At 45.6% G+C, this 412,076-nt stretch overlaps 3 protein-coding genes across 11 annotated transcripts; 1 reads left to right on the top strand and 2 right to left on the bottom strand.

Moving 5' to 3' along the window:
• Positions 1 to 939: 939 nt before the first annotated feature.
• Positions 940 to 59,910, bottom strand: RBM17 (RNA binding motif protein 17). 2 transcript variants are annotated; one of them, XM_073589046.1, is made up of 12 exons: positions 59,772 to 59,910; positions 46,273 to 46,410; positions 44,447 to 44,560; positions 43,380 to 43,546; positions 30,732 to 30,829; positions 28,436 to 28,492; positions 25,527 to 25,665; positions 20,768 to 20,919; positions 17,454 to 17,530; positions 17,207 to 17,305; positions 3,610 to 3,682; positions 940 to 1,190 (listed from the first exon to the last, which is right to left on the bottom strand). In XM_073589046.1, the coding sequence occupies exons 2-12, from the start codon at positions 46,393 to 46,395 to the stop codon at positions 1,093 to 1,095; spliced, it is 1,197 nt and encodes a 398-aa protein (XP_073445147.1). In that variant the 5' UTR covers positions 46,396 to 46,410; positions 59,772 to 59,910; the 3' UTR covers positions 940 to 1,092. The 2 variants fall into 2 exon arrangements, with proteins under 2 accessions (XP_073445147.1, XP_073445148.1); XM_073589047.1 differs by lacking the exon at positions 59,772 to 59,910 and adding an exon at positions 59,489 to 59,510.
• On the top strand, positions 59,827 to 360,728 carry LOC141100498 (uncharacterized). Of its 8 annotated transcripts, none has more exons than XM_073589053.1 (9): positions 59,838 to 59,957; positions 75,665 to 75,793; positions 140,196 to 140,309; positions 249,720 to 249,905; positions 261,695 to 261,784; positions 300,769 to 300,963; positions 301,690 to 301,773; positions 314,684 to 314,771; positions 359,723 to 360,728. In XM_073589053.1, the coding sequence occupies exons 3-9, from the start codon at positions 140,282 to 140,284 to the stop codon at positions 359,829 to 359,831; spliced, it is 780 nt and encodes a 259-aa protein (XP_073445154.1). In that variant the 5' UTR covers positions 59,838 to 59,957; positions 75,665 to 75,793; positions 140,196 to 140,281; the 3' UTR covers positions 359,832 to 360,728. The 8 variants fall into 8 exon arrangements, with proteins under 8 accessions (XP_073445150.1, XP_073445154.1, XP_073445153.1 ...); XM_073589051.1 differs by lacking the exon at positions 59,838 to 59,957 and adding an exon at positions 59,966 to 60,028; XM_073589052.1 differs by lacking the exon at positions 75,665 to 75,793 and having other exon boundaries at positions 59,876 to 59,957.
• On the bottom strand, positions 188,515 to 199,513 carry LOC141100512 (uncharacterized). Its single transcript, XM_073589081.1, has 3 exons — positions 199,331 to 199,513; positions 198,307 to 199,216; positions 188,515 to 188,556 (listed from the first exon to the last, which is right to left on the bottom strand). Exons 1-3 carry the CDS (start codon positions 199,420 to 199,422, stop codon positions 188,515 to 188,517), a joined length of 1,044 nt encoding a protein of 347 aa, XP_073445182.1. The 5' UTR covers positions 199,423 to 199,513.
• Positions 360,729 to 412,076: the final 51,348 nt, after the last annotated feature.

Genomic DNA, 412,076 nt, shown 5'->3' on the forward strand with positions numbered 1-412,076 from the left:
ACTTTTATACACTCTGCTACTCAGAACTTGGCGACCCTGCTCTGTATCGTCAAGTGGTCTGCCACGTCATGGCTGAGAAGCCTTTGTTCCAAAAACAATTCCACCTACCAATAATAGCATTCACATCTGATAGTGGAATACTCAGGAGGGAAGAAATTTCACAAACTGACTAGTTGCGTCCTATTACAGAATCATCAGTGAGCTGTTTGGAATAAACCATTCTTCACAGACATTGTATAAGCACACTGAATGACGAGGGGCTGGCTTATGTACACCTGAAACGATTAATAGATAGGCCCCAACACTTATTCTTCATTTAAGTATATTGGTTATTTTATGATTATATCATTTGATTCAGCTTTTAGAGAATTTAGTAATAATTAGGTGTTCGTACAAGCACCTTTAGCAACCAGAACACGTTATTATTGATGTCCACGTGTCCTGATGTCCTTTTACTAGAATTTTCATTTGTGTTGCATAATTGGCTTTGTGTAAAATGCTAATTCTTTTAGGATAAATGAAGCCAAAGGTCCAGTGAAGCGAGAACTTTATTTAGAAACTGAAAACTATAAAACAAAAATCTTTTATACACAACTTAAGAAATGTATCTAAACATTGCTACTAATCTAAAACTCTTGGCACAAAGCAATATTATACTGGAGGTGATGCTGGATTTTAATTTTCGTTTCCGATACTAGACAATAGTCACAGAGCAGACCTAAGATGGAACGGTGACACTGAAAAATTATCTTCTACAAATCTCATCCTTAAATCCTCAATTTTGGAAGAAAAAAAAATTAAAGTTCAGTTGGACAAAAGGAACGGATTAAAACTGCAGAAAACTAAACTGAATTTAGAGGGAAATCTTACAATATCTTGACAAAAACCACATAACTGGATTGAATGGAGAGCGAGAACCATACAAAGACACAAGATAGGTGCGGTTTTAAAAGGTTCTTTAATACAATAAAAACAAGAAAAAAAAACCTTATCACAATAAACGTGATAAATTTACATCAAAGTAGATGACACCCCTAGTCCACAGCACTCTGAGGGGAGCAGTCTCCTCAAAGTATAGGGCTACAGTCAGAGTTATTCTCCAAGGTCCAGAGTTCTGAATTTGTCCAGGTTGTAGAAGCAAGCCTTCACTATTCGACCTCCAAAATATCTCCCGTTGAGGTCCACCACAGCTGGAGAAAAAGAAAACAAGTCTTCAATGATCTGAACAGACTGTGCAATCTCATGTCCAATGAAGACCTCCAAGACAAATTAGATTACAGTCAGCAGAAGCCCCCGAAATCAGAGGGTTTGTGTGACAATCTAATGTGTATGACAGCCTCTCAACTCTTCCCCAACAAATGATGTCTGGAGATATAATGGTTGAGCAATGTGAATTTAAACATGACACTTTTGCTCTGCTGTCTGACAGCAGCTTTCTTCGACCGACCTGTCCAGTAAAAATACATGAAAGATCAGCCAAGCCAAACATTCACGTGTATACATGTGTCAGGACACTTTATCAAACAACTATTAATATAAAGAAAAAAAAAAGTATTAAAGACATGTAAGCCTACAATAAAAATGTTATCAAATGTTCAAGTAATGAAAACTTCTGGTTAGTTATTTCTATCAGGTCATTTTCTTCTGCTTGCATTTATCCTGGGATCCTCTGTGGATCTAGGGTACAACACTGTAATGATCACCATCAGACAATGTGCCTTGTAGAATTAAAGGGGTTGTCCAGGATTTTATGACCAGAACTCACTTTTCAATTTCCCCTAATATTCCATCACTGCCTCACCGATAATAGCCACCAGCCCTACAGCTATTCTCGTGCAGGCACTATACATGACCGACGAGTATGGAGTGTGGGATTTCAGAAGCGAGGTATGGTTATTTTTATTATGCCACTTAAAATGTCAGGAAAAGCCTTTCTGTCACATGACAACGACAATATATCATGGCCATAAAGTATCACATCACTATGGACACAATGTCACCAGTTAAATCAAAATGCTTTCAGAGGGAACGCAAACATTTACATGACTGATTGCATACGCCGGACAGAAATGTGCTTGTGTGGGAATGACATCAGTGAAAATGTACAAACTATTGTGTCCTTCACAACACCTAGCGATGGTGACCTTTTTAGAGAGCTCCATTAGCAGCACGTCTAGCTGCGAGATACGCCGATCATATGAGAACTGCTCTCCATCAATAACCAATTATTCTGATACAGACTAACTTGTAAATCCAGAAACTATTCTATTCTAAGCATGAAAAGTGATCAACATTCCTCGTGACTGTTCTCTCTTGTTCCCATGCAATGCAATTCTGATTGTTTTTGTCTCCAATAACGCTCCGAGTGTCTAACGGTAAGAATGTGTGAAACCAAATGCAAATTAACATTGTGATCATATAACGCTGCATAGCATAAAGGCATCAATACAACTCCAGGACCATTTCTTCCGCAACTTGGAAAATGCATGAAACCAAGCCACGTAATAAATGTCTGCTGAAAGTAGCAATGTAAAACTTTATTTAATTTATATCGTGCTCTTAACAGATCCACAACAGAGCGCTACACTGAATTATAAGAAAACCATGGTGGGCATAATGACAACATTGGGCAAGAAAATGCTAAGGAAAAAGTACAATATAAAGTACTGATAAAGAGCAGTTGTACATAGAATCAATGTTCAATACAACAATATGGCAGTACACAGCTAAAATCATGGTTTCCAATGACCATATTTCCATGATTATTTATATGAATCTAACAGACGTGAGATTATTTTCCTGTCGCTCGTTTAATTTTGTAGACAATATCTTTAGATGCCCAAACAGGATGTGGCCGGACGGCAGTAACCACTCATTTTTGTACTTTGCTTCTACCTGCCGCGGTTTCAAGCTGCAAGTACAGATCATCAATAAGCATAATCTGCATGCAGCAATACTAGCACTCTCAGGAGAAAACATGGCAGCTGGGCATGTGCGGCCAAAACTCCACCCAACACATTGGCAAATTTCTGCCAGATTTTGTTTCATAATTATGTGTACATTGGCCCATCACAGACGTGTAGTATTTTTGTTATGTGGTCAGTTGCAGTGTGTGGCTGCACCCTTAAGTGGACATTGGAAACCGGCCTAAAGGTACTGTCACACTTAGCGATGTACCAGCGATCCCGACCAGCGATATGACGCGGTCAGGATCGCTGGTACATCGCTAAGTTGTCGCTAGTGAGCTGCCACACAGGCAGATCTCACCAGCGACATAGCAGGGGTTGGAGGTCGCTACTTACCTGTCAGACATGGCGATCCTGACATCTTCCTGCCCGTGTCCACGCGTCGCTCGTCTCCACAGCAGGAAGCTGACGACGAGAAGCGGTCCAGGACGTTCTCGCACGATCAGCGATAACCAGCGGGGGAGCGGTCGGAGGTAAGTATCACACATAGCGATGTCGCTAGCAATATCGCTATAACGTCATAAAAACCAGTGATGTTATAGCGATATTGCTAGCGATATCGCTTAGTGTGACAGGCCCTTAAGAGGTAAAAAGTAGCCCCCATTACTGGCTTTGTAATTATTTGAGCCTCCCGGCAGTGTACCTTTTATAGCGGATTCCACTCGCTCAAATTCCAAAAATATCCTCACTGCCTCATCGTCTGGAGCACCGGGGATCTAATAAAAAGACAAACATTATGACCATTAGCTTATGAAGTCACTTCTGTTACACAAATATGGTGTCTTTGGGAGTATGGCCATTTTCTGACCAGCAATAAGAATAGTGCCACTGATACCAGTAAGAAGCGTAGCAAAACCACTATCTGCTTCATTGTGATTTTTAACCCCTTCATGACCAAGCCTATTTTGACCTTAATGACCAGGCCATTTTTTGCAATTCTGACCAGTGTCCCTTTATGAGGTAATAACTCAGGAACGCTTCAACGGATCCTAGCGATTCTGAGACTGTTTTTTCGTGACATATTGGGCTTCATGTTAGTGGTAAATTTAGGTTGATAATTTTTGCGTTTATTTGTCAAAAAATCAGAAATTTGGTGAAAATTTAGAAAATTTTGCAATTTTCAAATTTTGAATTTTTATTCTGTTAAACCAGAGAGTTATGTGACACAAAATAGTTAATAAATAACATTTCCCACATGTCCACTTTACATCAGCACAATTTTGGAAACAAAATATTTTTTTGTTAGGAAGTTATAAGGGTTAAAAGTTGACCAGCGATTTCTCATTTTTACAATAAAATTTACAAAACCATTTTTTTTAGGGACCACCTCACATTTGAAGTCACTTTGAGGGGTCTATATGGCAGAAAATACCCAAAAGTTACACTCAAGTTGCACCCCTCAAGCTACTCAAAACTACATTCAAGAAGATTATTAACCCTTCAGGTGTTTCACAGGAACTAAAGCAAAGTGGAAAGAAAAAATGGACATTTTAATTTTTCCAACAAAAATTTTCTTTTAGCATCAATTTTTTCATTTTCACATGGGAAACAGGATAAAATGGATCCTAAAATTTGTTGGGCAATTTCTCCTGAGTACAACGATACCTCATATGTGGTCATAAACCACTGTTTGGGCGCACGGCACGGCTCAGAAGGGAAGGAGCGCCATTTGACTTTTTGAATGGAAAATATGCTGGAATATTTAGCGGTTGCCCCCAAGGAACTTATCTAGATGCATAGTGATCACTTTGAACCCCCAGGTACTTCACAAATTGATCTGTAAAAAAAAAAAAATACTTTTTTTTTCACAAAAATTTTCTTTTAGGCTAGTTTCACACTTGCTTTTTTTTGCAGCGCGTTTTTCCCGCAAAAAAAACGCATTGAAAAAACGCATACAAAAGCATACAACTGTTGCGTTTTTTTCAAGCATTTTTATGAGCATGCATGAAAAAAACGCAGCGTTTTTATGCGTTTGTATGCGTTTTTAGTGCGTTTTTACCGCGTTTGCGTTTTTTTCCAACATTAGGTGGCCCCTCACACTAACCCAAACCATGACTTTACTAACTCTAACCCTAACCCTTAACCCTAACCCTGACCCTAACCCTGACCCTAACCCTTAACCAAACCATACTTTATCCAATCAATTTTTATTGTAGGAAGTTACATTAGAAAAGGGAAAAAATTCAGGTATCAATGGCATTAATACACAAAGAGAACAACGCTGTAACACGTGGTAGTATATCTTTTGATTATGATTCACATTTCCCATCACACCACCAACAATCATGTCTGATACAAGTTACAACTTTTTTTTTTTTTGGTTAATCAACACCTAATACGTATAAAGTCAATCCTACCATTTAATCTTTAATCCTCAAAACGAGGGTTTCAAACAACCAGAACCAGAGAGTAAGAAAGGAAGATAAGAAAGGGAAGGGAGGAAGAGGTGGGGGGGAGAACCATGGATGGTTGCAAAGAGGCAACCAGGGAGGGGGGGGGAGCTAGGGAATTAGATGGCGTTCAGGGTAGCCCGAGCAGTAACAACAACATAGATATAAACACCTTGAATATTGACATGTGGTACGGATGAACTTCCTGCGTAACACTCTCTTTGACCCTATTTGACCCATTTTATTAATCTCAGACAGTTTGCCCTGGAAACAGATGCCTGACAGGGGATGCATATACAGAGTTTAGCCACGTGTCCCAAGTCTGAAGTATTTTGTTTTTGGCGCGGATGGAGTGAGCCAGACAGAACTCGTATTGGCAATGGAGATTAATTCGGTTATATAGTTCAGCTAATGTAGGTGTCTTTGGGGATTTCCAATAGCTACTTATGCAATATCTGGCAGCAACTAGAATGTGAACCAATAATCCCCTGGATTCCCAAGAGAACTCCTCTATACCCACGTTTAGCACTGCCAGACCCGGATTCGGATTAATAGTATTGCCTGTCAGCTCACCCATCAGGCCAAACACCTCCAGCCAGAACGAGAAAACCTTGGGACAAGCCCACCAGCAGTGACCAAGAGTACCCCTTTGGAGGCAGCCCTTCCAACAATGTGGCGAATAATTTGGGAGGAACTGTGCTAAGTTGGCTGGGGACCGATACCATCGCAGGTGTACTTTTTTCAGTTGCTCCAGATGATTTATGCACTTGGAATATTTTTGGATATTTGCTGAAGCCGAGTGCCAGTTTGAAGGAGAGGTAGAAACATTCAACTCCACGTCCCATTTATTCATATAAGGAGATTTTTGCTCTTCGGGGGGGTTATTGAGCCATTTGTATGTTGAGGAGATACCTTTGGATTTAATTATCTTTTTAAATACCAAAGCCTTTGTTGTAGGTAACAGAGGATTTGACTTTAGAGGAAATTTAGAGGCCAGAAAATGACTAATTTGGATGTGTTGATAGAAACAACCCTTTAAAGAGGGGTGTTTCCGTACTATTTCATTAAAGGGGTTAACACCCAAATCAGAGAATAGATCCGCCAGCACTGTAATGCCTGATCCCTCCCACCTGGCTAGATTCAAAAAGGGGATTTGAGATTCCAAGGACTTGAGGGAAATCTCTGAAAGAGGAATCTGAATCTTATGAATCAAGTCATTTCGCCAGACCTCCAGGGAAGCTGACATGGTGGGAACACACGGGGAGAACCGTGAACGGCTCAAATATTCTGCTTCCATCATTCTTCTGACCGAGCCCTGGCGGGACAGGAAATTTTCAATCTGAGCCCATCTATGTGAATTACCTGGACGCCACCATTCCTTTAGTGATTCAATTAGTAAGGCTTTATAATATGCCGATATGTTTGGGGTGCCCAGTCCCCCTGAGTCATATGGGGGATATAACACTTTACCTGCGACCCTGGCCCTTTTATTACCCCAGACAAATTTGTTAGTCAACGATTGAAGTTTCATCAGGGTTTTGTGAGAAATTTTGATGGGTAAGCATCTGAGTACATACAATATTTTGGGTAAGAAAACCATTTTAAAGGACTGTATCCTGGCCATCCAGGACAACGATATTTTTTCATACCTTCCCAATTCCTTTTCTAAATTTTGGATCAGAGGTTCCAAATTTTCTTTAATTAACATCTGCGATGGTGTCAGCTTAATACCTAAATAAGGTATCCCCCTGTCGCACCATTTGAATTGAAAGGCCCCCTCCAGCGCACTCCTGGCTTCCACCGGTACATTAAACGGCAATATCAAAGACTTTGCCGCATTAAGCTTATAATACGACACTTTAGAAAAGTTCGATAATGTGTTCACCACTGCTGGAATCGAAACTACAGGGTTAGAACAGGAAATTATCACATCATCTGCATATAAACCAAGTTTATGTTCAAATTCCCCAACTCTTATACCAGAAATGGCTATGTTTTTTCGTATAGCTTCCGCCAGAGGTTCTACCACTAAAGCAAAAATAGCGGGAGACAATGGACACCCCTGGCGAGTGCCATTACTTATTTGAAATTTAGATGACAGAAACCCCGATGCCAACACTGACGCATTTGGGTAAGAGTAGAGAGCTAGAATGGATGACTTAATTCTTCCCAAGAACCCGAATTTTGTTAGAACTCTCTCCAGGTATCCCCAGTGCACCCTGTCAAAGGCTTTTTCAGCATCAAGAGACAGGAATGCACTGGGTTCACCCGATATCTCCACCAGTCCAATCAAGTCAAGCATCCGTCTGGTGCCATCCTTAGATTGCCTGCCTGTCACAAAACCAACTTGATCTGGAGCCACTAAGGCCGGGATCACTTTATGAAGTCTATCCGCCACTAGTTTGGCATAAATTTTAACATCACAATTTAGGAGTGAAATGGGCCTAAAATTACCCGGGGTGTCTGCAGGTTTCCCTGGCTTGGGTAGCGTGATAATAATCGCTTCCAAGTTGTCTGGGGAAATTGACCCTTTATTTTGCCAAAAATTGAAGGTTTTTAACATAAAGGGGGACAGAGTGGATGTAAATTGTTTGTAATATTCGTATGGCAGCCCATCGGGGCCCGGGGCAGAGTTAGACTTAGTCATTTTGATGGCACCTAGGATTTCATGTGTAGTAAAGGGAAGATTAAGTTCCTCTAATTGCTCATCTGAGACCCGGGGAAGATCCAGGGTGTCTAGAAAGCCCTGTATATCCACTTGAGTCGGCTGTGACGTGTTGGAATCATTTTTTAGATTATACAGGGCCTCATAATATTTCGCAAATGCTTCTGCTATTTCAATGGGATGTCTAGTGATTGTTCCATTTGGGTCCCTCAGGAATTCTATTTTAGATTGAATCTCACGTTTTTTCGTCCTTCTTGCCAATAAGGACCCCGCTCTATCCCCCATAGCATAAAATGTCGATCTATTTTTTTTTAGATTATGTTCGTAATTTTGCAGGAGTAGGGATCTTAGTTGAAATCTATGGGTTACAATTTCTTTAGTCAAGTTAGGGGTTGCTTTGGCTTTATTCAGGGATTCAAGGTGATGAATACGGGTTAATATATATTTAATATCTGCGTCTTTTTGCCGTTTTTGGATGGAGGCCAGTTTTATGAACTGCCCCCTGACTACTGCTTTATGAGCAGCCCACAGGGTCTCGTCAGAAATTTCCCCATTATTATTAAGTTTGAAATATTCTGTTAACACTGACTCTACTTCATCATGTACCTTCTGCCTACCAAGCAAGCTAGTATTCAATCTCCACCTGGGGGAATTTAGAACATTAAAGCCACCCTGAACAGACAAAGAGATCGGCGCATGATCTGTCCAAGTGATTAAACCAATATCAGCTGCAACACAATTACTTATAGATTTGCTGTCGACCAAAAAGAAATCAATTCTACTGTATGAGCGATGCCTGGAAGAGAAGAATGTATAGTCTCTTTCTGATGCATGTAAATATCTCCAGATGTCATGAAAATGGAATTCATTGATGAGATGCTTAAGTTCCTTAGCATGTGAGATGTTGATGTTGGAGCAATCCATGGAGCGTATAACAGGTATATTAAAATCTCCACAGATGATTTCCGCCCCTGTGGCAGTATCCTTGAATGCTTGGAAAAATTTCCTAGCAAAGGTCAATTGCGATGAATTTGGGGAGTAGACCGTTGCCAAGGTATAAGGGACACTGTTAATATAACAAGACAAAATAATATATCTTCCATCCGCTCCATAACTGACATTTATCAATTTAAAGGCCACTGAGTTCTTTATTAAAATGGCCACTCCTCCTCTTTTTTTTAAGTCATTAGCAAAAAAGGCGTGTTGAAACCTGGGATGAAGTAGCCGTTTATTATCTGTGGAAAGAAGGTGGGTCTCCTGAATGCACGCTATATCACAGTTAGATGCCTTCACCTCTCTCCACATCATTGACCTTTTTGCTGGGGAGTTGAGTCCGTTCACATTAATAGACAATATCTTAATTTTCATATTGGAGCCGCAGGGGGGGTTGAATTCCTAGGAACGCCATCAGGGATGAGAAGGGTTAGACCAACAAGGAATTGAAAGAAATTTCTGAAAAAAATTAAAGAACATTTTTGAGTTGAAGAACAAAAACAAAAAAGTTCCATCAACACCGGTTTGCCCCGAGTAGGGTGACCGGAGTATAACCGCTCGCCATAGGCGAGAACATCAGGGGGGCTACGTGACATCCCGTGTCACAGGAGCAAGGACAGCAGGTGCCATAAGCAGGAAGGAGTCCCAGCTAAGTTGCTGACCATTCAGGGTTAATCCTGTCTGGAGATCTTCGATTCTCCCGCCCGCCAGGGTTTGGTGGGTGGGCTATTCCCCAGTCATCCAGCAATTTGCCCAGCTGAGAAGGAGTATGACATATGTAAGTGCCTCCATCTTTGAAAATTATCATCCTCACCGGAAAACCCCACTTGTACTTAATGTCTTGATCTCTAAGGAGTTTAGAAAGGTGGGCGAATCCTCTTCTTTTATTAAGAGTTGTAGCAGAAAGATCTGGGAAGATTTTTAGTCCCATGAAAGTGTCTGGCAGGGCTGGACTTTCCCTCAGTGTGTACAGCACAGCTTCTTTTGTTTTATAGAAATGAAGTCTAGCCAGGACATCTTTAGGCAGAGCTGGATCTATGCCTTTGGATTTAGGGACTCTATGAATTCTGTCCACTATCAGGTCTCTGGCGTCCCATCCAGGAAGTATAAGCTGCAGAAACTTGTGGAAGTATTCATGGAGCTCTTTATCTGCTACAGATGAGGGAATCCCTCTGATTTTTAGGTTATTTCTTCGGGATCTGTCCTCTATATCACTGATTTTAAGTTTTAATGCCTCCACCTCCTTTTCCAAAGCTGTGTTAGCATCTATCAGATTGTTATGTGATGTTGCAAATTCAGCCATTTTAGTTTCTACATGCTCTGTGCGATCACCCAGAGACCTGATTTCTTCCTTCAGCTCTCTGACTATTTCTCTGAGATCACCCTGTAGGGAAGCCCTCAGCGTCTTCAGCAGAGATTGCATTGTTTCCTCTGTCAGAGGAATGCCTGTATTGCCTCTCACGCAGCCTGTATCTCCTTGTGAGGAGTGGGAAGAAGCTGAGTGGGAAGCCAGCGCCATCTTGCTAGGTGAGGAGACTTCCCTATCCCGGGGGTAGAAGTCTGTCAGCTTGGCTGGAGTGCCAGTTTTTTTAGGTCTCAACTAAAGGCCCTTTTACATTTAGCGATGCACCAGCGATCCAACCAGCGATCCGACCCGGTCAGGATCGCTGGTGCATCGCTAAATGATCGCTAGTGAGCTTTCACACAGAAAGATCTCACAGCGATGCAGCAGCGACGCAGCGCACGATACTTACCATTCACACACAGCGATCCTGCGTCCTCCCGCCCGCGTCCAGCGTCGCTCGTCGTCACAGCAGGAAGTCTCAGCAGGAAGTGCCCGACGAGAAATGGAGCCGGACATTCTCGCGCGATCAGCGATGGACAGCGGGGGAGCCGGTCGTTGGTGAGTATCACACATAGCGATATCGCTAGCAATATCGCTATAACGTCACAAAACCAGTGACGTTTTAGCGATATTGCTAGCGATATCGCTTAGTGTAAAACCCCCTTTAGGCATCACTAAGGGCTGGGGTTACTCACACCTCCTGTAGCTGGTAATCCTGTTATCTGTGAGCTGATAAGAGCTGGTTTATCCTGCTGAAGCACAGAGCTCTCCTTTCAAGCAGCCGTCGCCATCAGCGTGCAGGCCACGCCCCACCAAACCATACTTAACCCTAACCCAAACCCTAAACCCTAACTAACCCTAACCCTGACCTTAACCCTGACCCTAACCCTAACCCTGACCCTAACCCTTAACCAAACCATACTTAACCCTAACCCTGACCCTAACCCTTAACCAAACCATACTTAACCCTAACCCTGACCCTAACCCTTAATCAAACCATACTTAACCCTAACCCAAACCCTAACTAACCCTGACCCTAACCCTAACCCTGACCCTAACCCTTAACCAAACCATACTTAACCCTAACCCTGACCCTAACCCTTAACCAAACCATACTTAACCCTAACCCTGACCCTGACCCTAACCCTGACCCTAACCCTTAACCAAACCATACTTAACCCTAACCCTGACCCTAACCCTTAACCAAACCATACTTAACCCTAACCCTGACCCTAACCCTGACCCTGACCCTAACCCTTAACCAAACCATACTTAACCCTAACCCTGACCCTAACCCTTAACCAAACCATACTTAACCCTAACCCTGACCCTAACCCTGACCCTAACCCTAAACCCCCTTAACTAACCCTAACTTTACCCAAACCCCTAAATTCCATTGTCTAAACTAATGGTAAAAAAAAAAACGCATGTGCAAAAAAACGCATACATGAGCATGCCAGTGCGCACATATGCGCATCCATAGGCTATAATGGCCAATTTTAGCGCAAAACGTGCGCATACGTGCGCATGCGCTTTTTTGCAGGGCCAAAAAATGCAACATGCTGCGTCTGGAAAATACAAACGCACACCCCAAAAAAACGCAGCGCATGAAAATCGCATACGTGCGCTTACCAGCGCGCAGGTATGCGCACCCATGTTAAATATAGGGGAAAAAACGCATGCGCAGGTATGCGTTTTTTTCCAGCGCAAAAAAACGCAAATGTGAAACCAGTCTTAGTTTTTTCATTTTCACATGGGCAACAGGATAAAATGGATCCTAAAATTTGTGTGCACAGATACCTCATATGTGGTCATAAACCACTGTTTGGGTGCACGGCATGGCCCGGAAGGCAAGGAGCACCATTTGACTTTTTGAATGGAAAATTAGCTCCAATCGTTATCGGACACCATGTCGCATTTGGAGAGCCCCTGTGCACCTAAACATTGGAGCTCCCCCACAAGTGACCCCATTTTGGAAACTAGACCCCCTAAGGAACTTATCTAGACATGTAGGGAGCACTTTGAACCCCCAAGTGCTTCACAAAAGTTTATAACACAGAGCAGTGAAAATAAAAAATAATTTTTTTTCCCTCAAAAAATTATTTTTTAGTGCGCAATTTTTTATTTTCACAAGGGTACCAGGATAAATTAGACCCCAAAATTTGTTGTCCAGTTTGTCCTGAGTACGCTGGTACCCCACATGTGGGGGGGAACCACTGTTTGGGCACACGTCGGGGCTCGGAAGGGAAGTAGTGACATTTTGAAATGCTGACTTTGATGGAATGGTCTGCGGGTGTCATGTTACATTTGCAGAGCCCCTGATGTACCTAAACTGTGGAACCCCCCCACAAGTAACCCCATTTTGGAGACTAGACCCCCTAAGGAACTTATCTAGATGTGTGGTGAGCACCTTGAACCCCCAAGCGCTTCACAGAAGTTTATAACGCAGAGCCGTGAAAATAAAAAATATTTTTTTTCCTCAAAAAAAATGATTTTTAGCTAGCAATTTTTTTTTTCACAAGGGTAGCAGGATAAATTGGACCCCAAAAGTTGTTGTCCAGTTTGTCCTGAGCACGCTGATACCCCATATGTGGGGGATGACCACTGTTTGGGTACACGTCGGGGCTCGGAAGGGAAGTAGTGACATTATGAAATGCTGACTTTGATGGAATGGTCTGCGAGCATCATGTTACATTTGCAGAACCCCTGATGTACCTAAACTGTGGAACCCCCCCACAAGTGACCCCATTTTGGAAACTAGACCCCCTAAGGAACTTATCTAGATGTGTGGTGAGCACCTTGAACCCCCAAGTGCTTCACAGAAGTTTATAACGCAGAGACGTGAAAATAAAAAATATTTTTTTTTCCTCAAAAAAAATGATTTTTAGCCAGCAATTTTTTTTTCACAAGGGTAGCAGGATAAATTGGACCCCAAAAGTTGTTGTACAGTTTGTCCTGAGTACGCTGGTGCCCCATATATGGGGAGGAACTATTGTTTGGGCACACGTAAGGGCTCGGAATGGAAGTAGTGGCGTTTTGAAATGCAGACTTTGATGGAATGGTCTGCGGTCGTCATTACGTTTGCAGAGCCCCTGATGTGCCTAAACAATAGAAACCCCCCACAAGTGACCCCATTTTGGAAACTAGACCTCCCAAGTAACTTATCTAGATGCCTGGTGAGCACTTTGGACCCCCAAGTGCTTCACAGAAGTTTATAACGCAGAGACGTGAAAATTAAAAAAAAAAAATTTTCCACAAAAATATTTTTTTAGCCCCCAATTTATTTTCCCAAGGGTACCAGGAGAAATTAGACCCCCAAAGTTGTTGTGCAATTTTTCCTGAGTACGCTGATACCCCATATGTTGGGGTAAACCACTGTTTGGGCACACGTCGGGGCTTGGAAGGGAGGAAGCACCGTTTAACTTTTTGAACGCAAAATTGGCTGGAATCAATGGTTGCACCATGTCGCGTTTGGTGACCCCCTGATGTGCCTAAACAGTGGAAACCCCTCAATTCTAACTCCAGCCCTAACCCCAACACACCCCTAACCCTAATTCCAACCCTAACCATAACCCTAACCACAAGCCTAACCCTAATTCCAACCCTAACCCTTTCCAACCCTAACCCTCTTTCCAACCCTAACCCTCTTTCCAACCCTAACCCTCTTTCCAACCCTAACCCACTTTCCAACCCTAACCCTCTTTCCAACCCTAACCCTCTTTCCAACCCTAACCCTCTTTTCAACCCTAACCCTCTTTTCAACCCTAACCCTCTTTTCAACCCTAACCCTCTTTTCAACCCTAACCCTCTTTTTAACCCTAACCCTCTTTTCAACCCTAACCCTCTTTTTAACCCTAACCCTCTTTTTAACCCTAACCCTCTTTTTAACCCTAACCCTCTTTTCAACCCTAACCCTCTTTTCAACCCTCTTTTCAACCCTAACCCTAACCCTAATGGAAAAATAAAAATAAAAATATTTTCTTTATTTTATTAGTTCTGCCTACCTATGGGGGTGATAATCGGGGGGTTTATTTACTTTTTCTTTCATTTTGATCACTGTGAGAGTGATAAAAATGAAAGAATGGAATCTGCAGCTGGCAGATTTGGGCGGGCGCACTAGCCCGCCATTTTCAAAGATGGCGGCGCCCATCATCCGGACCCAAGGGACACCGGGAGGGACGGGGGGACTCAGGAGGTACCGGGGGGTTGAGGGGGAATCGGAGGCTGGCGGGGAGCAGAGGGAATGGGAGGGGGGCAGATGATGACAGCGGCGGCAGATCGCCGCTGTCATTCAGTTGCGGGGGGGGGGGGGGGCGATCGCCGGTGGGGGGGGGGGGTGGGATCGGTGTCTCCAGCCATGTCCGATGCTATAGCAGCGTCGGACATGGCTGGATTGTAATATTTCATCAATTTTCATTGATGAAATATTACTATCGCTCTGATTGGCTGTTTCACTTTTAACAGCCAATCAGAGCGATCGTAGCCACGTGGGGGCGAAGCCACGCCCCCTGTGGTGAATTACAAAGCCCCCTGTATCTGCGGGTCGGTTGACCTTTCAGTGACCCCGGTCACCCGACCCGCAGGGGGGCTTTGAAGTCATGACGCCACATAGGCGTCACTGGTCAGATTTGAACCAGGTTTCATGACGCCTATGTGGCGTCATTGGTCGTGAAGGGGTTAAAGGGAATATCCAGGATTTTTTTTTTTTTTAAGGGCATGTAGTTGCTAACAGAGGCAACTACCTGCCTGTTGTACCCAGGGCTGGTCATTGACCGCTCCTGCCAGAGATTATGCTGCTCCCTATCGACAGAGCAGCCATTTCTCTTCCTGTTGATAGGGTGGGACTACTGATGCCATACTGATTGACAGCCGGCTTCCCTAATTAGGCAGCGGGAGTCTGCTGTCAATGAGCATGATACCAGTAGTCCAGCCCTGTCAACAGGAAGAAAAACTGCTGCAATGCCGCTCTGTTAAGAGAGAGTAGCTGAATCTCTGACAGGCGCGATCTATGACTGGCTCCGGGTACAACAGACGGATAGTTGCCTTTTCTTTTCTAAAGTCACGGATATCAGCTTTAAACATCACACGAAAAAAAATACACGCATTACTTGCTACCCGAACTCCATAAGAATTCTGCAGGGCATTGCAGTAGCTTAGGTATCCATGATTACGACCACTCATATAGTGACAGCTAGGGGTTAGTGGTCGTAACCATGGATACCTAAGCTACTGCAATGCCCTGCACTAGGGGTAAGCGACATAGAGAATCAGAAGAACTATACTACATTTCTAATTTGAAGTATTTGCTATTATTATTACATCTTGGAGATTGGAATACTAATTTAAGAGGAAATTACATAAAAGGTACAAACGCATGTAAATTGCAGAGAGATAGTTTTACAACGTGCCAGGTGTCTACTTTCAGAACACGGGGAAGGAGGTATTAAAGTTTTTTTACTTTATAGTTCGGGATTTGTGATAACCAGTCAGCGAAAGGGTTACATGCAAAAATATGACAAGTGTTTCCAGTATTAGAAAAACATGGCTGTTCTAGTAAAAAATTGAATTTCACATAATATAACAATTTTGTTTGTGCATAACTCTGCCTTGTGTTGTTCCGCCATTATTCCTCCTAGAAATGTATACTGCATATATACACTCGAGTATAAGCCGAGGCACTTAATTTTGCCACAAAAAACTGGGTAAGCTTATTGACTCGAGTATAAGCCTGGTATGCATGGCTCCTCATCCCTATCCTGGTATACATGGCTCCTTATCCCCTATCCTTGTACGCACGGCTCCCCCGTCCCGTCCTTGTATGCATGGCTCATTATCCCCTATCCTTGTATGCATGTTTCCTATAAAAAAAAAAATATATATATCCTACTTACCTCACCTGCGTGCCCTTGATGCATCTCGTTCCCGCGCCAAGCGATCACATGGCCCCGCTCATTAAGGTAATGAATATTCACTCCATGCCTAAAGGGAGTGGAGAGGCGTGCATATTTGTTACCTTAATGAGCGGGGCCACGTGATCGCTCGGCCGGAAATGCTGCTGGCGCCGGGATCAACGAGATGCAGCGAGGGTGCGCAGGAAGCCGAGTAGGATGTCTTCTGGAAGCTGGCGGCTGCGGGTGTCAATGAGCACGCTATAAGAGAAAGAAATATTCATTTCTCTTTAGCAGCGGCACAGTTACAGCCACAGCCACAGGCTCCTGCCTCCTGTGATCCGCTGCTCCCCCTCCTCCGCCGGCCCTGTGGGACAATTGACTCATGTATAAGCCAAGGGGGCGTTTTCAGCACAAACAAAACGTGCTGAAAAACTCGGCTTATACACCAGTATATACGGTAATTAAATTGACAATTGGGTGTTACCAGTGAGGGAGGGGTGGTGTCCCTGCACTTTGGCAATATCCAATCAGTGATGAGAGTGACAGATTGTAGGGACACACACACAGCCCTTGGCAAGATGAATAGTAAGATGAATTGCAACAAGTAGTTGGTAATTTATTTATACACTTCAAGGAGGGATAACAGAGGAACAGCAATACAATTCCAAATAATGATGCTCCAGAAACTTTTTTCATGAGGATTATTAATATTTCCTAAAATAGACAAATCAGGAGTGCAAACATGTCAGGAGTGGAGCAGTTTCTGGAAGAAAGCAGCTATGTTTGGCTCATTCTGCATAGCCGCTTTACCTCTTTAGCAGTACTTTCCTACGATACGACCAGTTTTAATTATGAATATGAACAGAACCCTGTAAAGCATAATGGACTGTTGACATCTAAATACTGGACCTTTGTGAGAAGGATTCTTCAGTAACAGATAAAATCATTGTCCTTACCTCAAAAATGACACATTTTCCAACTTTGCCATATTTCTCACATTCTTCTTTTGTTTCGCCCTCCAGATCTTCATCCACTTCCCCTGAACCCACCATATTCTGCAAGAGAGTTAGTATAAGAGTAAAGATTGCGAGGACATTGGGATACAGTCTGCGGATAGGGGCTTATACATCCACAGAAGAATTTTTGCAGCTTTTCTTCCATACATAAATTACTTGTCAGCATAAGAAATACTTCTAGTCTTACCCGTAATAAAACCACTTTGGTAGGACACTTGAGTATTTCGGTCAGAGGGTTTGGATCGGACTTTTTAGATGCATCAACTGCAAGATAATGATTGAAAAGGTTAGATGAGCCCAGCACAACAAGACAAGCCAGAAAATATTTTATTTTTGTTAGCCATTAAAAGGTATCATAAGCAGTTGGCTTACTTGCCCTGGTTTGAAAGCAGCATATGCCCACAGAACATTTTCGCACTGTAGTATTTAATCAGTGGATACTGAAATGTGAGTACAACCATTTTACGTACATAGCTATGTGACACTTCTATGCCAGAAGCAATTGTTATTGCTGCTCATTCAGATTAAACATATTGTGCCCATGTTCACAGGCACAACCCTCAGTCTGGAAGCATTCCTATGTGGCTAATGGGTGAGAATAAGATCATTGATCAGTATATTTAGCCCTGAATTCTTAGGACTCCCTGAAAGGGATAATTAAACGTAACTTTAATAATTATAATAAAAATAATCCAATTGACATACAACATGGTGCACTCCTGTATTTCAATTCCTAGAGTGACAGAGAACTGACAAGAAAAAATGTGATCTATTGAGATCATAAAACCAAATTGTCTGTCTCCATGTGTTTCGCCGCTCTGATTGGAGCAACTCACCAGAAGACACAAAATTCTAGATGATGGAGACTACAAACTCTAAAAACATTTCAAAATAGGGGATTTCAATCCTCTCATTTGTCTTTCACAACCATATTACAGACATGAGATATACACTTTGGAATTGGGATATGTGCTGTGCTTGTAAAGGACTACAACTAGCCTCTATAGAATTGTGAGATTTATCTGAAGGACTGAACCACGATGGATGCTATAGCAGTATGTTTAGAAGAGATATTCCCAGAGAAGAGTGCCCCAATTCATTTTATGGTACACATCTCCATATGCCCTTCAAGAACTAAACCTACAATTCATATACATCCAACATGAGCACAACATGCTCTGGGATGGGAAAATATCCTTGCACTCAAATCTCTTGTGTGGACATTGCTACTAATCCCTACTGTACATATTGCACCTTATATGTTAATCTGTCTTTCTATGGCTTATTGTTGCCATTGAATCAAAGCATCAGTGATTATCTCTAGTGGGGCTTAACACTTCATTTAAATTGCCCCTTGGGAGGTATCACCTCCCAGATACATAAGTCACCAAGATGCTAGTGATGCATCCTACTTGTGCATTAGCTTATATCAAATGGCGCCACCAGGACGCTGGTTATTTCAAGTCTTGGCAACGCCCACACTATGGTGTGAACCCCAGCATCATCCTCATTGGCCAGCTAGTGACCAATAGGATCTCAGAGATAGGTGTTCCCCCGTGATACATACACTGGGGGCACGGCACGCTCAGTCAATGGTAGAGACATAGGGGCAGTACAGAGAAGCACAAAGTCCAATGCAGTAATGAAGGTGCTGATCTACAGTAAACCCCAAACACCCCACCACTGAATGGACCTAACAGAGCTGGTCACATTACCACTGCATGTCTGAGCACAGATGATTAAGAACAGTGATTGCATTATCCAGCAAACACAAAGCATGGTGCCCAGAGGACACAATGTAGTGTACCACTTGCATTGGTCCTAATTTATAAGTACAACACATATGTTAGAAACGCCTAAGCCAAACTCATATATTGTAAAGAAGGGGGGGGGGGGGGGAGATGTTAATGGGATATAGGAAGAGGACAAAATGAAAACTATACTCTAATCTTCAACGCAGGGTCTGTGCCAATGATGACAAAGAAAGAACAAAGAGAAGGGAGTTAAAGAAAGGGGGGGGGGGGGGGGGGAGGTGAAACCGGAAGCTTAAATAAAGGGTACAAACAATGTAAAGCATTTATAATGTCCCCTTTTCCTATGCTAATGAGGGCTTCGGCTAGTCAATGGGGCGTTAGTGTTCCCAGACTAGTCAGCCCTCTTTCCATGTTATCACACTCTGGCTCATTTTGACAGCGTCAATGCGTCATTGCGTCTCTGAAGTCAGATGCACACTTCCTAGCTTCAGAGGCATACGTGCACGACCGGAAGCCATCTTCTGAACTTCTGGTCATGCACAGTACGCCTCTGAAGCCAGGAAGCCTACACCTGGGATGACTAGTCTGGGGACACCAAGACCCCATCGACTAGTCAAAGCCCTCATTAGCATAGGAAACATGAACATTATAAATGCTTTTTTTATAGCATTTATTTAACTGAATTACATTATACAGGGCTGGTTAGGCCGGGAATTTAATCACACATAAGTGAATTCCCGGCTTCAGAGGCGTACTGCCCATGACCGGAAGTTCAGAACATGGCTTCCAGTCATGCGCATACAACTCTGAAGCCGGGAAGCGTAAATAAGCCATAGTTATAGGAGGACAAGTTATAGAAGGACAGATTAACATAAAAGGTGCAATATGTACAGTAGGCATTAGTAGACATGTCCAGACAAGAGACTTGAGTGCAAGGATATTTGCCCATCCCAGAGCATGTTGCACTCACCTGATGTATGTAAATTGTAGGTTTAGTTCTTGATGGGCATGTGTACCATAAAATGAATTGGGGCACTCTTCTCTTGGAATATATCCTCTAAGCACGCTGCTATATTAATCATGGTTCAGTCCTTCAGACATCAGCATCATGTTTACATGTCAAGATAATCACGAATCAAGTGTTTTTACCCACACTCATCCACGATTATCTCACAGAGTAAATGCCCTTTAAGTCACATGGTCAGTCGATATGGGCACTTTCTTAAAAGGGAGTCTGTTCGAACAAAATGACTGTTGAAACCAAGCACAGGGTATCTCCATCCCAATCACTTGTTTGATTGACAGCTCTGGCTTCACAGAGCTAGGGAAGAGTGGAGATTGAGGGGAAACCAAGAAAGTAGGAAGCTGTATATAAATGATTGGCCGCGCCATAATGCACAGAGCGTTTGTGCTTCGTTTGAACAGTCATTTTGTGCTGACAATCCCTTTACGTTATAAAACTGTATGTGAATTTGGAGGTGATATCTGAACACTTGGCTTCTATACACACCTCAGCCTGGCATCTGACAAACCAAACTCTGGTGAACTGCTCTCTAATAAGGGCAATGCTAGGCTTGTTAGACAGCAGGCTACTCAACAAATGGGTTGTCAGCTACAAGATAGCCCTAATGGAAAGGAACAGATGAAAACAACTTATCCAATTAGCCATAATTCCTCACCTAATATTATCAACAGAGGAATAGTTATGAATCTCTTTATAAGGGCATCAGAAATATTAACAACGTACCTTTATCAGCCACATCACCAATGATGATTTTGCCTCCTCTTTTGCTGGTTTTCTCCACAGATAAGGCTGTACTTAGCCCCTGTTCATGCTTTCCCAGACCCTGTCCTTCCCGGAAGCCATATTTCTGCATGATTTTATGAGCCACAGTTCCACTAGAAAGCAAAATGTCAAGAGGAGTAGACTGAGAAAAACACATGAGGCTGGTTTTCAGGAAATGTAACTATTCTGTTCTAATACCCCTGCTTTATATTATAATCACAGTTTTCAATAATTACTTTGGAAAGTACGATTAAGCCTCTTGTGCCCCTGTTCATGGGCACAACCCTGAGTCTGTAAGCTTTCCTCCCTATGTGGCTAAAGGGGGAAAATAATCCGTAATTAATATCAATCAGAAAAACGAGGCCCATTGACGTCAGGGGTGCACAACCTGCGGCCCTGGAACCACTGTGGCCCGCGATACGGTTCTGTGTGGCCCTCAACTATGTGCATAGTGTCTGGATACAAGTATTTTCCATGTCATGGAGAAAATCAATGGTGTATAGCACTGTAGGGACAGGTAATTAAGAGTTGTGTTCTGTCGTCAATTCTGGGGCAGCCATATTTTGTCAGGAGTCCCAACTCCTGCAGCACATAAAGCAACAGATGAGATGAAGAAGGGGTCATGCCTGAGGGCTGCTATATTCATTGTACAGAGTGGGCCATTTCTATGGATACACCTGGGTGGGCCATTAATAAGTTGGATCCAAAATGGCCAACTTGAAAATGGCTGCCATGGTCACCACCCATCTTGAAAAGTTTTCCACCTCCCATATATTAATGTGCCACAAACAGGAAGTTGATATCACCAACCATTCCCATTATGTTTAGGTGTAGCCATATACATGGCCCACCCAGGTGTATCCATATAAATGGCCCACCCTGTAGTTTGTGATAAGAGGAATGCTTGAATGTTTCAGTATCTGGTTTATGCTACAATATAGAGGTGGTTTCTTCCTTTTTGGACTGCAAACCCATGAAAAGTTCTCAATAGGTGGGAGCACTGTAAATGGAACCAGCACCTATTAGATATTTATGGCACATGATTGTAATATTCTGTAGATCGATCATAAAGTAATTGGTAATATTGCGTCCCAAGAAGTTAGTTTGATCTGACAATGTGAACCTCGGACCCGAAAAGGTTGTGCACCCCTGGTTCACATAGACTGACTGGTTATGCCTTCAGAAATTAAAAACACATTGCAGACGTAAAAGGAATCTATGAGCAGGCTTTTGCTACCTCATCTGAGTGCAGCCTGATGTAGGCAAAGAGACCCTGAATCCAACAATGTATCACTTAGATTACTGGGTGCAGCCGTTCTGACACAGAGTTTTTAGATTTAGCATGAAGCAGATCTGAAAAGCTGTCCCCATCCCAAACAGGCTCTGTAGATACAATGTCCATAGACCGTGAGCTGCCTATCACAAGAGGAGGAGATGCTGGATTCGTCCGGCAATGTTAGTCTCTTACTGAAAAATCATTCACAGTTAGTAAACAACAGTACACGCTCTGACAAGTGACACGTCCCTGAAATCTGCTTTTTCCCTTCACCCATGACAGCACACCTGAGGGATCCGCCCCGCCAGGACAGGAACCTACTGAAATATAAGGGGCGGCACCTCTCCCCCGCTTCAGTTGGGTTCCTGTCCTGGAAGGGAATCCCACTGACAGCGGCGGTGCCTGTCATAGGTGAAAGGTCCCAGGCCCGTCCCGGCACGGGAAGAACAGGGTGCCTCACCTGTAGAGCCGGCCGTCGGGTGTCTGGAAGCGCAGTCCCCAGAGGTCCCTGGGGGTTCGTGCGGGCGGCGGCTCCTGGAGGCTCCACCGCACCTCCCTCCCCTCGCGCGTGCCCACGGTTTCGCTCCCTCAGAATGCCTAGTGAGGGAGAGCCGCGGGCGTCTTCCGGCCGCTGACATCAGCAGCGCAGGGCATCCTGGGAGCGCGCTGGCTGACGTCAGGTGACGGTAACATGGCGCCTGGTGTGACACCGGCTGGCCTTTCCTAAGCAGGGAGATGCAGCGCTCGGCCGGCGGTCGCAGGGGGGAGGGAAAGAAACGCTCACAGGACCGAGGCAGACTATTTAAAGGAGGATGGCGGTCAGTACGGATGGGTAACCATGTGGTTAGGGCAGGAGCGGTCGCCGTCTCCACCGTCTCTGCCTCCTTCACAACACTCCGTCCACAAGCATGGCAGCCGATCAAGCAGCAGTCGCCCCAGCCGTAGGTCGGGGGAATCATCGAGATCCAGAGAGCACAGATCACGTGCTCCTCCACAGCCTCCGAGTCCGGTAGCCTTGATTACGGGTGATGAGTGATCTTCGCGACCAATATCTACAGCAGAACATGGCAGGGCTGTGGAGTCGGAGTCGGAGTCGTGGAGTCGGAGCTCATTTTGGTGGAGTCGGAGTTGGAGTCGGTATAAAATGGACCGACTCCGACTCCTAAAATATATAATAAATTGGGTACAGTAATTCAATGCAGGATGTGCTGAATATTTATTCATAGGAGTTTGGGAAAGTTATGAAATGTCCTATAAATGGCTGTTATATTCCTGATCTAAGGCTACATTCACACACAGCGTTTTTCCTGTGTTTTTTGAGGATACGTTTTTCAGCTGCAAAAGTTGATCATCTTTTTAAAAAACTGCATCACCTGAAAGGTTTTTGAGCTCATAGATAATGTTCTCAATAGCAAAAGCAGATTAGAAATCTGCTCTATCTATCCATTTATCCATATCTGTCTATCCATATCGTATCTGTACCAAAAAGAATGAAAACCAGGTAGTACACCAATATATATTCTGTTCTATCTAAATATCTTGATTATTGGATCATAAAAATGATTAAATGTCTGAGGTTCACATTGTACTACAATAAATTTTTCACTTAAATATAAGCAATATGTGTGGGAGTCGGAGTCGGAGTCGTGGAGTCGGAGTTGGAGTCGGTGTAAGGGGAGTTGGAGTCGGTGTAAGGGAAATTGAGGAGTCAGAGTCGCAGGTTTGGCTTACCGACTCCACAGCCCTGGAACATGGAATAAATTCCTGCAGTTCTTAGCTAAGTCGTTAGAGCAAGAGCCCCCCGATTAGTGCTATCTTGGAGTTTTTACAATCAGGATTACAGCTGGGGTTAGCGGTAAATACCCTCAAAGTGCAAGTATCTGCACTGGGCACGCTTTATAACTGCAATTTGGCAGCAAACAGATGGGTAGCTAGATTTATTAAGTCCTGCCATAGGTCCAGACCTATTCCATTACCAAGAATAGCTCCATGGGATCTAAACCTGGTATTAGAGGCCCTTACAAAAGAACCATATGAGCCTATTCAACAAGTACCCATAAAGTATCTTACCCTAAAAAGGATTATATAAGTGGCCCTTACGTCGGCCCGTAGAGTAAGTGACTTGCAGGCTCTCTCAGTAAGTCCACCTTATACAAGTATTTCAGGACAGGGTGGTATTAAAAACAGACCCCGCATATGTGCCTAAGGTAGTATAAGATTTCCATCGAAGTCAGGAGATTGTCCTTCCTTCCTTTTGTGAAAATCCAAAAAATCCAGGGGAGGAAAAATTCCACAATTTGGATGTTAAGAGAGCCCTGCTAGAATATATATATGTGACTAGCAAGTGGAGGAGGTCCCAGTCCCTGTTCGTGGCTTTTCAGGGTGCCAGAAAGGGCTATGGAGTGTCAAAAAGGACTATTGCCAGATGGATTAGGGAGGCCATTAGTACAGCCTACTCAGCTAGTGCTGTTCCGATTCCTGACGGCATCAAGGCTCATTCCACCAGAGCCGTGGCGACCTCCTGGGCTGAAAAGGCAGAGGCATCAATTGATCAAATTTGTAAGGCCGCTATCTGGGCCTCACCAACAACCTTCTTTAAACACTATAGATTAAACCTAGCCTCCTCTGCTGACTTGACCTTTGGTAGAAGGGTGCCACAAGCTTTGGTCCCTCCCTAAGGTGTTTCGAAGTCTCCAAAAATCTCTGAGGTGTGCTGTCATGGGTGAAGGGAAAACCACCAAGGTTACTTACCGGTAGCCAGTTTTTCCGGAACCCATGACAGCACCTGTATATTCCCCCCCTTTTTCACCATAAGAGTGTGCACGTTAGTAGGGTGTATTTGTGTGATGTGTTGTTGGATAAACATGTAACTAACCGGGAAGTCCTCTCATGCTCTGTAACCAACTGAAGCGGGGAGAGGTGCCGCCCCTTATAATTCTGTAGGTTCCTGTCCTGGCGGGGCGGATCCCTCTCTCAGGTGTGCTGTCATGGGTTCCGGAAAAACCGGCTACCGGTAAGTAACAATGGTGGTTTCAGCCTCTATCTCATAATGTCTTCAGATTACATAGCAAAAACCTGCTGACCGATTCCCTCTAATTCGTCAGATCCGATTTCAATAATTAAAATAGCCCTATTGTCACACAAATTTGTAATGACTCACTAGACCAGTGTTCCCCAACTCCAGTCCCCAAGGCCCACCAACAGGTCATGTTTTCAGGATTTCCTTTGTATTGCACATATGATGCAATTATCACCTTGGCAATACTAAGGAAATCCTGAAAACATGACCTGTTGGTGGGCCTTGAGGACTGCAGTTGGGGAACACTGCACTAGACAAATCAGACCTTACATACAATAACCATAATTCTGAGAACTCTATAAGACATTTAAAAAAAATCAGGCCAAATGGATAAAAAGCTGCTTATGAAACAAAACAAAGCTTACCCCATGTTTGCAATGAATGAATTGCTGGGCCCAGATGGTGACCGAGGTCTTTCTGGCTCATCATATATAGGAGGTGGAATGGCTGCTTTAGGTATAGGTGGACGGGGCCTCGGCTCTTCATCATAGGATGGCACAATGGCTGAAAAGAGATCAGGAAAATGACACGAACCCTCAAAAGACAATAAATTTAGATATAAAAACTATTCACTTCTAAATGTTGCCAACTATTATTATTGCCACTGGTATTTCTGTGCTCCTTGTATAAATACTGTATTAATTGCTCAATGAGTGTGGATAATATGTTTAATGCCATTGACTAGCCATGAGCTCATGGGGTTTTTATGCTATTATTCTATTTAGTAGATGGCTTTGTAACTTTGATACTGCTTCCACAAATTGAGATACGGAGACTATTAATTAGGTACAAAGTGGATTTTTAGGCAGTTTGTTTTGTGTAGATCGATGTGTGGCCTTATGATGTAGAAAATTTTGGCTATAAACGGCACCTTTCACCAGTTTACCATGCAAAACTAGTCACATAATAGAAGTCACTGAAGAGCCGAATAAAAAGTAGCTTTCAATTTCTCATCTCCATCAAAAAAATATTAGCTGATTCTTCTCTGAAAGCGTTTATGGTACATTTCCCATTTAGGACACAGAAAAATCATACGCAGGAGGCAAAAAAAGTTCTCCTCAAAAAAGTCAGACCTGACTTTATATGTGTGAGACATGACACACAAACACAAAAGGGAAGGGGGAGGGAAGTAAAGCAGAGCTGTGCGTCAGTCATTACAAACACCTCTGCAGCTCTCCTTTCACAGATGTTAAGTGTGGGAGTGGTCAGTGCAGGAGTGGTCAGTGCGGAAGGAGGGGCGAGTCAGGAAGGTCAGTGTGGAAGGAGAGGCAAGTCAGGAGTGGTCAGTGCGGAAGGAGAGGCAAGTCAGGAGTGATCAGTGCCGAAGGAAGAGCGAGTCAGGAGTTGTCAGTGAGGAAGGAGGGGTGAGTCAGGAAGGTCAGTGCGGAAGGAGGGGCGAGTCAGGAAGGTCAGTGCGGAAGGAGAGGCAAGTCAGGAGTGGTCAGTGCGGAAGGAAGAGCGAGTCAGGAGTGGTCAGGGCGAAAGGAGAGGCGAGTCAGAAGTGATCAGTGCGGAAGGAGAGGCAAGTCAGGAGTGGTCAGTGCGGAAGGAGAAGCAAGTCAGGAGTGGTCAGTGCGGAAGGAAGAGCGAGTCAGTAGTGGTTAGTGCGGAAGGAAGAGCGAGTCAGGAGTGGTCAGGGCGGAAGGAGAGGCAAGTCAGGAGTGGTCAGTGCGGAAGGAAGAGCGAGTCAGGAGTGATCAGTGCGGAAGGAGAGACGAGTAAGAAGTGGTCAGTGCGGAAGGAGAGGCAAGTCAGGAGTGGTCAGTGCGAAAGGAGAAGCAAGTCAGGAGTGGTTAGTGCGGAAGGAGGAGCGAGTCAGAAGCGATCAGTGCGGAAGGAGAGGCAAGTCAGGAGTGGTTAGTGCGGAAGGAGGAGCGAGTCAGAAGCGATCAGTGCGGAAGGAGAGTCGAGTCAGGAGTGGTTAGTGTGGAAGGAGGAGCGAGTCAGAAGCGATCAGTGCGGAAGGAGAGGCGAGTCAGAAGTGGACAGTGCGGAAGGAGAGGCGAGTCAGAAGTGGTTAGTGCGGACGAGGAGCGAGTCAGAAGTGATCAGTACGGAAGGAGGAGTGGTGAGTGAGGAGAAGTCAGTGTGGGAGGAGGGCGAGTAAGGCCGGGATCACACATGCGAGAAACACAGCAATCACTCAGGAGCGAAGCGTGTGGCCACATAGCAATACATGCAGCTGAACGCTCCACTCCTGAGTGCCGGCGGCAGTGCCAGGTATTAACATGCGAGATTCGGCCATGTTTCTCACATGTGTGATCCTGGCCTTAGAAGTAGTCCGGGAGTCATGACTCTGCTATCGGGTGTCCCGGGAACAGGCGCTCCATCCCTGTCCCTAAAGCTAGGGGGCAGCCTAGCTCACCCTGTTCCCTGGGTTACTTCTGAAGGTGAAGATGCTGGGGCCACATATCTTGCCTTAGCGCCTGAATCTGCACTCAGTCTGTACTCTTCCCCCACCCAGGGGAGAGGGGATTAGTAGTGTATTGTAGTATACCAACCAGACTAACAAGGTAATACGAACAGGGGTAACGGAAAATACCAAACATACACTCACATATAACAGAGAAATGCACCGGGGAGTGAAGGATGTAGTTAAACCAACAGTCACTGATAAATCCACCAACCGACTACTCAAATAACCACCAACACCTATCCTCCTAGCCATACAGCATAAGCTAGGGTGCCCCTTCGGGTTAGGGACAGGAAGGAGCCCCTGGTCCCGGGACACCCGATAACGAAATCGTGACATTAGTTCTGACTATGTGTGTGAGGCTGGTTTCACATTAGCGCTTTTTAAGCGCACGCACGGCCGGGGTAGCTCCGCCCCCGAGCCGGCTCTCTGCCCGGCGTGCCCGCCCCTTGCTTGTAGCGCCGCCTCCTAGCGGACAGCGGCGCCTGCGATCGGCGCACCCTATCTTTAGCATAGGGTGCGCAGATCGTGCGCAGGCCGTGCGCTAGTTGCGCTTTGACCTGCGCTGCGCACTTTTGACGGTGCGCCGTGCGCGCCAAAATCCGAAAAGTTTGATTTTGGCGCGCAAAAAAAATAGATAAAAACTACGTTTTATGCAGCTCTGCAAACACAATCCCGAGGTGTGGCCAGTTTAACAACTATTTACAACAAAATCCATTGTGTGAGGATCACAAGATTGCACACACAATGTGCCACCACATACAGCAATAATAACAATAGAAGCACAAGTCTAACACTACAGGGCCAAGGTTGTAACAATGGCACCATCTAGTGGTGAAGAGTAATCATAGCAGCACTTACATTCTCGGTCCTTTTCTACAAGTGATGTAGGTGGTGCAATAGCTGCTCCTACCATGACTGTAAAGATAAAAAGACATACATTTTGACAGTTCACAAAATACATAAAATGCATTACAGAACGGCACAAAATATGAATCACTAAGCTGTGATTAGCCACTGAAACTAACACTACGAGGAGCCTGTTAGGAACCATTTACAGTTGAAATCATAGGTTTACATACACCTTAGCCACATTAATTTAACATTTTTAACAATTCCTGACATGTAATCATAGCACACATTTTTTTTCTCTTATGTCAGATCACAGAATCGAGAATGTGAAATGACTGACCATTACAGGCTATATCTCAGCCTTTATTTCTTTCATCACACTCCCAGTGTATCAGAAGTTTACATACACGTGGTTAGTATTTGCTAGCACAGCCTAGTGTAACGGGATCAGGTTAGTAGGCCTTCTTGCTCACACACTTTCAGTTCTGCCCATAACTTTTCTACGGGGGTTAAAAAGATTGTTTGGTCTTCTGATTAAAGTCTGCAGTCACTCTATATGACTGCAGACTTCTGAATACTTAGGCTGAGTTCACACGTTGCATTTTTTTCGCGTTTCTGCGGCGGTTTTAACCGCGCGATTTTGCCGCGAAAAATAAGCATTCCATGCATTCCTATGGGATTCCGCAATGCTGTGCTAATGCTGCTGTTTTTACCGCGGCGGAATTGATTCGCGGTAAAAACCGCAGCATGCTCATTAATTTTGCGGAATCGCGGCGATCCCGCACCCATAGGAATGCATTGTTCCGCTTACTTTCCGCATGTGGCTGTGCACACTATGCGGGAAGTAAGTAGAACATTTGCGGATGGTACCCACAGTCCGCAGGAGAGGAGACTGTCCTCCGGGCTTTGGGTACCATATCCCTGTAAAAAAAATAGAATTTAAAATAAAAAATATTGTTATTCTTACCTTCCGATGTCCCGCGCAGCCTTCCCGCCTCTCTCCACGCTCTCGTTCCCAGTAATCCTTTGCGAAAATGCCAGCGATGGCGTCCGTTCTCGCGGTCATTCACGAGACGTCGCGATCCCGCGAGAACGTACGTCATCGCGGGCATTTTCGCAAAGGATTACTGGGGACGCTGCGCGGGACGTTGGAAGGTAAGAATAACACCATTTTTTTTTTTTACATTTTATCTTTTACTACTGATGCTGAATAGGCGGCCTCAGTAGTAAAAAGTTGGTCAGACTTGTCAAACACTATATTTGACGAGTGTGACCAACCTGTTAATCAGTTCTCCAAGCGATGCTCCAGATCGCTTGGAAAACGCTAGCATGTTGCAAGCTAATTACGCTTGCAAAATGCTAGTTTTTCCGCGGGAAAATCTCGGGAATTTAAAAAGCAATTTTCCCGCGGAATGGAATTCCGGAATTCTTGCGGTAATTTCCGCGAGAGTTCCGGTACGTGTGAACTTAGCCTTACAGGGCGCACACGGTACACTGTCAGGATTCTCCGGTATAGCTGCCAAGAGCGGGTGGTTATGTGACCGCCAGTATGGGATTTTTATACTACTAGCCACATTCCAACTAGACGTGCACATCCTTACTCAATTCACTTGACTGCAGACTTTTAGCAGAATGCCAGATAACCCCTTGAAGCTCAGCGCTTTGTGATGCCCCTCTATTACCTTCACTTTGTTATCCACAACTTTGGAAGCATGCTTGGGGCATTGTTAGTGATGAGCGCTCGGATATATAGTGTTATCCGACTACTGTGGGTGCTCGGATAACATGTTCGAGTTTCCCTACGGCTGCACGATTGGCTATTAGACAGCCACAACACATGCGGGGATTGCCTAACAAACAGGTACTCTCTGCATGTGTTGTGGCTGTCTAACCGTACCTTGAAACCACAGACACGGGCCATTCATTTCTACTTACCAACATTGCAGATACAGACAAAAGAAAATCCCAAAGAGTCGTCTAGCCTCTCTCAGGAATATCTGCCTTTGAAATACACACCTAGGCCTACAATGAGGCAGCAGCCCATGTCATGAATCCAAATAATACAGATTAGCTAATCCTGAGTCTACAGTAATTGCCACAAGTAGAGTTAATCCTTATCTCAGTAGTGGCCTTCAGAGTTCACTCATGTCATTCATTTAGTCTGCTCCATTCAGAAAAATGTCAACATTAGTTACATTTGTTTTGTGGTCAAATACCATCATATAGCTGATACTGATATCAAGATAATTATTCAGATTTATCGTAATGGCATCTTCTACCATAGTTTGCCCTGATAACAACTGACCTCTTTTACGCCGCTCTCTGTCAAAGTCTTCCTCTTCGTCAGATTCAGGATCAGGTCTACGGGAAAAGCCACTGGCTTCATGTCTGTCTTTTCTTCGTCTAAAACAAAACAAAATATGTTTTTTTTGTTTTTTTTTTTAATTCAGAGAGTAATTGTACAGTATTTCACAAAAGTGAGTATACCCCTCACATTTTTGTAAATATTTTATTATATATTTTCATGGGACAATACTTAAGCTATGACACTTGGATACAATGTAAAATATTCAGTGTATAGTTTGTATAACAGTGCCCTCTAAATAACTTAACACACCACCAGTAATGTCTAAACCGCTGGCAACAAAAGTGAGTGCACCCCTAAGTGAAAATGGCCAAACTGTGCTCAATTAGCCATATTCCCTCCCCTGTGTCATGTGACTTCACATGAAGATGGCCTAGGCTATAAGAAGAGTACCAGCACCCTGACACTGAGCTGCAGGGGTGTAACAATACAGATTCCACTCAGAACAGGGCTCACCATGGTCGACCAGAGAAGCTAAGTGCACATGCTCTGCAGCAAATCCAGGGGAGGTTTGTTTTTTTAAAATAGACATATAAGTGCTGCCTGCATTGCTACAGAGGTTAAAGGTGTGTGGGGGGGTCTGCCTGACAGTACTCAGAAAATACACCGCACACTGCATGACATTGGTCTGCATGGCTATAACCCCAGAAGGAAGCCTCTTCTAAAGACGAAGCACAAGAAAGCCTGCAAAGACAAGGTGTCGTTCTTCTTCATCTGGCATCTCTTTTTCTTGCGATGCCGCCCTCCTTACTTCATGTGGATGACGCATCCACACAGTCTCCTGCTCGCCTGCACAGGTGTACTTGAGGGCAGAGAAAAGTACTGCAGTGCGCAGGAGCTGGGAAATGTCAAAAGACCCCAGAACCTGCAGTACTTTGACCTATCCTAGTCAGGTTAGAGAAGTACGCCTGCTTAGGAGTGCGATGTCGGACAGACTGTGTGGATGATGTAAGGACAAGTCATCCAAACGAAGCAACAAGAAGGGCAACGCCCCCCCCACCCCCCGGCTTATACACGAGTCATTGTCCCAGAAGCCGGCGGAGAAGGGGAGCGGCGGAACAGAGGGTCACAGGAGGCAGGAGCCGGCGGTTGCGGTTATAACTGTTCCCACTGCTAAATAGAAATTAATAATCACTGCACTGGCAATGAATATTCATTTCCCTTATAGTGCGCACAGTTACAGCTGCAGATGAAAACAGACCAAAAGGAGCAAAAGCCAATATGAAGGGAAGCCACCCACAAACACAATCATAGTGGGGAATCAGTAAGGCTCCCTAAAGGACACTCCCAAATACTATATGAAACCAAAAGGAACACACTGGAGTTTAAAGTCCATAATTATAAAAATTAATTAAATTTATTATAGTAATTTAAAATGACAAGAACAATACATACATATACATACAATATAAAGATCAGGCAATAATGGCTGGGGTCAATAGTAATAAAGTTAGAGCAAATTTGCCTAAAGTGCAGGCAGCACTGTGGTCTGTGGTCCTGGGCAGTTTATCATGGGTAAGCATTTTGCTTGAGCATTTTTTTTTTTTTTTTTTACACCTCAGATTATTTTCTGTACACTTGTACAAAGACTTCTATTTGCGGAGGTGTGAGCTTATTAATCCCTGTGTGCTGCCTGCATTTAAAGGTACTGTCACACTTAGCAATGCACCAGCGATCCCGACCAGTGATATGATGCGGTCAGGATCGCTGGTGCATCGCTAAGTGGTCGCTAGTGAGCTGCCACACAGGCAGATCTCACCAGTGACATCGCAGGGGTCAGGGGTCGCTACTTACCTGTCAGAGGAGGCGATCCTGACGTCCACGCGTCGCTCGTCGGCGCCACAGGAAGCCCAGCAGGAAGCTGAAGACGAGAAACAGTCCAGGACGTTCTCTCGCGATCAGCGATAACCAGCTGGGGAGCCGGTCGGAGGAAAGTATCACACATAGCGATATCGCTAGCAATATCGCTGCTACGTCACAAAAACCAGTGACGTTATAGCGATATTGCTAGCGATATCGCTTAGTGTGACAGGCCCTTTAGGCAAATTTGCTCTAACTTTATTACTAGTGACCCCAGCCATTATTGCCTGATCTTTAAATTGTATTGTATGTATACAGTGGGGCAAAAAAGTATTTAGTCAGTCAGCAATAGTGCAAGTTCCACCACTTAAAAAGATGAGAGGCGTCTGTAATTTACATCATAGGTAGACCTCAATTATGGGAGACAAACTGAGAAAAAAAAATCCAGAAAATCACATTGTCTGTTTTTTTTTCATTTTATTTGCATATTATGGTGGAAAATAAGTATTTGGTCAGAAACAAAATTTCATCTCAATACTTTGTGATATATCCTTTGTTGGCAATGACAGAGGTCAAACGTTTTCTGTAAGTCTTCACAAGGTTGCCACACACTGTTGTTGGTATGTTGGCCCATTCCTCCATGCAGATCTCCTCTAGAGCAGTGATGTTTTTGGCTTTTCGCTTGGCAACACGGACTTTCAACTCCCTTCAAAGGTTTTCTATAGGGTTGAGATCTGGAGACTGGCTAGGCCACTCCAGGACCTTGAAATGCTTCTTACGAAGCCACTCCTTCGTTGCCCTGGCGGTGTGCTTTGGATCATTGTCATGTTGAAAGACCCAGCCACGTTTCATCTTCAATGCCCTTGCTGATGGAAGGAGGTTTGCACTCAAAATCTCACGATACATGGCCCCATTCATTCTTTCATGTACCCGGATCAGTCGTCCTGGCCCCTTTGCAGAGAAACAGCCCCAAAGCATGATGTTTCCACCACCATGCTTTACAGTAGGTATGGTGTTTGATGGATGCAACTCAGTATTCTTTTTCCTCCAAACACGACAAGTTGTGTTTCTACCAAACAGTTCCAGTTTGGTTTCATCAGACCATAGGACATTCTCCCAAAACTCCTCTGGATCATCCAAATGCTCTCTAGCAAACTTCAGACGGGCCCGGACATGTACAGGCTTAAGCAGTGGGACACGTCTGGCACTGCAGGATCTGAGTCCATGGTGGCGTAGTGTGTTACTTATGGTAGGCCTTGTTACATTGGTCCCAGCTCTCTGCAGTTCATTCACTAGGTCCCCCCGCGTGGTTCTGGGATTTTTGCTCACCGTTCTTGTGATCATTCTGACCCCACGGGGTGGGATTTTGCGTGGAGCACCAGATCGAGGGAGATTATCAGTGGTCTTGTATGTCTTCCATTTTCTAATTATTGCTCCCACAGTTGATTTCTGCACTCCAAGCTGGTTGGCTATTGCAGATTCAGTCTTCCCAGCCTGGTGCAGGGCTACAATTTTGTTTCTGGTGTCCTTTGACAGCTCTTTGGTCTTCACCATAGTGGAGTTTGGAGTCAGACTGTTTGAGGGTGTGCACAGGTGTATTTTTATACTGATAACAAGTTTAAACAGGTGCCATTACTACAGGTAATGAGTGGAGGAAAGAGGAGACTCTTAAAGAAGAAGTTACAGGTCTGTGAGAGCCAGAAATCTTGATTGCTTGTTTCTGACCAAATACTTATTTTCCACCATAATATGCAAATAAAATGAAAAAAAAACAGACAATGTGATTTTCTGGATTTTTCTTTCTCAGTTTGTCTCCCATAGTTGAGGTCTACCTATGATGTAAATTACAGACGCCTCTCATCTTTTTAAGTGGTGGAACTTGCACTATTGCTGACTGACTAAATACTTTTTTGCCCCACTGTATGTATGTATTGTTCTTGTCATTTTAAATTACTCTAATAAATTTCATACATTTTTGTAATTATGGACTTTAAACTCCAGTGTGTTCCTTTTGGTTTCATACAGTTACAGCTGCAGCAGCTGTTAAACAAAAAACAAACAAACAAAAAAAAAACTCCTACTTACCCTCCCTGCACTCCCTCGCAGCATGTTGTTCTGGCTTCCAGCTTCTTCTGCGGCCGAGCGATCACGTGTCACACTGAGTGGAGAGAGGTGAATATTCATTACCTTAATGAGTGGGGACACATAATTGGTCGGCCACAGGAGCTGCTGGCGCCCAAACAAGATGCTGCGAGGACGCGCAGGGAAGGCAAGTAGGATTTTTTTTTTTTTATGCTTTTCTCTTGGGGGGCCATGCATATAAGGATAGGGATGAGGACCCATGCATACCAGGACTGGGATAAGGAGCCATGCAGACAAGGACGGGGATGAGGAGCCATGCATAACAGGATAGGGATGGGAGGACAATGCATACTGGCTTATACTCAAGTCAATACGTTTTCCCAGTTTTTCGTGGCAAAATTAGGTGCCTCGGCTTATACTCAAGTATATACGGTAGATTGTTTGCATTTTTTTTCATTGTGCTTTTGAGTACTTTTTTCATCATTGTTATTTTTGGTCTCTTTCCTTTGTAATACTTTAAACAAAAGCCATTTTGTGTTTGATATTTCCAGGTATTTGGCTTTCACTAAAAACTTTATTGATAGTTATAAGTGGTTTACATGCGTTTTCAATGCATCTCAGCAGTGTGATTTTTCACACGTCCTAAAGCAGTCCCTGGGTGGGGAGCAAACATCTGCTAATACCCCATGTACCACTGAGTCAACACTGAGGTACTGCCGATTGCAGGATGTGTCTGCCGCAAGCTGCATCCGCAGAGGCTTGAGAATGAATTTGGTAATGTTTTGTAAAAGTATGCAGACTGGACCAAGTCACAGCCTTGCAGACCTGTTCTGCCGAGGCCTGGTGCCGAATGGCCCAAGAGGCGCCCACTGACCAGGTAGAGTGCACCTTTATCCCCGCTGGGACAGGCGCGTTCCTGACACGGTAAGATTCCTGAAATCGCTGAGCGAATCCACCTGGCTAGCTTTGCTTTTGAAGCAGCTAGATCCTTCCTATGCCCCTCTGAAAGTATGAACAGGGCATCTGACTTGCGGAAGGGAGCCGTCCGCGAGATGTACAGTCTCTGCGCACTAACCACATCCAGGGTGTGGAGGGCCTTCTCAATGCGATGGACTGGCGCCGGACAAAAGGAAGGCAAAATAATTTCCTCGTTGAGATGGAAAGAGGAGACGGCCTTGGGCAGGAAGGACGGGGACGTCCTGAGAACTACCTTGTCCTGATGAAAATTTAGGAACGGAGAGCGGCAGGACAGGGCTGCCAATTCCAAAACTCATCTGATTGACATCATTGCCACTAGAAAGACCACTTTCCAAGAGAGGACGGTCAATGACACGTCCTGCAGCGGTTCGAAAGGAGCCTCCTGTAAGGCCTCTTTCACACATCAGTTTTTTGCCGTCAGGCGCGATCCGGCTTTTTTTTTGTAAAACCGGATCCAGCAAAATGCAATGCCGGATCCAGTTTTTCCCCATTGACTTGCATTAGCGCCGGATCGCGCCGGATGGCATTGCGTTTCATCCGTTTTTTGCCGGATCCGGCTACTTGTCTCATTCCGGCGTCTGGAAAAAACGGCTACTGTAACTTTTTTGTCTCCAGCGAAAAAGCCGGAAGCGCCGGATCCGACGCTTCCAGCTTTTTGCTACAATGAAAGTCTATGGGCGCCGGAATGCGCCGGATCCAGAAAAAGACGGATCCAGCCACCGGATCCGTTTTTTTAAGTCTGCGCATGCTCAGATACAATTGGCCAGCCCCCAGGAAACAGATATAACCTGCTAGACGGATCCAGCAGAAAAACGGATCCGTTTCTACAGTTCTCCAAAATTTATGCCGGATCCGTTTTTTCTAAAAATAGCCGGATCCTGCCTGACGGCAAAAAACTGATGTGTGAAAGTAGCCTAAGGCCCCGAGAACCAGGTTAAGGTCCCATGATTCCAATGGCCTTCTATAAGGAGGCGCCACATGGGAAACTCCTCGAATGAACGTCTTGACCTGAGGTTTCATGGCAATTTTGCGTTGGAAAAGCACTGACAAGGCCGAAATTTGGCCCCTGAGCGAGCTAAGCACGAGGCCTGATTTTAATCCGGATTGAAGGAACTCCAATACGGCAGGAATGGAGAACACCAGAGGGGATCGACCATGATTCTTGCACCATGAAAAAAAAAGATTTTCCAGGTGCGGTGATAGATACGCCTGGACACAGGCTTCCTAGCACTAATCATGGTGGAAATCACGTCGTGAGAGAATCCAGCCTGTGCTAAAATCCAGGATTCAACGGCCACGCCATCAAAGACAGGGCCCCGGAGTTCTGGTGGTAAATCGGGCCCTGAGAAAGCCGGAACCGGTGCCATGGCAGAACTAGGGCGTCCGCTCCGATGGCGCATAGATCACACAATGAACCGAGACACCTTGTTTTGTCCGGAGGCCATGAGGTCCACATCGGAGTCCCCCAACGATGACAAATCTGCTGAAAGACTTCCGGATGAAGAGACCACTCTCCCAAGGCAATGCCTTGGTGACTGAGGAAATCTGCCGCCCAATTTTCTACGCCTGGGATGTGAATTGCTGAGATGGGCGAATAGTTGGTCTCGGCCCAATGGAGAATGTGACTCACTTCGTGCATGGCCATCCTGCTCCGGGTACCTCCCTGGTGGTTGATATATGCTACAGCTGTGGCGTTGTCGGATTGGATCCTGATGGGGTGACCTGCGAGATGGTGGAAACTCCGTAGAGCAAGTCTGATCGCTCGTATCTCCAAAATGTTGATGGGGAGACGTGACTCTCGGGTCGACCAACGACCCTGTGCCGTGTGGTGACGAAAGACCGCACCCCAGCCAAGAAGACTTGCGTCGGTGGTTACTACCAACCATCTTACTGGGAGAAAAGACCTCCCTTGATTCAGAGAGGACCTCAGTGTCCACCACCTGAGGGCTTGCCTGACCCGCAGGGACAGAAGGATCCGACGGTCCAGGAAGAACGGGTTCTTGTCCCAAGCTAACAGCAACACATGTTGCAAGGGACGTAAATGGAACTGCTTCCATCGCAGCCACCTGAGTGAGAAGCTGGTCGGGAAAGAGTCCGCACTGCCTGTTGTAAGGCTTGCGTCTTTTCTGGAGGGAGAATGACCAACCCGCGGAAGTGTCCAAGATCATTCCTAAAAAGGAGCCGGTTTCGGGGAAGACTTTTCGAACTTTATCTTCCACCCCAGGCGCAAAAGAGTATTTACTGTTATCTCCAAGGATTCCTCGCAGGCTGGAAGGGACGGACCCTTGATGAGCAGGTCGTCCATATACGGTAACACCACTACTCCCCGAGAGTGGAGAATGGCCATGACAGCCGCCATATGACCTTGGTAAAGACCCTGGGGGCAGTGGCGAGTCCGAAGGGCAAGGCAACGAACTGGAAGTGATCCTCGTGAATTGCAAAACGTAGGAACTGCTGGTGGGACGGGCAGATCGGAATGTGAAGGTAAGCGTCCTTGATGTCGATGGATGCTAGGAACTCTCCTTTTTCCATGGAAGCGACAACTGATTGGAGAGATTCCATTCGGAATCGCTGTACCGACAAACTGATTTAACAGTTTGAGATCCAGAATGGGTCGCATCGTTCCGTCCTTCTTTGGAACCACAAAAAGGTTTGAATAAAATCCTCTGAACCTTTCGTGATGAGGGACCGGAATGATGACTCTGTCCCTTAAAAAAGCCTGAACAGCCCGAAGGAAGGCTCTTGTCTTTCCCTTGGGGGAGAGGAGAGAAAAAAGCGAGTTGGAGGGGGGAGAGGAAAACTATCCTGTATCCAGAGGACACCAGCTCCCTGACCCACTTCTCGTGGACGACTGCGAGCCAGGTATGGCTGAAGAAAAGTAGGCGACCGCCTACTTTGTCGGTGACCGCCGGATATCGCAACAAGTCATTGGGTAGATCTATGAGATCTGGCTCCCCTAGATCCCGAAGCCCTAGGCCTGGGTTTCCACGAGCGGTTAGGTCTGTATTTTTAGTTTTTAGTATTTGCATTGATTTTTGTATTACATGTGATTTGAGCATGGACACTGCTGCAAGGTACTGGCGCTCTATTATCACTTTATTTTTCCAGGTTGATAGCATAAGTTTATGTTATGGAGCACTGATGTCATTCTTGGGTGCTGGGCTATGCGAGGAGAAAGAGTTAAAAACCACCCTCCCCCCTCCCTGCCTGGCTTACAGAGCAGCAGCTTTGTTACATGTGGGGCACCACCTGGTTCCTGGTCTCTGGCTTTTGAACTGCTAGTGTCTTGTTCACAATCTCTCAGGAATACAATGCTATCTACTGCGCAGGCGTCATGACTCATTCTGTACTCAGGTTATCTTCATCACACAGCTGACGCCGCACTCAGGTGTCGGCGTGCGCTGTAGTGATTACAATTGCAATTGTACTATAAAGGGGACTTGATATCAATCCTGGCTACTTCCCCTGGCGAAGCTGCAGGTTAGCAGCGACACGCGTTGGGTTCTGTGGGCAGTGTGAGTATGCTTAGGTAATTTTCATGTGATCCAGCAATTGCCTTCCCTCATCTATGGACTTGCATGGTAATCATTTGGATTGTTTACATACCTACAAGTGACTATTAGACTGATCGGACTTTATTGCTGCAAATTGTCCATATGTTTATACTAAATAATTTATGCATATTATATGGTGATAGAGGGCATTGTTGTGAATGCATTTTTTTGAAACACTTATTTATATAAACATTTCTTCCTTTGTATACCGCATGTGTTCTCCACCTGCCCACTTTTGTTTCATTTGCGTTTTTTAATTGTTTTTATTGTACACTTGGATCTCTCTAGCTATTGTATGTCAATAAAAGCCTTTTTTCACATGGACATTCTATTGTTGCGTGCATATTATCCTGTGTCTCTTTTCTCCCTTTTTTTTCATTTGATCTACTTGGCACAGTGTTGCACCCAGTTATCATATGCATGTCATATTTTCCGTGGTGCCCACCTATATACATATATATCGGTTAGGTCTGTATGAGACCTGGGAGCCTCTGTCTCCGCGCAGGGACCAACCTGATCCGGAAGAGAAGGTAGAGGAGGACCAACCGGAATTGTTGCGAAAAGATCGAAAGCGCGTCGGCTGTTGGTTGCGAAACAGCCGAACAGCCTTTTGTTGATCAAGGAATTTACTTTTTCCCCCCGGTAGCATCAGAAATGAGCTGATCCAGTTTCTCTCCAAAAAGACGACTCGTTTGAAAGGGGGGGAGAAGTCAACGATCTTTTAAATGTGGCATCCGCCCGCCAGTCGCGGAGCCATAGGGCAGTTTGAGCCGCGCAATTGGCGGTATCAAAAGAGGGGTTCACTACAAAGTCCGCTGCGTGAATTATCTGCCTGGCGACCATGGTTGCCTCCGGAGGAAGATTGGTGCCCTGGAAGGAAGTAATCAAGACTTCAGCCAAAGCGGCCATTGCTTTAGTGACCCTAATTGCTGCGAAAGATGGCAAAAGCGCTGCTCCTGAAGCGTCAAAAAAGATCGAAAGCGCGTCGGCTGTTGGTTGCGCAACAGCCTTTTGTTGATCAAGGAATTTACTTTTTCCCCCCGGTAGCATCAGAAATGAGCTGATCCAGTTTCTCTCTAAATAGACGACTCGTTTGAATGGGGAGAGAAGTCAACGATCTTTTAGATGTGGTATCCGCCCGCCAGTCGCGGAGCCATAGGGCTCTTCTAATGGAGATCGCATTAGCGGCAGTTTGAGCCGTGCAATTGGCGGTATCAAAAGAGGGGTTCACTACAAAGTCCGCTGTGTGAATTATCTGCCTGGCGACCGTGGTTGCCTCCGGAGGAAGATTGGTGCCCTGGAAGGAAGTAATCAAGACTCCTGCCCAAGCGGCCATTGCTTTAGTGACCCAAATTGCTGGGAAAGATGGCAAAAGCGCTGCTCCTGAAGCTTCAAAAACTGAACGGGCAAGGTAGTCAATCTGATGATCGGAGGGGTTTCTGATTGAGGAACCCTCAGAAATGGATAGGAGCGTTTTTGAAGCAAGACGCGATACGGGAGGGTCCACCGGAGGGGACTGTAACCAATCTTTCATTAGGTCTGGATCAAAAGGGTATTTAGCCTGAGTAGACTTTTGCCCTGTGAACTGCTTATGCGGACGATCCCCATGTTTCTGGACAATTTCCTTAAAGTCCGGATGGCTGGTAAATAACCTGCGCACACGCTTGGTTTTCTTTATTGTGACAGGATTTGCTGGAGCGGGAACAGGAACATTATCCTCATCCAACTTCAGAATCCTGTTGACTGATTCTATAAGAGAATCAAGCGACTCGTGATCAGTTGGGGGATTCTGAGGGGCTGACGTGTCAGATTCGAATTCAGAGTCGTGCTCGCTGAGAACTCCAGGAGAGGGAGCGCGAGAGACAGGAGTCGCAGATGCTGAGGCTCGAACGGGACTAGGGGACGCGTCATGGCTCCGCTTTCTAGAGACCTGACCATCCCTTGAACGAGTACGGCCCCTGCTGGTGGACGGTTCCCGGCCGATGCCAGAGCCTTCCTCGGGGGGTAAGGACGTCTTCTGGCTTAAAGAGTTCTCCCGGAGGGAGAATATAGCCTGGGTCAGAGACTCCACCGACCGTAACAGGGACGCAGCCCACTCAGGGGTACTAAATGCAGGAGGCCCGTCAGCAGCGGCGGCGAGGGGCGATTAAGCGCAGGTCGGGGCGCAGGCCGGGTCGCAGTCCGTGCATAACGGATTAGTCTGTGCACTGTGTAAGGCAGACTTGCAAGTGGTACACACGGTAAAAAACACAGTGTGCTTTTTAGCAGCCCATTTAGCCTCCTTAGATTGAGACATAGCGCTCCTAAAAGGGTTAACGGCAGAGTCTGCAGCAGCAGGGAATGTGCCGGGAAGGGGTTAAGCTTTAATCTGAGGGCAGATGCAGCTTACCCGGTCCTGTGCTGTGTCCCCCAGGTGGAATAGCGGCGGCCCTGCGGTGTCACCCGGTATCCGGCAGAATGCTCGCCTCACAGCTCTTGTCCAGAGCAGGCTGAGGTAAAAAGACATGGCCCCCGAGATTAGAATTGCGCGTCTCGTCAGGGATGAAAGGCGCCGAGATGAGGGGGCGGCAATAATAGCGCGGGCGGCGCTATTCAAATTGCGTCCTAGTAGGCCGGAAAAGCCGGGGGTTAAATTTTTGAGCCAACCCGTGGTAGGTGCCGGAGGCGGGGCGGGCAGTGCTATTGAAATTGCGGCCTAGCAGGCCGGGGACTAAATTTTTCGGGCTACCCGCAGTAGCGCCGAGGGGGGGCGCGATGGGGGACCGGTGCACCGCCGCTGACGCTAAGTCAGCGCTTCTCCCGGGGGCCAGGACCCGACCCCATACCTCGACTCCAGTGCTCAGGGCTGTCCAGGCCATCCATGCAGGCTCTCATCCTCCTGGCTGATGTAGCAGAGCTGGAGGAGTTCTTAAAGGGGCATGCTCAATCGATCCTTCCTATGGTAGGGGGATGGAGAGCTATGGGACTGATTCAGGGCCTTCGGAAGCGCTGTCCAGTCTTCTCCATTCCATGAGCCTGCCCTCATATCCGTGGATTACCGGGACTTTCACCATTATTATCAGAGGAATCAGACCCAAACATCACTGGAAAGTGTACGGGGAGGTATATTCCGCGTGCTTGCCTGTTGTTGGTTTGAGGGAGAGCGGGCCGTAGAAAGGAACCGTCGCCCCCTTCACTCCGTTAATTAAAAAATAAAAATTTACAGAAAATTCAAAAATAAAATAAAAACGGTGGGGTCTGAAACCAGACCCAAGCGCCTCCTACAGACACTAAGCATGAACTGGAGAAATCTCATCCAGCGAGAAGGTGTATACTGCAGGGGAGGAGTTAACTTTTTTACTGGTTTACTTAGTGTCCTCCTAGTGGGAAGCAGCATAACACCCACTGTGTCTGTGTCCCCCAATGAGGCGTAGGAGAAAATGCGATTTTTACGGATACATTACCATTTTGTAAAATGGGAAACAGTAAACAATAGGTGCTGAGTAAAAGATTGCAAATGGACTACACACAGATGGCAAGTGAGGAAAGAAAGTCCCGCTTTTCTGATCCAGGTTTATAGATACTGGCCAAATACTGAACATGTGCACGTGAGCTAAATCAGAGAAACATGCTAAAGAACATTGTAAAAGATTCACAAAACAAGGGGATACTAAATACATCATTTAGAAGGTATTTTAACCCTTTTCCAAGCGTATATGGTGGATTTCTGGGCTACGGTGGTCAGAGCTACTGTCAATTGTAATAGTCTACTCCTTGCGAGGTGCTGATGAGATGTCATGCCGAGCACCTACTGAAGGGCTAGGTGTCCAATACTTTGGTACTCCAATAGGCCAAACTAATTACACAATACAGTAAAGAAGTGTTGCTGTGTAATATACCCACAAGTGCATGATCCACTTGGTTTCCACCCACACTTCAAAGAAATACTGATAGGGAATTTAGATCCTGAGTCCCAATGGGGACAGAGATGATGTCTGTAAAGCGCTGCGGAATTAATGGTGCTATATAAGTGAGTAAAATAAATAAAACTATAAACGAAAAGGATGCCAATTTGAGAAGAGTAGGCAGCTGAAGATAAAAGGAGAGCACCATGTAGGGTGATTATATACGAAACGTGTACTGTCACATTTCAGTCCTAGGGTGGACAATGGTTCTAAATTAGTTATTCACTTACTTTTCTCGTTCTTCTATTTCTTTCTGCCTTTCCAACTCGCGCTGACGTTGCCGTTCCTCTCTCTGACGTTTAACTACTTTTTCAAATTCATTAGGGTACATGGGATCATACTCATCAGCTAATGGAACCAAGGCATCTCCTGTAGAAAAGCCACTAGGTACAGGGTCCTGTGGCCATAAGGTACCATGCAGGTGTGGAATAAAACAGCGTCAAATCAGAAGTATTCCTAAACGTGCATGAAATAATTAACTGATCTCAAGAAATTATTACCAAATAACTCTATAGAAATATATACTAAAATATATTTACGCAATCAAAAACTACAACTCCTGATGGAAATACGACAATAGTAGTGATGAGTGATTATGCTCATTGCTCAGGTGTCCTCAGAGTATTTGGAAGTGCTCGGAGATTTAGTTTCTGTCGACACAGCTGCATGATTTGCGGCTACTTGACATGTGGGAATTCCCTAACAAACAGGCAATCCCCACTTGTACTCAGGCTGTCAAGTAGCCGCAAATCATGCAGCTGTGTCGACAGAAACTAAATCTCCGAGCACATCCAAATACTCAAAGATCACCCGAGCATGCTCGGGAAAACCAGAGCAACGAGCATACTCGCTCATCAATAGACAATAGTCCATGGATACTTCCAAGAGTTTTCTGTAGCCATACCTACAATGGATCTGTCATCTATGCAACAACTGCATATTACACATATTACAGGGACAGGCGCTTTCTTTTAAAAGCTAAAATCTCTAAAAAATAATTATGCTTTTTGGCCAATAGAATCGACCAAAGAATACAGCGAGTTCATACTTCGGAGTCTTTTGCATGCAGTGGGGGGTAGCACTTCATATGCCCCTCAGCAACGACTGACTAGATGCTGTATGTCCATATACACATGGCAGCCCATCATTGTGAGTAACTGGGAGTAAACTAGGTTTTGTTCTCTCCAATATTTTTCATGCCATTTTGGCTAATGGAATGGACCTGCACCTGTAATATGCTGCCCTAAATTACAGAAGTACCGTCAATAAGTAGTCAAAAGCCGGAGAGCCATAATACCTTCATGCCAGCAGCCACGTGAGGTGGAGTATCAATGATCTGCCGATCATCTGTGCTGCCTCGTTTGAGATCAATTACAGGGGCAAGAACTGTGCTCTGCTTTGTCCTCTGTGTCTGTAATAAAACAGGAAAACAACTGTTAGAGGAAAACCAAATCACTACTACAGCACTACAACACTAATAATGCCTATCAAAATATCCTGTATGCACCAAGTGGCTAAAAAAACACACTGAAGTGTTTCTCTATTAGGCCACGGTCACACGTTGAGTATTTGGTCAGTATTTTACCTCAGTATTTGTAAGCCAAAACCAAGAGTGGGTGATAGAAACGCGTCACCACTTCTGTGTTTATTATACTTTCCCTCTGTTCCACTCCCGGTTTCAGCTTAAATACTGAGGTAAAAATCTCACCAAATACTGAGCGTGTGAACGTGGCCTTAGTCTACTGTGAGCGTTTGTGGGAAAAAAAAGTTAAAAAAAACCTGTTAGCAACTTTTAGATCTCCAAGCCACCAACACCACCATCTGACTGCGCCCTGTGCTTTGTAAAGGTGCCCTCATTAGCAAAAGCAGGGGTTAGATTTTGTTACTCCCCCACATGATAGATTCTAGTTACCTGTTTGCGGTAAAGGAGGGCGAGAGTTTAGGGAGGAAAGACTACCATACCATAATCCCAAGCAATCTGGATTGGGGTGACATTGTGTGTCCTCGGGAATGTCAATCAAGCTAAATGGACTTTCTCCTCTCTCCATTGTTAACACCAAGACACTCAACTGAGCTCAATGTTCATGAATAAGGCGTAGTTGGGAAAGAGAGCATCTACTGAGCCACATGATTGAGAGAGACCCATCTAAAGTACACCTGTAAGTGACAGGGTGTTAAATGTCAAACTTGAAACCCCGCTCTTTAACCCCATCACAACGGGCCCAATTTCCGCTTTCAGTTTTTTCCTCCCCTTCTTTCCAGAGCCATCTTTCATTTTTCCATCCCCATAGCCATATGTAGACTTGATGTTTGTGGGACGAGTTGTACTTCTGAATGACCCCCATATTGCAAATCTCAGTCTCCTTTGAAGCCATGCCACAGGCAGGGTTTCAAAAAAGCGCTATAATGACAGGCATGGGGTTCATCAGCTGACCCCCGGCTGTCACAACTCTTCGGTGACCTGCAATCACATTATGGGAGGAGCAATGGGTAGAGAGAACGATGCGCAGCATGCTGGCGTGTGTTAAATGCCGCTTTCAGATATTGATGTCAGCATTTAAGAAGCTAAAAATCCTGGGTGGAAACCAGCTCCACCAGTGATTTTTATCGGCAGGTCCTGGATGTAATACACAGCCATCAGCTGTCGGGTATGGGGTGGGCTCGCTGTGTGAGTCTGCTCTATACACCCACTTCACTTGTACCGTACATGTACGGTGGATGTGATGTAGGGGTTAAAGGGTTACTTATAAGATAGTAAATTATTCACTATCAGTAGGATATAGAGAATAACTTATTGATCACTGGTATTCTGACCGCTATGCCCTGCATTCTCTGGCAATTCCATCCACAAAGAATAGAGTGGAGGTTGAACATGCGCACCTGCACTCCATTCACAGTGTGACTCTTAGTCCTGTTCACAAATTCCAAAATCCCATTCTCGGGAATGCAGAGGGTCCCAGACGTCAGATCCCCAACGCATGGATAAGAAATAAATATCTTAGGAATAACTCTTTAAAGACTTTCCGTAGCCCTCTAATGATGTCATTCTATGCATGCCACAAAGCATTTCCCCCTTTGCACATGTACTACCGATGTGAGCCCACCAACGCACCGTCTGCTTACCTTTGCTTGTGTCAGAGCAGCCTTTTTAACCTGCAGCTGTGACTGCAAAAGCTTGAAGTTCTTCGACCATCCTTCTGTTTTTGAATCGCTTGTCTCCACGCCTAGATCATCGTATAAAGACATTTCTCCCACCTGCCTCTTTTCAAGAGGGGATAAAAATCACAGGAAGAACAATTAGACCTAGGGATATTTCAAATTATTTAGTCTAGTCACAAGTCTGAAACTTTCAGGGGCATCAGTTTAAGGGGTTATAAAAATATATAACAAGTAAGGTGAAGAAAAAGAAGTTTATTACAGGGGTTGACCACACTGCTGCAGCTCATCAGTATTATAGCAGAGTGGATGCCAAGAACAGCAGAGCTGACATTGAAAAAACAGCAGCAATGTGAGAGGCAAGAGGATGATTTTCTTCTTTTTAACTTGGTCATTTAAAAATAACCACTTTAAAGGGGATATCCCATTAAAATTGATAGGTCTGCTGTCACCCTGTGTGACTGCAGACTTATGAATCCCCCCAGGGGGCACACTATGCACTGCGGAATTTGCTTGTTTCTGAGCTGGGACTGGAGGGTAGGAATGAGTTATACATAATCCCGGGAAGAGTTCATCCACTGGGAGCGGCTATATCACTAGTCAGGGATCACACTACTGTAGAATACGGATGAGTGCTATGCGAGAAAACATCACATAGCACTCGGACCAGTGTTAACCTATGGGGCAGCTCACATCACCGTTTTTTTTTTCCAGGCATATTCGACGCACGTGTAAAATCGCAGCATGGTGCGATAGTACGCGTATATCGTCCGAGACTCGCCAATGCAAGCCTATGGGAGAGAGAAAAACTATACCACACGGACCGTCTGTCTAGGTTACGACAAACACGCACACATTTTCCTAATTTCAGGCCATTGAGCAATTTAAATCAATGGGGAAAATCAGTGAGAAAAAGGAGATTTTTGTGTACACCGTAAAATCTCTTTCTCTTAGCCTCTAATTGGGGGACACAGAACCATGGGTGTTACGCTGCTGTCCACTAGGAGGCGACACTATGCATAATCTGAAAAAGATTAACTATGGCTCCTCCTCTGCAGTATACACCCCTGGACAGCATTAGCCTTCTCCAGCTTTGTGCAAAAGCATTAGGAGGAATATAACAGAAATAACATAACCATGCCTGTAAGAAGGCCACTATGTACGAGCTCAAAGAATAATATGAGAACTCAATCGTAACAACTGCCCGTAATGGCAACAGGGTGGGAGCTGTGTCCCCCAATTAGAGGCTAAAAGAAAGAGATTTTACGGTGAGTTCACAAAAATCTCCTTTACTCTGTCGCCTCATTGGGGGACACAGAACCATGGGACGTCCCAAAGCAGTCCCTGGGTGGGAAGCAAAGGACGAATATTGTGCAGACAGGCCCCTAAACTTGGGGCACCGCCGCCTGCAGAACCCGTCTACCCAGGCTCTGCTGAGGACTGGATATGAACTCTGTAGTGTTTGGTAAACGTGTGTAGGCTAGTCCAAGTGGCCGCCTTACACACTTGTTGTGCCGAATGGCCCAGGAGGTCCCTACCACCCGTGTAGAGTGTGCCGTAATACCATCCGGAAGAGGAGAATTTTAAGGCGGTAAGCCTCTTGTATGGTGGATTTGATCCACCTGGCCAGAGTAGCTTTGGAAGCCGGCAGACCCTGGCGGACGCCTTCCGGAAGAAGAAAAAGGGAGATCAGATTTCTGGAAGGGCGCAGTCCTAGACACGTATATGCCCTGATGAGGTCAAGCGTATGCAGAGCCTTCTCCACTCTATGAACCAGAACCGGGCAAAGGGATGGCAGAGAAATTTACTCATTGAGGTGGAAGTTGGACACAACCTTGGGAAGGAAGGATGGGACCGTACGGAGAACTTCCTTGTCCTGGTGAAAAGCCAGGAAGGGCCGTCTGCAGGAGAGTGCTGACAGCTCAGACACCCTGCGTAGCGAGGTGAATGCCACCAGAAAGACCACCTTCTGGGATAGAAGGCAGAGTGGGACTTCCCTGAGGGGTTCGAAAGGTGGTTCCTGCAATGCTGTCAGGACTAGGTTGAGGTCCCACGTTTCTAATTGACATCTGTAGGGGGGAACCAATCGGGAAACCCCCTGAAGAAAAGTCCTTACTTGCGGCTTGTTAGCAATGCGTCTCTGAAAAAGCACTGAGAGCGCTGACACCTGGCTCTTAAGCGAGCCCAGGGACAGCCTGGCCTCCAGACCCGATTGGAGAAAACCAAGTACTTTGGGGAGGGAATAAGGGAGAGGCATATGGCCGCGAGATTCGCACCAGGTAAAGAAGGCTCTCCAGGTACGGTAATAAATCTTTGCAGAGGCTGGCTTCCATGCCCTGATCGTGGTTCCAATGACGTCCGGTGAGAGCCCTGCCTGGGTTAGAACCCAGGTCTCAAGGGCCACGCCGTCAAATTGAGGGCCCCCGAGTTGTGGTGGTAGAACAGGCCTTGTGACAGAAGGTCGGGATGGTCGGGGAGACGCCAAGGGGCGTCTGCTGTAAGTTGTACGATGTCGGCGTACCATGTACGTCTGGGCCAGTCCGGCGCGATTAGGATGGTTGGAACTCCCTCTTGTTTGATCTTCCTCACCACTCTGGATATCAGGGTGAGAGGTGGAAAAATGTACGGAAGCTGGAACTGGGTCCAGTCCTGAACCAGGGCATCCGCTCCGAGCGACCGCGGATTGTGTGTTCTGGCCATGACGTTGGGGACCTTGGCATTGAAATGTGATGCCATTAGGTCCACGTCCGGGGACCCCCAGCGATGGCAGATTTGGCGAAAAATTTCGGGATGGAGAGACCACACCCCCGAGTCCATTCCTTGTCTGCTGAGGAAGTCGGCTTCCCAGTTGTCCACACCCGGAATGTGGACCGCAGAGAGTACCGACCCCGTGTCTTCCGCCCAGTGGAGGATGTGTGTCACTTCTTTCATCGCCTGGGTACTGCGTGTCCCTCCTTGGTGGTTCACGTATGCCACATCCGTGGCATTGTCTGACTGTACTCTGATATGAGAGGCTGCCAGTAAGTGATGAAAGGCTCTCAACGCCAGGAGGATGGCACAAATTTCCAGGATGTTGATGGGCATGTTCACCTCCACTGGAGACCACTTGCCCTGTGCCTTGTGATGTAGGTGCACCACACCCTAACCCGTCAGGCTCGCGTCGGTGGTCAGGACCTTCCATTGACCTGTGAGAAAGGATTTCCCCCGTTGCGAGTGAGGTTGGCTTGAGCCACCAGTACAGGGACCTCCTGGCTGACGATGTTAGCTGGAACTTCCTGTCGAGGGAGAAAGGATTCCTGTCCCAGGACTTGAGAATGGCTAGTTGAAGAGGCCTGAGGTGAAACTGGGCAAATGGGACCGCTTACATTGCTGCCGCCATCCTGCAGAGTACTCTCATGGCAAACCGGAGAGATCGGGGGGGGGGGGCTGCGGAGGAGGATGCGAACTCCTAGATGGAGAGCCAGTGCCTTGTCCTTGGGAAGGAGCACCAGACCCCTGGAGGTGTCGAATAGCATTCCCAAGAAGGTTAGAGACTGACTTGGGGTAGTCGATGACTTTTGTAGGTTGACTAACCAGCCCAGGCGACTCAGCGTGTTGATTGTAATTGAGACACTGAGCTCGCAGTCCTTGAAGGTGAAAGCCTTGATGAGGAGTTCGTCCAGGTATGGAACGACTACTATGCTTCTGGATTGTAGAACGTCCATGGTGGCTGCCATGACCTTGGTAAACGTTCTGGGAGCCGTGGCGAGTCCGAACGGGAGAGCCACGAACTGGTAATGGTCCTGGCCGAGTGCGAACCTGAGAAATCTCTGATGGGCGGGAGCAATCGGTATATGCAGGTATGCGTCTTGTATGTCTATGGAGGCGAGATATTCTCCCTTCTCCATGGATGCAATGATGGACCGAAGGGACTCCATGCGGAAGTGACGAACCCGAATATATTTGTTGAGTTGTTTTAGAACCAATATGGGCCGTACGCTGCCTCCTTTCTTGGGGACTACGAATAGATTGGAGTTGAAACCTCGGAAGCGCTCGTCCGCGGTAACCGGTACTATGACTCCTGCTTGAAGAAGGGAGAAAACCGCTTGGTGGAAGGCACGAGCCTTGGCTGGCGGTGTTGGGGGGACAGAGAGGAAGAATCGGTTCGGTGGGTTGGAAGTGAACTCTATTTTGTATCCGGAAGACACTAGTTCCCTGACCCACCTGTCTTCTGTAATAGGCAGCCAGACTTGCTGAAAGAGCAAAAGTTGTCCGCCTACGGGTGGGGTGTCTTCCGGTGTTTGTGAGTCATGATGAGGAGAAAGTCTGAGGTTTTCCTCCTTTGGGCTTCGACTGGCCTGTTTTTGACTGCCAGGTCTTGTCCGGCCTTTGCGTCGACCGTGAGCTGTCCCTGCGTGGGGAACGGTTACGATTTTGTGCTGGAAGCGAGACGGACCAGCCTGAAGAATTCCGAAAGGATCGGAATCGTGTTTGGTTACGCTTCTTATAAGTGCGTTTAGGTTTCAGTTGAGGGAGAGAGGTACTCTTACCCCCGGTGGCATTGGATATCATTGTGTCCAACTTTTCACCGAAAAGTCGCCCACTGAGGTACGGGAGGTGCGTGAGGGACTTCTTTGAGGCCGCGTCCGCTTTCCATTCCCGCAGCCAGAGGATACTCCGAATTGTGATGGCGTTTGATGCTATCCCCGCTACGCCCCTTGCTGAATCCAGAGCTGCATGAAGCATGTAATCTGCAACAACTGCTATTTGAACCGCTTGGTCCGACAGCTCAGGAGTTGGTGCTTGGAGGCCAGCTTGTAATTTTTTGGCCCAAGCCAGAATGGCCTTGGCAGCCCAAACTGAAGCGAACGTGGGAGCCAGGGAGGCCCCTGCAGCCTCGAAAATTGAACGAGCCATGCGTTCTACCTGCCGGTCTGCTGCGTCCCTGAAGGTTGAGCTATCTGGCAGTGAGAGGAGAGTCTGTGCTGCTAGCCTAGAGACTGGGGGGTCCACTTCGGGTGGATCTATCCATTCTTTGGTGTCCTTCTGCGGGAAGGGATACCGTGCCTCCAAATATTTGCGATTGGTGAATTTCTTCTCAGGCTGTGAGAATTGCTTATTAAGGATCGCCTTAAATTCTGGGTGACTATAGAAGACCATCGGTGGTTTCAGAACCCCTTCAAAGGAAATCTTGTGTTCTGGGGCCTCCGGGGCGGATCAGAAATATCCAGCACCCGATGGATGGAAGAGATTATGTCCTCAACTAGCGCTGTATTGTTAGGGGGAATTGGGATCAGGGACCCCTGCGTTTCGTTGTCTGAGTCAGAATCACAAATGCCTTCCGAATCCTGTGTATCGCTGAGGCGTCCCCTGGTGGGTGAACTGGGGCGGAGGTCTTCTGTGGTCGGGGATCGCTGTGGAGATCTGCGTTGTCTGTCCCTGATAGGGGACGGTCTAGGTGACCTGGAACTACGGTGTCTTTCCCTAGAGGGGGATGACCGTGTGCTATGGGATGACGCAGGTGAACACCACCTGTGGGTCCGCTTACGTCCCTGAGTCGAGCTCTCCCTTTGCTGAGTAATGTTCATAGCCGAGGCATGACCCTGCAGAGCCTGAAGCAATGTGGAGGTTAGGTTATCTATAGACGGGGCCTTATAGGAATATGGAATCACAGCCGAGTAAGAAACCCAGCTGTGATCTTACCCCACCAGCGTGCCCCTAGGTCCAGCACCGAAGATCCACAGTCCTGTGCCCTCCCGGAGACTGGCTGGACAGGACGATATGCAGGGTTAATCTTGTCCTGCAGCAGAAATGGCCGCCGTGGAGAAGGAGGAAGGAGAAAGGGGGCGGAGAGCAGAAAAAAAGGTGGCAGAGCTGTGTAAAAACACGCCCTTTCAGGCTCGATCCGCCCCCTCTATGACACTGTAGAGTGTCATATTTGTCATCCGGGGGGCGGAGAAGAGGCGGCGGCTTTAGCTAGGCCGAAGCCGCGGCCTAAATTAGATGCCTGATGCCCAGAAGATGCCTAGAAGGGCTCCAGGCCGGCGTGGAAGTCCGGGAGGGGGTCGGATCTGAACCGGACTCCCCCGGATCTAAAGGCAGGATAGCGGTGGGGCTATAAGCGGAAGGAGGACCCTGTGAGGGGTCCCTCTGAGGCACGATGGAGCTGGTGTTGCCGCAGACAGGGGCGCAGGGAGCCCTGTGTCTCTATTGTGCCATACCTGCCTGCACTCCCCCCGGCCCCGACAGGAGTCCGCAGCTGGGCTGGGGTCCCTGGATGCTGCCTGTACAGACCCTACCTGAGGCGTCTCAACCTAATGCCCCCAGAGGGGGATTAGGGAGGGTGCTGCTGTCACCATCAGGGGGCTTTATCCTCGCCTCAACCTCAACCCGAAAACCAAAAGGAATTGGGGAAGGAGGGGGAGGTCGACTTCGAACCAGCACCCGAAGGACTGGGGAAGGAGCGACATGGGGAATAGCCATCTCGACTTCAACTGGGCACCCCATAACAGGGGACCGAGGAAGGAGCCATGCCGGGAGTCTCACAGGAGACCCACTTTTCTTCATCTGTAATCCCGTTGAAAAAAACGGAGTGAAAAAAGAATAAAAATTTTAGGTGTGCCTCCTATGCGACACTAAGCAAAAAATGGAGAAGGCTAACGCCGTCCAGGGGTGTATACTGCAGAGGAGGAGCCATAGTTAATCTTTTTCAGATTATGCATAGTGTCGCCTCCTAGTGGACAGCAGCATAACACCCATGGTTCTGTGTCCCCCAATGAGGCGACAGAGTAAGTAAAGCCATACGCATGTCATATGTATACATAGGTGCGAGAAAATCGCATTATCGCATTGCAAGCGCATTACACACAGATGACCACACGGAGGACACTTGTGCGACTCTCGGCAGGCAGACTCGGACCGATTTTCCGTACATTTAGTGTGACCCCGGCCTTAATACGATTGTATGGAGCGAAGCTGTGCCCACTGGAAAGGCTCTGGCCGGGAGTATGTATAACTCATACGGGCTCAGAAACCGGTGAATCCCTCAGCGCACAATGCGTCCACTGGGGGGATTCATAAATCCGTGTCACACAGAGTGACTGCAGGCTTATCGATTTGGGCTGGACAACCCCTTTAAGATCTTTATTCATTCTTTACTTGCTTATATAGCGCCAAACCCCTTTCAAGACATCATCACTATCACAACTGGGGCTCACAATCTAAATTCCCTACCAGTGTGCGTTCAGAGTAGGAGGAGACACAGGGAAAACATACAAACCCCTTGTAGATCGACTAAAAGTAAGCAAATCAATCTTATGGCGCAGTTGCTACTTTCCTCTCTCACATTGAGGGGGAGAAAGAAGGAAAGTTCCTAAGAATCGGGAGTGCACTCTTTAGCAGCACAAGGTCTATTAAGGTTACAGTCACTGTAGAGCTAGAGATTGTTTCCAGTATGCATCTACAAGTTTTCTTAGACCCATTTCTTATACACTGAATGGTAATTTCCTGCAGATTTTCATTGAGCATAATTCACACCAAAAATCTACTGCAAACAAAAGCCATGTGGCCTTGGAAGCATTGATAGACCTGTACCTGGAAAAACAGGGGTTGTCTTATTACCGCTACACAAAGACCCCCATGTGTTACTCCGATTAGAAAGCTGCAAACAGACGAATTTCAATGACCGGAGGCAATTTCACATACAGTGCCTTGCAAAAGTATTCAGCCTCCTGGAACTTTTCAACCTTTTCCCACATATCATGCTTCAAACAAAGATACTAAATGTAAATTTTTGGTGAAGAATCAACAAGTGGGACACAATTGTGAAGTTGAACAAAATTTATTGATTATTTTAAATTTTTGTGGAAATGCAAAAACTGAAAAGTGGGGCGTGCAATATTATTCTGCCCCTTTACTTTCAGTGCAGCAAACTCACTCCAGAAGTTCATTGTGGATCTCTGAATGATCCAATATTGTCCTAAATGACTAATGATGATAAATATAATCCACCTGCGTGTAATCAAGTCTCCGTATAAATGCACCTGCTCTGTGATAGTCTCAGGGTTCTGTTTGATGCACAGAGAGCATCATGAAGACCAAGGAACACAACAGGCAGCTCCGTGATACTTTTGTGGAGAAGTTTAAAGCGGGATTTGGATACAAAATGATTTCCAAAACTTTAAACATTCCAAAAAGCACTGTGCTAGCGATCATATTGAAATGGAAAGAGTATCATACCACTGCAAAGCTACCAAGACCCGGCCATCCCTCTAAACTTTCATCTCAACCAAGGAGAAGACTGATCAGAGATGCAGCCAAGAGGCCCATGATCACTCTGGATGAACTGCAGAGATCTACAGCTGAGGTGGGACAGTCTGTCCATAGGACAACAATCAGTCGTACACTGCACAAATCTGGCCTTTATGGAAGAGAGGCAAGAAGAAAGCCATTTCTCAAAGATATCCATAAGAAGTGTAAATGAGGCTAGTGCCCACGCTAGCGTTCTTAAACGCTCAGGAAACTGATCCCCTTCCCAGAAAACGCGCGTCTTTTTTCCGCGCGATTCTTGCGAGTTTTGTGCAAAAAAGCCGCGCGTTTTTGACGCGTTTTATGACACGCGTTTTCTGGGAACATTGGGGAAGGCTAAAAACGCAGAGCAATGCGGAAATTAATGAGCATGTTGCGTGTTTAGCCGCTAAGCGATTCCTGAGCGGTTAGAAACGCATGCATTGGCACAAAAAGCCAAAAAAGCATGCAAATTAATTTGAAGCATCTTTTAAGCATTTCTGCAGCATCTGAGCTGGCAAAAACGCTGCGGAAACGCTTAAAAAAACGCAACGTGGGTACACAGCCTGAAAGTTTGCAACAAGCCACCTGGGAGACAAACCAAACATGTGGAAGAAGGTGCTCTGGTCAGATGAAACCAAAATTGAACTTTTTGGCAACAATGCCAAACAATATCTTTGGCGTTAAGGCAACACAGCTCATCACCCTGAACACACCATCCCCACTGTCAAACATGGTGGTGGCAGCATCATGGTATGGGCCTGCTTTTCTTCAGCAGGGACAGGGAAGATTGTTAAGATGGATGGAGCCAAATACAGAACTATTCTGGAAGAAAACCTGTTGGATTCTGCAAAAGACCTGAGACTGGTACGGAGATTTGTCTTCCAACAAGACAATGATCCCAAACATAAAGCAAAATCTATAATGGAATGGTTCACAAATAAACGTATCCAGGTGTTAGAATGGCCAATTCAAAGTCCAGACCTGAATCCAATCCAGAATCTGTGGAAAGAGCTGAAAACTGCTGTTCACAAACGATCTCCATCCAACCTCACTGAGCTCGAGCTGTTTGCCAAGGAAGAATGGGCAAGAATTTCAGTCTCTCGATGTACAAAACTGATAGAGACATACACCAAGCGACTTGCAGCTGTAATCGCAGCAAAAGGTGGCGCAACAAAGTATTACGTTAAAGGGGCTGAATAATATTGCACGCCCCACTTTTCAGTTTGTGATTTCCACAAAAATTTAAAATACCAATAAATTTCGTTCAACTTCACAATTGTGTCCCACTTGTCGTTGATTCTTCACCAAAAATTTACATTTGGCATCTTTATGTTTGAAGAATGATATGTGGAAAAGGTTGAAAACTTCCAGAGGGCCAAATACTTTCGCAAGGCACTGTTTCTTCACTATATACGGCCAGTGACCACTTTACCCCGGAATAACTGACCCGTGAGTTCTTAAACTGGACGTGTAGTGGTCACTTGATCTCTGGGCCAGCTTTTAAGGGTTGGGTTGGGTAATACGGATGAATGGCCCCTAAATAGTGCTCCGTATGTCATCCGTAAGCAAGGTGTGGTTGCGTATTTTGCGCATGTCAGCATCCGTATGGCGAGATTTTCTCGCCGCCTTGCAAAATGGACATATAATGGAGCCCTATGACAGGGTTTCTAACAGAAACCAAAGAATAGATATAGACACATAGAATGCATATATACATATATATATATATATATATATATATATATATATATATATATATATATATACACACATACACACTGTATAAAAATATATTATATATATATATATATATATATATATATATACACACACACACAAGTCATTGAGATAAACATATATATATTTATATTTCACAGAGTTCTTCATAGCAGAATAGCCGCTAATTAAATTGCCGGCTTCTATCAAATCATTCCCCAACCCGACATGAAATGACACATGGTTTACATTCAGTAAAGCATTTCATTTCATGTTTTTTAATATGTCCCTGACTAATAATTAGATGAGGGTTTGTGTGCAAAATTTGAGAGTTGTAGTTATATTAAGAGGTTAATTTGTTTTCAAACAATGCGTGGGCTTCCCATTGCCCTGTAGCGGTGGCGAATGGGTTAAACTAACAAAGGGTTAATGTCACCTTACAATCGAATGGTGACATTAACCCTTTGTTAGATTAACCCACTCGCCACCAATATAGGGCAATGGGAAGCCCACGCATTTTTTAACAAAGAATTAACCCCTTAAAATAACAACTACAACTCCCAAATTTTGCACACAATCCCTCATCTAATTATTAGTCAAGGACATATAAAAAACATGAAATGAAATGCTTTACTGAATGTAAACCATGTGTCATTTCATGTCGGGTTGGGGAATTATTTGATAGAGACCGGCAATTTAATTAGCGGCTATTCTGCTATGAAGAACTCTGTGAAATATAAATATATATATATATATGTTTGTCACAATGACATGTATGTATATATATATATATATATGTATTCTATGTGTATATATATCTATTCTTTCTTTATTAAACCTGTCAGTGTAAGTTTACTGTATAGTGCACTGAATTGACGGCTTTTGTAAAAGACACCGGGTGCGTATTTCTCGCAAGTCACATGTGTGGTCCGTATGTAATGCGGATTTTTGGCGCACCCATAGACTTGCATTGGCGTACTACGGGCGTAATACGCTGACAATCGCAACATGCTGCGATTGGCACGGACTGTAGAATACGCCCGAGAAATATACGGCTGTTGGGAGCAAACCCATAGAGAATCATTTGTCCGTGTGTAATGCGTGCTTTTAGCGCCTCTCACTCTTCCGTATTCCTCGCTAGTGTGACCCCGGCCTTACGGTGGCAGTGGCACTGGCTGGGATCGGCCACTAACAGCATGCGCCACTGCAGTAGTTACAAGGTGTAAGAGCTTACAGACACTGTATGCCCCGTCATTGCTGCTAGACAGAATCAGTGGTTGGTCCGGTCTATATGCAACTGCAGACTGGTGACTCTCCCCAGCACTGTGGGGATTCCATGCGGTCAGTGGTCATGTGACTGCAGACTGGTGACTCTCCCCAGGACTGTGGGGATTCACTGCGGTCGGTAGTCATGTGACTGCAGACTGGTGACTCTCCCCAGCACTGTGGGGATTCCCTGCGGTCGGTGGTCATGTGACTGCAGACTGGTGACTCTCCCCAGCACTGTGAGGATTCCCTACGGTCGGTGGTCATGTGACTGCAGACTGGTGACTCTCCCCAGCACTGTGGGGATTCCCTGCGGTCGGTGGTCATGTGACTGCAGACTGGTGACTCTCCCCAGCACTGTGGGGATTCCCTGCGGTCAGTGGTCATGTGACTGCAGACTCTCCCCAGCACTGTGAGGATTCCCTGCGGTTGGTGGTCATGTGACTGCAGATTGATGACTCTCCCCAGCACTGTGAGGATTCCCTACGGTCAGTGGTCATGTGACTGCAGACTGGTGACTCTCCCCAGCACTGAGGATTCCCTACGGTCGGTGGTCATGTGACTGCAGACTGGTGACTCTCCCCAGCACTGTGAGGATTCCCTGCGGTCGGTGGTCATGTGACTGCAGACTGGTGACTCTCCCCAGCACTGTGGGGATTCCCTGCGGTCAGTGGTCATGTGACTGCAGACTGGTGACTCTCCCCAGCACTGAGGATTCCCTGCGGTCGGTGGTCATGTGACTGCAGACTGGTGACTCTCCCCAGCACTGTGGGGATTCCCTAAGGTCGGTGGTCATGTGACTGCAGACTGGTGACTCTCCCCAGCACTGTGAGGATTCCCTGCGGTCGGTGGTCATGTGACTGCAGACTGGTGACTCTCCCCAGCACTGTGAGGATTCCCTGCGGTCGGTGGTCATGTGACTGCAGACTGGTGACTCTCCCCAGCACTGTGAGGATTCCCTGCGGTCGGTGGTCATGTGACTGCAGACTGGTGACTCTCCCCAGCACTGTGAGGATTCCCTGCGGTCGGTGGTCATGTGACTGCAGACTGGTGACTCTCCCCAGCACTGTGAGGATTCCCTGCGGTCGGTGGTCATGTGACTGCAGACTGGTGACTCTCCCCAGCACTGTGAGGATTCCCTGCGGTCGGTGGTCATGTGACTGCAGACTGGTGACTCTCCCCAGCACTGTGAGGATTCCCTGCGGTCGGTGGTCATGTGACTGCAGACTGGTGACTCTCCCCAGCACTGTGAGGATTCCCTGCGGTCGGTGGTCATGTGACTGCAGACTGGTGACTCTCCCCAGCACTGTGAGGATTCCCTGCGGTCGGTGGTCATGTGACTGCAGACTGGTGACTCTCCCCAGCACTGTGAGGATTCCCTGCGGTCAGTGGTCATGTGACTGCAGACTGGTGACTCTCCCCAGCACTGTGAGGATTCCCTGCGGTCGGTGGTCATGTGACTGCAGACTGGTGACTCTCCCCAGCACTGTGAGGATTCCCTGCGGTCGGTGGTCATGTGACTGCAGACTGGTGACTCTCCCCAGCACTGTGGGGATTCCCTGCGGTCCGAGGTTATGTGACTGCAGACTGGTGACTCTCCGCAGCACTGTGGGGTTTCCCTGCGTTCGGTGGTCATGTGACTGCAGACTTATAACTTAAGACCAGACAAGCCCTTGAAGCAAAGAGGAGAAAACTGGAATCATCAAGTGAACAGAACCAATTTTAACACATAGTAAGTTGGAAAGTTGCTCGTTTTACACTGAAATTCTCCCCATAGCTAATAATGAGAATAACCCTTTCCATTCCATAAGAGGGTGTGTTGCTGAGCCCCCCTAAGTGTGGGGGATGGGGGCTCCCTTCTATACTCTCCTGCTGATGCTCGTACCTTCTCCCACCCTTAGGTGCGCCCCCCAGACAATACATGGCCACTCACAGGCTTCCTAGCAAACTGCCCCTTCACTGTGCGCCAAGACGAGGAGCAGGTACCGACAGCTCAGATGGGGCACTGCCCGACACCAGGCGCCACAGGCACCAACCACATGAAGAGGGAGCAACAGGGGAGTACAGAAAGCGCTGCGGTTATGTCACAGCCGTGTGATCAGCAGCCACCAGACCATGCGCGTCCTGTCCATCCACCGAATACAGACTGCTAATGACAGCAGCCGGTCAGCCATGGCGGATGGGGCAAACGACCCCCCTGCCCGAGCAATACTCACCTACTCCTAGGAAACCTCCATAAACACCCGGCGCTGGTAAGAAGGGGCGGGACTTGTGGACGTGTATTACAAGCGACACTACAGCGATTTACGGCACTGTAATCCGCAAACGAGGCTTGGAACGCAACATCAGACGCAGCTTACGTGCTGGTATGGTACGACGAGATGACGTTTCAAGGCATTCTAGTAAGTGAGGACAGGAAGTACCTGGCAGCCATTGACAACGCTGGCATTAGTCTTCTGCAATCTGCTGTTAGGTACTTAGTATGGGCTTGAACTTTATTAACAAAGCTTAAGGGTTATTAGAAAACTGCGAGCAGCAGGATTTAATGTCAGAGCTGAGAGTAATGGCGCGGCGGAGTGTACATTGGGGTGTATGCAGGACCGGCCTGCGGAGCCGCCATAATAGGCACATAATGGTGCAGTGACCCTGAGCACACCCAACATGGGACCTGAGGGCGCTCACACCTCCAGCAATAGGCTTGTGGCCACACATTTGTGGCTTTCTACCTACAGTGCCTTGAAAAAGTATTCATACCCATGAACTGTTCCTCCTTTTTAAATGTTACACCCACAAACGGAATGTATTTTATTTGGAGTTTTGGGGATTTTCTAACACAGAGTAACAAGTATTTGTGAAGTGTAAAGGAAATGATAAATGGATTTCTAATTATTAGAAAAATTGTGACATGCTTTTCTATTCAGCCCCCGAGTCAATACTTTGTAGGACCACCTTTCGGTACTATCACTACTGCAAGCCATTTGGGGTTCGTCTCAGCATTGCACATCTATAGGGTGAGATTTTTGCCCATTCTTCTTTGTAAACTAGCTCTAGCTGAGTAAGATTGAATGGAGGCATCTGTGAATATCAATCTCCAAGTCTTGCCACAGATTCTCTATGGGATTTAGGTCTGGACTGTGAGTGGGTCATTCACACACATGAATATGCTTTGATCTAACATGAATATTCTTTGATCTAAACCATGCATTGTAGCCTGGCAGTATGCTTAGGGTTGTGGTCCTGCTTGAAGGTGAACCAATGCCCTAGTCTCAAGTCTTTTGCAGATTCTAAACGGTTGTCCTCCAGGATTGCCCTATGTTTAGCTACAGCCATCTTCCCATCAACTCTGTCCACTTTCCCTGTCCCTTCTGAAGAAAAGCATCCCCACAGCATGATGCTGTCACCATCATGTTTGATGGTGGGAGTGGTGTTTACAATTTGATGTGCAGTGTTAGTTTTCTGCCACACAAAGCATTTTGCATTCATCCCAAAATGTTTTAATTTGTACTCCACTGACCAGAGCACCTTCTTCCACTTGCTAGCTGTGTCCCATACATGGCTTTTTGCAATCTCCAAAATTAACTTCTTATGTCTTGCTTTCAAAAATGGCTTTCTTCTTGCCACTCTTCCATAAGGACCCGATTTATGGAGTATACGACTAATCATCCTGTGGGCAGATTCTGCCATCTGAGCTGTGGATCTCTACAGCTCCTCTAGTGTTACCATGGGCCGCTTGGCTGCTTCTCTAATTAATGCTCTCCTTGCTTTGGATGTTAGTTTATGTGAGTAGCCACGTGTTCGTAGATTTGCAGTTGTGCCATACTCATTCCATTATTGGAGCTGCCGAGCTGGTGCTTGGCGAGCTGGCTGGCATTAGATTGTGCCACTTACGGTACTTGAGAGAGAGAGAACTTGGAGACCAGTCTGAATCCCACTCCCTGCTGCCCAGTGCCTGAGGTAAATGTCCATATCCTATCCTGGCTGCTGCACATACTGCTGTAGTGCTGTTAGTGGCCATCTGACTCTGCAGCAGTGCTCATGTGACATGAATTCATCACATTCTCTCATGATTGATCTATTGACAATAGATCAATATATCATGAGAATTGTGTATAGTGCACCCCAATGTGTATACTGCACCCTGTGTGTGGTGCCTGCTATGTATGATGCACAGGTGCTGTATACGGGGTGCGGTGTGTGGAGGATAAACCCTGTGTGTGGTGCCTGCTATGTATGATGCACAGGTGCTGTATACGGGGTGCGGTGTGGAGGATACACTGGGTATAATGCACCCTGTATATAGTGCCTGTGTATTGTACATAGCAAGTAATATATACAGGGTGCAGTTATACACAGTGTATACTGCACCCTGTATGCAGTACCTGTGTGTCCAGCACCCAATGTATACTGCACCCTGTGTATGTGGTGCCTGTGTGTTGTACATGGCAGGTACTGTTTACACGGTGCAGTGTACACAGTGTATACTGCACCCTGTATATAGTACCTATGTATCCAGCACCCAATATATACTGCACCCTGGGTATATAATACCTGTGTATTATACATAGCAGATACTATGTATAAGGTGCAGTATACACTGTGTATACTGCACCCTGTATACAGTACCTATGTATCCAGCACTCAATATATACTGCACCCTGTGTATATATATTCAACTTCTGATCTGCACCAGCCTGCATGTATCTCACCCCATTCAATGTTAGCAAGCAGAGTGAATGGCAATCATGTTATTCAACTTCTTTGCTATAATTCATCTGTTACACTGTTCTCAGGACTAAAGGGGCCTTTACACATAACGATATCGCTAACAATATCGCTAAAGCATCACCGATTTGGTGACGCAGCAGCGATATCGCTAGCGATATCGCTATGTGTGATACCTTCGACCGGCTCCCCCGCTGTCCATCGCTGATCGCGCAGCTCCATTTCTCGTCGGCCGCTTCCTGCTGTCGCCGACGCGGACGGGAGGATGTCAGGATCGCCGCATCTGAAAGGTAAGTAACTACCGCTGTATCGCTGCTGCATCGCTGTGAGATCTGTCTGTGTGGCAGCTCACTAGCGAACATTTAGCGATGCACCAGCGATCCTAACTGGGTCGTATTGTGGTCGGGATCGCTGGTGCATCGCTAAATGTAAATATTCATGGAGAGGAATCACTGTAGATGTTATCTCAGGAGAGGTGCTATAGCATAGAGATGGTATCAGGACTGCATCTTTGATCATCTTTTGCACACCAAGAGGTGGTGAGCAGCTGTTGCTAATTTATAACTAAGCAGCTCCCACAATCCCTCTCTCCTGGCCTTGTATTGGGGTGTATAAATTTAGATCCATTCTTAGGGGAACACGCATGTGAGGGGTCGCACACATTAAGCAAAGCATCGTATTAGCTAAGCATCCAGCAAAAGACAGTTACTCCATGACAATTAGTCAGGACAGGAGTCAGGTAACCCACACTTTGCTGTCTTTTTAGCCATGTGCTTTATTTCTATCCTCCTGTGTTCCCTTGCCATCCACATTCACCACCCCATCCCCCCTCCATCACCACTCATACACATCAGCCCCTCTATACTTCCCTGTTATGAGCTCATTTTCTGCTCCTCCAGTTGAGAGTTCTCCTTCCATTCTCCCTCTGGTGGTGAAAGGAGGTAGTGAGGTTGGTTTAAGTGGTAGTGATCTGCCACCTGATGAGAAGAATAACGATTGGATCTCTGGAGTATCAGACTGGATATAAGACAGCCGACGCCCTATCCTACTGCTGGTGATTCAGTCTGCTTCTCAGGTCTTGGACTTCAGCTCTCTTCCAGTCTTCTTAAGTTAAGTTTGTTTTTTGCTAATGTTCACACTTGTGCTTGTTGGTCAATTCAGTTTCTTGTGTGGTCAGCTTGCCCATGCTGGGGCTATGCTGAACTTCCACTCCTATTTATCTGTATTTGCCAATTTGCCTTTTTGTCCCTTATTAGATTGGCCTCTTTTTGCTCTGTTTTAGAATATTTCAGAGTGCTGATATAGTGAGAGAAGTCTAGTGACTTCAGGGTTAATTTTGCTATCAGACGTGTTGGACATTATTTTTGGTAGGGTTTTTTGGCAGATTGCAGACAGTGGCTTTCCTTTCCTGTCCTTTCTAGTTAGTCGGGCCCCATCGTTTGCTCAGCCTATTTTCCTGCCTGTGTATATGTTTTCATCTTGCTTCACCGTCAATACATGTGTGGGGGCTGTCTTTTCCTTTGGGGTCTGCTCTGGGGCAGTTAGTTTTCCCGCTTTAGGTTTATGTAGTCCTCTGGCGGTGACGAGGTGTCTAGGAACAACGTAGGAACGCTCCACTGCTACTGTTAGTTGTGTGGTTAAGATCAGGGATCTGCAGTCTGCAAAGTGAACAACCTCTCTGGTTTTCTGGGACTTAGCTTTTTGTTGTTCCTCCTCGGTGACCCATTCATAACAGAATCACCAGCAATACCGCAGATTCTAGGGTACTCAAAAGCAGGGAAAGATTGTTGAAGGGAAAAGGAAGAGAAAAAAAAAAGTGTCAGAATTTTTTTTTTTCTTTGGTATATTTTTTCCTCTTTTTTTTCTGGGGCCGTAGGAGGATTTTTTTTTTCTAATGTAGATTAAGCAATTGTCTGATCGTGTGGAGCAACTTGCTGCTGAAGTGCAGGGAATTTCCACCTACCTCATTCAAGTCACATGCTGCTGAACCTAAGATTCCTACTCCTGATGTGTTTTCTGGGAATCCGTCTAAATTTCTGAATTTTAAGAATAATTGTAAATTATTTCTTGTCTTGAAGCCTAATTCATCGGGGAGCTCTATGCAGCAGGTTAAAATTGTCATCTCCTTGCTGCGCGGCGATCCCCAGGATTGGGCTTTATCTCTGACACCTGAAAATCCTATTTTGACTAATGTGGATGCATTTTTTCAAGCCTTGGGGTTGTTGTAAGATGAACCTAATGCTGTTGATCAAGCTGAGAGAACCCTGTTGGCATTAGACCAGGGTCAGGATCCTGCAGAGTTGTACTGTCAAAAGTTCCGAAAGTGGGCAGTCCTTACTACATGGAATGATAGTGCATTGGCGGCTCTCTTTCGGAAAGGTTTGTCAGAGACCGTAAAAGATGTTATGGTGGGATTTCCTGTTCCTTCTGGTCTGGATGGCTCTATGTCATTAGCCATTCAAGTTGATCGGCGTTTACGTGAACGTAAAACTACACGGGAGGCGCTGCCACCTCTTGAACAAATGTCTGAACCTATGCAATGTGATGGGGTTTTGTCTAGGGCGCAACGTCGGGAGTTTAGAAGGCGTAATAAGCTGTGTTTTTTCTGTGGAGACGCCTCTCATACTATTTCTGTCTGCCCTAAATGAGAGAAACGTTTTGCACACACATTGCTGTGGGCAGTATACAACCTGAGTTCCTTTTGGCAATTACTCTGATCTGCTCCTTGTCCACATTTTCCACTAAGGCTTTTGTGGATTCAGGAGCAGCTCTGAATCTGATGGATTTGGACTTTGCTAAATGTTGTGGTTTGTCCATGACGCCTCTGCAGACGCCTATTCCTTTGAGGGGCATTGATGCCATTCCTTTGGCGGAGAATAAACCTCAGTTTTGGACCCAGGTGATAATGCGAGTTGCCCCAGACCACCAAGAAAATTGTAAATTTTTGATGCTGCATGATTTGCAGGATACTATTGTTCTGGGGTTCCCCTGGTTGCAAACTCATAACCCAGTTTTGGATTGTAAATCTGTGTCTGTGGTGAGTTAGGGTTGTCAGTGTGTTCTTAGGGACGCTCCAGTTTTCTCCACCTCGACTCAGTCTCATGATTATCTGGCTGATTTCTCTGATGTATTTAGTGAGATTAAGTCTGCGTCTTTGCCTCCTCATAGGAGTTATGACTGTGCAATTGAGTTGATGCCTGGGTGTAAATTTCCCAAGGGTCGGCTTTTCAACTTATCTGTACCCGAACATGATGCTATGTGATCCTATATTAAGGAGTCGTTGGAGAAGGGTCATATTGGACCATCCTCGTCACCTTTAGGCGCTGTTTTTTTTGTGGCCAAGAAAGATGGTTCATTAAGACCGTGTTATCGTTCCCTTAACAAGATGACGGTTAAATATCAGTACCCGTTACCTCTGATGTCTGATTTATTCTCCAGAGTTAAGAGTGCCTGCTGGTTTACTAAGCTTGACCTCAGGGGGGCGTTTAATCTTATTCGCATCAAGCACGGAGATGAATGGAAGATGGCGTTTAATACTCCGGAGGGACATTTTGAGTACCTGGTGATGCCTTTTGGGCTCTCTAATGCCCCTTTTGTCTTCCAGTCCTTTATGAATGATATTTTCCAAGACTTTGTGGATAAGTTTTTGATCATCTATCTGGATGATATTTTGATCTTTTCTAGTGATTGGGATTCCCATGTGGTACATGTCCGGACTGTGTTCCGGATTTTGAGGGAGAATTCCCTGTTTGTTAAGGGATCGAAGTGCCTCTTTGGTATACAGAGGATTTCATTTTTGGGATTTATATTGTCTCCATCGACTATTGAAATGGGCCCGGCCAAGGTACAGGCCATTTATGATTGGGTTCAGCCTACTTCTTTGAAGGCTCTCCAGAAGTTTTTGGGTTTTTCTAATTTCTATCGTAAATTTATAGGTAATTTTTCTAGTATTGTCAAACCACTGACTGATCTGACCAAAAAGGGAGCTGATGTGCTGAATTGGTCTCCTGAGGCTGTCTCAGCATTTCAGGAGCTTAAGCAGAGATTTACTTCAGCTCCAGTTTTACGGCAACCTGATGTCTCACTTCCATTTCAAGTGGAGGTAGACGCTTCTGAGATTGGTGCAAGGGCTGTTTTGTCTCAAAAAGACCCTGTGACTTCTAAGATGAATCCCTGTGCCTTCTTTTCTCGAAAGTTTTCCCCATCTGAACGCAACTATGACGTGGGGAATCGGAAATTGTTGGCCATGAAATGGGCATTTGAGGAGTGGAGACATTGGTTGGAGGGAGCTAGACATCAATTTGTGGTCCTCACCGATCACAAGAATCTGATTTATCTGGAGTCGGCCAAACGCTTGAATCCTTGACAGGCTCGATGGGCCTTGTTTTTCACGCTTTTTAATTTTGTGGTCTTTTTTCTTCCGGGCACTAAGAATGTTAAGGCAGACGCCCTTTCTAGGAGTTTATTTGCTGATTCTCTTAATGTGACAGAGCCTACTACTATCCTAGGTGAGGTGGTAGTTCTTTGTTCCAGTTCGCCTGATTTGAGACGCGCCCTGGAGGAATTTCAGGAGGATAAACCTGAGCGTTGCCCTATGGGAAGATTGTATGTTCCTGACCAGTGGAGAAAGAGAGTGATGTCTGAAGTCCATTGCTCCGCATTGGCTGGTCATCCGGGTATTTTTGGTACTACAGATTTGGTGAGTCGGTCGTTTTGGTGGCCTGCCTTATCTCGTGATGTCAGGAATTTTGTACAGTCCTGTGGGACTTGTTCTCGGTCTAAACCCTGTTCTCGTTCTAGTGGGTTGCTGATGCCCCTGCCGGTGCCCAAGAGGCCATGGACCCATATCTCAATGGATTTTATTTCTGATCTTCCTGGCTCTCAGAGAATGACTGTTATCTGGGTGATTTGTGATAGATTTTCGAAGATGGTCCATCTTGTACCACTCCCAAAGTTGCCATCTTTCGCTGAGTTGGTACCCTTGTTTTTACAACAGGTGGTTCGGTTACACGCGATTCCTAAGAACATTGTGTCCGATAGAGGGGTCCAGTTTGTTTCCAGTTTCTGGAAAGCCTTTTGTTCCAATCTGGGAATTCAGTTATCCTTCTCCTCCACGTTTCATCCCCAGACCAATGGGCGGACTGAGAGAACAAACCAGACCCTGGAGTCATATTTAAGATGTTTTATATCTGCTGAACAAGATGATTGGGTCTCATTTTTGCCCTTGGCCGAATTTGCGCTAAACAATAGAGCTAGTTCTGCCACTTTGATGTCACCCTTTTTCTGTAATTTTGGGTTTGCAGCAGATATGGGACCAAGTGGTGGATAAGTTGTCACTCTCTCAGGAAAAGGCCCAGCGTTTTTCCAACCGGCATAGGACCATTGGTCCCGGTTTAAAGTGGGTGATATGGTTTGGTTGTCGTCTAAGAATATTCCTATGAAGGTTGCCTCTCCAAAATTTAAGCCCAGATTTATTGGACCTTATAAGATTTTGGAGATTCTTAATCCTGTTTCTTTTTGATTGGCTCTTCCAGTTACGTTCAAAATCCATAACGTATTTCACAAGTCACTGTTGAAGAGGTTTGTTGAGCCAGTAGTTCCTGTGGCGGCACCTCCTGACCCTGTATTGGTTAAAGGCAATGTGGAATATGAGGTAGAGAAAATATTGGATTCTCGTTTGGTTAGACAGAGACTCCAGTATTTGGTCAAATGGAAGGGTTATGGCCAGGAGGATAATTCTTGGGTCTCTGTCTCTGATATTCATGCCAATAAATTGGTTCGTGCTTTTCACCGGGCCCATCCTGATCGGCCTGGTGGCATGGATGAGGGTTTGGTGACCCCTCCTCAAGGGGGGGTACTGTTATGAGCTCATTTTCTGCTCCAGTTGAGAGTTCTCCTTTCGTTCTCCCTCTGGTGGTGACAGGAGGTAGTGAGGTTGGTTTAAGTGGTAGTGATCTGCCACCTGATGAGAAGGATAACGATTGGATCTCTGGAGTATCAGACTGAATATAAGACAGCCGACGCCCTATCCTACTGCTGGTGATTCAGTCTGCTTCTCAGGTCTTGGACTTCAGCTCTCTTCCAGTCGTCTTAAGTTAAGTTTGTTTTTTTGCTAATGTTCACACTTGTGCTTGTTGGTCAATTCAGTTTCTTGTGTGGTCAGCTTGCCCCTGCTGGGGCTATGCTGAACTTCCACTCCTATTTATCTGTATTTGCCAATTTGCCTTTTTGTCCCTTATTAGATTGGCCTCTTTTTGCTCTGTTTCAGAATATTTCAGAGTGCTGATATAGTGGGAGAAGTCTAGTGACTTCAGGGTTAATTTTGCTATCAGACGTGTTGGACATTATTTTTGGTAGGGTTTTTTGGCAGATTGCAGACAGTGGCTTTCCTTTCCTGTCCTTTCTAGTTAGTCGGGCCCCATCGTTTGCTCAGCCTATTTTCCTGCCTGTGTATATGTTTTCATCTTGCTTCACCGTCAATACATGTGTGGGGGCTGTCTTTTCTTTTGGGGTCTGCTCTGGGGCAGTTAGTTTTCCCTTTTCTTGCTTTAGGTTTATGTAGTCCTCTGGCGGTGACGAGGTGTCTAGGAACAACGTAGGAACGCTCCACTGCTACTGTTAGTTGTGTGGTTAAGATCAGGGATCTGCAATCTGCAAAGTGACCAACCTCTCTGGTTTTCTGGGACTTAGCTTTTTGTTGTTCCTCCTCGGTGACCCATTCATAACACTTCCCTCTCCCATGTACAGCTCCCATGCACTTCTCACCTTCCTGAAAAACCTCAGTCCATCTGGCCCAAACACATTGCACAAAAAAACAGCTAACATTTCAAAGAACCACTTGTTCTTTATGTTCTTACTCCTACTGATTTCAGGGGATATCTCCCCCAACCCTGGTCCACCATCCCCCAACCTCAACCCCTACCCCATATCAACACCATAATAATCTAATTAATATTACTTGCACTCCTTCATCTCCTTCTTTCAATTGTGCCCTCTGGAATCCACGGTCTGTATGTAACAAGCTTCCTTTCCTGCACAACTACTTTCTGAACAACTCTCTGAATCTGTTGGCCCTCACTGAAACCTGGATTCAGGATTCTGACACTGACTCTCCTGCTGCCATCTCCCATGGTGGCTTACAATTCATCCATTCCCCAAGACCCACAAACAGACCTGGTGGTGGAGTCGGCATACTTCTGTCGCCACAATGCACCTTCCAGGTCATCTCCCCATTTCATCACTCTCATTCCCTTCTTTTGAGGTCCACACCATCGGACTCTTCTGTCCCCTCTCCCTCAGAGTAGCGGTCATATACTGGCCCCCAGGCTCACCCATCCACTTCCTTGACCACTTCTCAGCCTGGCTGCCGCACTTCATGTCCTCAGAACTACCAACCCTTATCCTGGGAGACTTCAGCATCCTCATTAACAGCCGCAATTCCACATCTGCATCCCAGCTTCTGTCACTAACCACTTCTCTTGGCCTCTCACAGCTCTCAACCTCTGAGACACACAAAGATGGTAACACCCTTGACCTGGTCTTTGTCTGGCTTTGCTCAATCTCCTACCTAAATAACTCGCCGCTTCCCCTCTCTGACCACAACATTCTCTCCTTCACGCTCACAAATCCTCGCCCACCCCAGCACACTCCTACCTATCACACATTCAGAAATCTACAAGCCATTAACCCTCAGACATTTTCAGACTCCCTATAATCTTCCCTGTCCCCAATCTCCTCTCTTTCCTGTCCTGATCTGGCTGTTCATCACTACAACAACACTCTTAGAAGCACCCTTGACCAGGTAGTGCCCCTCAAACTAAGAAGCTCCAAACACAGAGTAAAACAGCCCTGGCTCACATTGCAAACTCAATTTCAAGAAAGCGATGCTCTAGGAGTGCTGAATGCCGATGGAGAAAAACCCGCACACCAGAAGACTTCATCCACTTCAAATTTATGTTAAGAACCTACAACTTTGCCCTTCACCTCGCCAAACAGACCTACTTCACCACCCTGATCTCCTCACTAGCCAACAATCCCAAGAAACTTTTTGACACCTTTCACTCCCTCCTCAGGCCAAAAGCACAAGCTCCTATCTCAGACATTTGTGCTGATGACCTGGCCTCCCATTTTATAGAGAAAATAGATAATATCCATCAGGAAATACGCTCCCAACCACCAAGTGCTGTGATTCCCTTCCCTACCTGCATTTCCCCTGGCTCACTTTCCACATTTGATCCCATCACAGAAGAAGAAGTCTCCAGACTCCTCTCTTCTCGTCTGACTACATGCACTACCGACCCCATTCCCTCACATATCCTCCAGTCTCTCTCTCCAGTCATCACAACTCACCTAACTGCAATCTTTAAGCTCTCCTCCTCGGGCATTTTCCCATCCTCCTTCAAACACTCTATCAAACCTGCTCTCCACCCATCCTGCACAAACAACTACAGACCAGTCTCCAATCTCCCTTTCTAAACTTTTGGAGCGCCTAGTCTACTCCCGCCTTACCCGTTACCTCTCCACTCACTCTCTCCTAGACCCTTCACAGTCCGGCTTCCGACCCCTACATTCAACTGAAACTGCACTCATAAAAGTTACTAATGACCTTCTGAAAGCAAAATGTAACGGTGAACACTCTCTGCTCATTCTTCTCGACCTCTCTGCAGCTTTCGACACTGTTGACCACCGTCTCCTACTCCATAGGTTCCAGTCACTAGGCATTAAGGACATCGCTCTCTCCTGGTTCTCTTCCTATCTCTCTGACCGCTCCTTCAGTGTTTTGTTCTCTGGTTCCACGTCATCTCCTCTTCCTCTCGCTGTCAGGGTACCTCAGGGCTCAGTCCTTGGCCCCCTTCTCTTCTCTCTACACGGCCCCAATTGGACAGACCATCAGCAGATTTTGCTTTCAGTACCATCTTTATGCTGATGACACACAACTATACACGTCATCCCCCGACCTTAACCCCGCTGTACTACAGAATGCCAGTGACTGTCTGTCCGCAGTCTCCAACATCATGTTCGCTCTCTATCTGAAACTCAACCTCTACAAAACTGAACTTCTGCTCCCGCCGACTACTAACCTCCCTAAATCTGACATTTCCCTCTCCGTGGGTGGCACCATAATAACACCCCGGCAGGAGGCGCGCTGTCTGGGCGTTATGTCTCCTTCACATCCCATATATAATCTATTGCACGCTCTTGCCGCTTACACCTAAAGAACATCTCCAGAATTCGCCCTTTTCTCACCATGGAAACAACAAAAACCCTTACTGTCGCATTGATCCACTCCCGCCTGGACTACTGCAATGCTCTATTAATTGGCCTCCCCATTACTCGACTTTCCCCTCTCCAGTCCATACTTAATGCAGCAGCCAGGGTCATCCATCTGGCTAATCGGTACTGGGACGCGTCCGCTCTTTGCCAGTCGTTACACTGGCTGCCCATTCATTATAGGATCCAATTCAAAGTACTTGTTCTCACCCACAAAGCTCTCCACAGTGCGGCACCCCCCTACATCTCCTCCCTCATTTCTGTCTATCGGCCTAGTCGACTGCTGCACTCTGCAAAAGACTTTCGACTAACCTCTGCACTAATCCGCACCTCCCACTCCCACTCCCGACTCCAAGACTTCTCCCGCGGTGCGCCAATCCTCAGGAATGCTCTACCCCAAAAAATTAGGACTATCCACAATTTGCACAGTTTTGGGCGCTCCCTCAAAACACATCTGTTCAGAGCAGCCTATCACATTCCCTAATCAAAGTTATTTTATGTGTAAGTGTGTGTGTGTAGCCCATTCACTATTTTCATCCCCGACCTCAAGATGGCTGGACCATCATTGTAAATACACCATTGTAAATACACACCTGTACTTTGTATCTCCCCCACCTCATTGTAGATTGTAAGCTCTCACGAGCAGGGTCATCTTATTTTACTTTAATTATTGTATTATTAACGTTGTTACTTATGACTTGTGTTTTGAAACTGTTAAACTGTAAAGCGCTGCGGAATATGTTGGCGCTATATAATTAAAGATTATTATTATTATATTATACAGTGCTACATGAGATGTTCATATCTGGGCTATTTTTTTATAACTTAACCCTGCTTTACTCTTTTCCACTACTTTATCCTTGACCTGCCTGGTGTGTTCCTTGATTTTCATGATGCTATTTGATCCCCAACGTTCTCAAACACACCTCTGAGGCTTTCACAGAACAGCTGTAGTTATACTGAGAATAAATTACACACAGACTCAGTTTACTAATTATGTGACTTCTGGAGGCAATTGGGCACACATGATTTAATTTAGGGCTATCAGACTACAAGAGGATGAACACAAATGCACATCACAATTTTCAGATGTATATTTTTAAAATAATTAGAAAACCATGTATAATTTCCTTCACACTACACAAATACTTGCTACTTTGTGTTGGTATATCACATAAAATCCCAATAAAACACATACAAGCTTGTAGCTGTAATGTGAAAAAATGTGGAAAAGTTCATAGGGTATAAATACTTTTTCAAGGGACTGCACTTGTGTGGGACTTGGCAATGAAGAAAAATTGACAAACTTTACTGTAACCTTAGGCTATGATCACGTGTTTTTGCAGAGTTTTTTTATTTAAATTTTAAGCTGCGTTTTACAGTACCAGCAAAGTGTGAGATTTCAGAAATTTCATGTACGCACTGTTTTTTTCTGACTGATTTAGAAAAATGCTGCATTTTTGGAAACTTTTTTCAGCGGTTTTTCAGTGTATTTGCAGCGTTGTTTCACCCATGGAAAACAATGGGTAAGTGCAAAAATGCAGCAAAAATGCAAGTATTAGTATGTTTCATTACTGCTAAGAGAGCAGGTTTTGCCTGCGGGAAAAAAACGTAGCAAAAATGCAACATGTGAACACAGTCTTAGAGTGTATTATGAGACTGCTACTTTTTCTGTCAATACATCACTATAAATATTTTACAATGGTGTAAACGTGAAACTTTTCAAAAACTACCTTATTTCTAATATAATTTTTTTAACCACATTAATGATAGACAAGACGGTGGAATTTGTTCATTTGCTTTATAATGCCTCATTGGGACCTTAATATGTTAGCGCTATATAAAAATAAAGATTATTATTGTCCAAAACCTATAAGAAATCTAAAATAATCCTGCAGTTATTGGAATGACCACTAGGTGGTAATGCATAATGAAAATATCACAAATTTCTGAGATTCTTCCTTCTGACATGTGATGTACATGTTGAATATAGAACGAGCCCAGGAGCGGTGGTGCATAGCTGGAACCTGCTTCTAACTGCAGCTCAGAGCTGCCCTCTATCCTCAGCATATAAGGGGTTTGATACTGGGGGGGACTGTTGGTACTGATGTGTTGCTATGGCAGCAGGGAAGCTACTGAAGGCCTCCATTCTCCTACTCCATAACCCCTGAATGTAACGCAGTTGAGACTGGTACTTACATGCCGGATATTTATTGTGTTACATAGCTGAAACTCGACAGTAACTGATGCAATTAGAGCTAGCTCTGATCGCATCAGTTTAACCTATCAAATGCTGCTGTCAAGCCTGACTGGCATTTAAAAGTCTTAAAGATTGTGGGTGTCACTTTTGATAAGTCATTGGTAACCTGCGCGATATGATCATGGGGTGCCGATTGGTTGCAAAGGCCTTTTTAAAGTCCCCATGCCTGTCATGTAAGATCTTTGAAGACTGATCTTAGATGGTCATTTTTACAGCACAATGGACTCTGTCAAAGCTAAACCCAAAAAACAATGGCGAAATTCCTTTTTCTTTACATTAGTAAATCACCACTTTCACAGTACACTACAGTATTATTGTATTGCAGTGTGTTGCATAGGCGATCAAGAGGGGATCAAGGTTCATGTTACCTAAATAGATGAATTAAAAAGGAAAATAAACCTTTTTTAATAAAATATTTAACCCCTTTACTCCCAAGGGTGTTTTGCACGTTAATGCCCGGGCCAATTTTTACAATTCTGACCACTGTCTCTTTATGAGGTAATAACTCTGGAACGCTTCAACGGATTTAGGCGATTCTTGTGTTTATTTATGAAAAAAAACGGAAATATGGCAAAAATTTTGAAAATTTTGCAATTTTCAAACTCTGAATTTTTATGCCCTTAAGCCAGAGAGTTATGTGACACAAAAAAGTTAATAAATAACATTTCCCACATGTCTAATTTACATCATCACAATTTTTTTTGGTTAGGAAGTTATAAGGGTTAAAAGTTGACCAGCGATTTCTCATTTTTACAACAAAATTTACAAAACCATTTTTTATAGGGACCACCTCACATTTGAAGTCACTTTGAGGGGTCTATATGGCAGAAAATGCCCAAAAGTGACACAATTCTAAAATCTGCACCCCTCAAGCTACTCAAAACTACATTCAAGAAGATTATTAACTCTTCAGGTGCTTCACAGGAACAGAACCAACATGGAAGGAAAAAATTAACATTTAACTTTTTAGTCACAAAAATGATGTTAGCAACAATTTTTTTATTTTTCCCCAAGGGTAACAGGAGAAATTGGACCCCAAAAGTTGTTGTCCAATTTGTTCTGAGTACGCTGATACCCTATATGTGGGGGGGGAGACCACTGTTTGGGCGCACGGCAGGGCTCGGAAGGGAAGCAGCGCTGTTTGACTTTTTCAACCTAAATTTGTCTGGAATTGAAATCGGACGCCATGTTGCGTTTGACGAGCCCCCGATGTGCCCAAGCAGGGAAACCCCCCACAAGTGACCCCATTTTGGAAACTAGACCCCCTAAGGAACTTATCTAGATGTGTGGTGAGCACTTTGAACCCCCTAGGGCTTCGCAGGAGTTTATAACGCCCCGGTGTGAAAATAAAAAATCCTATTTTGTGCCCACAAAAATGATCGTTTAGTCCCCAATTTTTAATTTTCACAAGGGTAACAGGAGAAATTGGACCCCAAAAGTTGTTCTCCAATTTGTCCTGAGTACGCTGGTACCCCATATGTGGGAAAAACTGTTTAGGCACACGTCGGGGATCGGATGGGAGTGACGTTTTGGAATGCAGACTTAGATGGAATGGTCTGCGGGCGTCATTTTCCATTTGCAGAGCTCCTGATGTGCCTAAACAGTGAAAAAAAAACCACAAGTGACATTGTTTTGGAAACTAGACCCCCAAGGAACTTAGCTAGATGTGCCCCAACTAATCTAATGTTTCCGGTAAAGTAACTTAGTAGTTCATTGAGGTGTGGTACAATTTGAAGCAATCCTTCATACACAGGCCAGGTTTTTCGGGGCAGGTGTCGCATTGATAAATGGTGTCCTTGCGTATTCCGTGTTTGTAACACACTTGGCACCTGTTTTGCGATTTACCTCTTTTTGCAGTTTGCGGACCTCTCCCGGGAAATGCTGACCTGGTACAATACGAGCACCTTCAGTTCCAGAAGTACTAGAGCCCGCTCCTTCCAGAGTGCCAAACACCAGGGCCTTAACCACTACCTCCTGGAACTCAAGGTACGATGCAGGGCTGTGGAGTCGGTAAGCCAAACCTGTGACTCCGACTCCGACTCCTCAATTTCCCTTACACCGACTCCGACTCCACGACTCCGACTCCGACTCCCACACATATTGCTTATATTTAAGTGAAAAATTTATTGTAGTACAATGTGAACCTCAGACATTTAATCATTTTTATGATCCAATAATCAAGATATTTAGATAGAACAGAATATATATTGGTGTACTACCCGGTTTTCATTCTTTGTGGTACAGATACGATATGGATAGACAGATATGGATAAATGGATAGATAGAGCAGATTTCTAATCTGCTTTTGCTATTGAAAACATTATCTATGAGCTCAAAAACCTTTCAGGTGATGCAGTTTTTTAAAAAGATGATCAGCTTTTGCAGCTGAAAAACGTATCCTCAAAAAACACAGGAAAAATGCTGTGTGTGAATGTAGCCTTAGATCAGGAATATAACAGCCATTTATAGGACATTTCATAACTTTCCCAAACTCCTATGAAAAAATATTCAGCACATCCTGCATTGAATTACTGTACCCAATTTATTATATATTTTAGGAGTCGGAGTCGGTCCATTTTACACCGACTCCGACTCCACCAAAATGAGCACCGACTCCACGACTCCGACTCCACAGCCCTGGTACGATGTATCGGTGTGGCGTGCACATTGTGATAGCAGGAATGCGTTGAGCATTGCCATTTGGACGATGTGCACAGCCAGCTTTTTGTATCACACCTTGGCCTTCCTCAATGCATTGTACGGTTGGAGGAGTTGATCGGAGAGATCAACTCCCCCCATTTTTTTGTTGTACCCCACTACACATGTCGGTTTGAGGACCTGTGTAGAGGTACCCCGTACAGTGCAGAGGGTACTGCCATCACCGTGTATGGTGGTCAAGAGATGGACATCTCTCTTGTCCTTGTACTTGACCAACAGCAGGTCGTCGCTACATTGGGCTCTGCTCTCACCTTTTCGGAGCATCTGCCCAAGTAGCGTCTTCGGGAGGCCTCTCTGATTTTTGCGGACAGTACCGCAGGCTGTGGTACCTCACGCAGAGAGGGATTTGTAGAGTGGGACGCTGGTATAAAAGTTATCAGTGTAGAGGTGATAACCTTTATTCCCATTCACTCCCAGGACAGGACACTCAGGGGGTTCAATCCTGGTGTCCTTTCATTCGTACACTCTAAACCTGTGGGTGTACCCTGAGGTACTCTCACACAGCTTATAGAGTTTGATTCCATACCTGGCCCTCTTACTGGGCAGATATTGACGGAATCCGAGCTTGTCCTTAAAATGGACCAAGGACTCATCCACGCAGATGTCCCTTTGGGGCACATACACTTCAGCAAACTTTTTGTTGAAGTGTTCGATGACCGGCCGAACTTTGAACAGACGGTCAAAGTTGGGGTCATCTCGTGAGGGACACTGCATTATCGTTATAATGCAGGAATTTGTGGATGGCCTGAAAACGTGTCCGGACCAACGGCGTCACTTATCAAAATTTAGTGGCTGCTGGATGTGCGCACAGGGGTGGCGCAAAGGGGAGGGGGGGTGAAAAAGAAAAATGGTAAACAGCCGGAACGAGCTTTGATAAGTGAATTGCGTCACTTATCAAAATTCGGCTGCTGCTAAATGTGCGCACGGAAACGGCGCAAAGAGGGGTAAAAAGAGGGGGCTGAGGGGATTGGGGTGGATGAATAGAGATCGGGCAGGGATCAACAGTTAGGGTTGTAGTTAGGTGGCAAAAAAGGGGTGAAAAAAAATCAAAAACGGCAGGCACAAGCTCTGATAAGTGATGCGCGTCACTTATCAAAGTTTTGCGGCTGCGGGATGTGTGTGCGAAGGTGGCGCAAAGGGGGCTGAGTGGAAAAAAAAAGCGAGCACGAGTGTTGATCGGTGATCTGCGTCACCGATCAACACTCGGCGGCTGTGCATGGAGGCGGCACAAAAGGGGGGGTGGAGGGGGGTGAAAGGGGGGGTGGAGGGGGTGTAACGTTCCTCACTGTCTGTGGACGGGGGTTACTCACTTTGCAGGTCTTGGAGGCACACGCAGGGTTAAAACGAGTCCATTCGGTTTATTTTCTCCATAAACCATTGAAGCATGAACAAAAGGCAAACAGTCTTACAGCAACACAAAAACAGTCCTTAGCTGGGCTTGGTTCCCTCAGGTCCTGTGCACACACAGGCCAGGGCAATGTCCATAGCAGCGCAGACACAGGAAGGCTTCTCCTTCTTTAGAACATAGACCACTCTGTAGTGTCCCACCTGGACACATGGAAGTCTGTCCACACTCTGACAGACTCCCTCACACTCACTCACATGTGCTAAACACCTCAATTACATAGCCGTGTAACCACACCCATAATTGAGGTATGGATCACATGAGCTGGTCACATGGTCATGACCTCACCACAGGTCCTGAACATACACATATCTTCAGGTAAAATGGGGTACAGTCCGCACCCTCACCCAAAGGTGAGGCAGTATGGGTAGCCAAACCCTCCCATCTCTCATAGCTACCCGCAACCCGGACCCAGTGCACTAAACGCCATATTAGTGCTCATGTACACTACCAACAAAATACTCTGGGTTGCATTGCAGGGAGCATCCATGCATGTGACATACACCTCCCATTAACCACGCGACCACCCGTCACATCACGGGGGTAAAAGGGGGATGAAGATATATTGGAGGGTGAAGATAGATTGGGCAAGGGATCAGAGATCAGTTAACACTTACAGTTGTAGTGTTCTTTTTTCTTTCTTCTTTTTTCTGCAGGGATTGTGATGCTACAAATTGTGGCACCACAATACCCAGCACAGGAGCTCTTGCCACGTCTGACCTCTGCAGGAATCCTCAGCTAGAGTGAGGACCCCTGCAGACAGGTCACTTTCAGGTCAAGGACAGGTCACAGAGCGGTCACATCGCTGCTGTGACCTGTCATTGGTGGGATCGAATCATTACATCGATCCACCAATCCCTGCTCTGCCTGGTGACCATGGCAACTGCCTAGGATCGGAGCTCACAGCTCCGATTCCTAGGCAGGTCATGGTCAGGTCACCAGCAGGGCACGGAGCGGTCACAGCGTCACCGCAGCTGTGCCCTGTGGTTGGCGCGATCACCTATCTAATCAATTGCGCCAACCACTTCCTGCTGGGTCTGTCCTAGGATCGGTGCTATTACAGCACCGATCCGGGCCGGTACCAGCAGGGCACAGCAGTGATATTCCACCGCTGTGCGCTGCGATTGGTGCAATCGATTAGATCGGCGATCGCGCCAATCCGGGGGCTTTTCGCCATTGCCTGACATTGCCAGACACCGGCCCTAGGATCGAGTACATCGGTACTCGATCCTAGCCTAGGACCTCGTTGTTTCAGGCAATCTGATTGGCTGAAACAATGAGAAGCGCTGTGATTGGCTGTTCGGAATTGAACAGCCAGTCACAGCGCACAGGGGGGCGGGCCAGGGAGGAGACAGCCCGGGATGCCGAGGCCATCTACTCTGAGGTAAGATGGCGTCGGCATTTTAATGCGATCACCGTGACTTAAGTCGCAATGTCGCATTAAAGGGCATGACGTACTATTTCGTCCTTGGGACTTAAGTCCCAGGTCACATGGACGAAATAGTACGTCTAATGTAGTAAAGGGGTTAAAACAATATGTATAATCTTAAATGAGCCCCTTTCCTAAAATGTAAGTGGAAAAATACAAAAAATTAACATATATGGTATTTCTACTTATGTAATTGTCCAAACATATGTAATAGAAAAATATTTACTCCAAGCAGTGAATACTGAAACAGGATAAATAGAAAAGTCAGAATTGGCGGTATTTCAGTTGCCTCAATAACCTATAAAAAGTAGACCTAATGTATGTATTCCTAAATGGTTTAAATGAAAACCTAATTCCAACCTTTGGACAAGACCATCAATGGAAAAATGAAAAAAAATATGGTTCTCCGAAATTGTTGACACAAGCCAATTTTTTTTCTTACAAACTTAAAAAAAAAAATTCAACACTCTCATTCAAGCTATTTAAATAAAAACTGTGCAAATTTTGTATCGTACTGACCTGGAACATCATGTTACTAGCTCATTTTTACAGCACAATGGACTGGGTTTTTTTTTTTTTCATACTTCACTTTCTCTGCCTGTAACAAGATGTTACAGGAGGCTGGGGCTGCACTCACTTCTCTGCTGAGTCTATTGCCCCCCTGGAACAGCATGTCATTGGGGGTCAGTGCTCCAGTTAGGGGTACTTCACACTAAGCAAGATCGCTAACGAGATCGCTGATGCGTCACCGATTTTGTGACGAATCAGCGATTTCGCCAGTGATCTCGCTGTGTGTGGCACGCATCAGCGACTGGCCCCCTCGCCGGGTATCGCTGATCGTGCAGGAATGTCCTGGGCCGTTTTTCCATCGTTGGTCTCCCCTTGCATGTGGCAGCGGGAGACCAACGATCAGCGAGCTCCCAGAGCTGTAAGCAGACACTGGGAGCTGGTATCCAGGGTAAATAGCGGGTAACTAAGAGCGCGCGTCCCTTAGTTACCCGCTGTGTATCCTGGATACCAGCGTGCTCGTGCTGGGAGCTGGTATCCAAGGTAAACAGCGGGTAACTAAGTGCCACGTGCGCTTAGTTACCCGCTATTTACCCTGGTTACCAGCGCCCTCGCTGGTCCTGATCGCTGGTGAGTCTGCCTGTTTGAGAGCGCACCAGCGATCCTGACCAGGTCGTATCGTTGTTGGGTTCGCTGGTGCGTCGTTTAGTGTAACAGGACCCTTACTTGATACAGTTTCTTGCATCGCCGCCCTGGGTTCATGGTGATAGACACTGCAGGAGAGATGAGCACAGCCGCCCTCATTATTCTATCGCTGCCGCATCTTCTAACTGTGAAACAAGATGTCAGGAGGCAGGGATAGAAGCAGAGAATGACAAAAGGACAACCCCACAGCTTCTAGCACTGCCTACAAACTAATTGTCATTAGGAGGCAGCGATAGAAGCAGTGGGCAACATGAGCGGAGCCCCATGATGACGATTCGTTTGAGGGTGGAGTTAAAAGCTATGGGGCGTTGCTGGTGTAACGCGCTGCTTTTATCACTGCCTGATAAAAAGGATGGTGCTAAAAGCTATGTGGCAGCGCTTTGTCACTCATTGCCTCATCCCCCCTTCCTCCGATGACCTCTTGTTTTACAGTTAGGCTATGTGTACACGGTGCGGATTCTGCTGCGTATCCGCAGCGTTTCCGCTCTGTGGGTCCGCAGCAGATTTAGCTGCGTTGTACAGTATCATTGTTTTCAATGATAAACTGGAAAACGCTGTGCACATGCTGCGGATTTTTCCGCTCGGATTTGCTACAGGTTCAAATCCGCAGCATGTCAATTCTGTGTGCGGATTCCGCTGCGGTTTCACACCTTCTCCATTGTAGAGGTGTGAAACCGCAGGGCTAAACCGCAGGTCTTTTGACCTGAGAATTTATTATTATTATTATTTTGCATTTATATAGCGCCATTTATTCCATGGCGCTTTACATGTGAAAAGGGGAAATACAGACAAGTATAGTAAACATGTGTAAGACAAAGGACACACAAGTACATAAGGAGAGGGGACCCTGCCCGCGAGGGCTCACAGTCTACAGGGATGGGTGAGGAAACAGTAGGAGAGGGTAGAGCAGGTCATGCTGTGGTTCAGTAGACCGATGATCATTGCAGGCTGTAGGCTTGTCGGAACAGGTGAGTCTTCAGGTTCTTCTTGAAGGTTTCCGTTGATGGTGAGAGTCTGATGTGTTGCGGCAGGGAGTTCCAGAGTATGGGGCAAGCACGGGAGAAGTCTTGTATGCGGTTGTGGGAAGAAGAGGTAAGGGGGGAGTAGAGAAGGAGATCTTGAGATGATCGAAGGTTGCGTGCGGGTAGGTATCTAGAGACCATGTCACAGATGTATGGAGGAGACAGGTTGTGGATGGCTTTGTATGTCATGGTTAGGGTTTTGAATTGGAGCCTCTGGGCGATAGGAAGCCAGTGAAGGGCCTGGCATAGTGGGGAGGCTGGGGAATAGCGGGGAGACGGGTGGATTATTCAGGCAGCAGAGTGTAGGATGGACTGGAGCGGAGCCAGAGTGCTAGAGGGGAGGCCAGAGAGTAGAAGGTTGCAGTAGTCGAGGCGGGAGATGATAAGAGCATGCACTAGTGTTTTTGTGGTTTCATGGTTGAGGATTGAGCGGATCCGGGAAATATTTTTGAGTTTGAGGCAGCAGGAGAAGGCGAGGGCTTGGATATGTGGTTTGAAAGAGAGTGCAGAGTCGAGGATCACCCCAAGGCACCAAGCGTACGGGACTGGGCAAAGAGAGCAGCTGTTGACATTGATGGATAGGTCTGATGGAGGGGTAGAGTGAAATGGGGGAAAGATGATGAATTCTGTTTTGTCCATGTTCAGTTTGAGAAAGCGAGCAGAGAAAAAGGCTGAGATAGCAGACAGACATTGTGGGATTTCAGTCAGTAAGGAGGCGAGGTCGGGTCCAGATAGGTAGATCTGTGTGTCATCGGCATAGCGGTGATACTTCAAACCGTGAGATTCTATGAGCTGTCCCAACCCGAAGGTATAGATGGAGAATAGTAGGGGTCCTAGGACAGAGCCTTGGGGAACACCGACAGACAGGGGGCGAGGTGAGGAGTTGGTGTGTGAGAGGGAGACACTAAATGTTCGGTCTGTTAGGTATGATGAGATCCAGGATAGGGCCAGGTCTGTGATGCCAAGAGATGAGCGAGTCTGTAGCAGGAGGGGAATGGTCTACGGTGTCGAAGGCAGAGGACAGGTCCAGGAGAAGGAGGACAGAGTAGTGTCGCTTGCTCTTTGCGGTTAGTAAGTCGTTAGTGACTTTAGTTAGGGCAGTTTCAGTTGAGTGATGCGGTCAGAAGCCTGACTGTAACCGGTCAAAGAGGGAACAGGAGGAGAGGTGGGAGTACAGTTCAAGATATACATGCTGTTCCAGTAGTTTTGAGGCGTAAGGGAGAAGAGATATTGGGCGATAGTTAGACACAGAGGATGGATCAAGGGAGGACTTTTTGAGGATGGGTGTGATTGAGGCATGTTTGAAGGATGAGGGATAGACACCATTTGTAAGTGAAAGGTTGAAAAGGTGTGTTAGAGATGGGATGAGGACTGTGGCCAAGTTAGGGATGAGGTGAGACGGGAGTGGGTCGAGGGCACAAGTGGTGAGGTGTGATCTTGACAGAAGGGTGGAGAGCTGATCTTCTGTCATGATGGAGAAGCTGGCTTTTGCAGAACAGGACTGAGCGGCTAAGAGGGGCATTGAGGGCTGCGGGCCAAAGTTTTGTCTGATCGTGTCGATCTTCTGCTTAAAGAAGGAGGCAAAGTCTTCGACAGAAATGAGAGGAGGGGGAGGAGGTGCTGTGGGACGGAGTAGACAATTGAAAGTGTTGAAGAGCTGTTTAGGGTTGTGAGACAGGGAGGATATGAGAGATGCGAAGTAAGTTTGTTTTGCGGCAGAGAGCGTGGACTTGAAGCTGGCAAGTGACTGCTTGTATGCGTTGAAGTGCTCAGTAGAACGGGTTCTCTTCCATCTCCGCTCAGTGGCCCTGGAAACCCATCTCAGTTCTTTGGTCAGGCTGGTGAGCCAGGGCTGCCTGTTGATTGTTCGAGTTTTGCTCTGCGTGAGGGGGCAGCCGAATCAAGCGTTGCTGTTATTGTGGTGTTATAAAAGGTGGCAGCAGCATCTGTGTCATGAAAGGAAGCTATGTCTGTAAGAGGGAGAAGGGATTCAGAGAGTGATTGTAAATTGAGATGTTTGAGATTCCTGAGAGGGTGAGCGAGTTTATGGAGCGGGGGTTGCACAGTAGGAGAGGAGAGGGAGGAGAATGTCAGTAGGTTGTGGTCAGACAGGGGGAGGGGTGAGTTATTGAGATTAGTGAGGGAACAGAGTCGGGTGAAGATAAGGTCCAGCGTGTGACCATCTTTGTGAGTGGCCGCAGAGGACCATTGAGTGAGGCCGAGGGAAGCCGTGAGTGATAGAAGTTTAGAGGCAGCCGGGGTGATGTGTCAATGGGGATGTTGAAGTCGCCCATGATGATGGTGGGGATGACAGCAGAAAGGAAATTGAGTAGCAAGGTGGTGAAGTGGTCGAGAAAGGTGGAGATGGCTAGTTCTGGGGTGGCGGTAGATGACAGCCAGTTGGAGGTTGGAGGGGGAATAGATGCAGACGGAGTGCTCCTCGAATGAGGGAAGGGTAGCGGAGGGTGGCAAAGGAATTGGGGTAAAGGAGCAGGTATCAGACAGGAGCAAGCCAACTCCTCCACCACGTTTGTTGCTGGGGCAAGTGGTGTGAGAGAGATGGAATCCGCCATAGGAAAGCGCAGCTGGAGAGGCTGTGTCAGAGGGAGTGAGCCAGGTTTCAGTGATGGCAAGGAGAGTTTGTTGGTGATAAAGAGGTGGGGGGTGAGGGAGTGGGGGCTGGATGAATGGGAATGAGGTTATCATGGTTGCGAAGACGTGTAGAGGATCGTGGCAGGGTGGTAGAAGTGAGTGTAGGGAGGTGTTGAGGAGGGACAGGATTTGGGGATACGTCGCGACTCGCCAGCAATAAGGAGTAGTAGACAGAGCATTAGAAGGTGGGAGTAGGATAGGTCATGATGTGGCCGTGTGGGTCTGGAGAAAAAGGATTGTATGTGGAGGAACAGTTGTGACGAAGAGGTGAGATGGCTGGGAAGGATGGAGGGGGAAATGACAAGTTCCTTACTGGGTGGAGGGATTGCAGGAGTTAGGGAGAAATAGAGTAGTATGGGGGTGATAGTATAAAGAAGGCGAAACATTGCTGTGGTGTTATAGTCCGTTACCTTATAGTCAATTCCAGTCCAATTCAAGTCTAATTCAAAGTACTTAGAAATTAGTACTTTGAAATTTATGGAGCCGACTACGTCTGGAGCAGACCCATGGTGGTGAATATATGTGCAACTAAAGACAATCAGGTGTGAGTGAAAGCCCAGGCCAAATGCACAGAGTTAAGCAGAGGTCATAAAAGGGGGAAGGGGTTATACAGACCACTTACCTGCGGATTTTTCCAAATCCACGCGGAAAAATCCTCATGACCTAAAACTACGTGTGCTCATAGCCTAAGAAGATGTGATGTTGGAGATAGAAGCAGATTGTGGGTGTTGTATTCCTCCCGCAGCGTCTATCACGATGGGTCCAAGACATCTTCAGTGGGCGGTGAGGCAAGAGATTAATAAGTAACTGCAAAACTGCCCCATGATGATGACCTATTTCAGGAGGAGTGATAGAATCTGCTGGAAAGTGAGTGCAGCCCCAGCCTTCTGTGACATACTATTTAAGACTCCTCATACGAAACATCAAAGGAACGGCAGTAAAAAAAAACACTCTTAGAGATTAGATAGATAAGGAGATGTGAAGGATATTTCATAATTTAGCTAACTTCAAAAGTGGTTAGGGAGTAAAGATAGATGTTTTGAAAAGACACTTTAGGTACTGGACCACTCCTTTTTAATGATGAAAGCAAATATTTGATTAACATCAGCATCAGAAGTCTCACTGATTGATATGCCAGGAAGAAGTGCAACATATACAAAAATGAGCATGTTACAACTTTAAGAAACATAAATTATTTAAAGGTAACCTGTCACTTTGGAAAATGCTATTTACCTGCAGAAACAGAGTTAATCTTCAGGTAAATAGTGTCACAATGCTGACTGGCTGCCTTACAGAAACTGTAGCTACTAGGAGAAAAAACTTATTTCTTCACAGGAGCTGCTGGCTCTCAGTCACAGGGGCGTGGATGGAGCCTTTATACTCAATACACACTATATTGTGAACATCGTCTATAAGCACGCCCCAAAACCTTGACAGAAAGCTTCTGCAGTGCATTTGTGCAGAGGGAGCTGTTTGTCAAAATGTCAGGGTGTACGTCCGCAGCTCACAGTATAGTGTGTGCTGACTATAGCTGTTTTGTCCATTTCAACAGTGTTCAGCTCCTCTGACAGCAATTCATCTGTCTGTTCTCTTTACATACATACATAGGGGAGGAGCCAGCATCTATCTGTGATCTATACATAGGGCAGGAGCCAGCATCAGTCTGTACATACATATACGGGGTTAGGAGCCAGCATCTGTCTGTGCTCTGTACATTCATTTGTTCAACATTTTTATAAATGATCTAGATAAAGGAACTGAAGGTAAACTAATCAAAATTGCAGAAAATGCAAAGCTAGGAGGGATAGCTCTAACACTAGAGAAGACAGAGAAAGGATTCAGAAGCATCTAGTTAAAAGCTTAAGCAATGGGCAGTGACTAATAGAATAGTACTTAACAGGGAGAAAGGCAAGATTCTACACCTGGACAAGAAAAACAAAAATGACATCTCCAGAATGGGAGGAATAGAGCTAATCAACAGCACATGTGAAAAAGACTTGGGTATACTAACAGATCACAGAATGAACATGAGTCAACAGTGTGATGCAGCAGCAAAAAAGGCAAACGCAGTTTTAGGATCTATTAAGAGAAGCATAGAGTCTAGATCACGTGAAGAAATTCTCCCCCTCTACTCCTACTTGGTCAGGCCACATCTGGAATACTGTGTCCAGTTCAGGGCACCACATTTCAAAAAAGACATTGAAAAACTGGAACAAGTTCAGAGAAGAGCTGCCAGGGTGGTGAGCGGACTGCAAAGTATGTCCTACGAGGAACGGTTAAAGGATCTGGGAATGTTTAGCTTGCAAAAAAGAAGGCTAAGAGGAGACTTAATAGCTGTCTACAAATATCGGAAGGGCTGCTACAGTGTAGAGGGATCATCCTTATTCTCATTTGCACATGGAAACATGAGAAGGAATGGAATGAAACTGAAAGTCACAAGATACACATTAGATATTAGAAAAAAATTTTGACAATGAGAATGATCAATGAGTGGAACAGGCTGCCACAAGAGGTGGTGAGTTCTCCTCCAATGGATGTCTTCAAACAGAGGGTAGGCAGGCATCTATCGCAGATGGTTTAATGAGATCTGCGCTGCAATGAGCAGTGTATTGGACACGACCCTGGAGATCCCTTCCAACTCTAACATTCTACATACATACTGTACATGGAACCGGAATCTGTCTAAGGCCTGTTTCACACATCCGTCTTTTGGATCAGTTGTTAACCGCCAAAACGGCGGAAAACGGATCCGCCGAGGAACGTGTGGCAGCAGACCGTTGTTCAGACGGATCTGGCGAAGGCTGAATTTTAAAGGAACCCTGAAAAAGGAGAGAGAGAGAGTGTCACCACCGCCCGAACTGCCGCCTTATCACCACCAGAGCTGCTGCACCCCCGACCTTCTGTCTCTTCCCCACTATCCCGTAGAATGTAAGTCCACAAGGACAGGGTCCTCTCCCCTCTGTACCAGTCCGTCATTGTAAATTTGTTTACTGTTAATGATATCTATAACTTTGCATGTTATCACCCTTCTCATGTACAGCACCATGGAATTAATGGCGCTATATAAATAATACTACTAATAATAATAATAATGTACATTATGTACTTACATGAAGAAGAAGTCAACATCTGCCTGGGTGCTGTACATTCATACAACTGTATGTACATCTGGCTTAGTACAGCGGTCAATTGCAATGTGAGATGTGCCTTATGAACTATAGCTTTTACACCATCTACATTTATGAACGATGGCCCCCATACCATCTGCCTTTATGAAGTATAACCTCTACACTATGCCCCTTATGAACTATAATCTCCACACCATCAACCCTTATGAACTATGACCTCCACACAGCCCGTATTTCTGAACTATATCCCCCATTCCATCCGCATTTAGGAACTAGACTACACACCATACACCCTTATACACTGTGGCCTCCACACCATATGCCCTTATGAATTATAGCTTCACACAACCCACCCTTATGAACTATTGCCTCCACACAGCCTCCCTTATGATTTATAACCTTTCCACTGTTTATCATTATGAACCATAAGCCTCCACATTGTCTGTATTTATGAACTATAGCCTCCACAGCATCTGCTTCTATGTACTATGGCCACCGTACCATCTCCCCTTACGTATTTTAACCTCCACACTGTTTGTCCTTAACAACTGTAACCTCCACACTGTCCGCCTTTATCACTTTTGACCTCCACACTGTCCTATAACATTACCAATGACTCTTGTGAACTACAAGGGTATGTTTCCACTATCCGGATTACAACAGGATTTGCTACGGATTGGACGCTGCGTGCAATCCGCAGCGTCCAGAATGTTGCGCTCCGTCTCCGCAAGATAAATAACTCAGTCTATGAACACAATGCGGGGATTCCGCATGTGTTCAATGAACACATGCAGTATCACCGCGTATACAATAGGGGGCGGCACCTTGGGCGGAGCGGGGTTTCTGCTCCATCCAAAGCGCTGCCTGTACACAGCGTGGACACGTACCCTAACGCCATTATCCCTTTTGAGCTATAACCTTCACCTTGTCCCCTCTTATGAACTATAACCACCACATTGCACCCACTTCATGCTTTCCCCTCTACCCCGTTTCCCTACATGCTTTGTCAACACTGTCCCTCAATCTGTCCCCTCTTGTCTGTTCCTATCTTCACTGTATACTGCTAACATTGGCCCCTCTCTATAGAGTGCCACATCTCAATACTTCATCTTCTTTATACTGCCAACTCTCCATACATAGACTCCTTTATTTTCCGCCACATCACTGTACTGCAACTATCTACGCTGCGTCCCTTTTTTATGCTGTGCCCCTCTCTATACTGCCCCGTCTATACTATATTCCTTCTCTAAACTGTGCTACCTGTCTATAGTATGACCCTTCTTTATGCTGCCCTGTCCATACCATGCCCTTCTGTATTGTGTGCCTCATCTCTATATTACCTCCTTCTTATATTAACACCCACACTACCCCTCCATATACTGTCCTTCTCTATACTACCCACTGTTTATACTGTGCTTCCTCTCTATGCTGTCCCTATTACTGCCCTTCTATATTCTATGGCTCTTATCTGAACTTTTCCAACTTTATACGGTCTCTGCACACTGCCCATATCTTATATCTCCTATGTATTCTGCCACGCTCTATAACTTGCTCCCTATCCATACTGCCACCTTGTGTATACTATACCCCTCTCTATACTGCCCTATCTATATTGTACTATACTATAGCCTCTGTATACTGCGCCTGTCTATATTATACCTCCTCTCTATTATTGCTCCCTCTCTACACTGTGCTACCTGTCTATACCATGTTCCTTCTCTGTACTGCCCTCTGTCTATATTGTCCTTCCTATCTTTACTGCCCCTGTCTATGTTGTCCCCCACATTGCCCCTCTCTATACTGTACATTGAAGTAAAACAGAATCGGGAAAGTCAGCTCACCCAATCTGCGGAGGCAGGAAAGCAGATATGAAGAGATGAAATCCTACAAAGATGTTCAGGTGGGCATAAAACTTTAATAAATGTAAATAAGTGGTCCATTACTTTTACATTGATGCCATATCCTCAGGATGGGGCATGAATGTCTGATTGGTAGGAGTCCAGCACTCGGCACCTCACCGATCAGCTGTTATCTGTGCCGGCAGCGACCTCAGGCAGGAACTACTTATTTGTGGTGCTTGGCCATGTACATGTAGTGGCTGCCGTGGGATACTACACATCCGCTTCCTATTAAATTCAATGCAGTAACAAGCACCAGTCATTACAAGTAGATGGACAAGCTCCGCAAGTAAGTACTATCGGCAGGTGGCTACCGCTGCCGGCACCAACAACAGCTGTTCAGTGGAGGTGCCGAGTGCCGGACCTCAGCCAATCAGACATTGATGCCCTATCCTAAGAATAGTAGTGGACAACTTCTTTAAGTTAAAAACTAGATTAGATCCAGCATATCAATTCCAATTTAACCTATGCGTTTCGGCATAGTGCCTTAATCATGGTATACAGTGGGGAAAATAAGTATTTGATCCACTGCCGATTTTTGAAGTTTTCCCATATACAAAGAATGGAGAGGTGTGTAATTTTTATCATAGGTATATTTCAACTGTGAAAGACAGAATCTTAAAAAAAAATTCAGAAAATCACATTGAATGATTTTTACATATGGTAATTAATTTTTATTTTATTGCATAAAATAAGTATTTGATACAATAGAAGAACAGAACTTTATATTTGGTAGAGAAACTTTTGTTTGTAATAACAGAAGTCAGACGTTTCCTGGAGTTCTTGACCAAGTTTGCACACGCAGCAGGGATTTGGCTCACTCCTCCATACTTCTCCACTATAGCCAAGCAATCAAAAAAATAATTATATATATAGGAAAGTGCAAATAATTAACATCAAAGAATAGTGAAAAGATATAAATTATTCCACATGATGGTAATATAATGGTAATCAATATTGTAAAATGGGATCTTGTCTGATGTTCAAACCTGAGGGAACTCTCGTTTCCAACTAAAAAATATAGTATGGCTCTTGGTTAAATATTTTTTTTGTGATTTTTTATGTTCAATCTATTTTATTGAGCATTTTACAAACAAAGAATATATTATATGCAAACAGATAATATATAGAATCATAGAAAATATCTAGTATTCAAAAATGAGAATACAACCATCTATCAGTAAATCAAACATACCATGGTAGACAATAACAGTAGCCATATGGCGAACGCCAACAAGGTATTCAAGAGAGGAAGTATCCTCTATATTATACAGAGGACAGACATAGGGTAAGAAAAGGTGGGAAAGAAAGACCAGGGAAGAGGGGAAAAAGGAAAAAAAAAAAAAAAAAAAAAAGGTTATGGATAAAGCAGTCCTTAAAATCATGTATATATTAATGTGCAAATTCCTATGTAACTGAAACATTCAGCGGAACAAATTATGGAAATCAGGTGAGTCCTGAAACAAAATCCATCCACTCCAAAACCTTCTAAATTTATCGTTTGTACCATTGCAGTCTGCAGACAGCTCCTCCATTCTACACAGATTGACCATTTCCTTATACCAGTCTAATATGTCAGGGGGGTTTGTAAGCTTCCAAAACCGCGGGATTACCATTCGTGCTGCTGTTAGACAAAACCGAAGAATATCTCTCTTCTGAGTCCCTATTGAAGAAGGTAAAATTGACAGAAGAGCTATTTGAGGGGACCTTGCTACATGGTTTCCCGTGATTCGTTGATGATTGTCGAAAACCTCCCAGAATGGCTTGATCTTAGAGCATTCCCACCAAATGTGAATCATAGAGCCCACCTCCCTCTCGCATCTCCAACAAACCCCTGAAACTGCTGGATATATTGCATGTAGTTTAGAAGGGTAATGATACCATCTCCGTAAGTATTTTATAGTTCTTCTCTTGTGCAATCCCAGCGCTAGCAAGTTTGAGTGAAGAGAAACCCCCTTTCTTATTCCTCATAAGACAAGCTTATCCCCAAGTCTCTCTCCCACGCCTGCTGAAATGTTAACTTCTCCGCTTCACCCTCTCTGCTTAATCCCCCATAAATCACAGATATAGCATGTGGAGGCTTATTTTCCTCTACGAACAATTTCTCAAAAAAGGTGAAGTTTGAAATCGAAATTTTATCAAAATTATGTGTTACTAGGAAGGATTGTAATTGCAAATATTCAAACCACCTAATTTTCTCATTTGGAAACTGAGCCTGTATAGAGACAAAAGAAGGCAACTCCCCATTTTCTAGCATCTGAAACAATCGGGTATCCTCCAGTGCCCTCCAACCGAGAAAAGATCTGCGCAAGTATCCAGGGAGAAAGGATGGATTGAAAAACAATGATGTAAGTGGGCTAATATTCCTATCTGGGAACCCCTTCTTTCTCAGAGTGTGCCATATTTTAAGTGTGTCTCTAGTTAAATTACAATTGACAATAGTCAATGACTCCCCAGAACACCACAGCAGATGTCTTAAAGGGACATCTAAACCCTCCTGTTCCACCCCCACCCATTGTTTAGCATCAGCCCGAAAGTGCCAGTCTAGAATCCTAAGTAATGTAGTAGCCTGAAAATACCTCTTAAAATTGGGAAAACCAGCACCACCTATAGATTTAGGTCGAGAAAGGGTCTGTATGCTTATGCGAGGTTTGAGTTTACCCCATATGAATTTAGTTAAAGCTGATCGTAATTTACAGAAGAAACTATGAGGGGGGGAAATCGGTATAGTTTGGAATATGTATAAGAAACGGGGTAAAACGTCCATTTTGATAGCATTCATCCTTCCAAACCAGGATAGTTTAAATTTACTATAATTCGCTACGTCTCTGTATGTTCTGCTTAATAAAGCTTGATAGTTAAGCTCGAACAATTTATTAGGATCAGAAGGGACCACGACCACTAGATATTTCAATGACTCTCCTTGCCATTTAAATGGAAATTTATTCATGATTTGAAGGACCTCATTCTGAGAAATTGATATATTTAAGGCTTCTGATTTGGAATAATTGACTTTAAAATTACTAAGTGATCCGAACCTATCAAATTCTTTTAAAATCATTGGAAACGATATTTGTGGTTGTGAGATATAAAGGAGTAAATCATCTGCATACAGAGCTGTTTTATAAGAGTTAGGTCCTATCGTGTATCCATGAATATTGATATTATTTCTGATTGCGTTGGCTAGGTGTTCCATTACCACTACGTAAAGTAATGGAGAAAGTGGGCAGCCCTGTCTGGTTCCATTGTTGATCTTAAATGGGCTGGATAATGATCCATTTATTCTAACCCGCGCTGTTGGACCATTATATAAGGCTAAGATTTTCTGTAGAAAGTGAGGACCTAGACCTATCTGTCTCAAGGCTTCCTCCATAAACCCCCAATGGACTCTATCGAAAGCCTTCTCTGCATCTACAGATAAAAGACCTAGTGGTGTGGAGCTAGTTTTTGCCTTGGAGATAAGTAATGTCTTAATAGTATTATCCCGGGCTTCTTGTCCTTTGACGAATCCCACCTGATCATTATTGACCAGGGAAGGAAGTAAAGGGGCTAGCCCCTCAGCTAAGATTTTTGAAAATAATTTAATGTCCATGTTTAAGAGAGAAATCGGCCTAAAGTTCGCAATTATTGAAGGGTTTTTACCTGGCTTAGGGAGCACACTAATGTGTGCTTCTAGAGACTGGGGAACAAATCCAGTACTTTCATCAATAGCACTGAAAGTTTTTGTCATTATTGGAGAGAGTTGTTCCCTAAAGTTTTTATAAAACGCCGGTGTGAATCCGTCTGGACCAGGGCATTTACCCGACAGAGAGGACCGTATTGCCAACTCGATCTCCTCTATTGAAATCTCCTCTAAAGCTTTCAGAGCTGAACTACTCAACACAGGTAGAGATGTTTCCTGAATGTATTCTTTTATCTTATAGGAGAGGTCTAATGGGGGCATATCTGCGAATTGGTTCTTAATGTTGTATAAATTCTCATAGTAAGACTGAAAGAGATCCACCATTTCTTTTCGGTTGTGTTTATCCCTGCCATTTTGTTTTTTAACAAACGGAATAAATGTAGCTGATGCACGTGGATGGAGCAGTCTGGATAATGGTCTCCCGCACTTATCCGATAGGTCATAGAAAAAACGTTTAGATCTTTCCATGTATTGAAAATATTTTTTATCTAAAGTTTCTCTTAATTCATTTCTTTTTTTTGTCAAGTCAGCAAGCGCGGAAGCAGATAGAGTTTGTTTGTGTGAAATTTCAAGGGAATGAATTTGCTGTAATAATTCATCCACTTTCTGAGCTCTCTCTCTCTTTAACCTAGAACCATGCTTTATCAGAATCCCTCTCATAACGCATTTCAAAGTCTCCCATTGCAAGGGAGCTGAAGTTTGGTCCCGATCTCTGAATTTTATCAGTACCCATTAATTTAAATGAAGTCCTCCTTTATGAGTATGTAAGAAATGTCTGGAGACCACTGATCTATGCATATACTGTATATTGCATTACTATTGGACACATTAGATACGTGTGTTCTAATGCGTTGTTTTCAATGGACTCGTAGTGCATCCTACATATTAGATATTGCACACGGAACATTCTATTAAATGTACCACATATGAAGTGTTGAGATCTCATTGCCGACATCTCAATCTGTGCATGCGCCGCCTCCGGCTGCCATTTTCCCCAAGTCCACAGCATTGAGGCAATGGAAGTGTGCGGGCTCCAGGCTTTCACAATATGTCGCCGGAGCCCCCGCACCGCCTGCAGCACCAGCCTTGGGATGGGATTTCCTGGAGATCACCACATCGCAGCAATGGATGTGCGGGGCTCCGGGCTTTCACAAAATGTCAGCGGAGCCCCCGCACCACCGAGCACCGCCGAACCTGCCACACCAGTCTGGGTCATATCATCGCCGGACCACCAAACACCCCCTGTGACTCCGCTCCACCAGCGCTGCTAATCCCCCCAAGGGTAATCTGAATTGAGGACTATAAAACGGACCCCCATTTGACACATTCATTTTTTCCCATTTTCCTTCTGAAAATTTGGGGTGCGTCTTATGGTCCAGTGCATCTTATAGTCCGAAAAATACGGTAACTTCGGCTTGCCTACTTTGGACACCTCATACAAAGAGAGCAATGACTGGAGAAGTACATCATGGTTCATAAAATATTATTTAGATAATGGCGGAGAAGACCCCGGGGACCTAGCTAGGCATGCACAAGATCAATCTTTCTACAAGTCGCCATGGCTTGAGATTGAGCCAAAAGCAGTTAACCCCATAACGACCAGAGGCATTTTTGGTTTTGCATTTTCATTTTTTTTTTCTCCTTCCAAGAGCCATAATTTTTTTATTTTTGGTCAAAATGACCATATCAGGGCTTGTTTTTTTGCGGGAGAAGTTTTACTTTTGAACAACACCATTGGTTTTACCATGTCGTGTACTCGAAAACAGGAAAAAAATTCCAAGTGCGGTGAAACTGCAAAATAATGCAATCCCACACTTGTTTTTTGGGTTGTTTTTTCACTATGTTCACTAAATGCTAAAACTGCCTGTCACGCCGTTCTGTTTGTATTTGGTTGTCGGCGTGACAATGCATGTTTTTTGCTTTAACCCCTTACTCCTTTCCCCCTAATTAAGCTGGGATACTGCTGGCTTTTACCTGTGGAGCCTGCTCGGTTCCCTGCTCTGCTGCGTTGCTGCACATGTGGTGTTGGGTCTTTGCTCTGTTGCTTGACCATTCGCATGTGCGGTCCCTGGTCGCTGCTGTGGAAGCTGTCCGCGGGTTGTGCAGCTGGTGCATGACTTTCCACGTGTGTCTTGGCTGGCAGCCATGGCCAGATGCTCTAGGCTGCAGTTTCTGCACTGACTGTGCTGTAATGGTTTCTGTGTGTGCTTAGGGCGTGCGCAGCCACACCTTCCCTGCTTTTGTCAGGGTTAGTGTGTGTACTTGAAATGTTGTCCCCAGCCAATTGCTGAGGGGCAGCTCCTTTATAAACTTACCCTGCCCTATGGGCGGGGCCAGAGCTACTCACAAAGCTCCTGGACTTTGCTATGTGTGTCTCGTGGCTGTGGGCCTCGTCTGTCTCGGTTATGGTACCAAATTCCCTGCCTTGATTCCTGCTTTGTCCTGTTCCCTCGCCGTTCCCTGGAGGCGGTATATCCAGGCCTGAATCCATGATCCTGTACCTGACCCTGTCTAAATTCGCCCTGCCCTGGAGGCGGTGTATCCAGGCTTGAATCCTTGATCCTGTACCTGTCCTGTACCTGACCATGTCTGAACTGTCTGCTGTGTTATATTCCGGGAATCCCTCTGTGTTTGGAGCCCCGCACCCAGTGACTTTGAGACTCTTGTAACCGGTGTTCCTGCTGAGCATCTCTATGCTGTGCTCTGACTACCATGCGGTGCTAGCTCCATGCAGGCCCAGCAATCCTGCGGTGTTAGCACCATCACGCTTGAGTTCCTTCCTAGGTCCGATGTCCGGAGTCTGAAACCTGATGACCGCTGCCTGGAGCTGGATGACTGCAGTGGTGCCTGTAGGTCGTGTTGGATGTCCGGAACCAAACGACTCCCGTCTGATGTCCACCGGTGACTCTGATGTCCTGTGGGTGACCCTGATGTCCTGATGACCTTGTGTGTCCTGATGTCCTAATGACCTTGTGTGTCCTTATGTCCCGATGACCTCATGTGTTCTGATGTCCTGATGACCTCGTGTGTCCTGATGTCCTGATGACCTCGTGTGTCCTGATGTCCTGATGACCTCGTGTGTCCTGACATCCTGCCTATGTCCAAATGTCCTCGGTGATCCGATGGTGCCTTGGGGTCCACTGGGTGGTACCCTTCTGGGAGGTGTGGAATCGGAGCCTGGTTTAGCCTTGTTTTGTCTATGTACTGTGACTTTACTTTAAGTAAACTTTACTTTCTTTACCTGAAGTTGTGCGGTGTCATCAAGTCCTACGTGTCTTCTTTGTCCACATGCTCAGCTGCCACAGAATCCTGGTCGCTGCCCTTCCCTAGTTTAGGTAGGCCCAGGTCCCCCTCTGTGGTATAGAGGGTCCATATTGCGTCCCCGGGGAACGCCCGCCCCCTCGCCACGGCGTGGAGGTGCCTGCTGGGCCACTTCTTCGGCTGCAGTCGTGACACTGCCATTATGATTCTCCAGGTCATTACGAGTTCATAGGCACTAAACATGTCTAGGTTCTTTTTTTATTTAAGTGGTGAAAAAAAATTGCAAAATTTGTTAAAACAAAATTTGCCATTTTCCGATTCCCGTAGCGTCTCCATTTTTTGTGATCTTGGGTTGGGTGAGGGCTTATTTTTGGCGCAACAAGCTGACGTTTTATTGATACCATTTTGGTGTAGATACGATCTTTTGATTGCCCTTTATTGCATTTTAGTGCAATGTTGCGGCAAACGAAAAAAATGTAATTCTGTAGTTTCGACCTTTTTCGCAGTTTAGCGATCGGATTAATTGTTTTATTATATTGATAGTTTGGGCGATTCTGAACTCGGCGACACCAAATATGTGTATGCTTGATTTTTTTTTATTGTTTTATTTTGAATGGGGCGAAAGGGGGGTGGATTTAAACTTTTCTATATTTTTATTTTTTAAAAATTTTTAAAAACTTTTTTTTACTTTTGTCATGCTTCAATAGTCTACATGGGAAACTAGAAGCTGCAGTTTTCCGATCGGCCCTGCTACCGCCTGTATGTAGCAGAAATGCTGACTTGCAGTATGGCTATGACAACCATAGAGGTCTGTTGGAGACCTCTGGTTGTCATGCCAACCCATCGATGACCCACGATCACGCGACGGGAATCACCGATGGTCGGATTTACGGCACGATTGCCGGAATCGCATGTTAAATGCCGCTGTCAGAGATTGACAGTGGCATCTAACGGGTTAATAGCCGCGGGTGGATCGCGATTCCACCCGCAGCTGTTCTGGGAACATGCCAGCTGTTCAAAACAGCTGACATGTGTTGGGAAAGATGTGGTCTCACATCAAAGGGAGGGAATCCGACATCGGCGTAAATTTACGACCGATGTTAGAAAGGGGTTAATTTAAAAAAAAATTATAAATACTTTTATATTCAAATTTTACTTCTGATGAAAGACAAAATCATAGTGTCTTATCATTTTATTTTGATGTGTGAGCATTGTAACCTCACCCTCATTGTGTTCGCATCCTGTGAATAAAACATTATTGTGCTCACCACATTTGTAGACCACATGCTATATGATTCACTTTTGTTATGAGAAGAGTCATTATATTTTTTATATCTATATTACTTTTATTGTAGCCAAAAAAAGCGAAATACAAGAACACACCCTGCAGTCTTTAGGTATAATAGACCATCTCATACCATATAGCTTTACCACTTTATAGTGTGAACCTTTTGAGGGGAGGGGTTGGGGTGTGTTTAGATGAACGATGGACTGTTTGTTTTTTCTTAACTTAATGTGTGGAGATTCCAGCAGCCACGGCTGTTGATTGTCCGTCAGCTAGTTCAGATACATAATATCCTGAGTGGCTGTGAAGTGGACCTTCCAGCCGATCAATCGTTTTTGCTAATTGTGTGGTTCAGAGCCACCAGGGCACATTTCAGCAATATAACTCTTTTGTGCTGCTAATATTGTGCTTCAGCCAGGAGTCCACATTTGAGAATTTAAATTGTTTGTTTTAATATCGTGCTCCAGGAAGGCCACATTTCTGCAGAAAAATATTTTGTGCTGGTAATGTTTTCGGCCACCCAGGACTCCACATTTGAAAATACAAATTGGTAGTGCTCATAGCATGTTCCTGAAACCAGGCCACATTTCTGCAGAAAATATTTTGTCCTGGTAATATTTTTGGCCAGCCAGGAGTACACATACAGTATATAAATCCTTTGTGCTAATTGTGTGGTCCAGCCAGCAGGCCACATTTCAGTATGGGATGGCCTGGAACAGGGTTTGTACCAGCATTTCTAGCTTAAACATTGATCAATAACAGGTGGATGAGTGACAGGTTTAGACTTGGTAGTCTGAGAGCCCTGCCAAATTCGGGCAGCACATATGAAGGAAACCCAACTTGGAGCCAAAACATTTCCAAAAATTAGGGCCAGACACCAGTAAAGTGCCATCAATTTATTTTACTCACGTGTACAGCACTTTTAATACCATAGCGCTTTACAGACATTATCAATTTCCCCACAGTAAGAACAGTATAATGGGGCTCTGTCCCTTCCACTCAGGGCTGGCTCCAGGTTTTCATGGGCGAAAGAGTCTCAGTGGGCCTATTTAACACCCACCATGATTCATTATGCACAGATAAGAAATTTAGGTATAGTACAATGCCAAAGATTTCACTTACTTCTCACATTACATGAATGATATCTATTGTAAATTATTCAGCAGCTCAGAAACTAATGAATCCTCGCAGAACACAGTGCATGATCTGAGGGGAGTCAAAAGTTTTCATTTTAGATCAGACAGTATAGTCCTCCATACAGTTTTATGGGCACCACATAGTCCTCCATATTATGGGCACCAAATAGTCCTCCATATATTTTAATGGACCTCATATAATGCTCCATTCAGAATAATGGACCCCATATAATGCTCCATACAGAGTAATAGAACCCATATATTGCTCCATACAGAATAATGGGCCCCATATAATGCTCCTTACAGAATATTGGACCCCATATAATGCTCCAGAATAATGGACTACATATAATGCTCCATACAGAATAATAAACCCCATATAATGCTGCATATAGAATAATGGGCCCCACTATAATTCTCCATACAGTATGGGCCCATATAATGCTCCATAGAGAATAATGGGCCCCATATAATGCTTCATACAGGATGGACCCCATGTAATGCGCCATACAGAATAGACCCCATGTAATACTGCATACAGAATAATGGACCATATATAACACTGCATACAGAATAATGGGCCCCATATAATGCTGCATACATATCGTAATAATGGGCCCCAGCCCCATATAATGCTGCAAACAGAATAATGGGCCCCAGCCCCATATAATGCTGTATACAAAAAATAGGCCCCATCCCAATATAATCCTCCATTCTGAAGGGACCTCATATAATTCATCATACAGAATAATGAGGCCCATATAATGCTGCATACAAAATAATGGGCCCCATATACAGTTGTGGCAAAAAGTATTGACACCCCTGCAATTCTGTCAGATAATACTCAGTTTCTTCCTGAAAATGATTGCAAACACAAATTCTTTGGTATTATTATCTTCATTTAATTTGTCTTAAATGAAAAAACACAAAAGAGAATGAAGCAAAAAGCAAAACATTGATCATTTCACACAAAACTCCAAAAATGGGCCAGACAAAAGTATTGGCACCCTCAGCCTAATACTTGGTTGCACAACCTTTAGCCAAAATAACTGCGACCAACCGCTTCCGGTAACCATCAATGAGTTTCTTACAATGCTCTGCTGGAATTTTAGACCATTCTTCTTTGGCAAACTGCTCCAGGTCCCTGATATTTGAAGGGTGCCTTCTCCAAACTGCCATTTTTAGATATCTCCACAGGTGTTCTATGGGATTCAGGTCTGGACTCATTGCTGGCCACCTTAGAAGTCTCCAGTGCTTTCTCTCAAACCATTTTCTAGTGGTTTTTGAAGTGTGTTTTGGGTCATTGTCCTGCTGGAAGACCCATGACCTCTGAGGGAGACCCAGCTTTCTCACACTGGTCCCTACATTATGCTGCAAAATTTGTTGGTGGTCTTCAGACTTCATAATGCCATGCACACGATCAAGCAGTCCAGTGCCAGAGGCAGCAAAGCAACCCCAAAACATCAGGGAACGTCCGCCATGTTTGACTGTAGGGACCGTGTTCTTTTCTTTGAATGCCTCTTTTTTTCTCCTGTAAACTCTATGTTGATGCCTTTGCCCAAAAAGCTCTACTTTTGTCTCATCTGACCAGAGAACATTCTTCCAAAACATTTTAGGCTTTTTCAGGTAAGTTTTGGCAAACTCCAGCCTGGCTTTTTTATGTCTCGGGGTAAGAAGTGGGTTCTTCCTGGGTCTCCTACCATACAGTCCCTTTTCATTCAGATGCCGACGGATAGTACGGGTTGACACTGTTGTACGCTCGGACTGCAGGGCAGCTTGAACTTGTTTGGATGTTAGTCGAGGTTCTTTATCCAACATCCGCACAATCTTGTGTTGAAATCTCTTGTCAATTTTTCTTTTCCATCCACATCTAGGGAGGTTAGCCACAATGCCATGGGCTTTAAACTTCTTGATGACACTGTGCACGGTAGACACAGGAACATTCAGGTCTTTGGAGATGGACTTGTAGCCTTGAGATTGCTCATGCTTCCTCACAATTTGGTTTCTCAAGTCCTCAGACAGTTCTTTGGTCTTCTTTCTTTTCTCCATGCTCAATGTGGTACACACAAGGACACAGGAGAGAGGTTGAGTCAACTTTAATCCATGTCAACTGGCTGCAAGTGTGATTTAGTTATTGCCAACACCTGTTAGGTGCCACAGGTAAGTTACAGGTGCTGTTAATTACACAAATTAGAGAAGCATCACATGATTTTTTCGAACAGTGCCAATACTTTTGTCCACCCTCTTTATGTTTGGTGTGGAATTATATCCAATTTGGCTTTCGGACAATTCTTTTTGTGTTTTTTAATTTAAGACAAATTAAATGAAGATAATAATACCAAAGAATTTGAGTTTGCAATCATTTTCAGGAAGAAACTGAGTATTATCTGACAGAATTGCAGGGGTGTCAATACTTTTGGCCACAACTGTAATGCTCCATACAGAATGGACCACATATATTTTTGCATAGAGAATGGACCCCATATAATGCTCAATACAGAATTGACGTCATATATTGCTCCATAGAGAATAATAGGCTTCATATAATGCTCCTTAGATAATGGGCTCCATAAATAAAAAATAATCAAATACTTGCCTTTCCTCATTTCTCTCTGGCTGCAGCACCGGTCTCCTCAGCTCCAGTGTCTTCAGCCTATTCGGGCACCTTGCCCTGAGACGTCAGAGAATGAGAAGATGCGGAAAAGACAGGACCTGCGGCCAGCAGGGAATGGGGAGAGGAAGGTATTTCAAACAGTTTAAAGCATAGGGGTGGACCGATGCCAGCGCTGGGCCACATAGCGTGCCGGTGTCCCAAATGGCGAGTGGGTCCGCCCACTTGCTCAGGGCCCCGGCACTTGCCCGGGTGTCTCGTGTGGTGACGCTGGCCCTGGACAATGCTCTGCCTTTAAGCTGCTGTGTGAACTCTGCCCCTCAGCCTGTGGGAGTACTGTCCTTTAAGCTGCTGTGTGTACTCTGCACTCCCCCACTTGTGGGAGTACTGTCCTTGATACCGCTGTGTATATTGTGCACCCCTTCGCCTGTGCGAGTACTGTTCTTGGAGGTGCTGTGTGTTTTCTGTTAGTCTGAGAAATAAATAATTGGCATCAGCCATGTCATTGCTATTAGTAAGCCCCAAAATTAATTTTTAAGGCCTGGTGTGTTTTCTCATACGTTTGCAAATCAATATATCATATCAGCCGTGTCGTTGCCATTTCTAGGCCACAAAAATACTTTTTCAGGCCTGGAGTCTGTTTTCTAGTACTTTTACAAATCAATATAGGACATCAGCCTTCTCGTTGCCATTTCTAGGTCACAAAAATACTTTCTCAGCCGTAGTGTGTGTTTTCTAGTACTTTTTCAAATCAATTTATCGTATCAGCCATGTTGTTGCCATTTCTAGGCCCCAAAAAAAGTTTTTCAGGGCTGGTGTGTGTTTTTTATGAGTGTGGGAAATAATTGGGATCAGCCATATACTTGCCTTTTTTATGCCAAAGACATACGTTTTCAGGACCGCTGTAATTTTTCTAGTACTGTTGCAAATAAATAAATCTACTCTTTCGCAATCTCTTTGCAAGTAGTGTTTACAAAATGAACTTCCAAAAATGAGCAGAGCATCAAATAAAGGTCATAGCCGTGGTGTTATTGGTGTACCTGCTGATGGTGGTGTAACTGATGCATGGAAAGGACGTGATCGTTCTATACCTGCTACATGCACAATTATAACACCTTCCTCTGGTGCACACAGGTGACAGAATGTTATGCGTTCTTTCATAGACCCGAATACGGATGCACAAATGGTGAGGCCACAAGATGTTGAAAAGGTGTTAATTGGATGGCTGAGAGTGGCTTCAGTTCCTTTGCATTATCTTCCACCTTGTCCAGTGCAGAAAATGCACAGTTGGCACCTGAGGACCATGGTCATGCTGCTTCCACCTCACCCCGTTGCAAATCAGCTAAGCAGTCTGAGCCCCAAGTCATGCAGCAGTCTCTTCTGCTTTTTGATGACTCTGCTGGCTGAGGTTCCCTGTCCCATCCACCTGCCCTTGCTCCAGAAGTGGAAGAGAATTAGTGCAGTGATGCCCAACCACTTGTTAGGTTGGATAATGAGTACTTGAGAGGGCTAGTGCACACGGTCAGGGGACCACTGCAGCACATGTCAAAAGTCAGTTGCCAACTGCAGCGTCTTTATGCAGAGTGCAGACTGACAAGTAGGGCAGGATTAAGGAGTCGGTGGACGATGATGCAGTGGATGAGGTCCTAAACTCCACATGGAGAGAAGGCCATCTTAGTGACGTGCACAATTTGGAGGAAGAGGAGATGGCCAATCTCCCACAACAACACAGCAAAAGAGGAAGCAGGGTGCAAAGGGACAGCGAGCAGTCACTAGCCAGTACATCGGCTGCTACAGCCTACTGCGCCGCTGCTATAAGCACACCACAGACAGCTCAAAAGAACTCCCTGATGTGGAATGTGCTGCTGATAAGCGACAGATGGTTTGCATTCTGTGCTGTCAAACCCTGAATGTTGTGAACCTGAGCACAACCTGTATGATGAGGCATTTGAATTCCAATCACAAGGTGTAGTGGATACACACCTTAAAAACCATGACAGATCTGAACCTCCTTCTGCTCCCTCTTCTACTGTGGTCTCAGCCTCTTCCTCCCTCTCACAAACAGGCCCATCTGCCTCCCCGCATTTAGAGGATATGACTATCATCACCACCATCAATGTCACCGAGCATCTCCACACCATTCCATGGAAGTTTTAAGCTTTCCATCCCCCAAATCTTCAAGAGAAAGAGGAGATACCAACCTAGCCAAACATGAGCCATTGTCCTGAATGACTTCATTTCAAAATTACTGGACTTTGAAATGCTACCATTTCGACTGGTGGAGTCGAGCATTTTTTTTAAAAAATGATGTCGGTGGCTGCCTTACAATACGCTGTTCCCAGCCACCACTACGTTTCCAGGCGGGCCAACCTTTACCTGCACAAACATGTTGAGGACCAAATCAAGTGTACACTGCACAACGCCATCAGCGGCAATGTCCATATAACCACCGTTACATGGACCAGTAAGCTCGGCCTGGGACATTACATCTCCCTAGCTAGCCACTCGGTAAATGTAGTGGCGACTGAGGCAGAGGCGGAAGGCATTCCACTTCTTGTCCTACCATCACCTAGTATTGCTGAACGCTTATCTGTCCAGGATCCCTCCTCCTCCTACTCTGACTTAAAAAAGACATCAACAAACTGGAGCAAGTTCAGAAAAGAGTGACTAGAATGGTGACCAGTCTGCAAACACTGTTTTATGAGGAAAGGTTGCAGGATTTGGGAATGTTTAGCTTGCAGAAGAGAAGACTGAGAGGAGCCTTAATAGCTGTCTACAAATATCTCAAGGGCTGTCACATTGTAGAAGGATCATCCTTATTCTTATTTGCACAAGGAAAGACTAGAAGCAATGGGATGAAACTGAATGGGAGGAGACACAGATTAGATATTAGAAAAAACTTTTTGACAGTTACGGTGATCAATGAGTGGAACAGGCTGCCACGAGAGGTGGTGAGTTCTCCTTCAGTAGAAGTCTTCAAACAGAGGCTGGACAGACATCTGTCTGGGATGATTTAGCGAATCCTGCTTTGAGCAGGGGGTTGGACCAGATGGCCCAGGAGGTCCTTTCCAACCATTCTATGATTTTATGATTCTATGATTCTTCCTCCATCAGATGACTACACAACTATAAGAGCCGCACCCAGCCAGTCTTCAACTCTATTTACCATTCGTTTCATTTGGGGGTCTCCTCAACAAGAAATGAGACAAAAAACTGTGTTGGCTATGTCCTCCTCTGCCTCTTCCTATACTGCCAAGTTCACATCCACCTCCACTTGGACCTGTTCCTTCTAGTTCCAGATTCTTAATTTTTATTTATACTCTGCTTAGTGTAGGGACTAGAGATGAGCCAACCTTTCAAGGTTCGGTTCGGTTTGGCTGGGCGAACGTCCCAATATTCGCCGAACAGTTCGTCGAATGTACCCGAACCCCGCTGAATTCAATGGAAGACAAAACCAAACATATACACAACATCTTAAGGGAGGACGATAAGCTTCCCAAACAGCTCAAATTAAGGGTCAAACACCAGGAAAAGTGGCATCAATTGAAGCAGAGTACAAATTGTATAATTGCGCAGCATGGATGCATGGGGCAGGGCTTGGACCAGCATTTCTAGCCTAAACATTGATCAGTAACAGGTGGATGAGTGACTGGGGTAGTCCTGGTGCTCTGAGAGGTCTGCCAAATTCAGGCAACACACAAGAAGGAGACTCACCTTGGAGTCCAAACATTTACAAAAATTAAGGACAGAAGCCAGCAAAAATGGCATCAATTGACCCACAGTAGAAATTTGATAATGGCACAACAGAAGTCAGCCATTGGCCATGCATGAGTATCAGGACCTGGACCAGCCGTTACAGCATTGAATTGAAGTTTAAATTAAGATGAGGTGGGTGAGGGATCAGTGTAAACCTGCTTTGATGGGAGCCCTGATACCTCATGCAATGGCTCATTTTTTGTTTCCCATCCACACTCAGGTGGCCCAAATATTAGCTTGGTATAGCACTAATGTTAAAAAAATGTAAGGATAGTAACACAGGTAGTTGACTGATCAATTGACCGACAGTAGAACATTTTATAATGGCACAGAAGCCATCAGCCATGGGCCCTGCTTGAGTTATCAGGGTCTGGGCCAGCATATAGAGCTTTGAGTTTGAATTAAGATGCAGAGGGTAAGGGAGCGATGTAATCCTTCTTTGCTGGGAGTCCTGATACCTCAAGCAACAGCTGAAATAGTTTTTTTCCCAGCCACACTCAGCTTGGTAGAGTTCTAATGTTATAAAAATGTAAGGATACTTATACAGGTAGTTGACTAAAAGTCAGTGCAGGGCTGCCAGACTGGGAGCCCTACTGCTGCAGGCAACACACATGAAGGAGACCCAAACTGGATTCTCCACATTTCAAAAAATTATTGTCACACACCACTAAAGTGACAACAATTTCCACAGAGTAGAAACAGAATAATGGACGTTTGGATCCGAGAACATCGCCAGCGTCTACAGACCTTACATCTTTTGGTTCAGTCACGGCTCCTGGAACTGGAGCACCCTGGGAAGCTTCCTCTGCAGGGGACAGATCTTCAGGGTGTTGAACGAGTGTTGGTGCTGGAAAAACGTCCTCGTGACAACCTGGAAAATCGGTGGGAGAGTAGGCCATACAGAGTGAAGCGTCGGGTCGGTATGTAAGGGCCCGTATATGAGATTTATCCAGAAGGGGAAGAGAGTGCACCCACCGCAGGAGTATGCTCTGGCCATGCCTCTCCGAGGACCCTATCCAAAGGGAAGAAACCCCTGAGGTTCCTGAAGAGGTGCTTCCCGTGGCCGTGGAGGATGAAGAGGAAGAAAGTGTCGAACAGCCATCTGAAAATTTGCCTGTAGATCAGGGCTCAGAGACTCCGGAAGAAAACGTCATGGCAGGTCCAGATTCAACTTTGCCTACACTGGAAGACTCCACTATTCCTTCCAATCTACGTCACTCCGAACGCACAACGGCTGGACAACCCCACAATCGGTACAATCAGGATCAGTTTGTTTGGCGGCAAACCGCTAAAACAGTCAAAAGTTCTCTTACAATGCTCAAGATGCCTCGGCCGTGGAATGGCGAGTGAAAAGAGAGAGGGGTGTAAGAAGATGAGCCGAGGCAGAGTCAGCGGGTTCCGGTGCCCTTTAAGGCCGGAACTATTGGGACTGTCACCACTGTTGTCGGGGGAGGCTTCTTCTGGGAGGGAAGGACCTTCCCGCTGGACAGCAGGGGGCGCGGGGTATATAGGAAGGACTGAGCACAGGAACGGGTCAGTTTTGGCGGGAAAGCGACAGGAGAAGGTTGACTCCCTCTCAGCTGCTCCGGCTGACAACTCCACACCACTCATCTCTCAGCGTGCTGACTATAAGATTGACTTTGACGCTATTGAGTTATCGTGTGACCCTGTTCTTTTGGACAGCCCTGTCCCGTCTGTGGTAACGGATAAGCTGCCTAGAGACTACCCCAAAGGACCGCCCACTGCCACGGACTGTGAACGTGCTAATGGCTCATGTTCGGCACTATTCCTGAGGAATCCACATCAAGGACTGTTTCCACGTTCCAGGGCACTCAAGCCAAGCAGGACCAGATCCATTAGCACCGGCGGGAGACAGTGCTTCTCGTTCCACCGTAGCAGAGCTAGAGACTTTGTCCACAATTTGCATCGCTGTCGGGAGATTTTTCAGCCTTTCCCCTGCAAGAACTACAAACGATAAGTTACCTTGTTGTTGCATATCTTATTCTTGAGCATTGTGTTTGTGTGCAATTCCCGCAGCTGCTGTACTATTCTTGCCTCCCTGCATGGAGTATTTCTTGTTCATTACCTGTTCAGTAAGACTTGTTATCACCTTCTCTGCCTCCGGCTCTTCACTGCATCCAACGAACCTTACTCGTTTTTACAACACATTGACGGTCTCAGGGTTGGAAGTCTAGATTGCGATGCACACTGTGTGCCTCATTGCTGTCTTGGGGAAAACCACTCTTAAGAATATTTAAAAGCGTATTTCGATACTCCAGTATGCATTCGTCTCTTTATAGGGTGGAAGCATCTGGCAAAATTTACTCTTATATTGTGGATCTAACACTATTATCGTGGCACTATTTCTAACCCTAAGAATACGGGTATCATTTTGAAGATAGTGCAGCAATCAGGCCCTCATGTGTTGGGTTTTTCCATGAGGTCCAAGTCCACGGTATGTTGCTGGCGGGGTAACACTCAGCTTTCTTGAAAAAAATGATGCTGTTGACAGCATCGTCAACGCAAACCATCTTAGTAGCCATTTTGAAACTGCAAAAGGATGCAGAGGTCCTTCATCTGTCCGCAAGCGTGATTTTCACCACGTCCGTTCTGCTTTGGCCTGGGCTATACAATAGGGCATACTGCACCAGGGCTCATCGTTGCTGCCACAGTCATTGCAACATGTGCAGAGTGGAATTCCACCGTGTCAGCACATTGCAAATCAAGTGGTTAACCGGTAGGCCGAAAGACCTCTGTAGCGCTGCAAGTCGATGACCTGCGTTGTGTGATCGGCAGAAGTGAGCACACAGCACTGTGCTGGCTGCAGAAGCACATCCAGATCGGGATAGTGGTGGAGAAATTGCTGTATCACCAGTTTCAGGATGTGAGCCATGCAAGGCACGTGTGTAAGGTTGCCCCGGCATAGGGTCGCCACCTGGTTTGCACCATTATCCTACATGGCCTTCCCTGGCTCCAGGTTCAGTGGAGACAGCCATTGCTCTAACTCGTCCCATTAAACACTGCCTGAATGCGATGAGCCCTGGCTGTGCAGTATGGAGGTGTGGGGATTCTCTCTGCACTGAGGGAACGCGTGTTTCATTAAGGGAGAGGTTGAGGGTGCAGGTGAAGGCCCTAGAAGAGGTGGAGGAGCCAGAAGCATTGGAGGAACTTTTAAATACAGAGGTTTGTCCTGCCAGTCTTGTGGATTCCAAGACTTGTGGAGCAGCCCCTTGACCGCCTGCCCTTCAACCACCAGAGTCACCCAGTGCCCAGTCAGCAAGATGTACCGCCACTGCACCTGTTTACTCAACATAAATTTTTTCAGGGAACAGGTGATGTTGTCTGTGACGTGCTGGTGTAGCGCAGGCACAGCTTTCTTAGAGAAGTAATGGCGATGAGGCAACTGGTACTGGAGGACTGCGAAGGCCATCAACTTTCTGAAATCATCTGTATCCACCAGGCAGAAAGGCAGCATTTCCATGACCAACAGATTGGAGATTGTGGAGTTCAAGCTCTTAGCTTTGGCATGTGTAGGAGGAAGCATTATTTTACATGACCACAACTGCGGTACCAAGGGCTAGCTGCTGTGCTAAGAAAGGGTAGAGTCGGGTGAACAGGACAAACTGCTGGACTGTGAGTGAGTTGCAGGGGGAGATGTTATGGTAGATTGAGAAAGATGTGGTGTGCTCAGTGAAACAAAAACAGAAAGCATCTCCACTTCCGTAACAGCTGACAGGCTCTCACTTACCCCAACTGTAGGAGATAAACAAGTGGAGGTTCTGCGAACAGAGACCTGTGTGAGAACACTTGGCATGGTGACGGAGGAGAAAGAAGCAGCAGATGCGGTTGATAGGATGGACGATGGTTGGCAAGGCCCACTAGTCCGCATTTTAGCGCAGTGTGATTCCCAGACTAAGGCATGTTGATCGCACATGTGCGAAAATTTCGCACAGGCCAAGCTAGTTAAGTTTTTTTTAAAAAAAGAAAAAAATTATGCTCCACCACTCCTCTGTCCTAGACACAACCCTGACCCCTCCGCCCGCTCATCATACAGCACCAATATCCTAAACAAAGTCAAAACAAAAGCAATTACCGATCTTTGACCGAACTTTGCCGACTTTGGTGTTCGGCTTCCCGAACATTTTTTCTTCAATCTGATTGTGTTACATTTCCGCCAAATTTGAGATTGGTGAACATTGTCTGAACAAGTTCGCTCATCTGTAGTAGGGAGAGGACTGGGCAGCTGTAGTGAGGGACAGTATTAGGTTTAGCGTGTGTGCACTTTTTAAAAAACACTGAATACTCTGCACCCGTCGGTCGGAGTGATGTGTGTAAAAAATGTTTTCTACTCTTAGGCAACCATGTCTGTGATAGTACTGTGGCAAAAGGCGCTGTGTGTATTCTAGAACTCATATCTGTGGGAGTAATTTGCCAAAAGCTGCTGTGTGTACTGTGCAACCTTGTCTATGGGGTTACTGGGGGCCACTGTCTGGGTGTGAAATTAGTAAACTGCTAATGTACGTGTACTATACCCTGTGGTCTGTGGGTGAAATTTGTAAGCTAATAATGTAGGTGTACTGTTCCCTATGCTCTGTGGGTGATTTTTTTTTAACTGGACTGGAAGTAGCTAGCCTCAGTCTTTGTGAAGGCACTGTTAAATTTTTTGTTATTCATTTTCTTCCTATTTTTCCGACGATTGCTGTGGTGACAGAACCCCTTTAAGTAATTTCCATATTCAAATTTTTTTGCAGGGCAATTGTCCTGCTCTTACCCCCATTTAGCTTTCATTTGCAGACCACCAGCCCTCACTCTGACCATTTTACAATAATTCTAAAGCAGTGAAGTTCTGTTATCTGCAAGGGAGGCCCAGGCCTCCTATCACATAAAAAGGATGCTTCTTATTTTGCATGGCACGATCTGTACTAATGGTGCTGGCAGAGCCCTCTCCATCTCGCTGGTGTCCTGTAGCCACAGGTTTCAGTTGAATAAATATACAGTCCAGCGGAAATTTTAACTGAACAACATTTATTGCCTCAGGGTACAGCACATCCAGTTCTGGCACAGCATTTCGTTCACAGTTCACGCAGCACATTCCTTCATCTTTCCCTTTTCTCTTCCCTGAGTCACATAGCAATTGCACAGGAATTGCACGTCCCAGACGGCCTCTCAGCGTTCTCCCCGTTCAGCGTCACCTCAGTAGAGTGCTCCCCTGACTGTTTCGTCCTGGCCAGGAGAGATTCAGCCCACGAAGTAATCCACCACATTAGGAGTGACCTGCCCGGACACTTTAGCTGTGACCTCTCTGCATTATTCTGTTTCCTCCCTTTATGATGCTGCTCTGTGGGAGTTGTTGACATACGATCTACCCCCCCTTAAGCCCTGGATAGCTCGGCATGTGCTTCAACGTTGCGGGGTATCTACACTGCTCGGGCCATAAGGCCACTCAAGCTCTGTGGGCGTCCTCGCCCTTCTCCTTCTGTTCCTCTCCAGGATGCTCCCTTCCTCTACCTCAAGTGACCCCTCCTATCGTTAACTATTTACACATGTAAGGGGTTACAAGGACTATGCTATACCCCTAACCCCTTTATGCATCTATATATGCTGCTGTGTATATATTTATGAGTATGTTATGTATCTTTCTGCTGCACATTGTATATCATAGGGAAAGTATGGTTAATAGTTTGGCCACTAGATGGGAGTCCTTTAGTCTAGCCACCCTATATATAGTGAACTGTAGGAGGGTTTAGTTGGGGAGTAAGGCAGGAGTATTTCCTGGATATAGTCAGTCAGGGGGTATACTCCAAGTTGCTCGGGTGGGCTATAGGCCCGGGCTGCCCAATTACCCCATAACGTTCAAGCGAGTGCCCAGCCATCCAGGATACACAGAGAAGAGCAAGGAACAGCAGATCCATCCATAGAGAGAGAGAGGAAGCAGAGGAAGGCAAGAGCTCACAGTAAAAGTGTACAGGCAGGTCGCTCCAGAATGTGGCGGATAGCTTCGGGGGCTGAATCTCTGATGTCCAGGGTGAAACGGACAGGAGAGCGCTTCACCGTGTTCACACTGTACAGGGAGGACACTGAGGGGCTGTCTGAGACACTCCATCCCGTGGAAACACTTATTGACGAAGCAAACAGTAAAGGGAAAGATGACGTGATGTGCAGTATCTACGGTGATGGGAATGCTGGAAACTACTTGGATGTGCTGTGTCCTGAACTGAATAAAATTGTTCGGTTAAGAGTTAGCCTGGACTGCATCTCTATTCCTTGGGATTCAGAAGCCGCTTCATGCCAGCAAGGAAAAGGGTACACTGACAGCACAATGAGTACTGATTGAAAAATGCAGAATAAGAAGCACCTTTTTCATGTAGAGGGAGGCCAGGGTACACCAGGCCCTGATTGATAATTTGCCCAGGCGCGCAGATGCCAGCTGGGCTGGCGGCTCTGAGCTTCAAAATGGGCCGCAGGCCCTTTAAGTCTTCTGCACAGGCCCTGGTGCACACGTACTCGCTCGGTGCACACGCTGACCAGGGCCGCGGTGTCCCGCATCAGCTTGTGAGCGCGGCCCTCATCAGTGCGGCAAGCAGGAAAACATGCACCAGGGCCTATGAAGAAATTTGAAAAGCCCGCCGCGTGTACAGGACACCTGACAGGTACCGGACGTTGGAGGTAGAGCTGCGCTGCTGGGGAGCGACTGTGAGGTAAGTATACAAAGCTTTTTTTATTCTGTACAAATAGATGAGGGAGGGGGAGGAGGAGAAATTGTACATGATGACGGGGGAAGGAGTAAGGGGGACTGCACATCATGATGGGGGGTTAAAGGGGGACTGCATATGATGATTTTGCGAGGCTAAAAGGGAACTGCGCATGATGATTTGGGGGGTAAAGGAGGACTGCACATGATGATGTGGGGAGGGGGGTTAAAGGGGGACTGCACATGATGACGGGGAAGGAGTAAGGGGGACTGCACATGATGATATGGGGGATTAAAGGGGGACTGCACATGATGATTTGGGGGTAAAAGAGGGACTGCACATGGTGTGGGAGGGTTAAAGAGGGACTGCACATGATGATGTGGGGAGGGGGTTAATGGGGGACTGCACATGATGTAGGGGGTTTAAAGGGGGACTGCACATGACGGGGAAGGAGTAAAGGGAACTGCACATGATGGGGGGTTAAAGGGGGACTGCACAGGATGATGTGGGGGGTTAAGGGGGGACTGCACATGATGATGGGGGGTTAAAGGGGGACTGCACATTATGATGTGGGGTGGTTTAAAGGGGGACTGCACATGATGATGGGGGTTAAAGGGGGACTGCACATTATGATGTGGGGTGGTTTAAAGGGGGACTGCACACGATGTGGGTGGTTAAAGGGAGACTGCACATGATGATGTGGGGGGGTTAAAGGGGGACTTCACATGATGATGTGGGGGGGTTAAAGGGGGACTGCACATGATGACGGGGAAGGAGTAAGGTGGACTGCACATGATTTGGGGGGTTAAAGGGGGACTGCACATGATTTGAGGGGTTCTACACATGATGATTTGGAGGAGTTAAAGGGGGACTGCACATGATGTTGTGGGGGGTTAAAGGGGGACTGCATATGATGATGGGGGAAGGAGTAAGGGGGACTGCACAATGTTAGGCGTCGGGTTCCTGTCGCTGCACAGCGGGAATCCCGAGCCTTGCTTCCAGCGGTCTCCCATGCCTCTCCAGCCGCAGAGAAGGTTACTCAGCAAACTCGTCGGTCCAGGCGCTCTGACCAGACCAGCTCTGTGGGTTTGCTTGTTGCTGCCACCTGTGGCACAACTATGGCAATACATGCTGCTCAGCAGCAAGATTCTCCAGGGACTAAGTCCCCATGTCGGGTCACCGAGCATGCCCATGGAGTGATCTCCCAATGGAGATCGAAGGTCACGTGCTCAGGTCCTGCTCCTGTTCGGATTGGTCCATCCGAGAAGCCAGGAAGGTCCCGGACGCTCGCGGCTATAAAAGGTTCGCATGGCCGCTCGGCCATGCGCTAGGATAGACTGTATTTACAGACTATGTGGAGTGAGTGATGTATGCACGTATGAATGTCTCTGGTGAATGACTCATTAAGAAACCCCTACCCTTGGTACGCATGTGTTGTGCAGCCTAGTCTGCTAGCGCCCAGGCTTGGGTGTAGGTAGGTCAGAGGTTGAGTCAGGCCAGTCCTCACCAGGGACTCGGCACACCTCAGTGCACATGCTCCACACTTCATAGCCAGCGGCGCTCAGTGACACCGAGCGCTCAGTGGGCCTAGAGGGACTCTAACCCTGTGTCCTTGGGGTAGAGTTCTGTGGCCGTACACTGTGCGCTCTTTTGGCGGGGCTCTGTGAGCTAGACAGGCTCCGGCATCTACGTTCAGCGGTTGTGCGGCTCTGTGCATTAACACAGTTCGCTCCTGTTCACATTGGGTGACGTAACCCGCGTGTGACTGTTTTTATGCTGCTCTATTCTTCCGCCATTACCTAGCAGCAGTGTACCACCTCTGCACGGCGGACCCCGGGCTGCGAACGCACCTACTATTTTATAATTTGGTGCGTTCCGCCAGCCCTAACACACATTATGACTCGGGAAGGAGTAAGGCAGGCTGCAAATGATGGGGGTTAAATGGGGACTGCACATGATGATGGGGCATTAAAGGTGGACTGCGCATGATGATTTGGGGGGGTTAAAAAAGGACTGCACATGATGACGGGGAAGGAGTAAGAGGGACTGCACATGATGATGTGGGGGTTAAAGGGGGACTGCACATGATGATGTGGGGGGATAAAGAGGGACTGCAAATGATGATGTAGGGGTTAAAGGGGGGCTGCACATGATATGTGGAGGGGGGTTAAAGGGGGACTGCACATGATAACGGGGAAGGAGTAAAGGGGACTGCACATGATTAAGTGGGGGGTAAAGGGGACGGCACATGATGAAGTGGGGGAAGGGGGACTGTACATGATGAAGTGGGGGAGTTAAAGGGGGACTGCATATGATGGGGGAAGGAGTAAGCGGGACTGCACATGATGATGGGGTTAAAGAGGAACTGCACATGAAGGGGGAAGTAGTAAGGAGGACTGCACATGTTGACTGGGGAAGGAGTAAGGGGGACTGCACATGATGATGGAGGTTAAATGGGGACTGCACATGATGGGGGGTTAAAGGTGGACTGCGCATGATGATTTGGGGGTTAAAGGGGACTACACATGATGATTTTGGGGGGTTAAAAAGGGACTGCACATGATATGATGATGTGGGGGGTTAAAGGGGGAATGCACATGATGATGGAGGAAGGAGTAAGGGGGACTGCACATGATGGGGGAAGGAGTAAGGGGGACTACACATGATGACGGGAGAAGGAGTAAGAGGGACTCACATGATGATGTGGGGGGTTAAAGGGGGACTGCGCATGATGGGGGATAAAGGGGGACTGCACATGAAGTGGGGGGTAAAGGGGACTGCACATGATGAAGTGGGGGGTAAAGGGGACGGGAGACTGCAAATGATGACTTGAGAGTGAGGGAAGAGGGACAGCAATTGAATTAAGGGTGGGGAGAGCAAATGATGATCTGGGGAGATAGAAAATAATGAATTTTGACTGTGAGGGAGTAAATGATGTATTGAATGTGGGGGGAGAGCAGTTGATAATGAATAGAGGGTGGGGGTGGAAGAGAGAGAAGACATGACAATGAATTGAGGCGGAAGGAGCATGTAAATATGAGTCGGGGGAGCAGGAGGTACATAGTGGGCGCATTGCGTATGCAGTGACTGGTAATGAATTGAGGGAAAGAGTACAGGTGCTAATTATATATTTATTAGGTGGGAATAGTGGCTATGTATAGCTAGAAGGGGCTCAGTGGCATATTATAATTTATATTTGGAATGGTGGGTTGCATAATAAACAATTATGTATTAATGGTGGGTGCATATCTGTATTCAGATGTGTAGTGTAGAAGAAAGGGAAAAAGTGGGGAATGTGCTCTGGAAGCGGTGCTCTAGGTAACTGTGTTATTTTATGCAGAGACGAGTCCTGGCTGGAAGAAGTGATGGCGGTCTGCGCTGCATGAAAAGCAAAGATGAAGGACTTCAGCTAGAGATGTCACTGGTGAGTCAGTGTGTTACCTGTATACTCCGTACAGAGCTCCTATGTATAATGTCACCAGTGATCACTATATTATTTGTACACTGACACTGTGACAAATTCTGCTGTGTCAATTACTAGAGTGGACCCTCTAGGTCATGGTACCCACCCACCTAGGGCGAGCTGACCTTGTGAGGACCACCCCTTAGACATGCCAGGATCCAAGGCAAGGTGCTTGTTAGAAGACCCCCCAGGGTCTAAGGTTCAAGGCAGGGTGCGTGCTAAGGAAACACGCCAGGGTTCAAAGTTCAAGGCTAGGGCCTGCGCATGCTAGGAGGTATGCCAGGGTTCAGGGTTCAAGGCAAGGTGCGTGTTAGGAGACCAGCCAGGGTCCAAGGTTCAGGCTAGGGTCTGCACGAGCTAGGAGGCACGCCAGGGTTCAGACAAGGGCCTGAGTACTAGACAGGGTTCTGGACTAAGGAGCACAAGGAGGCAAGCTAGGAAGCAGGCAAGGGCCTGCGCGTGCCAAGGGGCACGAGTTGCACAGTCCAGGAATAGCGTGAGTGAAAGGAAGCACAGAGCGCCCGACTGCGGCACTGGCAGGCTGGTCGGGCTGAGGCACAGACAGGCGGGCATGGCTGAGAAACAAACATTCGGACACAGCTAAGCCACTGGCCGGCAGGCACGGCTGAGGTACAAACAGGCGGGCAAGGCAAGACCAGGCGCATGCATAGGGCACGCAGAGAAACAAAGTAAGGCTAGGGCAAGGCAAGGTACAGACAAAGCACAAAACAAGGAGCGGAACGTAGGCTGAAGCACAGAGCCGGGTACAAGAGGAGAGAAGCGGAGCGCATGCTAGAGCCCAGAGCCGGGTCAAGGAGAAACAAGGCAAGACAAGGCTAGGCAAGGTACAGACAGAGTACAGAGCAGGGAGCGGAACATAGGCTGAAGCACAGAGCCGGGTAAAGAGAAGAGAAGCAGACCGTATGCTAGAGCCCAGAGTCGGGTCAAGGAAGAAACTAGGTACTGAGCTGGGAGCGGAATGTAGGCTGAAGCACAGAGCCGGGTAAAGAGAAGAGAAGTGGAGCATATGCTAGAGCCCAGAGCCAGGTCAAGGTGAAACATGACAAGACTTGTGCTAAAGGAGCATGATAGGTCAGAATACAAAGATATAGCTCAAGGCAGAGTACATGGCCAAAGCACATACAAACAGCACAGTGAGGCATAGTACAGAAACAGGCGTGTGCAAGTGAGCACGATAGGACAGAGTACATGGCCAAAGCGTGTACAGCATGGCGAGGCATTTTACAGGAAAGATCTTTGAACAAATTATTAATCAACCTGTGTGTAAGTACCTGGATAAGAATGAAGTGATTAAATAGCATGGGTTTGTAACTAATAAGTCATGTCAGACTAACTTAATTTCCTTCTATGACAGAATCACTGATTGGGTGGATCAGGGAAATGCTGTAGATATAGTATATCTTGACTTCAGCAAAGCATTTGACAAAGTATCTCACACAATCCTTATGGAAAAAATGGCTAAGTATGGAATGGACAAGGCAACTGTTAGGTGGATTCATAACTGGCTTAGTGATAGGACCCAAAGAGTGGTCGTAAATGGCTGCACATCCAGTTGGAAGAATGTCTCAAGTGGGGTACCACAGGGCTCTGTCCTGGGCCCTGTATTGTTCAACATCTTTATCAACGATTTAGATGAAGGAATTGAGGGTAAACTGATTAAACTTGCTGATGACACAAAGCTAGGAGGGATAGCTAATACTAGAGAAGAGAGAGAGAGGATTAAAAAAGATATAAATAAAATGGAGCAGTGAGCAGTAACTAACAGAATGGTTTTTAACAGGGAAAAATGCAAAGTACTACATCTAGGCAATAAAAATGAAAAAAACAGAATGGGAGGAATAGGGCTAAGCAACAGCACATGTGAAAAAGACTTGGGTATACTAATAGATCACAGACTGAATATGAGTCAACAGTGTGATGCAGCAGCAAAAAAGGCAAATATAATTATAGGATGTATTAACAGAACCATACAGTCTAGATCATGTGAAGTCATTATTGCTCTCTACTCCTCTTTGGTCAAACCTCATCTGGAATACTGTGTCCAGTTTTGGGCACCACATTTAAAAAAAGACATCAACAAACTGGAGCAAGTTCAGAGAAGAGCGACCAGAATGGTGACCAGTCTGCAAACCCTGTCTTATAAGGAAAGGTTACAGGATTTGGGAATGTTTAGCTTGCAGAAGAGAAGACTGAGAGGAGACTTAATAGCTGTCTACAAATATCTCAATAGCTGTCACATTGTAGAAGGATCATCTTTATTCTCATTTGCACAAGGAAAGACTAGAAGCAATGGGATGAAACTGAATGGGAGGAGCCACAAATTAGATATTAGAAAAAACTTTTTGTCAGTTAGCGTGATCAATGATTGGAACAGGCTGCCACGAGAGGTGGTGAGTTCTCCTTCAATAGAAGTCTTCAAACAGAGGCTGGACAGACATCTGTCTGGGATGATTTAGCGAATCCTGCTTTTGAGCAGGGGGTTGGACCAGATGGCCCAGGAGGTCCCTTCCAACTCTACGATTCTATGATTCTACAGAAACAGAGTTGTGCAAGAGAGCAAAAAAGATAGAACAAAGGAAAGAAGCAGAGGCTGTGCCAACGGAGCACAACAGAGCAGAGGAAAGGAAAGTCACACAAAGCAAGGTACAGGACACGAGGCAAAGTACAAGATACAAGGCAAGATACAGGACAAGAGACAAAGTACAAGCACTGAGCGTGTGCGAAGAAGCACAGAAGGGCAGAGTGCAGGGGCATAGAATACAGGGAGCGACTGAGCAGAGACCAAGCAGGTCTAGGCAGGGATGCAACACGATAATCATGCCCCGCCCATAGGAAGAGGCGGCCTGATAAAGGGCATGGGCACTTGGACTTCTGGGTCAGGTCCTCCAGGATCATAGAGAGGATTTCCGGGTCAGGTCCTCCAGAACCATAGAGAGGACTTCTGGGTTCGGTCCTCAAGGACCATAGAGAGGATCGCTGGATCAGGTCTTCCAGAACCATAGAGAGGATTGCTTGATCAGGTCCTCCAGGACCACAGAGAGGATCACCAGGTCGGGTCCTCCAGGACCATAGAGAGGAACGCTGAGTTTGCTCCTCCAGGACCACAGAGGGAGTTGCTGGAACAGGTCTTCCAGGACCATAGAGAGGACTGCTAGGTCAAGTCCTCCAGGACCATAGAGAGGATTTCCAGGTCCAGCCCCCCAGGATCACAGAGAGGAATGCTGGGTGGAGTCCTCCTGGATCACTGAGAGGAACACCGGGTCGGCTCCTCCCCGACCATAGTGAGGAACCGTTGCAGGCAGCATGGAGATGAATGCATGCACGCACGCCGGGCACAGGCAGCTGCCGAAGGATCCAGCACAGGAGATGCGCGTGCGCACCAGCAACGGCAAGCAGCCGCAAGGTGGAACACGAGTGCACACCAGCAACGGTGAGCAGCTGCAAGGTGAGATGCGCGGGTGCACTAGAGGGGGCTCCCGGAGCAGCCGCAAGGGCCCTGCTCCGGGTATCATGCAGCACAAGCGGCATGGCAGGCATGACAGTGGGAATCATGCAGTGCAAGCAGCATGACGGGCATGACAGTACCCCCTTCTTTAAGCCCCCTCTTGCCAGGGCTGGGAAAATTTTTTTTTACAGAATCCAGTCTTTGTGCAAGCCACTCCTCTCAGCGTTGATCCGCCATCTTGAAACGGACACCTGCTTTGGCTAAGATATAGGAGCCGCAGACGAAGACACGGGTAGCAAGTGGAGAGGGTTGCGAGTAGACGAGGAAGTCTTCTTTCTCTGGCTGTCTCAAAATTCCAAGCGAGTTCAGAGGACATAAACCTGGTCCGATTCTTCAGTAGAAAACACCAATCCTTTCAGGGCAGTATCCGAGGTACCAGCAGAGTCCATGACCTGATTATTCTGTGACATATTCTGCTGTGTCGATTTCTAGAGTGGACCCTCTGGGTCGTGGCATCCACCCACCTAGGGAGAGCTGACCTTGTGAGGACCACCCCCTATACAGGGAGTGTCAGGGGCAAGACCAAGGGGTTGTGCCAGCACGACTGCTGGAACCAGATGGCCAGCTCATGGAAGACACAAGTGTGAGTGTCTGGCAACAGGGAACATGAAGAGTACACGCAGAGTACAAGACATGGCAAAGCGTGGTCACAGGGTTTCTCCAGTAAAGTGTGGTCTTAGGATATCACCAGGTACAAGACGTAATTGCGAGGACACAGATACATAGCAAGGCATGTGCGAGGGTACGCCAAGGTCCAAGACATGGTACGTGCTAGGTGGCACGCCAGGGTCTAAGGCTCAAGGCAAGGTGCGTGTTAGAAGACACGCCAGGGTTCAAGGTTCAAGGCAGGGTGCGTGCTAGGAGACACGCCAGGGTCCAAGGTTCAAGGCAAGGTGCGAGTTAGGAGACAAGCCAGGGTTCAAGGTTCAAGGCAGGGTGCGTGCTAGGAGACATGCCAGGGTCCAAGGTTCAAGGCAGGGTGCGTGCTTAGGGAACATGCCAGGGTTCAAAGTTCAAGGCTAGGGCCTGCGCATGCTAGGAGGCATGCCAGGGTTCAAGGCAAGGTGCGTGTTAGGAGACACGCCAGGGTCTAGGGTTCAGGCTAGGGCCTGCGCGAGCTAAGAGGCACGCCAGGGTTCAGGCAAGGGCCTGAGAGTACTGGACAGGGTTCTGGCTAGGACCTGCGTGTGCTTAAGAAGCATGAGGAGGCAAGCCAGGAAGCAGGCAAGGGCCTGTGCGTGCCAATGGTCACGAGGTGTACAGTGCAGGGACAGCGTGAGTGCAAGGAAGCGCAAAGGGCATGCCTGCGGCACTGGCAGGTTGGTCGGGCTGAGGCACAGACAGGCGGGCATGACTGAGGCACAAACAGGCGGGCAAGGCAAGACCAGGCGCATGCATAAGGCATGAGGAGAAATAAGGCAAGGCAAGGTACAGACAGAGTACAGAGCAGGGAGCGGAGCGTAGGCTGAAGCACAGAGCCGGGTAAAGAGAAGAGAAGCAGAGTGTATGCTAGAGCCCAGAGTCGGGTCCAAGCGAAACAGGGCAAGACAAGGCTAGGCAGAGTACAGAGCAAGGAATGTAGGCTGAAGCACAGAGCCAGGTAAAGAGAAGCGAAGCGTATACTAGAGCCCAGAGCCGGGTCAAGGAAGAAACTAGGTACAGAGCTAGGAGCGGAACGTAGGCTGAAGCGCAAAGCCGGGTAAAGAGAAGCGGAGCGTATGCTAGAGCCGGGTCAAGGAGAAGCTGAGTACAAGACAAGACTTGTGCTAAAGGAGCACGATAGGTCAGAATACAAAGATACAGCTCAAGGCAGAGTACATAGCCAAAGCAAGTACAAACAGCACAGTGAGGCATAGTACAGAACCAGGCGTGTGCAATGGAGCACGATAGGACAGAGTACATGGCCAAAGCGCGTACAGACAGCACGGTGAAGCATAGTACAGAAGCAGGGTTGTGCAAGAGAACACGAAAGGAAAGAACAAAGGAAAGAAGCAGAGGCTGTGCCAACGGAGCACGACAGAGCAGAGGAAAGGAAAGCCACACAAAGCAAGGTACAGGACATGAGGCAAAGTACAAGACATGATGCAAGGTACAGGACAAGAGACAAAGTACAAGCACTGAGCGTGTGCAAAGAAGGACAACAGGGCAGAGTGCAGGGGCACAGAATACAGGGAGCGACTGAGCAGAGACCAAGCAGGTCTAGCAGGGACGCAACATGATAATCAGGCCCCTCCCATAGGAAGAGGCGGCCTGATAAAGGGCATGGGCACTTGGACTTCCGGGTCAGGTCCTCCAGGATCATAGAGAGGATTTCTGGTTCAGGTCCTCCAGAACCATAGAAAGGACTTCTGGTTTTGGTCCTCAAGGACCATAGAGAGGATCGCTGGATCAGGTCCTCCAGAACCATAGAGATGATTGCTGGATCAGGTCCTCCAGAACCATAGATTGCTGGATCAGGTCCTCCAGGACCACAGAGAGGTTCGCCACGTCGAGTCCTCCAGGGTCATAGAGGAACACTGAGTCTGGTCCTCCAGGACCACAGAGAGAGTTGCTGGAACAGGTCTTCCAGGACCATAGAGAGGAACACTGAGTCTGGTCCTCCAGGACCATAGAGAGAGTCTCTGGAACAGGTCCTCCAGGACCATAGAGAGGACTGCTAGGTCAGGTCCTCCAGGACCATAGAGAGGATTTCCAGGTCGGGTCCTCCAGGATCACAGAGAGGAACGCCAGGGTCAGGTCCTCCCGGACGATAGAGAGGAACCGTTGCAGGCAGCATGGAGATGAATGTGTGCACGCGCGCCGGGCACAGGCAGCAGCCGAAGGATCCAGCACAGGAGATGCACGTGTGCACCAGCAACGGCGTGCAGCCACAAGTTGGAACGCGAGTGCACACCAGCAACGGCAAGCAGCCGCAAGGTGAGATGGTCATGGTGTGACGGCATTTGTCCCTTGTGTATGGTATTATAGGTCACTATGTGGTGGTAATATGTGGTCTGATTCACAGCAGAACCCCTACAATTATCATAAAATCAAAAAAACTCTATTAACCAAATTTATTAAAAAAAAAACACACTTAAATACTAGTACTAAAGAAGATTTTTTTGTAGAAAGAGCGTTGAAAGTGACCCATACAAATTAAGCATCAAGAAGTTAACATTTTTTCATTTAGAATTTATCATAATGAAGACATTCAACTCCTTCAACTTTCTCACATCCCCGCCTATTAGGGCCTTATAGGGATAGCAGGGAGAGCCGCCGTGGACCGGGGGCGCCACTGCGCAGGTCATAGGGTGCCAACCTCCGCATGCTAGGCAGGGTCAAGTAGGTCAGTATAGTGATAGACACCTCCCTATGGTTATCAATCTGTTGGTGGTGGTGTGATGCAATAGTACTAGTATTTAAGTGTGTTTTTTTTAATTTGGTTAATAAAGTTTTTTATTTTTATTCTGGTATGATTGGCCTCCACCCCCATCCTGGTATGCATGGCCCCAACCTTATCCTGATATGACTGGTCCCATCCTTTCCTTATCCTGGTATGCATGGCACCATCAGAAAAGATTAAAAAAACAAACCATTACACTTACCTTGTATGATGACCCCCTAAGTAGCCTCCATAGTATAATGCACCGTATAGTCCTCCATATAGTATAATGAACTACTCATAGACCTCTATATAGTATAATGCACTCCCCATAGTCATTCTTATAGTATAATGCACTCCCTATATGCCTCCATATAGTGTAATACTGTTAGGAGTCAGGTTCCTGCGTCTGCTCTCTAAACAGATTCAGCGTTTTGTATGCTACCTGAAGCCTGTGTCACTAACAGGTTCAGTGTTTTGTATGTTTTTGTTGCGGCACCTCTGTGTGTGAACAGAGCCCGCTCTGCACACTCCGGGTGAAGTTGAACCCGTGTGCTTCATACCGCCACATTGCTCCTCTGTCATCACTCAGCAGCGGTTGTTACACCTACTGAATGGTGGACCCCGAGCGGTGAACGCACTTTATTATTTATTTCTCTAGCAACCTTCCACGACAGCATGGGAGGATGTCTCCACGCCCTAATGGGGGACAGGAAGCACGAGAGGTTAAAAGGTCCCTCCCACCTCCCTCTCTCCAGTGACTTTCCTGTCCCCCATGGGGCATGGAGAGGTCTGGTGTGCTGTGTGGCCGGCTGCTGCAGCATACCTGAGGATCCAAAGAAAAAGCCGGGCAGTGGTGGTCGGTGGCGCTGCCTCCCCTCCTCTGATCTGCTCCCGTCTCCTCCTGGATTCGGGACCATTCCTGGCCCTCCCGCGCTCCCCTATGGGGAGTAAAGTGGGCCAGTGATCCCTGACCAGAGGCCTACTGTAGCTCTCCGGTCTCTCCTACTCCCCCTGCGTGCAGTGCGATACCCGGAAGTGACGTCACGCGCGGGTCACTTCCCGGGTATGTGGAGGACGCGCTGTCATGGCGGCCCCCATCCTTTTACCGGCGCGTGGGTCTTGCCAGCGCTTGCTGTGCCTGCTCCGGGACCCAGGGAGGAGGAGGGGGAAAACGAATTACTGCGCTGAGGGCAGGGTTAATCTACTATTAACCCGCCTGAAGACGCCGACAGGTAAGATGCAGAATTCCCTGTTAGCATGGATGGGTCTTCCTGCCCTGCGTCTGCAGAGCCCACCGCTGCCCCAGCCACAGTAAGTGTCCGCGGATGGGTCCTAGTGGTGCGGTCTTTGGGTATAGGTCCTCAAAATACATCTCCCCCTTGTTTCATAGGGAGAAAAGTCTGCCCATAAGAGCACCAATACATCCAGAAAGTCGGCTAAATGTGCCATATGCAGCACGAAACTTCCCTCAAATTGGGAGAAAAAGCTATGTCAAGCTTGCACGGATAAGGTGGTTAGGACTGAGCACCCATCATTAATCGACAAGATCCGCAGCTTGGTTACCCATCAGGTCCAAAACTCTTTAGCTGCCTTGCCCCCCCCTCCACCACCTCGACTCCCCCGATTTTGGGCTCACCACCCCCAAAAAAGCGGAAAATTCAAATAGAGGATTCAGAGTCTGAATCAGAGGGATCAGACAAATCGGGATCCGAGAATTGGGAACAACCGGGAACCTCTGGGTCAGCCGACACTAGAAGGTACCTCCTCTCCACAGAATATGTGGAGGAGCTGGTCAGTGCAGTACATGCCACTATGGGCCTAGAGGACGAACCCGTCACGCAGACAGCACAGGATCGCATGTTTGGTGGATACGAGGGGCCTAAACGAACAGGCTTTCCAGTCCACAGGAGTATAGCAGATATGATTTCCCAGGAATGGGAGTATCCAGAAAAACGCTACTCGGCCCCCTCAGAAATCCGACATAGATTTCCCCTGGAGGGAGAGGAATCACGTCCACTTGTGTCTCTAGGTCCCTCTTCCAATGGATTGAGGAGCTAGAGAGCCATATCTCTCGTGGTACCTCCAGAAGTGACCACCTTAACTCCCTCCCTATCTTGCAGAGAGCTACGGGTTTCCTGGCAGATGCATCAATGGAGATGATCCGTGCCTCTGCCAGGGCTATGGTCCAGTCAAATTCGGCCAGGCGAGCCCTCTGGCTTAAAACATGGAGCGGGGACGTTACATCCAAGGTTAAACTCTGTTCTTTACCCTTCAAAGGCGAACATGTCTTCGGCCCTGCCTTAGACGAAATTCTAGAAAAGGCCACAGATAAAAAGAAGGTGCTTCCAGAGCAGAGGACCACAAGAAAGCGTCTTTTTCGAGCCTCCCAGAGTCAGTCATCCCAACCGCGAGGAAAGGGAAAGACGGGAAGATGGAGCTACGCTAAAGGGAGAGGCAGGGACATCCTGGTCCCCCAGCAGCAGCAGCAACCACAAGAAAAACAATGACTCGACCTCGGTCGGGGGAAGGCTTTCGAGGTTTTTTCCTGCCTGGCAGTTGATCTCTAACTGCCCCTGGGTCCTCAGTGTGATCAGAGAGGGCCTACTGCTAGAGCTCGAATCCTCCCCCCCGCGGGGTATAAGAGTTACCTCCCTACCACCTCGGGAGTCCCCAGCACTCCCCCATTCCTCTGATAGGGCCATATTACTTCATGGCAACTATAGATCTGAAGGATGCTTATTTCCACATCCCCATACATCCTTCCCACAGGAAGTATCTGAGGTTTGCGATTCGTCAGGGTCCGGAAGTCAAGCACTTTCAATACAATGTGCTTCCCTTTGGAATATCCTCTGCCCCTCGAGTGTTTTCCAAAATTATGACAGAGGCCGTGTCCTACATCAAAAGCCGGGGAATATGTATTGTACCTTACCTGGAAGACCTACTGGTAATAGGGTCCTCCTACCAGGTCCTGGAAGACCAGGTAGCCCAGACTCTAGACATTCTCCAATCATTGGGGTTAATCCCAAATATAAAGAAATCGCAAAATCAACCCTCTCAGGAGATAAAATTTTTAGGAATCCTACTAGATTCAAAGAATCAAATGTCCTTCCTCCCGGAGGAACATCAGACGTCTATAATGTCAAGAGTCTCAGATTTCAGAGGACAGAGATCCCCGACCCTCAGGGCAGCCATGTCCATACTAGGGTTAATGACCTCCTGCATCCAGTCGGTGCCTTGGGCGCAGGCCCACTCCAGAACACTCTAGTCTCATATCTTAAGAAACTGGAACAGGGATCACATCTGCCTGAACAAAAGGGTCCAGACTCCGGGAATAGTGAAGGCTTCACTAGCATGGTGATTGGACCGCAAAAACCTGTGCAGGGGAATCAACTGGTCCCAGATCCCCCTGGTTATGGTAACAGACCCCAGCAAAAAAGGCTGGGGAGCTGTAGTGTCTCATCAGCCATTCCAAGGGTTATGGAGCCAGAAAATGAGTGCAAGATCCTCAAACTTCAGGGAGCTGAAAGCAGTGGAGGAAGCTCTCCTGGCAGCAAGACACCTGGTCCAAGACCAACATATCAGAGTCTACTCAGAAAACATAACAACAGTGGCACATCTCAGGCACCAGGGTGACACAAGATCCAGCAACCTGGAGGGCCTCTCAGGCCGAATATTTGGCTGGGTCGAAAGACACCTTCATTCCCTGACAGCGGTCCTCCTGAGGGGTACGGACAATCTTCAGGCAGATTTCCTGAGCAGAAAAAGCATCCAGCCCGGCGAGTGGGCCCTGAATGGAAGAGTCTTTCGAACACTAGTCAGCAGGTGGGGCCTCCCGGAGGTGGACCTACTAGCCTCAGGAGAGAATGCTCAAGTGAGAAACTACTTCTACCTGAACCCCAGGGACAGATCCCTGGGAGTGGACACCTTCGCCCACAGGTGGAGTTTCCATCCGGCATATGCTTTCCCGCCAGTTCCAATCCTTGCTGCAACCCTGAGGAAAATCTGGGAGGATCAGACCCCAACAATTCTAGTAGCTCTGCTATGGCCAAAGAGGAGCTGGTACTCTCTAATAACAGAACTACAGGTAGACGGGCCATTCATCCTACCCATAAAAGATGACCTTCTCTTACAGGGCCCTCTGCATCACCCGAACCTCAGGGGAATGAAGTTAGCGGCCTGGTTTCTGAAGCCCAGATCTTGAGGGCCAGGGGGCTATCAGAGGCGGTAATTAAAACCCTCCAGAAGTCTCGGAAGCCGGTCACCATTGCCATATATAATAAAATATGGAAGAGATTCTCCTCATGGAGGGTGTCTGCCAGACCTGCCCGACCCAGACAACCCTAACATTTCCCGTATCCTAGATTTCTTACAGAGGGGGCTGGAACTAGGTCTAAAACCTAGCACACTAAAAGTACAAGTATCAGCATTAAGCTCTATGTTTGACTGTGACTTGGCTAACCACAGGTGGATAAAAAGATTCATGACATCGGCCGCTAGGCTACATCCAAAAAAACTAGTCTCTGTCCCACCATGGGACTTGAATGTGGTGCTTACGGGACTCACTCAATCACCCTTTGAGCCTCTGTCATCCTGTACTTCTCAGCTCCTCACCTACAAATTAGCCTTCCTTATAGCAATAACCTCAGCAAGGCGAGTAGGAGAGCTCCAAGCTCTCTCAATCAAGGAACCCTACCTAACAGAGACGATTCCATAGCTCTCTCCCTTGATCCATCTGTTCTACCAAAGGTTGTGTCCGACTTTCATAGGTCTCAGAATATAATTCTTCCTTCATTCTGTCAAAACCCAGCAAACCCCAAAGAGGAGGTGTTTCACACGCTGGACGTAAGACGTATAATTCTCCACTACTTGGAGTACACCAAACCATATAGAATCGACCACAACCTATTTATCCATACCTCTGGTCCGAACAGAGGAAAGAAGGTGGCAAAAAACACCATTGCCAATTGGATTAAAAAGGCTATCTCTGAAGCACACCTGGCGCAAAACATCACTCCCCCTACAGGAATCAAAGCGTATTCAACACGATCTACCTCTACTTCACGGGCTGAGAGGGCAGGCGCATCTTCAGAGCAGATTTGTAAGGCAGCAACCTGGTCCTCCTTACATACTTTCGCTAAACACTATAGATTAGACCTTGTGTCCAACAGGGATTTAGTCTTTGGCCGAAAAGTTCTTCAGGCTGTTGTCCCCCCTAGTGCAGTATAGGTTGTTATGCCTCCTATGCTGTCGTGGAAGGTTGCTAGAGAAAATAGTATTAGACTTATTGGTAATTCGGTTTCTAGAAACCTTCCACGACACCACTATTTCCCTCCTTGCATTCTTGGACAAATTTTGAGAATCTTAAGGTAACCGGTGCTATGGTAATCATTTATAAGTCACTGGTGAGAGGGAGGTGAGAGGGACCTTTTAACCTCTCATGCTTCCTGTCCCCCATTAGAGCATGGAGACATCCTCCTATGCTGTCGTGGAAGGTTTCTAGAAACCAAATTACCGGTAAGTGTAATTCTATTTTTTATTTAGTGCGTTCCACCGTTCCTAACATCATACTAGCCCCAGGGTCTGGCTAGTGATGGCAGAACAGCAGCAACTTTTACAGTGTATTCAGCAGCTTGAGGGCCGGCTGGCCACTCTTGAGAGGGCTCTCTCAGCTGCACAATCCACCGAAGCTGCTGTAAAGGCAATCACAGACGCGGTTTCCCGTATGTCTACGTCCTCCCCCACGCCGACAGTTACCCACCTCCCGTTGCCCGATAAATTTTCTGACGATGGTGCCTCCTGTAGGGGTTTCATCAGCCAGTGCTCCATTCAGCTGGAGTTACTGGCTGCGCGATTCCCTACGGAACGGGCCAAGGTGGGGTTTATTGTTTCCCTGCTGTTGGGCAAAGCGTTGGAGTGGGCTACGCCACTATGGGAGCGTGGTGACCCAGAGGTCCGGACCGCTGCTCACTTTCTAACAGCTATTAAGCAGGTCTTCCTCGGTCCACGGGTCACGCACAATACCTCTCTTCAGCTTCTTGCTTTGACTCGGTGCTCTCTCGGTTAGTCAGTATGCCGTCCGTTTTCGGACACTGGCTTCCGAGTTGGAGTGGTCCGATAAAGCCCTCATCCCTGTGTTTTGGAGAGGTTTGGCGGAGCACGTTAAAGATGCTCTCTCCACTAGAGAGGTTCCTGCCAGTTTGGAAGAGCTGATTGCCATTTCCACCCGCATTGACCTCCGTTTTTCGGAGCGCGGTATGGAGCGTGCTCAATCCAAACGGAAGGTTACTCCGGCTCCCAATTTTTTTGAGCCTCTGGAACTACCCGAGCCAGAGGCTCCACCCCCAGAGCCCATGGAGGTGTCTCGCGCCGTTCTCCAGGCGTGTCCAGCACAAGACTCCAGTCGCGGTCTTATTTGTCAACATGCGGTGTTTCAGAACAACAGTGCCCCGCAACGGCCAAATTCTGTACCGTCAGGTAAGACCCTTGTTCCTCCCCACCTTCGGCTGAAGGTTCTTGCCTGGGCACACATGTCCAGGAGGGGTGGTCACTGTGGCTATATGCAGACCACAAAACTCCTGGCAGGGTCTTACTGGTGGCCGCACAGGGCTCGGGATGTTAAAAAATATATTCGGGCCTGCGCCTTTTGTGCTCGGACTAGCCTCCTTAGGCGAAGAGCGGAGACGCCTGCCGACACACAGTGGTGTTCCACTTTAACTTCCGCTCCCACGGGTCCCTTCTCAGACCTGGTGATCTTGAGGCCTTCCACGTGTCCCGGGTCTCTCTGTCATCTACCGGGACATCAGACTTGCCTGCGGACGAGTCTGAGGCCTATACCTCTTATGGGCACAAGTTGGTGGATCGTAAGGCTCGGAGGGGGGCCCTAGGAGGGGGGGGGGGTAATGTTAGGAGTCGGATTTCTGCATTTACTCAGCAGGGATCCAGATCCTCACATTCTGCACTCTCCTATTTTTCCACTGCAGAGGAGATTGCAGAGGAGATTGCCTTGCAGCAAATCTCTCCTGAGGCTAAGTCCTTCTGTCCTCTTACTGGGCATGCTCATGGGATGATCTCCCATTGGAGATTGGGAGTCATGTGCTCAGGTCCCGCTCCAGTTCTCATTGGTCCATCTCAGATCTGGAAGCGTGCAGAAGGTCCCTGCTACTATAAAAGGCGCGCATGGCTGTTCCGCCATGCGCTAGTATAGACTATACTTGCTATGTGTGAATGGTGACGGATGTATGATTCTGGTGACTGACTCATTTGAAAGCCCTTCAATCTGATATTACGCATGGTGATAGGGAATTAGTTTAGCAGTCAGCGCCAGTCAGTGGCAAGCCTTTAGCCACTGTGCACACCGCACCGCTACACTAGCGTCCGACATCGCGCTTGCTTTCTTGCTTTGTCGTCGAGCGGCAGTGTCCTAGGCCGCACTGCAGTTGCAGCCTTTCTTGGCATTCGCAGCAGCAACATCGCACACACGGTAGGTCTAGAGGGACGCAGCTCCTCTGTCTTGGGTCCTGCTCCTGTGACCAGATACTGTGTGTGCATTTACCTGAAGCCTGGTTCAGCGTTTTGTATGCTACCTGAAGCCTGTGTCACTAACAGGTTCAGTGTTTTGTATGTTTTTGTTGCGGCACCTCTGTGTGTGAACAGAGCCCGCTCTGCACACTCCGGGTGAAGTTGAACCCGTGTGCTTCATACCGCCATATTGCTCCTCTGTCATCACTCAGCAGCGGTTGCTACACCTACTGCACAGTGGACCCCGAGCAGTGAACGCACTTTATTATTTATTTTTATTTAGTGCGTTCCGCCGTTCCTAACACCCGTAGGCCTACATATAGTATAATGCACTCACCATAGGCCTCCATAGAGTATAGTGCACTCACCATAGGCCTCCATAGAGTATTATGCACACACCATAAGCCTATATATAGGATAAAATGCACTCCCCAAAGCATAGGCCTCTATACAGTATAATGCACTCCCCATAGGTCTCTACATAGTAAAATGCACACTACATAGACCTATATAGTATAATGCACTCCCCATATGCCTCTATAGAGAGAGAGAGGAAGCAGAGGAAGTCAAGAGGTCACAGTAAAAGTGTACGGGCAGGTCACTCCAGAATGTGGTGAATAGCGTCGGGGGCTGAATCTCTGATGTCCGGGGTGAAACGGACTGGAGAGGGATTCACCGTGGTGACGCTGTACAGGGAGGACACTGAGGGGCTGTCTGAGACACTCCATCCCGGGGAAACACTTAGTGACGAAGCAAACAGTAAAGGAAAAGATGAAGTGATGTGCAGTATCTACGGTGATGGGAATGCTGGAAACTACTTGGATGTGCTGTGTCTTGAAGTGAATAAAAGTCTTCAGTTAAGAGTTAGCCTGGATTACGTCTCTAGTCCTTGGGATTCAGAAGCCGCTTCATGCCAGTTCAGAAAAGGGTACACCGACAGCACAGGGAGTACTGATTGAAGAATGCAGAATAAGAAGCACCTTTTTCATGTAGAGGGAGGCCAGGGTACACAATGCCCAACAACTTCAGTCACGACTACTGCCCTGGCCGACCTTTACACACTATCTTAAGTTTCCATCCTGTCTATGCTCCCTATCTCCATCTAGTTGTTAGGAATCTGGTGTCTACAATACCTATGCAGGAACACAGATCCTCACATTTGTCTCCAGAGGCTAAGTCCTTCGTCCCTTCTTCTGAGCATGCTCATGGGATGAGCTCCCATTGGACTTTAGGAGTCAGGTGCTCAGGTCCTGCTCCTGATTCCATTGGTTGTGCTCAGGGCTCTGGAGATTTCCGGCAGGTCCCGTACGCTATAAAAAGTGCGTATGGCCGTTCCGCCATGCGCTAGTATTTTTCATACTGCTGTGTGTGGTGATGGATGCTTGGACTGGTGGATGACTTATTATGAAACCCCTTCCCTCTGATATTACGAGTCAGTGAGTGATTGGGCAGACACCAGTAGCAGCGCTAGCGCCAGCGCACTCCAGCCATACCTTTTGCAGCAGCTAAGCGTCCTGCATTGCGCCAGCGTTCTTGCAGCGCCTTGCTTGCGGCTCTGTTCACGCCACGCTGCGGTTGCAGCCTCCCGGGTGTTCGCAGTTGCGACACCTGGTACCTTAAGTTTTACGGTAGGTCTAGAGGGGATAGTCCTGGTGTGTAAGGCTATTTCTGTGACCTTTAATACCGTGTCCACATCGCTGAAGTCTGTGACCCTAAACAGATTCAGCGGTATTTATGTTTTGTTAGCAGCTCTGTGCATATAACAGAGTCTGCTTTGGTGCACTGACTGCAGCTAAAGTCCTGTGCACATCTCCGCCTGAGTGCCCTGCCTCTTTCAGCAGCGGTTTTGTCATCTACCGCACGGTGGACCCAGGGAGGTGAATGCACTTTATTTTAATTTTATTTAGTGCGTTCCACCGCTCATAGCACTAGTGATCTAATTACTAACTGCACTCTTCCTATTATATACATGGCATAATAAAGCATACATTATATAATAAACGATTTGAATCACGATAACATGTAGCACCGATATATATATATATATATATATATATATACATTAGTAGCATAGGGGACTTAAAAGGGCAGGCTCTACATCCCCATTGACTTTGGATTCAGAGTTAAGATCTAGGTCAAGTTCTGTCCCAAACAGAACTTTGTACTGTATGTTCATCGATCTTGGCGAACTTAAACATTCCCAGGTTTGCTCATTCCTACTACTGATATCAATTTTCATGCAGTTTTTTTGAAGGATAAAAGGAGGGGGAGCTGCACTTTCAGCTGCTCAATGAAACAAGGATTTTATTTACCAAGTCATAAAAAAGACATACAGGATTAAAAAACTGATGCGTTTCTGACGCCCAAGATGCCCTTAATCATGATATAGCATTAGAATAACACTAGTTTCTTTTTCAACTAGCCAGAACTAATCACAGAAACCTGTGATTACAGCAAGAATCCCAGCAAGTGATACACAGCTGGAATCAGGTTCTCTATATCTCCATTATGATTCTCTCAGATTAGGTGGCAATAGTCTAGTGACAGAGTCCCTTTATATCATAGGAATGGTTTGGATGTGTGCAGTTACATTATCCGGCCGTTAACGTATTGTGCCTTTCCAACTTTGGCTATTTATATCTAGCTAACACCTTCTCAGCGTATCTTCTATTAATACTGTCAGTTTTGAGACCTTTTAATGATTTGCAGCAGACAGTCAGCATATATGTAATAAATAAAACTAATTTGATTCATTTGTTATTTTGACACTTAATGATTCTGTTTTTGCCTAGAATTGTGAAGTTGATTTTTCTACTCTGCAGTCGCTGGCGCTGCCCTAGATGCTGGGTCATGAAAGTTTGGCTGTATCCATCAGACTTTCTGCTGAGCAGGAGGCCTGTGGGGAGATTCTTTTCTCCACACTTCATCCCATCTGCTTGGCTCGTCTACTGAGCCTCAGTACATTCTGTTCCTGCCCTGTCACAACATTAGAGCACTGCACGCTCTGGAACTCCCCATCATCACATTCAACAGCATCGTTGCCAGAGCCATGCTGCTGTCCTATGTCTTTTCTAGCAGCAACTACATGTCTGTACAGCTCCCCTATACACAGTATGATGCTCTCTTATACACAGTATAAATCCCTCTAACTGTATAGTACCACCCACACAGTGTACTAACCCCTTAGTAGCCCACAAACTGTTTGATGGCCCCAACACTATATAATGGCCCCACACTCTACAACAACCGCACATTAGCTCCCACACTCTATGATGGCCCCCTCACTGTATGATGACCCCCTAAGTAGCCTCCATAGTATAACGTACTGTATAGTCCTCCATATAGTTTAATGCACTCCTCCATAGACCTCTATATAGTATAATGCACTCCCCATAGTCATTCTTATAGTATAATGCACTCCCCATATCCCTCCATATAGTGTAATACACTCCCCATAGGCCTCCATACAGTATAATGCACTTCCCATAGGCCTCCATATAGCATAGTACACTCCCCATAGGCCTCCATATAGTATAATGCACTCCCCATAGGCCTCTATATGGCATAATGCACCGCCATAGGCCTCCATATATAGTATAATGCACCCCATAGGACTCTATATAGTATAATTCACTCTCCATAGGCAATAAAAATAGTATAATGAACTCCCCATAAGCCTACATATAGTATAATGCACTCACCATAGGCCTCCATAGCGTATAATGCACTCACCATAGGCCTCCATAGCGTATAATGCACTCACCATAGGCCTCCATAGAGTATTATGCACTCACCTTAAGCCTGTATATAGTATAATGCACTCCCCAAAGCATAGGCCTCTATACAGTATAATGCACACCCCATAGGCCTCTATATAATATAATGCACTCCCCATAGGTCTCTACATAGTCAGATGCACACTACATACTTATATAGTTTAATGCACTCCCCATATGCCTCCATATAGTATGATGCACTTCCTATAGGCCTCCATATATAGTATAATGGACCCCATAGGACTCCATATAGTATAATTCACTCTCCATAGGCAATAAAAATAGTATAATGAACTCCCCATAAGCCTACATATAGTATAATGCACTCACCATAGGCCTCCATAGCGTATAATGCACTCACCATAGGCCTCCATAGAGTATTATGCATTCACCATAAGCCTGTATATAGTATAATGCACTCCCCAAAGCATAGGCCTCTATACAGTATAATGCACACCCCATAGGCTTCTATATAGTATAATGCACTCTGTTATGAATGAGTCACCGAGGAGGAAAAAACAAAAAGCAAGCTAAGCCCAGAAAACCGAAGAGGTTGGTAACTAGCGGATTGCAGACCCATGATCCTATCCACAACAACTAGCAGTAGCCGTGGAGCGTGCCTACGGTGGTCCTAGACTCCTCGTCACGGCCGGAGAACTAAATAAGCCTAAAGAAAGAAAGGGAAAATCTAAACTGCCCCAGAGCAGACCCCAAAGCTATAGACAGCCCCCAACATGTATTATCGGTGAAACAAGATGAAAACACAGACACAGGTAGAAAGATAGGCTGAGCAAACGATGGGGCCCTCGCTAACTTGAAAGGACAGGAAAGAAAAGCTGCTGTCTGCAATCACGCAAAAAACCCTGCCAAAAAGAATGTCCAACACGTCTGATAGAAAAAGGCCCTGAAGTCGCTAGACTTCAAAACACTATATCAGCACTCAGGTATATTCTGAAGACAGAGCAAAAGAGATCAGCTGATCACAGACAAAAATGGGGATTCAGCCCAGTCCCAGCCAGGACTGGCTGAACACAAAAACTAAGTAAACCAGACAAAAACTCATATGAACAATAGCAGAGAAAACTTAGCTTTAGGAAGGCAGGAACCAAACTGGAAACCAGGAGTCACAGTCAGGAAAAATCACCAGTAAGAAACTAGGGAGCCGGCTGCCTTAAATCCAATCAGAAACTCCTGATGTCCGATCGCAGTCCTCTTCCTCAGGTGGCCGGTCTCTGCCATTTAGATCAGCTTCATTACCTCCCTTCACCAACAGAGGGAGTCCAGATAGAGAACTCACTACTCCTCTGTCAGCACAGCCAGCTCCATAACCCACACCTGAAGCCAGAGGCAAACCCGAAAATGAGCTCACAACAGCACTCCCCATAGGTCTCTACATAGTCAAATGCACACTACATACTTATATAGTTTAATGCACTCCCCATATGCCTCCGCATAGTATGATGCACTTCCTATAGGCCTCCATATAGTATAATACACTCCCCATAGGACTCCATATTGTATAATGCACTCATCCGAGGCCTCCATAGAGTATTATGCACCCACCATAAGCCTCTATATAGTATAATGCACTCCCCAAAGCATAGGCCTCTACACTGCATAATGCACTCCCCATAGGCCTCTATATAGTATAATGCACTCCCCATATGTCTCTATATAGTATAATGCACTCTCCATAGGCCTCTCTATATAGTATAATGCACTTCCATAGGCCTCCATCTAGTATAATGCATTCCTTAGAGGATTCTATATAGTATAATGCACTCCACATAGACCTTGATATAGTATAATACACTTCCCATAGACCTCTATATATAGTATAGTGTGGACCCCATAGGCCGCCGCCTATATATAGTATAATACACTCCCCAAAGGCCTATATATAGTGTAATACATTCTCCGTAGCCTTTTATATAGTATTATGCACTCTCCATAGGCCTAAATAGTATAATGCACTCCCCATAAGCCTATATATAGTATAATTCAATACAAAAATAAAGGGTGCTCACTGTAGTAGGTGTTCTGGAGAAATAATATCATATACATACAAATAACTCTAGCACACTAAAAGTTAAAAAATGGTGCAATTTATTATGATGAAAGTTATACTCAGTAGCCAAACGACAAAGTAAGACAGGTACATATATCAATGTTTCGGCTTAATCAAGCCTTTATCAAGAAATACCTGCATCTTAAGAAATATAGGTTTCCAGAGTGACCAAGTCCAGTCCCTTAGTCTGTTTCAGTAGGCTCCACCATCATGGCGTCTTACCTGGGCTAAGGAGAAAAATAACTGGACTGTTGCTCTGTGATCCAAGGAGTTTTCAGGTGAAAGTAAATTTTGCATTTCATTTGGAAATCAAGGTCCCAAAGTCTGGAGGAAGAGTGGAGAGGCACACAATCCAAGCTGCTTAAGGTCTAGTGTGAAGTTTCCACAATCAGCGATGGTTTGGGGAGCCATGTCATCTGCTGGTGTAGGTCCACTGAGTTTATCAAGACCAAAGTCAGCGCAGTCGTCTACCAGGAAATTTTATAGTACTTCATGCTTCCCTCTGCCGACAAGCTTTTTGGAGATGGAGATTTAATTCTCCAGCAGGACTTGGCACCTGTCCACATTGCCAAAAGTACCAATACCTGGTTTTCAAACAGCAAACTCACCGGACCTTAACCCCATAGAGAATCTATGGGGTATTGTCAAGAGGAAGATGAGAGACACCAGACTCAACAATGGAGATGAGCTGAAGGCTGCTATCAAAGCAACCTGGGCTTCCATAACACCTCAGCAGTGCCACATGCTGATCGTCTCCATGCCACGGTACATTGATGCAGTAATTGATGCACAAGGAGCCCCGAACAAGTATTGAGTGCATTTACTGAACATACATTTCAGATTTTAAAATAATTTTTCAAGCTTTCAAGTATTCTAATTTACTGAGATAATGACTTTTGGGTTTTCATTGGCTGTAAGCCATAATCATCAACATTAACAGAAATAAACACGTGAAATAGATCACTCTGTTTGTAATGACTATCTAATATATAAATTTCACTTTTTTTGTATTAAAGAACTGAAATAAATTAACTTTTTGATGATATTATAATTTTGTGAGAAGCACCTGTATATTTCATGTTTACATGCTAAAGCACTGCAGAGTGCAACTTTATTTGTTAGTTACATTTGTGGCCGAAAGTGTTTGCACCCTTGAAATTGTTCCAGAAAATGAATTATTTCTCCCAGAAAATTATCGCAATTACATGTTTTGTTATACACCACTTAAAAAGATGAGAGAGGCCTGTAATTAACATCATAGGTAGACCACAACAATGAGGGATGCCATAATTTATTGTGCAATTTTTCCAAAGTACGCAGGTGCCCCATATTAGTTGAAAAACAACTGCTTGGGCACATGGTTGGGCTGGAAAGAGAATGAGCACTATTTTGGCTGCAATAGTTTGCGGATACCATGTCACATTTGAAGTGCCCCTGACATCTACATATCTCAAGGAATTCACTTAGGGAAGTAGTGGGTATGTGTAACCCTCAGGCGAGTCACAAACTTGTATAAAATTAGGCTGAGTAAATGAAATATTACTATTTTTTCCACTAAAATGTTGTTTTGACCCCAAGTTTGCAATTTTCAGAAGGGTTAATATGAAAAAACGAACAGTACAATTTGTTATGCAATTTCTCCTGAGTACATCAATACCCCATAAGTGATCAAAAATACTTTTGATGCATAGTGCAAAGCTCAAAATTGAAGGAGCACCATATTACAGTGCAGATTTTGCTGCACTGGTTTGAGGGGGCCATGTCACATTGTCAGAGCGACTGAGGTGCTAGAACAGCAGAAAACCCCATAAGTGACCCCATTTTACAAACTACAACTCTCAATGAGTTCATCTAGGGGTGCAGTGATCATATTGAAACCACAAGTGGGTTACAGAATTTTATACCATTGGGCAGTGAAGAAAAAATAACTACATTTTTATCACAAAAAAATTGTTTTAGCCCCAGATTTTACATTTTCATACTGGGAAATGGGTAAAAATGGTGCCAAAATGCGTCACACAATTTCTGCTAAACTTGACAATACCCCATATGTTGCTATACAATACTGCTTAGCCACACAGCAAGACGTGGGAGGGACGGAGTTCTATTTGACTCCTGGAGAACAAATTATTATAGTATAGTTTCCGGACTCCATATAAAGAGCCCCTAAATGCCAGAAAAGCAGAATCCCTCTCAAGTAACCACAGTTTGGAAATTGCACCCCTTTGGTAATTTATCTACAGGTGTAGTGATGATTTTGACTCCATAAGTGTGTTCCAGAAACAGGCAGCAGTGGATGGTGCCGAGTGAAAACTGCAAACTGCCATTGTAGTGACCAAAGCGCTGTAGTGACCAGTACGTTGCAGTCACCAGTACGTTATGCCCAGCCCGTGCTTCTGGGCACATGCACCCATAAATTAGGCGGGCTCTCATCACTACAGAAATGCCAAACATGTGGGCGCTAAATCTGGTTTAGGCATACTGGGGTTCAAAAGGGAGGGGGCATTTAGATTTGGGAGCGCAGAATTTGCAGAATTTTTTTTTAGGGGGTAAGGAGCCATAACGCTTCTCCAGAGCCTTTGTATTACCAGTAACGTGGAAGCACCTATATTTCTGTAAACAGATGATGAGCCTGAGTGAGGACTTGCTTTTTTTGTGGATTGAGTTGAAGCTTTTATTGGGAACATTTTATATAGCGTTAGGAATTACATTTATCCGGCGCCCTACATTGACCACTTACTTTTGGGTTTCCATCTAAATCTCAGAGTGACGTGATTGAGGTGAAACCTCCAAGGGATCTATTCACTATAGTGAGGCAGCAGAGTTATTTTGGACTCTGTCTGGCCTCTTTTCATCGGTGTCCTTCTTTTCAGAGGTGCACGAAAGTGGCGGACGGCGCTTTTATACATGACTAAAAAGATGGACACCACAGGATCACAGGTCCTATGGTGTCCACAGTGCCTCCATCTGCCTCATTATAGGGAATCATCTGTGGGTTCCATCTGAGTCACGTATTTAAGAGATTTGCACGGAAACCCCGATGTAAGCACTCAGCGTAGATTGCAGGATAAATGTGCACCGAGTCTTACTGCAATCTTTGAGAGGCAGAATGGAAAAAAAAAACAGCAGATGAAGAACTGATTTTATTTATTTTTTTATGTCTCTTTTGTGCGGTATAAGTGATTAGGAAACTTTATTCTTCAGGTTGGTGTGATTACAGCGATACCAGATTTATATCAGGTTTTTATGATTGGCTGCTGTCACACACTAAAATACGCTTTTTAAAAACATCACCATATTTTGAGAGCTGTAATTTTTCCATATTTTGGCTGACAGAATCATGTGAGGGTTTGCTTTTTGCAGGACGAGTTGACACTTTTATACCATTTTCGAGTACGTGACAATTTTTGATCGCTTTCTATTCTGATTTTTTGAAGATGGAATGATCAAACACCAGCAATTCAGGAATTGTTTTAAGGTTTTTTTTTTATTACCGTTTTACGTGTAGTAAAATTAATAAGGCAGTTTTATTCCTCGGGTCAGTACAATTACAGCGATCCCATATTTATATTTTTTTGTTTTGGCGCTTTTTCACAATAAAAACTATTTTATCGAAAAAATAATTGTTTTTGCATCGTTTTATTCTGAGACCTCTAACTCCACTGTTGAAGCTGTATGGCAGCTTGTTTTTGCGGAACTAGATGACATTTTCATCACTACCATTTTGATTTGACTTTTTGATCACATTTTATTCTACTTTTTGTTTGGCGGCATGATGAAAAAGCTCCATTTTTTTTTACGGTGTGCACTTAACGAGTTAACAAGTGTGACAATTATATAGGTCGGCTTGTTCCATACTCGACGATACCAAATATGTGTCCTTTTTTGTTTTTACATAAAAATATGTATTTATTGGTTTAATATTTTTTCTTTTTTTTCTTTTGAGATTTTTTAAATACTTTTAAAACATATTTTTTTTTAACTTTTTTACTTAGTTGATGTATGGGACTTCAATTTTTGCTTCTCTGTTCACTGGTCTCATACAGTGCAATACACATGTATTGCATTGTATGAGAGCTGCAAGTGTTACACAGGCAGATCACCTGTTAGGCCGGGTTCACACATGCTAGAAACTCGGACGAGTCTTGTATCTTAAAACCCGGCACTGCCGCCGGCACTCGGGAGCGGAGGGTGCGGCTGCATAGAAGTACATGCAGTCGCACACTACGCTCCCAAGTGCCGGTGGCAGTGCCGGGTATTGACTTGCAAGACTCGTCCGAGTTTCTCACAAGTCTGACCCCGGCCTTAGACTCAGCTGCAGGCTGAGTATAACACAAGCCACTGCAGCTGGCAGACCTGGAGGTCATTACATGACCTCTGGCTGCTGGGACAACGCCGGATCCCCCGAGATGTGATCAGATCTCATCACGGGGGCGTCGGAGAGGTATCGCTGTGGTCTCTCTCTGCAATCTTCTAAATGCCGCCATTCATGGCAGCTAGAAGATAGCAAAGGGTTAACATCATTGGGACCTGATCCAATCAGGTCTCGATGATGTTACCTCTCAGAGCTACTGCTCTAAACACAAGAATTGCAGCGCTTGCAAAACCATGGGGATCCTGAGTGCTGCAAGACCACCGACTGCTCACAAATGTCGGTGTTGCACGGAGCCCATCAAGCGCCAACGTTTATGTACCGTGGGCAGTTGGGAAGTGGTTAATGGTGTATTACATATTTAGTAGCCAAATGTGTATATATACAATATATATGCTACCTTCTTATTTTCAGAGCTGCGGTGATCAGTGTCGTAAGATGAATTGTGGCAGGAAGATGTTGACATGGAGATCTGACCAGATGAAGAAAAACAACAGAGAATGGCTTTAATGAGATGTGACATCTCCAGTAAGTCACTGTATCTACATATTTCTGGAATAGTTTATAGACACACACTCCTCATTGTCTTTCATGCTGCAGGGATCCAGGTAATGTGTGCATGGCTCTTAGGTTTATAGGTCGGAATATTTACAGAACACTGACTCTAGATGCACTTCCCCCCCTGGATATATTGCCAGGAGCTTATGCTTTGGCAGGGAATTACATAATAGGGGGTGGTTATGTGCGGGGTTCTTAGTGCATTTGGTTTCTTGCTGTGGTATCCCGGAAGTGGTTCATTGGGCTATTGTTGTTACATAGCAATGTGCTGCGGGGTTTATATGCCATGAGCAGGATTACAACTTAGGTAAAATTGAAACACATTTTTTGGAGCCATGTCATGTGCCAGACAGCAACATTTATTGATTTTGAGTAGTTATTTGTGTCACTATTTCTTGTTCCTGTACTCTTTTGTAACTATGCAAATATTTTTAATTAATAATAAAATTGTGATACTTTTGAATAATCTGTTTTATGCTCATATGTTTGTGGGGGCTCTAATTGGGCCACATGTTGGTTGATATGTATTTGTTATGAGCTTATATTTGTTGGTAATTGGCAACTAAAGGGTTGATTTATTTATAGGGGACGTCTAGAACTGGATAAAAACGTTTTCACCTTACTTTCATTGTATGTACAGTTGTGGCCAAAAGTATTGACACCCCTGCAATTCTGTCAGATAATACTCAGTTTCTTCCTGAAAATGATTGCAAACACAAATTCTTTGGTATTATTATCTTCACTTAATTTGTCTTAAATGAAAAAACACAAAAAGAATTGTCCTAAAGCCAAATTGGATATAATTCCACACCAAACATAAAAAAGAGGGTGGACAAAAGTATCGGCACTGTTCGAAAAATCATGTGATGCTTCTCTAATTTGTGTAATTAACAGCACCTGTAACTTACCTGTGGCACCTAACAGGTGTTGGCAATAACTAAATCACACTTGCAGCCAGTTGACATGGATTAAAGTTGACTCAGCCTCTGTCCTGTGTCCTTGTGTGTACCACATTGAGCATGGAGAAATGAAAGAAGACCAAAGAACTGTCTGAGGACTTGAGAAACCAAATTGTGAGGAAGCATGAGCAATCTCAAGGCTACAAGCCCATCTCCAAAGACCTGAATGTTCCTGTGTCTACCGTGCGCAGTGTCATCAAGAAGTTTAAAGCCCATGGCACTGTGGCTAACCTCCCTAGATGTGGACGGAAAAGAAAAATTGACAAGAGATTTCAATGCAAGATTGTGCGGATGTTGGATAAAGAACCTCGACTAACATCCAAAGAAGTTCAAGCTGCCCTGCAGTCCGAGGGTACAACAGTGTCAACCCGTACTATCCGTCGGCGTCTGAATGAAAAGGGACAGTATGGTAGGAGACCCAGGAAGACCCCACTTCTTACCCCGAGACATAAAAAAGCCAGGCTGGAGTTTGCCAAAACTTACCTGAAAAAGCCTAAAATGTTTTTGAAGAATGTTCTCTGGTCAGATGAGACAAAAGTAGAGCTTTTTGAGCAAAGGCATCAACATAGAGTTTACAGGAGAAAAAAAGAGGCATTCAAAGAAAAGAACACGGTCCCTACAGTCAAACATGGTGGAGGTTCCCTGATGTTTTGGGGTTGCTTTGCTGCCTCTGGCACTGGACTGCTTGACCGTGTGCATGGCATTATGAAGTATGAAGACTACCAACAAATTTTACAGCATAATGTAGGGCCCAGTGTGAGAAAGCTGGGTCTCCCTCAGAGGTCATGGGTCTTCCAGCAGGACAATGACCCAAAACACACTTCAAAAAGCACTAGAAAATGGTTTGAGAGAAAGCACTGGAGACTTCTAAGGTGGCCAGCAATGAGTCCAGACCTGAATCCCATAGAACACCTGTGGAGAGATCTAAAAATGGCAGTTTGGAGAAGGCACCCTTCAAATATCAGAGACCTGGAGCAGTTTGCCAAAGAAGAATGGTCTAAAATTCCAGCAGAGCATTGTAAGAAACTCATTGATGGTTACCGGAAGCGGTTGGTCGCAGTTATTTTGGCTAAAGGTTGTGCAACCAAGTATTAGGCTGAGGGTGCCAATACTTTTGTCTGGCCCATTTTTGGAGTTTTGTGTGAAATGATCAATGTTTTGCTTTTTGCTTCATTCTCTTTTGTGTTTTTTCCTTTAAGACAAATTAAATGAAGATAATAATACCAAAGAATTTGTGTTTGCAATCATTTTCAGGAAGAAACTGAGTATTATCTGACAAAATTGCAGGGGTGTCAATACTTTTGGCCACAACTGTATAGTACTTATTTAGGTTGGTGCTAGATTTCATAGTTGATAAGTCAGTTCAACCAGTTTTTTATTTCAATGCAAACAGGAAAGGTAGTCTTGGGTTTTAACCCCTTAATCCCATATGACGTACTATCCCGTCCATGTGCCCTGGGACTTAATTCCCAGGGATGGGATAGTACGTCATAGCGATCAGTGGCGCCCATGATTATCACAGCTGACACCCAGCATAATGTATCAGGGGCGGTCACGGACCGCCCCGACACGTTAACCCCTTGCACACCGCGATCAAACACGATCGCGGTGTACCGTGGGTTAAAGGGAAGCATCGGCAGGGAGGGGGCCCCCTCCGTGCTTCCCTGAGCCCCCCACGGCAGCGCAATGAGCAGCGCTGCTGCGGGGGGCTCCATCCCTGCAGGCCCCCGAATCCAAGATGGCGACGGGGATCTTCGGGGGCCTGCAGGGAGCTGGCTTCCTCAGTGCCTGCAAAGCGCAGGCATGAGGAAGCCTGCTGCACTGTCTGTGACAGATCGCTGATCTGTCACAGTGATCTGTGATGTGACAGATCAGCGATCTGTCACAGGACAATGATGTCCCACCTGGGACAATGTAATAAAGTAAAAAAAAAAAAAAAAAAGTGTTAAAATAATTTAAAAAAAATCGCCAAATAAATTAGAAAAAAAAAAAAAAAAATATAAAAACAATAAAAGTACACATATTTGGTATCACCGCGTCCGTAACGACCTGCCCTATAAAACTGTCCCATTAGTTAACCCCTTTAGCGAACCTCTTAAAAAATAAAACTAAAAAAAGAAGCAAAAAATAATGATTTATTATCATACCGCCGAACAAAAAGTGCAATAACGCGTGATCAAAAAGATGCATATAAATATCCATGGTACTGCTGAAAGCATCATCTTGTCCCGCAAAAAACGAGCCACCATACAGCATCATCAGCGAAAAAATAAAAAAGTTATAGCTCGCAGAATAAAGCGATGCAAAAATAATTATTTTTTATATAAAATAGTTTTCATTGCATAACACCGACAAAACATAAAAAAACGACCTAAATGAGGTATCGCTGTAACCGTACTGACCCAAAGAAGAAAACCGCTTTATCAATTTTACCGCAAGCGGAACGGTGTAAACGCACCCCCCCAAAAAGAAATTCATGAAATGCTGGTTTTTGTTCATTCTGCGTCCCAAAAATCGGAATAAAAAGCGATCAAAAAAGTCACGTGCCCGAAAATGGTAGCAATAAAATCGTCAACTCGTCCTGCAAAAAATAAGACCTCACATGACTCAGTGGGTCAAAATACGGAAAAATTATAACTCTCAATATGTGGTGATGCAAAAACTATTTTTACAAAAAAAAGCGTCTTTTAGCGTATGATAGCTGCCAAACATAAAAACCCGCTATAAATAGTAAATCAAACCCCCTGTTATCACCCCCTTAGTTAGGGAAAAATAATAAAATTAAAAGAAAATGTATTTATTTCCATTTTCCCATTAGGGTTAGGGCTAGGGCTAGGTTAGGGCTGAGATTAGGGTTAGGGGTGTGTTGGGGTTAGGGTTGGAGTTATAATTGGGGGGGTTTCCACTGTTTGGGCACATCAGGTGCTCTCCAAATGCAGCATGGTGTCTGATCTCAATTCCAGCCAATTCTGAGTTGAAAAAGTCAAATGGTGGTCCTTCCCTTCCAAGCTCTGCCATGCGCCCAAACAGTGTTTTACCCCCACATATGGGGTATCAGCCTACTCAGGACAAATTGCAAAACAACTTTTGGGATCCAATTTCTCCTGTTACCCTTAGGAAAATAAAAAATTGGGGGTAAAAATATCATTTTTGTGGAAAAAAATGATTTTTTTATTTTCACGCCCGGGCGTTATAAACTTCTGTGAAGCACTTGGGGGTTCAAAGTGCTCACCACACATCTAGATAAGTTCCGTGGGGGGTCTAGTTTCCAAAATGGGGTCACTTGTGGGGAGTTTCAATAGTTTAGGTACATCAGAGGCTCTCCAAACGCACATGACACCCGCAGACCAGTCCATCAAAGTCTGCATTCCAAAACGTTACTACTTCCCTTCCGAGACCCAATGTGTGCCCATACAGTAGTTTTCTCCCACATATTGGGTATCTGCGTACTCAGGACAAATTGAACAACAACTTTTGTGGTCCAATTTCTCCTGTTACCCTTGGGAAAATAAAAAAATTGGGGACTAATTGATCATGTTTGTGGAAAAAATAAGATTTTTTTATTTTCATACCCGGGCATTATAAACTTCTGTGAAGCCCTTGGGGTTCAAAGTGCTCACCACAATCTAGATAAGTTCCTTAGGGGGTCTAGTTTCCAAAATGGGGTCATTTGTGGGGGGTTTCCACTGTTTAGGTACATCAGGGGCTCTCCAAAAGCAACATGACACCCGCAGACCATTCCATCAAAGTCTGCATTCCAAAACGTCACTACTTCCCTTCTGAGACCTGACGTGTGCCCATACAGTAGTTTTCTCCCACATATGGGGTATCAGCGTACTCAGTACAAATTGGACAACCACTTTTGGGGTCCAATTTCTCCTGGAACCCTTGGGAAAATAAAAAAATTGGTGACTAAAAGATCATGTTTGTGGAAAAAATACTATTTTTTTATTTTCACGCCCGGGCGTTATAAACTTCTGTGAAGGACTGGAGGGGTCAAAGTGCTCACCACACATCTAGATAAGTTCCTTGGGGGGTCTAGTTTCCAAAATGGTGTCATTTGTGGGGGGTTTCCACTGTTTTGGTACATCAGGGGCTCTCCAAACGCGACATGGTGTTCGATCTCAATTCCAGCAAAAAACGTCAAATGGCGCTGCTTCCCTTCTGAGCTCTGCCATGCGCCCAAATAGTGGTCTACCCCCACATGTGGGGTATCAGCGTACTCAGGGCAAATTGCCCAATAACTTTTAGGGTCCTGTTACCCTTGGGAAAATAAAATTTGGGGGTGAAAAGATCATTTTTGTGGAAAAAATATGATTTTTTAATTGTACCGCTGAACGTTATAAACTTCTGTGAAGCCCTTGTGGGTTCAAAGTTCTCACCACATATCTAAATAAGTTCCTTGGGGGTCTAGTTTCCAAAATGGTGTCATTTGTGGGGGGTTTCCACTGTTTTGGTACATCAGGGGCTCTGCAAACGCGACATGGTGTTCGATCTCAATTCCAGCAAAAAACGTCAAATGGCGCTGCTTCCCTTCTAAGCTCTGCCATGCGCCCAAATAGTGGTCTACCCCCACATGTGGGGTATCAGCGTACTCAGGGCAAATTGCCCAATAACTTTTAGGGTCCTGTTACCCTTGGGAAAATAAAACTTGGGGGTGAAAAGATCATTTTTGTGGAAAAAATATGATTTTTTAATTGTACCGCTGAACGTTATAAACTTCTGTGAAGCCCTTGTGGGTTCAAAGTTCTCACCACATATCTAAATAAGTTCCTTGGGGGTCTAGTTTCCAAAATGGGGTCATTTTTGGGAGGTTTTCACTGTTTAGGTACATCAGGGGCTCTCCAAACGTGACATGGCGTCCGATCTGAATTCCAGCCAATTTTGCATTGAAAAAGTCAAACGGCGCTTTCTTCCCTTCTGAGCTCAGCCATGCGCCGAAACAGTGGTTCCCCCACATATCAGGTATCAGCATACTCAGGACAAATTGCACAATAAATTTTGCAGTCCAATTTATCCTGTTACCCTTGGTAAAATAAAAAAAATTGAACCTGAAGTATTTTTTTTGTGAAAAAAGTTAAATGTTCATTTTTTTTTTTTTAAATATTCAAAAAATTCCTGTGACGCACCTAAAGGGTTAATAAACTTCTTGAATGTGGTTTTGAGCACCTTAAGGGGTGCAGTTTTTAGAATGGTGTCACTTTGGGGTATTTTTTATCATATAGACTCCTCAAAGTGGCTTCAAATGTGATGTGGTCCATAAAAATAAAATGGTGTTGCAAAAATGAGAAATCGCTGGTCAATTTTTAACCCTTATAACTTCCTAACAAAAAAAATTTTGGTTCCAAAATTGTGCTGATGTAAAGTAAACATGTGGGAAATGTTACTTATCAAGTTTTTGTGTGCTATATCTCTGTGATTTAAGGGCATAAAAATTCAAAGTTGGAAAATTGCAAAATTTTCAAAATTTTTGCCAAATTTCCGTTTTTTCACAAATAAACGCAAGTTATTTAAATGAAATTTTACCACTAACATGAAGTACAATATGTCACGAAAAAACAATGTCAGAATCACCGGGATCCATGGAAGCCTTTCAGAGTTATTACCTCATAAAGGGACAGTGGTCAGAATTGTAAAAATTGGCCCGGTCATGAACGTGCAAACCACCCTTGGGGCTTAAGAGGTTAATGAATGTTCTTTTTTTAATCAGTCAAATACTGCCATATTTATTACAGAATTAAGTGAACTGACTATCCAGGCTTTTAAATCTGATGCCCTATGCTTTCTAGTTTTGACTCTGCATCTCAGCTGATTAGCTGTTGTTTGATTGTTGCAGGAGCACTATGGCCTTTCAGCGGTTGTTTATTGACTTATTGATAATAATAGAGATTTGAATATATGATTTAAAGCACCTATAAATGTATTTATTCAGCCTGCTATTGTGCGTATTCAAATGAGTTTGACTATCACAAGATGCTGTTAATTGTTCAAATGTCTCTATTGAACCATATTGCTATATTTTTTTTGTGCTTTCTGTTAATTTGTATTATGACTAAGGGCCATATCGGCCTGAAATGCTTTATACTGTGATATTTTGTTGATGGCCCATTTTTTTTTTAAAAGAAGACAATTAAGCTGAAAACTATTTTTACATCATCTATGATCCTGGCTTTATTATTTTATTGGATTTACATTGGCCTTGGACCTCGCTGTGCATACTTTCTACACAGGGTGAGCTGATAATCCTCTTTTCCTGAGACTTTTTCCGAGACAGCCATGTCTGCCATCTTGACACTCCTGCGAAGGCAATCATTTTCCAAATGAACTGTAAAATAAATGAAAAAAAAGTAAAAATACAAAAAAATAAATGTTCAAACCACCCTACTTTTTTCCTCTTGAAAATAAATAAATAAACATATATAGTATTGCTGCATCTAAAAAATCCAATCAAAATATAGATTTAACCTGAATGGTAAAAGAAAATCAGAACAGAATTGCTGTTTTTTTTAGCTACTACAACATCTCCCACAATCAAAAACTATAAAAACATCGTATCTACTCTAAATCACTAATATCAATGTAGGAACGGCATCTGACCAGTGGAATCAGCCACTGAATTATTCAGGGCAAATTCAGCCCACGGTAGTAAGGATGCCCAGTCATCCTGCCTGGCAGAAACAAAATGTCGCAGGTACGCGACCAGAGTTTGATTGGCTCTCTCAACCAACCCGTTCGTCTTGGGGTGATAGGCGGAGGACAAGTTTAGCTTGATACTGAGTAGACTGCAGAGCTCCCTCCAAAACTGAGACGCAAATTGGGGACCTCGGTCACTGACTATTTTGTCCGGCATACCGTGCAAATGAAAAACATGCTTTATGAACAGTGCGGCGAGACCACGAGCGGAAGGCAGCTGCGTGAGTGGCACCAGATGCACCACTTTAGAAAAATGGTCGGTGACCACCCAGATGACCATTCTGCCTCCGGACTTGGGCAGGCCGACCACAAAGTCCATACTGACCATCTCCCAGGGTCTGTCTCTCACCGGCAAGGGATACTGTAACCCAGTCGGCCTCTGCCTGGAAGATCTGTTGCGAGCACAAGAGACGCATGCTTGAATGTACTCTTTTGTGTCCCGAGCCATGTGCGTCCACCAATAAGACTTTGCCAGGAGATCTGCGGTCTGCTTAATGCCAAAGTGTCCACCCACCCTGGACGCGTGTGCCCATGAGAGGACCTCTGGCCGCAGGCGAGGAGGGACAAAGGTCTTGCCCGGTAGTACTGCCTCAAAAGCAACCGGAGCCATGGTCCTCAGGCTCTCCGTGGGGACGATTAGCCAAGGCTCAGCCTCCTCTTCCTCCGCTGAGACCACAGAGCGAGAGAGAGCATCCGCACGGACATTCTTCTCTCCAGACAGGTAGTGCAAGGTGAAGCGGACGTGAGAGAAGAAGCTTGATGAGAGTTCAAGCGCTGGGTCGTTTGTAAATAGACCAGGTTTTTATGGTTGGTGTACACCTGAAAGGGAAAGTGGGCTCCCTCCAGGAGATGTCTCCCCTCAGAAAAGGCCAGCTTCAATGCCAGCAACTCCCTGTCCCCGATGGAGTAGTTTTTCTCCGCCGGTCAGAAGGTTTTAGAGAAGAAGAAGCAGGGATGCTTCCGACCTTGAGCATCCTTCTGGAAAAGGACTGCTCCTGCACCGACGGATCAGGCATCCACCTCGAGGATAAAAGGTTTATCCACATCAGGACAGTGTAGGATGGGAGCGCCGGCAAAATGAGTTTTCAAAGAGGAGAAGGCCTTGGAGACCTGTTCAGACCAAACCTTGGGATTAGCTCCTTTTTTAGTGAGGGCAATCAGAGGAGCTACCAGTGTGGTGTGGGGGATGAATTGACGGTAGTAATTAACAAACTCCAAAAAGCGCTGCACCACTTTGAGAGAATGGGGCTCCTACCAGTCCATTACCGCCTGTAGTTTGGCAGGATCCATAGCCAACCCCTGGGCCAAGATGATATAGCCCAGAAACGGCAAGGACTCCTGCTCAAACTGGCACTTCTCCAACTTGGCGAAGAGAGAATTCACCCGCAAACGGTCAAAGACCTTGCAGACGTCTCTCCGGTGAGAGGCCAAATCTGGAGAAAAGATGAGAATGTCATCCAGATAGACCACAACCGAGGTGGAGAGCACATCATGAAAGATGTAGTTTACGCAGTCTTGAAAGACAGCGGGTGCATTACAGAGGCCAAAGGGCATGACCAGATATTCATAGTGGCCATCCCTGGTATTAAAGGCTGTCTTCCACTCGTCTCCCTCGCGTATACGGATCAGGTTGTAAGCCCCCCCCTTAGATCCAACTTAGTGAAGATCTGGGCTCCTCGCAACCTGTCAAACAACTCCGAGATCAAAGGGAGAGGGTATTTGTTTTTACTGTGATCGCATTGAGACCTCTGTAATCAATGCAGGGTCGCAGCTCTCCACTCTTCTTCTGCACGAAGAAGAACCCAACCCCCGCTGGTGACACTGACTTCCTGATAAACCCTCATGCCAGGTTCTCTCGAATGTATTCTGACATGGCCTCTGTCTCCGGGAGAGATAGGGGGTACATGTGGCCTCTAGGAGGTTCCGTGCCTGGCAAAAGGTCTATTGGGCAGTTGTAAGGGTGGTGCGGCGGAAGCGTCTCTGCTGATTTTTTGGAGAAGACGTCCGCGTACTGATGGTATTGTCTGGGAAGCACGGAGAGATCCGCGGGCACCTCCGTGGAGGCCACTTGGACACTGCCCCTCATTCACCTTCCCTCACAGTCCTTGCACCAACCCAGTATACTCCCCGAGGACCACTCTATATGAGGGGAATGGCAACAGAGCCAAGGAACTCCAAGAAGCACCTGGTCGATGCCGTCAGGCATAGTGAGCAGGGACAACGTCTCATGGTGAGATGGTGGGATTGAGAGTCCAAGGGGTGCTGTCTGGTGGGTAATCTGGGATGGTAAGGGTGAACCATTGACCACCCTGATGGTCACGGGGTGAGGCAGTAGCACGACTGCTGTGGACACGTGTTAGCCGAGTGACCACACTGACGGCACTGGTAACAGCGTGCGGAGCTTCGCACTGGACGCGGCTTGGGGCTGGTGCGAGACACCTCCATGGGTTTGGAAGGTATAATCTCCTGAGCAGGAAGCTCAAGCGGTTTGGAGAAAGTGGGAGCCAACTTAACCCTTTGTCTGGATTGCGCATGATCCAGCCTGCGCTCTGTAAACTGGAGATCAATGTGGGTGGAAATGGCAATCAACTCCTCCAGACTTACAGGGACCTCTCTGGTAGCTAGAGCATCTTTGACATGCTCCGCCAACCCTCTCCAGAACACAGGGACTAGTGTCTTATCAGGCCACTCCAGCTCAGAAGCCAGTGTCCGGAAACGGACGGCATAATGGCTGACCGAGAGGGAGCCCCGTGTTAAGGCTAATAGCTGGAGAGTGGTGTCGTGAGTGACCCGTGGTCCCAAAAAGACCTGCTTTAAGGATGTTAGAAACTGAGCAGCGCTCAGAACCACGGGGTCATCACGCTCCCACAATGGCGTAGCCCACTCTAACACCCTGCCCGACAGGAGGGAGACAATAAACCCCACCTTAGCCCGCTCTGTAGGGAACCGTGCGACCAGTAGCTCCAGCTGGATAGAGCACTGGCTCACGAAACCCCTACAGGTGGCGCTGTCACCCGAAAACTTGTCGGGCAACGGGAGACGGGATAATGTCGGTGCAGGCGTGGGTGTGGGGCTGTGGGCATACGAGAGACAGCCTCTGCGACTGCCTGGGCAGCGGCCACTGTAGCATTCGCAGCTGAGGTGGAGCTCTCAGTAACCGCCAACCTGCCCTCCAGCTGCCGAATGTACTGCCGTAGCTGCTGCAGGTCTGCCATTACTAGCCAGACCCTGGTGCTAGTATAATGTTAGGGACGGCGCAACTCACTAAATATTAAATAACAGAAAGTGCTTTCTTCGCCCGGGGTCCACCGTGCAGAGGTGTTGAACTGCTGCTATATAATGGCAGACGCACAATATGGCGGTATGACACGCGGGTTGAACGTCACCCAGCGTGCGCTGGCGAACCCTGTTAATATCACAGAGATGCCTAAGTCATAAACATAAATGCAGAGCCTGTTGACCTCACAGGTCTCAGGTGTGCACGCACGATATATGGTCACAGGACTAGGTCCAAGACTCAGGGTCAATGTCCGCCTAGACCTACCGTGCGTGCACTACTGCGGACGCCAACAAGTGCTGCTGACTGCAGAGCGGCGACCCACCCAGCCGCAACACGACAATGCCCAAGATGGGGCACACTGTCGGACGCTAGTCCTGTAAGATGTGAACTGTGGCCTGTAGCGCGCCACTGACTGGCACTGACTCTATGACTAAGTCCCCATCCACACATGTAATATCAGAGGGAGGGGATCTTAATGAGTCATTTGCAGGCACATGCATTCGTCATCATTCATACAGACAGCAATTAGAGTCTATACTAGCGCATGGCCGAGTGGCAATGTGAACCTTTTATAGCTGAGACCTTCCGGAAGCTTCCAGATCTCTGAGATGGACCAATCAGATCTGGAGAAGGGATGGGAGATCGTCTCGTGAGCATGCTCAGTGGAGCGACAGAGGGACTTAGCCCCTGGAATGGCTTGCTGCAGAGCAGCCTGCGTTGCTGTTGCTGGCCCAGAGGTGGCAGCAACAGCCAGACTCACAGAGCTGGTCTGAGCAGGGCGTCTGGTACGTCAGGACTGCTGTGCAGGCTCCTGAGTGGTCGGCGGAGAATGGGAGACCGCTGAATGCAAGGTTCTGGATTCCTGCTGTGCAGTTGCAGGAACCTGACGCCTAACAATCATGTATACGCCCTTTGCCCCAATGTGTAGATTTCTTTGTCTAAACCATGTATAAAAAGCTCTTGATACTGTTTTCGGGGCCACACCATCGCCAGTCCTCTGCAAGGCCAGACCATAGCCAGATATCCCAGCGTTGCTTTGCTTGTCTGGACACCTACGATTGCCTGCATGCTTTGTCTCACTGACTTCTGTAACCTGTTATGTTGCATATCTCTGAATAATCTTCAGCCTCTGTTTCAAAAGTAAAATTGTCTAGAGTGTCTTCTTGGCTTTTCCGGCTCTTCTAGCTCTTAGTAAGGACTTTCTTACAATGCACTTTCAGTAAGACTGCCAGACAGCATTATAGAATCATAGAATCGTAGAGTTGGAAGGGACCTCCTGGGCCATCTGGTCCAACCCCCTGCTCAAAGCAGGATTCGCTAAATCATCCCAGTCAGATGTCTGTCCAGCCTCTGTTTGAAGACATCCATTGAAGGAGAACTCACCACTTCTCGTGGCAGCTTGTTCCACTCATTGATCACTCTAACTGTCAAAAAGTTTTTTCTAATATCTAATCTGTGTCTCCTCCCATTCAGTTTCATCCCATTGCTTCTAGTCTTTCCTTGTGCAAATGAGAATAAAGTTGATCCTTCTACAATGTGACAGCCCTTTAGATATTTGTAGACAGCTATTAAGTCTCCTCTCAGTCTTCTCTTTTGCAAACTAAACAATCCCAAATCCTGCAACCTTTCCTCATAAGACAGGGTTTGCAGACCGGTCACCATTCTGGTTGCTCTTTTCTGAACTTGCTCCAGTTTGTTGATGTCTTTTTTAAAATGTGGTGCCCAAAACTGGACACAATATTCCAGATGAGGTCTGACCAAAGAGGAGTAGAGGGAAATAATGACTTCACGTGATCTAGACTGTATGCTTCTGTTAATACATCCTAGAATTGCATTTGCTTTTTTTACTGCTGCATCACACTGTTGACTCATATTCAGTCTGTGATCTATTAGTAAACCCAAGTCTTTTTCACATGTGCTGTTGCTTAGGCCTATTCCTCCCATTCTGTATATGCTTTTTTCATTTTTATTGCCCAGATGTAGTACTTTGCATTTCTCCCTGTTAAAAACCATTCTGTTAGTTGCTGCCCACTTCTCCAGTTTATTTATATCTTTTTGAATCCTCTCTCTCTCTTCTCTAGTATTAGCTATCCCTCCTAGCTTTGTGTCATCAGCAAATTTAATCAGTTTACCCTCAATTCCTTCATCTAAATCGTTGATAAAGATGTTGAACAATACTGGGCCCAGGACAGAGCCCTGTGGTACCCCACTTGAGACATTCTTCCAACTGGATGTGCAGCCATTTACGACCACTCTTTGGGTCCGATCACTAAGCCAGTTATGAATCCACCTAACAGTTGCCTTGTCCATTCCATACTTAGTCATTTTTTCAATAAGGATTGTATGAGATACTTTGTCAATTGCTTTGCTGAAGTCAAGATATACTATATCTACAGCATTTCCTTGATCCACCCAATCAGTGATTCCGTCATAGAAGGAAATTAAGTTAGTCTGACATGACTTACTAGTTACAAACCCATGCTGACTCTGTTTAATCACTTCATTCTTATCCAGGTACTGACATACATGTTGTTTAATAATTTGTTCAAAGATCTTTCCTGGTATATAATGCTATTACCTGTATATTAACCCTTTAGATCCAGGTAAATAGCATTTTCCGAGGTGACAGGTTCCCTTTAAAGGGTTTATCTAGTACTAAATTATGGTTTTTCCATAAGCCAAAAAACTAACAGGCAGGTAGTTGCTAACTGGTTTGCAACTACCTACCTGTTCTATTCAGCGCTGGCTCAGAGTGGTCACTGTCCGCTCCTGTCGGCTATTCAGCTGCCCCACGTCAATAGAGCAGCTCTTCTTCTGGGGTGCTCTGTTGACATGGTATGACTGTTGAAGTCATGCTGATTGGTAGCTGGCTTCCAAGCTGTCAGTCAGCATGACACCGGCAGTCACGCCCCATCAACAGGCCAGAGCAGAAAAGAAGCTGCTGCTCTGTCGACATGACATCAGCAGAAGCCGCTGAATCTCCGTCAGGAACAGTCAGTAACTGCTCTAAGCCAGCAGAGATCTGAGCCTGGCAGAACAGACAGCAATGTAGTCCTGGATAACTCCTTTAGTGTGTGAATGAGGCGTAAAGGCGTTTATATTTAAGATTAAAAATAATTTGTTGGAGACAATAATTAAAGCAAAGTTTTGATATTATCACACCAAAATCCATATTAGTATGAGATTCATATCATCCCAACTAAAGTTCTTTTACTGCAAATGATGAAAGGTATTTCATTAAATTAACTTGTGTAAGCACCATTTACATAATGATCCTGCTAACTTATTTATATTAACAGTGCTAAATCTATTCTCAGTGGAGATCAATAAGTGAAATATCATTGTCTCCAAGCATCTTGGTAAATTTTTGTAACTTATTATTATCATTTCATCATCATGCTCCAGTATAGCAAATGGAAGATACCTAAAAAGCCAACTGAGATGTACAACATGACTATGGATAAACTGAAATTAGCTGACTACACATTTATATGAAGATGATAAAAAGTTATAGAACTGTATAATCTCCATGGAAAATGGCAGTTACTTTTTTATGTTTTTTTTTTATAGATTTCAAAGAATATGAGATCACAGTGAGTAAGCCCAATAGTCATTTTAAATGAAAGTATGTCTTTGCTGGAATACTCTTATACCGATTAACCACTTCCTGCACAGTTTCCTGGTTAGAAGGACTTGCTCCGTACCTTCATATTGTGACATTCTGATCACACAGATTGTGGGTTAGATCGACCAAAGCAATTTATAACTTTTTAGTTCATTCATTTCCCATTATTCTACATCATCTAATGGATTTATACTTAGCCATTCTTGGACTGACACTGCCATCAATAATGAGATTTGCTTCAGGGAAAGGTAAGGACATGAATGCTTTGGTAAGAGAAAGTTGAGAAGGGATTAAAGCAGTAAGGAATATTAGTTTCTTTGTAATAGTGGAATGATGAATGAAAGCAGATAGATGTATGAACGTCTTTGTATTTTGCCATGTGAACACGAGGTATATAAAACAAGCCATCTGAAATAGTGATTGTCTCTGATGATAAATATGACCCACAATATATAATTTACAATATTATTGCACATATCAGATGGAAGCTGAAAAGTTACATTAGTCTTTATTTTGATCTTCAATTATTTAGGGAGCAGGTTTTCATTGATTATCCCATATTATTGCTTATTATCCCATAGATTTCTACATTTTCCAGTTGCAATGGATATTGTTTATGCAGTTCTTATGACAGATCTCATTAAGAAGGTGCAGCAGCGCTATATTAGTTTTTTACTAAGTAGTTTTTTATGATCTAAAGAGACGTATGGTGTTGTGCTTCAGTTAGTAATTTTGGGGCACCTTTTAACCCCTTAGTGACCTAACCAATTTTTTTTTAATCACCAAGCCAATTTTTACAATTCTGACCACTACCACTTTCTGAGCTTATAGCTCTGGAACGCATCAATGTATCCCACTGATTCTGAGTATCTTTTTTTGTGACATATTGTACTTCATGTTAGTGGTAAAATTTACTCGATAAGACTTGCATTTATTTATGAAAAAATGGAAATTTGGCAAAAAATTTGAAAATTTTGCAATTTTCAAGCTATTCATTTTTGTGCCCATCAGAGAGTCATGTCAAACAAAATAGTTAATACATAACATTTCCCACTTTATATCAGCACAATTCTGGAAACAACATATTTTTTTTGTTAGGAAGTTATAAGGGTTAAAAGTTGAACAGCGATTTCTCATTTTTCCAACAAAATTTACAAAACCATTTTTTTAAGGACCACATCACATTTGAAGTGACTTTGACGGGTCAATATGACAGAAAATACCCAAAAGTGACACCATTCTTAAAACTGCACCCCTCAAGGTGCTTCACAAGAACTAAAGCAATGTGGAAGTAAAAAATTACCATTTAACTTTTTTTCACAAAAAATTTACTTTTGACCCAAACTTTTTTATTTTCACAAGGGTATCAAGAGAAAATGGACCACAAACTTTGTTATGCAATTTCTCCTGAGTACACCGATACCCCATATGTGGGAGAAATCCACTGTTGGGAGCATGGCAGAGCCCAGAAGGGAGAGAGCACCTTTTGATTTTTTGAGCGCAAAATTGGCTGAAATTGATGGAGGGCACCATGTTGCATTTGGAGACCCCCTGATGTGCCTAAACAGGGGAACCCCCTAATTCTAACTCCAACTCTAACACAGCCATAAGCACAACCCTAATCCCTAACCCCAACACAACCCTAGCCCCTAACACATCCATGTGCCCAACCCAACTCTAACCCCAACACAACCCTAACTCCTAACACATGCCTAACTCCTAGCAAAACCCTAACCCCATCTGTAACCCCAACCCTAACCCTAACTGCAAAGAATGGAAAAAATAATACATTTTTTTATTGTATTATTTTTATCTAACTAAGGCTGTGACAAAAGGGGGGTTGATTTACTTTTTTTTTTATTTCCATCACTGTGATAGGGTCTATCACAGTGATCAAAATGATCCAATAGGAAAAATGTATTGTTGCCAGGTACCACCATTTTCTTCCAGGAAGATGATGTGGAGGGCCAGGGGATGGAGCAGGAGGATCCAGAATGGCGGAGGTACTGGGTGGGGGACACGGGGGACCCCATTTCTCTCTCCTTTGGTATGCGAGATCATATCAGAGAAGATAGAAATGAATGGAAAATCTGACTTTTTTTTGTGATCGCCATTATTTAGTGAATAACAGCGATCACGTGACAGGGAACGGTAAAAACCAGGGATAGTTGAGACCCTGGAGATTTTCTGACGCTGGGGGGTGTTATACACTTATTTCTCAGCGCCTTTAAAAAGTGTCACTGAGGAATAAGTACCCTTAAAAGGTGTATTGGCAGTCATTAAGGGGTTAATGTAGCTTTTTCCAGAAAGTGCAACTTGATGAGGGTTTGACCGCTTTCACCTACAGTGATCCTGAGAAGAGGTCTCGGCAACCGGAGAACAGGGCTTTCGAATGGAGAGGAGTTGAGAGTGCTCGATGTGTTCTCCAGTTATGTTCAATAGGACTGCCAGAAGACATTGAGCATTCGATGTCTCGAGCTGAGCATTTTAATCAATGTTCTTTGGAACTGCTGCTGCAATCAAGATAGGGCTCTGCAGAACCACATTTTGGGGATAGGTAAGAGTCCTAGTGGTCAGAACCCCAGCAATCACCAAGCTCTTCCCTATCTATAGGACATTACTTACGATATTGGGAAAACCTGTTTAAGTACACAACCACGTCTTGATTGGTTAAGAAGAGACATCATGTGGTGTGGCATTTGTGGGGACTGGAGTACATTTTCTACAAATTTTGCAACTTTTCAAAATGTCATATGAAAAATTAGGCAAAACCATCTGGAAACCCTAAACTTCATCCATAATGGTGAACAAAAAAAAAGAAAGAAGAAAGCATGAACATATAAAGATTTGATTTTATGGAAAGATGAAAAAGGCGCAAATAAAATAGGCTGCAAAACACTAAAAATTCAACAAAAATAGTCAGTAGTGATTCATTACTTAAATCTTTACCATTTCAAATTTAAACAGTAACCTTTTTTTCTTTCAACTGCATAACGCAACAGCACATATGAAAAAAATTGACTTTCTAATATATCATAGAGAAATTTGCTTCTTTCACCTACTGGATTGATCTTTCAGTTCATAAGTAAAATCTGTTTTCAGTGAAAACTGATTTTCCTATTACTGACTTTGGAGATGCCAGTTGCTGCTTTTAAAATTCTATATAGAAGTGATGGCGAGCGAGGAGCTAGAGGCGGACACAGACATTCTGCTGCAAGTTCACATGAAACTAGTCACAGAATTTTATTGTTTCGTGATGTTGGTCTACTAGGCATTGCTCCCACCTAGCCAGATTCCTACTCCACACTGATGAGGGGCAACACCCCGAAACAGCTGTCTGTGGATGAATACCTGGCCTTGGTATTTCCCTTGTCATATCTGTAAACTCGTAAAGAGCTGGATATTGACCTAAAGGGCCACTTAATGTGGTGGTAATGGTGGTTTCCGAAAGGAGCCACCCCTTGGCTGGGTCCTTCACTGGAGGAAGATCTGGCTAGTCCCGTGTTTGAGACTCTTAAATGAGGCTCCACGGACTTTATTTGCATATTCGTATTTCCCAGGGAACATTGCACCTAGGATTTCATTGATTGCACGCCTTTGCCGGCTGCCGCAGTGTTTTCTTTGACTGGTCTCCCTGAGGTCAGTGATTGTTTCGTGATGTTGACAGAATTTTGTAAGCACCAACTGCCATCTATCTCATTAATGGAAAAATTTGTATTCCTTGAAGAGAGATTTTACCCATGCATTGATCATTTTGAGAATAAATTATCAGTCTAGGAGGAGAAATAAGTAGATTATTCTGATAAGATATAATACAAAGTGTCTAATTTTTACATGTATTATTGATTTCTGAAACAAATTAAAACTACAGTTACTCTCTAATTTCTAAGCAGGTACTTAAAGAGGTGGTCTGATACCTAAAATGTCCTTTCTAAATATGTATTTTTACACCCAAAGAACTTTATTCTACACTTGTCCCTATCCTAAATTTGTTTCTTATCTTCTCTTCCATTGACATTTAGCTTGAGAGGAGTCACAAATGAAGCGTTGTCAGGAGGCTGGAGCTTCAGTCACTTGCTGAGGCGTCTATCACCCCTTTTTGAACAGGACTTAATCAGGGGCGGTTCTGCAAATACTTACTACAGTTTCTTTCATTGCCGCCCTCTGAAAATGTCCTGGATATATTGCACTCTGCTTCTGTCCCCACTGATATATGGCACTCTGCTTCTGTCCCCACTGATATATGGCACTCTGCTTCTGTCCCTGCTGATATATGGCACTCTGCTTCTGTCCCTGCTGATATATGGCACTCTGCTTCTGTCTCAGTTGATATATGGCACTCTGCTTCTGTCCCCGCTGATATATGGTACTCTGCTTCTGTCCCCGCTGATATATGGCACACTGCTTCTGTCCCCGCTGATATATGGCACTCTGCTTCTGTCCCCGCTGATATATGGTACTCTGCTTCTGTCCCCGCTGATATATGGCACTCTGCTTCTGTCCCCGCCGATATATGGCACTCTGCTTCTGTCCCCGCCGATATATGGCACTCTGCTTCTGTCCCCGCCGATATATGGCACTCTGCTTCTGTCCCCGCCGATACATGGCACCCTGCTTCTGTCCCCGCTGATATATGGCACTTTGCTTCTGTCCCCGCTGATATATGGCACTCTGCTTCTGTCCCCGCTGATATATGGCACTCTGCTTCTGTCCCCGCTGATATATGGCACTTTGCTTCTGTCCCCGCTGATATATGGCACTCTGCTTCTGTCCCCGCTGATATATGGCACTCTGCTTCTGTCCCCGATGATATATGGCACTCTGCTTCTGTCCCCGATGATATATGGCACTCTGCTCCTGTCTCCGCTGATATATCGCACTCTGCTCCTGTCCCTGCTGATATATGGCACTCTGCTTCTGTCCCGCTGATATATGGCACTCTGCTTCTGTCTCCGCTGATATATGGCACTCTGCTTCTGTCCCCGCTGATATATGGTACTCTGCTTCTGTCCCCGCTGATATATGGCACTCTGCTTCTGTCCCCTCTGATATATGGCACTCTGTTTCTGTCCCCGCTGATATATGGCACTCTGCTTCTGTCCCCGCTGTTATATGGCACTCTGCTTCTGTCCCCGCTGATATATGGCACTCTGCTTCTGTCCTCGCTAATATATGGCACTCTGCTTCTGTCCCCGCTGATATATGGCACTCTGCTTCTGTCCCCGCTGATATATGGCACTCTGCTTCTGTCCCCGCTGATATATGGCAATCTGCTTCTGTCCCCGCTGATATATGGCACTCTGCTCCTGTCTCTGCTGATACATGGCACTCTGTTTATGTACCCGCTGATATATGGCACTCTGCTTCTGTCCCCGCTGATATATGGCACTTTGCTTCTGTCGCCGCTGATACATGGCACCCTGCTTCTGTCCCCGCTGATATATGGCACTCTGCTTCTGTCCCCGCTGATATATCGCACTCTGCTTCTGTCCCCGCTGATATATCGCACTCTGCTTCTGTCCCCGCTGATACATGGCACTCTGCTTCTGTCCCCGCTGATATATGGCACTCTGCTTCTGTCCCCTCTGATATATGGCACTCTGCTTCTGTCCCTGCTGATATATGGCACTCTGCTTCTGTCCCCGCTGATATATGGCACTCTGCTTCTGTCCCCGCTGATATATGGCACTCTGCTTCTGTCCCCGCCGATACATGGCACTCTGCTTCTGTCCCCACTGATACATGGCACCCTGCTTCTGTCCCCGCTGATATATGGCACTCTGCTCCTGTCCCCGCTGATATATGGCACTCTGCTTCTGCCCCCGCTGATATATGGCACTCTGCTTCTGTCCCCGCTGATATATGGCACTCTGCTTCTGTCCCCGCTGATATATGGCACTCTGCTTCTGTCCCCGCTGATATATGGCACTCTGCTCCTGTCTCCGCTGATATATGGCACTCTGCTTCTGTCCCCTCTGATATATGGCACTCTGTTTCTGTCCCCGCTGATATATGGCACTCTGCTTCTGTCCCCGCTGTTATATGGCACTCTGCTTCTGTCCCCGCTGATATATGGCACTCTGCTTCTGTCCTCGCTGATATATGGCACTCTGCTTCTGTCCCCGCTGATATATGGCACGCTGCTTCTGTCCCCGCTGATATGACACTCTGCTTCTGTCCCCGCTGATATATGGCACTCTGCTCCTGTCTCTGCTGATACATGGCACTCTGTTTTTGTACCCGCTGATATATGGCACTCTGCTTCTGTCCCCGCTGATATATGGCACTTTGCTTCTGTCCCCGCTGATACATGGCACTCTGCTTCTGTCCCCGCTGATATATGGCACTCTGCTTCTGTCCCCGCTGATATATGGCACTCTGCTTCTGTCCCCGCTGATATATCGCACTCTGCTTCTGTCCCCGCTGATATATCGCACTCTGCTTCTGTCCCCGCTGATACATGGCACTCTGCTTCTGTCCCCGCTGATATATGGCACTCTGCTTCTGTCCCCGCTGATATATGGCACTCTGCTTCTGTCCCCTCTGATATATGGCACTCTGCTTCTGTCCCCACTGCAGCTTCTAACTGTGAAATAAGACCACATATACACACAGATGTACAAACAGCTGACGCGTTTTGGAGATTACATAGCCTTAGGGTACCGTTACACCTAGCGATGCACCAGCGATCCCGACCAGCGATATGACGCGGTCAGGATTGCTGGTGCATCGCTAGGTGGTCGCTAGTGAGCTGCCACACAGGCAGATCTCACAGCGACATCGCTGGGGACGGGGATCGCTACTTACCTGTCAGATGCGGCGATCCTGCATCCTCCCGCCCGCGTCCACGCGTCGCTCGTCGGTGCCACAGGAAGCCCAGCAGGAAGTGACCGACGAGAAACAATCCAGGAGCTTCTCGCGCGATCAGTGATAACCAGCGGGGGAGCCGGTCGGAGGTAAGTATCACATGCAGCGATATCGCTAGCAATATCGCTGCAACGTCACAAAATCGGTGACTTTACAGCGATATTGCTAGCGATATCGCAGTGTGTAACAGGGGCTTTATTCGCAGCTGTAATCTCCGAAACGAGTCTGTTTGTTGTCTTATATCATTCATTGATGAAATAAACTGGATTATTATTATAAGGAAGACTGAGTATGTTTCTTCCAAAATAAAACATCTTTGTTAAAAAAAATGGAAATAAAGTCTTTAATATTCCCTAAAGTACAGAAAGATTTAATTGGCTTATTTTAGAACTTTGTTCATGAGATGTTTGGACCAGGGGTGGGTTTAGAAAAAAATGTCTGCTTTTTCCAATAAACATTTAATTTATGTAATTTATGAACTATTTAAAGCAGTATTCTCATCTCCAAAATGGTATCCCAAAATGTAGTAGGTGTTATAATAATGTTAGCAAATACCTCCAATTAGAAATTTAGTATAGTTCTCTTGATAACCTATATCACTTGCCTCACGTGCAGGGTATTGCAGTAGCTTAGGTATCCATGGTTATGTCCACTAGCAACTAACTGTCCCTATATGAGTTGTCATAACCATGGATACATAAGATACTGCAATGGCCTGCACATGAGATTAGCAACATAGCTAATCAGAAGAACTATGCTACATTTCTAATTGGAGGTATATGCTAATATCTACTAATATTTGGATAGGATCTTGGAGATGGGAATACCCGTTTTGTTTAATGTTGCCTTAGCAGGAATTCGATACCTTCAAGTTTTACTATTTTTCACAGTATGTGAATAGTGCATCGTTTTGCTGACTGTTATTACAAGAATTGTATTGTGCATTGGCGTCACAATTTTTTTTATTGTTTCATTCTTAGTCCACAGGTAATTGTGGATTCTTTATGTGCCTTCTAAACTTCTAATATTTAGGCAAAGTGAAATAAGATTAGAAAAACAATATTAGCTATTTCTACAATGCAAATACTATGGCTGGTCTGAGATAATGCTGACATTCTGCTCTTTTTTGTTACTTCTTATTGCCATGGAAAGATTCTGTAGGTAATTTTTGTGAAAGCCGGTAATTTAATTTGGCAAATGAGTGCTAGCAGTTGAGTCTGCTTAATCATCCAGCCACAAAGGTAAAATATGCAGGCAAAGAAGTGAAGAAGTCTGAGAGTGTCTTACCATTTCCCCGGTTTAGTCATAATATGAGTGTTTGAAACCACAGGGGTTTTTTGCATTTTTCATTTTCTTTTTTTTTTTTTACTCAAATATTTGGTTAGAAAATGTAAAGGATTAAAACCAAATTGTATCACATAAAGGGCTCCTATCTTTGTGCACACAGATGACTTGGTTGAGGTATGAGATCAAAAACCTATGAAACCTCAGTTCTCTTAGAAATGAAATGTCAACGTGTTTGGTTAAGATGAGCAGTATGATTAATCCTTTACGTGAACAAGGACCGGCGTATGGTCAACTACCACATGGGCTAAGATCTGTTTTAGTTTCAGAATTCATAAGCTATGGAAAGTTCTTATGCTATAGCAGTAAAGATTAACTGAAAATAATATTATACAGGGGAAATCCACCTTAAAGGAGTTGCCCATTTTTTCTATATTTAACAAAAGTGATGAGGGCATAGTTTTATGGCACTAATATAGAAATATTACAGGTGTGAGCGCAGATCTCCTTAATTGTGTAGCACTCTTTGCTAGTTAATGCAATCCTTCTTTTCTTAATGCAGCGTTCCTATGTATAGTGTTTTTCTTTTAGTGGAGGCTGATAGACAGGTCTGGTCATATGATCCTCCATTAACTGCAAAGCTGAGAAGATGAGAATTGTACTTTTTTCTACACAGAGGACTGAGCTGGCAAATGGCAGCTGTTTCACAAGTGGTTAAGTTCAGCTCTGAACTTGTAATCCCTTACAGGGGTTGTCCATTACTCAGACAACCCTTTCTCAAGCCTCATTTTTCCCCCATGTTATGTAGTAATACTTATACTCCATGCCATTCCACCTTGGTCCTGGCTCTCCCAGGGATCGTGTAACATTATGTTATGCAATCCTTGCAACCAATCAGAACTGGATTTAACTCTCCCGATCTTTGGACGTATCACATACATTTGGAGGAAATGAGAGTGGAGCAGTTCTCACTTTCTCTGGAAGTATGTGATTTGTCCAAGGGTAGGAAGAGTGAAGCCAGTGCTGATTAGCCACAGGGATTGCGTGACATAAGAATGTTACGCGATGCCCGGGAAAACCAGCGCTGACACCACTGGGACAGGAGACATTAGGATTGAGAAAGGGTTGTCCAAGTAGTGGACAACCCCTTTAAAGTGTGAGATCCCACTCATTTAGTTGTATTCACGTTGGTGTATATTACTGGAAGGAATGATAAACTCAAGGGAAAGGAAAAAGAAAGGGAATGGGAATGGATTGTGAATAAAATTATACTTTATTACTCAATATTACTCCGTATTTAAAAGCATAGTGTGCATACATTTAAAAAAAAAAAAGTCACTGCATTTTTTACCCAGGGCATAATATTAGTGGAACCACAGTCTTGCAATATATTAATTATATGCGCAGTCCAAACATAATGTGACAGTTTAATTTTGCTGCCACTAGGGATAGTAACCAATATCCCCTCTTAGACATAATTATTGGCCACCAGATTATACACTGCTCAAAAAAATAAAGGGAACACTCAAATAACTCATCCTAGATCTGAATGAATGAACTATTCTCATTGAATACTTTGTTCTGTACAAAGTTGAATGTGCTGACAACAAAATCAAACAAAAATCATCAATGGAAATCAAATTTATTAACCAATGGAAGCCTGGAGTTGCAGTCCCATACAAAATTAAAGTGGAATGTAATGTCCTTAAAACAAGTCAAAATGATGCTCAGTATTGTGTGTGGCCTCCACGTGCCTCTCAGTATTGTGTGTGACCTCTACGTGCCTGTATGACCTCCCTACAACACCTGGGCATGCTACTGATGAGGTGGCAGATGGTCTCCTGAGGGATCTCCTTCCAGACCTGGACTAAAGCATCCGTCAACTCCTGGACAGTCTGTGGTGCAACGTGACGTTGGTGGATGGAGCGAGACATGATGTCCCAGATGTGCTCAATCGGATTCAGGTCTGGGGAACAGTCGGGCCAGTTCATAGCTTCAATGCCTTCATCTTGCAGGAACAGCTGACACACTCCAGCCACATGAGGTCTAGCATTGTCCTGCATTAGGAGGAACCCAGGGCCAACCGCACCAGCATATGGTCTCACAAGGGGTCTGAGGATCTCATCTCAGTACCTAATGGCAGTCAGGCTACCTCTGACGAGCACATGGAGGGCTGTGCGGCCCTCCAAAGAAATGTCACCCCACACCATTACTGACCCACTGCCAAACCGGACATGCTGAAGGATGTTGAATACATAGCCAGGAATGTGGATATACAAAAATACCATAATTTAATTAGGGACACTCTCTGTCCAAATAGCATATCATCAAGAAAATATGAGAGTTTAAATTCCCTCCAAAGAAAGGAAAATATCAGAAAAATACTAATAATACATTTTGTCGTCTATACAAAAAGTTCACTTTATTAAATATAAAAACAGTTCATCAAATGACAAAACATACAATTACAAAAAATATTATACAAATGTAAGAGGCAGATAATGATGCAACCGTGGTTGTGACATGGAGACATATGTAAACAAGGGACCAGAAACTCCCATGTAAAAATCAATAGTTATAATGCTAACAACAATAAGTGTCATCTATTAAATATTAATGTAAACATAAATAGAAATTTTTTTTTAAATTTTAATAGAGACACACTACCTTAAAAAGAGGGGAAGAAACATCCCAGTATAATCCATTAAGTAGTGTTAGCAAAAAAGATCATGTGTATAAACATCAAGAGTTCCCTTACCCATAATAAAGAAATGTCGCCACGTCACACAAAACACCCCGACGCGCGTTTCGCACCTCGCTTCCTCGCTGAAGGATGTTGCAGGCAGCAGATCACTCTCTACAGTGTCTCCAGACTCTGTCACATCTGTCACATGTGCTCAGTGTGAATCAGCTTTCATCTGTGAAGCGCACAGGGCACCAGTGGCAAATTTGTCAATCCTGGTGTTCTGTGGCAAATGCCAAGCGTCCTGCATGGTGTTGGGCTGTGAGCACAACCCCCATCTGTGGATGTCAGGCACTCAGACCATCCTCATGGAGTCGGTTTCTAACAGTTTGTGCAGACACATGCACATTTGTGGCCTGCTGGAGGTAATTTTTCAGGGCTCTGGCTGTGCTCCTCCTGTTCCTCCTTGCACAAAGGCGGAGGTAGTGGTCCTGCTGCTGGATTGTTGCCCTCCTACGTCCCCCTCCACGTCTCCTAGTGTACTGGCCTGTTTCCTGGTAGTGCCTCCAGCCTCTGGACACTACACTGACAGACACAGCAAACCTCCTTGCCACAGCTTGCATTGATGTGCCATCCTGGATGAGCTGCACTACCTGAGCCACTTGTGTGGGTTGTAGAGACCGTCTCATGCTACCACAAGTGTGAAAGCACAACCAAAATTCAAAAGTGACCAAAACATCAGCCAGAAAGCATTGGTACTGAGTTGTGGTCTGTGGTCCCCACCTGCAGAACCACTCCTTTATTGAGGGTGGCTTGATAATTGCCAATAATTTCCATCTGTTGTCTATTTCATTTGCACAACAGCATGTGAAATTGATTGTCCACTTAGGAAGCAACACTGATTGACAGTTTGTTTTCACAGAAATTTGATTTACTTGGAGTAAGGCTACAGTATGTGTACACGTAGTTTTTTGGGTGTGCGGATTTTGGAGAGAAAACCGCAGCTAAATTCGCAGGACAAAAGTCCTGCGGTTTATCTGCGGTTTTGCCTGCAGTTTTGCCCTGCGGTTTTACACCTCATAATGAATGAGATGTAAAACTGCAGCGTTTCTGCACCAAACAATTGACATGCTGCGGATTGTAAACCACAGCAAAACCGCGCGGAAAAATCCGCAGCATGTGCACTGCGTTTTTTTTTTTTCCATTGGAAATAAAGGTACAGTACAGCGCAGCAGAATCTGCTGCATTTCCGCAGAGCCAAAACTGCTGCGGAAACGCAGCAGATTTCACTGCGTGTGCACATACCCTTATATTCTGTTGTTTAAGTGTTCCCTTTATTTTTTTGAGCAGTGTATAATAAAAGCGGTCGAAACATAGGTTTTTATTACATAAGTCTGCTATTGTCATATAAGTGGAATTCAATCAGAACTTCAATGTAAGGCATGCAAATAAGAATTTCGATGTGCTATTATCATGCTTTCACACTTTTATTGTTGGGCGCTGAGATACTGTTTCTATATCCAGTTTTGTTCAGCGTTCCGCATCATGGTTGTGCTGAAATCGCAATATGCACTGTTCTATTACCGACACTGAACTGTACAGTATTACAAGGAACAGAACATTCATTGTGGGTGCTAAGAAACATCCAAGTGGTAGTTATATAGAAATCATGGGGTGCACATTCGCTCTGATATAGGCGCTGAACTGCAAGGTATTGATTGCAGATACCAACTGATGATAACATTCGGGTAGTAATTAATTGAGTTGTCCCTCTATATTTATCCCAAAATTATGGCAGGACATGATCTTCCCGGCGCACGTTTCGCTGGTGTTGCCAGCTTCTTCTAGGGTCAGGGTCAGCAGTTCAGACAGCCTATTTAATGCCAGCACCATGATAGACCGTTATGTCAGCCAATAAACAATATCCAAATATAACAGTGTGGCAATGTGTTTAATGTGTTTTAGATAAAAGCAGAAATCATATAATGTGTCAGTTCATAGAGAATGAAGGAAAATAGGTGTTAATAGAGCGGATAAATTATTCTATCTTAAAGGAAGGTCACAGCATAGGTGTTGCTAACATATTGGAATAGACATTATATTAAGGGTCATAGGTTATATATTTCATATCAGGGATAAAATCATTGGCCTTCACAAGTATGACGTGTTGAATAAATTAATCCAAAATAAAGAATATCAATATTATATGTAATTAAACTATATGTTGTTTTGTATTTGTGTTTCTATCACATTAATGATTTTAAAATTTATTTTGGTGGCCTCTGCAAGTATTACATTTGGCAAATTAAAATGTCATGATTCAGACCGGGTTTTGTGTCCTGTTTTCCCTTTTTCCCAGTCTGGTCATGTCAAAAGTTAACCTTTCTCAGCCTCTTTCTGGGTTCAGGTTGGCTATTTATCACCGCTGCTTCTTGCAGGCGATGTCAGTTACAGTTGTGGCCAAAAGTATTGACACCCCTGCAATTTTGTCAGATAATACTCAGTTTCTTCCTGAAAATGGTTGCAAACACAAATTCGTTGGTATTATTATCTTCATTTAATTTGTCTTAAATGAAAAAACACAAAAAGATTTGTCCTAAAGCCAAATTGGATATAATTCCTCACCAAACATAAAAAAGAGGGTGGACAAAAGTATTTGCACTGTTCGAAAAATCATGTGATGCTTCTCTAATTTGTGTAATTAACAGCACCTGTAACTTACCTGTGGCACCTAACAGGTGTAGGCATTAACTAAATCACACTTGCAGCCAGTTGACATGGATTAAAGTTGACTAAACCTCTGTGTCCTTGTGTGTACCACATTGAGCATGGAGAAAAGAAAGTAGACCAAAGAACTGTCTGAGGACTTGAGAAACCAAATTGTCTGGAAGCATGAGCAATCTCAAGGCTACAAGTCCATCTCCAAAGACCTGAATGTTCCTGTGTCTACCGTGCGCAGTGTCATCAAGAAGTTTAAAGCCTATGGCACTGTGGCTAACCTCCCTAGATGTGGATGGAAAAGAAAAATTGACAAGAGATTTCAGCGCAAGATTGTGCGGATGTTGGATAAAGAACCTCAACTAACATCCAAACAAGTTCAAGCTGCCCTGCAGTCCGAGGGTACAGCAGTGTCAACCCGTACTATCCGTCGGCATCTGAATGAAAAGGGACTGTATGGTAGGAGACCCAGGAAGACCCCACTTCTTACCCCGAGACATAAAAAAGCCAGGCTGGAGTTTGCCAAAACTTACCTGAAAAAGCCTAAAACGTTTTGGAAGAATGTTCTCTGGTCAGATGAGACAAAAGTAGAGCTTTTTGGGCAAAGGCATCAACATAGAGTTTACAGGAGAAAAAAGAGGCATTCAAAGAAAAAAAACGGTCCCTACAGTCAAACATGGCGGAGGTTCCCTGATGTTTTGGGGTTGCTTTGCTGCCTCTGGCACTGGACTGCTTGACCGTGTGCATGGCATTATGAAATCTGAAGAATACCAACAAATTTTGCAGCATAATGTAGGGCTCAGTGTGAGAAAGCTGGGTCTCCCTCAGAGGTCATGGGTCTTCCAGCAGGACAATGACCCAAAACACACTTCAAAAAGCACTAGAAAATGGTTTGAGAGAAAGCACTGGAGACTTCTAAGGTGGCCATCAATGAGTCCAGACCTGAATCCCATAGAACACCTGTGGAGAGATCTAAAAATGGCAGTTTGGAGAAGGCACCCTGAAGAATGGTCTAAAATTGCAACCAAGTATTAGGCTGAGGGTGCCAATACTTTTGTCTGGCCCATTTTTGGAGTTTTGTGTGAAATGATCAATGTTTTGCTTTTTGCTTCATTCTCTTTTGTGTTTTTTCATTTAAGACAAATTAAATGAAGATAATAATACCAAAGAATTTGTGTTTGCAATCATTTTTCAGGAAGAAACTGAGTATTATCTGACAAAATTGCAGGGGTGTCAATACTTTTGGCCACAACTGTATAGTTTTTGCCTAGTGTTGCTGTAGCTGACTCTGATTTGTCCTGCTGCTTTTGCTGTCTGAACCCGTGTCTATGTTTTCCCCTACTCCCGTCTTGACTCAGTGTTTCCCTTTAGGGTACGTTTCCACGTACCGTTAATGCAGTGCTTTGGACGGAGAGCGGAAAACCAGCTCTGTCCAAAGCCCCGCCCCCTTCTGTACGCACGGTGATTCCGGATGTGCTCATTGAAGACATATGGAATCGTCGCAGGGTAGCCATAGAGTAGGCTGTTTACCTTGCGGAGACTGAGCGTCTCCGCAAGGTAAACCGACATGCTGCCGTCTAAAAAGACGCGCCACATGTCCGGTTTAGCGGGTATGTCACCCGCGTAATGAGACGCATAGTGGAGACCGGATTTAATAAAATCCCCTCCACTATGCAGGAACATCTGGCCACTGTGGATTAAACACTGCGGCAGGACGCAGCGTTCAATCCGCAGCTAATCCTGAATGTTTCCGCTACATGGAAACTCACCCTTAGTGTGCTGACACCCTGATTTTGACTTGGCTTGTATCCTGACCTGCTTCTGTCTTTTTGTCTTTTGGCTTATCTGCTCCTGACCATTACTGATTCCCTGGCTTGTTTCTCACCGTGAGTTTGCTTATTCCTTTACTACTGCGCTACAGTCTAGGATTTGACCCGGCTTGTTTGACTATTCTGCTGTCAACTGTGGTAGCCTCACTGCTGCACTGCAGGCCAGCTCTGTTTAGGTACAGTCCTGCTCCCACTCTACTGCTATCTAGTGGTGCCTGCAGCTACCTGCATTGTAGAAGCATGACATAAATAAGTTATCATATCCTTAGATGGTTCGTTGAACCATAGGAAACTAATGACTGTATCCAAGATCATGAATTGATTATCCCATGTCATGTATTAATAATTCTCTCACCACCATAAATTATTGATCCTTTTTTTTATTGTATTCAGCCATTAAATGGGTTATCTGTGACTTTGCTTATTTTTGACTATGTGGCTAAGAACTTACAAATCTCTACTAGCTTAAAGTGCATGGGCCACAAATTGTCAGTTTCTGCAGCTTCTAGCGATATTATGTTGACAGAGCAGATCCTTCTTTTCCAGCTGATTGAATGCCGGCTTCCCACTTCTTAACTGCAACAAGCCAGCTGACAACCAGCATAAAGTCGGCCACGACACATCATCAACAGAGCAGACTGGAAGAGGAAGAACTGCTCTGTGGACATGAGGTCAAACCAAGCAGCTGAATTACTAGCAACAGTGGTCTGTGATTGCTCTGAGTCAGCAGAGATCAGCGCTGGGCAGAACAGGCAGGTTTAGCAACTACCTGCCTGTAAGTTCCTAACCCCATAGCAAAAAATAAGCAAGGTCCAGGATAACCTGTTTAAGAATTAATTTACTGACCTTCAAAGGAATTATGCAGAATGCACATTGATACAATTTTATCATTGTGTAAAACATGTGAATTGATGATGTTAATTATTGCTTTATCAATTATGTTTTTTGCCAAATACAGTGGGGAAAATATGTATTTGATACAATGCTGATTTTGTAAGTTTTCCCACCTACAAAGAGTGGAGAGGTCTGTAATTTTTATCGTAGATACACTTCAACTGGGAGAGACAGAACGCAAAAATAAAAAAGCAGATAATCACATTGTATGATTTTTAAATAATTAAATATCATTTATTGCATAAAATAAGTATTTGATCACCTACCAACCAGCAAGAATTCTGGCTCTCACAGACCTGTTAGTTTTCTTTAAGAACCCCTCCTACTCTGAACTCATTACAGCAGCCAAAGTTCAAATTTTCATTTAGCCCATAGGGGTTAAGAGAATTCATCCTAAAAATCCACTCACTTTCTTTTTTAAAGCAGGACTAAGGCTGGTTTCACATTAGCGCTTTTTAAGCGCACGCACGGCCGGGGGTAGCTCCGCCCCCGAACCGGCTCTCTGCCCGGCGTGCCCGCCTCTTGCTTGTAGCGCCGCCTCCTAGCGCACAGCGGCACCTGCGATCGGCGCACCCTATCTTTAGCATAGGGTGCGCAGATCGTGCGCTAGTTGCGCTTTGACCTGCGCTGCGCACTTTTGACGGTGCGCCGTGCGCGCCAAAATCAAACTTTTCGGATGCTAAAGATAGGGTGCGCCGATCGCAGGTGCCGCTGTGCGCTAGGAGGCGGCGCTACAAGCAAGGGGCGGGCACGCCGGGCAGAGAGCCGGTTCGGGGGCGGAGCTACCCCCGGCCGTGCGTGCGCTTAAAAAGCGCTAATGTGAAACCAGCCTAAGTCCAGTTTACCACCTCTTATGCCCATTTTGATTTGACACAACTCCCATTCCTTCATTTCTTTACAACATTCTGTAGATTGTGTTTCATCTTGAAATGTTTGTTGTTGAGCATCTTACATGCTGTTTAAAATAGTAAGTCTTTCCATAAGCATCTTCAAAGTTTTTTTTTTATTGGGATTAGTACTTGACATGCTTCACACATTCTGCATGGAAAATTTCAGGGTCTATCTTCATATGTGAGTCCTTACATGTAAAGTGGCTACAAAGAGATTGGAAATAGATGTTGCATTTTGTTAATCATGGAGGGCCTGCGTGGCCAGCTGTTCCTTAAGATCAGGGTCTTAAGATCAGTGTTTATTTAGTATACCTAGCATCTCATTCCAATTTTTATGGTAATCTGTAATAAATCTAATATATACTTATCTTGCAATGTCTTCACATCCTGTTCCGTCCAGATGTCTCCGGATCCCAGAATTCCAAGCGTCGGAATTTCACTGGCTTCCATATTGGGACAACCAAGTGATGGGTCTCTCAATATGGAAACTGCTGGTGATACCAGCCTCAGAGCAGACAAGGGGGAGAGCACATGGGGTACACAGGTCAAAGAAGAGATGACATGAGAGGAGAAGACAGCAGATGGGGGAAGGAGAAAGCGCACAGTGGTGAGAGAGACAGAGCACAGGGGGGAGACAGCTCAAACGGGACAGCACATGAGTGGAGAACACAGCACAGGAAGGACAGCAGACAAGGGGAATAGCACATGGGGTAGACAGGTCAAAGAACACCGCATAGACTGGAGACGTCAGCACATGGGGAGAGAGTGGATAGGTGAGTGAGCACATGGGGTGAGAGATTCTCAACACTGCAAAGCCTGCCCCCATTGTGACATTACCGCCCTCCCAATGCGATAGCATCAGGCCTCCATCTAGTATTATCATAAATATCCTTATTTTTCAGTTTTAAATTCAGAAGATCGTATCTATTTGATCTTAGGGCAAGATTCTGGCCTTACTGTAATGACATTCTTTCTATTTGCAATCAGACATTTTATATATAATCTATTTTAATCCACAATAATTTTGTTTATGGCTTTGGTTCACATATATATACATATATATACACTCACTGGCCACTTTATTAGGTACACCATGCTAGTAAGGGGTTGGACCCCCTTTTGCCTTCAGAACCGCCTCAATTCTTCGTGGCAGAGATTCAACAAGGTGCTGGAAGCATTCCTCAGAGATTTTGGACCATATTGACATGATGGCATCACACAGTTGGCGCAGATTTGTCGGCTGCACATCCCTGATGCGAATCTCCCGTTCCACCACATCCCAAAGATGCTCTATTGGATTGAGATCTGGTGACTGAGGAGGCCATTTGAGTACAGTAAACTCATTGTCATGTTCAAGAAACCAATCTGAGATGATTCGAGCTTTATGACATGGCGCATTATCCTGCTGAAAGTAGCCATCAGATGTTGGGTACATTGTGGTCATAAAGGGATGGACATGGTCAGCAACAATACTCAGGTAGGCTGTGGCGTTGCAACGATGCTCAATTGGTACCAAGGGGCCCAAAGAGTGCCCAGAAAAAATTCCCCACACCATGACACCACCACCACCAGCCTGAACCGTTGATACAAGGCAGGATGGATCCATGCTTTCATGTTGTTTACGCCAAATTCTGACCCTACCATCCGAATGTCGCAGCAGAAATCGAGACTCATCAGACCAGGCAACGTTTTTCCAATCTTCTACTGTCCAATTTCGATGAGCTTGTGCAAATTGTAGCCTCAGTTTCCTGTTCTTAGCTGAGAGGAGTGGTACCCAGTGTGGTCTTCTGCTGCTGTAGCCCATCTGCCTCAAAGTTCGACGCACTGTGCGTTCAGAGATGCTCTTCTGCCTACCTTGGTTGTAACGGGTGGCAATTTGAGTCACTGTTGCCTTTCTATCAGCTCGAACCAGTCTGCCCATTCTCCTTTGACCTCTGGCATCAACATGGCATTTCCGGCCACAGAACTGCCGCTCACTGGATTTTTTTTCTTTTTCGGACCATTCTCTGTAAACCCTAGAGATGGTTGTGCGTGAAAATCCCAGTAGATCAGCAGTTTCTGAAATTCTCAGACCAGCCCTTCTGGCACCAACAATCATGCCACGTTCAAAGGCACTCAAATCACCTTTCTTCCCCATACTGATGCTCGGTTTGAACTGCAGGAGATTGTCTTGACCATGTCTACATGCCTAAATGCACTGAGTTGCCGCCATGTGATTGGCTGATTAGAAATTAAGTCTTAACACACAGTTGGACAGGTGTACCTAATAAAGTGGCCAGTGAGTGTATATATATATATATATATATATAGTGACAGGGTCACTGGCATGGTATATGAGGGGAGATATGTGTCACTACGCTTAATGGCGTCAGTGATGAGAAACCAGAGTATTTTCCTCCAGCACTGTATGTGTAGTGAGGGTTAAATTAAAGTTGCACACGTGGGCTGGTTTTATGCGGACACTGTAGAGTGGGTGGGAAGATTTCCACCTTATCCCCACCTGCAGAGCTGGTGTGCTGACAGGACCAGTGTGATGTCACAGTCATATGATCAGTCACATTTGTAAGGCGTCACATGGTCTGGATTCAAATAGCTGGACTCCAGTGGCAGTCTGTGTGTGTGTTGTGGTTTGGAGAGGAAAGACTCCAAACGGTGGCTCCAGGTGAAGCTGAAGACACAGTGTGGCCTGAGTGGTCAAATCTTTCAGACATATGGACATTGCTGTACATTATCTTTTTGTTTGGCCATTATGCCAGAAAGGCCATGTTTACTTTGCTGCGGTTTATGCTGTTCTACAATAAACAAGCAGGTGATTTACCAGAAGAAGTGTTCCTGTGTCTACCTTTGGAAGCAGGTGAGTGAGTCAATCTCTTGCCTCAGACGCTGTTACCTACAATACTTGGTGCATTGAAGGGGTTACGGTCCAGAGGAAAGGATGTGGGTTTCTGCATCTGAGGTGAATGCCCCCAGGCTGGTTCGTTCGTTCCAAACCTCTTATCTGAGAAACCTGGTTTTGAGTGTCCGGAGGCCACTCGTAGAAGGGGGGGTACTGTCACGGTTGTGTCAGAGGCTGCAGACCGTTGCACTGCATCTGTCTGCAGAAGGTCTTGGTTGCTTGCTTTGCACACTAGTGGACACCTCCACTGGTGCTAATGACCACACCTGAATCTGAGTGTTTATAATGCCATACTTCCTGTTGGAAGGTGTGGGTGTTATTTCCTATTTGCACTTCTCTGTTGAAGCTTGGAGTTATAGTAGTCAGCTAGCAACCTCTTGGAATTTGGAAGGTGTCATCGTCTCTCACTGAGTTTACTCAAGCTAAGTGTCCCCCTGGTTTCCTTTATACTTACTGTCTTTAGTGTTAGTGGGATTGACTAGCGTTTATCCTGCCCTTCCCGATGCAGGGCTTTTCGCCAGGGTTGCACAGGGACTAGGTATCCTGTTCGGCAACAGGTGCGAAGCCTGTCTAGGGACGGTAGGACAGATAGGGTGACGTTAGATCAGTCAAGGAGTCTCCACTTCTCCCTTCCCTAGTGTTTGGTTCCCTTCCCTAATGCCTTTGTGTTGCACTTCGTCTGTCCTATACTGTGCATGACAATGATCTCTAAAAGGCCTAAAGTTAAAGATGTCACATTTCCTTAGTATTTTAGGCAAAAAAAAAATATATATTTTCATCTTTTACATTTTAAAAATTCCAAAAAGAAAATGTGCTGAAGCAAAATTTGGGCACCCTGCATGGTTAGTACCTAGTAGCACCCGCTTTTACAAGTATGACAGCTTGGAAACACTTATTGTAGCCAGCCAAGAGTCTTTCAATTCTTGTTTGAGGGATTTTCATCTATGATTCCTTGGAAAATTCTTACAGTTCTGTGCGATTCCTGGGTCGTCTTGCATGCACTGCTATTTTGAGGTTTAGCTACAGATTTTCCATGATATTCAGATCAGGGGACTGTGAGGGCCATTATAAGACGTTCAGCTTGTGCCTTTTGAAGTAGTGTTGAACTATTGTGGATTTTGACATGTGTTTAGGAACATTATTCATTTGTAGAAGTCATGCTCTTTTCAACTTCAGCTTTTTTACAGATGGTGTTATGTTTGCATCAAGAATTTGTTGAAATTTCATTGAATCCAATCTTCCCCCTATCCCTGAAATTTTTCCCATGCCATTGGCTACAACACCAACACAAAGCATCATTGATCCACCCCAATGCTTAATGTTTGGCGAGATGTTCTTTTCCTGAAATTCTGTGCCCTTTTTTCTACACACATACCTCTGATCACTGTGGCCAAAGAGCTCTATTTTAATTTCATTGGTTCACAGGACTTGTTTTCAAAATGCATCAGGCTTGATTAGATTTTTTTGCATATTTCTGACACTGAAGGTTTTCTTCTGATGACTCTTCCATCAAGGCCATATTTGTGCAAGTGTCTCTGGAGTTGTAGTACATTGTTCTACTGTTCAGAGTCTGTTAAATTTTTCTGAAGTTCTTTTTTCAGTCAAGCGGGGGTTCTGATCTGTCTCTCTAGCAATCCTATGAGCAGCTTTCACTGAAATTTTGATTGGTCTTCCAGACCTTATCTTAACTGCCACTGTTCCTGTTAACTGCCATTTCTTAATTACATTTTGAGCTGAGGGAATGGTAACTTGAAAACGCTTTGTTAGCAACTTCTATCTTTCTCATGCTTTGTGGGCCTTCACAATTTTCATTTTCAGAGTACTAGGCAGTTTATTACAAGAATCCATGGCTGAAGTTTTTTGGCACAAGGTTAGCGGAGCCTAGATTTTTATAAAGCTGAGAAATTGACATCACCCGGCCTTTGCTAACGATGATAGTGAACAAGCCATAACCCTAACAGGCTAATTAAGGTCTGAAACTTTGGTCAAAGTTACCTAAGCACAGAAATCTCCAAGGGTGCCCAAATTTTTGCATCAGACCATTTTCCATTTTGTAATTTCTAAAATAAAAAAAATGGGCTGAGTGATACTGAGCAGTGATTAGCGAGTATACTGTTACTCGAGATATCCCAAGCATGCTCAGGTGATCTCCGAGTATTTGGATGTGCTCGGAGATTTCGTTTCTGTCGCCATAGCTGCATGATCTGCGGCTGTGTGGGGAAGGTGACTTGACGGACAGACTTGACTGGAAGTAGGAGGGGACGATTTGTGCACTACAGACGGAGATTGGCAATGACAGAAAGGTAACAGCAGGGAAAGACAGAAAGGGGAGTGCAGTACCAAAATTTGACCACAAGATGACAGGGGGAGTGTAGTTCAGGACTTAACATCAGCTTACGGCTATAGAAACTGCTTAGTCATGTGGGGCGGGGAGATAGGAACCCAGGAGGGAAATTCCCAGTGAGAGAGGGGATAAATAGGACTGGTTGGGGTTCCAGAGGCTAGGCTAGTCCCGGGAGGAGCTCAGCAGAGGAAAACTCAGGACAGAAGACGGAGAGCGGTGAAGAGCTCGACCAGGGGACTGACAGGAGAAGACAGTCAGGGGGTGGCCCTGACACAATGTACCGCAGGACAGACGAGGCCCTGGGGGTACCGGTTGGACGACGACCTCGGGCAGGTGAAGCGCTGGCGGTTGATTGGTCTAGGACAGCCCCAGCGAAAGATCCGTGAGGGACGTCATCACGACTAAAGGAAAGGTGAAAGGTACCCGGGCCTGGAAACGGAGAGCTGTAAAGGAACTGCGGTGCATGGCTAAGGTCGTCAGGAGGACGACCAATAAACCTGGATCTGTTACAACTGAATTCTGCCTCCGTCTCGTCTTTGCATCGTCCGGTCGTGGTAAGCAGTGGCCCACCCCCCAATCGCGGCCCCTACCACAGCTGCTAGCCAGCTTGAATACATGTGGAGATTGCCTGTTTGATAGAAATACCCACATGTATTCAGGCTGGCTAGCAGCCGCAAATTATGCAGCTACAGCAACAGAAACTAAATCTCCGAGCACATCCAAATACTCGGAGCTCACCCGAGCATGCTCGGGAAATCTCGAGTAACGAGTATATTCGCTCATCACTAATACTGACGGATGAAACGTGCGGCCATCCATCGCTAATACAAGTCTATGAAAAAAGGAAGATCCAGCATAATCATTTGCTGGATCCGTTTTTTTCAAAAAACGACGGATTGTGACTGATGGCAAAAAACTGATGTGTGAAAGAGGCCATAGAAGTTAACTCCTCCTGGAATGTAACAATTTTGGATACAGGCCAGGTTCTGGTCGATATCCTTGGCAACAAGCTGTACACTATGCAAGATAAAATCTCTGGAGAATGAAAGCAAGTAAAAAAGCTTATTTTCATGGTGTCTTACTATACCAATCTTATAACATGAGAAAACCCGTTTAAGGTTAATTTTTAGAGTTGGATCGGAAGGAGGAACCCCCCTCTTTGCTTTCCTATACTAGTTGATTCTTACTGCACAGATGGGAATTTTATTCAGATTTACTGCAATACTTGCCTTGCTATGTATGAAGATAATGAAGCTGGTTGTAATCAGTTTTAAGCCTAATCTAATGTGGTACTGTGATAAGAACCTCTATTTTAACAAGATAAGGGGGCTTTACACATAGCGATATCGCTAGCAATATCGCTAAAGCGTCACCGATTTTGTGACGCAGCAGCGATATTGCTAGCGATATCAATATGTGTGATACTTACCTCCGGCCGGCTCCCCCGCTGGCAATCGCTGATCGCGCGATCGGCCTGGTCCATTTCTCGTCGTCGGCTTCCTGCTGGCGCCAACGAGCGAGAGAACCATGGACGCAGGCGGAAGACGGACACCCTCGCCGCGTCTGAAAGGTAAGTGCGACCACTGACAGCTGCTGCATCGCTAGTGAGATCTGCTTGTTTGGCAGCTCACTAGCGACCATTTAGCGATGCACCAGCGATCCTGACCGGGTCGTATCGTGGTCGGGATCGCTGGTGCATCGCTAAATGTAAAGGGGCCTTTAGTTTATAAAATTATTTTCTTCAAAAATTAGACAATAAACTGTGAGTTGTGCTATTGAGAATAAAAATGTTTAAGAATCACAGAAACAAAGTGATGGACCATATAACATTGGAGGAGGGTCGCCAACTGCTCAAGCGCATAGTGCACAAGTCACAACGCTCTGCTGACACAATAACTGCAGAACTCGAAAACTCCTCTGCCATTAAGATTAGCATAAAAACTGTGCACCAGGAGCTTCACTGCATGCATTTCTATGGCCAAACAGCTATATAGAAGCTTTACATCACCAAGCACAAAGCCAACCATCGGATGGAGTGGTGTAAAGCCGCCATTGGACATTACCTGCCTCACTGCATTGTGCTAACTACAAAGTTTAGTAGAGAAAGGCTAATGCTATGGGGTTGTTTTTCTGGTTTTGGCCTTCTATGTTCCAGTAAAGGGAAATCTTAATGGGTTTGTCCACTACCCAAATAATCTCTTCTCAATTACTGTGATCTCAAGTAAAATAATAACATTTACCGTATATTCACCACCGATACTGGCGCCGATCCAGCGGTGTTGACACTGGCTCTCCTGGGGCTCATGTGACATTGTTATGTCATGAGATCCCTGGTGCCAACAAGCAGTTGTTTCACTTTCCCTTCCTTCGGATGTAACTGACACCTGGAGGAAGTGACAGTAGTCACAGATCTGACTTCCTCCAGATGTCTGATTTTCCTGAAGGAGAGGACAGTAAAGCGGCCTCTGATTAGCTGCTGGGATCCCATGACATAAAGTCATGCGAGCCCCAAGAGAGCCAGTGTCAACACTGCTGGAATGGCACCAGTACTGGAGGTGAGTGTAAATGTTATTATTTTATTTGGGATGAACATAGTGATTGAGAAGGAGTTTGGCTTAACTATTGAAATGATCTAAACCAAAGAGAAATATCTCAAGGCAAAAAGTATTACGGTACATCCAATAGCATATTTATAGAGAATAGCCAACAAAAACAATGTGCTGGATAAAACTTTTGAGTGTTCGGTGAGTGAGCCATTTCTACATCTTTGCTACTGTATCACTAATGGAATCATTTGCCGAGCCTCTCCAGTGCAATGCACATGCCCAGGAAGGCAACGCTGACCTAGGAAATACCTGGTGTGAGATATGCAGATCTGTTGGTAATGGTTTGCTGAGCCCTATGTCACCTCTGCCTCCCTGAGCATATGGATGTACGTACACTGGCTTACCAAGCATTGTAAGTGAGGCTAAAATTTTCAAAGACCTGGAGGTGATGCCGATTTTGAAAGTCATGTTACTCATGCCCACAGGGATATGATAATACAGGCTGGGTCATTTATATGGATACACCTAAATAAAATGAGAATGGTTGGTGATATCAACTTCCTGTTTCTGGCACATTAGTATATGGGAGGAGGAAAACTTTCCAAGATGGGTGGTGACCATGGTAACCATTTTGAAGTCGGCCATCTTGGATTCAACTTTATTTTTTCCAATGGGAAGAGGAACATGTGACACATCAAACTTATTGAGAATTTCACAAGAAAAACAATGGTGTGCTTGGTTTTAATGTAACTTTATTCTTTCATGAGTTATTTAAAAGTTTATGACCACATATAAAATGTGTTCAAAGTGCTGCCCATTGTGTTGGATTGTCAATGCAACCCTCTTCTCCCACTCTTGACACACTGATTGCAACACTGCAGAAGAAATGCTAGTCTAAGGGGGTCAGATTCCTTGTAGGAATTCTCAGACCTGACACCCATAATGTGGTGGTGCATCATCTTGCTGGAAAAACTCAGGGAACATGCCATCTTCAGTGCATAAAGAGGACAACACATCATCATGTAGCAATTTCAGTTATCCAGTGGCATTGAGGCTTCCATTGATGAAGAATGGCCCCACTATCTTTGTACCCCATATACCACACCATACCACCAATTATGGGTGTCAGGTCCGAGTATTCCTACATGAACAGTTTCCTTGAAAGTGGATTGGATGGCATGGGCCAGTTGAATGGCCACCAAGGTCTCCCTATCAGACCCCCTTAGACTTTTATCTTTGGGGTCATCTGAAGCCAATTGTCTATGCTGTGAAGATACGAGATGTGCAGCTTCTGAAACAACAGATACTGGAAGCCTGTGCTAGCATTTCTTCTGCAGTGCTGCTATCAGTGTGTTAAGAGTGGGAGAAGAGGGCTGCATTGACAATCCAACACATTGGGCAGCACTTTGAACACATTTTATATGTGGTCATAAACTTGTAAATAACTCATGAAAGACTAAAGTTACATTAAAACCAATCACATCATTGTTTTTCTTGTGAAATTCTCAATAAGTTTGATGTCACATGACCCTCTTCCCATTGAAAAAAATAAAGTTGGATCCAAAATAGCCGACTTCAAAATGGCCACCATGGTCACCACCCATCTTGAAAAGTTTCCCCCTCCCATATACTAATGTGCCACAAACAGGAAGTTGATATCACCAACGATTCCCATTTTATTTAGGTGTATCCATGTAAATGGGCCACCCTATGTAATTAGTGGAATAATTGGTTTGGGGGAAGAAAACGCCCCTCGAATATTTGCTTATTGATTTGCATATCCCAGGCAAAAATAAATAACCAACTTTACGGAAATTAGTTAAACAGAAGTCAAAAGAAAGGGGCTTGTTGTAAGCAGTTTAAAGAGTGGGATAAAGACATGGGGCGGATTTTTGTGCGAAATGGTTCATTTTTTGAATACTTAGCATCTTATGTTCATATAGTACTTATAACCAATTTTGCCAACATCTGAGCCCTGTGTTGACATTCCCCAGCAGTACCCACTGCCTGCGCAGTGCAATTATGCCATATACAAGAGAAGACGTAATAGAATTGGGAAGTAGCTAACTGACTATTCCAGTGGGAGGGGTAGAGAAAGCGAGGCGGGAGAGCTGGCAGCGCACAGTGGCTTTCTTAATTAAAAAGATTTTCTCATTTTGCTGAATGGGTGAAATTGCAAAGTGATTGCAAAAATAAGCTACTTTGAAATGTACCTTTTATTAAAAAAAATCTCTTTTTCCAAGAATGGATGGATTTTTAATTCTATAGTTTACGGCTTGTTATCTAGGTTACTAGCCAACTCCGCAGTTTATCAGCGGTGGATAGCTTCTTAAGCAAGGATGGTTTATTTGCAAGCTATTTTCTTCAGAGTTTGCAAAAGCAGCTTAGGCTACTTTCACACATCAGGTTTTCGGCGTCAGGCGCGATCCGGCGTCGTGCCGGAATGCCGGATCCGGCAAATGTTTTGTAAAACCTGATGTGCCGGATCCGGTTTTCTGCCGGATCCGTCTTGTTCTTGACAGACAAAACCGGATCCGTCTCATCCGGTTCATCCGTTTTTCTAGCCGTTTTTCGACGGATTACGCCGGATCCGGTTTTTAAAATTGACCCTTGTGGCCCCTCAAGGCAGAGTACACTGGCAGGATGACAGAGTGTGAAAGATTTGTGCCCTAACCAAACTTGTGTACCTTCTGGACCAACAGTATATACCTTTGCCAACCAAAGTTGGCTATCTTGTCATGGTCTACTATTTTTAGCTTTAGGCCACAGGTGTGTACCTGGTTGTGTTTTATGCAAAGTATTTCACCTTTTAACAAAAGTTGTGTACATTGTTAGGAAATCACCAACAATAAACACAACTTTTTAGGTGAAATACTTTGCTTCAAACACAACCAGGAACACAACTGTGGCAAAAAGCTAAAATTTACCCACAGTTATATACCTGGTTTTGAATACCTTTTTACCTTTGAAATACCCTGTATTTAACCTTTTTTTTAAACATAGTTCGCCGCAGAAAGAAAAGACAGACAACCATTGTGAAACGATAATTTAATTTTTATTTAAAATTTTTTTTTTTTTTTTGTAAAATGTTTTTAAAGTGCAAAAAACTTTTTTAATAAAGGTTTTAAACCCAATGGGCATTTTTATTACAAAACACATCATAAATCTGTGTAGTGTGGGGTGGAAATACTGCTGGAGGGGCTGCGGGACACTTCGACACTGGGTGTGTGGAGAGAGGACTGGGATCGTGGTGGGGAAGGAACAGTTAGAGGTGAAGGTGTGGAAAAAGCTACAGAATGGGTGGACATGTTGGAGGCAGAAGAGGTGGTGGGCGGTGGAGTGGAGGGTTGGGCAGGGACTGTAGGAGCAGATGATGTTGATGGAAAGTTGTATGGGGAAGGAGTTTGGTACGGGGAAGGAGTTTGGTACGGGGCAGGTTGCTGGAAGTGGGGAGATGTCTGGTACTGGGGAGGTTGCTGGTACTGGTGAGGTTGCTGGTATGTAATAGGAGGGGGAGGATGGAAAGTGGCTGGAGGGGGTGCAGATGTAATAGGAGGGGGAGGATGGAAAGTGGCTGGAGGGGGTGCAGATGTAATAGGAGGGGGAGGATGGAAAGTGGCTGGAGGGGGTGCAGATGTAATAGGAGGGGGAAGATGGAAAGTGGCTGGAGGGGGTGCAGGTGGAGGAACTACAGTGGTGGGAGGTGGAGGTTGGGAGGTAACCTGCTGTAGAGCACCGTGGCACGAATGCATTACATGCATCTGCTGGGTAGGAGATAGTGTTGCCATGCGCTCCACAACAGACCTGAAAAAGGTGTGGTTTGGCGAAGATCTTGCTTCTGAATGCATGGTTTGCAGAAGTGTCTTCACCTCCAGAATGCTGGAGTTGATCTGCTGAAAGCCTGCGGAGATTTGCTCTGACAAGACTTTTAGACAGTTCTGGAAAGATGCATTCAGATGCAAGAACTCTTGCGCATAACTCTTTTCCTGACCCCTCTGCCGCTGCCGCCCAGTACCCGCAGGTGTACTAGAGGTGGCAGGGGCAGAAGGGTGGGGTAAAGGGAAAGCGATCTCCTCACCAGCAGCTTCATGTAATGTAGGCGGCCACGATGCTCCTGTGCTGGTGGATGGGACAGATGGGTCGAATGTGTGGGAAGGCTGGGAAGGTGCAGATGTACCGGGGCGGTCGAAGTGTCCCTCGGTGCCGGTCTCCTCAGGGATCGCCTCAGAAGGGTCCAATCGTGCAGGCTCCCGAGTGCTGCTCACCGTGCTGTGGAATAAAGAGAAAAAAAAAAAATTAAAATACTGACATGGTATGGCCCTGGCTGAAAAAAAAAGTTACATCTAACATTTTTTTTCACATGTGGTGTGTAATATTTACCTTCTGGTGAGCATTGTTTCCCGGAGGAACGACAGGGCTTGTGCGTACTTGTACTTGCTCCTGCGTCCTCCAGATCCACTCGGGGCCCGCATCTCTTTATTGAACTCCTTCTTGAAACGATCCCTCACAGACCGCCACCGATTCACAATTCTCTCCCCTGAAACGAGAAAGGAGTGGTTAGTATACAACATCAGTGTTTCACAAACTGCAGTCCTCATGGTCCCCAGGGGTCATGTTTTCAGGATTTCCATAGTAAATAGAAATCCTGAACACATGATCCGTGGGGACCACGAGGACTGGAGTTCGGGAAACACTGGTTTACATCAAGCAACCGGTACTGTATATACTTACGCTCTTTAATCTGGGCCCGAACATCGAGGTCCTCCCAGCGGCCCACAAGGAGTGAACAGATTTCCTCCCAGAGTCGTCGGGTAACGATAAGGTCAGCGTGGCGGCGGTCAGCCATATTCCAGAGCGGCTCCCTTTGTCTGACGAGATCGATGAGGTGGTCCACATCGAGTCCTCCATCCTCACCGTCAGAGTCGGGAGCACGCTGTGAAGGCTGTTAAAGAAAAAGACAAAAATAACATTAGCCTCCACAAAAGAAATGAAATAAAAAGTGCAAAAAAACAAAGCAAAAATATTTATACTTACACGCTGGTGACCGCCGCGTTGCTGTCGCCGACGACCCTGGGAGGCACTGCGAGGACCTCTTGGCCGAGCACCAGATTGGGAAGACTAGAGAAGAAAACAAAAAATGTTATGTCTTTGGATGTAGGCATTTGTTTGCTGTGTGTGGTCTGCAGAACATTGTTTTCTATGTGTTGTGTGTAGTGTGATGTTGTGTTTCTGCGTTTGATGCAAAAAACTTACCAATTGTGAGCCCACTCCAGGTGTCTGTCCACCCCTTCCTTCTTCTTCTGGGAGCTCCTCTTCATCTTGTGATTCCTGTTTTGAAATAAAAGGCAATGAATAGACATATATTACAGAGATGATGGATTTTGGAAATAAAAACTTACCGTCAAACGCTGACGATGCGAGGGAGGGCTCCCAGAAGAAGATGTGCTGTCCTGTTGATGGCCAGACTCCATGGCTGTGGGTATTGCTGCTGCTGTTGCTGCTGCCAGTGATGCCATTTCTGCTGCTGCTGCTGCATCTCTTTGGCGGCTGTTGAATAAAGAGAAACAAAGGGCCAATGAATATCTTGATATTCCATGGCCCTAGTTTGGAGGAATGGGGGATTTGATAATTACCGTCTCTCATCTGCTGCTGGACTCCCCTCCTCAGCATGTTCCATTTGCTGCTCCATTTGGGGTGGTGCTGATGGTGCTGCTGCTGCAGATGTCTGCTGCCTTCTCCTGCTCCTGGTTCTTGGCTTGGGTGGCATGTTGGGTGTGGCTGAGGGTCCCATTGTCTTGCTTTTATATATCTCCTGTGGGCAGAGCTACTGAGCATGCTCAGACCAAAAAACCGGATCCGGCGCATTGCGGCGCTCATAGGCTTTCATTGTGTGAAAAAGCCGGACGCGCCGGATCCGGCGTGTCCGGCTTTTTCGCCGGAGACAAAAAACGTTACAGTAGCCGTTTTTCTTCCAGACGCCGGATCGCGACACATTGCCGGATCCGGCGAAAACCGGATGAAACGCATGGCCATCCGGCGCGATCCGGCGCAAATGCAAGTCAATGGGGGGGAAACCGGATCCGGCATTGCATTTCGCCGGATCCGGTTTCTGTCAAAAGCGCCGGATCGCGCCTGACGGCGAAAACCTGATGTGTGAAAGAGGCCTTAGAATCTAGCTGTATTCTTTATGTGGCCACCCTTAGTCACCCTATAATGCTGTAGGGGCAAAGCTTCCTTATGTGACGGTGCTCAGTTTGGGCCAGAGCCTTTTCTAGAATTAAATTGTGTAAAAGTTAATACACAGAAAAGCTCCAGCTGTTCCCATTGTACTTTATTACATGCTTCAGTCATTAAAGTTAGAAATAACTAAAACTGTGACTACTTCTGCACAAATACCTCCTGAAATAATGATGGCTATACAGTGGCATGTAAAAGTTTGGGCACCCCTGGTCAAAATTACTGTTATTGTGACCAGTTAAGCAAGTTGAAGATGGAATGATCTCCAAAAGGGCTAAAGTTAAAGATGACACATTTTCTCTGTATTTTAGGCCAAAAAAATTATATATTGTCATTTTTTACATTTTAAAAATTACAATAAGGAAAATAGGCCAATGCAAAAGTTTGGGCACCCTGCATAGTTAGTTCCTAGTAGCACTCCCTTTTAAAAATATCACAGCTTGTAAACGCTTTTAGTAGCCAGCCAAGAGTCTTTCAATTCTTGTTTGATGGATTTTCATCCATTCTTCCTTGGAAAATTCTTTCATTTTTGTGAGATTCCTGGGTCGTCTTGCATGCACTGCTATTTTGAGGGTTAGCCACAGATTTTCAATGATGATCGAATCGGGGGGACTGTGAGGGCCATTGAAAAACCTCTAGCTAATCGCCTTTGAGGTAGTCTATTGTGGATTTTGATGTGTGTGATCATTATCCATTTGTAGAAGCCATCCTGTTTTCAAATTCAGCTTTTTTACACATGGTGTTATGTTTACATCAAGAATTTGTTGAAATTTCATTGACTCCATTCTTCCCTCTACCTGTGAAATGTTCCCTGTGCCATTGTCTGCAACACAACTCCAAAGCATGATTGATCCATCCCCATGCTTAATGGTTGGAGAGATGTTCTTTTCCTGAAATTCTATGCAATTCTTTCATTGCGACCAAAGAGTTTTATTTTAACTTCAACGATTCACAGGACTTGTTTCTAAAATGCATTGGGCTTGTTTAGATGTTCTTTTGCATACCTCTGATGCTGAATTTTATGGTGAGGGTGCAGGAGAGGTTTTCTTCTGATGACTCTTCCATGAAGGCCATATTTGATAAGGTGTCTCTGAACAGTAGAACAATTACCACAACTCCAGAATCTGCTAAATCTTTCTGAAGGTCTTTTGCTGTCAAGTGGGGGTTCTGATATGCCTTTCTAGCAATCCTACAAGCAGCTCTCTGAAATTTTGCTTGGACTTCCAGACCTTATCTTGACCTCCACTGTTCCTGTAAACTGCTATTTCTGAATTACATATTGAACTGAGGAAAGGACAGTTTGAAAACGCTTTGCTATCTTCTTATAGCCTTCTCCTGCTTTGTGGGCCTCCACCATTTTCATTTTCAGAGTGCTAGGCAGCTGCTTAAAAGAACCCATGGTGGCTATTTTTTCGCACAAGGTTAGAGGAGGCTATGTGTTTCTAAACCTGTGGAATCTGCATCAGCTGGCCTTTCCTAACATTGAGGGTGAGCAAGCCATATCCCTTACAGGCTAATTAAGGTCTGAAACCTTGGTCAAAGTTATCTGAGCATACAAATCTCCAAAGGTGCCCAAACTTTAGCATCGGACCATTTTTCTTTTTATAATTTTTAAAATGTGAAAAAATGACAATGTGTATTACTTTTTAGCCTAAAATACAAAACAAATGTGTCATCTTTAACTTTAGGCCTTTTAGAGATCATTTTATCTTCAACTTGCTTAACTGTTCACAATAACAGTAATTTTGACCAGGGGTGCCAAAACTTTTGCATACCACTGTATGACTTAATTTCAATTCTGTTCGGTAACATGTATGAGAGATGTATAAAGAGAAAAAATTCATCACAATGGCACAGCGAACAATTCATAATAGTTGCCCAAATGTATCATTGAAGTAAAACAAGGCCGACTGTTGTGGAGAAAGTGATGGTGCTCTCTAACACTTGTTTTGTCTCACAAACCATTAATAAATTGTCACTGTCTTCCAGTGGTTAGATTGTGGTTTTCTGCTTCTGAGCTTCTTCTCAAGCCACAAGTTTCTGTTTACTACACTAAAGCTGAAGACGATATAGTCAAGCACTTGAATAATATGTTATTTACATCCCATTGTGTTATTGGATACATCGGTGTGAGTCCTGCGTTGCCTTATTGTACTCACACTATCATCGTGATTTCTGTATTTTGAAAACACAACAATCTTTTTGCCTTTATCTTTGTTTCATATATCGTGTTAGATGCTTTAATATGACATGATTAAAATTTGCCTGATTTGGATTTCCAGTTCCTTAAATGCAGCCAGCAATGTTTACAACTCTCACAATGTTTAGTTACCTCCATCTCACAACACTGCTACTATTGATCACATGATGTGCTAACCTTAGCGGTCTATCCTCAATACATATTTCACTTCAACCTTGCCATACGTAGTGTTACCTGAGCCTTTGTAATTCGTGATCAGTGGATTTAGGGACCTGGGAAATGTTAATACAAAACAGAAACAAACCCATATTAGTGTGCAGATCTGTAACAATTAGAAATTAGACCACATACCATCCAGATAAATATGATGAACTAAATAATCAGAGCAGCACATAAAGACATAAAGCCCCCCTTCCCCCACAGGCCGCTCCTGTGCACGAGCATATCATTAACTCAAAACTGAAAATAAAGAGTAAACAACAACAACCACAAGACGGAATTCATCAACCAAGGTATCATTTTATTCAGTATAACGGTCCCGACCTGACACTGTGTGTAGGTTACTGTGCACAATCCTGCTGACAGGTAAATAGGAGAAGGTATGCTTTAGGCCATGTGCACACGATGCAGATTTCCAGCGGATCCGCAGTGGATTTTACCGCGCAGAAACGCATATCCACATTGTGATGTACAGTAGCATGTTAATCAATAGGAAAAAAAACGCTGTGCAGACACTGCGGATTTTTCCGCGCGGTTTTCTTGTGGTTCAAAATATGCAGCATGTCACTTCTTTTCTGCGGTTTTCCACCTGCTCCATTCTCCAAATCCGCAGGGGAAAACCGCACAAAAACTGCAAGAAAAACGCAAAAAAACAGGAAGAAATCCTCAGGAAAAATGCAGGTCATTTGACCTGCGGATTTCTTCAATTCTGCGCGGGAAAATCCGCAGGGCAAAAAAGTACGTGTGCACTTAGCCTTACTGCTGTTTTGAAGACAAAGGATGATCACATGAAATATGAGCTTGAATTAGATTTCTCTTGTTAATTGATAAAATAAATAATTTGACACTTCTATTTTTGAGAGCAGTTTTATTTTGGAGCATTTATTCCAGTTATACTTACTGTGACAGGGTCACTGGCAATGTATGTGAAGGGAGATATGTCATGAAGATTGTTATCTGTGTATATGTGAAACCCAGAAATTTCTCTCCAGCATGTTATGTGCTGAGGGTTAATTGGCCGTGACAGGGTTGGGTTTTTGTGAGAAGTTGTTAGAGATGGGTGGAATGACTACTCAACATATCTCCGCCTCAAGTGTGTGGTTCGGCATGTTAATTGGCCACTGATTTTTTTTGTCTGTTTATGTGTCTAGAGGCTAGAGAGCTCAAGTGAAGTGTTTATATGAAACTGTGCTGGACTCTGTACTCTGTTATATCCTGTGTGGGCGGATCCTTGCAGGCATAAGGACTGTGCTATATGTTTGGTTTCCTTTCCTACTTTTTATATATACATAAAAATGAGTTTATGTATGTGTGTATCAGCCATGCCCACTCCACATAGCCCCACCCAATCACAAAGCATCTTTCATTTCACCAGAGCTGTTTAAAAGAAGCTGAGCTGTGATTGGTTGCTATGAGCAACAGCTTTCCCACTCCACAACACCTCAGCAGACACTGACCGGGTGGGAGAAATCTAGCATCCCCGGGAACATAAGCTCCCAGCCATTGTCTGCCCCCCAGAAAGGAGCAGAGAGCACATGACAGAAATTAATCACCCCCTCCTGTGCCCATATACCTATCACACATTCTCCATCCCACAGTCCCATAGACACATCTTCCCTCTTAAAGGGATCTCCGGTATGGAAGATAGGGCAAATCCCTCAGTGCTCTGATTCTGACCCCAGACTTCTATTAAAGGGATCATTAGTATGGAAGTCAGGGCAAATCCATCCAGCACTTTGGTTCAGACCCCAGGCCTCTCTTAAATGGATCCCCGGTATGGTAGTTAGGACAGTTCAAGTCAGTGCTCTTGGTCTGACCCCAGGCTGATGGGATGATGCGAGATATTAGGGGTAGTAGTCCGGTGGCTCTGGATCATGGGATGATGTGGGATATTAAGGGTAGTAGTCGGGTGGCTCTTACGGGATGATGTGGGATATTCGTGGTAGTAGTCTGTTGGCTCTGGCTGACGGGATTGTAGGGTCGGTGGCGGGCCGAGCTGGGGGGGTGATAGGGGGTGGTCCCACTTCTTACCGCGCAGAGATGACACAGAGACACGATGGAGGCAGATTCTGGGTGCAACAGGGCCAAGTTTATTCACACTTGCCGTCCAACTGACGGCACACCTCGCGGCCCTCCGTTTCCAGAGCCGCTTCTCACACCGTACACTAGGGACGTGTCTGCACACACCGTCCCCTCCTTTACTGTCGACGCTCCTGACAGGTCCGTCACTGTGGCCGCCTTAGGCCCGTAAACCAACAGCGCTTCTACTGCTCAGTCGTCGTGTTACATATGGTGTCCTTCACCCAGAGCCTCGTCTCTGCTGCGGTCCTTTCCTGTCAGGACCACCCCCCTGACATTTCCTCTCCTCAGTCCCCTTGGTCGGATTCTCCTCAGAGCGCACAGACTGGCGCAGTCATCCTGTCACCTGAGCTCCCCCTGGGGACTGGAACCTTCTGGAACCCTCCCTCAGTATTTATAACTCTCCCGCTTCCTTGAAACTGTCACTCTAACTGTCACCATGCCCCCCATGACCAACGGTTTCTAAAGCCCTAAGCTGCTGTAAAGTCCTTTGCTCACACTCCTCCCTGCCATCTAATGTCCACCCAAGGTACTGCACGTCCACTACACTTTCCTAGCTGTTTCCCCACTATAATAACTGACACCTACCTACACTGTGCATACCTATCTTTCTCCATTCTGACACGTCCGTCCGTACGTCAGGTCACCTTCCCTACACTCCTCCTTCCTTTGTCCATTGTCGTCCTCGACAATCGTCATCCCTGCCTTTGTCGTTCTGAAGCTACACCTACATTCTGTTGTCGGACCAGCTGTTGAGCCAAACCCACTATCTGCGGGGGCCGAACCATACTGGGAGCACTATGCTCTGAGCAGCCTACTGCTACTCACCAGCGCGCACGCCACATGACAACGTCTTTCAAACTGGGCAAGGTACACCCGTATTCTCTCTACGGCGTGTATCTTTCCCCTACTCTCCCCTTCTGTTACCTTTCACTATCCGGTACGCCATGATCGAGGCCACACACCTACCAGATCATTGCCGGCGCCCGTCTTTCCTTCTTCAGGGGTGTCCGTGGTGTTGGGGACCTGACCTAGGACGGCTGTCTCTCTCACGTCTTCCAACTCATTTTCCTTCTTTCAATTACATGTCATGGTTGGCGTCCCGGTCTCCCAGACCTCAACTCTTAGATCCCTACCGGATCTCACACTTTCCTTTGGTCCCGCAGACCTTCCCTTACCCGGACCTGTTGCATTTTACTTTGGCATATTATACAATAAACAACTTTATAATAGCACAAGTACCCATTTTTATATATTTTTTTTTTCATTTTCTTTTGCTTTAAAACTCAACGTTCAACAATAAACATCGCCAGTACTCCTTTTCCCTCCCCCTTCCTTGGACATGGACACTCCCTCTTGTCTTCGTATCCCCGTTCTGTCAAGTTTCCAAATCAGTAAGTAACATCCTGTAAGAGGAACATTCTAAAAAAACAGAAAACATTTTTTTTTTTAAACTGGAACTGTTCTTTCAGACTCTGACAGTCCAGGCCATCTCCTGATGGCCGGTAGCAAGGGGCCCACAGCCGTGGAACTCCTGGGGTGAAGGGAGTGTCCAATACAGTCCTCTTTACGGGGGTTCGCGTTCCTCGGGTACCGCCAGTACTGCCACCGCATAATACCCGCGGGGGCAGTATTCTTTATAATAAGAGACAAAGTCCCCTATTTCCAGGGCACGGCCGTGGCGTATGGAGGCTACGTTCACGTATACCTTCTGGCCAGTCTGATCACGTATGAAACCATACCCCCGGGCCACATTGGTGTACACCAGCCGCCCCCGGGATCTTTCCACCGCCATGCCAGCCTCCCCTTTTGAATGAAGCAGGCTCCATACCTCCTGCTCTCGAACCTTCTTTTGTTTTACCACCTCCGCAACCCAAACGGAGGGTACCGCGCCAGTCCCAGCGTCCGGTGGGCGGGACCTTGCCGAGAAAGGGCGCGGGGCAGAGGCAGCCGATGATATCTGTGGCCCAGCAGTCGCTGGGGCCGGGTAGCGGATGGGAGCAGCCGTGATTCCGGAGGGCTGGTCCGGTTCCAATACTGGCATTACCGCGGCTGCAGGGTAGGCCGCATCCACAACTTCCAGCAAAGCCGGAGTAACGGCCGGTTCGGGTGATGAGGCTGACACCGGCCGAGGGAGCACAACCGCGCCTTCTGTAAATAAGCTCCGCCCTGGTGACTCCGGGCGGGAAGGCTCGGGGACGGGAGCGAGGGCCTTGCTCAATTCCGCATATAGCATAGGGCCCTCCGTAGCCGGGCCTTCCGGTACACTGGAGGCTGCGTGTTGGGGCAAAATGATAGGGGCAGCTTGTGAAGCCGTCGGCAGGGTCGGGGGAACTCTCACCTTCCCCGGCGCCACGGCCTCCGTCACACCACCGCACGGCTCATCCCGCAGCCTCCGCTCTCCAACTCGCTGCTCAGCAGGCCTAGCTTCCAGACTCAGGGGCTCCGCGGGGAGACTCTCCGCCGGTATCAATGGCGGCCGCTCCTTCTGGCTCCGCACGGGCTCCGCACAGACTCCTCTTCTTGCCCATGGACCCGAAGATGACGTCTTCTGTCTCAGCTCGTTCTCCTGCCGCCACTGCCATTCTAGGCGGCCAATGCCCCGACACCCGCAGCGTCTCATACCGTCCGGTGGGCAGCAATCGAATGGCGCCAAACAGCCGCTCCCAAGCTTTTCTTCGGTGTCACTCCCTCTGTGGGGTGGGGCGTTGGCAGGCCTCTCCACCCACCTGTCAGGGTCCAATATATGGAAACGTCGGCCTCCGGGCACATACTGCTGTCCACGGGGGTACGTTGGAGGGGGTCCCAGTCCATTCTGAACAACTGCGAACACCCGGACCTCGCCTCTGCGTTGAAGGAGCACCGCCATACTGCACTGTCCCTGGTACCGCCCTGGATCCTCTACTGGCCACACAGATTCATCACTGCGCTCCTCATTTGTAATCCACTGGTAAGCCAATTGCAATCCACCGGTAATTGTAATCCAAACTGAGTAGTCTGAGTCCTTTTCCATTCTTTGAGGCAGGTCTGCCGCAGAAGATGATGTATTAGCGGCGGTGATCCTGCCGACTACGCCAAATGTAGGGTCGGTGGCGGGCCGAGCTGGGGGGGTGATAGGGGGTGGTCCCACTTCTTACCGCGCAGAGATGACACAGAGACACGATGGAGGCAGATTCTGGGTGCAACAGGGCCAAGTTTATTCACACTTGCCGTCCGACTGACGGCACACCTCGCGGCCCTCCGTTTCCAGAGCCGCTTCTCACACCGTACACTAGGGACGTGTCTGCACACACCATCCCCTCCTTTACTGTCGACGCTCCTGACAGGTCCGTCACTGTGGCCGCCTTAGGCCCGTAAACCAACAGCGCTTCTACTGCTCAGTCGTCGTGTTATATACGGTGTCCTTCACCCAGAGCCTTGTCTCTGCTGCGGTCCTTTCCTGTCAGGACCACCCCCCTGACATTTCCTCTCCTCAGTCCCCTTGGTCGGATTCTCCTCAGAGCGCACAGACTGGCGCAGTCATCCTGTCACCTGAGCTCCCCCTGGGGACTGGAACCTTCTGGAACCCTCCCTCAGTATTTATAACTCTCCCGGTTCCTTGAAACTGTCACTCTAACTGTCACCATGCCCCCCATGACCAACGGTTTCTAAAGCCCTAAGCTGCTGTAAAGTCCTTTGCTCACACTCCTCCCTGCCATCTAATGTCCACCCAAGGTACTGCACGTCCACTACACTTTCCTAGCTGTTTCCCCACTATAATAACTGACACCTACCTACACTGTGCATACCTATCTTTCTCCATTCTGACACGTCCGTCCGTACGTCAGGTCACCTTCCCTACAGGATGATATGGAATAATAGGAGTAGTAATCCTGTGACTCTGATGGGATGATGTGGGATATTATGGGTAGCAGTCCGGTGGCTCTGGCTGATGGAATGATGTGGGATATTAGGGGTAGTAGTCCGGTGGCTCTGACGGGATGATGTGGGATAATAGTGGTATCAGTGCAGTGATTCTGACTGATGGGATGATGTTGGATATTAGGGGTAATAGTCCGGTGGCTCTGATGTGGGATATTAGGTGTAGTAGTCTGGTGGCTCTGACGGGATGATGTGGGATATTAGGGGTAGCAGTCCGATGGCTCTGGCTAACGGAATTATGTGGGATATTAGTGGTAGTAGTCCAGTGGCTCTGATGAGATGATGTGGGATATTAGGGGTAGTTGTCCGGTCGCTCTGGCTGAATGATGTGGGATATTAGTGGTAGTTGTCCGGTGGCTCTGGCTGACAGGATGATGTGGGATATTAGGGGTAGTAGTCCGGTAGCTCTGACAGCATGATGTTGGATATTAGGGGTAGTAGTCCGATGGCTCTGATGGGATGGATGATGTGGGATATTAGGGGTAGTAGTCCGGTGGCTCTGACGGGATGATGTGGGATATTAGGGTAGTAGTCTGGTAGCTCTGGCTGATGGGATGATGTGGGATATTATAGTGAATGTGGCTATGTGGAGTGGGCGGGGCTATACACTCAGCTTTATATATCTAGATATAATCATTATAATTTGTTATAACTAACCATAGTTAGTTACTATGCCCGGGCAACGCCGGCTCTTCAACTAGTGTTTTAAATAAATAATGAATATAGCCTAGAGAGCTCCCCAGTTAGGAGTAAAATATAACATTTAATCGACCATTAAAAAGACAGGTCACAGAGAAACATTACAAAAAGTGATCGTGCAAACCAGTGCTCAGTAAAAAATGGTTTGGTCTCACCATCATTGACGGACATGCTATCCCAGCATCATGACGTATCCTGCTGGGAAAAGGATCCAACCATGGGGGCTATAACACATAAGAGGAGAGGGATGTAAGTGTATAATAATTCCCTAAGCTCCCTGTCGTGCCCCAGTATTGCTCCTGTCCTAACAAGGACAGGCCCCAAGTGGATCCTATAGTGGACACCCCCAATGATGTACCTAACCCCTTATCATTGGGGGTGTCCACTTCGGACCTGTCCTTGTTAGATCCTTTTCCCAGCAGGATACGTCATGATGCTGGGATTGTTAGGCGTCGGATTTCTGCGTTTACTCTGCAGGGATCCAGACCCTCACATTCTGCAGTCTCCTGCTGTTTACTGCAGAGGAGATTGCAGAGGAGATTGCCTTGCAGCAAATCTTTCCTGAGGCTGTCCTTCTGTCCTCCTACTGAGCATGCTCATGGGACGATCTCCAATTGGAGATCGGGAGTCATGTGCTCAGGTCCTGCTCCAGATCTCATTGGTCCATCTCAAAGATCTGGAAGCTTGCAGAAGGTCCCGGCTGCAATAAAAGGCACACATGGCTGTTCCGCCATGCGCTAGTATAGTCTTAGGCTACTTTCACACATCAGGTTTTTGGCGTCAGGCGCGATCCGGCGTCGTGAAGGAACGCCGGATCCGGCAAATGTTTAGTAAAACCGGATGTGACGGATCCGGTTTTCTGCCGGATCCGTCTTTTTCTTGACAGACAAAACCGGATCCGTCTCATCCGGTTCATCCGTTTTTCTATCCGTTTTTCGACGGATTACGCCGGATCCGGTTTTTAAAATTGACCCTTGTGGCCTTCCGAATGGGATTGGCTACTGGAAAACTATATATAGAGTGTTCCTACAGCCCTTCTTTGACAGGTTGTCGAGGAGAAAGTGCAGGTTGGAGAGAAGAGCAAGTTACTGGCGAAGATGGATGTTGTCATTGGAAATATTTGGCGGATTTTATAGCGGAGGCGAATCGTTTGAGGGTGATTGTTCTGGAGAAGGAGAGAGCGAGACAGCAGCGCATCAGGCATCGTAGACGACGTTTGTGGATCCACCCCATCACAGCCAAGAGAATGACGCGTGGGGTCTATTCTACACTCTGCATGGACCTTCGACGAAACCCGGATAAATTTTTTGGATATGTTAGGATGAAAATGGAGAATTTTGATTACTTGGTGGAGCGCATTGCACACCTCATAAGAAAAGTGGACACCTATTGCCGCTTCTCTGTTTCACCCGCAGAGCGTCTGATGGTGACTTTAAGGTAAGCCACATTTATTGGATGTGATCGCATCAGAGCACACTTTCACTGCAATCTTGTTGGTGGTAGTTTGTATCTCCAAGTGTTATAGCTCAGTTTTGGTATGTAATGCTGTGATTTAAAACTAATTTATTGTTTTTTAATTCCCCACAGATTTCTTGCAACTGGAGAATCCCTTTCGTCACTGCATTTCCAGTACAGACTCGGGATTTCCACCATATCTGGAATTGTGAAGTACACATGCTGTGCACTGTGGGACTCCTTAGCTGAAGAGTTTTTACCAGAGCCCACAACAGAGAGGTGGATTGAAATTGCTGACAAGTTTCAACAGATATGTCAGTTTCCCAACTGCTTGGGCGCTGTGGACGGGAAACATATCCGCATTGTAAAGCCAGCTGGATCGGGATCGGAATATTTCAATTACAAGAAATATTTTTCAATTGTCCTCATGGCCATCGCTGACGCGGAATACAAATTTATTGCGGTTGATATTGGGGCCTATGGCCGCTCCAATGACTCTCAAGTTTTCAAACTGTCTGCCATGGGGCGTAAACTGTATGGAAACACCTTCCAGTTCCCACCACCTAGACCGCTGCCGCAAACATCTGGTCCACCTATGCCATTTGTCTGTGTAGGGGATGAAGCCTTCCAGCTGTCAGAACACCTTTTGAAACCGTACTCTAGCAGAGGATTGACAAGACCAAAACGCATTTTTAATTACCGCCTCACAAGAGCAAGAAGAATGGTTGAATGTACCTTTGGTATTCTGACAGCCAAATGGCGGGTCCTATTGACTGCGATCAACCTCAAGACAGAAACTGTGGACGAGGTGATCAAAGCGTGCGTGGTACTCCACAATTTTGTTATCTGCAAGGAACCCATTTCCATTGAGGACACCTCTGAAGAAACCACCTTGCAAGATTACCATGACATTACCACTAGAAGTTCTGTGACGGTTTCAGTAATGAGGGACAATTTTGCACTATACTTTATGTCACCTCAAGGCAGAGTACACTGGCAGGATGACAGAGTGTTAAAGATTTGTGCCCTAACCAAACTTGTGTACCTTCTGTACCAACAGTATATACCTTTGCCAACCAAAGTTGGCTATCTTGTCATGGTCTCTATTTTTAGCTTTAGGCCACAGGTGTGTACCTGGTTGTGTTTTATGCAAAGTATTTCACCTTTTAACAAAAGTTGTGTACATTGTTAGGAAATCACCAACAATAAACACAACTTTTTAGGTGAAATACTTTGCTTCAAACACAACCAGGAACAATTGTGGCAAAAAGCTAAAATTTACCCACAGTTATATACCTGGTTTTGAATACCTTTTTACCTTTTAAATACCCTGTATTTAACCTTTTTTTTAAACATATTTCGCCGCAGAAAGAAATTACAGACAACCAGTGTAAACAATAATTTAACTTTTATTTAAAATATTTTTTTTGTGTAAACTGTTTTTAAAGTTAAAAAAACTTTTTTAATAAAGGTTTGGAACCAACCAAATGGGCATTTTTATTACAAAAAAAACATTATAACTCGGTGTAGTGTGGGGTGGAAATACTGCTGGAGGGGCTGCGGGACACTTCGACAATGGGAGTGTGGAGAGAGGACTGGGATCGTGGTGGGGAAGGAACAGTTAGAGGTGATGGTGTGGAAAAAGCTACAGAATGGGTGGACATGTGGGAGGCAGAAGAGGTGGTGGGCGGTGGAGTGGAGGGTTGGGCAGGGACTGTAGGAGCAGATGATGTTGATGGAAAGTTGTATGGGGAAGGAGTTTGGTACGGGGAAGGAGTTTGGTACGGGGCAGGTTGCTGGAAGTGAGGAGATGTCTGGTACTGGGGAGGTTGCTGGTACTGGGAAGGTTGCTGGTACTGGTGAGGTTGCTGGTATGTAATAGGAGGGGGAGGATGGAAAGTGGCTGGAGGGGGTGCAGATGTAATAGGAGGGGGAGGATGGAAAGTGGCTGGAGGGGGTGCAGATGGAGGAACTACAGTGGTGGGAGGTGGAGGTTGGGAGGTAACCTGCTGTAGAGCACCATGGCACGAATGCATTACATGCATCTGCTGGGTAGGAGATAGTGTTGCCATGCGCTCCACAACAGACCTGAAAAAGGTGTGGTTTGGCGAAGATCTTGCTTCTGAATGCATGGTTTGCAGAAGTGTCTTCACCTCCAGAATGCTGGAGTTGATCTGCTGAAAGCCTGCGGAGATTTGCTCTGACAAGACTTTTAGACAGTTCTGGAAAGATGCATTCAGATGCAAGAACTCTGGCGCATAACTCTTTTCCTGACCCCTCTGCCGCTGCCGCCCAGTACCCGCAGGTGTACTAGAGGTGGCAGGGGCAGAAGGGTGGGGTAAAGGGAAAGCGATCTCCTCACCAGCAGCTTCATGTAATGTAGGCGGCCACGATGCTCCTGTGCTGGTGCTGGTGGATGGGACAGATGGGTCGAATGTGTGGGAAGGCTGGGAAGGTGCAGATGTACCAGGGCGGTCGAAGTGTCCCTCGGTGCCGGTCTCCTCAGGGATCGCCTCAGAAGGGTCCAATCGTGCAGGCTCCCGAGTGCTGCTCACCGTGCTGTGGAATAAAGAGAAAAAAAAACAATTAAAATAGTGACATGGTATGGCCCTGGCTGAAAAAAAAAAGTTACATGTAAACATTTTTTTGTCACATGTGGTGTGTAATATTTACCTTCTGGTGAGCATTGTCTCCCGGAGGAACGACAGGGCTCGTGCGTACTTGTACTTGCTCCTGCGTCCTCCAGATCCACTCGGGGCCCGCATCTCTTTATTGAACTCCTTCTTGAAACGATCCCTCACAGACCGCCACCGCTTCACAATTCTCTCCCCTGAAACGAGAAAGGACAAAGTGGTTAGTATACAACATCAGTGTTTCCCAAACTCCAGTCCTCATGGTCCCCAGGGGTCATGTTTTCAGGATTTCCAAAGTAAATAGAAATCCTGAACACATGATCCGTGGGGACCACGAGGACTGGAGTTCGGGAAACACTGGTTTAAATCAAGCAACCGGTACTGTATATACTTACGCTCTTTAATCTGGGCCCGAGCTTCGAGGTCCTCCCAGCGGTCCACAAGGAGCGAACAGATTTCCTCCCAGAGTCGTCGGGTAACGATCAGGTCAGCGTGGCGGCGGTCAGCCATATTCCAGAGCGGCTCCCTTTCTCTGACGAGATCGATGAGGCGGTCCACATCAATCCCTCCATCCTCACCGTCAGAGGCGGGAGCACGCTGTGAAGGCTGTTAAAGAAAAAGACAAAAATAACATAATTAGCCTCCACAAAAGAAATGAAATAAAAAGTGCAAAAAAAACAAAGCAAAAATATTTATACTTACACGCTGGTGACCGCCGCGTTGCTGTCGCCGACGACCCTGGGAGGCACTGCGAGGACCTCTTGGCCGAGCACCAGATTGGGAAGACTAGAGAAGAAAACAAAAAATGTTATGTCTTTGGATGTAGGCATTTGTTTGCTGTGTGTGGTCTGCAGAACATTGTTTTCTATGTGTTGTGTGTAGTGTGCTGTTGTGTTTCTGCGTTTGATGCAAAAAACTTACCAATTGTGAGCCCACTCCAAGTGTCTGTCCACCCCTTCCTTCTTCTTCTGGGAGCTCCTCTTCATCTTGTGATTCCTGTTTTGAAATAAAAGGCAATGAATACACATATATTACAGAGATGATGGATTTTGGAAATAAAAACTTACCGTCAAGCGCTGACGATGCGAGGGAGGGCTCCCAGAAGATGTGCTGTCTTCCTCATGGCCAGACTCCATGGCTGTGGGTGGTGTTTCTGCTGCTGCCATTGCTGCTGCTGCTGCTGCATCTATTGGGCGGCTGTTGAATAAAGAGAAACAAAGGGCCAATGAATATCTTGATATTCCATAGCCCTAGTTTGGAGGAATGGGGGATTTGATAATTACCGTCTCTCATCTGCTGCTGGACTCCCCTCCCGTTGTTCAGCATGCTGCTCCATTTGGGGTGGTGCTGATGGTGCTGCTGCTGCAGATGTCTGCTGCCTTCTCCTGCTCCTGGTTCTTGGCTTGTGTGGCATGTTGGGTGTGGCTGAGGGTCCCACTGTCTTGCTTTTATATATGTCCTGTGGGCAGAGCTACTGAGCATGCTCAGACCAAAGAAACCGGATCCGGCGCATTGCGGCGCTCATAGGCTTTCATTGTATGAAAAAGCCGGACACGCCGGATCCGGCGTGTCCGGCTTTTTCGCCGGAGACAAAAAACGTTACAGTAGCCGTTTTTTCCAGACGCCGGATCGCGTCACATTGCCGGATCCGGCGAAAATCGGATGAAACGCATGGCCATCCGGCTCGATCCGGCTCTAATGCAAGTCAATGGGGGGGAAACCGGATCCGGCATTGCATTTCGCCGGATCCGGTTTTAGTCAAAAGCGCCGGATCGCGCCTGACGCCGAAAACCTGATGTGTGAAAGAGGCCTTACTTGCTGCTGTGTGTATGAGGACGGATGTATAATTCTGGTGAATGACTTATTATAAAACCCCTTACCTCTGATATTACGTATGTGGTTAGGGACTGAGTCTAGAATCAGCGCCAGCGCTCCTCTGCTGCAACATCCACAGCTGCTAGCGTCCGACATTGTGCTGGCATCTTAGCTTTGTCGTTAAGCGGTAGTGTCCATGCGGCGCTGCTGTAGCAACCCTCCTTAGCGTCCACAGCTGCAAAGCCGCACACACGGTACGTCTAGACGGACGTAGTACTTGGACTATTCCTGTGACCTGATACGTGTGTGTATTTATACTGAGTACTGTGATCTCAACAGGCTCAGTCTTTTGTATTTGTATTTATTTGGCATCTCTGTGACTTAACAAGAGATTACTCTGCGCACCTGGGTGACGCTTATCCCTGTGTGCATCACCGCCATATTGCTCCTGCCACCACTTAGCAGCGGTTATATCACCTACTGCACGGTGGACCCCGAGCGGCGAACGCACTTTGTTTTTTTTAAATCAGATAGTTTTTGGAAATGACAGGCATGTACAACTTACAACATGTTATCAAACATCCCCTTCCCCTATAACCCCCCCTCCCTTTGTCCGATGGCATGGACTGGTACATAGCGAATAGACCAATTATATCACACAACCAAATCGCTTGAGAAAAGGCAAGAAACAACCTACAGGAGACCACCTCCAAAGCCCACCCACTAATCCAGAAGATTCGAGGCAACCAGGCTGGGAATCTTCAACCATCCCTCCCATATTTTCCCAAAAATATGCGGCACACCTCTCCTAAGATACACAGACTTTTCCCTATATAATATATGGTTCAACCTATTAATATATTCTTTTCTTGAGGGGATTTTGTCAGAAATCCAGTGATAAGCTATCAGCTTTCGGGCCACATATAGCATTCTGGCCACAGCAATTTTAAGATATTGGTCCCCTCCCACCTCATCAACATAACCCAGAACACAAATCATGGGGTCCCTGGAAATATCCTGTCCCGTGACCAAGTGTATAAGGCCAAGGACCACGATCCAAAATATCTGCAGGCAAGAACATGTCCACATCATGTGTAAAATGTCCGCATTATCTATTGTACACTTGGGGCACCTTGAGTCCGACCGCAACCCTCTATTGAACAACCATTCGGGAGACCTGTATGTCCTGTAGAGGACATATAGCTGAGACAGGCGTCCAGGCTCACTAAGAGACAATCTGGGAATCATCTGTAGAATCGAGTCCCACTGTTCCACTGATATCGTACCCAACTGTTGTTCCCACTTTATCAGTGCGCCAATAGGGTGCTTTGACAGGACCTGTCCAAGTAAACCACCATACACCATTGAAATTAGTCCTCCGGTGGACCCTTGCATACCGAGCCTATGAATAAGGACGTCATGGTGTATGGTTAGGTCAACTTTTTTGCTCTGCACCATATACGCATGACGCAGCTGCAAATATTGATAAAACATAGAGCGTTGGAGGGGAAATTCCCATCCCAGTTGCTCGAAAGTTTTAAAAACCCCTCCCTCCACCAGCTGCGACACCCACCATATGCCAATCCGCCTCCAGTGAGCAAAGCCTCTGAGCGTTTTCATACATGGCAAATGTTGATTGTCCCATATGGGGGAGTACTTTGTAAGACCGCGTATTCCTCTCAGCTGCCTCAGCTTATCCCATACTCTCACCATCAGAAGCACCGTAGGAAACCTAAATGCAAAGGATCGAAATCTACCCGACTCCAGACTCGACACCAGTGATCCCCGTCCCACTAGAAATTGAAGGATCTTCCGACCTCCCACCAAATCCGCCAACTCGCCCTCCATCCCTCCTGCTACATGTTGGCACTGGGAAGACAAAAAATAAAGCCATGGGTTGGGCAATGCAAGTCCCCCCTCATCCTTAGGTTTTTGCAGGTGTTCAAGTTTAATTCTCGCGCCTTGTCTCAGCCAAACAAGCTCTCTAAAAATCATGTTAATTTTATGAAACCTGTTCTGAGGGAGCCAGACAGGGGAATTATGAAGGACATATAAGAGTTGCGGCATAACTACCATCTTCAACAGGTTCACTCTTCCCACTACGGAGAGGTGTAACTTTGCCCAGGCCTTAACCTTGTTTGATCCTGTCCAACAACGGGACAAGATTTAAACTCTCATAATCTGTCAGCTTATTGGATATTTTTATGCCCAAATATTGAAGGGACGTTGCAACCGGCACACCTACCACATCGCAGGAGCTTGAGTCCAGTGGGAGGAGCGCAGACTTCTCCCAGTTAATAACCAGACCCGAGACCTCCCCAAACGCCCCAAGAAGTGTCATCCTGTTTTGTAATGATCTGTCCGCGTCCGCTAAAAATAATAACAGGTCGTCCGCATATAATGCTACCTTCTCCTCATGCTCCCCATATCGAAATCCCTCTATGCCAGCATCCGATCTTATCCTTGAGGCCAACGGCTCCACCGCGAGAGTAAACAGCAGCGGGGATAAAGGGCATCCCTGCCTTGTTCCTCTATGAAGTGAAAAGGGGTCAGACAACTGACCATTAGCCCTCAGCCGAGCACTCGGCTCCGAGTACAAGAGCTTAACCCAGCCAATAAAGCCCGGGCCAAAACCCATACAGTGAAGCGTCGCCCATAGATAGTCCCACTCCACACTGTCAAATGCCTTAGCGGCGTCTAGAGACAGAACCACCCTCTTCCCGGCATTATCAGGCCTCACCTGCATATTCAGATATAATCTAATATTCATAGCCGTCGATTTGTTGGGCATAAACCCCGTCTGGTCAGGGTGTATTAACACAGCTACTACCTTTTGAAAGTCGAATGGCCAGGACCTTCGCTAAAAGTTTAATGTCTAGCGTCAACAGGGAGATGGGCCTATACGACGCAGGCAGAGTTGGGTCCTTGTCCTTTTTCAATAGCATGGCAATGACAGCTTCTCGCATAGACGGTGGAAGAACACCCCGTTCCAGACTATCATTAAACACTGTCAATAGAGCAGGGAGCAATACCGTTCTATACCGCTTGTATACCTCAGCTGGCAACCCATCTACCCCAGGAGCCTTACCATTGGACATGGTTCCCAGAGCCTCCTCCAACTCGTCCAGACCTAGAGGTCTATCTAGAGAGCATCTGTCCTCAGGAGTCAACCTTGGGAGATTAGCAGCCTCCAAAAAGGAAAGAACATCCTCTGTCGGGGCCCTAGCATGTGAGGAATACAAGTCAGCATAAAAAATCTCTAGAATTTTCAAAATCCCCGGTGCGTCAGTGAGCAGTCGCCCATTCACATCCTGAAGACCCGCTATAGCCGCCGACCCTCTCTGTGCCGATGTCACGACAGAAAGCAAATGCCCCACACTTTCCGCACTCTCAAAATACTGAGTAGATTGAAACAGCCGTTTTTGCGCCGCCACCTCCAATGTCTGGTCACCTTTAACTGCGCCTCCCCCAATCGCTTCCGAGTGGCAGGTGTGCTCTGCGCCGCAAGGGCCCTTTCCGCATCCTCCAGCTCCCGAAATGTAAGTTGTGATTTTGCCCTAGAGGCGGTCTTTATTTTAGAAATCTCTCGTATGAACATTCCCCTCAAGTATGCCTTTAAGGCCTCCCAGACGATCCCAACAGAGGCCGAGCCTCTATTAAGATTAAGGTATTCCTGCAACTCAGGGACAAAGCCGCCACTCCGATCGACTAGCTGCAGCCAAAACGGGTTAAGACGCCAGAGAGGTCTATCATTCCTCCCGTTCCCACCCCCCGAAAGCATGACTGAAACAGGCGAATGATCAGATACCGTTCGCGCCAAATATTTAACCTCTAAGGTTTTACCCAGCATAAGATCATTAACCAGGGCCAGATCAATGCGAGACAGGGAAGAGTGAGTAGAGGAGAAGCACGAGAATTGACGGACACCAGGGTTACGGCATCTCCACAAGTCGGTCAAAGCTATCTCCCGCACGAGAACCCCAAATGGCGTAAGATTACCTCCCAGCCTCAGAGGTTCATGGCTACCCCTGTCCCAATGTGAATCCAGAATATTATTAAAATCTCCCACCACCAAATGCGGAACCCCCGGAAAATCTCTCAGAATGGCCAGAACTTTATAGAGAACTCTACTGCTATAAGGCGGAGGTACATATATAGACGTCAACACCAGTGGAATGGAAAAGATTGTACAAGATAAAAGGACGAATTGCCCCTCTGTGTCCACCACCACTCGGTGGCACTCAAATTGAGTCCTGGAGTGAATCAATATACTAACCCCCCTAGAGTATTGGGAATGAGTAGAGTGAAAGCCCGCCTGTACCCATCTCTTATCCAGGATTCCCAGCGTCTCCTGTGTGAGATGCGTCTCCTGCAAACAAACAACCGCCGGCTTCTGGTCCGCTATGAAGGAAAATATGGCCTGTCGTTTTACTGGCGACTTCAACCCCCTGATATTCCAACTAAGTATCTCAAGATCAGCCATTATCGCACCACAGCATATTGCCTACCATCTTCCCCCCGGCCGAACCATAGCCAATATTAAAATGTACAAGCATGCCAAAGGACAATTTGAACCCAATCCCTCCCCCCTCCCCCCAAAAAACACCCTCCAACAATTCCTTGGACTGAACCAAGGGTGCAACAAGTAAGGGTACTGTCGAACCCTTCCACCCCATTCAGCAGGCGCTTCAATTCCTGTTCACTACCCGCATTTGGCAGGATACAACCCCACAGCACTATGCATTGTCCCTTATCCATATTCAGATTAAGGCCCCACAAGGACCACAAATTCTTAGACCAGCATATAACAGAATAATAAAAGAAGAAATAGAAAAAAACTTGTTAGGCTGTCCATTGCATCAGGACCGCAGACTCCAACCGCATGACTCCATAACAGCTAAGCAAGTCGAGAAACCATCAGCCACAGTCCTGTTCCTCCCTCTCCTTCCTCAATTGTCGCTCATTAAGGTCCAACCAATCCACAGCTTCCCTGGGGTCCAGAAAAAAGTGGCTTTTATTCCAGGCCTCAACACGCAGTCTAGCCGGGAAAAACATGGAGTACTTGACGCCACAGGCTCTCAGACGCTTCTTGATGTCTATGAACTTCGCCCTCATCTTCTGAACTTCCGGCGAAAAGTCCGGGTAAAAGGAGACTCTGGATCCCTCCATTGTAAGGTCAGGGTGTTCCCTCGAGTATCTGAGGATAGCGTCTCTGTCCCTGTAGTGAAGGATTTTAGCCAGCACAGGTCTTGGTGGATGACCAGGGGGGGGGGCCGAGTCGGGACTCTGTGAGCCCTTTCCACTGCATACAGGTGTGTTAGATTGTCCTCACCTACTGTTTCTTTAAGCCATGTTTCAATGAAGGCAGTAGGATTCTTTCCCTCACAGCGCTCTGGCATGCCCACAATACGAACATTATTCCATCTGGATCTATTTTCAAGGTCATCAGTTTTAGCCCAGACAGCTGCCATATCCTTCTTGAACTCTGTACAATGCTGTCCCGAGTCAGAGGTAGAATTCTCCACAGCACCCATACGCTTTTCCAGCTGACTTGTTCTGTCTCTAACACTGTGCAGGTCATGTCGCACAGTCTGCATGGACTCCTGCAGAAAGCCCAGTTGTGTCAGGACATGTGAGATTGCAGTCCCATAGTGCACCACTGCCAGCATAACATCTTTGTTGGTGGGCTCGTCTGGAACTTGCAATTGCAAGGCTGTGAGGTGCTGTTTATTTCTTTCCACCAGATCACTCCAGCTAGGCTCAGCTCCCTTCCCCCCCTGCTCTCTGGCATGGGCAGTCTCCTCCTCCTCCCCCATTCCCGGGATCATGTCCTCTGCCACAGTCTCCTGGTCCATATCAGAGTCCTGGAGAGACTCCTGTTCTGCCTCAGCCGTGCGGGCAAAGCGCTGCAGCCTGGCCGCCACTGCCCTGTTCCTAGCTGCGCTGTCTTCTGCGGCCTCCTCCAAAGCGCACGCTGAGGCGGCGGCGCCATCTTGGCTCCCTGCTCCGGCCTCTCCTGCCACCCTTCTCTGACCTCTTTTCCCCATATCCTGGGGTGAAGCGGCAATCTCCGGTGCCCCGCGGTGTCCACCGACTCTGGTGCAGCCTCCAGGGGTTAAATTAGCCGTGCTGTGGGGACGAAACGGCTGAATAGAGCAGGAATATGCAGGAGCTCAGCGGGCACACGTCCTCCTCACCTGCCGCTCAGGCCACGCCTCAGCGGCGAACGCACTTTGTTATTTTTATTTAGTGCGTTCCGCCGTTCCTTACAGGGATAGCATGTCCATCATTGATGGTGAGACCAAACCATTTTTTACTGAGCACTGGTTTGCAAGAGCACTTTTTGTAATTTTTCTGTGTGTTCTGTCTTTTTAATGGTCGACTAAAAGTTATATGTTACTCCTAATTGGGGAGCTCTCTAGGAAATATTCAGCATCTAAAGGCCCTTTTACATTTAGCGATGCACCAGCGATCCGACCAGCGATCCGACCCGGTCAGGATCGCTGGTGCATCGCTAAATGATCGCTAGTGAGCTTTCACACAGAAAGACCTCACAGCGATGCAGCAGCGACGCAGCGCACGATACTTACCATTCACACACAGCGATCCAGACGTCCTCCCGCCCGCCTCCACGCGTCGCTGGACGTCACAGCAGGAAGTCTCAGCAGGAAGCGCCCGACGAGAAATGGAGCCGGACATTCTCGCGCGATCAGCGATGGACAGCGGGGGAGCAGGTCGTTGGTAAGTATCACACATAGCGATATCGCTAGCAATATCGCTATAACGTCACAAAACCAGTGACGTTTTAGCGATATTGCTAGCGATATCGCTTAGTGTAAAACCCCCTTAACCCCTGAGCATCTTTTGAATGGTGATAAGGACTTTACACCATAGCTGATTCTGTTTTAAATAAATAAGCAGAAGAAACATTCCTGTGTCTACCTTTTGTGAGCAGCCTAGTGAGTCGCATTACCACACAACCTACAACTACTATATAAGCACAATGCATTTTGGCATAGAAAATGGAGCCGTCCTCAAACAAAATAGTGAAAATGGCACAAAACATTTCATATACACTTTTAAGTGGGTAGAGCTATATTCATATTTACCACTATAAGCGAACGACCAATCATGAAATCAGAACAATCAGTGGTGGCGTGACTGGTGCATTGTTATTTAGGTAAGTTTTTACTATTCATATGTTCTAGTTTTATTTGTTTATGGTCATTTTTAATGTAGCTCTGTTGAGTATATATGAAATGTTTTCTGTTATTTTCACTATTCACAAAGGCTCAATTGTGTACGCCTGAAGACATTGTAAAAACATCTTTTTGTAATACCAATAAATGAAATTGTGGATTTTAATATGAGAGCATCTTGATTTTTTTGATTCATTGTACTAACCCATTGCCAGCAGAGAGGTGTCCGTAGCACTCAGTATTCCTATGTGAATGTTTGATCAAATGACTTAAAGTACAGTACACTGCCATTCTTCTGAATTACAGTGTATTTGCACATGATGAAATTTTTTTTGTCTGTATTTTTAGCTTGTAAATTACATCATGAATGTGTGGATGTTTTTATACTTTTTACATTTGTAACATTTTAGTTTTTGGCATACCCGATAGAGAAATCTATGGGAAAACACCAAAGAAATAACTCCATACCTAGAACAAAAGACAGGCTAACAACTGATTGCATCACTTCTACACAAAGAAAATGCAAGAAAAACTATTGGAATTTTGATCAAATGATGTCTCCTACATCATTCACCTGACTCTACAGACACTCAGTGGCGTCAGTGATTAAGTGACAGAATGGTAAGGACATTGTCACTTCTAGGGGATTAGGGTGGTCAGTTGGACTTATCTTTTTATTTCATAATGATCCCTTGTCTTTGGCAAGTTTTAAAAAAAGCGTGTGGAAAACCCAATGAAAGCATAACAGTGTTTGTCTATCTCTAGTCTAACCATTGAGAATGAATGGAATCTCCTTTATTCAGATGAGGCTCTTCAGAGGCCTATTTTCAGGATCTGCAGGGTTCCCAGTGGTCAGACCACTAGCAATCAGGAAGATATTTCAGAACGTATGGATATGGGATGACTTCCAATTTTGCTACAAGCAATTTAATGTTTCACTGGAAGATTATTTTACACAAAGTGGTGTTGTTGAGATATGTCACAGGGATAGAGACCCTGCACACACATTTTAAGGAAGGACATAGTCATTTCTGCCTTAAAGCTTATTAAGTCTAAGTTCACACTTGCGTATGGCTGGTCTGCGGATGGCTGCATACATCCTCCCTTAAGCTCCGCCTACTTCCGCATGCATCCTGCGTACCTATCTTTAACATTGGGAGCAGACCAAGAAAAAGTATATGCAACAACTATAGGGATCACCACCAATATTTATAATGCAAAAATATATATTTTATTTAATTCCAGCAGACACTACATACAAACAAATGGTTAAAAACAATTAAAAAGTCTGTGCAAAAACAGACATTAGAAAAGTGAACAAAGAAAATTGGGTCATAATCACATACAATTCAATATTTAAGGTTCCAAAACCCCAGACACAATGCAAAAGTGCAAATGCTCATTAATTAATGAAGTCCCACTACATAGAGATATATATTATTATATTTCAATATTTCAAGTACTGATACCTGTATGCATGCTGTTTACAAATAAATACTGTCATAGACATGCAAAATGTGCTAGGCGCACACTTGCACAGAGAACCATCAGCAAATATTCTGCCTCATGGCCAAACTGTAAGTGTTGGGCGCTCAGACTGCCAACCCATGGAGTCTGTTGACCGTTACTCACGTTTAGTGGTGTCCGCAGATAGTTTAAACTCGACTGAAGAGCAAGTTTGAAGAGTCCAGTAGGTTTATTCTCAGCTGAATCCTTGCATAATGCATGTTACAGTAGGTAAAAAGAGATTTTCCTTGTACAGAGCTGTATAAACGTGTGTCTCCAAGATGGAGAAGACTTAAAAATGGACAAGAAGGGAGGGGTTACAGAAATGAGAGTCACATGCAAGGGGGGAGGAGAAAACCTCTAAAAGGAACAGATCTATATACAGCAATGGAAACAACAATATGGTAAAATGCAGTACTGTCTGATGATTCAAAATCATGGGACATGACACTCCCCATCTGAAATCTTTAGATTTCATGATTCAACTTGACATGACATGTTACGATGATGATCAACGGTGTCCTAGAAGCCTGGAAGACAAAAAAAAGAAGAAACACAACATGCAAATAAACTGTAACAGTTGTAAGTCCAATTCTTGGTTGATGACGTGAAGTCCTCAACGGATGGATAGTCCAAGTCCACAGGAGAACCTATCTTCAGATTGGGGAAGCCGCAACGTGCCAACACTTCCACCAACCCAAATAAGCCAAAGATGAAGTTCAAGTTCTTGACAGTTAAGGGTGTATGTCGGTATGCTCTCCATCGTGAGCTGTGTCCAGTAGAAATATCTTTTATGTGATGTCCTCCTTTGGTAGAAGCAGTACAAGTTCGGTGACTGGGCAAAGGAGAAGTCATGATGAACCACCTTTTGTTACCTTGACTTCCACCTTTCGGGTCTTTGCATCCTCACTGGGCATAGCCTTGGTGATAAGACTCATTGGCCAGTTGTTGCGATGAGCTTTTGTCTTTTAGGAGGACGAGGTCTCCTTCTTGGAGGTTAGGTTTAGCTGTCTGCCATTTGTGACGGCTCTGGAGCAGATGCAGGTATTCCGTCTTCCAACGGTGCCAAAAGACATTAGACAGGTGTTGTACCTGCTTCCACTGATGTCTGTACATGTCCTTGTGGTTGAAATCTCCAGTAGGAATTGTGGCGGTTCCAATTTTCTGTGTAAGAAGAGTTGCTGGTGTAAGGATCATTGGGGCATCAGGGTACGACGATACCGGCACCAGCGGTCTGGCATTTATTATTGCAGACACTTCCGCGAGGAAGGTGACCAAGACTTCAGGGGTGAGTGGCAGCTTGTGGTCCAGCAGCATTGAATCAAGAATTCTTCGTGCGGGGGGCGTGGCCTGGATCTCACACAGGGAGGACGTGTTTTATGGCAGCTCCCACTTCCAGCCACAAATCCACTTTATTTGGCCCAGACGAAAGTGGCAAAAACGATTTTTGAAGTACCCCGGGCTTGGAGGAGAAGGTGAGGGGCGGTGGGGAGAAAAGAGGGGCTGCTGATCTCTGCCGTGACACTGGAGCGCAGAGCGGCCTCGTGGGGGGTGCTGCAGCGCTGGAAAGAGACGGGCGCCATCTTTACATACCCCTGAGCACGGGGCCTGGAAACCGGACCGCAGGAGACCCTCGATAGAGACGTGAAACCACGGAATAAGGAGCGGTCTCGCCAGTTGGAGTAAAAGGCGGTGAGAGGGAGCCCCCGGTGAGCTGTCTGTGGGGCCTGCGGGGATCATTATTGGTACGTGCGGTGGAGGAGGGTGCTGGCTCTGGGCCAGAAGGGTTGTTGGCGGCCCCCTACTTTCACTTTCACTGAGACATTTCCCAGGGACTGAGTTGTTTTTTGAACAGGGGGTATCGCTCTCCCCACATAGAGAAGCTGCTGTCAGCAGATTTATGAGCCATTGGTGAGGAGGGCATTGTGTCTTTTCTGAAGCGCCACGGTGGGGAGTTGGTGTTACCTTATCCCTACCGGCTCCAGCAGATCCCCACGGATGTTTCCATATATTAACCCCTCGCCCTCCAAGTTGCATGGGGCTATTTTCATATAGAAAAATGCAGTACTAGACTTTTCTTGACGCACAGGTGGTAAATTAAAGGCGCGCTTCAATCAAGCAAAATGGTCAAAACTAACAAAGAGCGTGCAAAACCGTTGGCCGCAGAGGCGTATAGAAGCAAACAGGGTGAAATGGATAAATTTTTGAGAAATAAATCTGCTTCGTCTAAACCTAATGCTAAAAGGCTCCCTGCAGAGGTTGTGGAGGAAGAGCATGTCGAGGACTCAGACTCCAGTGATGATGCTTCAGGCAGCGATGTCACTCAATCAGATTCTGGGAAGCTTTCTAGATCATTTTTTAAAAAATTATTAGCACAAGCTATAACACCATTAGTTAATGAGATATCTGGTATGAGAACGGACTTGCTACACATTGGTAATAGAGTGGAGTCTTTGGAGTCCTCTCAGTCCTCTATCATTAGCCACTCCAATGCTATGAGAGAGCATCTGGACTACCACAGAACACAACTTAACAACTCTTTTCTGGCTCTCGAGGATCAGGAAAATCGGAGTCGCAGGAAGAACATACGGATAAAAGGCTTACCTGAAAGTGTTTCCACAGAAATATTAGAAAAATCTACGAAAGAGATCTTCACCCTTCTAATCCCACAAGAAACATGTGATCGAATTATAATAGAAAGGGTGCATAGATCACTTAGACCAAAGCCGAAGCCAGCGGAACCTCCAAGGGATGTGATTTGCGGCCTATTGAGCTATTTGGATACAAATGCTATTTTGTCTGCCTCAAGAGACATTAAAAATCTTTCTTATGAGGGATCTGCTATTCATCTTTATCAGGATGTTGCGCCGTCAACCCTTGCAAAAAGAAGAGTCCTGAGGCCCCTCCTGGAGGTGTTACGCTCACGTAAAATCTTATACAAATGGCTGTTTCCGTTTGGTATATCTATACAAGGAGATGGTAGGCAAATAATGGTTCGGACCCCTGAAGATTTAACCAAAGTATGGGACACTTTTGGCATTGCTCCTATAGATATTCCTTCCTGGCTACCTCTGGACATGGATCATCGCACACCTCCCCCTGTCCATGCCTTTACCGGAGGGCAGGGTGATTGGGTCTTGGGAAAGAAACGCTCGACTCCTAAAAGAGGGAAATCTGGAATGGAAAAGGAGATGCCCCCCTGAGCTATTTTGTGCTTCTCTCGGTTGCATTTTTCCAATACTGGAGCCAGACCTCTTGATCCACTCGGACATGTTCTATCTTATTTCAGCTTGCTAAGCTTGACATTTACTCATGTGTTGATATCATTCAATTGCCGTTTAAGTTAATATGTGCCACTTGTGTGTCGGAAATGTTATTTCCTGCTCTGTTATGGGAGGTATGTTTGACCCCCTACCTCTGCTACAGGCAGGTAGTTGGTTCTTGTTATATTTTTCTTGTTTTATCTTAATAATTTTTAAGGTTTTTGTTCTTTTTTTCATCTCTTTATTTTTTTTTAATTTCGGTGGTTTGATGACAGAGGAATCTTTATTATTGCTTCCTTTACCAAACTATGGGTGACAAGGTAACCTTCGCTACTATGACAGTGGCCTCGTATAATGTAAAGGGCTTACGATCCCCAAGTAAGAGAAGCCAAGTATTGAATCTTTTACATTCAAAGAAGTCTAGTATAGCTTTCCTGCAGGAGACACATTTTAAAAAAGGGAGAGTCCCAGATATGTCTAGATCTCGCTACCCGACCTGGTATCACAGTGCGGGCAGTTCAGCGTCATGTGGAGTGAGTATTGCTATAAAGAAAAATGTTCCCTTTATTTTGAGTGATTGTTTATCGGATTCAGAAGGCAGGTACATTATAATTAAGGGCTTTTTGGCCAACACTAAGATTACCCTATGTAATTTATATGCCCCAAATAGGAACCAGATAGGTTGGCTGTGTAAAACATTGAATGTTCTAGAACTTTTTGCTGAGGGTCTGTTGTTGGTGGGAGGGGATTTTAACGTATCTTTAAACCCAACTTTAGATACTTCAACGGGCAGGTCGGCTCTTTCTCAAAGGGCGCTGAGAAGATTACACCTTTCACTACAAAAATTGCATCTGATAGACCCTTGGAGAACACTTTTTCCTTCGGGCAGAGATTACACTTTTTATTCCCATCCGAATAATAGCTATCACAGAATTGATTACCTATTGATACAAGCAGTTAATCTCCAATTAATTAAAAAAGCTAATATAGATATCATCTCTCTCTCAGACCATGCTCCCATTTTTCTTGACATAGAGATAAAAACTTTACCACGGCCGGATGGGTCATGGTCACTGAATGAGACACTGTTGGACTCGGATTCACACATTGAAAAACTGACAAACACTCTTGACTTCTTTTTTCAAAATAATTTGCACTCAGGCCCGCCCTTGCCTATGGTATGGGAATCACATAAAGCAGTAATGAGAGGGGAATTTATAGCCCTAGGCTCCCATTTGAAAAAAGAGCGAACAAAAAAGGTTGTGTCTATTCTACACCAAATTAGTTCCTTTGAGAGATTACATAAGAGATCCCAGGTAAATAAAACATTATCTGAACTGACAGATTTGAGAACCTCATTAAAAAACCTTTTAAACATTCAATCAGCGAAAATTTATATGAGGAGTAAGCAGAAGTTTTATCTCCATGGCAATAAAAGTAGTAAGCTTATGACATCCCTACTTAAGAAACAAAAAGAAAAGACGTTTATTAGACAACTCAGAGCTTTGGATGGCTCTTCAATTCTCGGGACTGCAGATATTGCCAGGGAGTTTAAAACCTTTTACGAAAATTTATACAATTTAAATACACCGGATAGCATGCAGGAGCCAGTCACAGCCTTGGCAAAAATAAAAGAATTCTTGACCTCACTACATCTCCCTAAAATAACTCTTGAAGGCCAGTCCTTGCTGACTGCTCCAGTTACCCCCAAAGAAATTTTAGACACTCTTTCTACTATTCCGAACGGAAAGGCACCAGGTCCGGATGGTCTTCCTATTATCTATTATAAAAAGTTTATAAAACCACTGTTGCCTCGCCTGGTGTCTCTGTTTAATTCCTATCTAGAAGGCCAGCTCCCTCCTAGACAATCCTTAGAGGCATACATCACAGTCCTCCCTAAGGAGGGTAAAGACCCCAACCTGTGCGCTAGCTACAGACCAATATCACTGCTTAATGCAGATATTAAGATGTGGGCTAAAATATTAGCGGGCAGATTAAGTAATTTCTTACCTAAGCTGATTCATGCAGATCAAGTTGGTTTTGTAAGAGGCAGGGAAGGGAAGGATAATTCTACTAAAGTCATTCAGTCTATAATGTTTGCTAAGACTCGGGGTATACCTTTGATGCTTCTGTCGACGGATGCTGAGAAGGCTTTCGACAGAGTGAGCTGGAGGTTCATGGAACAAGTAATGATTAGGTTTGGCTTCCCCCCTCAATATATAACAGCGGTTCTCTCGCTTTATTCCCAACCGACGGCCAAGGTTAGAGTCAACGGCACCCTGTCAGATAGTTTTGGGATTAATAACGGGACTAGACAGGGTTGTCCCTTGTCGCCATCTCTGTTCATTTTAGTTGTAGAAACTTTGATACAAAGCATCAGACAAGACCAACGTATAGAGGGGTTGTCGGTGGGTCAAGGGTCACTCAAAACTCTAGCTTTCGCGGATGATCTGCTTTTCCTTATCTCCAATCCATCCCGAGCATTCCCAATTATCCTTCAGGCCTTTCATCATTTTGGTCTCCTTTCTAATTTTAAAATTAATTTGTCAAAGTCTGAAGTGCTGAACGTTAGTCTCCCTCACTCTCAGACCTCCACTATTCGTACGCAGATTCCATTTTCTTGGGCTACTAGTTCTATTAGATATTTGGGAATAACGATAACTAGAGATCCCGCCAACCTATTCCAAAATAACTACATTCCCTTAGTTCAAAAGATTAAAGGCCTGATGCAGAAGTATAGCTTACCCACTTTATCCTGGATGGGTCGTATTAATGTGTTCAAGGCATATATAATGCCTATTATACTATATACCATGAATATGGTTCCGATTTGGATTCCCCTGGCATTTTTTGGAACGTTAAAATCCCTTATTGGAAGATTTATTTGGAAATCTAAAAGGGCTAGGTTACCATATAAGTTTCTCTCTCGCCCTATCTCTTCTGGAGGATTTGGGGTCCCAGACCTTCTTTTATATTATAAGGCTATTCATCTCAGTAGATGGTTAAAGGTGGTGTCCTGTGCTGGAAGAGAGGAGGGGGATAGTGTCGACTGGGCTTTATTGGGCTCGAGGGGTTTGCCGTATCTTTGGACTAGGGCTACACCGCCGGCCTCTCTTAGGTTGGATGACATAACTACAACTACGTTGCGTATTAAAAGATTGGTAATGGGAGAGTTCCCGGAAGATACCTTCCCCTCAATATTGACACCGATCGGCTCAATTCCCTATTTGTTAGAGCTAGATTTTCAAGACCCATACAATTTATGGTCCAACCTCCCTAGAGAAACTTTGAATAGTTTTTATGGTAATAGCACCTTGCGGGAGGGGTCTTGGCCACAGGGTGCGTTGACTCAACCAACAAATTTTCTTCAAAAACAACACATCAGACGTACACTTTTACAGTTTGGACGGAGATTCCCGTCTAAATCTAATTGGTCCTGGTTAGATCTTATGGTTAAACGTCCGTCCCCACGGCTAAAAATTATATCTTGCATTTACTCGCATCTCATCTCTCCGACTGTACATTCTAAACCCTCGTTTATACACTCTTGGGAAATGGAACTTAACACTACGTTTACAGAAGACCAAATATCTAGAATGCTGTCAAATGCTCGGGGTTTCTCTAGATGTGTACTTCTGCAGGAGAATTCTTATAAAATATTGACTAGGTGGCATTTAACTCCAGCTAAATTATTCCAGTTAGGCCTCGTGGATAACGATAAATGTTGGCGATGCCTCAATTCTAGAGGACATCATTCTCATATATTCTGGGACTGCCCTAGATTGCGGTTTTTTTGGGAGGGAGTTGAACTAGTTCTCAAAAAATTAAAACTAATAAAGGCTGATCTTAGAGCCACAGAGGCTCTCCTTTCATGCCCATCTAAAGATTTTTTACCAAAAAAACATGGGCTTCTTCCACTGATGTTGAGTGCGGCGAGACAGTTGATAGCTGCCCATTGGAAAGATGTAGCTCCTCCCACGTTGGGAGAATGGTATACTAAAATAAATCAAATCTCTCGCTTAGAGGAGCTGTCTAGCTGGGAAATTTATAATCATAGGGCTTACGTGTTGACTTGGGCCCCTTGGAATAGGTATTTAGAAGACAACCCTCTTTAAGGGCATTTTAGAGTTTCTCAAGTTTAAGTTTAACTGAATTAGACGGCTTCTGTTCTAGGGCTCTTAGCCTCATTGCCTCAAACTAGATAGCCCAAATGTAATGTAGTGCGATGCATTATTTTCCAAAAGTGCACCCATTTAATATTTGTGCTCCTGTTGTCAACCACATGATGTTGATGTTAATGTTGTTGATACTGTACATGTATATGTACCCTTTTTTCCCCCCCCTATTTACCCTTTTTTCCCCTCCCCTTTCTTTTTACCTTTTCTTTTCTCCCCTACATACTTCTCCCTCATTTTTTCCTTCCTTCACGCCTTAGACCAACCCTTATTTAACATTGCGCCAACTGTACCTGAGAACTGGTGTTGTGTTTAATGGTGTTGTGAAAAATTTTAAAATAAAGAATTTACAAAAAAGAATTCTTCGTGCAATTCCAATCATGCGCTCCCAGGATCCTCCCATATGCGATGAATGTGGAGGGTTGAACACCCAAGCGCACCCATTGTCGGTTAAGAAATGATCAAGCTGAAGTTCTTTGCAGGCTCCTATGAGACTATTGCTCAGGTTGAGTCCGGTGAGGAGCAGGTTATTGAGAGAAATACCTTCATACTGGGCACTGGAGTCAAACACAACTCTGATTTGATTGGGTTTGCGAGGATGGTAGACGCCAAAGAATGGAAGATACCAGCATTCTACTCCTTCCTTTAGTTGTGGAGCAGGCTCTGCATGATCTCTATCAAAGATATTCTGCATGAAGTCGAGGAAATGTTTTTCCATCTCTGATTTCTTTTTTAAAGTTCGTTTTAAAGATGCAAGTCTTGCAGTTGCTTGCTGCAGATTGTTTGGCAAACTTGTCCTTGGAGAACGAAAGGGTAAGGGTGCTGTCCAGTTGTTGGAGTCATCCTGGGTGAATTCCTTATTCATGACCTTAATGAATTCTTTGTCCTCTCTTGCTGGTGCCAACTTGTTATTTTCATTTGTAGAATCAAACACCGTTGACCTGAGGTTTTCGTCACAGGACCAGAATATATTCATGTTGTCATAGGTTTCTAGCTGCTGCTTACAGTCACTCAGTGTTTCTTTCACCCAGTAGTGATGTGGGCATGGTTGACAGTATGTATTGCGACCATTTGGCAAGACATGAGTCTTACATGAGAAAATCTTTGTAGGCCTCTTCATCTTGTCTATACAGACGTTGCCTATGATAACCCAGCCTAGATCAAAGCGTTGAGCAAATGGAGCATCATGTGGTCCATTGATCTGCTGACGTACCTTATGCAGTCGGAAAATGTCTCTACCGAGCAGGATCAGGATATCTGCACTGTTGTCAAGAGCTGGTATCTTGTTGGCTATCGTCATTAGATGAGGGTGATGAAGAGCAACCTCTGGCGTTGGAATCTCCTCTCTATTGGATGGTATCTGGTTGCACTCGACTAGTGTAGGCAGAGGTATCTCTACGTTGTTCTCAAGTGAAGATACTATAAGTCCATTGGGTCTTCTCTTAGAGACCTCTGTGACACCACTGCAAGTACCCAAGGTGTAGGGGTAAGCATTCCCTTTTAAATCAAACAAATCAAAGAGCTCTGACCTTGCAAGTGATCGGTTGCTTTGATCGTCCAGGATGGCGTACACCCTTGTGCTCTTTTCGGGCTGACCCTTAGGATATATAATCACCAGGCATATCTTTGCACATGACTTGTCCCAGAGGTCTTCTCCGTAAACTTCTGTGCATGAAGATGATACCTTGGTAGTACTTGCTTGCTCTGTTTCCTCCCCGCCATAGCTTGTGGTGGGTATGGAAGATGTGAGCTGAGCAGAGGTAGGCTGGGATGTATGGAGTGCTTGCACATGGTCCTCACTGTCACACTCCAAACACTTAATAGGAATTTTACAGTCATTAGCAAAGTGTTCAGTAGAAGCACAACATCTGTAACATACACCAAACGTCTTTAGAAGTTCCTTGTGCTCGTGGAGCGGCTTCTTTCTGAAGCCAATGCACGTCTTAAAGGGATGTGGCTTCTTATGAATGGGACACATATGATTAGGATCTTCAACCTTGTCCTCTGTGTTGCTCTGGTTTGGAGCTGATGTAGGTGTGGGAAGGATGTAAGTCTTTTTCGCTGACACTGGGCCTCCTTGGCTTTTCAGGTTAGTACGTGGACCCTCATAATTAGGAGGTGTTGGACCAGGTCCGCTGGGTTCTACATAGGAAAAACTTGGGTCGGTCTTACGCTCTGCGATATCCTTGATATATTCACAGAAGTAGAAAAAATGGAGGAAAGGAGACTTGATTGGCTTTTTTGTACTTTGATCCAATAGTGGTCCACTTCTCTTGTATATTGTATGGCAGCTTTGAAACTATTGAGTTAACGCCCCGAGCGGTATCCAGGTAGCTAAGACCAGGTAGGTGCGTGTCTGCCTTGGCTAACTGGAGCTCTAGGAGTAGGTCACTGAGCTGTAGGAATTTTGAACTGTCCTTGCCTGATATTTTGGGGAAATCCTGTAGACGCTTAAACAGTGCATTCTCTATGGCTTCAGGACTGCCAAAGCTACGTTCTAGTCTTTCCCATGCAGCCATGAGACCAGCTGCTGAATTACTGATGTGGACGGATCTGAGCCTCTTAACCCGCTCCGTGGATTGAGGTCCGAGCCACCTGATTAGCAGATCCAGCTCTTCAGCAGCATTGATGCCAAGGTCACTAATTGCGGCTTTAAAGGTATATTTCCAACCTCTGTAATTCTCAGGCTGGTCGTCGAACCTTGTGAGACCGGTGTTGGTGAGCTCTCGGCGTATCATTAGCCTCGCAAAATCGGCCATGTCTGTTCTTTCTGACTTTGGAGTAACATTTGCCGGCTGAGTGATGCTGTTAGCGTGGGTCTTAGCTTCTTGGTTCAAGAACATTGGAAGATACGGAGTGGCGTAGGCGTTTAGACCAGCAACCGGTTTGTGGCATATGATCTCTGTTGTATGCGGGAATGGAACCACATAGTTATCAGGAGCGCAGTGCCTTGTCGGCATGTTAGGTTGCATGTAGACATTGGTGTATGGCACTGGCGGAGGTGTAGGGTCAGGCCGTGTGTTATGAATAAGTCACCGAAGGAGGAAAAATCAAAAATACAAGCTAAGTCCAGAAAACCGGAGAGGTTGGTAGCTATCGGATTGCAGACCCCTGATCCTATCCACAATAACTAACAGTAGCCGTGGGGGGTTCCTACGATGCCCTAGACCCCTCGATCACAGCCGGAGAACTAAATAGGCCTAAAGAAAGAAAGGGGAAATCTAAACTGCCCCAGAGCAGACCCCAAAGCAAAAGGCAGCCCCCAACATATAATGACGGTGAAGCAAGATGAAAACACTAACACAGATAGAAAGATAGGTTGAGCAAACGATGGGGCCCAAGCTAACTAAAAAGGACAGGATAGAAAAGCTGCTGTCTGCAATCCGTAAATAACACTACCAAAAAATGTCCCAACCGTCTGATAGGAAAAACAGGCCCTGAAGTCGCTAGGACTTCAAAATGACTATATCAGCACTCAGGTAAATTCTGAAGACAGAGCAAAGAGACAAACTGATCAGAGACAAAAATGGAACTCAGCACACCCCCGACCGGGGATGGCTGAACTCCAAAAAACAAGGTAAACAAAACAAAACTAATAAGTTCAATTAGCAGAGCAAAAACGTATCTTTGGGAAGCAGGAATCAGACTGGTCTCCAAGAATCCAGCAGAGAAATCACCAGCGACTCAGAAGGGCGTCGGCTGCCTTATATCCAGTCAGAAGTGCCTGTTACCCAGTCATCATCTACCAGATCAGGTGTTTGATAATCAGCCTCACTACCTTCCTTCACCAGAAGAGGGAGTTCATCAGACATCGACGGTGAAGGGGAAAATGAACTCACAACAGCCGTGTACTGACACATGAAGAAGGTTCGGGTTTGAATGTTTGTGGTTCATTTGACTGACCGTGAAAGCTAGAATCTGCAGGCGGATCAATGTCCTGATGCTCTAGAGAGAGATGGGTGCTGACAGGAATGTTGATGGTGGTCAGGGGTTCGTTGGTTTGGCTCAGCACGTAATTTCTTGTGCGCTTAAGTGGGTCTTCCATGTCGAGTTCGTACGAATTGATGCTGCCTCCTTGGCTCCCACCTAGAGCCTGCTCGAAGACCTTTAGCTTTGCCACGGCTGCTGCATGTTCGTATTCCTTCTGCAGGACTTCTATTTCCGCCTTCTCGCGTGCATATTCGGCTTCCATCTCTGCTTTCTTGCGTGTGGATTCAGCTTCCATCTCTGCTTTCTTGCGTGCGGATTCAGCTTCCATCTATGCTTTCTTGCGTGCGGATTCAGCTTCCATCTCTGCTTTCTTGCGTGCAGATACTGTTTCCTTCTCGGCTTTCTTTTGGGCGAAAATGGCTTGCACTTTCAAAGATTCTGCTTCGGCACGCGCTTTTATGAGCTGCTCACTGAAGGTCGAGTACCTTGATGAGCTTGACTTGATTGAGTGTTTTGAGCTCCTAGCAGACCTGGATCTGTGTGATGTCACTTCTGACATTTGTGGGATTTTTGCTTCTGTTTTGTTCACAATGTCACGCACGGTGCTATCTCGTACGGCATTGAGCTGTTGGAAGACCTCGCACTCTTTTAGCTATTCTGGCGTATTTAATTTCCGTAGCGTTGAGATGTATTTTCTGCAAGTTTCTTTGTAAGCCTGGTATGCAGAGTATAATTGTTCAAGGGCTCCCTCTGCTGGTAACTCATGAGGCATACTGGGAGATGCTGTTAATGTGACTCTGCAGTCTTTGCCATAAGATGGATATATTACAAGAAAGTTCATGTTTAATGATTTCAAGGATCTCTACAGCTTTCAGTGATGTCTTAGCAGAGCGCCTGGGTCTGTTAGTGGCCGAGTCCTCATATTCAGATATTGCAGACTTTCCTTCAGCCATTGTAACTCACGTGCAGATGAGATCTGTGTAATATGATCTGCTACAGTCTCTGCAGGGTGAAGGCTGGGGGAGGGGCTGTGCTGCACACAGGCTGATGGGATCTATATGATGTAAGCCGATCTTCTAATGTCTGCTCTGACTTGTAGAAGCTGGAGACAATTTTACAGATGTAACTGCAGGAATCTCTTTTTACTATTCTGCCTCATGGCCAAACTGTAAGTGTTGGGCGCTCAGACTGCCAACCCATGGAGTCTGTTGACCGTTACTCACGTTTAGTGATGTCCGCAGATAGTTTAAACTCGACTGAAAAGAGCAAGTTTGAAGAGTCCAGTAGAAGGTTTATTCTCAGCTGAATCCATGCATAATGCACGTTACAGTAGGTAAAAAGAGATTTTCCTTGTACAGAGCTGTATAAATGTGTGTCTCCAAGATGGAGAAGACTCAAAAATGGACAAGAAGGGAGGGGTTACAGAAATGAGAGTCACATGCAAGGGGGGCGGAGAAAACCTCTAAAAGGAACAGATCTATATACAGCAATGGAAACAACAATATGGTAAAGTGCAGTACTGTCTGTATGATTCAAATCATGGAACATGACAAATATTATTAATGGTACTTCAAGCTCTATTAACATACACCATGGAACATTCAAATTGCTGCAGCCAATATTACCTCACAGCAGATAGTCAGAGCATATTACCAACACAGGAGCCCTGGAGGCATAGGCAAAAATCTCCCCTGCCTGCAACCATGATACCAGGCGGACCCCAAGTGGAAGCACACAGCCGGGTTTTGTGGAACCTAGGACCCACGCGTATCGACACTAAAATGTGTGTTTCTCAAGGTCAGTATCTTTAACATTGGGTACGTAGGGAAATGCGTTGTATGCGGATGCATCTGCATGCGGCATTTTGACGTGCCCGCCGACCACACAGAAATGCAACATGTTGCGTTCCTGTGCAGTCGGCGGGTACATCAAAACGGAGATCCACCAAATGAGTGGACGGGGATTAACTCACTTGGCTGCGATATTGAGGCACACAGGAACACTTTTGCTTAAAGTAACAGTCTGTATGATTTATTTCCTTCATAAACCAATGTCACATGAACACAAGGCAAACAGTCATACATCAGACAGACGAGTTCTTAATGCCCATGGTAGTGCTTCGCTCTCTCAGGCCTGTGGGCACACAGGCCGTGCCATGTCCAGCATGCATGCTCTATAGCCAGAACACAGTCTCTTACTGACCCCGGTCAGCATTACTCACGGTTTATCCGTCACGGGTTATCAGGGAGGCGGCCGCACTGGGATGACTGTTCCAGACAGTGCCTTGCTCACTAGACCATCAGTTGCGGAGCCACAGCTGGGCAGTAGCTTCCCTACACAGAGCCGTCACAGACTCTATCAGGTCCGGGCCTTTCCATGTGCTCTTCAGGAAGTTCAATCCCAGACACTTCCAACACACACAGGCCTTCCGGGACCTTGCACTCTGACATAACCCATGTGATCAGACCTCAGTCACATTATATATCCCAAACCACCCCCATATGTGGGCGGTGTATGTGTGGCTTGCCAATCCCGCCCAGCTCTCTGACTAGCCCTATAAGCCACCCTTATAGGTAAATAACTTGTGGACTACAAGTCCCAGCATGACAACTCTATTTTGGCTTATAGCGCAGAGAACCTCTGCCACACATACTGGACGTTTACAACCATGACGGTCACTGTTTCACCATCAAGGAAATGCCCACATGCATATTCTGAGTCGCATATGCAGCGCCCCCTAGCTTTAACATAGGTTACTGCACCTCATACCCTCTCCCCTGTTCAAACTTGTGGGGTTTAACATCTGTCACACACTAGGTGCCTCGAGACCGGGTATCCACTGTCGCCATGCGCTACAAGTCGAGAGGACCGTTTCAGTCTGTTTTGGGCGTCATTCAGCATCATAACTGGATTAGGCTTCCCCCGCCCCCAGCGGTCAGTATATCGGCCATGGGCTTTGACCCTCAGGTCACAGTCCGTCTGTGTCAGTAAACAATTTTTAGTCTCCACAGTTTTCCAGTACTCTCCGTCACCCGACTTTTCTTTCCATGACCGGCTCTCCCGGTTGGTGCAGTCATAAGTCCCACTTACAGTCGAGCCCACTGTCTGGTCTGAGTCTGACCCATCTAGTACATCACAGGAGCTACTGTCCAGGTTTCTCAGTCTCATACTGAGAGTAAAACTGCCACTTGCAGATCCTCGACGTTCTTGTCTCGCCAAAAGTCTTTGGCTACCTGCCATTTCATTATTTGGAGGGTACCTTCTGGTCCTTACACCCTGGGATGAAGGCGGCCGCCACCTTATGTTCCGCATCTGTTTATCAACCTGCATTCGGTCCAGCTTTAGCTGCTCCATCTCAGTCAGGTACGTTACCCGATACTCCATAAGCATCCAGAAGTTCCTAAGGCTTTCCACGGAGCCAACAGCAATGAATGGAACCATGCCTTCTTCACCAGATACCTGGACTTCATCATCAGGTGGGATCCTCACCCTCGCCACACCGGATCTATTCACAAAGTCTTGCATCACATTTCCAAGCCTTCCAATGACTCTCCCCACCAGATGCTTGGGTACCAGAATTACGTCTTCCACCAGCCCAGACGATTTTTTGCTTCCCTCGCAAGCTCCAGACATCGAGCGGCTTTCAAATTACTCAACATGATCATCTGTTTTGCGCAGAGACATTGCAGATGCATATCCCTCAGGACAGCCACCCGCTTCTCTGTGTCTTCCCTGGTTGACAGTACGACCAACTGCTGAGTCTCAGGTGCCCAGTGCACCTTACACGCTTTGACCGCCTTTTTAAAAGCCTCATGCACACCCTCACTGGTACAGGCTTCTTGCACGTCTTCGGGTACCTCTATCACGCACTTGAAGATTGAGGGCCCTGTCTCTTCACGGACAGAAGGCTCTCGCTTGGCTACGGAATTTTCCATCAAGACCTCTACTACAACCGGGTAATTGTCTTGTTCCGTTCTCAGCGGACAGTCTTCCCCAGTTTTACACTCTTCAGGCCCCCTCACTAAGATAGGCATTTCTAACCTCCGCCTTGTTATCCCTCGGACACGGCCGCTGTAAGTCTTGAACCACCAATGCCTCCTCTTGTGAAAGACCTCTTACTGCTTCTCTGAGCACTTCCACGTCTCTTTTAAGGCCTGATTCACACTTTGCCATGTTGACAGGTGACTTCTGAGCTCAGAGATTTCCTTCTCCAGCTCATCCACTCTGTGCTCAGCCGTTTGTCTCAGGGCCTTTTCTTGTACGTTATGCTCTTTAATTGCAATTAGTTCGGCCTGTAAATCTGTCACCTTTTTCTTCTCACCAGAGCACTTTTTAACAAGGTCCTGGACTTCCTGTGTTTCCTTCTCTCCAAACCAGACCTTGACTGCCGAAAGCTCGGACTCCAGGTGGCGCACCCGATCCAACTGCGCGGAGTAGGCAACTTCCATACTTGTCACCTTCAAACTCCCCTTCGCCAGCTGTTGACAGAGCTCCTCATGCTCTTTCTCCAAGCTTTGGACACGCGCCTCTACCTGGTGGAAACTGTCAGCTCGCTCTTTCCACGTGCATATTTCCTTTGTCAGCGTGTTGATTTGTTTCTTTAGTTGTCGTGTGACCTCGGTCAAATTGGCCAGCTTCTCTGGCAGTTCTTCGATTTTGTCAGAGGGTGCAGTTTGTTCAGCCCCTTTTCAGCCCTTACGCCTCCGGCGACGGGAGGAAGACCTGCTACGGTATTTAAACTTGTCAGTATTACTGCACTCTTTTCTACTGTCGTCACCGTCTGAATGGGAGCCACCACCCCCCAATCGGTCATCCTGGAACCAGCGGTCCCCATTGCTAACAGTGTCAGATTCCACTCCTGGAGCTTCCCCGTCTCCACCTTGTGAAGCACTGTCATTCCCTTGTGTCAGAGTTTCAGTCTGCACAGCATTAGACTCAGTCATAGTGGTTGCTACTGGCAATAACACGTCACAGTCACACCACACAGTACGGTGAACCCCCAAGATACTCTATCTGGGTGTCAGCTCCACAGTCCTATACTTCAGGGGAACTCAGGTCAGTAAGTTGGGCCGATGCATCCCGTCCTCCGGTCGCCCCTACATCTGACCCGTTCATTTTGGGAGGTGTTACTGCTCTAACATATGCCACCCCATCAGTAGAGAGGCCTCCATCCTCCTTATACCTCTCATTAACAGGAACCCCCACCTCTGAGCAACCCACCAGACCTGCAAAGCACACAAAGTCCTGGGTCCTCTCAAGTGAGAACGACGAGTCTAGTGTTATACCGCCATCTCGGCACTTGTCACTTTTGGACATATTCATAAGCACTCTGTCCACATTATAATCCATATGTTAGGAGTGGCGGAAGGCACCAAATAAAAATATCAATAAAGTGCCTTCGCCACTCGGGGTCCACCGTGCGGTGGATAGAAAAACCGCTGCTAGAAGAGGCAGAGCACTATGGCGGTAGTGTGCACAGGGTTAACTGCACCTAGTGCACTGTAGCAAGCTCTGTTATATTTCACAGAGCTGCGGGCATAAAGCATACAAAACACTGAGTCTGTTCAACGTCACAGACAGCCAGCGATACAGACACGGTATTCCGGGTCACAGGAGTAGCCTTAAACAACAGGACTACGTCTAGACCTACCATGAAATAAGGTGCATGGCATCGCAACTGCGAACGCCCGACAGGACTGCTACCGCAGCGCGGCGAGAACTGAGCGGCAGAGAAAGCACCGCTATGTCACAAGCGTGATGCAGGATGCTAGTGGGTCGCCCTCGCACACCCAGGGCAGCGGGGGTACTCGGTACCAGGCCGGTGTCAAGGCGGGAATGTGTCACAGCAGCGGTGACCCGGTCCGTGGCCCTGGGCGCCCAATATCAATGGCGGTGATGTTAATGGTGTTAGAGTTTATATGAATAGTTTGTGACGCCACCCGTGGTGTTTGGCAAGTAAGGTGGTAAGCCAACGCTGCATGCAGATCCACTGGGACTGATGGTGTGGTGCAGCAGAGATGGTATAGCTCCCCACAGGTGGAGCTGTAGTCCCAGGGCAGTGTAGGTGCAATGGATGAAGAGAGGCGCAGAATGGTATAGATGTTGTTACCCAGATGTAGCGGTGCGGGAATAACTGGAGGACACCAGAGTATGCGGTTCCAAAGCTTTACTCACTGTTTGCAGTTCACACCACTGCCTGCCTCCGTACTGTGCTCTCCAGGTCAGGGCTCCAGCCAACCTCCAGGCAGGATAGGATTCTCCCTTCCACACTCCGCCAACATGTACCTTACTGAACGACTCCTCCAATGTGCCTTTAGGTGCGAAGCACTCCAGTGCTTAGTTACCCTGGAATGCCTCTCTCTAGGTCTTCCTAGTCTTTACTTGTATGACAGACAGCTGTAGCCTGCTTCGGGGACTCCACTCTGCGTCCCGGCTCTCTATTCAGTTGCTGTTGTGTCCCAAGTCTATGATAGGAGCAAGGCATTAGCAGCTCACTACTCCTCTGGTGTCTGTTGCCGGACATAAAGATCCAATCAACCTCGGGGACCGGGCCCCGGCCTTTGCGCTCTCTGGACTGGAAGGGTTCTCTCTCTTTCTCAACCTGCTTCCCACCGTCCTTCTATTCTCCTTCGTTCCGATCTGTTCTCTCTCTCTCTTATGGAAGGTTAGGTTATCAATCTTATCAGTCTCTTTCTCTGGTCTTTCTCGTGCCAGCAGCCCAGATCACTGGGACCTGCTGCAGCATGTCCCTCAGACACCCATCTTCTCTCTTCTCCCTCCTCTAACCAACTAACTAATAACTTTCACTCTTCCCACTCTTTTGTATCATCTTACTCCACCCGCCTCCCAGCACATCTCGTGTTACCAAACAGGGTTCCACGAGGGGTGCTCTGCTAACCCCCAGCATAAAGCTGTTAGGTGGCCCCACTGAACTATCCTGTGTGTGGAATGCAGGTGTGGAGCATGGTCAGGAGTTCCCACCTTACCTGGATGGTGGGGCACTACACCTTAGGAGAAGGTGCAGTACCTCTGTGGCAACTGAAGCCTCAGGGGCGCCACACTAGCTGCTGAAGTAGATGTGCTTAAGTGCGCTGGCGCTAGTGCTGCTAGTGGCTGATACCCAAACACTCATGCAGACGTACTATCAGAGGGAAGGGGTTTCTTAATAAGTCAGTCACCAGTCCAAGCATCCATCACCATACACACAGCAGCAAGTATGAAAATACTAGCGCATGGCGGAACGGCCATGCGCACTTTTTATAGCGGACGGCACCTTCCGGAAGTCTCCATAACCCTGAGCTGGACCAATGAAATCAGGAGCAGACCTGAGCACCTGACTCCTGAGCTCCAATGAGAGATTGTCCCACGAGCATGCTCAGAGGATGGGATGAAGGACTTAGCCTCCGGAGAGAGTTGCTGAAAAGCAATCTCCTCTGCAATCTCTCCTGCAGTGTATGGAGAGCAGGAGACTGCAGGATGTAAGGGTCTAGATCTCTGCGTAGACAGGGCAGAAATCTGACACCTAACATTACCCCCCCTCCTATGGCCCCACCCTCCCTGAACCCTCCGATCCACCAGCCTATGCCCGACAGTGGCACAGGTCTCAGACTCGTCAAAAGGCGAGCCTGATGTCCTGGCAGGTGAAACTGACAACCGGGACATACGGACGGTATCAGCGGAGGTCTTGTCGCCAGGAGTCAGGAGGGATACCCGGGAGATAATGGGAGCGGGAGTTTTAGGAGAATGCCGCCGTGTGTGTCGACGGCCGTCGCCACATTCCATTCGGGAAGACTGTCCCGAGCACATAAGGTGCATGCCCGAATGAATTTTTTCACGTCCCGAGCCCTGTGCGGCCACCAATACGATCCGGCCAGAGACTTCGTGGTCTGCATGTAGCCATGGTGGCTGTCCGCATTGGACACGTGTACCCACGCGAGAATTTTTGGCCGCTGGCGAGGAGGGACAAAAGTCTCGCCTAGCGACTCAGTCAGACCATTGCGGGGCACTGTCTTCCTGGGAAGCAGCGTGTAGATGGTGACAACCGCATATGGACTCGAGCTGGACGTGTCTCAGAAATGGCGCGAGACACTTCCATGGGCTCGGGAGGTAGAACCTCTGGCTCGGTCAGCTCCAGAGGCTCAAAGAAGTTGGGAGCCTGAGTACCTCTCCGTTTGGAGTGAGCACGCTCCATACCGCGCTCCAAAAACAGAGGTCGATACGGGAGGAGATGGAAATTAGTTCCTCCAGAGAGGTAGGAATCTCTCTAGTGGAGAGAGCATCCTTAACGTGCTCCGCTAAACCTCTGCAGAAAACAGGGATCAACGCCTTGTTGGACCACTCCAACTCGGACGCCAGTGTCCAAAAACGGACAGCGTACTGGCTAACCGGGAGGGATCCCTGAGACAAGGCCAGCAACTGTAGAGAGGTGTCATGGGTGACCTGGGGACCGAGAAAAACTTGCTTGATGGCTGATAGCAAGTGAGCAGCGGTCCGAATCTCGGGGTCACCACGCTCCCACAGGGGCGTAGCCCACTGCAACGCCTTGCCGGACAGTAAAGAAACCCCCTTGGCCCGCTCTGTAGGGAATTGCGCAGCCAACAGCTCCAGGTGTATTGAGCACTGGCTGATGAAACCCCTGCAGGAGGCGCCATCCCCAGAGTATTTATCGGGCAACGGGAGGCAGGTAACTGTCGGCGCAAGGGTGGACATGGACAAACGCCCTACCGCATCTGTGAGTGCCTGAACAGCGGCATCCATGGCCTGCACAGCTGCGAGAGCCCTCTCAAGGGTAGCCAAGCGAGCCTCGAGCTGTCGCACACACTGCAGAAGTTGCTGCTGTTCTGCCATCTCCAGCCAGACCCTGGCGCTAGTATTATGTTAGGAGTGGCGGAAGGCACCAAATAAAAATATCAATAAAGTGCCTTCACCACTCGGGGTCCACCGTGCGGTGGATGGAAAAACTGCTGCTAGAAGAGGCAGAGCAGTATGGCGGTTGTGTGCACAGGGTTAAATGCACCTAGTGCACTGTAGCAAGCTCTGTTATATTTCACAGAGCTGCGGGCATAAAGCATACAAAACACTGAGTCTGTTCAACGTCACAGACAGCCAGCGATACAGACACGGTATTCCGGGTCACAGGAGTAGCCTTAAACAACAGGACTACTCCGTCTAGACCTACCGTGAAATAAGGTGCGTGGCGTCGCAACTGCGAACGCCTGACAGGACTGCTACCGCAGTGCGGCGAGAACTGAGCCACAGAGAAAGCACCGCTATGTCGCAAGCGCGATGCAGGACGCTAGCTGCTGAAGTAAATGGTGCTTAAGCGCGCTGGCGCTAGCGCTGCTAGTGGCTGATACCCAAACAATCACGCAGAGGGAAGGGGTTTCTTAATAAGTCAGTCACCAGTCCAAGCATCCATCACCATACACACAGCAGCAAGTATGAAAATACTAGCGCATGGCGGAATGGCCATGCGCACTTTTTTATAGCGGACGGGACCTTCCGGAAGTCTCCATAACCCTGAGCTGGACCAATGGAATCAGGAGCAGGACCTGAGCACCTGACTCCTGAGCTCCAATGAGACATTGTCCCACGAGCATGCTCAGAGGATGGGATGAAGGACTTCGCCTCCGGAGAGAGTTGCTGAAAAGCAATCTCCTCTGCAGTGTACGGAGAGCAGGAGACTGCAGGATGTAAGGGTCTAGATCTCTGTGTAGACAGGGCAGAAATCTGACTCCTAACACCATAGTGACCCCATGGATACAGCGCACCTTAACCTTTTCTCGGTAAGGCAGAGACCGAGAGTATTTCCCGTCAGAGTCACCTGACTCTGAGTCCAGTGGTCCAGAGACTCCTTCACGGTATAATATCACTGTACACACCAGTGGCGTGTCGCCATCCGGAAAGTCTATGCCGCACGCGGAATAGGTATAACAGACACATGGTTGTCCCTCAAACATGTCTGCTGCGGTAACTGATGCCGCCCCTTTTGAAGGCTCTACCCCTTTTTGGGCAACTACTCCCTCTTGGGATACCGCCCCCTTTTGGCACTCCACTCCTTTTGGGCAACTACTCCTTTTTGGGATACTGCCCCCTTTTGGGACTCCACCCCTTTTTTGGCAACCATCGCTGTTTAAATTGCTGCCCCCTTTTGGGACACCACTCTGTTTAGGGACACCACCCTCCCCCTGGGGTACAACCCGTGGACTCCGCACGGTACTCTCAGGTCCAGTTCACACAAACAAGTATGTCTCTCAGGCTGTACTGGCCCTTTAAGAGATTGTCCGCACTGGACCTCTGACTTCCTTTAACGACACCCCACCAGCTCCTGCTGGTACTGCCACAGCTCCTGCTGTAGCCAAACCCGCCGGCACCTCCGGCTGCCGACCACAAGCATCTGCTGGTATCACTGCAGCTCCTGTTGCTGCAGAACCTCTTGATGCAAGTGTAACTGCAGCTCCTGTTAGCACAAGTCTCTGCACGCTTCCGCTGTGCCGTCCTCGTGGAACCGCCGATCCAAAGCAAGCTTCGTAACCCCGCCGAGTTACAGCCAGACGCTTGTCACCTTCGTGACCCCACCGAGCCACTGCAAGCTGACTTGATAAAAAACTTCTTGTTCCGAGTCACAGAAAAACACCTCACACGTGCCTCCTGAACCGTTGCCCATAGCAACAGAGTTTGTAGACCTCGTCCGTTGCCCCTAGCAACAAGGCTACCAGAGTGCCCTTAGCATTCTCCTCCAATTGTAGAGATCCACCATATGAGTGGACGGGGATTAACTCGCTTGGCTGCGATATTGAGGCACACAGGAACACTTTTGCTTAAAGTAAGTCTGTATGGTTTATTTCCTTCATAAACCAATGTCACATGACCACAAGGCAAACAGTCTTACAACCGACAGATGAGTTTTTAATGTCCATAGTAGCGCTTCGCTCTCTCAGGCTGTGAGCACACAGGCCGTGCCATGTCCAGCAGGCATGCTCTACAGCCAGAACACAGTCTCTTACTGACCCCGGTCAGCATTACTCACGGTTTATCCCTCACGAGTTATCAGGGAAGCGGCCGCACTGGGATCACTGTTCCAGACAGTGCCTTGCTCACTAGGCCGTCAGTTGCGGAGCTACAGCCGGGCAGTAGCTTCCCTACACAGAGCCGTCACAGACTCTATCAGGTCCGGGCCTTTCCATGTGCTCTTCAGGAAGTTCAAACCCAGACACTTCCAACACACACATGCCTTCCGGGACCTTGCACTCTGACCACTCAGGATCAAACACACAACCCATGTGATCAGACCTCAGTCACATTATATATCCCAAACCACCCCCATATGTGGGTGGTGTATGTGTGGCTAGTCGATCCCGCCCATCTCTCTGACTAGCCCTATAAGCCACCCTTATAGGTAAATAATTTGTGGACTACAAGTCCCAGCATGACAACGCTATTTTGGCTTATAGCGCAGAGCACCTCTGCGACACATACTGGACGTTTACAACCATGACAATCACTGTTTCACCATCAAGGAAATGCCCACATGCATATTCTGAGTCGCATATGCAGCGCCCCCTAGCTTTAACAGAGCATCACAAGAGGCATCCACATACAATGCATGTCCCTGCATACACAATGTTAAAGATAGGTAAGCAGGACGCATGCAGAAGTAGGCAGAGCTTAAGTGAGGACGTACGCAGCCATCCACAGACCAGCCATACGCAAGTGTGAACTTAGCCTTAAAATATCCTTAGGTCTGTTGCTGCATTTGTGGGTCGAGATTTGCTAGGTCTCAGTAGCTGATGCATTGGTAGATACACACAGAAGAGGCCTCTGTGTAAGAACAATATATGGGTCCTTTGTAGTCCAATAGCTCATCATAATGCACAATTCCACCTACTTTGTAAGTGGAGTTGGCAGTTGCCCCCTTACCTCTTGGGCCCATGTGCAACTGCACAGGTTGCATCAATGAAAAGTCTGCCCCTCAGCAAATGGCTGAACACAATATTGAGATGATGAGACCATATTTTATGGTTACTCCTCTCAGTGTATCTATGACAGTGAGTGACATCTCAGTCATCCATTCTAGTGAAGGGGTGTGCTGAGCTGTCAGTATTTTGATAAACAGCTCAGCAGACCAATCTGAGACTGGTGTTCCCTGTTCTAAATTATTACCCAGCTGCCAGCTAAGCTGCCAGCCCCAGATCTCTGCCAGTCATAGCATTTGCTTGTTGGTGCTTTGCATATATATTCTTGCGCTCTGTTTGTTGATCTATTGCTGCATGACTTTGGACCTCATTCTGACCATCCGTTTGCCTAGCCCCTTTGCTCGTATCCACTATCTTTCTGGCACTTCATGATAAATTTTCGGGGGAGAAAGACCAATTTAGGATATTCAGCAAGTGCTTTAGATTATATTTTATCCTATGACCCCTATGATCCTATGACCGGTCTTCAGGAGATGAGTCCCAGCGGGTGGGACTAATCATGTCCCTACTGTGAGGGGACTGTTGTGAATTTTCTCTCTGGCTTTACTGAATGTAGTGGAGCTGGTCAGATTGACAGAGGGGTTGCGAGTTCTCTTTCTGGGCTCCCTCTGGTGGTTACTGGAGGTAGTGGAGCTGATCTGTTTGACAGAGGCTTGCCACCTGATAATGAGGAAGACGATTGGAGATCTGGGGTTTCTGATTGGGATTTAAGACAGCTGACTCCCTCTGACTCAGGCTGCAGGTCCTGACGGCATCAGTGCAAGGATAATCAGAACCTGCGGGCACCAGCTGAGTGAGATCATTACATATCTGTTCAATATGAGCCTGAGAATAGGTACAGTACCACAACTGTGGAAATTATCGTGTGTGGTACCAGTTCCGAAGAAACCTTATCCGAAAGACCTTAATGACTATAGACCTGTAGCACTGACATTACACCTGATGAAGGTACTAGAGAGATTGGTTCTCACACGTCTCCGTCCTCTAGTGAGCTCGGATATGGACCCTCTCCAGTTTGCCTACAGGCCGGGCATTAGTGTGGATGATGCCATTATCCACCTTCTAGATAGGACTCTCTCTCACCTGGAGAAACCTGGGAACACTGTGAGAATAATGTTCTTCGATTTCTCTAGTGCTTTTAATACCATACAGCCAGGTCTACTGAGAGACAAGCTGGGCCTTGTTGGTGTGGACCTCCAACTCTCCACCTGGATCCTTAACTACCTCACGAACCGACCTCAGTTTGTAAAGGTTCGGGACAGTGTGTCAGACACGGTGATTTGCAATACAGGGGCACCTCAAGGTACAGTTCTTGCCCCTTTTCTCTTCACACTGTACACTGCGGATTTTAAGTGCAACTCATCTAGCTGCTACTTGCAGAAGTATTCTGATGACTCTGCAATAGTAGGCCTCATCACAGGAGGAGGTGAAAGAGAGTACAGAGATACTAACCAAGCTTTTGTGGGGTGGTGTCAGAGGAACCACCTTAGGATTAATTCCGGGAAGACCAAGGAATTGGTGGTGGACTTTCGCAAGGGAAAAAATCCACCAGTAGTGGTGAACATTCAGGGAAATGATATTGAGATAGTCAACACCTATAAGTACCTTGGTGTGATCCTCAATAATAAGCTTGACTGGGCCCATCACTTGGATGCAGTGTACAGGAAGGGCCACAGTAGGCTTTATCTGCTCAGAAGGCTCAGAGCCTTCGGAGTTAGGGGGGCACTCCTTGCATCCTTCTTCAACTCTGTTGTGGCATCAGTCATCTTCTTTGGTGTGGTGTGCTGGGGTAGTGGCATATCAACCAGGGACAGGAATAGGCTGTACAAACTGATTGGAAGGGCCAGCTCTGTCCTGGGATGCCCCCTTGATCCAGTTCAGGAAGTAGGCGACAGGAGGATACTGGCCAAGGTGAGCTACATGGTGCAGAATGATTCCCATCCCATGCATGAGACCGTGACAAAGATGTGCAGTACTGTCAGTGACTGGCTACTTCATCCTAAATGTGAGAGGGAGCGCTATCGAAAGTCCTTCCTTCCTGCTGCAGTTAGGCTGTGTAACCGGCACTGTCCAAAACGGAGAACGACCCAAACAGTGAACTGATAGATCCAAAGTTGTGATAGTCCGGTTATATCTTTTTTTTTTCGTATATGTACCTACCTACTGTCAATGTAATGCCTTTATGCATCTGTATCTGTACTTGTTCCTGCCTTGCTGCTGTAATGCTCTGAATTTCCCCATGGTGGGACGATTAAAGGATTATCTTATCTTATCCCTGCTGGTGATTTTCTTCCTGTTCCTTCTGAGGTCTGATGTCTCCTGCTCTTTCCCTGCATGGTTCAGTTAAGTGGTTCATTTGCTATTCTGTTTGCATTTGACCTGGTTCTGTCTATCTCAGCTTTGTGTGGGTCAGCCAGCTCCGGCTGGGGCAGTGCTGAATCACTGCCCATATGTTACTGCTTGTGCCAGTTTGTTTTGTCCCCTGTTATGTTGGTCTCTTTTTGCTTTGCTTTCAGAATATACCAGAGTGCTGATATAGTGGGGGCGAAGTCGTGCGACTTCAGTGTTTTTGTGCATCAGACATGTTGGACTTTTTGCAGGGTTTTTTGCGTGATTGCAGACAGTGTCTTTCCTTTCCTGTCCTGTCTAGTCAGTGTGGGACACATCGTTTGCTCAGTCTATTTTTCTGCCTTCATTTGTGTTTTCATCTTGTCTCACCGACAATATATGTTTGGGGGCTATCTATTCCTTTGGGGTCTGCTCCGGGGCAGTTTAGATTTCCTCTTTCTTGCTTTTGGCTTAGGTAGCTCTCCGGCTCTGCCGAGGCATCTAGGATCATCGTATGTACGCTCCACGGCTACTGCTAGTTGTGTGGACAGGATCAGGGATCTGCAATCCGCTTAGTTTCCAACCTCTCTGGTTTTCTGTGGCTTAGCCTGGGCCTGCTATCCTCCTCAGTGACCCATTAATAACAGGGGGCCCTCAGACTTGGGCATTCTCTTTGTCCCCACTAGCCCCAGAATGGTCTTCTGTTGACGCCTTTTTTGACACCTTAGGGATGATCTATGATGAACCTGACAGGGTCCAGGTTGCGGAGGCAAAGATCATGAACCCGACACAGGAGGGTGGCAACATGAGGACTATAGTTGCGAGTTCTAGCAACGGTCCTCTGAAGTTCTGTGGGGTGATGCAGCTCTCACATGCCAGTTCCACAGAGATGTTTCTGCTACTCTTAAGGATGTTTTGGCACTACATACTTCACCTTATTCCTTGGGGGATGCCATGACTCAGGCCATTCAAATGGATTGAAGAATTCAGAGAGACATGATGGGCTACAGGGGGTTTCGGTCATTCTTCCCAAGTCCATCCACTTACCTGAGGTGAAACCAATGGAGGTTGGAGCTGCCAGCTCTCTTGCCATTGAAAGGAGACATCAGCGTGACCTCGGACTCTGCCTCTATTGTGGTCGCGTTTGACATTTCCTTAAGGACTGCTTAGCACGTCCTCAAGGAAACAGTTACGTCTGGGACATTGATGAGGAGCTCACCGTTACGCATGTGGTTGTGGATCACTGTACCAATGTCCAGGGATAATCTGGAGGGGTGTAACTAAGGGACCACCTGGTTATTCACTAGATCCCCTGATGGTGTGGTTAGACTTGGACCCAGGTGGACTCCATGTACCGCTCCAACACAGATCCCGGAACCACAGCAGCTGACCCCCCTAAGGCTGTAGGGAAGCAGGAATAGACTTGGAGAGTCAAAACGGCCAGGAACTAGATAGCAGGAGGATGGATCCTGATAACATAGTAACATAGTTATTAAGGTTGAAGGGAAACTTTAAGTCTATCTAGTTCAACCCATATCCTAACCTAACTTGCCCTAACATGTTAGAATCATAGTATCGTAGAGTTGGAAGGGACCTCCTGGGCCATCTGGTCCAACCCCCTGCTCAAAGCAGGATTCGCTAAATCATCCCAGTCAGATGTCTGTCCAGCCTCTGTTTGAAGACTTCCATTGAAGGAGAACTCACCACTTCTCGTGGCAGCCTGTTCCACTCATTGATCACTCTAACTGTCAAAAAGTTTTTTCTAATATCTAATCTGTGTCTCCTCCCATTCAGTTTCATCCCATTGCTTCTAGTCTTTCCTTGTGCAAATGAGAATAAAGTTGATCCTTCTACAATGTGACAGCCCTTTAGATATTTGTAGACAGCTATTAAGTCTCCTCTCAGTCTTCTCTTTTGCAAACTAAACATTCCCAAATCCTGCAACCTTTCCTCATAAGACAGGGTTTGCAGACCGGTCACCATTCTGGTCGCTCTTTTCTGAACTTGCTCCAGTTTGTTGATGTCTTTTTTAAAATGTGGTGCCCAAAACTGGACACAATATTCCAGATGAGGTCTGACCAAAGAGGAGTAGAGGGAAATAATGACTTCACGTGATCTAGACTGTATGCTTCTGTTAATACATCCTAGAATTGCATTTGCCTTTTTTGCTGCTGCATCACACTGTTGACTCATATTCAGTCTGTGATCTATTAGTATACCCAAGTCTTTTTCACATGTGCTGTCACTTAGCCCTATTCCTCCCATTCTATATATGCTTTTTCCATTTTTATTGCCCAGATGTAGTACTTTGCATTTCTCCCTGTTAAAAACCATTCTGTTAGTTGCTGCCCACTTCTCCAGTTTATTTAAATCTTTTTGAATCCTCTCTCTCTCTTCTCTAGTATTAGCTATCCCTCCTAGCTTTGTGTCATCAGCAAATTTAATCAGTTTACCCTCAATTCCTTCATCTAAATCGTTGATAAAGATGTTGAACAATACAGGGCCCAGGACAGAGCCCTGTGGTACCCCACTTGAGACATTCTTCCAACTGGATGTGCAGCCATTTACGACCACTCTTTGGGTCCGATCACTAAGCCAGTTATGAATCCACCTAACAGTTGCCTTGTCCATTCCATACTTAATCATTTTTTCAATAAGGATTGTATGAGAGACTTTGTCAAATGCTTTGCTGAAGTCAAGATATACTATCTGGATCTGGATGTTGATCCAGAGGAAGGCAAAAAAAAACCCATGTGGCAAACAGTAAGCTTCACATTTGGGAAAAAAATTCCTTCCCGACTCCACATACGGCTATCAGACTAGCTCCCTGGATCAACGCAATATTAAGGAAACTAGTGTATATACCATGTAATATTATACTTTTCAAGAAAGGCATCCAGTCCCTTCTTAAATTTTAGTAGGGAATCACTCATTACAATATCATATGGCAGAGAGTTCCATAGTCTCACTGCTCTTACAGTAAAGAATCCGCGTCTGTGAGTATGCTTAAACCTTCTTTCCTCCAGACGTAGAGGATGCCCCCTTGTCCCCGTCACAGGTCTAAGAGTAAAAAGATCATTAGAAAGGTCTTGGTATTGTCCCCGCATATATTTATACATTGTAATAAGATCACCCCTAAGCCTTCGATTCTCCAAACTAAATAACCCCAAGTGTAATAACCTGTCTTGGTATTGCAGACCCCCTAGTTCCCTAATAACCTTGGTCGCTCTTCTCTGCACCCGCTCCAGTTCAGCTATGTCTTTCTTATACACCGGAGACCAGAACTGTACACAGTATTCTAAGTGTGGTTGCACTAGTGACTTATATAGAGGTAAAATTATGTTCTCCTCATGAGCATCTATGCCTCTTTTAATGCATCCCATTATTTTATTTGCCTTTGCAGCAGCTGCCTGACACTGGCCGCTAAATGTGAGTTTGTCGTCCACCCATACACCCAGGTCTTTTTCAGTGACTGTTTTGCCCAGTGTTTTACAATTAAGCACATAATTATACATCTTGTTCGTTCTACCCAAGTGCATGACCTTACATTTATCCCCATTAAAGCTTATTTGCCATTTATCAGCCCAAGCTTCTAGTTTACATAAATCCTCCTGTAATATAAAATTGTCCTCCTCTGTATTGATTACCCTGCAGAGTTTAGTGTCATCTGCAAATATTGAAATTCTACTCTCTATGCCCCCTACAAGGTCATTAATAAATATGTTAAAAAGAAGCGGGCCCAAAACTGGCCCCTGTGGTACCCCACTGCTAACCGTGACCCAGTCCGAGTGTGCTCCATTAATAATTAACCACCCTTTGTTTCCTATCCCTGAGCCAGCTCTTAATCCACTTACAAATATTTTCCCCTATCCCCATTGTTCTCATTTTATGTATCAACCTTTTGTGTGACACCGTATCAAAAGCTTTTGAAAAGTCCATGTACACCACGTCCACTGCATTCCCTTGGTCCAGTCCGGAACTTACCTCTTCATAAAAGCTTATCAGATTAGTCTGACAGGAACGGTCCCTTGTAAACCCATGTTGATATTGGGTCATAAGGTTATTCTTCTCCAGATACTCCAGTATAGTATCTCTTAGAAAACCCTCCAGAATTTTACCCACAGTTGAGGTTAAACTTACTGGCCTATAATTTCCAAGTTCAGTTTTTGTCCCCTTTTTGAATATTGGCACCACATTTGCTATACGCCAGTCCTGTGGTACAGACCCTGTTATTATGGAATCTTTAAAGATTAAAAATAATGGTCTATCTATGACTGTGCTTAATTCCTGCAGTACTCGGGGGTGTATCCCATCCGGGCCCAGGGATTTGTCAATTTTAGTGATTTTTAGACGCCACCGTACTTCCTGCTGGGTTAAGCAGGTGACATTTAACGGATAATTTTTATCCCTGATCATGTTATCCGTCATGGGATTTTCTTGTGTAAATACTGATGAAAAAAAGTCATTTAGCATATTGGCTTTTTCCTCATCCTCATCCACCATTTCACCCAGACTATTTTTAAGGGGGCAAACACTATCATTTTTTAGTTTCTTACTATTTATGTAGTTAAAGAATATTTTGGGATTATTTTTACTTTCTCTGGCAATGAGTCTCTCTGTCTCAATCTTTGCTGTCTTGATGTGCTTTTTACAGAATTTATTTAAGCTTCTGTATTTAGTTAATGCCTCATCACTACCTACTTGCTTTAATTCTTTAAATGCTTTATTTTTATCTCTTATTGCACCCCTTACAGCTCTATTTAGCCATAGTGGTTTCCTCCTATTTCTGGCATGTTTATTCCCATATGGTATATATTGTGCACAGGTCCTATTCAGGATGCTAATAAACGTCTCACATTTTCTTTGTGTATTTTTATGTCTCAGGATATCGTCCCAGTTAATTGCACCAAGATCATCTCTCATCTGTTGGAAATTTGCCCTCCTGAAGTTTAGTGTCCTTGTAACCCCTCTACTACACATATTATTAAAGGATACATGAAAACTTATTAATTTGTGATGACTATTACCCAAGTGACCCTCAACCCTTACATTTGAAATGCGGTCTGGCCTGTTGGTTAAAATTAGGTCTAGCAGTGCCCCCCCTCTTGTTGGGTCCTGAACCAGTTGTGAAAGGTAATTGTCTCTCATAGCAGTCGAAAACCTATTACCTTTGCTGGAACTGCAGGTTTCGGTTCCCCAATGTATTTCAGGGTAGTTGATAAACAGGACAGGAAGCAGTAAACAGGAACAGATGGGGTGGGTTACAGGAACACAGGACAGACAGGTGCAGGATTACAGGAGCTGGTTCAGACTGGATGGATGAGGTAGACAGTAACAGATGTGGACCAGGCAGGTCAGGATTAGGACTAAATATAGGCAGGACAGGAACAAGAACAAGTACAGCAGGATGGCCAGGATCAAGTTCAGAAAGGATGGACAGGATCAGATTCAGGGAGCACAGGATCTTTCAACTGAGTAGCTGGAAAACATACTTACCAATAATGTTGCTAAGACACCTCCCTATAGGGAAGGGTGTCTTAAATATCAGTCGTTTCCCAGCTATTGGCTGGGGGAATTTCAGAAGTGCGGGGTGCGTCCGCACGTGCCCTAAGCACACTCCCAGGAGACCTGCACAAAGGTCCTGAGAGGTATGAGCCATGGGAGCCATGAAAAAGCTGACAGTTGGGGGTTGCAGCCCGCAGCTGTCAGTTTTGCCTACGTTGGCTATCAAAAATGGAAGAGACCCACATCAATTTTAAATTTATTTATTTATTGCACAAGCGCTGGCTGATCTCATCAGCTTTGCCTGCTCTCGCTGCTATCAGTAACCGTAGGCATACTGTATGCTGATGGGAGTAGTACCCTCATCATCTGACACCTGTGACCAGCGTAACCTTTTTACCGCCGGTCATGACTGCTTGCTCACATGATGTCATCTGACAGCATGAGAACCACAGCTCTCTGTCCGGCTGTAGCTAACTTGGCGTCAATCAGCGCAACCAGTGTTTCTCATGCTGTGACACCGATGACAGCATGTGAATCAGCATATGTTTAGGATGCCAAACCCAAACAGTAGCATAGACTTTCTGGAGAAGTCCGTGTTTGGGGGTCCGTACATGGACACTACATGTTCGGTACAGACCCCAAACTTTACTGTTTACCTTACAGTTTGCCCGTCACTAATTACAATGTTTTATAGGGTTTGCCAATTACTACAGAAAATTTATTAGGGGATTTTCACAGATTGTTAAACCTTGATCTCATACATAAGGTAGCAGATCTTAAGTGTTGGTCGTCGAATGCTATTGGGGCATTTCATAATGTAAAAGTGTTTTTTACGACAGCAAAGGAAGAAAAAATGCAGCAAAAGGAGGAGATCCATAAAACCTTGAAGTTCATTGAAAAAAAATCTACAAATCCATAAAAACCTGTATGGTAATGAACCACAGCAATCGCGTTTCAGACACAGTCCTTATTCATTGCTTACTAACAACTACTGTGGAAACATTTATCCAACACATCCAATAGTCACAGGTTTAATTCAAACCAATGAATATATGTGAATCATTAAGTACAAAATATAACCCCTTATATGAAAAAAGGCATTTTAGGCTGTGTGCCCACGATGCAATTTTTAAGCATTTTTTGCCGCGATTTTCAGCGCGAAAACGCTGCGAAAACGTTTAAAAATCATGTACAGAACGCACCCCATGCATTCCTATGGCATTCCGCACATGCTGTGCTAATGCTGCGCTTTTTTCCGCAGCGGAAACGCATCGCGGAAAAAATCGCAGCATGGTCATTGTTTTGTGCGGAATCGCAAAGAATTGCCGCGATTCCGCACCCATAGGAATGCATGAGAATCGCTTACTTCCCGCATGTGGCTATGCCCACCATGCGGGAAGTTAAGCGTCTCATGTGCGGTTGGTACCCACGGTGTGGAGGAGAGGAGACTGTCCTCCAGGCCCTGGGCACCATACCCCTGTAAAAAAAAAAAAATAAAATAAAAAATCGGGGTATATTTACCTTGGGACGTCCCGCGCTGCATTCCCGGCCTAAGCGTTCCCAGTAATGCCTTGCGGAAAGGTCCTGTGATGACGTAGTCTCGCGTGACTCTAGCGGTCTCGTGAGATCGCTATAGTAACGCGAGGCCAACGTCATCACAGGTCTCGCAAGGCATTACTGGGAATGCTGAGGCCCGGGATGGCAGCGCGGGACGTCGGAAGGTAAATATACCCCGATTATTTTATTTTTTTATCATTTTTCACATTCTATCTTTTACTATTGATGCCGCATAGGCGGCCTCAATAGTAAAAAGCTGATCACACTTGTCAAACACTATGTTTGACGAGTGTGACCAATCGGTCAATCACTTTCCAAGCGATGCTTCAAATCGCTTGGAAAGTGCTTGAGAAAATCGCGGCAAAATCGCGAACAGAATCACGGTAAAATCACGGTGAAATCGCGCGGAAAAAAACGCGATTTCTGGGAAGGCGTCCGGTTTTCTGTGTGTGTTTTAACACGCAACGTGGGCACATAGCCTCAATTACATATATTGTTTGAAAAAAAAGTCATAAAAGCCTGATGAGTATGATATTTTTTCAGTGTATAAGACTAATTTTTTTTGCCCCAAATTTGAAGACAAAATGGGGGTGCATTTTATAATCGGAATGTGGCTTATGGTGGAAGGGGGCAGCTTTGGTGGAGCGGTGTCCCAGGAGGCAGAGTCACTGCTGCAGGAACCTTGCAGTGGTGGTGATGATAGGAGCCTATCTATCAGCCATGCCCGCCTGCCTATCAGCCGTATCCACCTGCCAGTCTATCAGCCATGCCCACCTGTCTGTCCATCAGCCATGCCCACCTGCCATTCCCCCCTGCACTTGGTTACCAGGATATCTGTTGTGTCCGCTGGTACCAACCTGTGTGTCAGTTGTGCCAGCCACTGTACCAGCCTTGCCTGTCTGGACTTGAGCAGTCCACCATCCCTGCTTGCAGTCATTTGGAGATCAGCTGCCATCCACCTGAGCTGTGTAGCACCTGGTCCCACCTCCTTCGTCTCTCCTCAGATCACAGCATCGTCAGCCGCCATGTATCCGAGGTAAGACTTGGTAAGGCACCTAGTTACGCACCTCCAGGCTTTCCTTGGGTCACAGCGCAGTGATTCCACCACTCAGCCCATTACAGCTCGGCAGAAAGAGAAGCCGGCCACAAAGCACAAGCTCAAGGGATAAAATCCATGATCATGACAGTTTCAACAACATGGTGGAAGAGTATTTGTCCACACATGTCCACATACAGATGGATGGGTCAGGCACATTTAACTTTTGGGTCTCCAAATTGCACACATGGCCTGAGCTTGCTCTCTACACCTTATAAGTGCTGGCCTGCCCTGAAGAAAGAGTACTGTTGGAATGTGTGGTTAGCACAGCAGGAGGTGTGACCACAGACTGGTGCATGCGCCTGTACTCAGCCAGTGTGAGAAAACTCAAGTTAATTAACAATAACCAGGTGTGAATCCCACAGGACTTGTCTGAACCTTTAGCTGAATAGTAGTATAGGCAGAGGCATAGAAGCATTGCATATCAATATGCATATTAACAATAAAGACCCCATCTCACATAGCGAGATCGCTGAAGCGTCACCGATTTTGTGACCCAACAGAGACCTCGCCAGCGATCTCGTTACGTGTGACACTTAGCAGCAACCAGGTCCCCGCTGTGATGTCGCTGATCGTGCTCGAATGCCCTGGGCCATTTTTTGATCGCTGGTGTCCCACTGGCCAGTGCGCATTGCTGTGTTTGACACCGACGAGCGACCTCGTTAGCGACTCAGAAATCATGGACGCAGGCGGGAGTCGTCAGAATCGCTGCTTTGTGACAAGGTCCCAACGACCGCCGAGGTCGTTATACGGATCGCTGGATCGTTGCTGCATCATTGGGTAAATCTGACTGACAGCTTACTAGCGACCATTTAGCGACGCACCAGCGATCCTTACCAGGTCGTATCGTTATCGGGATCGCTGGTGCGTCGGTAAGTGTAACAGTACCCTTAGTAACACTCGCCCTGACTTATTACGTGGTATCTTGCATTCCTTCCCCACTTGTAGCCCAGCTGCTGATTGTCTAGTCTAGGCTTCCTAAAGACATGGTAGCATAGGGCCTTTAGGGCATGTTAGGGTTAGCCACCGTGGTGTGGGAGCGCCAAATGTCGCATTTAGGCTGACAACCTCCGCTGGTAGGTAGGGATGTTATTGTGCACACATAGGGCATCCTAGGCCATGTGTGGTATTACCTGGGACCTCTCCTATAGAACTAATCTAGTCCACTTTTCCCTCCTGCAATAATTTTCTTAAAAACATATTCCTTTATACTCTGGTTTTGTGACATTAGTCACTTCTCATTGCTAAGTCGTGAGTCAGAGTGGCCAGGGAGTCCAAGGTCAGAAGCCAGGCGGGTACATCATAAACAGAAGGAAGAGACAAAAGCGTAGTCAGGTAATGATCCAAGGTCAGAGTACTGGGAGGATAACGGTTCAGAGCTGAAGAGGTTAAACAGGCGGATGGTCAGAACGAAGCCCAAGGTCAGGCAACAGATCAAACATATAGAACTCTAGAACTCAAGGCACAGGAAAGTACAAAGCACAAACCTCACAAGATGAATGTACGTCTGGCAGTGGTCTGGGAGAAGCTGCTCAGTTAAGTAGGCATGGCAATTACCCGGGATAGTGAACACCTGAGACAGTCGATGCCATCTTTCTTTTTAACAAAGAAAAATCCAGCAGCTACAGGGGAGGAGGAAGGACAGATATGACCCTTCCGTCTTTCATGGCGGTCCGTTCAGGTCCCAACAAATTGTTAAGGCAAGCTTTTGGCAATTTGGTGCTAGGAATAAAAATTAATAGCACAATCATAGGGACGATCGGGAGGTAGTGTCTCCTCCTCTTTTTCCGAGAACACATCTCCAAAGTCCTTCAGTTACCCCGGAAGACCCTCCAGACTTGCGGAGAATATCTGTACCTTTTTTAGACATTACTTAGAACAGTTTGTGCTCCATTTCACAATCTTCTTCAGACACCAATCAATTACTGTATTGTGAGTCTGCAACCATGGAAACCCCAGTACCAATCCAGCAGGTAAATTATCCAACACAAAACAGGAGATGGATTCAGAGTGGAGTGCCCCCACTTGAAGAGTGAAATCCACTGTTGCTCTATTGACCAAATTGTGATCTAACGGTGTCTTGTCAAGGGCGATGATTTGAATGGGTTTTTCTAAACTAACTGTCCCTAAACCTAACTTCTGAACCAGTCCTGAATCAATAAAGTTAGCAGCAATTCTAACTCTAAAGTGAATAACCCGTTAGCCACTTCTCACGGCTAAGCCGTGAGTCACAGTGGTCAGGAAGTGCAAGATCAGAAGGCAGGAAGGTACGTCATAAACAGAAGGAAGAGACAAAAGCGTAGTCAGTTAATGTTCCAAGGTCAAAGTACCGGGAGGATCAGAGCTGAAGGGATTAAACAGGCAGATGGCCAGAATGAAGTCCAAGGTCAGGCAACAGATTGAGCATATAGAACTCAAGACATAGGAAAGCACAAACCTCACAAGATGAACGTACATCTGTCAGTGGTCTGGGAGAAGCTGCTCAGTTATCCTCCTTAGACCTCGCGTACACTGTAGTGTACAACGCTTTTAGCAAAATAAAACTTCTGCATGGCAATTACCCGGGATAGTGAACACCTGAGACAGCCGACGCCTCCCAGTCACAGATTGGCTAGTCGAGCTGTCAATAAACACATCAACAGCTCAGCACGCCCCTGAACCAGACTGGATGGTCATGCTGTCAATCAAAGTACTGACAGCTTCAGCACACCCCTGTACCAGATTGGACAACCGAGCTGTCAGTAACTACACCACAGATGGCGCTTGCTGCCCCATGCTTCCAGCTCATCTTAGAACCTCTGCCTGGTCCCTGCCAGACCGGACTTCTACATATGGCACTTTAGCCCCTCCTGCACATTCATACTGTCGTGATTGCTTCTTTTTCTCTTGGGCTTTAAGTGAGGTTTGAAAAAGACCCGACATAGGGTCGAAACGCTACCTCAATGCACTATTCCCCTGTGGTGTCTTCAATAAAAAAAAATGTTTGCATTGAAAATCAAAATTTCCCAGAGTGCAGCTGTTTTCTCTTCACTGAGTAACTGCATCCAAGACACCCTGAGGGGTGGAACTGACGTGTCCGAGGGGTCGTGGGATACTCGGTACTGAGCCCGTTAACTTCAATGGGAGAGGTAACAGTGGCGGTGACCCGGTCCGTGGTCCCAGGCAGTCATGTAAAAGGGAAAACAAAAAGCAAAAAACACAAATATCCTGAACTAAAAAGGAAAAAATAAACTGCAAATAATGCATAAAGGTAAGAATAATAATAAGGGTATTTAGTAAACATAATTTTGACCAAAATAACGTGCAAGCCATCCCGCCACGTCACAGCAACCCTTGTGGGACAGTCCCTACTCTAGTATTTAAAAAGTTTTCACTTGCCAAGTGACGTGAATGTGAACAAGGATCGAGCGACTGAACCACTAGTAAAAGCTTAGGCCAGACAGGATGGTTTTCCCAGCTCAGAAAGAGGGCGGTCACACCCATATATGCACAGAATGCACAATAAAATGAATAAAAAACTGGAGTCTGAACTGAGAAAATTTATCCTGAACTAAAAAGTAAAAAATAAACTGCAAATAATGCACAAAGGTAAGAATAATAATAAGGGTATTTAGTAAACATAATTTTGATCAAAATAATGTACAAGCCATCCCGCCATTTGTGACCGCCCTCTTTCTGAGCTGGGAAAACCATCCTGTCTGGCCTAAGCGTTTACTAGTGGTTCAGTTGCTCGATCCTTGTTCACATTCACGTCACTTGGCAAGTGAAAAGGTTTTAAATACTAGAGTAGGGACTGTCCCACAAGGGTTGCCATGACGTGGCGGAATGGCTTGTACATTATTTTGATCAAAATTATGTTTGCTAAATACCCTTATTATTATTCTTACCTTTATGCATTATTTCCAGTTTATTTTTTACTTTTTAGTTCAGGATATTTGTGTTTTTTGATTTTTGTTTTCTCTGGTTAATGGTCATGTGTTAATATGCACTTACACTGTGCATACACATTAACTTACTTTCTCAGTTCAGACTCCAGTTTTTTATTCATTTTTTGGTCATGTAAAAGGGGTAGAATTGGATGGAGATAAAGTTTATGTAGTGATTCATGACGCCAGTTGGAGTGTTCGACTGTAGTATAGCCGGCACTGCAGATGATCCCTGGGGGAGTAGATGGTGATGGTAGTGCAGATGTTAAACCCTCTCCAACCAGGGCAGACCGCCAGAGATTGTGATGCAAGTAGAAGGCACAGAGTAATAAGGCAGGAGACAAGGAAAGTCACTTTATCATTTACTATAGTTCAGGTGCAGTTCAGATGAGATATTACAACTCTCACCAGGTTACAGTCTGCTCTGAAGAATGGGAGTTATCCTCTCTGATGTGAGTCAGTGTAACTTCCTGCTATTCTAATCCCTTCAGGGACCAAGGCTTCCCAGAGTCTGGAACTTCTAGCATAGCCACTACTCACTGTGTTTTCCTCTTCGGGCAACTTGTAGCTTGGAGCCTGTGTGTTCCTTCTTGCAAAATCCTTCACTGATCCTAGTTTGCTGCTGTATTCCCAGGGAAAACACTCCACTGTAGGTTGAATAAGCTCACACAGTCTCTCAGCTTACCACCCTGCTCTGAAAGCATGGATGGCCTAGGGACTGATTCCCTGATGCTTCTTTAGCTGTACTCCTGGATCGAGCACATGTCTTAACATGGCTTCCAAGAGCGTTCTTCCTCTTTCTTCTTCACTGAAGCAACAACTTTTGACTCCTCACCCTCCCAGTTAGGGTATGTCTGCAAAGCTCTAAGCTTCAGACAAGTGAGGCAAATTGTGTGTGTGTTGTGGTCTCTAGCAGAGAAAGCATAACTCTCATTGGTCACAAAACACATACAGAACAGTACATATTTAACCCTTTTGTGGCAGTAAAGACGCCGGGCCCCACAGAACCATGGCAGGTGTATTTAGCAGGAGACAGAGACTGTTGTGTTCTATTGGAGTCTGTGTGACTGTTTCAAGACATAGTTTATCAAAACAGTCATCCATTACATACAGTATATATGTTCATCACTATTTTTGTGCAATGAGGGTTTTCTTAGTTGCTTATTTTAGACTATATATTAAATGAATGTTTTAAGGGTTGTGTGTTCATGCTGAATAGAAAAGTATACCCCCCAGAGGCTTTTTTCAGAGTAATTACAAAGAGATGTGTGCCGAGTACACACACAGGTTTTTTGGTACAGTATTCCCACAGATACGGTTGCAGAGTAGAAAAATTTGCTTTTATGCACAGAATTCCCACAGACATGGGTGCAGGTTCCTCATCTGTCCTGCTGTGTACATCTTACTCTACCCATGTCTGTTGACCTTCCTCCTAACCACCCCCGCTCCTTATTTCCCTGTGTGTTTGGATTCCCTGGTATTTGACTTTAGCTCGTCCCTGACCTGATCTGTCTCTCCCTTCTGATACCTCTGCTATTGACCGGCACTTACCTTTTGCTCTCGCTACTGACTCTGTGTTTTGGATTCCTCCATTGTACTACGTTACTTCTGGTATTGACTCGGCTCTCTGACTATTCCGCTTCCACCTAGTGGTTGCTTCGCTGTAATTCAGCGGGTCTGCTTCATTGCTGGATATTCAGCCCATTCTCCATTCTGCTGCGATCTAGTGGAGTTCATGTTACTCTGCATTAACCCTCAGTATTACAGCGTGACAGGAGCTTTTTGTAAAGTACATGCTTAGGCTTTTTGGCACAGTATCTGACCCCGGAACTTTTGGCTACCCTGCCTCATGGCTTGTCCGTGAGTAGTGAGTAGTGACTAGCCTCACACCATGGGAATAATGGAAGGCACAGAGATGAATAAAGCTGAAGAATATATCATGATATATCATGCATTTAAAATATAGAGTAGGTTAGAAATATTTTTATTAGTTAAATGCATGCTTATTTGGTAAATGAAAATAGAATAATCAGTTCACCTTATGTTCTTAAAAATAAAACATTAATATTTGTATAAATTATATGCAAAATTAGATCACAAAACTAAATGTCTATTTCTTTCTTTCATTCATTCCCTCTTTCTTTTTTTTCTCAGAATTGTGTCACTATCCTTCAGACTTGGGCATCACTAACCTCACTGCTGAAAAGTTCCTGGTTGGTTCACAGCTTACATTCAATTGTGATCCTGACTACTTTGCTGGCTTTACTAATGATTTTTCCTACACGTGTGATAATTCTAATGGCGTTGTTAGGTGGATGTCAGAGGATTGTCATTGTCACAGTAAGTTATTCATTTAATATGAGAGGTCTGTATATTACAAGATGATTAGACAGAACACTAAGGGTACTGTATGTGCACACGTTTTTTGATGCGCGGAATTGCATCAAATCCGCAGTGCGTTGTGCACAAAACATTAATCAATGGGAAATTTAAAAATGCTGTGCACACGCTGCGGAAAAAAACACGCGGATTCGAAGCGTTTTATTTTACGCAGCATGTCAAATCTCTGTGCGGATCGGCAGCGTTTCTGCACCCATTGACTTGCATTGAGTCGGGTACTTCTGCAGCAAAACCGCAGGTCTAAAAAAGATCTGCGGTTTTGCTGCGGATGAAACGCTGCAGATCGGGAGGAAGGAAGAGTGTGGGCGATGACTGTGTGAATGTATAGTGTGTGGGCAGTGACTGTGTGTGTGTATGGTGTGTGAGGGCTATGGGTGTTCATGTGTGTGGGTGTGTGCGGGGGTCTGCCGGGACTGTGCAGGGGGTCTTCGGGACTGTCCAGGGGTCTGCAGGGCTGTGCGGGGGTCTGGCAGGGCTGTGTGTGTGTGTGTTTGCAGGCATCATCCGATGGGACTACAAGTCCCATCCGGCTATGATTGCTACAGTGACAGTGATTAATTGACACATTAGCCAATGATGGCACAGTAGTAGTCCCATCATCCGACTAATGTGTTGAATAAAAAAAAACACATACAGTACACATATAGTTCATACCATAATCTGCTAATCCCCGAAGCCCTCGCTCATATGAAAAAAAATTAAAATAATAAACAAACAATATACTCCCTGTGTCCGACATTAACCAATTAATACGATTGTCCCACGACGATCTCCCGTGGAGAGCTGTCACATCAGAAGATGCGACCGCTCTCCAGGGGCTCCGATGATACAATGACAGAGATAATCCTCCGCATTGTATCACGCTGCTGCCGACAGGTCACCGCAGTTCACCTGTCACTTTGCCGCAATACAGCATGAGAATTTTCTCACGCTGTAGTGCTGTAAAGCGAGAGGCTTATCTCCGATGACTAGTGTTGAGCATTCCGATACCACAAATATCGGTTATTGGACGATACCGGCGATATCGGAATTCCGATACTGAGTTCCGATACTTTTAGCATATCGAATACTGGAATCGGAAGTTCCCATAATGCTATGAGCCAGTTTGATTTGATTCAGCCAATGAGGAATCCTAAGAAGTGTGGGCACATCCTGTTAGGCATGTAGGCATGTTAACTAATGGCTTGGCTGTGATTGGCTGCTGAAATGATGTCATGATGCATTATAAAAGCTGCCGCCGCCATTTTGGGTTCACTCTGCTGTGAATTCAGTTAGGGACAGGACACTGTTCTTTGACTCTGAGGGACAGTTAGAAATATTGATTTGCTAGATTGTGCTTTACCCAGGCTAGTTTAGCAACCCCTGTGAGAAGCTTTCTTTTACCTTGCAGCGCTGTTCACAGCTGTCTGTAAGGTCTGTGTGAGTGCAGCTCACGCTGTAGTGTGTCCTGCAGCCACCTCTGGTTGTAGGCCGCTCAGCGTGCGTCACTGCCTCATACATATTTATTTTTGTTTTATTGCTGCTCATTTTTCATTAATTCTCCTATTAGTGTGCATCCATCCATATCCATCTACATTGGTTGCAAACACTATATAGGAGTAGACAGCGGAGCCTTTCTGCAGCCTTTCAGTTCTAGTGCACAGTTCTCTGCACTGTTCATGGCTGTCTGTGAGGTCTCTGTGTGTGAGTTCAGCTCACGCTGTAGTGTGTTCTGCAGCCACCTCTGGTTGTAGTCCGCTCAGCATGCGTCACTGCCTCATACATTGTTCTTTTTTGCTGTAGTGCTGCTTATTTTTCCTGAATTTCTCCTATTAGTGTGCTTCCATCTGTATCCAGCTAGATTGGTTGCAAACACTATATAGGAGTAGATAGGAGCCTTTTTTCTGGCTTGTGCCCTGCAGCCCCAGCCAGATTAGTATTAGTCTATTTTTTGGAGCCTCATCTATTGCATTGTAGGTTACCTTCCTGCATTGTAATAGCTCCAAAAAGTTTATGATGCTATCGCTTTCACTTCTTTGGTCACATACTTTTTGTTTTTTTGGAAAAAAAAAACAAACAAAACCAAACACTCCACTTGACAGTTATGTAGGCCACATTAGCTCATATTAAAGTGTAGTCCACACACTTTATAAAATTAGTGTTTCTTATACCTGTTAGCAGTTCTTCAGGAATAAGCACACTAAGCCCCCCCTTTGTACTTTTCTGCCTATCTTTATCAGTCTACCAAGATGAAGAAGGCACATGGTCGTGGAGTTTCAGCAGGGAGAGGATGTGGGGATCCTGTGCCTGCTGCGGGCACCAGTGACTCAGCATCCCCCAGTTTTACCAGGGAAAAGTCCTTTATGCGCAGCTTTGTAGGACCTCGCCATACCCCACTGCTGCGGGACGAACAAATTGAAGCTGTTGTCGGATGGATGGCAGCTAACGCATCGACTTCAATTACTTCCACATCCTCTCAGGGCCAGAGCACTGAAGAGCAACCATCTGTCTCTTCACCACCTGCCAAATTGCCCAGGCAGTCAGAGAGTCCAGGACAGGAGCCATCTCTACTTCTGTTCTCTGAATCTCTTGGCTTGGAAACAGGGGGCCAGCCAAGCAGCATTCTAGAATGTGAAGAAGAGGGAGTATGCAGTGATGCGCAACTGCTTTGTCCCTTTGAATCTGAAGAGGCGGGCCTATGGTCAGCACACCTCAGTACGCATCAGATGATGAGACTTAGGTACCACTTTCTGGTGCGTACTGTGCTGGCGAGACTACCCAGGAGAAGCAGGTGTTTGAAGAGGGGAGTGTAGATGATGAGGTCCTTGACCCATCATGGCGTGAGGAACAGGAAGGTGGTGGGAGCAGCTCTGAGGAAGAGATTCCCTGAACGGCCAAAACAGGAGGGAGAGGGAGGGGGCAGATTTGGCTGCCCGTAGCCTCCACTTCGGCACCCATTAGGAGCATTCCTCTTCCAAAACCCAAAACGGGCGCTCCCAGGACTTGCAGTGCGTGGTCCTTTTTTGACACAGTTGCAGATGACATTTGCTTTGTCAAATGCAAGCTGTGTAATTAGAAAGTCAAAAGAGGGAAAAGTGTCTCAATACCACAAATATGTGGAAACACGTGCGGACCAAGCACGTGGTGGAGTTACAAAGACACACTGAAGACGTAGGCCAACCTACAGCACCACCTACCACCTCTTCAGCTCGTGTTGTAGCCTTTTCCTCCAGCTCACACACAGCTGGTTCGGCTTCCTCACAGGATCGCCATGGAAGAACCTCTGGCACTGTTGTCCAGACACCCAGTGACATTCCACCCACAGCACCACATTCCCTGTCATCCTCACACTCCCAGGCCACTCTACGGCCATCGGTAGCACAGGCATGGGATAAAAGGCGGCCATACTCGGCAAACCATCCCCGAGCACAGGCTCTGAATGCCGGCATTGCAAAACTACTGGCCCTTGAAATGCTCTCATTCAGGCTGGTGGAGACTGACACCTTCCGTAACTTCATGGCATTGGCGGTCCCACAATACACCGTGCCCAGCCGCTTTTATTTCAGCAGGCAAGCCATCCCTGCCCTGCAAAAGCATGTGGAGGGAAAAATTAAACATGCACTACTAAACGCCGTCAGTAGCAAGGTCCACCTGACCACCGATGCGTGGACCAGTAACCATGGACAGGGACGATACCTTTCCCTCACTGCCCATTGGGTCAATGTTGTGGAGCCGGGTACAGATCTTGAGAGTGGTGCTGTACGTGTTCTGCCAACTCCAAGGATTGCAGGAATCCAGTCTGTACACATTGACTCCTCCTCCTACTCCAATTCCTCAGAATCAGCGCTGCAGGAGCCGTCACGGTCTACCTCCACATGGACCCGTGAACGCTTACCTATTACAACCGATATTAGCACAACCGTGGCCAGACGTCAACAGGCCGTACTGAAATTAATTTCTTTGGGGAATCGAAGCCACACAGCGCAGGAGCTCTGGAATGCCATCAAGCAGGAGAGCGACATGTGGTTTGTGCCAGCGAATCTCCAGCCAGGCTTTGTAGTGTGTGACAATGGTCGAAATCTGGTGGCAGCTCTGGGCCTAGGCAACCTCACTCACATCCCTTGTCTAGCACATGTGCTCAACTTGGTCGTGCAGAGCTTTCTGAGGGACTATCCGGATCTTGATGCACTGCTGCACAAGGTCCGCATACAGTGCGCTCACTTGCGGCGTTCCAAAATAGCAAGATCGCGCATTGCAGCTCTGCAGCGCCGATTCCGCCTTCCGGAACATCGCATCATATGTGACCTATCCACCAGGTGGAATTCACGTTACATATGTTGGAGCGGTTGTGTGAGCAGCAGGCAGCAGTAATGGAGTACCAGCTGCATCAGGCGCAAACAAGTAGCACTGCGCGCCGGTCACACTTCACCACCACTAAGTGGGCCTCTATGAAGGACATCTGCCACGTTTTGCGTGCCTTCGATGATTCTCACGCGGATGGCTAGTGCAGATGATGCACTAGTCAGCATGACTGTCCCCCTTATCTGCCTGCTTCAAAAAACACTGCAAGCACTAAGGGTGGAGGTTTTGGAAGAGGTGGAGGATGAGGAGTCACAAATGCCATCTGCTTCTGGACAGTATGCGCAACGTGGTTCCTCACAAAGGCCTAGGCAGGGGACACTTTGTGAGAAGGATGAGGAGGAGTCAATGGAGGAAGAAGACATCTCTCCAGAGGAGGGAGGTACACAATGCTCTAGTAGTCAGTATGTAGAGCGAGGGTGGGGTGATGCAGAGCAGGCAGAGATGACGCCTCAAGCAGGGGACAGCATTTCTTGGCCAGTTGGGAGTCTGCAGCACATGGTTGATTTCATGCTGCAGTGCCTGAGAAACGACCACCGCATTGCCCACATTCTCAACACAGCTGATTATTGGGTGTACACGCTCCTAGATCCTCGCTACCAGGACAACTTACAAAGCCTCATAACACTGTTGAACCGGGAGCGTAAAATGTGGGAGTACCAAGACACACTGGTGCATTCCATCATGTTCTCCATTCCACCTGAGAGCAGTGCTGCTAGCGCTTTACAAAGCAGCTCTGTGCGTCGAGGCAGTGGAGGAAGCTCTGCACAAAGAGGGAGCAGAAGCAGCGCCTCAGCACAAGGCAAGACCAGTATGGCGCAAATGTGGCAAAGTTTTGTGTGTCCGCCACAAATGTCTACACCATCACAGACGGCTCCAGTCAGCAGGAGGCAACGTTTCCGTCAGATGGTGACAGACTACATGCCTTGCCCTCTCAATGTACTCCCAGACGGCTCTTTCCCCTTCAAGTTTTGGGTCTCTAAGCTGGATACCTGGCCAGAGCTTAGCCAGTATGCATTGGAGGTGCTGGCTTGCCCTGCTGCTAGTGTATTATCGGAACGTGTCTTTAGTGCCGCAGGTGGTGTACTAACAGACCGTCACATGTGACTATCCTGTGATAACGTTGACCGGCTTACTTTTCTGAAAATGAACAAGGCCTGGATCTCGCCTAAATTTGCCAGTCCTCTTCCAGATTAAATAATTGGTTGGCAACAGTATCCAGGTCTCCTGTTGTGTTCATGTTTCTACCACCTGAACTGTAATCCCTGGGCTCCAACACGACCAGTTGATACTCAGAAGTGCCATCTGCACAGAAAAAAACACTAGCTCCTGTGTTAGTGGGGTTCAGTAACGCCAGCTGCTCCCCTGCTGTGTGTTCGGCAATATTTCCTGCTCCCTTCACATTCAAACTACATCAGATTTTAAACTTGCTCCAAGTAGGCCTCAGCCTACACCATGATTGATCCTGGGCTCCAACACCACCAGTTGTTGCTCAGAAGTGCCGTCTGCACAGAGAAAAACACTAGCTCCTGTGTTAGTGGGGTTCAGTAAGGCCAGCTGCTCCCCTGCTGTGTGTATGGCAATATCTCCTGCTCCCTCCACATTCAAAGTACATCAGATTTTAAACTTGATCCAAGTAGGCCTCAGCCTACACCATGATTGATCCAGGGCTCCAACACCGCCAGTTGTTGCTCAGAAGTGCCGTCTGCACAGAAAAAAACACTAGCTCCTGTGTTAGTGGGGTTCAGTAGCGCCAGCTGCTCCCATGCTGTGTGTACGGCAATATCTCCTGCTCCCTCCACATTCACCCCGCATCAGATATTAAATTTGCTCCAATTAGGCCTCAGCCTACTCCTTGATTGACCCTGGGCTCCAACACCGCCAGTTGTTGCTCAGAAGTGTCGTCTGCACAGAGAAAAACACTAGCTCCTGTATTAGTGGGGTTCAGTAGCGCCAGCTGCTCCCATGCTGTGTGTACGGCAATATCTCCTGCTCCCTCCACATTCACCCCGCATCAGATATTAAATTTGCTCCAATTAGGCCTCAGCCTACTCCTTGATTGACCCTGGGCTCCAACACCGCCAGTTGTTGCTCAGAAGTGCCGTCTGCACAGAGAAAAACACTAGCTCCTGTGTTAGTGGGGTTCAGTAACGCCAGCTGCTCCCCTGCTGTGTGTCCAGCAATATCTCCTGCTCCCTCCACATTCAAACTACATCAGATTTTAAACTTGCTCCAAGTAGGCCTCAGCCTACACCATGATTGATCCTGGGCTCCAACACCGCCAGTTGTTGCTCAGAAGTGCCGTCTGCACAGAGAAAAACACTAGCTCCTGTGTTAGTGGGGTTCAGTAACGTCAGCTGCTCCCCTGCTTTGTGTCAGGCAATGTCTCCTGCTCTGTCCACATTCACACTACTACTGATTTTAAACTTGCTCCAATAAGGCCTCTGGCTCCACTCTGTCTCTAGTATTTACCATGGGCTCCAACACCGCCAGTTGCTGCTCAGAAGTGCCGTCTGCACAATCGACACTTGCTCCTGTGTTACTGGGGTTAAGTAACGTCAGCTGATCCCCTGCTGTGTGACCGGCAATTTCTCCTGCTCTGTCCACACAAAGTTGCAAGGCTCGCGGCCTTGCAACTTTGTTTTTCATGGGTACCTTCTGCTACCCATCCGGGTTCCAGTACCGTCAGCTGGTTCTCGGCAGTGCCTTTGGCTTAGGTGCCTCCTTCTCGGTATCCGAGTTCCAGCAACGTCTGCTGGTCCTTGGTAGTGCTTTCTTGCACAGGTACCTCCTGCTTAGTAACCGGGTTCCAGTAACGTCAGCTGGTCCTTGGTAGTGCCATTGGCTCTTGTTCCTTCTGCTACCCATCCGGGTTCCAGCACCGTCAGCTGGTCCTCTGTAGTTCCATTGCCTCTTGTTCCTTCTGCTGCCCCTCCGGGTTCCAGCATCATCAGCTGGTTCTTGGCAGTGCCTTTGGCTTAGGTGCCTCCATCTCGGTATCTGAGTTCCAGCAACGTCTGCTGGTCCTTGGTAGTGCTTTCTAGCACAGGTACCTCCTGCTTAGTCACCGGGTTCCAGTACCGTCAGCTGGTCCGCGGTAGTGCCATTGGCTCTTGTTCCTTCTGCTGCCCCTCTGGGTTCCAGCACCGTCAGCTGTTTCAGGGAAGTGTCAACGTCACTTTGGCACCAATACATTGTCCTGTCGTGTTGCGGTCGGGTTAGCTGGCTCTATGGTGCCTGCAGTTTAGGTGCTTCCTATGTGGGCTGCGGGTTCTGGCAATAAAGGCTGGTTCTGTAGTGCCAATAGGACAAGCACCCCCTGTAGGACTGTGGGTTTCAGTAACTGCGGCCGGCTCGCGGCCTTGCAACTTTGTTTTTCATGGGTACCTTCTGCTAACCATCCGGGTTTCAGCACCGTCAGCTGGTTCTCGACAGTGCCTTTAGCTTAGGTGCCTCCTTCTCAGTATCCGAGTTCCAGCAATGTCTGCTGGTCCTTGGTAGTGCTTTCTAGCACAGGTACTTCCTGCTTAGTAACCGGGTTCCAGTACCATTAGCTGGTCCTCGGTACTTCCATTGGCTCTTGTTCCTTCTGCTACCCATCTGGGTTCCAGTACCGTCAGCTGCTTCTCGGCAGTTCCTCAGCCTTCTTGTACCTTCTGCTACATTTCCAAGTTCAAACTTTTTGAAATGGTTTTTGGTAATCACTCTGGATCTCCCTGACGACGACCCTGAAGACCACCCCAAAGAAGACCAAAAAGATGACCCTGAAGAGGATGACCAAGAGGACAAAGAACGTGAAGACAACCACCAAGATACAGAACAACAAGAGACAGAAGACCAAGAAGCAGAAGAACAAAAAGCAGAAGAACATTAAGCATAAGACCAAAAATCAGAGCTAAAGATATCTAAATTATAAGCAGACGAAGACTAAGCAGTGTATGGGGGTGAGTCCGCTCCTCCTCGTGGTGCCCCTGGAAAATGCCTGCTGCTGCAGGCCAAACTGAACGCAGACAAATCCTGTTGTAAATCTTTTGTGACAAGCAGAACGGCTGGTGTAATCTTCAAACTTTTATAGATAACAACTACAGGAATGCCTGTCACAAATAAGAATATGATGAAGAAGAAGAATAGGAAGAAGATGAAGAAGTAGACTATGAAGAAGAATAATAGTTGAATAAGAAGAATCTGAAGAATGTAAAAAAAAAGAATAATAGGAAGAAGGTGAAGAAGAAGAAGATGAATAAGGTGAAGAAGTTGATGAAAAAGATGCTGCTGCTGCTGAGGATCATGAAGGAGAAAGTGTGGGAGAAGTAAAAAAGAAGGTGAAGAGCATGGAAGTAGTGAAACATACATATCTGACAAAATATAAAAAAGGTTAACATAGTCAATATCTTTGTAACTCCGAACGTCTTAAAAAAAAAAAATTATTCCTGCTATTCCATTTGATTTGGCTAAACCTCTATGCCTTTAATGTCTCCTCCACCTCCCCCAATACATTCTACATTATTCTTAGTTGTTTTTCTTCATGTAGAATTAACCTACAAGGAAAGAAAGGGTTTATTTTAATTCCGATATTTCTGTCCCATTGACTTGCATTGGTTTCCGGTATCGGTATCGGAATTGGCGATATCCGATACTTTTTTGGTATCGTTCCGATCCAATCCGATCCGATATTTCACGATATCGGATGGTATCGCTCAACAGTACCGATGACACACTGCTGGAGGGCTATCTCCGCTCAGTGTGTCATCGGAGGCCTATAGAGAAGTCACATCTGCGAGCTGATATTCATAGCCGCTTTTTTTTTTTTCAAAATTAAACATATTGTTCATTAATAAACATCAGCCTTGCTATTATTTATCTATCTATCTCTATTCATAAATATATCAATAGATAGATATATCTATGGATATATCTATAGATGTGTCTATGGATATATCTAAAGATATATGGATATATCTATAGATATACAGTATCTATGGATATATATATCTAGCTATCCCCTATCTAACAATCTATCTATCCCATATCTATCTACAGTTGTGTCCAAAAGTATTGACACCCCTGCAATTCTGTCAGATAATACTGTTTCTTCCTGAAAATGATTGCAAACACAAATTCTTTGGTATTATTATCTTCTTTTAATTTGTATTAAATGAAAAAACACAAAAGAGTATGAAGCAAAAAGCAAAACATTGATGATTTCACACAAAGCTCCAAAAATGGGCCAGACAAAAGTATTGGCACCCTCAGCCTAATACTTGGTTGCACAACCTTTAGCCAAAATAACTGCGACCAACCGCTTCCGGAAACCATCAATGAGTTTCTTACAATGCTCTGCTGGAATTTTAGACCATTCTTCTTTGGCAAACTGCTCCAGGTCCCTGATATTTGAAGGCTGCCTTCTCCAAACTGCCATTTTTAGATCTCTCCACAGGTGTTCTATGGGATTCAGGTATGGACTCATTGCTGGCCACCTTAGAAGTCTCCAGTGCTTTCTCTCAAACCATTTTCTAGTGCTTTCTAAAGTGTGTTTTGGGTCATTGTCCTGCTGGAAGACCCATGACCTCTGAGGGAGACCCAGCTTTCTCACACTGGGCCCTACATTATGCTGCAAAATTTGTTGGTAGTCTTCAGACTTCATAATGTCATGCACACGGTCAAGCAGTCCAGTGTCAGAGGCAGCAAAGCAACCCCAAAACATCAGGGAACCTCCGCCATGTTTGACTGTAGGGACCGTGTTCTTTTCTTTGAATGCCTCTTTTTTTCTCCTAAAAACTCTATGTTGATGCCTTTGCCCAAAAAGCTCTACTTTTGTCTCATCAGACCAGAGAACATTCTTCTAAAACATTTTAGGCTTTTTCAGGTAAGTTTTGGCAAACTCCAGCCTGGCTTTTTTATGTCTCGGGGTAAGAAGAGGGGTCTTCCTGGGTCTCCTACCATAAGTCCCTTTTCATTCAGATGCCGACGGATAGTACGGCTTGACACTGTTGTACCCTCGGACTGCAGGGCAGCTTGAACTTGTTTGGATGTTAGTCGAGGTTCTTTATCCAACATCCGCACGATCTTGCGTTGAAATCTCTTGTCAATTTTTCTTTTCCGTCCACATCTAGGGAGGTTAGCCACAGTGCCATGGGCTTTAAACTTCTTGATGACACTGCGCACGGTAGACACAGGAACATTCAGGTCTTTGGAGATGGACTTGTAGCCTTGAGATTGCTCATGCTTCCAGACAATTTGGTTTCTCAAGTCCTCAGACAGTTCTTTGGTCTTCTTTCTTTTCTCCATGCTAAATGTGGTACACACAAGGACACAGGACAGAGGTTGAGTCAACTTTAATCCATGTCAACTGGCTGCAAGTGTGATTTAGTTATTGCCAACACATGTTAGGTGCCACAGGTAAGTTACAGGTGCTGTTAATTACACAAATTAGAGAAGCATCACATGATTTTTCAACAGTGCCAATACTTTTGTCCACCCTCTTTTTTATGTTTAGTGTGGAATTATATCCAATTTGGCTTTAGGACAATTCTTTTTGTGTTTTTTCATTTAAGACCAATGAAATGAAGATAATAATACCAAAGAATTTGTGTTTGCAGCCATTTTCAGGAAGAAACTGAGTATTATCTGACAGAATTGCAGGGGTGTCAATACTTTTTGGCCACAACTTGTATGTGTAATTGAGTGTGGGTTGGACAAATGTAAAAGAAGAGGTTGGACCAGAAATGTCTTCACAAATCTTTTTCTGTTAAACAACATATCTTTATTTAGCTTATAAAACGCATACAATCCGCATGGAAAAATGCTTGAAAAATGCATCAAAAACACGCGGATTTTTAACTGTGCTTTCGGCCAAGAGGTGCAGATTCTGTGGAGAAAATTCTGCAGGCAAATCTGCAAAGTGTGCACATAAAAAGGGAAATTTGACCATATGAGTATACACCAGAGATTTTTAGCAAAAGTTTTGGCCCAAGTGTTCTATTAAAAAATTAAATAGCACTTGTTCACCCATAGATCTTCACGGCTTCTCCATCTTACTGGCAGGGTCCCCCCACTGCTCTCCTCTTCTTCTCTTCCAGTCTGGTCGGTGTGTGACAGTTACAGACAATTACTGTTCACAAAATTGATGCTTTGTTGGGTTAGAGTGTCATAGGGCTATACATTACAGCCACTGATCTGGGGAGCACTGCATCCGTGAGATCAATCTGATCAAAATATATGTAATAGTGTGGAAAGAAGTTACTGACCATGATATATATTTTTATCATATGTTGTGAACCGTTCAAGTACCCCCATTCATTGCATTTTCGTAGTAATAAAGAAGTCATTGTATGTGTCGATGACGTCTTAGATGTAATTATCATCTACTGTATCTCTTGTTTCTATCTCAGAGGTTCATGGCAGAACTACAAATATACAGATTGGAAAGGAGTCATCTAATTGTGAAGTGCCAACTAATGTGAATGAAACAATAACAAAAGGTAATAATAATACTTAATATGATCATGTATTGCCTTTCTTAATCTAGAAATAAAATAGGCTAGGTTCACACTAGTGTTTGTAATTCAGAACAGAAAAATGAAATTCATGCAGAAATTGATTCCAGGCTATGATATTAACCTAGCCTTGCCTTCATTATAAGTCTTTTTATTTTATTTTATACTATACAGTAAAAAAAAAAATAAGTACTGTCAGAGACACCGCACTGCACAGGCACAAGACCTGCGGACACTGAAATGAATAATCTGGCACGGGACCTATGGTCATGTGACTGCAAGGGGGCGGGGCTTAGCATCCTATTTTCAGATAGGACAGGACACCATACAACAACTCAGAGTAAGGCAAACCAGAGGTCACAGCAGTACGGGCAAACGAGGTACAGGAGGGACAAACAGACGGGTAGTCCGACAAAGCCAAAGGTCATACACAAGAGGGCGACGTGGTACCAAGGGGACAAGCAGAGAGAAGTCGGGTCACAAGCAGAGAGTCATACACGAGAGGCAGCGCAGTACAAGAGGGTCAGGCAGAACTCGTAACAGGGACAGAAGCGGATCACAACCGAACAAGCAAGCAAGATATCAGGCACAAGGCACACGTATACAAGAGGTCACTTAACTCAGCCGAGGGCAGGAGTATAACTGACACCGGACCCAGGTCCAGTGAGCACTAAATAGCCTCCTTCTGCCAGAGAGAGGCAGCACAATTAACCCATAATCTAACCAGGACGGGTCAAAGCGAAATCCCGTCCTGGATCATGACAGTACCCTCCTCTCAATGGGGGGCCACCGAACCCCCAGGTCTTTCAGGGTACTTGGCGTGAAAGGCTCGGATCAACCGATCCGCATGAACTGATCGAGCAGGAACCCACGAGCGTTCCTCAGGACCGTAGCCCTTCCAATGTATCAGATACTGAAGGGCGCGACGGACCAACCTGGAGTCGACAATTCGTTCCACATCGTACTCAGCCTGCCCATCTACCAAAACCGGTGTCGGGGAAGAAGATGATCCCTCCCCACCAGACCTCACAGGTTTCAAAAGGGCCTTATGGAAAACATTAGGGATCCTTTGAGATGGCGGAAGACTCAACCGAAAAGCCACCGTGTTAACTGCTTCGGTAATTACATAGGGACCTATAAACTTGGGTCCAAGCTTCGCAGAGGGGACCTTGAGCCTTATATTTTTGGTGGATAACCATACCTTATCTCCGACCTGAAACACTGGACCCACGGATCGTTTTTTGTCCGCAAAAAATTTAAATTTGTCCTGGGCCTTCGTAATGTTATTCTGGACCTCCCGCCATACCTCCCCCAACCGCTGGATCGTCTCATCCGCCCCAGGACACCCAGAATTCAAGCGGGAAAATTCTCCAAAATGAGGATGAAACCCATAATTGCAAAAAAATGGAGATGTACCCGTAGACTGGTTAGTGCGGTTGTTAAATGCAAACTCAGCCAATGGTAACACGGAACACCAATCATCCTGTCGGGCTGAGGTCAAACAACGCAGAATTTGCTCCAGAGACTGATTGGTCCGCTCAGTCTGCCCATTAGTCTCTGGATGGTAGGCGGATGAAAAGGACAGACCAATACCCAACCTACTACAAAAAGCTCTCCAAAATCTGGACACAAATTGCACTCCCCTATCAGACACCACATTCAGGGGTACCCCATGCGACCGCACCACATGCTCCACAAACAATCTGGACAATGTTTCCGCATTAGGTAGAGCTGCCAAAGGTACGAAATGTGCCTGCTTACTAAACCTGTCCACTACGACCCAGACCACGGTATTACCCTTGGAAGGGGGAAGGTTGGTGATGAAATCCATGGACAGATGAGTCCATGGTCTCTCAGGAATTGGCAGTGGTACCAATTCCCCGGCCGGCAGATTATGGGGAGTTTTCGCACGGGCACAAATTTCACACGCAGACACATGCTCCCCAACATGAGAGACTAAAGAAGACCACCAGAATATTCTAGCAATGGCCTTCCGGGTCGCTGAGATCCCTGGATGTCCACCCAGAACTGAGTCATGGAATTTCTGGAGGACCTTGAGACGAAACTGAGCTGGCACAAAAAGTTTACCCACCGGCTTAGCTGGAAGTGCAAGAGCCTGGGCTTCTCGAATCTCCCGTTCCAACACATTAGAAACCTCTGCCACCACCACCCCAGGCTGAAGAATGGAGGATGGAGGTTCCGGGGGGCACACCGGATCTAGACTGCGTGACAACGCATTCGCTCTGATATTCTTGGATCCTGGTCGAAAAGTGATCGAGAAGTTGAATCGGGAAAAAAAAAGTGACCATCTAGCCTGTCTGGGAGTCAACCTTTTAGCTGACTCAATGTAAGCTAGGTTTTTGTGGTCCGTGATTACCGTTATAGGATGAACAGCCCCTCCAAAAAATGCCTCCATTCTGCAAAAGCCAATTTTACGGCAAGAAGTTCCCGATTGCCCACATCATAGTTTCTCTCCGCAGGGGAGAACTTCTTTGAGAAAAAGGCGCAAGGTCTTAAATTGGTCAAAGTGGCGGGTCCCTGGGACAATACCGCCCCCACCCCCACCTCTGAGGCGTCTACCTCAACAATAAATGGTTCAGAGGGGTCCGGTTGAATAAGAACCGGGGCCGACATGAAACATTTTTTCAAAAACAGAAATGCCGCTACCGCTGCGGTTGACCAATTCCTGATATCGGCCCCCTTTTGAGTCATGTCTGTGAGGGGTTTAACCACCTGTGAGAACCCCCTTATAAATTTCTGATAATAATTAGCGAACCCTAGGAAATGTTGCAGACCCTTCAAATCACACGGTTGAACCCACTCGAGAATGGCCTGCACCTTATTAGGATCCATGCAATACCCTTCAGCAGACACGATGAACCCCAGAAAGGACAGTTCCTGAACAAAAAACAAACATTTTTCAAGTTTAGCAAAAAGACAGTTCTCCCTGAGCCTTTGGACAACTGCCCGAACATGACCAATGTGAGCCTGTTTATCAGGCGAGTAGATTAAAATGTCATCCAAATACACCACCATAAAACGTCCAATCAAATCGGAGAACACATGATTTATGAAATTTTGGAAGACCGCTGGAGCGTTGGTCAGGCCGAAGGGCATGACCAATTTTCAAACAACCCTTCAGTAGTGAGAAAAGCGGTCTTCCACTCATCTCCGTCCCGGACTCGGATATCCCCGCAGATCTAATTTCAAAAACCACTTAGCTCCGGACAACTGATTGTATAAATCAGGAATAAGTGGAAGGGGATAAGTATTCCTCACAGTTATTTTATTTAACTCACGAAAATCGAGGCATGGGTGCAAACCACCGTCTTTTTTTTTTTTTTTACAAAAAAGAACCCTGCCGCCACAGGAGAAACAGAAGGACGAATATGTCCCTTACGGAGGCTCTCGGAAATATATTCCTTCATCGCAGCCCGTTCTGGACCCGAGAGGTTATACAGGCAGGCTTTGGGCAATTTAGCACCTGGAACCAGGTCAATGGCACAATCAAATGGGCGGTGTGGTGGTAAAACCTCAGCCTCTTTTTCGGAGAAAACGTCCGTATAATCTATCAGGCACTCCGGAATGCCCTCTAGACCCACGGACAACACGGACACAGAAACAAGACATTTTTCAGAGCAATAGGGACCCCATTTAACAATATCCCGAGATTCCCAATCAATCACAGGATTATGCAGATGTAACCAGGGGAACCCCAACACCAGTCCCGCAGGCAGGTTGTTCATTACAAAACATGAAATACGTTCCTGGTGTAAGGAACTCACTTTAAGGAGAAACTCTTCAGTACAAAACTGTTGTGAGTTCATTTTTCGTGAGGTCTGATGAACTCCCTCCTCTAGTGAATGAAGGTAGTGAGACTGATTACCAAACACCTGGGCAGCTGGATGATGACTGGGTGGCTGGAATTGAGGACTGAATATAAGGCTGCCGACGCCCTTCTTCCTGGCTGGTGATTTTCCTGCTGGATTCCTGGAGACCAGTCTGATTCCTGCATCTCAAAGCTAAGTTTTTCTGCTCTGCTTTGTACTCTTCAGTTTTGTTTTTGTTTTGCCTTGTTTTTTGGGAGTTCTGCCATCCCCGGCCGGGGGTAAGCTGGATTCCATTTTTGTCTCTGATCTGTTGATATTTTGCTCTGTCTTCAGAATATACCTGAGTGCTGATATAGTCTTTTGAAGCCTAGCGACTTCAGGGCCTGTTTTTCCTATCAGTCGGTTGGCTCATTTTTATAGGGTTTTTGCGGATGGCAGACAGCAGCTTTCCTATCCTGTCCTATGTAGTTAGCTTGGGCCCCATCATTTGCTCAACCTATCTTTCTATCTGTGTTAGTGTTTTCATCTTGCTTCACCGTCATTATATGTTGGGGGCTGCCTATTGCTTTGGGGTCTGCTCTGGGGCAGTTTAGTTTTTCCCCTTTCTGTCTTTAGGCTATATAGTTCTCCGGCTGTGATCAAGGGGTCTAGGGCACCGTAGGAACCCCCCACGGCTACTGCTAGTTGTTGTGGATAGGTTCAGGGGTCTGCAATCCGATAGCTGCCAACCTCTTTGGTTTTTCTGGACTTAGCTGGTATTTTATTTTTTCCTCCTTTGGTGACTCATCATAACAGTATCACCAGCCATACCGCAGATCCTAGGGTACTCAATAGCAGGAGAGAATTGTAAAAAAAAAAAAAAAAAAAAAAAAGAGAAAAAAAAAAAAGGGTGTCAGAATTTTTTTATTTTTTTTTTGTGTGCATATTTTTTCCTCTATATCTCTGAGGCCGTAGGGGGAATTTTTCTGTCAATGGAGATGAAGCAATTGTCTGATCGTGTGGAGCAGCTCGCTGCTGAAGTGCGGGGAATTTCCGCCTATCTTGCTCATTCACATGCTGCTGAACCAAAGATTCCTTCTCCTGATCTATTTTTGGGGGATCGGTCTAAATTCTTGAATTTCAAGAATAATTGTAAATTATTTTTTGCCTTGAAGCCTAACTCGTCGGGGAACTCCGCGCAGCAGGTTAAAATTGTCATCTCTTTGCTGCGTGGCGATCCCCAGGATTGGGCGTTTTCTTTGAAACCTGATGATCCTATTCTGAATAATGTGAACGCATTTTTTCAAGCCTTGGGGTTGTTGTATGATGAACCTAATGCTATTGATCAGGCTGAAAAGACCCTGTTGGCATTAAGCCAGGGTCGGGATTCGGCAGATTTGTACTGTCAAAAATTCCGAAAGTGGGCGGTCCTTACTACCTGGAATGATGGTGCCTTGGCAGCCCTCTTTCGGAAGGGTTTGTCAGAAACTGTAAAAGATACTATGGTGGGATTTCCTGTTCCCTCTGGTCTTGACGATTCTATGTCATTAGCCATTCAGGTGGATCGGCGTTTACGTGAACGCAAAACTACACGAGAGATGTAACCACCTGTTGAACAAATGTCTGAACCTATGCAATGTGATAGAGTTTTGTCTAGGGCGCAACGTCAGGAGTTCAGAAGGCGTAATAAGCTGTGTTTTTTTTGTGGAGATGCCTCGCATATTATTTCTGTCTGCCCTAAACGAGAGAAACGTTGTGAACACACGTTTTCTGTGGGTGGTGTTCAACCTAAGTTTCTTCTGGCAATTACTCTGATCTGCTCCCTGTCCACATTTTCTGCCAAGGCTTTTGTGGATTCAGGAGCAGCTCTGAACCTGATGGACTTGGATTTTGCTAAACGTTGTGGATTTCCTATGACACCTCTGCGGACGCCTATCCCTTTGAGGGGTATTGATGCTACTCCTTTGGCGAAGAATAAAACTCAGTTTTGGACCCAGGTGGTAATGCGGGTCGCCCCAGACCATCAAGAAAATTGCAGATTTTTGGTGTTGCATAATTTGCATGATACCATTGTTCTGGGGTTTCCCTGGTTGCAAATCCATAATCCAGTTCTGGATTGGAAATCTTTGTCTGTGATGAGTTGGGGTTGTCGGTGTGCCCTTAGTGATGCTCCTGTTTTCTCCACCTCTCCCCAGTCACATGATGTTCCTGACTATTTGGCTGACTTTTATGATGTATTTAGTGAGAATGAGTCTGCGTCGTTGCCTCCTCATAGGAGTTATGACTGTGCTATTGAGCTGAACCCGGGGTGTAAATTCCCCAAGGGTCGGCTTTTCAATTTATCTGTACCCGAGCACGAGGCTATGCGATCCTATATTAAGGAGGCATTGGAGAAGGGTCATATTAGACCATCCTCTTCACCCTTAGGTGCTGGGTTTTTTTTCGTGGCTAAAAAGGATGGTTCATTAAGACCTTGTATTGACTATCGTGCCCTCAACAAAATTACTGTTAAATATCAGTATCCGTTACCCCTGATTTCTGATCTATTTTCCAGAGTTAAAGGTGCTTGCTGGTTTACCAAGCTTGACCTCAGGGGGGCGTATAATCTTATTCGCATTAAGCATGGGGATGAATGGAAGACGGCGTTTAATACTCCGGAGGGACACTTTGAGTACCTGGTGATGCCTTTTGGGCTCACTAATGCCCCTTCTGTCTTCCAGTGCTTCATGAACGATATATTCCGAGACTTTGTGGATAAAATTTTGATTATCTATCTGGATGATATTTTGATCTTCTCCAAGAATTGGGACTCTCATGTGGAACATGTTCGGACTGTGTTCCGGATTTTGAGGGAGAATTCCCTGTATGTCAAGGGATCGAAATGCCTTTTTGGGGTACAGAGGATTTCATTTTTGGGATTTATTTTGTCTCCGTCAACTATTGAAATGGACCCGGCCAAGGTACAGGCCATTTATGATTGGGTTCAGCCCACTTCTTTGAAGGTCCTCCAGAAGTTTTTGGGTTTTGCTAATTTTTATCGGAAATTTATAGCTAATTTTTCTGGTATTGCCAAGCCATTGACGGATTTGACTAGGAAGGGTGCTGATGTGCTGAATTGGTCTCCGGAGGCTGTTTCTTCCTTTCAGGAGCTGAAGCGAAGATTCACTTCTGCTCCGGTTTTGCGGCAACCTGATGTCTCACTCCCGTTTCAGGTGGAGGTGGACGCTTCTGAGATTGGTGCAGGAGCGGTGTTGTCCCAAAAAGACCCTGTGACATCTAAAATGAATCTTTGTGCTTTCTTTTCCCGAAAGTTCTCCCCATCTGAACGTAACTATGATGTGGCGAATCGGGAACTGTTGGCCATGAAATGGGCATTTGAGGAGTGGAGACATTGGTTGGAGGGAGCTAAACACCAAGTCGTGATCCTTACTGACCACAAAAATTTGATTTACCTGGAGTCGGCCAGGCGCTTGAATCCTAGACAGGCTAGGTGGGCCTATTTTTTCACACATTTTGATTTTGTGGTCTCTTTTCTTCCGGGCAATAAGAATGTCAAGGCAGACGCCCTCTCTAGGAGTTTCCTTGCTGATTCTCCTGTTGTGACTAAGCCTGCTACCATCTTAGGCGAGGGGGTTGTTCTTTCTGCCATCTCGCCCGATTTGAGACGTGCTCTGGAGGAGTTTCAGGAGGATAAACCTGAGCGTTGTCCCAGTGGAAAGTTGTATGTTCCTGACCAGTGGAGGAAGAGAGTGATGTCTGAAGTTCATTGCTCTGCATTGGCTGGTCATCCAGGTATTTTTGGTACTAGAGATCTGGTGAGTCGATCTTTTTGGTGGCCCGCCTTGTCTCATGATGTCAGGAATTTTGTGCAGTCCTGTGGGACTTGCGCCCGGTCTAAACCTTGTTCTCGCTCTAGTGGCTTGTTGATGCCTTTGCCGGTGCCCAGGAGGCCATGGACCCATATTTCAATGGATTTTATCTCTGATATGCCTGTCTCTCAGAGAATGACTGTTATTTGGGTGATTTGTGATAGATTCTCTAAGATGGTCCATCTTGTACCACTCCCTAAGTTGCCATCTTCCTCTGAGTTGGTGCCCTTGTTTTTGCAACAGGTGGTTCGCTTGCACGGGATTCCTGAGAACATTGCATCTGACAGGAGTTCAGTTTGTGTCTAGATTTTGGAGGACTTTCTGTTCCAAGCTGGGAATTCAGTTGTCCTTCTCCTCTGCGTTTCACCCTCAGACCAATGGGCAGACAGAGAGAACAAACCAGACTTTGGAGTCGTATTTGAGATGTTTTATTTCTGCCGATCAGGATGATTGGGTTTCATTTTTGCCCTTGGCCGAATTTGCTTTAAATAATAGAGCTAGTTCTGCCACTTTGATGTCACCTTTTTTTTGTAACTTTGGTTTTCACCCTCGATTTTCTTCAGGGCAGGTGGAGCCTTCTGCCTGCCCAGGTGTTGACACTGTGGTGGAGAGAATGCACCAGATCTGGGACCAAGTAGTGGATAAGTTATCTCTCTCCCAGGAAAAGGCCCAGCGGTTTTCCAACCGGCGTAGGACCATTGGTCCCCAGTTTAAGGTGGGTGATATGGTTTGGTTGTCATCAAAAAATATCGCTATGAAGGTGTCTTCTCCTAAGTTTAAGCCTAGATTTATTGGACCTTACAAGATTTTAGAGATTATTAATCCGGTCTCTTTTCGGTTGGCTCTTCCTGTCACATTTAAAATTCATAGTGTGTTTCATAAGTCCTTGTTGAAGAGGTTTGTTGAACCAGTAGTTCCTGTGGTGGCACCTCCTGACCCTATATTGGTTGAAGGTAACATGGAATATGAGGTAGAGAAGATACTGGATTCCCGTCTGGCTAGACGGAGACTCCAGTATTTGGTTAAGTGGAAGGGTTATGGTCAGGAGGATAATTCCTGGGTCTCTGCCTCTGATATTCATGCCGAAAGATTGGTGCGTGCCTTTCATCGGGCTCACCTGGATCGCCCTGGTGGCATGGATGAGGGTTCGGTGACCCCTCCTCAAGGAGGAGGTACTGTTGTGAGTTCATTTTTCCCCTCACCATTGAGGTCTGATGAACTCCCTCCTCTAGTGAAAGAAGGTAGTGAGACTGATTACCAAACACCTGGGCAGCTGGATGATGACTGGGTGGCTGGAATTGAGGACTGGATATAAGGCTGCCGACGCCCTTCTTCCTGGCTGGTGATTTTCCTGCTGGATTCCTGGAGACCAGTCTGATTCCTGCATCTCAAAGCTAAGTTTTTCTGCTCTGCTTTGTACTCTTCAGTTTTGTTTTTGTTTTGCCTTGTTTTTTGGGAGTTCTGCCATCCCCGGCCGGGGGTGAGCTGGATTCCATTTTTGTCTCTGATCTGTTGATATTTTGCTCTGTCTTCAGAATATACCTGAGTGCTGATATAGTCTTTTGAAGCCTAGCGACTTCAGGGCCTGTTTTTCCTATCAGTCGGTTGGCTCATTTTTATAGGGTTTTTGCGGATGGCAGACAGCAGCTTTCCTATCCTGTCCTATGTAGTTAGCTTGGGCCCCATCATTTGCTCAACCTATCTTTCTCTCTGTGTTAGTGTTTTCATCTTGCTTCACCGTCATTATATGTTGGGGGCTGCCTATTGCTTTGGGGTCTGCTCTGGGGCAGTTTAGTTTTTCCCCTTTCTGTCTTTAGGCTATATAGTTCTCCGGCTGTGATCGAGGGGTCTAGGGCACCGTAGGAACCCCCCACGGCTACTGCTAGATGTTGTGGATAGGTTCAGGGGTCTGCAATCCGATAGCTGCCAACCTCTTTGGTTTTTCTGGACTTAGCTGGTATTTTGTTTTTTCCTCCTTCGGTGACTCATCATAACACAAAACACAATGTCATTCCTAACCAGTGGTGTTTTGTCAATAGCAACAAGGTGAATCGGAGTCTCCAACTTAACTGTCCCTAACTTACACCTGGCCACCAAGTCAGAGTCAATAAAGTTCAATGATGAACTGACTCCCCTTCCTTGGGAGAATAATGATGTCTCGGTTTGTATTACTCCCCTTGCCCGTAACCTGCGATCCATTCGGACGGCCTGTGTCATAGCTTCCTCCAGGGCATCAGGTGGGGGGTGGAGAGCCAAGGCGTCTTTCAGATGCTCAGACAGGCCTCTACGGAACAACCCCCGGAGGGCGTCGTCGTTCCAGCAGACCTCAGCAGCCCAGCGTCTGAACTCTGAGCAAAACCACTCGGCTGAGTGCTTCCCCTGGCAAACATTCATCAGCATGTCCTCAGCCATACGCACCCGATCAGGCTCATCATAAATATGTCCCAGGGCCTCAAAAAATGCATCCACAGTCATACGCTCAGGGGCCGTGGTAGGAAGGGAGAAAGCCCAAGCTTGGGGGGCTCCCCTTAACAGAGACATAATGACCCCCACTCTCTGACTTTCATCCCCAGAAGAGTGTGGTCTTAAGGAAAAAAAAAGCTTACAGCCCTTCTTGAAAACTGTGAAGTCATTTTTATCTCCAGAAAAGGTATCTGGTAACTTCACTGGAGACTCAGGGGAAATTAATGTAACATCCCGAGCCCCCAATGAAAGAACCCCCTGCACAGTGTCGGCGATCAGCTGCTGAGACTGAGCCAGGACTCTTTGTTCTCCAAAGAGTTTCTGAGACATCTGCGTCAGATGCTTAACCTGTTCAGAAAGAGTGTGCATAGAATCCATCACACACACAGGTGAATGGGAGCAGAGAAAAAAAAATGGTATGGGTCAGTTATAATGTCAGAGACACCGCACTGCACTTGCTCATAGAGCCAGTGCGTGTGTCCTGAGTACAGAAGCAGTGCTAATAGATACCTGTGGAGAAGGGCAGCAGAGGTGACCATGCGTGCTTCAGGCTAATAGGGTCAGGGTCCTGTCAGCGCTGGAAAGTAAAGAGGCACAGAACCTGCGGACACTGAAATGAATAATCTGGCACGGGACCTATGGTCATGTGACTGCAAGGGGGCGGGGCTTAGCGTCCTGTTTTCAGATAGGACAGGACACCATACAACAACTCAGAGTCAGGCAATCCAGTGGTCACAGCAGTACGGGCAAACGAGGTACAGGAGGGACAAACAGACGGGTAGTCCGACAAAGCCAAAGGTCATACACAAGAGGGCGACGTGGTACCAAGGGGACAAGCAGAGAGAAGTCGGGTCACAAGCAGAGAGTCATACACGAGAGGTAGCGCAGTACAAGAGGGTCAGGCAGAACTCGTAACAGGGACAGAAGCGGGTCACAACCGAACAAGCAAGCAAGATATCAGGCACAAGGCACACGTATACAAGAGGTCACTTAACTCTGCCGAGGGCAGGAGTATAACTGACACCGGACCCAGGTCCAGTGAGCACTAAATAGCCTCCTTCTGCCAGAGAGAGGCAGCACAATTAACCCATAGTCTAACCAGGACGGGTCAAAGCGAAATCCCGTCCTGGATCATGACAAGTACATTGTTCAATTCTATGGTTTTACATATCCGGACATACTAAAGAAACATCTGGTCCCCAGAAGGTGTTTAACTTAAAATTAAAAAAAGTACATCTTTACTGCTACCATAGTAATGAAGAGGGCAACTAACAGCTAGATGCAGTTGATTAATTGCTCACCAGCAAGTGTGATCACCTCTATAAAAGCAGGTCAGGTTGCCGGTCTGAAGCATTCAGGTTGGTGTTAGTAAAATGCTAACGAAAGACATCAGCAATGATTTTAAAGAAGCAATTGTTGCTGCCCATCAATCTAGGAATGCATACAGGCCATTTTCAAACAATTTGGAGTCCTTCATTCCACAATAAGAAAGATTATCCACAAATGGAAATCATTCAAGACAGCTGACAATTGTCCTAGGAGCAGACTTCCAAGCAAATTCACACATCATTCAAAATGTACACTGCTCAGAGAAATTGCAAAAAACCCAAGTTACAGTTCAGACTATAAAGGCCTCAGCATATTAAATGTTCAAGTTCACACTGCTACAGTTAGAAAAAGATTGATAGTGTGACTTAAGGGCCCGTCATACTAAGCGAGATCGCTAGCGATATTGCTAAAGCGTCACCGATATTGTGACGCAGCAGCGATATTGCTATGTGTGATACTTACCTCCGACCGGCTCCCCCGCTGGCTATCGTTGATTGCGTGAGAACGTCCTGGGCCGTTTCTCGTCGGCCGCTTCCTGCTGGGCTTCCTGCTGGCGCCGACGAGCGACGCGTGGCTGCGGTCGGGAGGACATCTTCATCGCCACGTCTGACAGGTAAGTAACGACCGCCGACCGCTGCTATGTCACTGGTGAGATCTGCCTGTTTGGCAGCTCACTAGCGACCATTTAGCGATGTACCAGCGATCCTGACCGGGTCGTATCATTGTCGGGATCCCTGGTGCATTGCTAAATGTGACGGTACCTTTACTTGAGACTGACTCTTTTTCTAAAAAGATCTTGGCAGCTTGACAAGTTGCATCTGAATTTTTGGAACAATGTCCTCTTGAAAGACTAGACCAAAGTGGAAATATTTGACCATAATTCCTTGTCTCACAGTTGACAAAAACTAAACACAGCATGTCAGTACAAACACATCATACTGTCAAGCTTGGTGATGGAAGGGTGATGTTTTTAGCTGAACAACCTTGGCACCTTCCAGTCATTGAGTCAAAATGAACTCCTCTGTATGCCAAAAAATTACAAAGTCAAATATGTCCAGATCTCAAATCAATTGAAATGCTGAAGCAACACCTTAAGAGACCTGTGTATAAACGAATGACCATAAACCTCATTAAAATAAGCGACCTTGTAAAGAGTGCACTAAGTGCTCCAGAATGATGTGAGAGACTGATAGTCATACAGAAAACATTTTCAAGTTATTACTGATAAAATGGTTCTGCAAAGTGCACTTATTTTTTTCGAACACTGTTTCTCAATTTTCACATAGTTTTTCTTAATTAAATAAGAACACAATGTAATATGTCTTATCTAGTGGTTCATCTGAGGTTGTATTTACCAACTTTTAAGACCTTAGGCCAAATTTTTAAATTTTTGTATTGTATTGAATTTAAAAATATATAGTGTTGCTTGAACGTTTGTGAACCCTTCAAAATATTTCTAATTTCTGCATAAATTTGACCTAAAACCATATCTGATGTGGTTCCTAAAAATGAATGAAGAGAACCAAATCAAATACAAGTCAAAAATATTAAACTTTGTCATGAAAATAACCCAATGAAAATGTATGACAGTGTATTGTAAATGATACATTAGCCAAATCTTTAAGTCGCAAAAGTTTGTGAACCTTTATGAATAACAGACAATTTGAAATTGAAATCAGACTCTGATCTTTATAATCAGTGGGATGACAATCAGGTGTCAGTTATCAACTTATTTTGTTAAAAATCAGGGATCTATCAAAGTCTGATTTCATAATATGTTTGTGGAAGTGTATTGGCACAAACAAAGGAGATATGTTATTGTTTGTTGTTGTTTAGAAAGGGTTACAAAAACCATTTCTAAAGAATTTGGGCTTCACTAATCCACAATCAGACAGGTTATGTACAAATGGTAGAAATGTACGACCTTTATTACCTTTTTCAAGAGTGGTCAACCAACAAAGATCACTCCAAGAGCAAGGCATATAATAGTCTAGATCACAAAGGTACCCTAGATAACTTGTAAGCAATTAAAGGCCTCGCTCACAAAAGCTAACTTTAATGTTCATGGGTCCATCATCAGGAAGACCGTAAACAATAACGGTGTTCATGGCAGGATTTCAAGGAGAAAGCCACTGCTCTCCAAAATGAACATTGCCTCCTGTCTGCAGTTTGCTAAAGATCCCCTGGACAAGCCAGAAGACTATTAGAACAATCTTTTGTGAATAGATGACATGAAAATAAAGATTTTTAGTTTAAAAGAGAAGTTTTTTGTCTGGAGAAAGAAAAAACACTTCACTAGCATAAAAACCTTACTGTATACCATCTGTGAGACATGGTGGTGATAGTATGATGATTTGAGTATGTTTTGTTGCATTTGGATATGTTTAACTTGCCATCATTGCTGGGAAAATGAATTCTGAAATATATTAGAAAATTCTAAAGGAAAATGTTAGAATATTTGTCCTTGAGCTGAATTTGAAGAGAACACAGGTTATGCAGCAAGACAACAACCCAAAGCACACAATTTGCTATAGAACAAAATGGTTAAAGAAGAATAAAGTTAAAGTTTTGGAATGGCAAATTCAAAGGGCATGACTTATCAAAAACTAGCGCCAAGCAATTGTTGCAAAATTTTGGCACAACTAAGTTGCTCCAAACTTGTGCGACTTTTCAAAGGTTTTATGCAACTTTTTGGAACAAAACTTTGAATGAGGCCCTATATACTACAATTCTATAAAAATGTTGTGGAAGGTCCTGAAATCTGCATTTCATTAGAGAATCCCATCAACATAACAGAGTTGAAGCTGTTTTGGACAGTGGACGGGTTAAAATTCCTATAACCCGATGTGTAGGTCTAATCAATTATTGGAAACGTTTAGATGCAGTTATTGCTGCAGAAAAGGGTCACACCAGATAATGAAAGCAAAGGTTATGAAAACTAGGAGGAGAAAAACAGCGCAATGGGGTGATATCTGGGAGAGATAAAAAGTGTTTAAAAGGGTTATGCTTACCTGATTTAATTGTGTACATACATTTCCATGACCTAGCTGCTGCAGGTCCAACGGGTCATCAGACCCAGGAACACAGATAAGGAGGATTTGTGGATAATCCGCGCTGCTGGTAAAACAATATAATAGATCCAGGCAGGTGGTAATAGTGGTTTTTCTTTATTCAATCAACACGTTTTGAAGTGCTACAGACTTCTTCATCAGGACGAAAAACCTGACTTGGATCTATAATATCATTTTACCAGCAGAGCAGATTACCCACAAATCCTCCTTATCTGTGAAATTAAAGGTTGATCATTTTCCTCTTCTAAAAAAATGACAGTCTAATATTCTTTCCTTATTTGTTTGAGTTCGTTCTCTTTATCTACTTTAACCCCTTCCTAACATGCGCCGCACATATACTGCTCTGCAGGAGCTGCGTTCCCGCACAGAGAAGTATATGTATGGCACCGCAATTGCGCTGGCTCACGCTGAGCGCCACCACGATGGGTGCAGGTGTCAGCTCTATGTGAGAGCTGACACCCTCCAGCAACGCCTGGGTTTAATGCTGAGTCTCTGCCATTGCTCCTAGTGCATGGTATCATCAATACCTCAACAGCACTGCAGGCAATCAATAAACTCTGCAGCTTTGAACGGCTCTTGTAACTATGGCAAAGCCACTATTAATTTTCCTCACTTATATATCGCCATTAATTCCATAGTGTTTTACAGACATTATCTATGCTCAGTTATTGGCTGTAGAGCTGTCAACATGAAGTCAGTACGGCACACAATAATAGACATCAGGAGCAATGGCAAAGAGACAGTGCTAGAGTTGGGTAGGATAAGTAAAGTACAGGAGCAGAAGGGGGACATGGGTTTTTACTGGAACCAGAAAACTTGTTTAACTCCTTCCTGACATTGAACGTACCAGTACATGCTATTTTGCAGTGTGTTCTCGCAAATGGATGTACCAGTAAGTCCTGGCGATCATGCGGGCACATGAGCTGCTGATAGCTCCGCTTAAGTGATAGCTGAGACCCAGCTGTCACTGCCATGAGCGGTGCCCACATCGGCCAAAGCTATTTAACCACCTAAATGCTGCAATCAATAGTGATCATATCATTTAGAAGCCAGGGAGAAGGAGGATTCCCATCTGATCGGCACCGCAGAGAGGGCCCGATTGTCGTCATTGGAACCCAAGGTCAAATGACGACTTCTGGATCTGCCAGCATGGCCTAAAAAGCAAGTTTTCAGTGCAGCACTGACAGATTATACCAGTGATTGGAGTAAAAAAAAGTTAAAGTCCAGGGCCGTAACTACAAGCGGGGCACTGCCCCGGGGCCCCAACCACCCAAGGGGCCCCAAACGAGTTTAAAGTTAATAAAAATAACGAAAAGATCCATGAAAGTGCAAGCGTAAATGTTTTTTGTTCGTTTATACTTTAAACAGGGAAACGCTATTTTGCTTAGTAACAGGAGCTCTATGGAAGACAGTAGACTGTTAGCTGATCGTGTGGTGTCACGCCAGGCGGTGACTCAGCCAATAGTTCAGGCAGCGGCCGCGACGCGACGTGCACTGACACTGAGGTCTTGTTTACCCCAACTGCTGAACTGCTCATTGGCCATTGCTCATCAGTCAGCGGCCAGTGTCGGATCGTCAGTGCAGTCTGTGTCGCATATAGTAGTTGTAGTGCGTGTGTAGGTAGATAGTATTTAGTATTACCGCATTTTCTGGCGTATAAGACGACTGGGCATAAAAGACAACCCCCAACTTTTCCAGTTAAAATATAGAGTTTGGAATATACTCGCCGTATAAGACTACCCCTCTTCTACGGTATGATTCCCATTGTGAACCCCACACAGCCCTTCATACAGTATAATGGCTCCTACATCTCTTCACACTGTATTATGGCCCCCACACAGCCTTGAAGGGACACTGTCACCAGGATTTTGCCATCCCATCTGATAGCAGCATAATGTAGAGATAGAGACCCGGATTCCAGCGATGTGTCACTTACTGAGCTGCTTGATGTAGTTTTAAAATAATTACTGTTTTCCCTGCTTCATATTTAGCAGTAAATGAATGTTCTGGACTATTTGATTAATCCTACAATGTTAATCTCAAACTGATTGAACAGTGATTTTATGAAAACAACACTGAGCAGCCCAGTAAGTGACACTAGTGACAGTGTCCCTTTAAATCGCCCTCCATAATGCATAAAGGCTTCCTCATAGTCCTTCAAGTATTATCATGCCCCCCACAGAGCCCTCCCAGTATTATAATGGCTTCCACATAGTATAATAGGCTCCGTATATTATAGTGCATCATCCATAGTCACCCATTATAATGCACCATCATAGTGCTCCATATAGTATACTGCAACCCATAGTCCTCCATATACTATAAACATGGAGAGGGGTGATGTGCCAGCATCGTGTGGAGGGGGTGGAATATGGGGATTGGGATGTGCCAGCACCGTGAGGGGGTAGGTGACATGGAGAGGGGTTTGTGCCTGTGTCAAGATGGGGGGGTTGGGGGAGTGCAGGGGGCAAACTTTCCTGTCAGACAATGTCACCCGGAGGACAGGAGACTCTCATTTCAATAATTTCCAGGAGCTCTGACAGCTGTCAATGAATGGAAACCTGCACTGGCCTGGAGAGTCTCATAGCACAAGATTTGTAACAATATGTTAGTCTGGAGATCAAAGAGAGTTGGCAAGGCAGGCACAGTGCACACTGTAACAAACTCTCAGCATTGAGAGGAGACAGTCTCAGCAGACACAAATATCTCTGTGACAAACCGTGAGAAGCCCTGCCCCTCTCCAGTCGTCAGGTCTATACTGCTGCGAGGGGGAGGGGAAGAGGTCAGGAGGAAGTCTCCATAATCACACATTCCTCCCGCCTCCGGGTCATGCAGTATCTATCTTCTCAGTGAATCATCTGCCTCTTGTTTTCAATAATCAGAGCTGTGTACAACCACCACTCAGTCTCTCCTCACAACCGGGAGAGAGCAATAGTGACTGCTGTACCTGTGGTCAGGGGTTGTAGTATTTGATGTCTGGCACCTGCTGGGGGAGGCAGAAATGTCAGCTCCAGTCTCTCTCCTCCTGGAGAGAGCGGCTGAATCTAAAACTTGCATCATAAACAAAATCTATTAAAGGTCTTGCGGAACGTGGTGAAGCCTGTGTGTGGTATACAACAATGCGTAGCAGGCTTCACCACGTTCCGCACAACCTCTAGTAATTGAAATGTTGAGGGGCCCCACTATGAACTTTTGCCCCGGGGCCCCGAAGTTTATAGTTACGGCACTGTTAAAGTCCCATAGAGGAACTCAGTAAAAAAGTTTTTAAAAAAAGGTATAACGAAACTATAACAAATGTAAAAAAAAATCACAAAGTAAAGATAAAAAAAGGAAAAAATATAGCCAAAAATACATATATTTACAGTGGGGAAAAAAGTATTTAGTCAGTCAGCAATGGTGCAAGTTCCACCACTTAAAAAGATGAGAGGCGTCTGTAATTTACATCATAGGTAGACCTCAACTATGGGAGACAAACTGAGAAAAAAAAATCCAGAAAATCACATTGTCTGTTTTTTTTCATTTAATTTGCATATTATGGTGGAAAATAAGTATTTGGTCAGAAACAAGCAATCAAGATTTCTGGCTCTCACAGACCTGTAACTTCTTCTTTAAGAGTCTCCTCTTTCCTCCACTCATTACCTGTAGTAATGGCACCTGTTTAAACTTGTTATCAGTATAAAAAGACACCTGTGCACACCCTCAAACAGTCTGACTCCAAACTCCACTATGGTGAAGACCAAAGAGCTGTCAAAGGACACCAGAAACAAAATTGTAGCCCTGCACCAGGCTGGGAAGACTGAATCTGCAATAGCCAACCAGCTTGGAGTGAAGAAATCAACTGTGGGAGCAATAATTAGAAAATGGAAGACATACAAGACCACTGATAATCTCCCTCGATCTGGTGCTCCACGCAAAATCCCACCCCGTGGGGTCAGAATGATCACAAGAACGGTGAGCAAAAATCCCAGAACCACGCGGGGGGACCTAGTGAATGAACTGCAGAGAGCTGGGACCAATGTAACAAGGCCTACCATAAGTAACACACTACGCCACCATGGACTCAGATCCTGCAGTGTCAGACGTGTCCCACTGCTTAAGCCTGTACATGTCCGGGCCCGTCTGAAGTTTGCTAGAGAGCATTTGGATGATCCAGAGGAGTTTTGGGAGAATGTCCTATGGTCTGATGAAACCAAACTGGAACTGTTTGGTAGAAACACAACTTGTCTAGTTTGGAGGAAAAAGAATACTGAGTTGCATCCATCAAACACCATACCTACTGTAAAGCATGGTGGTGGAAACATCATGCTTTGGGGCTGTTTCTCTGCAAAGGGGCCAGGACGACTGATCCGGGTACATGAAAGAATGAATGGGGCCATGTATCGTGAGATTTTGAGTGCAAACCTCCTTCCATCAGCAAGGGCATTGAAGATGAAACGTGGCTGGGTCTTTCAACATGACAATGATCCAAAGCACACCGCCAGGGCAACGAAGGAGTGGCTTCGTAAGAAGCATTTCAAGGTCCTGGAGTGGCCTAGCCAGTCTCCAGATCTCAACCCTATAGAAAACCTTTGGAGGGAGTTGAAAGTCCGTGTTGCCAAGCGAAAAGCCAAAAACATCACTGCTCTAGAGGAGATCTGCATGGAGGAATGGGCCAACATACCAACAACAGTGTGTGGCAACCTTGTGAAGACTTACAGAAAACGTTTGACCTCTGTCATTGCCAACAAAGGATATATCACAAAGTATTGAGATGAAATTTTGTTTCTGACCAAATACTTATTTTCCACCATAATATGCAAATAAAATGAAAAAAAAAACAGACAATGTGATTTTCTGGATTTTTTTTTTCTCAGTTTGTCTCCCATAGTTGAGGTCTACCTATGATGTAAATTACAGACACCTCTCATCTTTTTAAGTGGTGGAACTTGCACTATTGCTGACTGACTAAATACTTTTTTTCCCCACTGTATATAAATAGAAAAATTACACATATTTGATATCGCCGCACTAGTTGATCCCTACAATGAACGCCGTAAAAAAAATAAAATATAAAATGTGGCAAAAACTATGCTTTTTCATCATACCACCAAAACAGTGGAATAAAATGTGATCAAAAACTCCAATGTAAATAAAATTGGTATAGATGAAAACGTCATCTTGTCCCACAATAAACAAGTCGCAATAAAACATAATTAGCAGAGACATAGAAAAGCTATAGCTTTCAGAATACAATGATGCAAAGACATTTTTTTTCTAAAAAATAGTTTTTATTGTGTAAAAGAGTCAAAACATTAAAAAATTATATAAAAGTGGCATCGCTGTAATCGTAGTGGCCCATAGAATATAGCAATTTTACCACACTCTGAGCAACATTATAAAAAGCCAATATACAGTCCTTGAATTGCTGTTTTTTATTCATTCTGCCTCCCAAAAATCAGAATAGAAGTGATCAAAAAATGTTATGTGCCTGAAAATGGAACCAATAAAAAAGTCAACTCGTCCCACAACAAGCCCTCACATGACTCTGTTAGCAGAAATATAGAAAAATTATAGCTCTCAAAATATGATGATGCGAAAACTTTGTTTTTTTTCAAAAAATATATAATGTTTTAGCGTGTGAGAGCAGCCAAAAATCGTAGTAATCGCACAGACCCAAAGAATGAAGTCGCCTAATCACTTATACCGCACAAGGAACAGCGTAAAAAAAAATGAAACTAATTCTTGTGCTGCTGTTGATTTGTTCATTCGGCCTCCCAAAGATCGCAGTGAGTCTCGGCTCACATTTATCCTGTGCTCTTCACTGAGTTCTTACCCCGGGGTTTCCATGTAAATCTCTGAAATACGTGATTCAGACGGAACCCCCTGCGGCAGATTTCCTATAGTGAGGCAGTTGAAGACACTATGGACAACATTTATCCTATGTTCCAGCGATGTTCGTCTTTTTAAGCATTCATAAAAGCACGGTCAGCCACAGTTTTGTGCACATCTGAAAAGAAGGAAACCGCTGAACAGAAGCCAGTCGGAGTCCAAAGTAACTCTGCTGCCTCATTATAGTGAATGGATCCCTCAAGGGTTTCATCTGAATCACATCATTTGGAAATTTATACTGAAACCCCAACGTAAGTATTTAGCATAGAACACAGGATAAACGTAATCCCAAATGTTATGTAAAATGTTAAGAATGAAAACTTCAAAGCAATCCACAAAAAAAGCAAGCCTCCACTCAGGTCCATCATTTGTCAATGGAGTATAGGGGCTTCCACATAACTGGTTGAACAAAGGCTCTGGAAAAGTGCCATGGGTCACTTATGAAAGGAGTTCTGTTGTTCAGGCACATCAGGTGCTTTGCCAATGTAACATGGCACCCTCAAGTCATTCCAGCAAAACCTGAACTCCAATATGCAACTTCTTCTCTTCTGAGCTATGCATTGTGCCTCAAAAGTAGTTTTCAACCACATATTAGGTATTGGCGTCCACAGGAAAAATTGCATAACAAATTGTACCATTCATTTTCTCATATTATCCCTTTTGAAAATTAAAAACATGGGACCAAAGCAACATTTTAGTGCAAAAAATATAAATTTTCCATTTATACAGACCAGTGATATACAATTCTGTAAATCACCTGAGGGTTAAAAATGCTCACTACATCCCTAGATGAATTTCACGAGACATGTAATTGCTGTTTTGGCATGTCAGGGGCTCTTCAAACATGGCATTCAGAATCTATTTCAGCCAAAATTGTGTTTGAGAATTCAATTGGCGCTCCTTATGTCTAAGTCCTGTCATGTGCTCAAACAGCAGTTTTCCACCCCATATAGGGTATCTGTGTAGTCAGAAGAAATTTCATAACAAATTGTATGGTTCATTTTCTCTTTATAGCATTTTGAAAATGAAAAATGGTATGGCTAAAAACATTTTTGTTTGAAAAAGTACAACTTTCATTTTTTCCTTGCACGCTGCTTTCACTCTATTGAAGCACCTAAAGGGCTAATAAACTTCTTGAATGTTGTTTTGTGGACTTTGAGGGGAGCAGTTTTTAAAATGATGTCAATTTTGTGTATTCTCTGTCACATAGGCCCCTGAGAGTCACTTTAAACATGATGTAGTCCCTAACAAAATAGTTTTTTTTAAAAAAATGAAAAATTGCTGATTAAGTTTTAACCCTTCTAACTTTCAAACAAAAAAATTGTCTAACAAATGATGCTTATGTAGACATGTGGTAAATGGTATTTATTATCTATTTTGTGTGATATACAGTAACTATTTGGTTTAAGGGGCCTAAGGGTATAAAAATTCAAAGTTTGAAAAGTGTGAAATTTTCAAATTTTTTTGTCAAATTTTCAATATTCTCATAACTAGAGTTGAGCGAAACGGGTCGAACAATTTCAAAAGTCGCCGACTTTTGGCAAAGTTGGGTTTCATGAAACGAAACCCGACCCTAGGATGAGGTCGGCCACGAGGTCGGCGACTTACGCGCCAAAGTCGCGTTTCAAAAGTTTGTTTAGCGCTCTTTTTCAGCCAATCAGGATCCACGGACACTGTGGGCAACGTGATGACATAGACAGGGGTCACCACCATCTTTCAGAAGGGCATGCAAGTGATTGGCTTGCTTTGGTGGGCGTCACAGGGGTTATAAAAGGGCGTGCACGCCGACCGCCATCTTACTTCTGCCGATCTTAGCATAGGGAGAGGTTGCTGATTCTGTAGGGAGAGCGTTAGGCAGGGAAGAAGACAAAAAAACTGCTTCTGCTGCTAGCGATTTTGCCTGTGCAACACACCAGTCACTGTGTGTGCAGTGCAAGGGGAGGCTATATTGTGGTGGATCAGCAGTGTTGGTTGTTAGGCTGCCTTCTAAGGCTTCCTGACAGCTGCATTGCTGTTTCCCCACTGCTCTGCAAACTGCTTTTTTAAAAGCAATCCCAATTTTTTTTTTGTCCTGCTAAGGTACTGAGCGTGCATTTATTCACGGTGTACGCTCCTCACACAGTACCGTGTAACGGCTGTTATCACAGCCACAGTGAAGCTATCTGTGTGTCACTGTGGAAGGATAAGTGGAGGACTTGTTCCGTTCTTACAGACCTACACTCTAGGGAGATTCCTATTCTGCCCAATTCTACAATTCACTTTTTTCACACCTGTGCCATCGAGCCTGTGACATAGCGCTCTGATATTCAGTGGGCCTCACACAATCCAAAAGTGTCCAGTGTCCACAAGTGTCTGCAGAAATTCAAAATCTCCCTTATCCTGTAGTCACTTTTTCACACCTGTGCCATCGAGCCTGTGACATAGCGCTGTGATATTCAGTGGGCCTCACACAATCCAAAAGTGTCCAGTGTCCACAAGTGTCTGCAGAAATTCAAAATCTCCCTTATCCTGTAATCACTTTTTTCACACCTGTGCCATCGAGCCTGTGACATAGCGCTTTGATATTCAGTGGGCCTCACACAATCCAAGTGTCCAGTGTCCACAAGTGTCTGCAGAGATTCAAAATCTCCCTTATCCTGTAGTCACTTTTTTCACACCTGTGCCATCGAGCCTGTGACATAGCGCTGTGATATTCAGTGGGCCTCACACAATCCAAAAGTGTCCAGTGTCCACAAGTGTCTGCAGAAATTCAAAATCTCCCTTATCCTGTAGTCACTTTTTTCACACCTGTGCCATCGAGCCTGTGACATAGCGCTTTGATATTCAGTGGGCCTCACACAATCCAAGTGTCCAGTGTCCACAAGTGTCTGCAGAAATTCAAAATCTCCCTTATCCTGTAGTCACTTTTTTCACACCTGTGCCATCGAGCCTGTGACATAGCGCTCTGATATTCAGTGGGCCTCAAACAATCCAAGTGTCCAGTGTCCACAAGTGTCTGCAGAAATTCAAAATCTCCCTTATCCTGTAGTCACTTTTTCACACCTGTGCCATCGAGCCTGTGACATAGTGCTGTGATATTCAGTGGGCCTCACACAATCCAAAAGTGTCCAGTGTCCACAAGTGTCTGCAGAAATTCAAAATCTCCCTTATCCTGTAATCACTTTTTTCACACCTGTGCCATCGAGCCTGTGACATAGCGCTTTGATATTCAGTGGGCCTCACACAATCCAAGTGTCCAGTGTCCACAAGTGTCTGCAGAGATTCAAAATCTCCCTTATCCTGTAGTCACTTTTTTCACACCTGTGCCATCGACCCTGTGACATAGCGCTGTGATATTCAGTGGGCCTCACACAATCCAAAAGTGTCCAGTGTCCACAAGTGTCTGCAGAAATTCAAAATCTCCCTTATCCTGTAGTCACTTTTTTCACACCTGTGCCATCGAGCCTGTGACATAGTGCTGTGATATTCAGTGGGCCTCATACAATCCAAGTGTCCAGTGTCCACAAGTGTCTGCAGAAATTCAAAATCTCCCTTATCCTGTAGTCACTTTTTTCACACCTGTGCCATCGAGCCTGTGACATAGCGCTCTGATATTCAGTGGGCCTCACACAATCCAAAAGTGTCCAGTGTCCACAAGTGTCTGCAGAAATTCAAAATCTCCCTTATCCTGTAGTCATTTTTTTCACACCTGTGCCATCAAGCCTGTGACATAGCGCTCTGATATTCAGTGGGCCTCACACAATCCAAAAGTGTCCAGTGTCCACAAGTGTCTGCAGAAATTCAAAATCTCCCTTATCCTGTAGTCACTTTTTTCACATCTGTGCCATCGAGCCTGTGACATAGCGCTCTGATATTCAGTGGGCCTCACACAATCCAAAAATGTCCAGTGTCCACAAGTGTCTGCAGAAATTCAAAATCTCCCTTATCCTGTAGTCACTTTTTTCACACCTGTGCCATCGAGCCTGTGACATAGCGCTCTGATATTCAGTGGGCCTCACACAATCCAAGTGTCCAGTGTCCACAAGTGTCTGCAGAAAATCTAAATCTCCCCTGTCCTATAGACACCTTGTACCTTGTTTTACATTACTATATAGTTTGTTGGATTTTGTCTACATTTCTACCAAAAATGAGGAAGGCTGGTGGAAGAGGCCGTGGAATTGGGCGGGGGTTGGCAGCTGGTAATGATGGTGTTGGTGGTGGATCTGATGGTAGTGGCAAAAGCAAAATAGGACCGAATGCAGGAGGTGTTGAACCTGCGTCATCGTCTGGCTCCATAAGGCTTCGAAGGCTTAGTTTTCTAGGAGTTGGCAAACCGCTTTTAATGCCAGAGCATCAGGAAAAAGTTTTGTCTTACATTGCTGACTCAGCCTCCAGCTCTATCGCCTCCTCTTCTGAAGTTGTAAAAAGTAAAAGCACTGAGTCGTCATTGGAGGCTCATGTTCATGAACCACACCTTTCCTTGTGTCCTTCACCCCAACCAAGATTGAAGGATGACGCAGGCCATACTACTGATTACTCCATGGAGCTGTTTTCACATACCATGCCTGGATTATCAAGTGAAATGGTGAATTACCCAGGCCAAGATGAATCTGACATGGAGTGCACTGATGCACAGCCGCTGATAGATGATTCTGCTGGTACATTCACTCAGAGCACTACATTGTCCTCGCAGTGTACAGAGCCAGATTCTGACCCTGATGAGACTCAGGTGCCCTTTCCCGCACACTATACCACCATACACGGTGACACAGAGGAAGGTGCACATGACATTGAAGAGGAGGTGATGGATGACCCAGTTGTTGACCCAGATTGGCATCCATTGGGGAAAGAGGGTGCTGCTTCCAATAGCTCAGATGAGGAGCATCCACAGCAGACATCGACATCGCAACAGCTGTTATCTGGCAGGCCCGGAGCACTCCAAAGACAGGTTCCAAAAATCAAAAGAGTTGCTGGACAGCTTGTCCAGAGGGTCAAAACATCACAGCGTGCTAGGCCGCAAAATGTCTGCCAAAGTAGGAAGAGTGCAGTGTGGCACTTTTTTGAACAAAATCCTCATGATCAGGCCAAGGTTATCTGTAAGAAGTGCGCAAAGACCTTTAGCCGAGGGAAAAATCTGAAAAATTTGAATACCAGTTGCATGCTTAGACATTTAACCAGCATGCACTTGCAAGCATGGACACAACACCAAACCTCAAGTGCCACATGTGCAACTGATCACAAAGAAGGTAGTCAGCAACGCTACATTGTTTCCTCCACTGTAAGCCCACCGGTTAGCACAGCAGCAAATGTTGAGGTGTCGTTGCAAGGCCACAGCAGTCAGGGAATCCCACTGTTATATCAACGAAATACTGAATCTAGGCCATCAGAAAGAACACCAACTCCATCACCATCATCAACCCTCTCTCAGTCCGCCCTGTCCACTGCTACTTCCACCATATGCAGCTCTCAAGTCCAGCTCACCCTCCCAGACACTGTGAGTAGGTCAAGAAAGTACTCAGTCTCTCATCCGCGTACACTGGGTTTGAACGCCCACATTGCCAAACTAATCTCGTTTGAGATGATGCCCTATCGGTTGGTGGAAAGCGCAGCTTTCCGCAAACTCATGGCCTATGCAGTACCACGCTATGACCTACCCAGTCGCCACTTCTTCTCTCGCAAAACCATCCCAGCCCTCCACCATCATGTGAAAGACCGCATTGTCCATGCACTCAAGCAGTCAGTGAGTGGAAAGGTGCACCTCACAACTGATGCATGGTCCAGTCGGCATGGCCAGGGCCGTTACGTGTCCATCACTGCGCACTGGGTTAATGTGGTGGATGCAGGGTCCACAGGGGACAGCGGTGGTGGGACAGTGCTGCCTAGCCCACGGTATAGGAAACAGTTGGCTGTAGGCGTTCCACCCTCCTCCTCCTCCTCCTCCTCCAGATGCGAAAGCTCGTCCACAGAGCGCAGTCGTACGAGCACTCCATCTGCAGCTGCCACTGTTGCACACGAGGTTTCCCCCTATCGAGCAGCTAGTGGAAAGCGTCAGCAGGCTGTGTTGCAGATGATGTGTTTGGGCGACAGACACACCGCCGAGGTGCTGGCCGAGTACTTGAAGCGACAAACTGAGTCATGGCTGGGCAGTGTACATCTTGAGGCAGGCAAGGTAGTTAGTGATAACGGCCGTAATTTTGTGGCAGCCATAGCCCTTTCAAAACTCAGCCACATACCTTGCTTGGCTCACACCTTGAACCTGGTGGTGCAGTGCTTGCTCAAAAATTATCCGGAGTTAACAGCCCTGCTTCATAAGGTGCGAAGACTGTGCGCGCATATCCGCCGGTCGCCTGTACACTCCGTTCGTATGCAGAAGCTGCAGCGATTGCTCCACCTTCCCAACCACCGCCTCATTATCGACATTGCAACAAGGTGGAACTCCACCCTGCACATGGTGAAGCGGCTGTGCGAGCAGAGGCAGGCCATAATGCATTTGTGGGAGGATACACGGCCAGGCACTTTGAGAGCAGACATGGAGTTGACAGGTGTGCAGTGGTCGAAGCTGAAAGACCTCTGTAAAGTCCTTCAGTGTTTTGAGGAATGCACACGGCTGGTAAGCGCAGACGACGCCATCCTAAGCATGAGCATCCCACTTATGCGTCTGCTCATGCAAACTTTGACGCACCTTAAGGAGCAGGCGTCTGCAGCCAATGTTGATGAGGAGGAAGAGGTGGAGGGAATCCTTGATGACATTCAGCCATTGTCTGCTCAGGGACCTCTCCTGGACGAGTTGGAGGAAGAAGAGGAGGAGGAGGATGATGATGGGGATGATTACTTAGGGGAGGAGGATGCATCTCGTGGGGCAAGTGAAAATGTTGGCGTGGCAAGGTCTGGTACAGGGTTTGTGCGTGACTGGAGGGATGTGGATTTGCCAGAAAGTGCTCCTCCAACCAGCACTCGCAGTGCATCATTGACACCGGGAACATTGGCCCACATGTCAGATTATGCCTTGCGGATCCTAAAAAGGGACCCCTGCATTGCCAAAATGATGAACGATGACGACTACTGGTTGGCCAGCATCCTGGATCCACGCTATAAAGGCAAATTACAAAACATCATGCCACAGGAGAACCTTGACCTAATATTGGCTAATAAACAAGCAACTCTGGTAAATCGGTTGCTTGAGGCATTCCCAGCACACAGCAGCGGTGATGGTTCTCACACGAGCCGTACGGGCCGGGGGCAGCTTGGCAGAGGTGTTCATGGTGCACACAGCAGAAGTGGCGTTGGAGACAGGGGTTTCATGACAATGTTGTGGACTGATTTTTCAAGTACCGCTCACACAACTGGTAATACAGCATCGATGGAAAGTGACAGGAGACAGCCGTTGTCAACTATGGTTACAAACTACTTTTCCTCCCATATCGATGTTCTCCCACACAGGTCATTCCCCTTTGACTATTGGGCCGCTAAACTGGACACCTGGCCTGAATTGGCACAATATGCCTTACAGGAGCTCGCTTGCCCAGCTGCAAGCGTGCTATCGGAAAGAGTCTTCAGTGCAGCTGGATCAATCCTGACAGAAAAAAGGACCCGTCTGTCAACCCAAAATGTGGATGATCTATCCTTCATTAAAATGAACCATGCATGGGTTTCCAAGGATTTTGTCCCACCTTCCCCTGATGACACATAGGGTGACAGAAAAATGGCTTGCTTTGGTCCACCTCTTCCTGGGACTTGACCTATTTCGCCTTTTGCATCAGCTGAATGTCCAACATCAACATATGCCACTTTCTAAAACTCCCTAACTGTGCAGCCTCCCCCCCCCCCATGGCCGGGGTCACCACCTAGCGCACGACACCGTGCGAGTGCCGTTGCCCTGGACAGGTGGGTAGGCCGACTCTTGGGCGCGGGCACTGGCACAGGGTCCCTCATAGTGCAATCAAGTGTCTCTGACGGTGGTGGTGCACACCCGCCGTCAGACACACCGCCGTACTATGAGGGGCCCAGTGCCAGTACCGACACCCACGAGTGGGCCCCCCTTGCTTGGGCAGGGCCCCAGCATTTGCAATCTTTACCTCTCCCTGCTCCTCCGCTGTGTAGTCTGGGCCGTCAAATCCATACTGTGCCTGACACCGTCTGAGCCTGCCTCCTGATGTATAGACATATCTTTTGAATGTGTACGCTATCCATACATGTTATCCGGGGATACGGTACCCTTTCTCACCTTTGTGCAATCACGTGCAAGCCATACTGGGCCTAACACCATCTGAGCCTGCCTCCTGATGTATAGACATATCTTTTGAATGTGTACGCTATCCATACATGTTATCCGGGCATACGGTACCCTTTCTCACCTTTGTGCAATCACTTGCAAGCCATACTGGGCCTAACACTGTCTGAGCCTGCCTCCTGATGTATAGACATATCTTTTGAATGTGTACGCTATCCATACATGTTATCCGGGGATACGGTACCCTTTCTCACCTTTGTGCTATCACTTGCAAGCCATACTGGGCCTAACACTGTCTGAGCCTGCCTCCTGATGTATAGACATATCTTTTGAATGTGTACGCTATCCATACATGTTATCCGGGGATACGGTACCCTTTCTCACCTTTGTGCAATCACGTGCAAGCCATACTGGGCCTAACACCGTCTGAGCCTGCCTCCTGATGTATAGACATATCTTTTGAATGTGTACGCTATCCATACATGTTATCCGGGGATACGGTACCCTTTCTCACCTTTGTGCAATCACGTGTAATCCATACTGGGCGTGAGAACGGCTGGCGAGCTGTTAAGCAAGCTACAGCACCTGTGGTTTGCACACGTAAGTTTTTCATTTTTTCCAGGAATGTCGGTTAGGCCTAATTCCGGAACTGCGGTTGACCTGCACTTACTGGGAAATCATCGTTCGCGAGTAATAATTGTAATCAGTGATCCCCATCACTAACGTTGTTCAGCGGGTTATCTGCACCTGTAAGCGACAAACGCTGGCCTTTTCAGTGTAGCGCACATGCAGCCACGGACATGTAAGGGCATGACACACCAGTTATTGGCCAGTCTCATGTGCCAGAGCCTCACGTGTCCCTCTAGTAAGCCGGACTCGGACCGCGGGGCATGACGGAGTCTCGTTCGTTAACGGAATTAAGCTTGCAATGTGTGCATCTGTTCTGTAGCTGGCATGGTTGAGGTTGCCCGTGTTGAGTCAAATTACGCCGTAGGCTCCACTCCTGGTGGTGCCCTTCTGGACATTCCTTTAAGGTTCAGCTTTGCAACCATACTGCCCACGTAAAACAAACACTTTGCCTTCATGAACGCTGTTTGGAGGGTCATGACTCGTGGGAATAATGCCGCCCAATCAGTTAACCTGCTAGAGAGATCCTTCGTTGCTCCCAAGCATGACATCACACTCTCTAGGAGGAAGGTAATGCCACTGTGGCGACCGTACTCCTGGGGGCGACACAAGTGCACTGATGCCTAGCCACTGCTCGATGAATCTGCTGGTACATTGACCCAGACCACTACATTCCCCTCGCACGCTACACGGCCTGAATCTGACCCTGATGAAACTCAGGTTACCCTTCCCATATACAGTTCCATCTTACACGGTGACAAAGAGGAAGCTGCAGATGAAAGTGCAGGTTCGGCCCACCCGCCATCAGACACACCACCGTACTATCAGGGGCCCTGTGCCGGTGCCGTCGCCAACGAGTGAGCCCCCCCTGCTTGCTCAGGATCACAGCACTTGCAAGGTTGAAATACTGTGCAGTGAGATGGAAGATGGGGACGACGAGGAGTCCAGACTAGTACAGGGATTCCCTAGCGAGGAGACTTATTTGATTGTTTTCAATGTTGGGACAGCAATTTTTGGGGAGCACTATACTCTGGAGAATGATAGATGGGGCCCACCATACACTGGAACATTCCAAAGGTGGACATCAGACACTGGAGCAGCATTTACAGGGCCCATTATACACTAGAGCATTAGAAATGGGGCCCATTATGTTTGGAGCATTATTTGGGCCCATAAGACAGTGAAGCTTCATCCATGGGGACCAACATATACTGTAGCATTATGTGGAGCGCATCATATACTGTTTCAAACATTATATGGGACCAATGATTCTGTATGGAGAAATAGATGGGCCTCGTCATGAGATGTAAAAAGTGTAGTATTTTTCATTGTACTATACCGCTATTTCTCTGCCGTATCGGAGCATGATGAGTTGTGGTATGAGTTAAAGGGGCGCTCTTTCGCCCAGGGCACATGAAAACCTGGAGCCAGCCCTACCCCCCCCACAACTTTAGCCAAATAACCCCCATTTTTCAGTGCGTAACTTGTATTATGAAGTTAATTAAGGTTGACCAGCTTAAGTAAGAAGAATTGATGCTTTTGGCATTCAAATGAGCGCTGTAGGTGTGTTTCCTGTCCTCCTCTCACTGCCGACTTTTATTCCCCATTGACTTACATTGGGTTTCGTGTTTCGGGACGACCCCGACTTTTCCCTATAATCGGCCGATCTTGCTCGACCCGACTTTTGGAAAAGTCGGGTTTCACGAATTGAAACTCGACCATAAAAAAACAAAAGTCGCTCAACTCTACTCATAACTATACTCAAATCATATCGACCAAATTTTACTTCTAGCATGAAGTACAACATATCAATAAAAAGCATTCTCAGAATTACTGGGATTCGTTGAAGCATTCCTGAGTTATTACCATATAAAGTGACAATGGTTAGAACTGTAAAATTTAGCCCGGTAAGGAAAGTGAAAAATCAGGGATGAAGGGTTAAAGATTGTTAGCTGGTCATGTATGTTCAGCTGATGATCAGGATGCCATCACATAATTATTATTATTATTTTTATTATTATTATTTATTTATTTATATAGCACCATTGATTCCATGGTGCTGTACATAAGAAGGGGTTACATACAAATTACAGATATCATTTACAGTAAACAAACTTACAATGGCAAACTGATACAGAGGGGAGAGGACCCTGCCCTTTCGGGCTTACATGCTACAGGATGGTGGGGAAGGAGACAGTATGTTGGTGGGTTGCAGCAGTTCCGGTGTTGGTTGAGGTGATATCTCCAGTAGTGTTGTGGAGATAGCGGGGTCATTGCAGGCTGTAAGCTTTCTTGAAGAGGTGGGTTTTCAGGTTCCATCTGAAGGATTCGAATGTGGTTGATAGTCGGACATGTTGGGGCAAAGAATTCCAGAGGATGGGGGCTATTCGGGAGAAGTCTTGGAGGCGGTTGGGTGAGGAGCGAATAAGTGTGGAGGAGAGAAGGAGGTCTTGGGATGACCGTAGATTACGTGAGGGAAGGTATCGGGAGATTAGTTCAGAGACATATGGAGGAGACAGGTTATAGATGGCATTGTAGGTCAGTATTAGTAATTTGAACTGGATATGCTGAGGGAATGGGAGCCAGTGAAGAGATTTGCAGAGGGGAGAAACGGAGGAGTAGCGAGGAGAGAGATGAATTAGTCGGGCAGCAGAGTTAAGGATGGACTGGAGAGGTGCGAGGGTGTTAGCAGGGAGACCACAGAAAAGGATGTTGCAGTAGTCGAGGTGGGAGATGATGAGGGTGTGCACAAGCATTTTAGTAACTTGAGGGTTGAGGAAAGGGCGGATTCTGGAAATATTTTTGAGCTGGAGGCGACATGAGGTAGAAAGAGCTTGGATGTGCGGTTTGAAGGGCAGGGCAGAATCAAGGGTTACTCCGAGGCAGCGGACTTCCGGTACTGGGGAAAGCGTGATGTCATTAATTGTGATAGGTCAGGTAAGCAAGATCTGTGAGATGGAGGAAAGATGATGAGTTCAGATTTGTCCACATTGAGCTTGAGGAAGTGAGAGGAGAAGAAGGAGGATATGGCTGATAGACACTCCGGGATTCTGGACAGCAGACAGGTGACATCTGAGCCAGAGAGGTAGATCTGAGTGTCATCAGCATAAAGGTGGTACTGGAATCCATGGGACTTTATGAGTTGACCCAGGCCAAGGGTATAACTTGAGAAGAGTAGGGGTCCTAGAACACTAGAACAGAGCCTTGGGGGACTCCAACAGAGAGAAGGTGGGATGAGGAGGTAGTGTGGGAGTGGGAGACGCTGAATGTGCAGTTTGAATGGTATGAGGAGATCCAGGATAGGGCGAGGTCTTTGATGCCAAAGAAGGAGAGGATCTGTAGTAGGAGGCAGTGGTCAACTGTGTCGAATGCAGACGACAGGTCTAGAAGGAAGAGTATAGAGTATTGTCCGTTTGCTTTGGCTGTAAGTATTTTTAGTCAGGGCTGTCTCTGTGGAGTGATGGGGGCGGAAAACAGATTGTAGATTGTCAAAGAGCAAGTTAGATGAGAGGTGGGATGAAAGTTCAGCATGGATGTGCAGCTCCAAGAGTTTGGAAGCGAATGGGAGCAGTGATATTGTCATGTCGGACGCTGTTCACACCACAGCATCCGGCAGGCAGAGGTAGTTCCACCTCCAGCCACTATAGCCTCAGTGGCGCCGGCCTGATCTTCAGGCTCTCGGGGGTTAATCCTGCTGGAGACCAGGTTGGATGGTTAGTCACGCCCACGGTCTTTAAATAGTCATGCTGGCCTATGGGCGTCGCCGATTATAGCTTGTGTTTCATACCAAGTGGTTCCGGTCTGGAGTGGAGGTGTTCAAGAGAGAGAGATTCATATCTGGTGTCGTATGATCCGTCGTTATCCTTTCTCCTTCCCATATTTGTGTTTAGTTGTGCCCTGTTCACATTACTGTTTATTCCTGTGTGTGTGCGGCGCAGTGCAGTTTAAGTTCTCCCTGTCTGTCATTATATGTGTGGGAGCTTTGGTGGTGACTTCTCACTGGGTGGAGGGTGGAGGGTTAAGTGCAGGGCTGAGCAGGAGATAAGGAAAGGTCGGAGGCTCAGGCATTTGCACCTTCAGCAAAAACCCTGGGTTGAGGGTCAGACAGGGTTTCCCCTAGTAAAGGGACACCACAGGGGCCCCGGGTATTTCAGCCTTAGTTGAACTAAGCCCCCGTGACATTATAATCGGCCCACATTTTTTCAGGAGTCCATGGATCCATTAGATTCCATAACCCGCCAGTTGGCGGCGCTGTCCATACAGGTCTCCGAGTTGAATGGGGCAGTTCAGCAGCAGGGCCTGGTAGTAGCAAAGGTGCAAACGGCACCTGCAGGTATCGGTGCAGAGCCGAAGTTTCCGCTGCCAGAACGATTTTCAGGCGATCGCAGCAAATTTGTCGTATTTCGGGAGGCCTGCAAATTATACTTCCGCATGCGGCCAATATCCTCAGGTAATGAGGCCCAGCGAGTAGGGCTGGTGTTGTCATTACTGAGTGGTGACCCCCAAGCATGGGCATTTTCCTTACCACCTGACTCTGCTACATTTCATTCGGTCGATAATGTTTTTTCTGCCCTCGGGCTCATTTACGATGACCCTGACCGACTGGCTCTAGCGGAATCTAAAATCCGCGCCCTCCGCCAGGGGGAGCGCTTGGCAGAAGACTATTGTTCGGAATTTCACCGCTGGGCTGTAGACACACAGTGGAATGACCCAGCACTGCGGAGCCAGTTTATTCATGGGGTATCAGGGAGGGTGAAACAAGCCCTCCTGATGTATGAGACTCCGGCATCATTGGAGTCTGCCATGAGTTTGGTGATACGTATTGATCGCCGTTTTCGTCAGGGGGCACAGGAGACGCTACCTCTGGGGGAAAACAGAGGTGCAGGTGTGGTTGAAGTAGATGAGTCCCCTGAACCTATGCAGATTGCTGGCGTGGCACAGGTTCAGCCTCGCGCTCCGGGAGTCCGGAAGTCCAGAGCATGTTTCTACTGTGGTAAAGGAGGTCATTATGTTAACGTTTGCCCGGTACTACCTAAGAGGGTCACACCGGCGGAAAACTGTTAAGCTCAGAGGGTATGGAGGAGACCCAACTGAGCGTATGCATATCCTCCATGATGGTATCTCAATGTATGCTCCCTGCCAAGGTTATTGTCGCCGGCAGAGAGCTACCTATATCAGTGTTTGTGGATAGCGGTTCCGCCACCAATCTCATAGATGAGGAGTTTGCACACACCGCCGGGTTTAAGATTGAAAAACTTCCTCACCCCATACAGGTGGTGACCATTAATGCTGTTCCCCTTCCTCAAGGGGAGATTACTGAGTTTGTGGCAGAGGTGAAACTCCACATTGGGGTCCTACATTCTGAGTCGGTTACATGTAGGGTCCTCCGTAATCTCCCAGCTCAAATGGTCCTGGGTTTTCCATGGCTGTCCAGGCACAACCCGGTAATTGATTGGAAAACTCAGGACATAGTACAATGGAGTGGTTTCTGCCAAGACAATTGCTTGGCCACATGTGTGTCCGCCGTGACGCCCAGCCTGCCGGAGGCTTTGCAGGATTTCGCGGATGTTTTCTCTGAGAAGGGTTGCTCAGAACTGCCTCCACATAGAGCCTATGACTGTGCTATTAGGTTAAAACCCGGGGCCAAATTACCTAAGGCCAGGATGTTTAATATTTCTGGTCCTGAGAGACAAGCTCTGAAAGACTACATCGCGGAGAGTCTGAGCAAAGGTCACATCCGGCCTTCGTCCTCGCCTGTAGCCGCGGGGTTTTTCTTCATTAAGAAGAAAGATGGGGGGTTACGCCCGTGTCTGGATTTCCGAGAGTTAAACCAGATTACTATCCGTGATCCCTACCCAATGCCGTTGATCCCGGATTTGTTCAACCAGGTAGCGGGGGCAAAATGGTTTTCCAAGCTGGACCTCAGGGGGGCGTATAACCTCATAAGGGTCCGTCAGGGGGATGAGTGGAAGACGGCGTTTAACACTCCTGAGGGTCATTTTGAGAGTCTGGTTATGCCGTTTGGGTTGACCACCGCGCCTGCCGTTTTCCAACATTTTATTAATGATGTCTTTGCTCATGTCCTGGGGAGATTTGTGATTGTATACCTGGATGATATCCTCATTTATTCTAGCGATCGGGACACTCATTTGCAGCATGTTAGGCAGGTGTTACAGTTGCTCCGGGAGAACCAGCTCTATGCTAAGCTGGAAAAATGTTTATTTTTTGTCCAGGAGTTGCCCTTTTTGGGATATATTGTGTCCGCAGCTGGTTTTAAAATGGACACCGCTAAGGTGCAAGCGGTGTTGCAATGGGAGAGGCCGGAGAGTCTGAAAGCACTCCAGCGGTTCCTTGGGTTTGCGAATTATTATAGGAAATTTATAAAACACTTTTCGACTGTCGCCAAACCGCTCACGGACATGACAAAAAAGGGTGCCGATCTGGCGAACTGGCCTGAGGTGGCTATACGTGCATTTGAGCGTCTGAAGAATAGTTTTGCTTCAGCCCCCATTCTGGTGCAACCAGACGTGTCTAAACCTTTTGTGGTAGAGGTTGATGCGTCGGAGGTGGGAGTGGGGGCAGTACTGTCTCAAGGCTCGTCCTTGAGCGAGATGCATCCATGCGCCTACTTCTCCAAGAAGTTGTCGCCGGCCGAACGGAATTATGATATCGGCAACAGGGAGTTGTTGGCCATCAAACTGGCTTTTGAGGAATGGCGACACTTCTTGGAGGGGGCGGCTCACCAGGTCACAGTTATCACCGACCATAAGAATCTGCTCTACCTGGAGTCGGCCAAGCGTCTGTCTCCTAGGCAGGCTCGCTGGGCATTGTTTTTTACTCGTTTCAATTTTCTTGTGACGTACCGTCCCGGGGCTAAAAACACCAAGGCGGATGCTTTGTCTAGGTGTTTTCCGGGGGGAGAACCGCGGGAAGAGCCGGTACCCATCCTCCAGAAAGGGGTAGTGGTCTCGGCTCTCACGACTGAGGTAGAGGCGGAGATTGCCGAGGCCCAAGAGGAGGTACCACCAGGACTTCCCGCCAACAAATCATTTGTACCCCTGCATCTTCGGCCTAAGGTGTTGAAGGAACACCACGATTCGGTACTGGCTGGTCACCCAGGGGTGAAGGGCACCTTAGAGCTGGTATCGCGTCGTTTCTGGTGGCCCAAAATCCGGCAGGACGTGGTCTCGTACGTGGCAGCTTGCATCACGTGCGCTAGGGCTAAGTCACCCCGAACCCGTCCTGCTGGCACGCTACAGCCTCTGGGGGTACCCAATAGGCCATGGACAGAAATCTCCATGGATTTTATCACTGACTTGCCAGCCTCGGCAGGGAACACGGTCATCCTGGTGGTGGTTGACCGTTTTTCAAAGATGGCGCATTTTGTGGCGTTGTCTTCTTTGCCCAATGCTAAGACGTTGGCTCAGGTATTTGTGAAGGAGGTGGTCAGACTCCACGGAGTACCGTCTGACATAGTATCTGATAGGGGTACGCAATTTGTGGCGAGGTTTTGGAAAGCTTTTTGCTCAAGGTTGGGGATCAAGTTGTCACATTCATCGGCGTTTCATCCACAGTCTAATGGACAAACTGAGCGCATGAACCAAAATCTAGAACAGTATTTACGATGCTTTGTGTCCGACAACCAGGAGGAGTGGTCTACTTTCCTTCCTCTGGCCGAATTCGCATTAAATAATCACCGCCAAGAGTCATCAGGAGAGTCTCCATTCTTTTGTGTGTACGGTCAACATCCTCAGTTTTGTACCTTACGTCAGGGTGACTCCGGGGGTGTCCCGGAGGAGGATCAGCTAGGAGCCCAATTGTCATCAGTCTGGAGGCGGGTGAAGCAGCGTTTGTTGAGCATGAGTGCCAGGTACAAACGGGTGGCTGACAGTAGACGCATGCCAGGTCCGGACCTGTGTGTGGGTGAATGGGTGTGGTTAGCTACGAAGAACATAAAACTCAAAATCCCTTCTTTAAAACTGGGTCCAAGGTTTATTGGGCCTTTTAGGATTTCTGCCATCATTAACCCAGTAGCTTATCGGTTGGAACTTCCCGCGGTGTACAAGATACACAACGTGTTTCACAGGGCTTTATTGAAAAAGGTGGTAGGCTTGGTGGACACGACGCCGATGCCACCTCCAGTCATGGTGGATGGCGAGTTAGAGTTCGAGGTCGCCAAGGTAGTGGACTCTCGAGTAGTACGCCGTACTCTTCAGTATTTGGTGCACTGGCGGGGGTATGGTCCAGAGGAGAGGTCTTGGGTTCCAGCCTCAGACATACATGCGGATCGGCTGGTCAGTTCTTTTCACCGTCGTCATCCGGACAAGCCGGGTCCTATGAGTCTTGAGGGCCCTGGGGTCCCTCGTAGAAGACGGGGTACTGTCATGTCGGACGCTGTTCACACCACAGCATCCGGCAGGCAGAGGTAGTTCCACCTCCAGCCACTATAGCCTCAGTGGCGCCGGCCTGATCTTCAGGCTCTCGGGGGTTAATCCTGCTGGAGACCAGGTTGGATGGTTAGTCACGCCCACGGTCTTTAAATAGTCATGCTGGCCTATGGGCGTCGCCGATTATAGCTTGTGTTTCATACCAAGTGGTTCCGGTCTGGAGTGGAGGTGTTCAAGAGAGAGAGATTCATATCTGGTGTCGTATGATCCGTCGTTATCCTTTCTCCTTCCCATATTTGTGTTTAGTTGTGCCCTGTTCACATTACTGTTTATTCCTGTGTGTGTGCGGCGCAGTGCAGTTTAAGTTCTCCCTGTCTGTCATTATTTGTGTGGGAGCTTTGGTGGTGACTTCTCACTGGGTGGAGGGTGGAGGGTTAAGTGCAGGGCTGAGCAGGAGATAAGGAAAGGTTGGAGGCTCAGGCATTTGCACCTTCAGCAAAAACCCTGGGTTGAGGGTCAGACAGGGTTTCCCCTAGTAAAGGGACACCACAGGGGCCCCGGGTATTTCAGCCTTAGTTGAACTAAGCCCCCGTGACAGATATTGGGCGATAGCTGGACATAGCCATTGGGTCGAGGGTTGGCTTTTTAAGGATAGAAGTGATTGTGGCATGTTTAAAAGCAGAATGTAAGGTACCGGACGTTAGCGATAGGTTGAAGAGGTGGGTTAGGGATGGGATAAGTGTGGTGGTGAGGTTGGGGAGGAGGTGGGATGGGATGGGGTCAAGTGCACAGGTTGAGAGGTGCGATTTTGAGAAGAGGCAATTAAGCTCCTCTTCAGTGATGTTGGAGAGGGAGGTTATGGGGTTTGGGCATTGGTCTGGTATACAAAGGGGTTGTGGTGGTTGAACAATGAAGACTTGCCTTGTTTGGTTGATCTTATTTTTGAAGTGTGTGGCAAAGTCCTCAGCAGAGATGAGGGAGGTTGGAGGGGGCAGTGGTGGGCAGATGAGGGAGTTGAAAGTTTTGAATAGCTGTTTGGGACTGTAGGATAGGGAAGATACGAGGGTTGTGAAGTAGGCCTGTTTAGCAGAGGTGAGGGCAGATTTGAAATGCATTGATTATATATAGTCAGAAATATACTGTATGTTTTTCTTGTACAGTTTACACCAGCTCTGTGACATTGTAAAAGGTATTGCATTTATGCTAAACCAACTAGAATTGGAATGTTTATCTAACGGTATTTGTGCAGACTGAAATTAGATCATACCATGCCAAATGTACAGTATTAAATTGTAAATTACATTCCAAAACAATTATAACCTTTATCTCTTCTATAGATTACTGTGGTCCAATACCATCTGTAATAAATGCACAACTAGACTTGTCTGAATCAAAATTTCCAATAGGACAAGAATTGCATTACAAATTGAAGTGTGATCATCTTGACAACAACAGAACCCATGGAGTGGTGAGATGTGAGGATTCCAGTGGAAGCGTTGACTGGATCAAGTTATATGATGAATGTATCAACAGTGAGTATCCAGTAATAAATATATTAATTAAAGGTTGTTGAACAAATAATTATTGCTTTACTCTGATTGATTAAATAAAAAATAGCAATTATTAAATATGAATAATAACAAAAATGCTTCTGTGTCTGATGTTGCTTGCTCGCTCTGGCACCCTGTAGTATTATTTTGATTAACTTATTCTGAATGTCTGTCTATTATTTTCAGTGCCATTAAGATTAAGTCATTTCTGGTATGCTGATTATTGACTGGCCGGTAAAATAGCAATAATCAATCTGTGGCTTGTACACAAGAGCATTGAGGACAAGTGGGTCAAAGTTATATACAGTACTGTATATATATTTCTCTTTCATTCATATAGTAACAGTTAATTAGTTGTTAGTGTTCATAACCATGGATATCAAAGCTACTGCAACACCCTGCTCATGGGTTAAGCGACAGTTTATCAAAAGAACTATACTACATTTCTAATTGGAGGTATTTATTATTATTATTATTATTATTATACCTACTACATATTTGGATATGATATAGGAGATGGGAATACCCCTTAAACCTACTGGGCAGAAGTGCTCAGCTCAATCATCAATCGTATTGGTTTGAGAGATAGAGGTGGGTCCGAGAAACCAGACCCCCACAGATCAGCACGGATTTTAGTGAGCTACAATATATCAGAAATGTTAATAAATTAAGATACACTTTCATTGTTCTTTTATGATTTTTCCATAGAAAGCAAAGGGTCACATCCGAACAACATTGTTTCACATGGAAAATGCAACGTGTCACATCCAGTAGAAGTAACAAATTGTACAGGTAATGTAAGTAGATGATAAAATATTTTTATTCACTAGTTGTGAAAATAGTTTTCATTTATTATACAGTTGTGCTCAAAAGTTTACATACCCCAACAGAATTTTTGCTTTCTTGGCCTTTTTTCAGAAAATATGAATAATAACACCAAAACTTTTTCTCCACTCATGGTTAGTGGTTGGGTGAAGCCATTTATTGTCAAACTACTGTGTTTTCTCTTTTTAAATCATAATGACAGCCCCAAACATCCAAATGACCCTGGACAAAATTGTACATACCCTGGTGATTTTGGCTTGAAAACATGTACAGAAGTTGACACAAATGGGTTTGAATGGCTACTAATGGTAACATCCTCACCTGTGACCTGTGACAAATGCCAGGAAAATTGTTTGGGATGCAAAGAAAAACTCACAAATAACATCAGCTGAAATACTGGACTCTCTGAAAACTAGCGGTGTGGCTGTTTTAAGATGCACAATAAGGAGGCACTTGAAGAAAAATGGGGTCTATTATAAAGGCTGTTATTACCCTTTGAGGATTACCATTTTCCAATATACCATTTTTTTTATACTTTGGTCCTCTATACATGATTTTATGTATATGTATTTTATGTAATCTCTATTGCCACCATTAATTAATTAATACAAATAAATATTTATCACCTAATTTCCTGTTTGGAATTCTTTGTTAATCCAGTGTTTCTTGGTTGTTTGGTTAGTCCATACATATTGAGTGGTCTCCACTTTTTTCCTCACTGAGCACCAGATATACTGTATATTATACCATTCATATTATATGTATATGTGGTGATATAAGTGGGTATATACCGTATATACTCGAGTATAAGCCGACCCGTGTATACGCCGACCCCACTAATTTTGCCTAAAAAAAGTGGGAAAACTTATTGACTCGCGTATAAGTCTAGGGTTGAAAATGCAGCAGCTACTGGTAAATTTCAAAAATAATAATAGATACCAATAAAAGTAAAATTAATAGAGACATCAGTAGGTTAAATGTTTTTGAATATCCATATTGAATCAGGAGCCCCATATAATGCTCCATACAGTTCATGATGGGCCCCATAAGATGCTCCATACAAAATACACCCCATATAATGCTGCATAAAGGTTAATAATGCCCCCATAAAGATGCTGCATAGAATAATATGCCCCATATAATGATCCATAAAGGTTATGGCCCCATAAAATGCTCCATAGATTATTCCCCCATAAGATGCTCCATAGATTATTCCCCTATAAGATGCTCCATAGATTATGCCCCCATAAGATGATCCATAGATTATGCCCCCATAAAATGCTCCATAGATTATGCCCCATATGATGCTCCATAGATTATGCCCTCATATGCTGCTCCATAGAATATGCCCCCATATGCTGCTTCCTAGAATATGCCCCCATATGCTTCCCCATAGAATATGCCCCCATATGCTGCTCCATAGACTATGCCCCCATATGCTGCCCCATAGACTATACCCCCATATGTTGCCCCATAGACTATGCCCCCATATGCTGCCCCATAGACTATGCCCCCATATGCTGCCCCATAGAATATGCCCCCATATGCTGCCCCATAGAATATGCCCCATATGCTGCTCCATAGACTATGCCCCCATATGCTGCTCCATAGATTATGCCCCCATATGCTGCCCCATAGAATATGCCCCCATATGCTGCCCCATAGAATATGCCCCCATATGCTACTCCATACAATATGCCCCCATATGCTGCCCCATAGAATATGCCCCATATGCTGCTCCACAGAATATGCCCCTATATGCTGCTCCATAGAATATGCCCCCATATGCTGCTTCATAGAATATGCCTCCATTTGCTGCCCCACAGAATATGCCCCCCATATGCTGCCCCCATATGCTGCAAAAAAAAAAATGCTATACTCACCTCTCCTGCTCAGGACCTGGCACCTGAGATATTCACCTGCCCATCGCTGCTCACCACTGTCTGTGCGTCCTCTGTCAGTGACTGTTCAGCCAGCAGAGGGCATGGCGCACACTAACCACGTTATCGCGCCCCCTGCTCGCTAAACATCACGGACACAGAAAGCAGCAGACAGCGGTGAGCAGCGATGGACCCCGGACAGGTGAATATCACTATACTTACCCCCTCCTGGCATGGTCTCTGCAGCCCCCCTTCTCCACTGTCTCCCTTCCTGCCTTCAGCGGTCACGTGATACCGCTCATTACACTCATGAATATGCGCATATTCATGAGTTTAATGAGCGGTACCACGTGACCGCTGAAGGCAGGAAGGGAGGAAACTGTGGAGAAGCGGGGGGGATGCAGAGACTGTGCCAGGGGGGTAAGTATGATCTGTGACACCCCCGCTCCCCCCTCCCCCGCAGACCCCCAGGTATATGACTCGTGTATAAGCCGAGAGGAGGACTTTCAGCCCAAAAAAATGGGTTAAAAATCTCGTCTTCTACACGAGTATATACGGTATGACTATATATACAGTATATGAAGTATCTTATGGGGCCAATTATATATGGAGCAGTATATGAGGCCCATTATATATGGAACATCTTATTGGGCCAATTATATATGGAGCATTATATGGGGCCCAGCCTGTTTGGAACAATATATGGGGCCCATCATATACTGGAGCATTATATGGTACCCATCATATACTGTATGGATCAATATACAGTGGGGAAAAAAGTATTTAGTTAGCCACCAATTGTGCAAGTACTCCCACTTTAAAAGATGAGAGAGTTCTGTAATTGACATCATAGGTAGACCACAACTATGAGAGTCAAAATGAGAAAACAAATCCAGAAAATCACCGTATCTGATTTGGCAAGATTTATTTTGCAAATTATGGTGGAAAATAAGTATTTGGTCATTAACAAAAGTTCATCTCAATATTTTGTTATATATTCTTTATTGGCAATGACGGAGGTCAAACGTTCTCTGTAAGTCTTCACAAGGTTGGGACACACTGTTGGTGGTATGTTGGCCCATTCATCCATGCAGATCTCCTCTAGAGCAGTGATGCTTTGGGCCTGTCGCCCATCCCTCTCTCATCTTTTTAAGTGGGAGAACTTGCACAATTGGTGGCTGATTAAATAATTTTTCCCCCACTGTATGGGGCTCATTCTGTATGTACCATTGTATGGGGTCCATTAGTCTGTAAGGAGCAATATATGGGGCTCATTATTCTGTATGGAGCACTATATAGAGCTCATTATTCTGTATGAAGAACTATGTGGTGCCCATACAACTGTATGGAGGACTATACCGTCTGCTTCCTGAGCTATTGATATCACTCATGTAATATAAGAACTAAGTGAAATCTTTGTCATAGTACTACACCTATTTTTCTCTGCTGTATCTGTACATTGTGAATTGTTGTATGTGTTAAAGGGGCCCACTGAGTCTCTTTCTCCTGGGGCCCATGAAAACTTGGAGCCGGCCCTGATGCCTGGTCTGATAATGGTCCCTGTTCCGCTGTCACGTCGCCGTCGGAATCGGGGGCTGACGTTCCGGCCTCGGCCACTTTGAGGCGCCGGACTGTCACTTCGCCGTCGGACTCGGGGGCTGCTGTTCCTGCCTCGGCCACTGGGAGGCGCCGGACTCCTACTGGTGGTGCCGGCAATAGGAATAGGAGGGCTATGTCCTCATGTGGTTCTGCTCCTTTGACGCATGCCTCTGTCGTTGGGCATCGCCATGGTTCTCCCGTGGGTGATGGTGGTGATGGAGAAGGGGCTCCTGCGCAGGCATCTGGTGGGCGCAGGCTCCGCTCCTCTGTCAGAGGTGAAGGGGTTGGTGCATCGCCATCTGGCCTGGTTCTGGGGACTGTCCAGATGAGGTCATCAGACTGTGAGCCTATGAGGGATAGCCTTATCCTTCAAATACTTTGGGGCCTGCCCTGCAGGCCGCCAGATATAGTCTTGGTTTCCCTAGTATGCTAGTGTTGTATTTGCTATTTTTGACTCTGACCTTAAGCCTGGATTTCTGACCCTTCTACAGCCTGCTGATTTTGTACCTCTGCAATTCTCCCGGTTTTTTGACTCTGACCTTAAGCCTGGACTTCTGACCCTTCTACAGCCTGCCGATTTTGTACCTCTGCTATTCTTCTGGTTTTTTGGACTCTGACCTTGGCCTGGACCCTTGACCCTTCTTCAGCCTGCTGATTTTGTACCCCTGCTGCCCGCCTGGTTTAGACATTGGACTCCTGACTACGCTTTTGGTCCCGTTTATTAATCCCTTTCTGGCGACCGTCCTGCTCTGGTCCGCTGCTCTTATACAGACAGCTACCCCCTGGGCTCTGCTGTAATTCCAGATCCCTGTATAGGGGTAAAAGGTTTCGGGGTGCTGTCTTACTTGCAGCCCAGACTCGCACCAGATGGACTTGACATCCGCCTTCTGTTTCTCCTGTGCCACCATCTCATCCATCATCGCATGAAGCTTTGTTTTACAAGAAGGCATAAAAGTGAGATAGTACTGCTGATGATGGTGTCATCAGCGATACCCATGTTTGTGTAGTACTCAAAGCAGAGCAAGATGGCACACACATCCCGAATGGAGGCCCACTCGTTGGTCGTAACCTGGTGTAGTTCCGCAGAGCGACTCACCCGTGAGTGCTGCAACTCAACTCCAGTATCACCTACTGCAGCTCGCACAGTCTCCCAAGCATGTGCAAGGTGGAGTTCAACCTTTTGGGTACATCGCATATGAGGAGATGAGCGAGAAGGCAAAAGTGAAGTTGCAGTTAGGCAAGCAGCCATCAGGGTGAGAACGCCAAAAGCGCACAGACAGTCTCCACTTTCAGCAGCAGCTCTGACATATCTGTGTCATTTTTTTATAATTGTCAATTTTTTATTGAAAATAGACATTTCCAAAGTGATTAACATATAACATGAATATCGACATTATCTTATAGAAAACAGTGTCAAACAATAAATTGTCAAATCAATGAGCCAGTAGGATGGTATTATAACGAATGATATACCAGCAGAATGTTCAAACATTGTATACATGAATTGGTATAGTCAAAAGTGAGGGCCCAACCAAACAGGCACAAGACAGGACATTAACAAGGGGGAAATCTGAAAATCAGAAAGGGGAGATCGGGAGTGGCTATATAGTCTAGAGAATCCGGTTCATGTATTTATTGAGGCTCAAAAAGAGTCCCAAGGAAACCAGATAGAATCAAATCTATCAAACTTGTCATTATGCAGGGCTGTGTGGTATTCAAAATTTCTAACATCTTTAATTCTGGCATATAAGTCAAGTGTAGATGGCGGAGAAGTTTGCTTCCTATGGGACGCCACCAAACATCTGGCTGTCCCTCGCAAGGGCATCGTCTCATGATGTTCAATCTCCTGAAACATGGTCTGGACCAATCAATGCAGTCTGTAAATGATGTCAATGTTCACGGACCCAGGTGGACACCCCCATCTGCGGGTAGCCCTCCTCTAGCGTCCTCAGCATCTGAATCAGCGTCCGATTGAAGCTCTTATAGGCTCCATTTCCTTGTGGATAATAGGACGTCGTTCTGGATTTCTCAATCTGATACAGGCGATGCAGTTCTTCCATTACTCTTCCTTGGAAACAGGCGCCTTGGTCAGAGTGGATTCTCTTCGGACAACTATATACTCGGACGAAGTCTGCACCGCCGATTCGCCAGTCTGATCCTTGGTCGGAGATACCACAGCAAAATTGGTAAAATGATCATTCATCACTAGACAGTGTTCATATCCTAGGTGAGCTGGACCCACAGTCAAGTAATCGATCATCAATATCTCTAGGGGAGCAGAAGTCATGATGGTCTGTGTAGGGGTTCCTGCACCTGTGACAAGCTTCATCCACTGCAGTCTTTAGCCGAGGATGGTAGACCAACTTCTGCAGCCAATGGAATATCTTCTCCAGGCTAAAGTGGGACCCTCTCTCATGAGCTTTGATGGCCACCATACTGATCAGCTTTTCAAGAAGCACCACTTGCCAGGTGATTCCCAACTCTTGTGCTAGCTGCACTTTCCGGTACAAGCCATCTTCCAACTGGAGCCTCTCCCATTGCTGGAGGATCTGCAGTGTTCCTGGGGACAGGGCCTCCCTCTCTTCTGAGCTGGGAAGTTGCTTCAAAGCCACTCACTGTCTCAACTGAGTGAGTTCCCCATCCTTTTGCTGAAGCCAGACCCAGTCATCATGGGGATTGTCCTAGGGTTTGTTCTCCGGACGCCACCCCGACGTGTTGCCTCCAACGTCCTGGCGTGGTTCCGAAACCCAGGGATCTCTTTGGCCTCCAGCTCTTTGTCTCAATTACGCCCAGGTCGCTTGTGAGTCACTCTGTATAGAGCATCAGCATGCTTATTCTCAGCTCCTCTCCGATATGCGATCTTATAGTTTCGCATTCTCCAGGTGGGCCATAGGATTGTTATTGGTGTGTTCCAAGACTTCAGACCTGGCCAGGTACTCAGCGAATTTCTCGGTCATTGCCCACACTAAAGCCAGCAGTTCCAGCTTGAAAGAGCTGTAATTATCTGGATTTTGTTCAGAGTCGTGAAGAGAACGGCTCGCATAAGCAATTACTCGCTCTCTCCCGTCCTGCATCTGTGAGATAAAAGGAGAGATACAGGGCGCATCCACTGTGTGAAATCCGTATAAAACAATTAAAATTGTGGAACAGTAGGGAAGGTGCTCACCTATTGGGGTTGTGAGGAAGTCACAACACCCATGAACGCTTGAGAAGCAGCAGCAAGTCTGCACAGGGTCCTAGGACAGAATTGCAGAAATGACGTGGAAGTGCAATAAGGACTGCGCTTGCTTCTAGTAGAGTAAAGGGTTCTTTATTCAGCCAACGCGTTTCCTGAGCCTGCTGGCTCACTTCATCAGGGCAGAACCCTTTACTCTACCAGAAGCAAGCACAGTCCTTATTGCACTTCCACGTCATTTCTGCAGTCCTGCATCTGTGACAGTACAGCTCCCAGTCCATGTAGACTCCCATCGGTGTGGAGGATGAAAGGTTGAGAGAAGTCTGCATAGGCCAGTACGGGTGCTTCAGTCAGGGCCATTTTTAGGGCTCAGAAAGTTTCTTCCTGGCTATCTCCCCACTGGATGTTCCGATTCTTTGCACTGGACGGTGCTCCCTTCAACAGTTCCAGCAGATTAACAATACGACTAAAGTTTTTCACGAACCGACGATAGTATCCGGTAAGTCCCAGAAAGGCCAGGACGTCATTCACGGTCTTTGGAGTGGGCCAGTCCTGCACTGCTGCTATCTTCTCACGTGCTGGTCCCACTTCTTCGGCGGATACAACATGTCCTAGATATTCAATCTGCTTGCGAAAGAGATGACACTTCCGAGGTTTCACTTTCAGGCCATGCTTCTGTAGCCGACTCAATGCCTGTTCCAGCCGTTGCAGGTGCTCCTCAAAGGTGGCGGCATAGACAATGATGTCATCTAAATAGATGAGGGCAGCTTCAAATTCACATCTCCAAAACATCTCTCCATCAATCGTTGAAAGGTCCCGGGTGCATTGGTAAGGCTGAAAGGCATCCGACTGAACTCGAACAATCCCATAGGCAGTATGAATGCTGTCTGCGCCCATTGTTGTTCGGACATGGGCACTTGCCAATATCCACTGGACAGTTCCAGCGACAAGAAGTACTTCGCTTTTCCCAGAGCAGACAAGGACTCCTCAATTCTTGGTAGCGGGTACGATTCTCGCACAGTGCAGGCATTCAGCTTCTGGTAATCTACACAGAAACACAGGGTCTCGTCCTTCTTTTGTACTAGAACAATGGGGGCAGCCCACGGGCTTTGGCTCTCTTCGATGACCCCACTCTGTAGCATATGCGCCAACATCTCTTTCACTTCCTGGTACATTTGTGGTGGAATTTTTCGATATTGTTCCCGAATGGGTGCGGTGTTTCCCGATGGAATCTCATGGGTGATGGCTGCGGTGCAGCTGAAATCGTCATGATGGGCAAAAACGTCCTGGTATCGCTCTAGCACTGCTTCCACATGTTGTACCTGTTGTGGTGAGAGTTCCATTAGTTCAGCCCGCATCTGCTCCAGGATTCCGCGTCCTTCTTTAAGGTGGTTCAGAGGACACTGCCACAGCCACTGTCCAAGGATCCCCTTGTTTCACCATCAATAGAACGGCCTCTGGTGGTATCAACTCTTCCGGCATACCCATTATCTGTGCTACTTCAGTTTTGGGCGGGAGCATAAGACTGTCCTCTTATAGGTTTACACATTTCATCGGCACATTACTGTCGTGAACAGTGGCTAACACGCGTGCAATGAGGACCCCTGGAGGTCATTGTTCCATTAAAGCGGGCTTTATCTGAACTTCTACTCCTTCAAGAGGGGTACAGGCTCGGATGGGCAGAGTGAGCACAGTCTGACCTAGTGGTAAAACAAGGTTGGCAGCAGCTGGAATGACCACCTTTCCCAATGTTTTTCCTTCACTCAACATCTCTTGGGTCTGGGCAACCCATATCAACTGTTGAAACAACTTTCTCTGGGGGGGTATGATGTCTCCATCGATTCAGGGACACATTCATTCCTAAAGCCACAGTGGGACCATTGCCTGGGTCCCCAGCAGTTAACACGACTCCTTTCCAGCCCACATCTTTGCCGCACACAGTGATTTGCATCCAGTCAACCCCTGTGACTGGCATGAGTAACTGATTGGCTGCCATCAATTTGATTACTGGCCCCCATTCAGGACCCATCGCCTTGGGAAAATAACGTCTGAAATAAGTCTTGGGCATAGTAGTTACTTGAGAGCCAGTATCAACTAAACAGCGGATGGCCCGACCATCTATTTCGACCCATACAAGAGGACTCAGAGACACTAAACTTGTGGGACTTCCTTTTCTCCTTCTTGACTGCTCAGGCTCCGGGCAGTGTCCCTCAGCCACGGAGCCTGTTAGTTTAACGGACGGCGGTTGGGAGATCTACCCCCCGGCGTGCGCATCTGTGGGCATAATATCCAATGTCTCCACATGCAAAATAGATCAGCTGTCTTTCTGTGCGAGGTTGTCTCTTTTCCGGGCGAGGCTCGGGAACAGTTCGACCTCTGGAGGGATCCAGGGTTAGGGGAGGTTTCTTCCTTAAGTCGGACCATTCTTCTCGCATGCCTTGGATTTCCATCCGGATTACACTCACCCAACTTGGTTCAATTGCAAGCGGAACGGATACATCCCCGCTCTGGACCTTCCCTGCCAGAGCTGTCACCCCCTGCTCTTGCTCACGCACGCGCCTCCGCCCCAACCTCCAGAAAAGACATACGCAGATTAACCCACAAGCGCTCCCGCAAAGCCTGTTTAAGCAGCCCATCTCTAAAGTCTGCCATGAGCTGGTCTCTCAGAACTATCTCAGGAGGCTCTACACCTACGTCATCCTGCTTAGCGGTCGCAGTGTGGATTTCCTGCAGCGGATTCATGTATTGGGTCACCGACTCCCCCTCCCTTTGGACACAACTAAACAAGCGCATGCGCAATTCCCTAACGTCCGTAGGGTCCCCGTGCATTTCTTCTAGAATTTTTAACACCTTGGTAAAGTTTTTTCGCTCATGCGGGGGCCGGAACATGATGGAGCACCTCGCTTTTTCATCCAGGGCCATCATGGAAATCTCTGCCTACATCCCAGGGGTCATGACATGCATCCTCAACATACCCTTGACCAGCTCAGTCCAGTCCCATAGTAGACTGTTGCTCCCTGTGAACTTAGGAAGGTTGCTCAGCATGGCTCCCAGTGGTATATTGGCCCTTGAAGTACCCATGGCCGCCTGGTCTGTCTCTTCTGATCCTGTGGACGGCGTCCTGCTGAGTACACCAAGTGAAAGCAGGTTGCAGGATGCAGTGACAGACAGAAAGCAGAGCAAGGATTAACAAATTTAACAGTTACAAACGGCCTAGTCTTCCTCCTTACACTTTCACCAAAGAAAGTGCAGATAATTACACTGCCTGTATACAGAGCGAGAGAGTGGCCAACAGATACAGTCATTTTTCCCTGCCCATTTTGGGGATTTTGTGTGAAATGTTGTGCAGTTTGCCTTTTTTTCTTAGCTTGCATTCTTCCAATACACCAAAGGAAGTAAACATGTATAACAAAACATGTGGGATTGAAATAATTTTCAGGGAGAAATAGTTCATTTTCAGTAAGAATTTCAAGGGTGCCATCACTTTCGGCCATGACTTTAATTAAACTGCCTGCTTTCAGAGTACCCCCCAAAAAATGAAGAAAAAAAATGTGTTGGTTACCCCCTACTCCTACTCCTCTTTCACCTACACTGCCGCTTCCTCATAAACCTCCATTTGTACCTCCACCTCCAGGTAATTTTTTCTTTTTTTTACTCTAAGCAGGGCAATTGCCCTGCTCTTACCCACATTTAGCTTCCTTTTACAGCCCCTTAGCCTTTACTATGACCATTTTGCAGCTATTTTAAAGCACTGCAGTTCATGTCCCCATTTCTGTTGGGTTCAGGATCGGTGTCAAGTTTGGATACCGAACCAAACTTTGAACCTGACGAACCAGAAGGTCCACGAGTTCACTGATCACTAGTTGGGACACTGTGTCTCAGGTCAATAATTAAATTCTCAGAATAGTAGCATAGCTTGTTATCATAAATGATTGAATCAATCCACTGCAAATCAAATTTAAGTCAAATTTACTCAAATTTTCAGGTACCAGCAAATTTGAACAATTTGCTGTTTGCATTAAAAAAAGCAGCAGTGTCATTTCAACAGTGCTGAAGAGAACATGCTCACATTAATGCCATGAAGCTATCAAAGACATCATAATAGAAGGGCAGGGAAAGCAGTGGTCATTTTAGGGTTTTACAGACTAGGGATAGAAGGTTAAGGTTTACAGCTCATCATTACAGATAGCAATTAGTGATGAGCGAGTATGCTCGTTACTCAAGTTTTCCGAGCATGCTCGGGTGTTCTCTGAGTATCTTGGGCGTGCTCGTAAATTATGTCTGAGTCCCTGCAGCTGCATGATTTGCAGCTGCTAGACAGCCTGAATACATGCAGGCATTGCCTGTTTGTTACGGAATCCCCACTTGTATTCAGGCTGACTAGCAGCCGCAAATCATGCAGCTACGGGGACTCAGACATAATTTACTAGCACACCCAAGATACTCGGAGAATACCCAAGCATGCTCGGAAAACTCGAGTAAGGAGCATACTTGCTTAACACTAATAGCAATATAAAGGCCTAAATCACATTATGTTGTATTTCTGTAGCTCTGAAGAACTTTGAAAATGGAAGTGGTACATCTAGTCTTTGAATAATAATACACAGATTCAAGTGATAGGGAGGTTCTGGACCTGCTGAGTCTTTATGACTGTGGATTGTTTTTTGATATACTGAATTATAGCATCTTAAAAACAGCTATTTTTTAATTCACCATGCACTACAGAAAAAAAGAGGGCAGTTGAAGTCCCCTTAGTGTTAATTTTCATACAGTGTAAAAATACTCAAACCAAGGCTCATCTGTCATTGCAACCATGCTTCTTGACTTGTATGAACCACAAGTAATATAATTTTTCCATTTGTTACACATTTTTGGTTGTAAAAACAGTGTGTTTTTGTTAAAGGTAAAATGAAAACCTCATCATTCCAGACATGTAAATGTAACTGTCTATCTTACTATGTGTTAAACCTTTTTTTACACACTTGTAATCAAGTAATAGTTCAATATTACACCCATACACACCACCCAAACCCTGTGGCCTGTTGCAGGTCCTTGCTTTTAGAATGTGAACTTACCAAGGTGTCTGCTCACAGGCTTGTGTTGCATTAGTCTTTTTCATTATTATAAGTACCCTACCCAGCATTTATGGTTGATTCCTTATTTTTCCAGGCATGAGAGACAAATTACATTGTGAGTTCAAAATAATCTAGTGATATAGAATATATAACTATTGGAGAAAGGTTGAACTTGATAGACCTGTGCCTTTTTTTCTTTTCCAAAAAATTTTATTTTTGACTTGAACAGGGAAAGAAGTTGGAAATGGAGGGGGAGGGGAGGGGAGGGTAGGACAAGGAAGGGGAAGGAAGGCGGAATATAGGATAAAAACATACAAAAACAGTAAACAGTGAGCAAACATGTGGTACCATTGAGCATAATGGTTTGTATAACGCCAACAGAAAAATGTAAAACACAGCTAAATTGTAACTTATTGGATAGACGATGGGAATGTGTGATCCCATCTTGACCATTTATTGTGGAATTTTTCAGCCTATATAACTATGTAACTATGATTCTTGGTATTCCATTAATGCAATTTCATTTAACACAATTGTCAAGTTTTTTTTTTACAAATATTTAATTATTTTTTTGGGTCAAATGAAAGCCCGGTAGAACCTTGCACAGGATTGGGCACAAAGGAAAAAAATGTTTTTAAAAAAATGGCATTGATAACTCCTATTTTTTTTACTGTCTTAGCATCTATTTCATTTTCAGTGAAATTAATATTTTTTCGAGGCACCAACTGTGGTGAATTGACCCAGTAGGAACATACCCTGAATTGACAGGGAAAAATTGTAATTATTTTGCAAACAAAAGTTCTTCTTAATTCATCAATACAATTATCTAAAACAAAATTCTGAATTTTGCTACATATAAATATGTTTTGGGGTCAGGTGAAGTTCCCCAGCAGAAATTTGCCCAGAATTGGGCCCTTTGCCAGGACTGGAAATGTGAAAGGCAATGGTTGTGTTTGTATACATATACGTCCTGAATTCACTATGAAATAAATTTGATCCAACACACTGATGAAGAATAGTCTGGGGTGGGGTTATTTATTTGTTTTTTCATACGTGAAATAATAGCTGCCTTCTGAATTTGTTTGTACTATTTAAAATGCAGGATAACTATGATTGTGATTGTTCTTACCTCTGCTTATTACCTACAGGAGGCGGATTTGCTCCTTGTGTCAGTTTTGCTGTTGGTGTGATTTCAGTTATCATGGTGATTTGGACAATCTTCAGAATAACACAGTGGTCAGTATAATAGTGAGGGAAGTTCGGTATTACAGCAAAGAACAAGCTTCTTATCTTAATTAATTTATGTGCATTGTATTACTTATTGTACTTGCTATAGCGCCAGGACAAGCAATGGTTGGAGCAGACCATGTTGTTTCTCCTTATAATTGAAAAGCCTAAAGCCAACTGGTTAGCTGAATATGCTATAAAATATATATTTGCTCTGCTGATCTGAGTGATCAAAGAATCTAGCAATTTCTTCTTTATTCATGAGGGGAAACATATAGTGAGTAATAGCTATAAGTCTGGCGTATTCTCAATCACTCCTATCAGCTAATTGGCGCTCAAGTTTTATTTTTCCCCTTATGCCAAGCATGGGGTATTGTCATGAGTAAGATGAGAGACACCAGACCCAACAATGCCGATGAGCTGAAGACTGCTATCAAAGCAACCTGGGCTTCCATAACACCTCAGCAGTGCCACAGGCTGATCGCCTCCATGCTACGCCGCATTGATACATAAAAGGACGCCCAATATACTAACTAAGGAAATAGGCAGTGATCATGAAAAATAAACCGCCATCACATATAAAATTCCACTCCATAAATAATGTCAACTAAGGAGAAATGAGGAGTGATGGATTCAGAAGTAAATATAAAAGTACAAAATTTATTAATTGACGCATGCACAGACAGGTGATAAATCAAACACCAAAATTACAAAAATCATATGACGCAGACAGGCTGACCCGGACGGGGGAAACAGAGTGACAACCTGCGCACCAAAAAAACCATAGCAGCACAGAAAATGCAATAAATCTGGAAGATGTCATGCAGGATTGACCAAAACTGGTGAATATTACGGCCATTAATATGCCCATAATCAAAAAAAGGGGGTTATCCTGCCTAAGTATAGTAAAGTGCTAACAGTGATAGCGGTAAGCAATGCCTACCAAAGTAGTCCCTAAGCCCATAGTGGGTGCATTGGGATGAGGGTGAATTGCTTACCAAGAGGTGCACAGGTGGGCAGGTCCGGACGGCGACCCCCGACACGCGTTTCGCGCCCACCACGGGCGCTTTCTCAAGGGGATGAGGGAAGAAGGACCTTTTTGTATCGTAGCAACACGATCACATGTGTAATCACGTGGTGTGGAGAGACGAATCAGAGCCGTGATAACAGCACATGCGCCACGTAACAGCCGGGTCCTCTAACAGTGAGACGGGCGTGAGGCGTCATAGCACACACGCCGGGGAGAAGTCCCCGCGCCTGCGCCCGAGGCACAAAAGACACCCATCCCCATGCAGAGGTTACCAGGGAGACATAGACCGCATGCTCACTGCGGCATTTACACTGAGTTACCAATGTTGTTATCTCAGAAAGGGGAATATGTGTAAGATAAATGTACAGTATATGGGCACAATAATATCAAAACAACATAGACCAAATATATAGTGCAGCTTAATACATAAACCGCATATCAAGTGCAGCCAAATATACCAAATTAGCTGTATGGTTAACTGCTAGATAAGGGTACGTATATGGCAATATCCAACAAATATATGATAAATATAATGAAGTCATATACGGAAACAATACACAAAAAGCCAGCACACCATATAAAAATATCGATGGCATAATATCAAGGTCATAAAGCCTATATACACTCACTGGCCACTTTATTAGGTACACCATGCTAGTAAGGGGTTGGACCCCCTTTTGCCTTCAGAACTGCCTCAATTCTTCGTGGCAGAGATTCAACAAGGTGCTGGAAGCATTCCTCAGAGATTTTGGACCATATTGACATGATGGCATCACACAGTTGGCGCAGATTTGTCGGCTGCACATCCCTGATGCGAATCTCCCGTTCCACCACATCCCAAAGATGCTCTATTGGATTGAGATCTGGTGACTGAGGAGGCCATTTGAGTACAGTAAACTCATTGTCATGTTCAAGAAACCAATCTGAGATGATTCGAGCTTTATGACATGGCGCATTATCCTGCTGAAAGTAGCCATCAGATGTTGGGTACATTGTGGTCATAAAGGGATGGACATGGTCAGCAACAATACTCAGGTAGGCTGTGGCGTTGCAACGATGCTCAATTGGTACCAAGGGGCCCAAAGAGTGCCCAGAAAAAATTCCCCACACCATAACACCACCACCACCAGCCTGAACCGTTGATACAAGGCAGGATGGATCCATGCTTTCATGTTGTTTACGCCAAATTCTGACCCTACCATCCGAATGTCGCAGCAGAAATCGAGACTCATCAGACCAGGCAACGTTTTTCCAATCTTCTACTGTCCAATTTCGATGAGCTTGTGCAAATTGTAGCCTCAGTTTCCTGTTCTTAGCTGAGAGGAGTGGTACCCAGTGTGGTCTTCTGCTGCTGTAGCCCATCTGCCTCAAAGTTCGACGCACTGTGCGTTCAGAGATGCTCTTCTGCCTACCTTGGTTGTAACGGGTGGCAATTTGAGTCACTGTTGCCTTTCTATCAGCTCGAACCAGTCTGCCCATTCTCCTCTGAGCTCTGGCATCAACATGGCATTTCCGGCCACAGAACTGCCGCTCACTGGATTTTTTTTCTTTTTCGGACCATTCTCTGTAAACCCTAGAGATGGTTGTGCGTGAAAATCCCAGTAGATCAGCAGTTTCTGAAATTCTCAGACCAGCCCTTCTGGCACCAACAATCATGCCACGTTCAAAGGCACTCAAATCACCTTTCTTCCCCATACTGATGCTCGGTTTAAACTGCAGGAGATTGTCTTGACCATGTCTACATGCCTAAATGCACTGAGTTGCCGCCATGTGATTGGCTGATTAGAAATTAAGTCTTAACACACAGTTGGACAGGTGTACCTAATGAAGTGGCCAGTGAGTGTATGTACACCATGTCGGAAAAATCAATCATCCGTATTTGTCCATAAGAAATAACGGGTCACAGAATGGAGATAACGAAAATCCTCCTATGTAGATAAACGATCTTCCACCATGCAGATGACATAAGTTCCTCATCTCTCAGTCGGAGGCGGATGAGGGATGTCGCCGCATTGATGCAGTAATTGATACAAAAGGATCCCCAACCAAGTATTGAGTGCATTTACTGAACATACATTTCAGTAGGCCAACATTTTGGATTTTAAAATCATTTTTTCAAGTTGGTATTATAAAGTATTCTAATTTAGTGAGATAATGACTTTTGGGTTTTTCATTGGCTGTAAGCCATAATCATTAACATTAGCAAAAATAAATACCAGCAATAGATCACTCTGTTTGTAATGACTCTATGTAATGTATGAGTTTCACTTTTTGTGTTGAAGAACTGAAATATATTAACTTTTTGATGATGTTCTAATTTTTTGAGATGCACCTGTAGTGTAATGCATTCTACATTGCCTTCCATGTAGTATAGCACATCTTCTTTATCCATAATGGTTTCTTTTTATTCCTGAACATTTTATTGCCAGAGGGTATACATTTTCTACACGATTCTAGCAATATTTCCTTAAACATGCTCCATTTATGGTCCTAGTCTACTAAATTAAGATCTTCCCTTAATTTGTTGTAATCGGCTTTGCTAAGGTTCCAGGTTTTTGCATTTCCCCTTTTGAATGTTTGTTGAAAATTACTTTGAAACTTACTATATTATGGTCACTGCATCCCAAATGTTCCCTAACCTGTAGATCTAAAATTGTATGTGGTCTATTTGACAGACCCAGATCCAGTAGATTATCCCCCATGATTGGTTCATCTACCAGTTCATAGACGTAATTGTCCTGGATTATAGAGAAAAACTTACAGCTTTTAGCACAACCAGAATATTCTATGTCCTATTGAATGTCTGGATAGTTAGATTCCCCCACAATAAGGACCCTATTATTATTTGCTGCCTTTTTGATTTGTTGCAGCATTTCATCTTCTACCTGTTCAGTTATATTAGGAGCCTTATAGCAAACTCCAATTAGCAGCTCTCCATTATTGCCATCCCCATGTACATTTACACATACTGACTCTACATTGTCGCAGCTCCCTCCCAATGTCATCATTGAGCACAGGTCTTAAGTTGGATTTAATAAAAATGCACACCCCTCCATCTTTTTTGTCTTTCCTGTCCTTTCTGTCCTTCTGGATTCCATTAGTCATCCATAGAGGAATAGATGCTATCTGTTACCTTTTGGTGGTATCCAGAAAAGGTTAATACAAAAATTGTCGGGACTAGAGTATTAAATGCTTTCTAATTCAAGATAGGCAAAAGCCCAGGTCCTGATGGTTTCACCCCAAGATTTTATAAATTATTCAAACAACAATTAGCTCCAGTTCTTCTACAATCCTTCAACTCCATTTTATTGGTAAGAAAATTCCCACCACAATCTCTTTTGGCACATATAACTGTTATTCCCAAGCCAGGCAAACATCACACGCATTCATTTTCACCACATATCTCTAATCAACATTGATCTCAAGATGTACTCCAAGGTGATTGCTATAAGGCTACAACCCCAAGTACAAAATATTATACATAACGATCAGGTGGGATTTATCCTGGGAAGGGAAGCAAGTGTCAGGATCCTAGGACTTTCCGGTCTGTTTTGAATGAACTTTTGCCCTTGGTTAAGATGGAGTTTTCGGTCCTGTCGCATCACTTCCTCTTAGCTGCCCTTAGTTAAGATGGAGTTTTCGTTTACATCACTTCCTCCCCAGCTGCATAAAAACCCGCCCCTAAGCACAAGCAAATCGCTTGAGTATATTGATTCCTGGTGTGCTCCTGCCCTGCCACTCTCCCAGATCTTGTGACTCTGGAACAACCCTGCTTCCTGCTTGAAACTTCACCTCTCTGGACCTCTGGATACCGCTGGACTTCTGGCTACCGTACCCGGTTAGTGTTTGTGCCCACTGAAGGTCCCCTTACTAGATCTCCACCGGACTCATCTTACCAGAGGCTCGCTACAACTGGACTTCTGTTTTCTATACTGGTTAGTAGCTGTTACCCGGTGCCCGCTGAACATTATCCTGCTGGACATATGTCATACTCTGGACTTTTCCTGCAATACCCAGTTATATTCCGGACCCAGTGACTCTTAATAACTTACCTTCCTTGCTGAACCTTTTGCTATGTGCTGCTGTATGTCTGTGCTCTGAACCCGTTACGTATTTCCACGTTTGTTGTGCACAATTGTATATAAATCACTTGCTTCACTAAGTGTGTCTCTGCCGTCATTGCCCTACGCCATTGAAGTCCTTATGCCATACATAAGTATTATATTATACTCAAGCCATTTTTAGAGGACTTCGCTGGGGCAATGTCAGAGGCACGATTAGATCAGCTATACTCCATGATCCACTCCTTACAGCAGGACATGGATGCTGTGCACGCCAGGCTTGGAGATATCGAGGGACGGCTGAATCATGACCACCAGTTCCTGGGTACAGCTATGCAGGAGCTACAAGGCAAGGTGGAGGCTCAGGTGGCCGACCGTACCTCGCCCGGATTTGCTCCCAGTATGCCTAAATTACCTCCCTTCCGCTTTAATGGTGAGCGCAGTCAGTTCCGTGGCTTCATTAATCAGTGCATGCTATTCTTTGATGTGAATACTGACTATTACCGATCAGATCGATCTAAAGTATTATGCATAATCATGATGCTGACTTCACGTGCCCTGGCCTGGGCTAACCCGATGATTGAGACCAGGGACGTGCAGTTGAACTGCTTAGAGGATTTTCTAACAGCTATGGCACTGATGTTCGACGATCCGAACCGCCGTAATACTGCTGAAACGGCTCTCCTTTCTTTACGGCAAGGCAAGCGGCCTGTGATTGAATATGTCACCGACTTCAAAAGACTGGTGGTGGACACTGACTGGGGTAACAATGCGTTGTGTCGGTATTTAAAAAGGGACTGTCTGGTGCCATCAAGGACGAGTTAGCCCGTGCCGAATCACCCAATGATCTTGACCTGTTCCTTCAACACTGTGTGCGCATTGATACCCGTTTAACAGAGCGCAGACAGGAAAAATGGGCAGCACTTAACCGGGTACCTGACTTTCCGTCACCTACCAGGGAACCTGTTCCTAAGACACCACGAGAGCCTGCGGAGGTTCCCATGCAAGTGGACTCTGTACAAAACCGAGAGAACCAGGAACGCCGCGAACATCGGCTCCGTGAACGGCTATGTTTTTATTGCGGCAAATCAGACCATTTCCTTATTGACTGTCCAAGGCGTCCTAATCGTTCCAATAAGATCTTGGCGGCTGTAGCCGAATATGATAATACCGACATAGAATCCGAAGCCTCCGAAGCTAGTTCCCACCTGGATGCGGTATTTCCCTCCACAGTACTATCCACTGCAGCTAAGAACTCTGAAGGGAGATCCACCCATTGCTCGCTCCCTATACAAATAAGATGGAAGAAACAGCTAATTCCTACGGCTGCAATGATTGACTCTGGGGCTGGGGGGAATTTCATGGATCTCTCTTTTGCTAGGAAACACGGTATCCCGTCTCAACAGAGAGCATCACCAGTTACCATGGAAACCGTGGATGGGTCCCCATTGACTTCCGGACCTGTGGATAAAGAGACTGTACCCCTCGAATGTATGATTAAACCAGGTCAGCAGCAGACCCTTGTCTTTATGTTAATTTCGTCTCCACATTTTCCAGTCATTTTAGGAATCCCCTGGCTTCGGGCTACCAATCCAGTCATCAACTGGGAGACAAAAGAGATTTCCTTCCCATCCCAGATTGCTCCTGCCGTAAAACCAACTGAACCGGCTCCAACAACGCATGCTATGGAGGACAATGTACTGGTACCCGTTCTGCCCCCGGTCTATCATGACTTTCTTGACATCTGCAATAAACAGAATGCTGATCAGCTCCCCCCACATAGACCTTATGATTGTCCTATAGACTTATTACCCGGAGCGGAGATACCGTTTGGACATGTGTACCCGTTGGCGGCCCCTGAACTACACGCCCTAAAAGAATATATTGATGAGAATCTTGCCAAGGGTTTCATTCGTCCCTCTACCTCACCCGCAGGGGCACCCATCTTCTTTGTAAAGAAGAAGGAAGGAACCCTGCGCCCTTGCATAGATTACCGGGAGCTCAACAAGATCACCATCCGGAACCGGTACCCATTGCCCCTGATCCCCGAATTATTAGAAAGGGTCCAACAGGCTACAATTTTCACCAAGTTAGATCTCCGAGGGGCGTATAACCTGCTCCGTATCCGTCCAGGGGACGAATGGAAGACAGCATTCAGGTGTAGATACGGACATTTTGAGTATTTAGTCTTGCCCTTCGGCCTTTGCAACGCCCCCGCAACATTCCAACACTTGGTGAACGATATATTCAGGGACATTATGGACCAGTTCATGGTCATCTACCTGGACGATATTTTGATTTATTCTAATTCTTTACAGGAACATCAAGAGCATGTCAAGACGGTCCTTGCTCGCCTACGTGATAACTGCCTGTACATCAAGCTTGAGAAATGTGAATTTCATTGTACTAATATTCAATTTCTAGGGTATGTCATTTCTCCACAGGGTCTAAATATGGAAACCAGCAAGATAAAAGCAATACTGGAATGGCCGGTACCGGGTACCATCAAAGAGGTGCAACGATTCGTCGGATTTGCCAACTTCTACAGGCGTTTCATCCGTAATTTCTCAGAAATTGTCCGCCCTATTACCGCATTAACCAAGAAGGGTCAGAGGTTTGTGTGGTCCATCCAGGCTCAGGAGGCTTTTGACCATCTCAAGGTTTGTTTTAAATCAGCACCAATTCTGGTTCACCCAGACCCCTCACTTCCTTTCCTTGTAGAAGTCGATGCCTCTGATTATGCTCTAGGAGCAGTTCTGTCCCAGAGAACTGGGGACAAAGCTTTACTGCACCCATGTACTTTCTTTTCTCGACGGTTGTCCCCTGCGGAGAGGAATTATGATGTTGCAGACAAGGAGTTGCTGGCGATCGTGTCTGCTTTCAAAGAATGGCGGCACCACTTACAGGGAGTGGCACAACAAGTGGTGGTACTCACAGATCACCGCAACCTGGAATTTCTGAAATCTGCCAGATGTCTGTCCCCACGGCAAGCCAGGTGGAGCCTTTTTCTTAATCAATTTAATTTTGTTGTCACATATCGACCAGGTTCACGTAACGGAAAGGCCGATGCCTTATCCCGTCTCCACACCTCGGACCCTGTGCCTTCATCATCATCTCAAACCGTGTTGTCTGATTCCAACTTCATCGGAGTGATCCAGGACCAGGACTTGTGGAAGGACATCAAGCAGGCCTATGATGGTGATGTATTCCTTGCTGCCCCCCCCGAGCGACGTGGCACTTGTTCTTCGGAATGGTGTGTGGTTACGAGTACGTCGCCTGTATGTCCCGGAGGCTGTAAGACTTCGAGTCCTTAAATTGGTTCATGACTCCACGGTGGCAGGACATAGGGGGGTACAAAAAACTCAGGAGTTCTTGACCCGGTTCTTCTGGTGGCCTACCTGTATGAAAGACGTGAAAAACTACGTCACATCATGTGTGATCTGTGCCCGGTGCAAGGTCCCTCGTATGGCTCCTACAGGCCTCCTCCAGCCTTTACCCGTGCCGTCTCGCCCCTGGGGGTCCATCTCCATGGATTTTATTGTGGATCTGCCTCCATCAAGTGGCAGCACTACTATCCTTGTAGTGGTAGACCGGTTGACCAAAGCCGCCCATTTCATCCCCTGTACTGGCCTCCCCTCGGCCGCAGAGACTGTTGACCTGGTAGTACGGAACGTATTTCGTTTACACGGGGTCCCGGATCAGATCATCTCTGACCGAGGTGTTCAATTCACCTCTAAGTTCTGGAAGGGGTTTTGTTCTGCACTCCAAATTAATGTGTGTCTATCTTCTGCCTACCATCCCCAGACGAATGGACAGACGGAACGGACCAACCAGACCCTGGAACAATACCTGAGATGTTACGTGAGCCATCTACAGGACGATTGGGTGAAGCTCCTTCCTCTGGCAGAATTCTCCTACAACAACACCCAGAGTAGTTCCACGAAGGTAACACCCTTTTTTGCAAACCTGGGTTACCATCCAAGTATTCTGCCTAGGTCACCGGTCGCAGTCCCTGTACCCGCGGTTGGAGACAGGGTGACGGAGTTGCAGCGAGTTCAGGAGGTCCTGAAAGACACCTTGACAACTGCTCAGCGACGTTACAAGGACTCGGCAGACGCTCACAGGCGACCGGCACCCTCGTACCAGGTAGGGGACTCTGTTTGGTTGTCCACCAAAAACCTGAAGCTTGGTGTTCCTTCACAGAAGCTGGGGCAAAAATACATCGGCCCATTCAGGATCTCCGGGATTGTGAACTCCGTGGCCTGTCGGCTGAAGTTACCACGGACTATGAAGGTACACCCGGTCTTTCATGTTTCTCTGCTCAAACCGGTAACTCCTAATACCTTTCAGGGACGTGTTGTACCACCTCCTCCCCCGGTGATGGTAGATGGCCAAGAAGAATTCGTCGTTGAGGCCATTCTCGACTCCCGTCTCCATCGGCGACGGCTGCAATACCTGGTTCGCTGGCAAGGCTATTCACCCGAGGACGACTCCTGGGAACCAGTTGACAACATCAACGCATCTAGGAAGATTGCTCAGTTCCATCGGAGGTACCAGGACAAGCCCGGTCCTGTTCCGTCCTGAGGCCGTTTTTTGGGGGGATGTACTGTCAGGATCCTAGGACTTTCTGGTCTGTTTTGAATGAACTTTTGCCCTTGGTTAAGATGGAGTTTTCGGTCCTGTCGCATCACTTCCTCTTAGCTGCCCTTAGTTAAGATGGAGTTTTCGTTTACATCACTTCCTCCCCAGCTGCATAAAAACCCGCCCCTAAGCACAAGCAAATCGCTTGAGTATATTGATTCCTGGTGTGCTCCTGCCCTGCCACTCTCCCAGATCTTGTGACTCTGGAACAACCCTGCTTCCTGCTTGAAACTTCACCTCTCTGGACCTCTGGATACCGCTGGACTTCTGGCTACCGTACCCGGTTAGTGTTTGTGCCCACTGAAGGTCCCCTTACTAGATCTCCACCGGACTCATCATACCAGAGGCTCGCTACAACTGGACTTCTGTTTTCTATACTGGTTAGTAGCTGTTACCCGGTGCCCGCTGAACATTATCCTGCTGGACATATGTCATACTCTGGACTTTTCCTGCAATACCCAGTTATATTCCGGACCCAGTGACTCTTAATAACTTACCTTCCTTGCTGAACCTTTTGCTATGTGCTGCTGTATGTCTGTGCTCTGAACCCGTTACGTATTTCCACGTTTGTTGTGCACAATTGTATATAAATCACTTGCTTCACTGAGTGTGTCTCTGCCGTCATTGCCCTACGCCATTGAAGTCCTTATACCATACATAAGTATTATAGCAAGAGACAACACTGTCAAAACAATTTCAATCATAAACGGGGTGCATTCCCGGGGAGTCCCGTCCTGCCTAGTGTTTATAGATTAAGAGAAAGTGTTTGATAGGGTGGGGTGGGACTTCTTGGGGGCAACGCTCCAAAAAATCAGATTGGGTAGCAATATGTTGTTACATATCATGGCCCTTTACACCTCTCCCATGGCACAGGTGAGAGTTAATGGAAGGATTTCCAAACCTTTTACAATCTACAATGTCTTAGTGACGGAGGCACTGGCGAACGCCATTAGGGCCAATGCATCCATATCAGGGGTTTCATTTCGTAATACAATGCACAAAATGTCCATCTTTGTCAATGATTTTCTACTATATGTGACAACACCGAGAATCTCCCTACCAGTGATTCTGGCGTAGTTTCAGCGATTCACTCTACTCTCTAACTTTAAGGGAAATATCTCTAATACAGATCCTTAACTTGAACATTCCAGAAATCAAGGCCTCACACCTCAGCTTCATATTTTCCTTTAAATGGAGAAAGGACCATATCAAATATTTAGGTATTACAATTCCAGTAGATACCTCACAGATCTACCCACTTAATTTTGTGCCGCTATTGTGAAACTTGGAGGAAGATCTATCACAATGGTCCAGGCTCTCGGTCTCCTGGTTTGACCTAATTAACATTCTGAAGATGGACATTTTACCTAGACTTCTTTATATGTTCCAGACTATCCTTATAATTTACCCAAAATCTTTTTTCAGAAGATAAAAGCAATTTCTTCTAAGTTTATTTGGGAAGCATCTAAACCTAAATTATCATACACGGTTTTGACAAGACCCAAAACCTTGAGGAGTATGGGTGTCCCGTATTTTGTGGCAAACCATAGAGCATCAATATTAAATAGCATTTTGCATATCATCATAAAGCCTTCCAAGGGACTATGGGCTGAATTGGAGGAACACTTAAATCCCGTCCCACTTGCTAAACTATTTTTGAGCGGACATACTTTAAGATCCATAACATCTCCTCTAACACCTCTATATCGCGTTCTTTTAAATATCTGGGACAAAATAATTAATACATTTAAGATATCATCTACTCCGTGTCCACTGTCTCCTATATTCTGTAATCCTCATGGTTTCCATTTCTTAGGCACACTAGATAATCCATTGTCCCAGATAAGACAGGTTGTCTCCCCGGGTGGCTTAAAACACTTAGAGAGTCCTAATATACCAGGGCACTCATCTGGTCAGGCTTGGATGGAGTATCGCTGAATCCATAGTCAATATTATTCAATTACCAGCCATGACGCGTGGACCAGACCTTTAACTGTTTTTAAAAAAATCTGCAATGGGAGGAGACTTCCTTTGCATTGTATTTCTTTGTTATGCGGGCTGCTGAAGAGGTGCTAGGGACCCGTGTTCCCTATCAAGACCAATGGAAGAAGGAACTAGGTAAAATCATCTGTACTTCTGATTGGCATAAATCGTTCATTCTTACTCACAAATTATCTATATCATGTCTCATCCAGGAAACTAATTGCAAGATTGTTTCCAGATGGTACAGGACACCAGATCGCCTACATCACATGTATCCTAGTATAGCAAATATGTGTTGGAGATGTGACTCCACTGTAGGTAACATGACCCTTATTTGGTGATCCTGCCTACAAATATCCAAATTGTGGACAGGATTGTTTGATCTCGTCAATAAATAATTCTGCACTAACTTCCTGAACTCTCCAGAAACAGCTTTACTATGAATATTCCCTATATCTATTGCTACGATTAAAAAGGGACTATTTAGAGTATTTTTAACTGCAATGAGACAGATTATCCCCAGACATTGGAGATCAATCACCATTCCTTCTAAATTGGAATGGGCTGATGAAGTAGATGACCTCATTCACATGGAAGAGCTCATAGTCTCTGACAGTTGGCTGAACTTGGACTCATGCGAAAATATGAGAGATTGGTTACCCTGGACATCAATCAGAAATTCATCTGAATTAAGCACTTGGCTAACATCGCCATGCTAGTGATTTTGAGCCATTGATATCACACTCAGAATATGTAAAATTCCCCTCCCTTTACCTTCCTCCTGTTTTGTCCTTTGTGTACCCACCGGTTCTTCCCTATCGTGTCTCATCATTTGAATACAACAATTTATTCACATAACATGATACAAAATTTCAGTACTGTTTGTTGCACTATACGTTCCCCATCCAAATAAGTATATGCTGGCTAATATACTTAACTTACATTTTGTTGATTGTACCTGTTGTGGAACCTGAATTTGATTTTGATGTACAGTATGTTGAAACATCAATTGTTAATTATAACTTCAATAAAAATATATTGAACCATAAATGATTTCTGTGACATAAGGGTGGTATATAACACTAAAAAACATTGAAAAATTGGTCTGGATTAAATTAGTCATCCATAGAGTATTAGGTGCTTTCTGTAACATTAGTGGCATGTCTGACTTGTCGAGTCCAACATAAGATCCAGGAAGGACTGAACTTTTAACGTTCTTAGTCTTGATTGTTTTAGATTCGGCAACCAACTCAACTCTCTTAAAATAGCCCTAACTCTTACAAGTTGAGTGTTGCAGTGCTCCATTGAGCTTCCCACAATCAGAAAATCATCTAGATATGGGAAGATCAGCGTATTTTGCTTCCAAAGATGAGCTGTCATCTCTGCTGTGTTCTTAGCAAAAACCCTTGGCACCATGAAGAGATCTTAGGGTAAGGCCCTGAACTGAAAATGTGTTAAATACTCTTTCAAATGAGGTGACCACTCAGCATTCTCCCTGCCTGAACCGGAACCCACTGGAAGTCAACCTATGACTTCTGGTTCAGACAACCTCCATGTACTTGTCATCAGGGCCTTTCCTGGTGCATCCCGCGGATGCGCATGCCTGAGATGAAATGACGGCCGGAGACATGAAACGAATGCCTCATCCGCTCGTACACCCGCACAACTGGGTCAGGCCTGGGTAGGCTCATTTTTCCAGCTGCTCCTGATATCTTCATGTCACGATTTCCACTCTGTTTCTGTCTTTTTGTTACTTTGTGTCAGGGATGTCAGTCTGTGCCGGGTCTGTGCTGCAATCACCTGTGTTCATTTTCCTTAATCAGGCTTCTACTTAAGCATGCTAGCTCCTCCACCCAGTGTCAATTGTATACGTGCTGATGCCTGTGTAACATTGATCCCTCTGTGCTCTGTGCCTGACCCAGCTTGACTTGATTCTCTTCCCGGACTCAGACCCTTTGCTTGCGACCTGACTTTGCTTGTGCCTGCTCCCTGTATACTGTTTTATCTCTCTGGCTTTCCTGACCTCAGCTCGTGTATTGGACTTCGTCTCTGACTTCCCTTTTTGCACTGCGCCATTTCCTGGACCTAACCTCAGATTGTTTGACCTCCCTTTACTTACAGTAAGTAATGTCGTGACTCGTGTCACACTTCATCTTGAGATCTCCCATCAAGGTCAGGAACCTAATTGAGGTGCCGCTCTTTTATTTCAGTGGGTTTCCTGGATCAGCAGATCCTCTCTCAGGTGGTGCGATCATGGGTGAAAGAAAAAAAACAAGTTATCTCTTCTCCACAGGATAGGTGATATTAACGTATGAATTGGTAGAGGTCTAACTGCTGGAATCCGCACTGATCGGAACAATTTGGAAATGTTTATCCTGGACAGGACACTTTTACCCCCATTTCAAAATGGCATGGCAAGTTAGATGTCTGATAGACACTTCATTTGTTCTCTATGGGGCTGCTAGAAAAAGTCGGGCACAGCACTCAGCAGCCCTGATTGAGCAATAGTCAAACATTCTAAAGGGCCCGTTATACATAGCGATATCGCTAGCAATATCGCTGTAACTGGTTTTGTGACGTAGCAGCGATATTGCTAGCGATATCGCTATGTGTGATACTTACCTCCGACCGGCTCCCCCGCTGATTATCGCTGATCGTGCGAGAACGTCCTGGACCATTTCTCGTCGGCCACTTCCTGCTGGGCTTCCTGTGGTGCCGACGAGCGACAAGTGGACACGGGCGGGAGGACGTCAGGATCGCCGCGTCTGACAGGTAAGTAGCGACCCCCGACCGCTGCTATGTTGCTGGTGAGATCTGCCTGTGTGGCAGCTCACTAGCGACCACTTAGCGATGCACCAGCGATCCATATCATTGTCGGGATCGCTTGTGCATCGCTAAGTGTAACGGTACCCTTACGCGAATAATAGTTCCCCATTCTGCTTATCAGTGCGGGTCCCAGCAGTCGAACCTCCGCCTATCAATGTTATCACCTATGCTGTGGATAAGTGATAATTTTTTTCACTAAAGAATCCCTTTAAGTGCATCTCTGCCACTGTGTATTACGGTAGTATTCCAATGAAAAATAGAACAGCACTCAATGTCAAGATGCACATCCAAATGCTCCAAGGAACCCACTTGATAATCATCAGCCAGAATAAATGTAGACCGTGTCCAATCCAGGGTGTTCAACCAAAAATATAGTCTTTATTCCACCATCATGCAATTAGAATGTTTGACCCATTGCAGGTATTTATCAAGACCAGATAATGGAGTACAGAGGGTTTGATATACTGTGGTTCACATAAAAACTCCAATCACCATACAGACCCAACCCCCTAATATAAAATACATAAAAACATACATTTTCAATACAAAACCCAGAATCTCAGTTCCTTATAAAGACAATATCAACCTCAAATGTAAATAGCTAGAAAATCTACATATATAGTAGTAGGAAATGTAAAGATTAAAAACCAAAATAAAGTGATTACCAATCAAGAGGATGCATCTACGTTGTTATATTTACAACCTTCCAAAGACATTTAAACATACATATCTGATGTAAAATCTCCCTTAGACCTATCATGTTACCGCAGCATGCACACCCAAAACGTGGAAAATTTCCCAGTCTGGAAGTGCTGAGTGTGGCTGGTGTAGGCATTTTCAGAGTGTCAAAATCAGATTTTTGCAACCTGTCCTTCAAATTTCGGTCCAGTTTATATAATAGAGGGGTCCAAGATTCCAAGTCGGGTATCCAGGGAAGACCCCTATGTAATAGGGGCCAATATTTATTAAGGTTACCAGCTACACGTCCACTAACAGGACAAAAAGTCAAGACAAAGGGAATTCTCTTTCCTGTCTGTTTTGTGCATGTATACCTCAAGAGATTCTCCCATTCTAGCAATAGCACCCTCTGTTTAAATCTATTGATTTTAGTATTTGGATATCCCCTAGATATAAATTTCCATCACATCTCATCCAACCACCCATCCAGTTTTTCTTCACATGAAACAATTCATCTGACCCTGATCAATTTACTCCAAAGGCAAGACTTACCATATATACTCGAGTATTAGTCGACCTGAGTATAATCCGAGGCACCTAATTTTGCCACGAAAAACTGGGTAAACTTATTGACTCAAGTTTAAGTCTGGTATGCATTGTCCCCTCATTCCTAACCTGGTATGCATGCCTCCCCCATCCCTGTCCTTGTATGAATGGCTCCTTACCCCCTATCCTTGTATTCATGGCCCCTTATCCCCTATCTTTGCATGCATGGCTCCTTATTCCTGTCCTTGTATGCATGGCTCCTTATCCCCTATCCTTGTATCCATCGTTCCTATAAAAAAAAACGCATCCTACTTACCTTCCTGCGTGCCCTCACTGCATCTCGATCTGGCGTAAGCAGCTCTTCCTGCCAAGCGATGACTTGGCCCCGCTCATTAAGGTAATGAATATTCACTCCACACCTATGGGAGTACTTTAATGAGTGGGGCCATGTCATCGCTCGGCCAGAAGAGCTGCTGGCATCGAAACGAATGAGATGCAGCAAGGTCGTGCAGGAAGGTAAGTAGGATGTGTGCTGGAAGTCGTAGCTGTAGCTGTGCGCGCTAAAAGGGAAATGAATATTCACTGCCAGTGCAGTGAATATTCATTTCTCTTTAGCAGCGGGCACAGGCTTTAGCCACCAACTCCTGCCTCTGTGACCCGCTGCTCCGCTGCTCCCCCTCCCCCGCCGTTGTTATGAGACAATGACTCGTTTATATGTAGGGTGATGGACCGGGCTAGTGGTACCTCTCTTGTATCAGGACCGGGACTATTGGTGCTGTCAGTGGCGTAGCGTGGGGGGGCGGTCCGCCCCAGGCGGCACGTGTGTGGGAGGCGGCGCAGCAGCATGACAGCTCCTCAGCTGCTTTTACGAAAGGCCCCAGCAGCCGTGTTGCTATGGTAACACTGTAGGACTACATTACCCGTCATGCCTCGGGAGCGTTCCTGGTATGACCCCGCTGCAGTGCTGTAGATTGGCAGTCACATGACCGTGGGATCTGCCAAGGCTCCGGCTGTCACATACCCAAACAGCGAGCGGAGCGGCCGCACAGCACGGAGCGTGGCCAACAGGGTGTTGTGGTCCGGCCGGGAGCAGCTGGAGGAGGCCGGGGAGAGCACGCCGCTGCTGAACGGAGCCGGCAATTGGCAGGTGAGGGCGGGAGGAGGGATACTGGGAATTGTGGGGCTGTGCAGATAGGTGGCCACGGCGAGGCTGTGCAGGGGAGGACATTGGGGGGGCTCTGTAGGGGGAGGACGTGGGGGGCTGTGCAGGGGAGGACATGGGGGCTCTGTAGGGAGAGGACATGGGGGGGCTCTGTAGGGAGAGGACATGGGGGGCTGTGCAGGGGAGGACATGGGGGGCTCTGTAGGGAGAGGACATGGGGGGCTCTGTAGGGAGAGGACATGGGGGGCTCTGTAGGGGGAGGACATGGGGGGCTGTGCAGGGGAGGACATGGGGGGGCTCTGTAGTGAGAGGACATGGGGGGGCTCTGTAGGGGGAGGACATGGGGGGCTCTGTAGGGGAGGACATGGGGGGCTCTGTAGGGGAGGACATGGGGGGCTGTGCAGGGGAGGACATGGGGGGCTGTGTATGGGAGAACATGGGGGCTCTGTAGGAGGGACATGGGGGGCTGTGCAGGGGGGTACATGGGGAGGCTGTGTAGGGGAGGACATGGGGGCTGTGCTGGGGGGGTACATGGGGAGGCTGTGTAGGGGAGGACATGTAGGGGCTGTGCAGGGGGGTACACGGGGGAGGGGGGCTGTGCAAGGGGAGAACATGAGGGCTCTGTAGGGGGTGTACTGTGGGTCTGTGCAGGGGGAGGACATGTGGGTCTCCTTACACTGTTTTATGGTGCGGCTCTCGGCAGGGCAGTGGTGGAGGTTCAGTAGGGTCATCAAGCTAATACATACATATATATATAGAGAACTGCAAGAAGATGAAAGTCTAGAAATTTAGAAATAATAACAGCAGAGTTAGTAGTAGACTAAAAATTAGATCTTTGAGTGTAGTGTGGGCTCTTCGGATGCTTCGACCAAAGGGGCGGCAAATTTTTCGACCGCCCTGAGCGCCATGAACAGTTGCTATGCCACTGGGGGCTGTCACCATTGTTGCCGGGAGGAGCACTTTCTGACCTGGACAGACCTTTGCACTTGACTACAGGGGGCGGGTCACATATAAAAGGGACAGAGCGCACCAAAACAGCCTCTTTGTCGGGAAGACAGCATGCGCATCAGGAGGGTTGACTCACTCTCCGCAGCGCGACACCAGGAGACCAGGCCGTTTTTCCGACAGGCGAAACACGCGCAGCGTGTGACTGTGGGCCCGCCCTCTCACCTCTGACACTGGGGAGACATCCCATACCGTACTGCTGTCTGTCCAAGGTGCTCGCTGTAGGCCTGACCGGGGTAAATATGCAGAGACTGCCAGGAAATTCCCAGTCCCCACTGCTGACCTCCATCCTTCTGCACTAGCGCCACAGACGCCTCCTCCACTTCACCCCAGTACCACAAGGCTACACCTAGGAGAGTCAAAATACATCACGGCTGTCAGGAGACAGTGCCTCACATTCCTCCAGGACCAGGCCAGAGACTTCACATGTCTCCTATGGTGCCACCGTGGGATCTCCAAGCCTCCATCCTCTGGAAACATCAGACTGGTAAGTTTACCCGTTATTTGAAAACTTATTCTCGTCCTGAACCTTAACCAACCCTTATCCTGGGAGACTTCAACATCCCCATTAACAGCCCCTCTTCCACATCTGCATTCCAGCTTCTATCACTAACCACTTCTCTCAGCCTCTCACAGCTCTCAACATCTGAGAAACACAAAGACAGTAACACCCTTGACCTGGTCTTTGTCCGACTCTGTTCAATCTCCTACCTAAATAACCCACTGCTTCCCCTCTCTGACCACAACATTCTCTCCTTCACGCTCACAAATCCTCACCCATCCCAGCACACTCCTACCTATCACACATTCAAAAATCTACAAGCCATTAACCCTCAGACACTTTCAGACTCCCTAGAATCATCCCTGTCCCCAATATCCTCTTTTTCCTGTCCTGATCTGACTGTTCATCACTACAACGACAATCTTAGAAGCAGCCTTGACCAAGTAGCGCCCCTCACCCTCAGAACCTCCAAACAGCTCTGACTTCTCCAGCGATGCTGTAGGAGTGCTGAACGCCGATGGAGAAAAACCCGCACACCAGAAGACTTCATCCACGTCAAATTTATGTTAAGAACTTATAACTCTGTCCTTCACCTCGCCATACAGACCTACTTCACCACCCTGATCTCATCACTAATCAACAACCCCAAGAAACTTTTGACACCTTTCACTCCCTCCTCAGGCCAAAAGCACAAGCTCCTATCACAGACATTTGTGCGGATGACCTGGTCTCCCACTTTATAGAGAAAATAGATAACATCCGTCAGGAAATCCACTCCAAACCACCAAGTGCTGTGACTCCCATCCCTCCCTGCATTTCCCCTGGCTCACTCTCCACATTTGATCCTATCACAGAAGAAGTCTCCAGACTCCTCTCTTCTTCTCATCCGACTACATACACTACCCACCCCATTCCCTCACATATCCTCCAGTCTCTCTCTCCAGTCATCACAACTCACCTAACTACAATCTTTAAGCTCTCCCTCTCCTCGGGCATTTTCCCATCCTCCTTCAAACACTCTATTGTTACTCCATTACTATAGAAACTCGATAGAGACCCATCCTGCACAAACAACTACAGACCAGTCTCCAATCTCCCCTTCATCTCTAAACTTTTGGATCGCCTAGTCTACTCCCGCCTTACCCGTTACCTCTCCACTCACTCCCTCCTAGACCCTTCACAGTCCAGCTTCCACCCCCTTCATTCGACTGAAACTGCACTCATCAAAGTTACCAATGACCTTCTGACAGCAAATTGTAATTGTGATCCCTCTCTGCTCATTCTTCTCGACCTTTCTGCAGCTTTCGACACTATTGACCACTGTTTCCTACTCTCTAGGCTCCAGTCACCAGTCATTAAGGACACCACTCTCTCCTGGTTCTCTTCCTATCTTTCTGACTGCTACTTCAGTGTTTTGTTTGCTGGCTCCACATCATCTCCCCTTCTTCTAACTGTCAGGGTACCTCAGGGCTCTGTCCTTGGCCCCCTTCTCTTCTCTCTCTACACGGCCCCAATTGGACAGACCATCAGCAGATTTGGCTTTCAGTACCATCTTTATGCTGGCACTTGTTCTGCCACCAGGGCAGACCGTACTTACTCTGCCCGTCCAGGCTCGCACACCGCTTCAAGGGGTAGAGATCCAAATTGAACCTTCTATTCTGGAGCAACTACCTCCCGGGCTCGTGGTGGCCCATTCGCTAGCCATTGTTTGTGATGGAATGGTGCCAGTGAGCTGTGTCAACTTAGAGTCATAGCTTGTGGGCTGCACCTATAGTGCTAGTGCAGAAAAAGGATGACACACTACGTTTTTGTGTGGATTATCGTAAGCTTAATGCCTGTACTCTGAAAGATGCATATCCGCTACCCAAAACTGAAGAATCCTTGCCTGCGTTGGGGAAAGCCAAATTCTTTTCAACGTTGGACCTGGCCAGGGTATACTGGCAAGTGCCAATGTCAGAGCAGGATCGGCCCAAGACAGCCTTTATACTCCCAATGGGCCTGTATGAATTCAACCAAATGCGGTTCGGGTTAGCCACTGCCCCTGGAACATTTGAACGGTTAATGGAAATGTGCTTAGGTGATTTAAATTTCGAAGCCACGCTCATCTATCTGGATGACATTATCGTTTATGCCGCTTCTTTCGAGGACCATCTACAAAGACTGGAACAGGTGCTAAGTCGCCTTCAGAGACATGGACTAAAGGTGAAACCTCATAAGTGTCATTTGTGGAGTTGAGCGAAACAGGTCGGTCAGATTAAAAAATCGCCGACTTTCGCCAAAGTCGGGTTTCGCCGATCGAAACCCGACCCTAGCGTGAGGTCGGCCATGAGGTTGACGATCAGCACGCCAAAGTCGCGTTTCAAATGATGCTTTCAGCGCCTTTTCTCTTCCAATGATGGAGGATGCACACTGTGGGCAGCGCGATGACATGCGCAGCGGCCAGCACCATCTTAGAGAAGGGCATTGAAGTGATTGGCTGGCTTTGTGTGGCGTCACAGTGGGTATAAAAGGCTGTGAACGCCGACCGCCATCTTACTTCTGCCGATCTTACAATAGGGAGAGGTGCTGCTGCTGATTCTTAACAGGGAGAGCGTTAGGCAGGGAAGAAGAAAAAAAAACTGCTTCTGCTGATAGCGATTTTCACTGTAAAATTACTGTGCAGTGAAAGGGGAGGATTTATGTTGTGTCCAGCAGCGCTGGTGGTGATTAGGCTGCCTTTTAAGGCTACCTGCTAGCTGCATTGCTGTGTGCACACGGCTGTTCAAACTGCTTTTTTCTAAGCACTCCAAATTTTATTATTTTGTCCTGGTGAGTTACTGAGCGTTCATTTTTTCACACACCGTCTAGCGGTGTACGCTCCTCCACCTGGACCCGTAGAAGCGAGTAATCGCGAAACGGCCGTTGTCCGGCACCTCCCTCCCCTAGCATTCCTCTAACGTCCTGCATGTCCACACATCTATTGATGGAATTTATGGGAAATAAAGACACACAGTTTTTCAGCTATATCGGTGAGTGCTGCACATTTCTTCTTTTATCGCTTCACATTGAAATATTCATGTTTTTTCATGCAAGCACCTCCATTTTTTGACTGAATTATATGCCGCAATACTTCAGATAAATAGCTCCGTCTGGTAATGTGGTGATTTGTGTGCCCTAGTATGCCGTTCATCTGTTTGCTTTTTGCTGGGATCATTCAACTTTTATAACTGGTCAGCGTGTGTGTGTGACACTCCGTAAATACATATACGGAGATTGTTAGTTGCACAAAAATCGTATACAGCTGTACACTTCTGATACAGTTCCGTATATCTGCTTGTTGGATTACGGTCCAATACATACTGTGAGAGCGTCTGTGACTAACATAATATATACGTTGATTTAATTTGTTTAATACACCTTACACAGCTGGACGCTCCTCATACAGTACCATCTCTCTGCTGGTATTTTTGGTACATTTTCCCAAACATGAGGAAGTATGGTGGAAGAGGCCGCGGACGTGGGCAGGGGGGCGCAGCTGGTACTGATGGTGGTGGTGCATCGGCTGGTTCTGGCAAAAGCACAATAGCAGCTAAAGCAGGAGGTGTTGAGCCTGCGTCATCCTCTGACCCAAGAAGGCCTGTAAGGTTGCCTTTTCTTGGAGTAGGAAAACCGCTTTTAAAGCCGGAGCATCAGGAGCAGGTTTTGGCGTGCATTGCAGAAACAGCCACCAGCTCTATTGCCTCCTCTTCTGAACGGTCGAAACCTGCAAGCACGGAGTCATCAGTGCAGGGTTCTGGTCATAAAAAACCCCTTTCCTTGTGTCCTTTACCCCCAACAAAAGTTAAGGATGCGGCAGCCCAGACTTCAGATTACTCTATGGAGCTCTTTTCACATACCATGCCTGGGTTATCCAGTCAAATCCTGAATTCCCCAGTCCAAGATGAATCTTACATGGATTGCACTGATGCACAGCCACTGCTAGATGATTCTGCTGGTATATTGACCCACAGCACTACATTGCCCTTGCAGTCTATTGAGCCAGAATCTGACCCTTATGAAACCCAGGTGCCCCTTCCCGCATACTATACCACCTTACACGGTGACACAGAGGAAGGTAAAGAGGAAGGTGCAGAGGACTTTGAAGAAGAGGTGATGGAGACCCAGCTCTGGACCCAGATTGGTATCCATTGGGGGAGGAGGGTGGCGCTGGCAATAGTTCAGATGAGGAGAAGGTTCTGCAGCAGGCATTGACATCGCAGCAGCGGTTATCTAGCAGTCCCGTAGCTGTCCTAAAACGTGGAACAAAAACTAAAAGAGTTGCAGGACAGCTTGACCAGACGATCAACTTAGCACAGCGTGCAAGGCCAGAAAATGTTTACCATAGTAGGAAGAGTGCAGTGTGGCACTTCTTTGTCCAAAATCCTACTGATGAGGCAAAGGTTACCTGTAAGAAGTGCGGAAGGACGTTTAGCCGAGGTAAACAACTCAGAAATTTGAATACCAGTTGCATGCTTAGACATTTAATCAGCATGCACTTGCAAGTGTGGACGGACTACAAAACCTCAAGTAGCACATGTGCACCTGCTCTGACTGAAGGTAGCCAACAACGCTCCATTGCTACCCCCACTGTAAGACCACCGCCACCATTAAGCCCACCACCAGCACTAAATGTGGAGGTGTCGTCGCAAGGCAAAAGCACTCAGGGAATCACAATAGTTTTGCAACACAACACTGAATCTAGCCCATCACCACCAATACCATCACCAACGCCCTCGCACTCCATCCGGTCCACCGCTACTTCCCCCATATGCAGCTCTCCAGTCCAGCTCACCCTACCAGACACTCTGAGTGGGACAAGAAAGTACTCATCCTCGCATCCGCGTACACTGTGTTTGAATGCCTACATTGCCAAACTAATCTCATTAGAGATGCTGCCTACCGTTTGGTTGAAAGCAAAGCTTTCTGCGACAACATGGCCTACGCTGTCCCACGCTATGACCTACCCAGTCGGCACTTCTTTTCTCGAAAAGCCATCCCTGCCCTCCACCGGCATGTGAAAGACCGCATTATCCATGCACTAAAACAGTCAGTGAGTGGAAAGGTGCACCTCACAACGGATGCATGGACCAGTAGGCATGGCCTGGGCCATTACGTGTCCATCACTGCGCACTGGGTTAATGTGGTGGATGCAGGCTCCACTGGGGACAGTGGCAGTGGAACAGTGCTGCCTAGCCCACGGTATAGGAAACAGTTGGCTGTAGGCTTTTGCTCCTCCTCCTCCTCGTCTATCAGCGAAAGCTCGTCCACAGAGCGCAGTCGCACGAGCACTACATCCGCAGCTGGCAGTGTTGCACACAAGGTGTCCCACTATCGAACAGCTAGTGGTAAGCGTCAGCAGGCTGTGTTAAAGATGATGTCTTTGGGTGACAACAGACACCGCGGAGGTACTGGCCGACTACTTGCAGCGACAAACAGAGTCATGGCTGAGCAGTCTACATCTTGAGGCAGGCAAGGTAGTCAGTGATAACGGCCGTAATTTTGTGGCAGCCATAGCCCATGCAAAACTCACACACATACCTTGCCTGGCTCACACTTTGAACCTGGTGGTGCAGTGCTTCCTTAATAATTATCCGGAGTTAACATCCCTGCTCCATAAGGTGCGAAGACTGTGCTCGCACATCCGTCGCTCGACTGTACACTCCAGTTGTATGCAGAAGCTGCAGCGATTGCTCCACCTCCCCAAGCACCGCCTAATCATAGACGTTGCAACAAGGTGAAACTCCACCCTGCACATGGTTGAGAGGCTGTGTGAACAGAGGCAGGCTGTAATGCATTTGTGGGAAGATACACGGGCAGGCAGTTTGAGGGAAGACATGAAATTGTTGGGTGTGCAGTGGTCAAAGCTGAAAGACCTCTATAAAGTCCTTCAGTGTTTTGAGGAATGCACAAGGCTGGCAAGCGCAGACGACGCCATCATAAGCATGAGCATCCCACTTATGCGTCTGCTCATGCAAAGTTTGACGCACATTAAGGATCAGGCGTCTGCAGCGGAGGAGGAGGAGGAGGAGGGAAGCCTTGATGACAGTCAGCCATTGTCTGGTCAGGGAACTGTCCTGGACAAGGTGGAGGAAGAAGAGGATGAGGAGGATGAGGGGGGTGATTATTTTGGGCAGGAGGATGTTTCTCAGGGGGCAAGAGAAAATGTTGGCATTCCAAGGTCAGGGACAGTGTTTGTGCGTGACTGTAGGGATGTGGATATGCCAGAAACTGCTCACATTGGCCCACATGTGCGATTATGCCTTGCGGATCCTAAAAAGGGACCCCCGCTTGCCAAAATGATGAGAGATGACGACTACTGGCTGACCAGCATCCTCGATCCACGCTACAAAGGCAAATTACACAACATCATGCCACAGGAGAACCTAGAGATAATATTGGCAAACAAACAAGCAACTCTGGTAAACCGTTTGTTTGAGGCTTTCCCAGCACACAGCAGTGGTGCTGGTTCTCCCACGAGCCGTAGTGGGCACAATGGAAGAGGTGTTCGTGGTGCACACAGCAGAAGTGACGTTGGAGACAGGGGTTTAATGACCATGTTGTGGAATGATTTCTCATGTACCGCTCACACGACTGCTAATACTGCATCGATTAAAAGTGACAGGAGGCAGCAGTTGTCAACTATGTTTACAAACTACTTTTCCTCCCACATCGATGTTCTCCCTCACAAGTCTTTCCCCTTTGACTATTGGGCCTCTAAACTGGACGCCTGGCCTGAATTGGCACAATATGCCTTACAGGAGCTCGCTTGCCCTGCTGCTAGTGTTTTATCTGAAAGAGTCTTCAGTGCTGCTGGATCAATCCTGACAGAAAAAAGGACCCATCTGTCGACCCAAAATGTTGATGATCTAACCTTCATTAAAATGAACCATGCATGGGTTTCAAAGGATTTTTTCCCACCTTTCCCTGATGACACATAGGTTACCAGAAAAGTTCCTCGGTTTTTTCCTCCTCTTCCTCGGACTTGCCCAATTACGCCCTTTTGCAGCAGCTGAATGTCCAGCCAACACATCTACATATGCCAATTTTTAAACCTCCCTAACTGGGCTGCCCACCCCTCCCCCAACGGCTGGGGTCAAGACCTGGCGCACTCGGGCAAGTGCCGTTGCTCTGAACAGGTGGATGGGCCCACTGATGGCTGACAGCAATGGCACAGGGCCCCTCATAATACAATACAGTGTCTCAGACGGTGGGAGGGCCCACTCGCCGACAGACACACCAGCGTACTATGAGGGGCACTGTGCCAGTACCGTCGACCACGATTGTGCCCCACCTGCTTGGTCATGGCCACAGCACTTGCAAGTTGCAATACTGCTGTGTAGTCTGGGCAGTTAAATCCTTCACAGGGACGGCCACTAGAAATTTGGTGTATTGATCAATGATGGTTAAGATGTAGCTATGGCCTGTCCTGCTGGCCTCTACCTTCAGATGATCAATGGCTACCATTTGAAATGGACGTCAACTTACAAGCGGATGCAGTGGTGGTTTATAATCACCTTTCACAGTTGTGATAGTCACAGGCGTGTGACATTCCTGCCACCATTTTTCAATGTCTCCTCTCATGCCAATTCAATAGAATCGCTTATGGCCTGTGGCTTGTCTTTTGCACTCCAAAATGACCAGACACATCATGATAGGCAGTGCGGACCATGCGTACATCTCTCCCTGTGATCACAATTTGATGGAGACGAGTAACGGTGATGTGATCCACGCTACTGTGATAAAGCAATCCTTTCTTCACAAAGAACCTTTTTCGCTTTCTCCGCAGACACAGTAATTGAGGGTCTGCATCGCCTCTGCAACATCGACCGGGAGGTTTTCCCGCGATGAGTAATTCCAAAATTTCTGCTAACTCTCGACTTTGCGTCTATACATATATCCATGTAGTTTCCAGTAGCGGAGATTTTTGACTGGCTTACTGAGATTGAAATATATACGAAGATTTAAAAGTACCACAACACTGTGTACGCTATGAATACCTTTCCCTTTTTCAACTTTTTTAATTATGGTGTAATACATAGTGAGCCTGTGAGTGTCTGTGTCTGACTCCGGAAGTATAGACGGAAATTTAACCCTAGACTGGACACACCTGGTATGTACTGATACAGTACCTTGTTTCAAAAATTTGTATTAAGGTATCATCTGTAGGATAACCAACTGTGGGGGGACCCTCTTCTTGCCGTAGACAAACACGAGACTGAGACAGAGTTTGTATTGAACAGGTCCGTTTTTAGTGCCCATACTTCTGTCGACAACAGCAATTCACCACAGCCGTTTCACATTTCTCTGTACACAGGCCCCGCTACCTTCACTTCCTTTGTAACTATAATCGTGGCATCCTCTGTGGTTCTTCCACTGTGACTGGCCTAGGCCCAACCACCACAGAGCTGCACCAGTCTGAGCACACCATCCGTATGATAGCCCCAGGCTGTCTTCGTCTGCGGCTGCCATCCTCTGGGCCACCCCACCGTGACCACCTCAACTGTCAGTCCTCTCTGGAGCCTTTCCACTGTCTTTATTTCCTCAGCAGAACTTCCTCTTTACTGTGCTCCCTTCACTGACTGACTCTTCCAGAACCTTCCCTCAGCCTTTTATACTTCCCTTTCTGGTAACTCCGCCCACCATCACCTAACAGTTTCTCTGACCAATGGCAGTTATTCAGTCCCACTCCTACACTCTCCACTGCCCTCCAATGGGCAAGCTAAAACACTGCACCCTTTCTCTTTATCTTAGCGGTTTCACACCTACACTAAGCTATACACCTCTGCTTCTCACTACAGGCTGGTTTGTCTGTCAGGCCACCTTCCCTACATCATCCATAGTGAGTGAGTGTGTGTGGGTTATGCCTTCTATATATACGGTGAATCGGAGAAACAAATTTTTCCACTATACTCGATACAGCTTGCATCTTGTTACACAGTACCTTTGTTCGACATTTAGCATTACGGTCAAATCCATACTGTGTAAGCGTCTGAGAGTGACTACGGGACTATTTATACGGAGATTTTAATTGTACCCTAAAAAATATATACTTGCTATCTTGTTATCCAGGACCATTTTTTATTATGGTCAAAACCAAACTGAGTGAGCGTCTGAAGGTGACTACGGAAATATATACCGATATTTTCAATTTGGCCAACACTGTATACAGCAGAACGCTTCTGATACAGTAACCTTTTTAGCTATTTAGATTCTGGTGTAATCCATAATGAGCCTGTAAACGTCTGTCTGTTACTCCGGCAATATATTTGGAACTTTAAGATTACCCCAACACTGTATACAGCTGTACGCTTGTGTTACATAACCCATTTACAGCTTTTCATATTCTTGTGTAATCCATACTGGGCCTGAGGGCGTTTGTGTCTGCCTCCTGAAATGTATACGGAGAATCAGAATGTTTACACTAAACTATATATACCTTGTATCTGGTGATACTGTACCCTTTTTCAACTTGTTATTTTATTGGGTAATCCATACTGAGCCTGTGAGCATCTGTGTATGCCTCATGAAATATATACGGAGAATGCTGGGTCTGGGGGAAAATGTGTGTAAATGGGTAAGTAACTGGCTCAGTGTTAGAAAGCAGAAGGTGGTTATAAATGGTATATTCTCTAACTGGGTCACTGTGACCAGTGGGGTACCGCAGGGGTCGGTTTTGGGACCTATTCTCTTCAACATATTTATTAACGATCTGGTAGAAGGTTTTCACAGTAAAATATCGATATTTGCAGATGATCCAAAACTATGTAAAGCAGTCATTACAAGAGAAGATAGTATTCTGCTACAGATGGATCTAGATAAGTTGGGAACTTAGGCCGAAAGGTGGCAGATGCAGTTTAACAATGATAAATGTAAGGTTATACACATGGGAAGAAGGAATCAATATCACCATTACACACTGAACAGGAAACCACTGGGTAAATCTGACATGGAGAAGGACTTGGGGATCCTAGTTAATGATAAACTTACCTGGAGCAAGCAGTGCCAGGCAGCGGCTGCCAAGGCAAACAGGATCATTGGGTGCATTAAAAGAGGTCTGAATACACATGATGAGAGCATTATACTGCCTCTGTACAAATCTCTAGTTAGACCGCACATGGAGTACTGTGTACAGTTTTGGGCACCGGTGCTCAGGAAGGATATAATGGAACTAGAGCGGGTACAAAGGAGGGCAACAAATTTGATAAAGCGGATGGGGGAACTACAATACCCAGAGAGATTAGCAAAATTAGGATTATTTAGTCTAGAAAAAAGATGACTGAGGGGCGATCTAATAACCATGTATAAGTATATAAGCGGACAATACATATATCTCTTCGATGATCTGTTTACACCAAGGAAGGTGACGGTCACAAGGGGGCATTCTCTGCGTCTGGAGGAGAGAAGGTTTTTCCACCAACATAGAAGAGGATTCTTTACTGTTAGGGCAGTGAGAATCTGGAATTCCCTGCCTGAGGAAGTGGTGATGGTGAACTCAGTCGAACGGTTCAAGAGAGGCCAGGATGTCTTCCTGGAGCGTAACAATATTGTATCTTACAGTTATTGTTAGGTTCTTTAGAAGGACGTAGATCTGGGGATTTATTCTGACAGAATTGTATAGGCTGGACTGGATGGATTAATGTCTTTTTTCGGCCTTACTAACTTTGTTACTATGTTACTGTTATCCATAGACTGTATAGAGCTGTACGCTTCTGATACAGTACCATATATCTGCTGGTATTTTGGGTCCATTTTCAAAAACATGAGGAAGTATGGTGGAAGAGGACGCGGATGTGGGCATGGAGAGCCACTGGTACTGATGGTGGTGGTGCATCTGCTGGTAGTGCCAAAAACACAATAGCAGCTAAAGCAGGAGGTGTTGAGCCAGCGTCATGGTGTAGTTCTGGAAGGCCTGTAAGGCTCCCTTTTCTGGGAGTAGGTAGACTGCTTTTAAAGCCGGAGTATCAGGAACTGTTTGTGGCTTACATTGCTGAAACAGCCTCCAGCTCTATCGCCTCCTCTTTTGAAGTTGTAAAAAATGCAAGCACTGAGTCGTAACTGCAGGCTTCTGGTCAGGAGCAACCCCTTTCCTTGTGTCCTTCACCCACACCAAAAGTGAAGGATGTGGAAGCACACACCTCAGATTACTCCATGGAGCTCTTTTCACATACCATGCCTGGGTTAATTAACAATAGGGCCCATCATGTACTGGAGCAATGTAAATGGGGCAGATCAGACACTGGAGCAGCATCTAAGGGGCACATTATGCACTGGAGCATTACAAATGGGGCCCATTATATATTGAACATTATTGGAGCCCATCGTTCACTGGAGCATCATCCATGAGGCCCATCATGTACTGGAGCATTGTAAATGGGGCAGATCAGACACTGGAGCAGCATCTAAGGGGCCCATTATACACTGCAGCATTACAAATGGGGCCCATTATATATGGAGCATTATTAGGGCCCATGATACACTGGAGCATCATCCATGAGGCCCATCATGTACTGGAGCATTGTAAATGGGGCAGATCAGACACTGGAGCAGAATCTAAGGGGCACATTATACACTGGAGCATTACAAATGGGGCCTATTATATATGGAGCATTATTGGAGTCCATCATACACTGGAGCATCATCCCTGAGGCCCATCATGTACTGGAGCAATGTAAATGGGGCAGATCAGACACTGGAGCAGCATCTAAGGGGCCCATTATACACTGGAGCATTACAAATGGGGCCCATTATATATGGAGCATTATTGGAGCCCATCATACACTGGAGCATCATCCATGAATCCATGAGGCCCATCATGTACTGGAGCAATGTAAATGGGGCAGATCAGACACTGGAGCAGCATCTAAGGGGCACATTATACACTGGAGCATTACAAATGGGGCCTATTATATATGGAGCATTATGTGGAGCTCATCAGATACTGTATGGAACATTATATGTGACTAATTATTTGGTATGGAGAAATATATGGGGCTCATTTTTCTGTATGGCGCACAATGTGGTGGCCATAACACTGTATGGAGTAATATACTGTCCTGTTTTTGAGCTATTGTACAATTTAAAATAGATCAGTCATGTCATGTAAGCAGTGAAGTATGTGTCATTGTATTATACCTATATTTCTGTGGCGTATCGGAGCATCATGAGTTGTGATATGTGTTAAAGGGGCACACTGACACTCTTTGGCCCGTGGCACACGAAAACCTGGAGCCAGCCCAACCCCCCCACAACTTTAGCCAAATAACCCCCATTTTTCAATGCGTAACTATTATTACGAAGTAAATTAAGGTTGACAAGCTTCAGTTATAAGAATTGATGTTGTTGGAATTGAAATGGGCACTGTAAGTGTGTTTACTGTCTTCCACTCCCTGCCGACTTTGCTTCCCCATTGACTTGCATTAGATTTCGTGTTTCAGTCGGCCTCTGACTTTTCCCTATAGTCGGCCGATTTTGCTCGACCCAACTTTTGCGAAAGTCGGATTTCATGTAAACCCGACTCGACCCGAAAAAAGGCAAAGTCGCTCATCTCTAGTCATTTGTTCTGCACTGAAATTGAGTACCTGGGGCATGTTGTCTCTGCTGAAGGAGTAAATCCATCCCAAGAAAAAATTGCTGTGGTAAAGACTGGCTCACACCAGAGACGGTGAAAGACGTCCGAGCCTTCTTGGCACTGACCGGGTATTACCGGCGTTTCGTGAAAAATTTTGCCTGTATAGTGAATCCTCTGCTGGAATTCTTGAAGGGAGTGCCCTCAGGCGCAAAGAACCCAACCATCCATTGGGGAGAAAAACAGGAAAAAGCCTGTCAGGATCTGAAGAGGGCACTGACAGAAGCCCCAGTATTGGCTTACTCTGACTTTTCGCAACCATTCATTCTCTACACTGACGGGAGCCTACATGGGCTTGGGACTGTGTTGTTGCAGATACAGGACAGGAGGGAGAAGGTGATCGCTTATGCAAGTCGGTCCCTTCATGATTCCGAACAAAATTTGGACAACTACAGTTCCTTTAAGCTCGAGCTGCTGGCGTTGGTGTGGGCTATGACGGAGAAGTTCATGCGGTACTTATCCAGGTCTGAAGTATTGGTGCGTACTGACAACAACCCACTGGCACATCTGGAAAATGCAAAGCTGGGAACTCTGGAAAAAATCGCCTACAAAAGAGGAGCTGAGAATACTCATGCTGACGCCTGGCTAAAACATGCAAAACCTGGTCGAAGTAGGGATGAGGAGTTAGAAGGCGAGGAAACCCCTATATTCCAGGATTCTGCCAGGACAGTGGTAGCTACGGTGGAGCAGACACAAGTACTGGCTCAGAAAGGTATCTTGGGGCGAACACGTGATGAGTGGGTCCAGTTACAACAGGAAAATGGGGAACTAGCCCTAGTGAGACAGTGGGTAACTTCAAAGAGACTTCCAAGTCTAGAAGAAAGAAATGCTCTCTCTCCGGAAACTCTACACATTCTTCGGCAGTGGGAACGTTTCCAGATGAAGAATGGCTTTTTGTACAGAAAAGTTCAATTACGGAAAGAGTTAGGAGTCACCTGGCAGGTGGAAGTTCCTGAGACACTACTACTAAAGGTGGCCACCAAGACACATGAAAGGGGATCACATTTTGGTCAGGAGAAGATCTTCCCGTGGTTGCAACGGTTTGTTTACCATTCTCGGCTGAAGGCTGTAGTGGAAGAGACTTGTCGGCTCTACAGAACTTGTGAGCTCGCCAAACCAATGAAACAGCAAGCCCCCATGCAAACTATAGTGTCATCTGCCCCTCTGGAACTATTAATGATAGACTAGCTGACCATCAGACCAGCTTATGAGGGGTATGAATATTGCCTGTTAATGGTGGACCACTTTTCGAAATTCGCCGTCGTGATCCCGACTCGGGATCAAACCGGGGAATCCGCAGCGCATGCCATCTGCAGAAATTTTAAGAACCAAACCAAGGGAAAAGACCAATGCATAAAAATAGCGCGCACCTAAATAAGAAATATATATATATATATATATAAATCAATAATATTATTCAAATACCATACCACAAAAAGACACATGCATAATAAAACACCATTAAAAAACTACAATGACAATAACACATCACCCAAGGTCCCGTGCTTATAACAGGTGGTGTATAAATCTGATCCTACATGACACAGACATATGTATGATAAAATGACCAAAACACATGAAAACATGAATACGCTCCAATGAATGAACCTTATGTTAGCATATGAATAAATAATCCAAAATTGGGCGTCCCCAAGATTGGAACAAAACAAAAAGAAAAAACAAGTGGCCCTATAAACCTAACAAAATAGCTCCAAATGAAGAGAATGCGACAATCAAGGATAGTGATAGACCACTATCACTATCACTATCCCGGGACCTTGCTTTCTATCATGACTATTTCCTGACAGCTTGACTGGATGGCTCCTGTGGTAACTTGCCCTATAGCCTACTATCCATACACACATTTATTGTGCTTGGATGCTATTTTATGCTAGACCATTTGCATATTCCTATTAGTGGTCTATCACTATCCTTGATTGTCGTATTCTCTTTGTTTGGAGCTATTTTGCTGGGTTTATAGGGTCACTTGTGTTTTTTTTTTCCAATCTTGGGGACGCCCAATTTTGGATTATTTATTTATATGCTAACATAAGGTTCATTCATTGGAGCGTATTCATGTTTTCATGTGTTTTGGTCATTTTATCATACATATGTCTGTGTCATGTAGGATCAGATTTATACACCACCTGTTATAAGCACGGGACCTTGGGTGATATGTTATTGTCATTGTAGTTTTTTAATGGTGTTTTATTATGTATGTGTCTTTTTGTGGTCTGGTATTTGAATAAAATTATTGATTTATATATATATTTTTTTTTCTTATTTTTGTGTGCGCTATTTTTATGCATTGGTCTTTTCCCTTGCTTTTGTTCTTGCTATTTGTACAATGGATTATGCAGCACCCTATCAGCTAGTATTACCCCATTGGTAGTGCACCTTATATATATATATTTACTGATCTGCAGAAATTTTATCCAGGTCTACAGTTGTCCAAAGCATATCCAATAGGACCAAGGGGCCTGCTTCCTAGGGAAAGTGATGGCGAACTACACCGAATGTACCAAATTGAGAAGTCTCGCACCACGCCGTACCACGGTCAGGGTAATGGAGCCTGTGAACGGTTCAACCAGACGTTAGTTCAAATGTGGAGTACTCTGGAGGAAGACTGGAAGGCACGGTGGCCTGAGTACGTAGCCCAATTAGTCTGGGTGTACAATAATCGGGTACACCAGACCACCGGGTATACCCCATATACTTTGCTGTTTGGTCGTGCAGGAAAAGAGATCACAAAGATGGAGCTGGACCCAGAGGAGGACTACCCATGGACGGAGGTGTCCACCTGGATCCGAGAACATCGTCATCGTTTACAGACTTTGCATCGCCTGGTGCAGACCAAATTTCAACAGTTGGAGCATGTAGAACAGGCTCCGCTACGAGGGACAGATCTCAAAGTTGGTGACCGTGTACTAGTGCAAGAAAAACGTCCCCGAGACAAACTGGTGAAAGAAAAATCCCTATCGGATAAAACGGCGAATCAATTCTGAAGGTCCTGTATATGAAATTCAGCCAGCGGGAGGGGAGGGCCTCGCTACTCGGGTGGTCCACCGAAATATGCTTCGTCCCTGTCTGTCAAAAGATCCTGCTCAACAGGAAGGGATTCCAGATGCTCCTGAAATATCCCCACCAGTTGTAGTAGAATATGAAGAGGAAGATGACTCTGAACAGCCACCTGAAGATTTACGGGAGGAACAGTCACCTGAAGTTCTCACCCACTCTTATGCAACCAGACTCGACCACTCTAGGGGACTCAACTACTCCTTCTGACTTATGGTGCGCCAAGTGAGCCACACCTGGAATACTCCCCAATCGTTACAATCAGGATCAGTTTGTTTGGTGGCAGACTGTTCAAAAAGAAAAAGAAGATTATCCATGTTTTTTACCAGAACCCTTGCCCGTGGATTGGCGAGCAAATGGAGGGGGGGAGTGTAGGGAGATGGACCGGGCTAGTTGTACCTCTCTCGTATCAGGGCCGAAACTATTAGGGCTGTCATCATTGTTGCCGGGGAGAGCACTTTCTGACCTGGACAGACCTTTGCACTTGACTACAATGGGCGGGTCACATATAAAAGGGACAGAGCACGCCAAAACAGCCTCTTTGGCGGGAAGACTGCGTGCGCAGCAGGAGAAGGTTGACTCACTCTCTGCAACGCAGCGCCAGGAGACCAGGCTTTTTTTCTGACTGACAACAAATGCGCATCCAGACTGCGAGCAGCGCATGACTGTGGGCCCTCTCACCTCTGACACTGGGGAGATGTCCCATCCCGCTGTTTGTCCACAGTGCGCACTGTAGGCCTGACCAGGGTAAACATGCAGAGACTGCCAGGATATTCCCTGTCCTCACCGCTAACCTCCATCCTTCTGCATCGGCACCACAGATGCCTCCTCCATGGACACTTCGCCCCAGTACCACAAGGCTATGCCTAGGAGAGCCAGGATACGTTGCGGCTGTCAGGAGACAGTGTCTCACATTCCTCCAGGACCAGGCCAGAGACTTCACGCGTCTCCTGCGATGCCACTGCGGGATCTTCAAGCCTCCATCCTCTGGAAACATCAGACTGATAAGTTTATCTGTTATTTGAACACTTATTCTTGTCCTGAACCTTAACCCCCATACCTCCTTTATATTCTCCCTGCGTGGAGTATTTCCTGTATAAAATACCGGTTAACTTTTGATCTGCCTCCTGCTCCTCGCTGCATCCCATGTTCCTGCTTAACCTTACATATAAGGGGCATTTTCAGCACAAAAAAATGTGCTGAAAAACTCGGCTTATACACGAGTATATACGATAATCATTTTGCGTAGATGATTGCTATCAAAATGTAATAACCTATTTTTTTCAGTATGTTTTACAAACAAGTCAGTGATCAATTTACTATTATCTTTATATACCAGGGTATAAATGAACTGCAACTAAGGGTACCGTTACACTTAGCGATGCACCAGCGATCCCGACAACGATATGGATCGCTGGTGCATCGCTAAGTGGTCGCTAGTGAGCTGCCACACAGGCAGATCTCACCAGCGACATGGCAGCGGTCGGGGTCGCTACTTACCTGTCAGACGAGGCAATCCTGATGTCCTCCCGCCCGTGTCCACGTGTCGCTCGTCGGCGCCACAGGAAGCCCAGCAGGAAGTGGCCGACGAGAAACGGCCCAGGACGTTCTCGCGCGATCAGTGATAATCAGCGGGGGAGCCAGTCGGAGGTAAGTATCACACTTAGCGATATCACTAGCAATATCGCTGCTGCGTCACAAAACCAGTGACGTTACAGCGATATTGCTAGCGATATCGCTTAGTGTAACGGGCCCTTAAGTCATGGAATGAGTTAATGTGAACTGCAGCTCTGGATAGACATAATTAACTTCACTCTGGAAGGCAAGACATTCATCAACACTACCCTCCCACAATATAAAGACATCATTAATGTATCGCCACCAGGCCCGAGCACGGTGCCAGAAAGCACAACTGTATATGAGTATGTCATCAAATACCGCCATGTAGATATTAGCATAAGTGGGGGCCACATTGGACCCCATGGCTAGTCCCCGACCCTGCAAGAATTAATTGTCATCAAAGTACGTCTCAATACAAGAGGAGTATGGTCCAAAGACTGGAAGTGACGATACTGGAGGTCACATGACCTTCAAGCTGTCCGGAAGCTACACCATTGCTGCTGTATGCATTCCAAGCACATGGACCTGTGGTCCAAAATACTGGAAATGGCATCAGACGTCACTCTAGTGGGAGGTGGACTTACCTAATACATAAATATGACATCTGACGTGATGTTGAGCTACACCAAATCCCATGTAGGGGCACTGACACAACTGGTCATACTAATTTATTTTTTACATATTTACAATCCATATTCCCATATATTATTAAATTCTCCCAATGAACCCCCCGAATGGAGGGGGAAATACGTTGGGAGGCCATACAATCCCTATGGGTAATCTATGAACAAGCTATACTTGGAGGCTGCCCTGTAAGGGCAGGAGTAATGCAGGGGCACGACAAGGAATTTTAGAGGAAAAGAGTAACATCCCTTCCCCCTTCTACTACCATTGTTCTTCTCCTGTTCTTGTCCTGTGAATCTGGGACAGAAAGAAAAAGAAAAAACTACATTGGTGAGATCAAATCAATTTTTACTATGAGCACTGATATTGAGCACTAGCCCTTTATTTCTTGTCTTGGTTGTTTATGACTTATTATTGGCCTCATATATTTTATGGTACAAATTAAAAGTTGTATTTACAACTATCTATAACCAACACGTCCCGCCTTTATCCTCTGGCTTAGTTATTTTACTTACATTAATTAAATCCATCAGAGCTCTCCTTTCAAGAATGAATAAATTATATTTGGACATAATTTTGAATCAATTGTATATACGATTCAATAAAATAATTATTGCACGGTGGTTGAAAGATACTTTTATTGTAGAGTATCACATCACAAAGTTTACGCAGAAGAAGGATCCTCAACAGGTAATTGTGCACAATCATCAACCACAAAGAACAAGGCTAAACACAGTCTCCTGAAAAAAATGCACAAATCAATTTCAAGTTGAACTCAATCTGGTATATTGGAAGAGCAAAAAGATAAACCCTTAGATAACACATCCAATTGAATGTCAGTCAGGTGAAGGGATGAAATATTTACCACCAATTCGCTATTGTTCATACATCCTTCTTCCTTCCCTCCATTTCTCGTATCCTCGTTGTAGCAAGCTTCACTGTCAGGGAACCCCACTTCTGGGTTATCTTTTGTTGACTGAGCTGATTTTCCAAAATGGAAATGTTTTTCTAAACGTAAAAAAGTAATGTTGAGTAACATATTGAATGCAAATTTGTTAGAGATGGACTCAAATTTTGCACAAATTTGTGGATTATTAGGTAGCAAAGTATTCTGACTGTGTACTAGTATTTCACAGGACAGGAAAGGGTTAACCTCTCAAGCATTTAATCTCTATGGAAATAAAGAATCTTTTCCTTATTGATAGAGGAGAGAACAACTGATCTCCATGCACAACGTAATCCTCTATACCAAGAACAATATACCAATAATAACAAATACAAGGGAGAAACACCACCACACCATGACCAGACAACATAATGCCACCACGTAGTGACTGAATCATACAACAAAACTGATGATTAACAAAGAAAGCTTGTCTAAAGCTAATATTATCATTGATGACATTGTACAAAGGAACTCTGTTAAAAGTGCATAGTGTATAGCATCCGTGTACAGGTTAATCCAATGACCATGGGTGATTTATACACAGGAGATCTCTAAATAGTAAATAGTGCATAGTGTAAGAGTACAGGTAATACAGTGATCATCAGTGAAATTATACATATGAGCTCTGTAGACAATGTGTATGTGTATATATATATTGCACTGTAGGAACAGAAAAAGCGCAAATAGGGTCTTATCCGATGATAAAAATAAAAGCGTATTAAGGATCTACTCACCTGCTATAGGAGAGGTATAGCGCATAGAGTCATTAATCAGCTGCTGCACGTCCAAAGGTCAGACAAGTGACCGCCGAAACATGAACTTCTATGGAGAGTTTTTTGGACTTCGTGCGCTGCTTGACACAATACACGATTACTAGTGCATTAAAAGATTGATATTTTATTCTTTTTCCCAACGCATTTCGAAGTATAGACTACTTCTTCCTCAGGGGATGATATACATATTGTATGTATATATATACACATACGTTAACCCCTGGCACACTGCGATCAAACATGATCGCAGTGTACTGGGGGTTTAGAGAAGCATCGGCAGGGAGGGGGCTCCCTCTGTGCTTCCCTGAGACCCCCAGCGCAGCGCGATGTGCTGTACTGCTCTGGGGGCCTCCTTCCCTGCAGGTCCCCAGATCCAATTCATGAAATGCTTGTTTTTGTTCATTCTGCGTCCCAAAAACCAGAATAAAAAGCGATCAAAAAATGTCACGTGCCCGAAAATGGTACCAATAAAAACGTCAACTGGTCCCGCAAAAAATAAGACCTCACATGACTCGGTGGGGCAAAATATGGAAAAATTATAGCTCTCAAAATGTGGTGATGCAAAAACTATTTTTACAATAAAAAGCATCTTTTAGCGTGTGACAGCTGCCAAACATAAAAACTTGACATAAATAGTAAATCAAACCCCCCTTTATCACCCCCTTAGTTAGGGAAAAGTAATAAAATAATTAAAAAAATGTATTTATTTCCATTTTCCCATTAGAGTTAGGGCTAGGGTTAGAGTTAGGGCTAGGGTTAGGGTAGAGATTAGGGTTAGGGGTATGTTGGCGTTAGGGTTGGAGTTAGAATTGGGGGGTTTCCACTGTTTAGGCACATAAGGTACTCTCCAAATGCAACATGGCGTCTGATCTCAATTCCAGCCAATTCTGCATTGAAAAAGTCAAACGGTGCTCCTTCTCTTCCAAGCTCTGCCATGCGCCCAAACAGTGTTTTGCCCCCATATATGGGGTATCAGCCTACTCAGGACAAATTGCAAAGAAACTTTTGGGGTCCAACTTCTCCTGTTACCCTTAGGAAAATAAAAAATTGGGGGCAAAAATATCATTTTTGTGGAAAAAAAAAGATTTTTATATTTTCATGCCCGGGCGTTATAAACCTCTATGAAGCACTTGGGGGTTCAAAGTGCTCACCACACATCTAGATAAGTTCCTTGGGGGGTCTAGTTTTCAAAATGGTATCATTTGTGGGGGGTTTCCTCTGTTTTGACACATCAGGGGCTTTCCAAACGCGACATGGTGTCCGATCTCAATTCCAGCCATAAAAGTGAAATGGCTCTGCTTCCCTTCCGAGCTCTACCATGCGCCCAAATAGTGGTTTACCCCCACATATGGGGAATCAGCATACTCAGGACAAATTGCACAATAACTTTTGGGGTCATGTTACCCTTGGAAAAATTAAAATTGAGGGTGAAAAGATCATTTTTGTGGAAAAAATATGATTTTTTAATTGTACGACTGTATGTTATAAACTTCTGTGAAGCCCTTGTGGGTTCAAAGGTCTCACCACATATCTAGATAAGTTCCTTGGGGGGTCTAGTTTCCAAAATGGGGTCACTTGTGGGGGGTTTCCACTGTTTAGGCACATCAGGGGCTCACTAAACGTGACATGGCGTCCGATCTGAATTCCAGCCAATTTTGCATTGAAAAAGTCAGATGGCACTCCTTCCCTTCTGAGCTCTACCATGCGCCGAAACAGTGGTTCCCCCCATATGTCAGGTATCAGCGTACTCAGAACAAATTGCACAATAACTTTTGAGGTCCAACTTCTCCTGTTACCCTTGGTAAAATAAAAAAAAAATTGGACCTGAAGTAATTTTTTTGTGAAAAAAAAGTTAAATGTTCATTTTTTTTTTAAACCTTCAAAAAATTCCTCTGAAGCACCTGAAGGGTTAATAAACTTCTTGAAAGTGGTTTTGAGCACCTTGAGGGGTGCAGTATTTAGAATGGTGTCACTTTTGGGTATTTTCAATCATATAGACCCCTCAAAGTGACTTCAAATGTGATGTGATCCGTAAAAATAAAATAGTGTTGCAAAAATGAGAAATCGCTGGTCAACTTTTAACCCTTATAACTTCCTAACAAAAAAAATTTGGTTCCAAAATTGTGCTGATGTGGTCAGAATTGTAAAAATTGGTCTGGTCATGAACGTGCAAACTTCCCTTGGGGGTAAAGGGGTTAAAAATCATGGCTATTTCACAAAATATTGATTTCTGAACTCTTCCTGATTTGAAACATTAGTATTATTAAATGATTATGAACTTAGTTTCTTAGCATTATTTGAGGTCTGCAAGCACTGCATTTTTTTGTTCTTTTGACCATTTCTCATTTTCTGAAAATAAATATAAAATTTAGTGCTTGGAAATTCGAAGACATGTTGTCAGTAGTTTATAGAATAAAAGAGCAATTTACATTTTACCCACAAATAATAATAATATAATGAGAAAAATCAGTCAAACTGAAAATTTTGCAGTGGCCTCTTAATTTTTTGCCAGAGCGCGCATGCGCTCTCTCTCTCTCTGTGTATATATATATATACAGTATATATATAAAATATACATACATACACTATCTACAGAGCTCCTGCGTAACTGTCACCAGTGATCATTGTATTACTTGAGATTCAGTGATCATCGCTCAAATTACGGTATACACCGGAGCTTTCTAGATACTATATAGTACACAGATCTGGTAAAAATTAAGAGACCATCACATCAAAGCGCTGTCTTGGGCAGCCCATTCTCCAGACCTGAACCCCATTGAAAACCTCTGGAATGTAATCAAGAGGATGATGGATAGTCACAAGCCATCAAATAAAGAACTGCTTAAATTTTTGAGCCAGAAGCAGTGTGAAAGATTGGTGGCAAGCATGCCAAGATGCATGGAAGCTGTTTCTAAAAATCATGGTTATTCCACAAAATATTGATTTCTGAACTCTTCCTGAGTTAAAACATTAGTATTGTTGTTTCTAAATGATTGTGAACTTGTTTTCTTAGCATTATTTGAGGTCTGAAAGCACTGTTTGTTTGTTTTTTAATTTTGATCATTTTTCTTTGTCAGAAAAAAAACCCAAAATGTATTGCTTGGAAATTCGGAGACATGTTGTCAGAAGTTTTAGACTAAAAGAACAATTTAAATTTTACTCAAAAATATACCTATAAAATCAGACAAACTGAAAATTTGAAAGTGGTCTCTTAATTTTTGCCAGAGCTGTATAGTGAAAGTGTACAGATAATTTCAGTAGGCTCACTGATGACATCTCCAATTAACCCCTTAGCGACCGCCGATACGCCTTTTAACGGCGGTAATTAAGGGTACTAAAACCACAGCGCCGTTAATTCACGGCGCTGTGATTTAAGTGAATAGCACCCCCCAGTGTCGGATTTTCTCCGGGGTCTCGGCTGCCAGGGGTAGCCGAGACCCCAGAGAACATGAATCGGTCGGTTTTTACCGACCCCCGCTTTTGCGATCGCCGTTATTAACCCTATAACGGCAACCGCAAAAAAAAAAAAGCCGCGATTTTACATTTAATTTCTCTCTCCTCTGATGTGATCGCACATCAGAGGAGAGAGAAATAGGGTCCCCGATCCCCCCCCGGTACCTCTCCGTGGCCCTCCGTCCCCTCCCGGTGGTCCCACGTCCCGCCGGCATCCTCCGATGGGCGCCGCCATCTTGAAAATGGCGGGCGCATGCGCAGTGCGCCCGCCGGGAATCTGCCGGCTCCGGCTGGCAGATTCCATTCATTATTTTGATCACTATGATAAACGATCATAGTGATCAAAATAAAAAAAATAGTACATAACCCCCCCGTTTATCACTCCCTTATATAGGCCAATATAATGAAATAAAGAAAATATTTTTTTTTCAGTTTTCCATTAGGGTTAGGGTTAGGGTTGGGCTAGGGGTAGGGTTAGGGCTAGGGTTAGGGTTAGGGTAGGGCTAGGGTTAGGGTTAGGGTAGGGTTAGGGCTAGGGTTAGGGTTGGGCTAGGGTTAGGGTTAGGGTTGGGCTAGGGTTAGGGTTGGGCTAGGGTTAGGGTTGGGCTAGGGTTAGGGCTAGGGTTAGGCTAGGGTTAGGGTTGTGCTAGGGCTAGGGTTAGGGCTCAGGTCACGACTAGGGTTAGAATTAGGGTTAGGGCGAACTAGAATTAGGGTTAGAATTAGGATTAGGGATTAGGGTTGGGATTAGGGTTAGGGTTGGGATTAGGGTTAGGGGTGTGTTGGGTTAGGATTGGAGCAAGAATTGAGGGGTTTCCACTATTTGCCAACTTTGGGGGTCTAAAAATTGGGGTCTAAAAAATCACTTTTGTGGAAATAAAAAAAGACTTTTTATTTTCACGGCTCTGCGTTTATAAACTTTTGTGAAGCGCTTGGGGGTTCAAAGTGCTCACCACACATCTAGATAAGTTCAGTAGGGCGTCTAATTTCCAAAATGGGGTCACTTGTGGGGGGTTTCCACTGTTTAGGCCCATCAGGGGCTCTGCAAGCGCAACATGATGCCCGCAGACCATTCCATCAAAGTCTGCATTCCAAAATGGCACTCCTTCCCTTCCGAGCTCTCCCATGCGCCCAAACAGTGGTTCCCCCCCACATATGGGGTATCGGCGTACTCAGGACAAATCGCATAACAACTGTGCGGGTATGATTTCTCCTGTTACCCTTGTAAAAATAAAAATTTGGGGGCGAAAAGATCATTTTTGTGGAAAAAAATGGATTTTTTGTTTTCACGGCTCTACGTTATAAACTTCTGTGAAGCACTTGAAGGTTCAAAGTGCTCACCACACATCTAGATAAGTTCCTTAATGGGTCTAGTTTCCAAAATGGGGTCACTTGTGGGGGGTTTCCACTGTTTAGGCCCATCAGGGGCTCTGCAAGCGCAACATGATGCCCGCAGACCATTCCATCAAAGTCTGCATTCCAAAATGGCACTCCTTCCCTTCCGAGCTCTCCCATGCGCCCAAACAGTGGTTCCCTCCCACATATGGGGTATCGGCGTACTCAGGACAAATCGCATAACAACTGTGCGGGTATGATTTCTCCTGTTACCCTTGTAAAAAATAAAAATTTGGGGGCGAAAAGATCATCTTTGTGGAAAAAATAGATTTCTTATTTTCACGGCTCTACGTTATAAACTTCTGTGAAGCCCTTGGGGGTTCAAAGTGCTCACCACACATCTAGATAAGTTCCTTAATGGGTCTAGTTTCCAAAATGGGGTCACTTGTTGGAGGTTTCCACTGTTTAGGCACATTAAGGGCTCTCCGAACGCAACATGGCATCCGATCTCAATTCCAGCCAATTCTGCGTTGAAAAAGTCAAACGGCGCTCCATCCCTTGCGAGCTCTGCCGTGTGCTGAAATAGTGGTTTACCCCCACATATAGGGTATCAGCGTATTCAGGAGAAATTGTACAACAAATTTTGTGGTTGATTTTCTCTTTTAACACTTGTGAAAATAAAAAAAATTGGTTCTGAAGTAAATTTTTTGCAAAAAAAAGTTAAATATTAATTTTTTCCTTCCACATTGCTTTAGTTCCTGTGAAGCACTTAAAGGGTTAATAAACTTCTTGAATGTGGTTTTGAGCACCTTGAGGGGTCTAGTGTTTAGAATGGTGCCACTTTTGGGTATTTTCTGTCATGTACACCCCTCAAAATGACTTTAAATATGATGTGGTCCCTAAAAAAAAATGGTTTTGTAAATTTTGTTGTAAAAATGAGAAATCGCTGGTCAACTTTTAACCCTTATAACTTCCTAACAAAAAAAAATGTTGCTTCCAAAATTGTGCTGATGTAAAGTAGACATGTGGAAAATGTTATTTATTAAGAAATTTGTGTGACACATCTCTCTGATTTGAGGGTATAAAAATTTAAAGTTTTAAAATTGCAAAATTTTCAAAATTTTCGCCATATTTCCATTTTTTTCATAAATAAACACAAGACTTATCGAAGAAATTTTACCACTAATATGAAGTACAATATGTCACGAAAAAACAGTCTTAGAATCAGCGGGATCCATTAAAGCGTTCCAGAGTTATACCTCATAAAGGGACAGTGGTCAGAATTGTAAAAATTGGCCTGGTCATTAAGCTGCAAACTGGCTCTGTCGCTAAGGGGTTAAAGTAATTCATCTTCGCTTTTCTTCTTCATCTGGTGCAGACCTCTATGACTCATTCCAGACATGACTCATCTCTGCAGATTGTAACAAACAGGCACAAACATCTGTGGCTGTTCACATCTATAGCACCCTCCCCATTTTTCCCTGACATCTACACTACGCCAGATGAAGAAGAAAAGTGCAATAGTGCTACCATGGTGCCCTACACAGCAACAGTACCTCCTTTTGTTCCTCCCATAGAATCAGCATCCCTAAAAATAAAATATTTTGTAGAAGTGATGTCCACCACATTTCTAAAATTCCCCTAAACAGTTATTTAAAAACTATTCACTTTATGGTATAATCATCTCTGAATTCCTGCAGTTTCTGCAATCTGTATCTGCTGATACATGCTGTTTAACCCATTGTCTGCTGTGTATTACAAAACTGCTATCTAGAGACTGTTCACATTGCACTGTGAAACTCTGAAAACCACACTGGTTTCTACAGTAGAACCTTCATCGACATCCTGGTTCAGACCTGCCGTTTAAATTTAATCTGCTCTCCAGTGCTAATCAGCATTTCTGGCTCTTCGGCTTCTAATGCGTCCTGCTCTGCTTGCTTGTAATCTAGCATACCCTGTTGTCCCAGTCCTTATTGTGCCACTGTCCTTGGTCCATATGCGCGTACCCATCTCATCAGGTGAGACTAACAATTTTTATGTTGTTTTTGACATTTTAGGAAGATAAAATCTACTGGGAAAGCCAAATTTTCACAGAGAAATGCAGCAATAGCTCAAAAAGAAGGAGAGATGAATGCAGCCCATGTTCCTCTAAACGAAAATCAATAGAGATGATGAGATTTCAGAATACGCTAAAAACTATGCTTCCACCTCGTCATGATTTCCCTCAGCCATCAACTTTTTTTAATGGAAGTAAAATTAAATATTTTAGACACTTTTGTTTTCTTTGTATTCTACATAAGTATTAAAATGCCATTCACAAAGCAATTCCATAGTATTAGAGTTGATCAATCGATTCAGTGTGTTCCTGATGTAGTATCAATAATATCAATATTATCTAAACTTATTTATTACAGAACAAGCTTAAAGAGTAAGCGTTATTTTAAATTTTATTTGAATAAATCAATAGTAAATGTGAAAATAAGAAAATGTGGTAAGGACTTAGTCACACGTCAGTATTTGATCAGTAATTTTCATCAGTTTTTGTATGCTAAAACCAAGAGTGGAATTTACAGAGAACAATTATAATTGAAAGATTGACACCTGTTCTGTGTTTTGGCTACACTCTTGGTTTTGGCATACAAATTCTAATGAAATACTCATCAAAAATACTGATGTGTGAATAAAGCCTAATGCATTTTATCAGGGAAGCCTGCTTCTTTCTCCTCCTGGACTGATCTTTCATTCTCAATATCTCAATTCACTGGTAAAATGTTTATTCAGTGGATTCAAACTTTCCCATTACTAAAATATGAGGTGATAGTTGGTGCTCCTAAAGTTCTATGGAGAGGGAAGGGAGGAGATACAGCAGTCCAGAGATTCTGCTGCAAATTCACCAGAAAGAACAATTACAACTTTAGCACATGGCCATAATGCAGCAGCCATAGACATGTACTTTTTCTCTGTCCTTAATAATACTTGTGACCAAGTTATTGCCCAGTCGAATTTTAGTACAACCTTGTCAAGTAACAGTGTAATAACTTAATTAAAATATTTTATGAGAAAGCTTTGTTGTGTTGTGTGCTCTTTGTATACAGTATATGTCTCAAAATGTATTCTGAGACTTTTTACTCACAATTGGTGATGATCTAGCACTAAAATGCTCATGTGCTTGGTACTCAAATTGAGCAGGTCAGATGTTCAGACAGGCTTGACTTGAGTGCTCAAAAATCACAGCTGCCATAATCCCTGGGGTTAGTAATGGAGAGGTGTCTGTATGTATGTGCTTTGTGTATACACATATTTATGTTATCTGTGTATATATACTGTATATGTCTATGCATGTGCTTTGTATACATTTATATTTATGTGCTCTGCATCTGCTTTGTATACATGTGTTTGTGTGTGTGTGTGTATGTATGTATGTGCTCGGTGTATACATGTGTGTGCTTTGTGTGTGTATACATATGTGTGTGTAAAATGCAGTGTTTGAGTCACATATAGTGATGAGTGTATATTTTAATGTTCAATTTATGATCGCTGAATTTGCAATATTCACCCATTAATTCATTGAATATTCGCCGAACATAACCGGACGCCATTCAGGTCAATGGGAGGCAAAAGCAAACGCATGCACAACACCTTATAATGGCCCCAAATACTGCCAAAACACATCAAATGAGGGACAGACACCGGGAAAGTGGCCTCAATTCACCTACAGTACTAATTGTAGCATGGCACAACAGCAATCAGCCAGGCATGAGGTATCGGGGTCTGGGACAGCATTTACAGCTTTCACTTGAACGTCACAGTAAGACAAAGTGGGTGAGGGATCGGTGTAGGCTTTCTGTGCTGGGTGCCCTGATACCACTTGCAATAGCCCAACCTGCCTTCATACTCACCCACACTCAGGTGGCACAAATATCATATAAATTTCGTTGGCTACTATTGTCAGAAAAATCTAAGGATAGTAACACAAGTAGTTGACTTCAAGGAAGTGGAGACCTGATGGTCTTGGAGGCCTACTGCTACAGGCAACCCTCATACAGGCAACCCAACCAGGAGTCTACACATTTACAAAAGTTAGTGGCAGACACCAACAAAGTGGCATCAATTGCAATACAGTAGAACTAGTATAGCGGGGACTGACACCTCATCCACTACAGCCAACCCAGTAGTTGTAGACTGTAATCGGCAAGGTGTTGGAATCACTGTTGTGTATCCTTCTGAAAGCTTGTAAGTGGCGTAACTACAGTGCCTACAAGTAGTATTCAACCCCCTGCAGATTTAGCAGGTTTGATAAGATGCAAATAAGTTAGAGCCTTCAAACCTCACACAAGAGCAGGATTTATTAACAGATGCATAAATCTTACAAACCAAAAAGTTATGTTGCTCAGTTAAATTTTAATAAATTTTAAACATACAAGTGTGGGTCAATTATTATTCAACCCCTAGGTTTAATATTTTGTGGAATAACCCTTGTTTGCAATTACAGCTAATAATCGTCTTTTATAAGACCAGATCAGGCCGGCACAGGTCTCTGGAGTTATCTTGGCCCACTCCTCCATGCAGATCTTCTCCAAGTTATCTAGGTTCTTTGGGTGTCTCATGTGGACTTTAATCTTGAGCTCCTTCCACAAGTTTTCAATTGGGTTAAGGTCAGGAGACTGACTAGGCCACTCCAACACCTTGATTTTTTGCCTCTTGAACCAGGCCTTGGTTTTCTTGGCTGTGTGCTTTGGGTCATTGTCTTGTTGAAAGATGAAATGACGACCCATCTTAAGATCCTTGATGGAGGAGCGGAGGTTCTTGGCCAAAATCTCCAGGTAGGCCGTGCTATCCATCTTCCCATGGATGCGGACCAGATGGCCTGGCCCCTTGGCTGAGAAACAGCCCCACAGCATGATGCTGCCACCACCATGCTTGACTGTAGGGATGGTATTCTTGGGGTCATATGCAGTGCCATCCAGTCTCCAAACGTCACGTGTGTGGTTGGCACCAAAGATCTCGATTTTGGTCTCATCAGACCAGAGAACCTTGAACCAGTCTGTCTCAGAGTCCTCCAAGTGATCATGAGCAAACTGTAGACAAGCCTTGACATGACGCTTTGAAAGTAAAGGTACCTTACGGGCTCGTCTGGAACGGAGACCATTGCGGTGGAGTACGTTACTTATGGTTTTGACTGAAACCAATGTCCCCACTGCCATGAGATCTTCCCGGAGCTCCTTCCTTGTTGTCCTTGGGTTAGCCTTGACTCTTCAGACAAGCCTGGCCTCGGCACGGGAGGAAACTTTCAAAGGCTGTCCAGGCCGTGGAAGGCTAACAGTAGTTCCATAAGCCTTCCACTTCCGGATGATGCTCCCAACAGTGGAGACAGGTAGGCCCAACACCTTGGAAAGGGTTTTGTACCCCTTGCCAGCCTTGTGACCCTCCACGATCTTGTCTCTGATGGCCTTGGAATGCTCCTTTGTCTTTCCCATGTTGACCATGTATGAGTGCTGTTCACAAGTTTGGGGAGGGTCTTAAATAGCCAGAAAAGGCTGGAAAAAGAGATAATTAATCCAAACATGTGAAGCTCATTGTTCTTTGTGCCTGAAATATTTCTTAATACTTTAGGGGAACCAAACAGAATTCTGGTGGTTTGAGGGGTTGAATAATAAATGACCCTCTGAATAAACTTTTCACAATTTAAAAAAAAATTAAACAAAGAAATAACATTCTTTTTGGCTGCAGTGCATTTCACATTTCCAGGCTGATCTACAGTCCAAATGTCACAATGCCAAGTTAATTCCGAATGTGTAAACCTGCTAAATCTGCAGGGGGTTGAATACTACTTGTAGGCACTGTAGGTGGCATACTAAATCCCTACTCCCTACTAAGTGGCAGCAGGTGAAAACTGCGACCCAAGGAGGAACAAAGAGGTGGCACCAAGTGCTACTACATTGCTGACTTACAGAAGGTGGCAGCTGACCCCCTACAGCATGTAAGCTGCTATGGCCTGAAGGAGGGTTGAAAAATGTAGGCAGGCACTGTAGGGACTCTTTAACCATGGGTGCAGATGGGACTGGCTGAAGAACAGAAAAGAACTGTCAGGTGCAGGCTGGACCGGGTGCTAGACAGATGGTCCCTGGCAGGTGTGATCTGGACCGGCTGAAGGACAGAAGAGCAAAGACAGGTACGAGCAGACGGGCACAGACAGGTAAGAGCAGATGGGTACAGGGTAGATAAGCAGACAGGGATACCTGGGGAACCTGACAATGTAGCTCAGGCACCTCCATATTGGAGGAGTAGCCTTAAATAGAAGGTGTCGCCCAGCTATAGGCTGGGAATACCTTAGGTTGATGCAGGCAGTCCCTTTAAGAGGGAAGGAACGCGTGTGTTGTAGCTGTTTTCGCTCTGACCCAAAGTTAGGCATGCCAGATCACCAGTGAGGCCAAATAAGGAGTTTACGTCCTTAATTTACAAGCGCGCTTGGAGACAAAGGAGACTGCGCACAGTTTGTGGGCAAATCACTTTATCTGACATAATGAAACACAAGGCAATATTTTATACCATTTACAACAAATATAACTATGTAGCTCATGTAGCCCCCACAATTACCCAGGGTCATACTTTATTTACCATGTACCTAGAACATGTTGTGGCTGACTATTGAGAACATATATGATAAGAAGTATAGTCTCCTTGAAGAGGAGACTGACAGACTGCTGCGTCATGAGAATAAAGTCTAGCAATGAGAGGCAAAAGGCAATTAAAGGCAAACCATTATCCCTTCTATATCAATTTCCCCCTTTTGTAAATGGTATAACTTTTGCCACAGGGTCAGCTGATATCCACAACAGAGCTACTGTCTCATGGGTCTAGTACCGATAAGGGGGCTTCCTACCTGCTTCGCCCATCCACCCACAGTGTGGACACTCACTTTCCCCATTATCAATGGCTATCTGGGGTCTATGACACACTACGGAAGGTTCAGCCTTAGATTTTTTTTTCCAATACATACATTATTCAATAGCTTAGGTAATACATATATTAGAGCTTGTACGGCTACATAAAACAATAAGCAAAGCAACAAAATTTGCATTCAAATCTGCACAATGCTAAAAATCCATCCTGCTAGACCTTTAAACCAATTTGCTGGATTTAATAAAAGAGAATGTGTTACCCCACCAGGAGTCTCTGTTTGCACTGTGTTGTTTTAACCATTGGTTTCTAAGTTCACCTATTTTGTCTATACTGGCCCTGATCTGGAGATTGCCAGCAGGGTCAATGTAATTGCAACAGGAGGGACCAATTATCTGACACATTCCTCCTTCTTTTGCTGTCAGGTAATCTAGTACTATACACTGTGTTCCAAATTATTATGCAAATGATATTTTTCTCTGATTTTCCTAAATAGTCGGTACAAATGACAGTCAGTTTAATAAAAGTCATCACCGGTTAGAGCATACATCAAATTTTATTGAAGAAACCTCCCAATAATAACAGTATAATCTCCAAAATGAATAAAAACTCAAATTGCACTGTTCCAAATTATTAGGCACAGTAGAATTTCTAAACATTTAATATGTTTTAAAGAACTGAAAATGCTCATTTGTGGAATTTGCAGCATTAGGAGGTCACATTCACTAAACAAAAAGGATATTTGGAGTTAAATAGCTTAACAGGCCAAGTTACATGTTAACATAGGAACCCTTCTTTGATATCACCTTCACAATTCTTGCATCCATTGAAATTGTGAGTTTTTGGAGAGTTTCTGCTTGTATTTCTTTGCATGAAGTCAGAATAGCCCCCCAGAGCTGCTGTTTTGATGTAAACTGCCTCCCAGCCTCATAGATCTTTTGCTTGATGATACTCCAAAGGTTCTCTATAGGGTTGAGGTCAAGGGAAGATGGTGGCAACACCATGAGTTTATCTCCTTTTATGCCTATAGCAGTCAATGACTCAGAGGTATTCTTTGCAGCATGAGATGGTGCATTGTCATGCATGAAGATGATTTTGTTCCTGAAGGCATGTTTCTGCTTTTTATACCATGGAAGACAGCTGTCAGTCAGAAACTCTATATACTTTGCAGAGGTCATTTTCACACCTTCAGGGACCTTAAAAAGCCCTACCAGCTGTTTCCCCATGATTCCGGCCCAAAACATGACTCCACCTCCTTGCTGACATTGCAGCCTTGTTGGGACATAGTGGCCATCCACCAACCATCCAGTACTCCATCCATCTGGACCATCCAGGGTTGCTCGACACTCATCAGTAAACAAGACTGTTTGAAAATTAGTCTTCATGTATGTCTGGGCCCACTGCAACCATTTCTGCTTGTGAACACTGTTTAGGGGTGGCCGAATAGTAGATTTATGCACCACAGCAAGCCTTTGAAGGATCCTACACCTTGAGGTTTGAGGGACTCCAGAGGCACCAGCAGCTTTAAATATCTGTTTGCTGGTTTGTAATGGCTTTTTAGCAGCCACTCTCTTAATCCAATGAACTTGCCTGGCAGAAACCTTCCTCATTCTGCCTTTATCAGCACAAACATGTCTGTGCTCAGAATCAACCACAAATCTCTTAACAGTACAATGATCACGTTTAAATTTTTGGGAAATATCTAATGTTTTCATCTCTTGACCAAGGCATTGCACTATTTGATGCTTTTCAGCAGCAGAGAGATCCTTTTTATTTCCTAAATTCCTTGAAACCTGTGCCCTCCTTAATAATGTGGAACATCGTTCTTAAGTAGTTTTCCTTTAATTGAGCTCACCTGGTAAACTAATTATCACAGGCATTTGAGATTGATTTCAGTGATCCAAAGAGCCCTGATACACAATACCATCTATGAGTTTATTTGAAAAACAAAAAATAACATCTTTATGACACTTAAATCCAATTTGCATAATAATTTGGAAGACAGTGTAGTATGTTGGTTAGTAACTATGATTAATTGTCTCTGTATTGTATTAGTTTCATTAAGAACTTCAAGAATCTGGAAAATCTGATCATCCAGGTAGTCAGTAGCTTTCACTAATTTATCCTACATTTGTGTTATGAAGGGGTATGTTAGCATAATACTGAATATTTTGTTTGTTATCCCCATTTCTACTAGATGTGGCCTACCATTTGGATGGGGCTTATTGTCCGCATCCGCAGCCCTTCTGTACAAGGTGTGAATTGGAACTGCGGCTGTGTCTATTTTACCATGAGGAACTATGAAAGTGGCTGGTGTCAGCTTGGCAAGAGTGCAAACCCCTCTTATGTCTGGGCTCACCCACCTGTAGGCATGATGTCCGCACACTAAGAATACTCATTCTGGGATAACACAAACGTGACCTGGGGTCTGTATACATTGGTATAAACTGAAAAGTCCTGACATAGGCTTATGGGAACACCAAGTATTATTCATTTGTTTTCCACTTATACCAAATATACATTTACCCCTTTCTTTCCTTAGTATTTTACTCATAGATGCTTTACAGCTTTCAACACCATCTTGGTATACCGTCTCATTAACCTGTGTTTTATCATGATTGTATATACGGAAGCAATTATTGTCCTCACCACAGGTGTTTGCTCCAGTGTGTTGAAGACTGAAGTCCATCATTGGGAATGGGGTCTGAGTGAGAGATTTCAGTCCTCCTCCTGGCGACCATATTTCCGATGTCTGAATCATACTCCCGCCACCACATTTGTACCTTAGGCCCCGTTATATTAAGCTGAAACCAAGGATTAGCGGCCCATCCGATTATAGCCAATGAGGCAGATATATCATGGGGCACATTTTTTCCCCAAAACCTAGATTGAGTCCAAGTCTCATTGTGTATGCAGTGTGGGGTAAATACCTTCCATGGCTCCAGAGGTAAGGCTAAGTATGGCATAGTCCTTGCAGATACTGGGCTGTGTGTACAGATCCAACAGTCTTTCGGTTTCTGTGCTTCCATGTCCTTTATAAGAAGAGCATGATGTAAGTTTTTTTGTCCCAGTCAACATTTAAGAGTTTATCCTGTGTCTCTGTAGAGTGCAGTAATCCTGTCACTGCCAGCAAGGTGATTAGGAGAATAGTCATTTTGCTGGTGAAATGACCTTCTTGCAGTGACTGGCGTGGATCCAGGTGGGCTTTCCCTCAAGTTTTACTGAGGGGGATGTGGTCAGCTGGACTTGGAAGGGGCCGTCAAATCATGGATCTAGACTCCTTCTCACGTGTCTGCGTATGACCACTCAAACACCTGGATTCAGCTGATGCACATCTGCACTTTCATTAAGATCTGGAATAGATGAGAACACATGTTTATGTACCACATTAAGTCTTTTCTGCAAGGCCTGGACATAAGCTGTCATTTAACCGTGTTGCATTTGTAGCACCTGTGGGAAGTACAGACCAGTCTTTGGTGCACTACCAAACAGGACTTTAAAAGGAGACAAGCCTGTCTTTCTATTTGGCGTGTGTCTGACTGAAAAGAGTGCAAGAGGCAAGCACTCTACCCAGCTCTTTCTTGTGTCTGCCATGGCCTTTTGAATTTTCAGTTTGTGTCCCGTTTACTCCTTCCACTTTCCCACTACTTTGTGGCCTATATGGTGTATGATATGCTTGCTGTACACCCAGAGCCTGCATGACTTCCCTCATTATTTCTCCAGTGAAGTGTGTACCCCTATCACTTTCTATGGTTTCTGGAACACCATACCTGCAGATCAGTTCTTTCATCAGTTTGTCTGCAGTTGTTTTAGCATTTGCACATTTTACTGGATAGGCTTCCGGCCAACCAGAGAAGAGATCTACATATACTTGGACATATTCATACACTCCTACTTTGGGTAGCTGTATGTAGTCAATCTGCACTCTCTGAAACAGGTAGAGAGGCCTAGATGTCGCTTTCTTAGGGACTTTTACTGTTTTACCTGGGTTGTGCTGTGCACAGATGAGGCATGATTGTACAAGTTTTGCGGCTGCATAACTGAAACCAGGAACGATCCAGAAGGCATTTACCATGGTACACATGTGACTTTTTGAGGTGTGTGTGGGGCCATGTGTTGCTTGTGCCATGATTGGGAACAGGGATTTTGGTAAACACAATTTATCCTTATTCTCCCATACTCCATTTGAGTTCAGCTCACCTCCCATTCTCCCCCAGTGTTCCTTCTTTGTTTGTGCAGCTTGTTGCTTAAGGGATTTCAGGACATCTTGGCTCATTGTGGCTGGAATACGCTAACTCCCTGCCACCGTCCACTGCTCCCTAGGCCGCCTTGCTGCTACTTTAGCAGCCTCGTCCGCCCTTCTGTTGCCCTCTACCTCCACAGAGTCACCGTTTGTGTGTGCTTTTACCTTGTCGATGCCAACCTGGACTGGTAACATCAATGCCTCCATTAATTTTTCCACCAGCTCTGCATTTTTAATGAGCTTACCAGCTGATGTAAGAAACGCTTTGCTTCTCCAGATAGGGCCATAATCATGAGCTATTCCCCATGCATAATTTGAATCTGTGTAAATATTAGTGACTTTACCTGCAGCGGCTCTACATGCCTCAGTGAGTGCCTTCAACTCTGCCTCCTGTGCCGACATGTGAGGAGGGAGTGGTTCAGCTCGGATTACCTCATGTGAGGATACTACTGCATATCCAGTGTAGAATCATCCAACCAGGTGGTATCTGGAGCCATCTACAAAAAACTCAATCTGTATTAGGAACAGGTTTGTTTTTTTTCCTCTTGAACGTGTGCAAACCCAACTGTCTCCTGACTCATCAATTATATGCAGTCATGTTCATGCGTCATGTCAAAGTATTCTTCCTCACTTGCTAAGCTGTCACCAATTCCCCCTTTTCTGAATCCACAGGCAGGAGGGTGGCTGGATTCAGAACGTTACATCTTTTGAGGGTGACATACTCAGGAATTAGTAGAGCACATTCAAGTCGGAGCTGTCTGGCCATAGACAGATGTTTTGGTTGAACTTGTGCGAGTATGGAATGGATGTCATGTGGGGAATAAATTGTCAAAGGAAAAGTCAGCGTGATCTCACATGCCTTTCCTATTAGTAGGGCAGCTGCTCCTACCGCATGAACACACGTAGGTGACCCTCTGATCACTGGGTCTAATTGTGCTGAGTAGTAAGCTATTGGTCTCTGTTTCTCTCCATGTTGTTGTGTCAGTACTGTGGTAGTGTGGGGAGGTGGACCTGACAGAGAGATCTGCTTTTAGTGAGAGGCAGAGGAATAGCTCAGTGTAAGAATGGCAAACACTGAGATAAAGAGAAAGGGGTGTTGTACTGAGTGTGGCCATTAGAGGGCAGTGAGGAGCACAGAAGAGAGTGTTACATAACTGCCACAGGTCAAGGTCACCGTGATTGGTCAGAGGTCTCTGTCAGGTGATAGTGGGCGGAGCTACCTGGGCTGATAGTATAAAGGCTGAGGGAAGTTTCCAGAAGCTTCAGTCAGCCAGGGGAGCTCCCTAGAAAGGAGGGTCTGCTGCACAGTGGAGAGCCCTCAGAAAGCACCAGACAGTAGAGACAGTAATGGGGGGTGGCCCAGAACACAGTAGCGACAGACTGAGATGGCCTGAGGGTTATGTACACCGGTGTACTCTGAACGGGGAAGCACTGTGGTGGAAGTGCCTAGGGCAGCCACAGTGAGGAGAACCACAGAGGACTCCACGACGATGAAAATAAGAAAGTACCCCGGGTCTGTGTATTAAGGAACTGTGAAAATCCTGTAACAAAGTCCTGGAAGTCGTAGAAGAAAGGTGAATAAACACTGACCTGTTGAATGCACTTTCTCTGTCTCAGTCTCCAGTCTGTTTGCGCTAAGGAGTGGGTCACCCCCCAGTTCTGTGGGATCAGCACACCTTCCCTGCCTATCAGTAGCACCACCACCTAAGTGCCCCCGCTCAGCCACCCCTCGCCCGCAACCCTACATTAGCATGTCCTCCCTGTTCTGTGCAAAACAAGAAAAATGTCTGGTCATAGCTTGGAATTCCTAAGGCCGGGGCTGACACAATGAGCAGTTTGAGAGAATGGAAGGAATCAATTGCATTTTGTGTGAGGTCCCGGGTCTGATGACAAGCAGTCATAAAGTGGTTGCATCATTTGTGAAGCAGACCTTATCCAAGGCCTACTTTACAGTAGGTCACCAAGCCTAGGAAAGTGCGTAGATGCTGATGTGACCTGGGTAAAGGGAGATTTTGAATTGCCTGTTTTCTGTCTTCAGTCAGGTGTCTTGTATTTTCGGCAATACGATGTCCCAAAAATGTCATCTTTTGTTTGCAATACTGTAATTTGTCACGTGAGACCTTGCAATCCTTTCCTGATTAAAAAGAATAGCAATAAAACTGTAGCTTTCCTGCAGGACAACTGGTCCAGGCAGAAGAGCAAGAGGTCATCCACGTACTGTAATAGTACAATCTGTGGATGAGGTGGTTGCCACTACTCAAGGATCCCTGCCATCGCTGCTGAATAGATGGCAGGGGATTTCTTTCCCCCTGGTGGGAGGACCGTCCAACAATATTGTTTACCTTCATGAGTAAAAGAAAAAGATACTGACAGTCAAGGTGAAGGAGTCCAGAGAAAAAAATGTATTCACCAAATCAATAATTGTGAAACATTTTGACATCACTGGGATCTGTGACAAATGTGAGTGGATTAGGGACAATAGAGGTCACACTCTGTAACATCATTAATAGCCCGTAAGTCATGAACCATTCTGTGTCAGGGGAACCCTTGGGTCCTTTTTTCTTAATGTGATACAAAGGGGTGTTGCAGGGGAAAGATCTTTGCACCAGATCCCCTGCCTTAACATACTCTTTAATATCCCAGCTCAGGGCCATTGACTTGGCTAGGCTCAAGGGGTATTGCTTTAAACAAGTGGTTCCTTCTTTCAATTTAATCATGACAGTAAATTCATAGGGGTATTGTCACTAACAATAAGTTTTGTAAGCCCCTCTTAGCTATCTCGTCATTTTAGTCTTATTTGTTTAGTCATTGGGGCTTCAGTCACTTGTCCCTCTACTCCTCCACAATTCCAGCACCTCACTGTTTCTAGATCCCTAGGTCCCCTACTATCCAGTACAATCCAGTACAAACTTATTACCCTCACCCACAAAGCTCTTCATGGCTCAGCACCACCCTACATCTCCTCCCTTGTTTAAGTAGATCATCCTACCCACGCCCTCCGTTCTGCTGATGACCTGAGGTTAGCATCCTCAATAATCAGAACCTCCCACTCCCATCTCCAAGACTATACACGTGCTGCGCCAATTCTTTGGAATGCACTTCCCAGGTCAATACGATTAGTCCCCAATCCCCACAATTTTAAGCGTGCCCTGAAAACTCATTTATTCAGACTGGCCTACCGCCTCAACACATTAACCTAATCAATCCCTATGTGGCACAGCCAAAAGTTTTTACCATAATCAGGCTACCCGCATCATGTTCACACATGCTTTATGCATGCATTAGCCCTCTGCATCTGTACTGTTACACACTTAACATTATAGCTGGTCCATACAATCAGGGCAACTGTTAACACCCACCTTTCATGTCTCCCTTTTTTCCCTCATAGATTGTAAGCTTGCGAGCAGGGCCCTCATTCCTCTTGGTACCTGTTATGATCTATGTGATTATTGTTATGCTGTAATGTCTATTGTCTGTACAAGTCCCCTCTGAAATGTAAAGTGCTGCGGAATATGTCGGCGCTATAGAAATAAAATTTATTATTATTATTATTATTATTACTACTACGTTTCCACTATTTTCCTTGTGCTCCAGCATACATGATAGGTTGTCTTATCGTCCTTGTTTGTTCAACTCCTTTAGCTACCTTAAGGAGGTCTTTCAGATCTACATGTCTCCATTCAGGTCTGGCTGCCTGTACTGAGTCTCGTAAGTCTTTGTTCATATCGTCAATGAATGCATTCACCAGTATTTTAACATCAAGTGGGTTTATGCGACTGTACCCCGTGTCTGCCCATTTCAGCTGTAACCATCCAAAGTACATCTCTACACTCTCTCCTTTTTGCTGTGTCACGTTAGTCAGGAATACAGACTGCTCTGATTGTTTCACTGTAGCCCATTGTTTTAGTGATTCACAGTACGTCTCCCCAGACCGTGCAGATTTATCATCCATGCCGCAAGCTTGATCTTTTGCCACATCTGTATTTGTCTTAATTATGTGTCCTAGTACGTCACCTGCCTTTAAACTCACCAATCTCTCTAGGTCTGTCCAGGTACACTTATATGTCCGCTCTATTTCCTTTATTTGTCTGTAAAATGGGAAAGGTTGGTTTTCAGGGTCAGGCAGTTGCTTCAGCATAGCTAGCTGGTCAGAGGGGCTCCAGGGACAACACTCCTGCATCTTTCTTACTCTAGTCACCCTTCTAGGTCCTAATGTGGTTGGTCGTCTGGTGTCTACTGTCAGCTTATTCCCCAAAGGTCAATGTCCCCACTATCCACACTATTATGATCTTGTCCGGACAGGATTTAGCGCAATTCGCTTAGGTTGGTAGCACAGGTCACACAAGTAGCTATTCACTCTGGGTTTTGTCTGGGTCTCTGGTTATACTTCGTCAATCAAAACATTCATATTACACCTTACTTCCGTACTGCTGCACATTCTCAAACATCATTTATTCACTTGCTATTTTCTTCCCTTGTCTGTGCCTTTTTTTGTACATCCAAACATTCACACTCTAGCATTTTTCAATATTGGTCCTACATCTTTTACTGCTTCCTTTTTTCTTCTCTGTCTTTTACAACCTGCATAGCGGTTCTGGATCCCATTGGGGGCCCTGACTGCACACACAGAATAAGTTGCCATGGTTTCAGCTTATTCGTCAGATAGCTCACCTTTATTCTGAAATGCCCTTTTAGTGTGCCTGGACCTTGTCTTACAGGCTCCACGTAGCAAGTCAGAGCGAGCCTGTCAAGGTATAGCAGGAGGGCTCCTTGCCTCTCACCCGGTAGACCTACAGGATGTAATGGGAAGGCTCTTTTCCTCTCACCCGTTAGATGAGCTGACTAGATAGGAATAGGCCTCCAACCTACTAGCTCAGCTCCATGGAACGTGGGAAGGCTGCTTCAACTTAGACAGTAAATGAAAATTGTGGAGTACATTATGTGCATGGGACCAAAAGAATCTCAATTAGTCACATGGCAGAGTATATAAAACCAGTACACATGCACATGAAGGACAAATAATCTGGACAACTGCAATCACAAGGAATCAAAAATAGATAAAACGGCCAGCAGTCAAAAATGTCACATAAAATCAATACTTTATTAATGATCTATAATTGGACAAAGGTACATGAGAGGGGGGGAAAAAGGAATCACCAAAGGCTAGACAAAAGGCCTAGTATGTCACCCACATCGAACAGGATAACAACCCTGTATGGTCACAGTAATCAGGAGTTCATGCAAAGTAGCCTCATAATTGGTAAATAAAATATACATTAGCATGATAACCAGGGGCATCAGGAACTCTCTGACAGTAACGAATATATATAATAGAGAACAACTGTTCAAATAGTGTGGACCTACATAGGGTCTATAATATTACCTGGACGAAGTGGAAATGACACATACAGCGGCCAAGACCCCGACGCGCGTTTCGGAGCGTGCTGCTCCTTCCTCAGGGGGTGTGGCTGGCATAGTCAATGATTGGAGTTTATAACGTGCCAGCTCTGCAATTATTGGATGCACCGGCTGCATGTCATGACTGAGGTAGCGCCCTCCTCTAGACGAAGCGGAAACACGCGGGCCCCACGTGATCCGGAACGTCAGAGGGAGGAACCACCAACAGGCCGACCAGACAGCGCATAGACATAACCGGAAGTGCAATATCCGCCATTTTGGAAAAGGGTAAGTGGAAGGGAATGGACAAACAATAAATAAATAAAACAGACACAGTAGAGAGGCACAATTTGAGTAAGCCGGACATCAAGTGACAGTATATAGGGGCATGTATAGTTACAGTGCCAGTTTTCAAGAAGATAACTGTCTTTCTTTTTTGTGGCTAATTCAGTATGCCATATGGACAATTTGATCTTGTTTGTTAATGTGGTTATCGGTCACATTGACAGCCCCTCAAGCGATCAGGACCAGCGAGCAAGCTGATTTCCAATGTAAACATCGGGTATCTAAGAGCCGCGCGGCTCTTGGATACCCGCTGTTTACCTTGGAAACCAGCGTCGCTGGTCTCTCGCTGCCACACGCAGCGATGTGCGCTGGCCATCGGGAGACCAGCGATCAAAAAACAGCCCAGAATGATGGACTGCAATCAGCAATACCCGGCAGGGGGGGCTGGTCGCTGATCCACGTCACACACAGCGATCTCGCTGGCGAGATCGCTGTGGCGTCGCAAAATCAGCGATCTCGACGGGGCCTTAACGGAACCACTCATCAATCAGGGACTTATTTATATCCCTTATACTCAATTACTCATCTCATTCAGAGGTTCTCATAAACATACATATAAGAATTCACACAGGCTACCTATTTTGCACTTTGGAATTAACACAACATATGAAACTACAGCAGTGTCCACTGATACTCTAAGAACACCAAAGCCAACTTCTTAAACAACAAAAGCCACAAAACCCATAGCCCTATACAAAATACAGCCTCATATGATTTACTGACAATCCAAAATAACAACACTGCACAGAGTCTATCCCATCTCTGTACTACACAGTACACAACCAGTTAGTATATTGACAGATAATACAGATGACAATTATTATCTTATTACTCTATTAACTCACTGGTGAAGTAGGTTCTTTTGAACTGTGTTGTACAGCCTTTACCCAGAGATATGTAGAGATCCAGAGAGATTGCAAGTGCAAAACAAAGTGTAAGAATAAAAGTCTAGCAATGAGAGGCAAAAGGCAGTTAAAGGCAAACCATTAACCCTTCTATATCATGTGCATGCCCTCTCTAAGCATAGTTCCCGGTCCTACAACTGAACCTTGGTGGACACGGACACATAGGGGGTGAGATGAGGAGGTGGTGTGTGAGTGGGAGGCACTGAATGTCCTGTCTGTTAGGTACGAGGTGATCCAACAAATTGCCAAGTCTGTAATGTCAACAGATCTGAAAGTCTGTAGTAAGAGGGAATGGTCCACTGTGTCATAGACAGATTCCAGGTCCAGGAGAAGGAGGAGGAAAAACTTGCATCGCTTTCATTTGGCGGTTAGTAGGTCGTTGGCGACTTTAGTCAGGGCAGTTTCAGTGGAATGGTGTGGTCTGAAGCCAGATTGTAAGCAGTCAAAGAGGGAGCAAGAGGAGAGGTGGGAGGACAGTTCAAAATGGTCATGTTATCCAGTAGTTTGGAGGCATAGGGGAGAAATGATATGGGGCGATAGGTAGACACAGAGAATGGGTCAAGGGTAGGCTTTTCGAGGATGGGTGTGAGCGAGGTATGTTTTAATCAGGATGGAAGACACCAGTTGCTAGTGACAGGTTGAAGAGGTGGGTTAGGCTTGTGATGAAGACTGTGGTAAAGTTTGGAATGAGGTGAGACATTATTGTGTCAAGTTCACAGGTGGTGAGGCAAAGAATTCAGTTGAGATGAGAGGGAGGGGGAGCTATTGGACGCAGGAAAGAATTGAAAGTACTGAATAGCTGTTTAGGGTTGTGAGACAGGTATGATATGAGGGATGAGAAGTCTGTTTGTTTTGCTGCAGTGAGCAATTGCGCAGCATTTTTGCAACTTCTTTTACTGGACGATCAACTTCGCTCCCTTTCTTTGGCAGCCATACAACAGTATGCTTTGTAGATGAGGGCCAGAAAGAACATGTGCTCCAGTAGATGGCAAGCGTTGCATCAAGTGGCCCCTGCTCCTCTTCCTCCACCTTAACATCACACACTACAGTCCTCAGTGGTGGCACCCCATTTGCCCTTTTTTCCCCCCACATAACAACTCTCAAAGCCCAACTGACTGTTGGGAACCACAGATGGCTGAGTCTGCAGATCTCTTCACACATTTTATGTAATGGGCATAGGAAGTGTACTCTAAAGATTCACAAAGTCAAGGGGAGGAAATTGAACAGAGGCAGTAAAATGCTCTCGTCATGTGTATCCAGACCTCTTTTAATGCACCCCATGATCCTGTTTGCCTTTTCAGCTGCTGCCTGGCACTGGCTGCTCAAGGTAAGTTTACCATTAACTAGGATCCCCAAGTCCTTCTCCATGTCAGATTTACCCAGTGATTTTCCATTCATTGTGTAATGGTGATATTGATTCCTTCTTCTCATGTGCATAACCTTACATTTATCATTGTTAAATCGCATCTGCCACCTTTCTGCCCAAGTTTCCAACTTATCCAGATCCATCTGTAGCAGAATACTATCTTCTCTTGTATTGACTGCTTTACATAGTTTTGTATCATCTGCAAATATCGATATTTTACTGTGTAAACCTTCTACCAGATCATTAATAAATATGTTGAAGAGAATAGGTCCCAACACCGACCCCTGCGGTGCCCCACAGGTCACAGCAACCCAGTTAGAGAATATACCATTTATAACCACCCTTTGCTTGTTTCTATCACTAAACCAGTTATTTACCCATTTACACACATTTTCCCCCAGACCCAGCATTCTCATTTTATGTACCAACCTCTTGAGTGTAAAACAGCGAAACAAAGAACCCGAAAAAATGTCCAATAATAAATAAGTTTATTTGAGAAATCAAAAAATAGAAGGAGGGGTGGGAACAAAGTACCAAAAGGAAGGCTACACCGGGGATGCATTGCACTTACATATTGCACAATGATAAATCTGAAAGTGAAAGTGGCTACATTCTATCCATAAAAATGTATATATGTGTAACTAGCCACAAATCTGTATCAAAATTCCCACATAATTGCATGTGCAAAAAATAAAAATAAGGGAAAAAAGGTAAAGCGCAAATGCAGAACAATATTCAAATCAGTTCAAATACACGGATCACAGGAATAAAGTGCAAATGCATGAATATATATAAGTAACACCAAGCTATAAGCTGCAGCTATTCCAAAATGGCAGAAGGTCAGTTTCAAAGTATATATGACAGAAGGTATAGAATGGCAGTGGGTTTTTTACATATAATAATAATAATAATAATTTTTATTTATATAGCGCCAACATATTCCGCAGCACTTTACAATTAAGCGGGGACATGTACAGACAATAAATTCAATACAAGTTAAGACAATTCAAACAGTGACATTAGGAGTGAGGTCCCTGCTCGCAAGCTTACAATCTACATATATACCCATTAGTCATAATATAAAGTAAAGATATCCATGCTAATAACAGATATGAGTGCCATATATGCCCATGCTCTAAGGTAACAATATATGCGCAGCTAGCAAAAACAATTTTAAGGTGTCCAAAAAATATATTACCTTATGTCCGTGTGTGCAATCCCCAGGATGAGCCTCACCCCGACGCGCGTTTCGGTGTCTGCCTAAGTCAGGGGGTGGCGTCATCCAAAATAAGGTAGGTATTTATGAAGCGGGAAGCCAATAAGAGAGGGACCGGGTGTAAGTGACGCGCCCCAGTATCAAACGTCACAGGAGGCCCCGCCTAGCCATCCCACGTGAGCCCCGACGCCGCAAATGGTTATCACGACATTGAGGGATGCAGACACAGCAGGTAGAGGTCCCTGGAACGCAGACATCGGCGCGCGTTCCACCGGGCCATCTGTCATTGGTGGAAATGAATCAGGTGACCAAAAGGTCCTTGGGTAAAGCAGAGTAAAAAGAGGAAGGTCCTATTAATGAAATAAATAATGCGGCGCTATAATATATAAGATATAAACACAAATAAATATAATGAAAAAGTGAAAAAATAATAAATGGATGAACAATATGGAATAAAATAATGAGGAAAGAAAACGAAGGGGGAGAAAAATAAGGAAAATTCGAAATCAATAGTAAAAAAGAAAAACAAGGGGGATAAAGGATAGACATTCCAAAAAAGAAAAGCCCATAGTTATGCATATTACCAATACATTACGTGGTATATAAAGTACATACAAAAATAGTGATAATAATAATTATATATAATATGCATTATATAATGTGTCAAATATAATACAAAAGTAGAGGAATTTACATAAAATACCCCATATACAATAAGTGAAAAATCACATACAGTGATGATTTAACATATATACATACATTAAAGTGCAAAAAATACAAAAAATATATATAATGAATAAATCACATAAAGTGCCAAGTGAAAAGTTACATCAAAAAAGTTAAATAAAGAGATTTATTCACGTGAAATACTCCATATGTAAAGAATTTTTTGTGAATAGTCATATCACTGAATTATTGGAGCTAGTGACACTAATTAAATATAAATATATTGAAAGTGAATAAAATAAAATTATACATAAATAATTATTAGTTAAAGTGCCACGTGCAAAAAATAAAAATACAAAATACAATTAACTCCTTCTCTTAATTCTTTCTTTCTTCAATCCATAAAGAATGATCTACTCTGTCGGTTGAAGAACAAGAAGCAACGAACCGGAAAGGCTCCCACAAGGACTCAGAGAAGAACCACATATTTGAAAGGTTCTGTATAACTATTATAAAGGAAAATGATAATTATTAATAAAAATACAAGAATGTACTATACCATTATACGTCTAAAAGCCTACCAAATATTTAATAGACTACAAGATACATTAGAAAATAAAACAATAATTACTATAAGATAAAAACAAATAAAAGCAAAAACCGGATGACAAGGTGGTCACAGGAGTGGAACAAAGCTAATATTTTCATTTAAGCCAAGGGGGTGAATAGTATCCAAAGTCCATATCCATCTAGATTCAATTTGTGCCAATTTTTTACTTATTTTACCTCCCCGTATTGTCAGAGGGATCATATCAATACCCCTCACCCTTAAACCCGATGGATCAGTGATGGAATTCTTTAAAATGTCTTGGAATTGTTTTCAGAAAACACAATTCATCTTCATTTTTGCTGCAATAATGCCATTAATATGTTCTCGTACTCTTACTTTTAATTGGCGAGTAGTGAGTCCTATATATATATTTTAGGACATGGACATACTGCATAATAGATCACAGCTTTAGTCTCACAATTAATATGATGTTTAACCCCTTCATGACCCAGCCTATTTTGACCTTAATGACCTGACCATTTTTTGCTATTCAGACCAGTGTCCCTTTATGAGGTAATACCTGGTAATACCTCTGGAACGCTTCAACGCATCCTAACAATTCAGAGACAATTATTTTTTTTCGTGACATATTGGGCTTCATGCTAGTGGTAAATTTAGTTCGATAATTTTTGCGTTTATTTGTGAAAAAAATCAGAAATTTGGCGAAAATTTTGAAAATTTCGCAATTTTCAAATTTTGAATTTTTATTCTGTTAAACCAGAGAGTTATGTGACACAAAATAGTTACTAAATAACATTTCCCACATGTCTACTTTACATCAGCACAATTTTGGAAACAAATTTTTTTTTTGTTAGGAAGTTATAAGAGTTAAAAGTTGACCAGCGATTTCTCATTTTTACAACAAAATTTACAAAACCATTTTTTTTTTTAGGGACCACCTCACATTTGAAGTCACTTTGAAGGGTCTATATGGCAGAAAATACCCAAAAGTGACACCATTCTAAAAACTGCACCCCTCAAGCTACTCAAAACTACATTCTAGAAGATTATTAACCCTTCAGGTGCTTCACAGGAACTAAAGCAACGTGGAAGGAAAAAATGGACATTTTAATTTTTCCAACACAAATTTTTTTTTAGCATCATTTTTTTCATTTTCACATGGGCAACAGGATAAAATGGATCCTAAAATTTGTTGGGCAATTTCTCCTGAGTATACCAATACCTCATATGTGTTCATAACCCACTGTTTAGGCACACGGCAGGGCTCAGAAGGGAAGGAGCACCATTTGACTTTTTGAATGGAAAATATGCTGGAATATTTAGCGCTTGCCATGTCTCATTTGGAGAGTCGCTGTGTGCCTAAACACTGGAGCTTCCCCACAAGTGACCCCAATTTGGAAACTAGACCCCCTAAGGAACTTATCTAAATGCATGGTGATCACTTTGAACCCCCAGGTGCTTCACAAATTGATCCGTAAAAAAAAAAAGTACTTTTTTTTCATAAAAATTATCTTTTAGCCTCAGTTTTTTCATTTTCACATGGGCAACAGGATAAAATGGATCCTTAAATTTGTTGGGCAGGGACCGGAAGGAGCGCCATTTAACTTTTTGAATGAAAAATTAGCTCCAATCGTTATCGGACACCATGTCGCGTTTGGAAAGCCCCTGTGTGCCTAAACAGTGAAAAACCCCTACAATTGACACCATTTTGGAAACTAGACCCCTTAAGGAACTTATCTAGATGTGTAGTGAGCACTTTGAACCCCCAAGTGCTTCACAAAAGTTTATAACGTAGAGCAGTGAAAATAAAAAATCATTTTTTCCTCAAAAATGATTTTTTAGCACGCTATTTTTTATTTTCACATGGCTAACAGGAAAAATTGCACAACAAAAGTTGTTGTCCAGTTTGTGCTGAGTACGCTGGTACCCCATATGTGGGGGAAACCACTGTTTGGGCGCACGGCAGGGCTCAGAAGGGAAGGAGCGCCATTTAACTTTTTGAAATAAAAATTAGCTCCAATCGTTAGCGGACACCATGTCGTGTTTGGAGAGCCCCTGTGTGCCTAAACTTTGGAGCTCCCCCACAAATGACCCATTTTGGAAACTAGACCCCCTAAGGAACTTCTCTAGATACATAGTGAGCACTTTGAACCCCCAGGTGCTTCACAGAAGTTTATAACGCAAAGCCGTGAAAATAAAAAAATTTTTTTTCCTAATTGGACCCCAAAAGTTGTTGTACAGTTTGTCCTGAGTACGCTGGTACCCCATATGTGGGGGAGAACCACTGTATGGGCACACATCGGGGCTCGGAAGGGAAGTAGTGACATTTTGAAATGCTGACTTTGATGGCATGGTCTGCGGGCGTCATGTTACATTGGCAGAGCCCCTGTGTGCCTAAACAGTAGAAACCCCCCACATGTGACCTCATTTTGGAAACTAGACCCCCCCAGGAACTTATCTAGATGTGTGGTGAGCACCTTGAACCCCCAAATGCTTCACAGAAGTTTATAATGCAGAACCGTGAAAATAAAAAATCTTTTTTTTTCCTCCAAAACAATGATTTTTAGCCCACAATTTTTTTTTCACAAGGGTAACAGGATAAATTAGACCCCAAAAGTTGTTGTCCAGTTTGTCCTGAGTATGCTGATACCCCATATGTGGGGGATGACCACTGTATGGGCACACGTCAGGGCTCGGAAGGGAAGTAGTGACATTTTGAAATGCTGACTTTGATGGAATGGTCTGCGGGCATCATGTTACATTTGCAGAGCCCTTGATGTACCTAAACTGTGGAAACCCCCACAAGTGACCCCATTTTGGAAACTAGACCCCATAAGGAACTTGCCTAGATGTGTGGTGAGCACCTTGAACCCCCAAGTGCTTCACAGACGATTATAACGCAGAGCCATGAAAATAAAAAAAATCATTTTTTTTCCTCAAAAAATGAATTTTAGCTCGCAATTTTTTAATTTCACAAGGGTAACAGGAGAAATTGGACCCCAAACGTTGCTGTCCAGTTTGTCCTGAGTACGCTGGTACCCCATATGTGGGGGGGAACCATTGTTTGGGCACACGTCAGGGCTCGGAATGGAAGTAGTGACGTTTTGAAATGCAGACTTTGATGGAATAGTCTGCGGTCGTCGTTACATTTGCAGAGCCCCTGATGTGCCTAAACAGTGGAAATCCCCCACAAGTGACCCCATTTTGGAAACTAGACCTTCCAAGGAACTTATCTAGATGTGTTGTGAGCACTTTGAACCCAAGTGCTTCACAGAAGTTTGTAATGCAGACGTGAAAATGAATCATTTTTTTTCAACAAAAATCATTTTTTAGCCCTGATTTTTTTATTTTCCCAAGGGTAATAGGAGAAATTAATCCCCAAAATTTGTTGTGCAATTTTTCCTGAGTACGCTGATACCCCATATGTTGGGGTAAACCACTGTTTGGGCACATGTCGGGGCTTGGAAGGGAGGGAGCACCATTTGACTTTTTGAACGCAAAATTGGCTGGAATCAATGGTGGCACCATGTCGCGTTTGGAGACCCCTGATGTGCCTAAACAGTGGAAACCCCTCAATTCTATCTCCAACCCTAACCCCAGCACACCCCTAACCACATCCCTAACCCCAACACATCTCTAACCCTAATCCTAACCCCAACACACCCCTAACCCTAATTCCAACCTTAACCACAAGCCTAACCCTAATCCCAACCCTAACACACCCCTAACCCTAATCTTAACCATAATTCCAAACCTAACCCTAATTCTAACCCTAACCCTAATTCCACCCTAACCCTAACCCTAATTCCACCCTAACCCTAATTCCAACCCTAATGGAAAAATAAAATAAAGAAAATATTTTTATTTCTATCAGTTTCGCCTACCTATGGGGGTGATAATCGGAGGGTTTATTTACTTTTTATTTCATTTTGATCACTGTGAGAGTGATCAAAATGAAAGAATGGATTCTGCAGCAAGCAGGTTCAGGCGGGCGCACTGCGCATGCGCCCGCCATTTTCCAAGATGGCGGCGCCCATAATCCAGACCCGCGGGACACCGGGAGCGACAGGGGGACTCAGAAGATACTGGGGGTGAGGGGGGGATCGGAAGCTGGCGGGGAGCGGAGGGAAGGGGAGGGGGGGCAGATGATGACAGCGGCGGCAGATCGCCGCTATCATTCAGTGGCAGGGGGGCGATCGCCGGTGGGGGGGTCAGATCGGTGTCACTAGCCATGTCCGATGCTACTGCAGCATCGGCCATGGCTGGATTGTAATATTTCATCAATTTTCATTGATGAAATATTACTATCGCTCTGATTGGCTGTTTCACTTTTAACAGGCAATCAGAGCGATCGTAGCCATGTGGGGCGAAGCCACGCCCACTGTGGTGAATTACAAAGCCCCCTGTATCTGCGGATCAGGTGACCTTTCATTGACCCCGGTCACCCGACCCGCAGGGGGGCTTGAAGTCATGACACAGGGTATGCGTCATGGGTCGGATTGGCACAGGTCGGGAAGGGGTTAATTGTAATGGTTTTTAGACCCCGATAATCACTAAATTTATCCGTTTTGTCGATGTTAGGACATGCCACACAATGTCTACACTGAAATGATCCTTCTTTCTGTGGTATTTGAGAAAGGAAGGTTTTAGGTACACTACAATAGTGACTCTTCACCAGTGTGTCATGAATATTCTTTGACCGACGATATGTAATACTGGGTTCATCAGTCAAATATTTGGATAGTGTTTCATCCACTGAGGATCAGCCATGCTTTAGCCAAAGCATCTCTCATTCTCTGGGTTTCCGTATGGTAGTTGGAAATAAAGCGAACATGTGGCATTGTTATAGGTTTAGAGGTGGAATACAGAAGATCATTCCTTTGTGAATGCCTCGCCCTATTAAAGGCCCTTTTTATGCTTCTACGGCTATATCCTGTTGCAAGAAATCTTTCTTTGAGTTCTTCAGCCCGTAATTCAAAAACCCTCTGTGGAACATAAACGTCTCAATCTCAAAAATTGACCCATCGGAATAGATTTCATTAATCTTGAGAGATGGGCTGATGATGCATGCAGCATTGAATTGGTAGATGTATTCTTTCTATAAATATCCGTTAGAAGTATGTTATCTTTATCACGTTTCACAAGGACATCTAAAAATTCAATGGAATTTCTGTCACTTTTGTATGTTAAATGAATGTTCAAATTGTTCTGATTGAGTTCTCCAATAAATTGGTCAAGGGATTCCACAGAACCCTGCCAGATGAAGAAAATGTCGTCAATAAAAAAGGACACGGTACATTGACTGTAGATGATCAGATAGAAAGAGGCCCCTCTACCACAGCCCCAGGAACAGATTAGCGTAAGCTGGTGCATATGATGCGCCCTGTTGTGAACTCATTTTCTGCTCCACCAGTTGAGAGTTCTTCCGTTCTCCCTCTGGTGGTGACAGGAGGTAGTGAGGTTGGTTTAATTGGTAGTGATCTGCCACCTGATGAGGGGGATAACGATTGGATCTCTGGAGTATCAGACTGGATATAAGACAGCCGACGCCCTATCCTGGTGCTGGTGATTCAGTCTGCTTCTCAGGTCTTGGACTTCAGCTCTGTTCCAGTCTTCTCAAGTTAAGTTTGTTTTTGCTATTGTTCACACTTGCTCTTGTTGGTCAATTCAGTTTTTTTGTGGTCAGCCAGCCCCTGCTGGGGTTGTGCTGAATTTCCACTCCTATTTATCTGTATTTGCCTTCTGGTCCCTTATTAGATTGGCCTCTTTTTGCTCTGTCTCAGAATATTTCAGAGTGCTGATCTAGTGGAGAAGTCTAGTGACTTCAGGGTTAATTTTGCTATCAGAAGTGTTGGACATTATTTTGGTAGGGTTTTTGGCAGATTGCAGATAGTGTCTTTCCTTTCCTGTCCCTTCTAGTTAGTCGGGCCCCATCGCTTGCTCAGCCTATTTTTCTGCCTTTGTTTGTGTTTTCATCTTGTTTCACCGTCAATACATGTGGGGGGCTGTCTTTCCTTTGGGGTCTGCTCTGGGCAGTTAGTTTTCCTCTTTTCCTGCTTTAGGCTTATGTAGCTCTCCGGTTGTGATGAGGCGTCTAGGATCATCGTAGGCACGCTCCACGACTGCTGCTAGTTGTGTGGTAAGATCAGGGATCTGCAATCTGCATAGTTACCAACCTTTCTGGTTTTCTGAGACTTGGCCTGTGTTGTTTTTTCCTCCTCGGTGACCCATTCATTACAGCGCCCATTGCTGTTCCCTGGAGCTGCAGGTAGATGGACTCCCTAAAAATAAAAAAAATTATGAGTTAAACTGAACTCCAAAATATCAGTGACAATTTCCCTCATAGTAGGAGAAATATTAGACATTGACAAAAAATATCTAGTTGCCTTTATTCCATCTTCATGTTTGATGTTAGAGTATAAAGATTCCACATCACATGTGACTAATACATCGGACTCAACATGAAGGCCATCAATTTTTTTTTAAAAATTCACAGGTATCACGAGTGAATGAAGGGAGGCATTCAACCAAGGGTTGTAATTTATGGTCAATGAATTTACCCGCATTTTCCAAAAAATTACCGTTGCCTGATACGATAGGCCTGCCAGTCGGGGACTCCATATTTTTATGTATCTTCAGTAGAAGATAGAACGTTGGAATTTGTGGTTCCTTAACCAACAATGCCTGATGGAGTTCCTTGGATATAGTACCTTCTGTAACAGCTCTATTGAAAAGTTCATTTAATTTGGTCAAAAATGAGGATAACGGATTAAAAGTAAGTTTCTTATGACAGGTTCTATTCTTTAGCTGTGTGAAAACTTCCGCCTCATACATCGTATTTGGCCAAATAACGATGTTACAACCCTTATCTGCGGGTTTAATTACAACATCGGCCAAATTCCTCAATCTTTCTAAACTTCTGTGTTCCTCAAAATTTAGATTCCCATGCGATATACGGTGTGGTATCTTTTTGAATTCCTCACTCACTATTTTTACAAATAGTTCGATGTTGGGACAAGAAGAAAAGAGGGGACATTTTTTGGAAAGAGGCATTATACAGGTGGGGATCTTAACTCCTTCCACTTCAGAGTGTTCCTGAGCAAGTTCTAATAAGGTTTGTAATGCCTCTTGCTCTGCGTCTGTTGGAAACATATCATACTTGACCTCATCATGGAAATATTTTTTAAACATAAGAGATCTCGCAAAGATATGCAAGTCTTTAATAGCAGAGAAAGTGTCAAAATGGGAATCAGGGCGAAAAGAAAGACCTATATGCAATACCCCCATGGCAATTTTAGAGAGATGATGTGTACTCAGGTTAATTACCTTAAGACGATTGTCATCCGGAGAACGATCGTTGTTACGTCTGTATGGTAAATTTCTCAAATTTCTTTTACGCTTGAACGTATCCTTATATGAAACAGAAGATGATGTTGAGGCATCCGAATAATCACTATGGGATGGCACAGAGGATATAGACGTAGTCCTAATATGGGTAGGGTCTGATGCCGGTGGTCTCTTCCACCGATATATTCTATTCATCTTAAAATCTATCAAATCTCGTGCTAGTTTACTAGCCTGGTTATCCTGAATCTCTTTGACCCAGACATCCAATTCTTTTTCCATTGTGATATTAATGGATTGAAAATTCTCAATAGTTAGTTGGGTCTTGGCCAGATTATATGTAACCTCAAGTTGCTGATTCAAACTGATGATATTTTTAGCATTGAAGTTGATCAGCAATTCCATGAATTTTTTGGAGGTATTATTGCAGACCTCTTCCCAATTCTTGATGAACTCATCATCTTCTATCAAAAAAGAGGGTATAACCCTCACACGCAACCCCCTTGGAATTACATCCTTAGTGATGTAATTTTGAAGAAATGCTTTGTTCCATCATAAACGCGTCCGTTTATGTAGAAGATTTTTTGTGGTGGAAGTAAAATCCACCATTCCTTGACCACCAGAGCCATTGGTATTGGACCCACCACTGCCGAATAGTTGGTTAACACGACCCAGCCAGGATTGTTCCTTGGCTTTTAAGTCCATGGTCTTAGGAGAAAACCTGTGCAAAACACAGTACAATTTCAGTTTCAACAAATTACCCAGACAAAAGTGCATGTTTAAATAGAAATATTCATAGTGTAATAGTTATGAATAACATTATCACTGCACAAATGGACAATGTAAAAGGACTATCGGAAATGAAATATAAAACAATGAAAGAGGTTTCAACCTCTTGAGTGGTGCGGTATCAAACGCTTTGGAGAAATCAAGATATACCACGTCCAATGACTCACCTTGGTCCAGTCTATAGCATACCTCTTCAGAAAAACTGTTTAGATTGGCTTGACAGGAGCGATTCCTCATAAACCCATGCTGATATGGAGTTAAACAGTTATTCTCATTGAGATAATCCAGAATTACATCCCTCAGAAACCCTTCAAATATTTTACCATCAATAGAGGTTAGACTTACTGGCCTATAATTTCCAGGTTCACTTTTAGAGCCCTTTTTGAATATTGGTACCCTATTTGCTATGCGCCAGTCCTGTGGAACAGACCCCGTCGCTATAGAGTCTCTAAATATAAGAAATAATGGTTTGTCTATTACATTACCTTAGTTCTCTTGGTACTCGTGGGTGCATGCCATCTGGACCCGGAGATTTATCTATTTTATTCTTATTTAAATGGTTTCGCACCTCTTCTTGGATTAGCTTGGTGACCCTTAATATAAGGTTTTCTTTGTCTTGACATTTCACCTAGCATTTTATTTTCCACAGTGAATACCGTGGAGAAGAAGGTGTTTAATATATTAGCTTTTTCCTCGTCATCCACAACCATACTTTGCTCACAATTTTTTTTCCTACACTTTCAATTTTGCTTCTTTTACTATTGATATAGATGAAGAACAGTTTGGGATTAGTTTTACTCTCCTTAGCAATGTGCTTCTCTGTTTCCTTTTTGGCAGCTTTAATTAGTTTTTTAGATAAAGTATTGTTCTCCCTATCGTTTTTTAGAATTTCAGGTGCCATCCTGCTTTAGTAGTTGAAATGTTTTCTTTTTACTGTTAATTGCCCATCTTACTTCTTTGTTTAGCCACATTGGGTTTTTCCGATTTCTTGTCCTTTTATTCCCACAAGGTATAAACCGCTTAGGCTAGTTTCACACTTGCTTTTTTTTGCAGCGCGTTTTTCCCGCAAAAAAACACATTGAAAAAACGCATACAAAAGCATACAACTGCTGCGTTTTTTTCAAGCATTTTTATGAGCATGCATGAAAAAAAAGCAGCGTTTTTATGCGTTTGTATGCGTTTTAAGTGTGTTTTTATCGCGTTTGCGTTTTTTCCAACATTAGGTGTGCCCTCACACTAACCCAAACCATGACTTTACTAACCCTAACCTTGACCCTAACCCTAACCCTAACCCTGACCCTAACCCTGACCCTAACCCTTAACCAAACCATACTTAACCCTAACCCAAACCCTAAACCCTAACTAACCCTAACCCTGACCCTAACCCTAACCCTAACCCTGACCCTAACCCAAACCATACTTAACCCTAACCCAAACCCTAAACCCTAACTAACCCTAACCCTGACCCTAACCCTGACCCTAACCCTAACCCTGACCCTAACCCTAACCCTAAACCCTAACCCTGACCCTAACCCTTAACCAAACCATACTTAACCCTAACCCTGACCCTAACCCTGACCCTAACCCTAACCCTGACCCTAACCCTAACCCTGACCCTAACCCTTAACCAAACCATACTTAACCCTAACCCAAACCCTAAACCCTAACTAACCCTGACCCTGACCCTAACCCCAACCCTAACCCTGACCCTAACCCTAAACCCCCTTAACTAACCCTAACTCTAACCCAAACCCCTAAATTCCATGGTTAACAAAAAAAACGCATGTGCAAAAAAACGCATACATAAGCATGCCAATGCGCACATATGCGCACCCATAGACTTATATTGGGTGTCTTGCTTTAAAAAAACGCATTGCGCGCATGCGTTTTTTTGAGGCAAGTCGGACGCACAAAAAATGCAACAGGTTGCATTTTGTGCGCCCGAGCGCATACCGCAAAAAAACGCATGCGCGGTAAAACGCGTACAAACGCATGTGTATGCGCACATAAGCGCATCCCATGCAAAGTATAGGGAAAAAAAACGCATGCGCTATTTAGCGCTAAATTACCGCGAAAAAAAACGCAAATGTGAAACCAGCCTTACTGTGGCTATTTAGGATGTCCTTAAACATTTCCAATTTATTATCTGTATTCTTATTTCTGACGATATTGTCCCAGTCAGATTGTCCCAGTCAACCAGTTCGTTAAACTTTGCCTTCCTAAAGTTCAGTGTTTTTGTGACTCCCTGACAAGTCCCCCTAGTGAAAGACAAGTGAAACTGTATAATATTGAGGTCGCTATTTCCTAGATGCCCGATGACCTGTAGATTTGTTATTCTGTTAGACCTATCAGATAGTATTAGGTCTAAAAGTGCTGTTCTTCTAGTAGGATTCTGCACCAATTGTGAAAGAATTTTTCTTGGTTATTAGCAGAAACCTGTTGCCTTTATGGGTTTTGCAGGTCTCTGTTTCCCAGTTAATATCAGAGTAGTTAAAGTCCCCCATAACAAGGACCTCATTATGGGTTGCAGCTTCATCTATCTGCGTTAGTAGTAGACTTGCCATGATTTCTGATATATTTGGAGGGTTGTAACAGACCCCAATGAGAATTTTGTTACTTTTTTTCTCTCCATGTATTTCGACCCATATGGACTCGACATCCTTATTCCCTTCACTGATATCTCAAGGGCTGTCCCATTGTAAAAGGATCATCTTAATTCTCATTTGACCAAGGAAAGACTAGAAGCAATGGGATGAAACTGAATGGGAGGAGACACAGATTAGATGTTAGCAAAAACTTTTTGATCAATGAGTGGAACAGGCTGCCACAAGAGGTGGTGAGTTCTCCTTCAATAGAAGTCTTCAAACAGAGGATGGACAGACATTGTCTGGGATGATTTAGTGAATCCTGCTTTGAGCAGGGGGTTGGCCAGATGACCCAGGAGGTCCCTTCTAACTTCACCATTCTATAAGTCTATGAATTATGTTCAGAGAAGAAGAAAATAAGCTATATATATAAAAGGACTTTGATTAGGGAACGTAATAGGCAGCCCTAAACAGATGTGTTTTTAGGGAACGCCTAAAAATGTCTGTGTTGTTGTTATATTCCTAATTTCATGGGGGACAAAGGGTAAGAGGTGAGTCATCTAGGTAGGAGATTGAACTGTGCCTGACAAAGTCCAGATCAGGGGTGTCAGCGTCTTTGTGTGTCTCAGACTTTAAACATTGTGAGAGACCACGAGAATTAGCTAGAGATAGAAGCTGGGATGTAGTTGGGGAAGTGGAGCTGTTGAAGTCTCCCAGGATAATGGTTTCAATTCTGAGGACATGAATTATGGCAGCAATGCATAAAAGTGTTCAAAGAAGTGAGTGGGTTAGCTTGGGGGCTGGTACATGACTACTACTCTGAGGGAGAGGGGATGGAATACCCTGATGGTGTGAACCTCAAAAGAAGAATGGTGTCCAATCGGCCTGTATTTATGTATTGGGTTAAAAACAGGATTTTTGGCAGTGAGGAGTGTGGGGTTATCGTGGAGTTATCAGTGATCGTAAGGCAGGATATACACATTCCATGTTTTCTAATCTGGACGTGGATAAGCCGTACGCTCACTATTTCTAATTATTGTGAACAGCCTACAGCCTCCTCGGGTGGTTCGTCGCCCAATCGTGTCATTGTCTGGATGATAGGGGCCAGCTGAGAGCTACTCGCTACAAAGATAACAGCACTTGTTTCTGTAATACTCTTGGCCTGTGATCTTTGTGATTATTGCATGGCCACTCCAATCTGTTGGCCACGGAAATATAGCCTTTCCGCCTTATGGATAGAGCCGGTTTCCGAAAGCTGATGGCCGTCGCAGTCCCTCCAGTACCAGTTGCCTACTCACCATTACTTCTCTAAGAAAGATGTGCCTGTGCTACAGCAACAAGTTGCAGACATCACCCATTCCCTGAAAAATTCTATATCAGCCAGGGTTTCAACAATGAAACCTGGACAAGCAAGCATGGACAGGGGAGTTACATCTATATGACTGGGCACTGGGTGACTCTAGCAAGGCTGCTACTAGGAATTTTGGGGCTCCATACTGGCAAAATTTTTGAGACTCCGCCCAGGCTCTACCCCAGCCCCGCCTCCACCCCTTGAGCTGTCCACAGTCCCACCGCCCTCTCTTGGAAAAACTCCATTTCTGCACCACGTCCACACCAATCACACATTAACAGTTCCCATCACCAGATCACATACATAGCCAGCAGTTTTTGTTTTGGCCAAAACATTTTTTAATCCACCACCACGACAAGGTCGATTCTTTTGGCTGATCCCTACTCTATTCTATCCTATTAATCATTTGTTAAAATATCCAATACAATTTAAGTATAATTTTATTTATTTTTTAATGTTTAAAATAACCAATAATACCACATACAAGGAACAAATACCGCCACACCATGACCAGACAACATATTTCCCCTACAGTGACCGAATAATAACCACAGCACCATGACCAGACAAATTACTACCACCACATAGTGACATTCCACATACAAGGAACAATTACGGCCACACCATGGCGGGACCATATATTACCACCACATAGTGACCGAATACTACATTAATTAAAAAAAAGCACAATACTAATATCACCATAAATCATCCTATGAAAAAGACTGGAGACCTCTATTAAAAATAATGAAAAAAACTTTATTAAACAAAATATCAATTCCTTAAAACAAGGGATTGTAAAGTAGTACATGATTGTACAACACATGGTGCATTTGGTAAGAAGTGGTATCAATAATATCAAAAGAATTTTTGTTGCGTAGTTATTCTGAAAAAAATTGTCTTAAATATATAGATGTGGAATTTAACATAATATTTACCTAAGTGGACTCATCATTAATATTCAAATAAAGTATCTAATAACACCACAAATACTTTTAATGAAAGAACAGGATGTACTTATAAATCTCTATTGTTATACTTAATTTTTATATAAAAAAACGCTCAGGGCTGCGTTAGATGATATATATTTTATTATTACACTGCCTCCTAGTGGCAAAGAAGGGAATGGTATCCTATCAACAATTTCAGAACAATTCCTACTATCCAGTTCCTCACAAAAGTGTGCATTGAGGGGAGTGTCAAGCACTATTTATTAATTATATATGACCATGCTACAAAATCAATACGGTGCATACATGAAAGTGTTAATTCAAAGTGCAGAGTAGTGCAATATAAAAGTGCTGTAATAGTGCTAAGCAGCCCTCATATCAAAACACATATAGGCTTTAAGACGACATACCACAGATTCAGTATCGATGGATCACATGTAGGAGATTCCCTAACATGCGTTTCGCGTTCTTGCTTCTTCCAAAGGGGCGACCACCAGTGACATTATACACAGCAGCTCTGTATATATTCTCAGTGTACAAGTAATGCAGTGATCACTGGTTACATTGTACAAAGGAGCTCTGTATATATTCTCAGTGTACAGGTAATACAGTGATCACTGGTGACATTATACACAGAAGCTCTGTATACAGTGTCAGTGTACAAGTAACACACTGACTCACCAGTGACATTTCTAGGTGAAGTCCTTCATCTTTGCTTTTCATCTTCATCCAGCGCAAAATGCCATCACTTCTTCCAGCCAGGGCTCGGCTCTGAAGGAAATAACCCAGTAATCTAGAGCACAGCTCGCAGAGTACATTACTTAATTTATGCCAACTTCTACACTACAGTGTTGCTCTGCACAGTAACAGGACCCCCCATTGAAAACAGTATCCTCAAAAAATAAAATACATGACTGAAGTAATAATATCCCTTAATTAGCGCCTAGGGTAATAATATCCCCCATCCTGGGCCCCTTGTATCTCATTTCTGGCTCCATCCATATGTTCTCCCATCCTGCCCTCATGAATATCCATTCTCCACATGTGATGTCCCATCCTGCTCCATTTGTCTCGATTCTGCCCCATCTGTCTCCACCATGCCCAATCTGACTCCATCCTGCCCCATCTGTCCCATGTTCCTGCGCCATCTGTCCCATGATCCTGTCCCATCTGTCTCCATCGTATCCATCCTGCCACATGATCTTGCACCATGTGTCTCCATCCTTCCCCAGATGTAGAGGATACCCCCTTGTCCCCGTCACAGGTCTAAGAGTAAAAAGATCATTAGAAAGGTCTTTGTATTGTCCCCGCATATATTGTAATAAGATCACCCTTAAGCCTTCGATTTTCCAAACTAAATAACCCCAAGTGTAATAACCTGTCTTGGTATTGCAGACCCCCCCAGTTCCCTAATAACCTTGGTCGCTCTTCTCTGCACCCGCTCCAGTTCAGCTATGTCTTTCTTATACACCGGAGACCAGAACTGTACACAGTATTCTAAGTGTGGTCGCACTAGTGACTTATATAGAGGTAAAATTATGTTCTCCTCATGAGCATCTATGCCTCTTTTAATGCATCCCATGTCTTTATTTGCCTTTGCAGCAGCTGCCTGACACAGGCCACTAAATGTGAGTTTGTCATCCACCCAGGTCTTTTTCAGTGACAGTTTTGCCCAGTGTTTTACAATTAAGCACATAATTATACATCTTGTTCGTTCTACCCAAGTGCATGACCTTACATTTATCCCCATTAAAGCTCATTTGCCATTTATCAGCCCAAGCTTCTAGTTTACATAAATCCTCCGGGCCTATAATTTCCGAGTTCAGTTTTTGTCCCCTTTTTGAATATTGGCACCACATTTGCTATACGCCAGTCCTGTGGTACAGACCCTGTTATTATGGATTTTTTAAAGATTAAAAATAATGGTCTATCTATGACTGTGCTTAATTCCTGCAGTACTCGGGGGTGTATCCCATCCGGGCCCAGGGATTTGTCAATTTTAGTGATTTTTTAGACGCTGCCGTACTTCCTGCTGGGTTAAGCAGGTGACATTTAATGGAGAATTTTTATCCCTGATCATGTTATCCGTCATGGGATTTTCTTGTGTAAATACTGTTGAAAAAAAGTCATTTAGCATATTGACTTTCCTCATCCCCATCCACCATTTCACCCAGACTATTTCTAAGGGGGCCAACACTATCATTTTTTAGCTTCTTACTATTTATGTAGTTAAAGAATATTTTGGGATTATTTTTACTTTCTCTGGCAATGAGTCTCTCTGTCTCAATCTTTGCTGTCTTGATTTGTTTTTTACAGAATTTAATTTTCTGTATTTATTTAATGCCTCATCACTACCTACTTGCTTTATTTCTCTAAATGCTTTATTTTTATCTCTTATTGCTCCCCTTACAGCTCTATTTAGCCATAGTGGTTTCCTCCTATTTCTAGCATGTTTATTCCCATACGGTATATATTGTGCACAGGTCCCATTCAGGATGCTAATAAACGTCTCCCATTTTCCTTGTGTACTTTTATGTCTCAGGATATCATCCCAGTTAATTGCACCAAGATCATCTCTCATCCGTTGGAAATTTGCCTTCCTGAAGTTTAGTGTCCTTGTAGCCCCTCTACTACACATCTTATTAAAGGACACCAGAAAACATTATTTTGTGATCACTATTACCCAAGTGACCATCAACCCTTATATTTGATATGCGGTCTGGCCTGTTGGTTAATATTAGGTCTAGCAGTGCCCCCCCTCTTGTTTGGTCCTGAACCAGTTGTGAAAGGTAATTGTCTCATAGTTGTCAAAAACCTATTACCTTTGCTGGAACTGCAGGTTTCGGGTCCCCAATGTATTTCAGGGTAGTTGAAGTCCCCCATAATAATGACTTCTCCTTGAGTCGCAGATTCATCTATTTGCTTTATGAGGATATTCTCTGTTGCTTCCTTTATTTTTGGAGACTTATAACAAACCCCTATCAGTATTTTATTATTTTTCCCCCCTCCCCTTATCTCCACCCACAGGGACTCTACATTTTCATTAGATTCATATATATTATCACGAAGGATGGGATTTAAGGATGATTTTACATATAAACACACGCCTCCCCCTCGCTTATTTGTTCGGTCATTTCTGAACAGACTATAGCCCTGTAAATTAAGCGCCCAGTCGAGGCTCTCATCCAGCCATGTCTCAGATATCCCCACCATGTCATAATTATGTTTTAACAACATTAACTCCAATTCCTCCATTTTGTTGGTGAGGCTTCTGGCATTAGTATACATGCACTTTATGTATCTCTCTGTACCTCTATTCTTTCTTAATTTATTAACTGTTCTAACCCCACCCCCCCATGACACCTCCACCCGCAATTTCATTATTTGTGCCCAGGTCTCTATCTGCACTGTCTTCCCCTCCTATAAAAGGAATACCCTCCCCCCGTCCCTAGCTTAAACACTCCTCCAACCTTCTAGCCATTTTCTCCCCCAGCACAGCTGCACCCTCCCCATTGAGGTGCAGCCCGTCCCTAGCGTAGAACCAGTAGCCAACTGAGAAGTCGGCCCAGTTCTGCAGGAACCCAAACCCCTCCTTCCTACACCCATTCCTGAGCCACTTATTAACCTCCCTAATCTCCCGTTGCCTCTTTGGCGTGGCACATGGTACAGGAAGTATTTCCGAAAATACCACCTTGGAGGTCCTTGCTTTAAGCTTACAGCCTAATTCCCTGAAATCATCTTTAAGGACCTTCCACCTACCTCTAACTTTGTCATTTGTGCCAATGTGCACCATGACCACTGGATCCTCACCAGCCCCTACCAGTAATCTGTCAACCCGATCAGCGATGTGTCGGACTCGAGCGCCAGGTAGGCAGCACACCGTTCGACGATCTCTGTCTTTGTGACAGATTGCCTTATCTGTTCCCCTAATAATTGAGTCTTCCACTACCAGAACCTGTCTGGCCTGCCCTGCTCTCCTATTTCCCCCCTTATTGGAGCAGACACTCCTCTGGCTTTCAGAGGACATGCCTTGCTGCAGCAGTGCTACTCCTGCACTAACACTCCCCTCATCTGCCAACTTAGCAAACTTATTGGGGTGTGCCAGATCAGGACTAGCCTCCCTGGTGCTCTTCCCTCTACCCCGCCTTCTAACTGTCACCCAGCTAGCTGCTTCATTGTCCTGCAGCTCCAACCTAGCATCCCCCCCTCATCTATCCCATTGAGCATCTGCTCAGTGAGCAGAAGACTCCTTTCCATATTGTCTATGGATCGCAGTGTTGCCAGCTGCACATTTGGATCCAGTATCTGGGCTTCCAAATGCACAATGTCCTCACATCTCGCACAGCAGTATGCACCCTCGATCGGCTGTTCAAGGATTTCATACATGCGGCAAGACGTGCACTGGATGGCATTGGCAATAGTGGAGCACATCCTAATGGGAATTGCACCAGACAAAAAGATAAGAAAAAATAAATAAAAAGTATTAATAAAATAGAGCAGCAATTCAGTAATACCTCCCTTGGAAACTGCCAAAATCAAAAGTCACTGAGCAACAAGTCACACACTTACCACAATTGGCACTTAAGCTCAGGTCGCACTCAGCTCGTTCACACTCGCTCAGGCAGAAGATTTAAAAGATTTTCTTTTCCCTTTTACCAGAACACCACCCTGCTGCTCAATGCACATATCTACTTCCTGCCCCATGATACTGCACCATGTGTTTTCATCTTGCCCCATGTTCCTGCCCCATCTGTCACCATCCCTCCCTATCTGTCTCCATCCTGCACAATGTGTCTCCATTTTGCCCCATGAGCCTGCACCATGTGTCTCCATCCTGCCCCATCTGTCTCCAACCTGCCCCATCTGTCTCCATCCTGCCCCATCTGTCTCCATCCTGCCCCATCTGTCTCCATCCTGCCCCATGTTCCTGCCCCATGTGTCTCCATCCTGCCCCATGATACGGTACCATCTGTCTCCATGAAAACGACAGAAAGAGGAAAAAATCCTCCAATAATCAGGAAAACACCAAAAACAGGTAGAAATGCTTACCTGTATGAACAGGCCTCAATACATCTGCACTAAACAGGGTGCAGCAGACCCAAGTAAAATGGCAACTGCACAGGTGCAAAATATCAAATGAGACAGCCAGCCCACAATCAAGGATTGGCCATGTGGAACACCAGTGCAAAAAAATAATCCGTATGTGGCAGTGTTCACACAGGGAATGCAGAGCATCAGATTCACAGCCTCTTAGTAACACCATATAGGGGGGCTGCCCAGGGCTAACTATAATGCATCCCGTGTGAACAGAGGCCACAGTTTACAGAACCATTTGGGCCCAACTGCATCCTGAAAAAGATATAAAGTGCATAAAAACATATATGTAAGGTATTGGTTGATATTCTGGCCAAAATACGTTAAGCTGGCAAACCGCGCCAAGGTTCCTTACACTTGCCAGTCCTATTCTAACATGAAAACCACAGAAAGAGGAAAAAAATCCTCCAATATTCAGGAAAACACCAAAAACAGGCAGAGATGCTTACCTGTATGAACAGGCCTCAATACATCTCCGCTAAACAGGGTGCAGTGGACCCAAGTAAAATGGCAACTGCACAGGTGAAAACACCAAATGAGACAGCCAGCCTACAATCAGGGATTAACACCAGTCCAAAAAACACCAGTGGAACACCAGTGCAAAAAAAATCCGTATGTGGCTGTGTTCACACAGGGAATGCAGAACATCAGGTTCACAGCCTCTTAGTAACACCATATAGGGGGGCCGTCCAGGGCTAACTATAATGCATCCCGTGTGACCAGAGGCCACAGTTTACAGAACCATTTGGGCCCAACTGCACCCTGAAAAAGATATAAAGTGCTGTGAGAATCATGTGGGAATAGTGGATGAGGGCAGGTATATCTCGCCCAGATTCCTTTCCTATGTGGCCTAGTCTGGTCAGTATCGCACCTGCTTGCTAATGAATAATGGGAGGTGTATATAAAAGGATGCCAGGTGGTTGTGTGAGTGTCTCAGCCTGGGAACACAGAGAGCCTGTCTGTGTGAGAGACACACGTGAGTGGAAGCAGTGCCCACGGCAACTGTGGTTTGGCTGGACGGGAGAAGCCCGCCAGTTGGTAGTTAGGTTGTACTTTGTTTAGTTAGTGCCGGACAGGCCAGGATTTGTTTTATGTTTTATTTCTTTATGCATTGCTTTCACCATTAATAAACCTGACCCAGAGTCAGTTATGCCCGAATCCCAGCTCTGCGCCTGAGTTTTATGCTGAACGCACGTGACCTTTGACCCCAGCAAAGGCGATCCCGGAGTGTTTTATCACATTGTGGTGGAGAACGCGGGCATCACGTTGCAAGCATGAGCATGGAGGACATGGTGAAAGCGCTGGTACAGTCCACCGCCGTCCAGCAAGAAGCTAATCGGGTGATGATGGCCCAGCTGAAGGAGTTGGTGGACATGACAACTACCGATCGATCGCTTCTCCAGCAGGTGGCGCAGCGCCTGGCAAGCTTACCTGAGGTTAACCTGGAAGCAGAGTCGAGAGTGATTCACGTGAGTCGGTACTGGCAGAAGATGACGACCGAAGATGACGTCGAGGCATACCTGACCACGTTTGAACGGACGGCGGTGCGAGAAAAATGGCCGAAGGCACGATGGGCCGGCCTGATTGCCCCGTTTCTTTCCGGTGAGGCCCTAAAGGCGTATTATGACTTGGAACCTGAAGCTGCGCAGGACTTTGACAAATTGAAAGCCGAGATCTTGGCCCGGCTGGGAGTGATGACCGCTGTCCGTGCACAGAGAGTGCATCAATGGACTTATCAGCCGGATAAACCACCGCGGTCACAGATGTTCGACCTGATCCACGTGACGAAGAAGTGGCTACAACCCGAGGTGTTGACAGCGCCAGAGATAATCCAGAGAGTCGTCATGGACAAGTACCTGAGAGCTCTACCGCCAGCCCTGAGGAAGTGGGTAAGCCATGGAAATCCTACGATGGCAGATCAACTGGTGGATCTGGTTGAACGTTACTCCGTGGCGGAAGGACTCCGAGACGACGCTACCCCACCTCGTTCTTCATCATCTCCACGTGGAACCGGTAAGACTGTTCCAGGGAGTAGGGGAGATGGAAAAATCCCTAAGACAGTGGGGGAGGAAAACGGGACTGCCCGCACTGTGAGGCCGAGAGTAACAAACTATGGTCTAAGCAAGGGGCCCGTTAGGTGTTTCCGCTGCCAAGAGATGGGACATATTGCGGCGAACTGTCCGGTCACTACTGAACCCATGCAGTGCGACATCACTGACTCTAAAAACCGCATGTCTATGGTTGCACGGGTAGTGAGTGTGAATGCCGGTCAAAAGGATGTGGAAAAACACTTGTGTGATTTAACTGTTGATGGCAAAAATGTGGTGGCATTGTTAGACTCGGGAAGTGTGGTGACTCTGGTGAAGGCCAGTCTGGTGTCAGCCCCGACTGGACCATCAGACAAATTTTCTGTAACGTGTGTGCATGGAGACACCTGTTCGTACCTCACCACGGTCATATGCATTACTACTTCCTATGGGTCTGTGCAACATAAAGTGGGACTCGTCCCGGCGTTATTGCATGATGTTATCCTGGGCCGGGATTTTCCCCACTTCTGGCAATTGTGGGAGAATCAGTTGATGCCCTCGGGTAATAGTGTACATGATTCTTCTCCCAGGGCACGTGGGGGTCTCGAACCCCTGGAAGATGTCTCCCCGGAAGACTCGGGGGAAGAGTCTGCGGGAAATGACCTGCAGTTCCCGTTTTCAGTTATGGCGGGTGATACGGAGGAGACCGGGGAAGAGGAGGAGGCCGACAGCCGTCCATCTCCCCGTTTGCCGGATTTAGAAGTTCAGAAAGATGACTTCCAAAGCGAGCAAATAAAGGATCCTACCCTTTCTCAGGCTAGGACAAATGTAAAAGTGATAAATGGGGTACCCGTAGAACCTGGCTCTAGGCTGGCATATCCTTACATGGTTCTGGAGAATGACTTACTCTATCAGATAGAGAAAAAGGGGGAAGATACGGTGCAACTATTAGTCGTGCCAAAACCCTACCGGCGGCAGGTGCTGGACCAGGCCCACGGACATGTGATGGGAGGTTACCTGGGAGTCCAGAAAACCACCGAAAGGATATTACACTGTTTTGTTTGGCCAGGCATGCATCACGATATTCGTGTATATTGTGAGTCTTGTCCTGACTGTCAAGCCTCTGCACCTAAGCCCCGGTTCTGTAGCACTTTGGTACCCCTACCTATTATTGAAGTCCCGTTTGAGAGGATTGGGATGGATTTAGTTGGGCCCCTTCCACGGTCTGCACGTGGACACCAACATATCCTGGTCATCTTGGATTATGCCACTCGTTACCCGGAGGCCATCCCTTTGCGTAACACGGCCACCAAGACGATTGCCAAGGAACTGGTGCATGTGTTTAGTCGGGTCGGTATATCAAAACAGATATTCACCGACCAGGGGACCCCTTTATGTCCAGGATAATGAAGGAGCTCTGCCGATTGTTACAAATCGAACCGTTACGCACATCCGTGTATCACCCTCAAACAGACGGGTTGGTCGAACGGTTCAATAAAACTCTGAAGCAGATGCTGAGAAAGGTGATAGACAAGGATGGGAAGAACTGGGACTATTTACTTCCGTATTTGCTTTTTGCCATCAGGGAAGTACCCCAGTCTTCCACGGGATTCTCGCCTTTCGAGTTATTGTACGCCCGACGTCCTCGCGGACTGTTAGACGTTGCAAAAGAAACCTGGGAGGGTCAGGTCACACCATTTAAAACAGTGATAGATCACGTCACACAAATGCAGGACCGTATTGCGGCTGTTATGCCTATCGTCAAAGAACACATGATACAGGCTCAAGGAGCCCAAAAAAGAATCTATGATAGGGGCGCCAAGATCCGTACGTTTGCACCCGGAGATAGGGTGTTGATCCTGGTCCCCACGGTGGACAGTAAGTTCCTGGCAAAGTGGCAGGGCCCCTTTGAGATTAAGGAAAGAGTTGGTGAAGTAAACTACAAAGTATACCAGGCAGGTAAACGAAAACCTGAACAGATTTATCATGTAAATCTGATAAAACCCTGGAAAGATCGGTCTGCCTTGTCAGCGGAGCTGGCCCGTCCCGTCTGCTCGCATACCGTACCGGAGGTACGGGTTGCAGAGACTCTCTCGGAGCGGCAAAAGACTGAGGTCAGGCAGTTTCTACTTCACAACCAAAAGTTTTTCTCAGAAAAACCCGGGCAGACTACGCTAATGAAACATGACATTGTAACGGAACCTGGTGTCACAGTTCACGTAAAGCCCTACCCAATCCCGGAAGCACGCCGTGAAGTTGTTTCCCGAGAAGTGAAGGCAATGTTAGAGTTAGGTGTCATTGAGGAATCGCACAGTGCTTGGTCCAGCCCGATTGTGCTAATTCCTAAACCGGACGGCACCATCCGGTTCTGCAATGACTTCAGGAAACTAAATGCGGTCTCAAAATTTGATGCCTACCCTATGCCCCGGGTCGACGAGTTAATAGATCGGTTAGGAAAAGCCCGGTATATTACGACCCTAGACCTAACAAAGGGGTATTGGCAGATCCCTCTGGCGGAGGCTGCCAGAGAAAAGACGGCATTTGCTACCCCACAGGGTCTATTTCAGTATGTGTATATGCCGTTTGGACTGCACGGAGCACCGGCAACCTTCCAGAGACTGATGGATCGAGTCCTGAGGCCACATAGGCAGTACGCTTCGGCCTATTTGGACGACATTGTCATTTACAGCTTGGACTGGGAGACTCATCTCCAGAAAGTACAAGCTGTGATTGACGACCTGTGGGAGGCAGGTCTAACCACGAACCCCAAGAAATGTCACATCGGGCTAGAAGAAGCCCGGTATTTGGGGTATGTAATTGGGAGGGGTGTTGTTAAACCCCAGGTTGATAAGATTCAGGCGGTTCAGGACTGGCCACAACCTGTCAACAAGAAGCAGGTGCAAGCCTTCCTGGGGATCGCCGGCTATTATCGCCGGTTCATACCCAATTTTGCAGCCATCGCTACCCCCCTGACGGATCTTACAAAAGGGAAAGACTCCGTCATGATTAAATGGAGTTTAGCGGCTGAAGAAGCCTTCCATAGCCTAAAACGGGCACTTTGCTCTCAGCCCATACTGGTGACTCCGGACTTCCGCAGCGAGTTTGTGGTACAAACGGATGCCTCTGATACCGGTATCGGGGCCGTACTGTCACAAGTGAGGGACGGAGTGGAACACCCAGTCCTCTATCTCAGCAGGAAGCTGAATAAACACGAGCAAAGGTATGCAGTCGTAGAAAAAGAGTGCCTCGCCATTAAGTGGGCTCTCGAGGCCCTCAAATATTACCTGGTGGGCCGAAAGTTCAGGCTGATCACTGACCATGCCCCTCTCAAGTGGATGCACTTGAACAAGGAACGGAATAGCCGGGTGACCCGGTGGTTCCTTGCACTGCAGGCCTACACTTTTACGGTGGAGCACCGCCCAGGGGTACAGATGGGGAATGCAGATGCCCTGTCCCGAGTGCACTGTTTGGCGGGTGTCATTGCTCGACCGGAGTGGTCTGAGCAGAGGGGGGGGATATGTGAGAATCATGTGGGAATAGTGGATGAGGGCAGGTATATCTCGCCCAGATTCCTTTCCTATGTGGCCTAGTCTGGTCAGTATCGCACCTGCTTGCTAATGAATAATGGGAGGTGGATATAAAAGGATGCCAGGTGGTTGTGTGAGTGTCTCAGCCTGGGAACACAGAGAGCCTGTCTGTGTGAGAGACACACGTGAGTGGAAGCAGTGCCCACGGCAACTGTGGTTTGGCTGGACGGGAGAAGCCCGCCAGTTGGTAGTTAGGTTGTACTTTGTTTAGTTAGTGCCGGACAGGCCAGGATTTGTTTTATGTTTTATTTCTTTATGCATTGCTTTCACCATTAATAAACCTGACCCAGAGTCAGTTATACCCGAATCCCAGCTCTGCGCCTGAGTTTTATGCTGAACGCACGTGACCTTTGACCCCAGCAAAGGTGATCCCGGAGTGTTTTATCACAGTGCATAAAAACATATAACATATTTTTTTGCACTGGTGTTCCACACGGCCAATCCCTGATTGTAGGCTGGCTGTCTCATTTGGTATTTTGCACCTGTGCAGTTGCCATTTTACTTGGGTCCGCTGCAGGGCCGGACTGGGACTAAAACTCAGCCCTGGCATTTGAAGTTACACAGGCCCACTAGTCACATGGTGACTATATAATATTTTTGTACAGTTGTAGGTTACAAGAAGTGAGAGGAGATTAACACGACTATATAACATGTAGTCAGAGCTGTGCCCAGTATTTCAGCTCAGTCCTATTTATTGCTTTTAGGTACAGTATTCCTCCCAAAGCTCTGTCCCCTTTTGTACGCATAGTGACAGAATTCCTGGCAGAACTGCTATCCATTGGGCAACCAGACCCCCTGGTCATAGCTGCCCCTATCATACTTCCCAACCTTTGAGGAAGGGAAAGAGGGAGAAAGACTGCGGCGTGCGCAGCGCACCGCTGCAAATTTTAGGCCACGCCCGGCCACACCCATTCCACAACTAGCCACACCCATGTCCACGCCTAATCGCACCCATTTAGCACTCCTGATCACACTGACTTGTACTGAGGGCACAGTGGCTGGCATTATGGGCACACTGACTGGCACTAAGGAAGAGAGAAAACAGAGAGAAAAAAGAAAAAAAAGAAAGAAAGAGGGGGAAGAAAGAACAGAGAGAATAGAGAGAGAAAGAAAGAAGTAAATAAAAGAGAGAACAGAGAGAAAGAGGAAAAAGAAAGAAAGAGGGGAAAGAAAGAACAGAGAGAGAGAAAGAAAAAAGAAAGATTAGAGAGAGAAAGAAAGAACAGAGAGAGAGAAAGAAAATGAGTGAAAGACAGAACAGAGAATGAGAAAGAAAGAACAGAGAAAGAAAGAAAAAGAGAGAAAGAAATAAAGAAAGATTCTATAAAGATACTATAGCAGCCCAGCTCCCATTGTAGTGCCCACCTGAGCCTCCCGGTGCAGGACATATCATGATCCGCTCACGTGGCCGGCATCCCCGATTCCAAGGCGATCATGCTGTCTGCGCTGTCGGAGGAGGACACGGTGATGGATCTGAAGCATTCCTGGTTCTGTTACAATCTCCTTAAGAAATTATCTAATTTCCGGTCAGCTTCAAGCACATCACTTCAGGTGGAACATCATGTGTGTGTTTTAAAATACTCCTCGGGGCTCCGCCATGTACTCCTGTGTCCGTGGGAAAAGCCAGCTTTGTATGCTTCGTACACACTTGGCTCCACTCTGTACATCCCATACACATATGGCTCCACTCCATACACCTCGTACACACACGGCTCCGCTCCATATACCCCATACACACGCGGCTCCGCTCCGTACACCAAGTACACACGCGGCTCCGCTCCGTACATCTCATACACACGGCTCCGCTCCGTACACCTCATACACGCGGCTCCGCTCCGTACACTTCGTACACACGCGGCTCCTCTCCGTACACTTCGTACACACGCGGCTCCTCTCCGTACACCTCGTGCACGCGGCTCCGTTCCGTACGCCTCGTGCACGCGGCTCCGTTCCGTACGCCTCGTGCACGCGGCTCCGTTCCGTACGCCTCGTGCACGCGGCTCCGTTCCGTACGCCTCGTGCACGCGGCTCCGTTCCGTACGCCTCGTGCACGCGGCTCCGTTCCGTACACCTCGTGCACACACGGCTCCGCTCAGTACACCCCATACACATACAGCTCTGCTACATCTACCCTGTAAACCCCTCCTGACCCCACACATACTTATCTCATCCAGCACCATGACAACAGCCAACAGCACAGCAGAGTCTTGCAGACACCAAGTGGCAAGGCTGAGTGCACAGGACCTGTGATGAGGTCACAGGAGGGGCGGAGTCAGGGGTCACATGATCAGGGGTCTGGACAAAGGCTCCTGATCATGTGACCCCTGACTCCTCCTCTCCTGTGACCTCATCACAGGTCCTGCGAACAAAGAAGGCAAGCGACACTGAGTGGCTGCGGGGGGGTCTCATGCTACGGCGAGGATGGGGTGTGTGGGGGGGTTGTGGTGGCTTATCTCCCTGCAGTGCGGGAGGAACTTGGAAACTATCACCGCCGTGCCCGCAGAGGGCCGGCAGCAGGAGCAACAGCGGCCGCAGCCGCTGGCAAGCGGCCAGATGATCGGGCGCTGCCGCCCGGGGCCCACGTGACAGCGGCCCAGCGGGAAAATGCCCGGTTGGTTATATTACCAATCCGGGCCTGGTCCGCTGCACCCTGTTTAGTGCAGATGTATTGAGGCCTGTTCATACAGGGAAGCATCTCTGCCTGTTTTTGCCACGATCTGTCTCCATCCTGCCCCATCTGTCTCCATCCTGCTCATGATCCTGCACCATCAGTCTCTATCCTGTCCCATGTCTCCATCCTGCACAATGTGTCTCCATTGTGCCCCATCTGTCTCCATCCTGCCCCGTGATCCTGCACCATGTGTCTCCATCCTGCACCATGTCACATGGTGCAGGATCATAAGGTAAGAATGAGACAGATGGGGCAGGATGGAGACACATTTTCCATGTGTCTCTGTCCTGCCACCCAAACATATTGCAGCTTGCCGCTTTCCATAAAAATAAAAAAAAATACTTTCTCCTTACCTGGCCGCGGTCCAGCAACGACTTCCACCCCAGGCATTTCAAGCTCGGCAAATGACAATTACATCATACGCCGGCGACATGCGTGCTTACGCCAGCTCCCAGCCTCCTATTGGCTGGCAGCTTTTAACTATTGCCGTGCGGTCCCGCATGGCAATAGAGTTTAACCGAACCTGCATCTCGGACGCAGGTTCAGTTACTGCACCAGCAGAATTCTGCCTGCGACTGGGGCCCAGTGAGCAAAAGAGGGGGCCCATATGCCTATCAGGGCACTAATGCCCTGATGGTGGCCCTGGGGATTCACGAAAAGTGCTGCAGTCCGCCTTTACCAGAGTTGTGCCTGTTATTGAGCCTGTCCATCATTTTGCTCTACTATGTTAGTATGAGCTGGCTCATACATGGAAGCGCCTCTGTTAATTTTCTTTTTATTGCATTTTTCATGACTGTATTATGTGGAGCTTCATAGAGTTTTATATGCACTAATGTACTTGGTTAATGTAGTGTATTGTGATTAATGTATAATGTTCTATGTGGCTTTACAGGTTAATATAGAGTTAAACAGTTGGGACCAGCCCATTCATGGGAAGGGGAAAGGTCATACAAATTGGGAGCACTTCCTGGTTAGAGAGATTTGGAGATTAGATTTAAGATAGATTAAGTGTTAGCAGGAGCTTTCAGATTTAGAATGAAGCAGAGCTGAGAAAGCTAACCCCGCTCACACCAGGCTCTCCATGCAGGTGTGGTGCCCCTGAGGCTTCAGTCGCCACAGAGGTACTGCACCTTCTCCTAAGGTGTAGTGTCCCACCATCCAGGTAAGGTGGGAACTCCTGACCACACTCCACACCTGCATTCCACACACAGGATAGTTCAGTGGGGCCACCTAACAGCTTCAGGCTGGGGGTTAGCAGAGCACCCCTCGTGGAACCCTGCTTCGTAACACGAGATGTGCTGGGAGGCAGGTGGAGTGAGATGATATAAAAGAGTGGGAAGAGTGAGAGTTAGGGGGTTAGTTGGAGAGAGAGAAGAGTGAAGATGGGTGTCTGAAGGACATGCTGCAGCAGGTCCCAGTGATCTGGGCTGCTGGCACGAGAAAGACCTGAGAAAGAGACTGATAAGATTGATAACCTAACCTTCCATAAGAGAGATAGAACAGATCGGAATGAAGGAGAATAGAAGGACGGTGGGAAGCTGGTTGAAGAAAGATAGAGAACCCTTCCAGTCCAGAGCGCAAAGGCCGGGGCCTGGTCCCCGAGGTTGATTGGATCTTTATGTCCGGCAACAGACACCGGAGGAGTAGTGAGCCACTAACGCCTTGCTCCCATCATAGACTTCAGACACAACAGCAACTGAATAGAGAGCCGGGACACAGTGAGGAGTCCCCGAAGCAGGCTACAGCTGCCTGTCATACAAGTAGAGACTAGGAACACCTAGAGAGAGAGGCATTCCAGGGTAACTAAGTACTGGAGTGCTTCGCACCTAAAGGCGAATTGGAGGAGTCGTTCAGTGAAGGTACATATTGGCGGAGTGTGGAAGGGAGAACCCTATCTGGCCCGGAGGTTGGCTGGAGCCCTGACCTGGAGAACACAGTATGGAGGCAGGCATGTGTGTGAACTGCAAACAGTGAGTAAAGCCTTGGAACCGCACACCCTGGTGTCCTCTAGTTATTCCAGCACCGCTACACCTGGGTAACAACATCTATACCATTCTGCGCCTCTCCTCATCCATTGCACCTACACTGCCCTGGGACTACAGCTCCACCTGTGGGGAGCTACACCATCTTTGCTGCACCACACCATCAGTCCCAGCAAATCTGCATGCAGCGTTGGCTCAACATCTTACTTGCCAAACACCACGGGTGGCGTCACGAACTATCCAAATAAACTATTACACCATTAACATCACCTCCATTGATATTGGGCGCCCAGGGCCACGGACCGGGTCACTGCTGCTGTGACACATTCCCACCTTGACACCGGCCCGGTACCGAGTACCCCGCTGCCCTGGGTGTGAGAGGGCGACCCACAGGGGTGAACCTAGCCTCTCTGCCGCCTGAGGCGAACTGCACAACAGCGCCCCCCCCCCTAGTAAATTTTTAAAATCGGTAGTAATTAATCTGGTTCATACAGATTCATGTCTATCCTGTAAAAATTTGTACAATAGTGGACATTTTAATTTAGAGAAATAGAGAAAAGATGTCTGAACACAAGGATATCAGCACCATCACCGCACATACGAAAACCACACAGAAGAATCCAGAAGAGGGGTCTATATACCACACACGATGTGTATGACCTGTATACACCATACGCTACACTCTATATACCGCACATGATGTGTATGACCTGTGTACACCATACACTACAGTTTATATACCACACACGATGTGTATGACCTGTATACACCATACAGTACACTCTATATACCACACACGATGTGTATGACCTGTATACACCATGCACTACAGTTTATATACCGCACACGATGTGTATGACCTGTATACACCATACACTCCACTCTATATACCGCACACGATGTGTATGACCTGTTTACATCATACACTACAGTCTATATACCGCACACGATGTGTATGACCTGTATACACCATACACTACGTGTGCACATACCCTTATTTATAGTCCTACTTGGTAAATTACTGCATCATTTCTATCTACAAACTGTAATTGTTCAACTTCTATGGGACTACAAGTCCCAGTACATCAAACACTACATGAGGCCAAGATGTTCTGCAGCAGCCACTCATCTACATTTACCAGCATGTCATAAAAAACTTGTCAACTAGACACAGGTTGCAAACCTCATAAAGTGCAACCTTGCCAAGATGTTCTGCAGCAGTAACGCAAGGTAACAATTTGTAGCAGTCCACAAGTTACTGTTTTGGGACTATAATCCCCAGCAGGTTTTAGGTAAAGAGTAATAAGCTGTAGCTGCTGGAGAACTAGAAGTCCCAGCATATAAAGCTGGATTAATAGGGAAGAGTAGAAGTGCCTGTGGACTACAAATCCCAGGATATCATAGATTCACTAGATGCATAGTTTGGAGCTAACCATAGTGACCCTTGGAAGATGTTCTGCAGCAGCAGCAAGGTAGAAGTACTCACACAGCTCTGCCAGAATGTCTCCTCCAGGAGCTCCAGTTGAACATGGTCCTCATGGAAGGTGTGGGGGTCTGTCTCTAGGTGCCCGGAGGTCCCCTGTCCTGCTCTCAGCTCTCTCGCTTCACACAGTCACCTGGAGGCTTCAGACAGCATTCAGAGGCGTGTTTACAAAGCACACTGTACATGACAGCCTCTGAACCCTGTCTGAACTCCAGCGCGCTGCTGGGTGCCATAGCAATGCCAGGGGTCTCAGCCTGCTCTGCAGTGTCCTGCCCGCCCCCTGTCAGCTGTGTGTGGCCGCCTGGCCGGCCGCTCTCAAAGTCCTACTTCTTTCACTGTGCGCCCCTGCTTCTAGGGGGGGCAGCTGCCCCACGGTGGGTAGTACGCCCATGGCTGGGACTGGGAGCTCTAATTCTCCCTGTGCCTCTGTTGCATAGCACTTATCTGACTGCAGGGGGTGGCGCCGCGCTGCCGCCCCCTCCTGAGTGCCGCCTGAGCTCACTTTTCAACTTGGTTCATGGATGATGTGGCCCTGTCTCCATGTACAAAGTACATAGACAGTGAGGTGTTTATCATAGGGGGAGGGGATATTGTCAGTCTAATGTAGCCCAGCAATGTTAATCTGATAATGATAAATCCTTCACAGTTAGTAAATAACGGCATACACTTTCACAAGTTACACATCCCTGAATTCTGAGTTTCAGCCTCTATCTCCTGTTGTCTTCAGATTACATAGCAAAAACCTGCTCCCTTTAATAAAATTGCTGTATGCTTAAAATAAATAACTAAAGAGTAATGTCAAATCTGCAGGGTGTCCCTAAAGCCTGGACACATAAGCAAAACTACATACAGCTCTGGCATAAATTAAGAGACCACTTTCAAATGTTGAGTTTGATTTTTCTCTTTATAGGTATATTTTTGAGTAAAATGTAAATTGCTCTTTTAGTCTATAAACTTCTGACAACATGTCTCCGAATTTCCAAGCACTAAATTTTGTATTTTTTTCTGAAAAAGAAAAATGGTTAAAATAAAAAAAACAAACAGTGCTTTCAGACCTCAAATAATGCAAAGAAAACAAGTTCATAATCATTTAGAAACAACAATACTAATGTTTTAACTCAGGAAGAGTTCTGAAATCAATATTTTGTGGCATAACCATGATTTTTAATCACAGCTTTCATGCGTCTTGGCATGCTTTCCACCAGTCTTTCACACTGCTTCTGGCGCAAAAATGTAAGCAGTTTCTTTCTTTGATGGCTTGTGACTATCTATCATCCTCTTGATTACATTCCAGAGGTTTTCAATGGGGTTCAGGTCTGGAGAATGGGCTGCCCAAGACAGGGTTTTAATGTGGTAGTCTCTTCATTTTTGCCAGAGCTGTATTTTCAATAAATTAATTAATTGGCAACATTTTATTCAACTTGTACATTAAATAACTTCTTCAATATGATCTCCATCATTTGTGATGCAATGGTTGATGAGCTTTGCAAAATTCTATTACAAAAATCCAAGATCACCTCCAATTGGAGTACAGATCAACACCAGAGCATTTCAAATGGTAAAATATAATTACTTTTATTAATACAAATATCAAAACATTAAAAGACATACAAGTTTCCAAGATCAGTGCAAAAAGAGAGGGACCTACAACTCCCATTATATGTATTTTTCTGCTGCATGGTATAGAACCTCATAGCTACTAAGCAGTCAGTTGATGTATGCTCCTGAAAAGCTATACTATAAATGTCTGCTGTTTACTCAAACATGCAGAGTATAATGACTACACAGCTCAAGCTCATCGGTTCAGATAAACCAAAGTTATAAAATAACATCCATGGTATACCTATTTAAACTAGTTAGCACTAGAGATACTGAGCCCATTACCTGAATCCTGGCAGCGTTAATAGAAGTCCCCTGGGAGAAAAATCCCTCCACCCCGACATGCATGTTTCGCTCCCAGCTTCCTCGGGGGGCGTGTCTAAGCAATGGGTGTGTTGAGTTTAAATACCAGCCTCAGCCAATCAGAAAGAATCTGTCTTCCATGCTTCAGCCAATGAATCAAACCCTTTCAAAAAGCACTATAGGGATGGTTGTATGGCGCATGTGCCGATCGCGCTCAACTCCACTTCACTAAAAGACATCCTGCCGCGGTCATAATGAACAGCCTCCTATCCCCCATCATCCAGTTGACGATGAGGGACGAACACCGTCAGTGTAACTGCCCACGGCATGCATGTCAGGAGGGTGCCGAACCGCACATGCGCACTCCAATCCCATACTGCTCATATCATTGGCCCACATAACTAAACGGTTGAAGCGAAATTCAGTATATTAGTCATTGTAAAGCTTAAATGATCATTGTGTGTAAACATAATCACTATAATAACCTGAGCAAAGGGATTTCACAATATGAAAGTATTTGATATAAAAATATGTTGTTAAGTGTCGCGGAAATACCCACTAACTCTTCTCACAAAATTCGAAAGGACAAATATACATGCATAACAGTTCAAAATGTCCATCAAAATATGCCCCATACTAAATGTGCATAATTATTACAAAGAATGTACAAAATTATCAATCACCAAACTACCAACAAAAAATGTCTGGAAATCCCAAGATACTATATTCTGAACCAAACCGTTGTGAAAAAATGATCAAAGTCCACCACATATAAAAAGCAGGAAGAAATCCTACATAAAAATTCTATTACAGTTAATTAGAGTTGAGCGAAACGGGTCGAAAAAATTCAAAAGTCGCCGACTTTTGGCAAAGTCGGGTTTCATGAAACGAAACCCGACCCTAGGATGAGGTCGGCCACGAGGTCGGCGACTTACGCGCCAAAGTCGCGTTTCAAAAGTTTGTTTTGCGCTCTTTTTCAGCCAATCAGGATCCACGGACACTGTGGGCAACGTGATGACATAGGCACGGGTCACCAC

The sequence above is a fragment of the Dendrobates tinctorius genome, unplaced genomic scaffold (assembly GCF_039654945.1).
Source record: "Dendrobates tinctorius isolate UK_male_01 unplaced genomic scaffold, ASM3965494v1 ptg000105l, whole genome shotgun sequence".
Taxonomy (NCBI): Eukaryota; Metazoa; Chordata; class Amphibia; order Anura; family Dendrobatidae; genus Dendrobates; species Dendrobates tinctorius.

What these genes read in the sequence shown, in the direction of transcription:
- LOC141100512 (XM_073589081.1), bottom strand. Translation starts at nt 199,422, where the DNA reads ATGCGGGCCCCGAGTGGATCTGGAGGACGCAGGAGCAAGTACAAGTAC. An exon ending in GAGACAATGCTCACCAGAAG is followed by an intron (nt 199,217 to 199,330) that starts GTAAATATTACA and finishes TTTATTCCACAG; the next exon opens with CACGGTGAGCAGCACTCGGG. An exon ending in CCCACATGTCCACCCATTCT is followed by an intron (nt 188,557 to 198,306) that starts GTAGCTTTTTCC and finishes AACATTTCCCAG; the next exon opens with GTCCCTAAATCCACTGATCA.
- RBM17 (XM_073589046.1), bottom strand. Translation starts at nt 46,395, where the DNA reads ATGTCTTTATACGATGATCTAGGCGTGGAGACAAGCGATTCAAAAACA. An exon ending in ACGTGGCTGCTGGCATGAAG is followed by an intron (nt 43,547 to 44,446) that starts GTATTATGGCTC and finishes TTATGGCCACAG; the next exon opens with GACCCTGTACCTAGTGGCTT. An exon ending in GAAATAGAAGAACGAGAAAA is followed by an intron (nt 30,830 to 43,379) that starts GTAAGTGAATAA and finishes GTTTTGTTTTAG; the next exon opens with ACGAAGAAAAGACAGACATG.
- LOC141100498 (XM_073589048.1), top strand. Translation starts at nt 155,078, where the DNA reads ATGGATTTATACTTAGCCATTCTTGGACTGACACTGCCATCAATAATG. An exon ending in GAATGAAACAATAACAAAAG is followed by an intron (nt 261,785 to 300,768) that starts GTAATAATAATA and finishes TCTCTTCTATAG; the next exon opens with ATTACTGTGGTCCAATACCA. An exon ending in AGAAGTAACAAATTGTACAG is followed by an intron (nt 301,774 to 314,683) that starts GTAATGTAAGTA and finishes TATTACCTACAG; the next exon opens with GAGGCGGATTTGCTCCTTGT.